Below are 576,716 nucleotides of genomic sequence, written 5' to 3'. Positions count from 1 at the left end.
GAAATATTTCTAATGTGTCTGTGCCTACTTCTTGGTAGTAACTGCAAATTGGCGATCACGACATCTCTCCTGCCTGAGGAGTATGGAGCTTGTGATGGTTGACTTTATGTGTCAACCTGGCCAATCTAGGGTTTTTTGGTCAAACACCAGTCTAGGTGTTGCAGTGAAGTTATTTCAAAAACATTATTAACACTTAATTCATTAGATTTTGAGTAAAGCAAATTATACTCCGTAATGAGGGTGGGCTGCATCCAATTGGTTTGAAAACTCAAGAGGAAAGATTAATTCCTGGTGTTAGAAAGACACCAGTAATTCTCCTCCAGATTCCTTCAGACTCAAGGCTAACATATCAATAGACTCTTGCTGGCTTCCCATGCACATTTCCCCCTTGCCAGCACTCAGAGTCTCAAGAGCCACTTCCTTAAAATTTCCACGTACACATGTATGTACATAGGTGTGCATGTACATTCATATGCTTATACATGTGTGTGCATATACATGTGTGTATTCCTGTGTGTTCATATAATCGAGTGTTGCTTCTGTTTCTTTGGTGAACCCTGACCCAAGGCCCCCCGTCAGTTCTCAATGTTCAGGCTCCAGGTGGAGAGGAAATTGAATGAGTATTCGTTCTTGATAAGCCTGAGAGATTATTTGGTTCTTTTTAGTTGCATTTGTGATCACCACCTCACTTTCTAGTTTGTGGTTTGATTTGTCTATTTCTCCTCCAAATGATATGCTGTTAGAGACAAGGATTAACTATCATCTGGTTACTTGAAAGTTCATTTTAATCATCTTTTGTTGGTAATCTTATGCAACACTGTGGATACATGCCAGAGATTATGATTGATTGACTGTGGGTATTTCATGGAGTAGACGGGTCTGAGGTCATGAGGGCTTCATTGCTCGGAACTCCTTTGCCTCACATGCAGAGTGGAGGTTGGGGGAGATGGGCAACATTTAGTGATGGATATTTGGGCCTAAACACACTGCCGCTTGTCAAGGTCCTGTGTAGCCTCGAGTAGCAGTGAGCAGGGCATATGGCATCAGCACATGAGAGTTGGGGAACCCAGCAACCCTCAACTTCACCTTTAGCTCAGAGCCAGGAGGTAAGTTTACCTTTAGATACATCAGAGGAAGCCATGTTGGAGCCCATCAATGCACAATTTCCTTGCACGCACACGTGCATGTGCCTCTTTTACATTGATGCTCTGGTGTTAATAGATTGAAGAGCAGAGTGTGTGTGTATGTGAGGGTGCATACACACACACATATACACACACACACCACTGATGCTGATTAAAGGTTTATGAGAGCAAGAAAATCTGATAGGATTTGGGCAGAATCCATCCAGTTTTAAGTTTTTCAGCCCTAAGCTGTTAAGTCCTCACAAAGTGCTATTTTTGTCCTAGATGTAGACGGGAGACTAAGTTGGGGAACAAGGGAAAGGACAAGGCCCAGGGTTTTTGAAACGATTATCAGATTTGTGTAAGATTACCCTGCTCTATCAAAAAGGTCCCACAACCATAGACACACATGCACACGAGGTTTCTGCCACCCCAGCATGCGGACACCAGCAAATATGACTTGCTAGTGAGAATCATGAACAGGGGTATGGGTGGCACTCCACACCTGGCAGATGAACTGGACAGTCAAAGAAGAAGCTTCCAGAGACTTCCAGACCTCTCAGGGCAGCCCCTCCCATAGGAAGTTGAACAAGTTCATCTTTCCAAAGACAAAATTTCAGTTTGCCAAAAGGTTTACTACCAGGGATTCATCCTTTGTGTCTGAAGCATTCTGATCTTTCAGAGCTCCCCGAAAGAGAAACCCCTTGCAGGGTTCCCTGAGGACCAACTGAGGACCCAAAAGCCAGAAGATAATTGTAGCTCCTATTTTTTAACACTTACTGTGGGCATGCCACCAAGCACTCTCTTCTATCACTCAATCCCTCCACCCACAACCCTGGCTGTCAATAATTTTCCCAGCAAATGGGCACATGTTGACTTATCATCACTATGGCCACCTCCTCACTCCACCTCTATCCACAGTCCACAGAACTGCACATCATCAAAACTGCTCTTGTCGGTGTCACCAAAAGCTTCACTATCGCAATGCACAAGGTCAATTTTCTGTCTTGGGTTTAACCACTCTCCTCGAAGCATGGTGGCCTCTGGGCTTCTGTGACTGCCTTAGGCTCTCCTCTCCATGCTGACACTCCCACCCATGAGCGCACCCATTTCTTCTCCCCTGGACCAATGCAATGTTGGTATAGCTCAGGGCTCAGAGATGGGTCCCATTTTTTTCTCCATCGCTATATTCTCTTAAGGTAAAGCTACCCTTTCTCTGGGTTTATGGACCACACAATGACAGATGCTCTCATTTCTCCTCTCTTGACTTCTCCCCAAACTCCATCCAGTCTCATGCATCCAACTGCTGCATGACCTCAACCCTTGCATATATTACAGGTCTGAGTGACTCCCCCAGATCACATAGCTAGCAAATGGCAAAGGCAGGCCATGAACTCAGGTCAAACTGATCTTAGGGCCTGGATCCTTAACCACCTCCTAGGCCAGAAGCCAAGTAGGCAATTATACACTCTCTAAGGGAAGAGGCCTAGCCATTCCAAAGATTTTCCCAGTGACCTAGGATGTACTTATTCAATCACTTCTCACTCTGTAAGAAAGGAGACATTCTGGGGTCACCTTGCCCAGGTCTAACTATCTTACCTTTCCCAAGATTTTTCAAACAGGACAGGTGTGCCAGGGGAAACATGCAGCCCCTATGTATACCTGGCATGCCTTCCTGGAGCATGAAATCTAGTCAATGACATAGAAAGGCAGAGAGCAAGCGTGGACCAGAAATCTTTTTTCTGCAAAAACAAGGTGGATAATTTATAAGGAGCAAAGAAGATACCTTTGTGTGAGAGTGGAAAATGAGATTTCAAACTTGAGGTGGCCAGCTTGTCCTGCCGGAGATCTGAAGAGTAATCAGCAATAGGCAGAAGAGAAGGAACAGCGGTAAGATCCCCATCTGGAGCTCAAGTTCTATTTTCCAGAAGCTTGTTTCTAATACCTGTTTCCATCAGCCTTCATCTTACTCTAGATCAGTGTACAGACATTCAACCAAACTCTCAGTGCACTTTGGAAAAGGACTGGTAATTTTGGAGAATTTTGCCTTTTTTTCTGGAGTCTTTACCTAAGCCTAATAAGTCAAAAAAAGAAAAATAAAATATTTCCCTAAAACTTCATAGAGGAAGAAACTACAAAGCCTTTTAGAAGTTCCCAGAGCAACAGTGGCTATTTCCAAAACAAAGTTTGATTAGAAACTATAAGCTCTAGGTTGCTTTGAAAACCAGAGGAGGTGTCCGATAACATTCGTGAACTTAATCAGGCTTAACCAAGCAGTGATAGAAATGCAAATCTGAGGTTGCCCCCTGGATAGCTTGGCCAACAAGAATAAAACCTAGAGGCTGAATCAATTTTTTCTCTCAGATTAAAGCTGCAGCTTTGTTAGGGTGAAGGCAGAGATTTAAAGTCATAGGCTCCAGAAATTCTTGGAAAATGACAAGTCAATCCCTCATTAAATGATCCAGATGTAACTCCAAATTCCTATTTCCACTCCTACCTCCCTAGGTCTGATTACTTTAATGAGCTCTTTGGGATTGGTCCTTGGTAATGCCAGCCAGCAAAGGCTATCTGTGGAAAAGCACAACTTGTGAAGCCTTCAGATCCATTCCTCAATCACCTCCAAAATCACTGGCTTCCAGAGCCACCAGAAAAGGAGCACTTAGCCATCCTATAATCCACATTTGGCCTGCAGTTTTTATGCCCTTGAACCCCCTCCTACATGGGCTATGCAACATTCAGGACAGAACTCTGGCCTTGATCCTTCTGGATTTGAGTCCTAGCTGCAGCACTTATTAGCTGAGTTCTTTTGGGCAAATGATGTTAATAATTAGTGCCTACCTGGTAAGACTGCTGAGGAGCAGAAAAGAAAATGATTAGCACAGGGCCTGGGGTAAAGAAGTAGTCAATAAACAGAAACTACAACAATTACTAGTAGGGTCTAGGCCAGGGGTGTCTGACCCAGTCCTACCCATTCTTTTTCCGTGGTATTCTGTTCCTGTGCAAAATGTTGGCCAGGAGACATTTAGTGCTGTCAGTGACCTGGGAGCTCATGGCACCTCATCCACACTCTGGTAGGTGGCTGGCATCCTTACTTACCCTAAATTTCTGCTCAGGGAGAAGAGCAAGTCTTCCCTCCAGAGACTACAGAGGGACAAAACCTGCAAGGAGGGAAAGCTTGAGAGTGGGCACTCAGATTCTAGTCCAGACATCAACTAACCATGGCCAAATCCTACCAGCCATCCATTTCTGGAAAGTTTTGCTGGATCCTGACCACCTCTTTCACCCGTATGTGGTCATCTCTGGCTGCTTTCATACCTCAACACAGGAACTGTTATAGGGCAGGGAAAGGGGCAGCCCAAGCCCCGCAAACCTGCCTATTTTAAATGGGTTTTGCCATCCGCCACATCAGCACAAAACATATGAGACTTTAATGGGAAGGAACTTTAATAAAACTAGGAAACAATACAGGTAAGGCAAAGAGTCTAGTTTCTAAATGAAGCACCCAAAGTTACCCGTCCCCTCGTGGGTAAAAGTCCATCCAAATGGGATTGGCCCAGAGCAAGGCCCCAAGGCCTGCCTCAAGTCTAAAGCATCTTCCAGTGGGGACCCACAGAAAAGAGTCAGAAACAACCAGACAAGCCCGGAAGGAAAAGAGCAAAATCAACATCAAGATAAAAGCTGCCATTGTCACCTCCCCACGGGTCTCACCCACATCTGTGTCACCCCGTCCACGACCAAAAGACAAGCACAGTTTCTTCACGTGTCTCTAGGCTCCACGCGCCTCCTCCAGGTCTCCTGGCTCCATCCTGCTTCCTTCCTCAGTCTCTTCTGCCGCTTTTCCTCTTCCTGCTCAGCTCCACCCTTCCTTGGGTGGGGCAAGGAACCTGGAACCTCCCCCTTTCCTGGGGACCACCCTGTTACAGAACCAACAGCTGCTTCAGAGACGAGATGGACTCAGAGCCCAAAACACTTGCTCTCTGGCCCTTTTACAGAAAGCGATGGCCAACTCCTGCTCGAGGCCCTGCTTCTGAGCCACAGCTCCCGCCTCCTATGGATGGTTCTCCCTATTGCTTCTAGTGTAGAGATGGTTGCTGAAGTGCTCATTGCCATGTTAAAATGTGCTGTAGTGATGATGAGGACTGTTTCTCTGTTCCTCTACTGCCCACCCTCTTCCTTGAATAGACTAGTTGGTCTGAGTTAGACTAATATAAGTGACCTGTGAGTGTGATCTCTCAGCTGACTTTCCCAAAGTGCTGTGTTGGCACTCCTTCATCAGAACCACGTTGCATGCATGTTTTAAAAGCAGATACCTGGTCTCATCCAAGACCTTCAGAGTCTGAACCCCTGAGATGAGACCCAGGAAGCTGCATTGAAATAAAAATGATTATAATACTCTCTTGAACAGATCTTCAGTCTATGACAGTGTGGAAATCTCTGCTCTTCCGCTCTGACATTCTGTCTTATTCAAATATAAACCCCACACACTATGGCTAACACACGGGACACACAGTATGTGTTCAAAAGACACTTCCTTTTAAACTTTGAAAACCTATATTTGCTATTGTGTTCACCATATGCTACGATCTGAATGTATCCCCCCCACCAAATTCATATGCTGAAATCCTAAGCATGATGGTATTAGAAGGTGGAGCCTTTGGGAAGGGCTTACCTGAACCTTCCTGAAAGGGTTAGTGCCTTTAAAAGGGCTACAGATATGCCTGGGCCCTCCCACCATGTGGGGCCTCAGTCAGAAGGCACCAGAGAGGAACCAGGAAGAGTGTCCTCACCAGAACACAACCACACCAGCACCTTGATCTTGGGCTTGCCAGCTCCCAGAACTGTGAGCATTTCTGTCATAAGCCACCCTGTCCATGCTATGTTGTTCCAAAGGCCAGACAGACACCAACAACATCACATGGCAACTATGTCAACCCACTTTATTTGTAGTGACTAGTAGGAAATAACACAGAGAGAGAAATGTCAAGGCTTCCTTCCCAGCCACATAAAGACCAGTTGAGGAAGGTTTGGCAGAGGGTAAAATGAAGCAGAGTAAGAGCACTCTCGCAGGCAGACAGAAAGGCAGCTTTCAGGCGAATTGTTCTAATAGTCGACACCTTGTTTGCACTGTAAGCAGAAATGCAGTTTCAGAAAGCCAGCACTGTAAAGAGTGAAGATGCTAACTTGAAGGTTGTTAGTTTTACATTTTGTTTGTATTTTATTGGTAAATGTTTTAAGTGTATACATACACAAAGTTGATATTTCATTTGGTGGTCTTCAGTAAGCAATATTTTGAATAAAAATAATCTAAGTAACTTTGATGGAGGGGGATTACTAGGAATTATTGTTTTTTTTTTTTAAATAGTATTTATCCATCACTTAAGTTTGAGAATGACTGGTCTACAAGATAAAATTCCTGTTCCATGATTTGAATACTGGCTTCAATCACCTGGCCCCTGCCTGCCACCTGCCCACTCTCATCTGTGCCCCTTTCTACCACCACATGCTAACTTTCTGCATCTGCTCTGTTTTAGTTTCCCAAACATGACTAGACCCTGCACTCAGCTGAGGTTGGTGGAGACACAGCATTCTCTTACCCCAGCCACCAAAAACCTCAATCATCAAGACAAATCATATTTGAATGCAAAAATTTTTAAACTCAAAACTAATAAAAATCAATCCACAATGAATAAAATAAAAAACATCACATAAAGTTAAGTTCAGCATACCTGCTGAGTTTTGTGCATCGTTCTATTACTGCTTGGAATCTGCTCCCCTACCCTGGGAGCCTGGAAAAAAACCCTGACATCCCTACTTGCCTGACAAGTGACCTTGGGAAAGGCATTTTGCTTCTTTGATCCTTATTTTGTTGCTCTGTAGATGAGGATAAAACCTCATACATGGTTTGAAGGGGTGAGTATGTATGGCTCTAAAGTGGCTAACAGGGGCCAACACAGAAACGCTGCTGTCAACAGTATAGTTATCACTACAAGTAACAGCGTTGCCTCCCCTATGACATCTGCCTAACAGCCCTGACATCCCCAGGAAATTCTAGAACCACTTTTTCCCATGTTCCCATTGTATACATCTCAATTATAGCAAAAAATTTTATCATATGATATCATATCATATATTATAATTGCTTCCTATCTTTTCCCCACAATATAAGAAATGTGTGGCATCTAAAATTATTTTTCATCTTTGTTGTCCTCTGACATATAGTAGATGTTGAGTGACTATTTATCGAATAAATAAACAAATAAAATGAGATTTAGTCCAGCAATGAATGACTCTCCCAAATGGTATCTTATGCAAGGGTGAACCCATATTTGCTGACAGATTTGACAAATATTTATTAAGCACCAACTTCATTCCAAGTATCCTGTTAGGAGCTGGAGCTACAACAGTGAATAAAATAAACATACATCTCTATCCCTATGGCATCGCTGTCTCCCAGAGGAGATGGAAAATTAAAAGCAATTATGAGACAGTGTGGAAGTGTGTTCAGGGAGCTGGAAGAAGTTCCATCTCGCTGGAGCATCAAGTGTGAGGCAGACAGTGATGAGAGATGAGGCTGGAAGGAAAATGAAGCCAGGTGGCAAAGAGCTTGTAGCTCTTGCTAAGGAATCTGGCCTTTATCCCAAAGGTAATGGAGAATCACTGAACGTGTATCAATTGCAAATGGGAGAAATCCCAACCCCATTGGCTTAAACAAAACAAGACTCATTGGCACCCACAGCTGAGATGCCAGGGTTGAGCTGGCTTTATGAGGAGCTGGAACCAGGGGCTCAGACCAAGCCATCAGAACCTGGCCGAGCCATCTCTCCACTCAATCTGTTCTCCTCTAGGAGTTGGCTTCTGCCTTGGGCTCCATGTGGAGGCCACAGCTGCTGCAGCCTCACCTCCTACCAGGTTCAAGAGCAGTAAATCCTTTCCAAGAGATTCAAGCTAATGCCCTGGACCTGGCTTGGTTTGAGCTACCCACCCCTGGAAAACTGCTCTGGCAGGGAGTGAGATGAAACGATCTGTTTATGGTGAAATGACATGTTGTGTCTGCGTCCTCCCTGCCCAGATGTGGGCTGAGAGGAGCGCCAGGGATGGACACATCCTAAAGAAAAATCAGAGATTTGTTAACAGTAAAGTGAAAAATGGATGCATTCTGGATGGTAAAACAAAAACACAAAGACAGAAACCCATTCATTATAGAGGGGTTGTTGGCCAGGAGTGACTTTTTAAAATTACATTTGTAACTAAAGGCAAACCATCAAACAACCCATTGTCACTGTGAGGAGAAAGGATGGTGGGAGATTCTGTCAGCAGGAAGGACCAGAAGAGGCAGCTCCCACAAGCCAAGGGAGAAGCCGTGGCTGCTTCAGGAGGACAGGACAGGAAGGGCAGTTCTGCTTAGCAGCAGAACTAAGAGAATACTGGGTCCTAGTGGTGGTTTCCCGGTTGGTCAAGGGGAAGAGAGATGAGTTTGGTTTGAGGGATGTGGAAGTGGAGGGGCTCAGCAAATCTGCCTGTGGAAAGATCTAGGAACTGCCTGTGTAAGTGAATCTAGAGCTCAGGAGAGTGACACGAACTGAAGATGTGAACGTGGGGATCACCAGGACTTGAAAGGCAGCTAAAGCCAAAGGTGTACATACTTGGGATCTCCCAGGCAGAGAATGTGGAGAACAGAGAGAAGCATGGACTCAGAACCATAGTGACAAGTGTGGAGTGAGCAGGGGAAGAGGAGAAGCCTGCACAGTTGGAAACCAAGAGAAATTAAGTCATAGAAGCCAATGAAGAGAGCTGCAGGAAAGGGTGAGGGCTGCAGGACCAGAAGCTGCCAGGAAGTCAGGCACAATGTATTAAAACAGGCCCACTGGAGTTAGCCAGAAGGTGGGTCACCATATCCTTGTGAAGAGCAGTTCCACTGAGGTGCTGGAGCACTGAAGAGGGACTAGAAAGTGGGGTTACTGTTTTCAATGTTGGGATCTAAGAGAAGAGAAGTAAGGCAGAGCCGGGTAAAGGATCTTGGCTGCACTGTGTATAAGACGAGGCCTGCGAACTGACAAGGACACGCGTTCTCCCTGCACAGCGTATTTCAGCACCATCTCTTTCTTCCTTTGCTCTGAGAGAAAAGGAGAATCAAAGCAGAAAAAAATATTTAAAGGCCATTCTAATCCAATACTTTCTTACTACAGATCAGAAAATGGTCCAGAGTGACTAAACTGCTTTTCAAAGACAAACTAAGTGTAGAGCCCAGGGCATCTGACTTGGAGGCTTGAGCTTGGTGGTTCTGTGTCCATCCTACTGGGAGCCCAAGAACCCCTGGGGAACTCCTCCAGACCAACTGGCCAGCTGGGCCTTTGATGTAAAGGACCCCTTTCTAGTTGAATCTCTCCAGACTCTCATTCTGCATCGGGACCCCTCAGTGCCCTCCTCTCTGCCACGTGGATGGGTGCCAATGGATTGCATTGTAGTGGCACTTTGGGTGGGTTAACCACGAACCTGGGGAAGTTCTCCAAGGGTGGGAACTTCAGGCCTGGGGGAAGCAACAAGTGGGGGGAAACAAGGCACTTTCTTTCTTAAATTCTACTTGGAGGTATGTGTGTGTGTGGGTATGTGTATAATGTCACGTTTGAAAGGCACACAGTTGTTCAAAGCCATACCCCAAACAAGAGTGTGTGTTTCTTCATTCAAAGGGCTTCCCTACCTGTGGAATGCTCAAGCACCCGCCACACCAGCTTTCAAAGCAGATGGGTATTTACTATGCACAAATGTTACATTGACTTTGGAATGTTCTCACATGTGCTCGTGTGGATTAATGAGCTCCTAATATTGTGATAATAATCATTTTCCGTAAATATGCATAGTCAGCTTTTAAAAGTGTCACGTGGGGTAATTATTAGCTGTCTGGGTGCTTATCTCTTAGGGAAAATATTTACTTGCATGTGAAATGGAACCTATGTTTGTTTTGCTAAACACATTGCCTCGCAGCAAGCCCAGAGCAATTACCAGTCTGGTTTAAAGGGACTAGGATGCCAGCAAACAATGATAGAGGGTTTGGTCTATTGTCAGTTAACTGGGGTCTTTTCTAGCTGCAAAACCTCACCCATGAAGGCTTGTGGAGGGCTTAGTTAAATTTAGCTCAACAAAAGTGTTCAAATGAGAACCTTCTATGCTGAAGTATTTGGAGGAGAGCCTTTTGCTCCAGCACTTTGATTTGGGGCAAGTTATTGAGCATCTATATGCCTCAGTTTGCTCATTCGGAAAATGCCATAATGTCCACCTCCTACAGTTGGTAGGAGATTTAAGTAACACACAAAAGCACCTAAGACAAAGCCCGACATGCGTCAGGCTGTTGGCCATAGCACACCTTTTCCTTTTCTTCTCCATACGTGTGGTGGACACATGGAGAGTGAATAAAAGTCCCCACCCTCTGGATCTCTCCAAATACAGTACCCCTTAGGACTGCATCTCAGGAGAGCTTGACAAGAGATGCTGTACTGGCTGGGGGACGATGCAGAGGTAAGAAAGGGGGAGGCCATGAATGGGTTCAAATCTGCCAGGAAAACGGCACTGCCCTTTGACAGAGAGCGTGGCATGATTCGAAGTTCACATTTACGTGATCTCCTTCGCTGATACCTTATATTTTCTTTTTTTTAAAAAAGATTTATTTATTTATTTATACAAGCACTGGGTACAGTCAGAAGCACGGGAGGGTGAGAGAATTCACCAGAGCCAGAGAGGGGAGCAGAGCAGGCAGAAGGACCGAAGTACACTGCTGAGGGGAGCAGCGGGCAACACAGGAGAAGTCTGTGCGCCATGTGGGACCCTTGCCCAACGGCAGGGGATCGAACCTGCGTTGCAGAGGCTGCAGGTAGCTTCGCAGCCCAGTGCTCAACCGCTGCGCCACCAGGGGAGGCCCTACCTAATATTTTCACCTTCATCAACTCATTTCTATGAAGCATTGTACTTTCTTAGCCTACCCCTCTGGAGGTGATGTTTAAAAAGCCACTGAAACTGCCTGTGAATGACTGCACCCCAGCTACAGGCCCACGGGGTCAAAAGCACAGGCACTAGGAAAGGGGGCTGAAAAAGGATTGAAATAAGATATGAGGGGAAGGAAGGACATATCTTTATCTCAGGCTGCCCCCAGTGTTCCTTTCTCTTCTCTCCAGGACTCAACTGGGAAGTCTTTTTTTTTTTTTTTTTTTATAATGCAAGATCAATTTATTTTTTTTTGTAAAAAAATTCTTTTTTTTATAATAAATTTTATTTTTATATTCCCCATACAATTGCAACCCCCCATTCTGACCCCAATCCCTCCCCTCCTGCCCCCCACCCCCCAAAAAGTGTCTCTGGTTCATAGTTTTTTGTTGATTTTGATTTTCACTTTCTTATAGTTATTCATTTTCCTGGTCCCTTATTTAAGTTTTCTAGATTCCTGCTATGAGTGAGACCATCCGGTAATTTTCTTTTTCTTTTTGGCTTATTTCACTGAGCATGATCCCTTCCAGTGCCATCCATGTTGCTGCAAATTGCATGTGTTTATCTTTTTTGAATGCTGAGTAATATTCCATGGTGTATATGTACCACATCTTCTTGATCCAGTCATTTATATTTGGGCATTTGGGCTGTTTCCAAAGCTTAGCTATTGTAAATAGAGCTGCTATAAACATAGGGGTGCAGGTGCTATTTGGAATTGATGTTTCTGTGTCCTTTGGGTAAATACCTAGGAGTGGAATTGCTGCATCATATGGAAGCTCTATGTTTAGTAGGTCCAGAAATCTCCACACAGCTCTCCATAGTGGTTGGACCAGTTTGCACTCCCACCAGCAGTGCAGGAGAGTTCCTTTTTCTCCACACCCTCGCCAACATTTGTTGTTGCTAGTTTTTTTAATATGTGCCATTCTCACTGGTGTAAGATGGTATCTCATGGTAGTTTTGATTTGCATTTCCCTGATTACAAGTGATGTTGAACATTTTTTCATATGCCTGTTGGCCATTTGCATTTCCTCTTCAGAGAAGTTTCTTTTTAGCTCTTCTGCCCATTTTTTGACTGGGTTATTTTCTTTGTTGTTGGTGAGTCTCATCAGCTCTTTGCAGATTTTTGTGATCAGTCCTTTATCATTAGTGTTGGGTGCAAAAATGTTCTCCCAGTCAGTGGGGTTTCTCTTTGTTTTTGTTATTGTCTCTTTTGCTGTGCAGAAGCTCTTTAATTTGATGTAGTCCCAGCTGTTTATCTTTGCCTTCACTATCACTGCTTTGGGTGATGTATCTGTAAAGATATCTTTGATGTGCAAATCACGTAGTGTTTCGCCTATATTTCCTTCTATATATTTTATGGTTTCAGGTCTTATGTCTAGTTCTTTAATCCATTTTGAGTTGATTTTTGTGTATGGTGTGAGGTAGTGGTCAAGCTTCATTCTTTTGCATGTAGCAACCCAGTTTTCCCAGCACCATTTATTGAACAAACTTTCTTTGCTCCAATGCATAGTCTTTGCTCCTTTGTCAAAGATTAGTTGACCATAAATCTGTGGGTTTATTTCTGGATTTTCTATTCGATTCCATTGGTCTGTATGTCTGTTCTTGTTCCAATACCATGCAGTTTTAATGACTATGGCTTTGTAGTATAATTTGAAGTCTGGGAGTGTGATGCCTCCATTCCCTTCTTTCTTTTTCAGGAGAGCTTTGGCAATTCGGGTTTTTTTGTGATTCCATATGAATTTCATCAATAATTGTTCTATTTCTTTGAAGAATGACATTGAAATTTTGATTGGAATAGCATTGAATCTGTATATTGCTTTTGGTAGGATGGCCATTTTAATAATGTTTATTCTTCCAATCCATGAGCAGGGGATGTCTTTCCATTTCTTTGTGTCTTCTTCTATTTCTTTTAACAGTGTTTTATAGTTTTCATTGTATAGATCCTTTACCTCTTTTGTTAGATTTATTCCCAAATATTTGATTTTTTTTGTTTCAATAATAAAAGGGATGGTTTTTTTGATTTCTTCTTCTTCAGATTTATTGTTTGTGTATAGGAAGGCTACTGACTTTTGCGTGTTGATTTTGTATCCTGCCACTTTACTGAACTGATTGATGAGTTGAATTAGTTTTTCTGTGGAGATTTTGGGGTTCTCTATGTATATTATCATATCATCTGCAAATAGTGATAGTTTGACTTCTTCTTTTCCTATTTGGATTCCTTGGATGTCTTTCTCTTGTCTTATTGCTCTGGCTAGGACTTCCAGTATTATATTGAAAAGCAGTGGTGAGAGTGGGCATCCTTGTCTTGTTCCAGATCTTAATGGAATTGCTTTCAGCTTTTCACCATTGAGAATGATACTGGCTGTTGGCTTGTCATAGATGGCCTTTATGATGTTGAGGTATGTTTTCTTGTATCCCAAGAATTTCAAGGGCTTTTATCATGAATGGGTGTTGCACTTTGTCGAAAGCTTTCTCAGCATCTATTGATATTATCATATGGTTTTTATATTTCTTTTTGTTGATGTGTTGGATAACGTTGATTGATTTTCGGATGTTAAACCATCCTTGTTCGACTGGGAAGTCTTAATCCTACAAAGGACAGCAAACCCCTGGCCTCTCCCTGGCTTGCTAACCTGAGGGTTACCAAATACACTAAAGTGACCCTTGTCCACATCCATCTACTGGAAGTCTGTGATAGACAATGGTAAGAGAACCAATGTGTAGCCATGTTTATAATCAAGATTGGAGTGGGGGGAGGGAGAGGCTAACTGAGCCAAGAAAATGAAATTGAAAGGATGCCAAACCTTTATTTACCTGCAAAAAATGTATCGATGGTCATGCTAAATTACTCTGGTTTTTAGAGGTTTGCATTTTGGCAAGCTCCTAAAGGAAGTGAAACTTGTACTAGTTTAGTTGAACTAATGTCTCTTTAATGTATCTCGTCCTACTACACTTTCTTCAAAATCATTTTCTAATTCAAATTTTCTCTTCTCAACCCAATTCTCCACTTTCCATGAATCTGAGCCTCCAGAGACCAGGATTCCAGGTAGAAAAGGTGTGACATCAGCCCTTCAGCTCCGGGGCCTTTGGTTTCTTGTCTGTAAACAAGAGACTAAAGCAACTACTCAGCCTCTTCTGGCTGCTGGAAACAGACCCGCTCAGCTTCCTCACCTAAGAAAATGTTTTGCTTCTGATCCAGGATGGCAGCCTGAGCACAGACATTCAGGTCCTGGCCCTCCTGGAAACTCACTGAAATGAAAGTACAGAAAAATAAAAGGAAATAAGCCTCTAATGGTGAAGAAAGTAGGAGTAGGTTCCTTTACCTAATCTTGTGACAAATGAATGAGAGTCTCAGTAGATTTCTAGAAGACTAAAAATGGACTGAGATGTATTGCTGGAGGAAAGAAGCCAAGAAAGTTACAGGTCACAGCACGCTGCAAAGAGGCTGCAAGGCAGATTCCTGATGACCTGGGGAAACCTCTTCGCTGCCTCCTATGTCCTTCTGATGGACAATGACAGCAGGAGTAAGAAATGGGACAGCAAACAATTAAATGAAGGTCTCTATCTAGAAAAAATACCATGTGGGAATCCCATCCCCCCAAATTTCCAGTCACCTCCATCTCACCCACCAAGGAAGGTGCCCAGCCAGTCTCTTTACCTAAAATAAAGTAGTGATTCTTTTCCTCTTTTCCATCAGATGATCTGACTGGAGACTGTCAAGGTTTCAGACATGCTTTTGGGGGACCACAGAGTAAGACCATTCTGCCGTTGTGTGTGTGCCTGTGTGTATATTAGGGACGGGTGGCCTCATTGGTATGCTCCAGCTCACACATTTTAAATTAAAATGTGTCAGCCAAGCAGACACACCAAGGAGCTCCAAGCCACACATCCCACTCAGGAGCGACACTTGGGGAAAGAGGAGAGAAGACTTACTCCCCACAGGGGAGACCCAGACCAGCCATCCTTTTCTGCATGAACGGACTGTCCAGGAGCACCAGGCCCAGCAGCATGAAGGAAGAAAATAAGCAGAAACACTGATTCCCTGAGAAAACTGAAGTGATTCAGAAAACCTCACTTTTTCAAAGTGAAAAATCATCTGAGAGCACATTATAGCCACTTAGTCACAACAAAATACCATGGAAAGGATTTTTTTTTTTAATAATAAAGGAGTTTTGAGAAATATAAACAGTATCACATATGGTTTTCTTAAATAGAAATGCCAAAAAAAATTAAAGTTAAGGAAATTTCTCAGGATGTACTCTCCCCAAACAAAGAGATTAAAAAATATGAGAGAAATGATAAGATACTTAAAGAACTAATCCAGGAGTTTCAGTATTTGACAAATAGGTGTCCCAGAAAGAGCAGAGAATGTGGAGGAGAAAGCATTATCAGAGAGCTAATGCAAGACATTTCCCCAGAACTGAAGCAGATCATTGGTCCATTCAATGGGTGAAAAGAGGGCCCCTCCCTTGAAACACCCTCTTGGAATTCCAGAACACCAAGGGCAAGCAAAGACCCTGAAAGCTTAGAGAAGAGAACAAAGAAACTTCAGTCATCACTGTGCCCTGAGAGATGATAGAGCAATGGAGATGAATTCTGAAGGAATATTAATCAGAATTCAGACTTTTGGGCCCAAACATTTATCAAACCATAGTGAAGGCAAAATAAAGAACTGCAGACAAGCAAGAACTCAGAAAGACTGTCTTCCAAATATCTTTTCTCAAGAGGCTACTTGAAAAAGGAAAAGCTAGAGCTAGCAGCTATATTCCAACTAAACAGGGAAATAAACTGGAAACAGAGAGAGGTTGGAAATCTCCAGATGATGGCTGAATAGTAGCCAAGAGGACAAGTTTCAGGTCAGAGCAGGGCAGTGGGCCTGCCAGGGAAGCCCAGACAGCAGAGACAGGGGGACTAGATTGCAGCAGATTATGTAATTAAGTATATTTTTGAAAAGTTGAGCATATGACAAACTCTACCAGAAAAAAAAAACATAGTAATTAGAAACTTCAAGGAGAAGCTGCATAAGAGAGGAATGTTCCAAATGAGAAGTCAGCCAACTCGAAGCACAAATTTAATACACTGATGGACAATCTATGATGTGACCTCAATGTCAGCCAGAAGAAATGTAATCCTGGTCCTTCTTTGGGCCAGCAGAGCGTACAGCCATAATGACAATTAATGCTGTCTTCTGCTTAAGTGCCAGCTTTCAGTTACATGAAAGGCTCAGTTGGGCCCACAGGGCAGGGTGGAAGTGCTAACACCCTGTGTTAGGATGTGTTAGGATAGCCTAACCATTTCATTAAACAATCCTAAACCTCAGTGATTTGTCACATAGGTGTTTTCTTCCTTATGTCACAGTGGATGGGAAAAATGGTAATGAGGAAATGTAGATGGGGTTTCTGCTCCATGCAGAGAACTGAGGACACAGCCTTCTTCCATGGGTAGAAATGATTCTGTCATTTTGAGGTCTCTATGTCCTCCCCCAAAATGTCCATCCTGAAGACAGGAAAAGAAGATTGTGGAGGGCCACATGCATTAGAGACTTGAGCTGGAAGTGGCACATACACCATTGACCAGACACAACCACAGGGCCCCAACAAACTGCAGGGAACCCAGAGATGTGGTTTAATTGTTCTCCCAGGAAAAGGGGAGCTGGTGTCATTTTGTCATTCGATGTAAAAGTGAAAGTACTGAAAAGTAGGGGCCTAATTCCAGATTTTGCATAGTGAGGCATCAAAATACTCTGATGAACATCAAAGTGGGCAGGAAGAGAAAGTCAATGATATTTGAATACTAAAGATTGCTAACACTAAAACCAAAAATAGTCCTACAACTTCAGAGATCTATCAGCAAAGGGCCATGTTTTGGGTTGACTCACACACTCCCCAAAAGATACATCAAAGTCACAAACCCTACTCCTGTGACTGTGACCTTATTCAGGAAACAGGGTCTTTGCAGATGTAATCAAGTGATGGTGAGGTCACTAAGGCGGGCTCTTGTCCAAGGCGACTGCCGTCCTTATGAAAGGAGAGAGGACACACAAGGAAGATGGGCAGGTGGAGACAGAGGCAGAGATTGGAGGCTGCATCTACAAGCCAGAGGATGCCAGGGATTGCCAGCAAACACTAGAAGCTACAAGAGGCTAGAAGGGATTGTCCCCAGTAGATTTCAGACTTCCTTCTAGCCTCTAGAATGAGAATAGACTTTTTTGTTTGAAGCCATGCAGTTTATGGCACTTTCTTACAGAAGGCCCAGGACACACATCCATGTCCATTCTCACCTGCCCAGAGCTGGGGGCAAGTTGGTAGCCATGCAAAGCTCTAGAGCTGAATGCAACATCGTTGGGGTCTTGGAAAGAAAGTGTTAGATGTGGGAGAGGTGGTCAGCACGGAGAGATTTGAACTTGATCTCGCCTGTAGTGTGGAACCAACAGGAGGTTCTTCCCAAGGCAGACCTGATATCTATCAGAGCTCACTTCCTCAATCACCTGCTTCACCAGACCCGGTAAACTCCCCCATCTGGTCTGGATATTAAAGGGGGTCTTGACATAAAGACTTAAAGACAAGAGTTGCCATAAAGACAAGAGTTGACTCCTTCGTCCCTGCCATTCACAGCCAGCATTGCTAACTTTTAGAAAATAGAGGCGCCCCAGGGAAATCTAATAACAGCCCTACTTAAGAGCACACGACAATTATTACCTCCAACTGTGAGGGAGGCTGAGTAATTAAAAAGGGTTCTTTATTTTGATTAAAAAGATTCCTTTTAGTGTTTCTGAACCTTTAGTGAAAGCCCAGAACTCTATTTTTAGTCACAAAACAAGATACGTGGCCAGGGGCAGGGGTGTAATTTAAAACATGGGCTGAGCATTTGTAACCTGAAAAATGAGCACGCGCCCCCAGTGGCCCCCAGCCCCAGCCCCTCCCTGCCCCGTGACTTTCAGGAGGCACAGCGGCATGGCAGCCCAACCCCGCCGCCTGGATTAATAGGAGGCCCAAATTAATTGGTTTTAATCACTATAAATTTCCTTCCCAATAAAATTTCAAGAATTTCCAATCATGCTGATTTATATGTGTAATTAGAAATCCATTCACAGATGTCACACTGCTAGGTGGTGGCAGGATAAACCCCAGCTTAACTCCAGCGTGAGGCCCAAGCAAGGAAAGATGATGGAGGGGAACATGGCATGTCCCCACTCCTGGGGGCTTCACACCCAAGGGGATACTGACCACCAAACACAGACTCAGCCTCCCCTGCCCCCTCCCTTCCTCGCCCCAGAGACCCCTAGACGGGCTGCACAGGCACCAGGCCGGCCGGCCTTCCTGAGATGCTGTACCTGTCCAGAGTAGCAATGGGCATAACCGGGGAGAAGGACCCCCAGACCCGGGAAGTTGGCCTGCAGCTTCCCACATTGACCAGAAGATCATTGCCTTGGTCTAGGGTCCACATTCAAGATTGTCCCAATTCAGGCTTCTCTGCAGAAGAGAGACGTGCCGCTGGGTCTCACGTCCTGTCCTCCACTGCCGCTTCCCCTGCCAATGGCCCAGTGTCACTGTGAGAAATGCAGCAAAGAAAGGACAGCAAAGGCTGCAGGTTGCTTTTAGGCCCTAAAAGCATTTGAAATCAGCAACCAGGGGAGTCACCCACTGACTGAGAGGAACAGGAAAGTCTCTAGCTGGAAAAAGAACCCAGACTTTCATGCCAGGGCCTTAACAGTGTCCAGACTGGGCAGCGGGGAGGAGAAAGGAAAGGGAACTGGACAAGGGGCCATCAGAGCAGGGGGTGGGGACCTCGGGGGGACCTCGGGTCTGGGGGGCCTACAGGGAGTAGCAGACAGAGTCAGCTTCCTGAGGAAAGATCCATTCCAAGCCGGGCACAGGGTGAGGGAGCACTGGACACTGAGCATCAAAGGCGGGAGAAAGCACAGGTGGGAGCGCCTGCCCAGGAGCGCGGGTGCCAGACACAAGAAAGCATGGCACCTGCTCCTGGCCAAGCCTCCTGTCTTGGACCTCATGCTGCACCAGGACAAAGACGATGGTGGGGGAGTAGAAAGCAACCAGGGTGCCTGAGGTTGAGCCCCAGCCCTGCTGGCCTGTGGCCTTGGGTGAGTCCCTGGACCTCCCCACACACTGAGGCTCATAATTGTCTCCTTTCATCCACACCCAACCATCACTAGAAGAGTGGCTCATTCTTGCCAATCTACAGAGATGGAAACTGAGGCTCAGAGGGGCCGCGCAGTTTTCAAGGTCATCGGCTAGCAAATGGAAGGCTAGGAACTTACCATTTATTGTCTCCCCTGGGCCTGCTGCTTTTTGTGGCTTCTCTTGGCTAGATTCTAAAAGGACCCCACAATGAGGCTCAGAGAAGGTAAGTATTAAACCACAGTTATGCAGAAGGTTGGGGGGTTAAGTCTCTCTTCTAGGGACTTGCCAGGACAGTGTCAGCTCTGAGGCCAGCTCCTGCCTCCCCAACCCCCGGCTGCTGTGAGCAGGGCACATAGGCAAGTCAAGGAAAGTGGGCAGGATGCTGGGAAGGCTGGAAAGGTGGGGGCAAAGTAAGTTCCTGCTCGGGTTACAGTGCTCTGCCTGCCAGGTAGACCACGGGCTGCCTGCGAGCAGGGGAGGCGTCCTGGGCTTCTCTCCTTCCCACCTGTCACCAAGATGGGGCTGGGCCTGAGCCGCACACCAGCTGGGCCTGAGGCCAGGGGCCCAGGGGAGGAGAGCAGCGAGGACAGAAGACTTGTGGCACTAGGACGTGCTGGGGTGGGGGGCGGGGAGGGGGAGGGGAGAGGCTGTTCAGCGGGAAGCGGGAGGGCGCTAGACCTACCATCCCCTTCCCCTGAGTGTCTGCATCAACTGAGAAATGACCCCAGCACCAGGCGCAGGGACTCCAAAACAACAACCTTCTTGGTAGAGCTGGTCTAGAAACGTGACTTGAACAACCAGCTCCCAGAGTCTTGGCTCCTGGATTAGACTTGGGTCCTCTCATCCCAGGTACCCCCTGTTCTCCCCAGACCAGGGTGACCCTCCTCTGTAAACTGACTGTGGGAGGAGGTGAGACTGTCCCACCAGGGCATGGTGGACTGAACGGAGAACTGAACCGCCCTATGTAGACGTGGAGGCATTCTCTCCAATACTCCCAAGCGGGGCTACTCCGCCTCTGTATGCTTGTGGGGTGCTCTGGGAGGGCTTCCTCTACAAGGTGGGGAGCAATTTGCCGAAAGAGGACACCAGTGACACTGAGGTCAAACCTCACTTCCTGCCCCCACAGAACTCTGTCTGCTCGCCATGGGGACCTGCCAGCTTCTCCACAGGCCACAGAAGAAATTACCTGGGCACCAGCCCACTGTGACACTATGACACTCCACGTCCCACGCCCCAAACAACAGACACACTGAGAATTATTTCAGTAGTGTCTCGTCCTCAAGAGGGATCGGTTGGTTTGCACGCTCGGCCCACCTCTCCGTGAAGGGAGAAGATGATCATCTTTGCTTCGGCCTGATCCTTTAATGCGCTGAAAGCTGTTGCTCTGGTCTAAAGCAGACCCCAGGCCCCAAGCAGGGAATAGGTGGAGAGGTCTTAATGGGGAGATTAGTGTCCGCCCGGGCAACGCCAGAGTAGGGTCCTAAGAGGAGATTTTAGAGGTTGGGCAATTTTTAAGGGCTTAAATGTTTGATAATGCAGGCTCAGTTGCCTTTATGCGTGTTGGGGCCTCAGCAGCAACATACCATCCAGGGCATAATGGATGTTGCAAGATTTGATTTTAGTAGTTTAAAAATATCCAAGTAGTCTGCAGGCTAATGGCCATTGGACAGACTCATTAGTGTATCAATAATCATCCAGCCTCTGAAATCCTTTTAATGCCCAGAGACAGCAAGGAGTGGGGCCCAGGGAGGAGAAGGTCATGGGGGACGCCGTGGGGTCAGTTAAACAAGTGAAGACAATGAAGGGCCTCGGCCTGTCCTCCTCCGCCTGCAGGGCCTGCTGGGGCTCTCTGTCATTGTCAGGGAAGGGAGGTTTCGGGGAAAGTTAAGTCTCCTGCAGCCCCTTACAAACCAGCAGCTGAAATGGATTCTTCCTAAACTCTGCTCTAGCCAGTTCACTCTCCACAGCCTCCCGGCTTGTAATTTGCTTCTCCATATCATGACTCCCTACCTTCCCTCGTGGAGAAATTGCCTCCAAACAGCTAACTTCCCACTCATCCTTCAAGTTCTTACCTCTGCTCAAGTCCAGTCTCCCGGGCATGGCCCCAATGATCTCGGAGCTCCTGCAAGAAGCATTATCTGCAGCTCTGAAGCGCTGGAAGGCTGAGATCATGGTGCCCAACCTCTCTGTTGTGGCCCTGGCCACTGAAACTCTTTGAGTTTTGGACAAGGTCTAGGTTGCTGCACATGTGCACAGAAGACCACAGACAAGCAATACCGCACACAGGCTCAGAGGCACACCCATCCATGGTGCCTTCCCAACTCCCCAAGATGCAGAGTCTGGAAGGAGGAAGAAGCTTTTGCAGCTGTGGTGATGTAAAGCTGGGTCACTTGAACAGGAGGCAGCAAGTTCCTGCAGCTGCTAAGCCATGACCCCTGGGCAGGCGTGCAAGTGATCAGTTTCTGGTTTTGTACCTTAGAGGCCCAAGGAATAGCCTTAGGAAGGAAGGAGTTTTAAATGCCCTCTCAGATGGAGTGCTCAGTCATCAAGATGCTCTTGCGCTCCTCTTGGAGTGATGTCCCCTCTCCATAGGGAACAGGAAGGTCTGGGATTGTCTCCACCCCTCCATGTCCCACTCACTTTTACCCAGAGCAGCGGCCTGGCTGGGGTCTGGGTACACCTGTGTAGGCAGTGGAAGAGAGGATGGGTAGGAAGCACTGCAGAGGAGTGGGGAAGTGCTGTGGACAGATTCCCAGGCCCAGCAGCTTTGCAGAGGACAGGCCTACACAATCCTCTAAGCACTAGTAAGCCTTGGCAGTGCCAGATGCCCACTGGCAGAACTGCCCCAAGTCAGCTGTCTACACGTCTCGTCCCCCCTTCAGACTGCAGGTTTTGCTCCCTACGCCATCCTTGCTGGGCATGGAGCAGGTCTGAGAACACTCACTCTACTTGGTGGGGAAACTTGACAGAAAGCAATCCAGCCTTCCCTGGTGAGCTTTACCCTGCCATTACCCTTCATCCATCCATCATCATTCATTTTTCCACTCACTCAGCCTCCCTAGGTGCCTCATGTCCTGCTCGGCCCCAAGCTTCCCAGTACTCGTGAGCACTAGTGCATCTGCTGCCCATTTAAAATTTGCTCCCATAATTTCTAGGGGTGCCCGGATGCTTTTAAATTGTAAACTTCCTGGCAGTCCCTTCTCCAGACACATCACCTCTTTCATGTGAAAAACTGAGCACCATCTATGTTACAAAGATAAAGAAGACCAAAGGCCTTCTTTATGGAGGGCACAGGCTGTTGGGGTGACATGGAGTGTCCAGGAGGAGCTGCAGGGGAGGAAGTCCACCCAAACTAGAGCCCTGAGAAGTTTTTGGAAGAGTGGACACCTAACTGAGTCTTCAAGGATGGACAGTAATTCCTGGGCATAAAGGATTAATTTGAGGAGAATGGTAGCGGATTGTCCAGGCAGAGGACACAGTATAGGTGCAAGGCCAGGAAGAGGAGGCACAACAAGGCTTTGGGGGTCCACAGGCTGGAACTTGACTTTTTCCCAGAGAGGGGTGAGAGCCGAGTGGGAGGTGGAAGACCCTCTCCTCACTCGATCCATCAGTCATTCTATAAGTAGATGTTTCAGGTTTCCTTTTAGGTGCTGGGGATACAGCCACAGCCAAAACAGGTAGTGCCTGCCTTCCTGGAACCGCCTTTCCAGTAGATGGACAAAGTCCCTTAAACTACACACACGCACACGCACACGCACACACACAAATCCAAAATATGTCAGAGGACAGCACATTTTAGAGCTGTTAATGGAGGAGTTTTGGGTGAGTGTTTTTAATGCGTTACTACAAGGTCTGACCCCCTGTCCTCACTGAGCAAGTGAGCTGGAAAGATGAGGACAGACCCAGCTACCTCCACCCCTACCCTCAGAAGGTGTTCTTGGGTTTGGGAAGGCAGGGGCTGAGGTAAAGGCTTGTACCTCCTCTTTTCCTACAAGTGCCCACACCTCTCTGATCAGCTCCCACTACCGGAAAACTAATAAGGCCAGCAGTTTATGATGCCCCTACCTCCGATGACAAGAGGCAATCTGAAGTCCATAAAAGGTGTGTGGCACCGGTGGCGCTTTATGGCTCATCAGGCCATAAAAACCCATGGCCATGTGACCACAGTGCCAGAAGGGGCCATGGGCTGTCTGCATCAGCCCTCTGTCCAGGAGGAGGGCCTCCAAATTAGGATGGTGATTGATCAGTTATAGGAGGAGCCAGTTCTATGAAGGCCCCTGAGCATGCTGGCTGCCAGGCCCAATATTTAAGAGCCCCCCGCCCCCCGCATCAGACAGAGCCATCTAGATAGTTACACAAGCCCCTCCCCATACATACTCCTGCCCTGAGGATGGTTAAAAGCCCTTTCCCATGGACCGGCTGTCCAGCCACCCTGAGGCCTGTGGCCTATCAGTAGCTGCCTTTTGGTCTGAAAATTACTCTCACGCCCACTAACTCCCTGACCATGACCTAATCTCACTGCTGCTCCTTTCTCTCCCTTTTTTAAAGATGGATAATGACGCCTGTATGGCTTGCTTGTCTAGAGCTGCTGACACCAAGAAAATGTTCAAGATTCAGAGTCTGTTAGGGGAGCGAAGCACAGCTTCCCCCAAGAGAGAAAATTCAGCCCTCCATATGCAGTTTGGCCAACAGCACCTAGGACATTTCCTTTGACACATATCCACCCACCATCCAACCAACCCCCCACTACCTACCATCCAACAAACTACCCACCCACCAACCCACCCAGCCAGCCAGCCACCCACCTACTCACCATCCAACCAACTACCAACTCACCAACCACCTATCCAGTAACCCACCTACTCACCAACCACCCATCCAGCCATCCCACCAATGAACCCATCCACCACCCACCCATCGAGCCACACAACCATCCATCCCTCCACCCACCCACTCATGCGTCACTCATCAACACCTATCCATCCATCCATTTGCCCTTCAACAACACACACGGGGCACCTCTCCATGCCGGGCACTGAAGGATAAGATGGGAACAAGGGCCATAATGAAAGGTAGAGCAGAATCAGAATAGTAAGTTGAGGACACCCTACTTTTAAGGGGCTTGCTTGTCAATGACAGGAAATGGGCGATGAACAATGAGTAGATCAGAGTGTGTGTGTGTGTGTGTGTGTGTGTGTGTGTGTGTGTGTGTGTGTGTATAAATAGGGATCTATGCCAGAGAATAACAGGAATGTCACTGACATGGCAGTGACATTTAGGCCAAGAACTGAAGATTGAGAAGGAGCTAGAAGTACAAATAATCTACAGTGCAATGTTCCTGCCAACAGCCAGTCCCTGCAGTCAGAAGAGTCTGAAGGTCTGTGACACTGAAGAGGGTCCAGGATGCCTGGAGATGATGAGGAACAGCTTGAGGTGGGTGAGAGCCTGGCTCCAACAGCACTGTGTTGTATGAATTGTATTAATTTCCTGTTGCTGCTGTAACAAGCTACCACAAAGTGGTCAGAGCCAACACAAAATTTTCCTCTGGTAGTTCTGGAGGTCAGAAGCCCAAAATGAGTCTTAAGGAGCTAAAATCAAATTGTTGTCAGGGCTGGCGCCTTCTGAAATCGCCAGGGGGAACTTGCAGCTGCTTGGCTCCTGACATGCCCGTTCACTCCCTGGTCACATTGGGCCCACCCTGTGACACAGCGTGAGACCCCACCTTTAGAGCCTTAATCACATCAACAAAGTCCCTTTTGCCATGTAAAGTAACATATCCGCAGGTTCTGGGGATTAAGACATGGGCATCCTTGCAGGCCATTATTCTTTCTACTACAGGGCTATCTTGTAGCCTGTGTATGGCTGCCAGGGGCTGAGAGCCCCCTGGAGTTAAATTATAACTTTGTACCCCAGGCCAGAGCTACCTCTCTTTACCAAGCATGTCGTCCTACACTGATTTCAGTTCCCTACTCAGCTGTGGAGCAAGACACTCCCCTGAGTGGACCAGCTAGTCGCCCCTCCACCATCACCTCCACACACGCCCCACCCCCCACCGCGGCCCAGCCCTGTCCTCCCTCAGCCTCCACCTCTACCTCAGGACCAGCAGGAGCAGCTCAGGAGCAGAGGCTCCCTCATCTGACCTGATGGTGTGCTGAGTGGACCTCAAGCAGATGCCGCCTGCCTGACTCCCCAGGGAATGTCCCCACCCCTCTCAGAGTGACTGCCTGACACATGCCTCCCCAGCACCCCACTGAGCCACACTGTCCTCCACTCCACACTCGGGTCTCATTTCCGCTGGGCCCCTTCCTCAGCATTTACTTAGCAATAAAGACAGGTGGTGGCAGGATCCAGGGACACAGGGCTGAGGACTGTCCATCCCAGAGGGGAACAGCAGGTGAGGACCCAGCAGTTTTTCAGGGAAGGAGAGGGAGGGGCCGTTGGAGTTCAGAGGAGGCTGGCATGGTTGGTCCTGGGCGGAGCATCTTGGAGAATGAGGCAGCTGGGTGAGTCTGCCACACCCACTTGACTGCAGCCCTCGGTGACCCTCCTTGCTGACCACAGAACACTACCTGGTGAGATACCTTCCTTGCTCGCTTCCAAGATCAGGTGTTGGTGAACTTTTTGAATGAGGGGTCCTGGGCATAGCTTCTAACACTCAAGACACAGTACCAGAGCAGGTGCCCTCACCTCAGTGCCTGCTTGCTCAGAGATAGAAAGATCTAGAAAGAATGATGTTGAGAGATGATGAGCAGGGGGCCAATTTGGTCCCTCCCTTGACTCACCTCCCCCCCCATCCTGGGCTAAATCTGACCACCTTCTCTTCTGTCCTCATTGATTTTATAATCACCAATGCCCCTGGCTCCTTCTTGTCCCACCTACAGAAGCTGGGGCCAGGAGGCCTGGGCGGCTGCTCCATCAAGCATTAGGTACAGACATTAGCTAGCCTGGAGGCTCCCTGGGGAATGCTAATGCACCTGTTCTTTCTGGAAGCCAGTTCCCCTAGCCTCCCCCTACTACATCCCAACTCTACCCCCACAATGGGGAATGAATTTCCTGAAATGATGGGTCATTCTCTCTCACTCTCCATCTTGCAAAGGGGAGGGACACACATCCTTACAGCTGCCCCTACCTTATCCACGAGCAGATTAGAATCAGTGGTGTGCTGATAAATTTTAACTACTGGTTTTCTAAGAGGAAAAGCCCTGGTTTTTAGTGTTTGCCAATTTCCATGGTGTAAATACCCCCACTGTGGGTATTTAGCCATGATACCAATAGACTAGTTGCAGAATTGGAAAGTGGTGCCAGAAGAGCCAGCTCCTGCATACCCCGAACAGCATTAAGTGACCCACTAGCTCAAACACAGCTTCTCCACAGCCTGGCACTCTTCTCTCTAGCAAGGCCACTCCTTTCTGCAAAGGCAGGTTCTCTCCCAAGTGGGGGTGAAGTGCTGGGGTATGGCCTTTTGAGTTCATCTGTTCTAGGTTACACCCCAACTCTGCCATTTAGTAAGGTGGATGGATCTGGGAAAGTTGCCTAATCTTGCCAGATGTCAATTTCCTTATTTTAAAATAAGATTAATATCACTCATATTCAAGACAGGTGAGGAAGCCATGAGCCCTGGGCTGTAAGGCACTGAGCACAGGGCCTGCAAAGCACGTACTCAATAAGCTTAGCCGGTCGTGGGAAGTGAGACGCTCACCCTTCAAGGATTTTACAAGCAAATGCTGAAGCGACCTGGCTCCCAGCACCATTCTGGCATATTGTCCCCCCACATACCTCTTGAGAATTAGGCTGGGATTCGTTCTTTGTTTTAAGATCAGAAAAATGTTATTGTTATGTCCAGTTTGCAAGCAAAAAAAGATCAGTTCTACATATAGACTTTCTCCTACATTGTGTGATCTCAAGGGCACCAAGGAGATCTCCTGCTCCAAATATCTTTCACAGCTGCTTGACGGCACCTGAAATCCCACCACGGCAGCTGAGCTGTCACATGCACTGATTCCTCACGGTGGGTGAGCCTCAGGATGAAAGCATTAGATGAAGGGCCATGAGGTGACCTGGGCAAAGGACAGCACTGGGTCCAGGGGGCTGTGCAGAAGATGGCCTGGGAAGGGACCCTCTAGACCAGCAGCGTTCCAGCTTTGCTCACACAAGCCCCAGTTTGGAGAAAAGGGGGTGTCAGCGGCAGCCACACCTTTGCTATTTGGGGAGTACTCAGGCTGGGGCAGTGGAGGACAAGGGCTCTGAAGACAGAGATGTGCGCAGCTGGCCCAAGGGCCACGCAGGCTGTGCAGGGACCAGGGTAAGGTGAGACCTGCAGTCCGGAGTGGCTGAGAATTTGCAAAGAAAACCAAAGGTGAGTTTGAATTCCTTAACCCACTCCATGACTTCCAAGATCCTTCTAGTAACACCTGTGGGACAGGAAAGAGGCAAAAAAAAAGGGGGGGGGGTAGTAGTGACTGAGAATAAAAGTATCACTTTGGTTTGAAATAAAAACTCTCACCCACATGGCACCTAGACCAGGGACTGGGCAGTGACAAGGAGAGAGGCTCTGAGTTTCAGAAAATTCAAGGGAAGGAGGGAGGGAGGCAGGGAGGGAGGAATTATTTGGGACAGGAAATCTTGTCCTTGAAATCACAGAATGCAGGCGGCTCGGGGGGGCCGCACGCAGCGCTGCTCTTCCTTCCTCGGAAGGAGAACAGGAAGGAAGGAGGGCGGGAGGGCGGGGAAGGAGAAGAGGAAATGAAACCATAGAGTAGTTGGGAGGAAACGAAGAGGCGGGAGAAAGGCAGGGAGCGGGTGAAGGGCAGTGGGGGGGATCCAGGTAGTGAGGAAGGCGATCGGGCAGGGGTGAGGGGAGCAGAGGGAGAGAACAGGAGGGAGAGAAGGCGAGAGAAGACAGAGACCTTGAGAGTCTTACATCTTGATCAAGGCATGACGGATAACATTCCGGGGGACCATCTTTCAGCCCCCTTGTTTGATGACAGAGCTCATCCCCCGTCCACCATCCATTATCAGCTCGCCCTCCCTGAGGCGAGAGCATCAATAATGCTCCCTCTTCGAGATGCTGCGCCTCCCCCACGCTGCACACAGGCTGGCCATCGCTGGTGGGCATTCCCAGCCGACACCATTACCTCCCCCCACCGCGCCCCCACGTGCCGGGCGGCTGACCCCCCTCCACCAGCAGATGCCCCATTCCCGGGCTGGACCCCAAACCCCAAGGCAGTCAGAGTCTCCACCATGGCTGGTGGGTGATCCCTGACATCTTGGTACCAGGACTTGGTTTTTAAAAATGATTGTTTAGTTTTGTTTTGCTTTAATTAAGAGGGAGACTGAACTTCCCCATTCTGGTTGTCTTTTCCAAGAGACCTAACAGTTTGAATTTGAATGCAAACATCTTCCAACATCTGTTGCCGTAATTTGGTTGGATTAACTGTCTAGTTTGCTGGGCCATCTGCTGCTCTCCCCAAACCCCGACACCGCCCCTTCTCCCTGCTGGGCAGACGATCTCACCTGGTGACCCAGTGTGAGTGCAGGACGGAAACCAAAAAGGTTATCTGGACCAAAGCCACAGGTCTTGGCCCAGAAAACTTTGGGGATAGGCTGGTCAAGCCCCACTGGATGCCAAATACCACAAAGGGCACCCAAGGCAAGAAGGGTTATCTCTGGGCAGTTGGTGCAGGGACGCCAGAGAGCCGTGTGCCTGAGAAGGCATCTCTTCCCAGACTAACAGAGCCCTCCAGAGCCCTCCTCCCCCAGGCCAGGGCTGCTGAGGAAGCAAGTTACCCTGCATGGTGTCAGGGCTGCTGCTCTACAGGAAAGGCATCCTTGGAGTTGTGCAGTAAACAACCTGTGCAACTGTATGAGGCGCTCGTGCTCTCAGTCCCTACGCAACTTCCCTTTTATAGGACAAAAGCAGGTAAGTCAAGGAAAACCGGGATTCTCCTTCTGGTCCCAACGTGACTCCTCTTCACCCATGAGAGGTGCCTCCTACCTGACACACCCCTTCTGCCCTGGGGATGGTCATCCCCTGCTGAGCTCTGACTCTGCAGGGGGGCAACTCGGGATGCCTGAGCTCCAGGCCACTGCAGGTAGAGACTGTCTTCCCAACAGGATCCCAAAGGCACTGGGGAGCGGAGTCCTGAGATCTGCATGGGGACTGGGTGCTCCAGCATGGGGCCCGTTCTGTAGGCCTCCCCAGCAGCAGGCATTGCTTGGCCATGCTCAAATAGGGGAGGCAGCAAAATAAGTGGAAGAGAACAGGTAGCGGGATCTTTGAATTTGCTCTTCCACAACTTTCCCACCAAATCTGCCTTCTCTTTCCTGCCCCACTTTTTCCTTCAGCCCCATCATGTCTCCCCTAGTTTGGATCCCTCTTTGACTTATGCTGTTTTCTGACCTGGCACACCTCACTGTCGCAGGCCATCTTTCAACATCTAGCTCAGATGCCCCTCCACCGTGGAGCCCCCCAGAAATAACCCTTAGGTTTCATTACACTTGTCAGTGCTATGTGGGTGACAACTATCATCTACTTCTTTGTGCTTCTTAATTACCCATTTTCATTAGTACATACGTGCTTACACAGTGTTTGTAAGCATGCGTGGCTAAATGCATGGATGGGCAGGTGGATAAATAATGAATGAATACAACCATCTGATATCAGCATTTTAACTAAGGCCCAGGGCCCTTGCAAAAGGCCTGCACCTATTGAAACACACAGATCTAAGACCTATACCCTTCCCACCTGTAACTGATTTCAGGGGTGCCGAGGGTTGGTGGATGCCGCTGGGAAAGCTGTCCATTTTGCTGGTAGCTGCGAACAAAGTTGGCCAGTTAATAGAAACCTATATCTAATTGCTTGACATATAATAGATACACCTCCAACCAGCTGAGACCGCCGGATCCCATTCAAAGCCCTGCTTCCCGGCTTACACCTAAGCCTTTCATGTTTTATTAGAGCGCTGCACATTTCATTTCCTTTTATGTGGGGAAGAAAATGGACCCTTGGTTCCAGCAGGAGACATTCACAGGCGTACTTTCACTTGTCCAAGGGCAGCTTTGTAGAAAGCAAACTCCCACCTCAGGTTTGTGAATTCGGGTTCAACAAAGGTAGGGGAGACAGAGCTCACTTCACTTTCTACTCCCCAATATCATCCAGGGGCCTAAAGTCCCAACCACATACAGCCAGGGTCAGGCCCTGCTCCCAGGCTTGCACACCTGCAACCCCAAGAGCATAACAGCACCCCCAACACACCCCAAGCTAGCAGCTCTGACTCATCTCAGCAGGGAGGGAAAATCAGAAAATTCAGTCATGCACCCAGGCTCTTGCAGCCCTCCTCAGGATCCCTGTTCCCCCAGCCTCCCCAACCCACCCACAGCTACCCAGAAAAATACCAATGACCTTGATGCAACCAGCCTCCAGAGACCTGGATCCACTGTTCTGCTGAAGTGGGGGCATTTGCTGGGGCTGGAAACAGCCTTCAACCTCCAAGGGGCCCAACGGTGACAGAACTCCCAGCCCAACCTGTCCTATCAGGTTCTCCCATTCCTGCTGGACTAGAGCCCAGGGGTGGTGCACGGGACCCCAGACCCAGCTCTGCGCCGCCCCCACATCACACCCCGTAGTCACCACCTGCAAGTAGGGCTCCTGCTCGCCCAAAGGCTTGGGGTGAGACAACGTCCTCCCGCACCCAAGGCTCTGCAGGACTGGAGTCCTCAGAGGGGGCTTCCAGGACATACTGGGGCACCCGCGGGCGGCTCTGGAGCTCCAAGCAAGCGATGGCAAAGAGCTCGGTCAAGGTCCCCACATGTTGGCAGCAGTGAAGTCACTTAACCTTCATGGAACCATTGGGTGTGCTCCAGGCTCTGCCTTTTTGTTTCATCTACAATCAGTTTCAAGAGCCTCTCAGCTCACTCTTGAGTCTCCTGCACGGAGAGTCAGCTGTTCCAATCCCACAGCCACATGTGGCCGAGGGGAAGAATTGAACCCCAGTGCCCAAAGCCCAAATGCTTTCCACACCACCACGCTGCCTCACACACAAGGAAGGGAGGCCTGAAAGCTGCTGTCGGCCAGCATCGCTGCTGCAAGTCGGTGCCTCCAGAAGCCACGAGAGAGGACGAAGCGGTGACCTTCCCAGTTGAACAGGGTCGTGTTTGCATCAAGGGTAAATGAAGAACTGGGCTTGTCTGCGAGAGCCTCCAAAAATAACAACTGCAGCTGAAGCATTTTAGAGAGAGGGGACAAAGATAAGTGTAGAACTGGACCCAGATCAAGGACAGCAGCCACTGGTTCTGCCTCCAGACAGGGAGAAGCGGGACAGACACAGGAGTCTGCAAGGGGAAAGACCGTCTGCCTGCTCGAGACCCTCTGATGGGTCCCCAGGGCTCTCAGGATAAAGACCAAACTTCCTGCTTGGTCTGGTCCTGCCGTGCTCCTGCCTCTCCTGCATGGGGGCCTGGACTCAGTGCACCCCAGCCCCACCGCCGTCCCTGCTCGCCTCCTCCCCACCCCTCAGCCTTCACCCTTCACCCCTCAGCTCTGCCCTGAGTGCCCATGAAAGACACATTTGCTAGGAGAGTTCAGAGCACAGGGAGTCCTTCCAAGCAGGGAGACTTGGGGGATGTGCTGGGAAGGGCCAGACTGATGGTGTGGGAGGGAGTGGCCTCCGGAGAAGCCTGGATAAATTGATGGAGGCTGCACGAAGGGGTGTGGAAGGCCAGGCTCAGGACCAGGGCTCGCACCTCTGGGCTGAGTGGGGACTGGCAGGGGCTTCCTGTGGGGTGACATCGAGCGACCTGTGCAGGATGATATTGGCCAAGCAAGCGCTCATAGCTGACGCTTTAAAGTCTTATTGGAAGAACCAAAAGACATGGCTGCAGTTGCCGTGTTAGAGATACGGCCTCCACTTCACCGCTAGTCACCGAGCAGTGAGTCCACGCAGTTGTTTACTTGCAGACAATTCCTGCCCGGGCTCTGAGGCAGTGAGCTGGGCAAGAGGCCAGCGTGCTCTGGTCGGGGGCTCTATTGGAGATCAATCAGGAGGAAGAGAAAATAGCTTTGCGTCGCTGTGAAAATGGGATTCCAGTGACCAACAAGCAATTTGAACCTCGCTTTTATCCAGCACATGGCTCCCGGGGCACCTAAACGATGGGCTTTGGGGAACACTGTCCTTCCAGCCACCAGGACAAATCCCAGGCAGCCCGCGGACCCTCTCATTTGGCTTTTGCACAAGTTCAGCTTTGGTGTTTAACTTTTTTCCTTTTTTTTCCCTCTCTCCCTGTTATTTAAATGGTTTTAAACATGAAACTAGGCCAGGAAAAGGGGGTAGCATTGTTTTAATAATTAGCAATTATGATCGCTGCAATATTAATTGCATATTTCCATAGCAAACACTTCCCCAGAGGGCCAAAGGGAGTGGCGCTTAGAGACCGCCAGAGCCTAAAACTGGAATTCCTGAGAACAGAAAAAGGAGAGAAAATCAACTTCTTCCATTTAAGCAAATCACCACGGGGACCACAAGGCCCCGCTAATTAGCCCAGCTCACAGGAGCTGGTGAGCAGGCTGCTGCGGAGTCCCACTCAGTACCGCAGGCCCGCCTGGACCGGCCCTTTCCCTGTTATTTCTTTTATTTTTGTCATTTGGGCAAGATAGTCGCTTATTTCCAGGGGGCACTGGGCTGGACCATTATGCTCCCGATCTCAGGGCCCCAGGCCGCGGGCTAATCCTGACCACAGAAGGGCAAAATGGGACAGCACCACAGGCAATTCCACATGGTGGCGCTCCAGGGAGGCTGCCTTCCCAGCTCCTGACACAGATTGAAGGATTGGGGTGTAATTGGGGAGACAAAAAGCAGAGGACGGGAGAGAAGCTGGAATGAAGGGAAGAAGAGGACGGGAAATAGTTGGGGAAGCACAAGAGAGGAGAAGCAAGGAGGAGACAGAGATAGAGGGAGCAGGAAACAGAAGGGAGAGGCAGAGGAGCAAGGAGTGAGGGGGAACTGAAGCAGAGGCCAGAGGAAAGAATTGCAGGAGAAGCGAATGTGGGTGCAGAAGAAAAGACAAGGAGCCATCAGGGAAAAGGTGAGAGGAATCAGAGAAGACTTCCTGGAAGTGATGTCCTCCATGAGTATTTGCACTCACCCCAGGAAAGGATTTTATAAGAACAGAACACGCCCACTGAAGCCCCACCTTCAAGGGCTCAAGGAGGCAAAAGTCCCCAGATCAGCAAACTGCCCTCTGAGAGGGGAGGGAGGAGATGAAACAACTGAGCCCTGAGCTTTGTGTTTGCAAAGCTCAAGTATGGCATCTGCGACATCTTGTCCTCCCAGCAGCCATGAGGACAGGAATTACCGTCTCCGTTTCACAAGTGGGAAGGCTGAGAAACTGCCCTAATATCATGGACTTAGGAAGAGACAGAGGTTGAGACTCTTACGGACACATTACACCATCCAGTCCCCCCATCACCGCTCACTAGCCTGAGTTCACAAAGGCAAACTTCCCAGCAGAGGCAAGTGCCCAGGAGGCTGCATCCCTAGCCAGTAAAATCTCACAGAATTCGGAAAAGGCTCCCCGACCCTGCTCTTGGCCTGCTTTGTGCAGGATCCACGGACTCCATTTTAAAGCAACTTGCTAAGCGAAACTCCAAATTCACAAGTAGCGACATTACAGGGCAATAATTCTCATTGTAAAAGGGTTCCCCCTAAGGTGCCTTTAAATGGGGGAGCTCCCCTGTGCTTGGGAGCGTTTGTTTACAGATCATCAACTCCTCAATGGAGGAGCTGGGAGGCTTGACAGAGAAACTTACAAACAAAATGTTTCTAGCTGCTCCCAGTGAAAAAAAAAAAAACAACGAAAATAAAGCGAATGTGCTTGGAGAGAGGGGAATCCAACGGTAGGAGCTAGTGATGGCCATAGTACTTTCTGCCTGCAAACACCTGTCATTTCCCAGCTCTCCCCAGCCCCCTGCCTGGACCCCCTTGTTAGGACAGCAGGTGATCACCCTGTACATTGGCCATCCCTCAGGAAGTGCAGAAATTATTATCACCTGCGGTTGTCAGGGTGTAAAACAAGACCCAGAAGACTTCAGTGCCTGAGTCATAGGCTGTGGGTGTAGTCATGACCCCTTCCCCACCCTTGGTGTCTCTGAAGCTGTTTAACCCCCTCCTGCTCCACATTCGATGAGGGAGTGCGTCCCCTCTGAGGTTATGGCGATAGCCCAACTTACCACAGCGAACCATGGATGGCTGAGATGCACTTTCTAAGTTACAGATGCTCAAGTCCCAGGGGAGGCAGACACAGCACAGCACAGAGCCATGTGGGGGATGAACTTGGGACTGGGGTGGACCAAGTCCAGGGTCTGTGGGAGGCGGGCTTCATAGCAGCAAGAGGGTGGTGACAGCAGGTTCCCCAGGGCAGGTATGATTGGCTTGTTTAAATAATCCCCCTGGGATATTCCGGAACTGCAGCCGGCCCCCTTCATAAGGAAGGTTGGCTGTTTTGAGTGGGGGAAAGGAATGTATGTTTAGGTCATTTGGGGTCCCTCCCAATTTCACCAGCTGTCAGTCTTTAATCTCAGGCATCACACCACAAAAGTCCCCTTGCTGAGCAAGCCAACCTTGCCCCAGCACACACAGTCCCATGACTACAGGCTTCCAGAAATAATGCCCCCGGCGAGGCCAAGAAGCCATGTCTGAAGGAGGCCCAGGGCCAGCTCCATCCTGGACCTGCTCCCCCTCCAGCCCGGGGTGGGTGGCTTCTTCAACCTCAGCCCATAAACCACACTCCCCGCCCCACCTTCCCCTGTTAACGAGTCTGGGAGGCTTTTCTCACTCTGTGTGTGTACAAACATTACCCGATGTATTTTTGATCTTACTTATCCCTGGGAATCCATCTCAAAGCCGCCTTTGGAAACTCCTAAGTAGGATGTAATGCGTGGATTTCAGCCTCTGCTCAATAGTTTGCGATGTAGTTATTCCCCAAGCCTTAGCATGCAGGAGAAACAACCGAAGCAGAAACGTGTTTAACCAAACAGCAGCTGGGGAGGGTGGAGGTGGGCAGCAAGGGAGGGCGCAGGGCAGGAGGGAAAGCAGATGACTGACCCTGTGCAGCCCCTGCCTGGACCTGTTTCTTCCAGAGTTTGCCGAATGATTTCTACCCACACATCCCGGGAGGAGCTGCGCTGCTGCCCTCCATCAACTCCACTTATGTTGGCCAGGGAAGAAGGAGAAAAATAAAAAATGTGGATCCAAGGCACTGTTGGGGGCGGGGGTTGAGGGATGTCAGAGGAGACCACATCCACGTCCACACTGAGACAACATGGATAGGTGCCCCCGGGCTTAAAGCAGATGCTGAAGTTTAAAGGGAACAACAGAACAATTCATAGTGCTGCACACCTGACCCTCACAGATGTTATAATGTAATGCTGCTTTGATGAAAATGGGGGGGGGGGCGATGGCACTACAGTTATCAGTACAAAGGTGAGCATAGATAGGCCACAAATTCAATGACAACCTGGAAAGATGGAAGCACTTAGTAAGAAGTTATTCAAGATTATTCTGATGGAACCTCCCAGACATCAGATGAGGATAGCAAGCCCCATGAAATTATAGGATTTCCCCAACATTAATAAACGATTCGGGATTCAAATTAGGATTCTCTTAATCCCCAAACCAGTGCTTGTCCACTCTCCCTGTTGGCCCTTGTGGCCCTCCCCCTGGCCCAGTGGCAGGTTAGTGCCAGTGGTTTGTCTCCTGCATGAGAATATGAGTCCCCTAAGAGCAGGCACTGTGTCTGTTTTGTCTCTAGAGCACTTAGAACATTGCCTGGCACTTAGTAGGTACTCAGCAAATATGTGGGATGGAATGAATGGATGGGAATGGATGGGATGGGATGGGATGGGATGGGATGGGATGGGATGGGATGGGATGGGATGGGATGGGATGGGATGGAAGAGAATTATTGGAATGGAAGAATGGAGTTGGCAGAATTAGGAGGAGCATTCTGGATTCCAGTTTCCCACAACAGTACAGACGAAAGAAAATTCAAAACTCCTTCTGAGGTACCACCTCTGTTTCCAGTACCCACAGCGCAAATCAACTGACCTCTCATATAGCCACGTAAGGACAGGATTCCCAGCATAGTCTATAGTCTGGGGTGCTGGGAAGCAGGAGTTGGCCCTTGGCCTTGGGGATGAAGAACAAAGAACTGAGGTCGACTTTGTTCAGAGCAGCTTTAGAAAGCAAAGGGCAGGTGTTTAGTCACAGGGAGAGAGGAGACCTTAATCCAAGTGGACTCTTGAGTCAGAATATCCAAGAGAGACAGAAAGAAGCTGAGGGGGTAGAGTCGAGGGACATCCCCTCAGCTCCCACCACAAAGACTGCCCAGGGGCCCAGCCCACTGTAAGGGGAGAGAGCTCTTTGAGGCCCTGGGGGCATGTGCAGGCCAGTCCTGTTTACCGGCTTCTTTGAGACGTGCGGTGGCTCATGGCCAACCCACCAATCCCACAATAGTCACTAAAGCCCTGAAGGAACTGGATCCCTGGGCTTTGAAGGAGTCTGCGTGAGGAGCAGGACCTTTTTATAGCAATCATAGTGACACACCCTTGCGATCATTTTGCAGCAGAGAAGCAAGACACATTCCACAGCCATACATGTCGGCCCACACTGGGGGGCCGGATCTCTGTCTGCTTCTGATGGCCCCCTTGTGACCTGCCTTGACCCCCAATCCCACAGCCACCCCTCACTTGCCATTAACTCTGTCTTAACTCTGCTCTCACTAGCAGAGCCCAGGCTAAGCATGTGCTCAAAGTGACTCTCGCCAGTGACGGGATTCTGGGGAGCCTTTGAGGCTGAGAAGGGCACGCACCAGGGTCTAGCCTCCCCATTACCACCATCTTAGGGCAGTTGTGGGTCTGCCTGGTTGGTGTGAGCCCCGTCCTGACTCCAGGGATCAGTGTGCTCCCTGGTTCTTATCATGTGCCTTGTTTCATGCTGCCCTTAAACCTCTGCTCTGCTCATCTGCCATCTCTCCCCTATGTCCACCTCCACCAGCACCAGCTGCATCACACCAAGGAATGTCCACCACGACCACTTCCCCTCTGTGAAACTCCATAGAGCCCATCAGCCCCCTGGCGGCCGAGCACCCTTTCTGTATCTTGACTGCTGGCTTCCAGGTCCTTGTGCCTCCAGCCTTGCTCCCAGTCTCAACTCTGCCAGCTCCTACTCCCCATCCAATCTGCCCATGGTGCCCACATCCAATATGGCACCCCGCTGCCACCCCACTCCCCTTCTGGCCTGGAAACAGACCTTAGCATGGTCATTCTCCACTGCTCGGGCAGGCATGGCGGGGTGGGAGGGAAAGAACAACGGCCTATTGACTGCGAATCCGATTTCTCTTCCCACCTCTGGCTGTTTAAACAGCCAGAAGACAGGCTTTGTCCGCTATGTGTGTGTACACATATTAGCTACACTATCGTCTAGCCTACTTATCCTGGGGAATTTGCTTCAAAGCCGCCTTTTGGAAACTCCTAAGTAGGATGTAATTCGGTGGATTTTATGTTCTGCTCACTGTCTGGCAAAGTAGTTTATTCTGCAAACCCCTGGCATATCTGAGAGAGAGCAGATGCATGAGAAACAGGGCGGCTCTCTGCCTGCACCCCCCAGGCTGTCCCAGCTCACGTTGGGGAAGGAAACTCCAGCCCAGACAGCCTGCATCAAGTTTCATAATGTCTAAACTTTCACATCCTCAACTTCAATAACTCGGGTTGTTAGTATCAAAGAAACAGTCTGTAAATGGCATTTAAAAGCAAATTGGATTTTCTTCCCCCAGATGACACAGCCCTGGGTTCTGCCTGCCAGAAGACGCAGCTTACTTCTCATCTGAAGCCGCCATTTGTCATGTGTCAGAGGGTCTGAAATAAAATTCCTTTGTGTACGACTGTCTAATAAAGAGGTTCTTAACGTTAATAATTTACTCTAAATGCCATTCACACGCCGTTTCTCTCACACCTTCAATCTAAGTTACTGAAGCCAAAAAGCATACAAGGATTTTTCTGAAGATCCTGTATATGTGTTCTGGAATAATATTTCCACCAAACACATGCCTTCTTTGTATGCGAGGCCAGTGCCTCCGCTTGGAGGTGTTAATGTGCATCAGGAGAGCCATCGGCAGGCAGGGAGGAAGTTTAAATCCTTGGGACCTGGTAAGGAAGGGACAGGAGATCTGGTTTGCAGCAGCAGAAGGAAGAAAACAGGAAATGGCACTTGGACCCTCGACATTCCACAGTATTTGTCAACTGACTTAATGTGCCAGGGTCTCTTCTTAGAGTAGGGCCACAGGCCCAAACCCCAAAGGCGTCCTCACCATCAAGACCTTTCTGGAATAAGGTAGAGCACAAATCGACACGAATCGACAAAACAGCTGATGAACTTGGATATACTCAACTTTGTTAACTGGCTGGGCAGACTGGAAAGCCAGCTCTCAATGACATGTTTCCACCCTCATGATGGAGCCCCCACCTCCTAACATCACCATTTTGGGGGTTAGCAATTCAATATATAAATTGGGGGGGTCAACTCTCAATAAACCTTGGTATAGCTATTCTACTATGAGCAGGAACCGTCATCACTGGATTCCCACATAAAACGAAGGCATCCTTAGCACATTTTCTACCACAAGGAGCCCCACTTCCATTCATTCCTATACTAATTATCATCGAAACTATTAGCCTACTTATTCAACAGATAGCGCTAGCCGTACGACTTACCGCCAACATTACTGCAGGTCACCTGAGCTAAATGGCATTGAGTCCATAACAGGTAGGACAATTTAAGGTCAAGGAACAATCTTTTCATCTCTGCATCCTGGGGCCTGAAACTGTGCTCGTTACACAGAGAATACTCAACAAGTACTTACTGAACCAACAAGCAACTCACAGGCTAGCACGGGAGGGAGCAAAGGAAGGATTAGTGCGTGTGTGTGGGAGGGGGGTGGTCTGTGCTGTCAACCCACTCAGGCTGAGGTGGCTGCTGCAAGAAATGACCTCAGGTGCCAGCAGCTTCAAACAGCAAAGGTTTGCTTCTTACGCACATGCACGACCATTACAGGCTGGCTGGGACTTCTGTTCTGCACCCTCTTCACTTCAGGACCAAGGTGGAAGGAGCAGCACAGGTCCCATGGTTGGGGGAAAGGAAAAAGAATAGAACCACAGGAGGGTTCTGGAAGCATCTGTCCCTAAGTGGCAGATGTCACTTCTACCCCATTTCATGGTCCAAAGCATATCAAACGGCCCATCTTGTCATCAGGCAGCCAAGAAATGTCCTTCTCCCATGGAATGGCCTGGTCAGAAGGGGCAAACATGGGACCCCAGGACAGACAACCCTAAAAGCTATGACAGCAAGACACCATGGCCCCAGTGATGGGTTAGGGACTCTTCACTTCAACCAAATGAGCAGAGAACTGGCCTCAGAGCCCAGGAGTGAGGCCGCAGGCACTGGCCTGAGCTGGGTCCTCAGTACAGGAGGAGCTCTCAGAGGCTGGTGGAAGCCTGCACACGTCCACACGGCCAAGGATGGAAGACTCAGGCATCCATGGGACCTGGAGATGCCAACAACCATACCCAAAGGCCAGTGACTTCACCTCATCCCAAGCATGCCCAGTCTGGAAGACACAGCAGGGTTCTGGCACCGCCTCCTGAAGTGGCCCTCGTATTCTGAGAGGGTCAGAGCTCACTGTCCGTCTCCACAGACTCAGGAGTCAGGAACGAACAGACAGGGCTGGAATCAAGCAAGGGAGGCAGCAACAGAACCTCAACAACAAACTGGGGGGACTGAGGGCCCATTCCCAGACAAGCAGCTCAGCCTGTTCTAGAGAGAGCAGCCACAGCCCACACTCCAGACTGCGAGGAGTGGAGTGAGTGTCCATGTGACATCCAGAATGAATGAAACCATGGCGGGCGGGAGGGTGGAGAGGGTGAGGAGACCTTTAAATGAAGGAGAGTGAAAACTTTGAAACATATACAAAACACAATGACGCCCATTATAAACCCAAAGATACGTAAGTTAACAATCATGAACCATTATACATGTAGCAAAAAAATTGAAAATATATATAGCAAAAATTAGTAGTCCCACTCAGGAAATGTATTATATATTATCAGAGACTCTAACTTACTTCTCAACAGATCAAGCAGGTATACCAACAAGACAACCGGTAAAGATAAGAGGACAGTAAAGCATTAAGTAAAGCATTAAGTTTTACTAATAAAGTAGCAATTTTATTAAAGTAACCAGTTTGTTAAAGGGATTTGTAATATATATGTAGACATGAAAAGCTGGGGGTGGAATGGAAATTATAATGTATTTATTTATAGTCCCATTCTCCTTCTGTTGTAATTAGGTCCATTTTCAGTCCCTACTGTTTCATAGTTATTTGTATCAATATTTGTTTTTCCATCAGTCTTGTAAGGACTATCTGTTTGAGTGGACTTTTAAAAAGAAAAACAGCTTTTAGTTTTAGAAATAAATTCTGCCTTTTGTTTTCTGTTCCATTCATTTGAGTTTTCACATCTATTAATTCTTTCTATTTATTTTCTTTGGTTTAAGAGTTACTCTTTAGGTCATTTCTTAAGGTGAAGGTTATTTGTTTTCACAGTTGGTGCTTTGCAACTAATGGATCTCAAGGTTTAAGTTATCTTCTAAATACCCACACTCCACATGTGTTGATATATTGTGCTTTTGTATTTCTTTTAAAAATGTGTAATTCCCATTTTGATTGATCTTTTAAACTTTAAATAAATACATATTTAGAGGACTAAGTTATTTAAGTGATAGGTACATAGATTTTATTTTTGATCTCATTTTGTTGATTCTCATTTTATTGTATTATGGTTAGTGAATATGACATTCGGTATGATAGTCATCTTTAAAAATATATAGATATTTTATTTGTTTCCTAACACATGGGCAATGATGTGAATGTTCCATATGTTTGAAAGGGATTTGTATTCTCTATTTGCTCACTACAGTAATATACTGTTTGCACCATCAACCTTGTTAGTCATGTTTGTGTCCTCTTATCTTTACCGGTTGTCTTGTTGGTATACCTGCTTGATCTGTTGAGAAGTAAGTTAGAGTCTCTGATAATATATAATACATTTCCTGAGTGGGACTACTAATTTTTGCTATATATATTTTCAATTTTTTTGCTACATGTATAATGGTTCATGATTGTTAAGTATCATCTTTTTAAAAAAATATTTATTTTTTTTTGTAAAAGAACTGGGGTGTATGAGACCAGTGTTGCGGGGCGGGGGGCGGGAGGAGGGGGGAGTGAGAGGATTCACTGGGGAGCAGAACAGATTTACTGAAATACACTGCTGAGGGGAGCAGGGGGTAAGACAGGAGAGGTCTGCTGCACCATGTGGGTAAGTTCCGTGGTGGCTGGGGATTGAACTCAGGCCGCAGAGGGGATGGGGGTGATACCACTGAGATTTAACCCCTAGGCCACCAGGGAGGCCCCTATTAAGTATCATTTTAACAGGCAGTTCCTTTAATCAACATAAAATATTCCTTTTGATCTTATTTGCTATTAATATTGCTATTGATAGTCCTGGTTTTATTAGCCTTCCCTGACATATCTTTACATCTTTCCTTTTGTTTTAAATCCATTAACTTAATAGGTGTGTTTTGATAGAAAATATGATGAAACTGGATTTATAAACATCCAATTTGAGAAAAATTTAACTCATTCACAAGTGTTGTGATTACTGATACATATAGTTATTCTAAGAATATCATGGACTGTTGCAGCAGACCTGCTATTTAAAACGTTCTTTACCCATTTTCCTGCCTTTGGTAATATTTTTAGCTGCCTTCATTTGATTCCTTTTCAACACTTTGAGACTTATACGTGGAATTCTATCTTTCTAATATTTACCCTTAGAATTTTTCAGCAATCCCTTGCATTTCTTTAATAACATCTACAAATAATCAGTATCTATATTTGCCCCAAGTTCAGACTAAGAACAGACTAACTGCTTATCACTCACTCGCTCCCTCAGCACCTCCACCCTGATATTTTACATGTTTGAGAGTACAGTGCTGGAAATTTTGACCTGATTTTTACTTTTTAAATAGGTTTATAATAAACAAGTTTTATTTTGTTTCTTTTTGTTTTATTGTGTCTTCCTCCTAAATTCATTTTTTGGCAGTGGTTACATGTAAAATGCTCAATCTTATGTGCAAGATCAGGCCCATGGCAATTTTATTCAGATATATTTGGAGGAAGAGAATTATGTGCTTTTATCATATATTCATTGACATTAATTTGAAAGTTTTAAAATTGATTTCATGAAGAAAAATATATTATTTTGTCCATCATATCATTTAGATATAAGCTTGACTTTGCCAAAAAAATACAGAAAATAATAGCTAAAATCATCTAAACGTATTTTCCCTTCAAATAAAAGAAAATCCAGAGGGAATCACCCCAAGGCTCATGTGCATGGTGTTAGGAACTCAGACATTTTTTATCTTGTTGCTTCATAGAATATAGAATATAGAATATAGCTTCTGTTCCCCAAATCACCTCATGGTTCAGTATAGCTGCTGGGACTCCAGCCATTGCATCTCCATCAAGGCAGTAGGATGTGAAGGAGACTAAGAAATGAGATTTTTTTTAAACTGGGTGGCTATGTACATTAGTGCACAATATCATGGTGTAATTTAAGAACAGCAGGAATCAATATAAGATCTTAAAAACTTTCAGAGAGTAGAAAAACATTAAAAGTAAAAGTCATATTCAACATATTTGGAATCAAAATATCTACAGCAATAATGGAACCTAGAAGATAATGGAACAATACCCTCGACAGCCCATGGGAAAATGCTCTCCAATGAGAATTCTGTGTCCAACCACCCCCTCCAGTGTGAGGGTTTTCATAGCAGGGTAATGAATGATGCAGTGACCAAAACAATGATGTAAACCCAAAAATAGAAAGACATGGGACCCAGGAAACAGCAACCCAACCAAGAGAGGAAGAAAAACCCCATGGTAATAACAGACAGAATGATTAACACATTTGCCCATCTTGAGATTTTCAGGTCTGTAGGAGAATTTGGGAATGGACAAGTAATCATGCATGAACAGGTATATAAACTAAGCAAATAAAAGTGAAAACAAACACTCTAGAGGGAAGAAAAAAGAATTATAATAATAGCACATTCCACAGCTTAGCTGTGAATAATGTTGATAGAAGTGATACTTATCTAAGACCCCAATGGTGATTGCAACCAAACTTGTGATTAGGTATATTGGAGATGGGGTGGGAGGGGGGGAGCTAACTGTAAATGTTTGGGGGGGGGGCAGGAAATGGCATGCAAAAGAGCTAGAATCTCATTCATCATAGTTGAAAGTCAATAGAAAATCCTTAAAGCTAAAAAATTAAGAAATATGACCGCTACATGCACCAAAAAAAAAAAAAATGAGGAATATAAAAGTATATAGCATAAGAAATAGCTAAAAGAGTAGAGAAAAGCTGCTTGGGGATTAAGAATTGAGGCTGGAGCCTGTATCCTAGCTATTGTATAAATACAAAAAATAAAATAAAATAAAGAATTGAGGCTGGAGACAGAGTAGAAAACTGTTCTTTTAGATGATATTCCTAGTCATGCTTTTTGTCTGTATAGATATAATAGTTTCCTAAGTGATATAAATCAAATATATATTTTAAAATATATTAATACCAATTTGCGGTTACTTTCTCTTTGTTGGCAGGGGAGGCGATGGGGGAAGGAAGACATCTTATACACTAGCCAAACACAATAATTCTTCCAAAGAAGAATTGGAAGGCTGGTAAATGTTCTGAGTCTGTACTTGTCTGATATGGCTTCATTTTACCCTCACACTTGAATGATAATTTATGTTCAAAGCCATTTCCCCTCAGAGCTCTGAAAAATATTGCTTCATTATTTCCTTGTATCCTATTTTGCTGATGAGGAGTGTGATATCAATACAATTCCTGCTCCGATGTGCAGTGGATTGAATAGTCATGTCCCCCCAAAAATGTGCCCACGTCCTAAGCCCCATCCCCTGGGAGTGAATCCTTCTTTGGAAAGAGGGTGTGCGGGATAGAACTAAGTTAAGGCTCGAGTTGAGAACCTTGAGGGTGAGTCCGGAATACGAAGACTTGTGCACTTTTGAGAAGAGAGATCTAGGGAAGACCCTGTGGAGACAGAGGTTGGAGCCACAGATGGGAGCTGAGAAGGAGGAGCAAGCCCAGCAGGGCCTCCCTCCCAGCCTCCAGATTAACAGCAACGCCCCTACCCCACCCCACCAATACTTTGATTTTAGACTCCTCATCTCCAGAACTGTGATGATGACTTTTCTGTTGTTTTTTAATTAATTTACTTATACATATTTTACCTCATTGCTCATGTTTTAATCTACACCATTTGTGGTGCTTTGAGCCCTGGGAAATGAATACACTGTACATGTATTTTTTTCCTCTCTCTCTAAAGGTTTTAAGATTATCCTGTGTCATTGGTGTTCTAACATCACACTATGACACGTGGCTGTTCATATTTGGTTTCTGATTTTTGTTCTTTGTTAAAATTTTAGTGGCCATGCACAGCCCTTGAAGTTGAGAATGTTTTTCTTTGGTTCTGGAAAATTCTATTAATTTTTTATTGTCTCGGGCCTCCCTGGTGGCATTGTGGGTTAAGCACCACACTGTGAAGCAATCCGCAGCCTCTGCAGCACGAGTTCGATCCCCGGCCGGCCAGGGAGAAACCCACATGGTGAAGCAGACCTCTCCTGTCTCGCCCGCTGCTCCCCTCAGCAGTGTATTTCAGTCAGTCTGCCTGTGTTCTGCTCTCCACTCTGTCTTTGGTGAATCCTCTCACTCCCCTGCATCTCTGGCCTGTACCCCAGCTCTTGTATGTATAAATAAAATAAATCTTTAAAAAAAAAAATTTTTTTATTGTCTCTCCTTCATTATGTCTACTTTTGCCCCTTTTGGTGCCTTATTTATATGTTCTCTTGTGATTAGCTTTTTTTTTCACACTTTCTGTCGCCTTGCCCTTTGCCCTGGTGAAATTCTTGCCTCAATTTCTCAGCAATCACTCCTCTTTTCCCTGCATTCATTCAGTTCATAGGTTTTGAGTTTTGGTTTTTTTTAAAGATTTATTTATTTTTATACAAGAACTGGGGTACAGGCCAGATGTGTGGGAGGGTGAGAGGATTCACCAGAGGCATAGCGGGGAACAGAACAGACAGACTGACAAAATACACTGCTGAGGGGAGCAGCGGGCGAGACAGGAGAGGTCTGCTGAGCCATGTGGGATTCTCGCCGGCTGGCCGGGATCGAACCCGCACTGCAGAGGCCATGGACAGCTTCACAGTGCAGCGCTCAACCGCCTGCACCACCAGTGAGGCCCGAGATATTTATTTATTTATTTATTTTTAATTTAAACTAACAAAAGTTCAATTCCTATGATCTCTAGTCAATTTGTATTATATGGACCCAAAAGCCACCACATCTTTTCGAGGGAGTTTTTGATGGGAGAAAGTTTGTGGCATGGCTTCGGAATGCCAGCCTCTGGGACCTTCTTGCGCATTCACATTTCAAATCTGGAGAAGAGCGTGATTGCGACATTCACTGCTGTTCATAGCACCTTTGCAAGGCGCCAGGAGATGTGTTGAACACCTAATGTGCATCATCTTACTGAACACTCACAGCCACCTCTAGGATGGTCCTATTAACATGTCCTCATCTAATAGGCAGGAACAACAAGACAGGTGGGGGTCGCTCAGCTCCTATCTCAGGAGAGCCAGTCAGTTGCAGAAGGGGAATGTGGAAGAAAGGCACGGCTGGTGCCAGAGCCCCAGCACTGGCCCCCCATTATTTTGCCTTGGATAGTATTGCAGGGGTGGCCTTCCATTCCCAGACCCCAGTTTCTGCATTTGCTAAAGGAAGTGAGTGTAGAGCAGCCAGAGTGACTGGTTCCCAGCAGATATCTCCCATCATCACAACAGAGGAGGGAGGGAAACACTTCTGGTTTCTCAAAGGGAGGCCAGGGATGCTGCTAAACACCCACAATGCACAGGACAACCTTCACACAGGACAACCCTCACAGCAGGACAAAACCCTGGTGTAGAACATCTGGAGCCCCTTCCAGCCCAGTGAGTCCTCCGTGGGTGACTAGCCAATACTGTCAGTGGAAAGCACAGAAGTGTCCCCGAGACAGAGTGGACCCAGGCCCAGCACTGTCATCAGAGAAGACTTCAAAAGTGATGGACAGGCCTAACTCCCAGGCCAAAGACCTGCGGGCACCCCCCCATCTGTCCCTTTGGGACAGGCCCTCCAGACAAGGCCCTCAGCACCAAGTCATATTCACTGTGTAAGGCAGTAGGAGGCAGGACGTGGAGACCGACTTAGAAACTTGGGGTTTTGCCTTTAGTTTCTGCATTCTCTCTGTTTCAGGCATGGGGCCGGGCCCTGTTCTGCTTCTTAGTCCCAAGTGTTCTTCCAGCAAATGAGCAAAGGCCCTGAGAGAGGTTTCCAGAGTGGCAGTTGGTAAATGAGGTGGTGGACAGTTCCACAGCTCATGGCCATGGGGCCACCCCAGGCAGACACTGAGGTGCCTTCTAGCCATTCTGTGCCTTCTGGCACCAGGGGCTCATTTAAAGCTACCTACCTCCTCCCCATCCAGCCACTACTAAGGAACTAGACCTTGAAAAAATAAGCAAAACATGGACAGAGAGGTGGGGAGCTAGGAAGACCCCAACCTTGGATGAAGTCCTAGGCCCAGTTTGGCCAGCGCTGGTGGTGTGAACCACCCTGACTTTCTCCTCCTTCTCGGCCTGCTAAGGGCAACCAATGCCAGGAGGGCTAAGGCCCAGGCTGGAAGGGTGCCCAGTCGGGTGCCACACCCCAAAGCCAGTGCTGGGCCTAGCAGGTCTCACTCTGCGCAGCCACAAATGGGGAGGATAAAACCTCAGTTTCTCTTACCATTTTTCAAACTCAAATCCCATTTCCCGATTGACTCACAGGAACATTTTGGAGATCGTTAATCTTCATTTCTGATTGATTTTCTGTCAATATTTCCCTGCCTTGCCCCACCCCAGCCTTTCCATCAAGTAGTTAATGAGGTGTAAACAAACAGTTGGATGCAGTTGGGGGTGGGTTTCCAAGAAGCCTTTGGTAGAATGAAGCAAGGTTGGTGACAAGCTGCACCCTCTGGCTCTGCTATGGAGGCACCTGTGTATAGTTTTTCTAACTTGGGGTTCCCAGGAAAGACTCCCCAAGTCTAAGTGGCAGCTTTCCCACGGGAAGGTGAGTGCTTTGAATAAACCCCCCTCTGCCTCCTACCACTGGCAGGCATGGCACTGGGTCAAGGGCTCAGGGGGTGCTATGTCCCAGGGCCAGCGGTGCTCCAGGGGCGGCAGTGCTCCAGGGGCTGCGGTGCTCCAAGGTGGCTGCAGCCAGGAGCATGGCATAGATACCAGTTTGCCTCCTGGCAGACCAGGGTTTAGCTGGGATTGAGCACAGTTTGAAGCTGCCCTTCCTGTGGGTGGGAGGCCTGGGTGGGGGCCTTCGGGGTGCCCTGGGATGAAAGAGGGGTCTGAGGGCTTGGAAGAAGGAGCTGCAGAAGATGAACTTGCCTCTTGGATCTGCTCTCATGTCCTCCCTGGCCCCAGACACCGCAGGTGGGGATCTCAGAGCTTCCCCCATCAGATGGGGCCAAGCATTCCTTTCCTGCCTGCCTCCTAAGTATGTTAGAAGCATCTGGGGAGCACGGTTCAGGACCAGCCTGAAGGTGTCCCGGAGAGCTGCCCAGCCGTGCCCTGCCCAGTCCCTCTGCGCCTCTGCCCGCTGCACCCCAGGTCTCCATCTGTGCCCCCCACCGGCCAAGGCCCGGGAGTTTTTCTGCAGCCCGCCTGAATGACAACACGCAGGGAAAACTTCAAGGAAAACATACAGCTGATAAAAATTTAATGCTATATGTAACAAAGCAGAATGAATATTTAATCCGTGCTTTTATGCGCAACCACATAACCAGGCAGCCCCGCGCGGCGGCGAGGGCGCCCCGCCACCGGCCGCGAAACAGTTAAGCTGCTGGCAACAAGCAGCTCCTAATAAACACTCGGCTAATTCTGTAGGAAAAGCACTAATTAGAAAAGCAATAATAATCGGTGTAATTGCTCTAAATTACCCTCCTAACAGAGAACCGCGCTCCGAGCCGAGCCGGGAACGCAGCTGCCGCCGCCCGGCCCCGCGCAGCGCCCGCGGCCCCGCTCTCTGCTGCCACCTGGCGGCCATCGCGCCGCATCGCTGGCCGCCAGGGGCCCTCGCGGAAGCCCCGGCGCTGGGGCGCCCCCTGCTGTCCGCGCCGCCGCACTGACCTGGCTGCCGGCTGGAGGTCCCCGAAACCTGAGGGCCGCAGGTTGCATTTTCTCCTGTGGTCCTTCTGCCTCTTTGCCAGGGGCTGTTGGCCAGGAACCACCATCGCGATGTCTGAACTCAAGGAGCAGAGAACAGGACCAGAATAAATAGTATGGAATAAGTGGGCCTCTAAAGGGTCCTTGGGATTCGAGGTGGTGTGCATTGCGGGGGGTTGCTTTGCGAATAGGGCTGAGAAAGCCCAAAGAATGAGGCCTTCCTTCATCGAGGGAGATGAGGATGAATAACATGAAATGCTCCGGAGGGAGGACCAGGACGACCCGTCCAAATGCATAAGCATTTGGAGTCCCCTGGATAGGCGGGACGGCTGTCACCTGACCTGAACGAGCAGGGTCCAGTGTGGTTCTGGGGCATTTATGGGGCACCCACAGGCTCTCACGAGATCAAGCCGGCTCCTAAAAGCTCCTGGGGTCAGTTCCAGTGGTCAGGGTGGGCGTGGGTCCTCAGCCTTTGTGTCTCTTTCCCAGCCCTTCTCTCACTGCAGGCAGAGACTTGGTGTCTCCCCCTGCTCAGCTCCTGGCCCTCGGTGCCTCAGCAGCGCACAGCGCGTGCACACTCACTCGCCGCCCTACCCAGCTCCTGAAGTCTGTGGTAGCCGTGCAATAAACGCTGGGTGGATGGGTGCTCAGAGCATGCTGGATGCCAACCTAGAGGGCAACAGGGCACCTTCTAGATGGGGATGCAGGGTGTAAACCTATCATCCAAGGTGCCAGCAGGAACCAGAGGAGGATCCTGTGATGCCACCTGGTGGTCAGTAAAGACCTCAGGGTGAGGTGGGGTCTCAGCTGACCCCTGGAGGCTGATGCCAGAGGCTTAGAATGAGGACCCAGGAAGCTGGGATGCGTCCTAGTTTCCCTCAGCAAAGGGGGATAGGGAGGGTGTGGGCCAAAGGAAACCAAAATACTGTGCCCCACCCCCAGCCCTTCCCAACACCCCAGCTACCCTACCCTCTTCTATTGTAAAGCAAGCCCCCCCACACCATCACCAGACACATCAGGTCCCCAGAGGGTCTTGCTTCTGTTGACTTCTCCTTTCAACCTGGCACCTGACGGTCCAGAAGGAAACCTGAAAACCCCGAGTGTGAGTCAGTGCCTTCCTGCTGACTTCTACAAAACTCTCCAGAAAGGGGAAGCCTGCTAGAAAACATCCCAATAGGTAAAGGAGTGGACTTCGTGACATAAAATGTGCATTCTTCCTCCAGGAAGACCTCCCTGACTTGCCTATAATCACAGAACAACCTTGAACTATATGGTGTAGCCTGGGGGGTTTAGCTTCTCCACCAAGTGAAGGGTTGTCTGAAGTCAGTGGTTTTCAGAGGTCACTTACTTCAGGGATCCCTGGGGAATGTATGAAGGGGGCATGACCCTAGCTCCTGGGCCCCTGACCCACTTAAAACTAGCAGCCCCACCTTCGTATGTATGGAGGCCAATCAACCAGGCCGTCACTCACAGGCCCCCACCTGGGTACAAGACTGCCCAGGTTAAATTCCTGGCTCCTTCAATGACACTCTGTGACTGTGCATGGCAAGTTTCTTAACTTCTCTGTGCCTCGTTTTCCTCAGCTAAGAAATCAGGATACTAATAATAGTAACTTAACTCATGAAATGATGGGGCTTATTAATTGAATCAATGCATGTAAAGTGCGTGGCACACAGCAAGCACTCAATAAGTGACATTCCTGCCCCCTCACATTTGAAATAGTACCTGCCACGTAAGGTGAGCTCAGTGAATGTTTAGTAACTGCTAAATTAATTAAACAGTTGTAAAATCGCAAAGAAGTAAATTTCTAATGGTGGAATTTCAGACACTACCTGCACGCCTGCTAGGCCTCCTTGACGCCTCCGGAAGCACGCTTCATCGCCACTGTAGTGGCAGGACGGGCACAGTGCAGGTTCTCTATGATTCTCTCATGGTTCTGCTGGCGTCCCTGTGATGCTGCCCTTATAAGGCCAGTCTCTCAGCACAGGTGTACCCACTTACACATGCCCACACCATACTCCAGGTGCCCGCCATCAGGGGTGCATTCAGGACCACAAGGATCCATCACCAATACTACTGGTGGAAGGGCAGAAAAGCCTGACAGGTTTTCACTTACCCTACAGCCATCTTAGGCCAGGTGGTTGGCTTGCCCCTTACTGGGAAAGCTTTCCAGTGAAGTGCCATTCTGTGGTTGCATGTTCGGGTGGTTGTTAGGCTCTCTTCCCAGAGATGACTACCTGCCAGCACTCCGGGTTTTCTGCATGATGTGAGGTTCCTGTGAGCTCCACAGCGTTCCTCTTCCCAATGGTGTCTCCTAACTTTCATGTGAACCCCAATTATTTCCAGCTCAGGCAAATGGAAATGTTAATTTCCAATTATCTCGGAACTCAAGTTACCCACCACCTGCTTCCCAAGAGAGGCAGGCTCGCCACCCAAGGCCAACATTTGACACTGCCTCTGTGGGGCAGGCAACAAAGACTCCAGCCTGGCCATTGTCTCTGCTGGGTTCACCCGCAGCAGACACAAAGCTGGATGAATTCTTCATGACCCTCTGTCAAGGGCAGCTCCTCCCACCCTGCCTATTATTGGCCTCAGGTGGGCCCTTGAATGGGGAGGACATTATCTTCCCAACCAACCTGTGTCTTTTCTTGAGTCTTTGACCAAGGCTCCCTGAGTTTCCTTCCCCAGCCTCCTCCCCTTGGAAATCCAACCAAGCAGTTTAGCTGAAACCAGAATCCCAGCTACAGTTCAAGCCAAGGTCACTGCAGAAGCCAGAGAAAGTCCCCCGCTGTCCACCCCAGGGCACCTGTTGCCGAACATGGCTGCTGAGGATAACCCACAAGATCCGGGTGGACCCCTTTCCTGGCTACTCCAGGAAAGGTCTCCAAGGGGTGATCTGCTCCTCCTCCACGTGGGCTCTCCACCCCCAGGAGCCAGGGGCCCTCTGCCGGTGGAGCTGGGCAGCATGTGGACTCAGATGCCCTTCCCTGTCCTGACCTGAGTGTCCCTATCCCGCTGCCCTCAAGTCCCTCCCTCACCCAAAAAGTCCTCCAAGGGAAGAGGCTCCCATCCTCTGGCCAACTCCCTTCTTCAGAAATAAGTGAAGGAGGAAGGAGGATTTGAGGGCCGGGGGAGGGGCTGAATTTGAGTTAATGAGCTATATACGTGCCTTAAAATCCGCGAATTTGATGCAGCAGCCAATTTAATGTCGCTATGGGGTAATTTGTCATGGGGTTGTTAGGATGGAGCAACTGGGCTGGGATGAGGAAGAGTGGTTAAGACGGGGCAGACAGAGCAGAGGGAGGGCACACCCCATGGATAAGGCAGGGGCCTTGGGGATAGAGCTAGATCGCAACTGGGAGGGAGGCAGGGAAGCCCCCAACACCACCGAGAGAGCTGGGGTGGGCAGAAGGAGCTGGAGCTCTCCCTGAGGTGCGTGTCTGTGTGTCTCTGGGGCCTGGGCCCTGGGGTGCTTTATGCAAATTTACTGTCTCTGCATAATCCAGGGGACTAATAGATGGATTCATTGATTGGATCCAGGAATCAATGCGTGAGCTTCACCCAAAGCTTCTATGTATCTCAGAATGTGAAAAAAGTAGGATATTCTCAACTCATTTCTGTTTCCTGCCTCAGGCTCCCCTTAAAGCCAAGTCACAGGATGTCAGCATTTGATGGTCCTCATTGGGGGTTCAGTTTACAGATAAGCTGGGTGACCACAGAACCCGGTTTGCCTGACAGCGGCCCCAGTTTCCACCTGCAGTCACAGGTAATTATTGATAATGCTTCCTTTCACTGGCAAGCGTGTCCTGGTATGATCACCTCACAGAGGAGGAAGCCGGCTGTCTTTGCCTGCAGCTAGTCCATGGGCATGCTCTGCCCTCCTGTTCTCCCTTCTAAACGGATCCACTGCTGCCCTGCAAGTCCTGGCACTCAAGTGCACAGACTCAGCACCTCCAGCCCGCCAGGCCTTCCTCCTGCAGGAAGCCAGGCCTGACCAGGGCAGCCCACCCTCATCTAAGGTCTGCCATCCCAACTCTGGGTTCAGTGCTCATTTTGTTTCTCCACCACAATGTGATGGGACCAGCGATGGGGTGAGCATGGAAGAGGAGGTTAGATGTGTAGCTGGGGCCAGCGGGATCTGGTTCCATCACTGCACATTTCTCTCCTGAGGCCTGAAATTCAGAGAGGAATTCAACTGGGAAGTAGGGAGCCACACATATGGATGGAACCGGAACTGAAAGGCTGAGGTGGCTGTTAGTACTCTGCATCCTGAGCAAGTGGGAGGCCCAGGCCCTCCTGGCGGTTCCCCCTCCCCCAGCTCCCTACTGCAGGCTGCCACCAGCAACCTGTCCCTCTCCCACCCAGTCATTCTTCTCACTGCCTGCTTTCTGGGAAACAACACCAGGCAGCAGCCTGGGTGGTAGATTCTCTTTCCCCCTTTTCTCCTTGCAAGAGGTGTGGAGTCCCCTCCTTCACCAAGCCCATCCTCCTCCTCTGGACTGTGTTCCCTTCCCACCTGCCAGGAGCTGCCTGCAGTCAGCCAGATCCCTCTCACTCTCTAGAGTGTAGCACCACCTAGTGGCTGTCTTCAGCCTGACCGTTCCACCAGTGAGATTCAGTGAGTCAACAAGTCTTCAACACTAATCATATACAACACGCTCTGTCAGGTCATTAGGGGTGGACAGAAGATTTAAAACACACACACAAAATATAAAAACATAAAATCACATCAAAAAGAATAAGATACTTAGGAATCATTTTAACTAAGTAGGCAAAAAATTCTATACACTGACAACTGTAAGACATGGTTTAAAGAAATAATGCACCAAAAATTGGAAAGATATTCCTTGTTCGTGGATTGGATTATTAAATTGCTAATTGTTAACTTGATTATCTTACCTAAAGCAATATAAGATTCAATGCAATTCCTATCAAAATTCCAATGGCATCTTCCACAGAAATAGAAAAATATAAAATAGAAAGGGCAGCCAAACAATAGAAAAGTTTGTATGGAGTCACAAAAGACCCTGAATAGCCTAAGCAATCATGAGACCAAAGAACAAAAATGGAGTTATCATGCCCCCTGACTTCAAATTATACTACATACCTAAAATAATCAAAACAGCATGGTGTTAGGGGGAAACAGACGTACAGATAGATCAGAATTGAAAGCCTAGAAATAAACACATATACATGTGGATGGCAAATATATGACAAAGGAGCCAACATGTCAAATACAATGCTATACAGCTGAAACTTATATAATATTTTAAATCAAGGTTAAATTGGTTTAAAATTAAAAGAAATAAATTAAACTGATCATCTTAAAATTAAAAAATGAAAAGAAATGAAAAGCAAAGAAACAAACAAAAATCCTAAGACATGTTCCCTGCACATGCAGATACCTGTCCCACGGTGGGAAGCTGAAGCTAACATGCAGTGCAATAGAAGGAGGAGCTTCTGAGTCAGACTGTCTAGAGTTCAAATCCTGGTTCTGGTACTTTCTTGCTGTGCTATCCTGGGTACATCATTTAACCTCTGTAATTTCCAATTTCCTCTTTTATAACATTGGGATGATAAAAGTAATTCTCTCAAGGGGCATTGAGAAGATGAACTGAGTTAAAGGATTAAACCACTTAGCATAGCACTTGTCAAATGGTTTTTTAATGGAAACTATTATTATTGAGATAATAAAATGATTCATTCATGTAACATAATAATTCAGAGAAAGGGCAGCCAAAGCATCTGTGACCATGAGCAAGTCAGTAAGCCCCCTTAGGCTTCTTCTTTAAGCAGGTTTAAGACAAAGAACTGAAAGATAGAGAACTCAACCATAACTGCACCTGCTGTAACATTCCTTTTATTTTATTTTTATTACTTATTATTTTAGTTTTTTCTTATGGAGGTAACATTGGTTTACAGCATTGCATATGATTTAGGGGATTTAAGGAAATAGGTCCATACCTCCTCCTCAGATATATGTCATCACACCACCCCCACCGTCCAAGGGCCTAGACCATAGGGCTACCTCCCCCCTAATCCTCACCACCTACCCTCCCTCCCCCTGTAGTAGCCTTAATTGTCTAGCCATATTTCTAGGGCTTGTTTCAGTTTAATTTTGTCAGTTCCTTGGGGGAATTTTTTTGAAGATTTATTTTATTTATTTATGCATACAAGAACTGGAATGTAGGCCAGAGGTTTTGGGGGGTGAGAGGATTCACCAGAGACGGAGTGGGGAGCAGAACAGGTGGATCTACTGAAATACACTGCTGAGGGGAGCAGCAGGCAGTCAGGAGATGTCTGCTGTGCCATATGGGTCAGCTCCCTGGCTGGGGATCAAACTCATGCCACAGTGCCTGATGCTGGCTTAATAGTGCTGAGACTTAACCCCTGTACCACCAGGGAGGCCTCTGGGGTTTTTCTTTGTCTGTTTGCTTGTTTTTTTTACCTCTATATTCACATATGAGTGAAATCATCTGGTATTTGTCATTCTCCTTCTGATTTATTTCACTTACCATAAGCCACTCCAGGTTCACCCATACTGTCACAAATGGCAAGAGTTCATCTTATTTTATAGCTGAGCAGTATTCCATTGGCGTGTATAACACATTTTCTTAATCCGCTGCTCTGCAGATAGGCATTTGGATTCCTCTTACATTTTTCTTTTGCTGAATTACTCTAGTTAGGACTTCACATACTGCATTGACAGCAAATTAAAACTACCAAGGGATAACAACTCATGCCACTAGAAAATGTAAAATGAACAATATATGTCACCAGTGGAGCTCTTTAACCTATCTGGTAAGCATTTAAATGGTATAATACTTTGGAAAACAGTTTGGCGGTTTTTTCTAAAGTTAGATATACACCAATCTTATGACCCAGCAACTACACTCCTAGGTATCTACCCAAGAGAAATGGAAACATTTATCTATTGAAGACTTGTACAAGAATGTCCATTTGATTATTCATAATAGCCAAAAACTGGAAAAAATTTAAACACATCAAAGAAAAATCAATTGAAAAAATGTGATACATTCATACAGGAAATACTACTCAGAAATAAAAAGGAATAAATGTATAATAGCATGAATGAACAAAAGCGTTATGTGTTATGTTGTGTGAAAAAAGAGAGACACAGAAGAATGTGTATTGCATGTTGTCATTTTTAGAAAATTCTAGATTAGACAAAATTCAGCTTTGGTGATAATGAAACAGTAGCTTCCTTGAGCAAAGGAGGAAGGGAAGTTGAGGTGAAATGATTGGATAAGGGTTTGAAGAACTTACTAAAGTAAATTTTTAAGGTATCTTAATTGAATCACCATTTACATGGATGTACACTTTTGGCTAAGTCATCAAATTATGCTGAAAGCCTGCACAATTTATTGTTTTGTAAATTATACCTTAATTTTTAAAATAAAACCAAATTATGCTGAGTATATGCCCAACCACAATAAAATTAAGCTAGGAATTAATAACAAAAATATAATTGAAAAGTCCCCTTGTGCATGGAAATTAAAGTACACATTTCTAAAACACCCATGAGTCAAAGAAAATAATTACAATGGAAATTTGGTAATATTTTGAAGTCAGCAATAATAAAATACTTAACACAAGAACTTTTTGGGTACTGCTAAAACACCAGAGGGAAATATGGCTTAAAATTCATATATTACAGAAAATTTTTTAAATCTATCTCACAAATATAGAAAAGAAATAACAAAACAAAATCCAAAAACAAGAGTTAAAGTTTAATAATAAAGGAGCAGAAATTAGCTTAACAAAAAAATTTACATAAAATATAGATTGAAAAGCTCATAGTTGGTTCTTTAAAAAGAAGAATTAAATTGATAAACCTTGGTTAAGATGAAAGAGAAAGAGGAGCAAATAACTGATATAATGAATAGAGGTTTATAACTACAAATCCTATCCATAATAAAAAGGTCAAAGGACTATAATATAAACAACCTGTGTTGCTGTATTTTAGTGTTTAAGGAAATAAAATCCTAATAGCATACAACTGTGAAAACTGATAAGGATAAGAAACCTGCATAGTCCTGCCTATTGCAATAATTGATTGTCATTTAAAACCTCACACAAAAAGAACACCAGGTTGAAGTGGGTTTGCAAGTAAATTCAAATAAAACATTGGAAAAGTAGTATCCAAATGTATTCATGTCTATTGCCATATGGTAAATTACCATCAACATAGCAATTGAAAGGAACACCTGCTTATTACCCCAGTGTCCACGGCCAGAAATCCAGACATGACTTAACTGTGGCCTCCACTCAGCATGTCACAAGCGGCCAGTGGGCTGCAGTTTTATCTGATGCTTGATTGGGGAAAGTCTGCTTCTTCAGGTTGTCAACAGAATTCATCTTCTACAGTGATAAGACTGAGGTTCTCATTTTCCTGCTGTCTTTCATCATTTAGACTTTTCTCCTAGTTCCCTACCACATAGCCCTCCCCAAGACAATTCACATGGGATTTTTTTTTTTTTTTTGGCTTCTTCAAACTAGCAGGAAACTCTTTCTCTTCAGTTGGGTAGGACAGCCTAGATATAAAAACATCTTTGCCATATTCTGTTGATTAGAAGAAAGTGACAGGTCCCACTCACAGGAGGCCTTCCTAAAACAAAACAACACAGAAAGGTTGAAAGTAAAAGGCTGAAGTACAGCTATACCAAGGCAATTTTATTCAAAAGGATAAAGAATGGATAAACACAATGTGATTTGGTCATAAAATGGAAAAAAAATCCAGCAGTAAAAATGAGTAAATCACAAATACATTGACTAATACAAAGGCTTTAAAAAAAAAAATCAAGTCATATAAAAAATGCTTGCAATCTGATTACACATAAACTACAAAAAAAATGTTTAAAACTAAATAATGTGTTGGTTTTGTTGGTTTTGTTTTTTTATGGAAGAGAACATGTATTGTGGCACATCAACAAACCACTCCAAATAGAGCTATTTCAACAAGAGTTAACACTTCAGCCTGTCAAAATAGCTAAAGATGCATTTAACTTGTTTAAGAGAAGGGAAATTGCTCCCAGCATATCGAAGAGGCACAGGGAGGCAACCACCAGTAGAGTCAATAGTATTCAATAATTCGATAATTCCGTAGGCGCACACTGGCCTGGAGTGAGTCATTTCCTAACCACACAGCTCTACTGTTCAAGTGTTCTTAGGCGTTGCTGCTTATTGCAAATAGGAGCAAGCTTGCTATTTTGTATTCCACTGCTCATTGCTGTTGGAGCTTCCACCAATGTCCTTCTGCCTTGAGTGTCCCAGTTAAAATCTTACTTACCTACTTCTCCACCTGCAGATCAGGCTCCCCAGGGGAAAGCAGTAAACTGAAAACACAACAGTCCTGAGTCACTCATGCTTACCCTAAAGATCAGGGTGGATCCCAGAACCTCAGTTTCCCCATCTAATGGGCAGCCAAGGAGGGCACTTTAACTGACAGAAGGGAGTTTCCACAACACAGACTGAGGCTGGACTTCCTGACCAGAGAAGCAGAGAGGGCGCCTGGCTGACAGGTCTGCCTGTCACTGGTGTGGGCTGGTGTGATTAGGTATTAGTCAGGTGACCTTAGTGTCTGACCCACTGTGCCGGGGGCTTGCACTTGGGGAGGGACCTCCCCTCCCATGCTAAATAATATCTTTTTTGAGACATATATATGATAAATTATAAAGAATAAAAGAAACTATAAACATTAAATTTTCTTTGAAGATGAGGAAACGATTTCAGGAAAGTACATGGGAGGTTTCAAAGTATTACAATGGAAATATGATATTTTGAAATTAATAATAATAAAATGCAACATATAAAAATAATGTCTGAAGCTTGATGCACAGTAGGTGTATATGTGCACGCATATAATTGTTCATGCAAATAATGTTCTTTTTCATGTGTTTACGATTGAATAACTATTTAAAATTTACTTAAAGTCTGAGAGTGAACTGTTTTCTTGACCCAGAGAAAAAGGAGAGCAATGGTGCCATAAAGAAACCTTCCCCAGGGATTACCATGAACTTCACAAACCCCACCGGGAATACCCTGCAAGGTCAGACTTGCAGTGACACAGCCCAACAGGGACTTGGAATTGCTCATGTCTATTGCTGCCAGGAGATCCACTCCTGCTGGGGACCTGGGCAAGACCCAGGGAGCCTTATTCATTTCCATCTTTCTAGCAAGCCAGACAGATGTCTGCTCTACAGTGGGCAGCTCACATTCCTGGTCCAGGTAAGAAATTGCTCCACAATTCTTGGTGACACAGTAAAATTGGATCACTTTCTCTTCAGATCCATTTTTTGGGTAACACCTACCATGTGCCTGAGCAGGGCCTGACCACTAGGAATGCCAGAGTAAAGTAGGACCGAATTGGCCCCACCCTGAGCCCCAGGCGCTCAGAGCCCAAGGGGATTGCAGATCAGCAAAAGGGCCAATACAATACAGAGTCAAATGCAGTGAGGTCCATGAGTGAGGGAGAAAAAGAAGGGGAAGACTTCAAACTCAGAATGAAGATAAGAGTCCCTTGTCAAAGAAGTGGCAAGAAACTGAGAAGGCAGAGAGGCCTGGGGCTTCCTCCCGGTCTCCACCTGGCTTGTGCAGTGATGTTTCATGGCTGTCACCCAAGGTCAGACATTTCCTTGCTCCTATTATATTCAGTCTCCAATACCTGCTGGGGTGATGGGCCCCATTGTTTTATGTCCTGCTATGGGTATGGGGCCCTTCTGCCTCAGGAAGGACAGCATGAGGAACAGGCCTGGGCCTCCTGCTCTATTCCAGACCCCCAAGGCCCTGGTCCTATGGGCTGCTGCACAACAGAAGGCACTGAAGGCCTGAACACAGGCAGGGCCTTTGCCTTCCAGCCTGAACTGTCTGCGCCGGAAGCATGCAAACCCAGTCCAAGTTCTTAACCTTGGGGTTTCCAAGAGAGGAGGCTGGGAGAGGTGGAGTTACTCACCTGCAGTAGACAGTCTAGCTGTGTGGTCTTAGGCCAGTCCCACCACTTCTCTGGGCCTTGGTCTCCTCACCTGTGAATTGGGTGTCAACAGTGCCTGCCTCTCAGGATGGAAGTGGATTTGATGGGGGAAGTGAAGGAGTTGTTTTGAGGGAAGCCCACTGAGCTACACAAATCTCAGTCTTTCTTCCCAAGTCTGGCCCAGGTTCCTTCTCTCCCCACTTCTTCCAGAAACTTCTCCCTCCCCACCCAGAGCCACCACTGGCACACAGTCCATACGATGAGACCTAGGTTTGCTTGGGTCCCTGCTCTGACTCCCGCACAGCTTCCCCAGGGAGCTCAGAGGGAGCCGAGCACACAATGAGTGGTGAGGGGGGTGGGTCCAGCCTTAACCAGGCCCTCCCTTCCAGCTTTGGACCAGCACTATTCTCACCCCCTGGAGAGAGAAGGCAGCCAGATTCCAGAAACTTCTCCCAGACACTTTTCTAGGATTTGTCCAGACAGGACAAGGTCCAGGGTTTCCCCCATTGCCCATAGAGTGCTATGCACCCCGACACCACCAGGTGGCCCTAAGAAATCAGCCACCACCTGCATCTCCACTCCTGGGCCTCTACTCCTGAGACAACCTATTATTTCAAAAGTACAAAATCCTAAAACCAAGGGGACCCCAACAGAGAGAGTCCAAGCCAGCTGCCTTAACCTTTTAGAATCCACAACCCTCTTTAAAATCCGATGAAAACCACTGATCCTCTATCCAGAAAAATGCCCCAGCACGGACACTATTGTCATATAGCTTCAGAGCACTCTTGGACAACCCATCCCCTCTCCCCAATACGTCCGTTCATCTACAAGGGTTTCAGGTAACTCATCCCAGGGATCCCTCACCTGATCCTGGCCACCACCCTCATGGTCTGGAGAAATGAGTCCCACTCCCTGGGTCCAGACCCTTACTCCTATTTACCGTGGTGACAGCTGGGTAAACTCCTCTGCCGATGGAGCCACCAAAGCCTGTGGGAAAGGAGAGGCTTTAAAAACGGAGAGGGTCTTTGTGGTTTAGGGGATTATGGACTGATTCTCTAGGAGCCCCAGACCTGAACGATTTTTTATCAATAACCCGCGTTGCTTTAAGACGGTTAGAAGCAGAGGTGAAGGCTCCCGCAGGCCTCTCCATGCAGCTTTGGCATCGGTTCACTCCGTCCAGGCCACTCATGAGCACATGTGCCCTGAGTGCTACCATGTGCCAGGCTCGGGGAGGCAGGAATGAGGAAGATCCTGCCCTTCCAGAGCCAGGCAGGCTAACAAGAAATGGAGCGTGTGCGGCGCTGAGGGAAGGCCCCTTACCATTGGGGTGGCCGGTAAAGACATTACTGGGAATGGGACTCACGGTCATGGGGTCCTTAAAGGGTGGCAGGTGAAATGACATGAACCATGGCATGGAGACCAGAGGCCATGAGGGATGGGGTGGGGGGAGGTTGAGGAAGCAAGACAGAACAGAACACCTTCCAGGCCATCAGCCGCTTTAGGTACCTTTGACTTCATTTCTATCCACCTCTTCCATGCTACCCCCTCCCTCCAGCCACCAGTATACCTTTCCCAAACACAAGCTTGGAACCCTCTCTTTTAGCCCTGAATTCTAGAACACTGGAGAGGTGAGCATTCCCACATCACATTCATTCCATAAATGTTCCACCTGCACTCGCCACGTGCACGGCTCTGAGCCACTGTCTACAACACAAAGACATGACAGGGAAAAAGGAGACAATGTCCTGCTGCATTTGTAACTGACAATAAGTTTCTTAGAGTTAGATCTCTGTTCCCAACTTCCTCCCAAGTTCCCATGCTCCTCTGTTTGTAACAGTCAAGGGCAGGAAGAGCTGGTGCAACCTGAGTCAATGTGCTCACCCCTGTAGCTAAGATGGAGACAAGACGGTTCCTAACACACCTTTATGGATGGAGCTGAGAAGTAATTTGGGGAAGACAACAATCTGACTGGTGTCCAGTAGTAGGTCCTTGGAGATCTACTCACCCTCTCATTTTTCAGAGGATATGGAGGTGCAGCTAGGAATGGTGCTTGGCCACTGGAGAAACACCTGTGCTCAGACACTATCCCAGACCACTTAAGTCAGAATATCTGGATGCAGAACTTTAACATGACATTTTGTAAAACTTCTAGAAGATTCTATGTAATAAGCAGTCAGGGTGGAAAATCACACTGTCCTGTACTTACAGATGAAATAACTAAAGTCTTTCTATACAATTACTTGTTTTAGAAATGTGCCCACATTCACATTATCAACAAGTAGAGCGTGAAGAAGGAGCCGTAGTCATAGAAATCTTATGTTTAAAACGTGGTTGAGCTTAGGGAAAGTGGATCCCAATTTCTCTTGCTTGATCCAGAAAAGCAGTATTTAAAGGATGGATTTATAACTTTATTACTTAAAAAAGATAATAACTTACAAAAAAAATGTAATTGGACCCCTCCCTTACTCATCCTCAAAAATTATCTCAATCAAAGATTTAAGTGTAAGAGCTAAAACAATAAAATTCTTAAAAGAAAATATAGGAATAAAATTAGTCTTGAGTTAAGAAAATCTTCTTAGATGTGACACTAAAAGTACACGTAACAAAATAAAAGATAAATTAAAGATTTTATCAAAACTATGAACTTTTGCCATGCAAACAAGACCATGATAAAAATGAAAAAAATCCAAAAGCACAGAATGGTTAGCTATATTGGCAAATCATGTATCTGGTAAGGAACTTGTATCCAGAAAATATAAAGAATTCTTACAACTCAACAATAAAAGAATAAATAACCCAATTTACAAATGGACAAAGGATCTGTAGAGACACGTGTTCAAAGAATATTTATAAATGGATGAAAGTACATGAAAAGATGCATCAGCCATTAGGGAAATGCAAATCAAAACCACAGCGAGCTACCACTTCCCACACACTAGGATGGCTAGAATCAAAAAGAGAGGATGTGGTGAGGATGTGGAGGGAACCTTCATACATTGCTGGTGGGAATGCAAAGTGGCACAGCCACTCTGGAAAACAACTCGTCAGGCCCTCCAAATGTTCAATGTAGAGTTATCATATGACACAGCAATTCCAACCTATATATGAATATTAATATCAGCATTATTCAAAATAGCCCCAATTGCAAACAACCTAATCTGCATCAACTAATGAATGGATAAATACAGTGTGATTTATCGATACAACAAAATATTATTCAGCCATAAAAAATGATGATGTATTGACATGCCTTAATTAATCTTGACTTAATCTTGAAATCATTGTTATCAAGAAGCACAGTTACTAATGGCCACATAGTGTAAGAACTCACTTACATGAAATGGCTAAACCAGGCAAATCTATAGCCGTAGAAAATAGCTTAGAGGTTTCCTAATGCTGGGAGGGTAGAAGGAGAAGGGAAGAAACTGATAATGGATAAACAATTTCTTTTGGGGGTAATGAAAATATTCTAAAATTGATTGTGCACAACTTGATACACATAGTAAAAACCAATGGATTACAATATTTAAATGGATGAATTGCTTGGTGTGTGAAATATATATCTTAATATAGCTATCTTTAAAACACTTTGCTATACTCTGTCTTATTTTGAGTGGTACTGGGTCTTTGCTTTCTTACATTTCATGGTTCCTATTCTCTTCCTCTTTCCATATTTTTATTACACTCATCTATTTTGTAATTCTTATTTCTGCGCTCGCTCGCTCTCTCTCTCCCCCGCCCCTACACACACACACACACACACACACACACACACACACACACATCTCCTTTATTCTCTCCCTCCCCCTTACTCTTTGGCCTCATGGACAGGCTGCATACGTGTTTTCTTTTTTTTAAAGATTTATTTATTTACTCATACAAGAACCAGGGTACAGACCAGATGCATGGGAGGGTGAGAGGATTCACCAGAGACAGAACAGGGAACAGAACAGGCAGACTGACGAAATACACTGCTGAGGGGAGCAGCGGGCAAGACAGGAGAGGTCTGCCTGCATGCGTGTTTTCTAGCCAAAACCTAAGTAAGGTCTCAGCTAGATAAGGCAGGAAGCTGGGAACATGCGCATGATTTCACCGAACTTCCACACCCAACCAGCTGACAATGAGGCAAGGAGAGACAAGTTATCCCTAGCTAAGTGGTCCCCAAATTGCAGGATCCTGTGGTATTAGTTATCTACCTCTGCATAACAAGTTACCCCACAACTCCATAACTTGAAACATTTCCTTTTGTTGCTGCTGTTGACCAGTATCCTGGACATGGCTTAGGTAGGTCCTCCACGTCAGTCTTTCAGGGCTGTAATCAGACAGTGACCAAGGCTTTAACCCTTCCCAGACCTACTAGGAAAGGATACATTTTCAGGCTTCCTCAGCTGGTTGCCAGCAGGGTGCAGTTCCTTAAAGCCCATTGAGTTTTAGCTTGCAATTCCTTGTCAGCTGGGTCTCTCCAGCATGCAGCTTACTACCTGCAAGTCAAGAAGGTGATAGAGGGAAAATGATAGTATATTCCTTTTTACAATCTAATCACGGAGTGACATCACATCCTTTTGCCATTTCTATTCACTGGAGACAAGTCACTAGGTCCAGTCCAGAGGAGAGAATAATACAAGAGTGAGAATAACAGGTGCCACATCAGAACTCCTCTAGCCCTGAGCAAAAGGAATGTTGTGAAGGATTTCAACAGAAAAATGAGCTACAGGATAAGGAATGAAGATTCTCGTGCATGTGCCCTGAGAGTAGTGGACCTTAAGAATTGAGAGGCTGGGCCTCCCCGGTGGCGCAGTGATTGAGTGCTGGGTTGTGAAGCTGCCCTCAGCCTCTGCAGCACCGGTTCAATCCCCGGCCACCAGGCGAGGGTCCCACATGGCGTGCAGTCTTCTCCTGCCGCCCGCTGCTCCCCTCAGCAGTGTACTTTGTCCGTCTGCCTGTTCTGTTCCCCGCTCTGGCTCTGGTGAATTCTCTCACCCTCTCGTGCTTCTGACTGTCCCCAGTGCTTGTATAAATAAATAAATAAATCTTAAAAAAAAAAAAAAAGAATTGAGAGGCTGCTTTCCCATAAAGATCAAGACTTATTTTCTAACCCATGAGCACCCACCAAGAATCTCTCCCCATCTTCAAGCCAATGAACTTACCGTTTGGTGTCTGGCTGTATTCTTCCATCTTTGCTCTCCTTGCCTGTAAGTACAGCCTGCCCCAAACCCTCACTGGCCTCACCTGTGCATTCCTTCCCTAAATTTCAATTCTCTGCTAGTTACAAAAAATGCGATTTCTGCTCATTTGAGCTCTCTTCAGTTTATCACCTCACTTTAATCTGAAAATATGTTATTTTAATCCATGAAGTTTTAGAATGGTTTGTTGTTAGATAACTGGGTAGTACCAAAACACAGGAAGAGGGAAGAGGAAAAGGGAAAACCATATTTGTTGTGCCAGGATCACATTACAGGTGATGATTTAGTGACTTGCCATAGCTGTAAGTGGCAGAATGAAATTGAAAAACCAATTCTATCAGATTTCACAGTCCATGACGTTTTCACTTTTTTACTCTACTTTCTTCCTTTGAGGGAAAAGAAGCATCCCAAACCATTTGAAGATCAAATAGTGTTTTACAGGTGGCTTTTTTTCAAATACCTAAATTTTACCCGGAGAGATTATTTCTAGGTGCACTCACTCACCGACATCCCTTCAACTCTCAGTTATAAAGGACTTGCCTCTTAATGCAAAATGTGTGTTTTATGAAGCTGGCAGAACAAGTCCATCATGCTTATCTGGATTTTCCTCCATAAGAACAAGGTTTCTGGGACACTATTGCTTGTTCATAGTGAGGACGTGGATTCCAGGAAGTTGGTTTCAAATGCCAAATAAAGAACCTCAGGCAGACATCTGCTTGCGTAGAAAAGAATGCAAAATCCAGTTGTTGCTGGTGTCTCTTGGTTGCTTCCTCCAACCTTTCAAGAGGCTCAGGCTGAACACATAAAAAATACACTCATTTTTGTGTGTATACAAGTACAGATGTATATGTATACTGAGTTCTTTAACACCAAAGAAATCATTCTATAATTCACATGTTTTTTGTAGTTTAAATTTCCAAATGATCTCAAATGAAAAGGTTTTATTGCTTTTCATGGCTGCAGAACATTTGACTGCAAACGTGAGCCATTACATTCATGTGCCAAAATGTGATCCCTGCTAATTGGCATTTTAGCTTTTTCCCATTTTCCACTGTCTCAAGTCAAGCTACAATAGACATTCTCACACATGTATCCTTACATATTGATATATAAAATCTTCAACTTGACATTGCCTGCTGAAAGAGTGTGTGTGTTTTAAAATTTGGGTTTCATCTTTTAAAATATTGTTTCTGATCTAAATCACTATGAAAAGCAATGTTTTGACTAGATGATATGAAGCAAGAGATAGCAAGAACTATTCAACACTGCCCTCTCACTTGTAAATTCATTTTCTGTGGGAGTACTAGTTAGCAATTCTTCATCCATATATATACTGGGATTGAACAATATATTGAGAATGATTTTTGTACATAATGAGTCAGATTTTTTACTATTGGAGAAAAAATGAAGTTACCAATAACCAAGAGAAGAGGGCTAGAATGAATCCTGTTGCAATGGATTTGTGTTAGAGACACCAATAGAACCTACTGGTGATGATGCTGAAAGGAATATACGCGTGCACACACACAGAGAGTGGAGATTCACATGAGTTAATACACATGCGTGATTCCTAACTTTATTCACTGATAGCATTCAGAAACAATGACACCCCAATAGCAGTGAACACATCTAGTGTCCAGACCATGGTTTCTAAATACCATTCTCCAATGAAAGGTGATGGGATTTTTTTTACTGGTTGGCTCGAGGCTGGGGCAAGGAAAATACAAGGTGAACTTTGAGCATATTATTTCTACAGTGTCCCTACATGGTTTCTATACCAGAAACTAAGGAAGTGCTCAGAAGTAATTATGGGGTCATGTCAAAGGACACAAGTCACTCTGAAAGGGTCCCTGACATGTTAGTACTGGGTTACATCTCAAAGGATAAAAAAATATTTATCATTCATGCAGCTATAAACGAGTGATTGAATAAGTAGAATAAGTAAATAAATGGAGGTGATGAAACAACTCCTCCTTTTGGACTAATAAATGTAGACCAAATTAGGGAAATAGAAAATCACTGTTAAAATAACACAGAAATGCTTTGTAGGCAGGAGGCACAAATGAATACTAAAATTAGTGGGTGAAAATTTAAGGAAAAATAACACATAGTTTCCAGGTATCTTCCTCAAAATGCCTGTTAATTACTGTGGTGAGTTATGCTCACAAATTCTTTGATACTCTTCCTTCTACAAGGTGGACCTTAATTTCTCTCCCCATAAGTGTGGGCTAGACTTATAGAGTCTCGTTAACAAATAGAGTAAATAAGAAAAAGATACCATCTGGTAGGAAAACCCAGACATCACACTAACCAAGTGACCAAGTTTGACATCCCCAGTTAAAAGGCATATTGACATCATGCACCCTCTGATATGATGCAATGAGAAGGACACATCACCTCTATGGTAGTCTTCCCCAAAATCTGTAGCATAACTTTCTACTTGTCAGAAAACATTGGACTTTCCAAATTACAGGAAATTTTACAAAATTTCAGGCCATTTTTCTGTGAGCTTCTTATTTCAAGACATCCTTACATAAGAAGTATTATTATCCCCATTTTGCAGCTGAGAAAACTGAGGCTCAGGATGGTTAAGAAATCTTACTCCAATCTCCCAAGCAATGACTGAGCTTAAAGCCAGATCTGTGTGACTCCAAAGCCCATGCCCTGCCCAAACCCCAGCTACACTGGGCCCTTGTCCTTTGTAGTGCCCATTCCTGCCTCCCATCACTAAATGATGGAGGCTCCTCAGTTTCGCCAGGTTATTATAATATCTCACGAGCAAACAGGATGAGAGAAATTACAGAGTTACTCAAAATCACACAGTGTCGGGGCCTGGATTAGCAGCCAAATCTGTCAGCTCCCAGCCACTGGGCCTTTCCACCTGACCATATAACCTCCCACGGACCCACGGAGGTCTGTGTATGCCCACACACATGCAGTGGTAAAAATTCTTAATCATGATTTCCCCAGACTCCTGTTTCTTAATCTGACATCCAATAGCAATGAAGCAAATCAGTAAAGGCTATTTTTCTTTTGCTTTATTGTAATAAATGTTACATGTTTTAGGTGAAAGTCTAGATACAACAATCTAGCAAACACCTTCATCAAACCCTGACTATAGGTGACTATAGCTGTAACAGCTTCAATCCCTCCCCTGGTCACGTGACAGCCTCCCTGTTTAGATGACAGTGAAGGTTACCTGATTTGAGAGACTTCTATCTTCAATTTACTAGTAATTGCCAAGGTCGCCCTTCACAGTTTTTGTATGTATCTATCTCCATGTTGAGAATGACTTTCATATGTGTATTTGTGGTGAATGTGTCATAATTTTAACAGGTGTAATTTCTTGAGCACTGAGACAGTTATTCTACCCCCAGGGGTTAACACAAAGCTTTCAACACTGACTTCTTGGTGTGTTCAAGGGAGACATAACCAATGTTATCCCAATAAAAAACAGCTACCATTTATTACATACTTAATGTGTGCCAGATACGCTACTTAGTACTTTACATGCTATATATCATCTAACCAAACAACATCATCAACTCCACTTCACAGGTGAGATGTTGAGCAGAGAGAAGTACAGCAAAGTTTGCTTCAGGTCACAGAGCTAGTACCTGCACCAGGCAAGAATTGAACCCAGGGAGTTGGGGTTCAGTGCCCACACTTTAACTATTGTGTTTGGTCTGTGGGAGTATTTATTGAATTATTTCCTGGAGGAATTAGGAAACTCTATTAAAAGAATACTTTGAATTGTCAATAATAAGAATCACTTAAAAAATCAGAAAAAGACATGTTAAGGTAAATCTTTTTGAAGCAACATAATCTACACCCTTGTTGCCCAAGCATTATTACTCTTGGGCCACCTCCTAGATTTCTGCCATGGCTGACATAACCTGTGCTCTTAGTCACTTAATATCTTTTAAATCGACACAATTGTTTTTTCACTTCAGTAAATTATTTAAAAAGGAAGGTGACCTCATGTCACTATTGTAAATGGAAAAGCAGTATCATTTACCTTAAGTAAATGGTAATCTAAAAATAAATACCATAGAAACAAAACAATGCCAATAAGTTGATACCTGCCAAAGACTCTGAGCCTGCATGAACGTTGTTCTCACTGCTAAAACGAGATTTAGAGAGGGGTTTGTGACAGAACAGCACCAAAAGGCATTGGAAGAATTACCAAAAAAAAAAAAAAAATAAGAGGAATAAAGTCTTTCCTATATCTTGTGATTAAATGACAGAAATCCTGAAAGAACAGTGGCTTAAAATTGAAACTTATTTTCATCACACACGCATCCAGAGGCGGAAGGACTAGGAGATGGTATAACAGTCCAGTGTTGCAGAGTCACCTTCCCTGAATCATGCATAGTATTGCAAACCAAGGTTATCCCAATAAAAAAGTAAAGCAAAAGCAAAAACGACTCATCTTCTATCTTGAAATGACTTACAAAGTCATTTCAGGGCCCAACATTGCTGCTGCAACACCAGCCATAATGTCTGCCATCCAGAAAAGCAAACAGGAAAGTGGAAGAGAAAGGAACACTCTTTGTCTTAAGAACACATTCTCACTTTTGCTTGCATCCCATTGGCTAGAACCATATAACCAGGGAGACAGGGAAAATGTAGCCTTTATGGTGGGTAGCCAAGTGGCTAACGAAGAGTAGGGGCAAGGTGGGGGTGCTTGTGTCTACTATTTTAAAGAAAAAGAAGAGAATGGGTAGACAGTAGCAATGCAATTGATTGTAGTTCTGCGTGTCACATCGGTCTGTCTCCAGGATTCACCTTAGATGACACCTGAGTCAATCCAAATCCAGACCTTGAGCAGCCCTGTCCACCTACCTCTGAAGTTGGCCTTGACCCCACTGTTCCTCTGAACACAGATGCCCCTGAACCGAAGGAAGCACTTCTCTATCCCCACAAGTTTATACTTTGATATTAGGCCCTTAATGGCTATCCGTTCCCACCATGCAAGTCTACTTAACCTCCCCCACCCCCGCAGGTGGGTGTGGCATGACCCAGCACTGTTAGAGCAGAGAGACCACTGCTAGGGGTGGGTCAGGCCTAGTTCACTTTGCCACCCTAAACCTCGCTAACTGTCGCTCTCTGACTCTCATTCTCATTGAACCCAGCACTGTGCTGTCAGAGGCAGAGGTTGTAGCCATGGACTGGAAGAATCCATTTCCCCAAATCCAGTTGTGGGCTATAAGCTGCCCCAAAGTTCAAGGAGTTGCACATCTTAAAAGGAAAGTAAGCCACATTCAACACGCATACATACAAAGTCATTCTTAACATGGAGATATATAACAAAAATGCCAAGGGTGGCCTTGGCAAGTGCCAGCAAGTTGGAGATGGAAACCCTCTCATGTCAGATGACCTGGAATGATAATCTAAACAGGAAGGATGTGACATGACAGGGGAGGGAGGGAAGCAGTGAGGCACAGTCCTTGACAATCTCGGAGGTAAGTCACAGATGCTGGGGTGACTGAGCTCCTGGATCACTCACTGGCACTGGGGGCAGCCCTCCTGGGGAGAGCTGAGGGTTTGAGAGCTGGGGAACTCCTGGCTCAGTGGTTTTCTACCTGTTCAAAATCAAAGAAACCTTTTAATAAGGTTCTGTTTAAACAGGCTTCTGTTTAAAGAGCTGTTTACCAATTAAATTGTACAAATGAAGAATTAAATCATGCTTCTTTTCATTTTACCTAAGACTTACCTGCTGACAGAGGGTGAACACGTGGTGATCAGTGTCCATGGACCAAGCGGAGCTGACATTGAGGTGGAAGTTGAAAAACACCAAAAACAGCTGGAGAGCCACTCTTGGCCTCTCTTCTTCACCTTTCCCAGTCTCCTATCTTTTCACAGGTTGGAAAGAGCTAAACTTCCCATTCAATCTTTGCAATCTGCAAATGGGAACCTGGGATCCAGTTGGGAAAATGACTTGGCCAAGGCCACACTGATCTGGATGGAGAGATGGGGATCCCACTGTGTGGCAGACCTGCTGACTGGGGGCTGCTGCCCTCCTCACTTTCACACTCCCCACACAGCAACTCCCAAGTCTAGCACTCACGGGACAGCAGTGTGGGAACCAGCCTGGCAGAGTCCCGGGGAGGTGAGGGGCTGCTCCCAAAGAAAGGGGTTAGAATCATCCACACCCAAGGATATAAAGCAGAAAGGACGCCTGGATCAGAAGGCCAGGGCTATGCCAAAACGCCATCGGTGCCATAAATCAGGCGGGCAAACATGCCAGACTCGTTCTAATTACCCAGCAACTGACAGCGTGTCTGAGGCCGCTGTCTTTACGACGGGTCCCATGACATTAATCTGCCTTGTTATATGATCTCGTATAGGTGATAAGTGAAAGTATTGTTTTCCCCAAACACCATCTAGATCAAGCTCAGGAGCAGACCACCCAGAAAGCAGCTGTAACCTGTCATGTTTAAAAGAAGAATAAATTGCAACATGTTTTTATCCCCAGCCCCTGATGAAATCCCTGACTCCCTTACAGAAAGTGTCAGACCAGCCTGTGACACTGTCAGAGAAATCAGGTGTCAGCTCGTCTTCTGAGAAGCTGTGTGGCCTTGCACCAGCCGAGCCTTGGGGGCCTTGAGGGACTGAGGTCAGGCAGTGGGTGCATTAGGGCTGCAGCGCTGGGCCACGCCTGGGGGGCTGGAATGGCAGGGTCTCCCAGTCTGGAGGCTGGAAGTCCAAGATCAAGATGTCGACAAAGCTGATTCCTTCTGAGGCTGTGAGGAGAATCTGTTCCAAGCCCTGCCTCCCCCTCACTCTGGTAGTTCACTGGCCGTCTTAGCTGCCCCCTGCTTGTAGGAGCATTGTTCTGGTCTCTGCCTTCCTCTTCACATGGAGTTGTGTGTGTGTGTTGTGTATGTGTGTACATGTGTGTTCATGTATGTGTGTTGTGCATTGTGTGTGTGTGCACGCACATGCCTCCCTCCTCATTTCCCTTTTCTCTAAGGACACCGATCATATTGGATCAGAGCCCACTCTAATGACCTCATCTTAACTCATTCCATCTGCAATAACCTCATTTCCGAATAAGGTCACATTCTGAGCAGCAGAGGTTAGGACTTTAATATATGAATGTGGGGAGGAGATTGTTGAACCCATAACTGTTTCCATCCCTGCCTCTCAGCACAGGCTGAGAGAGTCACAGGGGAGTGTGAAAGCAGAGGCCAGGATGGAGGAAGCTTTTGGTCTCCCCAGGCTTGAGGGGACCCTGAGCTGTGCCTGACACTCCTCCGAGAGACAGGAGCCTGCCAGGGACTCGTGGTCATTTTGGAGAGCTTGGCAGAAAGCCCAGGTAGACAGGGTATTTGCATTTCCCTGAAATACTTGGTCTAAAAGGGTGTAGCATGGAGGCAAGACCTCGTGTGGGCCTGAGCAACTGCTGAGAAGTCTTTGGTTCCTTCCTGGCCTGCCCCAGGGTCTGCTGCAGCCTACTGCAAATTTGCTTGAGTACGAGAGTGGGGGTGCTCTCTGGTGCCCCCACCCCCACAGGCATGCGAGGCTTGCTATAGAAAGGACTGATGCTATAATAACCCAATCCCCACGTGGTCTGCGGTGGGAGGATAGAGGGTTGCCATTTCCTGCTGCCACATATAAATATGATTTGGTGGCTCTGTGTGAAGTAGCCTAGTTCCACATAGATGAGGCACCAGCCCACTGAGCTGTCCCTGCTCACCTCTCCAGGGCACCCTCTCTCCTCTGCCTGTGCTTCCTCCATTCCATGGCACAGGGAGTTGGAGTGACTTGCCCAAGGTCCCTGAGTCCAGTGCAGAGGCAGTAATCAGGCCCAGCCAGCCCGGCTCCTCCATACCACGGCTCCTGTGGCGGGTAGAAGCTGGACCACCACCAGCCAGAGGACTCAGATACAGGATGTGGTGTAAGGAAAGGACTCGGGGCAGGAGACTCCATCTGGGGAAAGTGTGGAATTTTCCACTGTTGTGCTTTAGAGCTTTCCAACTTAGTACCTTGAAAAAATGAGAAGCAAGAAAGGGAGTGCTGAAGCAAAACCTCAAAGCTGGGACAGGTGAACCATTTGCAGCTGGAGGACTCCTTCATGTCCCCACGTGTGGAGGCCTAAGTAGCTTATTAATTGAATGATTTTACTGGAAAAAATATCAAACAAACAGACAAGAGAAGAAAAATTAAAATCTGCCCCCTACCTGGCTTAATCGAATTTAACACTAAGCCGTATCTGCTCCAGATTTCACTTTTAAGAGCTGGAACAGCAGAGCTGAATTCCCCTGCCTGTCACCCCTGCTATCGCTCCCCTTCTCCCAGAAACAAAACAAAACAAAACACTATTATGAATTTGATGTTTATCATTCCCAGGAACATTTTTATCCTTTTGACACTTATCTATGCATGCTTACACACCGTGTAGCTCTGATTTGCATGTCCTAAAACTTGATCCAAATGATATAAACGACATACCTCATGCAACTGGCTTTCTCGAATCAGCATTATCTTTGAGATCTATCCATGTGGCTATGTGGGACTGTGGTTCATTCATTTATGGATGGGCCACAATGTTTATTCCTTTTTTCCAGCTTCTTCCAACTTTTGTAATATTTGAAAAGACCTTGACAGAAGATTCTTGTCCCATCAAAGCTCCCATGCTCCTCTGCAGTGTAGGCCGACGGGTGGGGTGCCTGGGCCATGGGGCAGGATAGCTTCAGTTCTTCTGGCTATTGCCCAGCTTCCGTCAGAGGTGGTTGTACCAATTTATACTCCCACCTGTGGGACATCTGCCCTCACCACATCCTCCCTTCACTTGGTGTTGTTAGACTTCTCAATGTTTGCAAAGTGAATATGTGTGAAATGTTATCTTGCTGGGATTAAATTTGCATTTTCCCTTATTAGGAGTGAGATGAGCATCTTTTCATGGCTTTATTTTAATGGCCTGAATTTTTAGGTATTTCCCCAGGATGATTCAAAGGAAGTACAAAATAGTCAGAGATTAAATCTTTGTCCTAGCTCTCAAACATTCCAGAAACTCTCTTAACCCCTCATTAAGAAAGAAATTTCTGAATGGTCTGAGGGGTTGATCTTGCAGAGAGAGGTTGGAGGAACAGAGGAAGAGGGACTGGGAGGGGGCCCTGCCCGACCCTGCCCAAGGACTGGAGTGGGCACAGCACCCTTGGTGGTGACCACTGGGTGTGCTGGCAGATGGGAAGCTGGACCTGACCAGTGCTGGAAGCCTCTGCTCTGCAGGAGCATTCTGGAGAGGATGTGAGGAGAGAAACAGGAAGATCAAGAGACTACTGCCCTTGAGCAGAAGCCACAGGGAAACTGATAATTCTTAAGTAAGCTCTCCTAGAACACAATAGACAGAAAAGTTCACAAAAGTAAACAGCCAGCTCAGTGAATTTTCAGAGAGAGAACATATTTGTGTAACTACCACCCAGGTCTAGAATAGATTATTATCCGTGCCCCAAAGCTCCTCTCAGCTCCCTTCCCAGTCACTGCTCCCCTCTCCCCTTCAAAGTCGGGTCCCCTGATTTTTAAAACTATATTATTCTGGCTTTGGGAGGGAATGAAGGCAGAATGTCTCTGGACTTGCCCTTGAATCTCACTAGTGATGATACCGGAAGCTTTAAGTCATTACAATACCACATGATTTTCTAAATATTTGAGCACATAGACCCAAAATACAGCAAGATTTCTGAGATTCCTTGCTTGGGTCTGCCAGGTGACAGGAGGTGTGTGGTGGGGCGAGGGGAGTCCTGGGGTGTTGGACTACTTGAACTGGCAGGAAAATCTATTTTAAGAAGGATCATGGAGGGCCTCCCGGGTGGTGCAGCGGTTGAGCGCTGGGTTGCGAAGCTGCCCGCAGCCTCTGCAGCGCCAGTTGGATCCCCGGCCGCCGGGCGAGGGTCCCACGTGGCGCGCAGACCTCTCCTGCCGTGCCCGCTGCTCCCCTCAGCAGTGTACTTCGTCAGTCTGCCTGTTCTGTTCCCCGCTCTGGCTCTGGTGAATTCTCTCTCTCACACACACACACCCTCCCCTGTGCTTCTGACTGTACCCAGTGCTTGTATAAATAAATAAGTAAATCTTAAAAAAAAAAAAAAAAAAAAAAAAAAGCAGCAGCAGCAGCATGGACATGCTGGTGTGTACTGCTGAGAGCCAGCAGAGGGCGCAAGTGAGAGGAGCACGCCCCTCAAGAGGCCAGGGAGGGGAAGGTGGCTTGGCCTGACTGCAAATATCCAAAAAATTTAATGGCTTGTCAGCATGTTTTGGTGGGGGAGTTCACAGGAGCTGGTGATGGACTGAATAAGTGAAGGACACTGGCCACTTTTCTGGCTCTGGTGCGTGGGTGGAGGGCTATGGATATCATTTATCATGATGGGGTCAACCAGAGGAGGAGAAGGTCAAGGTGAAGATCATGTGTTCTGTTTTGAACATGTTAAATCAGAGCCCAGGAGCCCCGTGTGTGGAAATGTCAAGTAGAGAATTAGAAAAAGAATTTTGGAGCTAAAAGAAAGACTGGGATCAAAGATTTGATCACCTGGGGGTGATTGATCGATGGAGGCTATTTAAGACCATGGAGAATGAGAAGATCAAAAAGTTAATAATTATTTAATGTCAAATAGTCTTGGAGTGTGTCAGTGATATTGAGGCCATGTTTTTAAAAGAGTCCTTGTCTTTTAGACAACTCACTGAAATGATCACATATAAAAAGAATATGAAGTGTGGAACTTACTTTAAAATAAACCAGGGGGCTTCCCTGGTGGCGCAGGCAGTTGAGTACCACACTGTAAAGCTGTCCGCAGCCTCTGCAGCGCGGGTTCGATCCCAGCCAGCCGGGAAGAATCCCACATGGCAAGGTAGACCTCTCCTGTCTCGCCCACTGCTCCCCTCAGCAGTGCATTTCATCAGTCTGCCTGTTCCGTTCCCTGCTCTGTCTCTGGTGAATCCTCACCCTCCCACGCACCTGGCCTGTACCCTGACTCTTGTATAAATAAATAAATTTTTAAAAAATAATAATAATAAAATAAAATAAACCAGGGGAGAGGGTAAAAGGGAATGAATATTATGACTATTTAAGCCATAAATTGGTAATTGTTAAAGATGGATGATGAGTATATAGTGACCCACTGTACTATTCTATTTTATATATATTTAAAAGTTTCTATACTGAGATTTAAAGGAAAACAAGGAGAAATACAGAAACTTGAAGCCCTTCAGGATTTTGTGATCAGTGGCTCTTTAAAGGCCTCAGAGAGTAGTAAGTCGATGGACTTGGTGGATGGAGTTAGCAATGTGGAGGTCACTGGTGGCCTCCACAAAGCCAGAGGCAAGAAAGCAGTTGCAGTGTCAGAAATCTGTTCGGGTGAACTGGAGAAGATGAGAGAGAACAGGCCTGACCATCCTGAATAAGAGAAGCTGGTAAGGAGTGGAGGTTTTCTTTGCAATAGGAGAGACAGTATTTGGTCCAAGAGAGAGGCAGAAACCAAGATGCATGAGTGGCAATTAGGAGGCAATGAACCATGGAGTGAAGCTCTAAGCAACTCCTCCCGGGTCACAGGAGACAAGGAGAAGAGGCTGGTGCAGAGGAGGCCGGCTGGGATGCCTGGAGGCAGGTGCCCGCTGATGGCTGGTCTTCCCTTTTCTTGGAGCAGAATGTAGGTTGTGGATGCCCAGGAGGGGAGGGCACAGAGGGGCACTGAGGAGAATAAAGTAGGCTGGAAACAGGGGTGGAGGAGAGGGTGAGCCTGTTGAAGAAACCCTGCAAGCCTGCCCCCTTCCCTGTCACCACATATGCACATTTTCATTCTATTTTTAAATTCTGAAGTCATGACTGTTAGTTGTTGCAGAAGGTCCTGGATGAGGAAGCCGTGAAATCAAACTTCACTGCACCCGAGTTGGAAGTCACTGAAACAGGGAAGAGTGGGCGGCCGAGAGGCGTGTCAGAAGGACTCAAGATGCCATCCCAGGCTTGATGAATGTTCCTGAGTTGGCAGTGAATATGCCAGAATGCCCCAACGGAGAAACTGAAGAATAAAGTCTCCAATCACCAGGTGCTTGAGTCACTATTTCAGTGATTTGTTTTCTTCTGTTTATTTCACAAACATTTTTACCATATTCCCATATACTTACAGACTATGGCAGAAGAGAAAAAAGTGGGTGCCATTTTTTGAATTAACTACTAGTACTTATCTCCTGATTCCCCCTTATTGCTTCAGAAAGTTAATCTCACTTAAATATGTTTCACTACCTCCTTTTTAAAGTCATATGCATGCCCTAATGGGCTCTCTGCCCAGGCTGCACTTCTCTGCCCAGAGAAGAACAGGGCTACAACATTAAACAGAAAAATAGCCCCAAGCCTGAATTTGCCCTGGGCCTGCGCTTTCTGGGCTGTTTCAGCCTGGCTAACTAGAGCTTCCAACAGCCTCATGCTCCTTGAGGTTGGCAACCTGAGGTGGTAGTTTTTTTTTTATTTCGTTCTTTTTAATTTCTATTTAGCAGACAAAGAAGCTGAAGGTTTGGGAAGAGATGTAATTGTCAGACACTCCCCAGCTTGCTAAGGGCAGAGTATAGTCTGGAGCCCATCACCTCTGGCTTGCAGGTCAGGGTGTCGGAAGCCAAGGACTGGGGTCCAGGGAATGAGAGGATGGTGTGTGGGTGCTTGGCCATGGCAGGCAGGATGCAGGGGTGAGTGCTCCCTCCGGGGCACAAGCTTGGCTATTTGGTTTCCCTCTTCTGATGTCAGACACTGAAGTGACCACAGCAGGGTCGGAGCAGGAAGTCTTCTCCAAAGACAGTGGCTCTCTCAGCGCAGAGAGCTGTGAAAAGTACCTTCCCTGCCAGAGAAAACCAGAGACTGCCAAGCTCAGCCATCGCTGAGAGGTGCTCCAGGCCAGAACAGAACTTTGCTTTTATTGCGCCATGAGCAAAGGGCCAAAGAAAACAAAAGTGGGACCCCACCCCCTAGGAGCCAGCTCCTGCCCCCTGCCCCTCACTGCTGCCCACTTCCCTGCAGATGGATGTGGCCAGTTCTGGTGACTCACTCCTCCCCCAGGGAGTGGCCATGGGAGGAAACCACCAAGGAGTGCACAGGGGGAGCTCTGTGTGGAGAGGCCTCTAGGGAAGGGCCTGGTCTCCAGGAAGGAAAAACAGAAGGGTTGAAATCACCACGATGGCCAATGGCGCTGATCCCCAGGGCAGGAGCGCTCCTGGTGAGCCTGTGCGGGAAGGACAGCGAGGGGGGCGGTGAGCTCACTGCACTCAGAAGTTTGCGTTCCCTGGCCCTGACAGAACGTCTTCTCTAGGCTGGTGCAGGGACAAAGACAGGCAGAACCCGTGGGCCTGTCTGAATGGACCTGGCCATGCATCTGCCTGGGCACCTGGGAGAGAATCATTTATATTTTGCTTGTGCTGGGCACACATTTTTAAGGACCTTTATTTTTGACTTCCTATCAAAAGGAAAGGACTCAATCTGATTCTTCTGTGTCAAATGCCATCTTTGCAGAAAATAACAGGAGTTCATGATACAAACAACACAGACTTTGAGTCCTGCTCTCTTTCTGTCAGAACCCACCAGTCTCAGTTCTAGGCCCTCACAGGCTTTACCTAAACACACATTTGCCTCTCTGGGTTGCACAGTCAGGAAAGGAGAATGGCAGTGCTGGCCCTGTGGGGGTTCCCTGGAAGCTCCGGGGGGCTCAACTGCTGGCTTAAGAGAGGAGAGTTCCAAGATGGAGTCCTTGGGCAAGAGGCCACTGTGACAGAAACTTAAGGCTCTGCCCACCTTTCCTGGGGCAAGAGAAGATCAGTGACTCCTGGGGACAGACACCTAACCATGCCTGGCACAAGTCCCAGAATTCATCCGTTCCTTTGGTCACACGCAGTCATTCTGCCCTCTTGTGCCTGCTGGGCTGGGCTCCAGGGTAGATTCAAGGTCAGGAGAGAGGTTTTGTCCATTAGTGGCCCCCAAGCCAGAAGAAACAGAGCTTGAGAACAGCAGTTATGGCCCCAGAGCTGTGCCAGCCACCGCCTGTGCTGTGGGGACACACCGAGCCCTTCCCGCCAGCCTGGGGCTGCTAAGCTGCAGATCTGCTGCTCCACTCCCTCAGGCTCTGCTCACGGTCCCTTTATCTCAGAGGCTTCCCTGACCACACCCCATCACCCCCTGACCGTGCTGTCTGTTTCTCCCTGACCCTATCACCCCCTAACCTTACAGGTGTTGACTGTCTTGGCCAGAATGTCAGTCCCATGGAGGCAGAGTCCTCGTCCTGCCCGCTACGTGGTCAGGCCAGATGTTGCTCAGTAAATATTTGTTGAAAGAAGGAAGCGGCGGGGAGACCCTGCCAGAGCTGAGAAGGGCTTCCAGGCGAGCTTAGGATGGGGTCTTACAACATGGGTGGGATTTCCCTGGGTGGAGGAGGGAGGACCAGCACCTCCAGAGTTAGGCAGGCTAGAGGAAGCCACAGATGGAAGTGCTACAAGTTTGGATCAGAACAGTTGGAGGGGAGGCCACAGAGGTCGGCGGAGAGCTCCTGAGGGCCCTTTAGGCTGCAGAGTCAGTGGAGCCTTGTCTAGAGCAGGTAAGCACAGGACAAGGAAGGGCAGAGTGCTGGAGCAGGAAGATGGAGCTGGGGAGGGAGGCTTGCTGGCAAAGAACAGCTCGATTTAGCAGATTTCAGACAGTGTCAGCAGATGGGGGGGGGCATGAGGGGGAGGGTCAGACACAGGGTCCTCAGCACGTAAGGTGCAACCCCCAACCCCCCGCTGTCTCCTAGATGATCACACTCACCCACACTGCCAGAATGGATCTAAGTTAATTATCCGGTTAGGAATGCAGCCTGCATAGACAGGATCCTGTCTCTCAGCAGCCCCCACCCCCACTTGGGACTCCCTGAGTGTTCTCTGCCTATCCTTCTATCACAAAGCCAGGACTCACCCACATACAACTCCGCCCTCCAACCCCACTCCAAGGGCTCCTTGGCCCTGCCAATACCTTGGAGGATACTCTGGAGTTTTGGTTCTCCAGGGAAGCCTGGGGGAGAAGGGGTATCCCAGCTGGGCGCCACACATTTTTTGTAGCCCCTTTAACTTTGTTGTTCTCTCTCCATCCCCTCTTTCCCACCCATACAAGAGAGGACATGCACCCCAACAAGGGGGCTGTCCCCCCTACCCCAGGATGCACCAACAAGCCAGTATCAGACTCCAGAAGCCTTGAGGAAGGACACAAGTTCTGAAAACTGCACAAGTCCATAGCCACCACCCCACCCCACTTTTGGATTTGGGGAGACACAGTGTTCACATAGCACTGCTCCTTCTAACTCTAAAGTCACATTTGGGTGCAAAACATAAGAAATGTATTATGTATGACTTGGTATCACATCTGATATATTTAGAGAATTTTTTTTCAGAAAATAAAACCAACAAAACCTCTCTGGGGAAAAAAGAAATTCCCTTTCCCCCCCATTTCAAGTTATTCTGGGTGCTCCCCCTGCAGAGGGATGGGGGCCGGCCCTCCCCCAGCGCAGCCAGCCTGGGGAGGGAGAATGCCGCTGTCTCCGGGATGTCAAATTGATTAACTTCATCATGGTAGTGAGCTCCCTAATGTTTTTCTTTGCAACGTCTCTGCTCTAAACGATCGTGACCCAAGGCAATTTACAGTTACTTCCATTTTTTTTAATGAAGTCTGATTTAATAGTCGGAATGGTTAATGGCCTCGTCTGTCACACATAATAAAACAGAGCCTAATTGTATTTTAAAAAGGCCCTTTTGGTATGAACAGAAGCAACAACTTGATTGCACTGTGAGAGGGTTTGGGTGTGCACTAAGATGGCTTCCCAAGGGCCCCAGACATCTCCTCCCCAGGCGGCCATGTCCCCTCCCCCATCGCTCTTTCTTCTGAAGGAATTTCTTAATTCCCACAGCCAGTTAAAACTCTCGGCCCTCCTGCCTGCTTCCTGGGGCAGCCCCATCCAGGGCTCCCAGAGCTTCACACACCCTCCCTTAATTACAGCCCTCCAGGCCCTCCCACGGAAGCAAATGGCCTGACACCCATTTTACACCTGGGAAAACTGAGGTGGGCATGCTGGACTTGCCCAGAGCCTCAGGGCTGTGAGTCAGGGCTGTGAGTCCTGCCTCTGGCAGGACAGCTGCCAGCTCTAACCACTGACACTCCCCACCCAGCCATATGTACTACCCCCAAACACCTCATGGGTCTTCCCCTGTGGACCAGGCTGGGTGTCCTGTCCTCTCAGGCTCATTGTGGTTGGCCAAGAAATCCAAACCCACAGGGAAACAGAGGCAAAAAGAAGTGATTGGCCTAAGAGCTCAGCGAGTGTTCTAAAGAACCTGTGTTTAGGGCCTCCCTGGTGGCGCAGCAGGTTGAGCCAGGGAGAATCCCACGTGGCCTGGCAGACCTCTCTTGTCGCACCCGCTGCTCCCCTCAGCAGTGTATTTTGGTTGTCTGCCTATTCTGTTCCCCACTCTGTCTCTGGTGAATCCTCTCACCCTCTCTGGCCTCTGGCCCGTACCCCAGCTCTTGTATAAAAATAAGTAAATGTTAAAAAAAAAAAAAAAAAAAAGAATCCCCTACTGTATCAATCCTTCAGAGAGCTGCTAATTCTATAGAAATAATAAAAAAAAAAATCTGTGTTTGAATTTTGGGCCACTGAGTAAATAACATACTTGCCTTCTGCAAAATACAAAAGCAGCGTCCCTCCTTCAGGAAAGCCTGGGGAATCTGGTAGGGACTACCCTTCCTCAGGCCTCCCTGTCTGTTCCCTGACCAGCTGCCTCCCTCGCCTGTGTATCCTGGCGCCCCAGTCTCCCCAGGCAAGCCTGGGCTGGAACCTGGTTCATCAGTTAGCCTAGCAGGTGGCACTGGGGCAAGACCTGCAGGGATGTGGTGCAGCGGGTGGAGGTGGCCTGGCTGACACCATGCTGAACGCACCCTGGCCCTCTCCCCAAGGAGGGACAGTGAAAGGCGTGCTGCACTTGCAACCAGCTGAGTGACTTTGGGTGTGTGCTTCTCTCAGTACGAGCTTCCCCTCTGTAAAATGCATTCTTGCTCTTCACACACGCCCCTCCAGACCCCTAGCCATGGCTTCATCGCATCCATGCCCCTGCCTGCAGTGGGAGCTTTGCCAGGAGGGCCCACAGGACAGCCTCCCATGAGAACAGAGGCCTGTAGAAGCAGAGTCCGGCCAAGGTGGGTGGCAGGCCCACCTGAGGCATGTACCCTGCCACCTTGGGGAATGGGCCCGTGTGGACACTTCTACCTGCTCACATAGCCTTGTGTAAGTGCTGCTGCTCAAGTGGAGGCTGAGGAGGAGCAAGGAGTGTGTGGGCTCTGGCCCAGTGTCTGGCCGGAGGGGTGGGCAGCTGGGTGAAGCCTCCAGGCAGGGTTGTCACTGTTTGCCAGAGTTTGGCTGGGCAGAGAGCCTGAAGGCTGGTGCCAGGGCTTACAGATGGTCTCAGGGGGCAGAACCCGGCTGTGCAGGCCCATCTGGCTTCTCTAGTAAGAGGAAGGGGACCCTGAGGATGGGGAGCCTTCTAGTCCCTTACTATCAGGTACAGAATGGGCTTGAAGTCAGACAGCTCACGTGTTAGCCTGCCCAGCTGCCAAAATGTGTACTTTGAACCCTGCCCTGTGTGGGCTGGATGGCCAGTGACCAGGCCTTGGAGGATGTGGGTGGGTCACACAGGACCATCCTCACCCAAGCACATAGAGAGTCTAAGAGAGCAGTCTCTGCAGGACAAGTGGGCAGATGGACACCAGGATGGGGAGGGAACTTGCATCTCTCTCTCCCCTCCACCCCGTCTCTCCATGTCCTTCAATCTGAAAAGGACAAAACAAAAGCAGATACCTGGATTGCCTGTGGATCAGGCTCTGCTGCAAAGAAACATGTAAATGAGCCTTTGCAAAAAGAAAGCTGGAAGACTCTCTGCCAGAAGCTCCAACTGGTGGACACAGAAACACATTCTCCTCGGCGACATAAGCAGGGAAACATTTTGTCCCAATTATCTCTGGCAGCCCTCTTGTCACTAGTAGAGATGGGCCCGCAGGATGAATCTAGCATCTCCTTCACTTCTCTCCTCATCCAGCTTAGGCTTCATTAACTACAGCCTCAATTTCCTTGTCCCTCTGTTTTTCCTCTCCAGCAAATCCCCAAAACTGGTTAAGTCAAGAGTGCATCTTCCCTGCACCTGCGCTTAGGCCAGGGAACATGCTGGAGGAAAGCACACAGCTGCTCTGAATCAATCAGTATAGGTCATGCTGCAGTAACAAATAAGCCCCAAGTCTCAAGGATGTTTGTACCTCTTCGGTGGTTCATCTGCACCACAGAGAACAGGTCCTCTGCAGGTCCGTGTGGTACAGTTCCCCATGGTCATCAGTCAAGCTTCCTGTTGATGGAGCGACATGCTCTGGGGCACAGCCAGTCTAGGGGCAAAGAGAAAGGAACATGGGACACACACTGGGTCACACGAAATGTCTGCCTGCAGGAAGCATCCATCTCTTTCCTTCCTATTTTCTGATCAGCCCAAGTTTTGTGGCCTGATATCATTAGAACAGGAAAATAGAATTCTCCCACCAGTGAAAATTTTTAAAAACTAGTATGCTTTGCATCTCACTTGTAGGGCATGCCACTCACATCAAATGGGCACTGGATGCTCCAACAGGTCTGTCTCCATCTGCCTAGTCCATTCGGTTCCTCACACTCCTAGCTCACTATTTATGCCTTTCCCACACTTCTCAAAGGACTAACACCTCCTACCCCTCTACTCTTGCTAATTAATGAGTGTCCTTGTTTCAAGGAGGAAATAGAAACAACCAGAAAAGAACCCAACTGCTCTCACCACCAATCAACCAACTTAGCTGCAACAGAGTGCATGGTTGCTTCTGCCTTCTCTCCTCTCATATCTGAATTGTCCATGCTCTTACCCAAAATCCCTTCCATGTGTTCCCTGGATTTTGCCCAGAATTTGCTCCTGGACTTCTTTATCTCCTTGGCATCCTCCATTTTCTTTCTCTGCTGGATCATCCTCCTTAGAATCAGCTTGCTAAGGCTGCCCTTCAGCCATCCAAACTCACTAAATAACTTCCACATCAGGCCCTTGTACACATGCTCTTTCCTCTGCCTAGAATCTTCTTCTACCAGGTGGGAGCGCAGTTGCTTCCTCAAGTGTCTGCTTACATGTTACATCTCAGATAGGTTTTTCCTGTCTATATACAACAGACCCCTCACAATTTCTGCTACTTTCTGCTCCTTTGCCAAGCTTGACTTATTTTCATATCATTTATCATCAAGTGTCCTTTTTTTAAATGTTTCTTCCACAAAAATAGAATGGAAAAGTCAAGAGAACAATTTTATTTTTTTCATTGATGTAGTTCCAGCCCCTAGAGCAGTGTCTGGCATGAAGTAGGTGCTCATTACATATTTGCTGATAAATGAATGAATGAGTGAATTAATTAATTAATTAATGAGGGAAATCAAAGCATAGAGAGAGGAAGTAACTCATTCCCTGCAACACAGGGCTTAGACTATTTTGAGACTTCTATTTTGTGAGACATTAAACTTCTTCACTATTATTATTGGGTTCTTTTCTGCCAAGAGCATCCTGACTGAATCACTGTCATTTAGGCCAAGGGAGAAGGAACAAGTGTGCGAGGGAGGACCCAAGCAGAAGAGTCCCGCTAGCAGCCAATCTGAGTAGAAATTCATCAGTGGGGTTCCACAGTGGGGTCACGGAGCTGCCACTTCTGATGTGGATTTCTGGGCTTCTCCACCAGACTCTCAGTTCATATGTGGAACAGTGCCTGAGAATCTACCAGCACACCAGCAAGTGTGTCACCAAACTCTATGGTCACACAGGGCTCTGGGTCTGTGGGTAAGGAGCTTGGAGAGATAGAAAAATCACAGTAGAACTCTGGGACTTTCCCTTTCAAACTTTAAGAATAGATCTGATTCATTCTATTGCAGGGACAGGTCATTGTTAGCCTTCTCCAAAGAGAGATGGGGAACGGTTGGGCGACATCAAGCCATTGCCATGAGACAAGCACACTTTTAACCATTTGATCCTCACTTCGAGAAGGGTCTGGCACAGAGTGCAGGTCACCTCCTAACAGCTCCCTGCTTTTTCCATTGTTAAGCTTTTCTAAATTACTCTAGTCAGGTTTTCGCCCCCATCACTCGACCAAATAAGCACCTGCATGGTCACTGATGGCCTCCAGCAGGCTACACCCAGCTGGATTTTCCTCTTTCCTTCTAGGGCTCTCTCTCAATCTCCTCCTCGCTTTCCCAACCTCTTGATACAAGATGGTCAATTGACATCTGGGGGCAGTCTTAAGGTGCCAAACTCTTAACCTGGGGAACTGACACTACTCCAGGTAGACAGTATATGACCTGAGTAAAATTATAGATCACTCAGCTAGTGTGGCAGAGTTGATTGGTGTGGGACAAGCACCCAATCATTTGATAACCAGAATATTACAAGTGAAGTGTTCTCCATGAGTTGTGAAGGGAAAGCACACGTGGAAAACCAGGAGTTTTGTTTCTCTAATATTGCATCAGGTCCAACTAAGACACCAACATACTGGCCAATTGCAGTGTTCTTTACCTTTTTCTACCTGATATTATTTCCATTCTGGTATCATTTCCTTTTAACCTGAAGTTTTCCAGGTATCATTCCTTGTGTCAGTCTGCTGGTAATGCACTCTTTCAGCTTATATTTATCTGAAAATGTCTTTATTTCACATTCATGCTTTTGAGATATGTTTTTGCAGAATATAGAATTCTTTGTTGACAGGTATTTTCTTCCCTTCCAGGACCATTGTCTTGTGACTTTTATTTTCCTGATGAGGATTCAAACATTATTCTTAATTTCATTTTCCTGTATATGTCTTTTTTTTCTCTTAGTTTTCTTGTATTTACCCTGATTAGAATTCACTGATATTCCTGAATCTGCTATTCTGAAGTTGCTGTTTTTTTAAGGAAACTTGGAAATTTTTTACTAATATTTCTTCAAATAGTTTTCCATTCCATTCTCTCTCTTTTCTTCCTGCAATTCCAATAATATGCAAGTCATAATTTTTGATACAAGTCATTGAGGTTTTATTCATTTTTTGGAATATCTTTTCTTCTGGGTGCTTGGCCTGGATGATGACTTCAAGTTCATTGATACATTCTTTGGTTGCATCTACTCTTCTCAATTTTTTATTGCATATATTGTTTTAGGGGTTCCATTCATCATGTTTTTTTTTGAACAGTTTGCATATTTTTCCTGAAATCTATCTCTTTAACAAATTAATCCATTATTCAAAATAGTTGTCAAATTTATTTTGTAATGTTCACTGGTGTTATCTGTGGGTCTGCTTCTCTTGACTGATTTTTTCTTTGACTATGGGTCACACCTTCTTGTTTCTTTGAATTTCTCATAATTTCAGATGGTATGTTGGACATTGTGGATGCTTTACTGTAGAGACTTTTTAAAAATATTTATATACTTATGCATAGAAACACTGGGGTGTAGGTCAGAGGTGTAGAGGGTGAGAGGATTCACCAGAGAAAGAATGGGGAGCAGAACAGGCAGATCTACTGAAATACACTGCTAAGGGGAGTAGCAGGCAAGAAAGAAGAGGTCTGCTGCATATGTGGGTCAGTTCCCTGGTCAGGGTTTGAACATCAGTGGTAATAGTGCTAAGACTTAACTTCTAGGCCACCAGGGAGGCCTCCCAGAGACTTTAGATTCTGTTATCCAACTCTGAGGATAAAAGTGTGTGTGCTGCTCTAACAAGCTGTTAAATTACTGACAGGTCATCTTAGACCACAGATTATTTTAGGTTCTGTTATGGTGGTCTATTTCAATTTGGTCTTAGTTGTAGAATGGATTGTTTAATTCTGGGGTGTATCTTTACTCCTAAAAGTGTGGGATTTCTGAAGTTTTGCTGGAAAGCCTGAGATCAAGTTCCTCCAAGGATTATGCTTCAGGGAAAACAGAGTGGGCTATTCAATCTTTCAACTGCTGCTTCTCTTAGGTACCTTAGGGGTTTTTTTGTTTGTTTGTTTTTATTTTTGTTTTAAGATTTATTTATTTATTTATACAAGCACTGGGTACAGTCAGAAGCACAGGAGGGTGAGAGAATTCACCAGAGCCAGAGTGGGGAACAGAATAGGCAGACTGACGAAATACACTGCTGAGGGGAGCAGCGGGCGCGGCAGGAGAGGTCTGCGCACCATGTGGGATCCTCGCTGGTGGCCGGGGACCGAACCGGCACTGCAGAGGCTGTGGGCAGCTTCACAGCCCAGCACTCAATCGTTGCGCCACCAGGGGAGGCCCAGGTACCTTAGAGTTTTAACCCCTCATGCATAGTTACAAAATAAGGGAAGGATTCAAGAGACGTTTATGTGCAAATTATGAGGCTACCTGCTGTATGACTTCCTCAAATTTCAGCTTCTCTAGAAGACTCAGCCCAGTCAGCCTATTCCTTTCTACTTGGGTTCTTTTCACCGTTTATAGCATGGGTCGGTGAATACCCTCAGGATAACACAGTTTAAAGTTGGATCTCATGCAGTGTGGTTCCCTTCTCTCAAGAGTTGAATCTCCTCTAGTATCTGTCTGCTTTAGGTCACTCTCCCATGCCTCCAGACTGTATAATTATTATCAGCATCAGAGTCAGTCTGATAGAAACTACTCTGTGATTACTAGAGCCTAGAGGTTCAATCTTTTGATTTTAGATACTCTGTAATCTGACAACTCCCAAATGTATATCTATAGCCCAAATCTCTCACTGATATCCAGACTTGTCTACCCAACAGCCTCTGGAATGTCAAATAGGCGCTTCAAACTATACATGAACGAAAGGAACCCCTTGATCATTTCCCGCACAAAATTATTCCACCTACAGTCTCCCGACCTCAGTAAATACACCTCCTCCTTTTCCCTCACATTCCACATCCAATGCATCAGCGAATTTTAAAACACATATCCAGACTGAGATATTGCACCTGATATTTGCATAAAAATAAAATTGTAGGGGAAAATGGGTAAGTATATATATATGGAACAGTATCAGCCATGAGATGACAATGATAGCAAGGTGAAGGGTATGTGGTTGTTATCCTATTTTCTGTTTTTATAAATATTTGAAACACTCTATCAATAATCAAAGCATTTCTCATCACTTCCATCGTGACTGCCCTAAAGTGGGTCACCATATTTCTTGCCTATATCCTTGACATGACTTCCATCCCAGTCTCCACACACACCCCACTCTCAGCTCAACCTCTCCAGCTTATTTACTTAAAAAACAATGACCTTATACTCGTCTACAAACAATGACCTTATACTCTGTGTTACCTTATGTCTTCATCTTATTTCTCTACCCTCTTGTCATAATTATTCTGTAGAATATTTCAAAATGTGGGCTTTTCTGTTATTTCATCATGATTAGATTCAGGTGATATATTTTGGGAGAAATTCCACTCATTAATTCATGTGGCTCCCAAGCTAACTTTGATCTCTTTGTTAAGGTTTCCAGCATCCATCCACAGTAAAGACACCATGTTCCCCCTTTATAACTGACAGATGCAAACATTCCCAATGCCCGGTTAACTCTCTCCAAATGGTTTTGTGTTCACTGATGATCCTTGCATGACTTGCCATTACTCTGGGGCTTATCACATAATGTTGGTTTCCCACCCTTACTGGCGAATACTATCTGGAAGGAAGTATTCTCCCATCTCTGGGTGGGGATATTCTAGGAGGAGAGTTGACTTCTCTGTGATCTACTATTGGGGCAGAGACAGAAATAATGTAAGAGAAGTGAACTAACAGTACTAAAAACAAAGAACATAGTAGGCAAAGGAATGCAGAGATCTAACACCCTGCAGGTAGGACCTGTCTGTTTCATTTGAGAAAGAACAAGAGGGTCAGGAAAATTGGAGAAGAGTAAAGTAGAGAAGTGGAGTGGGAGATAAAGCAGAGAGGTAACAGGGCCAGATCATGGCACCTCTGGGTCACCCTCCAGGACATTGGAGATTAACAACAAAAGTAGCCCCCCCACCCACTGGTGGTATAGGGGTTAAGTCTCAGCCCTATCACCTGTATAGCCTGATTTCGATCCCCCGCCAGGGAACTGACCCACATATGATGCAACAGACCTTTCCTGTTTTGTCTGCTGCTCCCACTCATAGTGTATTTCCACAAACCTGCCCGTTCTGCTCACCACTCTGTCTCAATCCTCTCACCTCCCGCACCTCTGGCCTACACCCCAGTTCTTCTACGCAAAAAAAAAAAAAAAAACCAAAGAGAAAGCCTTGGTGCCCTTCAGCATAGGTGTGACATAATTGGACTTTCCTTTTTAAAAAATCAAATCTTACCATTTGTCACCTTTCAGATGGAAAGGGTTGAACAAGGTTGATAATACATTGTGGTGATAAAGGTATGTAGCGAATGAAGCTATTTCATTCATAACTAGTGATAGTTTGCACTGATAGAAATTTTATGGAAGGTAACAGCAATAACTCAAAATTGCAAATGAGATAAGGCAGGTACACCACTGAGCATTCATTCCACAAATACATTTGTATATGTGCAAAATGACAGAAGGACAATGCTACTCACTGCAATGTTGTTTGTAATAATCAAAATATTGGCAGCAATCTAAATGTTGACCAGCAGGGGACTAATTAAATATGTTAGTGTAGCCATACAGTGGAATATTATGTGGTTAAAAAAAGAAATGAATGTGTTCTTTACTTACTAATATGGAATGATTTCCAAGAAATAATTAGTGACAAGTTTCAATTACAGAACATACAAGTCATAAGTTATATAAATGACTATAATCATGAAATCTTAGAAGGATGTAAAAGAAACCAATAACATTGATTGCCTCTGAGGAGGAAAGACTTTAATGTCCACCCTCTTAGACTTTTCAATTTCATACCATGTCAATCTATTTCCTATTCAAAAAGAAAAAGACCATCCTGATCTGATTGTGGACAATCACAGAGAGCAGGTGATGGCTGAGCCCAGGTGGCTTGAAAGAGCTGGTGCATCCTCTGTAACCGGAACTCCTGAGTATTACTCTCCTTATTTGCTGTTTCTGCGGGAGAAACAGCCCCATAAAATCCCCTTGTCAGGCCCCAGGAGAATGGCTTTTCCAACACCACACAAAGCTAGTTGGTGGCTAGTGTGTATGAGGCTTTAGGTTTCCTGAGTCGCAACCCAGTGCTGACTCATTTCTATTTATTATAGGCTTGAAACCAAATCCAACCTGCCTCCTGGCCCACTTGTGAAGTCTCCACCTTTTCCACTGTCCCGATCTGTTAACCCACAAGAGACAGCAACAATGGTATAAGTTCTGTGGCCTCTGGCCTTTTTTCCCTCTTAAGCCTTCCTTCTTGCTGCTGCACACACACCCACCTGCACCCCCCCCCCACTAGCCGCCACCTTGGAACTCAGATAACTCATCCCTCCTGCTCTCCCTGAGATCTCCCTTACACACATGTGCCAATGCATACATGTGTGCACACCCATTCACATCCATATAAGCACACACACATTGCTAAGCTCTCTCAAGGACCACCACCTCGGTGTCTCCACTCAACTGAGCTCTCAGGGTGAACTTCAGACCTCAAACCCTCCCCCTCACCCCACACCAATATCCTCTTCACCCATCAGGTTCAACATTCCCCCATCCTAGGTTCCTATCCCTTTGAGTCTTTTGTTTGTTTTTTTGCACATTTCAATAGCAATTCTTTTTTTTAATCTTTTTAAAATTTTTTTTAATTTTATATATTTTTTACATCATTTTTCATTTTTGCACAATGTATGCATTTTCATTTTTGTTATAGTCCCTATAAAATTCCCACCCCTCTTGTTTTGATCCTACTTCCTCCCCACCCCCCACCCTCACCCCCCGCCCCGTAGTGTGTCTCTGGTTTATAGTTGCTTGTTGATTTTGATTTTTGCCTTATTATAATTAGTCTTTTTCCTGGTCCCTTATTTAGGTTTTCTAAATTCTGGCTATGAGTGAGACCATCCAGTATTTTTCTTTTTGTATCTTCCATCAGTAGCAGAGTGTTTGTCACATCGCTGCCTTGGGCTGAAAGAGGCCTGGATTCAAATCTCCATGTACCAGGTAAGTGAGCAGGACGTGACTCTCAATTGGGTTGTGCTTCAGTTTCCCCATCTGTGAAAGGTGACTACTCCCAGAAGTGTTGAAAGATCAAGGGAGATGGTGTATGTAAAGCCCTTAGCAGCGTGCCTGGCACACTGGCTATACCTCAGATTATTCAGGGATAAGTCAGCAAGACTTGCTTCACTCAAAATACTTCTTTTTTTGTTTAGATTTATTTATTTTTCTACAAGAACCCGGGTATAGGCCAGATGCCTGGGAGGGTGAGAGGATTCACCAGAGACAGAATGGGGAACAGAACAGGCAGACTGGTGAAATACACTGCTGAGGGGAGCAGCGGGCCAGACAGGAGAGGTCTGCTGCACCATGTGGGATTCTCGCCGGCTGGCCAGGATTGAACCCGTGCTGCAGAGGCTGCGGACAGCTTCACAGTGCGGCGCTCAACCACCTGGGTCACCCGGGAGGCCCTCAAAATACTTCTAAGACTATTGAAGAATTGATATCAGGGCCTCCCGGGTGGTGCAAGGGGTTAAGCACAGCACTGTGAAGCTATCAGCAGCCTCTGCCTCATGAGTTCAATCCCCGGCCGGCCAGGGAGCTGACCCACATGGTGGAGCAGACCTCTGCTGTCTTGCCCGCTGCTCCCCTCAATAGTGTATTTCAGTCAGTCTGCCTGTTCTGTTCCCCACTCTGTCTCTGGTGAATCCCTTTACCTCCCCACACCTCTGGCCTGTACCCCAGTTCTTGTATGCCTAAATAAATAAATCTTAAAAAAAAGCAATTGATATCAGAGTTAATTTGCACACCACACAGACAAGCAAGCTCATTGCTTTAGTTCCACATTTATTGCTAGCCCCAAACAGCACCTTAAATGGAAATCAACTGAGTAATTCCTAGTTGTTTCCAAAAATCTGCCCACCAGCTGCCCACAGGAAAGGACTCCTGCAGGTATCAGAGGCAGAGTTCAAGGAAGACCTCTGTGCGGTGTTGTCAACAACAGCATCTCAGGAACAAGACTGTCCTCTGACATCCCTGACATGGCGGTCAGGGACAGAGAAGATGAGCTGTAGGGAAACAGGCGGCCTCCATACTTCAGGCTCTGGCCTTAATCACTGTAGTATTTCTAATGCCCCACTTCCTGCCCTTTATTCTGATCCCTAAAGCATATGGCAGATGTCAGTTGGTGGAAAAGGGATGTCACAGTTTTCTCGTCCAGAAGCAAGTAAGGGCAGCATAGGGGCGGGTAGCTCTGTGCAGCCTTCCAATCTGGAAGCTGAATCAAGTCGAGGTTAAGGGCACCCGCAGGGGATCGTAAAGCAGACTAGCCGGTCTAGATGTGTGTACTCATGAAGAACGGCCCGCCTCTGGCCCCCTTCCCAGGGGGTTAAAGAGGACCCAGAACCAGAAAGACAATTAAGCACTCCTGATTCGGTGCCAGGTCTCCCAGACTCCTTTCTCCCTCCAGGTCAGAGCTCAAGAACAGGGCAGTGACTCCAATCTTTTAAGAGCTTTGTTGGACGGCGGCCAGTGTTCAGCCTTGTCTGTCTGTAATTCCCTTTAAATCTTCTGAGGTTTCCTGTGAGCTCTCCCCAGCCCCTCTCCTGGCCTGATGATTCAGCATTTAGGGAGATGTCACTCATGCCCCCACACCCCCATATACACACATCTACAGGTTATTTGAATGGAGATCTCTTTTTGATTCTCCAACACCAAAGGACAAACTACTTACTTCCTTTTGACTCACAGACTGAGATGTACTTGGATGTGGAGAGGGGTAGACATGCTGGAGGAAGATTTAAAGAGAAGACTGCATATGATTTAAACGCATGATAGATTTCTACCCTGTTTGCCAAAACCGTCCTAAAGAGGGCTGAAGAGTCTGCTAAATGCTGGTAATTATATAGTGGGAACCAGCACCCTCGCAGACATGAGGTCAGAGGCCTCCAGCCGCCCGGCTGCCTAGACCAGCTCACCTGCACAGTCACTGAGGAGACTTGGAAAACACCACAGCCAGGTAAGCAGGGCCTGTAAAGAGGCTGCCTGCCCCAGGAAGACAAAGAACCAAGCAAATACCAAACTACACACATACAAAAATAAGCCAAGTGGACACCAATCAAGTCATTTCCCTGTTCCAGAACCCCCCTGGGCTTTCTCCTTGGCCAATTCTCTCTCTTTTCTGTCCTTCCCCACCCTCTTCCCAGGCCTCTTCCTTCCTGCTCACCATACTCACTGTGTGTGCCTCTGCTCTGCTCAGGCTGTTCTCCAAGTTCTCTGCCCGCCTTGGCCGAACTGCTCCTGCTGGGACCCTGTGTCACTTGGTACGTTCAGTCTTCTGATTCTACTTGCTGTAGAATCTGATCTGGCTCCATCCATGACAGCAAGCATGGTTCTTCTAGACAGATAGTGTCTTTCTCCTCCAGTATCCACAGTGCTAGACACAAAATCAGTGTTTAAAAAGACAGGTTAATCAATCACTACTTTTGATTAGAAATGTAAATAGAATAGCCCCACGCCCCAACAAGAGCAGCCATGGCATCTTCTGAATTTAGCATCTTCCTTGCACATGATTTGGGGGAGCCCATCATGGTTTACTCATGCCAAAACAACCTCAGTGTCTGTCTTGTTCTTTAATAACAGTAATTATTGACTTAGAGGTTTTTCTGTTGGAATAAGCACTATCATCCCCCAAGAATAAGAGCACAGGGGGTGTTCACTAGGATTTCACTGCAGTACCTCTAGAGTCACCCAAGATCAGTCTAGCTTCAAGCCCCCATCCAGAAATACAATGCAGAAGGGAAGATTCCATTGCTGTCCACTGGACTTCCAGGGGCAGGGCGAGAACAAAACAGCTTGCCATCTTCTCCATCAGATGGCCCATGCTGCTTTGAAAGAAGTTACCTCCGTGCCCTTAAGGGACCACTTTACTGCTATGAGCTGCATTGGGCCGATCCCCAATTTCACCTCTCACCCCACTTCCACACCACATACATACACATTTTAAGACTTGACAAAACTAGCAGCCAATCAAGATGAGACCCTGTGGAAGAAACAACAACAACAATAACAAACGGCGGGGGCGAGGAGCATACCAAGCATTTCAAGGAAAACAAAAATTAATGAGCTCTCAGGAAAGGAAGGCATTCGCAAGAGATTCAATCAGGCTAGGCTTTCTGAGCACCTGTTAGCCGATCAGCAGACACTTATTGACAGCCTGCCATGCATGAAGAAATATTGAAGTGGACGTGAAGCTGTATTACAGATAAAAAAGAAATATTTGGGGAAAACAGATTTTAATTGCTGACCTCAAGGAGCTTACAACCTAAGTGGTGCTAGTCAACTCTAAACCATTGTCCCGGGAAGTCCCCTGTATTTACAAACTTGCTGTCAAGGTTTCCTTCACATGCCCATGTCACTTTCTCCCAGTGGCCCCATGTGAGTTTTGGGGTATTCATCTCCTGGGCATCCAAGTGTGGCTGTTACTTACTGTTTGGAGGAGGCGGAGAGATTATTTTCCATCATGGTGGTTAGGGAAGTCTTCATGGAGGAGATCAAATTTTAGCTGGGTCTTGAATGAATACATTTGGAAGTGTAGAGCAAAGGCCAGTGGGCTTTCCAAAGCAGAACGGAGCTCATGATGTAGCTAGGAAGTTAGGCACACAGAGGCCCAATTATAGCATGCAGAATGTTTTCTCTCCAGTATAAACAAAGGGCAAAGTGGTGCTGAGAAGGGGCAATGAAGTTTGGGGGGGGGAAAAGGAAGGTCTGTGATGGAAGTGACCTCTCACCTGTCCTTTGAGGGATGACTAGAGTTATTTCAGGCTGTCAAGAGGACATTCAGATATTAGACCCAGAACAGACAAATACCAAAGCCAGAAACAGCAAGTGCAGGCCAAGAAGGTCTACATTGACCAATACTTTGATAGTACCGAAGATTTCATTTTCCTTGTGCACACCTCCCCTGCTCTCTTCCCAATAAGGTTTGGACATGAAGCTTAGTAGTGGCGGGAAGGGATATATAACAGAGCAACAGCAGTTACTACTGACGGAGCTGTGGCCTTCAGCATATTTTCTTGTTTTATTATTCCTTGGCATCTCTAGGAAGGCGATAAGGAGTATTGAAAGTTAAATTTTATTGAGAATGAAAAGGGAGTTTTAAATTTCAAGAGCTCCATTTGCATACCAAAAGCAAATTTTGGACAACTGAACAGAGTTTTTACCTTAATACATAGATGGAGGGAACTTGGCACAATGTGGAGTCCATCACTGGGGGAGTAGAATGACTCCTGGGCTGGAGGTTGGGGGGTGGAGAAAGACTCTGAAGAGTGGATTTGTAAAGATGCAAGAGCACCCGTGACCACACCCTGCTTCCCCTCAGGGACAAACCCCATCTATGCATGGGGAGCAGAGATGGGCATGGAAAAAGAGACAGAAATTACATGATGGCTTAGGGGTCTAGTTTCCTAGGCATAGCCTGGGCAAGGCTGCAGGGCACGCAGAGCAGTCCTGCTCCTGTCTGAAGTGCACACCCACTATGGACGCGCTAGCTCAGCTTTGATAGAAGGAACAGTCTAGCTAATCAGAGGAAACAAGACCTGAGCAACATGCTCAGGACACTCCAAAATCCCAGCTTCCTCCTTTCCCCCCATCCTAAGTCAAGCAGATTAGCCTCTGTTGGCAAATAGAGACTATCGAAAGTAGAGACCTTGAAGCCAGTGGCAGTGGCCACACTGTGGTCAGCAGCAGGACCTGTCAACCTGTAAACAGAAGCCAAGGAGCCGCTTACACCAACTAGCAGATTCAACAAGAACAGCTGCCGGTGCACAGAGCCGGCAGGACAGACACTTAGGACTGTCGGCAGAGGAGACCCTGCTTCCTGTCACCTGAGGGAAATTAGCTAAAGCCACCTTGGGGAGGAAAATAGGATGAGGCTTTGAGAAGCTGAGCATTTATTCCAAAGAAGCGATTTGAAACCCAAGACAGACTGTTGGAATGACACTGAGTTATCTTTGATTGGCAAGCTGAAGGCCATCCACCCTCCCTACACCCTCTCAGAGCCAGATGGGCTCATGAGGGATTTTAAATTACTGATAGGAAATAAAGAAACTGCAACTTTCTTTTGCACAATCTGAGTGGGAGGTGGGAAAACAGAAGAACGTTGATGGGGCAGGTCTGTAAGTCACAGAGAATGTGGTAGAAAGTGGGGGTCAGCTGGCTGGTGGTCACTATAGGAAAGACCACTGTTTCAGAACTGCCCCATCAGAATCCCTCAGGGGATGCCGGGGAAGCTACCTCCTAACACCCTTCTTGGAACTCCAGTCTGGAAACGGCTTGTCTCAGCACCAGCACAAGACTCAGTCTTGTAACTTGCCTTCCTCCAGAGTCCAGGGAGCACCCCAAGGCAAGGGCAACTGGGAAGGTGGCTGCGGAGTGAAGAGGTGGGGCAGAGGGCAGATGGCTGGTCTCTGCTCTCAGCACTCTTGGCTGTGAATAGCAGAGGCTGGAAGTAGTTGTGCGAATTGCAGTCATCTTTATTTTCTGTTGTCTTTTACAGAAAGGATCACGGAGCCTGTGTGGCCTGTGGCGACTGAGAACTGAAATAGTTGAGGAGAAATAACTGAGGGAAGCATCCTGGAGAAGGCTTCCATGACTATCTAGGGTCTAGAGCACATGGTTTAGCCCTGAAACTTTTCCTGACACTGGGCTAAGGAGGTGAGAAGCCAGAGGTGAGGGAGGGACTTGAGAAGAATGAAAGGTCTGGACAGTCAATGTGGGAACAGGAGGGAGACACAGAAGGGAGGGTAGACATGTCTCAGGAGGCCTGTCAGAACCTGGAGGTAAGATCAGCTGCCCCTGTAAATTCTAGCTCCTACTCCACATTTAGTAAAGACAAAAATAGCAAAAGGTTTTTTTTTCAGGGAAGGCAGTGGAAATGGGTTAGAATAGAAGGAAATTTCTTGTTTTTTACTGTACTTGTGTACTATCCAGAAGTTTTGGTTTTTAGAGAATATATTCTTACATAACCAAGTAGCCTTAAAGAAATGCCAAGAGCATATTTTTGGATTATATGAAAAATGTATTATAATGCTTTTTGATAATACATTTAGAAGCTGAAAATAGGAGATAGGCCTTAAACTAACAACTGCTTGGTTTCTCAAAATATTAACAAGGAAGTAATCATTAACATTTTAATGTAATACTACTAATGAACTTGGCACGTGTTATGCTATGTATCTTTTGTGCTCATTAGCTCTGAACGCTTAATACTAGCTGATCAACACAGTTCTTTGGTTCCACAGCACTTTATTCCAGGACATTGCCAACTGACAAGGAAATATTTGGTTCCAAATACATCATCAAAGTATATACTCAATTTGGAGTACATAAAAAACCATGCCGGTAAAGGATGCTCTCAATTTTCATATTTGATCAAACACCAAATTTTATGTAGACTAACACAATTTTTTGCATTGCTCAAAGCAAGTTAAAAATATTTTGACATTCCATGTCCATTACATCTTGCTGAATGACTTACTGAATTTTAGTTTTTTTCTTATGATTTGTAATAGCTTCCTCTAACTGAATGGGCGACTAGAGGAGCTTCCAACATTTGCTGATAAACATAAAAACATACATCCAAAGAGTGGAAAAATATACACCAAATAGTGGTTTTTCTCTGGTTGTTGTAATCTAGGTGGTTTCTTGTGTTTTACAAAAATAATGGATATATTTTAAAGTTAAAAAAAAGGTCCCATGCAGTGCAATACCAGTAAAAGATCACAAAATATTTTTGTATATTTACATGTGATCATCAAAATGAGTTACGTGACCACGGAATGTGGGTGAAAAGGGGTAGCTCATTTAAACACACATCCAAGGAGAAATGTATTCATTTCCTAAAAATATGGAGTAAAGAAATTTTGGACGCACACAGGTTGAAGGTTGAAGTCAATCCCCTATCTGAGGCTATCAAGCACAGCTGAATCACCAAAGAGAAGCTCACTGCTAAACTTCCTCAGTAGCAGAAACTTCAGACTCCAACTTTTGATACTTGTCATATAGAAACAAGACACAGATAACTGTGCTGTTTCCTTTTTTAAAATTTGCATGTTACAAGATACCATGATCAGTCAACCAGATTATTGCTAAAGCATTATTATTGCTGAAGCTTCCAACTTCCCTAAAGCACTCCATGCTTCTGAAGACAGCCAGCAAGAAGTACAATGGGTACACAGCACCACTGCATTGAAGAGGTCCCAGCCAGGCTTTGGAAGTGGCATTGATGGATGTAGATGTTTATATTAAAAGGTTGCTCTAAACTGAATGCTTCCTTTGACCTCATTATAGAGTGCTCTCGTAGTTCTGCATAAGTCAGGCTGAGAGCTAGAGGGTGTTGATTCTGGCCAGGTGATATCAAGAGCAGTCTCAATGATGGACTGAACGAGTAGACAGCAAATACATTCCTTTGGTTTTAACTTGCCTTCATGGTGTAAGAGGCTTCCACTTAATATTCTATGAATGAAAAACACTTTGAACCAAACAGATCCCAGCTTCTCCACATTTTCCAATCTCACTGGCAAACAAGTACAGTTGTCAAACACAAAGCAGAGTGGGAGATTGATTGCACTTAGGGTTCCAACTCTTTGTCCCTCTTTGTCCTCTCCCCACTTTTTAGCCATGTGGCTAGCTTCTGGGCTGTGCAGACTTGAAACGGGCTCATGGGACTGGGCTCTGTTGCTGTTGTTTTCTGCCATCTCCGTGAATACATGCCTGGGCGAGCTATTGGAGGATGAGACTTGTGGAAAAAGGCCGAGTTGCTCCAGTTAAGACCAATTCTCCACTGAGTCAGGCAAGTCTAGAACTGTTCAGAGATGCCTGGCCTAAATAACTGATCTAACTCATAAACTAAATGAAGATTTACTGCGGCACACCACTGGGTTTTGAGGTTGTTGTGCAGTTCTTTTTTGGCAGTAGGTAATTGCCACAGGTTTTCATTTATTTCACATCTCTAACTGGGATATCTTTCTTGCAACTTCTCTGAGAGGAAGATCTGGCAATAAAGAGCTTCATGGTTACCGTCTCCTGGTAATCTGTAGACTGTGCAGAATCAGTCACCTAATACTGAGCACCTACTTTGTGCAAAGTGCTCTCGCTTAATCCTCATACACATCCCCAAAATTAACTTCCTCATTTTTGGAGAATTTGAGGAAGTGAGGAACTTAACTCGGACAGATGACATGATTTATCTAAATCTGCTTAAATTAGCAGGGCCCAAACCCAAGACTTCTGATTCTCAGTCTAGCTGCATTTTCCACTACATCAGAATGATGTCCCAGGTGTAAAACCAGCAGACTGTTATTCTGTCTAAACTCATTGAAGACAGAAAAAGATGGTTTAAAGGCAATTGAGTTTTTATTCCATCATCCAAGATAACTGAAGTATCTCACCATTACAGGGCTGTTTTCTTCAAGTATTCCATCTTTAGCATTCTTGTTGCTTAGTCTTTGAGATACTGCTATTCCCTGTTGAGAAATACCCAGACAATTGAGAGACTAAGGCATATAGATCCTTCACCATTTCCTAGTCTTATCTTAAAGGGCTTTATGCTCCAGTATCTCTCACCTGCCAATCACTAATAATATAGATTGTACAGTTGAAGATGAGCTGTTTCTTGGTGGCAGTATTGATTAGAATAAATACACTCATTCTTATAAATTAGGAAATAGTGGATACACCAAACATGGACCCATTTTCAAGAATGTATTAACAAGCCACTCTTAAATCTCTCTTCCTTCTGTGTTTTTGGTTCTTAAAAAAATAGAAAATAATTGAAGTTTTCTAAGATAAAGCAATTTTCTAAGGGCTTCCTTAATTGCAGATTGTACGGTAGACTGGAAAAAGGAGAAAGCAGGACACAGAGAATGAAGTCAACATTTTGGCAAATAAAAAAAGCACCATATGAGATGTTACACAGACACTGCTAGAAACTTTGAAATACAAAGTTTACCAAATCTAGCATGAGTTTGATAACATATATTTGATTTTATTCTTATGTTAAATTTAAGCACCTGGATACTGTAATGAGAAAAGACAGGAAAATAATACTTTAGTTAAAAAACAAAATATACTATTTAGTCAGTGGAAAAAGGCTGGGTCGCTCCAGTTAAGACGAGTTAGAATTTAAAAACATAATTTTGCTTTGCCTCATACTTCCTGTATGCATGCAACTTGTAGCATAAAATTCCCCCTTGAACAACTTAAGAATATAACAAAAAACCACAGTGGTTTGCAGGCCACTAATTCTGTTACAGATGAAAGCATTCAATTATCTCTATAAAATTCAATTCCTTAGAAAATGTGTTTGTGATTGACTAAGTACATTTTTAAAATGTGGTGATACCACATGCTATTATTCAAGATCTTGATTTAAAAGTTGGAACGAAGCAGCTTGTGGTTCTTGGGTAAAACAAAGACACTAATCTGCTTTTTTCTATATAAAAATATTTTCAATATAAAAAGGCAACCTAGAATATCTTTATTTCAGATGTTAAGCTAGGCTGTTTAATTCATTTTCCCACTGCAATACAAAATACTTTAACCCTGCAAGCAACCATTTAAAAGTGGGCCATTATTTATATTAAAAGCTTATTTACACATTATATATAAGTAATCAAATACTGCCAATGACAAGACAAAAAATACCCTCCCATCGAAAAATCCTTAACATTTAAAACCAGGCTAATTCTAGCTTAACTTCAAGACAGGTGGTCTCAAGGTAGAACTGCTGTTGGGCAGTGGTTAAGGCTTCTGATTGCTACTTCCCATCAATCTAAATATACACAAAATCCTACGTAAAATTTCTGAGGGTTTGCTAGATTAACAGCCTCCGATTCACCTAACACACGCATATATGTGTCTCAATACCCGTCTCCAAACTAGCAGCCCATCCTTGCCTGGGATGACTGGCATTCTCTTGTCCTCAGCCAAAGATTGCCTGCTCAGTATCACAATCTCACTATAGATTATGAAAACCCAAGGGTTACAGTTACCTACACTTGTTACTGCCTAGCTAGTGCCTAGCTATCTAGGACCTGTCCTTAGATGTAGGATTTACAGCAGCATCTACCTTAGCTAGTGGCTGTCAGTTTTCTGCTCACCATAGGGCAGAGGCTCAGCAATACTGCCCAGTGCCCATTCCCATTCCAAACCATAAGCAAGAGTTCTGTTCCAAGAGCTCATTTTGATCGGATTCAAAAGTCCAAATTCAGTGCATCCTCCAACACAATACCTAAAGGGTATTTTGTCCTTCCTATTCCCTCACATTGTTCAGAAGAAACTCTTCTTCCCGGGATCTTTTTTAAACTACTTTAACATTTTTAAAGCAACTTTATCACCACATGGCATTAAAGGCAGAGGCAGCCAACAAAATTTGAAAATTGCTAGAACTTAGGCAATTCCCTATCTCCAACTTTATTCTCTTTTTTTTTTTTTAATATTTATTTATACAAGCAATGGGTACAGTCAGAAGCATGGGAGGGTGAGAGAATTTGCCAGAGCGGGGAACAGAGCAGGCAGACTGATGAAATACACTGCTGAGGGGAGCAGTAGGCAGCAGGAGAGGTCTGCACGCCATGTGGGACCCTCGCCCAGAGGCTGGGGATCTAACAGGCGCTGCTGAGGCTGCGGGCAGCTTCACAGCCCAGCGCTCAACCTCTGTGCCACCAGGGGAGGCCCTATCTCCAACTTTATTCTATAACCAGTAATAAAGTGATGTAGATTGGAATGGAGCACAGTAAGTCTTAATTTCTTATAGCTTCCGAAAGAGTACACTTAGTCTGCTGTTGGTGTATCACTCAACTGGTTACCCATGAACCTGATTCAATGCTCATGCTGTCTATTGGATTCTAAGAATATTATTTTAAATCTTCCCACGTGCAAACTAGCCTGACATTTGCTTTTTACATAATCACCAGCAGGTAAACCAATTCTAGGTATAGTTCTACACCCATTCGTTGTAGCAGAAATGAGCTTGAATGTACGGATTTGACATTTCCTTTTTTGGGGATTCCTCCATTTGTGAACTTCAAAGGACGAAGTCTGTTAAAGGAAGCTGAACAACTGCATGGTGAAAACATGGCTCTTGACTAGCACATGAACATGGTCTAGTTCCTGGACATACCCAGTGCTTAACATGACTCTCCGGAGTACTTAAGTTTGCTGCTAACATGCATGCTCCCTAAGAGACTTGCAATCTATTTTGAAGCTAAAAGAAAAAAAAAAAATATTTGCCAGGTGGGGAGAAAGCCCATCTATCTGCCATAATACTTCTTTCCTACTTTTTGACCCTTTGATGAGTATGTGTAATTATGGACACAGGATTTTCATCAAAATCTGCTAGTGCAGATAACAAATGTGACCAACAGCAGGCTAATCAGCATGAATGCCCCAGGTTGAGGTGATAATGGAAGTGGGTTTCCTCCAGTCACCTGTCAACTGAAGTGATGCAGCTTGGAAGATTGCTTTTAGATTCTTTAGAGTTGTACGGGCTAGCAATTTATAAGTAGGGTTTGCTTAAATAGGTGTTCTACCAATACAACATTGTTGATGAAACTATGCTAGTCCCTGGGATGTTCAATGCAAGTAGGGTAATGTATTCTAGCTTTTGAGGTTCCTTTTGCTGCATCCTAAAATATGTTTGCTTAAAGGATTTGAAGAAAGTAGTCTGCTAACTGGAAAATACTGACCATCCACAGAACTGAGAACGTGTGAGGCCTAAAAGGAAACCTGGCTGATCCCAAGCTTAAACTTTTCAATTCATAATAAAAAGTAATTATGAGTTGATTATGTCTTACCTAATATTTTTCAATGGGTACTTTTTAAAAAAAGTATTTACTTTTTTTTGGTAAGAGTACATTTAGAGAGAAAATGTGAATTTCAATGTCTAGACTGGTTCTGCTTATATCATACATCAATTTGGCACATGCAAGCTCTAAAATTTAAGACACACACTCATGAGCACTCTGGGTGTGTATTCTGTGTGGGGTATATTAAGCAGTTCATAATTGTTTGCTAGGGAGGGAAGGAGGATTAACATTATGTAACACCAAACAAAATAAAAAGATGCACTCTTTAGATCACACTTCAGTTATGTGAAATACGCTTTTTTTTTTTTTTTTTGGTTTTCATATAATTTAGGGCGTGGACAGCAACATATAATCCCCTCTTTAAGGAAAAAAAAAAAAGACCAGTTTAAATCAAAACAAAATTAGTTCCAACATGGTAAACAACTCAAATGGCTTTTTTTTTAATGCTAAGAAAAATGTTCACCTTTCAATGGTGAAAGTACTTTAACACAGGTAAAGAGCAAACAATGTAAAAAGTGAAAGCACATACAGACACACACAAATATATATAAAAATTGACCAGAGATCACAGGACATTTAAGCAATGTTTTCTTAAGTAGAACTATTTTTTTTTGTACTTTAAATAGACTAAAATATTTGGTGTGGATAAGGGGAAGTCAGTATTTCACAATTTAAACTTGAAAACCAGCTGTAATAAAGCCTTAGCTCATGGTTTAATTTTAAAAACTGGAACCACATCATACTTTTGACACTCAAAGGATTAAAGCTTACAAGAACACATCTACCACCTATATCACAGTGCACAGAGGATGCAGTCTCTGAGGACCACCACAGGGAAACAGGACAGACTCTGCATCCATCATATTGCATTACAAAATTAATGCTGTATTAGAAAAATCTCACCTCCCAGGGTTGATGTTCTAGCTGGTAAGCACCTGAGGGGTACGAGGCTAGAGAACTGAGGGCACTGCTCAGTCAGGACACCCAATTCTTTTACCTGCCATTAGCTGATGCATTTAGTGATCTCAATACAACACCACTGAGAATAGATACCACATTCTGGCTTCTGGAGCAGGACAGGGTGGGGAATGTAGTAGAGGATAGAGCATCAAAGGCCATATTCTCCCTCAAGAGAGAAGAAATCCACAACACTCAATTTTCTTTTACTGTGAAAAAATGTAAAGTTCAGGTCAAATTTAACCAGATAGACATGATTTATATGTATATATACACACACAGGTTCTGAAGAACCTAGTTATCAACTGTCTCTCTATAAACCACCAGTTACTTCCCTGGATCATGGTTCGTCTCACCAGCATGTTGGTGCTAACTGTTACTATTTGTTGTAAGTTGCACATTCCATCCACAGTAATACACTACTGGGAGACGCATATCCAAGTATTAGAGACGCTGACCACCATAGGGCAGTTGAACCAAATCACAACTATTAGGACTTTTGTAAATCCCAGAACACTGAGGGGATCAACTCTTTCAGGGGTGCTGAGGCTTTCCTTGGTTTAGTCCTGAAAGTTTCTCATCCATGGAACCCCTTGCTCCAAATCATACCAGGGCAGTGGGTCACCCTAAAAATAACACTGACCCTTTAGTATCCCTAGAGAAAAAATAAAAATTTTCCAAGACTATAAGGCTATTTATGAGGGCATCAGCGCAAAAAAATCACTTTAGGACACTTGTTAACAGCTGATTCCTAGGAAGTTCAGAAGGCTCTTATTTAACGAAATAAATTTTAAGAATAGTTGGTCATACTTAAGAAAATTAGTAAGCAGTGTATCAGAATTCATCCTTGAAACCTGTTTTCACACAAATCCTGTAAAGGTTTTTCTGTTTTTCTCCAATTACCCAGTATCTTAATGTATCTTTTTGAGATTTTTTAAAGCTAAATGAATAATCCAGTTTTTGTATGTTTTTTCATATTCTTTTTTTAGGTGAAAATACTCTTTGCCAACTATTTCCCACATTCTTGCTTATACTGAAAAGACTGCCAACTGGAGCTATTTCCCTTAGATTACAAAGGTCCAGAATTATGTACTTTTAACTGTGCTCCACAAGGTCTGGCCTTGGGAAAAGATGGTAAAAAGAATATTCTCAGATGAGTATTATTTTGCCTACATTGCTGTGATCTAGTTCAACAACCACAGTACAGCTTTCATCTTAATATCAATAGTTTTTCTTTTGCCCTCTCGTAGAAAAATGATTAGTGTCATAGCTTCACTATCACTAACAAACAGATACAAATGCTTATGTGTTAAAGTCAGGATCAAAAATGCAAAAGTGAAGCCTGAGGTAAAGTTGGTCTAAGAAATGTCTAACATGCATTTTTCAAAAAAATAGGGTTTAAAAAAATTTAAATGCATGCCCATCACCTGCTTGCTACATGTGATAATTATTTCTAATTTAATGTTTATTAGTTATATAAACCACCAGATAATTATATACTTAAAGCACATATATTTTTTTTCACCAGAAAAGAACCCTGGTTTTTCGCTCCAATACTTTTTTCTAATTCAACAATCCACAAACATATAAAAAGTGGTGAACAGCTATTTCCTTAGGGACATAATAAGAAAAGGAAAATTTCTTTGGAAGAAAAGAGACTTTAGTGAGACTTCTATTCCTATAGACAAATGCTGAAACGAACTTTATGCAACAGCATTGTAAAGGGTAGAACTTAATATAGAATCAGAAATATGGCAAGTTATCTAGTGACTAACATTGTAAAATAGTCAGAAGCTTTAAAACCACAGGGTGAAAAAAAAACCAGTAGTGTAAAATATATAATAGTTATGTATTTTTATAATCCTAAAACTTCACTTTTGCCCTTAAACCAATATATTAAGGATTTCAGGATTCTATAAACTCATTATTAGAGACAGGAAGTGAATCCCATCCCATTCTCCCAAACATCCCTCCAACCCCAACCAAAAAGAGCAAACTAGAAATTCTGGAGAAACTAAGAGCTTTTTTTATTTTTTGAAGGGCAGAAGAACAGCTTTTGGAGAAAAATCCTTTCTTTCAGAAAAAAGAGCTTTTAGTGGCTTTATTCTTCTCAAAAGCCTTACATCTTAACCAATGGTGAAATTTTGGTGCTATTATGGATCTGATGGCAGCATATCAACTGACACTGAAATTAAGGTAGGCTAATTTACTTTGACCACTGGGTCAGAGGTGGCCAAATAAACTTTGAAAACTTGAGCACAGCTAAGAGTGTCAGATCTGAACCACCGTCAGGCTATCCTTCCCTACAGAACTATACACAGTTGGTAGTGGTACTTCTCAGATTATCTTAAGCAGCAACCTTATGCCTGGGGACAAAAAAAAAAAAAAAGGCGGGAGGCACCCAATGTATCTTTTTGAGATACATATACATAAAAACTAAGTCTAAGTACCTTCCAGAAACCACTGGATATGTAACAGTTAAAATGAAGGGATAATATTGCAGAGCTTTATTTGATGTCAATGAATTCCAGTTATAATACTTAATTGTCAAGCTGCCTAAATCTAACGAGCCACCAAATTAGGACTCTGGCAGAATTAAAAAAATTACGTTGATGATCTGTCCATGAAAGCAAAATGTCTGCAAGCAAATTAAAAACATTTTACTGAGATCTGAAATTTAAACAACAGAATCATTCAATGTTGTTAAAATTAAAATGTATGCAGATAAATGTCCCTTACTGTTAAGGTTTTCCTCTGAGTGTATATGTATATATTAATCCATATACACATTATATAATTTCCTACTAAAAAGATTTAAGGCAGTTATGCTGTATATAAAGTTAGCTATAATATTCAAGATAAAAGTTTCCACTCAAGAAATTATGTGAATACAATAAACAGGCTTCCTTATCATAAAGGCTCCCAGGAGGCAATCTATGTGTAGCGCAGCTCCTATTTCCTAGCTGAGAGGCTCCAAACTTAGGAATTCCACTGATAATTTGTCCTTAAATCCAGATATATAAAAGGTAGTCTGAACAAAATATTCATTAACACTTGAAGAAGATATAAAAGGAACTAACTGAATACTAGGATTCTGATTGCTTCTAGAGACCATTCCTGACTGTACAACCACCCAATATGCTCCAAGGTGGTAAAAGGGCTGGTTTTACAGGGAAATCACTGCTTAAAACTGCAAGAAATATTCATAATGCTAAACATAATTTAAAATAGAATCAGATGATTTATGATATTTGCCAGTCACAAAGACATTTTTAGCAGGAGAGAAGTTCTGAGATTATAGTGATTGACTAGTTTGAACGACCACCACCTTCAAGGTAAAGAAATTAGGACCCTGGGTATGAACAGCACCATCCTTTTTGGTCTTTATTTAAATTCAAATGAGAGAAACATTCTGATGTATGCAGATAGACAATGGTTGACAAGGAAAAGGCAACCAGCAATACCACTAAGATACAGGTTGTCAGGAGAAGAGTGAAATTCAGTTGATGAATACAAGGGCTTTAGTAAAAGTAAACAAAGGAAAAAAAAATGAAGTTATAATTTGTGATCTTTAAACATCAATGCGTTAGATAAGAATAAGAGAAAAGACATATGTTGCTTATGTCCACAGACTACTTAGTTATCTCTCAAGAGAACTACTGGGGAGACACATGAGGGGTAGGGGCAAACCATGAAACTGAAACGTTCAGCTATGAAAAAAAAGGATATATGCAAAGACAAATTTTAAATAAAGTGAAGATAGTCTTCCCACCACCAACCAGACCAGGAAGGTGCCTATTCTATTACTGAATAAATGCTCAAGTATTTAGTTACTGAAGAAAAAAAAAAGAAAGAAAGAAAGATCTTAAAGATATATTTGGACAGCTTCTGGAAGAGGTAGAGAAATCAACGGATATACTTTTATTTGATTCCAACCAGCAAGAGACTAGAATGATTGTTTTTTACCTTTAAAGTCTTAGTCTTAATGAAATTAGCAACGAAGGCACAAATAAAGTAAAATTAAAATAATTTTAAGAAGAAATTTGATGTTTAAAAGATGAATCAAACAGAACTGAATGTGGTTTAAGGGTGAAAACAATAACAAACCTTGCACATTAAACAATTTGCAAATATATACCTGGAATACAGAACAAGAGTATAGAATAAGAGTACTTAGCATTCAAGAAAAATTAGGCAGATTTCCTTCTGGCAAAATGAAAGGTTCTGAGCAAGAAAATAATCCCCACAAGACTATAAGCACAACTTCAGGGTCAGGACCAAATTCTAGCCATCTTGTTATTACTTAACACCTATCACAGTGGCTGGGTAAACAATTGGCATTAATAAATGCTTATGACTGTATATAATAATGTGTAATTAGATTAATTGGTGTAATTCAAACCTAATCAGGAAAAGTTTCTTAAAGTAAGACGAGCAAAGAACACAAGCAGGGTTATCCAAAAGGGGAACTAAATCTAGTTACATTTTCTAATCTTAACCAGTGGTTATAGAGTTTTTAAATGTTTTTCAAAAAGACAGCTATGTAGAGCTCCAATACAGAATAAAAATGAAGCTGCCAATGATTAGACCAGTTAGAAGTAACAATACCAGACTCCAATTCCTGAAGGTAGTCCTTCAGTGTCCCAGTAGTACTACTACCACTCATCTTAGAAAAATGATAGAAGCCATGGTCATTCAGTTCTCATCTTATTAAAATTGAGGAAATTACCAGCACTGTGGAAGGAAAATTCTAAATAATGCTGCTGATTTAAATAAAGATAAAATTTAAGAGATTATCACTTGAAAGTGATGATAACCCTCTGCAAAGGAAAAAAATGAACAAAACAACAAAAAATTAGGCCACAATAGGCAAAAAAGAATACAAAGGGGCAAAAAAAAACCACTATCTCATGAAAAAGAAAATATGATCATTAGACATATTCCCACAAACGTCATCACCACCATGAATTCAACTGCTTGAAAGCGCAATACAATAGTTGTTTCCAAAGAGTGGAGTGCCAGTTTTCATACTGTACAGAAACATTCTAGATGTAGTTGTGGAAATGTGACTCACTATTGAAATGCGATAGTTGGCACTGTGTCACTCAACTTATCAGTGCAGAATAAACTGCCAAGACATCCTATTATTTTGCAAGAGAATTGTTCTCTAACATCACTATACCTTCTCATTAAGCAATACTTCCAAAGGGCAGAAGTTTCACTGGTCATATCCAGCAGGTCTTACAGTGAGTGGTATTATTAGAGATATTTACTCCAATCACAAGATGGGTTACAGAAATAGTAATTAACTGGTGGGCAGCACGAAGTCTGGACGCTTAGTAGCTATCACTAAGGTGGTAAAAATCTGCCCAAGTCAGATTTAAAGAAAAGGATTTAAATTAAATTAAATGGTATCAACCTGGTACAAATAAAAACTTTCTATAGCAAGGGCATGGAAAAAAAAACAGATGCATGAGAATGACACACGAAGCAGTCTTTCACGAAATAAGGCCACCTTCAACTATTATAAACTGTAGAACCATTTTGATCCTCAAGTTTGGATCTATGTAGAGGTTTTTATATATATAAAGTATTAATATGTAATGAGTTTCCTTTAAAATAAGCCTTTGCATTTGATGCAGTTCTCTTTGTCAGGAATGCCTATCTCCCCTGGCTCTCCACATGGCTTGCTTCTGTCTCCTCACTTCCTCAGAAAAGCCTTTCTTTGTTATGCTCTATTATAGTACCCTGTTTATCTCCTTCATTAAGAACTAAGCTGATTAGGGGTTATTGTAACTGCTATCTCAGCAAAGGCAGGGATCACATATCTTATTCACCTTTACCCAAAGGTTAAGAAAGTTCCTGGCACATACAACAGGTGAACAATAAATATTTGTTGAGTGAATAAAAAACTATTACACTAAGATTACACAAACATATACATATTCACACAAACATAGGAAAATGGGGAGTATCTAATAGAAAACCACCAAATGCTAAAAGTACTGAAGATGGCACCTGCAGAAACAGGTGAATATGGTTTCAAAGAACAAGTACCAAAGATAATCTATTTTCAAAAATATGAAAATTTACTAGAAGGGGATCAGGGATGGTTATTTCCCATGTCTAAGATGCAAACAAGAAGAAATTTTTAAACTGCAATGAATTAATATTAGACGTAGGATTATGTGCTGCAGAACACACACTACCAACAGATCTTCTGGAATATCTTCTCACTGCAGAGCATAAAATGTGGTTGGTTACTGTCAACCACATAGTCAGGATTCACGAAGAACAGCTCAGACTGTAGATAATTATAAAAAACTTGCTAAACTGCTTCTCCCCCAATTTTTAAAATTCTGAATTCATAATTATGCAAAATGATTTTATAAAATACAACATACTTTAAAAACAGATGGCCCTTATCTGTGGATCATACCTTGGTAACCCTTTTCTAGGTATTTTGCAGAGGCAATTACATTTACAAAAGGTCCATTTAATAATACAATCTGGTAAACTAAAGAGTGAAACTACTCAAAGAGCACAGATTTGCTATGGAAGTATTTTATAACACCGTTTAAAAGAGTGTTTATATCTATAGATTAATTTTAAGAATAAATATACTGAATAATTGCAGCATATTCCTGAAAATAATTATACTGCCACCTGTGCATTTTTTATGAGGTGTAAGGATAAATCAACAAACTGCTAGGTTAAACAAGTCAATTATTAGCTTTCAAAATTTGGTGTAAGACAAAGGGACTTACTCCATATAAATTCTTACTGTACCCCAGAATAAACTGGTGCCAGCAGTTTCAGTGCAGCCATTATTGGCAATGGATGTCATGCTCCGCTGTTTTGGTATCAGGACAAAAGTGGGAATGGAGAAGAGATGAGGAAAGATTTTCAACAAGGTTTGCTTAGAAATAGATTTAGTTGTAAATAAACAGAAAGAATGCTTAAGACCCACTGAACACATTAAGGTCAAGGATTTCAAAACTGAATCCACTTTTCTTCCCCCAAGAGTTTATTTTTGGTAAAAGGCAGAAAAATTAGTTTTTCTACAAGGGAAATCTGCTTCTAAATGATAATTTGAAAATCTTGATATATATTATATATTAAAAAAGACACACAAAAATAACGGAGAAGTGGGGTAACAGATTAGGTACTCGAACTTTATAAAGGTTTGCCTAAATCAAGAAGCAGCACACACACCCCTAATTTATGCAAACTAAAAATGTATATAAAACAGCACGATACTGTGATACTGGATCATGATACATTACCTGTACACATAACTACTACTGTTATTAATAAACCTTTGGGACACTCAGTTTTATGCCCAACAAGACATCAGTAAGTCTTTAAAATCTTCTCTTCCTCCTTTATGGGAGGGCATTTCTAGACACTAATTTTCCCATCTAATATTCGAATATTGGAAACCAATTCCACAAGGTGCTTTAATTGATGAGACCTCAAGTGCTGTTTTCTCTCTTGAACTTTTGGATAGTAAAAAGTCCATGGGGACCACACACAAATACTATGACAGAAGAGTTGTTATATTTAGTCTTTTGATGGAACTTGATTGGTGATGAAGCTTTATGACATGCTTGAGCAACGCACTGAAGGGGATCCCATCTGAGTTAATACTTTGTCCAACCACTGTAGAGGTCCATTCAGATGAAGTTCAATCCAGCAAGGAGTGCTTGTTACCGTCTGCCTTCTGTTTAAAATACAAGAATATAATCATGACATTAAAAGAACATATCTTTGTTCAGTTAATGTACATTTAGATAAAAGGTTGTATACATTAAAGCCTAAATTCTTTTGGCTATTATTTTGAAAACTAGTTAGTTCCCAAAGTCTAACAAGACTCTAATGATTTTATTTTTAAAGAGATTTATAAAAACATTCTTTTCCATGCAAATTAAAATTAAGGGTGAAATTATTTGCCATCCAAAATGGCCCACCTTTGAGGAAGGATATAGGCACTATTAATAATCATACCAGGACAAAAGACATAGACTAGGACGGCCCCAAGCAAACCAGAAAATACAGTCACTTTACTTATTAATTGATCACAAAACAGAAGATACTGAAATATCAAATCTTAAATGGAATAGAACTCAAATTTAAAACATACCAAAACAAAACAGACCTTTGGCCCAAGCTTAGCACAGAATGGTAAGAGTGTTAAAATCCCCCTCCCCAACAAAACCAAAAATTATACCCCACTTAGCAACATTATTAAGAAACAACTTTAGGGGCCTCCCTGGTAACACAAGGGGATAACTCTCAGCACTATCAAGCTATTGCCAGCCACTGCAGCACAAGTTAGATCCCCAGCCAGGGAGCTGACACACATGGCTCAGCAGACCTCTCCTGTCTTGCCTGCTACTCCCCTCAGCAGTGTATTTCAGTCAATCCTCCTGTTCTGTTCCCCACTCTGTCTCTGGTTAATCTTCTCATCCCCCAACCCCCGCCCCGCACCTCTGGCCTACACCCCATCTCTTGCAAGCATAAATCTTAAAAAAGCAAAACAAAACAAAACAACACCTTTAGTACAACAAAATGGACTACTCTTTGGAAATCACAAACTGTTCAATAACACCTTGTCACTTCCATGTACTGATTTTAGTTCTGTCGTATTAACTATGTACAATAAGCTAGAAAGTCGCTTGCGTCTTCAACATGACAGCCCTTCAAACATGACAAAAGGCCATTATCAACGCTTCACCTCCAAGTGACACATACTCAATATAATTTAAAACTATATTTCAAAGAACATGGTTTTCTGTAGCAGATGGTGTGGGTGCCCCACACGTACCCTCTCAGATTTTCCAGTGTTCTTTAGCCAACTTCCAATTGCAAGTATCTGAATTTCTGTGCCTGAGAACTTCTCTTTTGTCTACATGCATAGCAGGCTAAACTGCCAGAAAATTAACATTCCCAGAGTAATCCGTAACCAATGACATAGAAATTGGCATTTAAATGCCCAGTTTCCTCTCCCCCCTGAGTGGGATAATTCTTAATATGTTCTTAATGGTTTCCCAAAGTTTTCCTGAGGGAATAAGCTCCAGTGACCCTCCCACTGTATTAGATGGAGTAATGATGATACTGGCTTTCTTCCTTCTCTACCTCCTTCCCTACTTTCTCCTTTCTTATTAGTGTTTCCTTCATTTCCTAAATAAACTCCCGGCACTCACATCCTTGTCTCAGAGTCTGAGACACACAGTAAGACATTTTGATGTGGGATCATTCCTAAAACATGACACATGAACAGAATATAACAAAAGAGTCCCAAATCTAATCTGTTCAGACTCTGCCTTGTTTTGAGGTAGACATTAGGTTTTTGTTTACATTCCTAGACTTACACTAGCAACTCACAAGTTGATTCATATTTTGCATATGGCACAGGTGAGTGACCCTTCCTCATCTCTGCCTGTGTTCTTTTATTTTGTACTTTAAAGTTTCTCCTGCCTTCTATCACTACCCTAAATCATGCCTTCTGCAATAATTTTGCCAAGACAGCTTTTGATTTTTGTAATTTGCTGAATTCTGGAAATTTCCCTATTTGTTTGCAATCAGATCATTCAGTACTAGATTAGTTTAACATTTTTTTAAAAAATATTTTATTTTATATAATTCTTGCATCAGTTTTCATTTTTGCACAATGTATGCATTTTTAATTTGGTTATATTCCCCATACAATTGCACCCCTACCCCTTATTTTGACCCTAGTCCTTCCTCTCCCTGCACCCCCCTACAGACACCCCCATAGTGTGTCTCTGGTTTATAGTTGCTTGTTGATTTTGATTTTCACTTTGTATTAATTAGTCTTTTTCCTGGCTCCTTATTTAGGTTTTCTAAATTCCTGCTATGAGTGAGACCATCCGGTATTTCTCTTTTTCTTTCTGACTTATTTCGCTGAGCATGATCCCTTCTAGCTCCGTCCATGTTGCTGCAAGCTGCATGTGTTTGTCTTTTTTTGATTGCTGAGTAATATTCCATGGTGTATATGTACCACATCTTCTTGATCCAGTCATCTATTTTTGGGCATTTGGTTTGTTTCCATAGCTTAGCTATTGTAAATAGTGCTGCTATAAACATAGGGATGCAGGGTGCCCTTTGGAATTAATGTTTCTGTGTCCTTTGGGTAAATACCTAGGACTGGAATTGCTGGATCATATGGAAGCTCTATCTTTAGTAAGTCAAGATAAACAGCTGGGATTACATCAAATTAAAGAGCTTCTGCACAGCAAAAGACACAATAACCAAAACAAAGAGAAACCGGGCCTCCCCGGTGGCGCAGCGGTTGAGCGCTGGGTTGCGAAGCTGCCCGCAGCCTCTGCAGCGCCAGCTCGATCCCCGGCTGCTCCCCGGCCACCGGAGGCGGGTCCCACATGGCGCGCAGACCTCTCCTGCCGCCCGCTGCTCCCCTCAGCAGTGTACTTCGGTCCTTCTGCCTGCTCTGCTCCCTGCTCTGGCTCTGGTGAATTCTCTCACCCTCCCGTGCTTCTGACTGTACCCAGTGCATGTATAAACAAAACAAACAAACAAACAAACAAACAAATAAATAAAATAAAAAACATGCCTCTATTAAAAAAAAAAAAATTAAAAAAAAAAAAAAAACAAACAAACAAAAAAAAAAAACAAAGAGAAACCCCCCCCCCCCCGACTGGGAGAAAAATTTTTGCACACAACACTAATGATAAAGGATTGATCACAAAAATCTACAAAGAGCTGACGAGACTCAACAAAAACAAAGAAAATAATCCAGTCAAAAAATGGGCAGAAGAGCTAAAAAGAAACTTTCCAAAGAGGAAATGCAAATGTCTAACAGGCATATGAAAAAATGTTCAACATCACTTGTAATCAGGGAAATGCAAATCAAAACTACAATGAGATACCATCTTACACCAGTGAGAATGGCACATATTAAAAAAACTAGCAACAACAAATGTTGGTGAGGTTGTGGAGAAAAAGGAACTCTTCCTGCATTGCTGGTGGGAGTGCAAACTGGTCCAACCACTATGAAGAGATTAGTTTAACCTTCAGGAATAATCTTAATCTAGGTCACTGAAGAACAGATTTAAGAAGGCTATCTCTGTACTTATTTGGGCCCCAAAATGCACCTGAGGCATTATCCAAACCCTGTCTGTTAATCCACTTCAGTACTAATTCCCTTAACAGACATATTTCTCAATTAAATATTAATTCTTTATATGTCTATACTTTCTGTTTACTACATTCCTTGATATTTATGCTGGCAATCAAGCTGGCATAAAAGAAACCAAAAAATAGTTTTACAAATTTAACTATGACATTTACCTCCTCACCTCATGTCATATAAAGATAAAATGTCCCTGGTAACTATCCACAGATAGATATGTGGGATCTGACATTATTTTCATCAGTAAATATTAAAGAAAACTACTTTATTCTCCCAAGTCAGATGTATTGGATTCCAAATACCCATAAAAATATATTGTATGTCACTAGGTCTCATAATTGTAGATTTTAATTTTATCTTTTAAAGAATGGCAGAGTGCAAGGAGGATAGTCTCCCTCAATTAAAATTATTCTTAACAGGTGAACTACAGGTATATACATGGAGTTATTTCCATTCTATGCAAGTCATATTTAATTCCACCTAATTTCTATCATGTTCTATAATATTCTAATTTTTAAAGAAAAGTCTGACCTAAAAATTTGAAAGTAATCACTATTTTTTTTTTTCCAAATAGAGGCATGTTTTATTTATTTATTTATTTGTTTGTTTTGTTTATACATGCACTGGGCACAGTCAGAAGCAGGGGAGGGTGAGAGAATTCACCAGAGCCAGAGCAGGGAGCAGAGCAGGCAGAAGGACCAAAGTACACTGCTGAGGGGAGCAGCGGGCGGCAGGAGAGGTCTGCGCGCCATGTGGGACCCTCCTCCGGTGGCCGGGGAGCAGCCGGGGATCGAACCAGCGCCGCAGAGGCTGCGGGCAGCTTCGCAACCCAAGGCTCAACCGCTGCGCCACCGGGGAGGCCCAGTAATCACTATTATCTGAATTTAATTTTAATATCAACTGAGATCAATTCAAGGAAAAAAGAAAACAGCATTCTTTAAAAGTATCAAAAGGGAAATGAAACAAAAAAAAAAATCACAAAATAAATTATCTACTAATATAACTAAGATAAAATAACAACAAATGATCAGCTAACTTCAAATCTTACTGCCTCAGTCATATACCTCAAAAAATCTGATTAAGGTTGGGAATCAAGTTCAAATAAAGTGAAATAAATTCTCAAGGACTCAAACTGCTAGATGAAACAGGAACACTATCACTACATTATAGGACCATCTTGTTAAGCAGGTATTCGGAGAGTAAGCAATGAGCTGGAGAAAAACTAGGAATTTAATTTACAAGTCTATTCCTTTATATGCCGAGGAAGCCTTTCCTTTCTTTGATATAGAATCCAATCTATTGTTTAATTTAGCAGTGACCTAATCTATCTTAACTACTGATGGCAAATGAGCTTTTATAAAATTTAGTTATGTAATTTTTACTACCATCCACAGAGAAGAGGTTAAGAGTCAAGGAGAGATTTTCTCAAGTCCTGTTCTCTACCATTTACAATGTATCCTTGGGCAAATTATCATATATTTTGGAAGTCTGTTTCCAAATACCTAGAAAGACTACAACCTTATAAAAGAAGGATAAAAACAGTAATTCCTAGCAGTGTTGAATGAAAGGCATTTAAAACAGGTCAGAGCCTGACAACTAACAAGTATCTCCTTCTATTACTAAAAGAAGTTTTAGCCAACAGGCATATGAAAAAATGTTCAACATCCCTTATAATCAGGAAAATGCAAATTAAAACCACATTGAGATTACCACTTTACACCAAAGAATGGCACATATCAAAAAAACAAGCAACAACAAATGTTGGCAAGGATATGGTGAAAAGGAACTCTCCTACATTGCTGGTGGGAGTGCAAACTGGTCCAACCACTATGGAAAGCTGTCTGGAGGTTCCTCAGTCTACTAAAAAAGGAGCTACCATACGACCCGGCAATTCCGCTGCTAGAGGACACAAAAACATTGATTCAAAAGACCACCTGTACACCTATGTTTATTGCAGCACTGTTTACAATAGGTAAAACCTGGAAACAACCCAAATGCCCAAACATAGATGACTGGATCAAGAAGATGTGGCATATATACACAATGGAACATTATTCAGCAATCAAAAAAGATAAACTTATGCCATTCGCAGCAACGTGGATGGAGCTAGAAGGAATTATGCTCAGTGAAATAAGCCAGAAGGAAAAAGAAAAATAATGGATGATTTCACTTAGTGCAGGAATATAGGGAAACCCAGTAAGACATCAGTGTAAAAAAATAGTAACAGTACAAAACATAAGAAAGCAAAAACAGGCAATTTTAAATCAGAGACATCCTGCAGGGGAGGAGGAGGGAGAGGGATCAGAGGGAAAGAGGGAGGAACACAGGGGACTGAGGTGATGGTGCATGGGTGCCTTGGTGAAGGAAACTCTATGGGGACTACACCTGAGGGGGTGGAGGGAAGCAAATATTGTTTAAAAATGAAAAATGATGTAAAAAAAAATTAAAGAAATAAAAGCTTTACCTCTTAATCTTATATTTATATTTAATAAGTCTTCATTTATTTCCAGTCTTATTTTTCTTCACTATTTACGCCCCAAACTTAACTGCTTTGCTTCTGCCAGGACCATCATTTCTCATCTCTCAGACCTATGACTACTGAAATCTTAAGCATTTTTAAGAACTTAGATCATGTGTCCTCTACCAGAAGCTTTTCCTGGGCCCCAGTAAAAATCTTTCCTTCCATGAGCCTTTCAAATATCCCCTTTTATTATATTTAATATTATGCATTATGTTGCACTGCATGTCTGCACAAGTTCGAATTCTATCTTCTAAAATGTCAGCACAAGCATTTGTAGTGGTATTGAATGTAGCCGCCTCCAACTTCCATTATTTTACACAAAGTTCTACTGACCCCATATTCTCAATGAAAATGGAAACACATGAACTACAGAAGACAAAAAATGGGCAAAGGAATTAAACTGGAAATTTAAGAACTGAGTATGTATTTCATACCGGTATTCTGCTCCCCACCCTTTCACAAAACTCATTCTTATGGTGCACATTCTAGTTAGCTGATACACGGCTTCAAAACCCTGATTAACAGACTGAGCCAGAAGAGCAGCAAATTCTTGGTTGTTGAAGATCTTCAGATTACAACCTATAATTGAAAACAGTAGAAAAAATTTTGTAAAAGGAGTATTATTAAAAAATTTTAAAATGAGCTACAGATAACAGAATATAAGCATGCAAATAATCTCCTGATTCCTAAAATTAACAGCAACTAGAAAAACTCAGCAAATTGATGTGATAGGTTTATTTACATTGTAGCCATACCTGGTGGAATTTTACACACTGTTGCAGGGTGCCAGCCGTATCTCTGATTACAATTGGGGCTCTGTACAAAGATTGCACTATCACTTAGGCACTCAGCAAAAACTTCCCCACCTATGTAATATAAGCGCACTCCTCTTCCTAAAACAAAATACATATGGGATTAGTTTTATAACATTTACTATTTCAGCATGACTTTGGAAGAGACTTTTTGGAGGAATACTAAAATGTTATCAGGAAGTTTGATGACCTTTTCCATAGCTCTGCTTTTCTGAAATCTAACACTGAAATATACCACTGTATTTTTTCAAGTATTTCAATGATTTTGATCTGTACAAATAATAGATGCTCATCAAAAGTACTTAAACAATTTAGAAAAAGAACATGGATAGTAATTTTATACAAATTATACATTATTTTAAAGATATATACAAGAAATTAAATTCAAAGAGAATGTTTGGACCAAAATGCCATCACTGTAAATAAGCCAGAAAGAAAAAGAAAAATAACGATGGTTTCACTTATAGGAGGATTACAGGGGGACCAAATAAGGGATTAGGAAAAGAAAAAACTAATTAAATCAGAGACATTCTGCAAGGGAGGGGAGGCAGAAGAATCAAAACAGGGGAGGGAAGAGCACAAGGGACTATGGTGATGCTTCATGGGTGAATTGGCAGCAGGAATTTTACAGAGAATAACACCTGGAAGAAGAAAGCATACAAGTACACACTGTACAAAAATGAACAATGCTGTAATATATATATATATATATTTTTTTTTTTTTAAAATGCCTTCACTATAATAATATTTTCTTAAAGATCCCACTCAGGAAAAAAACAGAAACAATCATCAAAAGGTCAGTCATTTGCCCCTTTTAAAACTATTATGATGGCAACCAAATCTCTAGATACATAAGCAGAATTAGCTAAGACAAAAATACTGGGAGATTTAGTAACTTTTTTCAGAATCTGACAGGTAAAATACACATAAAATATTAGCAATATGAAAAGATTTTTTAAAAAAAGAATGATGAAAGGTAAGAGTTCTATACAGGCATTGAAAATTCTCAGCTCTGGTGCACATGTTATCTTCTCCATTTTTCAATCAGGCACTAATCCAGGTGCTTCCATTAAAGGGTTTTACAGATGTAATTAAGGTCTCAAATCAGCTGACCTGGAGCAAGGGCGACTATCTTTGGATGGCCCTGATAGGGGACTGGACTGTTTCTGTTGAAAGTGATTTAAAGTGTGAATGAGAGGGATTTAAACAAGAGATTCTGCATGCTAGTTGTGAAGACAGAGGGGGTCATGTAGCAAAGTACAGATGGTCTCTGGTTGCTGAGAACAGTGTCTAGCTGACAGTCTGCAAGAAATGAGGACCCAGAACTCTAACTTCAAGGAACAGAACTGTGCAACAATCATTTGGATTTAGAAGAGAGCCTCATACTCCAGATAAGGACGCAGCCCAACTGACACCTTGATTTCTCTTTTCAAGACCTAAGCAAACTCCTCCCTCCCACCCCCAAAGGACTCCTGACTATAGAAACTGTCAGATAGTAAGTTGTATTGCTTCAGGCGATAAGTGTGAGATAAAATAAGAAAGCAAAAGAAAACTGATAAAGCCACCACCAAGCCAGATTCAGTACACAGAGAAACCTGATAGCCTGTACTACCAACCATCAGGAAAACATTTTAAGTCCAAAAAATATTTTTCAGGCTATATTCTTTAATCAAGAACATTCAATAAATTAGAAATCAAAAGTAAAAAGATAATCCAGTAATTACAGCAACCTAAAATTTTGTAGAGAAGTGAATAGGGTAGAAGAAACCTTTTTAAAAATTTTTATGCAGAACCCCAATACAAACACAGAAAACAATACTATTTTGGTTAAAGTAGGGTGGCTATTCAGACTCCTCCCTCACCTGCAAGAGACGTGGGTATCTTAACAAGATTATACGAAATTTATACATCACACAGGTTGGAGAAATTCCACACGGAGCTGACCAACCTCTTAAGTCACTGCACTTTGTATTATCACCTCACTCTTTATTGATCACCATTATTTTTCATAGGAGGTGATGGTCAGTTAAGTAGAAAAAGGCAAATAGAAGCAAACTATTGTTAAATTACTTTAAGGTGTTGAGAACTATATTTCATTCTATTAGTGCTCAAATTCTTACTTCACTGTCAAAAACAATACTGAAGATCCTGAACAGTTTTTTGTTTATATGAATTGCATCTATGTAAACTTACTATATTAGATATTAAAACTGAAATTCAAAAAAATTTATTACCTCACTTAAAATATTCATTACATATTAACATAAATAATGTTTATTAAAAAAAAAACCTACTTGCCAAAGCAAAATACATTAATGAGTAGCAAAATCTGTCATATTTGCTAATTTCTAATATCTGGTTTAACGGAAGAAGAGAGCTATATACTCATCAGATTGTACATTTAATCACCTGCAAAATAATGCCATATAGCCTCTGGAATACTTCACTGTACACTCAGGAGAAAACGAGAGTGAAAAAGGCAAATATCATCTTAGTACCATTTGGAAATAGGTTTGATCTCAAACTTGAAGAAAGAGTATCTAGGAATACCACATATTGAGATCCTCTGAATTATTTTTTTTTAAAGATTTATTTATTTATTTATACAAGAACCGAGGTACAGGCCAGATGCGTGGGAGGGTGAGAGGATTCACCAGAGACAGAACGGGGAACAGAACAGGCAGACTGACGAAATACACTGCCAAGGGGAGCAGCGGGCGCGACAGGAGAGGTCTGCCGCGCCATGTGGGATTCTTGCCGGCCAGCCGGGATCGAAGTGGCGCTGCAGAGGCTGAGGACACCTTCACAGCGCAGCACTCAACCACCTGCGCCACAAGGGGAGCCCTAAATTATTTTTTGAACTATATTAAGTTCTTGTTTTAGATACTGTGTCTTAGATTAACAGTGAGATATGATTTAATATATGAACTCACTGAAGTGGGGAAAACTAGGGAGTTGTAAACAAAGTGAAGAAATTTATAATGTTAGTTATAACCCTAAAATCTGAACATGAAAATTTTATAACTTGGTAGAGATTCAACAAAGTAATTTTAACACAGTCTTACTGAAGGACTTCCCAGTTATCAAGGGTGCCAAATAAAGAGAAGTTGAAGATAAGAGTCCGCAGATGGAAGATCACCAGGATCTATTAAAAGCAGTGAAGCTGTGTACTTAAACGTGACTGTACTGTATTTAAACTGACAGAGAGAAGGCAGACTTTTGTATACCATCTCTTGATGTGGTAAACCACATAATGTTCCCATTATGAGTTATACAGAACTGGTTTTTCATACAAGGGAGAAAAAAACAACATACCTATATGTCTTCTTGTCATTTCTACTGTGGCATTTCGGTTGACGTTGGAAAGTAAACCTAAGCAGAACCTCTCTGAATTTGATGGATCAGTGAAGCCATCTACAGTAAGTGAGGGTTGTGATGCATGGAAGGTCTCTCCAACCCTCTGGTTCAATTCATAATATGCTATCGAACACCAAAATGCAGGTTCTGAGTAAGTAACTGGCTGCAAATCTGGGGGGAAAAACAAAACCAATAGCAAGAAATGTTGTGTGAACAATTCAAGCCAAGAATAGACTGAATGTCATCATCTTTATAAGCTCTGTGCCAGCCTATATTGGCAACAGCTCAGGAAGTAAAACTTAACAACTACATCACGAATCCAGTTTCAATAGATCATACCACATTTTCAATGTTTTAAATTTCCCCCATTCTATTAAGTCATCCAGTCTTCAAGTATCTTTTTCAGACTTTATGGTGGATAATTTGTTCTACTAATAGTATTACCCCAGTTCTTGTTCAAATATCAACCACCACAGGCATGGTAATTCAAGTTGTAAATGAATTTCTGGTAATATGAAATAGAGTTAAACTGGAGCAAGGATTCATGAGTCAAAAGTCACAGGAAGAAAAATTCTTTTATAATAGGATACAAAATATGACCTTTTTTAACATGGTATTTTATGGGAAAAGTAGTACATCAGATGTTATTTAATTTCTCTAATCCTAATTAAAATACATCATTATGCACACACACAAATATATCTCCTAAATACATGTATTTATACAAAAACCTCATAATAATTGCTATTACAAAATATATCGTAAAATAAACATACTCATAAAATGCTAGCCATTACGGGTAATAAAATTTTCCATGAATAAAAAAGATTTCCATGAATAAAAGGATTATTAACTCCTCACACTCAATGTAAGTAAAAATGTTTTAATAATACTAAGGCACATTTGTATCATTTTAAACATTTATATCATTTTTAAAAAGCACTAATTTGAACAATTATTTTATTATTCACTGAGGCCCATATACATGAAAAATAGTAATCAGAGAGGACATTTTATTAAGTGATACAGCATAAAACAGTGAGAGGAAAGCATTTGCCACTTACCCAAACTGTGATTAACAGGGGAAAGAGTGGTAGGAGATAGTTCTGCTGGAGATCCTGAAACAAAAGGTTCAATATTAAGAGATCTGGAAGCATCTGGCCAAATACAGTTGGTTGTACAGTTAAAGTAATTATCACAAATAAATACAGATAAACTTATATTCCAAGAATTCAAAATATACTACTGTATGTCAATTTAATGTTGGAGGCATCAATATGTAAGAGGCATAAGAGTATCAAATCTTGGTTTTTCATCGCCTAATTTCCCTTCTCAAAGAGCCAATGTTCTTTGCATGCTTTTCCAGAAATAATACAACACACTATATGTTCTGTGCCCCTATATATAAATGGTAACACTGTTCTGAACTTTGCTTTTATAGTAGTCTAATCACAGAAAATACTGATTTTCTTTAATATTTACCTGCTGTGTAAAACTACATTATGGCATATTAAAAAGGTTCTACACTGGTGGATACTCAAGTTACTTTTAATCTTTTGTTTTAAGAGCCAAGATTGCAATGACTAGCCTTGCAAATTTTTCATTATTTCAATCACATCTGAGTGATCGACTCTTTTAAAAGGATATGGCAGGGTCAAAGGATTGTGCAGCTGTAATTTTGAAAGATTTTTCCAAAATTGTCATCTATAGCAGTTGTACCAGTCTACACTCCCATAACAACATAAATGATGAGGAGATGCTCGTAGCATTAATGTTTTCAGGTGAGAATATGGTCTTAACAAGCAGTTTTAATTAGCATTTCTCTTACAAATGAGATTGAACGGTTTTACAGTTGTTTGCATTTTATTTCCTTTTGTGAATAATCTGTTTTCTTTTGCTCATCTTTTCTTTTGTGGTATTTGGTCACTTCTTTTTTATACAAGTGTATGGATTAGGGATGTTAGTCCTTTCATGGTAAGGGCTGCCTAAGGTAAAAGAAAATATACATTGATCTTTGATTCCCCCCGTCATCCGTATCCTTCAGTCCTGAAACACTTGTCTTTTACCCTTTCATTCTTAGACTCTGGATGGGAGAGGGTTGGCTAGCAGAAAGTAAGTCATAATTAGAAGCTTGGAATTTTAGCCCTATCCCCCATTCTCTTGAGAAGGGAGAAAGACTGAAAATTGAGTTGATAATCATTTCTATGTGGTGGAGTCTCCATAAATCTCCAAAATATAGTGCATGAAGTGTTCCCAGGCTGGTGATCACATGGAGGTGCTGGGAAAGTGATGTGCCTAGAAAGGGTATGGATACTTCACAAGTTCTTTCCCACACACATTGCCCAACTCATCTCTTCTATGTGAACTGTTCATCTGTATCCATGTATAAAATAAACTGGTAAATGTGTGTGCCTGAGTTCTGTAGGTCACGTTAGCAAACTAACTCGAAGAAGGATCACTGGAACCTCCGATCTACAGTGCATTTTCAGAAGCACAAGGGACAACCTGGGCTTGTGACTGGCATTCTAAGTGTGTGTAGGGGAGTGGGGAGAGTGTATGTGGAACAGTCCTGGGGACTATACCTTTAACATGAAGGACCTTATGGTATTTCTGGGCAGACTGTTAGAATTGAGTTAAAATGTAGACACCCAGGTGATTATCTGGATAATTGTTCAATGCAGAGAGCAAAACGACATATTTGGTCCCTGCAGATGTCATTAAGTGGAATGTTTTATGTGAAAGTAAAGGAAACACACAGAACAGAAGCCTCAAATTAGAAAGGTACTAAGATTTTATGATTCAATCTTAATTTTGATCAAGCAGTATTAAAAAGACTTTCATGTGATTTACTTTATCAGTCATTTGGGGGTCAGGCACACTTTGATAAAAGCAATGACAGTAGCACTGTCTTACTCTTTAAGGGATTATTTCTGGTATTTTCCCATTAAGTATGACATTAGCTTTGAGGATGAGATAAAAATCCGTATTATTCAGGATTTTTGCATCAGTAATCTTAAGCATTCCTGATCTGGTTTTGCATTGCACTGGCTCATTAAGATAGTCTGTAGTTTTATGTCTTTTCTGTTCTACAATAGTTTAAATAGCATTGTAATAACACATTCTTCAATAGTTTGGTAGACTTACTGTTTCAAATTTTGCAATTAATAATTTTCTAGAGTTTACTCTTATATTTTCCAATGAAAGTTGACTAAGATGGCTCTATTTTCTGGAGTCAGTTTAGGCCAATTATGTTTTCTTAGGAAATTACTCATTTCTTCTACTTTTAGATAAACTGGCTAGCTCTAATCAAGAAAATGGAGGAACAAATGCATAAAGAAAACTACAGACAGAAAAAAAGAATGATTGAGAGACTACTGAATTACATGCAGCTAAATTTTAACACACATTTGGTTGTAAATATTAAATAGTCTTATAATTATTGGCTAAGTTTTATTTTATGATCAACATTCTATATACAGTTTGGGAAAGTAACTTTAAAACAGCATGATCTATAGCTCCCAAGCTTCAAATATATAGCAACACAACAGATGTAAAATAAGACAGATCATACCCAATCTGTACTCTCTCCCCATCAGAACCATGACACAAAATACCAGGTAACACAGGTGAAATGGCAACCCCCAGAAAAACAGATGAATCAGAAATAGAGAAGAGGTGCTAATTATTTTTTAGAAAACAGAAGTCTTCCATAACAAAACTACAGTTCTTTGTTGTTGTTGTTGTTCATCAATTTGAAAAATCTGTTGGCAAGTCAGGTACAACCAAGAAAGGTCAAAATAAATTCAGAACGATGAACTAAAATTCACTGCTGTTTCCTGAAACTGATATAAAATAAACAAAGTCACTATTAGAGGTGGAGAAAATGCCTAACTTTTCAAATCTTTTTAACTGTTGACTCCTCTACTAAATATTTATCATGACCAGTAGAGCCATAGTTCATTAATTCAGATTAAAAAGAGTTCAGCGAGAAGTGATAAGTTAGAATTATAGGTTACAAAAAGAAAGGTTCATTATAAACAAAAAATTTTGAAAAGTTAAAAGCTAACAATTTATTAGCCAACTGAAGGTTTTTTTTTTTTAAGATTTATTTTTATTTATTTGTTTATGCATACAAGAACTGGGGTATAGGCCACAGGTGTGGGGTGAGAGTATTCACCAGAGACAGAGTGGGGAGTAGAGCAGGCTGATCTACTTAAATACACTGCTGAGGGGTGCAGTGGGGGAGACAGGAGAGGTCTGCTGCACCATGTGAGTTAGCTCCCTGGCCGGGATTGAACTCAGGTAGTCACGGTAACAGCACTGAGACTTAAACCCTAGGCCATCATGGAAGCTCCCCAACTGACATTTTTAGAAACTTTTTTTAAAGCAGAGGTTATTCAAGTATACATTTAACTACTGGAGTCTAAAACTTCGTTAAGATAATAAATATCCTCACTAAGCAGCTTGAATCAGTAGTTTCTGTTACTTGCAGGTTAAGGAACAGAAATTACTTGAGAAATTCTTGTTTGAGTGTCTCTGTATGTAAGTGAACATATATTTGTAGGATACAATTTTCAAAGAGGAACTGTTAGATCAAGATCAAAAGGAATGTGGGCATGTATTATTTTAAGTACACCAACAATTTGTGAGCTAATGTTTCTTCACATCATGTCATTCCTTTTGACATCTGCAAATCTGATAGGTTTAAAGGAGCTACTTTTATTTATCTTTATTTTTGTTGTAAATAAGTACAATCATGCATTTTTGTCCATTTTTCTATAAACATCTTTTTCCCCTGGTAATTCATAAAAGTTTGGTTGTTCTTTTATGTTACTTGTCTCTTAAGCAATTGAGATAAAAAATGAGGAAGTATATATGTAAGGAGTTTATTAACTTTCTCATCTACTACTTCTGGTATGCTTGATCTTTCGTGAAATTGAGTGTGATTTCTCTGTTCTAACAGTTTTCGTTCTAGTCACCTTCTACATGCTGACATTTCAAATACATTGTATTTGTTGTCAATACTCTTAGTTCCAATAATGCCTATATATAAATTATTATATTATATATAAGTTTTATATATATAAATATAATTTTATGCAATTAGTTTTCTTTTTCCTGGAGATTGCTGTATTTTAAGCTTCCACCAAACCACCCACGCTCATACACCCACGCTGAGTTCAAATTTTCATTTCTTCTATTGTTTGCATGTAGTTTTGGGTTTTTATATTCCACGGACAAGTGAAACCATCCGAAATCTGTCTTTCACTTTTTTATTTCATGCAACATAATCACCGCAAGGTCCATCCATTTCGTGTCAAATGCCACCACTTCACTTTTCTTCACTGCTGTGTAATATTCCATTTGTGTTCCAGTTTCTCTATCCATTCATCTGTTGAAGGGTACTTGAGTTGGTTCCATGATTGTTAATAATAGTGCTGCTATGTTCATAGGTATACACAGATCCTTTCATGTTAAACTTTTCATGTTATCTGGATACCTAATAGCAGTGCTACTGGGTCAAGCAGGATTTTCATTTTGATTATCCTGAGACATCTCCATACTGTTTTCCACATGTGCTATACTAGCTTGCATTCCCACCAACAGTGGTTGAGAATTCAACTTTTGCACCACAACCTCATCAGCATTTGTTAATGGAATTCTTTTTTATATGGGCCATTCTGAGGGGTGAGGTGGTATCTCAATGTGGTTTTAATTTTCATTTCTCTTATAACTGATATTGAACTTTTTTTTATGTCTATAAGCCATCTGAATATCTTCTTTAGGAGAGTAACCCCTTATCACAGGTATAGTATGCAATTATTTCCCATTCTGTAGGTTGACATTTTGTTTTTGTGATGATTTCTTTTGAGGTACAAAAGCTTTTAAGTTTGATAAAGTCCCACTTATTTATTTTATTTTTTTTTTTTATTTATTTATTTATTTATTTATTTATTTATTTATTTATTTATTTATTTATTTATTTATACAAGCACTGGGTACAGTCAGAAGCGCAGGAGGGTGAGAGAATTCACCAGAGCCAGAGCAGGGAGCAGAGCAGGCAGAAGGACCGAAGTACACTGCTGAGGGGAGCAGCGGGCAGCAGGAGAGGTCTGGGCGCCATGTGGGACCCTCCTCCGGTGGCCGGGGAGCAGCCGGGGATTGAACCGGTGCTGCAGAGGCTGTGGGCAGCTTCGCAACCCAGCGCTCAACCGCTACGCCACTGCCACTGGGGAGGCCCACCACTTATTTATTTTTGCTATTGCTTCCCTTGCTGCTGGGGTTCTATTCCCAAATATGTGTGCTCCCTATGCTTTCTTTCAAGGACTTCTTAAGTTTCTGTTCTTATGTCCAAGTCTTAGTCCAGTTTAAGTCAATTTTCATATAGGGTGTTAAATATGGGTATTATTTTATTTTTGGCATGTGGTTATCCATGTTTCCCAGCACCACGTATTTAAAAAGCTCTCTTTTCTCCACTGTATAGCTACCACAATTCCTTTGTCAAAAATTAGCTGTCCATATTTATGTGGATTTTTCTCTGGGCTTTCAATTCTGTTCCATTGGTCTGAGTTTCTGATTTTTTTTTTCCCCCCCAGTCAAGAAGTGTAATGCCTCCATTCTTCTTTTCTCTCAAGATTGCTTTCTGTCAGTTTTTAAATTTAAAAATCAATTATTATATATGTTATACATTTGCAAATATTTTCCCAAGTGTTCTGGCTCTGATATATCCTTCAAGGTGACAAAACTTCTTTAAATCAAACATCTTTTTTAGAGTAATTTTAGGTTCAGAGCAAAACTGAACAGAGTATAAAAAATTTCCATATACTCAAGACATATGCAACTTCCCTGACACCAGCATCTCACCACAATGTACTCACCTATTGCAATCAAGGAAACTACATCAACATTACACAAAGCCCATAGTTTACAGAGGGTTGAATTTTGATGTTGCATGCTCTATGGGTTCTGACAAATGTTTAAGGACATACAGTCACCACTAATGATAAAGTCACCTGTATCCTGTCTTCCTCCATGACCCTGGCTACTGATCTTTTTATTTCCTATACTTCTGCCCTTTCCAGAATGTTGTATATAGTTGTAATCATACAGTGTGCAGCCTTTTTAGACTGACTTCTTTCAATTACAGTATGCATTTAAGGTTTCCCCACATATTATCACTTGATAGTTTCTTTCTTTTTATGGTAGAGTAGTATTTCATTGTCTGGATGTACCACAGTTTACTTATCCACTCACCTACAGAAGGACATCTTATATTTTCTTCCAAGTTTTGACAATTATGAACAAAGTTGCTATAACATCCATGTGTAGGTTTTTTTCTGCGTGGACATAAAGTTTCAACTCTTGGATAAATATCAAGGAGCATGACTGCTGGATCATATGGTAAAAGCATGTTTAGTTTTATAAGAAGCTGCCAATCTTTCTTTAAAAGTGGCTATACCATTTTGCATTCTTACCAGCAATGAATGAAATTTCCTGTTTTTATGTGTGGTTTTCCAATTTCTCCACAATTATTTATTACAGAGACTGTCCTTTCCCCATTGTATGGTCATAGCTACTTTATCATCTACTAGGTTGTGACTCTATGTGGATTTATTTCTGGGCTTTGGTTTTGTTGTGTTGATCTAAGTAACCACTTTTGTGCCAGTAACATAGTGTTTTTAGTAGTGATACTTTACAGTAAAGTTTAAAATTAGGTAATATGATGTCTCCATTCTTCTCCTTTCTTAGGATTGCTTCTATAACTCCAGGCATTTTGTGGCTCCAGTTAAAGTTCAATATATTTTGTTCACTTTCTTTGAAAAATATTGCTGATATTTTGCTGGGGATTGTGTTTAATTTATATATTATTTTAGGCAGAAGTTGTTTTGATTATATTGATTCTTCCCATCCATAAACTCCTTATGCTGCTTTAATACCATCAGTTCTTGTTGTATAGGTCTTTTGCCTCCTTAGGTTAACCATGAGGTATTTAAGTCTTTTTGAAGCAATTATAAATGGATATTACTGTAATTTCTTTTGCTTCTTGTTCACTGTTTATATGCAAATGGGCTATGGATTTTTGTAGGCTGACTTTGTGACCTGTCACTTTGCTATTATTCATCTATTAATAACTTTTTGATGGAGAGTAGGATTTTCTTTATATACATATAATTTTGCTGGCAAATAATGATAGTTCCACTTCCTTTCCAACTTGGGAGTCCCTTTATTTCCTGTTTTTGTGCGACTTCTCTAGCCAAACCCTCTAATATTAAGTTAAATAGAAGTAGTGACAATGGGCATCCTTATCTTGTTTCCAATCTTAAGGGGAAAGAGTAAAGTTTATCACTATTCAATATTATATTGACTGTTGGTTTATAATATATAGACTGTTTTATACTGAGTTAGATTCCTTCTATTCCCATCTTATTTTGTTTTTATCATAAATGGTGCTAACTCTTATCAAGTACTTTCTTTGCAGCTACTGGTATTACCATGACTTTCAGCTTTACACTGTTTATAAAATAATTACAATAGTTCATTAAAGCATCTTCACATGAATCCCACTTAATCATGATGTATATAACTCATGGTACTGTTAAATTATTTGTATTATGTGGCAGACTGCTGCATCGATGTTCATCAATGACACTGGTCTACAATTTTCATGTCTTGCGGTATCTTTATCTGGTTTTGGTACTGGGTCAATGTTGGCATTGGAAAATGCATGAGGGAGCATTCCTTCTTAGATTCTTAAAAACAATCTGAACAAGATGAGCATTAGTTCTTCTTTAAAGTAATTTATTTGGAAGATTTTTTATTATTCTTTCATGCTTGTAATCATATGTTCAACTCATTTGTTTCTTCTTGAGTTAGTATTGGTTTTATGTCTTGAATTTCTTGCTCATATTATTTAAAAAATTCTTCAACATCATGTATCCTGAGTTTTATTTTCACATTTAAGTGTCTGCTCCCCATGGAGTTCATTTTGGTAAAAGATGAGTTACGTGCTAAGTATTTTTAACTTTTTTTTTTTAACTATATTAAAATTAGCTTGTTTGAAATTTTGGAGCAAAATTAATGTCAAAGAAAGGTACTGCTCTGTAAGTTTCTGTATATTAACCAGCCACGAATTAATTCCATTCAAATGAAAAAATATTCTTTCAAAAGGCATATGTATGGACAAAAAAGTGAGACCTTAAAATCAGTTTACTCTGTCTCTTTTGCTTCATATTATAGAGAAAAACCTGAAGAATTAAAGTTACCTGCTGTTTTCTTATTTTTATACCAAAAAAATAAAAAACATGTTTTTAAAAGTCAAATTTACTTAACACAGATCACTTTTATAAATCTTTCAGAAAAATGGAACTATGCTGAATTATTCTTTAACTTTATTCCTGTCTAATCACCAATCAAATCCCTTCCTCAGCAGGAAAACCCTGGCTTCTAAAATAATTAAAAAAAAAAAACAAACCTAAAACACTAAAGAATTATATTTTTTCTTTAAAGTTACCAAAAGATATACAGCTAAATACGTCTAGGTGAATTAGCTTAGAGTGGAGGAAGGGATGAGCCCTTTGTATGTAAGCAGAGCGTGGTAACCACTTTGACGGATGGAAACATCTACCATGTCAGGGCATAGATACACATGGATTGAGCTTGAAAAAGAAGAAACCAGCTGAAATTTTAATGGTCACACACAAGTAACTGCAACTGGAGAGCCCAAGCACAGATGTAGGTGTCTTCATTAGCCAATTCCAGCCTACGAATCTTGAGTATGAAGTTTTCTGCAAAGCTAGAAAGCAGTGAGAGATCCTTCAGTCTCACCATATTCATATTTGAAAGACCTGCTAAGGTAGAGGCTGTCCCTCCTTCAACCTAAGGTGATTTGATAATAACTAAAGCATTAAATGATCACCTGTCCAACTCAACTCCTAATTATATGTAAAAGATTAACTCCTCAACTTAGTAGTCAGAAAGAGCAACTCCAAGGGAAAACATCTATGTTATTACTCTCTAGTATTATTTTATACATAATACTCAGAGTATTCAATTTTGAAAAATGAGACATGCAGAGAAGTAGGAAAAACTAACCCATAATCAAGAGGTAAAAGTCAACAGAAATAGACCCACATATGAACCAACAGAGGACTATCGGACAGAGTAAAATGGAAATTGTAAAACTGAAAAATAATCTAAATGAATTTATTAAATTGGCTTAACAGCAGGTCAAAAGTTAGACCCACATATACATTATCAATTAATTTTCAACAAAGTAGTCAAGGCAAATCAATGGAGACAACAAAGACTCTTCAACAAGTGGTGCTAAAACAACTAGATCGGGGCATCCCTGGTGGCACAAGGGGTTTAAGTCTCAGAATTATGAAGCTATCAGCAGCCACTGCAACACGAGTTTAATCCCCCACCAGGGAGCTGACCCACACAGCACAGCAGACCTCTCCTGCCTCGGCCGCTATTCCCCTCAGCACTGTATTTCAGTCAATCCGCCTGTGCTGCTCTGCACTCTGTCTCTGGTGAATCCTCTCACCCTCCCTGCCCCATACCTCTGGCCTGCACCCGAGCTTTTGCATGCAAAAATAAATAAATCTTTAAAAAAAATTTTAAATAACTAGATTAATGTCTTTAGGAGAGAGAAAAACAGGAATAATGAGCACAAATGGTAAATACATAAAAAAGTACAAGAAATTATTTTTAGCATTTAAAAATATTAAAACACAAGAGTCTAACATAAAAAAACTGTGCTGGAGGGGGGTTATACAAATTTACAAGTAAAATATATGATAACAGTAGTATAAGCAATGGAGATGGGTAAATAGAATTTTAGTGTTATTAAGTGTAAACTAACCACAATTTCTTACATTTCACATTAAGTTGTAAAATATTACAATGAGTAATTTCCTGAACAGAAGGTGGTAATTTTAAGATACATTAATTGTAATCACTAGAACTAACCACTGGGAAAATAATATTAAAAGTGGTATTACTAAAAAGTCAAGAAAGCAGAAAGAAAAGAATCAAATATAAATATATTTGTGTAATCTAAAAGAAGGCAGAAACATCGAGAGGAACAAATTCAGATGAGTCAGACAGACTAGAAACAGCAAAAGAGTAACCAAACCAGATGATATCAATAATTATAATCTGATATAAGTGAACCAAACATCCCAATTAAAAGACAATAATTAGATTAAGACAAAAGGTCGTTCACAAAAGAAAACATCTTAAATATAAAGATGAAGCTAGAGTGAAAGTAAAAGGATGAAAAATTTACCAAGCAACCGCTGAAATATGATATAGTGAGATAACAAGAGAAACCTTTTCAAAGGGCAATTTATCAGAAGGATATAATTCGAAATGGGTATTATTTAATAACAGAGATCCAAAATACATGAAGCAAAACCTGACATGACTGAAGAGAGAAACAGACAAATCCAAAACCAGAATTGGAAATTTAATGTTCCACTCCATAATCAAGAAGAATAGAAAAACATGAGAGGATTAAACAAGACCACCAACCATTCTGACTTAAGTGACAAAGAAAACTACCCCTGCAGAATAGACATTCTTTTCAACTATATGTTCAATTATCATCCAGATAAATAAGCCACATGTTATGGCATAAAACAGTTTTCAGTAAATTTCAAAGAACTGAAATTGCATATATAGCATTTAGAAATCAATAAAGTATCTAGAAAAATCCCCATACTTATAAACAAGCACACTTCTAAATGTTCACAGACCAAAGAAATTTGCAGAGGGGAATTAGAAAACACACTGATGATAATAATGAAAAACAACATATTGAAATTTGTGACACAGAGCTAAAATAAGTTAGAAGGACATTTATAGTTTTAAAAAGTGCTTACATTAAAAAAAAGAAGCAATGATCTAAATATACTATTGAGACTAAAAGAAAAGCAAAATAAATACAAAGTACATGGAAGAAATAACAGAAATGAAATGAAAAAACAAAGATAATTGAAAAATTTAATACTCAAAAAATCAGTTCTTTTGGGCTTCCCTGGTGGAGCAAGGGGTTAAGACGCAACATATGAAGCTGTTCTCGGCCACTGCAGCATAAGTTCGATCCCCAGCTGGGAGATACCCACATGGAGCAGCAGACCTCTCCTGACTCACCCGCTGCTCCCCTCAGCAGTGTATTTCAGTCAGTCTGCCTGTTCTGTTCTCCGCTCTGTCTCTGGTGAGTCCTCTCACCCCCCACACCTCTGGCCTGTACCCAGTTCTTGTATGCATAAATAAATAAATCTTAAAAAAAAAAATCACTTCTTTCAAAATATCAATAAAGCCCTTCTATATTTTTCTCTCATGCACTCATACAGTAATTATTATAAGTTAGAAACACTCTAATTGCTTTGCAAATGTTAATTTCATTAACAACCGTATGAGTAAGATATTATTCCAATCTTACAGATAAGGAAACTGTCTGCTGAGGTTATTACCAGCTAGGTATAGAAGAACAACTGCGACTCAGTAATTCAGCCAGATGTGATCATACCATCTTGATTATATGCATTTCATTAAGAAAAGTTGTCTAAGTGCAACATGTGATCAGCTTACAACTAGAAAAATTTGGAACATAATCAAATTTTTAGATTTCTTGTAATGTCTAGTCTAACTGTTAATGTCCACAAGACTTCAAAGGAAAAATGGAGGTTGGGCTGGGCAGTGTTGGGGGGGGGTAACAAAAGAAAGCAAATTTAACAGGTACTTGTTCATACAATTCTTCATTTTGTTTTGTATTTCGCAGATTATCCTTTTAGGAAATAGTAACTTCTCCTATCCCTGAAGGGTGTGAAAGATTAATTTTATTATGTATTCACCTCAGGGAAGGTACAGATCAGAATTTAAAGAGAGTTCAATTTTTTCCTAAATTGGGGCCTGCATCGGTCAGAAATTTCTGGCCACTGCACTGAGAGGGGAATTGATAGCTGATGGAAGACAGAGAGTTAAGTCAACTTTTAGTACCTCATGAATCAAATATTCACTGTCAGTGGAGGAAGTAATTTTCAATGTATCATTTTGGAAACATTAGTAACATTTCCACACTGAAAACAAATTTAGAAACAACAGATTAGGTTGAAAGGTAGCTCTAAAACATTTCATTTTTGTTGATTTGACTTCTTTTTTGATTTTGAACAATTAACAGTAATTATCTTATTACTCATACCCCACATTTTAGCTGTATCAGTGTCTAGGCAGGCATTTGTGTACTAGTTACAATCCCTGTGGCCTTTTGCACATGGCTTTTTCACTTAACTTTTTCAAAGTTCATCCATATTATAGCATGCATTGGTACGTCATTCCTTTATATGGCTGAATAGCATTCTATTCTGTGGCTATAGCTCATTTAACTATACAGAATGTGACGGACATGTGGGTTATTTCCACATTGGACTATTGTGAATGATCTTTAAATGTTAGTGTACAAGCTGAATATGGAGTTGCTTTTAATTTTCTTGGGTATATACCTAAGGAATGAAATTGTTGTATATTATTATTTTATATTTAACTTTATGAGGAAGTACAAACTTTTAAAGCAACCAAACCTTTTACATTTCCACCAGCAACATATGAAGACTCTTAATTTCTCCATATCCTCACTAACACTTGTTATTATCTTTCATTTTTAATTATAGCCATTCTAGTAAATGTGAAATAATATGTCATTGTGGTTTTGATTTGCATTTCCCTAATGGCTAATGATGTTGAGCATTTTTCCATGACATCCATTTTTAATATCACAGTATAGGTGTCTATCATGGGGCAAAAGCAGCTTGGTTTATTCAGGAAAACAGTTCTTCAACACACAAATATGTGTTGAAAACCAAATACTATCTACAGTAAGACATATGCATTAAGATGGGTATGTTATTTCCAATGATCATCTACCTTTCTTGGTTATCTAACATACTACTCCAAACAGCTATTATTAGCATGATTAGCTATGAGAGAAGCCTCTTTATCTGAAAGTCTAAATAATGGAAGGATTTAAACACTAAAATTGCTACTGTAAAAGTTGCCTGCTACCCACTTCCCCCAGCCCCTGTCAATGTTAATTCATTTGAAAATAACTTAGATGATCATAACTGCAAAATTTAGTATAAATTGTATAAAAAGGCTGATGGCATTATTTTTAAGGTTATGATATTAGAAGATGTCCAATCCTTTAAGACACAGAGAGGAAGGAATAGATAGAAATGGAGAATTACAATGACATCACAGTGTCTTCACTGGTAAATGACTAGTTCTGGTGGATTATGCATTTTTTATAACTGTTTTAGAGTTCTGATGTGAACAGATAAAAAATTATTTTAAAACTTTTCTCCATTGTTTGAAGTTGAGAGCTAAACATTAGAAATTAATTGAATTAAGGTAAAGGTATTCTCTGTAACAATCCACTATCATTCAGAACTCACTAAGTTAAAGGAATGCTGAAAAGCTCATCCTCATCCTTCACTTTGAAATTCTTTAGAAAATCTATTATTGGGATAATTATGATCTTTCATCACAATGACATTTATTCATAAGATAACTAAAACTTTAAACACAAGCACAGAATAATTAAAAAGAAAGGTTTCTGAGTTTCTAAAATTTTCACTTACCACAACAATAAAAAATCCTAAAAATTATTATTCTGCAGAGTAGTATATGTTAATCTTTCATTAACAGAACCCTCCTTTTGATGGTTCAAATATGATCAAATCAAAATAGAAGATTTATTGTTTGATATGTGCCCCTATCTATTGATAACTTTAAATTATGAATAAATCCTATGAGGTTCAAACAAGGCAAAAATGTATGTAAATTAATGAGAAATAGTGAATGATATTTTTTACCTGTATCCATACTTTGGTTCAACTGTTGATCATTTGTTTCTCCATCTTCACTGATATATCCAGGAGGTGGCGTTTCTACAAAAGTTTAGAACAAATCAAGTACAGTTGTAATTAAACTTTTTCTCTCAGCAACCAGAGGTAACCAATCACTCCAAATAATAAATATGAATGTTATATAACATTACAAAAATACTGGGTACCGAGGGCTTATATTCTGGTTCTGATCTAAATCTTACATGTGACTCCTTAAAGTCTACTTGCAATATATCAAATTCTCTGGGCATATTTTCTTATCTATTATTTACATATCTGGCTCATTCCCATATGTATATTTTTCTGGGGCAAGAGCCAAAAATATAACTTCAAAGATGCCTCAGTTCTGAATCAGTATGTTTTAAAGACATTAGTATCTACAACATTTTTTAAAAACTAATGACCATTACAGATCAATTTAAGTACAATGTGTGTACATATGCACGCACGCATTAACATACACAAGACTTTGGATTACAAGTAACACAGGCTTACATCTTACACTAGGCTCTACAGTGCAAAAAAATACAGTGCTTGTTTTAGAACTGGTCTAGCTTGAATTCTACTAAAAAAAAAAATCTATTTTTCCAGGTACTTTTGGCCAGTAATCCTGAGTAAAAATTAAAATACAGACTACTATACAAAACAGAGGCAAAATGCTCCCTGAAAAAAACCCAGGATCCTAATGTGTCATTTCTAACGTCTTTTGAACAAAATGTTTACATTCAAAAGCTAAAGGAATACCAGAATAAGCTTCCTGTAAAAAAAAAAAAAAAAAAATTGATACAATTTTACCAACTATAATTTCAAGGAGGAAAAATAAGTTTAAATTTTATCAATGGTTTTAATATTTACACTGCTGAACAGTTTGAAGCCATTCACAATAATGTAGACACATACCTAAAAAGAATGTGCTACAAAAGGAGGAGAGACATGTGGGTTAAATGTCTCCTTCATTAACCCTTTACAATCTCCCATCGGTAAGTTAACTTATAAATCTTAAAATCTTAACTTCTTAAGTATCAAATTTTTCACTTAAGTCAGTATCCAAAACTTTTTAATAAAATTCTGAGAATATCTTCAATAAATTCAAATAACACAAATAGAATAATACATAATATTATGCATTATTTTAAAGGATAAGCAAAGTTTTTTTTAGCTTAACCACCCATGTCTCAAAAATCTAAATGGAAAGAAGCAGTAATTGTTAAACACTTTATCCTATTATTTTTCCCATTATTATTTATCTACAAAATGAAAAACAATAAACTATTAACTTTTTAGAGAAGTGTTAACATTTCTTTGGAAGCGGAATAAAAAGTGAACCCTTAGACTTTGCTGTCTGTTAACAGCTGAGTAAAATCCCATTGCCCAGAAAGACAAATAGGTGTAATCTACTTTTGCTTTTCTGCTTTGTGTAACACCCAAATCTAAACAAATAAAGAAGAGAGGAAAAATAAGCCCAAACATTTCCAAAAGTGAAAGCCCTAAACATTCTGATTAATATCCTTCCAAATAATTACTGGGTAGGTGCCTTATAAGACTGTTGCTTACACCTCAGTTTCCTAGTATTGTTGAATAATACTAATTCCACATCAAAGACTTAAAATACCTCCCCTTCTTGCTTAACCTCAACTCAACCCTCATACTCCACCTTCCTCTATGCACTTTCCTCCTAACTTTTCAGTTTGCTTTCTAGCAAACCAAAAAGCAGTCTTAAATCCTCTTTTAAAATAAAACAGGAATCAAAGAAATGCACATTAAAAGAACAAAATTATTTTAAAAATCCTTATGTTTTGAAAATTGTCTTCAATGAATAAGCCTTATATTCATGAGACACAGTGAACTTTGCCCTTTTTCTTAAAGTACCTGAAACACTAAATTCCTTACATGTTTTCAGATGCATAAAAAAAGAATGCAATATAGGAATATTACAAAAAGAGAAAAAAATTGAATTTTTTTTATATTACAAAAATGCTAAAAAAAAATCCAATGTATAGCTTAAGTCTCATCCCGATAATGAAACTTCTGTTTCTTCAAGGAAAAAAAAAAGAAACAGAAAAGGGAGACAAAGTAAGAAAATACTTTCCTCCTAAAAAATAGTGAAAACTAAAAGTGTAATTAGCTATCACAACACTGAATAGTACTAGATCATGACAATACAGCAGAATATGAGAACCATATAGTTCAATCCATCTAATTTTCAGGAATTACTGAGGCCCAGATGCAAAGAACTGAAATAGGTTTTCTGATTTCCAGTTACCTCTACAGAATTAAAAATTTGCATCTTCTATAGAAATGTTACATTACTCTTAAACATTATCACACTATCTATAAAAGTGATTTACTGGTTATTTTTTACTCATATTTGTCTCAGGAATACTTTCTTTCTGTACCATTTATATAACTTACATCTGCCTCTCTCTTAGTTTCAACAACTCAAACTTACTAAGATTTTTTCTTTTCTGCTTCTCACAGTACTCTGATTAAAGCAACAGCAAACAAAAAATGACATAAAGTCAAACTTTTCTCCACACAAAACTGTTTAAAGTATGAGGCTAACACATTTCACAAAACAATCACCCAACAAATCAGATTTTTTTAATTCAAACTTCAGAAGCATTTTTTTTTTTAAAGTCAAATCACAATTTGCTGATGTTTATAACAAAATTTGCATCTATCCCAATTTTTAGAAGCTTTAGAAGGCAAAGATACCTGGGATATAATTACTCTGTGGCTCAATTCCTGCTGGGAAATTAGTGTTTTCTGGAATGGAGTGGGTATAATCATCCAGAGGTGGTAGTTCTGTTAGGATCTCAGTATGTCGTGGCACTAATACTGGAGGCAAAACTAAAAGAATAAGAAAAATACAAGTTAATGGCAAGGAACATGGGGTAAGTTGGGAGGACATTTATTAAAAGATGTTACAAACAAAGAAAAAGTGGCCAGCTTCAGTGTGGCATGCAGACTACACCTACTTGGTATTATATTAGCTATCAAGAAACTTACAAAGCTACGATTTTAACTTAGTATGTAATCCACAATCAACATTTTAAAGTCCTAATTTGTCTGGTACTTCTGGAAATAAGGTGATCCTCATGATATTATATTGCCAAAGACGTTCATAAATCCCCATTGGAAGAAGTTGCAAAAAAATTTGTAAAATCAGATTTAGGGAATTTTCTAAAAATATACACTGCTTTTCTAAGTTTCAAGTATATAAGTAAGTAAACTAAAAATCTTGCTATGAGTTTTAATAAACTTTTTAGATACATATGATGTCATTAAAGTACTTCAAAAAAGATGTTCAAAGAGCAAAATGATTGAAAACAGTTAATGCAGCAAATGGGTACATCAGCTTAGTTCTAAGCAGACTATGAATCAGGATTAAAATTTCCTGTATATATACTCTGATGTCATTTACCATGCTAGCCCAAGAAACTGACATATCTTCCCTCTAAAATATAATCTTCCATGAACTATTTCAAAAATTTTTTTAAAAGATCATTTTTAAATCATTACCAAATGATACAATGAATTTAAGGTAATTTATTACCTTAATTTAGTATTTTGCCAAAATTTTCCTGGGTCAATTGAGTGTAAAGAACATAATATATGTAAACACCTAATTTAAAACAAGGGGGGAGAAAAATCTCATTTTCCTACCTGGTGTCTCAACTCTCTGGTAGTGGTAAGGGTTTACACAAACTTCATCCTTTTTAAGATTAAAAGCATATTCGCAGTTTTCAATTGCTTTGAGTTCATGATGACTGTGAAGGTCAGGCCAGCGCCATAATCGGCAATATATAACATGTGGCAGTCCTTTTCGATGAGATACCTGAAGGCGACCATCAAGAGATCTATTGGAAAGCAAGGGGAAAAGAAAGGTAGGAACTTAAAACAACAGGGTAGTCCATTTAGCTAAAATCAGTACAATAAGAGCAGAAAGAAAGAAATGACAGACAGTTAGTTTTAGTGAGTACAAAGAAGAAAAATGTACTATTTAATGGATCTGATATAAAAGTAAGCAGCAGCACTAGTAGATGTTTCTTGTAAATATGCTACATAAATGACTCAATGTCAATGAATGGCTAACCAATTGGGGAAAAAATTGATTTAAAAAAATAGTATCATAAGGTTATGCTTAAAAAACTTTTTTTCAACTTCTATCAAACTCTTATATAAGGATGCTTTTAAGGGTATTAATTCCACAGGTGACTGAGCTATCAAAAAAAGGAACTAGTGTGAAGAATGATAAATACCAACAATGATATAAAAGTAATTTACTCAAACTAATGTAACTCATTACCCAGTTGTCGTTGTTTTTCTAAGGTATATTTCTAAAGCTCACACATAAATGCAGATGGTGATGAATATGATGAGATGAAATGGACAAATACCAGTATGTTCAAAAAAAAAAAAAAAGAGAATAAAGTGACTAAAAACAAAAGATAACATGAAAACCAGTTAGCCTAGTGTTATTTGTGATACAAGGATTAAGTAAATAACTATGTATTAATTAGTATAAAGATGAGATTTAGATGATAGCAAGAAATTTAGCAAAAATTGGTTATGTAGCTACTTAAAAATTAGGCCAACAATAGGTTATAACCTAATCTCAATTTAAAATGAGAATTATCAAAGTTCCTATTCTTTAGGGGATGCAATAATTTAAAAAAGACTCAGAATTTCATTGCTCAAAACATCAGTTGAAACATTTAGTATACTTTTAATACTGGCAAGCAGGTATTTTAAATGCCATGCCTTATTTTACATTAAGGAAACAACCTAGGCAAAATTATAGTAAGCAACCCACTATAGGTCTTCCAAAACAGCCCCCCTCCCACAAGATCTCTAGGATTTGATAGAGGGCAGAATATTCACCTGGTTTGTTCAGAGAAGTTGTAAAGGCCTGTTGTATCCCACTGATCTATCGTATTTGGTGTACTCAGTCCCCAAATTTCAGAGCAAGTGCTGTGCATAAATTGAAAAACAAAAATTGATGTGAACATGGAAGCATGGTTATTCAAAATACCATGATGTAAAACATGGAAAATGTACAGAATACTTCCTTCACCCAGAAAATATACACCTTCACTTTTTCACAGGCATTAACCACTGGTTTCTATATTTTCTATATGAAGGAAGCCAATAAAATGGAATATGTGACTCCAGATAAGTTATGATTATGTTTTTAAAATGTGAACACCAATGTTCTCTAGCTTAATGAAATCATACCTATAATGTCCTTTCCTTACAAAGGATCCAATACCCATGCCATTAGCCAAATAGTGCTTCATGTTATAATTCAGTTTTTAAAAAACATCTAAAAGTGGATGTCAATTGATATTTTCAATATACAAAAAATTCAATTATAATAGACACATATCTACAGTTAAGATTAACAGGTTATCTGGTTGAGGTATTTACATATAAAATTTTACTAAAAATGTTCTCTTATTATTATAAAGAACAAGAAAGTGGATTGAGAAGTCTTTCCATTTAGCAGACCACCTTAAAAGTTTTAAGACACTGCTGTGAAATACCAAAAGTATATAAAAGCTCCAAATTCTTCAAAGAGAAAGATGAAAAATATGATTTATCTTTCTTTTTGCCAAATCAATACATCCGAAACACACAGACCAAAAAAACCTCAAAATTTTTCTTCAATGTGTCTTTACAGAATATGGGCAGCCTAGAGAGAATTCTCCCTATTTAACTTGCACTACATTTCAAAGTAACTTCCAATCTATGGGAGAAGGGAAGAGGAGTTGGAAAGGAAATCTGGATTGGAACTTTTAACTGCCAAGGTTTCTTAAGTCTTAACTTGCATTTTTAAAATTAGAGTCAAAGGTAATTTCTGAAACTCTATTTTTCACGTATTACAAAATCATCAAAATTTCAAGGAAGAAGGAACATTCCAAAACAACTTTTGAAAATAAAACCAAACAACAGATTAAATCCCAGATTTGCAGATTGCCAGTAAGTAAACTGAATCAACATTTCAAGGTTAGGCAGCAGTGAACAGGGCAGCCATCTTCCTGTGGCTGGGCAACGCCCAATCGCATGGGCTCCTGGGTTTCAGAGGTGCGGGGCCTCTTGCCCGGCCCCTGGACTGCACTAACATTTCATGCACTGCTTGGGCGGTTACTTCAACTAAAGACCTGATAGTTTTAAAAAAATGTATTTTCAGATATTTTCTAACACCTTGAGATAGTTTACAGATTCTCCTGCTTTTTATAAGTTGTAGAAATTTCATTTCCTGAACTACAAAAATCAGAAAAAGTCAAGAAACTTCTTTATACCCCAAAAAGGTACTGACTAAAAAGCCGTGACATAAATGGTTCTTTTATTTAAGATATTTATCAAATATCTAGTGGAAACAAAAAGCACCAGATAGTTTAAACCATAATAGAATCAGCTAAAATCTGGAGTACTAAGAATCTTAATTTGGACCTCAGAAGAATGGTATACAACTATCCCTTCTTTGAAAATAATTGGAGGAAAATGGTTAACAAGAGTAGATCAAGAAGCTATGGTGCTCTTTCGAGACTGAAATGAAGATTTCACTCAAGTAACTCTGTGACTGACACAAGAACCAGAACCTAAAAGCAGGCATGAAGAGCTTAAGTTGTGCCTTTTTCAAATCTTGAAATTAACCAGAGAATAATAAGCAGTGGTTATAAGAACATGCAACCAATCTAAAGGTCAGACCTAGATCCCAACACTAACTCAGTTTACTTTTCAGTTGCCACCACAGGGTACACTGAAACCTCAGTCCTATCATTCATTATAAGACCTCACAAAATTAGAAGGTTTATTTTAAAATACTAAGTTTGCTTCTAGACAAAATATTTCTTGTTTTATAAGAAAAAAAATCTTTTAAATCATTTTAAAAAGAACTAATTTATAACAAAATATACAAAGCACCTAGAATAAAGTAATTATAACTGTGTTGAAAAGAGCGAAGAAACCATTTAAACATACAAAATACAAAATCTAACTGAGCAAAGAGAAAAAGACATCTATGTTCATAGACAGGAAGACAACACCATAGCAATATGAATTCTGCTCAATTTATATTTATGATGCTATCTCAATAAAAATGAAAAAAGTATTTTAAGATCCAGACAAAATTATTCCAAATATAACATATGAAAATTAACACGATCCACCAGGAAAAGAAATTGACAATAAGAAAAAAATAAGAAATTGACCCTACCAGATTCTAAACACATTATCAATACTCTATTAGAAACAGTGTGCAATTAAGCAAAAGAATACACAAAACAGAATAGAGGGTGTGCTGGCAGAGTAGCCTCATTAGGCAAATATTCCTTGGGATAAAATGATAACTTCTAAACAAAACACAATAAAAATAAACTACTTGATAACAGTGAAGAGAAGCCTCCCTCAAAAAAAAAAAAAATTGAAGGAAAGTAAACTTTGATTAAAAAGGGGAAACACATTGGATGAGAGTTGTGTTTATGTGACATTGTACCCAAGGGCACCCATAGGCAGGGCAATTAGACCTAATGCAGAAAACTGCAGCTTTACTGACCTGCAGAATCAGAGGTTGAATTTGGGTTCCCAGAGAGGCTGGAAAAAGAAGGGAAAGCCTGTAAAGATCTCTAGGGGAACAAAACCATTGAAACTTAAGTGTGAACTGCCTAAATCCTTCACTGATCCCTGACACATGTAGGAAGACTGCAGGGTTCTGAAAACAAGTCTTTGGAAGTTCAAAGGAAATAAGCTGAAGTGTCAGCTGTTTACATTAGAGGCAAATAATCCAGACTTTGAGGCCACACAAAACTATATGCTAGAAAAAAAAAAATCAACATTCTTCAGAGGAGGACAACAGAATTTAGAGTCTATATGTTTTCCCCAAAAACTCAGTATAAAACCACAAACTACTAAAAATATGAATAATCAGGAAAATGCTACTACCCACCCCCATCAAAAGAAAAAACATCAGTAGAAACAGATACCACCCCAGAAGATGAACTAGAAGAAATTTTTAGTAACTATTATGAATATGTTCATGGACAATGAACAGATGGGAATCTCAGCTGAATAATGAAACTATAAAAAGGAATCAAAAGGAAATTTTAAAACTAAAAATTACAAGTCAGAAATAAAAAATCAAGCGATGGCTGGAGAAAATGGAAGAATCAGTAAATTTGAAGATAGATCAAAAAATTATCTGACCAGAAGAACTGAAATTAAAAAAGACAAAACAAAATGGTGTCAGTAGATTTGTGTTCCCAGGAAGGAGGGAAGTAAGGATAAAAAAAATATTTGAAATAATGACTAAAACATTATCAACTTACACCATCCAAAAAACTTAACAGTAAGTAATCTATATACAAATAAAAACACCGGCAGACACATCACTGTCAAAGTGCTAAAAACAAAAGATGAGCAGAAAATCTTTGAAGTGGTAAGACCTACAAAAACTCTTGGCACTAAGGACTCCACCCAAACCTCTGCACTAAGAGTCCTGATCAAACTCTAGCACAACTTCTAGCAGTGGAAGGCATGGTCCCTGCTATGACTCAGATCCTTTAAAGTTCCCATCTGGAAAAGCTTATGGCTGCCCAAACAATTTACCATTTGTTCCTGCCATCACCTGTCCAGAAGCCCCTGACATCCTTTTTTTAGAGCATTTATTTAGAAAGCTTATAATTTACATTATTACTCTCCCTCTTGCTGACATGTAAAACGTATCTCTTATAACTCAGGGGTCTTTCTCAAGGACTGGAAAGTCATTCCTTTGAAATGTAATCAACTATCAGGAAGGATAAGGCCTCTGGATAAGGATAAGACCCCTCTCAAAGGAAAGGCAGAATCTAACTTTTGATAAACGCCTTTTAGCAGCCTCAGATGGCCTGATCACAGATACTGACCTACTTTGTGGGCAATTTTTCACTTCCCTGACTCTGCATTGAGCCCATGCTGGATCCTCCCCATGTCCCCCATCTCCTTCATCCTTCCAGTCATCTCTGTGCAAACTGGAACTGAGATTAGACCAGATCGTTCCCCTACTGCAGTAGTTACTGAATAAAAAACTGTTTTTTTCCACCTTTAAGCAATGCCCAGCTTTGCATATCTTTGACAGCCACTAGAACAGAACAATTCATATATGCAGAGGAATAAACACATGATAACAATTTGTACATGATAACAATTTTTCATCTACTTTATGATTTCATAGAAGCGACGGAAAACAGTGCGTCATCTTTAGCATTGAAAGGGAAAAAATTCCCAACCTAAAATCTACAACCAACAAAAATATCCACTATAAGTCAAAATAAAGATATTCTGAAGAACAAAAACTTCAAGAATTCATTTCCAGTATATTATGCACAAAGAAAAGTTCTCAGTGAAAACTAAATCACAGACAAAAATGAAGAGAACTAGAAATTAAGTAAATGCAAAAAGAGGATATTCTTTCAATATTTATCAAAGGGAGATGGCAAATTATACCAAAAATTAAAAAGAATGTGTATTTAATTCATAAAATAGCATGAAATAAAAGTTATACTGTTGCAAAGCTAAGGATGCATCTAGAAAGCAATCCCCCTTCCACAAGGCAAAGAGGTACAGCTAAAACGCATATAGAAAATGAAGATGAAATATTAAAAAAAAAACTCCCAAAGAAAAGAGAAAAACAAAAACCAATGCAAATAGGAAATGAAGAGTAAAGTGGCAGACTTAAATCCAACCACATCAATACTTTAAGTAACACTGGCAGAAAACAGATCTCTTAGGTTCTCAAGTTTGTTAATAAGTGACAAGTTTTAACGAAAAGGATGGCCAGTTTCTAACATATATTTAAAAAAACAAATGTTAGAGAAATAGCACTGATCCTCACTATATGAAAGGTCTTACACATTCCTTATTTTCAGAAATCTAAATTGTCATCTACTTTAAAATACATTACTTTGTGTTACAAGTAAAAGGAAAAATTTGTTCCAATGTTATTTATAGGATACATGACAAAGTGAAAAGCTGTGGATATTAGAATCAATGAAAGATGTACTAACAACTGTCACTATTAAGTTCCTGTTACATGCCAGGCATTGAATAAGACTTTAAATAAATTGTACATCTCCCAATAACCTGTAAGCTATATATGATAATATTCTAAATTTGTCGAAAAGACCCTCATAACCATAATAAAACCACTTAATCACAGTCATACACCTAACAGTGGCAGGGTCACATCATGTCAAACAATTCTTTCCGTTCTACCAAAAGTTCTCTTTAATAATACCTATTATCAGTATTTCTTTAACTAAAGCCTAGGGATTCCTGGGGACCTTACCTATAGTACAGACAAGGGTCTAGTTCCTACAATAATTTTTTAAGCTAGACTTTCATTCTTGAATAAGTATTAACTTACATAAGTCTTCTAAACAAATGCTCTGGATCACCTGGATAAGCACCATTCTCACACCATTTCATTTCAGTGTCAGCTTGGATTTGTTACAACCAACTCAGCAGCGAGACTGACTTAACAGGTGATGATGACATCACACCAAAAAAAGGGCAAGTAATATGGTGAGCTATACAAATTATGCTTCATAGTAGTTTTAGAGAGAAGTGGTAGGAGACTGTAACACTACAGGGCACATGGTATTACACTGACCTTAAAAGAACCCAAGTCAGGGTGGTAGCATTCAGTGTCACAATGGAAACAGAAACTTGGTATTAGCAAAAATAGCATCATTTGTTCAATTAATATTAGTTTGAATTTTGTCAGTAATACAATTTAGTTTAAGCTGGTTTTTTGATTAGCATGTTTACACTAAATTATGTCTCTATACATAACTATATATACCATATAAATATGTAACTCAGGAATCCAGAGCTGATCATTTTAATTAAAAAAAAACCTCCATAATTATACACATTACATCTGTGTACTTCACCACTATATGGCTGAGGGATGGGAAATGGAAAGCAAGAAAATGCATTCCTACAAATGGTTTTGTATCTTCCCTCCATGAAGAAAGCTTTAGGCATAACCTTGTCCTTAACAAGTCAGCAAATACAAGTAAATAATACATTTTCACTGACTACAGGAAATTTATCCAAAAATTACCAACACTTATTTTAAGTATTTACTATGTACCTGGCACTATTCAAAGTGCTTTACATATATTATCTGGTTTATATTCCTATCAATCTTATAAGGTGAATTAACATAATCATTATTTTCAAATAAAGAAATAAATGTAAGTAAACTCAAAAAGCTACAGAGTTACTGAGATAAAAAAGCTAAGATTTATATCTACTTTAGGCTTAAAAGCCTACATTTTTCAGGGTACACTTCCACATTATGATTGTTTAAATCAGTGATTTCACATTTTTATTAGTATGTACCAACTTTGCTTTCCTATTTTTTGTATCCTTCATGTTCTGGCATCTGAGCTGGGGCCTTAATCTTAGAGACAGCTCCTGACAGGGCTAGCAAATTTCTATACACCATGAAAGACAGCTTTGACAGCACACTTTTGATATACAAATCAATCCAAGTCCAAATTCCCATTTTACCAAACTTTCACTTACTAAGCCAATATTCCTCCTGTCCTAAATCATCCCGGGCTACGCCCAGACAAATAGGAACTACCCCTAGAGTGCAGAGCCTGCCCAAATTATTCCCCATTCAGCACTACAAATCCTTTCCCTGGAAAATGCCGATGAAGGATCTATTGATAAGGCATGCCCTGTTGGCACCCCTCTATTAAGTAATCTTGCTTTTAAAGCATTCAAAATTAAGTCACAGATATTTCACCTCTACACACTAAAGCATGTATTATTAAAACGAGAGTTCATAATTCACTGGTTTGAGGTAACATTTACCTCGGTGAAACAAGCCTTAACTATAACATTTTGTGAGTTAATAAAATGCCTACATGGTGAAACTCAACCCTGTCAAGATCATTCATAATCCAGGAAGTCCTTGATGCCCCTTTTTTCAGTCAATTCCTGCCACTGCCTCTCCCACCACCCCCGCCCCCGCAAGAGGCTATCACTGAACTTTTTTTAAAAACCATGTTCAATCTTTTCTAGAACTTTGAAATCATACAGTCCTTTGGATCTGGCTTTTTTTTCAGCATAATGCTTTTGAAATTCAATTATATGTGACAGTAATCCATTTTTTTTTTTAGGGCTGTTATCCATTACATAAACAAACCACAATTTGTTTAGCTATTCTTTTATTGATAGACACCTGACCTGTTGTCAAATTTTGAGAATTATGAACAAAGATGCTATGAACTGAAGTAAGTTCCTGTCTTTTTGTGGACCTATGCTTTCATTTCTCTTGGATAATTACCTTGAAGTGAAATGCTCAATAGATGTATATTAAATTTTATAACAAACTGTCAACATTTTTTCCAGAGTGGAAAGTATCATTGTATATTCCCTCCCTCAATATATGAGAGTTCCTGGTTATTCCACTGCCTCATTACAATTTGGTGTGGTCACCTTACTTAATTACAGCTGTTCTGGTGGTTATACAGTGGTATTTCATTAGAGTTTCAATTTTTATTTCCCCGATGATATTACACACATTTCTATTTGCTTACTAGTCCTTTGTATTCTTTTTGTGAAGTATCCAAATATTTTAAAAGTTTGGGCTATTTACCTTTCACTGCTGAATTATAAACTTTTTATAAATTCTTCATACAATCCTCTTGTCAGAAATATTTCCTCCTACTGATTTGTTTATTCATTTCTTAACAATGTCTTCTGATGAGACAGATGCTTTTAATATTAAGTCTATCAACTTCCTCTTATTGCTTTCAATACCCTTTAAAAAAAAACCTTTGCCAATCCCAAGTCACAAATACATTCCCCTATACAGGCTTTCTAGTTTTAGTTTTTAGATTTTAACTATGGTCCATCTAGATTTTATTTTTTTTGAATGGTGTGAAGTAGGGGTAAAACAGTTCATTCTTCCATATGGATATCCAGTTACTACAGATTAGTTGTTAAAAACTTTCCTATCCCTACTTGATTGCTTTGGCATCTGTCAAAAATCCAGAAACTACACAACTATCCCTTTTGGCATTCTCTACTTTAACCCACACATACTGATTACAATGGTTTAATGGAAAGTCTTGAAGTCAAGATAATTTTAGTTCCCTATTTTTATTATTTTACGCAAGGTTGCTTTGTATATTCTAGGTCCTATACATATCCATGTAAATTTTAGGATCAATTTGCACATTTCTACAAAATTTATAGAACATATAGGATTTGACAGGGATTGATATGGAGCAAATTGGAGAGAGAACTGTTTTCTCAATACTATTAAGTGTTCCAATTCACAAACAAGATATACATGTCGATTTATTGTATGGTAGTTTAAATACGTAGTAATCTCAGGGTTGGTCTCCATGGGTCTTCTCTTGAGAGACACATCATTTTCACATCTTTTTTCACATCTTTTTCTTCATATGTTGACTGTCAGACATTGTTAATATGATGAAGATGCTAGATTCTGTTATATTCTACTAACAAATGTTTATCAGTTAATCAACTCGCTTGCATTCAAACTGCAAACTCTGAACAAGTTTTGACATTAGCAAGTCAGTCCAGTAATTTCCACCAAGTTTATAAGCAGAATATGGGGCTCTCTTGCATAGCTCTTTCCTTCATGGATTCTCCCTTAACTCTCCAGCAGATATAACAAACTCTGACCACTGTTTCTTCAGACCAGAAAAAAACACCAGGCTTTAGATTGAAACTTTCAGCTATCTTGCATAATCTATATGAATAAAGCTATTAAGAAAATTTATCCCATGCCATTCCATCTTCCAAGTACAAAAGGCCCTCCAAGAGATACCTATTTTTGAATTAGAAAAATTCTCCATTGTTCTCCACTTCCCTTTTTATTTTGTGCAGTTTGTACTTGTTACCTGAGGAGTGGCTGGCAGTACTATCTCTGTCTATATAAGAAGCAAAACTCTTTCCATTGGTTTAGTCGTCTTTAACTTCTCTTATCAAGGTATTGAAACATTGAGATTTTGTGTTTTTAAAGTAGTTCTAGATATTTTATAACTACTATTCATAGAATTTTCTTAATATTACTTCCATTACTTTGCTGTTAATATTTATAAAAATCCATCTGTTTTTTACACATTGAATCCATAAAGTACACCCTTACTGACTTATTTACTTCAGTGGCTTTTTTTTTTTTTAAAGATGCTTATGTAAGCAATCATGCGTGTAGAAAAAAAAGCATGAGTTAGGGTGCATCCTTTCAGATTTTTATGCCTTTTATGTAATGTTTTCCAGACTCAGTGCACTTGCTAAGCTCCCCACTAAATTAATGAAGACACAAGAATGGACATCCTTGTACTATTCCTGATGTTAGGGAAAACACTGTCAACTTTTCTTAATAACCTTTGTGACACTGAGGATAGTCTTTATACATTTCTAGTTTACTGGAATTCTTTGTCATGAATGGAAGAGGAGATCTGCAAAAGGCTTTAGAGCAAATGAGATGATCTTATTTTTTTCCTTTGTTAATGCAGTGAACAGCATTAACTTTTGAATATTTTTTTCATCTATGTTCATAATAAATAATCTATAAATTTTCTTTCTTTGGTGCCATTGATATCAGAGTTATGCTGGCCTAGTAACTTTTTCCTCTGATTTTCTGTAGAGTGATGTTATTTCTTGTTCAAATGTTTACTAGTAAAAACTCAAAACCAGTAAAAACTAAAAACCTTGAGTTTTCTCTATAGGAAAGTTTATTTTATTATGAATTCAATTTCCTTAACTGATATAGGGGTATCCTAACTTTTCACTTCTTCTTACATCAATTAGGGTAACATATTTTTAAAGAAGTTGACCATCACGTATAGCCATCAAACTGGTATGTAATTGTTTAAAATATATGCTTATTACACTTTCTATGTCTACAAGCTCTAGCATAGTACCCTTTATTTCTGACAAAATTGATTTATGGTTATGGATACTCTTTTTTTTTATCTCCATTATACTAACAAGAGTTTATCATTTTTTTTTCTTTCCAAAGAATCAGCATTTGGTTTTGCTAATTATCTCTATCACTTCTTTTCTAGTTATTGATTTTGTTCATATTTTATTTCTTCCTTCCACTTTTTTTTTTTTGATATCCTTTCTAAATGCTTACGTGTTAGGCAACTTTTCTAATACATTTATTTATTAAGCACTGTTGTAGTTATAGCCCATGTATTTGATATGCTGTGACTCTAATTTCTCTTACCGTTTTTTTCTAAACCAACCATGGGTCAAGGAATTGTCTTGTTTTATTTCCATTTCTTAATCAATGACTTACGTGGATTTCTAAATTTGTTCTATCATTGGTAAAGAAAATACTGTTAATTTCAATCTTCTAAAATTTATTGAGACTTGAGCCCTATTAATAGTCTTTCCGGGTAAGGTTACCATGAGCAATTTGAAAGACTATGTATTATGCTGATGTTGGATTTATTGTTCATAAATATCAAACGGATGATTAATAGTGTAACTTAGATCCTTTATGCCTACTAATTTTTTGTTCTAACAGAAACCTCCAACTATAATTAGTGGATCTGTGATGAAGGGACATAAATTCAGGTCTGTTTCTGCCCTAAGTTTAGTCCCAAGCAAGGAAACTCTACCAAAAGTCAATGAAACACACTGACAGAAAACATTTGCTACTTTTTGGAATTAAGTAGTTTATATTTTATGTTCTTCATCAGTTCAATGTGCATTTTTAGGGTTATAGAATCTTAAGTTACTTCATTAAGAATTTGTAATTTTAGGCCAACAGACCTCTCCTGCCGCGCCCACTGCTCCCCTCAGCAGTGTTATTTTGTCAGTCTTCCTGTTCTGTTCCCCGCTCTGACTCTGGTGAATTCTCTCACCCTCCCGCGCTTCTGACTGTACCCAATGCTTAAATAAATAAATAAATAAATCTAAAAAAAAAAAAAAAAAAAAAACCAAAACTTTGTAACTTTAAGTAAATAAGCTTACATTAAATTCATTCTCTTAAAATCACATTTTGTCTTAATAACAATTTGGATTTCTTCATAACAGGCCTCTTCCACCCCAATTCCCATCCTATACAATTAAGTGTTGTCTGAATGTTTAAGGACATTTAGTAGTTAAGACATGACTAAATAATCTGATATAACATAACTGTTCTACTACTATAAATAAGGTAAGCTCTGTACCATACATGGCACCAAATATAGTACAAGATATTTACATTTTTGATAGAAAACAACCAATACTAACAAATCTACATTTCTTGCCATATTTAAAAAAAAACCACCAAATTAGGTAAACAAGTTTCTAATATTCAAGGAACTTTACTTGTGTAGTGACAAACAAGTTAATGTACAACAACCACTTCACTTTCATCAGTCAAGTAAAAGGTACAAAAGAAATTTTAATAATAAAAAAGCTCTAGAATATAAACAAATCTGTATAATAGGCTGTAAGAGGAGTAATGGAAAATAAAAAGAAATTTGATTGAGGCGACTCCATTGTTTAATTACCAACATTTTCTGTAAAATTGAATCGTCAGGCTGTTAACTATTTTGTTTCTTAAAGGACATGATTTCATGACTCTACACTCTTAGGCTCTGCTGCCAATAACCTCACTGCAAAGGCAATCTGAGCCTTAGATGAAGCTGCACAAAAACACAGCTCCATGTCTTCCTGGATCACATAGCTCCTTTGATGAGGGAGATAACACACTAACTGATAACACACTAACTGATCTCCCTGACTCTCACAACCATTTTCTTCACTGCGGTCAGATGCTATACAAAATTAATCTGATTTACTTTTGAGTCTTGTTTTTCTGAAACTCTTCAATGATGCTGTCCTCACCCGATTACAACCCCCAGCACAGCATGCTGCAGTCTTTACTACCCACGTAGACTCACTCCTGCCAGGTCCCATCGCCCACTTTACACTCTTAGGGTACTAGCTGTGATGAAGGCTTAGACCTTTTCGTCAGTTACACACTACGGCAGCACGCTCAGTATCACCATGCCACTCTGGCATCTATCAAGATGCAATTCAGGTGCCAACATTCCTTCAGAAGGAAACATTCACAAGTCAGAGGGAGCAAAATTCCCCTCCTTAAAACTAAGTCCCTGAATTCACATGTTTATAATACCTATTACATCTCATGAAAGTGTCTTTTCCATTTTTTAAAGTAACACTATTTTAACTCTAGTAAGGAAGAGCAAATCGCATATGTAGTGGCTATTCAATAAATAATCCCTAAAACAAAATGCCAGGCACTATTATACAATGAAAATTTAACAAATACAGCCTAATTATTAGCCAACTCATTAGCAAAGTCAATCAGCCATATTTCCAAAACACACGCCAAATTTTTCTATTTCCTGTGTTAGCACAGCCTAACACAGACCTAACACGAGACCACTTGGGTCTCCAACAACTCTCCTGTAAACAGTTTCCTGATCTCCCTGCTTCCAGATCTACCAGCCGCTATGTAACACTAACACACACACCCCCACCCCAATCTCCCTAACATCTGTCTTCTGCAGCCAGAGTGATCTTTATAATAAAATTGTAACTTTTAATAAGTCTGTCCAATATAAGACATGGATCTTCAAGAAAGTTTCTGGCCAAGTGCAATGTCTACAAGCCATCATCTACAAGCCATCTCTTGTACTGTTCTTTTAGGGAAGCAATGTTGCCATTCAAACAAAAACTGTAAAATTCATCACAGTGCTAGCAGTCTCTTTTAACCCTTACTGACTCAAGCTGTGAGGTGGGGTTGGGGGGTGGGGGAGAGAGATTGTCAGTCACTGGTTGTGAAGAAAAGCTCTGAATCTTTATTCAAATGTCATTCAATCACAGGAATTAAGAACATACAATGAAGCATTTAGGCAATGAAGGTAAAGGACCTCTAAGTGTTTTATCTTGTTTGACTACACTTTCTCAGTGTTCAAGAAAATGGATTATAAAATCAAATCTTAACTAAACAAAACACAATTGGTAATAGCTGTATTATTTTAATCACTATTTACAGGTAACTTGAAAGTAACAAAATTTCAGAAACTTTCCTTCAGATTGATTCCTTCAAACAATTTCAACAGTATGCTCATCAAATTTCTGATCTAACAACACTTACCTTGGTATGGTAACACATTTAGTATTACAATTTTGAGTGGTGATGGCTTTCTCAAGCTCATCTAATCGTCCTGTTTTCTTTAGCTTCTTCACCAAACTTTTGACTGCTTTCTCACACCACTTTTCTTCCTGTCCATTCTGCTCTCCACCACCTGCTCCTCCAGATCCACCAGCTGATTTCTTCCATCCTAGCAGTCTCTTCACAACTGGTGGAGTGAACGGCAAGATGGACGACATGTTCTTACCAAAGACAGCAGTCCACAAAAGACTCTCCTTTATCTAACCTAAAGAAGATATAGAAAGGATAATTTAGAGACTGATTCTAAAATCAAGTAACCACATAATTCAATGAAGCACTGAAAGCAACTACAACATGAAATAGAAATTTAAATTATTACTTTCACAACAGTCTTTTAGAAGTTCTCTTCTTCACCCACAAAGATGTCATTACTAATTTAAATGAACTGGGAAACAAACCCTTTTAAAAACAAGACAATGTTTTAAGGACAAGGCTTTCTGGGAAATTATAATTAATCTTACAAGTAAAATCTTTATCTAAAGTTTATCATTACCAATACTACTTTACTTTTAACTTAATATCATCAATAGTTAATATAGTCTCACCAAAACAAAGTTTTTCCCCACTTTTTACAACTTCAATCTATGTCAAAACACTTAATCTAAAAGTATAAAAAAAGGAAATGAAAACAGTGTGAAATAAACAAGAATAAAGACACAATGATAAACAGGAGTGTAAAGAAAAGGTTTGGTTCATTTTTACAATATCTTGAAAAGACTTTACATTAAGGCCTTTCAAAAAAATATTTTCCTATTTTAAGCTAAGGACACATGCATAGTAAGTAAAATGTAGTTCTTCCTTCCACAATGACAAATAATTCTTTAAAATCTTTTAACATTCTTCCTTTCTTCCAACCTTAAAAATAATGATATCCCATTTGAGGATAAATAATCAAGTATATAATACTGATGAGATCAGTAGTCAACTGCTATATAATAATGCTTCTTTTCCCCAGAGTTAATTATCTTACTTTTCCATTTGCTTAGTTTCCTATGCACCTAAAACAAATGCTTCCCACACCCTCCACAAGCCCCTCAATTAAATTTTAATGGCTTACTTAATCTCAAAGTAAGAGACCAGATCATTTATCATTTGAGAACAGAGTAAGAGTTAAAATTTGAGAACAAGAAAGATTTAGAAACCTAGCTCTGAGAAATACAATAGGAAATCAACTACAGTAAAATAACAAAAATTTACTAAGAATTTGCCATACTATATATGATATAGTATTCCACAAGAGTTTAGCTGTAATCAAGATGGAGAAAGCCCCCAAACATTTCACCCTAACAATCTATCAAAACAAGTCAGGTAAGCTACAAAATCCTGATTTCATCAAGAGTTAAAGATACAGAGGAATCTGGGCCCCCCTGGTGGCGCAGCGGGTTGAGCGCAGTGCTGTGAAGCTGTCTACAGCCTCTGCAGTGGGGGTTCGATTCCCGGCTGGCCAGGGAGCAACCCATATGGCGCAGCAGACCTCTCCGGTCATGCCCGCTGCTTCCCAATCTGTCTCTGGTGAATCCTCTCACCGTCCCGCGCCTCTAGCCTGTACCCCAGCTATTGTATGAATAAAAAATGAAAGATAAAAGATACAGAGGAATCTAAGTAGACTCAAATTCCAGAAAGTGTTGGATGTTGATAAAGACACACATGGATAGTCTCTTTCCCAGTAGAGTGGGACAAAGGAAGAATAATCCCACCATAGAAACCAGCATAAACTTTAATTTTAATGACAACATGTAGGGTGACATAATGTATTAGAATTCCAAGGATCTCACAGAGCAAATCTGCATCACCTAACCGCTCATTCCCACAGCTTCACCAAGTGCTTGCCCAAATATGCCAGTTTTGAGGGTTGAGAAAAAGGACTGGAAAACTAAGAGGTACCCTAAGGAACTATGGTCTCTTTCAAATGCAAGGAATGAGTCCTCTGAAAGGGGAAGGGGGAGTGGGTAGGCAAGAGATATTAATTCAAGAGATTCTAGACAATGAGCTGCCAAGAGCTGAAATAGGATGAGAGAGAGGAGAGAAAAGCTTCCACTCAGCTATTACAGACAGAGGATGGGGTAAAGAAGGATTGCTGAGAGAAATCCCTCAAAGGTTATTTACTAGTTGAGAGTTACCTTAAGCTACAATAGGCTGGGACAGGACTGGGGAGCAAAAAGAACTCCAGGATGACCAAAGAACTGACAGCTGGGTTTATCAAAGAAATAGCCCATGGTTCAGAAAGTTGATGGCTCAGATACAGCACAAAGGAATACTGCAATTACATGCAGACAACAAATCTTGCAGAGTAAAGTTTTAATCCTGTTCTCAAATCACTTGAACGAAATCAAACTAAACCTGTGCAACAAAGCCCACATCTTATTAACTTAGCCCCATGATTTATCAGATTAACAAAAAAAAAAAAAAAGTCATTTTCTGAAGGTAAATGAAAGTTACTTCAATCTGCTTTTTTATACAAATGTTCAACATTCAATCAAAAGTTGTAAGACACAGGGCAAGCACACAGGTAAGACAGGAAACTATTACTATAACCAGAAAGTGAGAACCCAGTTGTTGGAATTATCAGATATAGACTTTAAAATAACTATGATGTAAACACTGAAGAATTTGATGGATGAGACAGACACATAATAAAATGAGGAATTTCATCACATTGAAGCTATGAAAAAAGGATCACAGAGAACTGCTACACATGAAACTTACAGTATAAGAAATTAATAATTTAATACCAGGCAGAAATGAGCAGTGAACTTGAAACAGGCCAAACTGAAGCACACACACTGAAATACAAGCAGGAAAAAAAAAAGTGTGGGGCAAAAAAACAGAACATCTAATATGTTAACTGGATTTAATTGGAATCCCAAATGAGAGGAAAGGGAGAGTGGGACAGAAAAAAATATATGAAGCAGTAGCAGCCAAGAACGTTCCAACCTACAAACTCAAAGGAAATACAGCCATGCTCAACCTGCTGAATAGCAAAGATAAAAGTAAAGATAAACACTGTCAGGACGACAGTTAATAATGTCGGCAGATCCAGGTAGAAGGGGCATCTGCACTCATTCACAAGCCCTTTCCCAATGGCCTCTTGATAAAGTGCTCTTGATAAAGATCGGTATAGGGCAGAAGATGGGAAAGAACTCCTTCCGCTTAGTAACATCTCAGGTGAAGCAAAAGCCTTCCATTAGGGGAGGAGAAGGAGACCTGAGGCCCTATGGAAATGGAAGTGTAGAGCCAAAGTTCAAAAGTTAAGTGCTATTGTTGGAGGTGGTGAGTGGGGAAAAAACCTACTTGCCCACCACCCCAAACAAATAAGCCCTTCACCAGTAACGACAACCAGAGGAAGCCAGGAAACACTGCTGCCACTAGTCACAAAGATACACTGATGATAAGGGATGAGTAGCAGGAGCAGCTGCCTGATATTGGAGCAGGAGCAAGAAACTGGACTGGGCCCAAGATCCTGTATTAATATAAAGCAAAAGCCCACTACTTTTGCAAAAATCATTAACAAAATACTAGCAGTATATAGTAAAGTGTACAGAAAATGTAATACCACCAAGTGGGGGTTATCTTAGTGAGGAAACTGTTTTAACGTTCAAAAATCAAGTACTATTTACAATAAGGAAAAAAATTCTTAAGTTTTTTTTAATTGATACAGGAAAGAAAAAGCAGTGTTAATATCCTTCCATGATTAAGATCTCTCAGCAAATTAGAAATAGAAAAGAGGAAGAAATTCTTCATTCTGAAAAAAGACACTGATTAAAAAAAAAAAAAAAGCTAGTAACATATAAAGCCAGTAACATGGTGAAACAGTAAATCCTTTTCCCTCACAAGTGGCAGTAAGACAAGGACATCCACTGTCACCACTTCTATTGAATAATGAACTCACTAGATGTTCTAGTCAGTCTAATAAGGCAAAAAACAGAAAGCAAAGAAAGAGTGGAAAGAAGTATTTTCTCTGGTGATGTAACTGTCCTCATGGAATTTACAAATACACTAATAAAACCAGTAAATGAATTTAGCACGTTTCAAGATAGGTCAACATACAAAAAATTCAGTGTATTTTTACATACAAGCAAAGAATAGGAAAATAAAATCAGTTACAATGGCAACGACAGAAACTATATACTCACGAACCTAAACTAAGAATTGCAAAATATTGCTGAGAAATGAAAGAAGACTGAAATGAGAGAGACCATATTCATGACACAGAAGACTCAGTGCATTTAACTGTCCATTCTTCCCAGTTTGATGTTTATAGTCAATGCAACGCCTATCAAAATTCCAGCAGCGTTTTTTTTTTTTTAAGAAACTAATATCATGAGGCTAAAATTCCTATGCTAACAAAGAAGATATAGAATAACCAAGCCAATCTGGAAAAAAATGAAAAAGGATATTGGAGGACTTACACCACCCTACTTCAAGACTTACTAAAAAAGTCTTATAGTCAAAAGAGTATAGAGTGGGCATAAGAAAATTAAGTATTGATGAACTAGATGAAAGCCCAGAAATAGACTACATATACGCTCTCAACTCATTTTCCAAAAAGGCACCAAATCAATCTATTTCTCAGCAACTTGTCAACAATATGCAAAATATTAGGCCTCAACCACTACCTTATCTTATCCTCAACGGGGAAAGCTGACTCTTGAGCTCTTAGAGGAAAACACAAAATGTCTTTATGACTCTAAGACACAGAAAGTACTAACCACAAAAGACATGTAAAGTAAATCTTCATCAAGATTAAAAATATCTGTTCATCAAGACACCGCTGGAAAATGAGTATGTAAATCAAAGACTACAAAAAATTATTTACTGTACACATACAAAAGACAAAGGACTACTATCTAGAAAATGTAAAGAACTGAAAATCAGGGCCTCCCCTGGTGGCGCAGCGGTTGAGTGCTGGGCTGCAAAGCTGCCCACAGCCTCTGCAGCGCAGGTTCCATCCCCTGCCGCTGGCAAGGGTCCCACGTGGCGCGAAAGACCTCTCCTGCCGCACCCGCTGCTCCCCTCAACAGTGCATTTCGTCAGTGTGTCTGTTCTGTTCTGGCTCTGGTGAATTCTCTCACCCTCCCGTTCTTCTGACTGTACCCAGTTCTTGTATAAATAAATAAATAAATCTTTAAAAAAAAAACTGAAAATCAAAGAAAAAGATGAACTCAAGTTTTAAAAAATAAGCAAGTCACATTACAGATATTTCATGAACAGGGATACAGGAACAACCAATAAGCACATCAAGGGTGTTTAATATCAATGATCACCAGGAAAATACAAACTAAAACCACAAAGCAATATAATTTTGCACAATCTAGAACGGTTTAAAAATATCCTGACACCACCAAATATTGGAGAGGATGTGGAGTATTCTAGATTCTTATAGCTGCTGTAACAAAGTACCACAAGCTCAGTGCCCTAAAAACAACAGAAATTTACCATGTCAATAGATCAAAGTCCAGATGACCTGACTAGTTCCTTTCTGAGGGTCTAAGGAGAGAAATCATTTCCTCCCATTTTCAGCCTCCCAGTGCTCTAGCAATACATGTCTTGCGCCCCCTTTCTCCATCTTCAAAGCAGATCACTCCCATCTCTGCTTCCATGTCTAACTGCTTTCTTCCAAGTCAAATCTCTATTTTCCTCTTATAAGAACATTGTGATTACATTTAGGGCTGACCCAGGTCCCCCAATGTCAAGATTAATCTCATCTGGAAAGTCCCTTTTGTCATATAAAATAACATTCCCTGGTTATGGAGATCTGAACCTAGTTATATGAACCGGAATACTTATACATTGTTCAAAGGAGTTTAAAATGGCACGGCACCTTAGGAAAACTGTCAAGTGCCTAAAAAGTTAAACACACAACTAGTCTGTATCACAATTCCACCCACACCTAAGCATATATTGGGTTGTTGGAAAAGTCATGACACATTTACTTTTCCGACAACCCAATATTTAATAAAGATGAAAACATACTTCCACCGAGTGGTATATAAAATCAACATGAGCTGGAAAAAACAAACAAACAAAAAAAATGGCAAATTTATTCCAAGGAACACCGCTCTGGAAGAAAAATGAGTGAGCTACTTTATACACTTCATATCACAGATGAATCTCCAAAACATCACGCTGGGCAAAAGACACAAAAAAATATACTGATTCCATTTAACTTCCAGTAAGTGGAACTAGTCTAGTGACAGAAGTCAAAACAATTATCTCAGAAAAGAGGACATGCAGAGAACTGCTTAGAGGTACAAAGTACCTTTTAGAAGTGATAAAACTGCCTTTTGTATCTTGTTCTAAGTAGTAGTAATGTGAGTACACATTTATCAAAAGAATTGAACATTTAAGATTTGAGTATTGATCTAATGTAAATTACAATTCAAATTTTTTTTTAAAAATCTGGACAAATACAGCAAGAAGTTTCTAGAGAAAGCTTACTGGATTTCTTTACGCAAGACCTCATACTTTCAATATGCCAATGCATACTGTAAATTTCAGAAGGGAGGAATTTATATTTTACCAAAGATGTTAAGTCTACAGGTGTCTGCTCACAACTTGTAGGGACAGCCTCTGCAAGAACATCTAGGCAAATGTTGGGGAGTATGAACAGAGGGTTGTGCAAAATATTTTTAATGCTGAGAATAAAAACTGAGAGCTCAAAAATGACATCTAACCACAAGCTTATTTGAGTGCTAATGGTAAGGCGGCTTAATAGAGCTATACATTCACTAAGGAAAAAAAAGCGTAATTCTCTAAAAAGGACTCTGAAGTCTCAAAAAATTGTACGCAAAAATGGTCTTCCAACTGAAGATACTCAGGCCCTGGTATAGTTTGCTAGAATAATCACGAGCTAATTATTAAGTCATATGCATACCCCTCAAAACGGAAAAAAAATCAGTGGGTCTCCAAACTCAATCTTGGAGACTGTCCCAAGAGTCTCCAAGAGGAGGACAAGTACTATGTCAGATTTCATAATGCGGCCATGGATACCCTTTTTTTTTTAAAAGATGTATATACAAGCTCTGGGTACAGTCAGAAGCACGGAAGGGTGAGAGAATTCACCAGAGCCAGAGCAGGGAGCAGAACAGGCAGACTGACGAAGTACACTGCTGTGGGAAGCAGTGGGTGAGGCAGGAGAGGTCTGCACGCCATGTGGGACCCTCACGGGCAGCCGGGGATCGAACCGGCGTTGTAGAGGCTGTGGGCAGCTTCGCAGCCCAGCACTCAACCAACCCCCTGAGCCACCAGGGAGGCCCATGGACACCCTTTTTATGGACTATTTCATGGTATTCTACATAATAATACTGCCCTGACACTCCCAACAGTCCTGCGCTAGTGCAGACACTAATAACTTGAAAGGGATCAATAAGCAAGACAGTGACTTTCTTTATCAATACAGAAAAAATGGCGGCAATGGGACATTTGTTCAGAGGGAATTTGTAAATAAAGAAAAATGAGAGTTTGACAATAGCAGTGTTAACACCCATGAAATAAGTACTGGAGAGCATGTGGTAAAAGAGGAACCATCTTATACTATTGGCAGGAGTGTAAACTGTTAAGAGTCATTTTGGAAAGTCATCTGAATTTACCTTAAAACATTAAAAACGGAAATATAGTGTGACCCAATCTCATTCTTGGGCATTTACCAAAAAAAAAAAAAACCCAGAAAACCATCAACTAAAAGTTACATGCTCTACAATGTTTATTACAGCATTACTTACAAGAGCCAAGATATGGCGACAACCTAGTGTCCACTGATGGAAGAGTGGATCAAGAAGACAGCCATACGATGGAATACTACTGAGTCATAAGAAAGAAAATGTTAACATTTATAGCAAAATGGGAGAAGCTACAGGCAAAGTATTTGTGTCTCCATTTCCCCAAATCATGTGTTAAAACAATCCCCAATGCGACGGAGATGTTTTCTGGTGGGGCCTTCTGGGAAGTGATTAGGTCATAAGAGTAAAGTCCTCAGGAATAGGGTTACTACTCTCGTAAAAGCCACCCAAGGAATTCCCTTGTCCCCTTTTACCATGTGAGATTACAACAAAAAGACAGCTGTCTATAAACTAGTTCTTGGGTTGTCGCAAAAGTCATGCCTTTCAAGCACTTTTGCTTAAAAAACAGAAAAAATACATCATGACTTTTCCAACCCATAGGAAGGGGGCCATCACCAGACACTGTCCATGCCTTGATCTTAGCCTTTCAGCTTTCAGAACCATGAGAAATAAAGTTCTGTTCCTAATAAGCCCTCAAGTCCATGGAATTCTGTTACAGTAGCTCAAACGGACTAAGACGCAGATTATGGCTAGTATATCTTTTCCCATTCCTTTACTTTGAAACTATGTGATAGTAGGTATGCCCACCAATAAAAGTCTTTCAGTTTTTTTTTTTTTAAATTCAATTCCCATTAAATAGCAAGCTTAATGTATAATTATGTATTGGGTTTATGGAGATGCTAAGCTTATTTTCTATTATTCTGTGTTTTGTAACACCGTGGATTTGCCTTGCGTTTTTTTCCCTCCATTCCTGTGTTCCATAGGAATGATCACATTTTCTTCATTCCAACCCCTCATCTCAACTGATTTGGAGTTATACTTCAAATTCTTCCAAAGGTCTATCCTTTGAAATTTTTCAGTGGAAAACTTTAAACAGTGGTTACAGGTGAATATAACAGACAACCTATTAAAAACCATAATAAAGAAATTTAAAAAGAAAAAAAATTTCATGAGATTAGGGAAAGTAGGAAAAGAGAAGCAAAAATTTTGCTAACTGGAAAATGGACAGATGAACAGTTAGTGTGAACAGATGAGAAACTACTGACAATAGGCTAAATGTGGTGAAACAACCTGATTTCCACAGCACCTCAAAAGGTTAAGTATCAGACAGTACCAGTCATAGCAGGAATTGAGGGCCAGGACGGAGAAGACAAAACAGGCAGGATTGGGTAAGAGAAATCTGAAAAGCAATGAGTTCCATAGATCCACTCTCCCACACTGTGTCAGTAGGTAAAAACCCCCTCCATCCTCAAAAGACAAAAAGGTCATTCTCCTCAGAGGGCAACAGTCCCCATGGATTAGGGGACTGCTTGGCGAAGAGGGGTTAAATGAACATGAGCACACCACTACATGTTCAATGCAGAGACGCCCCAACCCTTTCCTCCACTGGGCTCTGGCTCCCGAAACACCAGAGCCAGACCTTTACTCATTTAGTAAAGACTCCTCTCTAGGTACCTCATCAAACCAGGAGGAGAGACTGCAGATACTAATATTGAGAGTTTACCAACAAACAGCCCACTCAGATCACTCTACAGTGAAACTGAAAGGAGACAAACTTCACCCACGTACTGTTTCCGATCAGCTTATTTTAGACCCACCTTTATCAAGAATTACTTTAATCAAGGGAAAATGATGAAAACAATACAAGCAAAAATTCTGACACTATACAGAAAATGAAAATACTGTAAAATTACCTACATAGTCAGAAGAATTGAGAAGATAACAGCAAACCTGAAGCAAGAGCACCATGTTTTACAAAGGAAATATTCAAAGGAAAGGCTAGAAGATAAAGAGATAAAGGAAGATGGAAAATAGTAGAGAAAGGAGAAGAGTTCAGAAAGGAGAAAGTAGAGTTCAGGAAGTCCAATGTCCATCCAGGAGTCCCAGAAAGAGAGGAGGGACAATTAAAGAACTCGAGAAAAAGAACTCTCTGCACTGAGAGATAGTAGTTTCCAAATGGCTAGGTCCCATTCAAGACCGCAGGTCAATGGATGAAAACTACCCACGTCAAGGACCGTAGCCGTGAAACTTAAGAATGCCTAGGACAAAGAAAGAACCTAAAGTCTCCATAAGAAAAAAAACAATCAGAAAAGCTTTGGTTTTCTCAATAATATTGTAGTAATTAAGAGTCAGTAGAGCCAAACCTTCATAATTCTGGAAAAAAATTATTTCCATCCTGTAATTCCCTTATCAACCAAGAGATAATAAAGGTATTTTCAGACACAGAACATCCCCAAGCATTTACCCCCAATCTCTCTCAAGGAACGTCTTTAAGGGTATGTTTCACCAAAAAAGAGGAAAGAGCAAAAGAAGAATGGGAGATCGAAGGAAGGACAAAGTTGAAGTGGGATCCCAAGACTGATGGCTGGGTATTATGTATAGAGACAACCAGCACAAACTGGAGCAGGTTCAAAAACATGTAGCCAAGAATAGTATCAGGTTTCTCTCCAAAGTGAACAAACACTATAGGGCAACAGGGGCATGAGTGACATTGATGAGACCCAAAATGATCATGGTAAATGGTTAAGCATGAGCAATGAAGCAATAGATCAGTTGGATACCTCTTTTTTTTTTTTTTTAAGATTTATTTATTTATACAAGAACCGGGATACAGGCCAGATGTGCGGGAGGGTGAGAGGATTCACCAGAGATAGAGCGGGGAACAGACCGGCAGACCAACTGAAATACACTGCTGAGGGGAGCAGCGGGCAAGCCAGGAGAGGTCTGCCATGCCATGTGGGTATCTCCGTGGCCGGCCGGGATAGAACCCACACTGCAGAGGCTGCAGACAGCTTCACAGTGCTGCGCTCAACTGCCTGTGCCACCAAGGAAGCCCTGGATACCTCTATTAACCAACATCTTAGGAAGAGATTTCTGATCCCATAGATTACAAAGCAATACTAAAAAAAAAAAAAAAAAAAAAAGTAACAAGAGAATTCTCATTTCTTCCATGTTTACAGATAGATGAAATTCATTTAAAACAGTAAACCCAAATATAAATGTAAATTTTCTACTAGCCCATAAAAAAAGCAAAGTAACATCAATGGTGAAATGTCATTTTTTTAAAAGATTTTATTTATTTATGTTTTATACCTATAGCTGGCCTATACCAAGGGTATAGGCCAGATGCACGGGAGGGTGAGAGGATTCACCAGCGACAGAACAGGGAACAGAACAGGCAGACTGACGAAATACACTGCTGAGGGGAGCAGCGGGAGAGACAGGAGAGGTCTGCCACGCCATGTGGGATTCTCTCCACTGGCCGGGATCGAACCCACACTGCAGAGGCTGCAAACAGCTTCACAGTGGGGCACTCAACCGCCTACGCCACTGCGGAGGCCCTGAAATTAGTCATTTTAATAATTTTTTAATTTACCCCATATAGCTAAAATAATCTCAGTGTATAATCAGTATCAAACATTACTGAGATATTTCACACTATTTTTGTGCTATTATAAACCTAGTAGGTATTTTACACTTGCAGTCCATCTGAAATCATTCTAGCCACATTTCAAGTGTCCAATACCCACATGTGGCTAGTGGTGAGGTACTGGACAGAGCAGCTCCAGCAGGATACACAAAAAGCTAGTAACCATGGTTACAGTTCTGGAAAGTGGAAATGGATAGCGAGACACAGGAATTTTACGGAGACTTACTTTATATTATTTACTATTTCGTTCTGTTTGAATTTTGTACTGTGTTGTATGTGTCAATATTACCTATTGAAAAAATGAATGAAGTACATTCCCTAATATAAACATACAAGTGTAGATATCCTTTGACCTACTTCTAGAAATCTATCTTAGGTATGCATGTAACGGCATCTAAACAAAGTTGCTTGTCGCAGCACTGTTTGTAATACATGACTGGAAATCACCTAAATGTCCATCAACAGGCTGATGAAATATAGAAATCATACAGAAGGATATTTTGAAGTCAAAAGTAAAAAGCCACTCAGTAATTACATGGAATGTCAAATGCATTATTAAGTAAAATACATAATCAGGGGGCCTCCCTGGTGGCGCAATGAGTTAACTCTCAGCACAAGGAAGCTATCAGCAGTCACTGCAGCACAATTTCAATTCCAGGCCAGGGAACTGATCCACATGGAGCAGCAGACCTCTCCGGTCTCACCTGCTGCTCTCCTCAGCAGTGTATTTCAGTGGGTCCGCCTGTTCTGTTCCCCACTGTTTCTGGTGAATCCTCTCATCACCCACACCTCGGGCCTGTACCCCAGTTCTTGTATGCATAAATAAATAAATCTTAAAAAAAATACATAATCATTTGCACTGAAAGGTAATACATGAACAAAGTTGTTTATATTTGCATAAGATCTCTGTAACTAAACACAAAGTCTTAGTAATGCTACTTGCCTTTGGAAAGGCAACCGGATTGGCAAGGAAGAGGCTGGACAAGAAATTTTCATTGAATATCCTTTAGTATTTTTCAAATTACAATAATGTATTGCCTATTTAAAAAATGAAAAACAAAACAAAAAACCCAACCATTCTACATCTAGCTGTGGGTTGTTTTTATTTACCCTGTTTGACCTTCATGTGATATTTAAATCTGTCTTCAGAGGGATTTTTTTCAATTCCTCCATAAAGGTTTGAGGCTTGTTTTTCCCCAGTGGCTACGTATGTTTCAATGATATCATAAAAGTGTTATTACTTCTTTTTGAGCATGAAATTACCAGTTATTCTTTTTTCCATATGACATTATAACCCCATCCCCAACTACTAGATCCTTGATCTAGCAAATTTCTACAGGTCAGCTCTTAACTCTGATTTTTCTAAATTTCTGCTACCCAGTTATTTTCTCTCCCTCTCCTTCTCTAGATCAACTAAATACAGAAAAAAGGGGGAAAACATCTTAGATTTTATCACACTTTAGCTTAGCAGGAGGAATGAACCCAATGTGTGTGGTTCAAGCATGTCTGTGTGGTTTTAAGAAATCAAGATAGAGTGTATAATCAGTAATGACAAACACTGAAGACAGTAGTAGTATGATTGAGGAAAGACTGCCAGAGCGTTGAATTTGGCAGTTTAGAATTCACGGATGATCTCTAAAAGGAAAGTGAGAAGGGGAGTATGAAAGAGTAGCAAAAAATACTTCACAAAGTTAGAGAACAAAGGATATGATTGAGTATAAAATATTTCAAGTACTTTAAATTACAAATACAAAAATATTCCCCAAATATCTACATAAATTTTTATTTAAAAAATATCATAAAATACTTGAAGTGTGATAGTGTTGCCTCACACAGAACATATGAAGAACCACTGTAAATACATAATTACCATTGGAATTCCATTAATCCAAGTTCAAACATGTATCACACAAAGCAGAGAAAAAAGTTTAGTAATGACCTGGATGTTTACAGCTGTTTTATTTAGTCAAAGATATCAGGACAACAGAAAGCATTAGGGGGAAAAAAAAAAAAAAAACAAAAAAACCATAAAAACCAATTTATAAAAAAAAACTCAATTCTCGCTGAAATTGCTTTTTCCAAACTTGTAAGCTAGTAAAGACAAACACCACCAGTTGGAAATGTAAGTTGGCCCCATGAAAAACAATGGATAGTTTTTTAAACAAATGCATACAGAAAGCATTCATGTATTCAATTTTATGGACTGTAAATAGCTAGTATTTTAATATTAGTTCAAATATGATCCTGAAAGTAGATGACTAGTTCGGTAAAAGTCCACATTACTGCTGTGTAAAAACACTACTTGTTCATGAGTTACTTTCCTTTACCTTTAATTAGTTATGTGGAATCTCCAGTTCTGTAAAAAACTTGGAAAAATTAAATACCCAAAAATAAACCATCCCGCGATTATAAAAAAGTATTCAGCTATCAGGAGACTACACAGGGACAGACTCAAGTCAGCGCAAGTATTCAGTATTATTTGTCCTTCAAATACCCAGTCTGTCTTGACCCTCTGCTGCAGCCCACCTTAAATGAGTACAGCGTTGGTGTAAAAGTTGACACAAAGTCCCCGAATAGTGGTGGTCCATTAAAATTAAACTTAACGGTCATTTCCTCAGTCACAGAAGCCACATTTTAAGTACTAAACAGCACCTGTAGCTAGCAGCTCCTATAATGGATGGTGCAGGTCAACACAAAAATTTTTCTTCAAGATCAGTGGAGCCTCCTAGCCTTCCTGGGGATTAAATAAGAGGAAAACTCAGTAGTTTAGGCTTCAACAACAGTCCATTTCCCTTACATTCTGAGATTCTGCACAAAGTTTTGCTCTGTTGCTTTTCGTTAAGAGCTTTCTGGTTGCTGTGTGCATGTGTGTTGTGTGTGTGAGCATGCGTGTACGCTTGCTCTTTTAAGTATGTATACTATTTTAGACCAGAAATGGACAAAACTCAAACCTTAGGTCGAAGCTGAATCATCTTGATATGTAAAACATTTTGTAAAGAAAAAATTTAATTGCTCAGCTTATTATGAACTATAGCCTAACCACTGTATGTGAAATAAAAGGTGTATTTAAATGTGGAAAATATGGATTCAGATAGAGCATCTCTACTGAGGAAAAAAGTTTCCATAGTTCATTCAAGAGAGAAAGCACATGAATCCAGTTACATTGCAAAATTTATCTATTTATTCTGTGAGCTTTGCAAATCAGATTCATACTCCACATTTTGTAATTTAAAGAATCATTAAGACGTACATTTTCTGGGCCTCCCTGGTGGTGCAGGGGTTAAGTCTCAGCATTATCACGTTATTGCCCTGTTGCCTGAGTTAGCTCCCCGGCCAGGGAGCTACCCCACGAAGCACAACAGACCTCTCCTGACTCACCCCTGCTCCCCTCAGCAGTGTATTTCAGTCAATCGGCCTGTTCTATTCCCCACTCTGTCTCTGGTTCTCTGGTGAATCCCCTCACCCCCCAGACCTCTGGCCTGTATGCCATCTCTTGTATGAATAATAAATCTTAAAAAAAAAAAAAAATCATGAGTGAGAAGTTTAACAAGACGCTCCTATAGAATGACAAAAAAAAATGACTTACTTTGAATAAAAGGTGTGGCATTGGGTGCTATGCCATTGAGATCACCTTTTTTATTACTGGGCTAGCATGAAAGGCTTTTCAGTCTGGAATTCAGCTCTCTGAATGGCAAGACAAATGAAAAACATATTGGTCATAGTAGGTACTTGGATTTTTCATGAAAATGTCTTTCTTTAAGGCATATCATCCTACCCTTTAAAGAACATTTGTTAATCATCCTGAATGACAATCTAAAGAGTATCATGTAGATTACCACAGTCTTAAAAAAATTTCCCCAAACATGATTTAAGCTAACTGATGAACATTCATTAGTATGCTTTCAGGTCTGGTCCTGCGCTGAATGGTTCCAGACATGCTAGTTAGGCTTTGAATATTTGTTTTTGTGTCTTGTAGATTATCTCTATTATCCTCACCAGGTTGTTATCTGTTTTTTCCTGACAATAAACAGTAGGCTAACAGTTCCCATCCTTCCACCCCACCCCACAACACTATCCCCTAAGCCTCCCACATTATCCACAATCTACTCGACTAATTGGAAAGTCACAATAACTCTGTTACAAACATTTGAAATAAATGCCAACAGGTTCTAATTAAGGGTCCCAATGACTCTTAATTAGAACCACTAAAAACGTTAAGGCATGAACTTGGACAATTTTGCTACTTTAAGTTTTCTTTCTGCTAGTATCCTGGTTCTCAAATGCATTTTTTAAGGACAAGAGTTTGGGCAAACCATTTGGATCAGGAAAAAAAACTGAAAACCACAACTAGAAAAGAGATCATCTGGGAGGATCCTTATGTCTGAAGCAATGTTCTAGGCACTTTAATCACTGTCATTTAATCCTTTTAATAACATTAAGAGGTAGGTGCTATTACCTCCATTTTCAGTCAGAAAATCAAAGCTCAGGAGTTATTTGCCCAGTGTAGAACCTGAGAAACTATTAGCCTAGGTCTCTCTGACTCCAAAGTTCACAATCTTTCCACTACATGCTTTCCAATCCTTATTCTTGGTTTAACTACGTGTTTTTATACTTTATTGAGCTTCCACTGGAACCTCACTGATTCAAGTGTGCCATCTTTTCCCAACCAACAGACAATCAAACTAAGGTGAAATTAAGTTTATCTCTGAAAGTGTTCATCTCTTCAACAAATGTTTCTGAAAGAATACCTGTATCTTCAGTCTGTATAGACCATGCAAAAATGGTGACAAGTTTCCCCAAAAGGCAATGCTGCCAGTGACACTGAGTTAACATTTGATCTCTTCTCTAATTCTGTCCTCTGTATCTGACAGCAATGCAAGCATAACTTCAGGAATTGGCTCAGTAATGTTATTACATAAAACTTCAATTTCTACACTAACATGACTCTCTTATTCTAAACACTTTTCTAATCCTATTAAGGAACAGGGATGTGCCTCTCCCCTGTTAGGCATTTCATTGCCTAGTCTAGGGCCTGACACAAAGCAAATGTTATTTGACAAATAAATGAAAAAAATTGCTACTGTTCCATAGGTACAAGTTATGTGTTGAATAAATGCATACTCTCTCCTGAACTGGTTCTGAACTCTTCATATTTCTCATCTTTTGACATATCCTTACAATAATTAGTGGGAAACACCTTTCCTCCCACAAAAACTAAGAGCTCTAAATTGTCTCTTTTTTCAAAGAATCCTTAAAGACATGCCCCTCTCCATCCTCTAAAAATGACTCTTGTCCTAAGAATATGAATAAACCTCCATCTGCCAGATTGCACTAAATATGGCTTTTACATGCATTATAAAAACACCTGTATAAAAAAGATGCTATGAAGCAAGGCTTTTGGAATCCTCAAAGTACAAAGTCAACAGGGCTGAAACCAAACAAGAATAAGAAAGTGTTCAGACCCAAAAGCCAAAAGCCAAAATAATTGCAAAAATGTAAAAGTACAAAAGGTCTTAATCAGGTTATGCAGCTAATTTGAGTTTTTTCATTATTTTCCTTCAACATTAAGTAACACGATTTTAAAATTTACAATTAAGTAAAAGCGAGAAGGGGACCTTTTGCCATCTTAAAGTAGAAACAAGCTTTGTTACCATTAAAGTGAATTTCTGCCGAAATATACAAAATTATCACCAAAATCCTACATAAGAGTTAAAATACATGCCAAGCCCCACTAGCCACCCTCCCACCTACCCCACCCCCCACAGGAAATTACCCTGCAGTTTCCTATAAGACTATTATTTCATGAACTTTACATATTGTGTAGAGATATTATCACTTGCGATGAGCTGCAGATAGGTTACAACCTTTAAAATACCAAACTCTTACTGAACACCTACAATGTGAAATCAGTAAAAAGGACAGCTACCATGCATAAATAACAGGCTCTTTCTAAGAGTAAAGTCTTACTAAAGTAAGCCCAGAAATGGATGTTTCCCATCACAACGCATTAAAACTGGCCAAAGAACTTCTTTAAACTCAATGTTAACATTCAGTGTCTAAGTGGACACTCACTTTGGAAATGCCCAAAGACTTGAACTTTTATTTACTACCACAACTAACTGCATGGTAAAAACTAAGCAAATTCAAAAAAAAAATAATATCAGTGTTCTTTCTGAATTTAGTGTTTACTAAATGACCTTCTAGTGGAGAAATTATTTAAACATCCTGTATGGGTTTTCTTGGCAAATGGAAAAAAATCCTCAAACTGTGATACATTTATGAAATCTATTTTACATTATTTCTTCCATTTGTTCCACTTTCACATATCTATATAAGGAAAACAAGGGAACAAAAGTAGAATAACAAATTTATTATCTGATTAGGGTCAAAGAAAACATCCTTACAATCAATAGCACAGGTTCAACTCACATGAAATCAGAATAGAAAAAAAATGATAAGGAACTTAGATTATGAAATCATTCAGAATTCTGGAAATTAACTCTAGCTTCAGGGACCATTTTTGAAAAGATGGAATGACTCCAAGTGCGCGTTTATCATCACTTATTATTTATTAACAATTACTTTACACGTGTCGTTTTATAAGTTCAAAACACCAAAATCCAGGATACTCCAAACTGTAATAAACAAGACATGCCTGCCACGGAAAACACGACTTCGAATTTACCTGGAGATAGTCTATTTTTAATAAAGGTTAGTTAACGACAAACCGGTAACATTTAGCTTCTAAATGGTCAAGAGGAAGGAATAACAAAAGCAACCCAGGTATTGTTTTTCTTTTGTTTAGGATCAAAAGGAAACCACGACCGTAAGGGTTAAGCCAAAGAAAAAGTACACCCCCCAAGAACAGGATCCCCCCGCCCCGACCCCGAACAAAATAATTAAAGTTGCAGATTTGAAAACCAAGTTGAAAATCCGTGCAGTCAATCAGCGAGCCTTCCAGAGGCGTGTGACAACCGCCGGGCTCCACTCCCGGAGCAACTTTCCCAAGTGAGCAGGGCGGGCGGTCCACGCGCGAGGGCCTGCGCGTGTTCGAGCACAGCCGGCGGCTCGCGAGGCGAGACTCCGGCTAACAAAGGTTACAGCCCCCCGCCCCCCAGAAGAGTGGCCGCCAAGTACCTCCCGCCCCCAGCACGGCTCCCCAACAACTCCCGCAGGCAGAGCCCCGTCTCCAGCTTCGGAAACCAGCAGCGCGACCGCCCAGCGCGCGCGGCCGAGGGAGGGCCCGGCCGGCCCTTCGCCCGGGACGCGCCACCGGGGCCGACCCCTCCCCGCCCCCGCCCCGGCCCCGCGCCCCAGCACCCCGACCTCGCCACACCCCAGCCCCCAGCCCCGGGCCGGGCGCCGCCGCGAGCGCGCCGCCCCGCGCCCCCCTCGCACCCCTGACCCCAGGCCCGCGGGGCGCCGCGGCTTTACCTGCGCCGAGGCTGCGGGTCCCGCCCCGCCGGAGCCGGGGGTCCGGGACCTTTTGTTCCTTCCTCTTCCGAACGGGATGAGGGGCCGGGAGGGAGAGGGGAATGGGCGACGGGAGGCGGAACTGAAAACACGCCCGCGGCCGCCCGCCCCGCCCCGCCCCCCGAGCGGCGCCCGGCCCGCGGCCCCGGCGCGGGGAGGGGGCGCGGGCCCGGCCGCCGCCCGCGGCAGGAGGGGGTGGGGACGCGCGTCCCGCCGCCGCCGCCCCTCCTCCGCCCGCGCGCGCCCGCCTCCCCGCCGCGGCCCCGCGGGCCGAGCCGCCCCCGCCGGCCCACCTCCGCTTCCGCCCTGCGCCCTCCGCCGCCGGCCGCAGCGGCGCGGCGCACCCACCTCCGGGCGGCTCGCTCGGCGCTCGCTGCTGCTGGCCGGGAGCTGCTCCTCCGCCGCCGCGGCCGCGCGTAGCCCCGCCTCCCACCCCGGGCCGCGGGCCCCGCCGATTCGCCGGCGGAGCCCCGGGGCTGGCACCCCGCCGCCCGCTGATTGGCGCCCCCGGCCGCCCGTTAGGGCGCGAGGCACGCCGGCCGCGCGCAGCCCTCGGCGCGCACGGAGAGCGGGAGGCGGAGGAGGGCCGGCGGGAGGCCGAGCGCCCGCGAGGGCCGGGTGCGAGCGGGCCGGGAGAGTCGCGCGCCGCGGCCTCCCCACCTCTTCTCCCCCGGCCCGCCCCGCCCTCCCGCCGGACCGGCGGCGCGCGCGCCCAATCAGCGCGCGGGGTGCTCGGGGTGTGAGCCGCGCGTCGGGGGCCTGGAATCGGAAGGGAGACGTCGCTCGCTGATTGGTCCCGCCTCCCCCGTAGAGCGTGAGGCGAGGCGCGGCCGGCGGCCGACGGCCGGGCGGGGTGGGATGCCCGCCGCTTTGCTTGACGTCGGCCCCGGCGCCCTCCCTCGAGAGGTGCTGGGCGCGGGGAGGCGCGCGAGCCGCCGCGCCGGGGAAACGACCCCGACGCCCCCAGCCCGGGCCTCCTCCCGCGCCTCTCGCCCGCGCCATTGGGTGGGGCCTGGCCGCGGCCGCCGCCGGGCCCACCCTCTGTGGCCCCGCTGGGAGTGGACACCTGCTCGGGCCCTGGGGAGGCCCGGGGCCCGCCGGGAGGACGGGCGAGTCGGGGCCGAGGGAAGGTTCTGCAGGAGCCCGGGTGCCCGAGCCACTCCGGGCGCGCCCATATGCGACTGAGCGCGCGAGTGGGCGGGGCCCTGGGGGTGCACTCGGGGGCGGGGTCCCCGATGTAAATAAGCGCAGAACGGGCATCTTTTTGGGCTGTAGGACTGAAGGGGATACCAGGGATTTTAGCCTGACTCGTTCCTGCCTTTGGTAAAGATGATGCTAGTAGTGCATGCTCTGAGTGGTGCTTGTGAGGTCTGAAAGCTAAGCGCCTAGCATGTTTCTTAATTGCTGTTTTCCTCTCTTCCCCTTCATTTCTCCCCTGTTCAGGTGATGCCCACAGCCCCCAACTTCTTACTTCTGTGCTACAAGACCCTAAGCTGCTGGTTGCCCATCGCAGGTGGGGATACCTGCGCCTGTAACGCTGCTTTTTCCATTGGGAAAGCTTCTGCTGAAGTATTGAACCAACTAATCACATCAAGTGTTTATTAAGGACCTTCTCTGTTAAGCAGGAAACGTCTTAGAGCTAAGATTGAAAAGAAACAGGTCTCACACAGGTGGTAAGAGAGACAAGAATAGAGCACACTTGGCTCTCTGGCCAGAGCTCATCTCATGTACTTTTTCATTGGTTAAGGGGGACTCAAAATAAGGAAGGGGTAAAGTGTCATTGGCAATATTAATCAATAAGCAGGAAGTACCAAATGACCATTTCAAACAATGAAAGTCCTTAAAGTGTACTCAGAATTGAAGGCTTCCCTGAAGAGGGTGGTGATGAAGAGCGTGAACCCTGGAGTCAGGCAAATGGTAATTTTCAATCCAGCTTTGTTCCAAATCTGGGATCTTTGGCAAGTTGAAGTCATCTGCAGTGATAGCTACTTAAATATAGTTGTGTGATGATTAAAATAATAAAGTGTTCTATGCACAAATAAAAAAACATGAAATAATAAATGTGAAAGTGAATAGCACAGAGCTTTAAAGAAAATCAATAATCATTAATGTTTCTTCCCTTCTGTTGCCTGCTTGCGTTTATGCTGAGATGAACCTATTCAACAGGAATTGTTCCTTCAGACGTGTGGGTCCCAGTGGTCTCTTCCTTTGTCAGCTTAGCTGCAGCTCTACTCACCCCTTTTTAAAAAGAGCTGATGAAGGAGGCCAGGAAGCCAATTGGTGGAGCTGTTCCACCTCCTCAGCCTTTGGTTTCACTTCCCAGAGCCACCAGGGAAGATGGTCTAGGGCAAAGGCTAGAAGTAGGGAAGGCTATTTCTGGTTTTGGGTCCTTCCTGCTAACACAACACACATCAACCATTTTAATATGAAATGACCTTTAAGAAGCTGCGTTGAATCACACAGATATTTTCTCCTTTGTGACCAGATTATGTATTTGGATGTCCATCAGGGTGAATAGGAACAGAAACAAAAGCAGCACTGGCTGGGGTTTCAGAGGAGTCTGGGCCCTGGATGGGAGTTAGGGACTTTGGAGGTATGTTAATTCAGTGTGTAATGTGCCTAAGTCTAGGTTAGGCCATCTGTCCAAATTATCAGATTTTTTGGTCCTTAACTCTTCCATTTAGGAAACCTTCCAGGATCTGTAGGATTGAGAGAAGACAAGGAGACGCAATCTGGTTGCCAATGCAGGTCCCCAAAGAACTTAGAGACAGGAGTTTGCCTACTGCCCCCTCAGCTAGGAATGCATCTAAACCAAAGTGGGTCAGACAGAATCTGAAGGCAGGTAGATCAGGGATTGCCTTGGCAACAATCAACTTGGAAATCCACTGAAACACCACAAACTTATCAGTCAGTCCCTATTATATAAATTATACTGTGTGAGGCTTATTTTCCTGTGGATAGACATCAAGTTTAACCCTTCTTTACACATGATGCTGCAAAATCAGTTAAGAATCAACTTGAAGGTAGTTAAATATACTGGATAGACACATAAGAAAAATGGTAGTGGCAGTTGCTTCTAAACCTGGAATCATGAATGGAAAATTTAAATTTCATCATTGATTCTTCTGTAGTTGGAATTTTTAGAAAATTACATCCATCTGTTGATTTTTCAACTCAACGCATAGCCCATCTCCTTTCCTGTAAATTCGTAAAGCCCCTACTGGTTACTTCAGACCAAAGGATTTGAACTCACCTATGAATTTTCTCTCATGGTCACATTGATAACATACCATGACTCAGCTTTGATTCATGTCTTGATCTGTTAGTTTAGTCTTGAGCAGCATTTTAACCTCATGTCTATTTTGTCTCCCCATTGAGATTGTAAATTCATAAAGGACAAGGACAACATCTTGTTCTCAGTTGTATTCGCACACCCTTACGAAAATACTCAGTAATTAAAGAAATGTGAAATACGGTATTTCCTTACTTGTACAGCCTAGCAATGTTATATTTGAGAGTCATAGGCCTGCAGGCATTTTACATAACTTTGCCCCATTATTCCAGTTAATACATTCTTGCCCCATTCTCCCCCTTAATGCAACTATTGAGCATTTTGTAAACATCCAAGTTCTGTAGGAACTCATCCTGATGGAATTAAGTCTCTGTGAACATAACTACATATTAAGAAAAGATCCAATTATTTGCAATTGAAAGGACACTCATTCAATAAGATTAACTAAAAATTTTAAAGAAGAAATGTGTGACATTACTTTTGCTGTAAGCCGTGATGAAAAAATCCGACACCAGCTGTATTTTTATCTCAATGCAATGAAAATTCATATTTTCAACAGACATGCTGAAGATGTGTGCAACTGCCTCTACATACATATACCTTCCTTATTCACATGCTTGTTTTTATTAAAAATGAGAAATATTTAACATCTGCAAGGAAATGCTGGAGATAAGAATAAAACACATGCAGAAAAAAGAATTCAGTATTTATCAAGGTTAAATTTGATAAATTTATCAAACCAGGTATTGGTTATGTGCCTATCATATAAGTATTGGTTAATAATGGGAAATTCTCAGTCTGATCAAAATCAAGAAAACAAAACATACAGATTGGGTATTTTAATATTTGAAAAAAGAAAGAATTTCTGGTTGAGAGAAAAATATTTGGCAAAAACAAGCTACATTTTTCATCATTCTCAAGGAATCTGATGGAATTATATTTCCTGTCTTACATTTAAAGGCATAAATCATCATTGGATCAATTGATCATTGAAACACTAATCCAATGACTATTCAAATATTCCTTGGAAAATCATGGTACAATTCCCATGAAATGAGTACTCCCATGAAGACATTCAAACACTAACTGAGATGTACATATTTGGGGAAAAAAACTAAAAGAGGCCACTGTCTAAATTCTGAAAGAACAATGTGAAAATTATTTAAGGTTCTATTATGAGGAAGGATAATTTAGTAGTCATATGGCAACAATAGGACCTTATTCCTTGATTATAATTGTGTCTGACAATATTGACTGAGTCAGACCACTGGTAGGCAAGATAAGTATATGAAGGTATAATACTCTTGAAAAATTTCAAGCATATTAGCATAATTGCTCTGATGAAGACTAAAGAGATTATTTAACATAACTGACTAGAGCAGACAATAGATGCATAATCAGGGCCCTAATGATTGAATTAATGAGCCCCAATTGTTTGTCCTTACTGTAAACAGTCCTCAGTTATGAAAAAGACATTTTGCTGAAGGAGTCTGACAAATGTGTTAGCTGATGAATGGCCAGGATGTAATTAGTGGTGGGAGAGAGCCAATTACTACTGGGTCCTAAAGACTATATGGGTTATATAGTTATTTATACACATATGGCTACATCGAGTTTTCATATCAGCTCTTCCTTGTATTCATACAGTCATGGAACCTGATCAATGCTCATTTTGTAGCTAAGGAAATGGAGACTCAGGTGCCTCCAAAGTATTATAGCCATTTAGGACCAGGGATTAATCATACAGTGTCTACCTTTCTTGCTCTGTCTGATACTGCCCACTAACTCTTTTACCTGGCCCTGGTCCTTCAGGGGGGCAACTGCTGCTACCACCATTCAAGACACAATACCTCAACTTCCACTTTCAATTCAGTGGCACTGGACACTGGTACCATCCACCGCTGGCATTACCAGCACTGTTGCTTCTGGAAACCAGGTCAAGCGGACATCTTAAACCCTAGATCAGCACTCCTTCCAAAGACATCAACCACACTGATGCCTGAAATGAGGAGTTCCCAAATCTGAGAATGATTCGGAGAGAAGTCTATGCAAAAACCACCGCACATTCTATATGCTGTCAGTTTCCAGGTAAGTGTTTATGTTTTATACCATAATTTTGTTGTTTCCTTCCTCATTTACAGTTCCCTTTGCTGTACAGTTCCCAAAGTGTCAGCTTTGCTGGCAACTTTATTATGTGGTAATTGTGATTTCTCATCATAGGCTGGTCAGCAGTGAATTGTGCTTCCTGACCTGTGCACACTGGGTTTCAAAGGTCCGCATTTTAGATAGATGGCTTTTCACTTACCAGAAAACACCAAGTAGATCTATTAAAAGTAAAGATTATTTAAAAAATTATTTTTTGACAGTCCACTGAGGTATAACTTTGCAACATATGTTCTCTACTATTTTATAAAAAGTCATATTAAGGTATAATTCACATACCATACAATTCACCCATTTAAACTATACAATTTAATGGCTTTTGATATATTCCCAGAGCTGTGCAACCATCAATACAATCTAATTTTAGGACATTTTCATCACACTCAAACCCCATACTGCTAGCATTCACTTCCCATTCCTCCCATCCCTAGCCAATCATAACTCTACTACTTTCTAGATCATAGCTTTATTCTAAAATTTCTTTCCCACTTCTGATATTCTGTCTTTTGGTGTGCTGCCTATCAAGTTGCAAGATTCTACAAGGTTTTTTGCAAGAGAATATTAGTGAATATTGATGCTAGCAAACATACAGCCTTGCAATTACAATTGGTTGCCAATAGATAAAATATTTTACTGAGCCCACAAGACAGGTATCCCTCCAGTGACACTAACTTCTGTTCAAAGATGCCAAAGAGCCAAGTTTTCCATTCATTCAACAAAGCTATATATGTTCCTGGAGAATCTAGTCTAAAGAAAGGACTGTACACTATGCTGGGAAGAGAAGGAGCAGGACATAGGCCTATTCTGTTAGAGGAAACAGCTGTCAGGAGCCAGCTCACCTGCTCTTGGTGATCAGAGCAGACATCCCAGAAGAAGAGGCAGCAGTAAGTAAGATGATACTGCTGAGAGTAAGCCAGTCAAAGAGTCAAAGCAAAGAAAAACCCTACGCAAAAGCTCAGATGTGAGAGAAGCATGTCTGGCCGGAAGGGTGGAAAGATGAGAGAGAGAAGAGGAGCATTAAGAGCATTAGCAACCAAACAGGTTTACATGAGCCACACAGTTCAGGACTTTGAATACCAAGTGAGGGAAATTACTATGGCTTGAAGAGGAAGTGTTCATAATTCAGCAAATTAAAGATGCACTGGATATTTGATGCTCTAAAAAATAAATGGCAACTTGTTGAAAAATGTTCAATATTGGAAAGAATTCATGAATTGCTACTTTAAAAAAAAAGATTTATTTATTTATGCATACAAGAACTGGGATGTAGACCAGAGGTGTAGGGGGTAAGAGGAGTTAACAGAGAGTATAGGGAGCAGAACAGACTGACTGAAATATACTGCTGAGGGGAGCAGCAAGCGAGTCAGGAGAGGTCTGCTGCATCATGTGAGTTGCTCCCTGGCTGGCTAGGGAACAAACTCGTGCTGCAGTGGCTGGCAATAGCTTGATAGTGCTGTGTCTTTAACCCCTGTGCCACCAGAGAGGCCCTGAATTGCTGCTTTTCAATCTTCTTTTAGAAGCAAATATATTTCTCTTTTAATCAAAAATTTCAAGTTCAGTATCAACTTATAATAACAATGATATTTAAAATTATTTTATTATTTAATAAATATGCCCACCCCAGCATGTACAGGAGTTTATTCTGATGTTTGAGGTTATAAAATGTTTCATAATGCTTGCTTCTCCATAACCAGTCATGAAGTAATATCTCAAGATGTAAAGAAAAAAGTCCGAGTTATCTTAAATAGCGTATATATTTAATCAATTACTTATGTAGAAAACCAAGCACCACAAGTAATTTGAGAGTAGTCTCTCTCACTAGCACAACTGTAATTAGTACAGTTAACTTTTTGAGGAGTTCTAACCAATACCAGCGGGCCTTCAACTAAGTGTCTCTTAAATATTTTTGCTTTGGAAATCATTGTACCCTCTGGTCCAATTCAGGGTGGAACACTGGAAGTATAATAGAGAAGCATTTATTAAAAATATAGGAAAGTACTACCCTGGGGACTATGAAGAATATGGAGGAGTAGCAGGTATGGTTCCTTCTCTCAATGAACTCCAGTTCAACTGGGAATATGAGAGGGGCTCCAGAGGAGGTCGAGGAGGTAGTGAACCTTTATTGCTAGTCCTGTCACTGTGCAGAGTGCTTAAGGCAGACTTTATCCCAGTTCATCTTGAAATGACACCAGAAAAAAGGCATTTTCCTTAAGAACCACAGAAGTCCCAATAGAGGTAAAATAACCTACCCAAGTTTACAAGATTTTTTTTTAAGTGTTTTTTTTTTTTTGAAGATTGATTTATTTATTTATACAAAAACCAAGGTACAGGCCAGATGCGTGGGAGGATGAGAGGATTCACCAGAGACAGAGTGGGGAACAGAACAGGCAGACTGATGAAATACACTGCTGAGGGGAGCAGCGGGCAAGACAGGAGAGGTCTGCCCTGCCATGTGGGACCCTTGCCGGCTGGGATCGAACTGCTGCTGCAGAGACTGTGGACAGCTTCACGGCACGGTGCTCAACTGCCTGCGCCACCAGGGGAGGCCCTACAAGATATTTCTAAATGAGGTAAAAATCAGGAAATACACCAAGCTCAGACTTGTGAGCAACCTCCTAATTCAATTAGGCAGGAATGGTCTAGGCCCTCTCACATCAGCTCTTTGGCTCTAGGGAAAGTGATGAGAAGACCTAGAACTTGGACACTAGCAGCCACCAGGAAAACCTAGTATGTCTCTCAGGAGGGCTTTGGTTCTGCTTCCCAGCCTGTGGGGGAATATAGGGGTAAGCGTGCTGCTGCAAAGACTTGGCATCCCACCCCCTAAGCCTGCTTAGGTCCCCAAGATGGGGCTGCCTCCTGAGATGCAGGGGGACTCAGGGAATGTGCATGCATAGTGGTGGGGAGAGGACTAGAGTTGCAGCTGGGACTGCAGTGCTTTCACTGGGATACAGAACCCATCTTGTCTGGATGTTCCAAAAGGGCAGTGAGACCAGGCAGCCAGAAGGCTGCATTTCAGGGGGAGTAGAGGTAGAAGTCTCTCCATCAAGGAGTTATTGAAGACTATGGGACTGACAAGCTTATTGATGCAGAAGAATTTCTACTGCATTGTTTCATCGGGGCTTTGCCGGGAATGGAGACACACATCCCTAGAAGAAGAGTCAGTCCTTCCAAATGTCTATTATTAAGCAGGTCCTCCATGTCAGACCTTACTCTACATGTGGAAAACAGCAAATAGCAGAAAAGAAAAATCTCTATCTTCTCAGAGCTTGCAGAATATAAATTGCTTTCCAGGTGAGGGAAATAGAAAATAAAGAAAATGGATAGTAAATGTCACCAGATGGTGTTAAGTTTGATGAGAAAAATAATGCAAGGAAGGAAAATAGGGCATGCTGGAGCATGGGTGACCTGTTTGCCATTTGTAGTAGACTGGTTAGAAACATCCATATTGAGAAGGTCACACTGGAGCTAATACTTATGGGAGGTGAACAAGCCAGCCAGAGATCTGGGGAAGGAGGCTCTCAAGCAGTGGGAAGAGTGAGTGCAGCGACCCTGAAGCAGGGGCCTCCAGGCCAGGCAGGCCACTTAAGGCCGAGCAAGGAAAAGCACAGTGGGCAACAGAGAGTAGGGGAAATGGAAAAAAGGCCATTTTAGGGATTAAGCCTTTTGAGTAAGGTAAACATTTCCAGCACATTCAGTTGTGAGATTGTGTGTTGGAAGAAGGAGAGTTGTATTGGCCAGTTTGGGATTAGGTCACGTGAATATAAAGAAGTGGGCTAGGGCCAAAGTCATTGAGTTGTATGCAATGATGGACTATTCCAGTTACCACTGCTGTGTAACCAGCCACCTCAAAACAGAGGGGGCATAAAACAGCCATGAATTCTGTATGTTAAGAAAAGAGGCAGTGAAGGTGGCTTGGACACTCACATAACTGCTAGGTGATGCTGGCTGTTGGCCAGCACACCTATACATTATCTCTTCATGAAGCACAATATCCTCATAGCCCAGAAGCCTCAGGCAGCCAACATGGCAACTCAGGGCTCCCAAGGAGAGTGTCCACTGGAAGCTACCATCGTCTTAAGGCTTGGGCCTGGAAATTGGCAGTGTCTCTACCACTGTGTTTTACTTGTCACATAGTCACAGAGCCCAGATTCAAGGAGGGAATGTGGATTCCCATCTCTTGCCGGGGGAGGTGACAAAGAATGTTTAAAGTACAGGACTAGTTGAATTCATGTAAAGAGAGAGTGGTTATAGGCAGGAAAGGGCTATAGAACATACCTGGAAGAACACACCATCATTTAGAAGTGGGAAATATGAAGAGAATCCAGCCAAGAAGATAAGGTGGTTGGGGGAAAACCAAGAGAATGGGGTGATTGTTTCAAGAAAAAGGGAATGATCTATTGTGCCTAATGCTGCTAAGTCAGAAAGATAAGATTGAGAAGTGACCTTTGGATATGGCAACATAGAGAATGATATCATGACAATGGCAGGTTTAGGAAAGACTGGGGGTTGAAAGTCTGATTAGAATGGGTTAAAGAAAGAATGGAAAAGCAAAGATAGGCATGTCTTTTGAGTTTTTTGTGAAGAGGTATAGAAAAGTGGGACAGATCAGTGAATGGAGATATGGACTTAAAGGAGGATTTTAATAAGATGAAACATATTACATTTTTTGTAGGCTGAAGGTAGTTACCTAGTGGAAAGGGGAAACTGATGGTACAGGAGAGAGTAGATAACTGGTAATAATGACCATAAGCTAGCGAGGGGGATGGGACCCAGCACACAGTACTTACTGTGGGTAGCTGACCTGTCATGTACATTCCTGATGGCAGTAGAAGTTGGTTCTTACTCTCTATTATCACAAATCTATATACAGCATATGAACATGTATACAGTATATCATGGTACTAAATTTTTATGAGGCACAATTAGGGAAAAACAACCCCTCATAAGGGGGTAGTTATAAAAAAAAAAGGTTAAGAATTACTGGCCTATAATAACTGAAAAGAAGGCAAAGGGTATGGGGCACTATTAGTAGGTATTTAGATGGAGTGATGGGAAGCATGTGGAAGCTCTTGTCTTCTGATGTCAGCTTTCTTAGTGAAGTAAGAAGCAAATGTGAGGAGAAAGTGAATTTTGTATGTTTGACAAGAGTTGAGAATGAAATGAAAAGATATCCCATCTTTTTTTTTTTTTGAAAAGAAAATTTTTTTAAGATTTATTTATTTATTTATACAAGAACCAGGGTACAGGCCAGATGTGCGGGAGGGTGAGAAGATTCACCAGAGACAGAGCAGGGAGCAGAATAGGCAGACTGATGAAATACACTGCTGAGGGGAGCAGCAGGCAAGACAGGAGAGGTCTGCCGTGCCACGTGGGACCCTCGCCGGCCGGCCAGAATCAAACCAGCACTGCAGGGGCTGCGGACAGCTTCCCAGCGTGGTGCTCAACCACCTGTGCCACCAGGGAGGCCCAAGATATCCCATCTTCATTGGAAGAATAAACAATGTTAAATTGACCATATTACCTAAAGCAGTTTATAGATTCAATACAACATCAAAATTGCAACAACATTCACCAAGGAAATAGAACAACTACAACATTTTTATGGAAACACAAAAGATCTCAAATAGCCAGAGAAATCTTGAGAGAAAAGAAGAAAAATGGAGGTATCACACTCCCTTCAAACTATATTACATAGCAACAGTAGTCAAAACAGTGTGGCATTGGAACAAAAATGAAACACAGACCAATGGAATAGAATAGAGAGCCCAGAAATAAACCCACTAAATAAGGACAGTTAATCTTTGACAAAGGAGCGAGAACCATACAACAGAGAAAAGAAAGCCTCTTTAACAAATGGTGTTGGGAGGCTTAACCACATTAATTCCTTACTTAATTCCATATACAAAAATTAATTCAAAATGAATTAAAAACTTGAAACCATAAGTACATAAGAGAAAACATAAGGGATACACTATTGGACACCAGCAACAGAATGTCTTAAGGACTCAACTCCAACAACATGGGAAATAAAAGCAAAAATAAATAAATGGGGCTATGTCAAACTAAAAAGCTTTTGTACCTGGAGCAAAACCATCACAAAAACAAAAACCACCACAAAAAGGCATCCTACAGACTAGGAGAAGATGTTTGCACATTTTACATCTGACAAGTTTAATTTCTAAAACGTAAAAAATTCATGATACTCAACAAACAACCCATTCAAAAAATGAGCCAAAGTCCTATATAGATTCTTCTCAAAGAAGACATCAGATGGCCCACATGCCTATGAAAAAATGCTCGACATCACTTATTATAAGGGAAATGCAAATTAGAATCACAATGAAATATCACCTTACCCCTGTGAGAATTGTCCATCTCAAAAAGACAGGAAACAGCAAATAGAGTGTAAGGATATGAAGAAAAAGGAACACTCATCCATGAGGAACACTCATCCATTGGGAATGTAATTTGATGCAGCCTCAAGGGGAGATAGAATGGAGGTTCCTCAAAAAGATAAATATGGAAATATCATAGGATCCAGCAATAACACTCTTAGGCATTTACCACTAATAAGAAAAAGAAATTGTGGAATATATACTCAATGGAATACTACTCAGCTATTAAAAATGATGAAACAGTCCTTGATAAATTTGTCCTTTTAGAACAAATGGCTAAATCTTGAGGTGATTATGCTAAGCAGAAAAAAAATCAGAAAGCAAAAGACAGTTACCAGATGGTCTCACTCATTTGCAGAATATAAATAACTAAAGATAACAAACTGGCAAAACAACAAGAATAATTCTTAGACTCTGTGAAAAATATACTGGTTACCAGAGAGGAAGGGGGTGGGAGATGTGGGAATAGGGGAGAGAGGGTGACAGGGTTGTAGCATTGGAGAGTTGGTGGAGGGTGAGGGAGGCATGTACACGTGGAGGTGTGAAGTTGTACTGCCAGAATTATGTAGTTATGTAAACTAGTGACAAGTCAGTAAAACTTTTTTTTTTTTAAAAGTAAGTTTGAAATAGATGTTCTGGAGGATAAGAGGGGAATTAACTAAGAATTTGTTTGATTGATGTTGGTGGATATTTTAATGTGACACTAGTCAATATGTCTGTGCTTTTCTCCAGCCACATTCATTTTAGTCATTTTAAGGTATCACCAGGAATGGGATTTCTCTAGAAGTGTAGTAGACAGAGATATGGGCAAGTATGTATCCAAGAGTGACTGTAATAGTCAATGTTGCCCCCCCCCACACACACACACAGCCAAAGCTCCCTTAACAGTAGATGTTGTTGTCTTTTTATGTGAAGTCCCTGCTTGGTGTGAACTCTCACCTGAGGACTTCCTCTTGGCCTGTGTTCTAAGCAGGCTAAAAGAGCTGGGGAGTTCATGTCCCCAGGAGTGACCATCAGTCAATAATAGATGAGGTACTTGGTCCTCCCCGGTGGTGCAACAGTTGAACGCTGGGTTGCGAAGCTGCCCGCAGCCTCTGCAGCGCCGGTTCGATCCCCACCCGGGTGAGGGTCCCACATGGCGTGCAGATCTCTCCTGCCGCCTGCTGCTACCCTCAGCAGTGTACTTCGTCAGTCTGCTTGCTCTGCTCTCCCCTCCAGCTCTGGTGAATTCTCTCATCCTCCTACACTTCTGACTGTACCCAGTGCTTGTATAAATAAATAAACAAATAAATTAAAAAAAATAGATGGGGTACCCCAGGTTTTTTACCCCAAAGGGGGAATGACCAAAGAGTCTTTTGCATACCTGCTCAATAAGTGCCTTTGTTTACTTTCTTCCTTCCCTGTCTGACTTTCTTACACTCCTACCAATACTTTCTGTTGTCACCTCCCAAATAAACCATTAGCATTCAAATCCCTCAGAGTCAACTTTTGAAGGAAACAAAGTAGAGCAATAATGAACCATAGTTTTAATGTCAGGAAAGGAGAAAATTAAGGATATGATGGTGGGTTGGGGAAAAGAGGGTTGCTAGACAGTAAAATGTTATAGAATCAATGGATTGGAGGACTCTGAGGTACAAAAATGTTGGGGTCAGGGTACCAGAAGTAATGGTTGGAGAGTGGGATGCTTGAATTTGGGATTGTTGGACCATAGCTATCATTTTTCCACTTTAAAGGTGGGTTCTATGTCACTGTCTTTGTAATTTTTACAACATAACAGGCCTTCTACATGAGCCAGGTAATGTTACATCCGTTAGAAACATTAACGACAAGTTAACCCTCAAGGCAAAACCCAGAGATATATGTCTTGATGTCATCTTTGTCTTGTAGAAGAACCTGCAGTTTAGCAAGATCAGAGTGATTTGCCCAAAGTAATCCAGTCAAGCCAGGAACCGATATCTTAGGCTCCCCACTTACTAATACCCTGCCTGGGAACCTGCCCTTGAATTCAGAATTATTGAGCCCAAAAGAAAGTATTATTAACAGACTGGTTTTCTGTGTGGCTTATCATCTGCTTCCAAAAACAATTTCCAAACAAAATCAACAAAAAACTTTTCAGCAATAGAAGCATCCTTAGACTAATTGTGTAGAGTTCTAAAGAGATTCCTTTAGAAGGATGGAAAACTACATACCACACAAATACTGTCCAAAAGATAGTGGGGATAGCAGAATGATATCAAACAAAATAAAATTTAAGCATAAAACCCATACATAATAGTAAAAGTAACAATCTAATAAGATTATATAATAATCACAGACTTAGCACACAGCCTTTAAATATACAAAGACTGGGCATCCCCTGGTGGTGCAGGCGGTTGAGCGCTGCACTGTGAAGCTGTCTGCAGCCTCTGCAGTGCTGGTTCCATCCCGGCCAGCCAGTGAGAGTCCCATGTGGCGCAGCAGACCTCTCCTGTCTCGCCTGCTGCTCCCCTCAGCAGTGTATTTCGTCAGTCTGCCTATTCTGTTCCCCACTCTCTGGTGAATCCTCTCACCCTCCCGCACATCTGGCCTATACCCTGGTTCTTGTATAAATAAATCTTTTTCTAAAAAAAATAAATATACGAAGACTGATGCATTTACAAAAGGAGAAACTGGGGCCTCCCTGGTGGCACAAGGGGTTAAGCACTGCACTATGAAGAAATTTGCAGCCTCTGCAGCACAAGTTTGATCCCCAGCCAGCCAGGGAGCAACCCACATGGCGCAGCAGACCTCTCCTGTCTCACCTGCTGGTCCCCTCAGCAGTGTCCTCAGTGTGTCTGCCTGTTGTGCTCCCCACTCCGTCTCTGGTGGATTCTCTCACCCCCCACACCTCTGGCCTGTACCCAGCTCTTGTATGCATAAATAAATAAATCTTTTTTTAAAAAAAAGGAAAAACTGACAAATGTACAATTGTGATGTGAAACATTAACCTGTTCCTTTTAGAAACTGTTAGATCAAGCAGACAGAACATTAGAAAGGATATAGAAGTTTTGAATAAGAAATATAATCCAATAGATTGTTTGGAAAAAATCTGCTGCTGGGAGGTTGGTTAACAGGAACTTGGGGAAAAGCCTAGAACAAAACCTCACAGGTTTATGCCTTATGGCATGGGAGCATCCTCAAGACTCAAGCCCAGGCCTCACTAATTCTGAATTCTGGGCAGGTTCCCAGAGTATCCATTGTGGGCAGGGTCTTAGTAGGGCGGGAACCCAAGACATCCAGTACCTGGCTTGACTGAATTACTTTGGGCAAATCACTTTGATCTTGCTAAACTGCAGGTTCTTCTACAAGACAAAGATGACATCAAGACATATATCTCTGGGTTTTGCTTTGAGAGTTAACCTGTCAATTAATGTCTATAAAGCATGTAACATTATCCGGCTCATGTAGAAGGCCTGTTATGATAGTTGTAAAAATTACAAAGACAGTGACATAGAACCCATCTTTAAAGTGGGAAAATGATAGCTATGGCCCAACAACAACTTACCAGGGATTGCTTTATCTCTGCGCCAGACAAACACATGCTTTGGAATCAGACACACATGGTTTTCAATCTCAGCTCCATAATTTTCCTACTTTGTTAAACTGAGATAATAACAGTGTTTACCAAATAGGGTTGTTTGGAGAAATAATCAGAATTATGCATTAAGTATAATGTTGGTATATCAAAAATGTTCAGTAAGTGGTTACTTCTATTACCTGAAGGATTCAGTAAATAACTATTTGTCATAGTTAGTAATTCTCCCATTTTCTAACAAGAGCCAATTGACAGCTTGTCATTTTCTGATGAGGGGAGTCATGTTAACAAGTAATGCCTGAAGTTTATTATTGCATTCCTATATACCAACACCTTCACATACATTAACTTTGCTCTTCAGGTTTCAAAACATCTTCCCAAGATAGTTGGGGACACATATAATTTTCCCCCATTTTTCTGAAGAGTAGATGGCAATAGAGTTGAAGTATCCCTCCCTTAGCTGTCTAATTAGTGGTAGAGCTAGAACTGGAATTCCAGTGCCTGCTCAAGTCCTTTAAACTAAGTCTTTATCCAAGAGAAGCAACATAGATCAAAGAATCTTGTATGAACAATATAGAAATCAAAGAAAAGAATTCAACCAATTCAACAAAGGTGACTTTTTAATTAACCATCTAATAAATGAATTGATATATTCTTTTAGCAAACAGTATTTATTCTGGTTGTGGTAACATACTGGCCTCAATCATGGCCCTATCAGAGTTTAAACTTCATTAAGAAGGAGAATAGAAGCAAGAATTTTTTTTCAAAGGAAAGAGGAAATGTATAATAGGCTCATAAAACTGCTATAAAGGTATAGTGGACAATTATTACCGGCCCAGCACATGCCTTTCTTTAGGGAACTGTACCTCCCTTTTCCCTTTCTGTGCCTCTTCTGCTTATAAGGGTCCCATAGGGGCTGCCATATTCTTGGATAACCTCAATCCATGGCCATAGTTGATTGGCCCAGGGTGGGCATCTCACTCAAACCAATCAGAACCCCACTCAGGGCAACTACCAGTCCTTATGGCACCTTTGTGGCATTGAGAAAAGGTGTCCCTCCCTCAAAACACTGTGTGTGTAAAAGGAAATTGATGAGATCTACATGATTTAAGGTGTAAATGGTGACCTGGCTTTGTACAGTGACTCCTTGCAGCAGGATTTTTGAACTTTAGGCCACGAACAATGACAAGCTGTGTCTCTCCAGTAGCAGAGATAATAACACTCAAGAGCTGAGACAGGCAGCCCCTCTGACATATGGAAAAGGCTTGTCTGCAGCGACTACAATGAATTCAATGTGTGGAAAGAAGCCAAATGCAGAACAGAGAGAGCTGGTTGTAGTTATATTTGGGGCCATGATTCCAATTGTCATGGAGGCTCTGCTGCATCCTGGCTTCTTCCATTGTTTGGATGTTCAACTCTTTCTTTTTTCCCAAAGCCAAAACAGTCCTCTTTTTCACTCATGCAAGATCAAATAGAAATCTTTGTTACTTGCAACTAATGCAGCTGTGAATTTAATTTCACTAATTTCCACATCCCTCAATTTTAAAAGCAAATGGGGGAAGAGCACATTAGCTGTAATCTCAACTTGATCAAATGTGATTTTTACACAAAGGGAAACAGCTCTGTTTCTATCTATTCCAACCCAGTAAGTAGTTTCTCATTCTATGTCCATGTCTAAAAAGAAAATTACATGTTGGCTGCCCACTTTAATTGTTTGTAATCACTGAAATTTGCAGCCCTATCCCATGGTGTGTTCTGAGACCTCTCCTCATGGGGCATTCTTTCAGCGTGTTTTGTTGGCAGTAGCTGTAACAATTAGAAAATTGGAAAATGTATAAAATCCAGAGGGATGTCAATTTTGATATTTCTTTCCTTTGGTCAATGTTGTTAGAAATATGTAGGGCCCAAGAAAAAATTAAATGGAACCATGGGCTTTATCACCAACCAGCCGGGCTCACCCGATTACACTCATTGCCCCGACTTCTAGAGGGTCAGGATTCAGTGAGTCTCTTTCCAGTGGTGGCAGGGAGACAACCACTGAGTTTGTGCAGAGCCAGTATTTTATTTATGTGTTTATTTTTTAATAGGTCAGCACCTGTATAAGGCCATCTTCCTCCCACATTCTCTGAGTTTTTCGTACGCTTCTTTTGCAGGATTGGACTTGATAGTTACAGCCAAATACGCAGAGCGGGAGAATTGAAACTTATTTGTATACAGGCATACACTCACCTGATGAAATGCAACTGTGAAGTCATATTTTAAAACAAACATGAATAGCAGAACTGGGGTGCTTCCTTTATCCCCATCTTTATTGTCCCTCAAATTTGTGTTTTCTCTTTGGAAACAGGAAAGTCACTTGAAACCACATTATCTGGCACATAAGGTAGACAGACAGTCAAGCTGTAGTATGCAATTTTGAGCCCAAAAGAAAGTATTATTGAGTTATAAGACTGGTTTTCTGTGTGGCTTAAAAGCTGCTTCCAAAAACAGTTTCCAAACAAAATCAACAAAAAGTTTTTCAGCAATAGAAGCATCCTTAGAACACCTGTGTATTCTTCTAAAGAGATCCCTCAGAAGAAGAACCACTCAGTTGGATAAAAGACCTTGTGTGTGCTTGCATTCAGAAAAAAATTACGTGATGAAAAGCCTAAACTAGTGCATCTGCTCCAAAAACAAAAACAGTGATGTAAATATTTATGTTTCCAGAATATTCATCAAATTAGCAACTTAGATGTAGTCAAGTTAGAGCTTCACCTAACACTAGATCCTAAAATAAATTCCCAATACATAAAAGGGAAAAAATCACAAAAATATTAATGATTAAAAAATATGAAAGGTGAATAATTTAAATGGTCTCAAGATATATTTTTAAGCATAAAATTATGAAAGGAAAAGGAATGTAAGCATGTTATATCTGTCTACAAAAATATTTCATAAAAACATTTTATAGAAAAATTATGCATTCATTAAGGTGAAGAGTTGATAGCTGTGGTAGATACGGAACTATTCAAAAGTATTAAGAAAGTATAATTTTATATGAACATGAGACATGTTTTAAATGATGTTTACTCTTACTTATTGCCAGGAAAAATGCACATTAAAAATTTCGTGATTGGAGTAATATTTTTAAGTATATATATATATATTTTTTTTTTTTTCCTTATCTTAATGATTCTATGCATGTACTTTAATCAGCTTACGAAATCCATCTGTGATGAGTTAAGGGGGAGGAAAAGAGTTGGGGGCAGGAGGCGCAGATAGATTTGGGGCTTAAGAAAAAGGGAAGAGTTAACTATTTGTTTTTGATATCTAAAATACGGTTTTAGAGCATGGAAAAACTCTTTGTCAAAAGAGAAATTTTAGGATGTCTAAAATTTCAGCCAGATTAGAGACTAATCCAGAAGGGCTCAGAGTATACAGTTTTGCCTCTGATGGCTAAACTCTGGGGTTGGCTGATTTAGGAACAAGAAGGATAGAAGACAGACGACAGAGAGTCCAAAGGCAGGCCTTTCTTCTTCAGGTGGGAAGAAGAAAAATTTATATTTCTCTTCCCCGCATATGCCAGGCAGGCACATAAACATCCAAATAAGTTTCGGGAAACCCAATGGCACTGGGACTAGCAGTGTCATGGAGGAGAAACCCTGTCTGTTCAGACTCTGAGCTCAGAGACTGGGGTAGGATGGGCAGGAGATGGGCAGTGAGGCAAACTGCTCCTGGTGCTCCATGGCCTGATGCGACAAGCAAAGGATCCACATGGAGCCAAACATCCTGGTAGGGAAGGCAGTGGAGCTAACAAGGTCAGGGGGCTGGCAGAAGCAAATGGATCTAAATTGCTGGACTCAGAGACCCTGACAATGGGTGCAAGTAGGGAAGGTGGGGCAGGCGCCCTTCAGCAGTTCCAGGTTAAGATCACTCCAATGCCAAGACTTACTGGGAAATGGTCTCTGAGAAGTCTGAATTTGTAAATTGACAGTTCATGATTAACCAGAGGACACAGGAATCCTATTCATTGGCATGTCTTGGGGCTCCTAGACGTATGGGGGTGTCACATGATATTTCACACCATCTGAAATATCAGAGCATTTTTAAAGCATAATGAAACTACAGCTTGTTAACACAGCAAAGTATAAGTTGAGTAATTTGCCATCCAGTTAACATGCTGCTTTTTTTCTTGCTTTCATGAGATTTTCTTGGTATTATTTCTGTGTTTTCCACATTTTTCCCATAATATCACTTTGAAATTAAAAAATGTGATAAATATTTTTAAAGATATGTTTGTATATAAACAAATACAGAATTGAGGGTAATGTTTTAGTTAAAATTAGTTTCTGTGACATACTTACTATATTAATATCATATTAGTGTAGTCCTATAATGATATCAATGCAATATTATTGTAAATACACAATAATCCAGAGGTTAACAAAATCAGTCTCCTTAATTTAGTCACACCTTACCACATGTATCTTTCATCTTCATTTGGGGAGGGAGGTTTAAGGATGAAAACGAGCCATCCACTGCACTGATTTTCAGTAATTCGTATGGTAGAAGTCCAACATCCCCCTGCCTAATTAAGCATATGCTGACTGGGATTAACAAGGAGATGAAATTTACTGCCCATAGAGGCTTGCTGGGTTCCTGGCGCCATCTGTGTCGTGAGCGGTGCCTGCAGCACAGGACAAAGATGTGGTGATTCACTGGAACCTGGTGAAGAGCCTGCCCAGACTCTGACAGAAAACAGGATATGGTCATTCTCTCGAGGCTTAGCCCAACTCAGCTGTGGTTTCCTTGATATGCTCTCTGATTTCCCAAGCCCAACCTCCAGTTTTTATTGCTCTGCAGTGGCTTTTCCACACACACCCTGGCTCAGACAGAATGAATTAGATAATGAATTGTGAGCTTGGTACTCCTCCAGGAGGCCAAAGCAACTGAGTGTCTTGCCCAAGGTCACACTGCAATTCTTCCACTCTCGTGGCAGAATGGGGACCCCACCCAGGTGTCCAAATGGCTCACCCGGGAATACTGGAATTGGAGCAAAATACTCACAGCTCAAGGTGATACTACTTGTTTACCTAAATAACTGTCACAAAATCCCTTTTCATTTTTATGACTCAGTTGAGGGTCACTCAAGTTCAAACTAATGTAGCCATGGGGCTAGATTCACCACAAATTATTTCTAAACTTGCACATGGTTGAATTGGAATTAAATAAGGTGGTCCCTAGGACCACCAAAGGCCACCCCTTTGGCACCCACCACTAACTGGGGCTTCTCAGTAAGACAATGAGTGTGTATTATTTTTTATTGCTCTGATAGGTAATATAAACACATTACACAGAAGTAAAAAAACACTCCCAAAAATCCAGTGGAAAATAATTTTCATACCCAGCTACTCAGTTCCCACCAGACACGACCGTTGTTGTCAAATTTTGAAATTTTTCCAGTTACTCCATGACTATACAAATATATGTTTATGTACATATATACACATATACATATATATACATACATATGTATGCATATTATATACATAAATTATTTAAAATGGATGGAAGTATGTTATTTACATTGTAGCTCCTTGTTTTGTTTTCACTTAATATTTCTTGACTAATATTCCATGTTGGCACATATGAAATAAGGTGGCTATGTCTTTTTGATGCCAAATATTCCTAGTGTCTTAAGACCTACCTCCAAATTCACAATATTCTATATCCATTTACATTCAACCAAAAAAAATTTTATTCAATTCCTCTCAAGGTGATGACTGGGAGAACTTTAACAATGAATGGTCAGGACATACATAAACATATGCACATTGGAGTCTCCCCATACACGTCTGGTAAATTGCTACACAATTAGGCCAGAGAACCTCAGTGTTGGAAGGGACCTCTGAAGGCTGATGTTTGTCCGGTCATAGAATCCCTTCCACATTCTTCCTGACGTCATCAGATGACCTCTGCTTGCGTTAAGCACCACTCCCTTCTCCTAAGCCATCTCCTCTAGGGTGTTTATAATCTTCCTAGATCAAGGTGAAATTTTTTATATAGTCTAAAGGTTTATTTTTGTTTAATTGGTTCATTCATTTGCTTGGATTCTCTAAATACCACATGGGTGAAGTCATGTGGTGGGGGGTCAGGGGGAAGCCATGATTTACACAGTCGATTGACCAGAAGCACACCACCACAGTGAAGCCAGCTGCTGAGGCCCTGCTTGGGTGTGGGCTATTCCTCTCTTTAAATGCAACACATAGCCAGGCTCTTGGGACCCATCCTCAGCACCTCAATAACTGGCACTGAGTCATTCTTTCCTTCCCTGCTGCCATCATCTCAGTAACTTTCAAATGTCAGCAACCTGACAAATGTGTTGACTTCTATCTCCTCAACTCTTCCTCCTCCCAGGACCTCTCCACAGGAGTCACCCTGCCAGCCTTAGCCTCACACTCAAGGCTCTTCTCTGACCATGTCCTGAGAACACCCTCCCTGCCTTGCAGCTCCCTTTACAGCTGTCAGCAAATGGCCCTTTGGTGTAAACTCTGTTCTCTTCACCTCTGTAATGCATTGCTTTTCTTGTTCTTCTCTAACCTCTCCAAACATTCCTTTCCACTCCCACATTTTGTAACCCACTGTTTAAGTTAGGAATTTCATTTAGCTTCACTTAATAGTAATCCTGCCACAATGACTTAACAATAACATTTGTTTTTCTCATATCACAAGAAAATGTAAGTGGTCCAGAACTGGGGAGTGGCTCTCTAATCTCCCCAATCTCCTAAGCAACCCAGCCTTCTCTGTGCTTTCATATTCTTGGTTGGCTATGGTTGCAAAATGACTCCTCAATCTCTCGTCTCCTGTCCTCTGTCCAAGTAGAATAAGGAAGAAGGAAACCACAAGAAATTTTGTCATCTAGATGAGGAAACAAAAACCTCTCCAGAAATCCCCATCACACTTCCAGTTAGATTTATAGCCAGGAACTTGTCACATGTTCAGCCCTTGCTTTGAGGGAGCTGGGGGCGTATTGGGGGTGAAAACACAGTGCTGCCATTTTAGGAGATAGTCAATTTCCAGAAATATTTGGTATATTCAGGGATGATATTTAAAATATTTATAAACAGGTACAAGGCAGACCCCCAGTCACTTGGAACAGGGCATGAAGATGTTAGAACAGTTGCTAGACAGGTGAGCGGTGCAGCTTGGGCCATGCGGGTGGATTTCTGGACTTGGCTCTGGTTCTTTGTCCCATCTCCATTTCTCTATACCTGCTTTCCTTCCTCCTCAAAGGCTAGGACCCTGGGAACCATGGTCCCCGGGGGCTTCATTAAATATCTGACTCAATAGGGAAAACCTACCTCTAGACATCTCTTGAACTTGATCATTCATGGTCTGGTATTTATTTAAGTCACTTTTGCTCAAAGATTCTATTACTTTCAGCTCAGAGCATCTCATCTACTACATGGGTGGATGTGTGTGTATGGGTAAGCAAATGCACCTGCCACATTTATTAGCTTGTAGCATCACCTTAATGCTGGATCTGTGGGGGAAAGGGAGAGCAGAAAACTCCTTATTTTGTAATACTCTGGAATAATTGGAGAGCGTCAATATTCATCTGTTCCTTGAAGTATTCACCCATAAAACTCCCCAGACTGGCACTCGTACAACTTTCTTTCTCAATTTATCCCATTGTTTTTGTTCTTGTAGTTGCCAATTTGAATTTGCCTTCTTTTTATTAATCCCATTTGGAATAATTTACATTTTCTTAGAAAATTTTCCTTCTCATTCAGATTTTTTAATTCATTAGGATAGAGTAGTGAAAACTTATTTTCTAAGAATTACTACTTACACTACTTCAGTGCAGCCGGATAATATAGCCAGCATAGCCTCTCTTGAAATGTATCTAGATTTTTATTGTGGTTTACATTTGGCAAGCAATTTTCAAATATTTACGGTATCACAGCATGGAGGTTAAGAGTCAGCCATTGGAAGTGGAAGCTCAGTTCCACTACCAACCAGTGAACTTGGGGCTTCACGAGCTCACATGTAACACAGGGAGATAATCACTGTTGTTGGGGTTTAAAAATGACTAATACATATAAAACACTAGGAACAGTATCTGATACATAGTAATTACTCAATAGTTGTAGATTTTTATTATCATCCTGTGTTAATTTTGGTCATGTTTTATAAAACTTTATGGTTTTATATTAGAAGTTTGATCTAAAACATATATCCTTCCTCTGGTAATTCTGAGAGTATCTTTATCTAATTTGTACTTGATATGTACCTTCCCATCGACTCCTCTCTTCTCTTTGTAGTATCAGTGCATAGGGATCTTGGGGGAAGGGTGAGGCATATCATTCATTTTTAGATAGAACGTTCTATTCCAGCTTATTATTTGCCTGAGTATCCTGTTTGTGGATCATTCTAGTTGTTCTCCCTTTTTTCCTCAATGGTATGGCAGGTCACTGACGGAAACCTCTGAGGGTGACCTCTGCCCATCTGGAGATAAGTGAGCAGCAGTAGAAAGGGCCCGAGCTTGCTATTTCTGTCTCCCCTCTGCACATAGCTCAGCCCATGGAAGAGGACCTTTCCTTTGGACTGGGCTGGTCCCTAACTTTGGCACTAGAAAGTGATGCAGCAGAGTGTCTCAGTTAGGAAATTGTTTGAGACAGCAGGACCACAGCCTTGTAGTTCTCTTGCAGGCCCAACTCCCTGCCCTGAAAATGGGCCCCAACCAACACATTCTCTTTCTCCCTATGTCTACTCATTCCCCCTTATTCTGTATCCATGGAAGGGATCCTATAACATTATGGAGCAGTAGCCACAAGACCACCTTCTGTTCTGACAAGATTCCCTTAGGTCCCCCTATAAGTTAGATAATTCGTTAGATGGATTCCAGAACTCTCTGTGAGCACTTACACTCAGTTGTAGTTTTTTTTTTTTTAAGATTTATTTATTTATATAAGCACTGGGTATTGTCAGAAGCGTGGGAGGGTGAGAGAATTCACCAGAGCCAGAGCGGGGAACAGAACAGGCAGACTGACGAAATACACTGCTGAGGGGAGCAGCAGGCACGGCAGGAGAGGTCTGCGCGCCATGTGGGACCCTCGCCGGCAGCCGGGGGATCGAACCTGCACTGCAGAGGCTGCAGGCAGCTTCACAGCCCACCGCTCAACCGCTATGCCACCAGGGGAGGTCCTCAGTTGTGGTTTATTTTATCAAAAGGATACAGGTTGAGTTCAAGCAAGGAGGAGGCACCTGGGACAGTACAGGAGGACTGCAAGCACAGAGCTTTCCCAGCAGAGTGAGGGGTGTCTCACTTTCTGCCATCAGGATGTATAAGGACACACAGCTCAAGAGCTCATCTGAGCTTCCATCCCCAGGGTTTTTATTGGGGCTCTAGTAGGGGGCATGGTTGACTGTGGGGGTGAATGGTCTGTCTCCAGCCCCTCCAGAGGTCGAGCTGATACCCCGTGACCCAAATCCCCCACTCTAAATCACATTGTTAGACTATCTGGTGTGACCCAAGGCCCCCAGACAAACAAAAACATTCCTATCAGGCATGACATTCCAAGGGCTTTAGAGATTACCTCCCAGGAGCCAGGGCAAAGACCAGACCTCTCTGGGCAAGATTAAATTCTTTACAACACAGCCCCTATGAGCACTCCTATTTACATTTCTAAATCTGTGCCTGCTTGGAATTAGATGAAAAAGTTGTCAGACCTGGGTGCTCTCCTCTCTTTGGGCTTGGTTTTCTCCATATCTGGCAGTTAGAGCTCCTGGCGTCTAGAACAGCACTGGTACCTCAGAGGCACTCTATAAATATTGGTTGAATGGATCAAGTATGAATGAGTGAAGTTTTTGAACCTGTGGTGTGAGATTGTGGTCATTCTCTAGTAATAACACGGGTAAAACTTTATTCTTGGTTTTAGCATAGGTTGATTTAGGTGGCTTTCACAGCGAGGGGTGAGACAAACATGTATTTTGCCATCTCTCATTGCACAGAGGAGGACACTGATACCCAGAAAGGCTGAGCCCCCTGTCCATTGACAAGGGGCAGAGGTGGCGTCAGCTCATAAGTTGGAAAACTTCTCTTAAGTGCTATAATTCCTCTTTTCTATACAAAAATGACAACAAAACTCACTCTGCTGGGTTTGTTACTAACCAGTGAAACCGCCTTTTTTAAGATAGCTTCAGTCTTAAGATAGCAACATTACCTGCCTCGTGGTAATGTAAATGAGTCAGAAATTCAGTTGCAGGACTAGAAAAGAATAAAACTGCTGAGGACGTGGTCACTGTTTCCACCTTTGAATATTTAGGAATTCACTCTGGCGGCATCTATTTGGAGTACTTACTGCCCAGTGGAGTCCCTGATGTGTTTATGGTGCTATGGTATCAAAAGGAAAGTTTCCACCCAGCGATGAATGCTTGTGGCCTGGGTCCTTAACCAAGGTCTTGGCAAAATGTATGTTCTTCAGAAGAACTTTGTAAAAGTAGTGTTTGACCTGAGAAGTAAGGCTAGCATGAAAGGGCACTGAGAGCCTGGCCAGAAATCCAGAACAGATGGCATTAAAAATGCCGCCTCTTCTATTAGGTTGCTCCTCTACAACCACAAGTGCAGAAAGAAGTTCCTGCCACATTTTTTACCCCAGCGTGACTGCAAGAGGAATATTTACTAAGCATTCACTATGCACCCGGCAGTGTTCTAACTTTATAGATACTGAGCCACTGATTCCTCACAGTGACCTATAAGGTGCTGTTGTCAGTGCTTCTGCTGGGGAAACTGAGGCACAGAGAGGTTAGGCAACTCGCCCATGTCCTCCAAGCTGGCCAGTGGCTCTGAGATTCAAACAGCAGTGCATTAGTAGCTTGAGTCTGTTATGTTGCCTTTCTCCTCCCCACCAGGACCACACTCATGATTGTAATACCGTCAGGTTAAAATGAACTTTAAGGATGCATTTGTTTTCTGTTGCTGAATAATAACTTATCACAAATTCAGCAACTTAACACAACACAAATTTATTACCTCACAGTTTCCCTGGGTCAGGCGTCTGGATATGGTTTAGTCTTAGCCCCCTCCTCAAGCTGTCATCAAGCTCAAATCCACTGCCAATGCTGTGGTCTCATCTGAGGTTGGGATCTTCTCCCAACCTCACTGGATATTGGTCAGATCAGTCCCTTGTGGTTGTAGGACGAAGATCCTAGTGGCCCTGGAGGCCACCTGCCATATTCTGGTCTGTGGGCCTCTCCAAGACATGGCAGTTCCTTCTTCAATGGCTGCTTTGGATCTCTCTGCCCTCATCTCACTCGTAGACTGCTTTTAAAGGACTCGCCTGATTAAGCCAGGCCCACCAAGGATACTCTCCCTTTTGATTAACTTACACTCAGACAACAGATTAGAAATCTTCATTACAGTTACCAAATGCCATAACTAACCACCCGCACCCCAGGGTGGGGGAGTTGTGCAGGGCATATACACCAGGGAGCAGAGATTTTGAGAACCAGCTTGGAATTCTGCCTGCTGCAGAGGGTAACACTGAAAAGGAAAATGTCAAAAAAGGAGCAAGGTGGAGAGAGGGAGGCAGACAATCCCTATATGTGGGTATATGTGCCTGAGGTCTCTCTTACACACAGCTGGTGGAGACAGTTCTTTCTCATGCCCATCACTGCACTGTGATACCAACCAGCTACCACCAACATGCCCAGGTGTGACACAGGTTGACTTGTCTTAGAAAACGTTTGCCATCTCCTCCTCCAATCCACCCTTCCAACACGCAGCCCCGATTCCTTCCGTTCTGCCTCAATTTTGCCATTAGTGATTCCAACTCAAGTCTTAGAGCCCTTCCCAATCAGACCACAGGGGCTGGGCCCCCTTACAGGGTAAGACTCTTACCTTGGAGGCATGGGTGTCCTTGAGAGTGGGTTAAGAGCAGCAAGTAAAGGGGTCAGCTGTGATGGCTCAAGAAGCAACTAAGAAAAAAGCACAGAGGAAATTTACCAGTTTATGTTGTCTCTGGGGCCTTCTCAAGTGTCTCCTAGGAGCTTCAACCTCTTGGAATGACATTCTCAGATGGTCAAATTACTGTCACATAGTCTCTTAGTCAAACTGAATTTGTTTTGCTAATTCCCTTGCCTCTTCCCTGCTACCTTTCACATCCCCTGCCCAGCCATTGCCAGACAGCAATCCTGCAAATCTGGAAGCAAGAAAAAGCCAATTTAGGGCCGTGGCAGCAACCCAGCTCTCCCCATGTTGTGGGACCCTGTCACCAGCGAGGCTCTCTCAGGAGCCTCATGACAATGAACAACATTGTTGTGAACATTTGCTCAGCAGCCTTGTGGCTAAGGATATGGAAGAGCTGTTTTTAGGAGACAGAAGGTCTCTTCCATTAGTTGATAAGGCCACAAGAGCTAAAATTAAATCAAGAACTATTCTTGTTTTTGAAAGAACCCCCCATCAATACAACCTCCTGAATGAGAGTGAAGGTAGAGTTTGCAAGTGATTTAGGGTCAGGAATGTGTTATTGACCCATGTCTACCCCACGTGTCTGGGCCAGCACCATGCCTGTGGACTCTGAATAAAGAGCTCATTTCTGTCCAGAACTCCCATGGCACTTTGCTCGAGAGAACAGAAGAGCATACATACTTTTTTCCATTCATTTTAACAGTATTTATTTAATGCTAGAAAAAGATTATTTCTGTACTGAGGACAAGAGACAAAGTTTCCACCTTTAGAGCAGTGAATAAAACAAAGCAAATGGAAAATTATAACATGTAACATATTACTATATAATGCAGGGTAGTGGCACCCGCTAGGAAGGTTTTGTTCTAAGAATATGATGAAAACTGCAGCCCTTTTCTTCAAAACAAAACTGAAAATTCAGATTCAGTGTTGCCTATAATTTCCAGAAGCTCTTGGATGCTCTGAACCCCCTCTCTGGAACTGCCCTCCAGTGGTAGTTCTCAAACCCATAGAAAGCTTGATTTAGTAGGGTTACAGGGAGGTCTGAGAGTCTGCTTTCAAGTTCTACCAATGATTCTGCTGGACCGAGTTAACCATTTTAATCCACATTATAAAAAAGGAAAAGAAAATATGAATGAGCATTTGTAGAAGACCTGCAAAGAAAGACAAGCACACACACAGGCATCAAGACACCTGCCCAAGGCCTGCACTGAGTGGGGCTTCCAGTGACCTATCCTAAAGTCTCCCAGCCTGGCGTGCGAAATGTGTCATTGAAGGATCTCTATTGGCACAGTGCATAGGCCAATTGCCCACCCCCACTTTTTTTTTAAGACTCTTGCCTTATTTGGATCAAAATTAAAGTCTCATCTCTGCCTGGAAATTCTGAAAGTCTTAGTGGTGTGTACCCTTGAGGAAGAATGGTGGTATTGTTCAGCCCTGCTTTCTAAAATATGTATTATAAAAGTATCAAGAGTAAGATGGGGCCTCCCTGGTGGCACAAGGGGGTAAGCACTGCCCTATGAAGCAATCCACAGCCTCTGCAGTTCGATCCCCAGATAACCAGGGAGCAACCCACATGGTGCAGCAGACCTCTCCTGACTCACCCACTGCTCCCCTCAGCAGTGTACTTCAGTATATCTGCTTGTTCTGTTCCCCATTCTGTCTCTGGTGAATCCACTCACCTCCTGCATCTCTGGCCTATACCCCAGCTCTTGAATGCATATATAAATAAATCTTTAAAAAAAAAAAAAAGAGTAAGATGACCTGTTTATGCTCCGTATACTTTCCAAATATATACAGTTAACTCCTGTCCTTCCTCATCCCTCCATGTTCCTTACTGAAGCCCCCACCAGCTGGAATACTTGACAGCTTGCAACTAAGGTTGTGCATTTTTTGTGCTCACTGTGGTGATGTGTAAGTAGAAGAATAAAGGGGTAGGATATAAGGAAGAGGGAATTTGAGCAGCAGGAAGCTTTTTGGAAAGATGTAAATACTTGATTTCATTCCATATTGAAACCCCACTAAAATGCCGGTAAAGAGGTTTTTTTTTTTAAAGCATTGACCCATGTGAATAGGAAAAAGGGGAGATTAGAAAACAGTAGCAAATTTGAGACCTGAAAAGTAGTTAGATAAGGGATAATTAACTTAGCAAACCCAAGAAGAGAAAGAGAAAATTGAATCTTATGCCAACAGCGTAGACTATGGAAACAACCTAGATTTGTAAACCAGAATCCCCATAGGGATCAAGAACACGCAGCACCAGGTACTTCTGGAGGTGGAGGTGAGGGTGCCAACTCTAGAAGAACTGGTTGAAGGTCTATTTATAAAGCACTCACACCCCCAGTTCCTTCCCCAAATCCAAGTGATTGTCTCTCCTCCGTTCTGGAAAAAGACAGGACAGGCCACACACAGGTCTCTGGCCCAGAGTCAGGCACTGCTCAGGACAAGGGATGCTGAGTTCCTAGATATCGTACCCCACTCAGTTCCCAGTTCTCTGGCAGCCAGGCCTTTGGGTAGGAGCTTGATAGAGTCTCCTCTGATAATCTGACCAGCCCGAAAGGAAAGACCTAAAGCTACTGATATGAAAGTTGCACTTGGGAAAGTCCCAATTACCCTAAATTTGCAGTTGATAAGTTCATCTATAGCCCAGAGCCTCCAATAAGATTCTCTGTCCCCTGGACTTAAATATGAGCAACTTCTCATAAGGTGGGGTTAATACCCCTACCTCATGGCTTTGGTGTGAAAATGAAATGTACTCATGCAGGCCTTAGAAGAGCGCCTGACACTGTTGGGGTTGTGTTAGCTTTATTATAGAGAGATATGTAAAGTAAAGATCACCAGGCATCTAAAGAAACCCTTGCACCCAATCAATGGAGACCAAAAAAAATAGAAATAAAATGACAGAGCTTTTCTACCAATCCATCATTTATATAAATACAGCTAATATAAAGATGTTTACTGGAAATATATAAAAATGCATTATATACTAAATATACATTTTGTGTCTATACCTATCCAGAAAAGAGTTCTTGGAAATAGAAAATATGAGAGTGAGCAGAAAATGTAGGAGCTTAGAAGTTAAAATTGAGGGAAATCTCCCAAAAAGCAAAGTAAAAAGTCAGAGAAATAAGAAATCAAACAGTAAGTGGGCCTCCCCTGGTGGCGCAGGGGTTGAGCACTGGGCTGCGAGGCTGCCTGCAGCCTCTGCATCCCTGGTTTGTTCCCCAGCCGCCGGCGAGGGTCCCACCAAAAAAAAAAAAAAAAAAATCAAACAGTAAAAAGAAGATAATTGAACTATTTCAGGAATTCTAAAAACCTTTCCCCTCAAGGAAAGGGGAAAAGAGAAAAGAGGAGAGAGAAATCAAAGAAATAGTCCAATAAAATTTCCCACACCTGAGCCATTTTCTGGATTGGAAAGGCCATGAGCACACACAGGGGCACAAGGCTATGATTGGGAGTTTCAGAACAGTGGATTAGAGCAGGTCCTGCCATTTCCACAGAGAGGAGGAAATCAGGTGGAAAGTAATTAATAAGACTCAGGAGCCAGGAGATTTCCCAGCAGCCACACTGGTAGTGAGAAAGCAATGAAGTGAAATTTTCAAAATTATGGAGGGAAATTTTCTCCAAGCTAGATTTCTATGCCAGCCACACAACCAATCAAGACATTCTCTCTGAACAAATCTTACTGTGGGAATCATTATACAATAGATACGTCTATCACATCATCTTCAACTTACACAATTTTATATAGCAAATGTATCTCAATAAAATGAGAAAAGGTGTAAAAAAAAGAAATGCAATGAAGTAACACATTTTCAGTAACTGGATAATGGAATGAGATATTTTATTGAATATATATTTTTCCTAATTCACGATAATGGGCTTATCTGGAGAACATTTATCATGGATCTTTAAAGTTGAAACATTTTAACCACAAGATAAAATATAAAAGACATTCTCACAAGTCAAAGTCTGAAGAATTTATTTCCCGTCCTGTTTTCTGAAAGCTGTCAGAGGATGTGCGTCACCAAAATGAGGGAATAAGCTGAGAGCAAGACATGGGATCCAGAAAACCTGAGAGCCAAGTGGAAGGATAGAGAAGGCAGGCCCAGATGATGAGAAGAAGAGGTGAGATGGGCCCTCGAGGTGGAGAGCAGTTAGCTGAGGCTGCAGCAGGGCAAAGGTTCAGAGAGGATCTTCATGAAGGTTAATTTGCCAGAAAAACAAATGCATAGTGTTCTTGAGAGAAGACTTAGACAACCGGCAGAAGGATTTGGGGTTGAATTTTGAAACACAGGCAGATACACAAATGAAAAACCAAGATAACTATTATAATGAAAACAAAAAGGACAGCAATCACAGCGCAGTACACGGCTGGCTGTAGATAGCTTTCACGGAGCCAGGATAACATAAAGAATAAATATTGACCTGACCTAAATTACAGGGTGATTAGGCTGGGAGGCGGGTGGGCTGGGTAGGAGTACACATACACTAGGAGCAGAGAGGAAAAAAAGAGCTGACAACCCTAAGAGGAAGTCATTGCATAATTTCTAAACCTGCCAGAGCAAAATGTGCAATACGGGAATGTCATCTGGAGACACATGCAAATACCAAAAATAATCGCTTTACTCAGAAGTAGTTGTTTCTGGGAAAGGAGAAATTAGGGAAGGCAAGAAACGGACTGCTGTTTCTTAAATAACAAACCAGAAATATTTGGTTTCCTTAAAAATATACTGTATGTCTCTTAAGTTTGAATAAAGACAGACGTATTTTTAAAAATTTCATTAAGTATCAAATAGGTAATAACTATTTCTTTTTCTTTCACATCTAGGTGGTGCAGAAGAGCCCAGGAAACACCCAGATCAGTTTTGTTGTGATTTTTTTTTTTTCCACTTGCATAAACTAAGGCCGGAATCCTCTGGTGACCCGTCAGGCCTGACCACAGGCGATTACAAAGATTTTCTCAGGCCAGCCCCTTGGAGAAGAGTCACACCACAGTGAATTGGTGTGAGGTGTGGAGGTGTGAGTGAGTCTAAGACTCAGCCCTATGGGGTAGAACCCAGATGGTTTCTCTTCTTTTAAATTTCCAAGAGGTTTTCAATGCCTGGCCTTCTATGGTATCTTTATCTCCCTGTGGAGTTGGGTCCCTACAAATCCTCAGACAAAGGAGTGTGTCTGGTCAATGGGAAGGGGGCACATCCTTGTTCTTTACCTTTCCTCTTGGGCCCTTGGCATCTGCATCCAGCGGGGATGGACTACAGCACGTCAGGGCCCCTTGATGCATCTAGAAAGGTTACTCATGAACAGTGTTCCTCTCCCAAACTGCCATATTTGATCACCTGAGCTCAACAGTTCAGCACTCAGTCAAATCCTCCCCCCCAACAAGACCTTTTACTTGCCTATTTGTTTTGTTTTCAGGTATAGTTTTGACTTACTGCTTCCAAATAGATGAAAAGTTCCCAGAGACCAGAAACCCCTCATTTCCTGGGCCCATATGCTCAGCACAATGGTGGAGGAGCAGTCAATGAAGATCTCCTAAAGGATAATGATGTAGGGATTTTCTCTGGGGTAGAAGAGATTTGACACTGACCTTGGCTGTGTTCACAGCCATGTCCCAGCACCTAGAACAGTGCCTGGCATGTAGTAAGTGCTCAAAAAATAATTCACTGGGTAGATGAGTGAATGCACCAGAAAGAGAGGCTGGGATTGTATTTAGAGGCTAGAAATACAGAAGCATTTGGGGGCCTCTACGAAAAGTTGTTGGTAACCCCAATAAGTGACTTGAGCAAAGAACAGGAAGAAGCAGCAAGTTCCCAATATTTTACACTAAGATTCCCAGGGCAGAGGTGAATAGTGAAACCTCACAAGACTGTCTAGCTAAGGGTTTAAAGCCTGACCAGTTTGCATGAGCAACTATTTCCTGTCTGAGAACTCTCTCCCTACAGAAGCGAGAGCAGAGGTAGGCATGGCATAGTGGGTGGACAGGACTTTGGCTTTTTTTTTAAGATTTATTTATGTATGCATACAAGAACTGGGGTACAGACCAGACATGGGGGTGTGTGAGAGGATTTACCAGAAACAGAGTGGGGAACAGAACAGTTGGATTGACTGAAATACACTGTTGAGGGGAGCAGCAGGCGAGGCAGGAGAGGTCTGCTGTGCCATGTGGGTCTCCTCCCTGGCTGGGGATCGAATTCATGCTGCAGTGGCTGCTGATAGCTTCCTAGTGCTGTGTCTATACCCCTTGTGCCACCAGGGAGGCCCTGGTGGACAGGACTTTGATAACAGTTTTATAAAAGAAAAATTGGAAACAAGGTCAATGTTTAATAATATGGGACTGGTCATAGGAAAATGTCTATTATATGTTTGTTGCTTCAAGAAGGAAAACAAAATCATATGTGCCTTTTTGTGATAAAAATATGTTTATATGTATTTCTATAAATAGGAAGATATTTACATATATCTATATAAATAGAAAAACACTGGAAAGATACATATGTAATGATTACAGAAAGAATGCAAGTTTGGTTTTGTTCTCTGCCTATGTTGTTTTCTATTTTTGAAGTATTTTCTTATTTTTGAAGTTTGCTTTGCTTTTATATTTAGGGGAAATATTTTTATTTCTTTCAATGACAGTATCTGGCAACATTGCCATATATAGATAACACTAATACTAAATTCATGTTAGTAATACACAGACATCAGAAAAGCAGGGAGACTCGTGTCCCCTGCACCCACTTTGAGAGAAGTAAAGGCTTATTCTGAGCATGCTTTAAAGATGTGTGATTCTGAATGATGTACCAATTAAACTTAAAGAGTGTAACTCATCCATCAGGGGATATAGATGTTAAAAGTAGTGGTAAGAAAAGGGAGCCCATTTTTAATGGTGGGGGACTGGAGTGGGAGAGGAGGGACTTAGGCAGGGATAACCAAGTGGATATCACTGAACTTCTGCTGCTTGAGCCCCACTCGGTGGCAGGTGCTTAGAGAGATATTAAGAGAAGCAAAAGACCAGTTTATAGTCTAATTAGAAAGACATGCCTGGCACTTAGAAAACCATTAAAGACAGGCTAGACTGGACGGCTTATAATTAGTGCTTAACAGCGAGCTTCAGATGAGTGCTCTGACAATGGTCTAGATTTTAAATATTTTAAGATGCTTTTGATATACATACATATGTATATTTAAACAGAATTTCATTAAGAATTCAAATAGGCTAAAAATAAGCAAGGACTGAACATAGGGGTAAGATTACATATTTTGGCATCTCTGTGATTTTATATGTAACCTCATGGTAAGGAGGTCCCCAGGGATAAACATCTTGGAGAGGAAAGACGCCTGAGCACTTAAGTTTATAAGGTGAGCAGACAACAGTGCTCATCCCTTTTCTCCCAGGAAAGGCATGATGGACAGGAGAGATCTATAAGACCTAAAGACTCCGCGTGCAGAGGCTGTTAATGGACTTAGAGGGGAAGGGAGGGTAGGAGCATGGAGCAGGTGACAGCGATTGGTATGTGATAGTAAGGCCTTGGCCCAGAAGCTGCTGCAGAGTCATGGGCTTAAGCCCAAATATGGGGTGCTGGCAGGGAGGTCATGCTGCCCAGGTCCCTCCTAGCTCCAAACTCTCGCTTTCCTAAGCCTGACCCAGCAAAAAGAAAACACCATTTGCCCAGAAATTAGAGTGTAGCATTAGGAGTGGGGGGACTCCTGAAGGCAAAGTAATACCTGTTTATGAGATAATTCAGCAAATCCAGAAAGAGCCCAAGGTGGAAATAAAAATAACCTGTGACGCCCCTTTAGCAAGGGTTGCCAGATTTAGAAAAGTAAAATAGAAATGCAGTATTTGGGATATATTTATCTAAAAAATTATTGGTTGCTTATTTGTAATTCAAATTTTGGGGGCACCCTGCTTCTTACCTGGTAGTCCTATCTTCAGAGGTGAAGACAATAACTGGCTTTGCTTGCCACCCCTCCTCACACCCCTGCCAACATCCTCCTGCTCTCCCCGACTCTGCCCCTCCATGCCCATTTCTGAATCCCCATCAGCTTTGGTGTTCTTCCTTTCCTGCATTGAATACTGTGCTTTGAAACAAAGTTATCTGAACCATGTGAAAGTTCTGGGCTTTCCAAGGCCCCAGGGTCTCTCAGGAAGCCCCACCTCATCCTCAGCCTCCCCAGGGCCAGCAGCAGCTTCTTCCATCTTCTAGAACTGGCCTTGTCTGGGCATTGTCCCTCTGCAGACACTGGAGAGAGCAGGCTCAGCTGGTCTGCAGCATCCCCCTGCAGGTTCCTGCTTCTAGACCCACCCAACCCCGTGGCTGATACCAGTCAGGTAAACACCATCAGTCTGGGATGTGATCTGCCTGACCCAGGGCACACCCACTAGGCTAACCCACCCTCCATGAGGCTCAAATTGGCAATTTTGGGGAGACCCCAAACTGCCAAAGCCACAGGGACACAAAAAGCAATCAGAACCGCCCTCTACACCCTACCAGAGTATGCCCTAGTGCCGTACACTTTGTATCCGGGACCCTTTTGAGAGCCAGAGTCTGGGCTTCTGCTCTGTCATCCTTAGGATCATTCCCATTCTCCCTCTTCACTCCAGGCACCACAGATTTCCTCAACCTCAGACCAGACGATGTTTGCTTCCAAAGCCTAGGGCCTTCATGGGGCCCCCACAGCCCCTTTCAGGTATACAGAGCCCTAAATGTGCTCTTTTTTCCGAAGCCTAACTCAGGAAAGGAGCTTTGAAGGGTTGAATGGATTATTTTCCAGTGGTGGCTTTGGGGAGGGTGGGCAGAGACTGAAGGAGAGAATTTTCACATCGGGATTTTCTCCTTTCTCTTTCCTCCTGGAAGAGGCAAAGCCTCACGATTTTGCTTTGATCACTTAGGATTTTGGGGGCTCCATCTCCTACCCACACTCCTGTGACAGCTTCTCCTGTATTCCACATACACCGACAAGGTTTTGCATCTCCATAGATTGAACAAGGTGTTTTGGTTTTCGTTTCTTCTTCTTTTTAATGAATGGCTGTGCTCCAGGGAAATTTATTTCAGAAGATCATTTCCTTTTTCCAACTTTAGAAACAACAGGAAAACACTACAGAACACCAAGTTAATCAATAGAGCTAGAAAATACCACCCACCTAGGGCCTTGCTAAAGCAATCCCTGTCAATGCTACACTCAAGATATTGACACGTACAAGTGCCTAGTAAACCAGAAGGCGCTTTCCCACTGAAATAAGCGGGCACTCACTGCAGTAATTACCTGATTTCACAGGAACATGCTATTAACCCCAATTCCAAATTCAGTCCGGTAGACGCTGGGCATTAGATTAAGTATTCCTAAATGTAATCCTTTAATCCATCTTAATCTTCACTCCCACCCCCACCTCATTTGACTGCTGAAACGGAAAAGTCTTTAAGTGTTTCTGCTCACAGGCCTGTTAGAAAAAAGCATTTCTGCCTTCCTAGGGAGGGTTAATTGGCAGAGAAGGGAGTTCAAAGCATCCCAAGGTTGAATTCATTTGCTCTTGATGCATTTACAGTTTAGCACCCCCAACAAAAACAAAACTAAAATAAGCAAGACTGAGCGGTTTGGTGCAAATAATAATTTCTCTTTACAACTTCCTTTGTTTGTTTTTTCTTGTTTTAAAATGTTAAAATGACGCACCAACTCTTTGTTCTTTTTTAAAACGCCCCAAATCATACCCAAGCATACGAAGTAACAAAGTTACCATGGTTTTCCCAATGGACAATTAAAAACAAACCAAAACCACTCCACTTTCAGTAGTTTGCAGGCATCCTGAGACCTCTGGTTTTCAAACAGCAATGGACTCCCTCTGATGCCCAGCCACCCAGGGGAAAGTAAGATACCAGACTTTGAGGCTCCCAGAGGGAAGGTACCCTCTGTCCCTGGTGTCCCTTTGCTGATGTGTTGTTTTTTTCAAGTAGAAATAAATATTAGGGTGTTTGGGGACATCTGGACGAGGCAGAGATAAGGAGAACAGGAGATGCTAGGCAAGGCCAAAGCCGAAATTCCTTGATAAACACAAGCAGAAAGGTCCCCTGCTGAGCTGCTTGCTGCTGCCTGCCCCTCCCCTTTCTCCCTCCCTCCCTCCTGGGCTCTTTGTCCGGAGATTGGGGCTGGGGGCCTTAGATATCCCCACCCCTTCAGTACAAGTTCTTTTTTCCCTGGGTCTTCAAATGGTGCTGTGTCAAATAGCAAAGAGAAATATTTTATATTCTTGAAAGCAGGAGGCTTACAGAAAGAATGCATACAGGCTGTCCAGAATGATGCTGGCCCCTCTTAGGGGGATATGACAACAGTGTTTCTGGCTGGAAAATGTCTTCCTCCTCTTCACCCCACCCCCACCATGTTGCTGCAGGATTGAGTCCTGGACCCTTCACTGCCCCACCCCAACTACCAGTCAGATAAATCTCCCCTGGGCTCGCTGGCCATGCCACCTTCTGCAGCTTCACGTGTAGGGAGGGCTGTCCTGGATTTGGGGCTTCTCTGGAAGAGTCGGTCACCTTGGCTGGTGGGGGGATAGGTTTCTGGGTGCTAACAACAGCCTGGTGGGCTGCACAGGACCTGCGTTACCAGTTCACAAAACTCCAAAGACAACATCAGCACAGGCATTTCCACTCAGCCTGCTCTTCTCACTTTTACATCGTACCCTCAAGATCTTTAAGTGAGAGGTCACTGAGTACCCCGTCCCTGAGCCAGGCGCATGGACCGCGCTTAACACCAATACTTGCTGAAATGCGAACAGGCCTCTCACAAGAACTCTCTGCCAGGGCACCCCATTCTCTCCCCCTCCCTCTCCCATACTCCCCTTTCTTCTACCCTTCCTTCCCCCTACCTCCCCTCTGCCTCTCCCCCAGCAGAACCCAGAGTGCACACCACCAGCTCCAAATTGACCTTTCATTAAAGGCACCTAGAACCGGGGTGAGGTGCTTTTCCATTAAAGCCTCCTCCCCATCGTGGCCCTGTGTGACTTCAGCGCTGTCAGAGTAGGGGGAGCCTTGGTCCTCCCAAGCATCCTTTTCTTTGGGTTACTTTTTTCTTCCCCTGGGCTATTTCCTGATTCCTTACCCTGTCTACCCAATTCCTACCTTTAATTGAAGGCTAGAGGAGTATCCTTCCAGGGACTCTGAAGAGGAGGCCGGTTCTCAAGACCACCCCTCACTCCTCTTGGGAAGCAGCAGCCCCCGGCTTTGACAGGGGAACGGAACCGGTCCTGAGCTCTGGAGCCCTCCCAGCTCTGGGTCGGGAGGGTCAACTCCAGCATGAGATTCTGAAAACTGAATGTGCATGAGACACACCTGGAGGACTTGTTGAAACACAGGGACCTGGGCCCCACCCCCGCTGTCTTTGATTCAGGAGGTCTGGGGCAGCAGAGGATTTGCACCTCAATCAGATCAAGGCCTGCTGAGGCTGTTGGTGTAGGAACACTTTGAAACCTGGATCTCCTTTTCTTTCAGAGACACTTGAGGCCAGGAAAGTCTTCTTCAGACCCTCGCCCCCACCCTCTTTCTGAGTAGGTCTTCCCTGTAGGAAGGTCCTGGGCACCTTCTGGTTAATCTATGAGGAAAGGCTCCTGCCTCCACGTCCCCCACCCCTCCTCTGTCTCATTTTTTCTGTCTTGCCCACCTACCTCCTTTCTGTCTCTCCCTACCTTGGCTCTGTGTCTCTGTCTCTGGGCCTCTCCCCACACACTTCCCCTGTGATGAGCTGGCATGGGATTTGTAGAGTGAGCACACAGCCATCTGGAGCCGCTGGGCCGCCCTGACTGACATATGCTAAAATACAGGCGGTGGAAAGACTCTGGGCAAAGAGACCAATTTGTTAATTTAATTGAGTCGCAAACAACCAGGAAGCCAACAGGGTTTGTATGAAACCTATTCTCTATTCTCAGAATCAGCGGTAGGGTGGGGCCCTGAGGAAGCCTAGCTGTGTGGGCCCAGCCCCCTGTGCCGGAGGCTGAAGGGAGGTCTGTGCTTCTGCTCTTCTCTCTGTGGGGGCTTGTATGGGGTAGTTGATACTATTAGTAACCCCTTTGCCTTCTTACTAGCTGGTGCAACAACTCCCCTCTGCCAGAGACCTGGCCCTAGGAGCTTTGCTCTTCTGCGCAGGAGTGGCCAAAAGCTTGTGGCTGACTGACTGACGTGGGGTACAAAAGCTGGGCCTCTTACTGTAAGGGGTTGAGGGATGTCCTCAACTTGGATAGTCCCAGGCAAATTAGGAAGTTTAGTCACTCTGCTACTACCTGAAGGTGGAGTTAATTTTGCCACACCTGTGCTCCAGGGCTCTCCATGATCAGGCTGAGACTAGACTGCCAGAGTCTACAACCTTCCCAGCCAGCAGGTCCTCCTTCCCTCACCTCTGGGAGAACTCTCCCCCAATCAATCATCATACCAAATCCTTGTCTCAGGCTCTGCTTCCAGTGAACTTGGCATAAGTTATCCATTTCCCACCCCTATAGTTAACACGATCAAACCACAAATAAGGAATGGGCTCTTCAGCACCTCTGATTTTTTTTTTTTGTTATACACAGAAGAACCGGGGTGTAGGTCAGAGGTGGGGGCAGGGGGTTGGAGGTGAGAGGATTCACCAGAGACAGAGTAGGGAGCAGAACAGGTAGAATGACAAATACACTGCTGAGGGGAGCAGCGGGCATGACAGGAGAGGTCTGCTGTGCCATGTGGGTTAGCTCCCTGGCCAGGGCTCAAACTCATGCCACAGTAGCTGGTAATAATTTGATACTGCTGAGACTTTAACCCCTGCACCACCAGGGAGGCGCAACTTCTGATGGTTTTAATAAGGAATGTTACAGGCAATAATGATAGTAACTAATAATACATATTTACTGATTTTTAGGAGGCCTCTTAACTTCACTGTGATAGTCCTCTAACTCCAGCTAATTGTCAAAGAATTTGTGCCTTAGTTGCAAAGAAAGTGGAAAACCTGAGGTTGGGGACAATTCATCTTCCTCTACATTCATGTTAGGTAGTTAATATGTGCTCAGCACTGCTCTCAGCATTGCGAGAGGAGACACCACGAAGATACAGGCCCTGCTCTCCTGTATAGCTGTGTTGAAAAGACACATGTGACACATCTCAGCAGGGGTTAGTGCTGGGGTGCAATAAGGTGGTGACAGGGATAAGTCCAGGGTGGGCTGGGAGTGCTGAGCAGGCTGCCCAGAGGAGGGGCTGCAACTAGGCTCTGTGTGGGCAGAGTCACGGCAGGTGAAAAGGAGAGGCCTTAGCCTAAAGCACAGACACAGCATGTATTTGGGAGTCAGGAAGGAGCTGTCTTTCCGGAAGCAAGGCTTGCATCAGGATTTGGGTGTTGTTCAGCACTGAGGATTCAGTACCCTAATCTGTGGGCCAAGGGGTTAGAGTGACTCCCAGCAAGTTGGTCCTTCTAAGGCGAAAAATGATTGGGGTAAACTTCCTTGGATGGTTGAGAGCTTCCCCTTCTCCCTGAAGGATTGGCTTCCTGATGAGGCAGTCTGGCCTGCCACACAGGGAGTTGGGGGCCTAGATGGGCCTGTTCTCTACCCTCTCCTCATGGGCCTCCCTCCAAGGCAACCAAAGAAACGTGTAAGAACACTCACAAAGAATCATAAATAGGAGATGTTCTCCCTTGCCTTCCTCCCTCTGGATAACTCTCTTGTCTCTCATCTCCTCAGACTCAAATTCCTGCTGACTCCAGTCTCTCTGCCCCCCCCCCCCCCCCGACACTACTGCAGATTAGTCTTCCCGAAACATCACTTCCAGCTTGTCACTCTCCATCTAGAGGACATTAGTGTCTACCCGCTGCCCTTGGGATAAGATCTGCACGCCTTAGATTAGTTTTCAAAGCCCTTACATGCCAACCTTCCCTCCCCCCTTTTAGCTTTTTTCCCACAGGCCCAGCTCAGTCAAGTAGGCCCTGTCCCAAGCTACCTCACGGGACTTTGCTTTGAGTTTTTACTCAAATTCTTCTCTCTGCCAGAATGCCTTGCTCCCTTTCTGGGCTTCCTTCATTGTACCCATTCCTCTCAGTGCCTCCAAAATATTTCCTTTTGTGATATCTAGCCATTTCAGGCATGCACTGTCTAAAGCTTAGCCTGTGTGGTAGATTGTCTGCAAAGATGGCCACCAACAGGCCGTCTCATTCCTGCATGCGTATGCCACTCCACCCATCAGAAGCTGTGGTCTATTTGCCATTCCCTAGGAACCCACGTGGCATCATGACTTGTTTTGACCTAGAATTCAGTGGAAGCAATCCTGTGACAATCCAGGCTTAGGGCCTTAAGAGAACTTCTTAAGTCATAGAGCCATGAGAAACCACTAACCCCTGACTACCCTGCTGGAGAGGAAGAAGCCCTGTGGAGAGAGAAAGAGGGATCCTGGCGGCTAAGAGATGAGAGGGGTCAGGGCAGGGCCAGGACACAGACCATTTAGCTGGGAAGTCAGCTTGGATCCTCTAGCCCCAGCTGACACCAGGTAGAGCAGAGACAAGCCTTCCCTGCTGAGCCCTGTCCAAATTGCAACATTCTGAGCAAATAAATGGTTGTTGCTGTTTTAGGGCACTTGGAGCCAGTTTCCAATTTGGTTGGAATCCTGGCTTTGCTCTTTAACCAGAGCTGTTTACTTGTAGAAAGTGCTCGCTGGGACCAGGCTTTGTCCTCAGTACCTTAATTACACTTAGAGACTCACGGAGAGGGTACCACGATTATCCCCATCCCATGAAGAATTCAATGATTTGCCAAGACCCACAGCTAGTAAGCGATGAAAGTGGATCATCCCCCAAGCAAGTGTGAGTTCAGAGTCCAGTGCCCAGTGATTACTCAGTAGTTACATGAGCTTAATGACTGTAAGCAAGTATATAACTTCTCTAGGTCTTGCTCTACAAGATGGGGAAATGCAGAGAAAAAATTAGGGATGGCAGGGTATGAAGATGAAATGAGGTGTCTCACACATGGGCTGGGCACTGAGCAATTGCTCACAAAATACTGGTGCCCTTTTCTCTAGTGTGATGTAGAAACAACCTCCCAGTCTCCTCCCAACAGACACTGTTGAAATTCTGAAACCTCAAGTCCTAATTTAAAAACAGCCTTGCCAGGCTATCATACCAAACCTTACTTAGAGCACAAAGCCCCAGAAACTCAGTACATATCTATTGGAAGAACGTAGCAGAAAATAGTGTTAATTATTAAATAAAAAAATCTAAGAAGGGGATTTTTACTTATCTGAGTCATGGAGCAGGTTTGCAAGAGGTGGTGATGAGAAATGCCTGTGCTAGCCTTGACCTTAAGCTCAAGGAAACCTCAAACACTGCCTGCTGATTTGGGACAAATGTTGCTGGCTCTTCTGTAGCAGGGAGGGGAACTGGTCACAAATGTGAATCCCAGCATCGACCTTCATCCTTGCCATTTTTTCTGCCACTTACATGATGGCAGGGCTTGCTCTGAGGAGCTGTGGTGCTTAGTGTAACCATGAATGGTGAGTGATTTCCTTATACATAACTCTGCTCCCATGGGTGCCCCTCTCTCAAAGCGCTCCCTTCACGAATGCTCAGCCATGATGGGCCTGGCATATCAAAATTGTGGGTTAGGGCTTCCCTGGCGGTGCAGGGGTTAAAGCCTCAGCACTGTCAAGCTATCACCAGCCACTGCAGCATGAGTTCCATCCCCAGTCAGGGAACTGACCCACATGATTTCCAGACCTCTTCTGTCTTACCCATGACTCCTTCAGCAGTGTAATTCAGTAGATCTGCCTTTTCTGCTCCCTACTCTGTCTTTGGTGAATCCTCTCACCACCATCACCCCCCAACTCTGGCCTACACCCCAGTTCTTGTATGCATAAATAAATAAATCTTTAAAAAAAAAAACAAAAAAACGGTGACCTAATTTTATATGAGCTACAGAATAAATGCATTAGCTTCTAAATTGCTCTTTATTGGACCTTATTATTGGTTTTGTGTTTCTTCATTTACAGCTTACTTCATAAGAAGCAGTCCTTAATTTTTTACATTTTGGGCTTAGTTTTCTACCTGTTCATCTCAACACAAGTATTTCACATTCATGGATCCATTAGTTGATAGATCCAAGTTTATCATTTTTTTTTATTTTGTACCAATATTTCCCAATGCATTTCTAACCTTTCAACATCCTCATTAATGTCAACTTAGGAGTGACCACAGCTGAGTTGCAACCAAATGTTCTTTTCCATGCTGAAAGTTTATTAACAGTAGAATGGCTAAATAAAGTGTGGTTGAGTCATAGAGCAGTAACCAACAAGAAAAATGAATGAACTACAGCTGCACATAAAAATATAGATGACTCTCACAACACAGTTGTTGAATGAAAGGAAATCAAACACAGAAGAATAGTTATGCCTTGTGAAGGGCGGGGGCACAAGAAACTTGAAAAAGAGACTAACTATGTCAGTCACAGGGACAGATTTGGGAGCTTCTAGAGGCACTGACAATGTTCCACATTTTGACCTGAAGATGATTACACATGTGCTTACATTATAATATTTTGCTAAGCCATACAGTTTGTGTGCTTTTGATAATGTAAAGGCTTGCAAAATAACTACTGGTCATACTCAATTGAATAGGAATTTAGACTTGACAATTTTGATTCGACTTGCCAGTTATAAGCTTCCTGATTTATCATTTATCTTTGAGTTTGCCAGTTAAGCTTAACTGAAATCCGTCCAATCTCCAGATAAAGCTAGAGGTGGGGACTTGAAAATCTGTAAGCTGCAAAGTCCTGCTAGGTGTTTGCTATATACCAGGCATTGAGCTAGGTGGGTATATTAGCCAGGGTTCACTGGAGAAATAGAACTGATAGGATGTATATATCAGAGCAGGATATATATATTTTTAAAGATTTATTTATCTATGCATACAAGAACTGGGGTGTAAGCCAGACGTATGGGGGGTAACAGCGTTCACCAGAGGGAGTGGGGAGCAGAACAGGCAGATCTACTGAAATATACTGCCAAGCAGAGCAGCGGGTGAGATAGGAGAGGTCTGCTGTGCCATGTGGGTTAGCTTTCTGGCCAGCCTGGGGAACAAACTCAGGCTGCATTGGCTACTGATAGCTTGATAGTACTGTGTCTTTAACCCCTGTGCTACCAGGGAGGCCCAGAGCAGGATTTGTTATAACATTCAGCTCATGTGATTATGGAGGCTGGCAAATCCCAAATCTGTAGGTGGGAGGGCAGGTTGGAGACCCAGAAGAGCGAAGGCCATCTCCTGTAGAACAAGGAGGAGTGAGTGTTGCAGGTGAGGTCAAAGGCCCTTTGCTGGAGAATTCTCTTCTGCTTTGGGGGAGGCTGGTGTTTTTGCTTTGTTCTATTCAGACCTTCACCTGATAAGATGAAGCCCACCCACATAGAGCAATCTGGTTTACTCAAAGTCCACTGATGTAAATGTTAATCTCATCCAACAAACCAACCAACCAACCAACCAACTGAACAAAATATAAAAATCTCACAGAAACACCCAGAATAATGTTTGATAAACATCTGGACATCAGAATACAACAAAAATTACACATAAAATTCACTATCACAGTGGATGTCACATGTAACCTGATTTACTCCTCACACAGCCCATTGAATTGGTGATTTCAAACCCCATTTTGTACAGGGCGTTTAAATACCTTGCCTGAGTTTGCACAGCTCAGAAAACAGCAGAGGCAGGAATTAAATGAAGTCATTATGACACCAACTATTGGGATGAGCAATTTATTAATTTTTTTAATGAGGACCAATCCAAGAAAACTTAAAATGCCCATGGGCTGCATACCTCCATCCAAAATGAAAGGAACTTGAATCTCATGGGGAAAAATATATTTGAAAACACAACTGGCCAACTCGTTGATGGTAAGTTGCCTCTGCTCTTTGGTCACTAAGGTGTCATACCTGAGTATATTGGAAAGGAAGTATTTCGCCTTGTGTGCCGTACATTCCTGCAGGCTGGTACATACCAGAAAGTCAACTGAGGACAAGAAACCTTAATTTTAGATGAAAGAGGATGTAGCTGAGTTATCTATGCAGGAGGTACCTCAGGGCTCAAGCATCTGTGGCTGATGGCCCTGGTACATCATCTCTAAACTCGCTGCAAAACTTAGGGCATGGCTAGAGGTCAGGCAGTGTTAACAGAGCACTTAACTTTATCAACCTTGACCTGAATGCTCTTTGGAACTTACAATGCAATGAACTGAGAAGGGTCCACGATGGGCCCAAAGAATGGTGAAAATCAGGGGCATGTTGAAGTCTGGTGAGGATGAGCGCATGGTGAGCTGCAGCAGGAAGAAAGATGGCAGGCAGAGACAGGCGGGGTAGTTTGGGGCCATGGGAAAGTGGAAAGTGTGGTTAACAGGGCGTGGGGTGGGCTTGGAGACATTGCCTAGGCAGTGAGCATCCCTCCTGGGTGCTCTTTACAAGTTATACGCCAGAGGAAGGAGCATGGACTTGAGAATGGATCCCAAAAGTAATTTGAAATTCAACTGAAAATAACATTATGTCACATGATATCAATACTAATGCCAATTTGCATGGATGTGATGTATTTGTGGGATATCATGTTATATAATGTTGGTATAAAAAGGAGTTAGTTTTCTCTTTTCATAGGTTGCAGGAGAATGAAATATGATAGTAAGTGTGTGATTTTCCAGGCAGAGTCAACCACTCTCTTTCTTGTCTCATCTTGAGTATTTGTAGCTTTGCCACTTTCTCAGTGTTAGTCACCGATCGCGTCTGTAATTTTCTCTCTTGGGTGAGACGAGGCACCTGGAGTGCAGGGAATGGGTCACAGGAGAGGAGAAGGAATGTGGGATCTGGGAGTGGGGCTGTGGGTGGATCTGTGATGCCTCCACTTACTGACTGTGACCTTGGCCATGTAATGTATCCTCTAGAGCGCAGTCGCTTCCTCACCTGTCCATGGGTTTATAACTCCTCCCTTGCGCGGCAGTTATACAGACCGTCCCCAGAGCGACACCTGGGGTAAGTGGGCAGTAACTGCTGTGGAACTCTCTTCTGTGCCCAGTTCCAAGGTGAGTTTACTATCCAGCCCCAAGGGCTGTAGAAACCCAAGAGCTAAAAATGTGCGGGAGGTGCTCCAAAAGCTGAGCCTCACAGGGAAAAGAGGTCCATGCTCTGTCCCATGGAGAGGGCACCCCAGGGCACAGGCAGCTTTAGATCAGCCTTCATAGCCTCTCCACAGAGACGTTTCTTCACCTTTCTTCCTCTGGCTTTGAAATTCCCCCATTGATGGAAAATTAAAACCACTTTGTCTGATTCCCCAGCTGTGAAAGGGAGGCAGGATCGGGTTTAAGCCCCTAATTCACTCTCACCGGCCATAGCTCTGAGCCTACATCCTCTGACCCAGGGCTGGAGAGCCACATACTTCCAAGAGGCGGTCAGGCCAGGGAATCCCACCTTCCAAGGGGAAAGTTCACAGGACTTTGTGGTGGGGAGAGGGGGAGATTTCTGAGCTGGTCTAGTCCTGCTCATGATCTCTGACTAAGCAGGGCCCGCTCCTGCTCTCATAAAGGTATCCACACTTTAACCACAGCTTTCCTCAAGTCCTGCTCCTCAGCCTGTCAGAATCCCAACCCCGACACACTGTCCTGAGTATATAGACAAGCCCTTAGGTCAAGCCAAAAATCCCAAAACCCTCAAAGGTGTTCAAGTCTTCCTTCTCCGGGCAGCTTTTTCTGACAATTCTAACCCTGGTGAAGGTGGAAGGTAGGTAATGGTTATAGGCAGTAAGTTATGAATGGGGTGCCCCAAACCCCAAGTCCATTTATCAGCCTGATTGAGAAACAATCGAAGACCAGGAAGGCAACCCCCAATTCAATTAAAAAATGGAATGTTCAGAACACCAACATACTAATACAATAGTAATGGACCAAAGCTGGCTTCAGAAAGGTAGGCTGGGTATTGTGGGGAAAATAAGGGGGCCTCGGTCTAGGAGGCCCAGGAGACCCCAAGGGCCCAGAGACACCCAATAGCCAAACCCCCACTCCTTGCCACTGTACCTATGTAAGCACCTGCTTCTTGTCCCCTCAGTGGCTACCCACTCAGGACTCCTCTCTGCTCAGAGAGCTTTCCTGTCCTTATTCCAAACTATCAATAAATCACTTGTTTTCCTGTAACTTTGGTCTCAATGCTGAATTCCTTCCTGACAGAAGACAAGAACTGAGAAAGAGCCTACCTCGGGTCCTCGGACTACAGGCCTGCTCCCAAAACCCTGACCCAGAGGCTCACCAGCCTCTCTCTGACCTCCAACTGTCCTTGGAGGCATCTAGCTTAGGATGTAGTTATATATCCATGGGTTGTTTGATTTTCTTCCACTGAGGGGCTCTGATCTTCCAAGTTAGTAAGTCCCACAGATCTTTTCATTCTTTTCCATCTCTGCCTAACTCTAGGCCATTAGGCCCTAATCCTAACCACTTCCCTCTGGACCCCAACTCCTGCAGCAATCTCCTCGATGCTGCATCCATTCCTACTGCCACATAGTCCATGCACCAGGCCAGCAGGCTGTCTTAAAAAAACACTGATGGCCTCAAGTCTCACCGTCCTGACCCCACCCCAAAGCCTTCAATGACTTTGAATCACCCTCTGCATGACTCACAAACCTCCTCTGATCTTTTGATGACCAAGCAACATAGGAATAGTTACCTGGTCAGGGCCAATCCTTCCAGGTAGATTATAAACCCAGCAAGGGCAGGAACCATGACTGACAGTTATTATTCCTTGTCCTGGGCCTGGTATGCTGCTTGGCACATCAGTCACCTTTGTCAAATGAATGAATACATAATAGAATGAATGCCCCTGGGCAGTGCAGCGACTGCCATCAAGGAGTGTCATATTCACCCTTCATCCTAGGTGCAGTGTTCTGCATTTGATCCCTGGCAAGGGAGTTGTGTGCGGATGGCTTGTTAAGGAAGGACATCTATGAGAAACTGGTTAGGAGTTGCTCGTGGGTGGTGGAATACAAAATCTATTTGGTCCTTGCCTCAGGCTCCTGGCATAGAGCTCCTAAAACCCTGGGAATTTCCTGAGTGATGGAGGGTGTTTTGTTATTCTTGATGAGTCCCTCTCACCACTTCAGAGCTAATTGAAGGGCCCCTGGACCCTTCAGGACCCAGCTTCTGGATGAAGACTGATCACCAGAAAAATCAACTCTCTGTTTAGAGGGTTGAAACATTCAGTCCCTGCCCCCACCTGCAGGGAGGAGCTGGGAATTGAGTTCAACCATCTGTGGCCACTGATTTGGTCAATTGTGCCCATGTAACAAAACTTGGACAAAAACTCTAGTGAGGCATTTGGGTTGTTTCCAAAGCTTAGCTATTGTAAATAGTGCTGCTATAAACATAGGGATGCAGGTGTCCTTTGGAATTAATGTTTCTGTGTCCTTTGGGTAAATACCTAGGAGTAGAATTGCTGGATCATATGGAAGCTCTATCTTTAATAGGTCAAGGAACCTCCACACAGCTCTCCATAGTGGTTGGAGCAGTTTGCACTCCCACCAACAATGCAGGAGAGTTCCTTTTTCTCCACAACCTCGCCAACATTTGTTGTTGCTAGTTTTTTTTTAATATGTGCCATTCTCACTGGTGTAAGATGGTATCTCATGGTAGTTTTGATTTGCATTTCCCTGATTACAAGTGAATGTGGTACATATACACCATGGAATATTACTCAGCAATCAAAAAAGATAAACACATACAATTTGCAGCAACATGGATGGCGCTAGAAGGGATCATGCTCAGCAAAATAATCCAGAAGGAAAAAGAAAAATACCGGATGGTCTCACTCATAGCAGGAATTTAGAAAACCTAAATAAGGGACCAGGAAAAAGACTAATTAATATAAAGCAAAAATCAAAATCAATAAGCAACTACAAACCAGAGACACACTATGCGGGGGAGGAGGGAAAGGGAGAGAAAGGATAGGGTCAAAATAAGGGGGGGTGCAATTGTATGGGAAATATAACCAAAATGATAATGCATACATTGTGCAAAAATGAAAAATGATGTAAGAATTATATAAAATAAAATATTAATTAAAAATAAAAATGAAAAAAAATAGGATATAATCAAGGAAAAAAAAAGAAAACTCTAGTGAGGGTCAGAGAGTTTCCTGGTTGGTAAACATCTGTAAGGACAGGATGGTGTTTCCTGACCCCAAGGGGACAGAGGCTCCTTCTCCCAGGACTTCTGTGGGCCTCACGACATGTACCTCACTTGTATCCTTTATTGTTAACTGCACTCATAAATAAAGTGTTGTTCTGAGTTCTTGGAGTTTTCTAGTGAGTTATAGAACCTGAGAAAGGGGGCGACCTGTAGTCTGTCCTGTAGCAGCAGTGTGGATTTGTTATTTTCAATTGGCTTTTGAAGTGGGGCAGTCTTGTTGGAATGAGCCCTTCACCTGTGGGGTCTGTGTTAACCACGGGTAGTTAGTGTCCAAATTGAGTCGTTGGACATCCAGGTGGTGTGGAAGAACTGGAGGATTATTCATCACTGTTAAAAGTCTGAAACTTCAGGCTGACCCTATTGAAGGGGTGTCTCAAGGATGCCACGCACCCCCTCCCCAGGCTGGGGTTTTTCACACACCTGCACCAATCTGCCATTGGTTAGAAGCTGTCTCAAGCAATTTTCAGGATTTATCTGTTCTGAATGTGAGCGCAGCAAACTCCTGAGCCAAGAGCCTCCACTGTGGGTTGTTAATGCTGATGATATACGGAAGAGGGGGTAAGGGTGGGGCACTAGCCTCCCTCTGGGGACAGTGTAAGAAGTGAGACTCTAATGCAGTCCAGTCTGTTGGGTCTTTGGGCTATCATTTCTCCAACATGAGTTAAGCATTTACCTTGTGCCTGGCTCAGGGGCTATAACAGGACATGGACTTTGTTCTCTGAAAGTCAGTTTCTTCATCTTGACATTGTGTTTCCGTGATGGTCCATTAGCAGCGAGGAAGCCCCTTGCAAGTGTTTTGTTATTAATAAAGTGCTAAAGTATTGAGGTAACTTTCTTTTCAAAATAAATTGCAGCACATTATCTCAAAATAGCCCACCTCTCCCTTTCTTTTGTGCTGAAGATTTTCTGCAGCCTTGGGTACTTGGACCAATGGGCTAGAAATTCACAAGTCCCGCTCTAGCCCTGGATACCTTTTGGAACTGGGGTGGCTGCACCAGGCACATGGAGAACAAGGATATCTGAAAACCATCCTGAGGAGTGTGATGCTGCGGTCCTGGGTTAGAGTGTGGGGTCACAATTGTGGGGGAATTACCAAGCACCTTAATGTCCCACTTCAGCTGAGCCAGCCATTCAAAGCCACAGGGCAAAATTCTAGGTGCTAACTGCTCTTCATTTTCTCTGCCATTAAAGCCAGGCTCCGTCCCTGCTCCCTGCCACCTCGTTTTAATATTAATTGCAGCCAAAGTAAATGAGAAGCTCCAATCTGCTGTTCCTGAAACACACTGTGCATCACAGAGCCAAATGCAAGTGACTTTATTTTTATGCAAGTTATTTATGTGACTGCTCGCTTCTAACGGTGCAGATAGAAAGAGTCCTGCCTTCGAAATAAGAGGTGAGGGTGATGGTCAAATGGTCAGGAAGTGACAGGTGGATCCAAGATGAACCAACTGTGTCTAAATTTTCTAGGGGCGAGTGAAGATGAAATTGCCTTCGTCTTGATTGGCGAGGGGCTAGGTTACTTTGTGTTCGCCCCCCGATCCAGAGTATTGGTCAAATATGTGTCCAAAAGTCTCACCCATCCTGTGACATGTCAGTTCAAGACCAGGATGATCTGTCTTTGCATTCTCACCTTCTCACTGGTTCCCCCAGGCAAGAGACAGGTGCTACAGCAGGCCCTTTGTCCTCACCAGAGCTGAAAGGAGGTGAGTGGGGAACTTCAGCTGACCAGGTTTGTTTGTGAGGCCTTGAATGAAAATGAATGCCACTTCTTGGTGCAGTTCCGGGCTGGGCTGATTACTCAAGAAGCCGGCAAAGCACTTCCTTAGGGAGAAACAAAGCAAGGTGAAAAAAGAAGAGGGAGAGGATTATTGAACTTTTGGTATTTAGTACTTCCCTCAATGTGGAAAAATCTGAACATTAGTAGATGTTCTTTTGTATCATTTAAATCTAGATATATGTGTGGGAGAGGGCGGTGGCATATACTCTCAGGGTCTGGGGCACACAATCTCAGGGTCTGAGGCTTCAGTGGGGTAGATACTACTCCCCATGGAGAAGTGGATGTGGGAAGGAGTGGGCATTAGAGATTTGTGAAAGAGTTTTATGTTCATGGAAGCAGAGGAAAGACAAAGCCAGATTTAGAGGGAAGCAGCCCCTAATGTGGCACGCAGCAGGAGCTGTCCTCCCTGGGGCCTTGGGATGTCCTACCCAATGCTGTGGAACAGAATCACCTGTTAAAACACAGATCACTGGGCTTACTCCAGATTGTTTAAAAAAAAAAAAAAAAAAAAGGGCCTGACTATAGCTTCTGCCACTTTCTGTGGTGTAAATATTCCTATCATTACCAACATGATGTTGCTGAATGCAGGGCAAAGCCATGCACCACCAGCCCATGCAGCATCCCAGGGAGGGTCGGCGTAAGGGCAAGAAACAGTTCTGTGGCCTGGGGTGGGGGGGATCTCTTGGAAAGACTCACAGAGCTACCCTCCACCCTCCACCATGCAGAAATCCAGGGCTCTCTGGCTAGAAGGACAAGGAAGAGAAGAGTGAAGCAGAACATCCAGAAGCAAACACTGGTTGTTCCTAGAACAACCAGAGCAAGCCGAGCTTGCTCTGCTCGGCTGCTCACCTGGGGCAGAAGACTTGTTAGTGGGTTTTGCTTTTAAATGTTATATATGTATATGGGAGTGTATTTTTCTTGTTTCATAAAAATACATTTAAAAGGATGAAAGGCAGCTCTAGTCCTAAGACTGCCTGCCTGTGATGATGCAGGTGTTTCTTTTCACAAACTTGTCCCTTTCAGGGGGAGGTCTTTCTGCCTGCTTGTATCTGTGCAAGCGTCCTTTCCTTGCCCTTTTCTTATATAATAAACCTGTCCTTTTGGATATAAAATAAAAATAAAAGAAGGTGCCAAAAGGAAATAAACATCATGTATTATTTCACCATGTAGAAATAAACACTACTAATATTTGGGTGTATATTCTAGGCATTTTTTCCTGTTTTTATAACGACACACATAAACAGATTTTTAAGGGGTTGTCTTACAGAGGCTGTTTTGTAACCCAATCTTTTTACATAACACAGCATCTCAAGTGTTTCTCCCATCATTAAATGTTCTACAACGTGATTTGCAATGGAAAAGGAAGAGTGTGCCTTTTTTGGGATGTACCCTCATTTATTTTTTGAAGCTCCTGTTCTTGGAAAGTTTCTTTGTGTCTAGCATTTTCCCATTACAAACATGCTTTCCTGAGCAGCCTCTTGCTCACTGCTGCCATTCTACAGTTACTTCTTGGAGTTCAGTTTTCTAGTAGGAAACTAAGGGGCATTGCAAACAAAAGTGAACAGTTTTAAACTTTTGATTCATAGTGTTGAATTGCCTTCCTACGAGGCCAGACCCATTTCTACTTAGTCAGCAGCATTTACAAGTGCCTGTTTCATCATTGTTTCACCAACACTGGGTTGTACAAGTTGTTTTTTTTTTTTAATTCTGAATAGTCTTTTGTTAGTTCTTTTGTTTTTTCCCAATACAATGGAAAGGTCAGGCCATGAGACTAACTGCATCCGGGTACAGGACAGGCAATCAGGGGAGGTGTCACGGGCTAAACATAAAGTTCCATAAATTCGCCCATATTTGACTCCTAAGGAGATGATAAAATTGCCGCTCGTACAGTCGGCTATGCCTTCCACAGTCCATGTGTCTAGACTGAAGCAGGGAGAGGGTGAGAGCTGGGTCTCCTCAGGATGGAGATGACCAGGGTGCCACCAGGCAGAACCATTTCTCCATAGAGGAGTGACATTTGGTGTCCACCACCCCTCAGAGGAGCAGGAATGGCCAATAGCAGGAAGGGGGGGGCGGGGAAGGACCTGCCATTAACAAGCAAATTAAGACTAGATAAGAGAAAGGAATCAGAAGTGATCCAATAACCAGCCCTGGATTAAGTGCATCTGGCTCACCCTGGGATTTCACAGTTGTTTGCTTCAAGTCGCTAATCTTTGCTGAGAGATTCCCTTCAAGCCTTCTGGAAAGAATGAATAAATGGATGGCTTTGCCAAATGGTTGTTCCTGCAATGTTTTATGCCTGGGTAAGCACACACGTCATCATGCCTCGTTGATTCAGGATTTAAAATGTGGCTGTTTCACAAAATTACAGAATTTTAGTGAGAAGGGATCTACACAATATTTAGTCCACCTGTCACTTTATAGATGAGGAAAATAAGGCTCAGAGAAGTGATACTACAATTCCTTCAAAATGTTGGCAGAGCTGGACCTAAAGCACAGGTCCCCAGTTTTCAGTCCAATGTCATTCCCTCTAACTTGCTGCCATTTGTTTTTTCCAGTATTTTCTAAAGTTACTTAACTGAGATTAACAGAGAGTAACAAGACTAAAAAACAAACAAACAAAAAATAAATAATTTCACTAATTGTTCTCCCTGGAAGGGGTAGCCTGGGGAAGCACATAGGTAAAGGAGGATCAGACAAATAGCTCCACCTGGGTGTGAGTGACTTAGGATAAATGACAGAACCCCACTTCCTCATCTGTTGTATGGGTAGTCTTAGTAGAGACCTCACAGGTTGTGGTGGGAGAGCAGAGGGTTTGGCAAGAATACTCATCATATATGAACTATTTTACTATTATCATTACTATCAAGAGAATGCCAATTATTTCTTAGGATAAATTGAAGTAGAGGGTTGTCTTTCAGGGAATATTCTTTATATGAAAATAGCTCAATTTGCAAAGGCATCAGTTGCCCTGGGAGAAAGAGAACACAATCGTGCATCACCTAACAATGGAGATACATTCTGAAATACACACCACTGAGTGATTTTGTTATTGTGCGCATGTCACAACACATGATTATGTGAGCCAGGAGTAAAATCTGCCCTGTACTAGTCTGTGTGGTGTAGCCTACAGAGACCGCCGTTGTATAGCTGGCTCATTGTTGGCAGAAATGCTAAGTGACCCATGACTGTAAGACCTATTTTGTGGCTAGATTTGCATTGTGTATCCTAATACTTCCTAACATGTGAGTTTGTGACTGACTGGCAACCTTCCTTAAGAGTCAAGGTGACCAAGTAGGAGGAACGGGGGATATGTTCTCACCTACTCACCCATCACTTGGGTTCAGAGATTGTGGGGAAGGCTGGGAAGCCCTCCTGACAGTTTCTTTGGCATAGAGGTTATGCTACAAAAACAATGACTGAGGTTAGGGGAGTGGAAACATGAAAAACAGCAAACTGGAGCAGAGCCAGGACTTGGGGTCTGTGGTCTCTGACAGTGCTGATTACTGTTAGTAATACTATTTGTGTGGCTATTGTTAAAACATTGGCCAGGCAGCCACAGGGCTGTGCAGGAATAATGATCAGCAGCTTCCCCATGTGGCAGCAGTGGAAGCAGCAAGAACATTCAACTGAGCACACTTAACAGCTCTTTCTGCCTGGTGTCTGCAACCTGGACAATTCTGAGCAGAGAGAAATGTCTCTGGATGATATGCTGGATTTTGTTACTATGTACAATAATTGCTCATATAATTATTTTGAAAGGACCTTTACTTGGACCCAAAGTTAGTTACATAGGGTATTAATCTACATCCATTAAAATATTTATCTATGTATACACGCAGACAGTGCCAATCAAAGTATTCAATATTTATGAATTAAATTTATACATTTTAGGGTCTCCCTGATGGCACAAGGGGTTGAGACACAACCTATGAAGTCATCAGCAGCCACTGCAGCATGAGTTCGATCTCTGGCCAGGGAACTACCCACATGGCACAGCAGACATTTCCTGACTCACCCACCTCTCCCCTCAGCAGTGTATTTCAGTACATCTGCCTGTTCTATTCCCCGCTCTGTCTCTGGTCAATCCTCTCGCCCCATACCTCTGGCCTGTACCCCAGTTCTTGTATGCATAAATAAATAAATCTTTAAAAAAATAAATAAATATACACAGATTAAATTTTTTGACCAGAGATCCCTCATTTTAGATAATGCTAATAACAAAAAATCTACTAGTTACTTATTGTATCAGATTCAGTATCAAATGCTTATATGTAGCATCTCATTGAATATTACCACAATTTTACCAGTAACATATTTCATAGGTGAGAAAACTGACGGTCAAACAGGTGACTTAGACAGGCTTACCGCACTGGCAGTGGTGGACTTGAGATTTGAAATAGCTGTGACTGACTCTAAAATTCTGTCCCTTGAAAGCATTGTGAGCTAATTCCAACATATAGCACATTCTTCTCATGTTCACTGGTACTCCTTAGACCAATAGCTGAGTCTTTTTTTGTATCTATTTAATACTAATTATTACTATATTTTCATATCAATAGCAAAGTCACTGTTAATTGCTTGCTTATTTATATGTTTATTTATAGCTCAAATATCTCTCCTAACTGGAATGAAAGTCTCTTTTAGTGATTGCTACAAAATAGGAGCTTCATTATCGAGGGAGAAAAATTGAGTATTATTCTTGATTAAAGCATTCCTCCAACATGATGAAGTTCTAGTTTTTCCAGAAAGAAGCTTGTTTTGTTGCTTGCTGTCTTCAGTCAGGAGGCCCTGGAGGTCAGTCATAGCTGTTGGTAGCGAGGCTGTGGTGATGCCCCTCGCCCCCACATGACAGTAGGCCTCTGTGTTCCTGCCCCTGAGGTCCACACCTGCATTCTCATGCCATTCTCTATCTCCCCTTCAGATACTCTCGATTCTAATTCTTCAAAATGTATCTTCCTCCCACCTCCTCCCCAAGCCTTCCCTGCCTTTCCTACCTCACCCCCAATGCTCGGTCTCTGTTTTGGGAGATCCCATAGATCTAGCTGAACTCTGAGTGGTCCTCAGCAGGGCAAGGCAGGGCTGGAAGGGCTGAAGATCACCACCCAGGACACGAGTGGCAACCTGTTCTGGGCCTGAGGCCTCCTAGGAGGTGACTCATAGAGTTCCTGTAAGGAAAAGGGAAGGATGGGGTGTCCAGGCTGGCAGGGCCCTGGGTCCCCTGCTCTACTTAACCAAGATGTCCTGCTTCTGTCTGTATTATGGGATTTCATTGGAAAAAAAGATATTAAAAAGATGATCAAAAAATAAAAAGCAATTACCCTGTTTCTACTTTCTACTTTTAGAGATAAGAAAACACTAATTCTTGATTTTTTTTTAAAAATTTTTTTTTTTTTTTTGTGGAACCCTCACCGGTGGCCGGGGATTGAACTGGCAATGCAGAGGCTGCAGGCAGCCTCACAACCCAGCACTCAACCACTGTGCCACCAGGGGAGGTCCTAATTCTTGATTATTTCTTAACCTTCCTTCTTCCTTCTTTCCATACAACAGAGTTTTTGGTGTATGGTCTCCAAACTAGAGAGACCTACTCTGCTCTCCTTGCAGCTAGCTTTGTGTTGCCTCAGTCTGACTGAGTTCTCATTAGCAATGCCTGGGTGCAGTGATATGGCAAGTTTTGCACTGCTTGCCTCGAAGGAAAGTGTAACCCTTCCTACCTCTCTTTCAGTATTCCCAGGTGCTGGGTCACAAATGAGTAGGACTCACCCTTGACCATGCCTGTGAAGACAATCCGTGGGGCAGTTTCAGTCTATGGAATTTACTGGAATAATTCTTTTTTTTAATTCTGAATAGTCTTTTGTTAGTTCTTTTGTTTTTTCCCAATACAATGGAAAGGTCAGGCCATGAGACTAACTGCATCCGGGTACAGGACAGGCAATCAGGGGAGGTGTCACGGGCTAAACATAAAGTTCCATAAATTCGCCCATATTTGACTCCTAAGGAGATGATAAAATTGCCGCTCGTACAGTCGGCTATGCCATCTACCCACATGGCGCAGCAGACCTCTCCTGACTTGCCTGCTGCTCCCCTCTGCAGTGTATTTCAGTTGATCTGCTGCTCTGTCTCTGGTGAATCTTCTCACCCTCCACACCTTTGGCCTGTACCCCAGTTTTTGTATGCATAAATAAATAAATCTTTAAAAAAATAAAATAAAATAAAATATATAGGATTACAGAAGGAATGAATTGTATTGAAATCTGGATGTCAAAACAACTAAACACACACACAAATTTGTGACATAATAAAAATGTGCTGCTTTGTTAGCATTAAATAATAAAATTCAGCAGCAGGATAGATAGCAACTGTAATTTGGAAATAGTCATGAACATTACATTAAATGATAGTTTGGGATTTGTAACACTGTCATGTGATTATGAAAATCTTTGTGCTCTCCACTGGCAACAAATTTCCTGATGCTGTTATTACAGTGCTTTATTATCACTGGAGGAATTGCTAAATTTCACTTAGAAGTTTGTAAAAATACAAATGTAATTTTTCTTTCTGCCCAAGTTCACAAATCCTTGAGCTCTATCTAAGGATTCCAGGTTGAGAATCTCTACTAAGGAGGTGGTACAGCAAAAAAGATGGGCTGAACTTGGATCCCTGAATGTCCACATGGAACAAAACTGTTCACTCACTAGTCCACCTCTAGACTATTATGGAGAAGAGACAAATGTTGTCATACTTAAGTAACTTTAAGTGGATCTCTTTGTTATAACAGCTTAGTCTATACCCTAACTACTACATTCAGGGAGAAATAGCTTATTGTCTTGTTTGTACAATTATGTAAATAGTTTTGTGCTTATTGTTCTTCCAACCATCTCTTCTACCTTGCATGTAGACAACACCTAGATCAGAGTCATTTTGGAAGTGAATGTTCATTTAATATGTGCTGAATTAATATACATCTGTATGATTGAGTCCAAAATACTAGAAGAGTAGAGAATACTGAACTACAGGGCTTTGGGTAGAGTCAAACCTTGATTCTGTCATTTACTGGCTGAGCCACTATGAGTAACTGTTTATACTTTCTGCGCCTCAATTATGAAATGTGTTAAAAGAGGGATAATAATTTCTTGCAAAGGCCCAAGTCTGACGTAGTAGACCGATGATCACCAAGTTCCATGTTGCTGCCTTTTACTAACACTCACACTTGGAGTCTTTTGGTGTGTATCTAGTTCCGAGATTTCTGCTTTGCTGGGAATCTCTGCATACTGGCTTGGGGAGCAAAGGAAAAGTTGGGGGGCTCAGAATGTCTTCTAGCCTGTCTCATTGTTCAGTGACAGTAATAACTGCCTTTTTTTCTAAGCATGTCCTAAGTATCGCCTTGTTTACTGGCTCAAAGGAACCCTATGAAGAAGATGTGCTATTCCTATTGTAGCGCTATTCCTATTGTTCAAGAAACTGATGTACCAAAAGGTCAAGTAAATTGCCCAAGATCATTCCATTATAAAGTGTCCAATCAGGATTTGAACTCAGTGATTTGTCACCAGGATGCATACGTCATGCTTGCATGTGTGGTGGGGTTATGGGGAAGGAAATGATGGCTGTCAGAGACACCTGGGCCGAGGGAGGCAAGCAGAGAGTGAGCAGCAGTGGGAAGGGGGACAAGATGGGCCAGTTGAAGATTCCAAGGTTGGGGTAACTGAGCAGCTGTTCCAAAGCTCTACATATCAAGGTCAATCTTGTCTCTCCAGGGTTGAGCTCTGTCTCCTGCGTGTGGTCATCAGTTCACCTGCTCACTTTCTCTCCTCTCCTAGGCCACCCTACTTTATCTGCTCAGTGCTCCAGGCTAAGCCTTATGGCCTGTGGTCCGGGCAGGGATATGCACAGGGCAGTGGCATTCCAATGGGGCAAGGTCACCGAGCACAGGCTGCAAAGAGAGGTCAGTTTGCTCACTTGAGGGCGTCACTTAAAGGCCTCATTGGCAGATCATAAAAGCTGGAAATGCTGGTGAGGTCACTGCACCCAGGCCCTAGGGGCTGGACTGTCAGGGCTCCCTGGGTGGCTGCCACATCCTGCCACATCCCTTTAAAGAAACGGTGCAAGCAGGCCCAGGCTGGAAGGCTGCTCCTCTTGATCTCAACTTTTCCTTGGCTTTGCCATCACCTGCCCTGGATGACAGAACCCCTACTTTGTGCTGGGCAGCTCTACCTCCCCAGGCTCTGTCAACAGCTCTGAGACCCTGCCCTGCAGGGCCCTGCCTCTTGTGTCCACTAAAACAAGGGGGTGTGGAAGAGCAGAGGCAGGAGCAAGAAATACCATCATTAATCTTGGTGCATGAAGCTGCCTGCCCTGGTGGGTTGAGAGACCTGGCTGCCAGAATGGGTGTTGCTCACCAGAGGGCTGGGACCCTTCTCTGGGGCTCAGTTTCCTCCTCTATAGAATGAGTGTGTTGGCTTAGAACTGAGAAGTGTAATCAGCTGAGAGTGTGGGGCCTTCTGAGGTTAGAGGCAAAACTGAGGGCAGCTGGTCAAGGCCTTTCCTCAGATGCTACTGGGGTTCCCAGAGAGGCTGGCCCAGTAGAGGCTACTCCACCCAACAACTGCTGTATGTTTGAAAGTCACCAGGAAATGATGCAGCGGCCTCTGGAGTGGTGCCCAAATGCCCATGTTGCCTAAACCCTTGGCTCTGGGGACCCAGCCTCTGGGACAGAGAGCGTACCCACACGCTTCCCAGAATTGCTGCTGGGCACACAGCATCTTTGAGTTATCTGACCAGGAACTGAGCAAGAGGCAGCGTGGGACTCAGAGGCCACCCTCCCTTCCAGCCCCAAGGAGTGGCAAGATGGAGTACCGCAATGTTCAAGCCGGAGACAGCTGGTCCAGTGCCCAAGGCCATCCACACCAGAAGGTGATCTCCCTGTGCTCGCTATTGCTTGGGCTCTGGAAAGTGGATCTGGCCAGCAGCTGCAGGCAACCCAGATGGAACTGAAAGAGTGGAAGCAGAAGGAACAGAGCAATTAAAAAGCTGTGCCTAATCGTCAGTCTGCTGACCAATATTTCAAAGAATGCCAAAACGCAGGTGATCATATTCTAAAGTCTTCAGCTCCTGCAGCAACCCAGTAGATCCCCCTACTACCACCCTAGCACGGTCCTCTAGGCTGGTACATCAGGGCCCATATCTGCCCTCTCCCCCATATCATGTAGCCCTCAAACTACACAGCAATTTATCTGCGTAGAGCACTTCAGTTTGTAAATGTGCACACAGCATTGAAGTGTCCATTGGTTGTGATAGCAGGCAGAATGAGGGGCACCCTGGAGTCCCCAAACGTGCCTGCTCTAAATGAGTTCTGACATCCACCCACATAAAGATAAAACACACTCTTAGAGTGTAAGATCTTCAATATAAAAGAACTTTAATACAATTAGTGTGCAATGGAGAGAAGAGAAAGAAAATAGTTAACATCTTCATTAATTTCCTCATGAAACACCCAAAGTTACCCATCTCCTCATGGGTAAATACCCCGCCAAACAGGGTTATCCCAAAGCAGGACTACTGAGGCCAAAAAGTTTGCGATACATCTAAGGCAGCTTCTGGTGAGGGCCATTGGAAAGGGGCAGAAGGGGCCAGGCAAGTCTGGGAGGGAAGGAGCAAAATCAAAATACAAGTCAAGATAAAGGCTTCCATTGCCAGCCTCCCCACGGGTCTCTCACCCACATCTCTTCTATCGATAAATGTCTCCTTCCATGTCCCCCAAGTCTCTGTACAAGTCCAAGGCCGAGAAGCAAGCATGGCTTCTTTGCGACATGTTTCTTTGCTCCATGTGCCTCCTCTAAGTCTCCTAGTCTCCTTCTCTTAATCTTCTCTGTGGGTCCTTTTTAGCTTCTCCTTGATGCTCAGCTCCACCCTCCAATAGGTGGGGCAGTGAATCTGGAACCTCCCCTTTCTCTCGGGGGGTCACACTGGTGCAGTGTAGCCCTCATCAGAGACCTCTCAGAGAGGGCTGCCTGGAGTGTCTTCATCTGATACTCCCAAAATTCAGAAGTCACCTGTTGCGAGGTGCAAGCTTGACCTTGCCACCCAAACATTCTGAGTTCAAGCTGAGGTTTTCTTACCCACTTAATGCACTCCATTAAGCTGTGATGCCCAAATACATGTTAGAGGTCTAAAAGAGGGGTAAGGAAACAACAGCCTGGGGACCAAGTCTAGCCTGCTGCTAATCTTTATAAAGAAAGTTTTATTGGCGCACAGCCATGCCTATTCATTTGCTTATTGTCTGCATTTGCTTCCACTCCATTTGCAGAGTTGAGTAGTCTTAGCTGAGACTATGCCCGCCAAACCTGAAACATTTACTGTTGGCCCTTTATAGAAAAAAAATTCACCCTGGTCTAGAATATATAAATCAAGATGGATTTCCCCAAGAGCAGACCATCATCAGGGGTGACTAAAGAGCTGATGTCCACGAATTCACAGAAATGATGCCAACAAATGCAAGCCCTTGTGTTTTATCAACAGCTAATGATACCTGCATGTGTTTCATTCAAAGTTTTTAAGTTACAGCTTCAGTAGGGCCAATACACACAGGGGTGGTGACTTTGAGGAAACAACCACCAGAGAGAGAGAGAGTGCGCGAGCGAGAGAGCTACTTTTGAAGCTAGAAGCTGGGGAGATGGGGTGGAGGGTGCAGGGTTGGGGTGAGAGCAGATTTAGGCTCCTGCAAGGGAGGGAAGTCACTGGCTGGATAGTACAGTGCAAAGTACTCACACAGGGCTTTGCAGGTGGTGGGTGCTCCATCAGCATCCTTGTTGGGGGTGCTGGTCACAGGGAAATGTGTGGATGCTATCTGGGGCAGAGGGGCAGGGCAGGTGGAGATGGGACTCACGGCCAAAGGCTGAAAGGAACGAGTACATCTCCCTCCCAACAGACTGTTGGAACTTGGCGGTGTGTGTGTGTCTGTCCCTGGGCCAAAGTGATGGTCTTGCTGGGGTCTACAAGGTCACCTTGCAAGGTGTCAGTTTCTGGGGGAAAGGTGTGTGTTCCCAGGAAGTTCTTTCTCTGCACCTCTCCTTCTTGGATCTCTGAAGGCAGAACGCTACCTTCAGAAGGGTCTGCATCTGTTTCTTTTTCGGGATCCTTGACCCCTCTCCCCTTTCCAGCCTCAGCAAGGAAAAGGGTCAACAGAAGGGTCCTGTGCCTTGTTTGGGGCCACAGCACCAAGCAGGAGTGATGGCACCCATGACATACCCTCACTAGGGACTTCTCTTGCCAATTTTGCCCTCTCTAGGTTTTGTTTTATTGGGGAGACTGGCGTTTCCTCCTGCTGCCATAAGGAGGTGGTGCTGACCCTGGTAGCTTTCGAAGGCAAGAGACGGCAAGGACCAGGTGGTCCCGGATAGAGGAGGCTCCCTTTGTACTCCCGGTAGGGATGGTGTGGACGGTCTCCTGGCTGTGTGTGTACGTGAGCCCAGGTTGGGGGCCCTCTCCCACGTGCTTCCCTGCACCTCCACTCACTTCAGTCCTTATCCGAGGCCTCTGCGGGCAGGACGTCAGGGGTGACCACTCTGTGCTGTCCACCCAGGCTGCACCTCGCTGAAAGTGCCAAAAGGCCTGCTCCACCGCAGCGTGCTCCTCCTCCTGCCCTCCTCGCTCGGCCGGGAGTCAGATGGCTCCCAGCTGCTCTGCGCTTGGATTGGAGCTGCTGGGACGGGGTGGGGGTGATCGCAGCGCCTCCGCCCTCTGCCTGCCTCCGCTACCAATAAACTCCAGCAGTCGTGCTTGGTTGGCATCACGGTTCATTTTCTTTCAGGTGGTCTGTCCTCCAGGGTGCAGGGAAGGTGCCCCTCCGCCCTGCCCCGGGGGCTGTGGAGCTCGCGCTCCAGCGCTCGCGAAGCCTCCGGCCCCGCCCCCCAGGACACCCCGCCCAGCACCCCGCCCCCGCCGCGGGCTTTGTTCCCCGCACGGTGCAGCTACACCTGCCGGCCACACGGGGGCGCGACGGGGCGGGCCGCGGCCGGCGGGACCGGCCTCTGTCCCTCCCCCTTCCCCTTCTGCGCTTCTCCGCGGGCGCGCCCCGCCCCGCCTCGGCCCTGCCCGGCCAGCGCTGCGCGCGGGGGCTGCCGCTGGACAAGGCCGGGGGGGGGCTGGGGCGCCTCCAGGGTTTGTTTCCCATCGGAGTCTTTCCACATTTGACCGAGCAGCGGCCTCCCCAGAACCCCACCTGCAAGCCCAGCCCGCTTCCTGCCTGGGTTGGGACAGAATGGGGGAGCTGGGGGGTGCGGCCCCGCTGATCGCGGCCCTACCTGAAGACACCCCCCTCCCCCCCGCCGCGCTGCGAACCCTGCAAACCCCGGAACCTGAGCGGGGGCTTTGCTTCTCCTGGGAGATGTTGTGCCCAAGCATCCCTCAGCGCGTTAGAGGAAATGCCTGCCTTACTCACACTGACTACCTAGAAATGTTTAGATCCTGGTAGGTGCTGCAGAAGTGCCTGCCCGAGGACTGCGTTAGGCGCTGGTGCAGTCATTATCATACCGAATTTTTAAAAACTTCATAAACTTTCTTCTTTAGAGCAGCTCTGACTTCACAGCAAAACTGAATGAGAAGCGCACACATCCGCACAGCCTGCAGCCGGGCCCATGGGTTACCTGGCCAAACTCCACCACCAGGTCACTGGCACCCCAGGATCATAGTTTATCTAGGGGTGACGCTAGATGTGTTGCACAGTCTGCAGGTTTGGGCAAATGGGTAATGAGATGTTCCTCCGCTGTAGCATCGTGCAGAATAGTTTCACTGTGAAAATCCTCTGGGTTCTGCCTACTCCTCTCTCCCTCTGCTGGCCCCCGGGGAGCCATGGATCACTTATTGTTTTCTAAAATCATACCTAATTTTCACAACTACACAAGCAGGGAAGCTCTTCCCGTGGTAATTTTGAAGAAACTGAGGCTTAGAGATGTTGCCAGATCAGGAGGGTCACTAAATGTGCCACCAGGTCCTCTGGTGAGAGTCTGAACAACTAAGCCAGGAAAGGCTTGAGAGCAGAGCCTGAGCAAGCTCATCCCCTGCAGACACGGGGACGCACTGTCCTACCCGCCATTCTAGCAGTGGGCTGCTGGCAGGTCTGACATTGTGCTCTGGCATTCAAGCACAAGTGAAGTCTGTGATTGGCCCCTGCTTTTCCCCACCTTGGGGTCCTACCTCCCACAAGGGACTGCTAGACCACTAGTGGACACCCACTTCAAGCTCCCACCCCAGCCCAGTGCCAGCTACCTCCAGGCTCAGGGACCAAATATCCACAGGAAGAGGGACCTGCTGAGGCCCTAGAAGTGGGTTCTAGGCATTTGGGCAGAGTCCTGAGTACTCAGGGTTCACCTCTGGTGGGCACTGCAGCTATGACATGATAGGGTTATCGGGCTGACATAATTAAAATACAGGATACTAGTGATGTTTGAATTACTGATAAACAATGAAAATTTTTTTAAGTATACGTATGTCCCAAATGCATAGTCAAACTAGAAACATTTTGTTGTTCATGCAAAATTCAAATTTAATTTGGTGCCTTGTGTATTATCTGCTCGCCCTACACCAAGAACTCCTCATCCATGGGGATAGACGCAGCAGGAAAAGGTCTGAGGTGGGGTGCCCTCTAAAGACTCAGGCTCAGAACAGGGGTCTCAGTCATCTGAGATAAGTTTGTACTGGCTGCGGAGTCCCACATTCTGGGGATGTCAGGGATAAGGTCATTTTCAAGAGCTGGCTCCACCCAGTTGGGGAAGGGCAGTGTGAAATGCATGTGTTTGGGGCAGAGGCAGATGAAGGGACAGAAAAATGAGATTGTAGCCATGGCAACAATCACTGTCCCTCCAAGAAGGCTGGAGAAGGTCAGGGGTAAGGGAAAGGAAGTGCTGGGCCCAGTTAGGGCAGAAAGGAGGGGGGCCCTGGACCTGGTGGTGAATAGCATTGTGGCTGTGGGGTCTGCGTTCCCAGCTCTGATGTTAGCAGCCTGGGCCAGGCTGGACTTGATGGAAACCAGGGCAGACGGCCTTGAACAGAGCTAAGCTTCTTGCTGGCCTGGTGTCGGTGCCCATGGCTCTGACCTGGATCCACCAGCTGTGGTCTCGCTCAGGGTCACAAGCAGAGCTATGGAAGGAAGAACTAGCTGGAAAATGTTCCAGAATGATTTCTGATGACCTTTTGTGAAAGACTGAGCAGCTGAGTTCAGGTCTGCCTAGTGGCTTGGAAAGGGGTTTCCTGGCAGAGAAAGGCCACGGCCCTGAGAGCCAGTCCTGGACAAGGCTTCAGCAGGCAGGAGTTCTCTTAACCCACACAAAGGGCTGGGATCATGTCCTCAATTTCTCTAAGCTTCAGTCTCCAAACCTGACGAATGTGATAGTTGTGTGGGTTTATCAAGAGCATCAAATGAATTCACACCTAACAACAACTTGCAAATGGGAAAGTGCTTTGTAAATACAGGGTGTCTTTCCTTATTAATTAAGGGGCCAGGCCCTGGGTCAATCTGAGAATGGGGATGGTTCTCAAGGGCTCAGGTCTGGTAGGGAAGACAGATCAGGTAACATAGGTGTGGACAGGGTACCCCAAGGGGATCTGAGGAAGGGAGTGGTTCCTGTTCCTAGGAGGTGAGGAATGGCTTCCAGAGGAGGTAGTCCTGGGCTGAATTAGAGGTAGTGCTGGGCTGAGTCCTTAAAGTGAGGTAATGTTGCCAAATGGAGCAAAGCTGGGTGAGATAGGGCATCTCAACATGGTGGGCAGAAGGGAGGCTAGATGCTGAGCTCGGACTGGAGCTGCCAGACAAGAGCAGAGATCTCGGCACAAAACTTCTGGACACGAGGCTGGATTGTTCCTCCAGACAAGGAGGTAGCAGGGAAAGTACCAGCATCAGTGTGAGGGGTTGAGGAAGCACTCTACTTTCTATTGAAGTCAAGGTGTAGAGACCCATGATGGGAGAGAGGCAGGGAGAGCCGAGAAGTGCACTGCTGTGATCCAGGTGGGCAAGCAGAGGGACTCCATAGAGGCAGCGGCAGTTGGCATGGAGATGGCAAGTCCCTACTATGTTGGAGTTGGAATCCTTAGGACTCGGTAGTGGCCTGAAATCTCTGTCCCTGGGCTCTCAAGAGCTCAGTTCTGTCTGAATTCATTCCTGACAGCCTAGCCACCTGAGGTCGTCCCTCTTCTGGATGCTAACAACTTCTGCTTCCTACACGCCGACTTTGTAGGATAGTGAAGTGCTTGATGCGTGTTTTCAGTATTTTTCTTGTGTGCTACCAAAATCATCAGGAAGTCATTTTCTAGACCAGAGCTTTCCTCCTGCTCCTCCCCCACTTTCAATTTATGTATCCACTCTGCCATTGGGATACTTCCAGTTTGTGACAATTATGAATAATGCTGTATATGAACTGACATGCGTTTTGGTTGGGCACACAGCTGGGAATGGAAATACTAGCTCACAAGGCTTTCATGTGTTTGACTTTAGTTGATATTAGCAATTTTTAAAAATGGCCATACCAATTTTCACTTCCACCATCAGTGTGTGAGAATTGGGCTTGCTCTATACTCTTGTCAACACTTGGTATTTTCTGCTAAAAAAAAAAACAAAAAAACTAGCCATTCCAGTGGTGGTTCATTGTGGTTTTAATTTGTGTCACTATCATAACTAAAGATGCCGAGCACTTTTTCCTACTTTTATGGGCCTTTTGAGACCCTCTTTTGCAGTGGCTATCCAAATTCTCATGTTCTTTTTTCTACAGAGTTGTTTGTTCTGGATACAAGTCTTTTGTCTCTTATATGTGTAGCAAATGTCTTCTGCTCTGTGACTTATTTTCACTCTCTTAATGGTGATTTTGATGAACAGGAGTTTCTCATTTTTTTAATAGAAAAATACATATTTAATGTGGAAGCTGAGACACAATGAAGACTGAGGCTGTCACTGGGGACCTTTGTTAATCTTATCTGTTGGAACAAATCCGCCTCAATTTGCCCAAATCACGCTTAATACAATTCCCTGTTTGTTGGTGTGGAAGAGGACAGTCAACATTTACAAATCGAGATTCAAATGTTCAAAATTCTTAATTTTTTTTCTGTAACCGGCCTAATTTGCTTTATGACTCTCCATTCCTACTATGTCTATTGCTGTCTTTTTGTTTGTTTGTTTGTTTTTGTTTTTGTTTTTTGTGGGACCCTCCCCGGTGGCCGAGGAACGAACTGGCGCTGCAGAGGCTGCAGGCAGCCTCGCAGCCCAGCGCTCAACTGCTGGGCCACCAGGGGAGGCCCCGCTGTTTTTGAATTAATGATTTTTGTTATTCCATTTTCTCCTCTAGTAACTTGTCAGTTATGCAATATTTTATGATTTTATCGGTTTCCTTAAAGATAAAAAATTCATCCCCAAGTCTAATATAAATTGGTATTTTTACTATCCCCAGGCAATGCAAAGAGCTTAGAAAACTTTAATTCCATTTATTCTCATCTTGTGTTTTGCATATTATTGTATATTTATATTTAAATCCCTACAGAAAATGTTATTAATGCTGTTCTCCACAGCCAATATTATTTTTCCTTGCATTTGTTGATTCTATTTGGGATGATTTTCTTTTCCCTGAAAAATTATCTCCTTTTAGAAGCTCCTTAGTGTTGTTCTACTGGTGACATTTTCTCTGATTTTGGTATCTGAAAATGAATTTATTTTTAGCGAATATTTTATTGAGTATAGAATTCTAATTTGGTTGTTACATTCTTTCAGCAATGAAGAAGACACTTCTGTTGACTTTTGGTTACTCTGCTTCTGTTGAGAAATCAACTATCCAATTTTCCAGATGATAAAATATAGATTTAGAGTTGAGGTCATTTTTCTCAAAGTCACACAGAGAGAATCAGTGGTAGGGGATTCTAGTAGCTTGCCTGCTAATTTCTGGTAACCCCATCAAGCTATCCTTAGCTGTGGTGAAAAGGAATTGAAAATAATAAACAATTAAGGAAGCTTTCAAAAAATTACTAAACCATAAATAAATGGGTATGATTTTAGAGTTTGAAAATACAAAACTCTAAACCAACAGTTGAGTCCTCTTTTGGCATCAGAAGCCACAGTGACATTTCTTTCTCATATGAACAGATGAGGGTAATGGAATGTGAGTGTTTCTCCAGCCCAAGCACTTGGCCTACAGTCAACCTCTGTCACTTTTTGATGACCCCCACCTTCAGTCAACCCCACCTGGGAAGGCACCTCCAATAAGCGAGTAGGAGAGTGAGCAGAAAGCAAGAAGGCCCAGAACATGCACCTTCTGTCTCTTTGCAGCTGATGTTGAGCGACCTGGTCTGTACCCTCGGCTCCTGCCTGGGACTTGGTGTCTAAAGAGAGTGATGCCCGGGTGAGGCAATATCAAGCAGTGACAGCTTCTTGGGCTGGTGGTGGTAGTGCCCTACCCCCAGCACCCTGGTGAGACCACTACTAGGGCATGCCCTGGGCTAATTTTGCTAATATTCTGCTTCTTTTGTTTCCTGGTTGTGTTTTGAGTTGGCTCTCCAACTTTCTGTCAGTCCCCTGAGCTACAACATCCTTTCAATAAATCCTCTCTCTGCTTCATTGTTGGGTTCCCCTGGTTTGTATAAAGAGGCTTGACTGATGCAGTAGAAGGAGAATGAATTGCCTATACAAGTCCTGGCATGTCGTGCTCTTGTTGGCGTCCTTTATTACGTATGTCTCACCATAAAGATTAGGGAGGCATTTGTCCTTGATGTCCAAATAAAATAAAGTTGGAAACTATAATTAAATTTTGCAAGGACTTATAGTCTTGCCCTAGGGAAAGGCAATTTGAAGGTCAGAATTCTCACTGTCTAGATGGTCACCCAATGGAGCTTGCAGAAACTTGTGTGAGTCCCCCTTCTGTTGTGCTCCCCCATTCATAGAGTGACCAACACTGGGACTCAGGACTACACATACAATTGAAGAGACTCTCCTCCAGGCCAAGGAATATACACTGTACCTCTAACTGGCATGAGGGAGAGGCGTAAGCCATCCTTCCCTCTGTAATTTCCATCAGGACTGAGGCTAGTTTGTGGGGATACCATAGATGCTGTAGTAAAGCAGCCAGAGGGGCTCTTTTTGGGAATAGTGAAGAAAAAAAAATACGAAATACGGGGCAGCCCATTGTTTACTCCGGGAACGGTGTAGGGCTGGAGGTCCCAGTGGAAGAAAGAACAAGTCAGCATTTAGACACCTGCTACTCCAAGGGTGCGATTCACCTGCAGTGTGACCTTGTCCTGCTCCTGCAGCCCCCTTTCTGCTGACACCTAGGGGGGCCAGAAACAGTAGCTATGGGTGTGAGAGGATATGTGTGAATAATAGAAGCTGACTGTTATAGACTGAATGCTGTGTCCCCCCAAATCCATAGGTTGACATCCTACTCCTATGTGATGGTGTTAGGAGGTGAGGCCTTTGGGAGGAGGTTAAGATTAGATGAGGGGCCTCCCTGGTGATACAGGTGTTAAAGACACAGCGCTATCAAACTACGAGTTCAATCAAACATGAGTTCAATTCCCTGCCAGCCAGCAGCAGACCTCTCCTGTCTTGCCCGCTGCTCCCCTCAGCAGTGCATTTCAGTGGATTTGCCTGTTCTGCTCCCCAGTCTCTCTGGTGAATCCTCTCACATACACACCCCCACCCCCGCACCTTTGGCTTGCACCCCAGTTCTTGTATGCATAAATGAATTACTCTTTAAAGAAAAGATTAGATGAGGTCATGAAGATGGGGCCCCCAGGACTGGGACTAGTGCCCTCAGAGGAGTCATAAAAGAATGTATTTCCTTCCCTTCACTGCCCTCTGCCATGTGAGGACACAGAGTTCTTACCAGAATCCAGCCACGTGACCCAACCTGCCCTTAGACTTCAGTCTCCACAACTGTGAGAAACAAATGTATGTTGTTTATGAGCCTCCATACTTTGCTACTACAGCAGCCTGAAGGGGCTAGAAGAGCCCCACTGGTCTCCACTCTCGGCGGGGGGGGGGGGGGGGGGGGGCGGGCCTGAGCCAGCTTCAAGCCTGAGCTGCATGAAGGAATGTAGACAGGGGGTGCAGGGGTAGGGAGGGTAGGGAGGGGAGGTTTGGTGTTGGATTGGGGTGCACTGCTTAGATAACTGAAAATGAGACTTTTCTTCTATCTGAATGTCACCAGGAAAGGTATGGGATTCTTCTGCAACATGGAGTAAGAGTTGGGAGATCCAGTAATGCAGGTATGAAAGGAAGTAGTGGGGGCAATTGTCCTTCTTGCTGCCACCCTGCTGCAGCTGCTCCTTTAACAAAGTACAGGCCACTTCCTGTGACGTTAAAACGCAAATGTTTCTCAGCAGCCCCCCCCAGGAATTCCATGCCCTGTGATCCTCCTTTATAGAGCTCTGGAGCCACCACCTCTTGGGCCCCAACCTCAGAGTTTCCCTAACACTTGGGTAAGATGACAGAGGCCCACATGTCACATGTTTAAATATTTAAGCATGTAAGTACAGCTAACACGCTGTTAAATAAACTATGTTCTAGCTTTTTTATCTTGACAAGCATGCCTTCATAAAGCCCTGCAAAGCCAGACGCCAGTTGGAGCCTCAGATTCCTTGGTGTTCTGGAATGGAAGAAGCGGCTCACGGGCACCCCCTTCTCTGCCCGGTATCGTGAGAGGTCTTGAGCATGAACGCCTGGATCCACACATCTAAGCTCTGTCCCTCTTCCCGATAAACAGACAGACAACCCTGCCATCCTTCAGCATGGGTTGGGGCTGAGGGGTGTCCATAAGTAATCTGCCCCTGGGGAGAGGTCCACACCAGTGCTGGGAGCAGCCTTGAAGCTGTTTGGGCAGGGAATTAGGGGTTCAGTTACCTTGTCTGTGTTTTCTTCAGAAGGGTACAGGCTACTTAGATTCTGTGCCCCATGGGGAGCCAATCACAGGAGGAGGGCAGAGGGGAGCCCTTTAGAACCAGAGATGAGGACAAGGGACTGATCACCAGGCTGAAGGGCAATACTGATGTCACTTCTCATCTGTCCAAGCTGAATTCTTCAGCACTTGATTCTGAATCACCACTCCTTCCTTCCGCACATGTACAGCAGCCCGTTGGCCTCCCTACCCCTCAAGGATGAGTCAGCCACTGTCAGCCCCAGTGGTGCAGCTGTGCCCTGGGGAGGCTGGGAAGGTTGGGCAGCACCTGGAAGGGAGGACCCAGCCACTAGTAATCAAAGTTCTGCATCAGAATGGGTCTCCCGGGTGTCTTCAAACAGCCTTTCATGCCAGGCAGCCCCTGAAAAACTGCCAGCTCTCTGTTCTTATTTAAAATGAGGATGTACTTGTCACTTTCTTCTCCTAGTTTTTTCCCAAGGAACTGTCAATTGATTAAGCATCCTTATCAGATTATCCAAAACAACAGCTCGTTGGGATAAACAGTGCATGCAGATCTCCACTGCCATCCCTGCTTCCCTCCCTCCCTCCTCTCCTCTCTCCTTTCCTTTCTTTCCTTCCTTCCTTTTCCACTTGAAGAATAAAAGAGAAACAAAATAAAAAGGGTAAGGAAGCATAAATAAGCCCAAGTATTTTAAATGTTATTGATAGACTCCAGAAGAAGGAAGGAAGCCGACATTGATGGAGCACCTACTAAGAGGTAGGCAGAGCTGCCCCCTCTGCCTCCAGCAGAGACGTCCCAGGAGATGTCCTCACCTCCTCGTTCTGGACAAAAACAAGGATGCTCAGTACCATGGGAACTCCATGGCTGACAGCCGGGTCAGGGCCAGTGCCCCCAGGGCAGAGCAGCAGGTCAGACAGCAGACCCGGAGGAGCCTCCTGAGTCCTTTCTAGGTACCAAGAGGCCCATCTCAGGAGGAAGAAAGGTAGTGAGCTTGCATCCCCCAGTCCCCATGTTGGCAAATTTTGCTAAGTTCTTTCTTGCTATGCCACCCTTCCCTGCTCCCAGCTACTACACCTCCTATCCCACCAGGGCCCATTTTCTGGGGGCAGTCCCGTCATTAGGAAATGAAAATGTACTTGTGCATTTCAGAGTACAGCTCCACGAGGAGGGGTGATACAATGGCAAAAGGAGAAACAAGTTTCACTAGAACACATGCAGACTACGTTAGGAAGACTATTTTGAGGGGAAGGCTGAATATGGAACCGACTTTTGGGCAGTGGCACAGAAATATGGGTCAAGTTCTGGCTCCTGGGTGTGATGAAAAAGTTGAGGGGCTATGTCTGCTGCGGGGGAGGGGACAAAGGCTTTCCTCTATGACCCAGCTTGCTGCCTGGGAAGGGGGTGTTAAGGGTTTCTTGGTGGGGCTGGGTGAGGATGAACCAGTGCTTACCTGAGCTGCAGGGGTGACGTGTCAGGAGGAAAACTGTCATCGTGAGCCTCATCTAATTCGACTTCTGCCCCCAGTGGACCTTCTGTCACTCTGGGCCTCCACATCAAGGGGACAGCTCAGCTCAGTGGCTGGAGACAGCAGATTTGCGTTGTAGCCCTGTCTCCTCCTGGGCCTAGTTTGCCATATTGAACTTCAGAATCCTCACAGGCAAAATACTGCACGGATATGTGCTGTGTTTTGAGGCCACCCAACATTAACAGAACTCTTCTGTTTGAAGTGACTTCATGAATTCTCCCTTCTCAGGATGGAAGCCAGAAGCTTACTTTTCCATCCAGCCTGCAGTCAGGTTCAGCAGCTGCATCAGCACGAGAACAAAGCAAGTGAGTTCAGGCTCGTGGAGTCTGTTTCCCGGGAGAAGAGAAATACAGAGTCCCAGGGTCCGGGCCCAGTGTCAGTGGGATGAGCTCTGAGGTCAACCTAGCAGCAGCAGGAGCCATCAAATCTCTGTGGGAGCCATCTGGTGCTGTGTGGTTCAGGGGTGTTTCTGGCCTCCTGGATTCCAGGAACATGGAGTTTCTGCAAATTAGACAAGGGCACTCCTTCGAGACACTTGACTGCCATCTGCTGGGAAGGGCTTATGATCTATGAATCCAGTGTTTTATAATATAATTCATGCACTTGTCTGTGTAGGGTGTGAACAGCATCCTTCAAAGGTGTATCATTGGGCAGTATGCAACCTGTACAACTGGGCTTGGCAGCTCTGCAAGCCTAATTTTGGTTCTTGTAGAAATTCTGTGGGATACTGACTTTCCTTTAATAAACGCCTTTTCTATTTAAGCTATCTGGAGAGTCTGGGGTTTGACTCGGAACCCTGACTGACACCACTAGGGATATGGATTAATGATCTGTGCTGTATAGGGCTGAAAACACTTGGTCTGTGGATCTAAGTGTCCCCGAGTAAGCATAAAGCACCTATGTTACTCTGAGGGTTGTGCTTAATTTACTAATTCTAGAAGAACATGGGCATGAAGTCTGCTTTACTCTATCTTCCCTCCTTATTCCAGAAACCCATTTGTTTATTCTAATGCTTTTGTTGTCAGGGTCAGAGTTCATGGTTAAATAGAGAACCGCGAGGATGGAAGGAGAGTGTGTTATAAATATTCCAGCAGGGAGACTTGTGGGGAAAATGGCTTTGCTAGGTCCTGTTCCTTCACTGCCATGTCTCCTATTGTTACAAGGAGGGATGACATCAGCCTGTGTAATATTTGTCTGATGACTATGTGTGTGCATGTGTGTGAGTGTGTGTATGTGTGTGGTGCAAGTGCATGTGGGTGCACACAGGGCTGGCTACAGATAAAGTGATCGGTTTCCAGTTTTTCCAGGATTATTCAAATTTGAGATATTTTGTCCTTATTTGTCATATAATTTCTGGGCCATAGTTTTGATTTAGGGCATGTAGGTACTACCCCTAAAGGTCACATCAGCCCCTGCCCAGGATGTGGAGAGGAGGGACAATGACGGGGGCCTCCCCAGGGAATCCTCTCCCCATCAATTGCTGGAAATGCATGTTTGACTCAGTCCTCTGTGCTTCTCAACTGAAAGAAGGAAAAGAGGCAATGAGTTTGTTTCCCGCATACCCCCCCTTCTTGTGCCTGGAAACCAGGTGGGGGAGAGGTGGCGGGAATGGGAGGCCCTGGGCAGACTGCTAACTGCCCATTGGTATGGTTTTAAGCCCATCCGTCCAAAGCCACCACCCTTGCTTGCTGCTTGTGGCCTGACATCACTTTGCTCCTGCCTTTCTTTCTGCTTGCAGGAGATGCAGGGGACTGCAAGGGCCGGGAGAGGGAGCCTGTGAGTCATGTTCGCCCTCAGTGGCTCAGGGTTTGGACAGCGGGGAGGCCAGAGAGCAGAGAGGCCACCCACATTCTGAAGGGCGGTTGGGGTCAGAAGGGGCACCAGAGAAGGGGAGAGGCAGACATGGGGGTGGTGTTAGGAGGAGCGTCAGTAGACACAAACATGTCTGCTTCCAGAATTTGTTCCAGGTGCCTGGAGTCACCTCTGACCCTTACGCGTCTCCTGCTGGTTCTCCCCACTCACCTCTGTCTGAGTGACAGACTTTGCAGAGAAGGGAATCTGTGGTCCTGATGGTCCCTTTCTGGCCCCTCCTTCCCCTTATGAGGCCCTCACTACAGCTGGCTTTCAGAAGGGAAGAGCAAGCACCAGTTGTGCCCATTTCTGGAAATGCCAGTTGCCCCTCTGGGGTAAGTTCAGAGGACCCTCAGGGAGGAATTGCTGGCATGGTCCCAGGAGAGGAGCACTGAGGTCTAGGATGGAGTTTCTTGAGGTGTGGCATGGATTTCCAGGGTCCTGTAATTGGACACCTCTGTCCTCCTCTTAGGGACAGGCTCTGGGATCAGATAAAGGCCTGAGAGACTTACTTCCTGTTGGTCCATTACTCTTCTCCTATCACATATTTGTGGTCTCAAAATGAGAGTCATGATCTTCTCTGCAGAGTCCTGCTCTCTGACCCCAAGTTGTTGTTGGTCTCTGAAAGTGCGGTGGTGGGGAGCCTTAGATCACCAAGTCCAGTTTTGTGAACTTGCTTTAACCACCCTCCCCAGCACAGTCCTCCCCATGGGCACACGAGGATGTCTGTGTGCCTTCTTACTAATCAGATGGAAGGAACCCAGGAGACATACCATCCAGAAAGCCCTTCTTTCATGCAGGAAGCACCTCTTTGGCATTACAGAGATGTGTGTTCGGCCCTTCAGTGACTGGAAGCTCTTTCCCTACAAGGCATCTCAGTCCTCTTAGGACTACTCCGGATGTTAGGGAGTTATCTTCCTCATCTGGAAACTCAGCTACCTCTTGAAATCTCTCTCCTGTTGTTTAAGTTTGGCCAAACTTGGTAAAAATCTTCCTTTACCTGCTAGACTTCTAGAAATTCTACTATATCCCTTTAGCTTTCTTTTTCTAGCTAAGAGGCCCATGTTTCCATGGCCTGTTCTCAGGCCTCGTTGTCCTACCTTTATCCCATTGCCTCTACTCAGGCCCCAACTCCTTTAGCCCCTTGGAACCTGAGGGAGCAGACCATGCCTGAAATACCCGTGCTGGCCAGGGCTAGAGGAGAATTTACTCAAATGCTCAGGAGCACCAGGTGTCAGGGCCCATTGGGTACAACTCCCTACCCCTTTTCCATGTTCACCTAACTCCCAGAATGAGGACCCGGTGGTCCTATAATAGAATGTCCGAGCTGAATAGTAGCTGATGTTGTATTTTTTTCACTGGACTATACTTATCCCCATCCTCAGTCATGAATTGGGACCTCCCAAAGCCGCAGAGTAGCCATACACTGACTACCAGAAGATTCTGGTGGGAAAGTCAAGTACTTTAACTGGCAAAGTAGTTCCAGACAATTTGTGTATTAAGACAAATGCACATGTTCTATGCAACAGGATGAAGAGGCACAGATTTCCAAGCCACAAGATAAGACTTCAAAGGAGTTTTACACCATGGGAAGTTTGCTTCAGGCTCTTTCTTTAGTTTAGTCCCAATCCCCTAGCTGGTTGACCCCTTGGCTGAGGGATGTTTAGGTAGAGAGCTTGGAGGTGCTCTGGTGTACCCACTCTCCTTCACAATTAGAGGTGAGGAGAGTGAGGACCAGAATAGAGAAGCCATTAGTTTCAGGATACTCGGCTTGGAGGAGCCCAGATTTGAAATCCAGATTTTTCCTTTGCCCTGCACCGAGAAATGTTGCATTTGGTATATAAGAATGGCAAGAAAAGGGATTAAAACAGAAATGGGGCTTTGGAGTGGTAAAGAAAATGCAGTTGGAAGAATAATATTACTCAGTGTTGGGTTCTGGGTGCCCTGGGAGTTGACCCCATTTGGTGACAGAAGTGTTATTTCCTTACCTCTTTTAGGATCTTGCATTCCCAGGTTGGGAGAGGGCTCAGGTGTGTAAGAGGAAGAGAAGTTCAACTCCACTGCTGTGGAATGAGAAAAAGATGTCCAAGATGGTGGTCAGGCCAGCTGGAGGTCACCTTTTTTTATGTAGAAGAACTGGGGTGTAGGCCTGAGGAGCAGGGGTGTGGGGTGTCTCTTGTGTCTCACAAGAGACAGAGTAGGGAGCAGAGTAGGCAGATTTACGGAGATACACTGCTAAGGGGAGCAGCAGTGAGACACGAGAGGTCTGCTGCACCATATATGCATTAGCTCCCTGGCCGGGGATCAAACTGAGGCTGGGGCAGTGATAGTGCTGAGATTTAACCCCTAGGCCACCAAGGAAGTCCTGGAGGTCACTTTGGATGCTAAGCTAGAGAACTGGTAGGACTCATCTACTTTGTGACTTTCTTTGTTCACATACCACAGGCTGTGCCTGCACATGTGTGTGCACATACACAGGCTCCATGCACACACACCTCACTCTCAGGCTCACAGGTGCCTAAGGTTTATGATCAAACAGTACCTCCCATGGGTGAAAGGTGAAAGACAGTTTAAGAATGGTGTTCTGATATTTCCACCATGCAACACACAATTGAAATGAGAATAGGCAGGGGGAAATCAACCTGGCGGGGCACTGAGCAAGTGTGACTTTCTTTGACTCAAGACATTGTCCTCCAAATTGCTAAATATTGGTCGAAGTTTTCTACTTCTTGGGTAAATGCGTCTTTGATGTTATTGTAAGCTTATGACACCCCCTTCTCAGAGCCTTAAGCAACGAACATCTCCAGACTGGCTTGTTGCTGTCAGCTCTCACAGAAGTGCGACTCTCAATATAATTTAATCAAGTCAATTAATACTGTTTAATAAATAGGCCAGAAAATTAGCTGAGTTTTTTCTCGGCAGGATGCGGCGTGCGACCAAAGTTATGGAAGATTGTCCCTTGAATCACTAAGGCAAACTTTGCTGAGTGTCATTTTACATAAAGCAATCACATAAAAAAAGAGTTATAAATAGAAAAAATTCCAAAGTCCTCCCACAGACAGACAGACAGGGAAATCGAAACATCAAAAAAAGAAAAAAATCGAAACAAAACACAACCACCCCTACCCCCACAACCCATTTGCTTCAAGTTCTTCTTGATCATACAGTACTCAACATCTTTGGATATTTTACAATGTACAACTCCAAATTGCAGCCAAGAGAAAACAAAAATAACTAAGCAGTCGTCTGAAAAATTGAGTTTATAAGAGGTCATTACCTTTACAAAATAAAAACAAAAGCCCCGACACCACTGGATTCTAATTTGTTCATTTCCCCTTGTTCGCTTTGAAAGTCTGGTGCAGCCCCAACCCCTTGGCTGACGGGAGACATGGGCAGGTTGGGTCCCAGAAGCAAATGTCTGACATGGAGTTGGGGATCTAGAGGCAGCTGCCCAAGCAGATCACTTGTGAAGACAAGAGGTGTGAGAAGCACTTCCCTCCGGCTGGAATGGCATCTGGTGGCGTGAGGCATCAGGGGTCTCTTCTGGGGAGCTGGGGCGTGACAGAGTTTGTGGTCTACTCTGGCCTTTTTGTTTTTGTCTTTATGTTTGCTCAGGAAGAAGCCAAGGCAAGAGGAAGAACCAAAGTCTTTTGTGCCCACAGCTCTGGGTTTGGGGACACCAGCTCCGGGCAGTCTTTGTAGATGAAGTGTCCTCCTTTTGGGGCTACTGAGGAACAAAAGCAAACTCAGCAAGAAAAGAGAGGACAGGGCAGGATGGGGAGAGAAGGCAAGGAAGGCGCTGGACCAGCAGAGCCATCTTCCTTCTCAGGACCTGCTATGAACTCAAGAACCAGGACAGTCCTATTTCACAGAGCCCTTTACACCCAACTGGGGCCAAACACCCATCTCCCTTCCCAGAGAGAGGAGAGAGGGGCTGAGTGTTCAAATTCAGCAAAGGGGGCAATCACCAGCAATGTCATAGCCCTGAGAAACCCATAACTCACAAAGCAAACAGAAACCCTGGCTAGCCAGGCCTTGTCTGTTTCCAGGAATCAGGGTGGGGGAGGCAGTATCCAGGTGTTAAGAGGTGGCCCCATCCCTTCTATGTTGGCCCCAGGAGTCCCACGAGATTCTGTACAGCATCAGAGGGGGGGTGTGGACTTGGGGGAAATGCTCAATAGTTTTCCCCAGGGCCCAGGCATGCGCAGTGACTGGCTCAGAGAGGGGGGCAGGATTTGGAGTTCCCCAAAGCTGCCTGTGGGTGTGGACAGATCCCATCCCAGTTGTCTGTCTGTCATCCCTGTCCAGTTTGGCCACATTTCTCATCTGTGCTAATACAGATGTGGAAGAAGTAAAACTAAACCCAGTGGTACAGCCAGTTTCACCAGAGGCTTTGGAGTGCAGAGCTCCTACTCTCGGGAGAGGGGAAACGAAATTACTGGTCCCCCTTCATAGCTGGGGTACATAGGGTGCAGAGGTCTGACTTGTCCAAGGTAACTGGACAGAGAGGAGAATGGGCCTGGACTCCAGGGAATGTGCCCCTAACTCCTGTGGGCCTCCCTGCCATGAGGGCATTTCTCATAAGGACCCTGGGAAGGGGGCACCTGGAGACTAGAAAACTAACTCACCAGAGAGGTCAGCGGGGACTCCACCACATAACTCCACCCAGGGTGTGTGCACGGAGGCCCTCCCCTCACTGCTGCTCCACCGACCAGCTTCTGGCCAAGCCCCCTGGCTCTCTCTCCCCACACAGCTCCTAAGTGCTCCTGGGCACCCAGATGTGACCTCCTCTGTGACATGGCCAGAGACACAGCGAGGGGCAGGTCAGCCCCCTGGGCCCAGGCCCTTTGGGCAGAGATCTCAGACACCAGCCGCAGGAGGCTGGGAAAAACCATTGCTGCTGACACATAGGGTTCCTTTCTTTCTTTTTCCTTTTTTTTTTCATTTTCCCTTTGTGATTTGAAATAAAAAATTCAGACCCGCTGGGTGGCCAGGATGGGCCTGTGAGGGAGGGGAGTCAGGGCTGCTGGACTAGGGTCGCCCAGGACCAAGCTAGTTGTTGGCCTCAGACATGGAGGCCACGTGGTTGAGGCCTGCGAGCCCGGGGAGGCCGGCCAGGCCCGCCGCCCAGGGGTCGGGCAGTGGGAAGTAGGGCCGCGCGGTGGCCACGTTCTCGGCCAGCGCGAAGGCCAAGAGGCCCCCGGCGTTCCTCTCGGCCTCCAGCTGGGCTCGCCCGAACAGCTTCATCTGTGTCTCCTCGAACTGCCGCTCCAGCTCCTGCAGACTCAGGGCACCCTTGGGCGCCGCCAAGAAGTGCTTGGAGGGGCTGGGGCCCGGGAGGCACACAGCAGCCCCACCCAGATGACCGCCCACCTCACCCAGCGCTGGCGGCATCACGAAGGCCGCCTTCTCCGGGGCTGGGCCGCTGGGCCCAAAGAGCAGGCTGGCGGCCCTCCAGGCGGCGGGCTTGCGGCCGCGCCTCGGCCGTGCCATTCGGCAGCTCTGGCGCTTGATGTGGCGGTGCAGGTGGTCGGAGCGCGTGAAGCTCTTGTAGCAGAATTCGCACTGGTAGGGCCGCACGCCGGTGTGGATGCGCATGTGGTTCTTGAGGTCGTAGTTGTGCACGAACTTGGCGTTGCAGTGGATGCACAGGTAGGGCCGCTCCCCCGTGTGCTTCCGCATGTGGATTTTCAGCTTGTCTTGCCTGCAAGGCAGAGCCAGGAGTCAATCCTGCCGGGAACACCTGGAATCATCCTAATCTTTTGCTTTCCCTTGCTTCAGAACCAGCTAAAGCTTCCTATTGCCATGGAGTCAAACCCCAGGAACTGAACCCATGCTGAGATTTACTTTCAACTGCTGCCCCACCCCTCTCAGCTGTGTTAGAGTGCTATAGATGGAGCAGTGTCTGGAAAGGCCTCTTCCCTTCCAGAACTTCTTTCACAGTTTGCTCAGAGTAATCAGAAGCTCACACTCTTTATCAGAGGTCTGTTGCACAGGCAGGAAAGTAGACATGCTGGGGACACAAGTCCCTGCCAGTCAGCAGTCTGCCCAGAGTCCTCCCATGGGCAGCAGCCTCTGGTACTGGATTGTACCTTAATCTCATGCCCCCTCTCCAGGCAACAGTTTTCCCTCCAGATTCATCCTGATGTTTTTTTTCCCCAGAACCTGTCCCAGCCCCTGGGCTGTTGAGCTCTGTCTGTCCTCAGCACTAATCTGGGAGGCTATAGAAGCAGGGCACACCTTGTTCAAGTCTCCTGCACTGTGGTTTCTTATCCCAAGCCCTGGGCCCTCCTCTTTGTCTATAGACAATTCCAGGATTTACAAAAGAGCCAGGTGCAACAAGAATGCAGCCTAATCTAGGGCAAAGCTTTTCAGGGTTTAACTGGTATTATTCAGAGATAAGGTATGGTGTAGAGGTGGGGCTCTCTTTGGGGGTCTGAGACCCCCAAAGGGTCTGAGACCCCCTCCAGCAGCAGACCCACCACTGAAATGCTGAGTGACCTGCACCAAGTTACATAGCCTCTCTATGCAGAGCTGAACCTAGTGCTAGACACCAGATCCTATTGTTCAGAGCTGATGGAGAGAATTTAGGTCTGTGCTGAACAAGATTCAATTAAACCTCCTGGTGGTCTTGGAAGGAAAACTGACATCGTGGGTTGCTTCTCTAAATACTGAGCTCTGGGTAAACCAGTTGAAGGAAACTTTCAGTCCGACTGAGAGGGAGTCAGTGGGCTGCAAGGAGCCCAGTCAGAGTCCCCTGCAGCCTCCCATCCAGGCCTGGCAAGTCATGTGGCCCTGCCCAGTCTCCCAGTCCTGCCTGCAGGTGTGGCTTGGGTGGAGTGTCTCTGCCTGTAATTTCTGGCCTGGGTTTGAGGTTGGAGCAGATGTGGAGCCCAGGCATCTGCCCTAAAATAGCCAGATTTAAACCATATTCAACATAATCCCAGGATAGCAGCAGCAGCAGCAGTGGCAGCGGCAGCGGGTCCTGGTCGCCTAGTGTCCCCTGGCCGCTAGAGGTCTCACTGGCTTTCATTTTCAGATCAGTTCCCGGAGGTGGGGCAGGTGAGAAAAGGGCTGTCATGTAGACACTGGCAGGGATAGGGGGCAGGGGAGGTATACACAACCAGTGACCACCATGATGATGATGATGAGGATGGCAACAATGGCACCAGAAAGGATAGGTCCCCCCCTCCCACCTGTGCTCATGGAAGGCTGGAGGCAACTGGGAAGTGAAGTGGGGGTGTGCAATGAGATGGGCAGGGAGTGCTGCTGCTTGAAACTGACGGGTTTCCTGTTTCACATCCACCCCCTCCCAGACCCTCCCCCAACCTGCCAGCCCCCCAGGGTGCAGAGAACTCTATCATGACACCCCCATCCCCCATCCCCCATCCCAGCATGCTGCCTTGAGGGTATCCCTAACCCACATTTCATCCAGATGATTGGAGTTTTGAAAACAAAGGGGTCTTAGAGGTCATTAGGTTGTTGGTGTCAACTTGAGCATTCACTGGCACCCGCACCGCACTGTTACCAGGGCCCCCTCGCAGGGATTCTGATTTAGCAGGTCTGGGCGAGAGGATCCAGAGAATTTGCACTTCTAACAAGTTGCCAGATGCTGCTACTACTGAAGGGGTGGGGGGTGGGGGAAGGGGGATGGGAGGCAGAGGGGGAGGGGGAGACAAAGCTTTATTAGAACACAGACCTGCTGGCTCCCAGCCTAGGCCTCTTCCTTACATCTGCACTGTGACCTGTATAAAAATGTAGGAGTGGGGTGCATAGCACCATATGTACCCCGACAGTGATGCTAACAGTCCTGATGGATTTGTGTTGGGGCCCGGAACCCTGACTCTGCTGATGGAGAACTGATACCTGGTGGTAGACCAGGCTCTCGCTGGCTGGCTGTATGACTGTGCCCTCACCGTGTGGGTGGAAGTCTTGTGGAGGCATAAGTGGAACTTTCAGTACAGCAACTCATTTAAATTCCTCACTACAACATTGTAAGGCAGAGTTTTTTAAAAAATCATTATTACACATTATTAGTAGTATTAACCCTGAGGGCCACCCTCAAATAATGGACCATGCAAATGTTAAATCTTCAAATATCAAAGGCTTATAGTATCCACAATACCTCCTAGGCCTCTCTTAGGGCATCTAAAAGAAATTCTATTTCAGCAGTGATTGACCCCAGTGTGTAAGATGTGCTGAGAAAAAAATTTTGAGTCATGGGATAGGCGGTGAATACACCAGTTTGAAAATCCTGGAAAGTCATTGTTTGGAGGCAAGGTATGGGGAGGGAGAGTTCTGTTGTAACAGGGTGGTCGGGCTGCCCCTCTCCCTGCCCTATAACACTGTCTACTCCCTACCTCCCTCCAGCTGCAGACCCACTAACTTGCTGGTGAGTTTTAGGCAAGTGACAATCTCTCTGTGCAGAGCTGAACCTACTCCCAGATACTAGTTCCTGTTGCTCGGGCTGATGACAGCTACATTCAACCACCTGAAACAAGCTCCACACTTGGGCAGAGAATTGTGGTGCTCAGAGAGGTTGAGTAGCTTTCCCAAAGATATCCAGCAGGTGACATGCAGAGTGCTGGAGGGCTCTCTGGGGGTGTGTTTTTTTCGAAGCTGTTCTGGAGTTGAGAAGAGATGGATTTTCACACAGCGGACTTCAGCCTGTGGTCTCTCAGGTCTCTCTGCACTCTCAGGAAGTGCAGACTAGAGCAGTCAGAACAGAACCAGGGCATGCCTGGGAGGAGCTCAGCCCCAGGCGGAAGCCAGCTTTGCCTAAGGGAGAATTTTCATGGGAGCAGGGGTGAGGGGGCAATGGAGTGGGCAAAGCACATGAGCAGTTAGTGCTGGAAGAGAATTTAGAGATCATGTAGCTTACCAGCAGCCGCAAGTTAAGTAATATGTGCTGCTTTACAGCCTGAGTCATGGGCCCAGTAACCTGCATTATTAGCAGTGTGCATTCCACGACCTTGCCAATACTCTCCTAGTCCAGTTCCATCAATTACAGTATAAGGGAGCCAAGGACCAGAGAGGGAATAGCTTTCTAAGTTCACACAGCCTCCTTCTTCCTCAGATCATCTTTTCATGTGGATATAATGCACATGTGCACTGCAGAGCTGGGCCAGTGCCAGGTCCAGGTCAACGCTGGGCTAGGCCCTTGGCTGCCCTGGCAAGGGCAGCCTTGCTTCCTGACCCTCCAGGCGGGGGTGGGCTGCATCATTTTGCTCTCTGGTGTTCTGTGAGTGTTTGCATCTGCATAATGGGGTTTATCAGAATCTGGCTTTGGAGCTTGTTTTGCCTGGGTGACTTTATCTATTATGCTGCTTCTGTCCTCGCCTTTTCACAGATGGATCAGTGAGTTCGGCTGCACTGTGCTCCAGCCTGGATCTCAGGCGCGGAGTCCTTAGTCACGTCCCTCCAGGGATGGTCTTGCTGAAAATCTCCTGAGCCTTCCTCTGTCCACTGGCCTATGTGTTTACTTACCCTTGGCATGACTGTCAAGGTCAAATTCTTTTCAAGCTCACCCCTTCCAGTTCTAAGCTGAATGAATTCTGGGGACTCCTGGCTACTATAGTTAATAGTGCTGTTAGCATATACTTAAAAGTGGCTGAGTAGATTTTAAATATTCTCACCAGACACACATGACACCCCCCCATGTGTGACTATGTGAGATGATGGATGTGTTAACTACCCTGATTGTGGTAATTATCTTGCAATATCTAGGAATATCAAGTCATCATTATCTTCTACACCTTAAACTTGCACAATGTTATATGTCAAATATATCTCAATGAAGCTGGGGAAAAACATAACCCATCTACTTTGCCAGTGTCCCACCCATCGCTATAGTTCTGCACCCACATACCACAAGGATATGCTGTCCCTCTAGCATGAGTCTGCCACATTATGGGATGGGTGCCAGATAAAAGTCTGACTCCTGTCCTCCTCTGTGTCTATCTTGTGTCCAGACACCAGTGACCTTAGGGTAAGACCAGGGGTTCAAGTCCAAATGTCAGCCAGCACGCATGTTCCTTGCACCCCCATTATGAGCAGCCTCCTCTCTGCACCCATTGCCTCATCTCTGAGTTTACGCTTGCAAATTGCTCTGCCTGAAATGTCTCCTGTTCCAAATCCTTCTGGACATTCAAGGTCAAATTCAAGGGAAGTGCTCCACCACCCTACCCTGTCCACCCAGGTCTCATCCTTTGCCCTGGCCTTCCAGAGCACCTGTGATCTGAACCGTGCTCCTCAAGGCAGGTTACCCAAGAGAAGAAGGAGCAACAGAAAATGATGTGTTGGTGTCATCTTCTCCTGCCCCCTGATGGCCCCTGTGTGTCAGCACTGCCCTCCCAGCAGGTGGAGAGCTCTGGGGTCGAGCCTCGCTTTGTGCATGATCTTGTGGCCCCTGCCCAAGCACATGGGTGCTCCTGGCAGGAAGGAACACTGGCTCACAGGTTGCCTTTGCATGGGCTGCCTTTATTTCCCAAGTGTGTGTTATTTGAGAACAGGGGCCATCACCAGTGCTTTCCTGAAGCTGTCCCTCCTACCCACAGAGCCACCATTCTGTCCCTGCTCCTGGAGCCCTGTCATGTTAGGAGCCTAAATAGTAACATGAGGCAGGAGGCTGCAAATTCATGGGCAGGGAAATACTGACCCTGGCTGATGCCCAAAAGGTACTGGCTTGTGGACACTCCTCCCAGTCCTAATCATTCATGTGGGCTGGGAACTTGCTGTGCATGGAAGCTTCTGAAGTACCTGTCATCAACATGCTCATGAGGAAACAGAGGCAAAGAGAGGTGCAGTAATGTGTCCACAGATTTCCTGCTCTGGGGCCCTATGTTAATGGAGTCAGAAAACTGGGAGCAACCTTAGGAGCATCTGTTCCAAATCCTCATGTCATAAATGGGGACCCTGAGGCCCAGAGAGGGGGGCAGCCTTAGCTAAAGTCACACAGCTAAAGGAAGAACCAGTCCCTGAATCTGGACCTCCCGATTCCCACTCCGGTGCACCTTCCAAAGTGCCACAGTCTGCTAAGAACACCGAGCCCCATATGCATTCACTGGGCAGCAGGCGCTGCTTTCTCAGCCCTCCTTCGGCAGGTGGCACGCGTGCTCCCCACACCTGCTTTCAGAAGAGCCTGTCAGACACGCTGTAGTCTGCATGGTGCACCATCCCGAGTGTAGATTGGGTGCTCGTGGCGTGTTTGTTGACTGACAAATGACCAACTGATGTGGGACCAACTGTCAGAATCCCTGGCTCCAAATCGGACACAATCCTCTCTCACCCTGGTCCCCTTTTCAGCCACCCCTTCCTTCACTCTGTAGCAGGGACCCAGCCCAGGCCACAGGTTTCCAAGTCTTGATCTGCATTTCCCCTTCCAGCGTGGAGGGCTCACTGTCGGGAAACGCGTCCTCTTCATGAGCTCATTCCCCCGAGTGAAAGGAAAGGGCTGGGGTCCTTGGCCTCCACTGAGGCTCCCAGTCGGGATAATGCTTTCCCAGCACCATCCACCCCGACTTCTTGGTAACCTGATGGTCTGAGACAAACTCTCTTCCTGCCGCCACTGCTAATGACATTACATTATCTTAATAAGGTCCCCAGAGCTGCCAGGAGCGGGAGGACTAAAAAGAAAATGCTCTCCACCCACCCCCCACCCCAAAAAAAAAAAAAACAAAACCAGAAGCAGCAGGAGCCAGGCGGCTCCTGGCCTTATTTGGGGAGTGGACAGCTGTTGCACAATCCAGGATGGTCAGTGTTTGGCACTGGAGGCAGGGTGCTGGAGAATAAAATTTCAACCTTTTTTGTGATGTTGATAGGGGATTCAGTGGAAGCCAGTGAAACCATAGCTCATCAGAGGGTGGCTTCTCCGGGTACAGAGCTGGAGGACCATTCTCTCCCAAGGCTTTGTTGGGGGGGTCTAAATTGTCTTGGGATCTGGTCCCTTCTTAAGTGTTGCAGTTTCTCACCTTTAGCACTTGATCTGGCAGACATGGCAGGGGCATTTTTGAGAGACAGCTTGAAGATGGGGTGCAGGGAGCTATGAATGAACTAGAGAGATGCAAGGGGAGACTGCCCAGCATGTTCTCTGAGCTTTCCTGGCAAGCTGATTGCATTCAAGACTATGTGGTGGGAGTTAGGAGGAATTAAGAGTCTTCTGGAATGTAACTTGGTGCAGCCATTACAGAAAACAGTATGGAGGTTCCTCAAAACATTAAAAATGGAATAGAATATGAATATGATCCAGTAATCCCACTTCTAGGCATTTACCCAAAGAATAAGAAAACCCTAATTTGAAAAGATATGTGCACCCCTACGTTCACTGCAGTGTTAGTCACAATAGCTAAGAGAGGGAAACAACCCAAGAACTCGGGTAGAGGGTAGAGGCATGTGTACCAAGATTCCTCCACACTTTCCCCATCAGGAGACTTTACCTTCTATTCCCAGAAAGTCTGACGCCAAGGCCAAAAGTCAGGTGTGCAAGCTTTTGTGAGAGGCAGCCCCTGGGACAGACCTTGAGAAGGGCATGTGTGAGCCCTTGTTTGGGGAGTGGACAGCTGTCTGGATGACTGGATAAAGAAGATGTGGTAAATATACACACACACAGTCGAATACTACTCAGCTATAAAAATAAATGAAGAACTTTTGCTATTTGTGACGATATGGGTGGATCTTAAAGGGATATGCTATGTGAAATAAGTCAGAATGAGAAAGACAAATACCATATAGAGAATATAAACAAAGCAAACAAACAAAAATAAATTAAAAACGCAAACCCTTAGCCTGACAAGAGAATGGTGGTTACAGGAAAGGCCGGAGAGAGGAAGGAACGAAGAGAGGAGGCCAGTTGGGTGGGGGTGAATGGCGAGTGGTGGCAGGGTGTGCTTTGTACACCTGCTGAGGTGAGAAACTAGACACCCAAAACCTATATGCTGTTTGAAACTAATGTTACCGCGGTTTAAAAAAATCTTCGGAGGCCTTATGGGCCCTCTGATTGCAGGAATGATGCTGCAGCTAGAGCAAGCTGGGTGTGACGGGCAGAGGAATACCCACTGAGGGCAGGGACGACCAAACCTCTCATCTTGCCAGGCTCACACACACCCTTCTCAAGGTCTGTCCCAGGGGCTGCCTCTGACAAAAGCTTGCATGCCTGACTTTTGGCCTTGGCGTCAGACTTTCTGGGAATAGAAGGTAAAGTCTCCTGACGAGGAGGGTGTGGAGGAATCTTGGTACAGATGCCTCTACCCTGTGTCTGGACATCTTTGCTCTCTCCCAAGTCAGAGCCCACGGGACCTGTATCAGCAGGGGCTGTCTCTCTGTGGCCGTCACAGACACCAGCTTCTCTCAGAAGGTGACCTTCAACCAGACCAGGAGACGTGGGCCCAGCAGAGGGACTAAGCATCCAAGCAATTATGGGCACCAGAACTAGGAGGGGAGGCATGGGGCCAGGGAAGCAGTATCTGGGTAAAGGCTTTGAGGATCTGCCTAGGGTTCCAGGTGTCTTATATCTGGAACAATCCATCGTAGGACGCTGATGGGGCTGGCTGACATCTAGACCTGACTCAGAGGTAAAGTTTCTGACACCAAGGGACAGATGTGACTGTGAGGGGGACCTTGATCCCTTCCCAGAGACACACAGAAGGAAAGCAGCAGGCAGGGCCTTAGGGGCCTATGGAAAGGACTCCCAGCCCCCAAACTGTGGTTGTGACTGTCAGAAATGCTGTCCCCACGGAACATGGATATTCTGGGATTTGGCATCTGAGGCTGTAACTGTGAGCCTGGGCCAGAGGGCCACCTGGTGGGGCCAGCCTGCTGGCAGGCCCCCCAACATCCTCTAGGAAGGATAAGAGGTAGAAGAAAGGAGGCCTTGCTAGAGAGCCAGAAGCCCAGCTGCCATGAAGGAGAGACTGGGGCCCCAAAAGGGAAATGGTGTCCAGGAAGGGGACTGAGGGCCACAGGTTTGGGGCCCCTCACTCTTGGGGGCCTGTCTCTCAGGGAGTGGCTTGGCCTGGCAAGGCAGTCTGGGAAATCCACTCAAAGAGGCTGCTGCTGCTGTTGTGCAAGTGGCTGCTTAAGCGCCTCCCGCTGGGGAGACGGAGGAGGAGTCATAGATGGTAGCTGCTGGGAGTCAGGCCAAGAGGTCCCCATGGACAGGCTGCAAGGGGACTTGGCTACAGAAACCCTCCCCGCAACCTGGACTGGCTGTGGCAGAGATTTTCGAGGACAGAATGGAATTTTTGCTGGGCAAAGGGGGTTTCTCTGCTCCTGGGAAGATTGGGTTGGGGGCACCCAAGAGCCTTTCTGATCTTTCTCAGGAGGGTCAGAGCCCAGTGGGAGGGGAGCGAGGGGGAGGTGCTAAGGGAGGCTGGAATGCAGCTGCTTCCTCTTGAGACAGGCCTGGGGGCCCAGATGGTGGCCATTCTGCTGAACAGGAGTAAACCAGGGCAGGCAGGGCAGAGGCTGGAGGGCAGTAGAATGTAATCACCCCATGCTGGTCTGGCCTGGAGGGCTGGGGAGACACAGACACAGAGGCTACCCCAAGTGATCATCAGGAATGTGTTGGGAGGGCCAGTTCTGGAATGCAACCCTCCTCTACAACACAGCATGGCTGCCCAGTGAGGTGACACACTCACAGAAAGTTCTAGTGTCAGGAGGAGAGCAATCTGTCTGCAGTGATGGACAAGTTTAAAATGTACCCTCAAAAAGGCAGGAACCACAGACTGACCCTCACAGAAAGCTGTGTGTGGGGAAGGAACAAAGGGAGAGGGAAGGGAGTAGGGGCTCAGGGTGCAGAGCTCTGAGACACACAGACCTTGAAGCCACAGACCTGCACCTTCCCAGAAGGGAGCAGTGTCCCAGTCCCGGCCATCTGCAAAGGGCACAGGCATGCAAAGCAGGAGGGGGTGCTCTGAGCTAACTCAAGGGCTGGCTTCCCTGCCTCTGGCCTGTGAATAGGGTCCTTTCTTCGACTCATTCTCAGAGGGCTTGGCCAGGGGTCCCGGGCCAGAGGTGAGTGAGCTGAGCTTGGTCTATGCTCTGGATTATCTTCCTTCCTTACACCCTTGTTTTTGCCAAGTCTTGTTCAGTTGTACTGTCCCAACCCTGTGGGGTGGGATGAATGCAGAAATGGGAGGGAGGTGGGGGTGGCACTGCCTAAGGTCACGGAAGAGTGGCAGGGCCAGAGGGGGGAGGTGAATCTTGGGCTTGGGGTCCAGCTGCTCTGTGGCAAGAACAGGAACAGGGTCCTGAGGTCAGGCCCCTCAGCACTGAGGTCAGTGGGCGGGGACACACCTGGGTATTTGGAGCCTTCACACCTGCTGATTCTCCTCGGAGCATGTAGAAGTTCTATTTGGGGTTTCTACTTCATAGAAGCAGAAGGCCACCTTGGAAGCAATCAGTGTTGTCCTGTGAAGTGGTCACCAGAATGGCAACACCACCGCCCCCTCAACATGTTTCTGATACCTGTCTTGGGCACTGTCAAGTAGTTTTCAAGCCACCCAAGAGAGTAGGTCTCGTTACTTTATAGGATACATCTTGCTTGGCCCCTGAAAGCCTTGCTCCCACTTCATACTCAACTTGATTTAAAAAATTTCACTCAGAGGCCAAAACTTTGGGTCCAAGGAGGACAATGGCAAGAATGAGCCCCTGCCATTCCCAAAGAGAAATACCTAAGAGGATGTGGGGCTGTGTCAGCGCCACCAGAAGGATGTGGGTCTGTCCAGGGGAGTTCTCTGGTGGGGACGGTGACAATGTGGGAAAAGGACCTTGTCTAGCACGTCACGGTCACAGGGTGGGTGGTCCAGCTCTGACACACTGAAGTGACCTCCCCCGAGGCAAGGCCACTCACTGAACTTTGAAGACCGGCCTCACACCAGCCACAAGACCATATCTTCCCAAAATGAGGCCCACTAAGACCTAGCAGTAGACAAATCTGCCCTTCAGTTTTGCCTACAAAAGCTGCTGTGCCGGCCTGCTGCGCACGCTGGCTGAAGGGGATGGCGGCCATGAACGACGAAGGATTTACCATCCACTGATTTTAAATTCTGTAATAGCATGAAATTGACCCTCTTCCTAACCTGAGAGGCAAGGACTCCTTCCTTTGGCCTAACCCAAAAGAGGACTGAAAGGGTGATTAGGGGTCTCTATAGTTTCCTGGTGACAGATTTCATAGTCACATTTGGACTGGAGCTCAAGTCCCAGCTCTGTCACTTGGCAGTTGCACTCGCCAGTGGTTCACTAGCCACTGGGAGACGGGTCTGTGACAAAAGCTACAGCACCTGCCGCCTCACCAGGACGTGGCTGGGCTGAGAGTATCTGTGAGGTGGACTTAGGGTAGCCCCTGGCAGGCTGAACATGCTCCAAATACAGTAAAGGGGCTGCGGCCACTGGAGACCTTCAAACTAGCACCCGTGGATCTCAGTGACTAAGGGAGAGGAAGGTCAAGCCAGCAGGGTGGGTGCCACAGCCCCTCAATTCTGCCTTAACCAGAACAGCTCTGCTCTTGTTTTACATCTCAACCTTCCAGCAGCCAGTATTGTGTTTGAGAAAATATTTTAGCTCTGGAGTTTGAAAATCACTGCACCTGGCAATGCCTGGCATGCCGGCCTTCCGGCTATGAACTTGATGTGCGTCTGGGGTCCGGGTGGACCTCCCCTGAGTTGGTTTTCTCTTTCTATTTTGCTCTTCCATGGCTGTCTGCTGTTTTCACTTTGGCCTCTGACTCTCTCCCCAGCACCCTAGGCATCGCCCCGAAACCCTGACCCTCTCCCCGATGCCCTGGCCCTCTCCTTGGCAGCCTGTTCTCTTCCTCGCACCCTCACCCTCTCCCCAGCACCCTGGCCCTCTCCTTGGTGCCCTGACCCTCTCCCCAGCACCCTGACCCTCCCCCCTCTCAGCACCCTGACCTTCTCCCCAGCGCCATGGCCCTCTCCCCAGCACCCTGGTCCTCGCCCCGGCGCCCCTCTAGCCCCACCCCAAGGGCCGCGATGCGCACCTGGTGAAGCGGACCTCGCAGATGGTGCACATGTATGGCTTCTCCCCAGTGTGGGTCCTCATGTGCCGTGGCAGCTTCCCAGCCCCCATGATGACCTTGTGGCAGATGGGACACTGCTGCGAGGCCTTGGGCTTCAGCTTGCGCTCCTCCACCAGCGGCCAGGGCGGGAAGAGGCCCCCCAGGTGGGTGGCACTCAGGAAGTTGAGATAGGCACCATAGTCGTTCTCCGCCTTGATGGGGCCCAGCGGCCCCCCGGGCAGGTCGGGGAACATGTCCTTGAAGAAGTCACCGGGGAAGGGCGGCGGTGGGGCTGGGGGCATCTCCTCCCTCTCCTCCTCCTTGATCTTCCGGTTCTTGATGACCAGGTCCAGCGGCCCGCTGTCCAGGGGCTGTTCGGGCAGCTGGGCAAAGGCACCGAAGTCCCCTGGCCAGAGGTGCGGGAAGAAGTCGGGGGCAAACGGAGACAAGGAGGGTCTCCTGTCGGGGATGTCGGCTTTGGGGTACAGGTTTTCCCTCAGCAGAGACTCGATGGAAAAGTCCCGGATCACACCCAGGTGGCCGGGGCTGCCGGCCGGAAAGGAGTCGGGGAAGTCTCGGGGCGGGTCTGCATAGGCCTCTTCCGTGAGGTGGTCGGCCTTGGAAGGACTCTGGTGGCAGCTGACGTCCTGGGGGTCAGGTAAGTTCTCCTGGTCGGCAAAGTCCTCCGTGTCATCGTCCTCCTCCTCGTCCTCCTCCTCGTCCTCCTCCTCGTCCTCCTCGTCATCGTCCTCCTCGTCGTCATCATCGTCCTCCTTGTCGTCTTCCTCGCCCCCGTCCCCCCCGGGCTCCATGATCTCCAGGCACACGTTGACGATGCACTGGATCTCCAGCATCCGGGCGGCGTTGAGGATGTGCTTGATGTTGGCGGCGGTGATGGTGAGGGTGGACGTGTAGGCGAACTCCAGGATGGCGGCCAGCGCCTCGGGCTGCACGAAGTCGATCTCGTAGACGTAGGGCTGGCTGGCTAAGGTGCCGGCCGTGAAGAGCTTCTTGAAGTACTTGCTGCAGGCGGCCAGCACGGAGCGGTGGGTGCGGTACTCCTGCTCCTGCACCACCAGGAGCACGTCACAGAGCAGGCCGTCATGCCGCTGCTCGTTCAGGCTGCACAGGACCTCGCTGCTGTGGTTGGGGAAGGGAATGCCGATGAGCTCGTCAATGCCATTGGCCATGTTCTCAGCCAGAGCCCTGCGGGGACACACAGAGAGGGAGACCAGGGTTAGAGGACACAGGCCCAGGAAGGGACAACCGGCTTCGGACTCCGGGCCCGGGTGGCCAGGCTGGTAGGCGTGCTCACCAGCCCTGCCCTGCCTTTGCCGAAGGCCTCCCTCTCCGCTCCTCTCTGCTTTTCCAAGTCCCACCCGCAGTTCAGAGCCCGGCTCACATGCTGGGGTCATCACTGGGCTCCTGGCCTGGCCCCTAGGGTCCTTGGAGTTAGCTTATCATGGGCAGGGGTCCATAGTGTCTAGTGAAGGCCAGGGTGGCTTCTCCAGGGCACGATGTCACTGAACTCTGCTTTGTTCATGTGGGAGTGGACACCGGGGTGGACAGGCACAGAAACAACTGCTGTGTGTGCCATGGGAATTACGTCCACACACACACACCTGCCAGTCATGGACCAAAGGGGAGATGTTTTCTCAGGGTGCACAGCCAGGACCTCAGTTATGACTGTATCTTTGGGGGTACAGCCTTTAAAGGGTAATTAAGGTAAAATGAGGTCCTTCGGGTGGACCCTCATCTAGTATGACTGGTGTCCTAATGACTGATGTCCTAATGAGAGGAGAATAGGACACAGACACACAGAGGGACGTTCTCGTGAAAACTCAGGGAGATGGTCAAGGAGAGAGGCCTCCTAAGGCACCAGCCTTGCTGACACCTTGATCTTGGACTTGTAGCATCCAAAATGGGGAAAATAAATGTCTGTTCTTTGAAGCCCCCTACTCTGCGGTACTTTGCTATGGCAATTCTAGCAAATGGGTAAAACTACCAGGGATCATGAATTTTGGGGTTCATTTTCAGCAAGGGACTAGGGACTTGTGGCATGTGTTTTGCCTGCTGACCTTACTTGTGGCTTCATCTTAGTTGATGATGTTTCCCTTTATTTGAAATTCTTGATTTTTTTCCCCCTAACATACTGACATCCCAGATATGTATATCTGTGAGTCATTTCATCTAGAAATAAATATTTAAGGTCAGTTTTAAAGTCAAGTGCATTGTTATTTGCTTTATCATGTCTGTATTCTGTTACCCTCAGGAAAACATATCTCCTTTAGGAGGAGGAGATATGTTTAGGACAAGGCGACAAGCTCTTCGCCTTGTCTATATTAAATATGAAGTGTGGCAGGAACAGCCTCAGGAGGGAGGAGTACAGGAGTACAGGGCAGAGGACCACAGTCAGCCCCTCCCCAATTCATAGCCCACGTCAGCAGATCTAACCTGCACAAAAAGCCGCCTCAAGTTTCATGCCAGAGCAAAGAGGGTCCTTTTACTTAGGGCAAAACTTGACCGTGGTCCATAGATAAAATCCTAGCAAAAACCTGGCCCGGACCCTTGTGCAATTACAGCAGGGAGAAAGTAAAAAGAAACCCAAACCCAAAAGCCTCACACCCAAGTGAGAAGAGCTTTGGGGATCCTCACACATTTATCTTTTGATGTTTCTGCCCTAGGAAGGCAGATAAAGGGGAAGGGGAGGAGCGAGAAATGCTCACAGTATGTGCCTGGAGGAATCAGGTGCCCAGAGGGCAGTTCAGGCTGTGGGGTGTCTGTCTTCACCCTGTCTTCTCACTCATGGAGGACCCCAGCCTTCCCAGCAATCCACCTGGGCAGGTGCTCAGGAGGTTTCTCAGAGCTAAGGCTTCGCTATTTTCTTGATTTCTCATCATTAAAGGGCCAGAGACCTCACAGGTTATGCCTTTACTCCTAAAATGGTCACCGGATTTCTCCCTGTGCCGGGCAGGCATGGGCTCCAGCATGCACAGAGAGCAAACCGAGAAGTCCCTGCTGTAATGGAGCTTACTGGGACATAAGAACTATAACAAAAAATATAGCAAGGTATATCAACGAGGATTCGCAGATGGTAAACATGCCATTTCATTTGAAGAAGATGTTCAGCATCACCAGACACTAGGGATATACAGATTAAAACCACAACAAGATACCACTATAGCCCTATCAGAATGATTAAAATAAAAACTAGTGACGACACCAAGGGCTGATGAGGACATGAAGAACTTGGATCACTCAGATGTTGCTGGTGGTAATACAAAATAGTACAGCCACTCTGGAAAACAACGTGGCGGTTTCTTAAAAAAAAAACAAAAAACAAAAAAACAACTAAACATACAACTACCCCACAACCCAGCAATCATACTCTTGAGTATTTATCCCAGAGAAATGGAGACTTATGACCACACAAAGACCTGTACATAAATGTTCATAGCAGTTTTTGAAAGGTCGATGCAGGACGCAGGTAGCCTGGATGCAAAACCCCACCAGGAGGCTCACCTGGGAGCAGGAATGCGGAACTCTGCCTGGAGGATTCGGGCAATGAGCCTCACCTGCCCTACAAACTTTATCCCCACCCAGTTTACCACGTCACCTCTCCTCACTCTATAAAAAGCTTGTCTTCCCCTGATAATGCGTGCGAATTCACAGACCCCCATCTTGGGTCAGTGAATTCCGCCAGGGAGCAATAAATTTTCCTTTCCTTTAGAGAAAGCTTGGCCTGGCTCTTCCTTACCGCGTTGTACCTTTCAGTTTTGTGGATAATTTTTAATAATTAGAAACAACCCAGATGGCCCTCAGTGGGTGAATGGTCAAACACCTACACAATGGAATACTACTCAGCAATAAAAAAGGAATGAGCTATTAATACATGAAAACACATGAATGAATCAGAGTGAAAAAGGCCAATGTCAACTGTATAAGTCCATTTATATAGCATTCCTAAGACAACAAAATTATAAAACTGGAGAGCAGATGAGGGGTTAGTGGGTAAGGAGGGGGTTGGGGCAGGAAGGAGGTGGGCATGGCTATAAAAGAGTAACGAGATCTTCCTGGTAACAATAATGTTGTGCCTGAGCTTTCTCTAGGCAAGAGGTGGGGGTATGCTTCTTAATGTTTTATGGTATTTTTGGGAGGAAGTGCTCTTCCCTGCACTCTGGAAGCTTCCCCGGGGACCCTCGATTTCCATGTCTGGAGGACCAGTTGACAAGTATCCCCAAGGAGATGCCCTGCCCTGCCTCCACCTTCCTGTCTAAATATTCTATCTCCTCCCTCCCATTGGGCATTCTACCTTTTAGGATAACACCCTCAGGAAAGAGAATCTCATACACACACATAGTGAAAACAAAACAGAAACTCTCAACAGTTAGGAGCCGCTCAGTGCAAAACATTAGCCTCTGGTTCTAAGGCAAAAGAAAAACAGAGAACAGAAATAAAGGAGAAGGGAAAGGGGCAAGAGGACTCAGAAATGGGGAAGGAGGTTAAAGAGGAAGAATGCAGGAACAGTGAAACCTTTGCTGGTGTGGTCACCAGTCTAAAGAACTTGAGGCCTGCCACAGCTTCCCCTGAACCTCTACTGTCAGTGGAATGTTCTAGAAGCCAGGTATGTCCAAATAGCCCCATGTGACAAGGCAGCACTTCTCATTTCTGGGCCTTGGTGTATTCAAATATAAAAAGAGAACATCTTCTCACCGCAGGTACTTGACCTGCATTCTCCTTCCTTCTAAGGGGAGAGATTGTGCCCTTAGTTTATGAGAGGAACAGTGAATTTCCTTCTACGTGGATTCTCATTTAATCGTCTCGAAAATCACATGACTGTCATCATTGTAATTTTCAATTGGGGTGGAGGCAGGGTGACTGGTGGGGAGGCCAGTGCCTGGGGCCCACAGGAGAGAACTGCAGACATCCAGGGGCTGTAGAGGTCCCGCAGCAGAAATTTCTCCAGTGTGACTTGATTTTTGTTTGTGTGTCCTGTTCTAAAACTAAATCAATCCGTCAGGAAGCCAGCATTTATAATAATAATCACGACTAGCCACCATCTAGCTAGTGCCTGTCCCACAGCACACTCTGATCTTTCTTCAACCAACCCATCTCTGAAAGGTACTTCGTTTTATTCCAACTTAGAGATAAAGCAACAGGTAAGGAGAGAGAAGTCAGTTGCCAGTGCCTATGCGAGCAAGTGCCTGAGCCAGGATTTGAACCCAGCTGCATTTAGTGCCAAAGTTAACTCCCTTTATCATACTGCCCCCCCCCCCACAAAGTCCAATTTTGGGGCAGGAAGATTAGCGCTATCCACCACCCCCCCTCCACCCCCCCACCCCGGCCCCAGAGGTTGTCTCTTACTTTAGAGATTTGACCGGAGCCAGAGCTGAAGGGTGTGCAACAGCGGGGCTGAGACCCAGGTGTGCAGGGGGACTTAGCACTGAGTGCAAATGAGGGAACCGATGGGGCAGGGACTTGATTTCTACTCCAGCCCCATTTCTGTCCTGTCCTCGATGGCTGTCATGGGGGTTTGACTTTTGGGACAATTCTATTGCCACGATCCACAAGTGTTGAGCCTCCCTGCATCCTATTCAGCTCAGCACGGCTGGGGCTCAGTGAGCTTCCATCTGCCAAGGCCTGGGGTGGGCTGGCTCCAGTCAGCAGATGTCCACTGCCCTGGGAGTGTTCCCACCTGCTCCCCAACCTCCAGCAACTCTCTTGCCTGAGGCTGGAGATTCAAAGCCACCTGGTGGAGTTAGTTACTGGGGAGAGGGGGAAGGGATGTGGCACAGGGGCAGAGAAAGGATGTGGATTTCTTTTCCAGACCTGGAAATGAGGCTGGGCAGCAGCTAACTGCACTCTTTAAGTAGGTTCCTGCTCCCTGTGGTCTGTGCAGGCATTGACGTAGGAAAGGGGACAGTGGGCCGGGGTAGGAGAGAGGGCAGGGGGCCTGGCCCAAGCAGCTGGCCAGCCCCAGGGATCTCTGCTGGGTGTGCCCCACCCCGCCCTTGGCAGTTCCCCTAAACAGGGCAGCCACACCCCTTAGCCCCGGAATGCCCCCAGCCTCAGCTGCCCTAGAAGCTGGGGCCAGACATGTGGGCTGGAAGGCTGGGCAGGCCCATTTCAACTTCCAGCCTGTGCCCCGCCTGCTGGAGCACCCCAGGCAGAGCGCCCACAGCTGGTGAAGCAGGCCCCACCTGCTCAGTCACCCTGCCAGGACACGTCCGGAGCCCACAGTCCCCAGCTTGGCTTCAGGCTGTGGAGCTGGTTTGCTCCTGTGAAATGCGCTCTGAACCCCTCTTCTCTGCCAAAAGTGACAGCCAGGCCTTCCAGCAGGGATGCAGGCCCCCCCTGCCTCAGACAGTAGCGCCTCCCCTGCCTCTTTCCCCAGAATGCCTAGTACCCCCACCCACGACAAGGGCAAGATGTGAGAGGGCGGGCCCAAGGCTAGGCAGGCACTGGTGGGTTCACACCAGCCACCGACAGTTTTCTCTGTGGCCCTGTGTCTGGGGGCGTGAGCGCTCTTTCTCTTGCCAGCAGGCATTCCAGCCCCCGTTCACTGTTCTCTGCTGAATCCCTTGATTCCTCAACACTCCGTGCCTGCTGAGCTTGATATTTGGAAAGGTTCATTCACATCCACTTTCCTCCAGACCTTTTCCTAGGATCCGTGGGTTCAGAAGGAATTTTGGGGCCCACTTTGCTGATGAGAAAACTAAGCCCATGCTGGTGAATTGACATGCCCGCTTCCCAGCACCAGGTATGTGACCGGGACCTTGACCTCCCAACCTGCAGCCCAGCTCTGCCCACTGTGTCATGCCCTGCCAACCACCCCCACCCCCCAACCACCACCTCCTCTTCCTCCCCCTACACGCACTGGTTTCATTTTATCAAAACAAGGTCTGGGACTAATTGCTGAGGGGTGTGGAGCAGTGACAAAACCAAGGTTGGCTTCTCCCCCCACACCCCATCCCCTGCCAAAGGGATGAAACACACTAGGACAGACTTGCCGGTGCCTGGGAAGGTGGCCTGAGAGATGGATGAGAACAGGTGAGGATCTGGTGGTGCGTGAGAACTATCTGACCACCCCCAGGGGAAACCCTTCTTCACAGCAGCTGCCTGCCAGCATCTGGGTGAACCCAACATGGGTGTGCCAGGGCCACTGTCCCCCCCAAACACTCCCCACCCCCAGAGGTGGCTTGGAGCCTTTTACTCTTCAAAGCACTTGCGCCTCCTTGATGGCAAGTAAGGCCGGTAGCACACCCATTTTACACAAAGGGAATTGTGGTTAAAAAAGCAATGTGGTAAAATGTCTTCTGGGGAGCTCACATGTCCCCTGAAACCAGGGGTTTTCATGCATGGCCGGAAAGACAGAAAAAGTGGGATCTTTAAATGGAGAGGGTCCATTGCTGATGGCTGGAGCACCAGCTGGGAGGCTCACGGGAGTCTGCGCTAGACAAATAAATCAGTGCCCCCCAAACTATGTAGTTATTTACTCATCCTTTATTTATTACAGGGGGAGGTGGGGAAAGGAGAAAGACTTGTTTTCTTTTAAGAAAAATTGCACACCTCTTTATGTTCAAAATAAAGGATTTACTACTTGTTTTTATTACAGGCGATTTCCTGTACCAGAAAACTCCTTGGGAAGCTTATTAAACCTTATTAAACCACTGAAAATTTAGATAATAAAATAAATCACTCGTCTCCCATAAACAGCATTAGGTCCCACATTACTGTTTCAGACTCCCCGCTGCCTTTATGGAGGTGTCGGTGGTCTGCGTCCTCACTGCAGCCTGCAACTCACTCGGGGGTACACACTGGCATTTCTGCCCACAGTAGCTGTCTCCTGGAAAGGAGTGGGGACAGTTGAGATTTTGCTAGTTATTTAAGCGGGTGTGTGTGGACACCTGGGTTAAATGGTACTCTATTTTGACCTCTCCAAGGGATAGTTTAGTCTCTTCTACAAGGCACCAAGGTGGTGGAACAGCTGGCCAGCCTGAGTGCCCTCTGCCTGCATGCTACCTTTGTGCTCAGTGCTCCCCTGTGCCACTGAATCAGGGGACTATAGTGGGAGAAGAAAGAGCAATGCTAGGTGAGAAGCCAGGGAACAGAACAGGGAAAGACCAAGCTATGTTTGAGAAACAGACAGGAGGAGTAAGAACTGAGGAATGCTAGGTGTGCAGTCTGCAGAGAAAGGCTAATGCCCTTTTGGGGAGAAGCGCAATTAAAGTTTGCATTTACAATTAGTGTCTATCCTGAAACTGAGTTGAACAGACCAAGTGCCCTCTCTGACCTGCCATTTCTTCTTTGATGGCAGATTAGGGGTTGTGAGGGTCCCTTGCTGCTCCTGCACTTGCTGGTTGTATGGTTTCCTCCAGATAGTCCATTTAAATATTTTGGTTCCAGGGTGAACTCTCGGGTTCTGAGGTAGTGAACAGCTCAACTTCTGCTAGTTGGAGCTGGATCCCTCCTTGGTGGAGTTCCTGATTCTTCCCTCTTTCACCCAACCCTCCCCTGGTGTCACACGTGTCACACTTTTCCGGGTGTGAACTCATTGGGTTTTCAGAGGATGAGTTGACTGGGCTTATCTGCCTGGCACTCAGTAGCCAAGGACGGTCATGGAGCTGGGTAGTGGCCAGGGCTGGGTCTGGAAGTTGCTTTTCCAGAATGTGCACAAACTCATTACAAACAACCTCACACCACAAACAGCCTGAGTCCGGGACAGACAGCTTGACAGAGATACACTCTTTGGGAGGCAGAGGGTTAAGTCTCAGATCCTCCAACTGCTATTCACAGACTTCAAGTGGTAACTAACTGCCGATGTGTTGAATGTTCTTTTGGTATCAGTCCTGTCCTAAATATTTTACATGGATTCTCATTTAATTTTCTGAAAAACCTCATGATGTAGCTACTGTTATCATTGCTAACCCATTTTTCAATTGAGAAAACTGAAGCTGAGCTGGCACCGGAAGCCCAGCAGTCGGGCTCCAGGTTTTATAAGCAGTCTGCAAGACCGTCTCCCAGCTCTGGTTCAATTTACCCATTTTGCTAAGAACTGGAGAAGGAGGGATGGAAGGGATGGGATTTCTGACTGTAAGAACTCATAGGAGAGCAGAGATTGAGCGAAATAAGTGCTAAGTGTGAGCCCACTGGTGTGGACAGGGCCCCTTGGGGGCTGGGGCTGAGGGACGGGGTGGGGGGTTTGGGGGGGCGGGGATAAGGACAGGGACTCCAAAAAGGAAGAGAATTTTGAACTGAGCTCTGAGCCAGGGGTGGGTGGTAGGAGTCGGAGAACATTCCAGCAAAGGGAACAGTGTATGGAAAGTAAGACCCAGAAGCTTGAGTTTAGCAGGCATGTCCAGACAGGAACAATGAGGCTCAGGGTACTGGGTTCAAAGGCAGAGGTTGGCAGTGGGGGGTGGGAGAGTGGTTGCTGCCCAACTGCCTGGATTGTGGGGTGGGTCATGGGGCAGGGAGATGAAGGGCTTCTGGAGCATTTGGACTGTTGAAGAGGCCATGGGAAGGTAGTCAGGGAAGGTGCTGGGTGGGAGAGGAATCTGCTCGGCATTGCACATGATGATGGTGTCAGCAACAGGCAGCCCTGTAGGGGGTGGAGAAGAATGGCTGAAAATCAGCTAGGAGATCCTATCTTCTGACCTATGAAGCTGCTCCCCATTATTCACTGCCACAACCCTGCCCTTCTCTCAGGCTCAGTCCTCCGGTTGGATGGGTGGGGGTGAGGAGGGGCTCCAGTGTGGGAGGGAGCTGAGGGAGGAAAGAGGGCAAAATGGAAATCCTAGGCCTTCCAGGTGTAAGATGTCCTAGTTATGCCTCAGCTGGCCCTTGAAAAAACACTTCTGCTGCCTGCCTTTGTCCACTTCCATTTGGAAACAAGGCCCAGATTGCGGCCCCAGCCGGATGGCCTCAAGGTTGGGACCCAGCCTGTGTTTTCCAAAGGAAGTGAAACCTCAGATTTGCTTTAGAACTTACACTTTTCTTCTAAGCAGACGCCAAACACCACGAGAACTGCCTGGTGTTTGGCTGGGAAGAACGCACTGGAAGCTTGCAATTTTCAGGCTTAATTGCACAGTAGCATATAATATTATTATATAGAAGTTTTATTGCACTGAGAAAGCCCAAGCATTTCCTTTCTTATTTATACTGGAGCCTGGTGTCTCCCCTGCTATCATCCTCCTCCACTCCTAACCCCCGCCTCCTCCCCCAGAAGTGAATTATCGTTTGGTTCCAGGAGCGCTTGCCAAAGAAAGGGCAATTTGGATGTGAGTGGAAACTCGTTTGTCACCAGTGGTTTACTCGTGGAATATCAGTCAATCAACAAATGCTATCGATCATTCAACATGTGTTTAACCTGGGCTTCACGGTCCATGGGGTTCTAAATAAGACTCCAAATCCGCTTTTGAGGGGCATTGGTTCCACTGAGGAGGTAAGACTAACCCTCAATAAAGTATTAGAAAGAGGAACCAAGAAGGAATCAGTGCGGGCTGGATCCTACAGTCAGGGATGTGGGAGGCAGTCGTCATAGATGGGAGTCCAAATGGATCCTGGTGTCAAGCCACCCTGAGGAGAAACTGCATGATGGGGCACAGAAGTGCCCCCTTTTGAGTCCAGGAGTCCTCCCTCCATTCTGGTGCACATCTCTGGAGACAGAAGCCTTCTCTCCCATCCCCAGTTCCACCCTCCCTGCCATTCCTCACCCATTTGTGCTGAGAATATCTATCATAAATTTCCAGACTATCATAAATTACAGTGAAATGTTCTCAAGCCACAAGTGACCCCCAGCCTCACGAAGCCTGGCGGATCCACTGATGGCCAGAGCTGGCTCAGGGATTTCCTCGAACCCAGGAAGTCTAGTCTGCCTTTGAAGTATCAAGATCAAAATGTTGAATAAGAAATAGAAGGTTTAAAAGTTAGAGAAGAGTTGGCAGAAAAACCATCATTATTTGCAGATGCTATGATGGATACTTTCATATTGAAACAATGGGCAAGCTCAAAAGTATGTTAGAGGAACTCATTCACTTGGCAACAAAAATAGATACAACACCTTGCACATCAGAAATGTGTAAGACCCATATGAAGAAAGTTATTTTTTAAAAAGACTTCAGTGGAAAGATACACCCTGCTCTTGCATAGGGAGCCAGAATATAGATGCCAATTTCTTCTAAATGGCTCAATAAATGCAATATAATACCAGTGAAAAAACTAACCAGAATTTCTATTGAAATTAGATAAGCTTTTCATATAGGAAAATCAGCATTTAAATATAGCCATGAGATTTTTTGAAACAGATGAGTAATGGAAGTAGAAAGATGTGATAACACATCATAAAGTCATAAAAATAAAATATTTGGAACTGGATCATGAACAGAGAGACAGATCAATAGAAAGTCACGGACAGTCCATAAATAGACTCACACAAATTCATGTACATATGAATTTAGCAAATAATAAAAGTGGGATCTTCATTTTTATTTTAAGGTGGATTTTTAAAATAAATGATAATAGAATAAGTGGCCGATGCTGCAGGAAACAAAACAAAGCAAAAACTGGATTCTTTTTTACTCCTTACATCAAAATAAATGATAGGGTTAGCAAAGATTTAAAAGTTAAAAAATGGAATCATAAGAACAGAGTATCAGAGAATTGTTTTATAATATCAAAGGAGAATGCTTTTGTAAATAAGACAGAAAATCCAGAAGTCACAAAAGATTGATAAATTTGACTAAATAATGACTTAACAATGCGTGCACATAAAAACATTCCATAACAAAATCAAACACACACAAAGTGGGAAAAATACTTGTGAAACATGATAAACTAATTTCTTTTATATAGAGCCAATATTAAATCAGGAAAAAAATCTACAGTTTGTTAGAGAAATTGACAAAACACATAAATATCACAGAAAAAAATAAAATAACGTCTAAACATGTGGGAGATGCTCCTCACCACTTAGTAGAAAAGACATAAAAATGAAAAAGACTTGATTTTTATCTATCAAGTGGGCAAAAATAAAAGCTTTTGATGATTCAGAAAGAAATTTCCCTTAACCTTACAGTTTCATTATCACATGTACCCAACTTGTGTACAATGATGATCGCTTCAGCAAAAACAGGAAGCAATATTCATCAATGGTAGTTCAACAGATACAACACGGAGTACTATACAACCACGAAAAAGAATGAGGTATATCTGTGTGTGGATATACAGAGAACTTATCTCTTAGATTAAAATGCAGAACATGTTGATAAGTGCACAGCTAGTTCAATGTTTGGAAAGAAAAAAATGACTCAGATGAACCTATTTGTGGAAGTATGGGTTATCTTTGGGAAGACACACTAAAAAGTGGTTGCTGTGTTTTCCTAGAAGGAGTTGGAGAGTTGCCAATGAGTAGTAGAATGTAGATTTGTATTCCCACATATATACTCCTGTAATATTTGAATTTCAAAGCCATAACTTGTCAAATGCATGTAGAATGATTTGGATTCTCAAACTTGTTAATAAACTTCCAAACCCTTTTTGAGAATTTTTTGGTAATGTCTGATTACTAGGGCCTTTCAGCCATCTTAGTTTTCCTGCTTGTAAAATGGAATTAATAATACTGGACAATCTCAGGGGGTTGTGAGGATCAGATGAGAATTGGATGGGAGCAGACTTTGGTGGCCATCCAGCATTCCAGGAGACAGCTGCCAGGTATTGGGGTGGCCCATGTTCTGTTCAGCACCTCCCTACTACACAAAAGTATTCCTGTCACTAGGAAGACAGGCCGTACAGGAGAGCTGGATTCTTCAATGGTGGAAGAGCTCATGATTTCTACCTCAGGCTATTTGTTAGTCCAACATGTACTACATAAGCATGGAGGACACAGGCAAAAAAGGGAGCCATGATGTTGCTTTGATGCCATCTGAATTTCAGGACTTGCTGGAGGTTCTGGTCGCCAATGGTGATCATCACAATAATTAAAACGTCACTGCCTTCCAGTCAACCACCCATTCATTTCACATCTATTCAAACTCATTCATTACACGCATTTTACAGATGTTGGGTCCTGAGTGCTCAAGGGTTGAAATGACCCACTCACAGGTAATAGGCTGAGCCTCCTCACCTGGACCCTGTCATTTATTTACTACAGAACTTTTGACGACTCCCTTTAGGGGATCCACCACCTCACTCTCCCCATCTTGGTCCTCCCCAGTCTGAGCTTGACCTTTTTTCCCATGCACTCTGACCTGCACTCTCTTTAAAGCTGGTGTTCTCCCCACCCACCAACTTACCACACTTATTTCAGCCTCTAGGTCTGTTCCTTTAACTGCTTGCACCTCCAGTCCTACCTCTCTGGTCATCCCAGTCTCTTGAAGACCCTGCTTGAGCCTCACCTCTTCCCTGACACCTCCCCCCTCTACCCATGGTGACTTTTCCAGGATGAACCCCAGTGACTCTCACCTCTTGGTATCCACCCCTGTGTCATTTACTCCCACGCTGTTTCAGAGTTGATCTCTGTGACCGCAGAACACAGGGAAGTGATGGTGTGAGATTTTCAATGCTATGTTATAAAAGATGCTGCTGCTTCTGCCTGGCTTTCTCTTAGAGTTTTTGCTCTGGGGGATCCCCATAGTCATGTTGGGAGATGCTTAAGCAGCCTCTGGAGAGGTTCGAAGGAGAGGAACTAAGATGTCCCGCAACAACGAGCACCAACTTGCCAACTGTTGAGTGAGTCACCTTGGAAGGTCTTTTGATCCCAATCAAGCCCTAAGTTTGAACCCCAGTTGGTCAATCGCTGACTGCCACCTCATGGGAAATCCTGAGCCAGAAACCTAGCTAAGCTGCTCCTGAATTCCTCACTATGAAAATCATGAGGATAATAATGCTTATTGTTGTCTGAAGCAGCTAGAGTTTGGGGGCCTTTTTTTGTTATGCAGCAACAGCTAACTCATAACTAATTAATAACTATTTAGATTCCTTGTAATCCTTACTCATAATCCTAACAGTTAGGTCCTTACTCCTTGACCTTTGTCATTTACTTTCCTGCTTAGCTTTTCATGTGTGTGATCTTGTCTCCCCAGTGAAATAGCAAACACGTGATTTATAATTCTCCTGTATCTCCCACTCTGCCTAGAGGGCACTGAGAACAGAGGGAGAAAGTCACAGTGACTTTCCAGCTTATTATGGGTGAAGAGAGGCAGGTGAGTGCCTAACAGCGGGCACTCACGGCGACCAAATGGACCATGCTGGCGTACTCTGATGAGTAGGGACACTACTCGCACTCAGGACACCTGTAAGCCCACCTGCACCCCAGAGCATTTCCCAGAGTTCTGGGGTGTCAGACTCATGACCCACTTCCAGGGGTCTCCCAGAGGGACAGAGAGAGGGGAGAGCCTGCAAAAGGCTGTTGCATCTCATTGCTACACTGAATGCCACTCAGGACTCTTTCAGAAATATTTCTTTCAAAGCCAGAATGACAGTTCCCTCTTCCAGATTTTCTGATCATCAATTCTAAACAGTCAATATGCTCGAGCCCAAAGAACTAGACCTAGGGACTTTAGAATAATAAAGAAAAAGCTCGCCAGGGAGCTGCTGCTGTTTTGAAAGCAGCTCCCACCCAGCCCACGAACCCATCGCCCCTGCCCGGACACACTTGCCCGGACACACTAGCCCGGACTGCCCAGGCTGTTTCCCTCCAGGCAGCGGGGCGTGAGGACACAACCCTTCCTCCCCTCTTTCCCTCCTCCCATCGCTTTCCCAGGGCCGCGGGCCAATTTTTCAAGACTAATCAAAAAAGTTGAAGCAGGGGAGGGGAGCCCTTTTGTAAAACAGTGTCTAAACCGAGGCAGCTCCACTGTTTTCTTGGCCGGTGGGTGGAGGTGACCAAAGATACAATTATAACGCAGCCCATCCTCTTCCACGAGGCCCATTTTAACCAGTGTGTAATAAAGCCCCAGCTCATCCACCCTCTGATTTGGGTCAGATGAGAAGAATTTTTAGCTTTTCTGGGGAGTTTGTGCCAGCCGGGGAGACAGAGGGGGGAAGGAAGAAACAAATAGGATACATGGTTCCCTGCAGGGAAGACAACGTGGGGTGGGTTGAACGGGACTGGGGAGCCTGCCCTTTGCTCCTTGCACCACCCTCAAGTTAGCCATCCAGGCCCCAAGTTTTAAGGAGGTCATGGGTCTCCTCCCTCTGACTCCCCTGCTCCCGACATCCACACACAGTTTCTGCACCTCCACCCTCACTGTGGTACTCTTTTCCATTCCTACTGCTGCTTGTGCAGAGGCGAATCTTCCTACCGTAGGTTCCCAGAGCAAGCACACATTGGGTTCCACCACATGGCACTTACCTACCTTGCTCACCTACCTTCTGCTGTTCCCTGCCCTCTGCAATGACAAGGTTACCAGCCTGCCCACCTCCCACCACCTCAGCCCCACTAATTCTGTCTTGCCTGCTGGTGCTCAATTCTGTCTTGCCTCTTTTCTTGACCTCATTTTATTGGGTGAACTCTTGCTCATCCCTTAAGACTTAGCCTAGGTATCACCTCTTCCAGGAAGCCTTCCTGTGTTAGGGACTTGTCCTTCAAGCTCTCATCCTTCCCTCTCTCCTAGCTCTTACCACATGGAGTTGTAACTGGAAAATGGGTGCTACTGTGACCAACATGAGGCACTGGGGTAGAGGCCAGGGTACAGGTAGATAGACCATGTGGGTACTGAAGGATGAGTGCTGGGTATCAGGGACCTCATATTGCATGGAGTGAGAAGGGTGCAAGGATTGGAGACAAATGTGGACCAATACAAGCCCAGTGCTTGAAAGTTGGTTGCAGAACAGCTGTGGAGGGCTAGGCTGGGCGGGACTGGACACAATGGAGACAGGAGTGTGACCCTGGTCAGCCAAGGCAGGCTGAGAAATTTACCCAGCAGCGAGGGAGGCAGGACACCTTGGAAATGGCTCAGATGATTTAGCAAGTTCAACAGAGGGAAGGGCCCTGCAGAAGGCTTCCGGCCACAGCAGTAGAATTAAGATTGTTATTGGACTATTTGTATACCCCCCCCACTCCAGAAAGCATCCCTCCTGCCTCTCCTCCCTCACCCCAACATTCGCCATGGTCTGACACGCAGCCTTGGAGCGTTTGGCCTTGTCCTTCTTTGTCAGAGATGACCTCATTGTCCATCCCGGGCCTGTCTGCCCCCACAGTCCTGAATGCTCATCAAGCTATTTGGGCAGTTGAGGCGGGAGTGGGGGGCCTTCTGACCCATAAGAACTCCCAACTCTATTACTATGCCGAACAATTAATTTTGCACACACACATGTACGGCTAATTTTCAAATGGGTGCAGATGGGACTGTAATGGATCAGCACAAATGCTCACTTCTTGGCCACCATTTCCCAAACACCTACCAGGGATGTGTTTTATGTTTTCTCCCTTTTACTCCTGATAATGCCCTGTGAGTTGGCTATTTCTACTCCATTCTCCTCTGAGGAAACTGAGGCAGGAGTGACAAAGCCACACGTCGTGGTACATGAAGTCAGTCAGTGCCCTTTCCATTCTAGGAGCTTCATTTAAGAGCATCCAAAAACTGGAAATGGGGGTAATGGCTGAAAGAAATGGGAGGTAAAGCCTAGAAAGAAGGCTCCCAGGATGTCGGGTTGGATGGGTCCTTTTATAGTTGAGCTGCTGTGATCTGGAGACGTAAAAAGACTCACCCACCTACTTACGGCCGGATATTCATCACATGCTTAGTCCCGGCCAGCTTGCTCCTTCTGGCGTGCGGATCCAAGGGACTGCATGGCCGCTGAGTTTTGCCTCCTGCTGCTCATCTCTCCACTGCGGGGTGGAGGCCCAGGTGACAGTGGGTGGGGAGAAGTCTGTGCCAGCCAGCACCCCAGAAAGGATTATAGCACACCATTGTCACGCTGATGATTACCCTCCCTCCTTCCATCACCTAACAGCCAAGAGATGAGACCAGCTCATCTTGGTTTTCCCAGGACTTTCCTGGTTTGAACATTGAAAGTCCCACATTCTGGAAATCCCCTCTGTCCTAGGCAAAGTGGGTGGTGTGGTCACCAGAGACCATCTCCACCCTATTGGATAAACCATCCGCCTCTGCTGCTTTCCCTGAGCATTGGCCTCAGCTCCATGAGACTCAGCACAGGGCGTCTGGCCCCAGCCCACACCCCCGACGAACTTCTCCACGCCAGGCAATGCCGAAGAAAGAATCCTCTGCTTACCATGCATTGCTCAACAACCACACCTTCCTGCTTTATTTACCCGGGAGGGGCAGCCCCTAGCCTCTGGCTCCCAGAGGGACACATGGCAGGGAGAAGCAGAAGTGGGGGAGACAGATGTGATGGAAATGGAAAGAGGGGAGGGAAGGGAAGTTGATAAAATTGATACAGGGAGAAGAGGGGGACAGGGAAGGGGGGTATAAAGGAGAGGTGGCAATGGGGGTCCTATAAAGAAGGCAATGGCTGAATGTCATGGCCAGCTGTGGTCCAGGTTCCAGCAAATGTCCACTGGGCAAGATATATTTAGTGGGGTTGTGGGGACAACCTGGCTGAATTTCTACAGGATGGAAAAACAAGAGCCTCCATAGTAGAAGTCATGCCCAATATTTTTCCCACTCAACCCAGAACTTTTATGGTCTCTTATATGTGGCAATTTTTTAAATGTTCATTAATAAGGACGGTGACAATAGTGATATTTATCTCTGGCAATCCAGTCCTCTTAAGTAGGTCTTTCCGAGTCAATGTCAACACAAGGTTGGATAATTATCTTGGAAATTTGAGCAATATGGCCATGAAGGATGAGGAGGTGGCCCCAATCCACTGGGAAACAGAAGCAGGGTTGGCTCCACATGTGGGTGGCTGCTGGGATGGGTAATTGGAGGGTACCTCACTATGCTCTACCCACCCCAATGTACCTATCTTCCTATCAGCCCCACATTATGCACCTGGCTTGCCATTCCTACCCTGGAAATTTCCACCGGAGGAGATTTGAACAAGACTCTCTGCTGGTGGGACCATTTTTATCCTGCTCCTGAGCTTTCAAGGATTGCTGGATGAGCCCTAGAGTAGGACATGTCAGCTCATCAAGTCAACTTAGTGTGTCAATGGAAGATCCAGGGAGTCTGCACTGAGGACACTGAACCTGCTCTCCATGCCACTAGCCATTCAGGGAGGGGACGTGAAGAGGGAGAGTCAGGGGGCTGAAGCAGCGAGTTCTCTCTCAAAGGAGGGCAAGAACAGGAGTATCACCTCTGGAGGAAACTGTCAGGGGACAGCCTAGTCCCAAGCAGCAAAGTCTACAGTTTCTCATATTATTGCCTCCTTGGGGGTGTTATTAAGCATTCTCCCAACCCACGAAAAGGACTCCCTGGTCAAAGATTTCAACTGCCAAGATCTGATATGACCTTTGGGTTTGGGAGAGGCTCTCCATGATGAAGGCCTTGTGGGAAGCAGGAGCATTCTTCCCCAGAGAAGAGGGGGCTCTTTCTACTCCCACCCCAGGACAGTAGGTTCATGAGCATACAACTCAGACTTAGCCAGTTGATGCCAGACTTTGAATCTTAAGGGAGTGGCAGCCAGCAGTGGTTCCTGTTTCTTAATTTGCAGCTATGAACTTTGAATGGTCAAATACTAATCTGCACTAATGTGAAGGTATTTTCTTTAGATGTGATTAACATTGATATCAGCAGATTGTGAGTAAAGCAGATGCCCACCCCCCATACTGTGTGAGAGCCTCACCTAATCAATTGAAAGCTCTAAGGGAAAAAAGGTGGAGATCACCAGAGCCAGAGGGAATTCTTTCTTCTAACTACCGTCCAAGTTGAGTTAAAACATCAAGTCTTCCTGGGTTTTTAGTCGCAGGACTAAAAACTTTCGGCTATTAGAGTCCCCAACCCCCATAATCATAAAAGCCATTTACTTAAATCTCTCTCTTTCTCTCTCTCTCTTTCTTTCTCTCTCTCTCTCTCTCCACACACACACACACACACACACACACACACACACACACACACACACATTGGCTCTGTTTTTCTGAAGAGCCCTGACTAATGCAAAGAGGTTGGGTGAAATTAGCAGTCCTCAAACTTGAGTCCTGTGGGTCTGAACCCACGCTTCATGTCAGAATCACCATGGGAGCTGTTAAAAACCACTGTGTCTGGATCCCAAGCCCAGACCAGTTGAATCAGATTCTCTAGGGATGGGGATGGGGCATCAGTATCTTAAATTCTCCAGGGTCTGTCTCGCTGTGTGCAGCCAAGTCTGAGAACCATGGTTGAGTCACTTTGGAACTTATTAAAACTGCACATTCCTGGGATCCTCCCAGGGCCTATGAATCAGAACATTTGGGGTGGGCACCTGGCATCTCTCCAGGACACAGGTCACCTGCTCTCTAACGGTGGAGAGCTCTGGGCATGGACCACATCTCAGGGTCCTCTTGGCAGACAATCTACCATTCTGTGGACCAAGTTTTGTTTCCTGTTAGGTGGCACAGCTACCATGGAGAGCTTGACTCTTGGCTCTCCTCCACCAGGGGACGTGGCACCTGCCAAGTAGGCTGCCTATGCACCTGGAGGGCACACACAGAGTCCCACTCAGCTTTGTGTGCCAGTCTTGGTGCAGGGCATGGCCTAGAGAGGTGCTCATACATTTTTGTTGCTCCACTGATTGAATAAATGAATGCATTGTTTCATCACCACTGGGCTCACCCCTGCCCAGGTGTTTTTGTGGGTGGCACGCCTCTCCCTTTTCCCAATTCTCCTCTGCTACCATCTGGAAAACTCCTTCCCTTCCTTGTCATCTCAGTTCCCAGCCATTTCCCAGGGTCCAACTTACACCTCCGCCCTTGGAAAGTTCCTCCACCACTTCTCTTTCCTGTCACTGCAAGGCCTGCCATGAGCTCTTCCTGTTAGTTCACCTGCTTTCCTCCCATGTTCCCCCAGGCTGTGGGCAGCCAGAGCGCGGGCCACCTCTAGGGTCCCTCCAGGGCCAGCGCACAGTAGGAGCCGTGAGAGCTCATTCAGAAGGGATCACCGCTGTGTGGTCACGGGGGCCCAGCAACAAGTCAGCTGCTTGACTCTTACCACTCTGTCTGCCGTGATTTGGGGGGTTCTATTATCAGGAAGAAGACTTCAAGCTGTCTGTACATCGTCTTGCACCCTATTCCTCCCAATTCCAGGGCTATGCTCATAACCACCAGACTGTAAGCCCCTGCCCCCTGGCCCCGGCCCTGTGAGTGCAGCAGAAAGGCCTGTTCACGATCCCTGCAAAAAGCAAGAATGAAAGGCAGCATTTGAACCTAGCTGATAGATTACAGCGGAGACCTGAGGGGGTTCATGGTTGGGAAATTACTTCAGGGGAGGCAGGACATTCTAGGTGGGCAGGAAAGGGGAGAGATATACCAGGCACGCTTGTTGCGTGGTGTCTGGTGAGGCTCCAGGAGTCACTACCCCGCTTCCCAGGTGAAATGACTAAGGCCCACAGAGATGAAGTAAGTGAGCAATCTGAGGCATCAATGCTCCTGTGTGACAGGGTCAGGAGTCAAACCCAGGTCTGTGAGATTTCAAGGGGGCACCCATGTGAGGCAGATAGGTACTCACTCCTTCACCCACTCAACAAATACATGTTAAACATGTATGATGCGTTCAACATTGCTGGGCCTGGAGCAGTCAGCCAAGGTCTGCAATGGATTCCAGTCTCATGAAAGGGAAACAATACTTTTAGGCCATGTCATCCTGGAAGGTCATGAGTCTGCTCCTGCCTTCATGGTTCCAGGGTTAGCCCCAGCAGGGCATTGCACACCAACCCCTGGTTGCAGACTAGGACTGGTCTCCAGCTGGGACGCCACAAAGATACCTACACCAGATGCTGTCATCTGGAAAAAAGGGTTGGTGCTACCTAGCTGGCTGAGATCCAGAGGCAGCAGGAAGAAGGGAAGGAGGAAACCCCCTCCCCCCGCAGTGGAGGCCAGCCAAGAGCCCCAACAAAGCTGGCAAGAACCTGCCCCACCTCAGCACGGGGGCCATACCTTCTCCCACGCAGCATTCAGGAGAAAGGAAATCCAGCACCCTGAACAACACCAGAAAGGTCAGGTTCCCCCTCCCCCACAAGTCATACTTTGCATTAGGTGCATTGGGTGCATACATCCCATTGCTCCCTTAAAATTTTATGCCAGACTAGAAGCCCAGAGCAGCCGTGAAGGGAAACAGGGATCTGTGTGGACTGGGGGATGGGATGGACACAGTAGCTTCGGGAAGAGAGAAAACCAGAGATACAACCTCCACCCCCACCATCCTCTTTCCTGATGTTTCTGAGCTGACCCTTTTCCTAGCTGTTCTCTCCTCCCCAGCCTGTCTCAGAGCCCAGCCTAGTTCACCAAAAGTTCCCGTTAGATTATACATCAAGATTTCTGGTTCAGAAAATGTGGGCACGATTTCCCCCGGTAGGGTCTAAGGTCCTTAAGGGCAGGATCATGTCATATTCCTTTGCCTACAGCACAGAGTCTGATGCACAGTAGACATTTAATATATGCCTGATACATGAATGAAACTTTAATCAGGGCGTTGGCTTTTTGGATATTTCAAATGTAAGACCTTTACACAGAAGCACTACATGTACTGTTTAGCAGATTAGAGAGCCTCCAGGGCTCCTTATGAACATAAATGGTGACTCTAGATTCTATGAGTAGTTTAGATTAAACTTTAGATTCCTAATTATTTGCAATTTTGAGTAAAGAAGAACAGATGATACAGCAACAAAAAACCACAAACAACCCAACTCAAAAATGGGCAAAGGATTGAGTGGATATTTCTTCAAAGACACGAGTGCCCAATAAGCATGTGAAAAGATGCTCAACATCACTAATCAGTGGGGAGATGCAAATCAAAACCACAATGAGCTACTACCTTGCACACATTACGGTGGCTACTCTCAGTAAAACAAAATAACAAGAGCTGGCGAGTATCTGGAGAAATTGGAAGGCCTGTGAATTTCTGGATGGGATGTAAAATGCTGTGATTGCTATGGAATCAATACTGCTGTTCCTCAAAAATTTAAGCATAGACTTGCCAGATGGCCCACAATTCCACTTCTGGATATATATACCCCAAAGACTGAAAGCAAATACTCACACAGATATTTGCACACTCATCTTCATAGCAGAATTATGCATAGTAGCCAAGAGGTAGAAACAATTCAAAAATCCACTAACAGGTGACAGGATGAATAAAATGTGGTCTATCCATATGATGGAATACTATTCAGCCTTAAAAAAGGAATGAGGTTCTGGTCCATGTTATATCACGAAAAACCTTGAAAACATTATGCTAATAAGTGAAATAAGTCAAACATTATGCTAATAAGTGAAACAAATCAGCCACAGAAGGACAATTATCAAATTCCACTTAAATGAGAGACTTAGAATAGTCACATTCATAGAGACAGAAAGTAGAAGTGTGATTGCTAGAGCGCGGGAGCTCTTATTTAATGGGTATGCTATTTCAGTTTGGAATGATGAAAACGTTCTGGAGATGGTTGTACAACAACAGAATGTGCTTAATGTCACCAAATGAAACACTTCAATGGTGAATTTCACATAATGTATATTTTTCCACAGAAGAATGACCTCTGCTGACGTCCTCTCTTCCCCCTTCTCCCACCAGGACCTCGGCAATTGTTTCCTTGTTGGTCAGGTTGCCACTGGGGCCCAACATTGGCTCACCTTTCCAGCAGCCTTCCCCTAACCCGTTCCTGCCAGCAGCTGCCAGCTTCCCAGGACTCAATGGCTAGATGCAGGGGTGAGCAGATGAAACCTTTTTTTTTTAATTTTAATTTTTTTTATATTCCCCATACAATGGCAACCCCCTTATTTTGACCCCAATTCCTCCTTTCCCCGCCCCCCACCCCCCATAGAGTGTCTCTGGTTCATAGTTGTTTGTTGATTTTGATATTTTCTTTCTTATAGTTATTCTTTTTCCTGGTCCCTTATTTAAGTTTTCTAGATTCCTGCTATGAGTGAGACCATCCGGTATTTTTCTTTTTCTTTCTGGCTTATTTCGCTGAGCATGATCCCTTCCAGCGCCATCCATGTTGCTGCAAATTGCATATGTTTATCTTTTTTGAATGCTGAGTAATATTCCATGGTAAACCTTAAGGCTGCTCCTACCTACCCCCCACCCCCCGCGCCCAACCAGGGTGCTTGTGGCAAGCAACCAAGCTAAGACTGAAATGGGAAGGTAGAATTGCATTCTCTGAGGGAAGTCTGAGGCGGATATATTTTCAGGATGGGGGGGGGAGGGGGGAGGTATTTTTAGGATGGGGTACTCTTCCCATAACTCCTTAAACCCCACTGCGTGAGCCTCCTGGGGGGTGAGAAGAGAGTCGAGGGGATGCCCAGGAGTCTTTTTTGTTCATGAGCAGCTGGCACCCTCTGGTAGAGGAGGAAGCCGCTCTTGCTCTGTCCTGGGGCTGGGCACCCAGGAGTGTGACCTGGCCAGCACCCTCCTGGCCTTCCAGCCACAGCCACCTCCCTTCTGGAAAGGGAGCCTTAGGTCCCCTTCCCCCTGCCCAGTCACACATCCATTCTCGCTTCAGGATGACCTGAAAGGGAAGTTTATAAGAGGAAAAGGAATGAAAAGGATCCTATTTAACAGCACATACTGGGCGGGGCAGCTTCCTGACAGGAAACGCTGTGGAAACCAGGCCCAGTCTGGCCATGGAAAACTGGTTTGGCTCAGAACTGCCCAGAGTGGACGGGAGACCCAGGGCAGCTGTACATCGCAATTAAACTGGACTTGTCCGAGTTCACTTTCTTTCTTGTCCCCTTGCGGCAAGCAGACACTATAATAATCTGCACACCACAGGGAGAGAAAGGTACCATTTTTTTTTTTTAATTCAGAAAAAAATAACCCACCCTAATTTAGGTGGCAGAGACATAAAAGGGCCCCTGGTTTGGCAAATACGCCGCATATGTAAGCGGCCGAGCTGAGCAGGGTCCCGGCTGCCAGCCACCGGCCTGACTCAGCCAGGCAGGGAGGCCCGCAGCAGTGGGGCCAGGACTGGTTATCTTTATGCTGGGCTGGCGTGTGGGGTGCGGGAAACAATGGGAGCAGGAGAGTCCTTGGGGCTGGGACAGGAGAGGTGTTTCGGGCAGGTACAGACAAGCTCCCCGCAGGTTGCTGTAAGGGGCCAAAGAATTCAAAGAAGCCCTGAATTTGAACTGAAAGAAGGTCTCTCCTCCCCTCTCACCTCTTCCTCTCCTCCCCTCTCCACCCCCCAACAAGACCTTGCAGTTCCCTCTTTGCAGGGCTAAGTCTGGCTGTGGTTGGCCAGCTGGTCCCCACCCGGCTTCCCCGCCTGCTGGCCCACTGGCCAGGCTGTCCTGCTGCTTGGGGTGGGGAGGTGCGGTTCAGCCCCTGCCACGCTGCTGCTCTGCTCGGGGCCTCCATCCTAGCTCATGATCCTTCCACTGTCCCAGTGGAAGTAAAAGCTCCTTAGGGTAAAGGCCCTTCTCCTTGCCTCTGTCGCCTCTGGATTGGCTTGCAGCCAGGGGCAGGTGACACTACCTTTTGGAATGTGAGCTTTCTAGAGTATAGACTCCCCCCCCCTTTATTTCTTAATCCCTCCCCAAGTTTGGTGACCCTCTAGGCCTCTAGCAGCGGGTCTGGCATAGAGTAGGGTTCAGTGAGTGTCTGTCATATGAATGGATAAGTACCACCGAGCACCAAGGGAATCCCCCAAAGAGAGGACAGCAGACCCCCATGAGGATAACGATGCACAGAGGCTGGCTCAGTGACATCCTTGTGTAAACAGAGGGTTTCCATGATATCGTAGATGAATTAAACCCAGACTGGTGCTGGGACAGAGTCACTGTGTTCCAAGCCCCTGCAAACTTTCCAGTGATGGAATGTAGAGGGGAATCAGGGCTTACTCTCAAAGATGCTTTCTACAGCCAGCATCGAATATAGAATCAAAGCATTTTTAGCAGAAGATCTCTGAGCTCTGCAGCCTGGAAATAGAGAGGAAGATGCCACTGTGGGGGACACTCAATTCCTCAAAGGGCTGGAAACCTCGGCGCCCTGCTGTCTACAGTCCTTCCCAAGTCAGGGGTGTTTCCATGTTGGTTCACTTAGTTATTAACATACTGGCTCCTTTTTTTTTTCACTTCTCAAATTTTCCTTGACCTTTTGTCCCCTCTAGTTAATTAGACTTACATCTTTGCCAGCATCAAAATAGGTCATCTATCAAAGTGCCCAGAGAAGAAGGAGGTGGGTCAAAGTCCAGGGAGAGAAAAGAGGTGTGTTTTCCATTTTCCTGGTAAACAGGACTCTCCCGTGTAGGTGTTTCCAGCACTGCTTCTCCCGCCCCAGGAGGGCTAAGGTATCATCCTAACACATATTTGACCTTCATCGGTGTGTGTGCTGTGGAGGTTGCACAGCTCAACAGCTCAACACACTTCCTTTTGCAGCCATTCTCTCCCCTCCCAAATGCCCACCTTGTTCTATGGGTGATGGGGGACATAAGAGGGATCCCTGGTTTTAGTTTCAGTTCCTTGCATTCTTGTCTGGGGTGAGGAGGTGAAGTGAAAGAGCTTCTAGCCTGGAGGCAAGAATGAAGCAAGAAAGACTCAGCAACAGTGTGCCCAGAGAGGAAGCTGGAGTACCAGGGACCTGTTTGGTGGCTGGCATTTCAGGGAACCAAGAGTGCTCTCCCCCGACCGTGACCCTGATTACCAGTCAGTGATAGTTACACACTCCAGGTTAATTTATTAATCCTACTGCTACCACCCATGGGATCTGAGGTCTTAATCTGCAAGGAGTATACACCTGCGTCCAGTGGGCGAGGGACAGAAGAATCCTTCCTGCTCATTCCCAGAGTCAGTTTCCTCTTCTCTGCATCTGAATGGGAGGGTGTTCAGGTCAAACAGGGGTGCCTAGAACAGCCCCACCTGCACCATCAGCTAATCCCCTAGCACCTGCAGAAATCGGAAACACTAACTGAAGAGGCTCCAAGCCTCTCCAGAGACCCCAGCTGTCCTCTGCAGACAGAACACATAATCCATCTCCAAGCACCTAAGACAGCGCCTGGCACTAGAAATAGGTGCTAAAAAGGAATGTTTGCATCCTGACCCTTCCCTCCCTTAACCCCTTCCTCCCCAAGATAGGTTCAGGCAGATTCAGCAAATGCCCACTGAGTTCCTTCTATGCAACAGATGCAGGCAGGGCCCTGGCTAGGTGCTTCAAGCAGGAAAGGCAGACATGCTGTCCTCAAGAAGGGGGCAAGGAGACAGGACCCCACTTAAGTGGCTCCTGTGTCACAGGTACTTTGTGAGGTACTTACTCCCATAACCTGATTTAATTTCCACAACAGTTTGTGAGGTAGGTGACTAGTTTCCTAGTTTCGTTGATGAGGATACAGAAGCTTAAAATATAAATGAAGGAATTGAAAATGTAGTAGCTGCCATAATAGGTTCTTTATGCACAACCATAAAGTTAAAAGTGGTGAGGACCCTGAAAGAAAATCAGAGAAAGTGCTCAATACCTAAAAGAGGGGACGGGGAGGGGGATCCCCTGGGGGACAGGTCAAACTGATGGGGGATCTGGTTGAGAATCCTCACCTTCCCACAGGAATGTCTACTTGAGGTGAGGTATTGCTGAGGAGAGCTGTGCTTCATGACTAGATACTTGTAAAGGAGAAGAAAATAAAGGAAAATAATACATGTGCATCCCTTCCACACGCTGGGCACAGATTTTACGTAATCTCACTCTCCTCTCCATCACCCTGCTGGGGGCCGGGGTGGGGTACAGTGTGGACCCATTTCAAGAATGAGAAAAGAGGCTCAGTGACTCACTTAGGGTCTAATGCAGTTTGCTAATGCAGAGACATACGTACACTTCCTGCTGCCCACACATAAAAGACAAGCAGGGGAGATCTGGCTTGAAAATCAACTCCATGACCCACATTCAGATTTCATGAGTTGGTGGCCTTGGACAGGTCAATTTACCAACATGAACCTCAATTTTCTTTTTTTCCCTTTTTAAAGATTTATTTATTTATGCATGCAAGAGCTGGGGTACAGGCCAGAGGTGTGGGAGATGGGAGGACTCACCAGAGACAGAGCGGGGAACAGAACAGGCAGATTGACTGAAATACACTGCTGAGGGGAGCAGCGGGTGAGTCGGGAGAGGTCTGCTGCACCATGTGGGTTTCTCTCAGGCTGGGGATCGAACTCGCGCTGCAGAGGCTATGGACAGCTTCACAGCACTGTGCTCAATCCCTTGCGCCACCAGGGAGGCCCCATGAACCTCAATTTTCTTTAAAAGAAAATATAAGTATTGGGAGGCCAGACCAGTCTGAGTGTGAAACTAAAAGAAGTTCGACTGAACAACAGTCACTTTAACAACATAAAAATTAAATAGATATTTTCTAGTCTTGCCTTTATTTTTTAAGCTGGTGGATTGTCACTCACTAGATTGAACAAATGACCCACAATAATAGGTTACCATCTACAGCTTGAAAATACTGCCCTCCAGAGCATCTACCCTGGAGCTGTTTCTGATGCCAAACAAAAATTCTAGAAGTACTTTGGTCTCAGATCAGCTTTCTTTCCTTCTCAGTGTCCCCTGTCCTATCCTAACTCCTTTCTCCTGCCCCTTGAGCTCCAGAGAACTGAGTTTTCTCCCCTCCCAAGGGCACACCAGGATCCGAGAGGACAGGCACCTGCTGCACACAGTGTGGCTTCCCATCCGCCACAGATCCCGGTTTCCATGGGCCACTTGCCAGGATGTGGGAATCCCTATTTTAATGAAATGCTTCTCAGTAACACGATATGCTGTAACCGCTCGATGGCCCAAGTGAACAGCAAGACACATTTCAGAGCTTTGAAAAGATGAAGCAGAAGAAATTCCCCTGATTGTAAACGCTACCTGTGTAAGGAAATCCCATTGTTCCTTTTGATTATGAAGTTATAAAGAACCGCATTTGAGCAGCCCGTCAGGAACTTAGTTTTCCTTTTGTCTTAAAGAAAGGGAGGCCTTCAGTGTCCTCGGCTGGAGAGCCAGATGTGCCCTAACCCACATCCTCTTGGCCGAAGCAGACCTTTAAACACAGCCCAGGTATCCACTGGGAGGTGGCTGCAGGGACAGCTTCATCCCCTACTCCTTCCTGCCAGCGGATGGTGGAAGGTTGCCACCCGAGAGCTACAGAAGCTTCTGTGGACAAGAGGTCTGCTCTACATCCAGGTTCCTGGCCCATTACCCAGGGAGGATGTCTCTCTGTGCTCAAGTCTGGCATGGGGGAGGTCAGAAGGGGGTGTGTGCCCCTCCCCAGAGCAGTCAAGGAGGCTTGTGACAGGAGTTGGGGGCAGGCCTAAGTCCAGCTCAGGCTCAGCTTTCAGAAGGCTGAGGAAGGGAGTTGGCATCTGGGAGCAGGGGTCAGAGGGCAAGCAGGAGTCCTGCCAAATGAGTGTTGTCCCCTCCCTGCTGGGCATGGTGACCTCTGCTGGTTGACCTGTGTTCTACTTTATACTGCCTTGTCATATTAGATGCTACCCCAGTTTGGCCTTAGGTTACCCCCTAGGAGAGGTGGCAAGATGCTGTCAGGGTCCCAGCTGGCCTCCCTTCCCGGGCCCCTCTGAGCTGGTTCATGGGGGGCATCACACTTGCCCTCCACTGGGGTGTTTAGCAGATACCTGGAGACTAACTACAGTCAGCTGAGAACCAGGAATTGCTCAGTTCCCACCAACATTTCCCCTCAGCCCCAGGCTTATGCAGAATCAGACCTTGCATGGTCAAAACCATGAACTTCCGAGGCCAGGACAAAGGCCTCAGCACATGGGTGGGCTCCACATTGTGTGTGGACTCTCGGGCATCAGGACCTGAGAAGTCTATCGTCTGCAGCAGCTGGCAAGGCAGAGTCAGAGGTGAGGGCTGCTGAACAGGGTATAGCATCTGGATGCCTAACCCCCTTCCTACTGTCTCCCAAGCCTCCCTGACTGGCTATGCCCCTCACTCCACAATCAGACCTTCATTTCTTTGGGGCAGCCAAACCTGGACTTGAGTCATTAAAATCTTATCAGTCATTTACATCTTAGAATGAATGAGTTTATTCAAATCAACCCAGCTGAACTCAAGGCCTACCTTGTGTCAGGGTCTCTGCTGGGAATTAGGGGGCAGGGAAAGGGAAGAAGACATAGTCTTTGTTTTCAAGAGGCTGCAGTCTAGACCCCTGGCCCTTTCCTGAGAACAGGCATGGAGGAAGAGACAAAAATGAGGAGGATAAGAGAGCGAAGGAACCCATTTTTCCCCCAAGCATGTCTTGTGATACACACCCTAGGGAGCCATCACATTTCTCCCAATAGAATTTTCCTCACCGGGCCTCCCTGGTGGCGCAGCGGTTGAGCGCTGGGTTGCGAAGCTGCCCGCGGCCTCTGTGGCGCCGGTTCGTTCCCCAGCTGCTCCCCAGCAACCGGAGGAGGGCCCCACATGGCGCGCAGACCTCTCCTGCCGCCCGCTGCTCCCCTCAGCAGTGTCCTTCGGTCCTTCTGCCTGCTCTGCTCCCTGCTCTGGCTCTGGTGAATTCTCTCACTGTCCCGCGCTTCTGACTGTACCCAGTGCTTGTATAAACAAGAAAACAAACAAATAAATAAATAAATAAATAAAGCATGCCTCTATTAAAAAAAAAAAAAAAAAGAATTTTCCTCACCAAGGAAGTTTGGCAACTGCTAATCTTATCATGGATTTGTACTCACTGAACAAACCAAGCTGACAAGGGGTAGAACACATAAGAACATAATCCCTGGACCGGGGTTTGGATTCCTGCTCTGCTCCTTCTTGGCTGTGACTCTTAGCAGATGACTTGACCTCTCTGTGCCTCATTTTTCTCTCATCTGCCAAATGGGGAGAGTAAGAACAATGCCTACATCCTAGAAATTGTTGTGAGGATTAAAGGGCTGGGTGATGTGAGTACTTAGAACAGTGCCTGGCTGGCAGGAAGTATGAAATAGACATTAGCTAGCAGGAGAATCTAATAGTAAATCTTTTCAGGGAGAAGCTGAGTGCTAACTATGCAGAGCTGGACTTTTAGGTCACTGGGAAGAATGGTGGTCATGGACTGATTCTGGGATGCCTGATGGATGTCTGTGGTCTTCAGAGACCCCTCCCTCCCTTGACCAGGGGCCTGGCTTGTGTCTGGGGGAAGGTTCAGTGATTCTGGCATCACTGGAGGCCTCTGAGGGCCTCTGGCTCCTTCTCCAAGATTGCCTGCTGCTGCCCTGATCTCAGCCAGAGGTCAGCTGAGCGATTGGACTTGCCTCTGGCTCCCCAGGGCTGTGCTTTCTCTCTGCACTAGCCTTTTTTGAACATTGCTGGTTGATTCATCTTAGAGAACTTGAATCATGTCTTTTTCTTGCTCTATCACCTTTGACAGGTCATTAGTATACCTAGTATTAGTACCAGTACTCAATTCACCTGTGGCATGGGATCACAATTCCTTAACCTGGCATTCACTTTGCCCCACCTGCACAAGGCTTTCCTTTTTCTCATTGCTGTTCCCACGTGGTAGGCACGGAGCACTCACTGAGCTCTGGATGAAGGGCCTATGCCTCCTGTCCTCGTCCTCCTCATACTAGATTTTTTCCCTTTCTATTCTTTAAAACTACCATTTTTTTACCGGTCTTTCAGAAAGACTCAGAACAGCAAATTTACATAAACATGTAGAAAAATAATTGTGTGGTCACCAGCATTAACATCCTCTTCCTCAAGGTTTTACTCTGAACATCCACCTTCAATCACACGAAACCTTGGACCACGCATAAGCTACGGAGTTAAATAGGTTCAGCAGAGAGAAGTGGGGGCAGTGAAAGCATAGAGATTTGGCCTGTGCCTTCCTGCAGTCTCACAGACCAAGAGGAGCAAGAACACAGGTGCAGAAAAGCAAGCAAGGCTCCAGTGGCCCTGGATTCTACCCACTGAGAGGCGCTCTCTTATGTTTTCTCTACAGGAGCTTGGAGGAGAGACCCACTGCTCTGAGGTTGGGCGGGCAGAGGAACTCAGTGTTGAAGGATGGACAACCATTAAGGATGGACAAGTTTTAGGCAGGGAAGGGGCTGGGCACATGGTCCTTCAAAAAAAAAAAAAAACCTTTATAAACAAAGGAACAAAGAAATGGACTACAGAAGATGTGCTCAGGTCTCATTTTGGTTAGTATGATGCTTGACAGAAAGAAACTATCTTTCTTCGATAGAGATTCGAAGAATCAAGGGGTCAAATTATGGAGCTTCTTCAATACCAGCCTAAGGAATTTGACCTCAATTTGATAGGCAATGGAGAGGCATTGAAGATATTTGGATAAAGAGTGATGGGTTGAAAATACAATTTGCCTGGTGGTGGGGAGCTCGCCACCTCCTAATCACAGGAGGAGAAAAAGTAAGTGCTTTGAAAAGACTGAAGTCCCAAACCCATCATTCCAATTAATTGGACTTGTCTGGGTTGCTGGTTAAGGAGGACTCCTGCCTGCTGCCCAGACCAAAGAGTCAGATGCAGAAAGAGGAACGCTGGTGCTTTCATTTCCCGACTGCTTGGGAGATGCTGATGTCCCAGAGCAGCGCTTCTCAGGAGGCCCCATGTTCTCTGACCCTTGGGCATTCTGGTTCAAGAGGCCTGGGCAAGGCGGCCTAAGAGGCTGCATTTCCAATCAGCTTCTGGGTGACACCTATGCTGCTGGTAGACAGGGGGATGAAGTTTTGCCCTAAACCTGAACCATTGCTCTCTATCCTGGGAAGTTTTTTTTTTTTTTAAATTTGCTTTCCAGGAAGGAGAGCAACTGACACAACAGAATGGAGAGCAACTACTCCTGCCTAGTTCATCTCTGGGGTGGAGCCAGTCCTGTGTGCAGTTTAGCTTCCTAAGTGTGTCCAGTGTACAGCCATGTAGAGAGACCCTGTCCCGAATTCTGACAGGTGAGCAGTCTTCTCTGCCATGCCACGGCGGGCCAGGGTGGGCCCTTGATTCAGAGCTGGATGCAGGCGGTAGGAGGGTGGCCAGTAAACATTGCACTGCAGTGAAGTGGGCAGCCCCAAGCCCTTTCCACTCTTGGCCAGCAGCCGGCATTCGGGAAAGCTCCCATGGGGTGGGACATAAGCATGGAAAATGACGAGAGCACACCCACATCCAGAGACAGCATGTGCTTTTTCCTATGTGCCCCCGGATTTTCTCAGGTCATAAAAGGGAAAGGCAAGGCAGTAGCATACACTAGGCTGCTCCATGTCCCCTCCTTCTGTCACTCTGTGCTGGCATATGAATCATGGGTGCTTGGGAAGGGGAGCCAAACATACTCTGGATGGCAGGAACGCCACCAGCTGGCTGGGGGGCTTTCTCTTTGGTGTTTGGCTACCTGGCCCATTCTGGGGGTTCGAATCTTTATCGAAGTGAGTTTTTTTAAATTTTTTTTATGTTTAATATATTTTATTTTATATAATTCTTACATCATTTTTCATTTTTGCACAATGTAAGCATTTTCATTTTGGTTATATTCCCCATACAATTGTACCCTCCTTATTGTGACCCTAATCCCTCCTCTTCTCCCCCCTCATGTATCTCTGGTTTATAGTTGCTTGTTGATTTTGATTTTTTCTTTATTATAATTAGTCTTTTTCCTGGTGGTATATATACACAATGGAATATTACTCAGCAATCAAAAACGATAAACTCATGCCATTTGCAGCAACATGGATGGCGCTGGAAGGGATCATGCTCAGCGAAATAAGCCAGAAAGAAAAAGAAAAATACCAGATGGTCTCACTCATAACAGGATTTAGAAAACCCAACTATCGAAGAGAGCTTTTGCTCAAGATGCTAAAAGTTGTTTGCAAGGAACACTTACTGAATTCTAGGAGTAATTCTGAACTTTCCTGAACGATCTTGGTCCCCAGGAGAATATGCTGAACTGAACTTACAGATGAGCAGGAATGAATGAGGTTGTCTCTCAGTTGCTGCAGTCCTGAAGCCCCTGCCGGGCGGAGCATGCTCAGTAAGAGGCCTCTAGTCCCCTTCCAAAGCCTTCACTTCCAGAAAGGCTGCCCGCCAGGCCACTCAGCTGCAGGGTGGGGGTTTCAGGCTTGCTTACCCCAGTCAGTCACCCTCACCTCTCTGTTATGAGAATCAGGCGGACCCACCTTATCTCTGTATCTTGTTGGATGACTCCCACCATCATGCTCTTTGCTCTCTGAGCTCCCACAGTAGGTAGGGCTCTGGGTGCCCCATATTTCTCTGTGCAGCTTCTCTCTGCAGCTGTGTTTTGCAATAGAAATATACTGCCAGACACAAATGCAATTTAAAATGGTCTGGTAGTCACATGCAGCAGTAAGATGACCCAGGCAAAATTAATTTTAATATATTTTAATCTAATGTATCCAAGATAAGATTGTTTTTAGATGTATCAATCCTGAGATATATGACATTGTTTTGTCTGTTTGTTTGTTGGTAGTAAGTTTTGGCAATTAGGCAATTTACATCACCCCAGTCTTTGGCATGGCCACATTTCAAGGGCTGGAGAGTTACAGTTAACTATGTGGCTATTGACTCTCTAGACTGCAAACACTTGGGGGAGTCATTCATTAGAGCCCAGTAACACATGAGATGGGGAAGCTGCAGGAAACCTTAGCACCACCAGGTCCAACTCCTTCACTTCCCAGGTGTTTCGGAAGCAGCCTGAACCCTGAGGGAGTGACTCACTCTAGATCACAAAGAGACCAGGGGGGTCTAGCCAGGCTAGAGTTCTGTAGGGTAAGGAAAAATGTCAGGCTTTTCTGCCCTCCCGCCATCAGGATAGATAATGGATCCTTGTGGTCCTGAATGCACGCCTGACGGCGGGCACCAGGAGTAGGGTGTGGGCATAGGTAGATGGGATTCACCTGGGCTAAGACTGTGCTTATAAGGGCGGCGTCACGGGGACGCCAGGAGAAGCCAAGAATGAACAGAAGCCGAGAGAGAAGCAAGAAAAGTAGAAGCCGAGAGAAGGCCAGAGAGCCCAGAGTGAAGACCTGCTGGGGGCTGGGAGGACTGCCAGCCTACCCAGCCCCCAGCACCCCTGCCTGCCATGTACCTGGTAATCCCAATAAAGACCTGCAAAACCACTGAGGACTCTGACTCCTCCTTTACCCGGTCTGCTGGATCAGAAAACCTGCACTGTGGTCTTCCTGCCCCTACAAGTTCTTATCTTCCAAACAAGATCCTGGTATTTTTCTGTGTGCTGTGCTGTGCTGTCTCTGTGAGGTCTCCTCTGAACCAATGCCAATGGATCAGTGCCCAGTGATAACTTAGGGGCCACTCAATGGCCACCATTTATCCATGTGACAGAGTCCTGTGCCCTGAGTGTGAACACAGGCTGGTGCCTCCCTTTGCCCCCCACATCTCCAGTAGTGGGTCAAGCCAGGGAGAGACAAGGCCTGGGAGAGGAGAAGAACCCTGGCAGGCAAAAAGGGTGTGGATGCCAGTCAATCAATTCTCAGCAGCAGAAGCCATTCCCAGAATCATGAATGCAATGATCACCCACAATGAGGGAATCAACCCTCAAATCAGCCGACAGGGCCTGTTTCTCCATCGTGGGTCCAGATATCCAAGTGGGGCCTCCACTTCCCAGACTCACTGAGTTAATCCACACTCTGCATCCCCGCTGCAATCTATGGAACTCTGGACACCTTCTATACTCGGAGTCCCAGTGCTGCCAAGCTTCTCTCTCTGGTGAGCTCAGACGTGCGCCCATCTGCTGAGATGCATGCCTTGCAAGGAGCAGCCTTGCTGTGCCCAAGCCTGTTTATGCCAGTGGCGCTTGTTATTTCACAATTTAATTAAATATAATGTAAACTGATGAAATAGGATAAAAAGAAAGGAAGCTGAAGGTTTCATGCAAATGAAATTGATAGAATCAAAGGTGAGTTATTGAAAAGAAATGCTGTTGATTTTGGTATAAATGAGATAATGAAATATTGGAAAGCAGACCAGAAACCCCGAAGGATGTTGCATTCAAGCATACTTTGCATGTATCAAAGTTCTTACTCCACTTCAATAAACCCATTGTAGAAAACTCAGAAGACCCCTTATTTGTGGGGATGGTTGTATGCAAGAAGAAAGGTGGAGAAGCTCAGCCACCAGACCCTTAGGCAAAAAAAGGCCTTTAACTGACCTCAAATGAATGGGAAAGAAAGATACATTTATATGCTCTAAGTTAAAATATTTAAGGTATTCATATACCTTTGGTTTCCAATGGCTTTTTAGGGTTGACTATTTACTTCAGGCTCTGATCAAGTAGATAAAGGTAGATGGAGTGAAAATTTTGATCACTGGGGGAGGTCCATGAAATACAAATGGTTTCAAATGAATGCTGTATGGGTTTTGCATTTTAATACAGGGCTCTCTTAACGGCCAGAGATCACTCAGAAATAGGGAATTTAGCCAAGAGAATTTAATGTGGACTCGCAAAGAAACTCATGAATAACAAGAGCAGGAAGCTGGTAGAGCACCTGGACAGGAGATGGTATTAACTGAGCACCAACTCCAGTGCTGAATCCTAGCGGGGCTACCTGGGGAGGCTGGAGCTGCAAAGAGTATTTCTCAGAGACTGTGGAGATGCCACCTGATTTAGAGAGGGGGAGGTAGGGGGCAGATACCTGACTTCTTCCTTCCTCCTGCCCTGAGGGAGGGTCTCCCACTGACCAAACTTTGTCAGAAACCCACTGGCAAGGGAGCCTGGTCAGTGTAGGTGGCAGGTTGGTGTCTAGGATGCAGAGCAGATCAGGGAAGAAGTGCATTGGAAAGCGGACTAGCCCGGCCTCCTAAAATCCCAAACTCCCCAGAGAATGACTCAGAAGGGGGAATTTAAGACACTAGCTGATGATAGAAAAGTGACAGTGGGGAGATCCTGTCTTCTTGGTGCCTTACTATTGTGCTACAGATGTGACTGCTGTTCTGAGCAGGGCCTCCAGAAGGGGAGGTGACAAATACCAAGTCTTTGCTAGGAGGTAATACCAGGCTGCACCCGGCTTCTTAATTTTTCAGACTTTTTTAGTTGAATAGACTTCTTATTTATTACAACCCAAGTTCAAATTATGGTTCATTTTAAGAGGCCCCGCCCTCCATTTTGGCTACTGTCCCTCTGTTGTCCAAAGTCCGATGCTGTGAGGCCAAAGGGCAGGGAGGTCACTACTGCCTGGATAATGATGGCATCACCTGGCTGACCCCTCTCAGGTGTTTCCATCATGTTTTCTAGTTTATGTGCAGACATTTTGGTGACTACTAGATCAAGCAGCTCATGCTGGGGGCAGTAGATTGACAAAGTTGTAGCATTTGATTTATGTAAGAGGCTTTGATTCACAATCACCAGCTTTGTGTCTCAGGACAAGTCACTCCACCTTTCTTGGCCTCAGGTTGAATGAGGACACTGAACACACCATACATTTTGGGGTCATCCTCTGAATGTTAGTTTTCATCACATAGGCTTTTAAATGGAGGTGAAAGAGGAAAGGAATTCTAGGTAGAAGGGAGATTAAGTCTAGGCAGACCTTGGAAGAAATTAAAAAAAAAATCCCTGAGATGAGATTTGCCCCCTTATCATATGGCCCCCCAAAGAAGAATTCTAAGAAATAAATCCTACTTAATTGAGAGTTCTGGTTACTTGGGGTGCACTTAATCAAGGTTTTACTGCATTTTCAATTGCAGTGAGTTACACAGCGGTTTGCATATGCAGTTACTTCTTAAGTGACTTCTGTTCCCTGACCTCATATCTGTTTCATTAAAATTGAACACTTTGAAAGGAAAGAGGGAACACGAAGCAGAATGGTTCCACCTGGATACAGCTCTGGGGAAACAGCGGTCAAGGTGATGGAGAGCAGCATTCAACCAGGCCCATACATTAGCTGCCCTGCCTGAGAAGCAGTAATTGTATTTTCAACCATGCTTCACATGCTTTTCAAGCTGGTGAGGCATTTCTAGATTATTCTTCTCACTCTGGGGCAGGTAAGTTTGGTGCACAAACCCCAGCCCCCTCCAAGTAGCAGCCATCATTTAAGAGATTACCTCAAACTTCCAAAATGCTGTGCATCAGAAATCAGGCTTTCTTGCATCTGAAGAAAAACAAGGAGTCCTTGGGGGTCCCACTTTGCCATTTTGAGGCAGTTCTGTGGTAAGAAGCAGTGCCGCCATTTTATCGAGGCAGAGCAGAGGTTGCACAGGCCCAGCCACTTACAGATCTTCTGTCTCATTCAAGCTGGGGTTCTGGTAGTCAAAGGAGAGCAAGCTGGCTCAGAGTTAGCTGCAGGGAGAGCTGGGGGGTGGGGGGGGGGGGCAGGGCCAACCAGGGGTCTCAATAGCTGATTATTGGGTGAAGGAATGAACGCATAGTCAGGTCTCACTGAGGGTCCTTGGGCTGCAGACAGATGGCTGTCTCCTACTCTTGCTTCCCCTTGGGTAGCCAGATGGGGAACGCCTGTGGCATGCAAGATGACAAACAGCTGGTTACCTCTTATGCGGAACCGAGCAATGTCCAGAAAGTTAAATTTCAATCAGGTAGGCAGGCCATCACCTAACCTTCCTCAAAGCTGCTCTTTCTTCTGTCACTGCTCTGTAATATCTGTAGCTCTACCTTTATTGGGGGTGTTGGGTCCAAGATCCTATGATTGTACTCCTATCCCTTTTATGGATATTTCTTTGAATTCAGGCAGATAAACACGTTTACATTCTTTTAGCAGGAAAGGGAAAAAGATAAAGTGCCAATTGGGAGCATATGATTGGAAAACCAAGAAGCAAGCAGCATTTTAGGAAAGAGAGAGAGAAAGAGAGAGAGAGGAATCACAGGCCTGATCTCTTAAAGACAGGTCATAAGCTGAGCTGTAACTTTTTGTAAAGGTTCTGAAATGTTAAGTTCTCTGACTGCAAATGTACTTTCTGGGAAGGGTACTTAGAGTACAAGGAAATGGGGTTCCTGATGATATTAGGGCAGCCACAGATTGCTTCCTTGGCTCTGGACTGACTTTATCCTTTTTTTAAAATAACTATCAGGATGTGAAAACCCTGACAGGGAGCTAGCAGAGGGGCACAGGGGTGTGGCTGGATATCAGGTTGTTTGGGGGGCCAGGATACAGCTCTAATCAGCAGGGACGGCAGTCAGTGGGGAAGGGATAGTTGACAAGATGCTTTCACCTGAGGTCAAAAATCTAAAACACAACATGCTAATGAAAGTCATGACTACATGTTGGCCCATCTCCAGTGGAGTTTGAATCAATTCAACTTGATGAGTCTGTCCCCCGGGATCTGCGTTTTGGTGGTTATCAAAGTCTTTGTGGGGTACTAAGTCATTTTTCTCTACTGGTTTGTAAGTCCCTCCCAGGAAGAGTGAGTTTCATCTTAGTATCTTTGCATCAGCCACCAATGCACCCTTGTTGCTGTAACCATTACCATGATGGCCTCTGCCACCATTATAAGCTGTGTTCAGCAATTGCACAAATCAAATAGGAAGGAGCCTCCGTTTGGAATGTCTCTCCAGCTCTTGATGACTCTCTTCTGAAAACGCTCAACTCATAGGGCTCCCCTGCTTATTAAGGAACGCTGCTCATTGACCATAGCTGATCGGACAAAGGCGGACAACTCATTAAGCTAGACTAGCCTACACTTTCTTTACCTGCAGCTAAATCTGGTCATATAACATGGATGTTGCATGACTACCTTCTACCAAGTGCAAGGGAGACGATCTGCAGAGAGGAAAGGGTTGTGTAGAGAGATGCTGAGATGAGAAGACATGTGGTCCAGAAAGATGGACAGACATCATTGGTTGCCAATGGCTTTTCAGGTTCTAATCTTTCATGAGATCTGGCTGCATTTCCCTTGCTTTTCACTGATGATATACACTGTATCATTATAATAAATAAAATTTTCAGTTTGAGATAGTGTGAGTTGGTTTTTTCATTTACAATCAAAAGGATTGTACAATGCAGGGTTATCATCCTGCCTTAATCTGAGACTTCCTGGTAGAATTCAGAAACTTGCACCTCAAGATCATTACTCGTTGGGGGCCTCCCCTGGTGGTGCAGTGGTTGAGCACTGGGCTGTAAGGCTGCCCGCAGCCTCTGCAGCGCCAGTTCGTTCCCTGGCCACTGGCGAGGGTCCCACAAAAAAAAAAAAAAAAGAAAAGAAAAAAAAGATCATTACTCATTGGGCTAAGTTAGTAGATGAGATTAAAAAAATGCTGGCACAAATCAACAAATCCCATAAACCAGTGGCTAATCCAAAGTCTACTATGGGCTCAGGCACCAAAAAGTGTACAGGGGCAACAGGAGAGGGACTGACCCATGCTGACAAGGTCTTCTGAGCATGGTCTTGAATGCTGATAGGCAGAGCCAGACGGGGCAGGCTTCAAGCATGACGGGGGACATGGCCATCTTTCTGGCTCAAGTCACTGTGGGGAGCATGGACCCAGGATTCACTTCATGGTCTTTCTAGTCAGATATTTCCAGGGTCTCAGGAAATATTTTTGTTACAATTCTCCAGGATGCTCTGGAAAGATCCACTTAGAAAAGGGACACTAGTCAACGTGAGAAGCTGGACTCCTCCAGCGCCTATGTTTGTTCTTTCACCCGCTTCCCAGTTCCCCGTGGGACTTGGGAAAAGATCACATGACTCCGGATGGTCTGTGTTTCCAGGCCTGGCTTTGTCACCAGAGCTTTCTCTCCAGTTGAATCTTGTGCTTTGGCTTCCCAGAATCCATTCCACCTTTTAAAGCTACAAATTCTGATTTCTTTTTGTGGGTTTCTGGGTGCCATTCTGGTCCATGTGCTATGGGAAGGATTCCATATCTGGTTCCAAGATGAAGCAGGTGACCAGGCATAAACCAATTAGTGAGTTCCATACTCTGGCTTGACCAGGGTTGGACATATGACTTAGATGACCAATCAGTCTCCATCAGAGTCAATCCTAAGGCTTTGTCTTTCATAACCAGCAAGAGATGTTTTCTTTTCCCTACTTAAGTGGAGAGGCTGCGAGGCTGACTCTGCTGCTACCATCTTGCCCCCTTATAGACCTGAGAATGAAGTCACGTCATACAGAAAGCAAAGCCAGGAGACAAAGACACCCAGCCCTGAGTTTGCTGAGAGTGGCTGCAGTGATATCTGAAGCTGACCCCACCCGTGGATCATTGCAATACATCACCAATGCATATTCTATTTTGCTTTAGCCAGTTTGAGTTGGGATTTCTCTCTTTTGCATTCTATTACATGCTACCTTGCTTACCTCCTCAATAATGGGAATAACCACAGCTGTCCTTTGCGTAGAACTTTGCCAGGAATAACTGAGGACCTGTAAAGTGCTTTGTTAATTACAGAGCAGGTCCTAGCAGTAAATGATGACACCTCTTGGATAAGTGGGTATAGGAAGGGGCATTGAATATTGTCCATAAAAAATATTAATATGCTGTGCAATGCCTGGCACAGAATAGTTGCTTAGTAAATAATGGCCAAGTGTTCAAAGTTGCTGAAGGAACATAGCTCTGATGCCTTCCACTGATATGCCAATCTCTCTAGACCAGGTGAAGCCAGGCCGAGGAGGTACATCTGTAGATAGCATTTAAATGGATTCCACTCACCCTTGGCTTTAGATTAAACTTTGCAACCATCCAACACCCCCACTCCCTGCACTCATACCTTTGAAACTTCCAGGCCTATTCTACTAGGGGGCTGGGGGGGGGGGTGTTACAGGATGACAGATCCCTTTTGAGGACTGGGCAAGTTTGGTGATTAAGTATGGTTCCTGAAAATGAATTCCCAGGGTGCAGCTTCCCACCAACCCCTCCCGCTAGCTGGGGTCAGGGAGCCCCAGCTGGCGCTGAGTTGGCCCCTCAGATAAAGAGCCTTTATCAGCCTCCCATCTCAGGCAGCTGGCAGCCTTCCTCTCCTCCCCCACCAGGACAGGTACAAGGGCTCCCTTAATGGCCTCAGTTGTCCAAATATCATTCATCACTTAAGACAAGCCCAATAAAAGACTAAAGGGGCTCCCTCCCATACTTACTTCTGAACACAATTCACTTTTAAATCATTTGTATCTCCTTTAACCCGCTGAGTTACAACCTTCTCATGTTCCTCCTTGGAAGCCTGAGCCCAAAGCCTCTGCTGGGATGGGGTACTCACACCCCCATTTCTTTGGCAACCGCAACTCTAGCTGTGGGTCCCTTCTCTCCTCTCCCCTCTGCACCACCCGCCTCCTGGACATTTGGTGTGGGGGAGTTGGCCGCATTCTCCTGGCTTTTCTCATCAAGCACTCCCTTTTTTTTTTTTTACTTTTTCTCCATCGTCAGCAGATTAGGATTGGAAATAATTTACTTGGAAGTAGGTGATTCTATAGTTCAGCCTGCATGCTTGACAATTAACTAAATAAACTGCATGGGGTCACTTGAAGTAACGATGCACAGACTTCGCTGTCACAGGCAAAAGTCAAAGCCCCTTCGCTAGTAGGACCTCCCCCGTGGGGCGAGGAGGAGGCTGGTTCTGAGGGAGGGAAATTCTAGGCATCTTATTATTCACCCGTTCCCTTTCCAGTTGTGACCTTAAGAGTACTCTTAACCTTCCTCCTCCAGCTTGCTAATGGGGAAATAAATCTTGGGAGAGTATCTTAAATTCTTTTTTATCACAGACTGTATCACCGAGATAATAAGACCAGCCTTCAGAGTAACCATTAAGCCACAGAAGGTGTGGTCATCATTTATGATTTTTTTAGCCTTAATTGCTAGACAGACACTTTAAGTGGGAAGTCTGTCTAATGAGCCCAGTCATTAAAACATCAAAAACTGTTATCTGGGGTTTCTATTTTAGTTAGACATTACATTATTTTAATAAGGGGGCTGCATTTCTTGTCACTTGGTTTGGTAATGGAGGCTGAAGCCACCCCCTGGGGGCTGGGGGAGGGGAGGAGGCTTGCCTTTGGAAAACAAGGTCGCAAATCAAGCCGGAGCCTTGGAAGGGGGATGCAGATAAGCAAATCTAGGAACCTGCTCTGCAGGAGGGCCCTGCAGACTGGGACAGTGGGGGTCTAGAACCACCACCCCAGCCAGGGACGGGGGTGACAATTCAGGGGTCTCCTTGTCTCTTTGTGCATCATTTTGGAACTTTCTGATCTGTTGTTGCCCTTTGGGTAGCAACAACAGATGCCCTTTGGCCTGGGTGGTCCTCTGCTCTTGCAAAGGAGGCAGCCAGAAGGCCTGACCCAGTTCCTATCCTCTCCAAGTCTCCCCTCCTTATGCATTTTTCCTGCCTCTTACCTCTTGGGAGAGACATTCTCAGAGCTGCCTGTGTAACCCATTGCACATTCTCTGACTGACCGCTCGAGATTTGACAATCAATGTTAGTTCCTTTTATTGATGTGGATCAGGTCTGTTCAATAGAATACACTGTCAACCATAAATGTGGATCAAATGTGTAATTTTAAATGTTCTAATGGGCACACTTTAAAAATAAACATGTAGATTTAATGTGAACAACATATTTAAGCCAATCCAAAATACTATGAGCGCAACATGCAATCAGTATATTTTAAATGGTTACTGAGCTGTTTTACATTCCTTCTTTACCTACGAACTCTCCCACTGACAGCACTTCTCAGTTTTGATTGACCAGCCAAGTGCTGAGAGCCACATGAGGGTGAGGATATTAGACAGAGCAGGTTTGAGCTCTAATTCTCCAAGTAGCTAATTGTTGCTGAGCACTTCCTCTGTGCCAGGCACTGTTCAAGCCATCGGCATCTATTAATCCATTCAACAATCCCCCAAACGCCATAAAGTAGATATTATAATCATGCCTATTTCATAAGTGTGAAACTGAGGCAGCACAGGGGAAGGGGCTTGCTCCCAGTCACAGAGCTTGTGAGCCCCACCACCCAAGTGCGGGACATTGCAGTTAGGGGCTCAGCATGCTTACTGCCCAGACAGCTTGCCCTCGCTCATTCTAAGTTCAGCTGAGCCCTCAGTGACCTGGCAAATGTGCTGATGAAATTCCCCACCAAATCTAGCCATCTGGGAGCAGCTCTTTTGCTCCCTGTGTGTGCCTGGCACCCCTGGCCATGGAAGCCCCAGGTAACCACCAGCTGCTGGGTAGGGGTATGTGTCTACTACAAGGAGATCCTCCTCAAATCAAAAAGCTGCCAGTATGTTATCTTTTATTGGGAAAAAAAAAAAAAACAGGAAAAAAATCAAGAGATTAGCCTTTAAAAACAAATGATAAAAAAAGCTTCTGACCCGGACAAATTCTGACACCGAGGCCCTGACAGAGATGCTATGCTCCACTGTCAAACAGTAGGAGATCAAAAGATAACAAGAAGCTGCTTTTGCAGCTATCACTCATCAAAATGCTGTATATTAACAGGAAAGGTACAGCACACTTCAGTCTAGTAGATGCTCAATAACACCAGCTGAAAGAATGAACCAAGTTTTCGTGGAGAAAGTAACAGGGTGTGATAGTTATCCATGGCTAATATTTTATCCCAGACATAACTGAGGATGGCATGAAAACCAGGAGAACTAGATAGGAAGACCTAAGCAGACAGAGGCATGCATAGAAGGAGAGCAATATCTCTGGGGGAGGATGAAGACAGGCAGGGAAAAACTCAAAGGCCTATGGCAACATGGCATGTGCAGCTCACACAGTCAAGCACCGTGAAGAAAGAGAGGCATGAGGAGAAGGGATGCCAGCCTTTCACAAGGCAGCCATCATCCACAGCATCCCTGTTTGATCAGAATCCAATTCAGCTGACTACATTTATAAAGAAGAGAGGAAAGATAGTTGATTTTAGCAATGCTGGACATAGGGGCTCCAACCTACCCAATTGAAAATTCCTATTTAAATTATAGTTGCTCCTCTCTAGGCAGTTTCTGTGTTCTTACATTCAACCAGCCAACATCCATGGCTGGGTGAATCCGTGAATGTGAGACCCAGGGGAGAAAAAAGCCAATGTTATTCCAGGTCAATTGTATAGCAGGGAAGACCAGGTTCTATGTGTATATTGTAGAAGAAAGTGTTGCATTCCCAGTGGATCACCAGCCCATTATTTCCAAAGTTCAGAAAAGCACATTTTCAGAAAGAGAAACAAGAGATCAAGTGTGACCCCATCAGGAAGACAAAGATTCCAGGAAAAGCCACAAAGAAGCCATCAGCTACCAAGTCTTTTGACAAAGATGGAAGGTTAAGGATTAGTAAGTTGAGAGACGAGAAGGTTGAAGTACAAGTTAATATGGGCCTGCTGACCCAGAGCAGCATGCAGACCACAGTGTGGGAAAGTCATATGATCCGGTTTGAACCCAACTTGGACAACTCCCTTGCTCCAAGGTCTTGGCAATTTCTTTATCTCTCAGAGTCTTGCTTCCTTTATCTGTGAAACAGGGTAACCCCTGATAACTGCCTTGGCAAGTAGGACAAATTGGTGATAAGATATATCAAGAAGAGCTACCCTATGACCACACAATTCCACTCCTGGGAATATACATAAGTGAAACAAAACATCTTAAACATGAACATTCATAGCCATGTTCTTCATCACAGACCCAAAGTGGAAACTCCCAGGCCTATCGTCTGACGAATGAAGCACAAACTGCAGTGGATCCATACAATGGAATATTATTTGGTAATGAAAAGGAATGAAATACTGGTACCTCTTACAACAGGGATGAACCCCAAACACATGCTAAGTGAAAGGAGCCAGGCACAGAGGACCGCGTATTATATGATTTCATTTTTATGAAATATCCAGAATTGGCAAATTTATAGAGATAGAAGGTAGATTAGTGGCTGCCAGGGACTCTAGGGAGATATGGGGAGTGATTGCTAATAGGATTTACATATACCTGGCATATAGAAGGTATTTGGAAATTATTAGCTGTAAGAGAAGATCTTATCTCCCTATTTATTTGCTATGAGACTGTAAGAGAAGCAAGCAATGTGGAGATCTAAATGCCCTCCCACGTCAGCCGTCTAACAGGCAGCAAGTTTCAGATTTCCTTGGGTGCTCCATTCCCCAAGAGGGACATGAAGGGGTACAAAGAACAGGGAGTCAGCCCAGCAAGGTGTGGGTACAGGGTGCAATGCCAGGGCACACCTGCATTGCCTCCCAGGCCCTGGGCAGGTAAGCCCTGCAGTGCTGGGCGGCTGGGTGTGAGGCTTATATAAGATGAGACCACACCCAGCTGTCTCAGGAGAATTCAGCCTTGACCTCTGCTAAAACCACACTCTCATTGGGCTGGTGGCAATATCCTGGTCGATGCCCCTACAGTCCTGCAGGAGATGAGTTCCTAAAAGCCCACTCAAACCATGTCCAGAATGTGTCCCCTTCTTCTCTGTCCTCTCGTGAGAAGACTAGCCCTTCCTTCTGGCCTCCAATTCTGCGGATGTGGCAAGAGTGTGGAGAGGGATTTAGGAGCTAGGCAACCTTGGCTCCCATGCCCACTGCAGACCTTCACGTAGAGCAATTGTAGGCTGTGGGAGGGTGTTGCTGAGGGTTGTTCTCTGTCACCCCACACGGTGCTGATACACGTTCACAACACTGAAGCAGGTTCTCCCAGCTCCCTTACAAAGCCGGTGCTTGGCAGAGAATCTTAGTGCCTTTCAACAGAGGTGCTGTCACGTCAGGGGTGCAACTTCGGGCTGTGGGACTGCACAGGAGTTATGAGCCCTCGACAGGCACTTTCCAAATGCCCCTTAAGGTCATGCTGCAAGGGGTGGGGGACATACTGTCGCCAGGGGTCTCCCAGGATTCTTCCAGCACTGATCAGTGTTGTGCTGGTAAAGGGTTACACACAACCAGCTCTCCAGGAAAAAGAAAAAGGGAGGGGACCCCCCCCAACAATGTAGGCTGTGCTGATTCCCACCTCACTGATTTCAAATATGCCTGTTTTGAACAACTGGTTCATAAAACTCCTGAAATTTAATAGCCAGCTGTTGCCCTCCCAGCGTATATCTCTGTCTGGCACCATGGGCCTCATATGCCACTCCACGTGCTATTTAAAAAGGTGCACTGAATTGAGAACTCGACTGGAATATTCTTTCTTCGGTCATATTCTTGAGTCGAATACTACTACTATTAAAAATCTTGATAGCATCTTACAACCTGTACCAGGCTATGGAAAAATATTTCACTGAATGGCTGTGTGTATGCCAGGAGGGCGCAGGGCTGGAACCAGCAGCCGGAAGCCAGCTCCTCCTGGAACTCCACCACGGCCTCATGGCAGTCCTCACTCCACACTCTGAGGGGCTGGAAGTTTCTGGCTCTGGCTCCTCCCTCCTAGCCTTTCCCTACCTGCAAGAGGAACCTCTTCCCAGCTCTCTTCCCAGCTCTCACCTACAGAAAGCCCCTGGCCAGCGAGCCCACACCCCAAGTGGCACAGACTTAGAGTGTGCCTCCTCCTCCTACTTGCATTTTCAAGTGGCAATGAAAGGGGGAGGACAGAGCTGCCACCAAAGAACCACAGAGAGGACACAGACTGGCCAGGCCAGCACAGTGGGGAGGTGGGAGGTGTGGTAAGAAACAAGGGGTCCAGGCAGCACTCCATCTGCCCACCTGTGCCTATGCAGGTGCCTCTTTTCACCAAATCTCTCCCTCTACAGGGCAGCAGCTTCCTCCCAGCCTGTGACCTGTACTTGCCGGGTCTTCTCTTCACTGACCTCCCTCAGTGGAGGCAGCTCTCCTCAAGGCCGCCCCTTGCAACCATGCAGGCCTCTCTTAGCAAACCTGTCCCTTTCGGGGCAGCTCTTCCTGCCCGCTTGTGTCTATTACTCTTCTGTCCCTTCTCCAAATAAACCTGTTCTTTAATATAAAAAAAAAGGGGGTACAAACCCAGCCATAAGGAGAGTGACTTCCACTAAGGTGGTGAGAAGATGCTACAAGTGAGAAATTAAAAACTAAAGGAAAAGTCTATGTAGCACTATTGGGGGTGGGGGGAGGCGTGGCGGAGGGAGGGTTACAGAGGGGCAGGAGGTACCTTGCTGGCAAAGATTTGTTCTGATGCTTTCAAACCTATCAACCTGAACACTTGGCACACCGCAGTTATTGTGTGGCAGTGACACCTCCACAAAGGTGCCACCCGAACAGCCCCAGGCAAACTGTGGAGCTGGGCTCTACCCCACCCAGGACCTCCGCTGGACAAAACCATCTGGCATTGGGAAGCACCAAGGAAGGGGATCCTGGGCAGGGTGGGGAGGCGGTTGGGACCTCTCTGGCTTCCTCCCTCCAAACTGCAGGGATGGCTGGGGCCCAGGGAGGGTGGGGGAGGAGGAGAGGAAACGGTTACATAAGCGGCTCAGCCCGCGTCAGACTGCCCGGAATTGTCTGCTTGTGAGGATGAAGGTGATATAATTGGAATCAGAGCCTCAGCTGAACCAGGAAACGAGTGGAGATTTAAATACCAGGATGCAAAGTTTACCAAAGGGATAGGAGAGCGGGAGACGAGGGAGGAGAAGCTGTGGAGTCAGGAGAGGGAGGAGGCGGGTGAAGGTGAGCAGGAGAGGAGGAAGGGGTGAGGGAGGCTGAGGAGCGTGGGGTGAGCAGCCCAGAGGAGAAGAGGGAGGAGGGAAAGGCGTTGGGAAGGGCAGAGGAGGGGAGAAGGGGGAAGAAAGAGAGTTGGAGACAGGGCGGAGGGCTGAGAACCAGTGGGAAGGAAAGTGCTGACGCGGCAAGGCCCTGGAGCATCCTCACAGTGGGCTCCTGAGATTCCTGCAGGTCACCAACACCCTCCAGCCTTCAGAGGGAAAGAGGGGTCCCGATGTGTTTTTAGAGCAAAGCACCATGTGTGTGGAGGCTGGAGGATAGGCCAGAGGCGGGGCCAGGGAGGACCCCAGCCCCAGGCAGGGCTGTCCTGGTGCCCCAGACAGGAAGCCTCATGGCTCAGGGGATCCTACCTGGACAGTGTCCCCTCCGCCCTGGGGGTTGTTTCCAAATAACAGTGTCTAGGAGCATCCCAGGACCTGGGGCACGAGCTTACTCAGGCACTGAGATGGAGCTCTGGATAGTTCCACAGGTGCCCAGAGCTCTGGATAGTCCCACAGGTGCGCAGAGACATGTGAACCACCTAGAGCCAGCACTACCTCGGGACTAGCTGTTGAAGGGGCGGGCCGGTAGAGCTCAGCCCCCACCTCCTTTGCTCTCAAAAGGACTTCAGATATTCCAGGGTTTTGGTTTTATGCCCAAATATCACTCTTTCCTCCTCTCCTCACAAAGACAAAATCTCCCCCTGAAGATTTGTCCGAACACGTCAAATTTCACAATTAGAAGTCATCCCTTTGAGTGGTGTCTGAGGCTGACAGTGGAGTTACTTGCTTATGGTTATAGGTGTCTGGCTGCAGAACCTTTCCAGCTGAGGGGAGCAGTGGGACATCCTTAGGGTGAGGCAGCCAGGAAAAGTAGCAGCAGGCTGTTAGGGATCGCAAGATTCTAGGGGTTTTTCAGGCAGCGGTGATCTAGAGTGGAAAAGCTGGCTTTAAGAAAGTGTTGGGAGAGCCTTGCATGCAGAGCTTTAGGCTCTGGCTGAGGAGCCACAGTAGGTGGAGGGAGCAGGCCTGGGGAGGAAAGGCTTTCCCAGCCTGAGAACCAGGGAGAGGGGAGACTCAGGGAAAGGCAGAGCTGCACTGGCCTCAGGGCTCACCTCCTCTAAGGCCCCTGTTATAGGCGAAACAGGCCCAGTGAGAACACTCACCCACAGTGAGTCTGGACAGCTAGGCCAGAACCCCAGCCCGGAGCCATGCCTGTGGGCCCCCACCCCCACCTGCTCATGCAGGAACAGGGACAGAGTAAGCCAGTAGGTCAGAAACAGCAAAATAAGGAAGCAGTCCTGGAGTGATGCCAGGTGAACCTCCAGACTACACTGAGGGGAAACTGAGGAAATGTTAAGAAGCCGTAGTCCATGGAGCCCTGCCAGTGTGATCCAGGCACTGTGTGGCTTGCTTCAGACAGTGAGCTCTCAAGGCCTTCCATGTTCTTAGGTCCACGCCCTAGTCTCAGTGAGTGCCCCTTGCTGGGGGATCAGGGAATTATTCAAATTGTTAAATGTCCCTGAAATGCTGTATACAAATATGGAGAGAGGGAGACACTGGGGGGAGGGGCTGTGAACTATAGATGGACAAAGCCCTGACAGGAGACATTTTTCAGAAAATTCTGGACCACAAAGTTTGGAGTGTAGGTCAAGGTGGGGGTAGCTTCAGGGCACGGCAGGGGCCCCAGTTCTGAGGGGGCTGTCTTGGCTGATGAGCGGAAGTGCAGGGAGACAGCAGGCGGGAGGGCCATGCCTGCAGCCCACAAGCTGATGGACGACACCCAGCAACCAGCCCTGCCCCACCCCTGGTGTTTTATTTTGAATACCTGGAGCATGCATCCCCCAAGGGAGGGTCCTTTTCCCTTTCTAGAATTGGAAAGATCTAGAGGTGACTTCTGTCACTAAAGATGCTGCTTACGCACAGTTTACAGTTTAAAAATGCTCATGAAGATGAGTGAAAGAGCAGGGTGCAGACTTGTAGACAGCATAACCCACACTGTGTTGCAAAACACACACACACACACACACACTAGTGGGGCATGGGAGGGGGAGGGGCAAGTAAAGGCGGGGGTAGATGATGAATGAGCTTGTCTGACCAGGGGCTGAGGGAAGGTGAGGAGGAGCAGGACAATCACTGTGGGTGTATATTTTCTGGATGGTCTATACCAAGCATGTGAGACTGGTGTAATGGACACAAACACATGTTATTTATTGCAAGGAGGAAAATAAACTGTTTTTAAAGAGAACAAGAGGCACCGTCTTGTGCAGAGTAACTCAACCACAAGCAGCCACTCTGTCCACAGATATTCTCACCTCACCCCCAGACTCAGGAACCTGCCTGCCTCCTGGCCCCTGGATGGTCCATCCTTTGACAAACGGCTGGGAGAGCCCTCAGAGAAACTGTAGTGCTGAAGGAGCACAGACCACATCTCTGTGGAACTACAGGCTGGAAGGATGACCTCCACAGATGGGGAAACTGAGGCACAGAGCAGTGAAGTGACTTCACCATGGGTCCAAGGATGGTAGGTATTGGGAGGGACTATGGATCCCCAACTTCAGCTTGGTGATCTTTTCTACTCTATAAACTGCTTTACTGAATTGATTGCTAGCAACACCACCACCATCACCAGGGCACAGTACTGTCTCACTGGACAAAAGCTTTTTTTTTTTTTTCTTTCACACATAGTCTTGGGGCCCATCGCAGTCCCATCCCATCCTGAGCAGAAGGTGGGTGCCCGCGACTCTCTCTGACCACATCTGTGTGTGCTGGCCACACCCACTGCCTTGTCCCCTGCCCTGGTTGGAAAGCAGAGCTCTGGAAACCTCTCCTTGGCTGGTGCTGCTTATCCAGCCTGCACTGCGTTTTCAAGAGGCATGCTCTTTAGGGAGCTAATTACCTAATTAGTGCATCTAGAGGAAGGCTTAAGTTATGAGGCTGATAATAAGGCAAAACCCATGAAACAATTGTGCTAGGCGGCGCCTTGCTGTCAGCCTCGTTGTCTGCGTCAAATTATTAATTACAATTCTTAATCACTCCTTTTCCCATCAGAACCCCTGAGACATAATTCGCTTCTTCATTTGGCCTTCCTAGAATACAGTGTTCGGAATGCCTTTTTCTCCAGGGCCATGGGGAGAGTGGAGTTAAGCAGCATGGGGTTAAGCAGCATCCTTTCTCCCAGGCCCGAGAGCACCTGCAGCTGCAGGCCTGGTGAGGGCATGCTCAGACAGGAGGGTCCAGGAAGCAGGTCCAGGATGGCGGGTCCCCTTCCTGGGAGGTTGGTGAGGCCTGGGGTGGGGATGGGAGGTCGGGGTGGTGGTGGGGGGGGTGGTAATTTGATTGGGCTTTCAGGTAGAAGAGAAATCAGGCATTGTTTCCTTGCTCCTGTAGACAGAGCAGGAATTGATGACTACATTGTGTGGAGGCTGCTTTTGGGTTTCAAATGCAACTTTCTGATAATTTGAACTATACCAAGGACAGCAGGAACCGTCTGGGTAGCAAACCCACCTCCACTAGCTGGACACATCTGGTGCTGCTAGGCCCCCAAACTTTGAGGTATGAGAAGACCCTTTGCTATTCTGTGCCTTTCCGCTCTTATTGCAGGTGTCTAGGTCTGTCTGTGTCTCCCACCCTTGCCCAAGGCCAAGACTGTGCCTGACACAGGCCTGTGTCCCCAGCACCTAGCATGGGGCCTCTAAGTTTTGAGGATTTGAGTCAGAGCAAAAAGAAAAAGCCCAGCTACAACAACTCCTAAAAGTTCAAAATGATACAAAATGGAAACAACATGGAATAAGGGGGAGGGGGGGTAATGCTGGCTAGCAGACCAATCTGTGACACCAACTAACTGCAGTTCCCCTACCAGACCTCAGTAGCACGAATGTATGCAGTGTTTGTGACATTAACCATTACTTTAAAAAAATTTGAAGCTAATATGAAATTTCAAAAAGGGTCCTTTGGTGCTATTTTTCCCTTTTTAAAATATTCAAGGTGAGCTGCTAGCTAGGACTATTTGATCTCATAGCAGTTGCCCAAGGAAGGGAAGCAGGAGAGAGAAGCCCTGGGTGGATGGAGGTTACACAGGCTTGCTGTGAAACCTCACACATGACAGAATATGTGGTGGCTGCAGAGGAAGCTTAGCCAAGTCAGTGGCCCTGAGCCTGGGGTCTCTCCTTGTGGATGTGCAGAATCCCGTGGGTGTTCATTTTCATGGACATCAACCTTGTCAAAACGGAAATCTAAATATATACACACTTATGCGCACTCATTGCACAGTCAAGAAAAAAAGAGAGGAAACGCAAATATATATCCTTGGTAGATATTTAGCAATTTAGAACACTAAATTGCTGTTATGGACATTCTTTTTGAGCCAACAATTCTTTTTCTCCTTGTTATCTTAATAGTATGTGCCATGATTTTATTGCCTAATGTTAACCTCAGTATTGTTAGGTCTTTTTTTTTTTTTTAGATCTATTTTTTGTTTATACAATAGCTGGGCCAGAGGCACGGGAGGTGAGAGGATTCATCAGACTGAAAGCACTGCTGAGGGGAGCAGCAGGCGTGACAGACAGGAGAGGTCTGCTGTGCCATGTGGGAATCCCCCTGGCTGGCGGGGAATCGAACCCGCGCTGCAGAGGCTGCAGACAGCACCGTGCTGTTCTCAACCCGCTGTGCCACCGGGGAGGCCCAGTATTGTTAACTGTCCAAAAAATGTTAACTGTCCAAAAAAAAAAAGAGAGGTTGAATAAATTGAATTATACGTTAATATACTGAAATGAGGTAGAGCCATTAAAATAATATAGGTAAGTATTTTACTGGCGATGGGTTGTGCCCATTTTCATTCCCCAGTGTCTGTAACTCCAGCCTACATGAACCCAACCCCAGCACCACAATGACCTCTCTCAAGGACAGAACCACTGCCTCCAGACTGCGAAGGGTCCCAGGACCCCAAAGGCAGAAGGGGCCTTTCATGGACCAACACAACCCTCCTTTCACAGACAAGTAAACACAGACCCAGAGTGAAGGGGAGGCGGGCAGTTCTCAGGCACCTGTGCAGTGGGGTCTTCATAGCCCCCCAGTGGGCTAGTGAGCAGCCTGCTTCCTGGGTTAGCCCCATGGATGGTGGATAGGGGCACAGCTGTCACAGGGGCAGCAGAATTCATTGTTACCCACACACATGGGGCTGAGTGTACCCCAACAGCAGCCATAAAGCAACTCGAGATGAAATCTGTGTGGAGGACAAGAGTTCATGATCTGCATGTGTTTTGTTTCTGAGATTCTGGAAGAACTACTAGACCTGTCCTTTACTTTTGATGTTGATTCAAATGACAATGGCTCCCCCTAGGTCAGGAGGTCCCCGAAAAAGGGTAAGTGGTCTGGCCTAGTTGGAGGGCATCCGGCCCCTGGCCTCCTGCCAGCCCTGCTGGACTGTAAGAGACCCAGGAAAGGGCACAATTTTGAGGTCACCTTCTCTCTTCAGTCCTCAGGGCACATGAAAATAGGGATTGTCAGGTGCAAAGTCAGCTTTGGCCTCCAGGCTCTGCTGCGCTGCTGCTATCTGTCACTGTCACCGCCAATCTGTAAGCTAGTCACACTGGGGTCAGCCAGGTGCTGACCTTCCTAGAGCTACCTTGGCTTGTTTCTTCTGAGCCAGAGCCTTTCCTAATTCCTGCCACTTGCCAAAGCCTCAGAGGGTGCTGCTCACCCCTCACCTCTGCTGACTCTCCCTGCCACCTGGACCTTGACACTGTGTGCACAGTCTTTGGTTTCAGCCCATGTTTAGGCAAGCCCTTTATGTTCCCATTGTGCTCCACTGTCTGCCCAGTGCAAGCCAGGCTCCTGCCCCGCCATAATACAGTGAGCCAACTGAGCTGGGGGGCAGATGATGGACAGCCAGTGCCCTCCGTGTGGCTAGGTCTGCTTTCACCCCACGCCTCTCTGCTGCTCTCCCCATCAGGCTGCGCGCCCATCCTACCTGTCATGATGAAGTCATTCATTTAACACTAAGGCAAGGAGCCCCGAGAGAGCCGCTTCCTCTTCCCATCTCAGTCTACCTGTTCTGTACATGCCCCACGAAGGTGGAGAGGTTCAGAGGTGAGGCCTAGAAGCACTCGGAGCCAGAACATAACTTGCAGCACAAAATGGTGCTCATATTGGCAAGAGTAACAAACACCTGAATGGGTATGATCTTACACCTCTGAATTACAATCAGTGTTATAAGCCAAGTTACCGCAATAAAAACAATACAATTAAAAAAATGGTGCCCATCACAATCCTACAATTTGCAAACAGAGCTGGGATGGCAGAGCCCAAAGGGGTGTGGTCATTCTCCCAGAGAGCCAGTTCAGTACACGCCCCTGTCTATGGTCTCCTATGGGCTAAGGCTTCTGCCAGCGCTGGCAGGCTCTCCTTCTAGTCTGGATGCCTCCAAATTCCCTCCCAGCGGGCATCTCCTTATCTGTCCTTCAACACCCTGCCTGGGACTTCATATCGAAGAGCTAAGCAATACCTGTCTTGCCAAAACTTCACTTTAATCATGGTACTCCCTGGCTCAAACACCTTCAGCATCCTCTGTCACCTCTGTGACTTAGTTATTCATGCACTCCCAAACACATGGTGAGCCCCCTCAGTCAGTCTGAGGCCCTGTGACGGCCGTGCTGGCCACTGGGGCACACAGTAACCAAGAAAACACTACCCACACACCTTGGCCTGCCCTCTGAGCCCTCCATTGAGGGACCCACATTTCTGGCTGGATCCTATGTCTCCCCTATGTACACCTCCTACTCCAGCCAATCTGGGGTGCTCATTTTGTGGGTACCAGAGCTTGTCCCCGCTGTGTGTCTGCTTCTGTTGTGCCTCTTCTATTGCTGCTGAGATCCTTCAAGGCCCATTCAAGGCAGCACTTCCTCCACTAAGTCTTCCTGGTTAGCCCCACCAGGCGCCTAACTGTCTGGACAGAGATAATACGGGGCCTGCATCACTCAGTTCATCTATCTCTTCTCCGACCCTGTTGTGAAAGCAGGTCTTACTGCCCAAGAGGGCCTACTGTTTCTTCAGGGCCGTGGCTCTACTTTCTAATTCTTTTGCATCTCCCACGGTACTTAGCATATCCATGGGCACCTGAGAAAGGCCTTCATTTTGACCTCTCTGAATGTTCCAGGGGGACATGGTCTGGAGATGGGGTAGAGCCATGAATCCAACCAGCTGCCCCCACCCCTTGCTGCTAGGATACAACTGCAGGTGTATTTTCAAGCAACAGAGGCTGTAAGCAGAACACAGCAGACCCTCCAGGGACAGAGCATGTTTTTGGCGCTTAATAAGCCAGTGGTCTTTCCTAGTCACAATATGAAAACAGATGATTCAAGGGTATGTTGGAGGCAAGACTGACCAGACCCACAGTGAGGTCAGTAGACAGAAGGCAAGGGAGAGGGGTATTAACCCAGGAGAGGAGGCCCTCCTGGCCTTGAGTGGCTCAGGGAGGGGTCACTTAACCTCTGTTCCTCAGCTTCTGCTCTATTCAAAGGCACCCTGCCATGAAGATTAAGAACTTGGGTAATAGAAGGAGATTTGTGGGTTCAAATCCTAATTCAGTCACTTTCCTGATGTGTAGTGTTAGGCAAATTACTTGACCTCTCTGGCCTCAATTTCTTATTATAGAGTGAAAATAATTAATAGTCTTCACTGGGTGGTTGTGAAGGCCCAACATTAGCACGAGTGAAGCATTTCAAAGGTACCTGCACCCTTATATACCCTGAGTCAGGGGCAGCTCTTCTTCGTTTTTTAATATCCAAAAGGGCAGGTTTATCATAAAGAAGGGAGAGGAGAACAAAGGACACTTGCTTAGACATAAGCCGGCAGAAACAGGGCCCCCAAACAAGACAGGTTTGCTAGAGGAGAGGCCTGCATAGTCGCAGGCAGGCCACCTTGGGAGGAGAGCTGCCTCTGTCCCTTTGCAAAGGGAGAAGGTCAGTAAAGTGAAGAACCAGCACAGTCAGAGGTGGCCAGAGGGCTGCTGCCAGGGAGAAGGATGGCGAGAGGAACACCAGCACAGGCGCAGGTGGGCAGAAGGGCTGCTGCCAGGGGCAGCTCTTCTTACTACACAACAGACTCACTCATGCATTTCACCTCTCAAAGCACGGAACTGTGGATGAAGCCTGTATGATGCCTAAGGAGCCTTCCAAGTGGAATGAATCTTTAGTAAAACATACCAAACTGCTCTCTAGAAAGATAGTACCCATTTATTTATTTTTTTCCAGACGGCATGATGGGAATATTCATTTCACTGCAACTTTGCTTGCCAACCCTGGCTACCCTAATTTTTTTTAAACTAAGTTTTGTGAAATTGATGAATTTTTTAAAAAAGTGGTACCTTGGAACTCTAACTTGAGCTCTTTCCATTAATAATGAGATATAGTGATATCTCCTACGGGAATTGGCCATTTGCTATATTCAATCCAATATTTGTGAACTGGGGGTTCTTGTTCCTCGTTTACTCCACCGAGAGCTATGCCTGGCCGTTAAGGTTTATTGCTCTTTTTATAGGGCTAACTATTGACTTTTTTTTGTTGCCAAATGTGTTACAAACATATACATATGTTTTTAAACTTTTTAAAGAGTAAACAATGGATTGAGAGACCTAAAATATTTAGTCTTTGCCTGGTCATTCCCTTTCCAGAATTTTTCCTAAGAAAATAATCAGATTTTTGGAGTCAAGATGATCATCCTAGTGCTATTTATATCAGGAAGATTGGAAACTACCCAAATAGATCACTATTATGGTGACATTAATGTAAGCAAATAGTATGAAGCTATTAAAATGAGCTTTTCTGTGAAGGATGAGGAAATGCTCAAAGCTAAAATGGTAAGTTATAAAAACAGAATGTCCAGCCTACTGCCAATTTAGGTAAAGTTGAAAAAATATACACATGCTTTAAGGAAGGTTGTAAGAAGATATTTCAAAATAGTAGAGTAATGGGAGCTATTTTTGAGTAGTGGAATTACTTACACCTTAATCTTCTTTTTACTCTGTGGTTCTCCAAAATTTCTATAACAAATGTATTACTTAATAACTAAAAAAAGAGATTTACTGTTGTCATATCAGTCTCTCAAAATCCTGTGCCCATCAGATGCCTCACTTGAAGGCTTCTTAAAACACAGATGGCTGGATGGAGCCTCCCTGGTGGCGCAGGCGGTTGAGCACCGCACTGTGAAGCTGTCCGCAGCCTCTGCAGTGCGTGTTTGATCCCAGCCGGCTGGCGAGAATCCCACGTGGTGCAGCAGACCTCTCCTGTCTCGCCCACTGCTCCTCTCAGCAGTGTATTTCGCCAGTCTGCCTGTTCTGTTCCCCGCTCTGTCTCTAGTGAATCCTCTCACCCTCCTGTGCATCTGCCCTGTACCCCGGTTCTTTATAAATAAATAAATCTTAAAAAACAAAAACAAAAACACAGATGGCTGGGCCTTACTCCGGAGTTTCTGATTCAGTAGGTCTAGGATGGGGCCTGAGGTTCCACATTTCTAGCAAATTTCCACATCATGTTGCTGGTGTAGGGAACACACTGTGAGAACCAGGGCTCTCTATATACTAAAGGCTATTTTTCTCCCCTTGTTTCTACCTAGGTTGTGGAGCGCGAGAACGCTGGTGTCTAATCTTCTTAATCTTTGAGGATTGACGAATTGTTCATACCAGGTGAGAAAGGAGCCAGAACATGACCACAAGCCCACGGGCAAGCACCCTCACTCCCCCTGCCAGCCCCACATTCTTGGAAGAAGTACGTTCTACACATTCCTTCCCTGAAATCACGGCACCTCCCTTTTCTCATTTCTAACCAAACGAACTCTGGAGAATGGGGGCATCTCTCACGAGTTTGTAGCTTCCATATTTTGAATTAACTTTCAAGGGTGACAGATGGGTCCTCCCAGCCCCACTACGACTCCTGGTGGGCTCAGGGAACCCCACAAGGCCTATCACAAGTGTCCCATAAATGTGAGTTGGTTTGATGTGGTCTTGCCTGCACCCCAGGGACTGTTCCAGGCTGGGAAGGTAGGGTGAGAGCAGGGTTGACTGGGTCTGACCCTCTAGAAGCTGGTATTCTAGTGGAAAGATATACAATATTACAAAAGCATAATGACCTCATTGATGGGGATGAGCACCCTGAAGAAAATAAAACAGAGGTATATAATTGTCTCTAAGGACAGAGTGCAGGGTGGGGATCTCCCTTAGCTGAGGCTCAGAGAAGGCTATCTGAATCTGCAACGTGTTGGTCTTAAGTAAGGTCGGGGAGCAGATCTCTCCAGATCCCTTAGGCTTGTGATTCTCAAATGGTGACATGCAATCAGCCCAGGAATTTGGATTCAGTAGATCAGGGTGACGCCTGAGATGCTGCGTTCCCACCAGGCTCTCAAGGAGCACCTTGGGAATAGTGAGCCCCTAGGTCACAGTGATTACAGTGGAGAACCACTGAGAGTTTGAAGCTGGAGAGTGACAGATCCTACCGTGTTTTAAAAGATGATCAGGTAGGTAGGGGAGAGAATGTGAGGGGGGTGCTCCAAAGTTAGAAGGAGGGAGGCCCAGGGCACTGGACCAGTGAGGGTGCCAGTAGAGGGTGGGAAGATGGTCAGTCCAGGATCTGTGTTGAAACTGAGTCTGACAGGGCACCTGTGGGACTGGATGCTGGGTGAGAGAAGGGAAACTAAGGAGATTTAACCTGTCATCTCTCAGGCAGGTTTGCAGCACCCCACACAAAGCCCTACCCTCCCATCAACCTGTCAGGGATTCACCTGGGGACTGCACTAAGGGGCTCTTTGGCACTGTGCACACACAACCTGAGTTGCAGGTCTCCCCTGACTTGCCTGCAGAGATGCTAGGAAGACATAGGGTAAGTTTTCACACTTTAGTCCTGGGGCACCTGCTTGGAAGTGGGGGATCATGGCTGTAAGTGGAAGACAGGCTTTGGGAGGTGCCACAGGAGTAAGCAGACACCTCAGGAATCCCTGCCAGGGGTCTAAGGCTCCCACAGCCCTCAAAGGGCTACCTCCTAGTCCCGGGCCTCTTCTGGGGAGGATGGCACTTCCCTTGGCCCCTGCTCTGGTTCCTGCAGAGCCATGCGCAGGAGTGCTGGGCCTCCCTGTCTTCTGGTTAAAAGAGAGCTGTCCCTTCGAGACAGAGATCCAGGTCATCAGGAAGGCCCTGATCTGGCAATGATGGGTGGGGAAGAAAAAGAAGGTGGGTCACCCATCTGGTGGCAAAATCATTACGCAAGCAACTCGCTGGCACCCATGTTTGTGTCTTCACCTTGTTGCCAGTCTTCCCTTTCTAGGCACGGGCAGGCTGCTCTTGCTGTGAACCTTCTACAGCTGCCCTGGCCCTCCCTTTTTCCCTTTTGAGGTTGGTTTAACGGTCATTTAAAATGTACACATTTATTGTATCCTAGTATTAAAGGGTAATTCAAAACAGCACACGCTAGACCTCCTTGCTCACACTGATACAGAGGAGGCTCTGTTCTTCACGCCCTCGGAGCCTGCGTTCCCATTCATACAGGTGGGACTCTGGACTTGGCTGTGTGCAGAATGGATGGGCAGTAATTCACATGGAAGCTTTGGATTGAGGGAAGAGTTTGGCCCACAGGCCTGGAGATAGACAGCAAAGACAGCAAGACGGATGGTGTGACTCCCAGCCTGGACTGGAGGCAGGCAAACCATGAAATTAGGGTTACAAGAAGAGGCTGAGGACTGTGGGACTGTGATGCCAGAGAGGGTGCAGAGAGGGTGATTCTGGGGCGCATGGTGGCTCTGATGTCCTGAGGGCTCTTGGTGGTCCCACGGAGCGTTCCTGCCAAACCTGGGAATTACAATCTGGGCCAACATTGCATGGGGCCAGGTGAGACACAGTGGCCCCTGGTGACTTACAGCAGTAACAGGAGGTTTCCTGTAGGTGAAGGTGAGTGCCAGGGTCTTCACCCTAGGAGCCATCGGATCAAGTTTGGATCTACATGAACCGATGGCCAGGCCAGCACAGTCCAGTAGAGGCACAGCTGTGAGTGCAGCACAATTTTTGTTCTGCTTTTTTTTTTTCTTAATTAAATGGCACTTCATAAATCCACTTCCACGTTGCTGTGCAAAGTCTGCATTTGTCCTTTTAATGGTGGGGAAATTATTATAAAGAAATCTTATTTTAATGAGGTCGGGAGCTAGAAGAGTTCCAGTGACGTACAATCAGCAAACTAGGATCTGAGGTGCCTTTTCTCCCCAAGGGAAGTGACGTCGCTTCCTCTCCCCAGCAGAAGGAAGGAGGAAGAGGCAATTGCCTCTCTAAAAGCTATACAAGGGGGTGCTGGCTTTTGTTCTGGGGGAGTGCACGTGTCTCACCATGAAACTGCACTTTCCAAACTGCCTTTTGTTATTTTGTTGGTGAAACAACTGGTGGCTTTTGTGAAGTTGACTATGACATACAATGCTCTAGTGAGTGGACAGCTGATGATTGATATTACTATTCTACTTTTAGCTGCATAGATTGTTACCAATTTTTTTTTTCATTGTGAGGTTATAGGAGCTGCTTTATCTCTATTTTATAGGCACATAGCTGCTGGAGCTGGGGGTGCCAGGGTTGGAGAGCAGAGACCAAATATTCCCTCCTGCCACGTGGCAAGTGGCCCTGTGTTCAGGGCCTTGAAGCAAGTGGTGCCATCACACCTGCGGTGCTGGGCAGCTGCAACTGATTCTCCAGAGTGGACCAGAGCAGCCGAGGCTGGTGAATGCTGGGAGCACTGGGATTAGGCTGACTCCATATATTACAACATCCTCTAGCAAAGTATCTGAAATGGGCAGCAAAGTACAAGGGGTGGAGCTGGCGTGGGAACACCCCAAGTGAGAGCACAGAACCAGCCACTTCAGATTTATGGGAACCAGAGATCAAGTTTTAACAAGTGAGATTTTCCTGGGAGGGGGGGCGCTCCAGGGTGGGTATTTTTCACAGCGCAGGATTCCCACCCAGCTGCACATGAGGAAGAGAAACTGTCCATGCCATGCCCTGTGCCTCTGTGGCCCTGTGCCAGCTTCCTTATAGGTGCTCAGTAAATGAGTGAATGAATAGATGAGATGGGGCAGCTTGTAAAAACTCACAGTCTAATCCCCACTCCTAAAAAGTTGGAATATTCCCTCCTGAATCCTGACCCCCTGCAGAAGGAAAGGGATCTGTGCAGCTGGGGGATAATTTTCTGGGGTTCCATCCAGAGGTGCTGACACCCTGACCTGCAGCATCTGCCTCTTAGCAGCTGTAGGGATATAAGTGAGCGATCCCAGGCACAGCGAACTCAGCAAGCTTGCTGCCCATGAGGACTGCCCCTCAACAGGGACCCCTGACTGCTCTACCATCACCTCTTATGAATGTGCTCGGTTCCAGGCTAGGGGCTATGAGGGACAGAGAAAGCAGTATAGCACGCACTTCTTGTGAGCAGGGAATTTACAAGCTAATGAGAAAGATGAATCACATAGAAGCCGTGGAGGTCACAGAGAGGAGCCAAGGTCCCCCTTCAAGAATGGCGGCCCTGGTGGCTGACAGTGTTGTGAGCAGTCAACCCTCAGCTCAGGACAGCCGTTTCAGGATCTGCCGGGCTGCAGGGCCACCTGGCCCAGTGTCACACCTGACCAGGGACGCTGCTTTCACTGACTGCCTGCGGCATCAGAGGTTCTACAAAGACAGGGACAGACCTGAGGGGGCCATTCCAGCTCCAGAAATCCTGAGGGGTTGCAGGAACTGTTTGGTCTGCCTCAGGGCACTTCTCTCCTACCCCTCCTCTGACCTTTGACCTCTTGCAGGAGGTGGTCCCTAGGATGCTATTAACAAATACCTTCCCACTAAACTCTGCCTTCTGATCAGCTGCTCAGAGTGCCCAGCCTTGGAGAAACAACAGCTACATTGCCTGGTCTAGTTCACACACTTGCATTCACGGTTAATCCTGTTGTTCAGACTCTAAGCGCTGGATGTAGAAACGAATGCTGTTAGATGCAGCCTTAAACTACAGCTCTGCCTAGGAATTCTTAGGAATGTGTTTATTGATGAATTTGCAAAATACAAACACACAAATATGTTACAGTCTTGTTAATATGAAAAGTTGTTTCTCTTGCATTGTCTGAATGATGCTTGGCTCTGGGGCCCTGATGGACAGGGGGTGATGTAGCCTGGGGACAGTGAGATTTTCCCTACGGGGCTCAGCCAGAGAGGGAAAATGCCAATTAAGGCAAAGCTGTCTGTGAGGAATCATTTTAGTTGTCACATTAACCCTATGACCTGGGGATCACAGGTGGGGTACTATCGCCCCAACTCTCCAGGTAAACAGGGCCCCTTTAATGGGTATCTGTCCCTTTGGGGTGTGGTAGCCTCTGCCTAGTGATGTTGAACTCCCCAGGCCTGATGAAAAGCCAAGCAAAGTCTGATGTCTAGCTGGCTCTCTGGGACACTCGAGCGAGCCTGAGATGGGAGGAGGTGAGACTAGGTCCCCCCCGAACTTGGCAGGAGACACCAGGCAGCAAGCACCTTCACCAGCAGCCAACAGCAAAATAGAATAGAATCTGTGCCATGATCCTCAGAGCCAAACAAAGGGCGACCATCCACCTTGGGAAAGCATGCTGTTTTGTTGGTAATCAATTTTTTTCAGAGGCTTTTACCACTAAATTATTATTGATCTTATTGTTGATTAAATTAACTGATACTTCAGACAAGCTGACTGGGGTGGGGGTGGGAGAGTCTGCACCTGTCCCAGTTGCCCTGGCCAGCAAGACCAGGCACCAGGAGTTCCAGCTGTTGAGGACCACAGGAGTCTTTGGGGAAGTCTAGCAGTGGTGGCTGGCTGGTCCCAGGGCCTTGGGAGTAAGGAGCCACTGAGCCTCACTCGGGGCTGGGCGGGGGCGGGGGGGCGCTGGGACTGGGCACTGGTTGTCTGTGAATGCTTCTGAGCCTGCCCTGGAGCGGCTCCTAGTCCTCAAGGAGCAGCTGAGAAACCAGGAAAGTAGAGGCACCTTTTTGGGAGCTGGACGGGAAGGGTTATGACATTTGTGCTGCAGCCCCCTCTCCCAGGCCCCTGCTTCACTGAGGCAGCAGTGACAATAGAGCGACACTCAGGAGGAAATCTTGGGCCGGGGCCAGGCAGGAGCAGCAGCTGCAGACCTATGCCCTCGGCTTTCCACTGCGGGGCAGGAGAAATGTCATGGCCACTGGGGAAAGGAGAGGCTCTTAGTGGGGGGTGGGGGGGGGTGACTAAACCTAGAGATTTGTTATACCAGAGCTCTGAGTTGTAAATTGTTTTCAAAATTATGGTTACTCTGTACCAGATGCAAAGCATAATTTATTTTTTTAATCCCTCAGCTCAGAAGGCAACTGTGAATTTTCCCACTGTACAGATGGATAACCCGAGGCTGAGAGGTTCTAGGAAGTGAGCATGATCTTGTGGAAAGTGCATGAGCCGAGGCAGGAACTCAGGTCCAAAGGGACAAGACTTGGGACCAGGTGGTGTCCCTGGAACAAGGCCCCAACCATGAGGGGTATGTCACCTCTAGGCTGCTTCCCAGACATTTGCTTCTGCACCCAGAGTCCTGGGCTGCAGGTCATTTTGCTAGGGAACCCCTTTATCATGGGGCACATAGTCAGCCTCTATGCCTGGGAAACCCCATTCAAAGTCATCCTGTCTCCTCCAGATGCCAGCAGCCTAGGGGAGGACAAGGGTGGGTGCTGGTGGAGAGGATGCAGTGGCAGCGGGAGGGGGTCTAACATGGCCAAATGTGGTCTTGGGGGCAGGCAGGGCCTGCTGTTGCCTGGTTCCTCTCTTTAGGTGGTCCCAGAGGGTGAGGCCATCCAGAGCAGCCCCAGGAGACAGGGTCCAGCAGATGCCCCTCTGGGTGGTTTGGCCACCGTGGGACGGCCAGTAGGTTCGCAGAACATGTGCTGTGGACACTACTTCCCAGTATGCTTTGGGCAGTGATCCCGAAGGGCCCGGCCAAGAGACGAGCAGCCAGCATGTGCCAGCAGGGGGCCACTGAAGGGGCACCCAAGTTCTGCAGCATGTGCTCCAGGAAGCTTTGCAAACTTGGCCAAGACCATTCTTTGGTGATACGTCATTTTTATAACATTTGATCTCTTCAAAGGATAGCATTTTAAAAGTTTACATACTGATGTTTTCTATTTCCTTTATTAACTCTCACGCAATTCCAACCTCTACCCCCACCCCCGCCCCATTGATGCCTGGTAATAATTACTTTGAAAACCTATTATACGGCAATTCTTCACTATCACTGGTATATCAACTTAGTCTAAGAGCAGGCCAGCGTTTTGTCCAAGGAGTGTAGACGGGTCCAAGGAGTGTCCTATTAACACGTCAGAATAATGGTATCTTCGATCTATCCCCGTGACCCAACACCCTGGGATTTGAAGACAGCCCTGGTGTGTTGCCCCCTCCATGCCCATCTGAGCAGGGCTCAGAGCCCAACACCCTCCTCCTGCCCCTCACCCCCCACTGTGACCCCTGTGGCTTTTCAATCCAATCAATCCCCTGAAATAATTGTGGAGCTTCTACAGAGCACAGCTCAGTTTACTTTCAAAATGTCAGACAGTGCAAGCCCCCAGGGCCAAATGGAAACCCTGATCTAGTTTCCTGTCACCTGGGACACCGGGCTGGAATGGGCCCTTGGGAGGCATCATCACAGTTTGTCATGCCTTGCGGATAACACTTAGGGAAGAGGGGAGGGGTGGGGAGCAGAGCTCCTCCGGATTTGCAGTTACTGGGTCTGGTAGACACAGTCCTGGGGCTGAGCATGTGTGAGAGGCAGCTACAGCCTCAATGGCCCCAGGGACCAGAAGGTCACCTCTAACTTCTTGCATGAAGCACCTGCAGCCCTCCAACCTGAAGAGAGGGGAGGTGGGAAGTAAAGGGATGGAGAGGGAAGAAGAGGGATAGGAAGAACCTTCGATGTTCCAGGAAAGGGCAGTGAAAGGGGGGTTGGTCTAACAAAGGCCCTGTCCACCTGAGGGGAGGCCAATACTTACAGGTGGGCATGAGGGGCTCTCTCATTCGGTCCTCACAGCAATCCTATGAAGTTTTACCCCCATTTTACAAATGGGGAATCATAGCACAGAGAGGGTCAGTAATAGCCCAAGACCACAGAGCCTATTAACTGAGAGCTTGAACTTGAACCTGACTGAGTCTGTGTCCAGAGACTGCTTTGCCTCAGTCCCACCTCAGAAAACTGTTCTGAAGCTCCCTGAGCCCCGACACCCTCATCCCTTTGCTCTGATTCTGAATAGCACCCAGACCCCTCAGCTGAGTGGAACACTTGACTCTAGAAGCTTGCTTTAGTTTTTATTTTTCTTTAAAGATTTATTTTATTTATTTGTGCATACAAGAACTGGGGTGTAGGCCAGAGGTATGGGGCAGAGGGTGAGAGGATTCACCAGAGACAGAGAAGGGAGCAGAACAGGCGGATCTACTGAAATGTACTGTTGAAGGGAGCAGCGGGCGAGATAGGAGAGGTCTGCTGCTCCATGTGGGTAGCTCCAGGATATAACTCACGCCGCAGTATCTGGTGATAGCTTGATGATGTTGAGACTGTGCCATCAGGGAGTCCCCTTGCTTTAGTTTTTCAAACTGTGATCTTAGCTGGGTGAGTGTATGATAACCCTTTGGAGGATAAGGGGCAGGTGGGGGAGGGGGACAGCAAAGGGCTGCATTTGTGTCCTCTCTGGGCCCAGCACACAGTAGGGGCTGCTTTTGTCCTGGCTGGTGAGGCAACACCTTCCACGGTTCCACTGGCTGTGGGGAGGTCCTGTGGGCTGCGGTTTCTCCTCCCAGGGCCCCATCTATCATCTCCTCTGCTCCCCCACAATGGAGCTCACTTGGCCTGGCTTTTCATCCCAGTGTGAGCTTGGGGTTGGCTGAAGCTCAGTCTCTTTGCTCTGCTGGGAGTGTGGAGAGTTCACCACCATGTTATTGGAAAGGCTTCCAAGAGCTGGAGGCCAGGTTCACTCAGAGGGTGCACCACAGGGGTGGGGGCGGAAAGAGGGAGGGGTCAGGAAGGGAAGAGCCCCTCAGTGGGGAGCACGGACAAGCCAAGAAGGCAGGGAGGAGGAGGGAGTGGGAGCCACTGCCAGCCGGGTGTGCACAAAGGGCAGCCAGGGGCCACCAGCCCCCCAAGGGCCCACTGTCCCAAGGCCCACATCCTCTGGAGCACCCCTTAAGCTCCTGCTTTGCCTTTACTACACTTGTTTCCCAGGCTACTTGGCGACGGTCATACCCAGTGTTATCCTGAGGAAACCCAGTGGCCCGCAGAGAGGTTTGCCCACCGCAAGCCTCTGGTCGATTCAGTTCAATTTCAGAAGCCCCTGCAATGCACCCCAACTGACAGTGCTCCCCAAGATGCCCTCTGATCAACTCACCCCCATGCTGGGTCCTCTCATGCACAGACCTCATAGGCAGCTGCCAATGTTGCTTGATTAAGTTGGTTCTAGGCCGTCCCCATTCCTATGTAAACTGACCCACACGTTGCCCAGAGTCAGGCCTCAAATCCCATTAGACTGCACGCGGGCAAGCTTCCTATTTCCTACAGACACTCTTGAAGGAGCGATGTGGTGCCTGTATCTTACACACCTTAGTGTGAATTAGTAGAGAACTAGTAGAGAATTAGTGCCTGTGTCTTCCACACCAGTGTGAATTAGCATAGAGCACTGGCTTTCTTGTAATAACTAGGTTGGATCAGCACCAGGAGAGGATGAGGTGAGAGTTCTGAAGGGGTGCTAAGAGCTTGGGTGGGGTGATTTTGGAACATGGCAGGATTCCTGGATGGGCAGGCCACAGGAGGCAGGCAGGGGGAGGAATTTGAGCAGTGGAGGAATAGCATGAGGGCACCAGGAAAGAAAGTTCATTGTAAATGCCTATTTTACTGCCCTCCACAAAAATGGCCAAAATGCAGTGATGAAAACCTAGGGATTAAGAGACACTTAGCACATCTTCATAACTTCCCAAGCCTCTCTATGCAGTCAATGTTCTTAGGGTGGAGGATTCACTAAGGACACACACACACACACACACTCCAAAGGCAAGCACAGCAATGCCCAGAAACTACCTAAACATGTTTGCTCCATGCTGCCAGTTGAGGAGGCCTCTCGGATCAGTGGGAGGCAGATCAAGCTTGTTTCCCTCAATTGCAACTTCTACCCTTCTAGAATTTCTCCTTCTCTGCAGGTCCAGGCCACAGAGACATTAATCCTTATTCAAATGGACCTTCAAGTTTCTTCCTTCATTAGGAAAAAAAAAAAAAAAAAAACCCTCTCAAAATACCCCAAAGCAGCAGCTCTAATGTCACCAGGAAGGGAGGAGAGGGCACGGGCCTCACCTGGTCTCTCTTGTTGGAAGGCAGAAATGCAACCCTTCGTCCCCTCCTCCCCAAGGGCCTCCCCTCCCCCTCTCTCCAACAGCTTTAATAAACAGTGATTATTTCAGTCCTCAGAGCACAGCTGTCCTGTGAATTGTCCAGTCAGGGTTATGGGGTGGGAGCCAAGGGCTGGCGCACAGAGCTCAGATCTCCGAATAAACTGGCCTTTCCTTGCCCTCCTCTGAGCCTCCTCCCTAGCAGGTGGGAGTTGAGGAGGGCACCTCTCTGGCTGAGACCAGGCATGACAGAAGCATTTTCTGAGCAGTCCCAGTGGGGGAGGGTGGGGAACAGTGCTTGGAGACAGGGTGAGAGGTGGCGTGGGCCTACCAATGTGCCATGAACTCAGGCCTCCCCAAACACCCCTTTATCCAAATCAGGGAACTCTCAAATGCTCCTCTGAGGATTAGCCTCTGGTTGCCTCTCTGGTTAAAATGTGCTGGTACATTATTTGAGGACAGAAATGGAGCGTTAGATGAATTTTCATCTATAGAGGTATTTGGTAAATGTTGGTTAAATGGATGAATGAATGACAACGTTAATATTAGAAGTAGTAGTAGAAACAGCTCTTGGTGCTTCAAGGGAGGGCAGTAGGGACATCACTGAGAGGGTTGGGAGAAAACAGGTAGCAAGTCAATTCTAGCCCATCAGGTTGAGCACGTGGCTAGCCAGGGGCGCCTGGCCTCTCCGCAGAAGCAGGACTCCAGAATCAAGTGGCTGCATTGGCACATCTCCTGCTAAATCCTCCCCCAGGAATTTGGGACAATTGTCTGCTGAGAATATGACTCTCAGAACTGTCATAGCTGAACTTCAGAAAACTCTACTCAAGAGCAGTTTGAATTTTTTTCAGTAGCTGAAGCCCCCTTGTACAAGCCAAATTCAGCGACTAAACAGGCCCACACAGAACCGTTCTGCTTGAGTCAGCTGGATGAGTCCCCTTGAAGATCACTCCTCATTTTCAGAAAGGGAACTGATACCTGCAGGGATCAACCTGTGTTCTCAGACTTCATCACACCCCCTGCAGGCGCTGGGTCTCCTCCCCAGAGATTCTACTTCAGGCTTCTTGGGTGAGACCTTCCACCTGTCATGTTTTAAAAGGTTCTCAGGTGGTTTTAACCTGGAGTTGGGTTTAGGGACTGCTGGATTAACCACTAGCTTGAAGGTGAAGAGTAAGTTAGTAGCAAAGCCAGGTCCAAGCTGTTCTTGGGTCATCCAGGTCAGATTCCATGACAAGGACTTCTGAGAAGCTAATGGAATTCATTTCGGGCCCAGGTTTGCTTGTGCTGAATGTGATGCCACAGAGTGGTCGCTCATCAGGACTGCAGCATGTTCTGTGTGAGGGTAATTTTTTGTCATCCTTGACAGTCTTTCAGCAAATGGGATTCCCTCTACTAGTTGGCTCAAATTTATCTTTTTTCTAATGTTTACTCCACTCGGTCCCACAGGTATAAAAATGGGATAACTTTGTATTTCGCCACAGAACTGAAATACTGGTATGGAACTTGGCACCTAGCTACACCAAGTAGCTTTGATGGATCACCAGACCTTGTCAGGGGCTCACAGTCCTAACAAGAAAGGGGCAAGTTGGGTTTGCATCACCCAGCTGCCACTGGGCTCCCTAACAATTTTCTCTGTGGTCCCAAAGGAGTCATTGAACAGAATGTAGAAAGGCTGAGATATTAATTAAGTCTCCACTCTAAGCCCCAAACACCGAACAGCTTGTCCAATGAATGCCACATACATTTCCCTTTATGTTAGTGCTTCCCCTCCTGGAAATTGGCTGCCCACTGTGGATGCACCTGAATAGAGTGGGGCAGAGGGAGTGGGCCACACTGTTGACTCTCTGGAGCCTTCTCCAGGAAAAGAGAGTAAGAAGGAAGGCCAACCCCTGGGTCACTCCATGGGACCCTGCACTGTCTTATAGGAACTTATAGAAAAACCTGTTGAAAGTCCGGGACATACAGAGAAAACACCAAGCCCTATGGGATGATCAAGAATTTCAAATGGTTCTTTATAGGTAAGGCAAGCAAACGTGATTGAGCTCATTTTAAGAATATTTCCTGGGTGCCACTCCTTGAACACAGAAACGCTTTGAGAATAGGACGGCTAAAATTAAAAAAGGCAGATGTAATTAACAAGTGTTGGCGAAGTTGTGGAGAAACTCGGATTTTATACCCTGCTGCTGCGATGGCCCAGCCATCGCGGGAAAAACAGCCTGGCAGTTTCCCAAAAGGTAAAATGCAAAGCGACCACATGATCCAGTCATTCCACTCCTGGGTATAGATCCAAGAAAAACACAAACCTATGTTCACACAAAACCTTGCACATGCATGTCCAGAGCAGCATTATTGGCAAAAGGAAAACATGGAAACCACCCAAATAACCACCTGCTGGTGAATGGCAACATAAAATGCCACACAGCCACACAAGAGACATTATCTGGAAATAAAAGGAGATGAAGCCCCGATGCATGCTCCAAAGTGGATGGACCTTAAAGACGTTGCGGGAAAGAGACAGCCAGTCCCCGAGCATGTACTGTAGGGCTCCACTGAGGGAACATCCAGAGCAGGCCAAGCTATGCAGAGACAGAAAGATTACGGTGACATAGGACTCGGGATTTGGGGTGAATGGGGAGTAACTGTGGATGGGCATGGGGTTTCCTTTTCATGTGAGGAGACTATTCTAAAATTGATCATAGTGGTGGTTGCTCAGTTGTGTAAATATATTAGAACCACCGAATTGTACACTTTAAATGGGTGAATTGCAGGGTTTGTGAATTAGTTCTCAATAATATAGCTATTAAAAAGAGCCTTTGAAAAGCTCCTTATTGTTTAGGTTGCGCTTAATAGAGCCATCCTCTGCTAGGCTCCCTTAAGGCTTGAGGAAGGCAACAGTAACTGGGGTCACAGTTCCCTCTGCAGGGGCCTTTACCAGTAGCTCCTCAAAGACGCCTAGGCCAATCTCTTATCTCCAGAACAACTTACCAGAATTGTCAGCCAGAATCCCTGGCCAAGAAAACAAGAGCCCTGGGTGTGTGTGTGCATGTGTGTGCAGGTGAGGCAGAATGTTCCTGAAGACCTAGTCCTGTTCTATGATATCACGTATGTGGGAAGGTCACGTTTGCATTCACTGCTGGTTTGTATCTAATTTGTAAAAGCTGACTCAAGGTTGCACATGCTGTTATCAGGCAACTTTTCCAGTTCGGGGTCTCAGTCTTGTACAGCTTGAGTTGTTCTGTGGATGGACTTAATTCTTGACTGCTGAAGTGCATCCCCGCCTCAGGCCCCTGCCCACACAGGAGAGGCAGGCTGCTGTCACGCAAACTTTCCTATAATGCACCCCGTGTGGACAAGAGCCAGGTCACCAGCAGGGAAGGGCTCATCCCCCAAGAGGGACGCTTCTTCCTCCCCAGCTGGCCTCCTGCACAGTGAAGGGGGTGACGGGGCTGCTGGGTGACAATGAGGTAGAAGGAGGCCCAATCTGTCTGGTCCCTTGCCAAGCACAGCCCCAATGGAGGGGGCCTTCCCAGGGGAACAAAAGGGAGTGTGGCTGAGGGGAGCAGGCATTCCTCTCGCTCTAACATGGGCTTGAGTCTACAGAAAGTTAAGTTATGCTGCAATTTTGAAACTCATCCATTGACGATAAGTTCTCGCTTCAAAGGAATTACTCCTCTCACTTCATCCTGGCACCTGGGGTCGATCAGTATTCAAATTTATTAAGCAATAATGTGCAGAATATATGGTATAAAGGGCTGTTTCATCACCCCACTCCCCAAGCTATTTTTTGATTTTTTTTTTTTTTTTGGCTAAGTCAAGAAAAGTCCAACCAGTTAAAAAAGCAAAACAAAACTAACAAGCACTCAAGCGTGTGCATATACACACACACACACACACACACACACAGTAAAAATCCTTTGTGGAAGTTACTATGAGGCAGGCAGCTTCGGAAAGGAAAAACACAATCTCTGACTAATATGAAGGAGACTCCAAATTGCTCTTGGCAATAATCTCTCAACCCCAGATCCCCTCCCTCTATTCATCTCCACAGATCCCAGCCAAAAGAAAATAAACTGAGCAGCTCCCTCCTGGCCCAAAGTGTAGGGCTGCAAGGCGGAGCAAGGACTACGACTAGCAAGCCAAGCGCCCCAGCAAGGCTACACCTGTGTAATTGCTGTAAACATGGGGCTGGGTGCTTATGCTCCTATGAAGCCGATAATACCAATATTAGGAGAAAATATCTTTGCTCTGTCACCGTAACATCAAATAATCTCAAACCCAAGAGATAAGGGGGTTGGGGGGGAAAGGAAGACCAAAGAAGGAAAAAGGATCCTTCTTGCAAGAGCTGGTGTCAGTTCTGGAGAAGGCAGGCCCCAGATCATCACTCATCTGGGCTGAGCTTCCAGGCAAGATTTATCAGTTCACCTTCCCCATGGAAGGATAGTTAATTTTAGAGGTAGTTATCTTACACCTATTACACCACTCAAGATAGAAGGAGAGTTAACAGGCTAAATATCCCAGAATATTTATGGCTGCTCTGTCTCAAAGATCCATGTGACAACATTTTATTAGGACAGACATGTCAGGTCAGCTAAAACAGAGGTGGACAGGAGCGTGGAAGTGGCATTGACTGCGGAGATGGACGTGCATAGAGAGAGGTCATTACAGCTGAGCCCTGAAGCACCTGGCAGCCCGGAGTGAGGCGTGAGCTGTCCTGATAACTGGGGATACTCAAGAGACCCTGGACAAATGCCCCCAGTGTTGAGATGAGGGGCTTGGAGCCAAAGCTCCTGCCCTGTGTGTGTGGGAGGACTAACCCAGCCATGGAGGACTGCGGCCGATGTACCCCGAGAGTGTATGGGGGTAGCTCCCAGCTGTGGGCTCTGCTTTGGAGGGGCCAGTCCACTTGGAAGCTGCGGGGTGGTCTTGTCACCTCCAGCTAAGATGTGTTAAAGCTAAAGGCTCATTGAGGAACGTACAATTGTAAACAATCTGAATAACAGGGGCTCAAACAGCTGCCTAGGCACTGAGTGCACTCCATGTCCTTCGAGCCAGGGACCAGTTCTTGTGACTGGAGACGGTTCATCTTCCCACCTTGCCTCTGCACCCAGGCCTCCTGCTGCTTCTGCTGCATCATAGCAACCCTTCTGCAACTACAGTCCTTCCTATTGCCTTGTTGCCCCTCAAGCCCGAGGGATGTGCTTACTACTGCTAAGCCCATTGCCAGAGGCCAGCAAGCAGGTGGGACTTCACTTACTGTTGTATGCCCAGCACTTAGCACTGGCACCTGCATGTACACAGTGGACAACATGATAGTTGTCAAATAAAGGATGGGTGGACTAAATAAAGGGAAAGAAACTGAGGTTCAAAGGTGGCAATAATGCGTATCACACGTACATACTATTTTGTGTTGTATTATCATTATTCCAGGGTGCTTCTCCAACTAAAGGGCAAGATTCTAAAGGGTGTGTGGTATAATAGAGAGCTTTGATTCCTGGCTCTGCACTAACTAGCTGGACAGCTTACTTAACTCTTGAATTTCCTCATCTGCAAAGTGGAGCTAATGATTCCCATCTGACATATTCATATGTAGGTTACAGGACACAGCACACGCCAAGCAGAATCTGGCACAGGGTAGGTGGTCTCTGAATGTCCCAAGCCTTCCCTCCTCTCCCTGCCCCTCTCAGCTTTATCTCCCAGCACTGACACAACAGGCTTTTGCTTCTGCGGTCTCCCCCTTCAAGGTTCTACCCCAGCGCCAGCTCCTATTTAAATCTTTCTTGACCTCTCTGGCTGCCGAAGTGCTCTTCTCAGATCCCAAAGTGGCTCTCCCAGCAGCCTGTCGTCGACACCTGCTCACTGCCTAGGTGTTGCTTGCCCTGTGCAAGTCTCACCTCTCTGTGCCGGGTGCCCCTCGAGGTGGCTCAAGCCAGAGTGCTGGTGGGCTCAGAAGGTGCCCAGTGGGATACAAATCTACCAATTTCATGAAGCTCTGGGACCCAAGCAGGGGCCACAGGGCCCGTGGGGTACTGGGCCATGTGGTTCTGTGTAAGGAGCGCTGGACTCAGCTGTCCCTCCAGGGCTCAGTCCCTCACCTGTGTAATAGGAGGTGGAGGAGGGTGGAGACTGCCCTTGCCGTGGTCCTTGGGGGAGTTTAGGAAACAGCACTAAACAACACACCCACAGAGACACAGTACAATTAACCCTGATCTCTTTTTGGGGGAGGGAGTCTTTTCCCTTCCAGCCCATGTTGGTTCTTGAAGAGGGTGGCACTCGGCTAACTTCCTTCCCTGGACGTCTACCCATAGGAGGTTCCTGAGCCCTTCTAATCCCCAGGAGGACTTAACTGGTGAAGGTGGGGGAGGGAGCAATGGAGCTGAAACTTGAACCTGGCAGGGCTTCTGCCCTTCCTCTCCCTCCCCTTCCACAAAAATCTATCGAATCTGGAGAAAACTGCCCGATTGTTTCAACCACTTCCTTTGCATTTTCAAAATTCTGCCTTCAGAGGGATTGGAAAGGTTATGCCACCCGTTGGCCAATGAACCGCGGGAATGGAGCTGCCTCCAGTGCCAAGCCAAGTACCAGGGGTTAAAAGAAAGAAGGCAGTGGTCTCCTGCCCACCCACCCACCGCCAAACAGAAGCCAGAAGCCCAGACAAGGGAATCAGATGCCCTCACCCCAGCTCACCCAAGCAGGAAGAACACTGCCCTGGGTACTCAGTGCCTCCTGGGGCTGCATGCGTGTGTGTGTGTGTGTGTGTGTGTGTGTGTGTGTGTGTGTGTGTTGGGGGGTGGGGGAGGGTTTGAGCTGGTGCCAGAGTTCTTCCCAGCACCACAACTGCGGTGCCTGCCTTCAGGGAACCAGGTGCTCTGGAGGGTGCCTGGAGCCTGGGTCCCTGCCCTCCCCCACCTGGCTGCCTCTGGGGCCAAGACCCCAGCTTGACTCCAGAGTTACCCTCTCCCAGGTCCCAGCTGGGGAGGTCCCCCACCTATGCAGCTCAGCCTGGACGTGAGCCCGGGACTTCAACTGGGCGGGCTCTCGCTTCCCGAGTGGCTTCTGCCAACGCCTCCTTTAATTCTGCCAGTCTCCAACCTCCACATCTGCCAGGAGTTGCCACAACGATAACTTTTCCCCAAGTTTTGGATCTGATATTGGGGAGAACTAAGTTTTTGCTGTTGTTGTTTTGTTTTTCCGGGGGAGTAATATTTACATCAACAGTATCTCTCTTCAACCGCCTCGGTCTAGAGTCACCTTTACGCTCCTGGCCGCCCCTTCTCCACCCCCAAAAGCCTGGCCCCAAGGGCTGCTGGCCCTGACCAACTGCGTTGCTCTAGTCAGGGTTCCAGACTGTGTCTTGCGTTTGGCTGGGGGGTGCGCGGCTGTGCACACTCCCCCTTAGCTCAGGGACTCGCGGCCGGGTTACCCCAGCACACTGGGCTCCAGCCCTGGCGGAGGTTTGAAATTTCTCGCAGACGCCGCCACTCCCGCCTGGCGAACACCCCGCGGAGCTGCCACTCGCGGCCAGAGGGTCCCGCTGCACCCAGCGAGAAGAGAACCCCCGCAGCGCCCAGGGCGCCCCGAGCTCTCCCACCTTCTCCACTGCCCGGCCGCCCCGGCTCCCCGGTCCCGACCAAGCCCTGGCTCCGAACCCGGGTCCCCGCAGACCTACCTGGCTGCCCCGGGGCCGCGCTGGTGCCGGGGCGGGGTCCTGAGCGCCGCCAGGGTCCCGGGCGGGGAGTCCACGCGCCAGCAGCAGCAGCGCAGCTCAGGGGCGCCTGCCGCAGCCGGCGGGAGGTTGTCATTGATTCGCGCTGGGCGAGTTAAGCCATTCCAGGAGTGGTTTGGAGAAAGCACTCCCTCCCCTCCCTCCAACCAGAAGTATTTGGCAGGCGGCCCCTTTCTCGTCCACCTGCGCTGGTAAGCGTGGGACAAGGACCGATTTCACCAGTGGCGCAGGATGGCTCACTCTGCAACATGCAAAGTAAGCGCTTTCCTAAAGGTGAAGCAGAAATGAAAGCAAGGTGGGTGGAGGGTTTTCTCTCTCCTCCTTCCCCCTGGGTCTCTCCATTTGTTTGTTTGTTTGTTTTTCCACTCTAATATTTCACAAAATGTCTTGCCGCCTCTCTCAAGCCAGGGATAGCTTTGTGTGATGATTGCTTTATTGAATTCTGCATGCCTTTTATTTTTAGAGGCAATTTTATTTCCATTTGTCTGAAACCCGACCCCAATACTATTACTAGAATATGTTTTCTCCTTAAAGGGTTGTAAGGGTAACTTAACCAAATCCAACAGGTCACAGCAGCAAGCGTTCAAGCTGGCGAGCCAAAAAGGGGTAAGAACTAGGGGGTCCAGGAAGGGTCCAGGTAGGGTAAGAACCTGAGGTCTGAGGTGGGGGCACCCACTTTCTCCCCCACAGCAAACATACATATCACGCAGGCTCTCCTTTGCCTTGTCCCATTTCTAAGACTGACTCAGAGCTGCCAACCAGAGACCCAATAGTCCGAGGGGTGGGCCAGCCACCAATCACGGAGGCGTGGTGAGCACCCTCTCCCAAACTGTTCCTTAAAACCACACACCACGCCCTTTCAGAAAACTGCCAGCAGGGAGGCTCCAGCTACTGTCAGCCCTTCCCCTGGAACTGTCCCTCACCTGGGGGAAACTTTAACTCCTTGGTACCTTGGCTGTTCTCGGAAGCAGAGGAGGGATGAGAGGGGTGATCTTCCCTGGTGGCCAGGTTCCCCCGAGTGCCAGGAGGGAACCAGCATAGAACAAATGAGAACAGGCCCATTTATGGCCTCTGTCCGCTCTTCCATGGCACACCCTTGAGCACCCCAAAGCCAAAGGTAAATGCTGCAGTTACCTTGGTCCATCAGGCCAAGGCCCAGGCTGGAATGAGAAGATGTTCAGATTAAAATATCTCCTCCAACAGGTGCCCCTGCCTGAAATCCCAGGGTTAGTGATTCATTCTTTGTGGGGCACACCCTGAGGAGAGCCTGCCCAAATTGCTTCAGGAAGGGGCCCTCTCTGAAACTGCAAATAGCCTGGTGAGTATCTACAGGGTGAAAGGAATCTCCACAGAGCCAGGAATGAGTTTGTCAGACCCTCCAAGTTATGGTGGGTGGGCTGTGCAGGGTGTGAGGGGACAGAGAGGTTGGGAGCCAGGCTGGTGAGGCCTGTGGGGACGGGTGCTAAATCAGGGATTGGGGGCACTGAAGGTCAGGGGAGGAGCTCACCAGGGCAGGTGGACTGTTTCCAAGGTTGGATGACTCCATAGCTTTTTATCAAAAACCACACACTCCCGGAACACCCAAACCAAAGAATGAAAAGTCAAATCCCTTTGTCCACAAAGTCACTAATTAAATATCCAATCAATTGTAACTCCATACTCCACTCCCAAACCTGGCGGGTAGGTAAAGATGCCAACACATGACCTGGATGGAATCAGCAGCGATCCAGAAGTGTGTGTTGTGTGCCCATAGGGGTTTGCCGTAACGGCCTGGGTGGAGGCAGGGTGGGGTGAGTGTGGTGGGGTGCCACCCTCAGAACCTCACGTCTTGTGAGGAAAGAAAACTCAGGAGGACAGGACTGCATGGGGCCCCCATACAGAACTATGGGGGGCCGTGAAGGAACAGGGGCTAATTCTGCAGAGCAGAAAGGGGGCCAAGAGCAGTCAGGAAGACAGAGCTTATCTGGAGAGGGTTCTGGGAGGAGGTGGGTTGGGGGCCTGGAAGTTTGCCTTGCTGTGAGCAGAAGGGCATGTGAGTTCAAGGTTGGGGGGAAGAGAGGGGGGTTGGGGAGGAGGCTGTGGGAGGGGGCCAGCTAGCTGGCCTGGCTTAGAGTTCCCCAACGGATAATGCATCAGGTTGGGGTTTACAGGAGCCAGTTTACGGGTGCAGCTTCTGGCTGAAAGGAGCTTGTAGAGCAAGGTCTGTTTCAGAAGGGAGGGTGGATTGGCGTGCCTGCCTCTTTCAAACCCAGCTGGAGCTGGATGTGGGCAGAGGGGATGGTGGAGAAGGGAGGCTGCCAGGAGGGTTGGGGAGCTAAGCCCAGTCTGTCCCCGGGAGAGGCCCCGGCTAGCATGAAGAAGTATCTGAGTAGGCCAGTGGGTGGTGCCAGGGCTGAAGATATTACAGCCAAGAGCCTGGGGGAGAGCTGGCCACGATCCAGCCCACCGGCTGGGTCCTGCAGTGGACAGTGAATATCTTGCCTCCCTCCCCCTTAATCACTGTGTGTGTGTGTGTGTATGTGTGTGCCAGTGCCTGCACACAGCATACTTGTGCATCCTGCTGGGACACACCCTTCTGAATGGCTCTGTGAAAATAGGGGGATCCCTCCCCTTCTGTCCCTCCAGCACTACCTCCCTGTTCTCAGCCTCTGTGCCAACTGGCTCCTGGGACAAGGAACATACAGGAATATCAGAGGGGTAAGGAGAGAGGGACAGGGAGGCGCCCCTGCCACAGCAGGGGCTCTGGACAGGCCAATCTCTGGAACTGTCATTCTGCATTTCCTTGTGGGATCCGGTCCTTCCTAGGCCCTTTTTTGGCCCCCTCCCTCTTATTCACTCTTTTCCTCTGCCCCCTCCTTCCCACTCCTACCCCCTCCCTGGGTCAGGTTGGTTAGAGCACTCGGAAGTACAGGCACCTTGTCTTCCTCATCTACCTCCAAAGCCACAGCCCACTGTTGCTCCAGGAGGATGAAAGCTCCTACAAGCTGCTGCTGCCTTAACTTGCAACTTCAGTGGTGCTCAAGTGTCATTTGCTGTGACACAGGCACACAGAAGGCTCCTGTGTGCACACAGACATGATGTCTGTATGCAACTGTTCAGAGAGGGGGATACGGACCAGTTGTTCCATCGAGGAATCATAGTAATCAATATCTGCTTAATCCTTGCGACTGCACCAAGAGGCAGATCTTACTACTTCCCCCATTTTACTGATGAGGAAACTGGAGCTCAGAGAGTTCTTATAATTCATTCAAGGTCACACAGCTTGGTAAATCGAAAAACTGAACATGACATCTGGTATTTAAGACTCTTGTACCTAGACTCTGCCCCGGGGGTTGAGCTCTGGATTTTTGTCTAGTTCCTACAATTGGTTCCCTAAGGAGCAGTTTGCTTTGCCAACATGTGCTTCGGTTTCTCCACCTGCTGAACAGGCAGGGTAAGGATTCTTACTGACCTGAGAGGCTATTATTAGCCAGGAGGAGGCTAAGATGAGGCTGGACTTCAGTAAAGCACCAGAGCAAGTCTTCCAGCCAGAAGCTCGAGTGACCCTGGCCACCTCCCTCTCTGTCCTACCACCGCACCCTCACCCCAGTCAATTCATCCATCTGCAAGACCATCTTCAGAATAGATCTGAGTCTTCCCTCTTCCTGCCACCCCTCCCCCATGCCCTGGGCTGCTGTGCTTCCTTCCCTGCTTTCTCTGAGCTCTGTTGGGATCTCTTAACTGGTTTCCCTGCTCCCAGTTCCATCCTCTCCTTCAGCCTAATGCCATAAGTAATCCTCTAAAACATGCATCTAGTCGTGTTTTGGGGCACTTCAAATGCAACCCAAACTGTTCACCAGTTACATAAGGCACCGTAAAATTCTGGCTTTTTTCTCCACAGGCATCCCTGCCTTCCACCCCCATCTAACGGACACTGGCAGACACACTGAGCTCCTCTTCCTTCCTGCTGTGGAATTCTGCATGTATGGATCTGACCTGACATGTTCTCCCCCAATTCAGATCTTGCAGAAATGTCACCTCCTCAAAGAAGCCTTCCTTGACCACCACAAATAAACTAGGAACCCCCCCACCCCGCACCCTTTATCTATTTCAGACCCTTGATTCAAGCACTCATCCAAGCTGCATGCTTTTTACTACAAGTTGTTGAAATGTTTTTTGACTGTCCCTCCACTAGGACAAAGACTGCTTGTGGGCAGGGCCCGTGTGTCTTTTTCACTGTGTGTATCTAGTACACAGCAGTCCCCTGGCAGGTCTGTGGGGGATGAAGGTTTGTAGAGAGAACCCTGGATCCAGGAGACAGGAGGACTAGAGCTAGCTTTGGCTCTGCGAAAGGCAGCCCATGTGCTCTTGGGCAGCCACATACCCTCCCAGATCTTCGTCTCTGCCTTCTGCAAATGGGGGCAATGGATCAGCTGATAAACAAGAGCCCTTCCAGGGTTGATGTGCCATAGTCAGGTTGGCCTTCAGCCTCCAAGAACTTGCAGGTGCCAATAAACAAATAGGAAGAGAATCCTGGCCAAATGCACTAGAGATGGCTCTGGGACGACGGCGCTGCTGCTGGTTGGTCCTGCTGACTGCTCGGACAATCAGCTCGTGGGCACTGGGGCATCCTCACAGCCGCCACCAGCTGCCACCCCCACACATGTGCTGCCACACAATCATGGAAACTGAGGCTTGTCCAGAGAAGGCATTTACCACCTGGGAGAGAACCAGGACCAGAACAAAACAGGGGTGATTATCCACCCCAACCGCCAGGTTCCCCCATGCACCTGTGATGATGACAACTTCTATGCAGGTGACCTTGTAAACTCATTATCTTAGTTGGACTTCAGGACATGCTAGGGAGTCCACAGAGAAAGGGTTCATTCCCGCTTTGCAGATGAGGAAAGGGAGACCTAGATTAAAAATTGAGTGGTATTGGGCCTCCCTGGTGGCGCAAGGGGTTAAGCACCGCACTATGAAGCAATCCGCAGCCTCTGCAGCATGAGTTCGATCCTCGGCCACTGCAGAACAAGTTTGATCCTTGGCCCGCCAGGGAGAAACCCACATGGCAAGGCAGACCTCCCCTGCCTCGCCCGCTGCTCTCCTCAGCAGTGTATTTATTTCGGTCATTCTACCTGTTCTGTTCCCCACTTTGTCTCTGGTGGATCCTCTCACCCCCGCATCTCTGGCCTGTGCCCCAGATCTTGTATGCATAAATAAATAAATCTTTAAAAATAATTGAGTGGTACTTCTTGACATTCTAAAACACAAATATTACAATGAGAAAAGATTTAATAATATTTAATAATTTCATAAAATTTAAATAAATTCATAATTTCATAATTAAATTCTTCTATATATGAATTTCATAAAATAATTTCATCATATTTAAATAAATTTAACTTAAATACTGATGGAAAATTTAAAAATATGTATAGTTTTTAACATGACTTTATTTTCAGCTTCTAGTAACAATAAAAATATGAACAATCTGGGAGAGGAAGGGAGTGGTAGAACAAGGGAGACCTTTGGAATGATGGAAAATGCTAGTGAAATTCATATTTTCTCAAAAATTATAATATAGAGATACAACTTTTAAGAGAACATTAATGGATGTGAGAAAAATACATGAAGTTCTTCCACATTAGAGAAAATCATGGAATGGAGAGGAAGATGCTCAGAATATCACACTAGGTTGGCTAATAATTCCAGCGTCTTGACAGAACCAAGGGCATATAGTTTCAACTCTCCCCCGCCTCTTCGTCTTGCCTGGATGTTCTCTCTCTCTGTGTCTCCCTCTTTGTCTCTGTCTCTGTCTCTGTCACTCACTGGAGTGAACTATCCACACCGCATTTCCCACAAACGTCACCTGAACTCCCACTTTTGCCCTCCTTAGGTGCTCAACGAATATTTAATTAAATGTTGAGGAAAACTGAGAGAAACTCAGGCAGCAGGAGTGGCAGGAAGAGGTGGCACTTTGGGGCCATGCCAGCTTCTTCCTTGGTGACCTTCAGCTCCCTGTCTGTTGCCAGCCCCGGCCCCGGGTTGTGAGGCCATCGTCTGTGCTGTGAACGATCATGGAGTGGGCTTTCCTGCAATCACGAGGCTCTATCACGATGATTCACAGATCAGATGTCACGGAAACATGTTAAAATGCTGATTTAAAATAACAACCCCTTGCTGTTTAGTGGCAAGAACACCGAGGAGGAGGTACAGTGGAGTCTAAGTAACGCTCCAGCTGCCCGTTCTGTGGTCACCAAGGTGCTCCAAACCAGTTTGTAACTGTGCCACACACATCTCTGCTGTTGTTTTAGGGGGAGACTGATCATTCAGGACCCAGGAGCAGGCAGTTTGCCAAACTCCTTGACCACGCTTCCCCAAAGCACACAGAGGTGACCCAGAGAAGGGGAGTCCTGTGGTCCCCTGGCCTTTGGGTGCCCCACCCTGTGGGAGCTGGAGGATGAGAGTGAGGCGCCAGCCCAGAGGGGAGACCCATATCCTCGGAGCCTGCCTCCCACTCCTCGGGGAGACCAGTCAGTGCTTGTCCCAACCAGGGAGACTCCGAGCGAGCGGAGGTGCTGGCTAAGCACAAGGTGTCTAGATTGTTCTCTGGGAAGTGAGGGGAAAGCATCCACCTGCCTGGGGCGAGGGAAGGGCTCTGAGCAGGCTGAATACACAATAGACAGGGCCAGCGAGCAGGGTCCTAGCCCTCTGCTCAGAGTCGGAGGGCCCCAGGGCTGCCAGGGCCTCACCCTTCTCCCAGATTGTATCTGTGACTCAGTCAGACACCCACAGCAGGAGGAGGAGGGTGCCAAGAGCTTCAGCTAAGCCTGGCTGAGCCACTGAGCCTGTCACCATCAGGGTAGGCCTGGAAGCCTGGGGGCAGGGTAGGGGGGGTGGGTGGAAGGGGTTCAGCCTGTACCTGGCCAAGGTGGGGTAGTAACAGGAAAGGGACAACAGTATGAGCCAGGGAGACACATTCCTCCTCCCTTCCTCTCCTTTCTTTCCTCCTCACCTATGTACTGACCGCATGTCTGTGCTCCCACTACCCTAGGCATTAGCTATAAAGTGGTGAACAAATCAACATCTCTCTATCCACAAGGAGCTGACCTTCTAGTAGGGGAAAGACAATAAACAGATAACCATCTACCGTGCAGCCCGGGTGGTGAAGTCAAATAATTCATAATCATCTTCTTCCTTAGGGAAATCACTTTATTACCTCCATCACCCTCTCACCTCATTTGATCCCCACCCCGAGGGACCAGAAGAGTGGGGCTTATAGCTCCTGATAGATGAGGAAATGGGGTGGAGGGTGGGGAGGTGACTTGCCCAAGGTCACGCTGGGAGGTGGCCTATCTGCTTGGAACCTTAGCTGCCTGATCCCTTCCCCAGAGTAGCCCACACCCGCCCTCTTCCCTAGACTTAGCTCCAAAGGAAGGGGAGGATTTAACTTCTTCCTCCTAGAGATTTTTTTTTAAGGTGACATTTGTACACAGAAAACTTAAAAACAGTAAAAGAACCAAGAACCTCCATCTGGATGAACTATTAACTCACCTAATGTTAAAGGACACCTGCAAGACACAACACTGCCAGTCTCGGTAGCCTGGGGGCTGAGGTCCCAGCTATGCTGCAAACAGGTGAACTATGACCTTGACCCAGGTTCCCCTGGTTAAAAATGGGGAAAGTTGGCTTGCCCCTCCTGGGTTCCTGCAAATCTCTGTGGGCTCATTACCCAACGAGGTTACGGGCATGCTTTGAGCATAACAAATAATCCCGGGGTGCCCACTTTTCCCTTTGCTGGCGTTTCACCAGGAGGAGAAAGGGTGGTGACAGTGATGGGGAAGATGAAAGTGGGGTTATTTGTGTGTGTGTGTGTGTGTGTGTGTGTGTGTGTACATACCTGGGCACGTGAGCACTCATGTAGGTGCAAATGTGCAAGGCAGACCCTGGAGTAGAAGAACCAGCAGCTGGGCAGGGTGGCTGATAGCCAGATGGGGAAGATATTGCCCCAGCCATTTCTCTGTTGGATTAAGCAGCTACCAGGGTTCTGACATGGCCAGAAAGTGTCTGTTCTAATGGACATTAGTGTGTTGAGGCAGAGGTTGGCCTTACCCCTCATGCTGGTCAGTGTGCAAGACCCAGGGGTATTGCACATGGCTAGACCAGCCCACAGTCTTGCCTTAGGGCCAGACAAGGTAGCCAGGCTGGAGGTCAGTACAGTGACCTTCACCATACCTGGAGGGTGGCAAGGACCTTCATGTTAAAGCTGGTGTTTTCCATAAGGTCAAGGTTAGGCTTGTAGGATGGACGAGGGAACAGGGCAGAACTGAATGGTCAGAACAAAGATCAAAACAAGGGCCTTGGCTTCCTACCAGGACCACATCAAAGAAAAGACTCACTGTTAACCCCCAAGGACAGGAAAATAATCCCAGTTATAATAGCTGCAAGCCTCATGCTAAAAGCTTTGTATGCATTATTTCTTTTAATCCTCAACAACACTCCTACCAAACTAGTACCTTATCATTTTTCCTTTCACAGAATGGCAGCTCAGAGCCAGGATCTGAACCCAGGCCACACTGACCCCCCACCCACACCCTCTAACCCCATGGGGAGCACCTTAGGAAACAGGTAGCTCAGAATATTTTTGTACTTCAAATGGAATAGGAGAAACCAGAGCGAGAGAGAAAGACATGTTAGTTATGACGGGTAAAACACTAGGCCCGGCCCTTGTTAGCCTGTGATGCTGTTTGGGAATAAGTAGAGAGAACAAGTAGCCATATGCCCGGCACAGCTAGTAGGTTCACCTAGCAGTGAATTCCAGGAAACATAAAATTTTGAATTCCTTAATGAGGACTTTACGTCTCACTGAAGACAAGAAAAGGTACACCAGTCTGAATTGAGTGCTTATAGGGGTACAGGGTACATGGTGATGTTTCTCAGATCCTCTGCCAGAATGTCCCAGACAGAAGGTTATAATACAGAATCCGGAGGCACGCCTCTGCCTGAAATCTCCATCTTCCCAGATTCCCTTAGGGATGTGTGCTACTGTGGGCTGAGCAGTGGTGACTGACAAGTAATGGGTTTGACCTTGCTGGTTGGAAGAGCTGGCTGAGATTCAGTGCTGGAGAAGCAAGGTCACCGACCTGGGTCCTTCAGGTGTGTGCTGGGGTGGGGTGGGGGCAGGAGGAGATTTTGGCTGGATTGCTCCTTTAAGCCTGTTCTCTCCATCAACCTTTTGAGAAACTGCATAGAATACCACTGAGTGGACACACAGACACTTCACTACTCATGAGGCAGGAGCTCATGTTCCAGTGCTTCTCGTTTTTCTGTCTCTAAAACCAGGATCTCTCCTCTTTCTGCTCAAGCTCAACATCCTCCCAGAACCCTTTTCTGGTCACTCAGAGGAGATCATTACATACTTGAACTTCAGGTTAGATGTAGATAAGCTGGTGGGGAAGCAGTGGGACAAAGGTGAGGTGACAGCCAAGGGGAGGGACAAAAATGAGCCAGACTGGCCAGGGCAGTGGGTGCTCAATGGGGAAAGGTATGGTGGGAAGGCAGTTGGGATCCCCATGCCAGACTAAGGAGTCCAAGTCTTGGGGCCCTTAAGAGTCTGCCTAACCAGGGGCCTCCCTGGTGGCTCAGAGGTTGAGCGCTGGGTTGAGAAGCTGCCCGCAGCCTCTGCAGCACCGGTTCAATCCCCGGCCACCGGGTGAGGGTCCCACATGGTGCGCAGACCTCTCCTGCTGCCCGCTGCTCCCCTCAGCAGTGTACTTCGTCAGTCTGCCTGCTCTGCTCTCCCCTCTGGCTCTGGTGAATTCTCTCACCCTCTCGTGCTTCTGACTGTACCCAGTGCTTGTATAAATAAATAAATAAATAAACAAATAAATAAATAAATAAATAAATCTTAAAAAAAAAAAAAAAAGACTCTGCCTAACCGCCCATCTGCTGCTACTGGAACACAAGTTGTTTCCATAGGAAAGCTGGGCTCTGGCTTCAGCAAGGGCCCTTAACTGGGTGTCTCAGTGAGCTTCAGAGGATCCTTCAGTCTCCAGCTTAGCCATATGTACAGTTGTAAGAGTTTATGATGTGTTCCTTTTTTCTGGGGAGATGGCCCATGACATTGATCAGTTTTCAAAAGAGTTTATAACACCCTAAAAATTAAAAAAATAAAATGGAGTTGAAAGATAGATGTCAACTTGACATGTAAACTATTTGTTGTATGAGTTATATATATATATATATATATATATATATATATATATATATTTTACACATGGTAAAAAGAGAGAAAATAATTACAGGTAGTTTTTTTTTTTTTTTTCAGATAAGTAGATGATGGATGGGTGGGTGGGATCAGAGGCTAAGATAAAGCCTTCGTGAAGTGACAAAGTCAGGTAGTGGGAAAATGGGATTTGGTTTCACAACATTTCCAGAGCCATCTCTAGCATGGGTGAGTGGGTGGGTGGGTGGATGGATGGATGGATGGATAGATAGACTGATAGATACATAGATAGAACAAATCTACATTTAGCAAATACATACAGTAAAGAATCATTATTTATGCCACCTGAGTTTTCTTAGTTTCCCCTGTGTGGCAGGGAGACAGTGGAGCTGGGAGAGATGGCACACCTGGTGCCGAGGTATTCAAGTCACTGCCCTCCAAGGATGATCAGAGGCAAAGATAAAGCTTTTGTGAAGGGACAAAGCCAAGTAGTGGGAAAATGGGGTTTGATTTCACAACATTTCCAGAGCCATCTCTTGCATAAGATGGGACACAATTGAAATAGCCACAATGAGCCTCTCCCCCACTTTGTGGGTGTCAGATGCCTTGCTAAGTGCTTCACAAGTGTTATCTTGTTGCCCCCTCACAGAGTCTGGTGGTCTGGGCAGAACTGCAACTCTGTCTTTTTTAAGGGAGGAAATAGAGGCCTAGGGGTGTTAAGTCACTGGCCCCTGAAGCAAACAGCTGTAAGGGGAACAGCTGGCATGGAAGCTTGGCAGACCCCAGAGCTGGGCAGGAGACCTTTGAGGGCAGCTGTGTGATGTAGTCAGTGAACAAGCCCATCTCAGTCTCCCACAAAAGGGCTGGGCCCTGAAAATCTTAACCCTACTGTTCTCTCTGCCTTTAAAGGGATAGTTTGGTGTGAAATTACACAGGCTGATTGTTATACTTGTAATAAAACAGGAAGAGCAGTAGTCATTATAGTAATTTCTCTTATTTATTGAACATCTAATATGAGTCAGGCAATACACAAAAGACTTGAAAGTCATTTTCTTAACTTCATCCTCACAACAAGCCCCCAAGATGAGTATCACCGTGACCACTTTACAGATAGGGGCACTGAGGCCCAAGGAGACATAGATAACCTGTCTGAGGTCCTTAGAGTGGGGGGCGGGGAGCAGACTGTGTCCACCTTCTTTCTTCTTCTCTCCCTCTTTCTGAGTAACATAGGGCACAGAGGTGCGAAGTGTTGACTTCCTTGTTGGGGTTGGTCTAATGGATGGGCACGGGAAAAGTTCAGGGGGCTCAGTGCCATGGTGACAAGGTCCTTCCGAGTAGTATGGACTATGTGTCCATCCTGTGCCACCCGCTCCGGGATACAACCGGAGGCATGACCCACGTCTTCTGGGAACTTGGCTAGAGTCTTTGAAGCCAAAGCTCACTGCCTCATAAAATGTTCTTGAGAGGCTGGGATGAAGGTGGAAGCACACTCCTTTGCTTAAAATTAGTGGTCCTTTTACCTCCTCCCCTCTCAGATTTTGACCTGGATTCTGGACACCCTAGGGCCTGGAAGGCATGAAACGCAGGAGGCAGTGAAGGCAGCCAGCCCCCAAAATGGGGCTAGGAGGGTGGGGTGGGCAGGGTCATGGCTGTAGCTGGGGTGGGAAAACATGAAGGGGAAGGCTGTGCAAGTCTCGTCAAGTCCAGAGAGACCAAAGCTGGACGAAGTGCTGAGGGGCCGTGGGGGCAGAGCACACAGTCGGTGCTTCGAGCCAGCACGCAGGCTCAGGGCCAGCCCGATTTCCAGCCCGGTTTGTAACCTGGGCTCCTGACAAGCAGTCATGACCAGGGGTCAGGAGTCCATCCGAACAGCCAGGTGGTCAGTCAGGCAGGAGAAAACAGTCTGGGTGGATCCTGGGACTGGCAGAGGGTGAGCGTGTAGGTGTTTGGGACACCCGAGCAAGGGAGTCACTTGGGGCTGGAGCTGCGCTCAGCACTGGGTCTCTGGTCTGTTCCCCAGGGCTGCACCGGAGCTGACCAAGGAGAGCCGGGCTCCGAGAGACTGTCCGTAACCATCTCCAAAATCCACCCCATTGAGTTCTTAAAGGGTTCACGCCCCTGACTCGCATTTTCTTTCATGTCAGAAAATAAAACTTTGTGTTTCTTGACCTTGAATATACACTCAAGGTCACTTTGTGTTTAGGATCCTATTAAAAAGCAATTTTTACCCTGTTTTCCTCACTGACCATTTCATGGGGGAACATCTTCCCATGATGCACTTGCTGGAGCTTCCCTCCCTGCACATCTTGCTCCCTGTTTTGAGTCTTACCTGCAGGGGCTCCTGTCTGGCATCTGCATACTCAGGTTAAGCAAGACATTCTCTGAGTCATATTGTCACTGCTAAATTTTTGAGTCCCAGTCTCTTCATGAGTATTGCTTAAATGATCAGAAGATGTTTGAATGGCAGGAAGCCAGAAGCACCCTCACCCCACACTGCCAGTTGTCAGCCAGAAAGCTGCCTCCTAGAGCCACCAGGTGTGGCTGATACAAGTTTTTGTTAGCTGTCTTCTCCCCAATATTTGCTCTATCTGGTCTCAGGTAGGTTTGAAACCAGAAAACCAAATATATGCAAATCAAGTATAACGCAAGAGCAAAGAGGATGACATGGACCCCAGTGGGTGAGTGTCAGGGCAGTGGTCTGTGACCTCCTGTTATGGTACAAAGTTATTTTATTGTCCTCTTGGATTCTTACCTATGCCCCAGATACAGAAGGCAGCCAAATAAATGAGGTTTCCCGAACCTCTAATATTATCTATGATGTTAAATGAGGCTTTGTTTCTTTGAACTTTTAAATTAGTCCCTTGTGATGCTCTAACATTTGTGTGGTGTGGTCCTCTTGGTGGGGAAGGGAATGCTCCCAGCTTCCATGGTTTGCTCATCTACCCAGAAGAACCACTGATTTCATGCCAACATGGTTAGACTAGAAGAATTGGGCTTTTAGATATTTATCTTAAGCGTAGCTGTGACTCTAACAGGAGTCCTTAAGACCTTAAGACCCATACCTTCACTCTACCCCTAAGGGGTATCCCCAGCTGCAGTTAGGCAGGCGCTGCCACTCTCTGTCAAGGGGCTTCCCCAATCATAAGTGCTAGGGGTAGAGTAAGGCCTCTTCTGGACACAGGCTAGAATTTTGGTGACAATTACCACAGTTGGGAATAAGCATGCTACGATTCCAAAGCGGGGAGAAGTAAGCAAGCAGAACTTGGGGGTCTCAGCTGGCCTCCTCTAGTGGCTTTTGCCTGACATAATAAGCTGGGAGTACTACTGAAAAGAGTTTTTCAGTAACCAAAGGCACAGAAAGAAGAATCTTATAAATACCCAATAACAGAAACATAAATAAGAGACAATATGTTTGGTTTGGAGTTGAACATGGGAAGGTTCCCATGAGCAAGGGGGGACAGCATTTTCTTGGCAAGTCACTGGACCCACAAAGTCACCAGTACCAGAGTCCACTGACCTGTGTGTGTATGTATATGTATGTATGTGTACATGTGCGTGTGTGCGTGTATATGTACGCATGTTGGAGACAGTGGAATGAATCAACCTCCTCTTGGAACCGATTTCTCAAAGTTATATTCAAGGGGTTGACGTTCCCATCTTACAGATGAAGAAACTGAGGCCTGAGTTAATTTAATTATTTGTCAAAATGGCAATAATCTGGTTGCCCAGTAGAAAGACAGCCCCGAATCAATTGAGGCCGAGAGTGTGATCTGGAGTAGATTGCATCTTGGTCAGCCAGCACTTGCTGAGTGACCATGGCCTAGTTCTTTAGGCTCTCTCTGACTCAGTTTCTTCATCTGTAAAAGCGATCGGTGGATTACCTGAGCCAACATTTGTAAAGCATTCAGAATAGCCCTTGAGATATCAAATGGCCACATAAGCAGGTTGAAGACATAAGCATCCCCTTCAAAGCCAGACTCTGCAGTCCTTAAACCAAAACAGACGGAGGGCAAGATTCCAAGAGTGTGTTCCATCCTGCAAGAGAAATTCGAACCCCTCCCACTCAGAGTCAGCTGAGGGGCCTCGTCACTGGGGGTGGAGTGTGGGGCCAGGCCAGAGGGAGGTGGGGGCAGGCACCTGGCAACCTTCTCCAAAGCCTGAGGGACAGTCCCATTTCCTCTCCCTTCGAGGACTCTGCCAAGGAGGAACATTCAAGCAGGATGAACCAGTGCCAAGCAGGAACGAGATGGTATCTGGGCCGGACGAGCTGACAAACTCAATATGCCCAGGTTCTCACCAGGGACAAACACCAGCTCCCTGTTCTGGCTCTCCTTCTTCTCTTTGCTTTGGTAGATTTGTTTTAGTTGCTGCCAAGGGCACCAATCAGAAGTGACGGGTGGTTTGCCTGTGGGGAGGGCTGTGAAAGGATCAGGCAAACAAGCCCTGGCTGGCTGTCTTAGATCTCTGGCCCTAACAGGCTATGGGATAACCATGGGATAAAACGGTGTTTCCCAAAAACCAAAGACCCATATTGAGTCTGAGCTGGGAGCAGGTGTCCTGCTTCTAGATCTGCTCTGCCTCTACAGGGGCTGCACATTGTTGGGCAAGTACTTCTTCCAGGGTCTTGGGTGGTGCAGGGGAGGGGTGATGAACTTGATGGTTCTTTTGGCTCTCCATCTGTGAACGTGGAAGAAGTGTCCTGGGGCCAGAGCTGCAGAATTCCAAAATGCTGGTAGGGAGGCCTGCCTACTCCTGGCTCCTGGGTGCTCTTCTGCAAGACTCTCTTGTTTTTTGTTTTTTTTTCTTTTTTAAAGATTATTTATTTATACATGCACTGGGTACAGTCAGAAGCGCGGGAGGGTGAGAGGATTCACCAGAGCCAGAGCGGGGAACAGAACAGGCAGACTGACGAAATATACTGCTGAGGGGAGCAGCAGGCATGGCAGGAGAGGTCTGTTGTGCCATGTGGGACCCTCTCCGGGGCCCAGGGATCGAACCGGTGCTGCAGAGGCTGTAGGCAGCTTCACAGCCCAGCGCTCAACAACTGCGCAACCAGGGGAGGACTGACTCTCTTGTTTTTTTAAATTGACTTGGCAGTGAGTGTCCCTATGACCTTTGCCCTGCCCTGGTGGGAATAGAAGATGCTGGACTGCAAAGTATGGCATGGAGATACCAAGCAGAAGAGTGTGAGGCCCACTTTCTCACCTCACAGCCAGGTTCACCCATCTCTTTAAAGGCCTCTGATTTTAGTGCTGGGGTACAGGTTGGGGGAAGGCAGGCTCAGGTGGACCATGAAGCTGGAGGCAAGTTTCCAGGGCTTCCTTACATAGCCAATGCTCCCCCAAGGCTGGGGGTGAGAAGTACCTAAGAATATTGAAGCCCAACTGCCCCACCATGTTTTTCTCAGCCCATAGCTGCTTCCAAGTGGCCAATGAGAACGCTGCACAGATGGAACCCTGGAGCCTCTAGTGGGCCAGTCTCCTCATCTGAAAAATGCCTAGACTAGACTAGGTGTCTTCATTCCTGCAGTTCTGTTGGTTATTCAATGTCTATTATGCATGAGCACTGAAGTGGGGGTGGGGGGTACATGGAGAGATTCAAGCCACTTCCACCCATGTCCCCACCATTGCTTAACTGATTAATTCACTTACGAGCACCTACTAAATACCAAACCAATGATATCAGAAGCTTTTGAGTGGGGTCGGAGTGATGGCCTGTCCTTTTTCTTTATTTCTTTTCTATCCCCTTCATCTTTACACTAAAACATGTACACATGTGGTAGTCGAGGGCACCAACCCCAGAGTCAAATTGCTCTTGTATGAAATCTGGTTATTTTCCAATGATCAGTTTCCTTGTCTGTAAAGCAGGAAGTGTAATAACTCATGCCTCATCATATTCTTATGAGAATTCAATAAATTAATGCTAATAGAACATTTAACACAATGCCAAGCACTTAGGCGGTACCCAATCATATTTGTAAATAAAATTCTTACCAAGGCAGATGGGTCTGACCTATTTCTGGCCAAAATATGTCATCACAAAAAAGTCACAAGCATGTACCTCCCTTCCTATTGTAAATCTTGTGTGAAATCTTTATAATACAGTCATTATTTACAATTCACTATTATTTATAATAAAACTTTAATGTATTCATCAGACCCTGTGTTCATAGTGCAAAGGAGAAACTCAGCAGAGCTAAGCTCTACTATGCTAAATTCTAAATCAGAGAAGTTCAAGTTCAAGAGCTTCTACACTAGCCAAGAGTATTTTAATCATTCATTTCAGCCTAGTTCCCCTCAAATACTTTATAAAACTAATAATTGTAACCTGGTTGACTTGAATTTCTCCTTCTCTGGCTCTTCCCACCCTACAAGGCTTACTAGTATCACATACAGCTAGTGCCCAGCAGGCAGGATACTAAAGGTCCCAAGAGCAGGTCCCACGAGGTGCTAGATCTATGGGGCCCTGGTCTCCTAACATAATGCCTGGCAGGGCCCCCGGGATGACAAGAGCCCCTGCAGGAATAGACAGGCCTTGCTCTTTTGCAAGCTGTTCAGATACTGGCTGAGGGCAATGAATGGAAAAGAGTGGTAGCATTAATCGTTCTGATCTACAACTGCCAATTTGGCTCACACTTGAACCTACCTCCAAAGCCATGATCTTCTTGGGCAAAGTGACTAGGATTGAAGTGACCCAAACTGATGCCAGGATCCTAATGGTGTCATCACTGATCAACTATCCAAAAGAAACATTTCACCAGCACACTCCATAGGAAGGGGCTAGAGTCCAAAGTCAGTGGAAGCCTAGAGGGTCTTCTTGTTAGAGGGAAAGGATGTCCTGAGCAAACTCCATACAGGCTTTATGGACTCCACCCCAACTCCATCAAGACACTGGGAACTACAAATCCCATGATCACCAAAGGGAGGTTTGTGAGGACCAGAGGGTGGAGTTAAGCACCCATGTTTTTTGTTTGGGTATATAACCAGCCATGTGAGCTGGGGTCGCCCTCTTGGCCACAGGGCACTTGGCTTTTCACCAGCTCTCGCGGGTCATAGGGATTCCATGTCAGCGGAACAGGTAGGACGTATTTATGAATTTATCTCCTTTTTATCCCTGAGTTATTCATTTCCTCATTTCCTCTTCCTTTGTAAATAACCTTTTTATTAACCTTTTGTGTGTGCCTGCAGTTTGGCATTAATAAGTCCCCTTTAAGCGCAGGTGAGGACCCACAATCAGGCAACCCATTTCATATCGGGGTTGCCCTGTAACATTCCCACTTCCCCCAAATGGGATGTATTTCTCATCGAGGAGTCATTTATTCTTTTCACCAATATTTACTGTGCTGAGCTAGATTTCTAACACAGAGCTACCCTAACATGAAAGCACATTGGAACGGGATAGAAGATGGGCTAGAGTTCCAGCACTGCATTAACAGTCTGTAACCCTGGGCAGGTCACTTCTGTTAGGGGGAAAGGATGTCCTGAGCAAACTCCATACTTCATATTGGGGTTGCCCTGTAACACTTCTTCTCTGGGTTTCAAGGGCCTCAGCCCATAGAAACCAGGACCGGGATGATACTCCCCATGGTCCAGTTGTGTTAAAGATCCTGGTCATTAGTCTACTAGACAACAGTCCTGATGTATAAATAGTAGCAATCTTGGTCAAAGAACTCCAAGCTTATAAAATGCGAGTTCAGGAACTCACTAAGCTCCCCAAAGGCATGGGGAGGATTCCAGGTTTATTACCTGGAAATGGAAGAACACACAGCTTTGGGGATGAGTTCGAGGCCACTGGTGACAGAGGCCAGACAGTGGGGTTTAAGGGGGAGACCCTGAGGGTCTTCTTATTATGATCTGAGGGATCCCTGATACATCTGCAGGCTTCCCCTGACGCAAATATCCTCTTCTCTTGCCCCTCCCCTCCTCAATTTGTTGATCTATCTTTGGAATGCCACTATTTGAGTCTAAGTATGGGGGGAGGGCGTACTCCATTGCAGGAACCCAAGCCAAATGCAGAAAGGGGTAAGGGGAAAGAAGTTCTCATCCTGCGAAGGTTGCCAGGGTTTTCCCCTCTGCCAGCAGCCAGTGCACCAGTGCCTGAGGCCAGAGAAGGAAAGGGGTGGGGGTGGGGGGACCATGAAGAAACCTTAAGGGAGTTGCTGGGCGGAAGGGCCTCTAGGACAGGTTCCCAAAGTTCCTCCACTAAGCCCCAGAGAGTTGGTGGTGGGGGGTGGGGCAGGGAAAGGGAAAGGGATTTGACATCTCCAGGAGGGGTGGGAGCGCGGGGAGCTGAGGGCGCGAGCTTGGCGCCTCCCTAGGGCTCACAGATTCCTCGGAGGAGCCAACACGGGTTGGGGAGGGGAGAGGAAAGTCGGGAGAGAGGGTGGGGCCCGGGTGGGGGAAGGGGAAACAGTAAAACCAGTGGGGCGGATTCAGAAAAACTCCCGGGGAGGGTAGTGGGTGCTGGGCAGCACCCCAGCTGGCCGGCCCGCGCCCCTCGAATTGCCCCGCGGTTCAGGCCGGTTGCCCACGTCTCCCTCCCAGCCAGGCCCCTGGCCTGGGCCCTGAGAAAGCAGAGTCAGGAAAGCGAGGTCACCACAGGCGCTCGGCCCTGGCCGCTGACTCGGGACCGCGCGCCCTCGCGATGCCCCTTCCCCGGCGCCCCAGGTCTGGTCGGGGAGCCCCCGCCCCTGTCCCCCAGTCCCCCAGTCCCGGGAGCTCCGCCTCTCGCCGGCGCCCCGCCCCTCCCTGCCCGGTACCCGCACCCCTCTCCAGCCGCGAAGCCCCAGCCCACCTCTAGGGCATCAAGGAGCCCTCGACCCCTCCCTCCCCGCCCCCGGAACCCCGCCTCTCCTCTGTCCTACCCGCGCCCCTCTCCGCGGCCCCATCCTGTTTCTTTGGGCCTGTCCTCCGCATTCTCACCGTGCCCCAGCCCGACCTCTTCACCCACCCGCCTCCCCGCGCCCGGGCGCCTCCCCTGCCCGCGGCTGGAGCTGGAGAGGCCGGCGCCTGCCCCAGCGGGGACTGCGCTGGCCCGGGAGAGGGACGAGTGGGGTGGGGTGGCGCCCCCACCCCCCAGGGCAGCCAGGGGAGAGCACAGAACCGGAGCCCCGGCCCCGCCCCCTCACGCTGCTGCCCGCACATCCCCGGGCTCGGCTCCATGCCAAGGCCCGATGTGGGCCAGCCTGGCAGCCAGCCAGGCTGCAGCTATCGACTGGGTGGAGGGCAGTGCCAGCTGCTGGCGTCCCTGAGGCACAGAACCGCTCCCACCACCCCCACCCCTGCTTCCATTATAGGAGAACCTTCTACCTGACATCTAGAGCCTTGGGGAGCTGAAGGGGGGAGGACCCCAATTCACTTTGAGGTCTCTTTAGGGCAGAGAGGTGAAGGCCAGGGCTAGAAGCACTTATTTCCTGGGTGATCTTAGGCAAGTCGCTTCTCTAGGTCTTGGTTTGCTTTGGGGAATGGAGGTAATAACAGTACCCGCTAGTGAGCTGTTGTGTGTTTTGGTGCCTGACGTATCATAGTTGCTTCCTAAGTAATAATTATTTCTCCTGGGGACATCTGCTATTTGTCAGAGTGAGTGGAGTATAATCTCTCATTAAGGATTTGTTAAGCACCTACTATGTGCAAAGAAGGCCACAGCATCTTGGGAGAGGTGGGTTTGAATCCCAGCCAGCTGAGTGTGCCCTTGAGAAGGTTCTTTCTCTTCTCTGAACCTCAGTCCCCCAGCAGTAAAGCAGGGAAGGTTATGCCCACTTTGCAGAGCCAGGGCAGGGATTAAAGAAGAGATTGCAAGGAGAGCATGAGAGAGAGGAGAGCAGAGTCTGCTCAGGGCATTACAGCTGCTTCTCAGTAAGAGCCTGGAGAGTGAAGAGGATGGATGGAGAGGACCAACTGTGTCTGCCACATGGGAGCTCTGGGGAGATAAGACTTACGCGAAAAAAATACTACTAACTCAAGGCCATCGATGCTCAGTGCCAAATGCAAGGTCAGGAGAAAGGGCTGTGGGAGGGGGCAGACCCTTAGCATCTATGGGATGAAGAAACTGTTAGGGTGGGCTCTCAGACGCTGGCGGGGGAGTTTTCTAATGTCGTGGGATTTGGGGGCACTAGCTATCTCCAGCCAGGATCGATCAAATGGACATCCAGGGCTTAGAATGACTGGTGCCCAAAACTGCTTTACTAGGGAGGCCCCAGAGATGAATTGGCCATCGCTCTCCTATCCTGACAGGAGAAGGAAAATGAAAAGGGCGGGCGGAAAAGGAGGACGGGGCAGGAAACCCACCCTTGATAAGGATGCTGAATGTGGCAGAATGTCATTGCTGTCCCCAGCTGTGCTGTGTGACTCTAGAACTGTGTTCTCTCATCTGTAAAGTAACAGGGCTGGCCAGGACTGCCCCTGCTGAACTGCAACCCTCCTCCACACTTGAAGGCAGTATTTGCTCTGATCTGTAGGAATGTGGGGGAGAAGCAGCACCTCTGAGGAGAGCAGCGTTGTTCTGCAGTCCTGTCAACTTTTCCAAGGCTGGCTGGGGTGCCTTGGAAGAAGGCAAGAAGAGTCAAGTAAGGCAGGGACATGAGCTGTTTCATGGAACATGACTGAGTTGGAAGGAGCCTTGCAATCAGGTGTCCAGCCCTCTTACTACAGATAAGGAAATAAAAGCCCAGAGGAGTAAAGGGACTTGACCAAGTTCAAGTGTCTCTCAGGTCAGAGCAGAGGTTCAATCATGCAGCATATTCCTCTGATGAAGTTAGTTAGTGACAACAGAAGACCCCAGTAAGCTGGTCATCGAAGTCAATCAAACCTCTCAGAGTTCCTTTCAGGAAAGCAAAAGGCAAAAGCATTTGCTTCACTACCAGGTAAGAAAGTGCCTCGGCAATAGCCTACAAGCAGTGCAATAGCCTACAAGCAGCCTGCACGGTCTCCATAAACACTATCTGGCACTGGAGGGGTTAATGGTGGGCAGTGGGCAGCTGCTCCTGCCACTCCAGGGGGGATTTGCTTTTGTGATTAGCCTTGCCAGCTCCCAGCAGAGTCCAAGGACACTGGGCTTGAGTACTAATATGCATTTTTATTCTGCAATGATTTTCATACTGAGTTCAAGAGGCACTAGCTCCAAGTACATAAAACCAAATCAAATTAAATTAATTGATTTTATTGAAACCTGCTGTAGTTGTATTCAAGCCCACAGCCAGGGGCATGACCCTCGTGAAATACCAAAGGGGCTTTTGAAATAATTAAATTAATCCCACCTTGGGTTATGCACAAGGGTTTGCCCCGGACTTCGTGCAGGCATGTTCCCTCTCAGCCACGGGTAGGAGAGGTGCAACACGTGGTGCTGCCTTGGGGAACCAGAGGCCAGACTTCCTATTCTGTGGCAAGACTCTGTGCTCTTTGGCAGACACATACATGCCCGTGCATACACACCCTTGCACTCACATGCACACACACATCAGCGATCAGAATTCCCCACTTTGGTTCTCTCTGTCTACCCATTGCTCAGCTCATGTATCCTCTTCCTGCTCCTCCTATACTTTTCCTCCTCCCTTCCTCCTCCGCCTTCTCCTTTCCTGACCCACCAGAACCTCTCCAGCACTTGCACTCATGTACTTGGGTGATGCACATCCTTCTACGCTATTCTTCTGTAAGGGCCATATTCTTCTGTAAGGGCCCCCCCCCCCCTCCATGCAGAGAAAGGCCTTTGCCATCTCTGCATCCTCTGGAAGCTCAGTACTGCGCTCTGCACATGGAAGGAGTTCAGACATGGATTAAGCACCAACTGTGTGCTGAGCCTGTGTGCTGAGCACCATTCAAATGACTTTATACCTATTACCTTGCTTAGTCTTCACCACAAACCTTCCCCAAATTGGGATTGTTGTCCTTATTTCACAAAGAAACTCAGACCAGCAAGGGGCAGGTTCTTGTACAAGGTCACACAGCAGTTTAGGGAGAGAGCGTCTGTCTCCTGTTGTGCCCCTCCCCATACCACCGCTGCTGAACAGATCTATCCAGGGCAAAAAGTCATCAGCAGTTCCAGTTAACCATGTATTGGGGGCTAACCCTCCAAATTAGGTTTCTGATAGAGGATCAAAAGGGTCCAGGGTGGGCAGTGTTGCCCACTTTCTGTAGCCTGGGTTCCTGGGCATATTCAGGAATCAAACCAGGGCAGAGTAAAGAAAACTGGCCTTTCAGGGATAAAACCAACATAATGCAGCCTACCTGCTGGAGCTTTGGCTTAGGTGTGCCAGCAGACTGCAGGAAACCCCGTCCACCCCACCTGTTGTTGCACAGGAGCTTCCAAAGCTTCTCCCCTCAACCATGATGTCACCTATGATGTTAGTGGGTTGGCAAGGATGGTAGGGTGGGGTCCAAGTTCTGGGGGTGATCCTACCCTCTGATCTGTGAAAGGCCTCTCATTCCAGATAGTCTGGGACTCTAGGTGGCTATCAGATTGGGGGGAGCTGCCAAAGATTCTGATTTTATATTTGCTGTGTTTCTTTATTGCACTTCCTTTGTCCTTTCTGCAGAACCTGGTCCAGAACACAGCACCCAGAGGTGCTCAGTAACACTTGGTGATGGTTTTGCTGAAGTGACCCTGAAAGCGCTGCTCACGCTAGAACAACTCTTTGGGACTCAGCCAATGAGGCCATCAATATTTGCTGGGCGCCGACTGTATACTGAGCAAGGAGATGGCTGGTAGTGTGTCTGTACAGAATGCAAGGAAGCTCCTGAACCTGTGATCTCACTGCCCAGCCCTCTTTTCCTCCATCTTCAGGAGGGTTCCTCAGCTAAAAGCCCAGGCCTGAGTGCAGCCCTAAACCCCTGCTCAGCTCTGCCTCTCTCAGCCCACTGAACCCCATTCCACCCTTCCACTGGTGGTGTCTGTGCCACCTCACAATGGCCATTAGGAGGCAGCCCTGTGTCCCATGCCTTTTTGGCCGGTTGGAAAGTCCAGAACCTTCCTCCACCCTCACAGGCCTCCTTCCCACCCCTGAATCTCCACTTTGAAAACTTTCCATGGACAAGTGATCTCCAGGCCACAGCTTCACACCCATCCTTGCTTCCCCTCCCAGTCCAGGCTGCCCCTCCCACAGGCCAAGCCCACCCATTTCCTCTGCCCTTTTCACCTTCTGGCGCTAGAACCGGCTATTCTGAGCCTCTGGCCCAGCCCCTCCCTGCTGCCAGCTGCTCCCTACTGGGGCCTCCATTGCTTGCCTGTTCTCTTTGGAGCTGTTACTCAGCCCTGCCCGCTCAAAAAAAAAAAAAAAAAGATATAGGGACACTATGATATAAGACACCAAAGCAGCAAGACTCAATGTAGACCTGATGCTTAAGTTACCTATTTGGAATAAATACTGGCCATTGCAGCATTGCATGCGTGTTATAAGTGTGTGCTTGTGTGTTTGTGTGTGTGTGCATGCACACGTGCCAACAGACTGGATCCCTCCCAAAAAGCTTTTCAAAGCAATCTTTCTCATCCTTGCCAGAAACAATGAATTTGTAGGGATGAATCGCAACAGGATTAATGGTTCTTTTCTGGTTACCCAAGCCTCTTGCTTCTTTTATAACACAGCAACCACTGGATTTCAAGTTTCCTTTGAGAAGATGCTAGGGCAATTATGGCAGATCTTGTAAAATTACACTGAATGGTATGTTTGAAGAGATAATTTTCTGTATTTGGCTCTGTGAAAAGTTTCCTATGAAAGCAACAACAGTCAGATAAAGGTGCCCACCCACATAAAACAGTTTTAGTAGATTTTCAGATCTCTTTCCGTGGGTGGGGATGAGGGAAGGGAGGAACACAGCACGACAGAAAGGGAAAACAAGTTCCTGGGCCTTCATTTGGTCTTGGTGACCAGAAAAACACACTGTGGGGGTGCACGGTCAATGTTTCCTTCATTGTAGTTATCAGGTAGGCCTCAACCTGGGGGGAGCAAAGAGTAGAGTGTGGCCCTGAACTGGGGGTACTGTGCAAGGTGTCCAGGATGAGGGCTGGACTGGTCGACAGCTGCTCTAGGCCTACTAGTCTGAGGTTGACTATCAAGAGGTCCTTGGATAACCCCCTATACCAAAGCTTTCAGATCCTGAAACTGGTTAAATTTGTTTTTGACAAATTTACATGGTCTATGTGCAGGTATTCCTCAACCCCACAAGCCATACAGGAAGAAAGGTGATAGATTTGATTAAATAAAAGCTCAGAACTTTTCTATGATAAAGATATCACACAAGCAAAAAATTTAACAGGCTGGGAGAAGGTATCTCTGTTGTAGGTAACAGACAAAGGCTTATATCTGGAATATACAGAGTTCCTAAAAAATAAATCAGAAAATTCATGAAGATTTTTCATGAAAAATCATAGGTGTCCACTAAAGTTATTTAAGCTGTTCAATCTCACTAATGATTTTTTAAAATATAAAAACCAGTTATTAGGTACTTATGAAGAAACAGCGGGGAGGGGGCAGATATTTCAGAGGAAGGACACTAAATCTAAGAACTAAAGGTCTGAGATCTAGTCAACTGTCTTCAGGGACCCCAGACAACTCATTTGCTCTGGCATAATATTCTAGTTAATATTTTAATGAAAGTTACATAAAAAATAGTATTTCTTGGTCTTGTATCTTTTGCATTAGTGCCTGTCTCCTTATAACTTCACCCTTCTCTGAGCAGTCCCGTATGTTTGCCACCCCCTCAGAATGTTTTTCACCACCCCTCTACTCCAGCTGATTAGAAACAGAAGTTTTACTGGATCCATCTCCCAGCTGTGGAGTCTGAGAGCATGAGGGGAAGTAGCTGAGGGTAGCCCCCCAGTAGCCCTCAGTGAGTGTCACTATGGAGGCTGAGGGCACCCCTGTGTCACAGGGGGCCAGAAAACACAAGCAAAGTTTAGACAATAGAAAGCTGATGTTTAAGGAAAGATCACAGACTCAACAGTCAGGCATAAGGGTACAAATATCTCAACTACCACCTCTTGGCTATATGCTACTGAGCCCATTATGCCATCTCTTTGAACCTCAGGCTGCTTGCCCATAAAATGGGCACATGTTCACCATCTCCTTATGTATTTTACTTGCTATTTTCTGCCCTACTCAGTTGGACACTTTTCAGAGACAGCCTTACCCTTATGTCTTGGCTCCCCAAACTTGACCACATGACTTTATGCACCAGAGCTTGTCACTGGAGTAGGGCGGGTACACCAGAGGTCTGAGGGTGTCATAGGAAGGCCAGGCCCTGTCATGGTCACTTTTGAACCTCTAAGCACATGAGACGTTATCTTCCACATGGAAGGCACAGAACAAGATCTGCAGAATGAATGAATGAAATTTATGGAAGGAAGCTAAGAGCTGGGAAGGTGAAGTGGTATGCTAAGGGCTCCCCAACTCATCCGTTACCTGGACAGAGTCATGAAGTCTTCCATGTTACCATGGGGGAAATGGAGAGGAGAAAAAATAGCCCATTATATTGACCCCTGAAGTCTCATGTTTGCTAGGAAAGTCCCATTTTACATGTGTTTCCCCTTAAAATGGTAAGAATGCCACATTCACTCTCCAAGTGTCCTGGGCTCCAGCACTTCCATGCCCTCATCTTAAAGCCCCACAGAAAAGGTGTCCTGGTGTCTCACCTAGCTAGGCCGGACCTAATCTTCCCAAAGGAGGAACCCAGGCTCACTCTGGCATCAAACCCCAGAGAGCAATGGGTGTGACCCATGGAGAACAGTGTGAGATCAGGAATTTCTGATCTCATAGTGTGTCTTTGGAATTCCCCTTTTCTCTCCTCACTTCCCACCTAAGCCAGATCCTCCACCAAATTCTAAGAGCTCACCTCAGAGTTGTATAGCTGGAAGGACCTGGAAAACCCACTCCCATCATGGGAGTGACTTCTAGCACCTTGAGCACAGGGATGCTTGTATCCAGCCGAACTTAACAGAGCAGGCCCAATATCACCATATACCTGAACTCCAGTCACAGCTTGTTGCCATCTGGCTGCCTGGCACAGAGTAGGCATAAGTGAGTGTCTGTGAATGAATGAAAGCAGGTCTACTGGCTGTTGGGCTCTGTACTTGGCCTATAGTCTACTTTATCTGGTGTAAAGGCCCTGAAAGGCAGATATGATCCTTGAATTTAACAAATAATGACTCAGACAGGTTAAATGGCTTTCTCAAGGCCACTCAGCAAGAGTCCAGCTGGAGTTCAATTTTAATCCTTCCTGTCTCTAAAGACTTTCATTTGCATTTCACAGCTCAGCCCATTGTCCACAATGCTCTGTGCTCTGCATTTGGGGGGATTCAAAACTGAATGAGAAACTTGCCCCTGTGCTGCTGGGCCTTCACCAGGCCTGCTGCTGGTGGTGGGAAGGGCAGGGAAGTGACCAGGCCAAGGGCTTGCTGCTCTCGCCCCATCTCCTGCCTCCTCGTTTTTTGTTTTTTCTCTAGTTCAGAGAGCAAACACTGTGAGCAGAAGCTCACAAGCATGCCCCCTTTCTAGGGTTGGGGGCTAGAGGGGACAGAGCGCTGGATAGAGATGAGTGTCCTTACCCCACCTGTCCCACAGCTCGCCGCTGCCCCTTCTGCATGCTCAGTCAGGGCTGAAATTACCCTCCTCTGGCCCACCGTCCACCTTCTGCCTTTCCTCCTGCCCCAGTTCTAGTCCTGCTTCTCCCCAAAGAAGTGCCAGGATCCTGTACTTGCATGGACCTGAGAATGGGGCCTCCTGAAATTTTAACCACCCTGGACGCTGGTCCTGCTCCAGTGTCCCTCTGCCCAAAGAACCTCTCGCTCCCTACCCTGGAGTTCCCATAGTGCCCGGGCAGGCCCTGACACTGGCTATGTCCTAGGGGCTGGATTTGATTCCTTGCATGGGTGTTCACATGGGAGACCTCCTTTCCTCTGTCCCCACCCCAAACCCAAAGAGATGTAGAACTTCCATACCTCCAACCTTCCACTTGCTTCCCCTCTGCACTCTTCTGCCCTCTGTCCCATTTGCTCAGGGACTAATCTGCCTTTTAGCATTGACAGGTTCCCCTGCTATCTGTAAGTAGAATGTTCCTATTTGGTATGATCTGGTAGGTTATTTTTGGGGTTTGGGAACACTATGACCATTTATGTATGTGGAAAAAATTTTGAGCATTTTCCCAGATCCAAAAAAATAACCTGCCAGTTTAAACCAAATAGGAATATTCTACTTTCAGATAGTGGAAGGAACCCTGTCTAAAAAATGATTTATCTTTTCAATGGAATATTATATAACCATTAAAATTATGTTTTTAATTGGGTGAATTCTCTTACATCCTGTGTCTAAGAAAAGGCTATTAATACATGACTGAAAATCTACAGGCAGTAAAAGAAAAGATTGATGATTTGACCACATAAAAGATTTTTTTATTATGTGGAAAACACAGTAAGTAAAGCCAAAGATAAATTGGAAGAGAATATTTACCACATATGCCTAGGTAAAGGATTAATATCACTGGTATATATTTTTAAAAAACTCCTTAAAATTAAAGGTCAGAGAACCAAAATCCAATAGACAAGTGGACAATAGGAAAATGGGCAAAAAAGAGACACCTCACAAAAGTAATATAAATATTTTCCTTAAACATAGGGGAAAAGTTCAACTTCATTCATAATAAAAGAAATGCAAATGAAAACTGCACTGAGATACCACTTCACACTGAGGAGATTGGCAAAAACCCCAAAAAATTGGCAATCCTTTTGGTTGGCAAGGTGGTAAGGAAACAGGTCAAATGCAAGCAGGCACAATCCCGTGGAGAACTATCTGGGAACAACCAAGCTAACATACTTAACAAACCTAACAAAACTACAAGCACATTGGTTCTGCAGCCCAGTAATCCCAGTCCCAGAAATTTAGCCTGAAGACACACTTCTAAGCATATGAAACACATATGCACAAGCACTGCAGCATTATTGTAACTGTAAAATAGGAGATATCCCCTGAACCATCACAGGTAGGTACGTGGTAGAGTGAACCATGATTTGCAGTTGAGTGGAGTACTATGTAGCCAAGAGAAACAATGAGAAAGACCTCTATGCACCGGTATGGAGTGATTTCCAGGAGATAATATTAAATCTATAAAGCAAAATACAAAAACAGCATATCAAACATACTATCTTTTGTGTAAAAAAGAGAATATTTAAAATAGAAGAATTTGCTTACCTTTAGAAAAAGCAACAGAAGAAAGTTTAAACCAATTAAGCTGATTACCTATAATAAAAGATGGCAAAGAAGGAATATCGAAGGTGATATCTCTTAGTGTTCCTGTTTGTATAGTTTTGACCTTTGAAAGTATGTTAGTGTTTTCTAACATTTTCTGTATATATACATAAAATAAAATAAAACCAGAAAGAATGACAAAGAAAAAAATACCCCTAAAACTGAAAGCAAACTGAAAAAAAAAAAAAAAATGAACCTGGCTCTATTTCAAACAAATATTATAACCAACAAGGAACACAGTAGGGTGGGTTGGGGGTGAGGGTTTGTTGAAGCAACTCTGGCACTATTTTAGATGTAATACAGGGTTGCACAAATGGGTGAATGTGTTGATGGTTTTGGAAGCCTAGGTTTTCACTGTGGAAGAAAAACATATGTAAATATGGACTGACGAAGACAAGAGCAAACCTGTGGTGGTGGGTTGGAATTGTAGATGTCAGAGTGGACTCATGATTTTTTTTTTTCAACTGAGGTAACACTGGTGTATAACTCTGAATATTCTTCTACAACCGTGATTTCTAACATATGATATGTAAGCATACAAGCATGCTTACATGCATGTTTATATGCACATATCATTATGTATGAAAGGTATGTGTATGTCTATGTCTGCATGTAGGAATGTATTTCCTAGCTGATTCTCCTGAAAGGGTCAAGATATCCAATCAACAGCAATGCGCACGCCTGGAGCCTGGATCTTGGTGTCTAGTAACACTCCCCACTAAAAGAAGCAGGGCTCCCAAGAGAAATGATTGATCACAGGACTAGTGCAGGGCAGATACAAGACCTCTTGCTATGCCAAAAAGTAAGACAGCGCTCCAAGACAGGGAGGTGATGTATCAAAATAACATGGAGTCAGCTAGTAGGGGTTCCCGTGGGTCAAAATAGGGACTATTTAAGCACTAAAATAATTGAGCACAATCAGAAATTACACACTATTGGAAAAACAGAAATTCACTAGTCCACGCAGACAACAGACAAATAAATACATTTGTTGCTTACAATCGTAAATGTAGATTGCTAACAGTATAATTACACCCTATTCCTGTGGCAAAATGCCAAGAGCTGATTGGTGAATCTGGGGGAACGCTGGAGCCGGACAAGCACTATTATTTTTTTAAGATTTATTTATTTATGCATACAAGAGCTGGGGCACAGGCCAGAGATGAAGGAGGTGAGAGGATTCACCAGAGACAGAGTGGGGAGCAACAGGCAGACTGAGTGAAATACACCGCTGAGGGGAGCAGCGGGCCAGACATGAGAGGTCTGCCTCGCCATATAGGAATCTCCCTGGCCAGCCAGGAATCAAACCCACGCTGCAGAGGCTGCGGACAGCTTCACAGTGCTGCGTTCAACCCGCTGCGCCACAGCGAAGTCCAAGGACAAGCACCATTTCTAAATCACCACGTTAAAGTGGGATCAGACAAGAGTAATCAATGAATGCTACATCTAGGGGACACTGACAAGGAGCAGGGTACCTGTGTGATTTTAAGTGCCTTCCCATAGATTGATATTATAAGAGAGGGAAAAAAGTCAGAAATCATAAGGTGGGAAAATCAAACAATACTTTTTTGTGAGATCAAAATTAACCTCACCAGTAAAGACCAGTAAGGACCTGTGAGCCCCTCCTGGTGTGACTGATTGCATAGACAGGAGGACACATACGGTGGACCTAATGACAAGGAAGCATCAGACAAACCCCAAATGAGGAGTATTTTATTCAAAATAAGAAGGAGGCATTGTACTCTTCAAAAATGCCAAAGTCATAAAACACAAAGAAAGGCTGTGAAAATGTTCTAGGAGACCAGAGACCAACCAACTTGATGCCAGGGCCACTCTATTGGAGGGGACGCGTCATCAAGGGCATTATGAAGTTAACTGCTGAAACTGAAACACAAGGGCTAGAGCAGTAATTGGATATGAGTGTGTATTAATGTCAAATGCACTGATCAACCACACTGATTATGTCAGAGTCTATTCCTGTCCTTAGGAAACATGTACTGAAATACTTGGGATGACTTCCCTCAAAGGGTTCAGACAAATGTGTGTGTGTGTGTGTGTGTGTGTGTGTGTGTGTGATAGAACAAGTGTAAATGATAGAGGAAATAGTGTTACATTTTAACAATAGGTGAGTTTAGAGATTAAGGGCATATGGGTTTTAGTTCTATCATTTTTTTTTTTTCTGTAATTTGAAATTTGTTCCAACTAAAATCCTTTTCAATGTATGTTCCAACATTTGAACGACATACCCTTCTCTGCAGGTACATACTCTCCTCAACTGGGGGAGCCCCAATGGACAGCCAGGCCAAGGGCTTACTTCTGAAAGTTAGCCATCTGGGTTCAGAGTGCCTTTCCCCTCTGTCTGCTCTTCCTCTGTAGGGCCATCCCCCATGTGGCAGTTGGATAACAAACATTATGCTGCAAGTGCTTGCTTTAGGCCTGGTCACAGAAAAGCCTGGATCAACACAAGCTGTTTCTCTACTGGCATCGTTTTTTACTATCATCATAAACCCCTGCAGGGAGCTGAGAGCTGCCTGCAGTTCCAAGAGCTGCAGGGGTCTCTGCCTGGGACAAGCAAACTATCTGGGGGTAACTCAGTGTCATGGGGGTGACTCAGTGCTCTGTGTCTGTGCCTTCGCCCAGATAGTTCCTCACCTAGGAAGTCCCTTCCCCTTATCTGGCAGCTTCTTCCAGAGCTCACTTCTAGTGGCTTCCATGGCACCTTTTGAAAGTTGGCCTTTCCTATCTCAGCTCCTTCTCCTAAGGGATCAGATGTGCCTTTTCAGCGTGGATTCACTATGGCCGTTACCTTAAGGACAGTTTTATTCTGCTGAAAAGAACTGTGATGCCAGAGAATAGGCTGAGGAGGGGCCAGTTTCTTTGGGGTGGTTTCTCTCTTGGAAGCCCTGAGATGGGCCCTTATATTCGGCCTGCCCTGACAAGGACGCTGGGTCTGCCCTAGTGGGGTCCCCTGTCATTTGGGGAAGAGGCAGAAGCACAGAGCCGCTCGCTATCTCCAATTGCCCCTCCATGTTGACTCTCTGCCCTCTGCTCAGAGGTTGGCCCTACAGATCACAGACTGCCTCACCTTCCCTCCTGTGGGTTAGGTCAACTGGGTCCCCAGGAGGAGCCTGGAGGGTCCGGTGTTTAACACCTGTCTCCCTGACTGCCAGAGCGCCTCAGGTCACAGCCCAGGCGAGGTCGTCTCCTCCATCGTGCCCTCACTGTCTCCACTTTTGGCAGCCTCCTCCTTGCCCCTTCAGCGCCAAGGGCTAGCCACTCGCCACTGTTACTTCCCTGGGGTGCCGAACTGGGTGCTATGGGTTCCCAATATCACGCATTGGCCTTGACCTCAGCTCCCTTCAAATTGCCCCCTTTGACTACCCCACCCACTTCCCGCCTGCCAGGCCTGACGTGGGCACCTGTGGAGGGAGGCTTGCCCTCCCCGGTAAATGTTTGGTGTTTGTCTGCCTGAGAGGCCCACATTTCCACACCCTGAAAGGATCCCACCGTGAGGATATTCACAGGCAGAACAAAAGCAAAGGCCACTTGAGGCCTCCTTCTGGGGCTCATGGCTCCCTGTTCCAACTTTATTTCATCTTTTCACAAGTTACTGTTAAGTGAGAAGCATTACAAGAAGGGAATAAAAGACAGAAAGTTGATGGAAGAATGCCTTTTCTTCTGGTTTAAAGCTTTTGTTATCAACGCTTTAGGAGCCCAATTCAACTAGAAGAACACGTGGCATGACATGTTCTTCAAAATTAGTTCCGAGAGACACTTGGGGCTCTTTATTATTATTCATTCTATTAAAATCATATTAGCTAATGCCTCTCGCATCATCCTCAGCGGGTCTGGCAACTTCTCTTACGCTTTGTCCAACTTGAAAGTGAAGAAGGTCTTTCATGTGATGCCTCTATCAAGTCGCTCTGGTCTCCCGCTCACAGTGACAGAAACCTGACTGGCTGTGTCTGAGGCTCTTGGAGGCCCAGGGCGAGGCAGTGGCCCATTGTGTCTCTTGAGCTCCTGGAGCACAGAGTGGTCCAGGGAGAAGCGGAAAGGCCCCTCCTGATCCCAGGAGTGTGGCTTGCCAGGTTGAGAGCCAGAACTGATTAGAAAGCGGTGATGACTCAGGACTCTGAGAAATCAAAACTGCTTTGCATGTTTTCTGGATGCCCACTGCTGCCTTATCTTACCACAACACAAATGAAATTTATTTCTCTAGCACAAAAAAAAAAAAAACCCCACATCCAGCTGTGGGCACTCTGAACAATAGCCACCCAGAGGTGTCATGGCAATGTTCTTAACTGATTCCCTAGGAAGACAGTGATGTTCTTAGCTCTGTGGAGGCTCATCCTCCTTGAGGACTGGGGAGGAACCAGAGCGCCCAACTGATAAGAGTTGACTCAGTGGGCTCTGTGCCTGGTGGCCCTGGCTGCCAAGAGGATGAATGCATGTCCCGGGGCGCGGGCGGGAAGGGATTTCCAGCTTGTGGGAAGCTCTGAAGACCACACAGGTGGGCTACATATGATCAGAGGTTCCTGGGGCTGAGTGGATCAAGGGAGGCTTCCCGGAGGAGATGGGATTTGACAGATAGCTAAGCACTAGAATGAGAGGAGAGGGAAAGGTCAGGAGGATGTGATTGAAAAACTCAGAGGCCAGGGTGGGAGGGCAGAGGGGCACAAAGTGGTCAGAGAGAATGCTGGAAGGACCTTTCCTGCAAGGGGAGACAACAATGCTTTCTCCTTTTTGTTTCCTTGAGCAATCCTAAGTTCACATTAATCTCCCAAGACCTATCTTGTTGATAAATGTTGATTTCCCCTGCACACCTGTTCATATTTCTTATGAAAATGTATTATAAAATCACTCCATTCGACTGGTGATTACCATGGTAATCAGGCACACTCACTGGCAGGCCAGAACTCCACTTGAAAACAAGATCCTGAAGATTTGGGCTTTCACTTCACTATGTCATGCTGGGGGAAGAAGGGGGAGAAGTGGGCATGGGGTGGGTTTGGGGGGAGAGTTTCCTTCTCTAGGAGAGTCTTAGCAGACAGCATAACCCTTAGAACAAGGGGGGGCTATGCAGGAAGATGGGGGGATGCCCAGATAGGGGGTGAGTGTGGGGTGGCTCCATTCACATCGTTGCTCTACAGGGTGCACACAGCCTGTACCCTGCGAAGGGAAGATCTAAACCAGGTACACCAGATCTGGCATTCACCCTCCCACATCTATCCCAGGAATCACCTCTATGACCCCTGGAACGTTACAGAGATATCATTGTTTCTCCCTATCCCAACATTATAGTTTAAGATCTGATGAAAGTTCAAAATGTTTGAACTACACGCATTATTTAGCCCAGATATAGTCTCTTTTAAGTTCTCAAAAGCTCCTACCCGAATGTCTTCAAATCCCACTTATGAGCTGTGTAACCTGGGAAATTTACTTAACCTCTCTGCTTCTTCTCACATGTAACAGGCAGATATTACAAGTTTTTAATGGGAAAGACACCTTACATGTTATATGGTGTCTAACTAGAACCAACCACCACCGCAACAGGGACAGTTGCATTGATAGCTTAGGCAGTTCTAGGTTCCGTCCTATCTTCTCCTTCTGATGCAATGATATTTGTTATTAATGGAATTATTCTCATTGCACCAGTTGTATAATCCAAATCAGGCCAGGAGCTGTAGGCTCTGCCTTACAGCAGCCACCCCACCAGAGGCTGCTGACAGGCCATTACTCTGTTGTGAGGATTAAGTGTTGTGAGGATTAAGTGAGTAAATGCATGTAAAGTGGTTAGAATATGCCTATCACAGAGTAAGCACTCAAAAATGTCTACCACTAATCACCTTGAGTCACCCCCTTCATTTTGATAGGTGAAGCTGGTAGTGAGGGTGGTAATAGCTCAGCTCTTTGTAGTACACTCTATCCTGTTGCTTCCTAAGCCTCAAGAAAACTTCTTTTGATGCAGAAGTTATGTGGAGTTAAGCAGCAAGAGAAGAGTCCCCTTGGGACTCAGCATGTTGACATCTGGAGACCCAACAGGACCCAGAGGAGCCTCCCCTCTAGGGAACACGGTATACCTGGACTTTGCACATAGGTGGTCTCACCCCCTTCTGACACACTCATGCTACCCTCTCTGAACAATGAGGAGACTGAGCCTCAAAAGCCCAAAGCAGCTTGATAGTGATGGTGGGTTTGGGCTAGAATTCAGAGCCCCTGCCCACAACTCGACTCTTCGCCACAGAAGTTGGTTTGCTGGCTGCTGGCTGCCCCATTTTCCTTCCAAAACTAGGATCCAGTTCACCTTCTTAAGCCCAGTTGCTTTATTATTCTGCTGCAGTCCTGGGAAACTTCAGCCCAGTGGGCACTGGGATTCTAGAGCATTCACATCAGAAAAATATGAGAACATCTACAGTTTTCAGTGTCTCCTGCAAATTCTCATACATGTTATATGGTGTCTAACTAGAACCAACCACCATCACAATAGGGACAGTTGCACTGATAGCTTATGCAGTTCTAGGTTCTATCCTATCTTCTCCTTCTAATGCAGTATTTGTTATTAATGGAATTGTTTTACATCGCACCAGTTGTATAATCCAAATCAGGCCAGGAGCTGTAGGCTCTGCCTTACAGCAGCTACCCCACCAGAGGCAGCTGACAGGCCATTACTCTGTGTTCTGCAAACTCTGCAATGATAAGGAAACTCCACCAATTTGATGCTTTATCTGGTCGCAGGTTGAGGAAAGATATTATTTCAATCAAGATAATGATTCTATTTCTCGGACGGAAATGAGATTTTTTTTCATTGCCTCACGGGGGTGCCACCGAAATCCCTCTCAGGGCTTGAACGGGTCATGCACATGTTAGAGGATTTTCTTGCAACCTGAGAGAGGGTGTAGACATGAGGGAAGGTGAGAGGAGAGAACTGGTTTGCAAAAAAAAAAAAACATATGCCAGGCCTATGAGATTACAAAATAAGTTCTTTTTGGACTTTAAAAGCATTGGACAAAACCTGTGGACCCAAAATTCAGTAGCTAAGCATTCAGTGTGAATCTCATAACCTGGATTCCAAACGGGGGAAATGGCCTATAAAAGCCATAATGGCAATGAAGCTGCAAAGACTAGCTCAGCTATGACAAGACCTTGGAAGTCTACTAAACCTGCCTGTCAAGAAGGGTAGATTTTCTATGTAACTCTGTTGACAGATGACCCAGTTGCTCTTTCAACTCCTCCAACAGGGAGCTCCCAACAAAGGTACCTACTCCATCACTGACCAGCATCTAGGTGGAGAGAGTATCTCCAAATGACAACAAAGGCTTCATCAAAGGAACCTATAGTGAAAAAGCACAGGGCGCTGGCACTGTGGTAGGTATAAACACACTTTGGAAACAATACGTATTTCAGGAAGTCTTCAAACAATATGCAAATAATATCCATGCATTGAGACGGCAATCATTTCAACTAAACTGTGAATTGAGTGAAATTTTAAATTATTTAAACTATTTGGGAATTCCAAGGGTTGTAATATAGCCTTTCAAACTCTTTATATGTAATTCACTTTAATAGGAAATAATAATTTGCAATTCTTGTATCAATTGTTTATACAGCAACTCTAAGGAGTCTGGAAATGTTTGCAAAGTTTTTATGCATTTTCAATATTCCACTGAGCGCTGACAGGGTGAATTGCTCTTTCTTTACAAAGACAAGCCAACTGCAGTTCAACCCCTTCTGGAATAACCCTGACTGCTGATTCCTGAGGACCAAGACAGTGGTGCCTTCATTACTGCTCCACACTCACCAAAATTTTGACATCTAAACCACACCATTGTCGGTGTGCAAAGATTGTCATTGGGAAGTAACCCAAAACCCTGGTAATATTCGTTGTCACCTGGAGAGGAGCCAGGCTGCTGGGGGACAGAGGTGGTAAAGAAACTTTCATAGTATACCTTGAGGGAATTTTGAGCCATGGGACTGCATTACTTCTTCAGAATAAAATTACGTTTTAAAAAACACATCGTTGTTTCAGTGAAAACAGACTTTGACACCACTGATTTCTGTTTTAATACCTGTATTTTTAAAATACAAACTTCTACATGAAAATCACTGCTGGGTCAAGTGAAAACTGCATTCAGCTGTCTTCGTCATCCTAGCAGTTGCAGGCAAGGTAGGAAATGAGGCTGATGCCTCCACCCCACATCTTTATCTGTGGGATACCCACTCCCCAGCTGCTTTCACTCGGCATTTTCTCTGGACCCTTGTTCTTGTTTAAGATGATGTCTTGGCAGTTGTGCCAGCAAAACCATTGGCGAAGGGGGTGGTTGATGACTAATGAGGGCCCATCCCTGACCACCAACCAAACATCACCACGGCGCCACATCACCACACTGATGCAGATCAAGTCAAGGAGAGACTTGCCCTCAAACATCCTTACTCCACTCTTCCCTCCTTATCAGCTCCCTTTCCTCCCCTCACAACTTTCTCCTAGAGCTTTTCCTTGATCCATCACATTTCACCTGACGCATCATAGCATGTACGTGTGTTTCTGAACTCCTGTCTCAGGCTCTGCTTCTAGGGGTCACAAATTACAACGGCTCTAATAGGACACCTTCCAGAAGGTTGTTCCTGGCAGTAGAAGTACATATGAGCCTCCCTTTTTAAGGGCAGAACCAGAACCACCTTTCAATGACTACCAGGCTGATACTATATATCCCACGAAGGCCAGCACAGCAAAACCTAACCATCCAGAACAGAGAGTCCCCCAAATCAGACCCCGATGGGACCGCATAGCAAATACTGCCCTTCCCAGGATAAAGGGTCAGGAGGTGGGGCAGAGCCGGGAGGCTGGTCCCACCATCAGATGCCCAGTTACATGCAGCAGAAAGCCTGCACGTCAGCTCTGTTGATAACACTATATACATACTGCTTGTTGTTCTTGAGATTCAGAACCAGTGAGCTTCCCCTGCTTGCTCAGAACAAATAATTAATTAACCTTTGTGAAATAAATAAATCCCTGCTGCCTTCCTCTGGGCATAGTACTTAGAGGTCCCCACGTGAGAAGCTGTTCCTGGGAAAGCCAGAGGGCCCCTCCCGGCAGCACTGCCCTGGCGACTTGCAGCCTGGAGCTCAGGGTGGCCCCCATCTGCAGTCCTCTGGAGAAGCCTCCCTTCTCCCCCCTCAGAGATATAGGGAGGACTGATACCCAATATGGATTTCCTATAATTTATCCAGAGAATATAGTGATCTCAAATACAACCTCAACTCAGTAAAAAAAAAAAAATCCATGCATCCATTTTCACGTGATAAGTTACAGACAAACTGGCAAAAACTTAATTTTATTTTTATAGAGGAAGGACACATCTTTCTATCCCAATTCTTTGCATATGGATCGTTCACGAAGACATTTCAAACCCTTTACCACCTGTCCCTGCCCCCACACACCTGCGTTTCCTCCCCTCTCCATCAGATCCGTGTCAGCGACATACTTCCCATATATCTTTAGGGTGCTCATCCTGGTGCCTCTGCCCTGTTCCTCCCTGGAGTGGCCCCCATCCTCCATCGGCCCAGTTCACACCTCTCCTTCCCCAGGAAGTTTTCTCTAACCATGCTCCAGCATTTCAGCCTGAACCACAGAGTCAGGGCAGGACCAGGAGCCCTTTCATAAAGTTTAACGGTCTTGCATGCAGCGGTCTTCTCCTCCCACATGGGACTAGAGCTCCTCTAAAATAAAGTCTAGGCCTGCTGCTTCTTTTGTATTTCTCAGCCTCTCCAGATAGTACCAGGCACCTGGAGATTAGCACCGTTAGCAGACTGAGCAATGGACCGGGAAGTATTCAAGTTCTTAGTTTAACACACTGTTAATGGCCTATATGAGAATTAACTGTTCTAAATAGGGTTCACCTAGCAGCAAACTTCAGTGCTAACTGTGGCCCCAGGGTGACAAAAAGCACATCTTCCTTCTCCCTGAGGAATCCAAGTCTCCCCACATATCCATTATCAAGAGTCAAGGGGCCACTCATCATTGAACCGCAGGGGACACGCTCTACTTAGAGAGCAGAGCCAAGGTTCAACCCCTGCACCTTTGCCTCAAAACCTTATGTACTTCAGTCCATATCCCTATCCAGCCAATGAACAGCACCTTCCAGAAGGTCCAAAAACCCTTCCCCAAACAGGGAAACCTGCCTACTCCCCAGGAGCACTGTCAAACCACAGACCTAAAACAGCAAAATTTATACTCACAAGCAACGCCGCCTTTGTCTTAAATTTCAGGCCAGCACTTTCTCTGCAAACCTGCTCATTTCCTGCAAAGAGAAGAAAGGGACGGAGAAGCATATTAGCATCAGCTCTGGGTATCCTTCTGCAGTTTCCTGGCTGACCTCGGGGCGTCTGCACCTTCTCTGTCTTCTCACTCCCAGCAGCACTCTCCCTTCCCAGAACACCCTGTGCTAGCTGGGTGGGCGCCCCTGGCTCCTCCAGTGATCCCACCCCTCTGGGCCCCTGCACTCAGGCCCGCGCTACCTCCCTCCCCTCCCCGGCGCCGTGCCAGTCTCAGATTGACCACTGCCTCCAATTCCCTGAAGGCGCTCAGCTTCTTCCCACTCGGAGTGAGGCCTCCTCTTCTGTAGCATGGGGTTGCCTAGCAACCCCTCGCACCAGCTCGGAAGGCCCTCCTAAATTGGACCTCACAGCACAGGGCATCTCCTTGTACAGCTGCCTGAATCTTAACAATCTGGTTCTGAATAATAACACAATGGTAATTGCATGCAAGGGCCCCAAACTACATTTAAATAATGTTCAAGAGCTGACACAAACCAACAAAGGCCAGAAAATGCATGGCGGAGGTTGACTGTAAGGCCAGGAACGGACGTTTGGTGCGGGAGAGAGTTGACACCAAAGACTTGAGTTAATGACAATGCCAACCTGAACTGTGAATTCTCCTGCCTTTCTGCTTGAGAGTGTCACCACTTTAATGTGTTTTGAGTGAGTTTGGGATCTGTAGAGGCAATTAGTGCCCGGAGGTAGTGATGTTTAAGACAGTGTGCCCTTTAGTTCTCCAGCAGCTTTGGAGATTTTGGAGTGAGTATGTGTTTGTGGGTGGTGGATTGGAGGGGGGGCGGGTGTGGGACAAGATGGCAGAACCATGGGCCAGTGATTTCCATGGGCATTTACAGCTGTGGCTAAATACATCTTACAAGGTGGCAGAAAGAAGTTACCAAGCCAGAGCTCAAAGTACTTGCTATCTCAGAGAGGGACAAATTCAACATGACTGATGTGTTTCAGGATAAGAAGTGAAGGCAAAGAGGCCTCAACACTGGCTAATGCACAGGCTGAAGCAGCTTAGTGCGGTATGGTGAGAGGCCGTATGTCCCAGAGTCCAGCCTTCAATCTATGTCCCTGGCAGAGGGCAATCAAGAGCTCTGCTCAAGGCAGGAGAGTCTTAATACGAGAGAAATGGCAAACTGACAATCCTCCTAGCAGTGTGATAAAGGGCCAGCAGATCAGCCCTGATCATTTGAAAGCCCCAAGCACGTTTTTTTTTTTTTAAAAAAAAAAAAGCTCAAAAGCCTCCTGCAAAGGACTTAAACAGATATTTACGCAGCCACGATCATAGGAGCATCGGCCACCATCGGCAAGTGGTGGAAGCAACCTAAGCGTTCGTTCATGGATGGATAGAGAAGCAAATGTGGTTGATACACACAATGGAATATTATTCAACTTTAAAATAAGGAAGGAAATTCTGACATGCCACCACATGGGTGAATCTTGAAGACAGTGCGTTGCATGAAACAGACCAGTCACAAGAGACAAGCACTGTAGGATTCCACTTATCTAGGTGTCTAGACCAGGCCAATTCACAGAGACAGAAAGTATAATCATAACAGAAAGAAAATATAACAGACATTTTTTTTGGGGGGTTATAGTTTAAAGGGTACAGTTTCTTTTGGGGGTGACCAAAACCTTCGGATGGTGGTGATGGCTGAGCATCAGTGAATGTACTTAGTGATTAACATGGCAAATTTTGTTATATTTATTTTAAATAATAATAATAGAACATACACAGCATTTCTCTCCAAGACTTTTGTCCATTTTCCTTTTGGAAATCCAAACAGCCTGTGTCATTCACAAGCTCAGCGAGGAAGTCCACCAGGACACAGAGAGAACTGGACAGTGGGCCAGGGAAGCCCATGGCTTGTTGGCACGGTGTGTGGGCAGCCTAGTCTTAGACAGGGGGGCCTGAGCGACAACAATGATTCTCTTAAAGTCCAAATGTTACAGGGCAAACCTGATATAAAATGGGTTGCCTGACTATGGGTCCTCACCCACACACTTAAAGGGGACTTATTAATGCTAAACAGCAGACATACACAAAAGGTTGATAAAAGGTTTATTTACAAGGGAAGGAGAAAAGGGGAAATGAAAAACTCAGGGAGAAAAAGAGGGAGATACGTTTGTAAATGCATCCTACCTGTTCCGCTGACCTGGAATCCCAATGACCCGCTGAGCTGGCAAAAACCCAAGCATGCTGTGTGGCCAAGAGAGCGACCCCCAGACACATGGCTGGTTAAATACTCAAACCGAGAACCTAGTTGCTTAACTCCGCCCTCAGGTCCTCTCAACCTACTCTTTGGGGATCATGGGATTTGTAGTTCCCAGTGTCTTGATGGAGTTGGAGGGTGGAGTCCACAAAGCCTGTATGGTGTTTGCTCAGGACATCCTTCCCCCTAACACAAACACCATCACCTCCAGAATGCGGCCTCTTTCCACCCAACCCGTCCCACCCACCATGTCCCCTGCCTGCCTCCTCCCCAGGCACGTGGGCTCATTCTCACCTGTTGCTCACCAAGGTGTGATGCACCATGTGGAGCTCCCTGCCTACAAAGCCCTTGCCTAGGCCATGGCCTGACCTAATCCACCTCTTTCTGGTGGACCTCCATCACATGCCACCTCCTCCACCAAGTCACTGGTTACCTCCCACTCTGCTTTCTCGGAAGGTCACAGCCTGCATTCAAGCTCTTCATTAGGTTCTATATTATGTTCATATCTGAGAGCTTTGCCTTTCCCAATAAGTAATCCCTGGTGGGAGCCCTGGACAAAGATTATCAATAACACCATGGGCTGCTCCTCCAAGGCGCTGGGAAGGACATTCAATGGGCCTCACCAGCCTCCTAGGGAATCTGACCACAGCTCCCCCACTGGCTGTGCAGCCCAAGAGCTAAATATTGCAGGCGGACATGCAGTTCCCTCCAGTCATTTAGAGGTGTAACCCAGTGTGTGCAATAAACAATTGAGCATTTACAGATTGTATTAATTTGGAAAGGTCATTAGCGCTAACAGCTTCTCCGAGTGAGAGTGAATAAATAGCATGGATAATTTTTTTCCTGATTTTATTCTTGGAATGTGCTGTAAGTCTCAAGAAAATAGTGTTACAAGTGAAAAAAAAAAAAAAGGAGGAAAAAAAATCCAGGCTTGGGAGACAGAAGCAGGCAGCAGGAGCTCAGGACAAGTCTATTCCCCCTCCTAGCCTTCATCTTCTCATCTGCAAAATGAGCGAGTGAGCACTGAGGTCTCGTACAGCTTTAAAAATATACAATTTTGAGTCCAGGTGAGAAAGTGAGGTCAGCAACTTTCCAAGATAAGGGTGAGTCCCACCCGCACCCATTTAGCAGGCGCTGGACACTTCACTTGGGGGTAGAGGATTTAAGGGCACGCCCCTCCGAGCCAGGAGAAAGTCCTTAATGATTTCAAATGCTGTCCCAGTCTCTGAGGTGGGGGACTCTCTAACCCAACAATCTGGCTGCCCTGCTCTCATTAGATCACTAAGGAACACTCCAGACTAATGGCTTGTTTTCTCGAATCGCCAGGAACGGCTGGAAATGGGCCAAAGGGCATCATTCAAGCTCTGTCTCCTAGTCCGTGGCTCTTCAACCAGCCACTGCTGCTGTCAAGAGCCAGACCTCTGTGAGGCAGATGCTTAGGGTTCACCTGGAGGCAAGAAGGAAGCAGTGGAGTGTGGGGTGGGGCTAGGCTTGCACCTAGTTCCAGGAGCAGAAACAGTTGGCTCCAGACAAGATTGTGCTGCCTCATACCACTCTCTTTCTCTCATCTCGCCCCCTCTTCTCTCTGCCCTCAGTGCAGAAAGACATGGAAAGTGGGAAGCCCTCATTTGTCTGCAAAAGTGGGTGCACACATACCCAGGCCCCCGCCTCTGGATCACTCCTGGTTGTCAGCAGCAATAAGAAGATTAAATGTGAATCAGAACTATATGACTAACAATATTAATACTAATATTAAATACTAACATTTGTATTAGTTAATATTAGCTGACATTTTTGAGATGTCTTATGATTAAAAAATGTATTTCCCCACATACTTGTCAGACAGGTAGGATAGACTCAGACCAGTCATGGAGTACGTGATCTTTCCCAGGGTCTTCGCTACCTGCTGGGGAGGCAGATATGAGTTTGCTTCAAACTGCAAACTCCTTCCAGGAGGGTTATAGTCAGGAAGGCAGAGGCAGAGAAGCCGAGTGATTTCCAAGCCACCCAGCCAGCAAGTTTCAGCGCTGCTAAAACTTACCCTGGGACTCAGATTTCTCACGTCTGTCCTGTGTGGCCTATGAACTGAGTATGAAACTTAGCCTGCTCATGTCATCCAGAGGGACTGGCCAGGGATGTCATGGGTTGGGGACATGGGAGGTTATGCCCAGAATGAAATAATGACTATGGATGTCAGACCACTTTTGACTCTGGACACCCCAGGGGGGCAGGTCCTAAGCTGGCACAGGTCAGGGCCCACTGCAGACAGGGCCTTGTCCTCCTGGCCTTTCTGCTCATCGATCAAGATGCTTCATCTCATCAGCAGCCTTTGCAGAGATGCTGCCTTGAGGGCTGATGCAAATTCATGAAATCATTTTTTTAACTCTGCACTAAACTTTGTTTTCTAGTACCTGCCACAGCACTCACAACCAGCACGTGACACACGTTGGTATTGTTCTTCTCAGGCACTCTATTGACTGTTTGAAAAATAAAATGTCCATGCTTTGAGGAACCCTACAGATCTCTTACTTTATAGTCCAGAAGAGATGAATGACTCCCCATGCAAAGACAAGACCAGCATTAGAACTCGGGTCCCTGCTCAGGGCCTGCACATACCCATCCCATGACCATGGACAGTAGGCTCCAATTGCGTCCTGCTATCTGAGTCTCCCTGAAGCCCATCCCAGCAGCCTCTCTTCATGCTTGCAGGAAATGAGTCTGAAATGACTGGCTCTGGCCCAGGGCTAGTCTGCAGAGTCTGTGGGGCGGCTGCAGTCCACTTTTTCTCTACTATTCTCAACCACCAGGGGAACACAAAATGGCACGGCCACTTTGCATGATAGTTTGGGGGTTCCTGAAAAAGCTACTATAACATTACCATAGGATTTTGTGATCAAACTCTTATGTATTTACACAAAGGAGTTGACAACTTACTGCCACACAAAAACCTATACATGGATGTGCACAGCAGTTTTATTAAAATTATCAAAACACAGAAGCACCAAGATGTCCTTCTATTGGTGAATGGAAAAACAGACGGTGGTACCTCCAGTCAATGGAATATTACTCAGTGCTGAAAAAAGAAATGAGCTATCAAGCCATGACAAAACATGGAGGAAACAAAGTTATATTGCCAAGTGAAAGAGTTCAATCTGGGCCTCCCCAGTGGTGCAGCGGGTTGAGCACAATACTTTGAAGCTGGCCGCAGCCTCTGCAGTGCAGATTCGAGTCCCAGCCCGCAAGGGAGATTCCCACATGGCGCGGCAGACCTCTCCTGTCACGCCCTCTGCTCCCCTCAGCAGTGCTTTTGGTCCATCTGCCTGTCCTGCTCCCTGCTCTGTCTCTGGTGAATCCTCTCACCCTCCTGCACTTCTGGCCTGTACCCCAGCTATTGTATAAATAAAAAATAAATCTTTAAAAAAACAAAAAGAAAAAGTCCTGAAAAATGCTGCATGCTATCTGATTCTAACTATAGGACATTTTGGAAAAGACCAAATTATGGAGAGAGTAAAAAGATAAGTGACAGCCAAGGGCTGGGGACAGTAAAAGATGAAGGATGACAGGTGGGTCACAGGGGATTTTTAAGGCAGTGAAACTGGAATGGTGGATATGTAACATTATGCATTTGCCAAACCCATGAAACTGTGCAACACAAGGAATGAACCCAAATACAAAGTACGGACTTTAGTTAAATAATAACATACCAATGTTAGCTTATCAAAGTAATAGGCTCACCTCCTGGCCTGCAGAGGGGGATGTGAAGAGACTCAGCACCCCCCCGCCACACACCCCCGCCCCACCCCACCCCCACTCACAAGCCAGATTCACCCTGCCTTTTCCTGTTTTCTCCACCTCCAACTCCAGATATAGAAGCTGCTCCATGTCGTTTATTGACATAAATGTGATAATTTGTAGGCCTCTTACTTTCTGTTAAAGGAAAGAATCCAATTATAAGTTTCCCAAGCCCTCTAGCAAAGATTTGCTGAACAGACCAAAGAGCATAATATAAGCAGAAGTAACACATTGTGGGGGAGAACTTGTGTTTGGCCCCACAGGGCCACTTCCCACAGACCTGAAGGCATATCTCAGAGAGGCCTCCCCCAGACACACCTGGCACATGCTGGCCTGCTAGGCTCTGGGTCCCCACAAGGGGACCTGCTCCAGGCCTGAAAGGGAGGACCATAAGCTCTGAAATTGAGTGACAGTGTATGGAATCAACAACCAGCCTCCAGGAAGTGGGGAGGCCCAAGGACCTGATGTGGGGGTGCCCTGGGTTACCCCAGTAAGTGTTGGTAGAGAGTAAAGTGGGGTCCCGCCCATCTCACCTACCCGAGCAGGACATCAGTCCATTTGGTCTGAACTGACTCTGAGATGGAAGAGGTGTGTGTGTGTGTGTGAGTGTGTGTGTGTGTGTGTGTGTGTGTGTGTGTGTGTGTGTGTGTGTGTGATGGGTAAGCAGCCTCTGATGGGTGAGCAGCCTCTGCTAAGGCTGTGCTTTGGGGATGATGACCCCTTAGAAGTCCCAATTTCTGTGACCTTGGTCTTGAATCTTATAATAGCCCCAAGGACAACTGAGCCTGGAGTTAAGCTGACAGCAGGGCCTGGCCCTGTGAGGCAGGAGGGAAGAGCAGCCCAGGTCTGGCTGCTCAGTCATGCATATTTTTTTTTCTGGCCTCAGGAAAGTGTTTCTCAGACTGGACAAATCTGAGTAAGGGTTGTCAGCAGGGAATGGCCTGGAGCAGCTGGGAGGGAGGGTAATGGCTGCCCAGGTCCACCCCTGGCTCCTCTTGGCCCCCTACCCAAAACACCAGGGCAGGCAGGGACAGGGGCAACCTGACTGGTAAAGCAGGGATGGTTAATTCTCAGTCAGAACATGGTCAGGCAAAGAACATTCAGTGTTATGTTGAATAACAAGTCAAATTTGGAAAAAGGAGCCAGTTTTATTCTCTAATACAAAAAAAAAAAAAAAAAAATGAAGCCTCCATGCTGCTGGGTGCCTGGAAAAGTTAAGTCAGATGCAGCAGAACGTCCCTCCTGCAGGGGTGCAGCGAGGTGGGAGTGTCGCGTGAGGTTAACAAGATGGTTCCTCATGTCTGGATGTTTGTTGAGGTGACTGCTGTGGCATTGGCCAGGCGGTACCTCCAGTCCCGCCTGCCCATTTTTGTTGCTGAGTGGGACTGGGATTTTGAGGCTGGCAGTGGTGTTGGGAGGGTAAGCCAAAGGTCAGTGGGAGCGAGACTTGTCCATGTTGAACCAGTATTGGGAAGATAACGGCGGCATTTGGAGAACCAGGCAGCAAAACGGGAGTGTAGGCCTACTCTGCCTTCAGTGCCTACAAGCTTCCTTTTGGGGCCTTTTTCTGCCTCTGTGAATTTGCCCCTTGCTCTGTTTCCTGGTACCCTGAGTTCTATTACTCATTTTCCTTCCTGCAGCTAACCCTATTTTCTGGAAAGTTCTATCTTTCTTGGCATCCATTATGATGGAAATACTCAGTGCCAGTCTTCCTGTCAGAGAACAGGCATTTCTGATCCCTTCTTAGGTAGAAGAATCCTCTGGGATTCTTCAGGGATTCTGCCCAGATCCCCTGGGAAAGGGATCTGTTTTACTTTATTTGAACCCTGTTCACTCTGTATCACAATGAGACCAAATACACAAATGGTGACAAGTAATGGCCAGGCCATGGGATGGATATGTGGAGAGGGGAGTCATGGATATGTGGAGAGGGGAGTCATGGATATGTGGAGAGGGGACAGGTCACCCCATGGCAGGAGAGCAGCCCCCGAGAAAAGACCACCTCTGAAGTCATCTCCTCCAGCCACTTCCCTTTCACATCCTGAGACCAGAACACTTGTACCCAACATGGGGACCATAGATGGAATGACTGTTCAACCAGGACACTGCAGAGTGCCTAGGACACCTTAGATGGTTACCTGGGGATGCCAGAAATAAAGTGGACCTCCCAGGTGAGCTAGAATGCCCCCCAACAGTGGGGCTTGGGAAAGCCGGGTCAGAGCTCTTCTGTGGCACTTCCATGGAGTACTGGGAAAGAGGTGTCAGGCTCAGCCACAGCTTCCCTCTTAGAGGTGAGCCTGAGAGGAGCCACTGCACCTAGCAAAGGCCTGGTGGAAGCTCTATAGGAGTAGGTGTGAAGTAGAAGGCCCCTTTTATATGGCCCCATCTTCCCCCAAGGTTCTCCTCAGCTCCTTCCCCCTGCAAGGAAGAAGATACCCCAGATACCCCATTTCTCTTGGCATTCTGCATCTTGGTGTGTGAGATCCTCTCCCCACCACCCCAGCAGCTCTGGAGGACAGGTACCATCATGTGTTATTCATCTTTGGACCCTCCCCTGCCTCTCGCTTTTCTCTCCCACCCTCTCTGCCTTACTCACCAGAAGCTCCTGATTTAAAGTTGAACTGAACTGCAATTTCCCCTTTAGTGTTCGGGATGCAGGGCTCTAGGAAGTGTCCTGTAGCCTTTGGGAGTTCATTGGTTCTCCCATGTTTTGAGGTAAATAATATTGAATCTCAATGTCCATTGAAGGGGTATATGTGGCAGAATTTGTGTAATTACCCAGGGTGATTACTGGGTGAGAGTGTCTGAGATAAAATCCAAAAAGAGCTTCATTGTCGTGGCTGGGGTAAGCATGGTTTGGCAGGTGAACATGGGTGAGAACCTGCACTTACCACTTAAAACCCCCACACTTGGAACAAAACAAGGCTGTCAAGACTATGTGCAGGAGGGTGGTACACACAGTGAGCTGAGAGGGTGGATATTCAATCAAGAGGGACTTCCTGGAGGCAGCAGATAGTGAGCTGAGGCTTGAAGGGCAAGAGGATATGGAGAGAAGGGGCAAATGCCAGTTTAGAAAGGGGAGACCCTTAGCAAAAATGCAGAGGTAGGAGTGGGCCCAGTGTAGGCAGAGCAATGAGCTACCAGGTCTGACTGGAGCAGGTGTGCAAAGAGGAGCAGGAGCTGTGGCCATGAGGGTAGAGACCTCCAATGCCAGCCACCTCAGGCAGCTATGGAATCATCCTGTGTCCACTGCAATAATCCTGGGGGACAGTGGATAGTGGAGGCTGTGCTGCAGCTCTGGGCCAAGCCTAGGGGGTCTGGAAGAGAGCAGGGGGACCTGCCCAGGCTTCAGCCATCCCCAACTTTCTTCCTGCTTCCCCTTGGCCATCCCCAATTCTGACAGCTCTGGGAAACAGCCAACTATACCTGTGGCCCAAAATTATACTCACACCCTGCAAAACAGTCTCTGAATCAGAGGGGAGGGAGCGAGTTCTCGGAAGCTGAAGCCCACAGCAGGTAGGCTATGGGAGAAGTCCCCTCCGCTGAGTGACTGGCCAGCTCACTGACACATTTAACACCTAACTATGCTGTAATTCACCCACCAAGCTTCAAGTGTAAAACCAAGGCCTTTTTTCTTACTTTGAATCTCCTGGACAGAATTGGTCCTATTGTTTTTTGTGCAAGAAGCACCTTCATAGGCCATCACCTACTATTTCCAATTCCAGGGTTTTGTTTGGCTTGAAGAGGAATGAGAAGTTAAATATATTTGCAAAGTAATCTAAGTTTCCCTTTTTAAAAAAAAAATATTTCCCCAAACTTTCAGAGTAGTTTCATCCACATCTAATTCAAAAGATTTTTTTAGAAAACTGATTACTCTTTTTTGTGTCTTCCCAAACCTTCAACTCAGTTTTCATTGAAACATCCCCCCTTTTTTTGCAAAGGCATTTAATTGGTCTGTATCATAATTAAATTGCATAATTGCAATAATAAGTTCCACTGGCATAAACATGTTTGGGAACAAAGCCAGAAGTCTCGAGGAAAGCATTCTGTTCTGCTGGTGGGAGCATCGGGGGACATTTTGGACAGTAGCCTTCTGCTCCTGATGTTCTTCCAGCTGTGGGTATCGGTCAGAGGGATGGAGAGAGCTGCTGAGTTTGACAAGACAGTTAACTGCCCTTTAGACAGTGTCTGGCGCTCCTGGAGCAGGACCCAGGTGAAGGTTAATTCTCTAGGTACTAAGGACTTGGTGCCACTCTGCCCCTACCTTGTCCTCACCTGGTTGTGCTTCCTCCTACCTCCACCCCATGCTGAATGTGCCAAACCCCCTCCGTATGCTTTTTCCCTCTTCCCCCTTACACCCATGGCTCCTGCCATCACAGCTGTCTAGAAATGACTTGGCAAGCTAACTCTACAGCTTTAGGGACAAGTAATAGCCAAGAGCATCAGCCTCGCAGAGGTGGTGGGAAATTTTGAGCACCTGCACCCCTATGTTTATAGCAGCACTATTTACGATAGCTAAGCTATGGAAACAACCCAAATACCCCAAAAATAGATGACTGGATCAAGAAGATGTGGTACGTATATACCATGGAATATTACTCAGCATTCAAAACAGATAAACACATGCAATTTGCAGCAACATGGATGGCGCTGGAAGGGATCATGCTCAGCGAAATAAGCCAGAAAGAAAAAGAAAAATACCGGATGGTCTCACTCATAGCAGGTATCTAGAAAACCTAAATAAAGAACCAGAAAAAAGAATAACTATAAGAAAGAGAAAATCAAAATCAACAAACAGCTATGAACCAGAGACACGCTATGGGGGGGGGAGGGCAAAGAAAGGAGGGATTGGGGTCAGAATAAGGGGGTTGCAATTATATGGGGAATATAAAAATAAAATTTAAAAAATTAAGCAACCATTAAAAAAAAAAAACCCAGAAGAGTTTCTGATGATGTCATTTCAAGCATCTGTGGTAGGACTGCTGGGGAGAGATTTAGAGAAGGGAGAATGTGTAGGCACTGTCCCTCAGTCACACCGTCTCCCTGAGGGTAAAACATCTGGTCATGTCTGAAGAAGTCACAGCTGTGCAACTTCCCTTGAGAAGATGGGGCTGTCTTTCAATTTCTGTGTTCACAAATTTCTTATATGGCATGGGATGCCCGCCCTCTTTCAACCCCCCTTATCAAAGTGATTTTCTCTATATCCAGTCTTTGCTAGCTCTTGGGTCACAGAGAGCAAAACTTAACATTTATCTTAAATGCCATCAAGCCATCCAACCAATCAATCAATGTGAGTATTTGCAACAACCTGCAAGGCAATAAGGAGAAGGAAAACACTCCAGAGGAGGACATTTGTAGTATAAATTTGCTATTCTGAGCCATCCACCATTTTGTCCCCCTTATTCTTGATAAGAAAACCCTAATTTCCTGCCGGATTACCACTTGCCTCTCACAGCCAATATGTTTCAGAGGTGGGTCAGGGTTGGCATAAGCCAACCAGCTTAGCTCAGCTCCCTGGCTATGAAGATTAGACCAAATTCTATCATGCAAGATAGAAGGAGACGTTTGCTGGGCATCTCTGGGGGAAAAACTCCATCACTGGAGATGTAGAGTGCACATGAAAGGCCTGGAGCTGCTGCAGCCATTTTGTTACCATGAAAGAGTTTGGAAGGCATCTCTGAGCTATAGAAAAATGGAGCTTGAGTCCTCACCAAATTATTCCTAAAGATCACTCTGCTTATGAACTTTTCATTTACCCAAGCTAATAAATTCCAATTACTGGTTTTTAATTGGTTTCCTTTAAAAAATCAAACATGTATACACATGATTTAAAAATAAAAAAGATAACCACTCTCAACTGTACTGGCTACTTTGCCACATTAATAAATAACATGCTGTATTAGTCAGCTAGGACTATCATTACATCATACCATCGACTAGTGACTTAACCAACAAATTTATTTCTCACACTTCTGGGAATTGGGACATGCAAGACCAAGGTGCCAGCTGACTTAGTTTCTGGTGAGGCCTGCTTCCTGGTTTGTAGAAAAAGTCCTTCTTGAGGAATCTTCAGATGGTAGAAAAAGAGTAAGCTGTTTAGGGTCTCTTTATAAGGACACTAATCCCATTGGGCTAGGACTCCACCCATATGATCTCATGTAGCCTCAATTCTTTATTCCTAATGTGGTATAGGGTAAATGAATTAATCAGGTTTTTTACACCACTAGCTCTCTGTGGCTATCACCTGTGGCCCTGATTGTACTAACACAGAAGGTGCTTCGGAGCGTGGGCGTAGGGCAAGTGTGCATACCCGAGCCTAGAGGTGGGGCTAAAAACAGTGGCAGCAGGGGAAGCAAGAGGGTGGGGGTGTGACTACAGGAGAGGCGAGACCACGAGAAGACTTGCGAGAGAGAACCCAGAAAAAGAGTATAAAGATTCATGGGGGGCCGGGTGCCTCAGCTGCCTGCCTGCCTCCCAGGCCCCGGGCCCAGCCTGTGCCAGCCTCCCTGCCTATGTGCCTGTGTTCCCTGAGTCCCTGAATGCTCTATCCATCTGCCTGAATTGTTAGTGAACCTGCCCTTGCATGTTGCCACAACATATGGCTACACTGGGGATGGGGCGGTTAGGGCTTCAACATCTGAATTTGCCAGTAGGGGCAGGGTCACAATTCAGCTCAAAACACATACCATATACTATGACTTTGAGATTTTCTGCTTTCTTGTATTATCTGCTAGTGCCTGTTTTGCAACCACCCAGGCCAGGGTAGCTTCATTGTCAGTTCTCACAGATGAAAAGATAATTTTAGAGACTTTGGTAGACTTTTACAGGCCTTTAATGCTGAATCAGGACAGACTAGCTTTCTCTCTCAGCATTTCCTGGCTGTCTCCTCTCTCTCAAACATAAAAAGACACGGCCCTTATATCTCCTTAGCATAGGTGTCCCCTGAGCATACATGCACACCCTGTGCTCTCTGCCCCTGGGTGCCCACAGTCACAGGAGGTGTGCAAGACCACAGGTGCTAGCCATAGAGGCTGGTGGTGGGAGGGCAGAAAAAAGCCTGATTTTTAACTCATTTACCCTATGGTGCCCCATAACGAAAGGTGAGGTTTTATCTCCCTTATGCCTCCAACCCCACCAACTGTATACATGCATTTCAGGTCTCTGTATCTTCCCCATGCAGTGACACTATCATTTTTGGTTAAGTCAGCTTCCCAACATTGTGACCATGCAGATTGTTCATGGATGAGCCACATGGTTATATTAATATAGCCTTTCTTGCATAATTTATTTTCTCTAGTATTAAAAACAGCTTCCTAGGCACTGAACACTTACACACGAACTGGCTGGTGGGGCTGTTAAAATCCCTCCCAAAGCAGTCTGGTGCATTAGGAATCTGTTCCTTTTTGCTTTCTTCTGGGAGTCATCCCCTATAACCTGTCCTCCAACCCCAGCGGGACCTGAGCCTTCTGCACAGCTGTCACGTGGCCCTTCTTACATTCGACCCCTCGGTTTCTGGATCCAATATAGCGTCAGTTCCTATTGTTGCTGTAACAAATTACCACGAACAAGTGACAATAGAAATTTACTCTTACTGTTCTGGAGGTCAGAAGTCTGAAGTGGGTTAAAATCGATGTGTTAGCAGGGTTGCATTCCTTCTGAAGGCTACTGAAGGCTCCAGGGGAGAAAGAATTCATTTCCTTGCCTTTTCCAATTTCTACAGGACAGTCACATCTTTGGCTCCTGGATTCTTGCCTCCACCTTTGATATAAGCAACCTCAGGAAAGTTCTCCCCATCATTCTGCATCATTCTCACCTGCTCTTCTGCCTCTTTCTTTTACTTCTAAGGACCCTGGTGATCATATTGGATAACCCAAAATAAGCTCGTGGTCAGCTGATTAGCAATTCATTTCATCTGCAACTTTAATTCTATTTTGCCATCTGACCTAACACTTCACAGATTCTGGGGATTCGGATGCAGACATCGTTGGAGTCCATTATTTTGTCTACCACATAACAATCTTGTTTTTGATTTACACTCTCATTTTATTGGTACAAATCTTCCTTCGGGAGTTTCCTGAGAAAGGGTGTGAAGCAGTGTAGTGGCAGGAATAGGCACAGTGCAGGAGCTCTATGACCCAAGCAGGTGGGGTAAGGAGAAGTCCTGGAGTCCTCAGTGGCTTTTGTGGGTCTTTTATTTTGATTTACCAGGCATATGGCAGGCGGGGGGGCCAGGAGGCTGGCAGGCCTCCCAGCCCCGAGCAAGTCTTCACTCTTTCTGGGCTCTCCAGCATTCTCTGGTGGTCTCTGCCTCTCTTTCGCTCTCGTTCTCTGCTCTCCCGGCATCCCTGTGACGTCGCCCTTATAGGCCCAGCCTTAGCCCAGGTGTACCCATCTGCGCATGCCCATACTCTGCTCCAGGTGCCCACCATCAGGCATGCATTCAGGACCACAAGGATCCATCATCAATGCTAATGGAGGGAGGGCAGAAAAGCCTACTAGCAGGCACACCATTTGAGACCATGCCTATCTGAATCAACTTTATTCCCTTAACTCTGAGAGTCTGTTTGGCTGTGGCTAGAAAGCTAAGGAGGAAACCCCTGTCCCTTGGAAAGCAGAGGGCATCATCCCAGGGTCTCCTAGTTTCCAGAAAAACTGTTGCAAAGTCCAATTCTGTCCTGAGCACCAACTTTTGTGTATGTAGTGCCAGCAAGGCACGGAACAGGTTCTCTCTGGGGGTAGACAGGAAAAGGAGGAGTCCTGGAGCCCCCAGTGGCTTTTTTCAGGCTTTTAATGATCTATCCACACTATTTGTAGTGCGGCAACCAGGTGCCGGGCAGGCGGGGGGCCTGGGGGCCAGGAGGCTGAGTGGCCTCCTAGCCCCTGGCAAATCTTTACTCTTTCTGGGCTCTCTGGCGTTCTCTCCTGATCTCTTCGCTGGTCTCTACTGAACTCTGCAGCCTTTTTCTCTGCAGCTCTATGCTGCATCCTCTGTGACGCCACACTTGCATGCTGCCTCTCGGCTCAGGTGTGCCCACACCGCACTCCAGGTGCCTGCCATCATACGATGCTAATGGCGGGAGGGCATGAAAAATCTGCTCTTTTCCTCTGAACATTGTATGAATCCTCTCTTTCTCCCCCATATTCTGAAACTCCAAGGATGGGCCTTGGGGTGGGTCTCTGTGTGACTTCATGTAGTCTGGGGGTGCGCGACCGCCAGTACTGGGAACATTCGTGTGGAACTTCTCTGGTGATTTCCTCTCTTCTGGTATCACTGCTTTCTATTTCTGAAATCCCTACTGCCAGTCCCCCTGGGTTGAGTTTCTGATTTCCTCACTTTTTTTCTATCCTACATTATCATCTTTTCCTACTTTATGAGAAAGTCCCTTGACTCTACCTTTCAAATCTTCTACTAAATTTTTAATTTCTACTATTATAGGTTTAATTTCTTAAAGTTCTTCCTTATTCTTTGAATGTTCATTTTTTTTTTTACAACCCCCTGTCTTCATTTTATGGATGCATAATCTCTTCTTATATCTCTGACGACATTAATTATGATTTTATTGAAATTTTCTTGCACTCTGGGACTTAGCTTGACTCCTCCCAGCCCTTTCTGTGTTTGTTTACTTATTTCTCTTTTTGATCTCACATGTTAGAGATTTTCTTTCAAATGCCAGGTGATCTTGGCCATCATTTCTATTAAGAGCAAGATTATAAAATGTTGGTGATTTCTGAGATGTGGTCATTTCTTTGGGGGATTACACACACACATCCACACCTATACATGCAAACATATACCCACATACACATATACATACAAACCTACATGTAATACTCACATATACAAATGCACACACACATATTCAGATGCACATCTGTATAATGTATGGATTTTTTTCTCGTGGGTCAGTTTCTTTGCAAAGGAAGTTTCTGTCACCCTGCCTGAGGGTGAGCTGAGCTGCCAATGCCCTGGGAGTCCAGAGAGGAGCGGTGCGGGTGTGCCACTGTGCAGGGTGCAGTCTTTACATAAATTCTCTCCTTTTGAGCATAATGCTCACACATGTTCTTGGTTATATGTGGTATCTTGGAGTCCAGAACTTCTCTAGATCATGTCCTTTGTAAACAAACCTCTAGTCTTTGACCAGATAGGGAGGGGAAGTTAGGGAACCTAACATATCTTTATACAGATAGTCACTTAGTCCCCAAGGTTTCAAATCCATTCCTCTCCTCCCCTTCAGAAGTACCTGAAACTTCCATTTCTGACCAGTTTGAGGGCAGGTGGGTGGCATGGTGTCTGATTCCAGAGCCTTCTCACTACCCACACTCAGCTTTCAGCTCTCCTCTGCTAGTAAGTAACCACCTATCCATAGGCTTCGTGGGTCCAGGGTGTGATTGACACCCCTCACCTGCCATCAGCGCCCCTATTCTCATTGTCCTGTGCAGTTAGCTTTTGCAGTTTCCTTAAGGCCATGGATGGGTGGCTGATTAGGGAAGGGGACAGAGACAAATGGATGTGGCCCAGAGGAACCAAGTCTACCCAGAAGACTCTCCTAGATCCCTGGGGTTGCTCGAGGTGGGGGTTCTAGCTCAGGAACAAGACCATATCGTGCTTCACACACCACTGAAGCAGGCTCTCTCCAACGCTCAGGGCACACACTGCCACATTGCCCCCCTCTGCCCCAGCAGCCCGTTGCTAGCACACTGCCCACTTTAGGGCCTTCAGTTCCCTCACCAGTGCTCACACTGCCCTGCAGTACTAGAAACTTCTAGGAAGTTGTGCTGACTTTTGTGCACAGCCCTCAATGCCCACTCCCACAGGAAACACTTCCCCGGTCAACTCAAGTAGAGCACACAAGCCAGCAGGGCTGCCCACAGCCAGCAGCGCCTTCAAGTTGCAGGATTTTCTCAGATCGGTCAGGAAGAGCCAGAAATGACCTCTCTCCAAGACACCACATCATTCACATCTTCCACTTGGTTACTTTTGCGATCCCTTTAAGGTTCGCATGACAGATAATTCCATCCAGACACGTTTTGTGACCCACACCATGTATATAGCCACGGGGCATGGCCCAACGTGGCTGGTTTTATTGCACAGACTATCTGGACAAGACCTGGATGGCAGATCTAATCCCAGACTCTTCATACCAGGCTCACTGACTCACCACCACACTGTGCACAAGCAGGGCAGGAATGAAATGGCCACAGGTGTGAAATCTAGCTAGCCTGTTAATGCAATTTTCTCATAAATAATATTCAAAACTACTGAGTCATTAGGATTATCTTCCAGCCGAAAGATGCCCTTTAGCAAGAAACCGAGCCTTGTCAGAAACCAAACCAGGTAAGAAACAAATGTTCTGCCCCCACAGAAGAGTGGTCTGGGGGCCATCACCCCCTGCCGGCATCATGCTCTGACTCTTCACCAAAGCAATCTACACAATGGTCCCTGGGTTCAAGCAGTGCCAGGGGTGCGCAAGAAGGGGGTGGGCTCCATTCAGCACATTTGCAAGTGTCGCTTATAAGAGACTGCCTTTGAAGAAAGATATTAAACATTCATTTCATGGATTAAAAATGGGTATGACTTCAGTTCACTGAAAGAAAATTGAGCCTAAAGACATTTTCAAATATGTAGTAAGAAATTTCTTTTTCAGAATTCTATTAAATAGTTCCCTCCTGCCTTCTTGAAAAGCCACAAACATGGTCCCTTCCCTTGGGGTAAGAGACAGGGGTGCAGGGCATATCACAGTACCAGGCAGTGGGGCAGCATGGCCCCCGCCCACCCTCTCAGAGCCCAGCGCAGAGGAAGAACATGCCCAGAGCAGAACGCAGCCACCACACCTGTGCAGGTGAACCCCACTCTCCATACAAGTTTGGATCTAAACCGCCTAACACCTCAAATCCCATCTAAGCCCACTAAAGGTATTGTAGAGTATGTCGTTTTTGTGAAGTGAATCATTCCCCCACCAAGGTCCCCCTCCTTCTCATGACACACAATTTATCTGTTCCTCGGAGATTCAGATTCTGAACACCAGGTGTGCTGAAAAGGAGATTCGCCTACTTTTGAATTTTTTTTTTAACAACAATAACAATGACAATAAAGGAAATTCCTATCCTCTCCTGACAGTCAGGCATAAATGTCTAAGCAAAGTCATGAACTGGGGATACAAATGCAGGGGGCTGGCAGGTCACAGAGGGGATTCTGTTGTACCTTCATAAATGGATAAAATCTCACCTGTCATCCACTCCCAAGGTGGCATGATCCTTGGCTTGGCCCTTCCCACCCCGCCCCACCCCGCTGAGTGCTGGCAAGTTCTGGACAAAGCCCCAGTGACTCCTGCCTTTGGATTTTCTGAGCATCTTCCTTCCCTTTTCTGGAACCTCCTTCCACCTGCTCTCCAGGTGGCCTGCCTCCCCTCATACCTCCTCCCTCCCTCCTTCCCAGGGCCACCTCCTTTGTCTTGGCCCCAGGCACCTCTTCCTTTTTAAAAATCCATTATGAACTATCCCAGACATACAAAAAGGCATAAAAATAATATAACAAACACCTGTGTCCCCGCCATCCGGCTACATAAATAAAAGGTAGTTCTTTCTAATCCCAGGCCCACATCCCTCTCTGACACCACAATTCCTAGCAGCCTTTGTTCCATTCTTCCTTGGAAAAAGCCCAGGTTGCTGCATAAATCCGAGGCATACCCAGCTGTCACCTGGACTCTGCTCTGCTCATTCTTCTCTCCCCTTTGAGGCTGTGTGCAGCAACCCCCTCCCAGCCTGCCTCCTCCCTTTGTAGTTTGCCAGCTTCCCCGTCCCGGCAGCGAATGGCTTGCTGAGGGCCCCCCCACCCCACTCAGGGTTAGAAGTCACACTGGCAGGTTAGTAGAGCGCTGAGAATGGACCGGGGGATTTCACCAGTGACCCACCAGGCAGGACCTCAGTCTCTTCCTTCCCAGGCCAGCATGCTCAGCCACAACCAAGGTCCCTTTGTGCCTCAGATGCCAGGGCTGGGGAGGAGGTGGAATGGGGACACTGCTTCCATGGACTTGAGTCTCTGAGGAGCAGCAGGCACGTGCACAGAGGCACCCCAAAGCCAAATGGGCAGGGCTAGAATCCACGGGATCCACCCATGCATGGAGGTAGCTGAGGCTTGGGGAGACCAAGAAGGTTGGAAGCCCAAACTCCAGGGGTGGATGGGATTGACAGAGACAGAGAACAAATTGGAACCTTCCAGGTAAGCAACAGGGAATCAAGAGACAAAGTTGGGGGCAGTAGGTACAAGTATGAGGCAGAGAAGGGGAGCCCAGCCAGGCTGGAGAAAATAGAGATGAGGTGAGCAAAATGAACCAGCTGGGAGGGTCTTGCTGGATATGGATATTGGTGCAGAGAGGGCTGGGCACCCGCCTCTGGCAGGTCTTCCTGTGCTCACAGTTCCCAGCAGGGGGGAGGGTGCTTGTGTACCAGGAAGTCCTTTGTCACACCCACACTGCCCTACCACACACAACCCAGAGATAACACGGAAGGGCAGTGCAGACCACTGACTGTACTATTGACATTGGCACAGCCTGGGCAGAGGCGGAAGATGACTCGTTGGATGCCCTCTCACCTGCACTCTGCCCCAGGAGGCAAGGGCATCCTCATGGCCAGGAATCTCCCATGGTGCCTGGCACCCATGGGGAGGGTTGCGGGGGATGGGGGGTGGAGAACATCTTCCCCACTTCTGTAGGAATCTCTCCAGGCTGAGATTCACTGCTGCCTCTGCATCTACACTTTGGGTCTTGTTCCACTTGGGTCCTGCTGCTTGTCCAAAGTCCTGCCTCACCCCCACAATTCTCCATCACACCCACCTGTGGCCCATCACAGATTGTCAGACCACCTTGTCAAACAAGTGTGCTACGGTGCAGACGCCTGGCTTTGGTGAAGTCTGCCTCTACTGCATGCATCTTCAACCCTTTCTTGCCCATTTTCTCAAGGCTCATTTGCTGCCTCTCTCTGTCCTCACCTTCTAGAACAATCCATACACCATACTCCATTTGTTGAGGCATAAGTGACTGAAAAGAACACTAAGCATGTTTCCTAAGGTGGTTAGAATTCATCAGAGTTAAAGTCATAGCTCAAGGTGGTATTTCAGGCAGCAGCAGAGTGTGGGGAAGGTTGCACGCCTCAAAAAAAAAGGGGGGCTGCATCACACACCTCATTGGTGCTGAAGGAGGCAGGTTGCTCTGGGAATGCTCTGCTTCACCCATGCTACTGGGGCAAACCTGAAACCTGATAAAGTGGGCTCAGGCCCACTTTAAGAACACTCTGAGGTATGGAAAACAGACTTTGTCAACTCCTTCTGATTCTATAAAAATTCTCTGCTGATGCCCACAGCAGGGCCAGTAGATAAACAGCTCCCAAGTTGCTTCCTCTCTCTGCGACCCTCTCAGGGTTGAAACTTTGGAAGGTGGAGCATTACCCTTCCTCTGCTGAGACTCACCTGAGATATCCTCTTTGGAGGGAAGGGAGGGTTGTGTCCTTCCACCAACCACTAATTTTTATTTGGCCTAGTGCTTAACTTCTTTTCCCACAAGCAAAGAGGTAGGTACTCATTTTGATGGTGGCATGGGATAATAAAAGCAACCCAGTTTGGGGATAGGTGGAAGTGAGTCAGGGGAAGAATACTTGAGGGGGTTTATATCTCCCAAGGGAGCAATGATCAGGGGTCCCCGGGGCCCTAGGGATATCCCTCTTTTCCCTCCTCCTGCTGTAGGAAGGTTTTCAGGGCAGCCAATGAGTATTTATTAAGGTGTAGCATGCTGTAGAAGGGATTAGGTGGTGTTCTTTCCCAGTTAGTTTATAATTTGGTTAAGAGAAAACTAGATACAGTAAATGAATTTAGCAAGTTTACTGGATACAAGGTGACCAATAAAAAGAAATCCATTGAATTTTTTATAGACTAAAACAAGCAAATGCAAGATTAATTAATAATACAGCAGCATCCAAAAATAATTACATACCTAGCAAATAAATCCAATGAAATATGGTTCCAACCTCTATACTGAGAAGTATATAACAATGCTGAGGGGGCCTCCCTGGTGGCGCAGGCGGTTCAGCACAGCGTTGCGAAGCTGTCTGCAGCCCCTGCCGTGCCAGTTCAATCCCCGCTGGCTGTGGAGCAACCCACATGGCGCCGCAGAATCTCCTGTCTCAGCTGCTGCTCCCCATCAGCAGTGTATTTCAGTCAGTCTGCCTGTTCTGTTCCCTGCTCTGTCTCTGGTGAATCCTCTCACCCTCCTGCACATCTGGCCTGTACCCCGTTTCTTGTATAAATAAATAAATCTTTAAAAAAAATGCTGAGAGAAATTAAAGGCTTGAATTAATGGAAGCACTATGTTCATGGATTGAAAGATTCAACAGATGTTCATTTTCTCCAATTCAATCTATAGATTCACTGCAAGTCTAATAAAAATCCCAATAGATTTATCCACAGGTGTTTGTGAAAGTATGTGTAAAATGATGTGTGATTTTAAAAATCATTTGGAAATACAAAGGATATATGTTAGCCAAGACAATTATGAAGAACAAAGCTGGAGAAATTCCAATACCAGATATCATAATTTCTATAAAGCTTCGGTAAGTAGAGAGAGTGGGGAGCACAGACAATAGGTCATAAATAGAGTCCAAATTTAAACACATTTATACTGGTCACTTCTGATAAAGATCCACTGCGATTTGGTGAGGAAGGACTGGGGTTTACAAATGGTGCTGAGTCAACTGAATAGCTACAATAAAAAAAAAAAGGAAACTTTATGGGAATACACCTAACAGGAGAAAGCATACAAGCATACATTGTACAAAAATGAACATTGATGTAAAACATATAATAAATAAAAATATTAATAAAAAAATAAACTGCCTATAAAAGGAAACCTTGATGGTTACCTCACACATTAAACAAAAATTAGTTTGAGATGGATTATAAATGTAAACATGAAAGGTAAAGCAGTAAACATGAAAAAAGAAAGTAAAGAAGAATAAATCATTGTGAATTTGGTTAGGCAAAGAGATTCCTGAGACAGGACAGAAAAGGCACTAACTGAAAGTGAAAAGACCAATAAATTAGAATTTATTGAAATTAATAACATCTATTAATCAAAAGATACAACTAAATGGATAAAAAAGCAAGTCACAGAAGATGTATGATAGAGAACTGACATTCAGAATTACAAAGAAAACCTACAAATAAGAAAAAGACAGATATGTCAATTAAAAAAATGGGAAAATTCTTGACAAGACACTTCACCAAAAAAAAGGATAGAAACTAAAATCATGTAGATGCAAAATGAGATCACTGCACCAGCCAAAATGGCTAAACTAAAACACCATGTATTGGTGAAAATGGGGGGCAATTTAATTTATTGGTAGGAATATAAATCTATACAACTATTTCAAAAAAAGTTTGCCAATACTTATGACAATTAAATATACCATTCCTCTCTTAGAAATGATATTTATGTACATCAAAGATAACAGTTAGAATGTTGGAAATAATCTGAAACCATAATTGACCCAAATGTCCATCAACAATGATATGGGACAATAACTCCCACCAGGAATATTATACAGCAACAAAAAGAAAAAAATGAACTCTGGCATACTCTACAACATGGATAAAGGTCATGGATATAATGCCAAGTGAAATACAAAGGGTAAGTAGGACTCAATTCCATTTACATGCATTCAAAACAACAGGATAGCAGTTATATTTGAGAGGCACTAACAGGAAAACAAAGGAAGCCACCTAGAGACCTGGGCATTTCTATAATATGATCATGGCTTGATTATAGGAGTGATTACCTGTATACAAATTCTTTGAGCTATACATTTAAGATTTAGGTATTTCACCAGAGGCAGGAGGTGGGGTGAATGGGGAGTGCAGGACTACAATGGGAAGACAGGAAGAGAACTTGGCAGGACCACTTAGGGTATAAATGAGGACTGAAGTTAGTCTTGGGTAACCTTTTCTGAGCACAGGAGCCTTCCACTAAAGAGGTCAATGCATCAAGGGTCAATGCCAAGGATAAAAAAGCACCTTCACCAGTGTAAAGTCCATGTTGAAAAGATGAGCAGACAAGAGTGGCTTTTGGAGGAGGGTCACCAGCTGGAGCAGCCACCTTGCAAACTTTAAGAGATGAGGCCACTGCGGATGACAGAGGCCTCGGTCTCAGGTCCCAGTTTGTATCCAGTGCTTCTGTTCTATTAATAGATAAAATTAATAAAGTGTGCTTTTGTGTCTTCCTTTAAAGCAAAAAAAAAAAAACAAAAACAAAAAAAACACCAATCTGCAAACTTACTTCTCTCTAACTTGTATTTATTCCCCAGGAGAAAAAGGGGGTGGGAATTTCTTAGCTGGCACTGAGCCTGGAGCCTTAACAGATAAGAGAGATGTTACTTTATGTTCCATTTAACTTCTGCAGTCTCCTTAACATCTCCACCTACTAAAAGTAGAAAATGCTGCCTGCCCCAGGGGGGGCTTTTTCAGCACATCTCATCGCCTAGGTCTAATCTGGAAGCCTCTGGCAACTTAGACTCATCCACCCCCTTTCTACCATCTCAGATTCTTGGTGGCAGAAGGATGGCTTAGGTGAGCCACTTCCTTCTGAGTGCCTCCTTTCCCCACTTAGTTAATGAATTTTAGATATTTGTTTGCTTTTAGCTATCCAGCAATCTGGTTTTATTCCCTCACTCCACCCCAGTCACTTATATTAGGGTGGCTCTGGAAGTCTGTTATTTGGATTTGCTCTCCATCTGTCCCACGCTCAGTGTTGCTGTACTCCATGTTATACTGTTTAAAAATAAAGTCGAAAAAGTAACAACTAAATAGATGACAGCCTGGCAAAAACAGCAGCTGTTGCCCATAAGGCAAAATAGAAAATATTCCCCTGGATATATTTATATAAAGATGGATATTACAGAGCAAGAGAGAAGACTGTGGTCTCATCCACTACAATATCGTTTAACTCTCTCTGATGCCAGAGAGGTGATGGATGTGCCTACCAGCACCTGTTACTTAGCCCTTGGGCTCAAAATGTGAATGCTCAGTCTAAGGAGTCTGAAAAGGCAGCTGCTGTCTGGGAAACTCCATAAGCTGAGTATTTGCATTCTGACCCCAGGTACAAGTCTTATCCAAATTAAGTCCACAAGCACAGGCCCTAGAGCAGATACAAAGTGAATTTCACATGAATCTTGCCCTTAACAAACTTAAATTTTAGCTGAGCTAGCATGACAGAAAGTTACCAAAAGTTCCCAATAAAATTCATTTAAAAATCTAAGTTGTGACACTTGTTACGCACAAGTAACAAAAAAATTTAACAAACTGAACTTCATCAAAATTTAAAACTTTTTTGTTTAATAGACATCACCAAGAAAGTGAAAAGACAGCCCACAGAATGGGAGAAAACATTTGCAATCATCTATGTGATGTGAGACTTACATCTAAAATGTATAAGGGGCCTCCCTGGTGGCGCAGCAGTTGAGCGCTGGTCTGTGAGGCTGCCCACAGCCTCTCCAGTGCTGCTTTGATCCCTGGCCGCCTGCTGCAAGGGTCCCACATGGCGTGCAGACCTCTCCTGCCACACCCGCTGCTCCCCTCAGCAGTGTATTTCAGTAGTCTGCCTGTTCTATTCCCCGCTCTGGCTCTGGTGGATTCTCTCACCCCCCTGCGCTTCTTACTGTACCCAGTGCTTGTATAAATAAATAAATAAATCTTAAAAAAAAAAATAAAATGTATAAGGATCTCTTGAACTAAAACATAAAAGGCAGCCCACATTTTCAAACATGGTGAGAGGATCTAAACAGATATTTCTTGGGGCCTCCCTGGTGGCCTAGGGTTTAAGTCTCAGTGCTATCACCATGACGGTGTGAGTTCGATTCCTGGCCAGGGAGCTAATCCACATATGGCACAGCAGACCTCTCCTATCTTTCCCACTGCTCCCCTCAGCAGTGTATTTCAGTAAATCTACCTGTTCTGCTTCCCACTCTGTCTCTGGTGAATCCTTTTACCTGCCACACTTATGGCCTACGCCCAGTTCTTCTATGCAAAAAAAAAAAAACAAATAAAATCTTTTAAAAATAATAAATGGACATTTCTCCAAAGAAGACACACAAATGGCCAATAAGAACATGCAAAGTTGCCCAACATCATCGCCCACAGAGAAACACAAATCAAAACTACAATGAGATACCACTTCATATCTAGGAGAGTTAGAAACAAAAAGTCAGCTAATAACAAGTATAGACAAGGGTGTGGAGAAACTGGAGCCTCATACACTGCTAGGAGGAATGTAGACAGACCTACATGGGGGTGGGCACTTTGGAAAACATTCTGGTAGTTCCTCAAAAGGTAAAATACAGAGTTACATATGATCCAGCAAATTCACTCCTACATATATACCCAAAAGAGATAAAAACATATGTTCACACATAAACTTGGATATGGATGTTCTTTACAGCATTCAACAAAATCAAACATGGAAACAAATGGCCATCGAATGATGAATGGATAAATAAAATGTGGTATGTTAAAAAATGGACCACAGACCTATATGTGAAACTCAAAAATATAAAATGCCTAGATAGGAGATAACATAGGAAAAATCCTAGATGATTTTGGGTATGGCAATGACTTTTTAGATACATCATCAAAAGTGTGTGCCATGAAAATATAATCGACCAGTTGAACTTCATTAAATTCAAATGTTCTGTTCCGCAAAGTACAATGTCAAGGAAATAAGAAAACAAATCACAGACTGGGAGAAAATATTTACGAAAGTCACATAGGATGAAGAACTGTTATCCAAAAATACACCAATAACTCTTAAAACTCAATAAGAAGGAAAAGAACAACCTGATTTTAAAAATAGGCAACAGACCTGAACAAACACCTCATCAACAATGATATCCTGATGACAAGAAAAGGAAGAATTGTTCCATGTCCTATGTCACCAGAGAATGCAAATTAAAACAACACTATATTCCATCATATACCTATGAGAATGAGCAACGTCCAGATACTGACAATTCCAAATGCTGGTGAGGAAGTGGGTAACAAAACTTTCATTTATTGCTAGTGAAATTTGACATTTTCTTAGAAAATGGGACATACACTTACCATATGTTCCAGCAACTGTGCTCCTTGGTATCTACCCAGAGGAACTTGAAAACTTATGTCCACACAAAAACCTACATATTGCACATGCAAAGCACTTTATTTATAAATGCCAACACTTAGAGGTAACCAAAATGTCTTTCAGTAGGTGAATGGATAAACAAACTGTGGTACATCCATACAATGGAATATTATTCAGTGCTAAAAAGAAATAAGCTATCAAGTCATCAAAAGATATGGAGGGAACTTAAATGCATATGACAAGTGACAGCAGTCAACCTGAAGGGGCTAAATACCATACATAGCGTTCCATCCAAATGACATTTTGCAAAAGGCAAAACTATGGCGACAATAAAAAAAGTCAGAGTTTGGGAAGCGGGAAGGATGAGTAGGCAGAGGACAGAGGATTTTTAGTGCAATGAAACTGTCATACATCTATCAAAACCCAGAGAATGCATGACATCAAGAGTGAACCCTATTGTAAACCACGAACTTTGGGTTGATTATGATGTTGTGTGGGTTCATCAGCTGTAACACATGTACCATGTTGATAATGGAGGAGGTTGTGTATGGAGGGGTCTGGGGATACATGGGAACTCTGCACTTTCTGCTCAGTTTCGTTATGAATCTAAAACTACTCTTAAAAATCAGACTTACAGGGCTGCCCCGGTGGCACAGCGGTTGAGCGCTGGGCTGTGAAGCTGCCCACAGCCTCTGCAGCGCCGGTTCGATCCCTGGCTGCTCCCCGGCCACCGGAGGAGGGTCCCACATGGCGCGCAGACCTCTCCTGCTGCCCGCTGCTCCCCTCAGCAGTGTACTTCGGTCCTTCTGCCTGCTCTGCTCCCCGCTCTGGCTCTGGTGAATTCTCTCACCCTCCCGCGCTTCTGACTGTACCCAGTGCTTGTATAAATAAATAAATAAATCTTTAAAAAAAAAAAATAAAAAAATAAAATTCACACAACATAGTTTAACAAAAGAAAAAAAAAAAAATCAGACTTACAACTTAAAAAAATCTGAGCCAAGACATGGGACAAGTCTTGCAGTTCATGGCTGAATGGCTGCAGTGTAGGGTGAGGCTGGAGCTCCGAGCACAGAAAGTATCCATCCCAAACAAGGGGTGAGGATAGAATTTGGAAAGGAGAATTGATCTAGGGAGTGGGATAGAATATAGGCCAAATCAGGGACTGCCTCAAGTCCTCTTCACCCCCACAGGTGGGAGGTACAAAGCCCCCTGCAAGGCACGGGACTCAGACACAGGAAGGAGGGCCTCTCTGGTGGTTGAGCAAAGCTTTGCTCTGAAGTTCCACTGGCTTGCCTGCTCGCCTGGCTCCTTTTTCCAGGAAAGCCCTGTATTGCCTTTCCTCAGAAAAGATGCACTGTTTCCCAAAGGACAATGAGGACCTAGCCTGACTTACTTCTTGGTGCTGATGCAAACACAGCAGGAATAAGACATACAAGAGGCATTGGAAAGGGCCCCAGAAGTGTGTCCCGATCTGCCAGGGACAGAAGCAGAGTGGTTCTGAGCTAATGATGGCAAATCTGGTTGGGAGGTCAGGAGAGGCCCAGGTGACATTTGAGCTGAGTACTGGGATGGAAGAGTGTTCTACCTGGAGAGCTGCTGACACCAGACCTGGGAGGAGGGAGGCTGGTGCTTCAGAGGAATGAATGCACCCTGGGAGGCTTCCTGTCCTGCCCTGATCCAAAGTCTCACTGTGTTCTAAATTCCTCAGTCTCAGGCCCTTTGCTTTGCTTTCTCTATCCCCAACTCACCCAAAGGCCGGGCGAGCTTTCTGCAGAAGACCCTTGAGTGGTGGCCCTAATCCCCCTGGAGGTGATTTGTGTCCTGAGCTTGTATAAAGCAGGACTACTCTTGCTGGGGTCTTCAGGGGTCCCTCCATATGCCCCGAGAGACAAATGACTCCAACTACAAGGCTCCCGAAAACATTTTCAGGAAAACAGCCCACATTCATTAGCATCTCATTACTATTAACAGAAATGAAGCAAACACTTCACATGGAATCCTAGAAGAAAGCAGCTAAATTTTAGACAACAGTAAGCAGAGCACACTTAGAGCATGTGCTTCATCCCAATCTATTCAGTCTCTCTTTGGGATGTTGGCTCCAACCATCTGAGCTAAAAGCAGCAAATCCCATGTGATTAAAGAACATGCCTGAGGATTGGGGTCAGGTGGTAGCTGGCACTACAGCAACAGGAGAGCTGGCTAACGGGCCGTGTCAGAGAAAGGAGCCGTCTCCAGACTGAGCTTCCAAGGGTGCGTGGCCCCATGGAGCTGGCAAAACGCGGGGCTCCCAACATGCACAGCTGTGACGCTGTGGGTGGCAAATGAAGGACGAGGTGAGTCAAAAGGTACTTGGACACGCATCAGCCTACCCCGAGGTAAGGGCAGGCGTCGTGTGCGGGCACAGCCAGGTGGGGTGCTCCCTGGCTCCTCTGCACTGCGTCGATCTGGAAAGGCTGGTGGCTTCTCCTCGAAGACTAATTCTTTTTATTTTGTAGCTAAAATATAGATAACAATCTACTACTTTCACTGTGCCTACATGTAGAGCCTGGTGGCAGTAAGTATATTCATGTCACTGTGCAGCCCTCACCACTGCCCATCCCCACAGCCCTCCCATCTTCCCAAGTGTACTCCGTACCCACTGAACACTCCCCGCCTAGGCCCTGGCAACCACTTTTCTGCTTTCTGTTTCCATGAATCTGACGACTCTAGACACCTCTGGAATCACATAACACTTGTCCTTTGGTGATTGTCTTATTTCATTTAGTATAATGTCTTTAAGGTTCATCCATGCGGTAGCATACGTCAGAATTCCACTCCTTTTGAAGGCTGAATAATATTCCATTGTATGCTTCGGCCACATTTTGCTTTGTGCTTCATGCAGTTCCTGGTGGGACCCCTGGGTGAGAAGGTGCCAAACCAGAGCCCCTTTGAAGTCAAGCTCAGTTAGGTCACAGTTGGGTTTGGCCTGTAGCACCGTTTGGACCATATTCAAATTGTGTAAGGCAGAAAGGAGATGATCGCACACCAGCCAGCACCAGCATCCTGAGGCTGGCATCAGTGCCAGGATCTGAGCTCAGTGATGCTGGGCTAAGACCCGGACAGCAGGGATGCCTTCCTTCCCCCTACAGATGTGAGGAGGGCAAGGGTGCCTCTAGAACAAATATTTACTGAGTACTAAGGCAATGTGCCGAAGGAGGGGATATAACTTGGTATATATCCCCTTGGGATCCCAACTTCCAGACTTTTACTTACAGGCCAGACATAAATCCAGGTTTACAGTAACTGTCCAACAGTATGGAAAAATCAATCAATCAAACCAACAGCAATATTGAAAGTTAAAAGTTATTAAGTGCCAGGTACGTTTCTAAATGCTTGGTAGATATCAACTCATTTCATCCCTAGAATAACTCAATGAAGCAAATATTATTAAGTCCATTCATCAGATAAAAAAAAAAAATGGAGGCCCAGAAAGGTAACTTGCCTGATACACTGAGTAGGTGGCAGAACCTGAGTCGGCGCTATCTGCCTGCCCTGCACACAGCTTACCCCTCATCTTCCCCGCTAGTCTGCCCCCAGCCTTCCTGCTGGGTTTCTTCTAGCCTGCACTCAGCAAACATTTTGTGCACCCAGATGCAGTAATGATTGTGTGTGAATCAGGCACAGCCAGGGCTGCTCTCTGCCAGCTTTGCCCCAGGAAGACCTGGAGTTTGCCGGAACATCCGTGTGATGCTCCCCCAGAGAGGGACTGTGGTCAAAGCGAGATAGAGTGGGAGGAGCAGTGGTCTTGTGCTGAGAGCAGGACCCTCTTTGCACAAAGGTCCTCCAATTGGAAAGGCATTTTTCTGTCTATTCTTTCTACTGACCGTGACGTGTAACTAAGGCAGGTAGCAGAGGAAGCATTCCCATTTCTCAGATGAGAAAATCTAGGGTCAGGGAAGCTGGGGTTTTTATCCAAAGTCTCCCAAAGTTGGTTCTGGATGTCCCGTACCCACCACCCGCCCTCTGCTTCCAGGCAATTCCCAGAACCATATTTCCAGAAGGAAGGTGAGAGTCTTCCCACACAGACACAAGGCACAAGGGACTGTTTCTGTTTTAATAAGTACATATGTGACTGCTATGGAACCATTCCAGAATTTACAAGCAGCCCCCTATTCCAGAAGGGCCTGAGAATGAGTGTCCTTGAGTTTTCTCATCAGTCCATGGAACCAAGCAAGCAACCAGTTCTGGAAATATTACACCCCATGCCTTGTACACAAAGGAACTGTGGGGAGGCAGCTAGAAATCTGAAAGGGGCAGGGAAAGAGGCAGGAATGGAGCTAAGACACATAAGAGCAGAGGGTCCCTGCCCCTGGAAATGGGCAACCCTGAGCTGCCTTCTGATATGGCAACCTCCAAGGCCAAGCTCCGTGCTAGACACATTTTTAAAAGCCCATACCAGCAAATCTTGAAGACTGAATTGACAGTAATATCTCAGTCCAGGAGTTGCATGTGATAACACTCCAGGTCCCGAGGAATGAGCCTCTCAGCTTCCTTAGGGCAGTGCTGGAGGCTGGTTTTACATCAGGGATTGCAGAAGGGACCAGCAGGATGCAGGGCCAAGTCAGTTTGAGCAAGTGGATGCCCTGGTGCCTGACCTGTGGGGGACAGGTTTGCCCTAGCAAAGCTCCTGCCTTCCCCAAAAAGTCAGAGGTGCCAAACAAAGGTGTTTGGGAACTGAAAGGTCCCCCATCTTTGGTGGACAATTAAAGAGAGATGCCACTGTGCCCGAGGGGAATGTCCTGCCACTGACACATCTTGCAGAGCTCAGCACTTCAGAGAGCACCTTCACAGCTTCCTCCCAATGAATTCTCACTCCCCTTCCAGAAAGGTGCCTTTACAATCAACATTTGTGGGTGAGCCAGGCTGAGCATCTTCTTGCTTTTGGCCAGCTCTCTTGTCTCTAAACGGGAGAGGGTGGTCTCCTGATCTCGCTTGGAGGAACTATTCAGATTTCATCCATCTGATTGCTCCTCAACAACCATGAGCTACAGGTATTTCAAAAGACCATAACCGTGTTGATGGTTGTTTATGTGTTGTTAGGATGTTACTAGGATCGCAGCCTAAAGTCTATAGTGAATAGGAGCAAGCGGATGGCTTTTTAGTCATGCTAATTATTTCAGACCCCAGCTAAACTGGAGTGTTCTGTTTCACTAAGCCCTGTTTTACTGTAAGGATTTTCACTGGCTTATCTTGCCCGCTAGTAAAATAGGGCAATTCAAAAACGAAGGAAGTATTTTTTTATTTTAAAGAAAAAGAAAAACGCCTCTGCAAGGGGTTGTGGTATTTGTAGGCATGGCTGGGTGAGGGACCCTTCCCTGCCCTCAAAGCTTGCATAGGGATGAAGCATCATGAGGGCACATTTAAGAGCTCATTAAAAAGTCCACTTAAACATGGGCTCTTGAAGGAGGAAAGCATTGTAAGAGGCTGTGATATGCAATGGCTGGAAAGGAGCGGCCCCCAGGTAAGTAGAGGGAGGTAAGAGGTTGATGGACAGACCCTCCCAGATGGAAGGAGGCTCCATAAAGGAAGAGGTTTCCAAAGGTAATGGGAGAGGAGCACTGTCCTCCGTGTGGCTCCTCAGCGGGGACACGGGATAGGCAGGAAGGGAGGATCTCGCACAATGGATGGCACGCTCATATCAACAAAGGGGCTCATGGCTCCCCACCCTGCATTTCACGTGAGAGGTGAGTGTGGGTGGGGTGGGGGGAGGCAGTGCAGCAGAAGACATCAAAGGCGAGCTGCTTGTCATGACATGGTGACTTGGTCAGGGCCTCTGGTGGAGAAGGTGTTACTGCCATCTGCCTGGCATGCACAACAGCAGGTCCTGGTCCTGGGAGGGGTTGTGGGCTGTTGGCCTTGTTGCTAACAGGTGGGGCAGGCCTCTTAGGCCTTCCGTTTCCCTCACCTCTTCCCCTCCTCCTCCCTGGCAGGACCCTTCCTCCCTGCCCCATCATACCCATCGGCCTAACCGCAGCTGCCAAGGGCGGAGGCTGCAGCAGGAAGGAGAGAAGCAGCCGGTGTGTCCTGGTGGCCTCCCCTGCCCACCCACAGCCCTTCCTTGGAGGCCAGGCACCAAGAAACTTAGAACAGAGGTAAAATCAAAGTCAGTATTTCAGCTCAGAGGGCATTACACACACACACACACACACACACACACACACACTCAGACTCCCAGACATGCATGTTCACACACACATGTACAGTCATGCACATGCATAGACCCACATGTGGGCACACATGTGTGCATATGTGCCCTTGTATATGTATACACACATACAAATGCACATGTTCATACCCACAAACTCCACACACATACCTGTGCATACACACTCACACCTATACCTACACACACAGACACACACACCCTATACATATATACCCACAGCCATGCACACACTCACACACGTCCACCTCCACTCATGTTGCTCATACACACGGACATTCCTACCATCCCACGTGTTCATACACACAAGCATGTTTTCCCTACACACAGACACACATACATTCCAGACTGAACAAAGACATTTCTCCCCGCCTTTTATGCACCCCTCCCCCACCCCAGAGGAATCCATCTGGCTCTCCAGTGGCAACCACAGAGCTTGAAACCATCTGGAAATACAGGCACAGAAGAGCTGTGCCAGGCTGGCGTGAGGACAACCAGGGTCACGGGGCAGGGAGGAGAGAAAGCAAAGCAGCTGCCAGATTCCAGGCAAAACAGCATGTTCATCCCCCGCAAGGCCCCCACCCCCATCTTCCCTTGAGCCCCCATGTCCACCTGGCCAGCCCACACAGACTCCAACTTTCTTCCCCTGTGTTGCCTGCCCACCCCTCCTGCCCCGCTCTGCACCTGCACCCACTCTGATGACACCCAAAACCAGCCACACAACGTCAAATTGTAGCTCTAACCTCCGCTGGCTACGGTTGCATGGTTTCTAATTATCTTATTCCCAAGATTTACCTTGATGGATAGTTACACATTTTCCAACTTGGTACAGTATCTTGTAAAGTGCCCCTTTAAAAAAAACCCGTGGATTATTCCATGTTGCTAAATTTCCCGGCTCTGAGAAGAAATCTGCAGATAGCTGCCCTAGAAGCTCTTATTCAATTCCCATTTCCTTTAATACTAATAAAATGGACAGTTCATTTATAAGAAGTTCCCTAAAAGAGGGTATTGAAAAACATTATATTTCTTTTAAAGTTGTTAAAGGGCATAAATCCATTACTCAGATAGAGATCGCTTAATAATTTAATGCCTTTGGCTTGGCATTGTTCCCGGAATATTTTCACTTTATCTGTCTTTATTTTCAGGTTGGAACAAATTGAGGAATAATCAGCTCTGTTGGCGGGAATTGTCAAAGAGTCCACAGGAAGAAATGGGGCAAGTCTTAGGGGGGCCAGGCAGTCTTCAAAGACTCCCTCATAGGCCTTCGATCCAAAGAGTAACCCAGGTTAGGGGCCCTGAGGATGGGCCCAGGGGCCCAGAGCCAGCCAGCCTTCCCTTTCAACCTTCACATGGTGGAGGCTGCGAGTCTGGCTGCCTCTGCCTCCTGGCAGAGGAGGCAGGGAGATGCCTGGGAGGTGACCACCCCCAGCTCCCTCCCTCCAGCCCAGCCAGGCAAGCAGGTGGGAGGACCCGCAGACAATCTTTCTGCAAAAGGGGATTAGTTTGCATTTTCTAAATAAAATCATTTACATGATATATTAACCCAACCCTATAATTAAAATCATTACCGTTTCTTTGTGCAGATTAGCAATAAAGAGAAACTAAGTGCAGGAATCAACATTCCTTCTTAAGATTCATCAAATAACTAACTCTCCCCTAGAAGACCTGAGCTCCATCCTGACACCCTGCACCACACAGCTCTCAGTTGGCCCCTAGTCAGGGCCCTCAGCTGACTCCTCATAGAGATGCTTCTGGAAGGCTGCAAGAGGTAGGAGCCAAAGCGTCTGGGAAGCAACCCTGGCTCTCTGACCCTGACAATCTCTGTGGACCCCCTCCCCTCTCTTGTCCTCAGTTTCCCCTTTAAATTAAGTCAGTAAACAAAGATGATGCTTTAAAGTTTTTTTCCCAGCTTCCCCATGCTATGGCAGTTGTGCTGCCCCTGTGGGCTGGACAGATGTTTGCCATGACAGGGATTCAGGATGGGTTTGTTGAAGGGAATTAAAAGGCACAGATCACTGAAAGGATGAGCATGGGGGTGGTGGGAACATCATCACAGCCAGTGCAGGGAAGTGAGCTGCCAGAGGGTGGAGCTGGGCCACTACAGATGCTCCAAGGAGTAGGCACAGCCCCTCGCCACAGGAGGGTGTGCCCACCCTACTGGCCTGCTTGTAAAGTGACCTCATCTGGCTCAGGGCATAGAAGAATTCAAGGAGGCTGCTGGTGGGGGGGCGGCAGTAAACAGGGAGACTGACATGCAGGACACTCATCAGAGGAAGTTCAGGGTCCAGTCCCTCCTCTGGGGCAGCAGCCAGTTCCCCTGTGCAGGTCGGCATAGCTGGTAATGTCCAAGACTACAGGAAGGGAAAGGAGGGCTTAGCAGTCAAGCTGTGCTCTGGTGGGGGTCTGGGCCCAGGGAAATCTTACGGCTGTTGTGGTTAATACAAGCCCTGACCACCCATGATGGCGAGGACCCAGAAGGCCCACATTGATGTGGTCCCAGGATTTCTGGAGCAGTTCTAGATTTCTAGTGCCAACAAAGAGGACTCTTTTTTCTTTCCAGTGTGGTGTCCTGGAAGGACATTACAACAGAATGAGATTGCCTTGAGTGCAAATCCTGCCACCATAATTTACTGGCTCTATGGCTTTGAACAAGTTACTTAATCCCCCTGTGCCTTGCCTTTCTCACCATGCAGAGTGAACATAAGATAATATGGGATGGTTAGAAAGGTTAAATGAGGTAAAAGTATAAAAATGTCTACCATGGTACATGAAACAGGGGGCCCCATAAAAATCACCTGTAACGAATGGCAGGCTAGAGATGACCACAAATTCTTTGACACATCTGTGTCAAGCGGTAGCATTTAATTCTCGTCCCTTGAATATGAACTAGCTTGTGACTCCATCAACCAGAGAATGCAGAAACAAAGACATTCTATGACTATCAAGCACAAATCATAACAGTCTTACAGCTTCTCCATGGGTTTCCTGGGACACTCTCCTGAGAGTCCAGAATAATACCTACAAATACAGTTACCAGGAGAAACTGGGCTGGAGCTGGACCAGCCTTCCAGTCAACTCTTCTGTACTGAGTTGAATAAGATCCCCACGCCCCCCAATGCACATGTACTTGAAACTTGCATTTGGAAATAAGGCCATTGCAGATGACCTTATTTGAGGTCATACTGGATTAGGGTGGGCCTGAAAATCCAATATGACTGGCATCCTCATAAGAAGAAAATCTGGCCACAGGACACTGACACACAGGGAAGGGCTATGTGAACATGGAGGCAGAGATTGGATTGATGCAGCCACAAGCCAAGGAAAGCCAACGGTTGCTGACAATTCCAGAAGCTAGAAGAAGCAGGTAAGGATTCTTCCCTGGGACTGTCAGACAGAGCATGGCCCTGCCAACACCTTGACTTCAAGATTCTATCCTCCAGAACTATAAATTTTTGCTGTTTTAAGCCACCCAGTTTGTGATATTTTGTTACAGCAGATTTAGGAAACTAATACACCAGCCAAGATGCCAGACGTAGGAATGAAATCATCTTGGACCTTCTAGACCAATCTGTCTGCCAGCCGAATACCACCATATGACCTCAGTCAATGTCACATGGAGCAGAAAAAAAAACATCCAGTGGCAATTTGTCCAAATCCTTGACCCACAAAATCATAAGATATAATAAAACGGTTTCTTGCTTCAGGTCATGAAGTTTTGGGGTAATTAGTTTTGCAGCTATCAAAAGAAACACACAGTAAGTCAATGGCTAAATTGAAACTAAATTTCATGTCTCCTATCTCCTATTTAATTCAGTGGACTTCCCATTCCACCATGCTTTCTCTCAGTCACAAACCAGTTATTGTTCTTATCAATTTCATATGCAAATATCTCTTATAAGTCTTATCCCAGTACTCCATTAAAGATATAAAATTAATTGACAGCAGGTAAATGCAATATTTACCTCCACCACAACAAACCTCAAGTTGAGTGTGCTGGGTATCGAGGTCATAAACAATGGTAAAATAATGAAAACAAGCAAGGCTGTAGGAGAGAGGGTGTGACAGGGTACATATCATGGGGGGTGCTGACAGAGAGGAAGGGATTTGAATGGGAAAGACAAACTCAGATTTGTGAAGGCCTTTGAATGTCAGCTGGGAATTTCAAATTCAAAGAGAATAAACACCCCCTCCCCCCATGGATATTCTAACGGGAAGACCAGTGAGCTGGAAACAGCCAGTGCTATTTTACTGCCTACATTACCACCCCTGTTCTAGCTGGCTGGACGCCACCTGCTTTCCCCAGCACTTCCTAGCAGTTAAGGACACTTGTGAAACACTTATCTGTTCTCAGAAACCCAACCACAACACATCCAAATTGATAGCAGTTTTGAAAACCATGGTCTGGGAGCCATGTTGTTTTCAAATGGGTCTTCATGGTTTCTGGGAGAGGACCAAAGTTCATCATGATTCTGCAATACAGGGAGATACTTGGCTAAAATATATCAACGACTGCAGACATATGGGAGGTTGCTTATGACAAAGGTCAATGACTGAGAAAATACAGAAATCTATTTATGAGATCCCTACCTTATTCCTTAGAACTTCCCTACCTGGTGTTGGCCTTTACTTTGAGTATGTTTGGGTTTGTTCCATCCACATTGTCATTATTTCCACACAACTCCTTCCAATAGCAGTCTTTGCTAATCAGAGTCCCTCTGCACGTATCAGCCTCCAGGGCCAATGATAACAACACATGAATCTCAGTGGAGTTGCTTCCAGAGGTTTAAGCACTTAGAGTACCCTTCCTTCCTCTCCCAATCCCAATCCTACGGAACCCCAAGACTGCTATAGCAAGAATCCCTTATTTCTGAATCTTCAGCAATTTCACTAGTCCACTAAGTACACTGGTTTTCTCTGAGTTTATAGGCGCTTACTGTACATCATATGATAGCAATTATTTTATAATATCTTTTTTGTCTTACCTTTCATAGTTGCCTAGATATATTTTTAATTTATAACTTTAATAAGACATTAAACACATTGAAGGGAGAAAAAATTGGAAAACAAACATATATTGAAAAGTAGGCCTCTGTCCAATTCTAATCTCAATCCTCTTTCTATAGGAGAAACTGCTCTTAGGAGTTTTTTAGTCTTCCAGGAATATGTCTGCTTGTATAAGTATATATATGTATGTGTATGAGTAAGTGTTTAGCTGCTAAACAAATTGCAGCACACTTGTATTTTTTCCACAAGTTGTTTTTTTATGATTTATGAAACTTACTTTGTAACTTCATGTATGTTTGAAAAAGATACATATTACCAGATATTGGGCATAGGTTTCTACATATAGTGACTAAGCATTTTGCTTTATTTTTTTAAGTCTTCCATTAGCTTATTAATTTTTTAGTCTACTTAATCAACTTCTGAGAAAAGTATGCTTAAATTTTTCATAAGGGTGACCTTGTTCTTTTTTCTTTGTACTTTGAGTTTTCTTTTTTGGTTTTATATACGCTGAAGCTAAGTTATTGTGTGCATATTAGCTTAGAATTGATACTTTCCTGGAGAAATGAAAAGTTTTGTAAACCTCTTTAGCTCAAATAATTCTTCTTGCTTTAATATTATATTTTTGTTCTATTAATATAGCTACACTGTTTTTATTTTGGCTGGTGTTTGCTCTGTGTGCGTGTGTGAGTGTGTGTGTATCATCTATCACTCTCTCCATATATGTATATATGTGTATATATACACTCACTATATATATATATATATATATAGACACATACTCTCTAGATGATAGATAGAGAGAGAGAGAGAGAGAGAGAGAGAGAGAGAGATAGATAGATAGATAGATAGATAGATAGATAGATAGATAGATTCTTTGCCTTTCAAATTTCTTTTGTATTTTGTAAACTACACAAAGGTGATTTTGGGTTTTTTTGTCAATACAATTTGATCAACCTCTCTACTAGTTGGTAGGTTAAATCTATTTTTTCTTTCTTTATTATTTTTTAAAGATTTATTTATTTATGCATACAAGAACTGGGATACAGGCTAGACGTGCAGGTGTGAGAAGATTTACCAGAGACAGAGTGGGGAACAGAACAGGCAAATCGACTGAAATACACTGCTGAGGGGAGCAGTGGGTGAGACAGGAGAGGTCTGCTGCACCATGTGGGTCACCTCCCTGGCTAGGGATCAAACTCGTGCTGCAGTGGCTGCAGATAGCTTCATAGGCTGCGTCTTAACCCCTTGCACCACCAGGGAGGCCCTGGTTGGTTAAATCTATTAATGTTCATAGTAATTACTGATAAATATGCATTTATTCTACTATCCTATGGTGCTTTTTGACTCATCTTTTCCCCCTATTTTTTCTCTCATTTACAACCTTATAATGAACTGAGATTTTTAAATTATATTTTTCTCTTCTTTTAGGAACTACACACATCATTTCTATTATTTTAGTGCTTACCTTTGAGTTTTTAACACAAATAATTAACTTGAAATCCAAAATTAATACCACTACTCTCTCCAAACAAAACAAAGGGCTATAAGATATTTTGTGCTCATCATATTTTTTTGCCTTGTATCTTACATATTTAGGTTTTACATCTAGCTCACTCTTTGTCCTTAAATCAATTAGTATGGTTAGTGTTTTTATAAAATTAATTTGTTTATTTTACCCATTTGTTTACCAAGGTTTCTGTTCTCCATTCCTCAATACATCATAGATTTTCTTTCTGTAATGAGTTTCCTTCTTTCTTAAATGTGTATATTAGAAACTCCTTTGGTGAATATTTCCTAGAACTAACCCTCTGAATTTTTGTTTGTCCAAATCTTTCTCGATTGTTTATATTGGCATAAAATTCTAGTTTGCTACTTTTTACCATCTCAGTTTTTAAAGATGTCTCCTGGATGCCAGACTTTTTGCTTTTCTAATTTTGCTACTCTTTATATGTCATTCCTCCCTGGCTCATTTTTGAGCTCTCACTATCAGTAATGTGATGCAATTTCACTTTCAAATTTCTAAATGTGTGTTTACTTTTATTTTTATATTTTTGATACTCGCTTTATTTCTCTAATCTGAGAGGGCTTTTTTTTTTTTTTTAATCAATTCTGGAAAACCCTCAGTCATTTTTCTCTTTAAATTCTGCTTCTCTTATTCTCACAATTATCTTCTTCTATATTTGATAACTAGATATGTGTTACACCTTCTTATTTGGCCTTCAGGATTTCTTAGTCTTTCTGATATTTTCTCATTTTTTGTTTCTCTGTGCTTCATTCTGAATAATTTCTTCATATCTACCTACTAGCTTACTAACTCTCTTTAGAACCAGGTTTTCATTTTCAACCTTCCCATCTAATTCTCATTCCCTGTGTCCAAGTTTGTCTAGATCCTAGAAAGAAATCAATCTAAGTCAATCCACACTTTGGTATAAAATCAACATCAACTCTTTCCAGAGATATTTAAGTACATAAGTAGATACTGCCCTCCTGCACTTGGAACAGGACTTTTTCAATAAAGGGAGCTTGGTAAACCTTTGTTAAATAGATATCTGCAACTTGTGGAAATAAACAAACTTATAGCTCAGAAAGTCTACAAAGTTGTCACATAAAATCACCTCTAGCCTCAGGGAACTGAGAAATGTGGGCTCTTTGCAAGATGCTCAATCTTAGTCATCAGGAAAATGAAAATTTAAACCATAGCACACACATACTAGAAAGACAAAAATTAAAATATCTGACAATACCAAGTGTTGGGAAGAAGGTAGAACAATGGGGAATATAATTTAGTATATAGTTTTGTCTGCTTATGGGGGTATAGTTTTATATAACTGCTTTGATAAAACACAGTTTTGTGTTATCTAGTAAAAAGAAAGACAGGTATGCTCTATGATAGATAATCCCACCACTGGCTATATGTCGATAGATCTATATCACATGGTTAAATGCTAAAAGGATTTAGAGCAGTTTGTATTTGTTCAAAACAAGGAATAACCAATTATTCAATCAAGAGTAGAAGTAGTAAAAAAATTATTAAATGTTTTTGTAAAGTCATACAGTGGGGTACAGTAATGAAAATGGGTTACAACTATACACAACAAAATGGATGACTCTTACAAGCATGATGTTGAATAAAAACAAGATCTAAAAGAATAATACATAATGATTCTATTTTCATTAAGTATAGAATGAAGCAAATCGACATGATAATAATGAAAACACAGTGGGTAAAAAAAAAAAGAGCAAGGAAATTATTACCATAAAAATAAGGTTAATAGCTACTCTCAAGGGAGAAGTTGCTAGACATTCTTGACAAGGATGGCAGTTACTTGGGTATTTGCAGCATAACTATGTGTTAAATTGTATGTACAAATACAAAATATATTGTATTTAAGAGTAAAAAATTAAATAAGGATGAAGGGAAGAAGGAAGCAAATATCTCAAACACCTTTCATCATGAAACTACTAGAGGATGTGTTCCATCAGAACAAGGAACAAACCAGAAAATGGAAAGATACAGAGTCCAGGAAACAGGAGTTCCAAACAGAAAAGAGGGAAAGGGATCCCATGTTGATAGCTGTGCACCAGAGAACAGTCAGACAAGAATGAAGCAGGTCAGAAGTCTCCAGAGAGGTTTTAACAAGGAGATGAAATTGACAGATTGCTTCATGTATTTGAAAGGACTGGAAAGGTATTTATCCAATTAAGGAAGGATTTGGGGCTGGACTAATGTCAAATACACAGAGCACTAGCCAAACAAACAAACAAAACCAAAGATAATTATTAATGCCAGGGGAAACAAAAAGTTGTGTCAGAAATGAATCATATAGTATACAGCATAACTCACTATGTTATCTTTACTAGTAAACAAAGGAATGTAAATTAAACCAAATTGAGATATTATGATAATATAAATAAATACATATGGATTTAATCATAATTATTATATAAGAATAAAGATACAGAAAATGTGTGTTTCTGGTGTGGATCTAGAGTAAAGGGGAGTTAGATCATCATCTTCCATAGTGGAAAATCAACAAATAATAATGTTTAAAATACAAAAATGATAAAGTAGTTGTATAATCATGTTACTTAACGATGGCGAAATTAAAATTTTTAAACGTGAAACAGATAAAATATGAAAACAATACGGTTTTCTCTTGCAAATAGAACGGAGGTGTAGGGCCTCCCCGGTGGCTCAGCGGTTGAGCGCTGGGTTGCGAAGCTGCCCGCAGCCTCTGCAGCACCGGTTCCATCCCCGGCTGCTCCCCGGCCACCAGAGGAGGGTCCCACATGGCGTGCAGACCTCGCCTGCCGCCCGCTGCTCCCCTCAGCAGTGTCCTTCGGTCCTTCTGCCTGCTCTGCTCCCCGCTCTGGCTCTGGTGAATTCTCTCACCCTCCCACGCTTCTGACTGTACCCAGTGCATGTATAAACAAAAACAAATAAATAAATTAAAAAAAAAAAAAGAAAGGAGGTGTATTCCTCCTTATAATATATATTATATATAGATATATAATTGAACTATTTGATTCTTTAAACTATGGACATAAATATTTTGATTAAAAAATAAAAACAGAATGAAAATTGAAAGGGAGGACAAGACACCATGTTTTGCTCGAGTGTGGAGTCCATTATTGGGGGTCTGCAGTCCCCCAGCCTCTGACCAGCCACCTCTGCCCCAAGGCTTCCTCAACTCCCTCAGGATCAGGACCAAGTCAGAGACAGAAGGTGCCAGGCATGAACTATGAACCCAGATAAGACAGTATTAAAAGAATAGCAATATATAAAAGTATTAAAAGAATAGCAATATATTCAATACACTAAAATTATACCATGACGAGTAGGGTTATGTAGGGCTGGAGGCAAGAATTGCTTCATACAAGAGCTTCTATTAATAAGCTATATCATATCAAAATGCTAAATACAAGAGGTTCTATTAATATACCACATCATATCAAGATGCTGAATGCATCTTATAATTTTAATGCATACTTAAATGATAGATACTTTGTAGAATTCAACAATCATCTCTAATAAAACTTTAAAAACCAGAATAAGAACTCTTATTAATAGGCAGCGCATCCATATTTAAACTAAATTAGTGATAATTCCTCTAAATTCCAGAACATATAATGATGCCTACTATTATCAGTTATTGAAATCATTAATAAAAATACAATTATTTAACATTGTCTTCAAAGTTCTTGTTAAGAAAATAAGATAAAGACAGTATAAGGTAAATATTGAAAAGGAAGATGTAAGATGTGGAAATATTTTTTTCCCTTCCCCAAGGCACCCGTGCACCATCACCTCAGTCCCCTGTGCTCCTCCCTCCCTCTGATCCCTCTCCCTCCTCCTCCCCTGCAGAATGTCTCTGATTTATAATTGTCTGTTTTTGCTTTGTTTTGTTTTGTACTGTTATTAATTTTTTACACTGATGTCTTATGGGTTCCCCTGTATTCCTGCTCTAAGTGAAACCATCCGATATTATTCTTTTTCCTTCTGGCTTATTTCACTGAGCATAATTCCTTCTAGTTCCATCCATGTTGCTGCAAATGGCATGAGTTTATCTTTTTTTGATTGCTGAATAATATTCCATTGTGTATATATGCCACATAAGATGTATAAATTAAATAAGAAAATTAAATCAGCCAAAATGATTCAAATATCAAAATACCTAGCAATCCTGACTATAGGTCAACTTATGTCTCTCTTATGATCTCCCAACTCCAGTGGCTCCCAACTCAGTGAGCTCAAACCCAGTATCCTTAGGAGGGCCCCTTATTATCTGGGGGAACCTCCTTTTTCCTGATTCTCTACCTCTTCTGCTCTACTGCAAACACCAGATTCCTTGTTGCCTCAATATATCATGTATGTCCCCCCAGCCCGAGGCCTTTGCATTTACTGTTCTGTCACTCCACTCAGAGCTCTACTTAAATGATGCCTATTGACAGTGGTTCTCTCTGTCTCTCCTGTCACCCTGAGTGCCCTTTGCTGAGCACCAAATCTTTTCCTTGTCCTACTTTACTTTGCATTGTAAAATTTATTTGCTACCTGGCATTAGTTACGTATTTGCTTATTGTCTCTCTTTTTGTTAGGGTATAAAGTCCAAGAAGATGGGAATTTTGTATTCTTGCAGCCTAGAAGGCTATCTGGCTCATGAAAAGCACCAGCTAACTCCATGTTAACTAAATGATTAAATGAAAGGTGTATAAAATACTCAAAGATCTGTAGAAAAATTATTTTTTTCTTTTTTGGAAAAGTAAGTGGCTCCCACTTACTAATGAGATTAACAATTTCCATGCATAATAATATAAGACTTCTCCATCATGAAAATTAAAATTAAAAAGAGGACCAAAACTAGGGTGACTGTATGAAGCAACAGGAGAAATATAACTAAAATTATAGTCTATGGAAGCTCATTTAGATTTATAAGAAAAACACCAAGACCATAATAGATAAATGAACTGATAATTCCAAGACAATTCAACACAAGATATAAACAAACACATGGAGAACCTGCAATCTTAACTAGTAAGCAAAGGAATGTAAATGAAAGCAAATTGGGGTACGATTTTATCAGTCAAATTAGCAAAAAATTGGGGTTGTGTTTTCTACTAAACTTGAGATGAAACTAGTAGATGCATCCAGAGCAGTGACACAGTATTAACCAATATTTTTAGATGGCAATTCAGCAATATACAGAAAGAGCCATATAGATGTCTGTGTCCTTTACCAGTAATTCCTCTATTAGGAATTATTCCTATGGAAATTCAATAGCAGCAAAAAGCTATTTACATGAAGATGCTCACTGCAGTGTTATCTATAAAAGCTCCAAACTGAAAACATAAATGGCCAACATTAAGGGAAATGGTTTAATAAATTACAGTACCTCGGCACAATGGAATATTATGTGGCCATTAAAATGATAATTATGCAGAAACATGAAAAATGTTTATGATCCACTGGTCATTGAAAACAAGCAGAACACAAAATAGTAGGTATGGACCATGGATGAAATACCCAGCATGTATCTACATTTAGAAAATAATACATAAAAAATAATATAGTAGTTAAATTGAAGTTAGTGGAATTTTATAGGTGAATTATAGAAAATTTTGATTTTTAAATCTTCTCTTTAAATTTCCATCCAGAAGCTCCTATAATTTCTAACAAGTTGGCTTCTGGAGGGTTCTTTCTGTGCTCAAAGTACTAATTTGTGTATGACTGAATAAAACTTTATTATCTTAACATGTATTTACACTTCTAGTACCCATTTTACCACCACTCTCAACACTCCCTCTGCTGTAGCATTTAATGGCAGAGAAGCAGAAATATATCAACAACAACAACAAAAAACAAAACAGAACACTCAGGTGAGAGTGAAAATGACCCTTATAACCATTCCTGCCATCTGCTTCTGGATGGTAGGGTTGATGTGTTTTTACCTCAGTCTGACGCATGGCTTGTGTCTCTGAAAGTTTCCAAAGGGAGGGAGGTCTCCACTCCCCTCAAACTAGAACACAAGCTCTGAAAACTCAGCAGATTTGAGTGAACCACCCATTTAAGCCAGACTCAAGCCTAAACGAATTTCCTGGTTATCTTGCATGGGAGGGCAAAGAGATCTATCAGCCCAGACCTCAAATGATAATGACAGAACAGGGTGGGAGTCCAGTTTGTCCAGAATGTCTTCCTCCTTGTCATCTACCTGGAGAACAAGTTTCCCAAGCTTCCTTGTGATACCTTCCCAGCCTTTCCACCACATCCTAGTCATGAGACCTTGAACAAGCTACTTCAACTCTGCACCTCAATTTCCTCCTCTGTAAGAAAAGATGAGGACAGTGAAAACCCCTCCCTTATGGTGCTATGCAAGAATTAAATATGCTGGTATCTGCCAAGCAAAGGGAGCTGTGCCTGCCTCACCCTAAACACACACAGGGCTAGTTGTCACCTGCTGTGCCCCGCGTGGCCTCACCCCTGTCTGCTCTTTTCCACTCCACTCAGCACACATTCCCATAAAGAAACACAGTCCCAAAGTGGTATGGGGCAGAACCTCTACATGTGATGTCATTCCCAACCTCCTTCTGGGAAGAAATGAGATAAAAAATTGATAAAATGCTTAAGTAATTTTCTGATAAACTTTAACGAGATTAAGACCTCTTCTGGGAAGTCAGTTACCCACCCACTCAGCTGACTGTCAGTCAGAATCGAATGATCTGGAAACAGTCCTTTTTTTCTTGAGTCTAGTCACACAGTGATAACTTAATCATTCTGTTTTCCTATGAAATTTTCTATGGGACAATCTGAATTCGCCAGTTTATGTCTCTTTCCCTGTGACCTGCTTGAGGCAAAACTTTGATGAATGTTTAAAACTAAAATGTCTGCAACTGGGTCTCCCTGGTGGCACAAGGGGTTAAGACGCAACCTATGAAGCTGTCTGCAGCCACTGCAGCACGATTTCGATCCTCAGCCAGGCAGCAACCTACATGGTGCAGAAGACCTCTCCTGACTCGCCCGCTGCTCCCCTCAGCAGTGTACTTTGGTCAGTCTGCCTGTTCTGTTCCCCACTCTGTCTCTGGTGAATCCTCTCAGCCCCGTACCTCTGGTCTGTACCCTAGTTCTTGTGTGCATAAATGAATAAATCTTTTTTAAAAAATAAAAATAAAAGATAAGTAGAATTTCCAAAGATTTTGAAAAAAAAAAAATCTGCAACTATAAATCAGAGACATTCTGTGGGGGTGGGGGTGGGGGAGGAGGGTTCAAAGCAGGGATGGGAAGAGCACAGGGGGCTATGTCGCTGGTGCTCGGATGAATTGGTGGTGGGAATTTTATGGGGACTACACCTGAGAGGAGAAAGCAAACACTGTAAAAAATGAAGAATGATGTGAAATGTATATAAATAAATAGAGATAAAAAAATTTTAAAAAACTTAAAATGCCTGGAGAAAAAATTAACAAGTCCATTAAAGCATGTAAAGTAGTTCATAGCATTTAATTGTATTCTTTTCTAATTTTCATAATGAAGACCCTGCAAGGTGGGAACCACACTTGTTTTTACCATATTTGTATCCAAGACCTAATATTGTGACTGAAACATAAAAAGACAGTCAATAAAAGTCTGTTAGTCAATAAAATTCTGTTAGAAAAGCAAATTAGGGCCTCCCTGGTGACCTAGGGGTTAAGTCTCAGTGCTTAACCTGAGTTTGCTTCCAGGCCAAGGAACTAACCTGCAAATGGCACAGCAGACCTCTCCTGTTTCGCCCGCTGCTCTCTCAGCAGTATATTTCAGTAAATCTCCCTGTTCTGTTCTCTGCTCTGTCACTAGTGAATCCTCTCACTACCTGCATCTCTGGCCTAACCCCCAGTTCTTCTAAGCAAAACCAAAAAAGACTTATTTAAAAGAGTAAATTAATAAAATAACAAACATATTTTAAAAACAAATAAAAAGAGCATCTATGGTCATTCAGAAGGACTGGGACACTGCATCATAAAGGAATACTGGCTTTGAATTCAACTATAGGTCAAACGTGTTTTCAGCTGTGTGGCCACGCCAGCAGGCTCAGAACACATTTGAATTCCAAGATCTTGGCTTGGCACCAACCTCTCTTGGATTCTCTTCTTCCTGTGATGAACAGATAAATCCAGCTCTAATGCAAACTTTTTCTCCCTTCTTGCCAAACTCTGGAGAGAGGCCTCACATCATATGAAACTGGAAGCAATGGTCTTTGGAAGCTGCACCCCAGCACTCAAACATCTGCCTTTCATTGCCATGGAAATGGTGACAAAAATTGAAAGTAGGGAAATTGTTGAAGCACCCAAGGGTGGACAAGGGGTCAAACTGCACTGCCTGATTTCAGGACCCCACGAAGCAGGAGGGCAGGCCCCTGCACAGTGCCATGGTTTGGAATCTGCCCACAGTGTCCCAGGAGAGCAAGCTGTCGGTGGTGGAGCTGAGTGACCATTCTCTGAGCCTCTACAAGGGAGCAATGCATGCGGTCTCTCTCTGATTTCCATCAGAGCTGCTGTCAGAAAGCAGCTTCCCTCGTCCCTGCCAGGTAGGGTGAGCAGGCCTCTGCCACAACTTGCTCCTGTCGCTGCAACTCCACCTCGAACAATCCACGGGTGACCGGACCTTCTCCCCTCCTGCTACCCCACTGCTTAAAATAAATTGTTGGGTTTTTTCTTTGCTGTACCAAAGGTCCTTTAGTTTGCATTTGTGGCCACAAGTGGCCAAACACAGAACTGGTGAGAGAGGTTCTGATACCGTTACAGTTTTTTAGACCCTTTGCCTGGCAGCATTTCTTTACCTTCCTGAGAATCCATTTCCTCATTGAATGGTGCACATTTTACTGGTGTCATGAGTTGGGGCAACTTGTGTAGAAAATATAACACAATGGCAGGTACACTGGGATCTAAAACATTTTATTCCTCCTCTTGCCACTAACTCTTTGAGACATTGGGAAAGTTACTTAGGTCTCTCAAGGACCCAGTTTCTTCATTCATAAAGTGGGAATTTTTAAAAATCCCTAATATGCCAGGCATATAGTCAGGACAAAATAAGATTTAAAAAATGTAAAAGTTCTTTTAAAATAATTAAAGCCCAGGACCAATTCCTGCATCAGGCAAGATGGAGAAACAAGGATTAGATTAGTGTCTTGTCTGAAATAATCAAAACCCTGCACAAAACACATGAAATAATAGTTTCAAGACACTGGGCATCATCAATGAAGGACAGTGATACCTGGGAGAGAGAAAAAATGATGTAGGTCCTGGGGCCTCCTTGGTGAGTGAGGGGTTAAGTCTCAGTGCTGTCACTACTTAGCCCTGAGTTGAATCCCTGCACAGGGAGCTAACCCACATATGGCACAGCATACGTCTCCTCTCTAGCCTGTTGCTCCCCTTAGCAGTATATTTCAGTAAATCTGCCTGTCCTACTCCCCACTCTGCCTCTGGTGAATCCTCTCACCCCCTGCATCTCTGGCCTACACCCCAGTTCTTCTATGCAAAAAAAAAAAAAAAAAAAAAAAAGATGTAAGCCCTACAATAGCTCCTACAATTGCTCCCATGCCCCTCCTTGGAGAGAATCCAGCCACATAGTGTGGAGGTCAAAAAAAGGCAGAGCTGCCCTCCCGCACTTCTGACTGTACCCAGTGCTTATATAAATAAATAAATAAATAAATAAATCTTAAAAAAAAAATAAAAAAAGGCAGAGCGTGAGGTTCTCCCTGAGTTGAAAGTCCAGGGAGACCAAGTCTTTTAAAGTCCATAGAACACATTACCAGAGAGAATTGTGCAGAGTGTGAACCCCAGAGATCTGCAGAGAGTTCACCTCAATTATTGACCAGACTGCTGGTCAGTGCACACATGTGAGGAAAACACTCATCCAAGGGAAGAACCACTCAAAATATTAGCGGGAACATTCTCTGAATGCACCTGGTTCAGGAAGAGTGCTGCTACCTCTGGCCTGACTGGAAAATCTCACCATCCGCAGGACATTGGTGAGCCACTATAGCGGCGGATAATTAGTCTATACATGGACCCAGCCCTACCTTGCAAATCTTAAAAGGAAGATTTGATAGCATCAAATTATTCCCAATATCTTGAGTCCCAGAACAAAGCTTAAGAATATTTAAAGGAATATAAAAATGTCCAACACACAGCAAGATAAAACTGAATGCCTGGCATCCAATAAAAAATTACTAGACATGAAAAGAAAGAGGGAAATGTGACCCATATTGAGGAGGGAAAATCAATTTATCAAAGCAGACCCAAAACTAACATAGAAATTAGAATTTGCAGAAAAGGACAATGAAACAGCTATTATAACTGTTTTTCATAAGTTCAAAAAGTTAAGACACAAATGTGGTAAAACTACAGTGTCTAAGATAAAAAATATATTCAATAGGATTAACAGAAGATTAATTTTGCACAAAAAAAGGACAGAAAAAATAGGGAACTTGAATATATAGCAATAAAATTTATCTAGAGACACAGAAGGAAAAAAAGGATAAAAAAGAATAACGTATCAGTGCATTGTGGGAATAACTTCAAGCAGACTAATATATGTGTAACTAGAGTCCTCAAAGGAAGGAGAAAAAAAGTAATTGAAAATATAATAGCCAGGAAATCACTAGACATGATTCAAAAACAAAAACTATAAACCCACAGATCCAAGAAGGTCAACAAACCCAAAACACAAGAAATATTAAAAAAAAAAAAGCCAAGACACATCATATTCAAATTGTCCACAACAAATACTAAAGAGAAGATCTTTAAAGCAACTAGAGAAGAAAGACACATTGTTTTCACAGCCACAAATATAAATATTAAAACAAATTTCTCACCAAAATAAACAGCCAACGTGGGTAAAATATCATCAGTAGACCTACACTATCAGAAATATGTCACTGTCCTAAATATAAAACCTAAAACTTAATAGTTTTTAGACAAAAACATCAGAGAAAATCTTCATGACCTTGAGTTAGGCAAACATGCCTTTGATATGACACCAAAAACACTATCCATAGGAGGAAAAATTAAAGACTTGGATTTTACCAAAAATTAAAATTCTAGTTTTTATAAAATGTTTAAGAGAATGAAAAGACAAGTTGCAGACTGGGAGGAATATTTTTGAATCTTATATCTGATAGAAAAAAAACTTGTGTCTGGAATAAAGAACTCCCCCAAATTCAGTAATAAGAAAATAAAAACCATCCTCAAAATGGGCAGAAATATTGAACAGACTGATCAAGAACATAAGTGAATATCAAATTAGCACACAGAAAAATGATCAACATCATCTGTTAAAAGGAAAATGCAAACTGAAACCACAGGAAATAGCAGTGGCTAAACCTAGGAGGAGAACTGAGCACACCGGGAGCTGGGAGGAAATGGCGTGGCTAGCACTCCCCAGCTCTGCTGAAGGGAGTGAAAAATGGTACAACCACTTTAGAAAACAGAGTTTCTTAAAAAGTTAAGATAAACCCACAATGTAATCCAATCATTCTATTCTCTTTCTCCAAGAGAAATGAAAGCTTATGCCTACATGAAGATTGACATGTAAATGTTCATTATCAACTTCATCTGTTAATAGCCACGAACTGGAAAAACTAAAGTAAATGTACACCCAGTGAATGGATAAAGAACTAATGAATCCATTCCATGGGATTTTACTCAGCAATAAAAATGAATATACTATTGATATTTGCCACAAATGAACTGATCTTAAAACTAATGTGTTGAGTGAAAGAAACCAGATTCTTTTAAAGAGTAATGCTGCTTGACTCTATCAGTAGAAAATTCTACAAAATGCAGATAATGTGTAGTGATGGCAAGCTAATCTATCACCAAGCTTCCCCTGCTCCCTGGGGACAAGAAGGTGTTGGAAAGTACAATTGCAAAGGAGAATGAGGATTTTGAGAGAGAAGCATACATTCATTATTTTTAATATAGTGATGATACCAAAGCATCAGATTGTATACTTTAAACATGTGCAGCATGTTGCATTTCAATTAGACATCAGTAGAGCTGTTCAAAACCACCGTGTATGTAAGGAGTGACTATTACCCGTTATCACCGGGAACCAAAGCCAGACCCAGCAGCCACCACACAGGAGCCAGTCGGCGCCTCCTTCTGAGCTGGAAACTGTTCCATGCCTCCCACTTACTGTCTCTGTGACTCATATTTGGATGGGAGAACTGTAGTCAAGCTTTCAAGCTGGTAAAACTACAGCAAGAAACATCAGCAAAGGCCAAATGACTTTGGTCTGTTTCTAGAAGGCCGTGTTAATTCACTCACCCCTCCTGGTCACCCACTTCTTCCCAGCACACACAGAGAAGGCTGCCTCTGCCCACTCTACGAATCTTACCTTCCTTTCTCCCCCACTTGAAAACTGTTCTCCAGAAAAACAAAATCATGATAAAAGGAGTAACATGGCCTCACACAGGGCTTTAGTAGGCAAATTTGTATGAGCAAGGGCAAAATGAAGGACAGCAAGTAAAACACTGAATTAAAAGCCACTTAAATTAAGAATTCAATAGCATCCACTTAACTAATAAATAGTATTCCTCTTTGCCATTGATCGACTCAGGATTGTAATGAAGACTTCCAGGGGCAACAGTGGAATGTCTTAATTCATGGTATAAACGTCACCAACTCTTGGGTTCCTAAGATTGAATGTGTCTGAGAAGAGCGGAATGGAGAGCCTGCAGGAATTAATTCTTGGAACATCCCTGCGGGGTCAGCATTATTATATCCTGCTTCTAGGTGGATTTAATATCTCAAGTGCTGGGCAGGACGCAGTTTGCCCAGGGGGGGCTCCATAATCATTATTAAGTGATGATAGGGTAGAGAGACTGGAGTTGGAACTCACACTAGATCAGCTGTCTTATTTATTTCCAAGTTAAGAGACTGAACAAATGTAGTCTTGTTATTATCATGGTGATGATTATAGCCGTGGTGTATAATAAGGGCCCAGAGCTGCCAGAAGTGTGTGGGAAAGACAGCACTAGGTCACAGGCTTCAGAGAGCTCTTTCTCCTAGGATGATGTTTTCAAAGTAAGAGCTCATCTGAAGATGCCTCCCATGCACACCCCACCGTCCACCCAGCAGTCTGCCTGGAGTCCTCTCCTTTGCACCACTCCCTGCCTCACGGGGCGTCCTCACATCATGGTCACCGGCTCATCCAGAGCCCAGGGTCTCACTCCCACTCTCCTGGGAAGGTGAGTGCCTGGTGGCTTCAGCTCACACTCCTCAGGTCTCCTCAAACAATCCCTTAAGAAGCTCTCGGAGGCCATGGAAAGGCATTTGGGTATGTGAATTTCTAAACCTGAGTCTTCTAAATCTTCACCAAGGTCTGTGCCCTGCACCTGACTTTCTGGACAGAAAGTCAAGGACTGGGGGCCATCTTAGGTTCAGTGAATGAAAACAAAGCAGGAGGGCCTGAGGATGCTGCAGAGGGAACAAAGGTGATTTTTTTTTTCTATCCCTGGCACTTTCTGGGTGTATCTGGTTACAGGGTCAGGATTCTCATCCCTGGAGAGTCACACGAGCATGTCAAAGAACATGAAAAAACTCTGGTATCTACTCACTTCCGTTTCACAATAGTCTCAATTACCAGTTGAAGAAATTGAAGCTCGGGAGGTTAAATGACCACCTCGAAGCTCCACAGCTGGAGGAGGTCAGGGCCAGACGTGGCCCTGACTCCTGTCTCATGGTTCCTTCTGTCAAATTAGGTTTCTGGTTCCTCCCCAGGTGGGTGAAGTCAAAGGTATACCCTGAACACTTACCAGGTCTCCACCCCATGGGCAGCCATGTGGGGACTCTGGGGAAGAAACTGTTACTGACTGGTGCCTGAGAGCTTACCATCTCACAGAGAAGGAGGAGCCCACCCACAGGAAACCCTCAGAAAGAACCTCAGGAAGGATATAAAATCAAGGGTCATACAGAGCATGTGCAAATGCCAAGAAAATGACACCATTATAGAATGTTCTTATCTAGGATGAGCACTACAGAGTCAGAGTCACTTACCTAGGCCCCTGTCCGCCCTGACATGCCCAATACACAGGGGCCTGCTAGCACACAGCCACCAGCCTCACAGGAGACACGAATCCCTGGAGCGGCACATCACTGCCTTTCCTTCCTAGGGATATGGGACTGTAGGAGGAAACCTCTGGTCCCACCAAGGCCACAGAGCACACCCCAGACCACTCACAGAGCCTGACAGTGCCCGAGCCTCCAGTCTGCAGATGTAGAACCTACAGGCCCAAAGCCTCTGGTCCCCGGGAAGGAGCTGTCCTCCTTGTATTCACCTTGGCAGTCCTTCCCCGTCCTGCAACACTGCACGCTCCCACTGCTGCAAGTCTGTGCCCCACTCGTGATCACCTCCAGCGGGTCTGACCAACTCTTCCTCCAGGCCCACAGTTGCCCCAGTTCCCATGGGAAGCTCGATTCATCACCTTCCCTCACACCCCAGTGCTTGGAGGATACCGTGCCCCTACCCAGCAAGTCCTTATACTGTCTCCAACTGGTTTAACCCTAGCCATTCTGGGGGCTGACCTCCACGTCCAGGACTGCCCTATCTCATGGACCCTGCTTTCTGGGTTCCCAGCACCCCTGCAATCAGGGCCATACACAGGGCCCCCGCGCAGGGAGCTCATGTGGGCAGCACTATGTTCATGCATCCACCCGTGATCACTAGCACCCAGAGGGCAGTATTGTGCCATGTTCATCTCCACACCTGCCCACCAAGTCACCAGGGTGAAGGTTAGAGGGCTGAAACAGACTCAGAGGCAACCAAGTGTCCCTTCCTTTTATCAGATGAAGGAAGAGAGACTTAATGCATGCAGCTGAGATCTGTAGCATCTGTGAAATGACCTCCCCTGCCACCCTCCTCAGCCCCTTCCACTTCCAAAGCAGAGCGCTGCAGGGTGGGCACAGGCAGCACTGGAAGGCTCTCTGCCCTCTAGACACTGGAACTGTGTCTGTTCAGTCCACAGAGCTCCTGGGTGACAATAAAGCTGTTAAGATAAATCAGCCAAAAGGAGCAAAGGATGTAGACAATACATAGGAGGAAAAACAAAGAATAAACCAACACACAGTAAAAGATGCATCATCAATGATATGCAAAGTAAACCACACGAGCCCCCTGAAATGGAAAGTAATGCAAATAAGGTACTATGTTACCCCTACAAGCTCACCCAAAACATGGAATTAATAAGTCAAATGTTTAGGATGTGGAGAAATAAGAGCATTCGTAAATGACTAGTGGCATCAAGACCTGGTACCAAATTTAGCAAAACATATCAAGACACATGTAGATATGCATGCCCCAGGATCTAGGCGTCCCACCGCTGGGATTTCATCCTAAAGGAATGAACAGAAATCTGTAGCCCTGCTGTTTGCTGAATCAGCACTAGGCGTTGATTGTTAATGCTCCAGTGTGTGGGTGACATCTCTACAGTCAATTAATGAGCCAATCTTTGTAAGATATAACATTAGCCAGCCTGGCTAACATCAATTACAGTCAAAGCCTGCGCTGTAATCACGGGGTGAATAAGACTGAGCTGCTCATTGTTTAAAATGACCACAGAATCAAATCACCTTTATGAACAAAACTGGGATAAATCAGAGAGAAACAAAGAAAGGAGCACTCGCCGCGTGTCACTTCCCACAGCTGGCTATGTGTCACAGATCCAGCCAGGCTTGCCCCTTCCAGCTCTGGGACGCCAAAGCCCCACTCCCCCAGCTCGGCTTGATGAGGGACCTTCTGGGGTCTTCCGAGTGGCTGGGGTCCAGCTGTCAGACACAATCCTGATTTCACAGAGGTGGAGAAACAGCTTTTCCATGTGCTGGAAAGCCCTGCTTCGAAAAGCTGGCTGCAGGGGTTGGGATTAGGGAAGCTGGGGAGGGCTACCGCCAAGTCACCATGGCAACAGTCTCCCTGGCATCACCCTCCCCTAACCCGGCCAGCCCCCACCAACTGGTCTGCTCACAGGGGACTGTGACTAACTGCTTCTTCATGTGGCAGGCACTCCCCCACAGGCTTGGCCTATAACCCTTTACCTTCACAGAGGACTTGACAAAGCACTTTTCACTGATTATCTCAATTTACCCCCACAGGCACAGGGAGATGGAAGGACAGGGATTAAGAGTAAACCCCTCGGGAGCCCAGAGGTGAGCAAGGCTGTGGCTGGGAGAGAGACAATGGAGGGGGTAAGGAGAGAGAGAAGAGACCTGCACTCTAGTCCTAGTGGTACCCCCATAGTTCCCTATATCCTCCCACCCACACACATACCGTGTGACCTAGGCAGCTCACTTAACCTCTCTGGTTAAAGAGGAAATGGAAGGTTTGTGCAAGGACCAGAATTTGTAGGGTTTCAGAGTAAACTGATCGAAATAAAGATAAAAATGGGAGCTCTGATATAAGATTGCCAGGCTTGCTTGAGTTACAAGACTAAAAACCACTTATTACCTGTCGACCTTCTCTCCATTATAAACCACCTGGCATCACTATTATTTCCTGAAACAGATGACACTTTAACTCTTCCAAAGCAGGAAAGACATAATTTCAAAATGAAGAACAATCCTTTGACAGAATATATTTAGCATTATAAAATTACATTTCTTTTGCACACTTCACCTCAGACTAGGGAAGACTTAAGTGATGACCAGTAGGAACTTGATGCTGGTGTCTGGGGACCTGTGAAGCATTGGTGGTCCTGGAGAAAGCAGCACAGTGGACACCATCGTCTCGGGAGTGGACTGGAATTCAGGGTGAGCTGTCTGTTGGCACCAAGACTGCCATCTCCCTGGGGTTATGGAATCCCTGCTGGACCCAGAAATGCAAAACAGTATCTGTTTTTTTGCTTTGTTTTGCTTTGTTTTTTCCAACACAGGAGCAACGGTTTCCATAAATAGACAGGAAAATTCAGTTTCTCCTTTTCCTCCGAAGTTTCTCCCAGTTAACCTCTTTCCTAAGTGGAAGAATCCCTACTGGCCAGTGTAAGCATTCTAGAAGATTCTTGCCCAAATGACAGTGCCCCACCATCCCCAATGGCCATGAGGTCCTGACTTGATCCTATGCACTTTGCGGGAAGGAAACGATATGAACCCCAGGGACTGGTAAAGCCGAGGCAGCTCCTCTGGGTGGGGTAACAGTGAAAGCCTCTTTCTGAGATGTTGGTAGAGGCAGGTGACTATTCCCTCTCCCCTGGGGCTCAGGCTTGAGCAGGAATTGGGATTAACTTCAGGGCCCATTAAATCACAGATTCCTAAGACCCACCCCAGAATTTCTGAGTCAGGGCATCTGGGGTGGGAATCAAGAATTTCCATTTCCAAAGAGCTCCCAGATGGTGCTGATGCTGATGGTCTTGGGACCACATTTTGAGAACCACAGCCTCCTGTTTATCCTTCCTTAGAGTGCCTCAATCTGTGACAAGGCATCTGGGATCCTAAGATGGAACAAAGACAGGGTAGTGGACTGGGATCCAGAGAAAAGGGTGCAGCAAGAAGAGGGAGTGCCAATGCAAATGCATAAGTCTGGATGAAGCTTGCCATGTTCCTCTGGACAGAATTTCTCTGCAGGATGCCTGTAATCCCCATTCACCATGGGGATGTCTAATTTACAACCGTGTCCCATAAGCACAGAGCTCCTGAAAGGAGGCACGGTGTGAGCCCCACCTCCCTTGCCTGGCAGTGTGAGACATTTGTGGGGTGGGGGAAACACCTCCTCTCCCGCCCAGTTATTCAGGCCATCCACCTCCCTGTAGGCCACATGGCAGGATTCAGCTCAACTTGGGGAGCCCACATTTTCATTCTCAGCTCATCCTTCTCTTCAGCTGAGCTTATCTGCTGTGCTCAGAATCTAAATCCCACCTGGCTGGAATTTGCTCAGCTTATTCTTGCCCTGCTTCATTGCCAAGGGCAGCTGAATTATAGCCCCTGCATGGGAATGAGGACATCTGGGCCCTATTCAAGACCTGCCACTAATGTAGTATGTGGCCTGATCAAATAACATAACTTCTCTGAGCCTCAGAGTCTCCATCTGTCAAAAGGGAGTATAGATCATTACCTGCCTTGAGCAAGTGAGAAAGGGAATATGTAAGCTGAAAATGTCACTATGGTACACAATGCAAGGTATCCAGTAAGGCCAGTGAGGTGGCCTTACTTCCCAAACCTGAGTCAGGCTCTCTGAGTCCTCTTCTTGTGTAGAACCTTGACCTGTCTTTACGAGGCTGCACATTTCAGTTTTAGCAAGAATCCTACTGAGTCAATTTAGCAAGTATTTCCCTACCCTTTGTAATTTTCCATCTATGTACCCACTCACTGCTCCCAGGCTGTAAGTTCCCACTATTCCTTATATTCAGAATTGAGCTCAGTTCTATACTGAATTTTCTTTTCCCCAATTACAACTTTCAAATGGTTCAAGATGGCAGGAAGTTCTTGGTTTTGAATGTATAATTTTTCCTTAAGTTTGAGACTGTTTCAAAATAAAAATAACTTATTACTAACAATAAATGAAATAAAGTTGATGTTCAGAGAGGATCATGTTCTCTGGCAGGTCTAATATCCAAGTTCCCAGATCCCAGGACCAGGTCTCTTTTCATCTAGCCTCTGCAGGGCAGAAAGCACCCAGGAGGCAACTATATGTATTATTTAAAGCGTCTCGGGTTCTAGTCCCTCTCTGGCCTTTAAACACAGCAAACCCTCTCAGCCACAGGTCTTTTCATCCACAGAATGAGCAGGTGTCAGGAGCCTGAGGCCTTTTGTAAGATACTATCACACCCTAGATGTTTGGAAACGTGGGTGCCAAATAACTGCAATATACTCCCACACAGTCAAGACTTGCTCACATCCCAGCATTGCAGAGAAACGGTACTTTGTTTTGTCATAATTTTGGCAGGAGTTATTCACCCTTTTTCAAAGAAATTTATCATAATAGCAATGCTGTCCCTCCTCCCCTCATTAGGATGGCTCTCCATGACCACACTTAGGGGAAAACTTCTGGCCACTTTGTCATAGCTGTCAGTCTAGTCCCACCTTAGCACTGATTTAGCAACATGCATGTGGTTTTATTACAAGTTCCTTTCATTTCTCTCAAGTTTTAGTTAACTTGATAAGGGTGAAGTTTTTTTTTTTTTTTTAATGGTGTGTGTAGGTAGGTTAATATGCATTCATTAGTTCTACTACGGTTATATGATCGTAGTTACAAAAGGAGGAATTGGATTGACAATGGTTGAGCGCTACTGTTTTACTGAGCTGGGCTCCAACTCATTCTATTTAAGGACTGCATAGTATTCCATAGTGTAGCCATCCCTCTACTAGTAAATATTTAGAAATTTGAGGTTATTTTCCATTATTCATTGCTGCAAAGAGTCTTCAGTGAACAGGCTGGTGCTTGTTTTTTTAGTATATAATTCATTTTTAAAGTAGGTCAATTTAGATCAACACACAAGGTCATTTCCTTCTGCCAAACCCATCCATTGCTCATCAGATATTTTCTTCAGCACCACAGATACTACATGACAGTAACATGTTACCTTTTCCTTTCTTGTCTACACCTCTTCAATGTTAACAACTGGCCAGTCCCTGGCAACAGTTCACCGGGTGTTAGATAAGGTACGTGCTCACTGCTTGACAGCAAGACCCCTCCACAGTTCTGTTGAGTGAAAACTGATCAGCAGGAATAAAGTATAGTCTTGCACAACACTCTCAGCTGGAGTTGACACAATTTGAAATGCATTTTGTTCTGACAGCAAAATTTTTATGCACTGGGTCTTCATTTTTATCAATATGGTAACCAAGCCCAAAGGAACAAAAGAAAAATAAGTCCTCCTTCACACTCCCACTCACGTTGGCTTCTCTCCAGAGGCTCCTCTAAGCACATCATTCTGTTGTTTACAGGTTGAAAGGTCTTTCAGATTTCTACTTTCTAAATGTCTCTTTTTCACATATGGGAGACGCAAGCACTCTCCAATCAGCCTGCATTCAAGACAAGTCAGCCATTCAGCAACTGGGCACAGCATCTGGCAGATACTTTCCATAGGTGAATTGGGCAAGGAGAGGAACCAAATGCCAGTGGCAGCAGTGTGGGTTGGAGCAGGTTTGAGTGAAATACTTGGAAATATCAAGTCACACATTTGTTTCAAGCACAGAGTCTCAAAGATCAATAGGATATTTTTCACAATTACAGTCACTGCTCCAACCCTTCTTTGTTCGTTTACTCATCAATTCGCAAGAAGATAAAGATATTAAAAAAGAAAAAAGAAAAATTCTGTACTGGACACTGGTTTAATATGGGAAATTTAAAAATTCCCATTTAAATTCAAGCTACTGTGTTAAGAAAAAGAGATTTCAGTATAAAACTGAGCACAACTCCAAATTCAGCTAAACAGCTGGGGATTTAAAGTCAAAGAGCAGAGTGAGGGGGTCAGTGGTTAGAAATTACTGAAAGAAACTTGATTAGATATAGAGGGTAGGGGGATTTATAGCAAACTAGCTTAACAACATTCTTGCTGAAGACAGGCCAAAGACTTAGTAATTAAGGATGGGAATGAAGAACTTGACCAGATATCAAAAGTGGGGGGATTATACTGTTTTGGCATGATTCCTTGCTAAAGCTGGGTTGAACAGGCCAAGGCTGAGGTCTAGTAGAGAAGAGGGCTCAGAGGAGAGTGACTGAAATTTGGCCAGAGAGGACATCCTTGTCAAGACAGACATAGATAGAAATAGAGATATGGATAGAGATATAGATGTAATTATAGATGCACAAATGGATATCAATATAGACATTAATGTAGTCAGGCACCATGCTATAAATTGGGATGAAGTAGTCGATATGAAAAAGTGCTGCTTAGAAAGATCCCAACCCAAGAGCTTTCCCACACTGTGTGCCAATATAGAGTGAGCAGACCCAAAGCATCTTGATTCAAGAATGAAGTCCACTACAAAGAATGTTAAAATACCAAATGTCAGAGACATATGAGATTATGAGTACAGTCAGAATCTAAAGTCATTTAGGAGAGTCCAAGGAGCTGATACAAGGAAGCCTACAACTGAAAGGTAGAAGTCACTTTGATGGGTAGATGGTTCTGGAACTCTTTTATTCTTAAGGTGATTTCCTCCTGAGCCTCTACTCTAGAAATCTCTAGTTCACATAAACAGTTCATTAGACTGATCCAAAGCTGGTGAGCAAAATTCACCTGTTGTCCCAAAGATTCCATAACAGTCTCCAAAATCGATGACTTCTATGACCCAGAGATGGCCTGTTCTCCAATTAGTTAGAAAGTTGGGGGAAGAGACTTAGAGAGAGCTCTGAGCTAATATCAAAGCTCTGGCCCCTTTCTCCACGTTAGCCAAAGGCTCCCTTTGGTTCTCATTAGGATAAGGGTCAAGCTGGGTCAAGCGCCTTAGTAATATCCTATACGTTAACAAATTCAACAAAAAACCTAGAAGCTTTAAAATTATCTGTGGGTAAATACCTAGGAGTGGAATTGCTGGATCATATGGAAGCTCTATGTTTAGTAGGTCCAGAAATCTCCACACAGCTCTCCATAGTGGTTGGACCAATTTGCACTCCCACCAACAGTGCAGGAGAGTTTCTTTTTCTCCACAACCTCGCCAACATTTGTTGTTGCTAGTTTTTTTAATATGTGCCATTCTCACTGGGGTAAGATGGTATTTCATTGTAGTTTTGATTTACATTTCCCGGATTACAAGTGATGTTGAACATTTTTTCATATGCCTGTTGGCCATTTGCATTTCCTCTTCAGAGAAGTTTCTTTTTAGCTCTTCTGCCCATTTTTTGACTGGATTATTTTCTTTGCTTTTGTTGAATCTCATCAGCTCTTTGCAGATTTTTGTGATCAGTCCTTTATCATTGGTGTTGTGTGAACAAAAATTATTTTATACAAGCAAAATGCAATGATAAGTATTTACGAAGTTTGTAATGACTTGAAGTTTTGCTCAGACATAGTACGAACTAAAAACAAATAACCAAACCAAAAACAAATTACATAACTATATCTACAGTCTTACCTCATACATATAAAGGACATTGGAAAATGTCTGCCAATAATTCCACTCAAGAAGACATTTTAAGTTCATGCCGTGTGTCAACCACTCTGCAAAAATATATTTTATAGCAAAAATTAGGAGAGCACAGTCATACTCAAAAGCAGGATTTAAAAGTGATAAACAGGAAAGCAAGGGGCCAGAGCAACTGCTTGACATCATGGATTTGTGCACATCCCCTGCTCATAAGAAGCAGCTCATCAGAGCTAATTCTTCCCATTCTCTGGTGCTACACTTCATATGAAGCTAAGTACCTCGGGAAACAGAAGGACTCAGAAATAGTCTTACACCATAATCTGAGCCAGCCACAACCTCAGCAAATGGATCTACAATAGCCTCAACATAAAAGCAAAACAGAGTCATAATATCACTAAAGGACCTGCCACTACCTGCCATGTGCTACAAAAAGACGTTTTGGTTAATGATAGACTGCATATGTCATGGTGGTCCCCAAATTCCTAGTGCCTAGTCACCTCATACCCATTGTAATGTTGGAGCATTGCATGCTGCAGTAGCCTCCTGCATCTAGTGTTTACCTTCTCTATTGATAGCACCATTTCCCTTGTGTTTGATCCAATCTCATGATGTTTTGTTCATTATGGCTAAGTGTACAAAACCCACTGCCAAGTTTGCATTTGTACAATGACAAAATTACTTAATGACACATTTCTCAGAATGTGTCCCTGTCATTATGAGACACATGACTGTCCAATGAAGGCCCTATAGTTGGGCAGAGGCGAACACAGTCATTGGACAGAGGAAAAAAAGCACTGGAAGAGGAGAACAAATAACCCTGCACTCAGAAGAGTCTACAAACTAAAACTAAGGGGAGAAAAATACTAAGAAAGATAGTCAACAAACTCTAGAATTGATGAACTGACTCAAGAGGAAATGGATATAATAGAAAAACCTGAAAAAAAATTTTAAAGCCTCATGCTTTTATCAAGTAGAGAACAACAACTATAAAAATAAAAGGAATTATCAAACAATAATAGATAAAAATAAAGATGGCTCTATATGAAAAAGAACCAATGAATCCTGAAAATTAAAACTGGGACAAAGAAATATATAATATAAAAGTAAAGAATATTAAAAAATAAAGAGAAAAATCTTAAAGTTTTAACGAGTTAACTTATGAAGGAACATAATTATGAAGAAAAGCAGACTTATTATTGATGACAGATTAATATTATTAATAGATTGATAATAGATGCCAGGAATCAAAGTCTCCAAAGTAAAGTAACAGTTTCAGTGTACTAAGAAAATAGAATTATTATTCTGAAATTCTATACCCAGCTAAATAAAAATTCAAAAGTAAGAAAAATAAATAAAAGATACCTTTATGTATACAAAGACTAAGAGCTAGTTCATAATGCACAGATCCTCACTGAAAAAGCTACTTGACAATATACTTCAGGAAAGAAAAAGCGAGTCCAGAAAGAAGTTGCAAAATAAATAAATTGAAAAGATAAAATTGATAAAATGTGGGTTGATACATTAATTAGCAATTGTTTTTAAATTACTGGTTTTGAACGTGGTTAAAAAGAGAGCAGAGCTAAAACTCTAGATGACTCTAGCAAAGGGTACATCATAGTTAGCAGCTGAGTAGTATTCTGTTGAGTACATATTCCACAATTTCTATATCTACTCATCTGTCAATGGGAACTTTCTGCTGCACCCATTTAGCCCTTTAACAACCCCAGATAGGCCCCTGGTATAAATGTGTCTAGCTGCTCTGCAACTCCCAAGCGCCACGCGGAAAGGTGTATTTGCTGTTTCAGGTATTTTGAATCTGAATCCTATTTTCTCAGAGAAGCAGCACTGTGACAGTAGGTTAGGTTCAAATGTTCACAGATGCCACCTCCCTGACCTCTGTTGTAAAGGCTGTAACCAGCTGTTGGTCTCAGCCATCCCCTCTGGGATGACTCACTAGGCAACGCCAACTTCTCATTGGGAAATGTAAGCTGCCCATATTTCCCCCAAATTTTTCCAATTCTTCCCTGTACTCATGAGTGCCACTTTGGTTTACATTGTAGCTCAATCCAGAAATTCTGGAGAGTTGTGTACTTGACTATGCCCTCTTCTCCCTCAGCCCCACCTACCTACCTCACCACTGTTCCCATCTGGCCTATCACTGTTGAATGCTCCTCTAATATGGAACTCAGTTCCATCCATGTGTCTCCATCCTCCTGTCACTAATCGGTGCAGACCACCATCCCCTCCCCTCTCCAGACTCCAGGGCACAATCACTGAACTACTGGAAAGAGGCAAAAAGAAGGAGTCTGGTCTGTAGACTAGGGCCTTACTCTTATGTTTGGGGTATCTGTTAAGTCAATAAGGACCCACTTGTGTCCAGACTGAGGAACTATTTGCCAATGTGTCTTCACCCTCCCTCACTCCCACTCTTATCACATGCTGTCTATTCACTAATCTTCCCTTTCACAGAGACTTGTTCTTGGGGTCTTGTCATGTCCAACTTGAAGCCCAAATTCTCTTTCCTGATTATAAGAAGTACTGATGACTGGAAAAGAGTCACAAGTTAGCAAAAACCATGTCTTAATTGAAAGAAACTTCTGATCTCTAGCAATAGAAAATCAATGAACTAATACACAACCAAACCAGCTCTGGCTGAGCCAGTGGAGTGCTAGCATAAACAAACCTTGTAAAAACACAAACATGAATGCCCATGGCCCATACTGTGATATTTGTCCCAGACCTATGGTTTTCTAGAAGCAGCAGGCTAGTAAGTACATGATCTCCCCTTTGTAGAGTCCAGCGATGTTGCATCACCATGCAGAGCACCAGGACACTCACACGATGAGGGATATCGAGTATCTCGGCACATTACACTGACGTCCTTGCAGGCCAGGTACAGCCTAGGTCAGGCTTTACTCCCAGTGCCAGCACAATGCCTGACCGAAAGTTTGTTAACATGAATCGAACCCAAATCCCTGACTTCAAGATGCAGAAGTAGAAGAAGTCCAGCGATTTGTCTAAGATTATAGGCTCCCTTTGGACAGAGTTGGGATCACCACGCACAGGTCTCCTGACTCTCAATCCTTAGGATTGAATCATATATTCAGACAAATAAAGTGAATTTCTTAGTCTTTGCCTGTACTTGATGTGCTTCTCTAGTTTTAAGGAGCACTCAGCACCACCTTCTAAGAATCAGTAAGCAGCGCAGAGCAGAGAAGGAGCGCACCTCGGTGGGCCTCTGCTTCCTTCCCCCGCCTCTTAATGATGTCACATTTAAAATCAATGAGAAACAGAAGCCCTTTAAACTCCAATCATCTGCTAAGCAGCATTATGGCGAGAACATTAAGCAACAGGGACCAACAAACTACAGACCTGCTTTCTCTCCTCAAAGGCAAATTCAATTTTGGAAATTTGCTTTTGGGAACAGCTTAGGCATGGAATCCTGGAAATGGACTCAGCACATGGAGGAAGGAAGAGGGAAAAGCAGATGGGATTTGAGCAACGGGAAGGAGGCAAGGCAGAGGACAGAAACAGTAGTAACTATGACAGGTACAGGATCACCAGGACAGATTTTATAACCTGAGGTGACTTCCAGAATTCTCTTACTGTAAAATTTCTTCCTGTACCTCATGAAAAACAACCCTTCTCATTTCTATTATCTTCTCCGGTGATGTAAATGGCCATAACAGGGCCACAAGTGTGCTCCGAAGTTTACTCTATGATTATTTTCTGTCCCAAATAAAAGTGCAAAACAAATAGCTATTCTTCTTACATTTTCAGAATTTAAAATTCACACTATTCCAAGGAAGGCTAGAACTCCTAATAAGCTGTTTAACAATGTGCTAGGTGCAAGTTTTACGGGTACATAATTAAGTACAACACCAGCTGATGAGAACTCACCTGAATGTGGGGAAAAAGTGCTGGGCTTGGCCCTGCTCCCCAGCAACTCCTGGACTTCCTTCAACAGAAATCAAAAAGCATGCCCTTGAATGCTGTGGACAGACATATTACATTTATAATGAATAGGAGAGCTCATTATAAATAAAAATAATAAGTTAAAACCACAAAAATAGCAAAGATTTTTTTTTTTTAAATCAACCTCCTTTCTGCCAGGTAGCAGCATCCTCCTGCCAGACACCTGGGTGATGGTGGGAGACAGGGGTCAGAGGGCTTGAGGGGGTGGAGCAGCGGAAGGAAGATAGCAATGGCAACAGAAAACAAGCATGTTAGGAGTCCTCCTGTGCTGACTATTTCCAAAGATGGCTACGACAATCTCTTATCAAGAGGTAGGTTACATTCCTCTTGCCCTTAACCTGAACTGGCCATGTGGTTTGTTTTACCCAAACAACAGAAAGGCAACAGTGACCTTTGGGGCTTGAAGTGACCTTGTAGTTTCCACTTTTGCTGCTCTGTAAAGAAGTGGCTACAGAGAGAGGCCTCTGGAAAGAGAGATCCTGTAGATTAAGAGGCCATGAGAGAGAAGTAGGCCCTGTGAACAGGAGTCAAGGATCTCAACCAAGAGCCAACAGCAAGACACAGGTAGGAGAGGCACCATCTTGTATCCTTCAGCCCAGTTGAATGACCCAAATTGGAGAGAAAAGCTGTCCCCACAGAGTCCTGTGTGAATTTTCGACCTATGTGGCTGCGAGCAAATGGCAGCTTTAAGGCGCTCTCTCTGGGGCTGGTGGCTGTGTAGCAGTGGGTATCTGAAGCACCACCCCACTGCTCTCTGTCATCAACTAGTTCCTCACAGGCTGTCCCCTGTGGGACTGTAATGGGTTTTAGTTTTGATTTTGAACCTGTTTTTTTTTTTATTTTCTAGATTTGTAACTGGAGAATCTTGCTGGGGGTAGTGAAAATTGACTTGAGCCTGACAGAGCCCTTAAACCTGCCTGGAGGGGGAACTGGCTGCTGACACGTTGTCATATGTGTGTCTTGCAAACTCAGAGGGAAGAAGTTCATGATACTGACCCACCCCAGGGCCCAAAGGGCCGTGGGGCTGGTGCCCCCACTCATCCCTCTCCTCAGAACACAGATGCTGACTCTTCTGTGAGGGAGTTGTTCCCGCTCCACTGTTAAAAAAGAATGAAGGAAATCCAGTACATCATTTCTCTCAGGCCTTGGTCCCTCTCCAGTCTGAAGTGACAGGCTCAGGCTGGCAGATGCCTGCCTGGATCTCTAGGTTCCATGCCTACACGTAGTATTTTCATGGTCAATATAGCAAAAAAAGGAAAGAAAAAGATGCCATATTTATTCCACACAAAGCTTAAGATGGGGTGGGCATGCCTTACAATTTGGCTAAGGAAGATCCAACAAGACAAGGCAGCTTTTATCACCAGTGCATCTGGCCCAAATGCCACTGGGGGAAAAAGCACCTAAATAAAATGAAGGCAAAAAAACCTCATGGGTGCAGGGTATTTGTGGTTCTCATTTGACAGAAATACTGCCCTTGATGACTGCTGGCATTAGTTTCCCAAACACCAGGACCTAGATCTGAGCTCTCCTTCCAATGGGGGCTTAGACTCTGAGTTTATATTCATTTTACTCCATATCTTGTCTCTGAATCTGTGAGGCTTTTGGCTTTGGCTCCTACAATGCTTAGATTTATAGTCTTTCTCCTGATAATATCCCTCTCTTGGTTTGAAGTCCAGCCCCCAAATACCATTTTTGGGGGTTATGGTGGTTATTATCTGTCCATTTTGGTGTGACATTAAGATCAGGTGTATGTCTGTGTATATGCCAGGGGAGGGGAAGGTTTGCATTCTTTGTTATTAGAGCCACTATGGTAACCAGAAATAAAGCAATGGAGTAAAACTAGTGCAAAATATCCTCAAATTGCTGAAATAACAGATACCCTAGAGTTAAAAACTTGGGAAAATGATCTTTTAGGAATGACAGTGTAATGAAGACATTATTAGAACAACAAAGTAAGAGAAATCACGACCAACAAACATGATAATGAAGGTATTTCTAAAAGATGAACAAGTAACTACTTAATAAAATATTCAACTCAACAAGAGAGAAGATAGAATAATAATTTCAAACTTGAATGTTTTTAAAAAAAAATCCCCAAAATACAGGTAGAAAATGTGATGAAAGTATAAGTAGAAATGGGTCAAACACAGCATTACAGTGGGAAACTTTAAAAATCTCATAATAACTGATAGTTCATACAAGCCACAACAAGCAATGATACAGATGAGTTAAACTTTCAACTTTAAATAATTAGTTGCATTTAGTACAAAGCCTGGCAATTCAAATTAAGAAATATATATTCTTGGTTTCACAATTTTAAAATTGAAAAGCTATAAAGCAATTTCAAATAATTCTGAAAATTAACACATTGTTCCTTAATATTAATGACATTAAATTAGAAATTGCTAACAAGAGATAAATTAAAAAAAGAAACAAAAATTGTATTTGTATATTCAAAAATACTAATTAAAGAAAAAAATTATAGGTTTTAAATGCTTAGAACTAAACAATGATTAAAAATACTATTTATCAACCTTGTAGGGTGCAGATAAAGCAGTATGTAGAGGAAAATATACAGCCTTGGGCCTCCCCGGTGGCGCAGTGGGTTGAGCGCCATGCAGTGAAGCTGTCCGCGGCCTCTGCAGCAAGGGTTTGATTACCAGCCTGCCAGGGAGATACCCACGTGACACGGCAGACATCTCCTGTTTTGCCCACTGCTCCCCTCAGTAGTGTGTTTCAGTCGATCTGCCTGGTCTGCTCCTCGCACTGTCGCTGGTGAATTCTCTCACCCTCCGGCACCTCTGACTATACCCCAGTTCTTGTATAAATAAATAAATGTTTTTTAAAAAAAGCTGAACATTTACCCATATTAGAATGAAAAGTATTTAAAAAAATATATACAGCCTTAAATTCTTACCTTGTAAAAGGAAGTTAATTAATAATAAACTAAGTTAGAAAAAATCAGCAGAATAAAACCAAAGGATGTATAGAAAGGAATATAAAAAGAAGACATTAGCAAAACAAAAAAAGATACAGTAAAGAAAATTAGCCAAGCTAATAGATATCTCCTTAGAAGAATACCCTCTGGTGAAACCGGTTAAAGAGAGGGAGAAGGAGAAGAAGAAAATAAAACATTATTTGGAAAGAAAGGGGAAAAGGGATAGTAAAATAGTCTGAAAAGATTATGAGAAAATAATACAGAGAAATTTAGGCCAACATATTTGATAGATGCTGTTTGGTATTTGAAAGAACATCTATTAAAATAAAAAAGTGTAAAACCATGGATTGAACTTCACTGACCAATCAGTGAAATGAGGTGCCATTTCTGATCCATCGAATAGTACCAGACACTGATGACAAGTGGGAATGCTCACATCCTGTTACTAGGAGTGCAGTTAGTTTTTTAAAATAATATCAGAGAGCAATTTGTTGATATAAAAATAAATACAGACATATGTCTCCTAAGACCCAGCAAATTCACTTCTACGTATGTACATTCTTCATTTCTAGTGTCACACTTGTGCATCAGGACAGAGGTTCAAGGATGTTCAAGAATGTTAAACATAGCATTTAACAGCAAAAGAATTAGATGCAACTGAAATATCTTTCAGCAAGAGAAAACTTTGATGATCTATGAACTATCGTGCAGCAACGGGGAAGAAGTAGGCAGATCTGTATGTACTGACAAGGAAAGGCATTCAATTAAACAAAAAAACCAAGTACCTACAGAAAACAAACATGACTTCTTAAACTCTACTGAACATAATTATATATTTACGTATGCATTCATTCAACAATATTTATGGGGTACCTACTGTGTGTCAGTTATGCTTTTAAGTGATGAGGATACAACAAAAAATTTTAAAGAAATTCCTACCCACATGGAGATTACATTGTAGGGCACAAACATATACAAATAGATGTGGACCTATAAACTTGATTTGGATTTATGTGTATTTGGGGCATAGAAAAAGCCCTAGAACTAAGCATAAAATAGTAACCATAATATTAGTTATCACTGAAGATGATGCAGTGTGGATATTCATACAATGAAACACTATACAGCAGACAAAAGGAATGAACCTCATGTCTATGCAGCAATGTGGATGGTGTTTTATATGCTTTGGTCACCGAATCTTGCTAAGGTTCAGCTTCCATACTTGTTAAAATGTGATCATTTAGCCAGGACCTTCCTCATGGGATTGTTGGGTGCTTTAAAAGAGATAATTCATTTAGAGAGTTTAGCATGCAGTGGCTGCTCAACAAATGTTAGCGAGTAGTTTTTCACAAAGGGGAAGGTGGCTTAGAGGCCTAAACTACCCCCAGGGCCATAGATGTTTCCATTTATGCCCCACACTATGTCTGTGGGTTCTGGCTGGGCTGTGTTCTCCAGGGTCCAAAGGCAACAGTGCTGGGGCCCTGGGAAGTCAGTCCAACCTTGCTCCTCATAAGAGCTCCAGTTGTACTAGGGTCAGTCCCTTTAGGCTGCCCAAACTCCTGATGGTAACAAGCTTCTGCTGGGGTGTGTGTGGGACGGTGGACAATGACTTCTGCAGGTGGAAGGGGATGCAAGGGTTTACAGCCTTCAAGTCAGATGGCCGCTGCCAATGCAGCCTCTGTCCCACTCTCTCATTCACTTGCTGCAGGGCAGACCTAATTATCTTGGGTTGCTGAGCAAAACTACTCCCTTGGGGTATTTTGTGGGTCATTATGAGCATCAGGGAGAGAGTGGGGGTTAGCTTGTGCTTCCTTCCCTGAATAGGCAATAGGGCCTATTGTTGGCAAAAGAAAACATGTGTGACCTATACTGGACCATCAGTCAGCTCTGTGCTCAGGCCCACATCCCCCAGGCCTGCACACTTACCTCTGCTGAGGCATAGGAAGGCCCCATCATCTCATCTCAAGAAGCATTTGGCTGATCAGATCCCTTGTCCCTCCCTCCAGGGCTTTGCTGCCAGGAGGGCCTGGCAAAGCCATGCATGAGTACCACTGGGTTCTGAAACCCCTTCCCCTGCCATGTCCCTTGCCAGGGGGTGCTCCTTCTCCTCATAGGTGTCAGGAAAGACTGGCTGAGTTCAAAATTCCTCACACAAGTCAATATATCTATCAAGTGCTTACACTTCCTAGAAACTATGAAAAGAACATTTTTTAGATTCTCCAAAAATGAGAGGGCCCTCAGGTAATATTTGTCAGTTTAGAATGTCAGAAACACTGGTTGCCTGGTATCATCCCATTAGCCCAATTCTAGAGAATTTCTAGAGAATTTCTGCTTTCAGAACAAAATATAAAGGAGCTCAGTTCATTGCAGTGGCCATCTTCAGTAAGGACTGAAGGGAGAGGCTTTGGCTGATGATATCTGCTCATAAACAGCCATCTTGTAGCCTGAGATCATGAAATAGCTAAACTCATAGAAATGGATGCCTCCTAGGGACTCCTGTCTTCTTGACTTCCAGGCGGCCCACAAACTCAGGAAGGGGAATTATATATATCACCAAGTGTAGAAAAGAAAAGACAGGCAAACCTTCCTCTATCCAGTTGGCCTGGATTTAATGCACCAGAAAAGAGGCTTCTCCCCTCCCCCCCACCCCCCAGGGGATTAACAGGCAAGGGAAACTCAGAAGCAGTCATTTGGCAACAGCCCTGATGAAAGAGCCAAAGAAGAAAGCAGATAAACCCCACACGCCTGAGACCCAAGGCCTCCTCAATCACTGAGTGGCGTGGCATCTGGACCTGGTTGCTATGAGCACCTTCTTCGCACTGACATGGCATTTCCAATTAGGAAAATGCATTCAAATCATTTCTACCTACAGATCTCCAAAGAATCTACATATTGTGGGCCTCCCCTGGTGGCACAACGGTTGAGCGCTGGGCTGCAAAGCTGCCTGCAGCCTTGCAGCGCCGGTTCGATCCCCGGCCCCCGGCGAGGGTCCCACATGGTGCGGCAGACCTCTCCTGCCATGCCCGCTGCTCCCCTCAGCAGTGTATTTCATCAGTCTGCCTGTTCTGTTCCCTGCTCTGGCTCTGGTGAATTCTCTCACCCTCCCGAGCTTCTGACTGTACCCAGTGCTTGTATAAATAAATATTTCAAAAAAAAAAAAAAAGAATCTACATATTGCACCATCCCATAATGGTCACTGCAGTCAAAGCCAATGTCTAGATGGAGGTGTCACCATGGTGGAGGCTGGAGGCAGAGCTAATGCCAAAAAAATTGAGACCAGACCCCTGTATAGAAAACCCTAATAGGAGACTCAGCCTTTTAAAAATTGCTGGTCTCTCTTAACACACTGCACATGCATTATCACAAAAGTCCATAAGAGGAAGCAGGAATATCCCCCGTTCTAAGGCAGGAAAAACTTAAGTCACATGCCCAGGGTCATGTGACTTTCTCTTTCTAGCTTGGCTCACATTAGAACATGGGCCTCCAAATGTTGATCCCCTTGACAGGAGCCCCAGGCCAGTCCCTCTGGTGCTGGTGCTGGGAAGGAAGCACAATTCCCAGCTGTCCCTGCCACTCCCATGGTTCTCAGTGCAGCCATAAGCAAGGCCATTTTCGAAGCTATGCCTGAGTTGGCGCTCCATTAGTGAGGATGGAGGGAGGTTTGGGATGAGACCTGCCTGACTCCAAAGCTTTTCAGCCCGAGCCTTTGCCTCTCTAAGTTGCCTGGACCCACTAAAGCTGATATATTTAGGCACCTGCCTCCCAGAGAGGCTCAGGTTTAGACCAGACTCAGTCACTGAGACTCTGCTTTTGTTCTTCTAATCCCTTCTGCACCTGATTTTGAGGAGGCAGAAGCAGCAGGCCAGAGGGAAGGAGAAGAGCAAGCAAAGATGCCATTCATGCTCCATGCTCTGCTGCAGATTCCAGACCTGGCAGAAACCTGGGGGTGAGTCAGGGAGGCTGGGGTGAAGGAGGCTGGCACTGAAAACTGCAGAACAGATGGAGGTTTGGGTTTTAAACTGGGCTGGACTTTCTGTACCTTAAAATTAAGCCATTCATTAATCCCTGGGTGTGGCCAGAAAAGTGGGGGACCTGCCTAAGATTTCATACAGGGACTGGAGAGAAGAAACCCAAGAAGTACAATGAAAAAGAATAAAGTGAGAAAAAAGAAGCTCTTTGGTGATTTCACTGATGGAACATGACTCGCGTACAGGGATTGAGTCTACTGCTTCTATGATGACCCCCAGTATGAAGTGTTGATCCCTCTCCCAGTGGCAGGCACTGTGCTGACCCAGCCCCCAGCTGTGAGCAGCTTTGTGGGGGTCTCACCCCTCTACCTGGATGGCAGCCCCTTGAGAGCGGGGACTGTGTCCTGCTCTGTGTGGCAGCTTCTGTCTAAGCACCGAGTTTGCAGACCCTCGATAAAGATCTGATAAATGAATAAATGAGTGCTCTACCATGTACACCATTATTTGGTGTTCATTATTCACATCATCTCCAATCTCTTTCTGACACCATTCCAATCTGATGGATATAATCACAGACTTCAAAATGGCCCCCAAATAAGAAGGAGAGTCAGGGAAAAAACAATCTAAAGATTGAAAAGACCAGGTAGGCAAGGTCAAAATGGAAGAGGGTAGAATTGTAACAAACACTGTAGCAAAGAACCTCTCCCCGGACCTATGTCCAGAGCAAGCCAAGATTGACAGTCATTGTTTTTTAACACTCCCTAAAACAACGAAAATGGAACGACCTAGAGATCCAGGTCTGTGGTCAGTGCTTTCTTGGCAAGGTACTGGGACCTGGGACTGGACCTGCTGGGGCCTCCCTCCATCCCCACCAAAGTATTCACCTCCCTGGAGAAGGGTGAGCAAGTTGCTCTGGTGCTGTCAAGGGCACTGCCCCCTGGGGAGGGACATTGGAGAGCCTGGAGAGGGGACAGCAATCAGCAGGTACGGCTGCAATCCAGTCGGAATTCTGAATTAATCACCTGCAGGAGGAACAGTGGGCAGATGGGAGGGAGTTGCAGGGAAGGAGTCAAACCAGCAGCCTAGGCAGTTGCTAAATTTAGCCTGGTCCCCAAAGCAGGACTTAATTAAATTAATCCTGCACACCCCCTTCCACCCTCCAGGCCCCATTCCCAGGTGGGTTTTTTTTCGCTTTCTAGCTTGGCTCACATTAGAACATGGGCCTCCAAATGTTGATCCCCTTGACAGGTGCCCCAGGCCAGCCCCTCTGGTGCTGGTGCTGGGAAGGAAGCACAATTCCCAGCTGTCCCTGCCGCTCCCACGTGCTCGGTGCAGCCAAAAGCAAGGCCATTTTCGAGGCTATGCCAGAGAGTTGGCTCTCCAGCTGCAAAGATGGACAGGCACTCAGCTCTCCTGCACCCCTAAATGAGGCAGGGCCCTTACAACAGCGCAAGTGTTCTGCTGACCTACCTCAGCCGTGGCTTCCACATGGCTAAGGTTAGCTCTACCCTGGTCATTGTCCCCACGCAGAGGCCAGCACACCCTCCAGCACCAGCTGATCTCAGAGCTGTCCCCTGGGTGTGGCAGGGAAGGCCATCACCACTTGTTAGCAGAGTGAGCTATTGGTGTCCAAAATGTCAACTCTGATCCCTTCTGTTCGGAATCTGTGACTTCTCCTGCCTCGCCACTTTTTTTTTTCATTTACACAATTTAAGCTGCTGAATATGAATTAGGACCTGAGACCTGGTCTCTGTCCACTGCAGCTTGTAACAGGCCATTTGCTCCTCGTGTGAAACAGGCACAGGCCAGGGTTTAACTCCAAAGTCAACATCGCTCAGAAAGTTCTCTGAACCTCACCTGGCCCCTCCAAACGGGAGAGCCCAGAGCTCAAACTCCATCCAGATCATCTGGAGGCTTAGTAAACAGAATGCAGGCCCCATCCAACTCTCAGGATGGGGGTGGGGGGGGATGGGGGAAGTGGTGGTGAGATTTTGCATCCTAGCAAGCTCCCAGATGACACAATCCCGCAGGTTTAGGAACCACACTTTGAAAGTCATTGTACTGAGTGATCCACGTCACCACTCCCCAGGGCTGATATGTGACGATCTCTCCAACTCATTGAGCACTATTTTGTAGGGGCCGAGGTAGGACCAAGTTCCTAGTCCCAGATGACCTCTGGGCAGTGCTCCCTCAAGATGCACCCTCTGTGGAAGGGAGAGGTGGGAGCCAGTGGCGGTAGGGAGCTGGGAGCTTTTTCCCATTCCCGCTTGCCCACAGGGTAGCTTGCCTTCTGGAACCCAAGCTCAGGAAAAAGTCAGGTTCTCACATTCAGGCATGGTTTACCTGTCTCCACCCCGTCACCCACAAGCTGCTCTTGATGGTCAAATTCAACAAATATTTTTGAGCTGTTTCTCTGCTTCTGACCTTAAATGGTTCAAGAAACCTAAAGCAGCCTTGAATCCACAGGAGCATAAACTCCAGAAGGTGGGCCTGGGACCGTTCAAATAAAAAGCTCCATGCCATCAAACATCACTCTTCTCCCCTGACTCCCCTGACAGCAGGAGGCAAGTCACAGACTGAGTGGACAGGTGAGGTGAGGGACATGGAGAAGGGGTCTATTCCACAGGTCAATTTCCCGAGTATCTGAAAAACCCTAAGGAGGAGTATTGCATTGCACCCGCTAGGGACATATCTAGGAGTACGCATTCATTGAATCTACCTTGAATAGCTGCTCCCCAGAGCTAGCACCCACAGGCAACACCCAGAAGGGAGTCGTGTCCAGGTCAGTGGGTGTCCGAGGAACAAGAGGCTGTGACTCTTTCCAGAAAGAACCTGTCCCCTGGTCCTTATCAATCACCTTCCCCTTTCTTCCCTTCTTGTTCCCACTCCCTGCTTAGGTGCCAGCTCCAGTACTGGCCTCCTCGATTGCTGGGAAGTCATGCTGGCCCAGGGCTGCTCCCTGGACAGAAGGGGGACAGGGTTTTCCAGGAGCTTACACCATCCCCCAGGCAGCCTCCTCCTCCAGACTGCCTTCCCGTGTCTGCAGAGAGCTGCTCCCAGGACCAGCTCCTCACTGGGGAGCTTCCAAGAACCTTTGCTCAGTTTTCACCCCTGCGTGCGGAGCTAAGTTCTAGCATTCTAGAAATTTCCTCTCCCCTGCCCTTTTATTGTTCTTTAAAATTGCTCCCCTCGTTTTCATCTCCCCTATTTACTTTTACTTGAAAGGAACTTTCTCTCCTGTAACATAGGCTGAGTCTCTGGGTCTCCTCACACAAGGGGCCAGCCCCCTGTCCTGAGCATCCTTCTAGACACAGTATGTGTTTACCAGTGATTCTGTAGCAGTCTCTTCTCCACATCACCGCTCCAAAACTGCCTTTACCTTGCTTTTGTCTTTTTACTGTTTTGCTTACTTATAAAATGTCCTGAATTGACAAATAGTGACTGATGTAACATCCCTGAACCCACCTCCCACATCATCCCATATCACTGTTACGCTGTGTTTACCTTTGGGGTTTATTTTGAGACATCAAAAGGTACATATGTCGTTGGGCCCAGAGAACTGTCCTCATCCCACTCTCCTCCCTCCCGAGAGAGAAGATCTAGTTTGCATTGACTGTGCCTTGCCTCCTCCTTGGCCCTCTGAGCTTCCTCCTACATAAGGAAGGCCTTCTGGGCTAGGAATTGTCCAGCGGTTCTCAAGCTGCTGCCGCAGCCCATAGAGCAGGCATTTGCAGTTATTTCCCTGTTACCCTAACAAATGCGGTGTTGTTAAATGGGGCTCGGCGCGGCTGCAGTACCCGGCAATTGCAGGATGTTTTAAACCTCACAGACTCCCAATAGCATTGTCCTCTTCCGTCAAAAGTCATTGCGAGTGGCGTACATCAAGGCTAAAAATCAATGCCTGCTAATGTCCCTGCAGGAAGGTAGAAACAGTAACTTCATGAATTCTCCTGTTTACACACTCATTAGGAGGATAAAATGTTACTGGGTTGGGTCAGGCGGTCGCTGCTGCAGAGGTGGTCCCTATGAAAATAATCTGCCTTAATTTTGGTAAGGCCTATGTCACATGGTAAATGCCTAGAGTAGCTACGAAATGCAAACTCCATCTTTTTTCTGCACAGTCGTTAAGTGTTCCAACCTCAAGGTAAGGGCTGAGTTGAGAATGCCTTGTTTGTCTTGCTGGGGACAGACCTGCACATCACTCTTGCCATATTCCCCCTACACCTCCCCACCTCCGGCCTCTTCTTGTTGCAGGTGGTTGTGGGAATGAACATGGCAGGCCTCGGCTCTAGCCCAGGGCTAGATATCTGGCAGCTTAGGGCCCTTCTGGCTTAATAGTCACCTAGAGACTGGGAATTCAGCTCACCCGGGGCCTCTCCCACAGTCTTCCTCTCTCCAATAACCCAGACCCATGGCACATCGCTATCACTCAGGGCAAGGGGTATTTTGGAGGCAATTCCAGCTTCACTTTCTTCATTCATCACTTTCAATTGAGACCCAGAAACAGGCCACCAGCAGGCCGGCACCACTGGAATCCTCGAAGGGGTTGGTCTCCCTCAGCAGGGGTTGGTCAATCACAGCAGGTAAGGGCCAGGAGGAGGCTTTGCTTCTTCTCATTCTCAAGTCCTCCTGGGAAGCCCTACTAGCACCCAGGCCCTGCCACCCTCCTCAGCTCTGCAGCTCTCCCCTCAGGCACATGGGCTCTCACCAGAAGCTTCCCTTAGGAAAGAAGAGCATAGGAAGAAGCCCAGTGATGGTTCATGCCCAGTTGGCATTGCATCTTTGTCCCATGCCCCAGGAGTTCAGAATTAGGTGGTGGCCGACTGTGCGATTATTTCAAGGGACAGAAAAGCCTTCCAGGCACCCCCACTCACCCTCACACAACCATTTTCCTCTAAAAACCTGGGCACAAGTGTTCCAGGCCTGTGCCTGCTGCAAAGATGCAGCTCCCAGAGGGCCTGACCTGGGGTGGGCAGGCAGGATACAGGGTGGAGGCGGGGCACAGGCAGCACTGTGGGGGCAGAGAATGTTGACATGGGAAGACTGTGCTTGGCGACGGGTGTGAAGAGGACAAAGAAGACAGAAAGGAGAAAGAAAGGCTCCCCAGGGTCTGCACAGGGTGTCCTTTCTAAACATTAACGCTCAATGGGTCCGTGGGAGAAAGAAATGCATCTCCACCATCACATACATAAGGTGGTGTTTCCTTTACTCCTCACATTCATATGGCTCCCAGCAGCCTTCATACCTGCCACCAACACTAGTAAGAACGATTATGATTTATATTTGGAGATTCTTCGTACTTTAGAAAGCATCTCAGCAGCCATTGCTTCATCTGATCCTCACAAGTCCCAGGGGTGGACAGAAAAGGTGCAGCCCTGCATAAGCATGAGAAAAGTGACAAAGGAGGTAAAGAGATGAAATGGATTTTGGAGTTGAACCTCCTCACTAAAAGCTTCGTTCTCCCGAACTCTGCCCTGGTCTGTCCTGGGAGCTGACATGGGAAGGCGCTGATACCAAGGAGTGGGAGAGACAGGAAATGTACGAGATGCGAGATGAGGGTGACAAAGGGTGTGGCTCTGACAAAAACAGTCCCCCTAGTCCAGCTGTGGGTGAGCAGGCGTCAGCCAGGGGGCACACACCAGTCAGTGTACAGCATGTGCAAAGGTCCTGTGGAGACAGAGCTCAGCAAATTTCAGAAATGAGGATGGATAGAGCATATATGTTATGTCTTTTCCTGCAAGTTAATATTATCTGACATTGACTGCAAATTGTTTATACCACACCCACATCCAAAATGGATTTGTGGCCACTTATGGGTGAAGAGAATCCTAAAAGACCATGTGTGGAGTGAAAACAATGCTCCTCAGATATTAAACTGTACAGGAAGCCCCTTCCCACCTGTTATTGTGCACATTCTGGTTAGGCGGTCAGGACATGGCCTGAAAATCTGCATTTATAACAAGCCCCGTTGCTGCTGTATTGAATACCTCCTGCCCTTCAAATAGCAAAGCCAGCAGCATGGCACTAGAGCATGGCTCTCTGACTTTGCCACACACAAGTCACCTGGGAGCTTGTAAAATATAAAGATGCCAGAGCCCCACCCAGTCCCACTGAATCAGATTCTCTCAGGTAGGGCACACCTATTTTAAACGCTGCAGGGCCATCCGAATGTGCAGACAGAGTGAGAACACCAGGCTACATCTTCCATGAGTTTTGTGTCTGATCAATCATCTCCGCCTGGCAAAAGATTTGCAGACAGAGTCCCTCGTGAAACAGAACTTTCCCTGGAAGAAGACTGCAGGCTCTGGAATTGGGAAAACAGATGCTTCTGGTTCTGCTCTCAGAGCCACACATCTAATCGAACTCTCATTTTCCAGCTGAAGGTACCGAGGTACCAAACCTACCCCCATGGGGTCAGTGTCAGGCCTGAACACAAGTAGCCTGTGCCCCCAACCCCTTCCAGCACTCTCTCCCTCCTGATGAGGATGCAGGGCTAGATGCAAGGGCGGGGTCAGGCAGAGCTGCAAGTAAAGAGTGACATATAGAAAGGAAATGGGTGGAGAAAAAATGTGGGTGCAGGTAGAAGAGGCCACCTCCAGTTCCTTTCAAACCACAGGTCTGAAGCAGTGGTTGCACTGCCCGCAGGACAGACAGGCTGAGAAGGCCTTTGTGAAGCAGCGGGTGGGCAGAGCTAGGCTAGGTGGGGCACAGGGAAGACACAGCACAAGAGAGGCACTCCCAGGGCAGGGCGGGGCTGGGAACCCACAGGACAGCTTTGCCACAAAGCCAGGGCCCTCCTGGGCTGAGGACATGCCTCAGAGAGGGTGTGGGCAGGGCACAGCCTGGGTACAGCCTCTAGGAAGTTTTCAGAACATACAAAACATGTAACTCAAAAACTCATCTTAGTAAATATCACGTAATTGACCGTGCACTGCAAATACCTCCAGAGGACCGTCCTGTTACCTGCTTGTCACGAGTGAGGAACAAACGCCATTGCATATCGTCCGTCTGTTGTTGGGCACTCAGGGCAGATGAAGGCGGAGAGGGCAGGAGATGTTGAGTCAGAAAAGAACTCAGAGGATCAGACAGTGGCCGCAGGCACCAAGAGAGCTATTTGTGCAGAAAGGGGACCAGGAAGAGCCATGATGAGGGGCCAAAGAGGTGGGGTCGGGATGGGTACAGGATGTCCTCAGCCTCACAGAGAACTCACTAACAGGGGGAGTCGCCTGAGAGTGGAGTTGTCTGGCCCTGGGGCTGGAGTGTCTGAGCAGCCGCTGCCTGGCCAGATGTCAGGGAGACCAGGGGAAGTGTCCAAGCGGTAGAAGGGTAGCTGAGAACCCCTGCGCTCCTCTACCAGGTCCCAGCTTACCCCAACTTCTCATTGTGAGGCTCCACTTGCTTCCCCTGCCTTTGCTAGCTTGGAAGAACTGGGGCTCCGACTGTGAAGGGAGGAACTCGAGGTGGTTCCTCACGGCTAGGCAACCCACCTGGAGATCAGCCAACACCTGGTGTCAGTCAGGTCTGAGGGCCCCAGTGGCTAGACCTCAGGGGAATAAAATCTCAATTCTTGAGAAAACATTTGTAAACCAGCTCTCATCCCATCTGGGGGAGATGGGCCCTCCCTGCCATCCGGTGAGTTGAAGGGAAGCCAAGGCCCAGTCCTAAGACTTCTGAGAAGTCTTAGGGGTGTACAATCTCCCTCATCTCCTCCACCTCTGCTTTCTGGGCTTCCGTTCTCCAGGAGCACATGATGTCCCTGTAGCTCTGTCCTGCAATCCACGACAGAGAGGCCCCAGCTCCTCTCCATGGCCTCCTCCCCCCACAGCCCAGGCGCAGCGCTCCTAGGTCGCTAGACAGTCAGGGTCAGGAGAGGCGAGGAACGCCTGGAATTTCAAAGTGAGGAGCAGACACCTCTGTCCCTAGCCATTTCCCCCAACTCGATTTTCACCTCCAACCAGGACCCTCCCTCCTTTTTACCATCATTCCTGCTTGTCTTTACAGGGAGCTCTCTCTCCACATACATTTTTTTTTTCTTTCTCCTCTTGCCCTCAAGGGCTCATCTCTCACCCAAATAACCTATCAAGGTAGTTCTTAAGTGAAAGCAGTTCCTTCCCTGAGAGAGCACTAACACCAGCAGGTGAAATAATAATTTTTCTCTCCATTGCTTGCTCGATAACAGAGAGCGGGCTCAGTCCTGCAGATCGATGTCCGCTCTGTCAGGTGAGCTAGCATGGAGTGGCCGGATGTGGATGTTTGAATCTGAACCTGAACCTCTCAGGTGGCTTCTCCCAACATCCGTCCACAAGGGCCTCGTCCTAAAACCGCTCTCCACAGCTGACTTCCAGTTTTGCTGGTAGCAAAAATGAGTCCCAGCAGGGCCCTGGACCTGCGATTGACTCTGAGCTGTTTATTTGCGTGCTGTTCTTTGATTCCATCTGCCGTTGCTGCCCCTGGCCTGGGGTCATCAGGATCCACCTCCCTTTGCAATTACGGAGTCCACAGTTCAAGCATAGTCTCTGGGGGGCGGGGGGGGGGTTGTTTGTTTTTAAGTTTTATTGATTGGCAACTTGTCTATGTAACTATATAACTTTGAGAGTTCAACCTCATGCCTCAGTATGTGACCAGGCCTCACTTACCGTCACTAGAGCTCCAGTGCCACACCCTGGGACCTCCCCTCCCAGAGCCCCTCCTCAGCCTCTGGTTTTCATAGTTTCTAGTTCCATTTGTATTCACTGTGCTGGGAAGGATGCCAAAAGGGGGTGCAGAGGTAGTGCAGTGCCAGCAGGTCAGGCCACCAAAGCCTCAGCCTCCCTCTCCACCACCACCCCCCACACCCCCCACACCTTTTCCATCACCTGGAGCACTTTGCCTCACACCTGGGCAACTAGATCCACATGCAACCACCATGAAGAAGCCGCCTTTGAACTTCCTGTCATCTGTGTATTTTAATTCCCAGAGACAGCGGTTTCTGTCTTGCCTCTGGCCTGCTCTCTTTAGATGGACGAGGGGAAGAAGACAAGCCAGTCCTAACAGTCTCGTCAATGGTTTCCAAAGCTAAAGACAGAGACTCAGCACATAGTTAAGTTCACCATCACCAAAGACTCCCTGCCCTGCTTTGACTGGACATGTCTTTAATCTCAAGGATCTGCAAGGCAGGGCTGGAGGGAAGTAAAGATTGAGTAGCCAAATTTTTTGTGATGTGACCCCAGGGATCCCCAAACACCTGATCAACATGAGAGCAGATTATTGACACTCTACAAATTCATCCTGGTAGCAAAAGGATTTGATGGTTAAAGTACAAAGTATCTAGCAAGAAACAGTGTTTTGAGTTGATCTTGACTGTGAGAATAGAAGTAGGGGTGGCAGATCTCAGTAATACTTGATCTCAGGAGACCAGAGCCTGGAGTATCTTGGAGGAGGGAGTGACAAGGCCATAATTTCCTCAGCTCTACTTCACTTTGCCCCGTGAACTCTGGTTAACTCATCCCCCTAGGCCTCTATGTTCCTTTTGCAAGATGAACCCCAAAATAAACTTATCTTGCTCCTTGCCTAGAGGAGGGTAATTTCACTGCTTTCTTGTTAGGGAAAGGGCGCTGTAATGGAGAGGCAAGCATTTACCTGCACCAGGTACTGCCTCAGCCTTTTGTGTGATATCTCGTGCCATCCTTCCAAGATCCTGAGGGTCGGAGCTGTAACCCTGGCTGTTTTGCAGATAAAAATCTTGGGGGTAGCCATCTTAGGATCCTCCCACAGCCTCTCTGTGTGCAGGGCCTGTGAGCACAGAGTATGACCAGGCTGCCTGCTCCTAATATTGCAATCCAGCTCATGAGAGGTACAGGGTGCCCCAGGTAGACTCCACTTTTAAACAGGGCAGCCCCAAGTCCTTTTATGAAGGGTGCTCATTGCACTGAGATCAGAGTAACTATCTGGATGCATTTTAAAGCTGCACCAGAGAAGGGTCCTCTGCTCCAGTGTGGGGCAGGCACCTGTTGTTTAAATAGACAGTCTTGCTAGATTTGATTTCTGGCACTGGGATTCATTCTAATCCTCTCCCGGCCCTCTCCAGCCTAACACCATGGGGAGGGATGAGGTTCCCGGAACCTTTGTTACCTTTAATTAGGTGTGTTCTCATTGATTCATTGATTGATTTTCTTCCCCAAGTTGCAAGAGCAGACAACACCAGGTGCTAGGGTTCTGCCACTGGAATTATAACAAGTGCTAAGCAGGCCCAGCACGCCAGTCCAGGTGTGGGAGACCTCCACCAGCTCCCTGTCGAACCTCAAATTGATTCTGAAATTGCTTTGAGAACGTAAAGTGGTGGACAATTTGAAACCTGTGTAATTATCTGAGTGGTTCTTGCTGGGTGACCTGACCATCACTGTCTGAGCCATCTGAAGAGGCCAGAGTTACAGTTCCATAACCAAGTGGCTAGAGCTGGTGGGGACCTGCCCTCACGCAGGACTGGCCATCCTGGAACAGCAGAGACCTGGAGTGCACTGCTCTGTGGCCAGTAGGAAGGCACTTGGAACAGTTTCCAGGCAGTGGCTTTACAGACTATTCAACTGACTCTATGCCACGTGCCCATTACCTTGAGGGACACGCTGGGCATGGGAAGAGGTGGTACCCCTGGTGGATGCTATGTACTGAGTGGAGACAAGGCGAAATGCTCAAGAATGATGCAATGTTTGCTGTAAGACAGGACATGCTAAAGCACGCATCAACGGTGCTGAGGTGCACGCGTGAACAGTGCTGAGGTGCATGCGTGAAGGCAAAGCTGAGGGTACGGAGACTTAGAGCAGCCAGGCTGGTCCAAATGCTTTCCCTCCCTCCTTCGCATGTGCTCAGAACCTCTTAGGGCTTTGGTACAGATAAAGAAACTGAGGTTTGTAGGGCTGCTGTCCCTGACTCTGGCTCCTCCAGTCCCACATGTGGCAGGCGCACAGAAGCTACTCCATAGGAAGCATCCAGAAAGCCGTGTGCGCTGAGCCTCACCTCACCTATGTTATTGATAGAGAAACTCTCAGAAACACATTTTGGAAAAAAGCTCAGGCTCTGGTATCACCATGGTTGCAACCCCAAGGTTTTTACCACTTAAAATTTGTGTGAACAAACATTAGTTCCAAACAGAAATTCATACTTGAGCACTGTCCCCATGCTGGCAACGTCTCAAAATCACATTTTAGCAAGAAATTTATTTAAAGACAGCACCCTCTGTCGCACAGACACCTCCTTTAATGGGCATGCAGACCGGCAACCTCTGCCCGGGTATTCCCAGCCTCCCGAGGTCTCCTCACACGTGGATGGCCATTAAGCCCCATGCAGCCGGCCCCTGGTCACAGTTAGGGCAGCTTGAGAGCACCAGCTACTTCCCTGGAGGCAGGAACTTTATTCTGTGTGGCTCTCTTTCTCTCTCTTTTCATTGCGGAAAAATAGATACAACATGGAATTTATCATTTAACCATAGTTAAGTGTTCGTTTCATGGGATTAAGTACATTCACGTCAGTGGATGACCATGACCTCCAGCATCTCCTGTACTTTTTGCATCACCAGTTAACACAGTGGGTGCTCAATAAACAATTGTTGAATGAATGAATGGTCCGGTATCCAGGTGCCTGGCAGCTGACACAGAATCCCAGAGAATCACAAAGACGCGGAGATGCTGCTGTTTATCACCCAGTCTCCTCTCCTCTCCCACCAGCAGTGACTATGCAGCAGCTTTTGCTCAGCCCCCTCCCCAGGTCCAGGACCGAGCAGACACCCCCTCCCTAGAATGAGGGCCGACTCCCTTGAGCTGCTGACTTCCTAGTTGGTGTTCACTGCGAAAGAAAACAGAAAAGCAGGCTCTTGATAGCCCAGTATTAAAAACCAACAAGAATTAGCCCCAGAGGAAAAATAGGTGGGGTACCTTGGACAGAAATGCATGTTGCACTAAAATCCTCTAAGGCACACAGTATAAAAATGTAAGCCAGCGTTCCACGGAGCAGGCCTGGCAAGAGATGATTTGCCAACTATCTGCCACCTTTTTACCACCTTCCCTCCACCCTCCCACTCCACCCTCCTAAGGAATCTCATGCCTGGCATGAGAAACAAATGAGGGGCTTTACTGTCCCTGTAATTGCTCCAAATCCCATTAATTACATGCTAAGCCTCCAACAATAGGCCCGCTGCCTGCCTTAACACAAGCTCCACTCTGGGCAGATTCAGGGCCTCCAGGGCCTCAGTTTCCACCCTGTCAGATGAGGGGCTGATGAAGGCTAAGCCCCCTTCCAGGCTCCATGCTGATCTTCAAGAGCCTCCTCATATTGCCCAAAGGCAGCAGATAACTAATTACTTCTCACACCATCACCATAAAATGTCAAAACATTGTCTACAAAGACGGCAGGTCGGAATTACAGAACTTTCTTCCTTAGCTGAAAAGGACTTGCTCAGGACAGGGGCTGGTGAGGGCCAGTGAGAAAATGGGTTGCCAAGTCTCCAACTGAGGCTAGATCCCTTCCAACTAGAACCACTTAATATCCAGGAGTTCAGTGGGGCTAGGGTCATCCCATCTATACCTTCTAAAATCGCACTGCCTCTGCATTCTACCACCTTTCACAGTCAGAACCTGTTTCCCCTTATTTATGCAGATGGTGGTCCTGGGATTCATGCCTGGGCTACTTTTTTGGCCTATTTTTATGTAGCAGGGACTCCTGCAATCAATCTTTTTTTGAATGGAATGATTCTCTCCACCCCTATGCAAAGCCATTGATTCCTTTTCTATGTTGGAGGTTTTGCATTCTGGGTTTGCATGGAGCAGGAGGTACCCACTGGCACCTACCATGTACCCAGGCCAGCCACATGAGGCCATACACACACACACAGATTACTATGTACAGACAAGGGCCCTCTGGCTGAGCCGGTTCTAACCTCCTCCCTGTTTCTGCCCAGAGAAGGCAGGTGTCTGGAGTCAGTTTAGGTTCTTAGCGTCTCCCTTCCCCAGATATCTCTCCTCAAGAGGGGTTCTGCTGGCATTTAGGGCAGGATAATTCTCTTTGGTGACTGTACCCCGCACCCCATTCAATGCCAATTTTCTCCCCCATTTTATCAGCCCACTCATGTTTCCACTATGTGCCCCGCCTGCCCAAAGCCCCTCAGCCTCCGTTTCTTGAAGGACACCCCAACTTTCCCGATAGTCTGGGGATGGCCCTGAACCCTGGCCATCAGTCAGAGTTCCCAAATTGCTATCTGTGGCAAAAGACTTTCTTTCTTTCTTTTTTTTTTTTCAAGTGACTGAACCATCACAGATCTAGATTTTTGTGAAATGTAATAAAAATGAGCAGAAAAATAATCGTGTACTTGGATGCCATGGCGATGTCAAGCATCAACAAACTTACTAAATGTTTATCCTTCACTTCTGTACTTAATTTCTATCACAGACTGGTACCAGACTGGTAACAAGCAGATGCCTGTGGACCACACTTTGAATATAACCTTTCACTCTAAGCCAGTGGTTCTCAAACTGTGGTCTCTAAACCAGCAGTCTGGGCATCACCTGGGAAGTAAACAGAAATGCAAACTGGTGAGCCCATCCCAGATTTCCTGAATCTGAACTCTGGAGTGAGACCCAACAATTTGTATTTTAAACAAGCGTCCACTGACTCTGACGAATATTCAAGTTTCAGAAGCAATGCTTCCAACAGTCCCTCCCCTCAGAGAGGGCTGGGCTGGGAACCAGGAATCCAATAGAATATGAAGGCTAACTGATGATTCTAGAACTTTCTGGGCCAGGTCTTATGCCTTATTCTTCACCCCACCCACCATGGAATTAGAAGAGGATTCTCACACTCAGCCACAGACTATGGAGATGAGGAAGGGGAAAATGGGTGTAAAATTAAGTTCGTGGGAGCCCAAAAAGTCAGGAAAATGTGCTTTAATTAGGTCCAGACTCCAGGAGATCACCAAGAGGCTTGCACAGAAAGACAACTAGTCTACATTAGCGTTTTCCCAAGGGCTACATCCAGGTTATGAAATAGGAGAGCTGTGCATGATTTGCATGTGATTTGCATATGCCTCCTTGGTCCACACTCTTCCCCAGCAATTTTCAACAGAATTACGACCTTTTCTTATAAAACCACCACTACCCTAAGCATTGTCACTTATCATTTTTCCTACTTTCTCCTCCTCCTCACTCCCTCTCTTTCAAATCCACAATGTAAGTATAAAAAATGCAGAATAGGGGCTTCCCTGCTGGCCTAGAGGTTAAGTCTCAGCGCTATCACCACTACAGCCTGAGTTCAATCCTCAGCCAGGGAGCTGATCCACATGGCGCAGCAGACCTCTCCTGACCCACTCGCACTCCCCTGAGCAGTGTATTTCAGTAAACCCACCTGTTCTGCTCCCCACTCTGTCTCTGGTGAATTCTCTCCGTACCCACACTTCTGGTCTACACCCCAGTTCTTCCGTGCATAAATAAATAGATAGACTGACAGAGAGACAGATAGATAAATCTTTTTTTTTTTTTAAGGCAGAGTAACATAGAAGCGGGGCCAGTGGCCACTTCCATGGAAGGCAGCAGAGAGGGTCGATCCTGGCGGAGTTAGGTGACCTGAGCATCCCATTCACCAAGGAGTTACCTGATAAATGAGTTTACACCATCTGTAAAATCAAATGTTTAAGGAGACTGGTACCAAATTTTCATGTTGCCAACATGCCCTACCTCTAAGATGATGTCATAAAAGATAGCACATCTTATCACCAAAAATATTGGAAGGTTACAAATCTCAGAATAAAGGGCAATCCCTTTTTAACCTTGTGAAAAACTCACTACATTGTGTTTATGTTTCTCCCTTCTCCCTACACTTAGTTCTGACTCCTGGCTACACTCTGCAAGCCAGCAACTCCTGCCTTGGGATCCCAACCAATGAGATGGGACAGCGAGCAGGCCTTGCAGGGACCGTGCAAATACCTGGACCATGACGTAACTGGCAGACAGCAGGGACTCAAATATTGGCTGCTCTTCTTTCAGGACCATTGTCTTTTTTAAATCACAGTTGTTGTTATTACTATTGTAATTACTACGTAGCTTTTTGGGGGCTTCCTTACTTGCTACTCCCTCAGAGCAAGGGGGCATTCCTCCCGCTTTCTGTTTTCCAGACTGCTCATGAAGGTCTGCACTTTAAAACCAGAAATAAAGGAGTGGATTCAAATTGGAAAAAGCTACGACCATGACTTCTGAAGAAAGGTTGGAACACACAGCCCTTCTTTCTTTCCTGGTGCTTACAAAATAGAGTGAGAAAAAGCCTTTTTCTATTTTTTTTTTTTTTCCAAAGGATAGGAGCAGCCTTATTCCAGACAGTTCAGGAAGGCATGTCACCCAAGCTCACAGGTCTGTGCAGGAAAATGACTTTCCTGAGCTTTCTTTCCGGAAACACTTTCAGCACATCTGCCTCCAGTTCCTGGCCTTCTCCTCCCTGCTCTCCCCCAGCCCAGGTCTCCAGGCTCTGACGGCCCAAGGTGGGGCCACAGGCCACTTGGCGGCTCAGGCTGGTAGCAGCAGCATTCTTTTGTGGGGTGACCTAATAAACCCACCTGTTTACTACACTAATGGTCTTGCTGAGGGACACATCAGCAGGTCCTTGGCTGCCTGGCCCCAAAGGTCAACATGAACAACCCCTCCCCCACCGTGTGATAAGGGAGTGCACAACTCTTCCGCCCATCTGCACAGTAAGTCATGTGCAACCTTTAACAACCATTTTCAGCTTTCTTTAATCAACAATAGGAACTGGGGGGTGGGGGGAGTTTGGCACCTGCAGGTTGCTACTCTGTGGTAGCTTCAATCACCCTGCATGTCCCCTCTGCCCCACTCCAGGGTTACACATCTCTTCTGTGTGTTCCAACAGCATCATGTGCTTCCCCGTGGCAAGATGGATGTCTGTCCCTTATCTTTCTCACCCCATGGGCTCCGCATGGCCTCCCCTATAGCCTCTGAGGGCACGTGACCTTTCTTGCTCAGTCTCCCTGTGCTCAGCACATAGCATCCAAGATCAAGTGAATGAATGAACTTCATTTTTTTTTTTTTTTTTTTTTTTGCCTAAAAGGCAGCCAGAGACTACTACAGTAGTTCTCGATTATACCAACTTAGTGTCCCAGGGGATATTTGGCAATTTGTCCTCCCCTAAAGGAGACTTAAGAGTGGATGGGGGTTACTGGCATCTAGGGGACAGACGCCAGAGATGCTGCTAAACATCCTACAATGCCCAGGATGATCTCCACACAACCGAAAAGAAAACTGAGGTTCAGAGAGGCAGAGCAAGTTGCCCAAGAACACTGAGAGATTCAGAGTCTGGTATGGGACTCAAACTAAAATGTGTCTGATACCCAATCTGTGATCTTACTCTAGATCACAGGACAACCTGGTGAGCAATAAGGACCTCAAAGGCATGCATGATGAGAGCAGAAGTGTAAAAGTTATTCCATGAAAGTTCTTTAATTCTGATTTTTTCTTCTTAATTAGCTAAAGAGAAATAGGAAAAGAAGCCACCTTGGACTAAGTGTTTTTTCCCAACAAGTCTGCTTCAATTTCTGAATTTCCCCCAGTAAGTTATTCTTTTAGGTAGAGCAAGAATCTTTGTACTTTTGCTGATGGTCTCACACCTAGTTAGGTGCCTTGACCTTCCATCTGTTTGTCCTGCTTCTTCTATCTCTCAAGGATCCCCCGAGGGTTTCCTCCTCCTTGGAGCCAGGTCTTACCCCCATAGAGGGAGAGATCTGACCTTCATCTGACCTTCATCAGGGGGCATTGAATTTACTCTCAGCAGTGCCCAGCCTGGGTTAGGCCACATTCTAGAGTCCCTGTTCTGTCCTGGGTCTTGCCACCTGCTGGTCCACTTTCCTGCTTGGCCCTCAGACTCCCTATTCCCAGCTCATGGGGATCTCCTTGAGGTGTTCCAGGCAGTGGGCACACTTGTTCATCCCACCCAGATCAGCACTGGCTCTGCCCAGAAAGTAGGTCCAGTTCCCCTCCTGGCCTCACCTGGTCTCCCCCACAACACCACAATTAGTCATGTCATCCAACGAGTCACGATTCTATCCTACTTCTGTAGCAAATGTCCAAGTGATGACTCTTAAATGCCATGGTGTAATACTCATGTGGCTCTTTATTTATAAGAAAGGCAATAAAGGCAATGTTTACCAGCTTGGTTTCTGGAGACAGACTGCTGGGGTTCAAATCCCAGCTCTACTTTCTAGTCATGGAAACTTGGGCAAGCTGCTTAAATCCTCTGTGCCTCATATGAAGAGCAGAGATAATAACAACATCTACTGCACAGCAATATTGGAATATTGAATAAAAAAGAGCTTACCTGAATGTCTAGAACATAGTGAGGGCTCATAGAAGTCAGCTTTGGTCATGTAACTTGCCCTGTCCCTGGGAACCCATGTGCCCCTAGGCTTCTGAGACAGTGTCTCAGTCAATCACTGGCTCAGTCATGTGTCAAGCATAAGGCTAGAGGTTGGTTTGACGCTGGGGTGTGGTGAGCAGACAAGGTCTTCCATAATTCCATAGGGCAGGGGTGCCCCATTAAGTATTTATTGATCCCAACCTTTTCCACCACAGGTACTGATATTCTGTATAGTTTCTTCACTTGATTCCCAATATCATCTATTCCCAGTATCATCTATTCTGACAGCCCCATGGCTATTTATGGATCTAAGAAGCTCTTATGCACCTTTTGGTTTAGTTAATACTCTTCCATATCTTTATAAATTTGAACCTATTGCTGAGAGAGGTTAAGTGATTTGTCAAAGGTCACACAGTACTCAGCGAGTGAATTCAAAGATAGACTTTCTACTTCCTAGGTAAGTTGTGGCTCACATGATCAGCTCCAGGGTCCCCATGCACATTAACAAGACCCCCCTGGAGTTGTGGTGTTTGTGTAGCAGAACTCAGAGGTGTTAGGTCAAGAAGTGTAGAGAGAACTTTCCAAGAATGAGACTAGGGAAGTGGTTCTAGAGCCTACCTAGGAAATAGAATTACTTGGCAAGAAGATGTTGAAAAATTATAACCCTTGTGCATTGCCAGGGTTGCAAAATGTATAACCACTATGGAAGACACTACGGAGGCCCATCAAAAATTGAAAAATCGAACCAGCAACTCATTTGTGAGTATGTAAACCCAGAAGAACTGAAAACATTTGAACTGAAAGCACTTGAACTGAAAATACTGAAAGGACCTTGAAGAGACGTATGTTCACAGCATTATTCACAACAGCAAAGAGGTGGAAGCAACCCAAATGTCCACTGATGAATGAAAGGCTAACCAAAACGTGGTATATCCATCTCATGGAATGTTATTCAGCCTTAAAAAGAAAGGAAACCGGGCCTCCCCGGTGGCGCAGTGGTTGAGCGCTGGGTTGCGAAGCTGCCCGCAGCCTCTGCAGCGCCGGTTTGATCCCCAGACACCGGGTGAGGGTCCCACATGGCGCGCAGACCTCTCCTGCTGCCCGCTGCTCCCCTCAGCAGTGTACTTCGTTGGTCTGCCTTGTTCTGTTTCCAGCTCTGGCTCTGATGAAATTTCTCACCCTCCCGCACTTCTGACTGTACCCAGTGCATGTATAAATAAATAAATAAATCTTTAAAAAAAAAAAAAGAAAGGAAAGCTTGTCACATACTACCACATGGATGGACCTTGAAGACACTGCTTAGTGAAATAAGCCAGTCACAGAAAGGTAAATATAGTATGATTCCATTTGTATGAGGTTTTCTAAAATCATCAGAATCTTAGAAACAGAAAGTAGAATGGTGGTTGCCAGGGCCTAGAGGGGACATGGAAAGTGAAGTTGTTTCCTGGGTACAGAGTTTCAGTTTTGCAAAATGAAAAAGTTCTGGAGCTCTATTCACAACAGTGAGAAGGTACTAAACACTACTGAAATATACACTTAAAAATGGTCGAGAATAAATTTTGTTATTTTTTTACCACAATAAAAAAAACTTTAATTAAATAAAAAGGCCCTAACAAAATAACTCAGAATGGCGGAGCGTGCCCCAAGCAGCCCAGGAGATATTCAGACCCCACACACCCTGGTGACTGTGATCAACCTGCAGCCTCTATTCCCTTGCTACTCAAAGTAAGGTCCCTGGACCAGCAGCACTGGCCTGGTTGCTATCAGAAATGCAGACTCTAGCCTGTCCCAGAACTACAGAATCATAAGCCAAATCTTACCACAGTCTCCAGGGCATTGCTAAGTAAAGCTGGTGCTGAAGTGGACAGAAGATGCAGAACACAGATGTCACCCTCTGGGGTCCAAGACTGCAGTGGGGGGTTTCAGTCAGATTTAGCAAACAAAAATACAAGATGTCCAGTTAAATCTCAATTTCATATCAATGACAAATAATTTTTAGTCTAATTATGTCCTGTGCAATAGTTGGGATATTCATACACTAAGCGCTTGTCTTATTGCTTATCTGAAATTCAAAATTAACTGGGCATTCTGTGTTTTATCTGGCAACCTGATCTACAGAGCTCAGTGAAGGAGGAGAGAAGAGACAGTGGGGCCCTCACCTAAAACAATGGCCATGTGCCCTGAGGGCTGCGGGGACAAGCATGGGGAAGAGGGATGTAAGCATGAGGTCTCACATGCAAGACCTAAGTCATTCCAAAAAGTCCTTTCAAGAAGGACTGAGCTTCCCAGCTGAGCTTCCTTGGAGACCAGAGGCGAAAGAGCCCACAGCTGCCCCTCTCCCTTGCAGACCAGCCCAACCCTCCAGAGATTCTGACAGCTGGGAGAGATTCTGACAGCTGGGAGAAGTGTTCAGGCTGCAGCCCACCCAAAGTGCTGACCTTGACCCTGACTTTCATTTTTAATGAGCCATTCTCCAGGGACTTCACAAGCAAGCGGGAAGGGAAGGTATTGTTTGCAGCAGCAAGAGAGTTCTGAGCAGGGCCATTCATGGGTGTAGTTTCCTTTTGTGGCCCTGCCTCACCTGGGGTCAGCACAGCCACCAGGGATGAAAGTAGCCCCCCCGCCCCCCCTCGCCCCCCCCCCCCCCCGCCAGAGGCCATGGTGACCATGGGTATGTCAGCCTCCTGTCTGCACCTCAGGCTGCCAAAGCCTACCCTGCCGTCTGCCAGGGGAATGCCTTCAAGAGCACCAATTAGAGCCAGGGCATAATGTGTGTGTGGCTGCAGGAGTAAGTTGGGTTCACACACTCGGAGCACAGTGACTTCCGCATAAAGCAGGTACCTGGGGAGCTGACCTTGAGAGAAATACCAGCCACTTGTCAACAGCTGGAAATTCGCTGGGAGTAAATTGGCACACACCGATACTGAATTAGGCTCATAGAGAAGATTTTTGAAAATACCGAAACCCTAACAGAGAACTGGAGGTTCTCTGTGACCCCGGGAGGAAAGGGCGCCAGAGGGATGATGTTTGCTTGAATTCACAAGAGTGAAAGTCAGTCCCACAAGGGCTCCCGATGTCCAAGGTCAAAGTCATTCCATTCTCCTCCTCCCCCTTCATTCACCCGTGCCCTGAGTGCAAAGAACGCTGGCCTGGTACTCAGGACTCCCCAGCTTTGCTACTTATAAGCCTTGGGACCCTTAAGAAGCCACCTCCTGCTTTGGTCCTCTGTTTCCTCATTTCAGGCAGGTTGTCTGGAGCCTGCGTTCAGCCCCAAGTCCTACGGCCCCAGTAGAAATGGCAGCCTAGTGGGGCATGGATGGATCTGCCTCTTTGGGATAGGAGGTACCCCCATCCAGCTCTTCAGTCTTGGCTGGGTGATTCATGTCCACTTCTGACATTCAGGGGGACTCAATTAGCTTCATGATCGCCCCCTGACATCAAATGGAAAGAGATCTGAGCCTCCCTGGTGGCGCAAGGGGTTAAGCACCACACTATGAAGCCAGCCACAGCCTCTGCAGCATGAGTTTGATCCCCGGCCAGCCAGGGAGCAGCCCACATGGTGCAGCAGACCTCTCCTGACTTGCCCACTGCTCCCCTCAGCAGTGTATTTCAGTCAGTCTGCCTGTTCTGTTCCCCACTCTGTCTCTGGTGAATCCTCTCACCTCCCTCATCTTTGGCCTGTACTCCAGCTCTTGTATGCATAAAGAAATAAATCTTCAAAAAAAAAATGGAAAGAGATCTATAGACCAGGCATCAGAGGCATTCACTTGGAGACAGGCCCTCTGGGTGGTTGACATCGTGACGGTGTGAGCACCTGGAACCCCCCCAATCCAGCCCCCACCGTCAGAGAGGAGCAGCCCCCACTCCTTCTACCTCTGGAAATTCATAAAATCAACTCTGCAGCCTAAGAGACCTAACAAAGAGGCTCCCCAACACTCCCACCCAGACCGTGGGTACCACCAATCCCTAAGTCATCCAGCACCTACCCTGGACTGCAGTAGAATGTCCCCTTACTCGCCTTTCCCCTTCCTTACAGATGGAGTCGAATTGGAATCTTCTAAGGTATAATTCTAAAAATATTCTCCCACAACTGTTTTCCCACACTTCATCCACGCCTCCCCCACCCCACCCCATCTCTGCCTGGGATAGCCACAGGTTCTGACGGCAGAAGGGGAGCCATGGTATGATGAAAAGCATGAGACCTGTCATCCTGCATGACACCAAGTGAGTTTCCAGACCCCTCCAGGCCTCCATTTCTCTATCTATAAAATGGGGGTGTTTGCAGCTATCACACAAGGTCACTGTTAGAATGAATGAAATAATAAATGTGAACATGTCTAGGAAATGTCGCCACACATCTCACCACAAATGTTGCCCTTCCAGCAGACTCCATTAAAATACTGTCTCTTGCTGGGCACCACGACCAAGGGCAAGGCCTCCAGGGGCCAGGCACGGTCACCTCGTACCACAGCTCATCTCTGACCTGAGGTTCTGCACCAGACAGGGTCTAGGCCCTCTCAGATTCCAGGAACAGTATGTCTCCACAGGTGTTCTATGTCCCCCAAGAATCAACTGTCCCTGCCCTTAGCTTGCCAGGTCCAGAGCCCATGTACAGAGCCCAGGTGCTGTGAGCTGACTGTACAGTGTCCTCCTGGGTGGCAGCCACCTGCCGACTCTACACACAGGGTTCCACGAATCCTCACAGCTGCTCCGGATACCAGCATATCCTGTTACCATCTCCATTGTCTGCACCATGGAAGTCAATGCCCCAAGTCCTTCAGCCACTGAGGGGCAGCCCTACTCAACAGAAGAGACTGGCTAGTAGTTGACTGAAGAGAAGAATGATCTGGCAAGGATTTTAAACAGACCAATCCCTGGGTGCCTACCCCAGACTCTCTGGTTCTACCGATCTGGGTGGGCAGTGCTTTAGCACTTTAGGAGATCTTAGTCTGGGTTGAGAGAGCTCACCCTGAGCTCCATCAGTCTTTTCCCTCTTCTAGAGGATTCTATGCTTCCCCCTTCCCCGCCACCCCACCTCAGATGGCCTCATGTATACAGCACTAGTGAGAAACCCTGTTCACTCTTCTTAGTACATGCACTCTCAGCTTGAAATCTTCTAAGCCACAGGGACTTAGGGGAAACTGAGGCCAAGGTGAAGCTAATCTTGAGGTCTGTTGTCTCCTGCTCTCTGCCGCCCCCTATTGATATCAGTAGGTGGAACAATCACTTGCTGAAAAGGCAGTGCTGACTTTCCTTCTTTTCTTCCTACCAGAAAAGTCTAAAACCACCCACTTTCACAAGCTACCCCCACCCTCATTCCCCCAGGTGAAGCTTCTGGCCTTCCCCCAGGGGAAGCTTCTCTGCCCTGCTGGTTTCTCAAGCATCTGACTTTGAGAAAGCACCCTCTGCCATTCCCTAGATGGACAGTGAACAAGTAAGTCCAGGCAGCCCCTTCACACACTGGAAGAGTTAAATCTGTGGCTCCATCCTCTCTTTGGTCAAACCCAGTTCACACAGTTCCAATGCTGGGCTCAGGACCAAAGTCACCATAACATTCATTATTTGCCTGACCTTGGCCCTGCTGTGCCTACCTGGACAGGGGTGATTGTTCTTCGGAGGGTATCTATTGTTTGCTCAATCCATGCCCAGCCCTCCAGTTCCCCATCTGTTTGTTCCTCATGTAAAAAGAAGGGGTGCTCTTGTTCTAAGGGGCAGTTGATGGCTAAAGGCACCTGAAAAGCTCAGCCTTCACTGATGCTGGTCATCACATCCCCAGCGCTGCTCAGTAAGACCCCTGCTGCCCCCTGGGCCCTGGTGTGGACAGACAAACTGCCATCAGCAGGCTTCTTCCTCCAACAGTTCCTAGCCTGTCCCCTCTCCCAGGAGCCAGGCCTGCAGACCCAGCCTGTCAGGGTTGCTTCTCAGTCACCAAACCCTTTAAGTACAGGGCCCAGATGGTGTTTTATTTTGTTTTGTTTTCATTTTCTTTTTTTTTTTTTTTTAATAGAGAGGAGAAGAACAGAGACAGAGATAGGGAGGAATGGACAGGCAGACGGATATTGGCAAGCATCAGAAGGTGAGGTCTAGTTCTCCTACTATAAATTTTCTGTCCGTTAACATGCATTTATGTAATTCCACACACGCCAGTGTGTGTGTGTGTGTGTGTGTGTGTGTGTGTGTGTGTTGAACCTCTACTGATAATCAAGAGCCATTCGGTGGGGTTCCTAAGGTGCTGGCGGTGGTGATCAGTGTGCACAAACTTGCTCACTCGTTTGCTTTTCCAGGGACTGTGTGGTACAGGGTTAGGAGCTCAGCCTCTGGAGCCACATATTATGGGTTCAAATCATGCCTCTGCCCTTTGAGCCATTTGGGTTTGACTTTAAACCAGTTGCTCCCTTCGTGTCTCAGTTTTCCCACCTGTTAAGTGGAACTAATAAAACACTTAGCAGAGTCCTTGCAAGTAAATACTTAAATAGATGTCAGCTGTTATCACAAGCTGTCACCATGTGGGGAGAGGTGGAGAGGGTACCTAAAGTTAATATTCCACCATTACTTTTCAAAAGAAAGGAACCACAGCACATGCAACATTATAGGTAGAACTTAACAACGTGATATTGAGTGGAAAGGACACTAAAGATCATGTACGGCCTAACAGGCTTTGTATAAGTCTAAAAATAACTATGATAAAATATACCTTTTTGGAATCCATATAAATGCAATGAAACTAGATAAAAAGAAAATCAGAATCATAAAGACAGTATCAACCTCAGGTAGGGAGACATGGGGGTGACTTGAACAATATCAGATGTCTAGATGTAGCTTTTGTCAAATCCTAGCTTTGTTTTGAGTGTTGAGTTCTTGGGTGCTTATTACATTAATAAAAATTACTATGTCGATACATAATTAAATAAAAACTGATCATGCCTGGACCAAAGATTGCGATTAAGCCCATTGTAAGCATCGATGGTGCAAAGAGGGAAAAGCAGAAACAAATCTATTGGGCACCCAGCAGGCTGGATGCTGTCCTACATTCTGGGTTTACATCAACAAATCTAATAGAAACAACCCTGCCTCGGAGCTCACCTCCTCACTTAGGGAGGGAGACAGGAAACAAATACACAGGCAGTAGATGAGTGCTATGCAGAGAAATGAAGATCCGGGAAACCAGGAGCAGGTGTCTGGGAAAATGACATTCAAGCAAAGACCAGAAGCTGGTAAAGGAGGGGGGCTTGCAGATTTCTGGGAGGCTGAGCTTCCAGGCAGAGGGAATATCTGGGACAAAGGCCCAGAAGCAAGCATGCTGGGGTTGGAGGGGGGAGGTGATGGGGCAGGCTGGAGTGGAGTGATTGGGGCAGGTGGGCAGATGCATCAGGGGAGGAAATTGGGCCCTTCTGGGCCCCTCTGAGGACTTTGGCTTTTATTCTGAGCAACATGGAATGGGGAGAACGAGAAGATTCTGAGCAAGGGGGAAACCACTCGACACATCTGGAAGGATCCCTCTGGAAGCTGGCTTGAAATAGACTCTTGGGGGTAGAGGCTGGCAACCTATTGTAAGAATCCAGGTGAGGACGAGGCTCCTAGCACCTAAGATAGAACAGCAGAGGCCTGGAGAAGTGGCCAAACCCTGCATGGAATTATGCCAAGGTTGCCGATCTCGTTGGGGTTTCCCAGACTAGAAACAAAGACCAGACCCACATCCAAGTAACTGCAAACAAAATCCACCATAAACTCTACAGCGTCATGTCGTGTCCTCGCTCCTTGCCTGAAGAGCACCCTGCCAGGCTCAGGGAGCTGCCAACCTCAGCCCTGCCCCGCAGACCCTGGCTCTGGGCCATCCCTGCCTCTGGATCATCATGCTCTTTTTTAAACCCTCCTGCAGGCAATAGGACCCAAAACCTTGGCCATCTGTGTGGTCAGATGGGGGACACTCCTTCCCCACCCAGAGTCTGTGAGCCCCCAGTTTCCTCGTCATGATTGGCCCTCCCTGAATCCCAACTGAGCTTCCCTTTATGTCCTCATTATAGGCCTCAACATTGCCAGACTACTGGAGTCTGGGGGACAGAGGGCGAGAGGTGGGACACAGGGAGTGGGGGGGCTTAAACCCATGATCCTCTGCCTTTGCTGCCCACTGAATCACCTGGAGAAATTGAAAAATTACTGGTGCCAACCCCAGAGGCTGCTGTAATAATTCTGGGGTACAGCCCCAGATGGGGTACATTGGAATTTTTTCAAAGCCTCCAGGCAATTCTAATATGCTGTCAGATTTGAGAACCACTGTGCAAGTGGCCTGACCTAGCTTCCCCGCCCCCATCCCTGGCAGGTGCTTCACACCCACCAGCCTCTCGCTGCTCTCCTAGGCAAAGCCCTGGATAATGCATCCCCTGAGTAAGTGAGGCGCTTCTGCAGGGTCTGATCAGCCATGAGATGAGCTGAGGATACTCCCTGCCAACCCCCACAGAGGGCTGGGGCCCAGGGCCTCCCCACAGGCCAGAAGTAGAGCCTACACCAGGAACACCCACCTCCAAGGGCCTCAGGGCAGCTTCTAAGGCCAGAAAAACCCTGCGGCTGAGATACCTTTAATCAACACTGCCCTGGACTGGCTCCTCTCCCCAGTTCCTCTCCATCCTTCCACCTTTAGGACTAGGACTTGGAATGCATTTTTATTAGACTTCCTAGGTGAAAATGGTGCCGGGCTGGGGATGGGGGAACTGCATGGAGTGTGATTTACACTTACCCTGAGTCCTCACACCTCCCAAGGGCAGGCGGAGTCGGCAGCCTGCTCGCAGAGCAGCTGACAGATGCACAGGCTGCACTCGGATCTGCCCCAGCCAGGAGCCACAGCTCTGCGAGCAGCACAATCTCAAATGAGCCAAAGGCCCTTTGGAAGAGGAATAGGGGGAGGTGGGTGCTGGCGTCTGTAAGCTTCTGGCGAAGATGCCACTCTGAAAAATTATCCACATTGCCCAAACCCCACACACATCTCATCAGGCTGCTCCTGCTATATTTTCTTTCTGTTCCAAACAGATATTTTGACTCATATCCATCTCTAAATTCCATCTCCAGGCTTTCACCCCTGCTCAGCCCCAAACCAGGCAGGCATTTCCCCTGGAATAAGGCTGACTGGGCATCTCTGGCCCTTTAAGAGAGGGTGCCCTTTACCAGATCAGTTTCTAGTGGATTTAGTTTGCCCAGGACCCTCCTATAAACAGCCATCGCGGGATGTCTCGACCTCAGTACTTTGGAGATTTGGGGATCCTTTATTGGAGAAACGAGCCTTGTGCACTGTAGGGTATTAGCAGCACCCCTGACCTCCACTCACCAGATGCCAATATTTTTCCCCTCTCCACATCTGTGACCTTAAAAATGTCCACAGATATCAGCAAATGTCTCCTGAAGTGGGGTGGGCAAAACCACCCCAGTTTAGCACCACTGAGCTATAGCAATATGACCAGAACCTCTGGAGGGTAAGGGCCAGCACCTCTGAGAGATGCCCAGTCCAGTGGCCAGAACAGAAAACCCAGCTGTGCACCAGACACTGTGTGATCTTAGCCATGAAGCCTAACCTCTCTGAGCTTCAGTGCTGTCCTTTGTCATCATCACCATAATGGCCAATAAGCGTCAGAGCTGGTGCTGGGCTATGCACCTTGCCTGGAGCTCCTTCGTTAGTTCTCACAACATGTTTAATTTAATCTCATTTAATCCTCACAATGGTTGTCTGGACAAAGTATCATCCCTGTTATACAAGTGAAGAAATTGAGATTCAGAGAGGTTAGACAACTTGCTAAAGTGCACACAGAAAGAAGGCAGGCAGGCAGCAATTCCACTGCCCACCTGTGACTATGCAGGTGCCTCTTTTCACCCACTCTCTCCTCTGCAGGGCAGCAGCCTTCCTGCCTGCCTGTGACCTGCCAGGGCCACCCACCTGCAACCATGCAGGCCTCTCTTGGCAAACCTGACCCTTCTGGGGCAGCTTTTCCTGCCTGCTTCTGTCTATGCAAGTGTCTTTAACTGTTTTAGTCCTTCCCTAATAAACCTGCCCTTTAATTACAAAAAAAAAAGAAAGAAGGCAGGCAGTCTGACTCCACTGTCTATGGTCTTACCCACAGTTCTATACGTCCTCCCTAGAAGAGGGGCTTAGGCCTGGAACCACCTCTGAAGACCTTTGTAGTTGCAAGATTTTGCTATTTTATTTAATGTCATTATTATTAAAAAAAAGTCCACGGGTATCCTAATTTCCCTGCGTCCCTCTGCCCCGCCCTCCAGAAGGCAGCTTGCTCACACCTTCCTCATTTAACATTCTCCTGCTACACTGAAGGGCTGTGCAGGGTCAACTGTCAATGGCACGTGGCGTTTGCTCTGTAGCGAGGAGGCAGATATGAAAGAGCGGGTGGGATGTTTATTCACAACAGTGATAAGGACTAAGGGGGCCAGCGGGCTATGCTCTGATGGTTGTGCAGGGGGAAGCTAGCAGCCAGAAGGCAGTGTACACAGCATCTGAGGCAGAAAGAGCACTGCTGATTCTACAAACCAAAGCAAAGGAGGCATAGGAGAAAGCTGAGGAGGGGGCAGGTCCTGCTGCCCCAGGTAAGAATTTCTACCTTTTTCCTAGAAGCAACAAGATGCCACTAGAAGGTCTCAGAGGGAGCAATATGATCAGATGAGCATATTTACCACGGCAACTATGATGACGTGTGAAGACTGGGGTATGGTGGGGTGGCAGGAGAAAATGAGAGAGATCTGCTAGGCTGTCGGGCTGGGGTGACATGGGCCACCCAGATGAGAGAAGTGCAGGCACTTGACATGGGAGGGGCAGGTGGGGCTGAAGCAGAAGGCCCAGCGGACAGAGTGGCCAGTGGTGCTGTTCACAGGAAGAGGGTACCCAGGAATTGGGGACAAGATCAGGTGTTCCATGGGGCACACTGCATTTGAGGGGTGCTATGCATGACAATGGACTGAATGACTGGTCTGCCAATTGATTAAGTAATAAATGAGGCTGAGAACTCTTTCCTCAAGTAAGGCTCACTATGAGAACCCCCAAGCTTAGGACACACCCCGGACTGGAACAGACAGACAGACCACAGAGAAAGCACAGGAGCAGGAGGCAAAGCCCTGGGGAAAAGACCCCCATAATGAAAATCTAAGTTATTATTATGATTATATTATGATTACCTTATCGGGTCTGACAAGATGGCAGTCAAAGGTGGGGCCGCTGTGTCCATAATACAATATAAATGGGTTCTCGGGTGGCAGTGGCTGTTGCATTGATTCTTATTCACTCAGGGACTAAATCACGGCCCTAATGTGAAACATGTGTGAAATATCCCTTTTTCATGCACTAGCAATGAAAGGCCTTCACAAATCTGTAGCCAAATGAAAGTGCATATGAGTAATGGGAATCTGCACATGGGCCTCATTTTATTACCACATACCAGTCAGCTCAACAAAGCTTTGATTTCACATTGAGAAAGCATGCCAGCCACCCAGGGAGGTGAGGGAATGCCAGCACCAGACCCCTAGTTGAGAAAGTGACACTTGATGGCTATTCTGGACCTGAGGATTTTTAAACGGTACTTGCCACCACTCGGCTGCTCCTAGAGCCACACCATGTTAGGATAGGAAAAATCCTTGGGCGTCCTGTTCACCTGTATAACAGGTAAGGGGAGGGGCTTAGGCAGGTCAGCCAGTTCAGCAGCAGCAGACCTGGAACTGGAGTCCAGACCCTCTCACTGGTCCAGGCCACGCAGCTCCTACCACTGCATTCAGGACCCAGGGAAGCCTTTGAGAGTCCAAATCTCAAGGGCCTGGGATTCTTGAGTCTTCACTGAAAGCACAGGAGGCAATGAAAATAAGGTCTACTGTCAGCAGCCCAGGTGGGAAGCAAAGACACTGCATCTTGGCAGGTGTTTTGATGAAAATAGATGCTAGGGGACCACGAGATGGAGTCACTTGGGGGACAGAGCACAGAAATTTGGGAACAAGTCCTCCTTACTTATGTGTTCATAGATCATATTTCCTATGCCCACATCAAGAAAAGATTTGGGGGCCTCCCTGATGGTGCAAGGGGTTAAGCACTGCACCATGAAGCAATCCGCAGCTTCTGCAGCACGAGTTCTATCCCCAGCCAGCCAGAGAGCTACCCACATGGCACAGCAGACCTCTCCTGTCTCGCCCGCTGCTCCCCTCAGCAGTGTATTTCAGTCAGTCTGCCTGTTCTGCTCCCCACTCTGTCTCTGGTGAATCCTCTCACCCTCCCGCATCTCTGGCCTGTACCCCAGCTCTTGTATGCATAAATAAATAAAACTTAAAAAAAAAGATTTTGGATTGGATTTTACTTTTAAAGCACACACAAATGCAACAAAATTTCCAAACCAACATCAGATTATAGAATTGTTTTTAGTAGAAAAACACTGGAAATGATTCAACTAATAAAAAATTTGCCCATGTATATATGGAATACTATACTGCTGTTAAATAAGACCCCTGGGAAGTGCTCTAGGTATTAATATGGAGAGATTTCAATAGGCTGTGTTACCTTTACATAAAACAAGTGTGTATAAAAAAAATGTACAGAATATAGTATATAGTGGGCTACCTTTCATATGGTAAAGAGGTAAACTAAGAATACACATGCAAATTTCTACATTTTAGCATAAACAGAAGATGACCCCAGAATGTAACATAAATGGCTGCTTATAGGGCACCCCTTTGTTGGGGGGCAGGGATGGTGTAAAAGGGGACAGGATGAGAGTGAGAAACTGAGAAACTCTGGTGTACACCTTTATCTATCTCTTTGAGTTTTGAACTATAGGGACGCTCTACCTTTCAAAAATTCTAGTTCAATTAAACACAAGAGAAAATGGGAAATAATTGCAGGCACGAGAGCCCAAAATTTCTTTCTTCTACACTCTTCGAAAAAGGGATGTTAACAGTTCTGGTCATGGGGTCCCATAATCACAAGAAGCCAGAAGGGGGTTGGAAACAGTACAGAGGGAGCCTGCTCAGTCTGGCCACCTCGGCCAGGCCCTCCTGCCTCTTCACTGGAGGAAGCAAGGAGGGGAAAGGGCTGGAGCTCCCACAGTGCCTACCCTTCTCTGGAGGGCTGTGCTTAGCTCTGCTCCCCCACTCAGCCTGCCTCACCTCACCCCAGTTCCTACATTTGGTTCCAGAGAACTGACTGCACTACACCAAGTAGTGTTCACCTTCTCAGGCACCTGCCTGCCCGGTGCACTGTACCCCACACATGCCCACCCCGCCTTCCTCACTAAGTCCCAACTTGGCCCCAACGCCTCCAACTCTGGCACAGCCCACATGCCCTGGCACAGTGGAGCCACAGTACTCACTGGAGAAGCTTCCGGCAGAGTGATAGGCAGCGCCGTAAGCCCTGGGCCGAGCCTCCAGCCATGTCTGCGCCCATCCCCTGCCCAGCTCCTCGAGGACCCTCTCAGGAGTAGGAGCGGGAGGCCAACTGCCAACTCAGTGAGAATGGACAGCCACCACCAGAGGCCCAGGAGGAGGTGACATTAATTCTAGCCTATTAATAAATTATAACCATATTATCAAAAACCATTTTATAAAAGTTAGAGTGATATATGAGTTTTTTAAGATAGAGAAGTAAAAACACAAGCTATAGAACATAATATATACCTTGATCCCATTTCTGTGTAATATGGTTCTATTTATTGTATATAACAATTATAGGCCATAGATATATATTATTTGTATAATTTTTAAATGTTAATTATGGATAACATTTCCCAAAATTATTGATAGTGACATTGTTTCAAGGCATCCCACATCTTTATTTTCTCAGAAAGGTACTTCTGTACTGCTTAGTGATTATTTTTCCTCTATGAAGCAGTAATTAGTTTTGTAATTGGAACACAGATCTCTCTAATTCACTGCATAATCCTTAGGGCTGGGGTGCTAAGTCAGAGGCTCAACGGAAGCACACCCTCCCAACCCTGTGCCATCCAGTGGGTGGGAAACTGAGGTCCAGAGAGGTCAAAAGGCTTTGGCTTAGCCTCACACAGCAAGTTAATGGCAAAGCTGGGTTGAGAGTCCTGTCTCCCAACTCAGCCCTGTACCCTTTGCCCTACACCACGTGGCCTTAAAATATAACAAGTGTATGTAGCTAATGGTGGGAAAATATTGGACCCAAAAAAAGCAGACTTGGCTTTCCGGAGCTCACCACCTGGCTGCCAGGTCACTATTACCAGCAATGACAGATGGAAGATTCCAGACTAGTGTTCACTTAAAGATGAACCATGAACTCTAAATCAAAGCCCTGAGTAAGTGCTGAGTTACACAGCAAATTAGACTAAGTGGGTAGACGGATGGCTGGTCTCGGCCCCAACAACCACCTGACAGTTCCCCTTCAGGGCTGGGAGAAGATGCCCCCCTGTGACTCAGAAAAGCCACAGAGGAGCAGGGTCAGGGTCTGCTTCTTTCCAAAGTGTCCCTCTAACATGAAAATAATTGCTGCTGTCTCCCCAAAAGCAGCTGAAATGGCAGGGCGCATATTAATCAACCAGCAGGCATTATCAAATCTTCCTTTGCACAGGACTGGAAGATGTGGTGACAGATAAGGATGGGGGCTTCTTCTGCTTGGTCACCGCTTTACAACTTAGGAAGGTGCTAACTCCTTGTCCTGCTGGCTTCTCGGCTGTGCTGTGGTCAGCAATTTTTAACTCAATTTTGGGTCTGAGGAAACAGTCCTATGACTTGCTGCTTCAGAGGCAGAGCTGGATGTCAGATATGTGGGTCTACCCGTGTGTGCCCCCACTCTGGAGTGGGGAAGGGAGGGAATGGACCCTGGGAAAGTGAAATGGCCAAACAGCACAATGCAAAGCAGCCCTGGGACTGGTGTTCCTCCTCCCCCTCCACCACCACCTGCATTTACCTGCTCTGAGATTTTGGCCTCTGAGTTTGTCTGTATATGTGTGTGTGGAGGGGGGCGGGGTGAATCACACGGGTGCATTTTCTTTATGTTTGCCTAACTCTTTATACTCCTTAAAATATTTCATATACATTGCCCACTAAACTCTCTTCAGAGTTCAATGGTATCAGTAAGACAGGTAATCTAATTATTGCCATTTAATAGAGAAAGAAAATGAGGCTCAAGGCAATGTGTCTCATGCCTCATTACTTCTCAATGGCAGAAGGAGATTTGAAAACTAAAAGTTGTTGAGGGTCCCTGAGGGCCAAGAACTTTTCATGCTCACAACCATCCTGGGAGAGAGGTATGGCTATTCCATTTTACACGTGAGACGGTGAGACTCAATGACAAAAACTCAACACCCAACTCAACTCAACATCACCAATAATCTGAGCCCAAACCTGAGGTCTATGTTGTCATGAGACTCCACTGTGGGGGCCAACGTTGTGCCAGACTCTGGGCAAGGCCTTCCCCAAATAGTGATACTAACAACAGCTTAGTGAGCCTTAAAACGTGCCCAGAACGGGCTGAGCTCTGTCCATGCAGGATTCTTGAGGACAAGGCGTGGCACAGCCTGGGCCTCCTGGTTGACTTGAAGGCTCCACCACCCAGCCCGCTCCTTTTCTAGGCCTTTTCTTTCATTTCTACTGTGCAAATAAAAGGTCCATGTGGTTCTTTGCTAACAAGTGCCCTGGCCTGCAATTCACATCCCAGGCACACCCTGCAAGGGGAGCTGGAACCCCCAACCAGCTCTCTGTACCCAAGGAACCAGGTCAGCAAGCAACCTTTACCCTCCTTAATCCTTTCACCTCTGCTAAAGCAACTGCTGCCCACCCTCTCCAAACCTTCCACTCAGGTTGTCTTTCTCACAGCCCTAAGGAATGATTTGATGATGATAATAAACATTTCCACATGAAGGCTTGAGTGTCTGAGTCATAATTTATTGCTTTGTTTCTGTGGCTTAGACTTTTTTTTAACTTAAAAGAGAGGGCAGGAGTCAGTGATGTAGACAGGATGAGTAATCCAGCTTCTCTGGACTCCAGTGGGAAACAGAAACAGAAGTGGAGACAGAGAGAGGATGGGAGGGGTGGGAGGGCCAGGCAGGGGAGCAGGGACCTGGTTCTGGACAGGGAGGACGAGGGCTGCCATGATGGGTAATACCATCATCCAAACAAGGTCCATGTGCTCAGCTGCAGCCTGTGGGCATGTGGAAGTGGGACGCAGGGATGCCGTCCAACCGAGTAATGTGACCAGCAAAGGATGATCCACCCAAATCTTCCCCGGGCTTTGAGACCCAGGTCAAGTGTCACCTCTTCCACGTGGCCTTCATGGACCACCCCAGCCAAGAGCAAGACCCCCTTCCTCTGAATCTAAACCTCTGGTGTATCCCCAGGTGGATGGGTTTGCTGGTTCCCATCACTATTTATTCGATGGACTGCCCAGATCTAGTGTAAGCTCCCAGAGGACAGAGAACTTGCTTCTCCCCATCTGTATCTCTTGAGCATGTGGCACCCACAATCGTCCATACTCAGGCCATGTCAGACTATATACCTGCATACGGAGCTGTGAGCCCCAAGCAAACGTTTGTGGACTGAGTTTCAGAAAATGGTACCAAACAATCCCAGAACTTAACCTTTGTTCTTGGGCTTCCTATACTGTCTGCAGCCCTTTCATATTCTTCTAAGGTAAGTGGCAGGTGGTATTAAGCTCATTTTACAGACAAGAAAATTGAGTCTCCAAAAGTTTGAGTGATATAGCAATGACTAGCCAGTCAACAGACAGCTCTGGAACCCAGGCTTCTGACCTTACTCTGATTTTCCTCGGAGGGGCTGGAGGTTTGTATCTCCTCTGAAGCACACAACAAATCATTTTGTGCAAGGCTGCATTGCTATAGCCACCTTGTGTATTAGCATAAACAAAGCCCCAAAGGAAACAATTTGGCTTCATTCAATGCAGCCTTCTCTATACTACAGAACCCTGTTCTGGGGAAATGTTCTGCTGCCCCATTGTTACTTTCCTGGAGGTTAAAGCACTTTCCCAGGAGAAACTGTACACAGGCTAAGAAAGGCTTAAGCTAGATCAATAAAGCGCTAATGGTAAAATTTCAGGGCTAAGCCAACTAGTGAGGACATTACTTATTTTTTTACTTTTTATTATTGAATTTTTATATACACAAAATATAAAAGTATAATCAATACTTTTATAATAATCCCCATATGCCCATCACCCACCCCCAAACAAGCTTCAACAATCTTCAACATTCTATTTTTGATTTATCTACCTTTTTTCTGAAATCTTTTTTTGAAAATCCCAGCTATTAGATCATTTATAAATACTTCACTATGTAACATTGCCACAGTACTATGCACCCTAAAAAAAAAGTATAATTCCAATCAAACAACCAGTCTATGTTTAATCTTCCTGATTCCCTCAAATATGTCCAAGGTAGGCTTGAGTGAGGATTCAAACCACATTCAGAGAGTACATTTGGTTGGCATGTCTCTTAAGACTCCATCAATCTAGAACTATTCACCCTGCAGCTCCCTTTGACTTCCCCTCATTTGTCCTAAAGAGCTCCTCCTGCCCTGGAATGGGTGGTGGCCACCCTGCAGTGGTATTTCCATGTTCCTCTAGTCCCTGTAGAAAGTGCCAGTTAGGTCTACAGACTTAAGCAGATGTAGGTTCAGCTTTATGGCAAGAAAATGTCCTGGGTAGTGATGTATCCCTCCTATCACAGGACATCTTGTTCAACTTTTATCAAAGCTAAAATCGATACATGGGTTCAGATGCTCAGGGGCATATCTTCCTGAGCAACAACAACTTCCCAGTGTCGCCAAAGTTACAGACATTCTAGACTTTGGTTCTAGATACATATCTAACCCAAGAGTCACCCAATTTCTAGGACTTCACACTCTCTCTTACCATTAAGCTCCAAATTTCTACTTAATCTTTCCTCATCTGTGTCTGGGTCACCTTTTCCTTTTTTTTTTTTTTCTCTTTAAATAAAATACATTTTAAATTAACCAGACAAGCTGGAGATGCTGCATTCTCTACAGGTCCAAGCCGACCAGCAACGCCATGGGCTAAGCTGGGGTCCCGGGGACTCAGCAGCCCGTGAAATCCTCCACTCTGCTCTTAGGAGAATCTCAAGGAGAACAAGAACACATAGCTGAACGTGATAAATATGCATCCAAAATTTTTAAAAACCAAATTACACAAATCAAGCTTATTCTAAGAGGTTCGTTTTGCCAGGGGTCTCTAGTGCTCCAATCAGCATAATTAAATAGTAAGATCTCTCTAGAATTGATTGTGGTTTTCACATTTTTTATCATCCAAGGACCATTTCAGCAAGATGATTTTGAGCTAATAAGAACCCCCAAATTAGAAACTAATTAAGGAGATGGAAAATACAAATGTATTTGTTTTTAGTCGGGCCCTATTTTTATCAGAGGAATCATGAAAAATTAAAATTGTTGAATACCCAAGTGAAGGTTGTCAGTCAAGGGCAAAGTGCCTGCCTGCCTCTCCCTGCTGCAAAATTTTCAGGTGATATATCAGAAAAGGTTCTCTGTGGGCCCCCAGGAAGCAATAAAGAGACTAATTTTGAAGAAGAGAATTACACACTGCTAGACTTGGAAGGAAAAGAGTGTTACCAGGATATTCTCAAATCTTTAGAGATTACAGTTCATAGCTCTCTTACTTTTCAAATGCAGGTACACCTGACAACAGGACTCCATCACTGCAGGGCATGGGCTCGTGTCCACTGAACAGACAAGAACATTGAGACCAGGGATCCTACAGCAGACTTAGAAATGACAACATCTCTACCAAAACCTACTTGGCTTTGCGAACCCTCTTCCCAACTGTCCCCCAGATATGCCACAGATCACCTTTCAAGGTAGGTGTTAGTCATACTGTAAACCAATGTTATCTCAATAACAAATAATACAGGGCCTCCCCGGTGGCGCAGCAGTTAGCGCTGGTTTGTGAAGCTGCCCACAGCCTCCGCAGCGCCGGTTCGATCCCCGGCCGCCAGCAAGGGTCCCACATGGGGCGCAGACCTCTCCTGCCATGCCCACTGCTCCCCTCAGCAGTGTATTTCGTCAGTCTGCCTGTTCTGCTCCCCGCTCTGGCTCTGGTGAATTCTCTCACCCTCCCGCGCCTCTGGCTGTACCCAGTGTGTGTATAAATAAATAAATAAATCTTAAAGAAAAAAATAACAAATAATACAATATGAAAAATACATATTAAGTCACAATGACACGGTTTAGAGGACACTTAGGATTAGTGACGGTTCTCAGAGGTCAGGGCCCAGGAGAGGCAGCAGGAAGCAGGACCAGATGCTGGGGGCAGGGGGTCCCTCCCATCTAGAGATGCAGCAACACAGGGACGCACACACTGCCGTGCATCAAAGAACTATTGACCCCATCACACACAATCAAATGTTGACCCAACCCTGAAAACGCTGTGGCAGCCCCTATTTTGGAGAACTTTCCATTGTTCTGCAAACTTTGCATTGATTCCAGGGCAGCTGACACCCAGTTTCTCTTCAAATCACCGACCTGCACCTCCTTTCCATGTTCCCCACAGCAGGAAGACAAAGGATCTGCTTAGAGACCCTCCCTTCAAACCTCCTTCCTGGTTGCACAATCCTCACCAGACCCAGGCCAGCTCGGTCTGTACCTTGCTCCCCTTAAGCCCAGAAGGACAGATTAAGAACTTGCATGATAATCTGATAGAATCCAAACTCAGATGTCAGGGAAACCTACTGCTGCCAGTGACACACAGTCTTTCCCCTCTCCCAGAGGAAAATAGGAGGCAAAGGGTTAATTCAGAGGTGCCACCCTGTGCCCTAGGAGCACCCCACAGGTGTGCTCAGCTCACTGTGCTTGGGGGTCCAACTTGCCATGGGAAGGGCTAGTGGAAGGACAGCTTTGTATCAATCCAGATCCTCGACCAGAAGATACCCCTGGGTAGGGAGTGAAGAGTCTCAATGACATTTGGTAATTTCACATACATTGTCTCATTTGAGTCTCAGGAAAAGCCTGGCAGGCAGGTGTTAGTAACCCATTCCTCAGATCGGACTGGGCTGGGCATAGGGGAACTGGATCTTGTGGAGTGCTGACCCTGTGTCAGGATGCTGTGCTACTAGCAATTACTGTTTCCTGCTGCTATTGGGGAGCAGATGCCATTCACAGAAGAATCACAAATGTACCCCCCCCCCATTCCCAGAAAGAGCAGCCATGTGCTATGACCATGGGACATTTTGCATATTTATGGTTAGGAAAAGAGAGGGGGCAGGAAAGGTAGGGATGGGCTTTTGTTTCAAAGGCTGATGCTTGAAGACTAGAGAGAAGGGTTAAAGGAATGTAGCTTTTAGAGTAAGATCCCTGGGTGGGGACCCAAGTTTCTTTGGATGGTTTGGGACAGTTTTCTTAGACTTTGTGGGAAAAGAAGAATGTGACTTCCTCATTCATTCTTATGTTGATGGCATTTGAAAGAATAATACTTTGGACACACCCAGTTCAATGAATCGCATCATGGCACTGATTCTCGCTTGCTTAGGGTTACCTATTTTAACTTGGCTACTAGAAACTTCCAAATCACACATGTGGCCTGCATCTGTGGCTCGTGCTCCACCTCTCCTAGACAGCCCTGCTCCAGGGTCCACATCTTGCCTCCACTTTCGGTAACCATGTCACCCTGCCCACTCTCAACAACAGTGCTGGAAGCAGAAACAGTGCTGGGAAGGTGCTTTCTCCTAACAGTTCTGTAAATTCCAGGACCTGCCCCACCAGCCCTCTATCCCACTTAGTGGTCACCAGTTCTGAATGTTCCGATCCGCCTTCTACCACATTTTCCATGACTGGGGAAATTCTGATAACCAGGTCTTCAAAGCCCATTAGCAATTGGAAGCCCTGGGAATGAGGGTGCACTTCTCCCAGCCTTTTTTGCTCCCACTCACCCCTCCACAGTGAGTGCTTCTCCAAAAGCAGAACACTAAATGTATCAGTGCACTAAATGTATCGGCCACTTATTATGGAGCCAGCTGCTGTGCTAAGTGTTTTACATGTTTTATTTTATTTAATTCTTCCACTGGCCTATGAGTGAGAAGTATGGCCCTGTTCTGAAGACAGAAACCTGAAGCTTCCAAGGTGCTGGAAACTGTCTCCATGCCCATGATCTTCTGCTTTCCCCAACTCCCTCCTAGGGAGCAGACACACCTCATGCATCTTTGCAGCTTGGGCACAGAAACTAACACACAATAGGTACTCGGTAAATATTGTTAAACCAGGTTAAGAAACTTCTGTTCAACCTGCTCCTTTGTTCTTTCTCGCCTTGATCAGGAAGTATGCCCCTTGCCTTCCTAAGAACACACACATGATAAAAGTCCTCACCCACACACTACGGGACTATACCTTTTCTGTCTCCTGTCCCCATCACCTCCCACCATCATAAAGCCCTCCAGAGCCAGCCCTGCCCAGTCAAGTCTGAAATGCAAATACCACCTGTCCCCCTGAAAGGTGGGGTCAAGGAATAGTGCGGGGCCAGTATACTAGGATCTGGAGTGTCCAGGGATAGCACCTGTGGGCTGCCAATTCCCCAACTAAACCCCTTCAGGTATAGCCAGTCCCTGACTATCCTTGCTGAGTCCCCAGAGCTCCATTCCCCTTCCATTTCCTCATAAACAGAAACCAAGTCCTGGCTGGTTGGGTGCCTGTTGACTGATCCATTTCCTAGAGCTGGGCTCAGATATCTAGATTCCTTCTTTGTCTTATTCCTCCAGCCTGATTTAGAATAAGGCCACCCAGAAGTCCTAACACTCTACCCCTCCCTAGAACCTTGGCTCAACTCTATGGACCCTGACACTGGCCTGCACCGGAATGGAATTTGCCACACCCCTTCAGGCCTCCTGCCCCAGGCCATTGGCCTCTCCCCTGCCCCTGGTTAGTTTCTCAAGGACCCAAGCTATTTTTGCTGCAGCCCTCGCCCTCTATTTTCTCAAGTTGGAATTTGCCAGAGTGGTTCCCTGCTGGACACACACAGTGAAGACAAGATGACCGACAGAAAAGGGCTCTCCACTGGGTCAGAGCTTACAGTTGGGATTTCCAGTCCCACTGGGACCCTGTCCTTCCAGGGCCCTGCCTTTTAGGCTCTGGGAACCTGCTTGATGCTCCCCTAATTGGCTGACTTCCCCAGCTCTACTGCTGGTCCCAGGATGTCTGCCAGACACCCCTGACCTCTCCAGAGCCCTACTCATGACTTCCCCGCAGCCACCCTCAATCATCAGCTAGTTGCTCTAACACCTTGGACAGACAGAAGGAGTCACAAAATCCTCTTTTTTTTTTTTTTTTTTGCATGAAATATCAACTTGCCACTCAAGAAGTCTGAATCAATCCTGAAGGCTCCCCAAGCAGTGAGCAGTCTATCCCTCCTGTATAGATACATGAAAGCTCACATACCCTGAGCTGCCTCTGTTTCCCCACTGGCACACCTTCCCACTCCCACCTTTCCACACCTTCCCATTCTCTGCTTCCCAGGCTGCTGGTGGGTAATAATGACTGCTTGATTTGTTACATTGAGTTCTTCCCACCCATAAAGGCATCAGGCCTTCCCAGAAGGAACAGGAGTGAGCCCACCTGATGCTAAATCTTTCAGTGCCTGGCTCAGCAAGCACATGGGGCAGAAACTAATAACTGCAAAGCACACATCTATCATCTTATCAGGCCTTACTGTGCTTTGTTTGCATAGTTATCTTTCCAAGGGTTGACATTTTATGTCACCTGCAGGCTGATATATTCTCCTACCTGCAACATCATTCATAAAGGATAGATGAGCCTCAGGTTCATTACCTGTCATTACACCGTGTACATGTCATCAGGGCCGAAGCATCTATTCTTCTTAAGTCTCCCCACTGGTGCAGCCCCCAACTTGGAGGCTCCAGGCCCAACAGGCTGTAGGTTATGCTCACTCCTTAGTCCCTGGGTGGGCTCCACACCTTCCCTTCTAGTTCTCCTGGCTGGATAGCCCCCTCTAAGCTCCAAGCTGCTTCAGGGGAGACCTGCAAGAAGAACAGAAGCCTCTGTTACCACCAGGGCCAGAGATACATGCATAAGTTTTAACTGTTCTAGAACTTTCCAGCCATCTTCTTATTGCTCTTCATTATTAGGTTCAGCAATTTCTGGTGACTCTACAGACACAACCTTAGCCAGGACCTTCACTGCCAATGTCCAGCTCACCTGCCCTGCCCCTAGGCTGCAGTGAATGCATGTGCACCTTTGTGTGTGTGTGAGCATGCGCACACACATACACCCTCACTTCATTCCTATTTTCTTACCTTTACATATTTTTTGTTGTCTCTGCCTGAAAGACCCACTATCACCACTCATCTTACCCACCATTCAGAGTTCAACTCCAATCCGCCAACAGAACCTCATCCCCCAGGGAATAAGGACCAGGTGCTACTAAGACTCACAAAGAACAAGACCATGACATCATGGGACATTTCTCCACTCTTTAAGTCCAGCCTCTGAGACAGCCTCTGCTGTGGTTTGGGGGCTCCAGTTAGACCATTTACTGTGACTGCTGATGAGCCTTTCACAGCCCTGACTTCAGAGCAAGAGAACGGGGGATGCAAAACCAGGTGAGGGACAGACATTGCCTCCATTGAGGCACTACATGTCATAGCCAAGACTGTGGCTCATAGTCAGGGGTGGCAAACTCTGGCCAGAAGCAGGTTGGAGGCCTCCAGTCTCTGGAGACCAAGTCCACACTGGCCACTGCCCTGCCAATCAGACATGGCCCCCAGCTCCTGGAGATGGAGTGGGCTCCTGCCACCCAGTTGGCTGTGACCCTGATCTCCACCCCAACTTCAGACTCCTCCAGATATCAATGGACCTGCTGCCGAGAAGGAACCATGGCAGATAGCGTGTCCACCCGGGTCACCCAGCTCTGCAGGAAGGGGAAGCACCATGGACAGGGATGAGGATAGCAATGGAAGGCAGGGGCGTGAAGACAGACTTCATAAGCAGGATGATGGGAGCTATCATGATTTACACTCATCAAGCTGCTTTTGCATCCATTGAACACATTTGATCTCATAGTAGCAATGTAAAAGGGTATTTTAAAGATGAGAACACAGGAGCCCAGAGAGGTTGACACTCTCACTAAAGACCACACAGTAAGTTTGTGAAAGACCTGGAATTTCCAGCCCCCAATTATTCTTACCAGAAAGCAATGTGGTCTTAGATTAATTTCATGTCACCTCAGGGATGGCAGGGAAATAAGGAATAGGAGGGAAACAGAGGCTGGCTGCGGGGGATGGGGAGAGAGAGAAACAATCACACCTTTGGTTTCTTCCCTGATAGGTGGGTCTCAGCAGAGAAAACACAGACAGGAGAGTGATAAAAAGGAAGACAGCAGTGTGGAGGGCCCTTGCTAACAGGAGCAGCTCAGCCAAAGACACAACTGGCTGTGACAAATAGCCACAGCTTTAGGGGGCTGTGCTGACCTTCAGCCTCTTGGGCCACCTGGTTCTCTACAGCTCCGGCCTCTGAGGCATTTCTGGGCCAGGCAGCACTAGGGGATAGACGCCCCCTTGAAAGACAAAGCAAGTAATTTATTATTACCATATCCGTGTTCTTTTGCATATGTGATATATTCCTAAATAATAAAAAAATGAAAAAAAAAAAAAACACATGATTTTCATCCCATATGAACAAAGATCCCATCATTCCTGGACAATGAGATTCTCTAATTCTGAGGTTGCTCTACTCCTGTGAACACGGTGGAAATTACACCTCAGAAATTCCTACCTGCCAGGAGAAGGCAAGGCCAATCTCCTTCAGGAATAGGGAGCGGGGAGCAAAGGCCAGGAAACCCAGGACAGGTGGCCAATCCATGGGGTTAGACAGGAAAATGCCCCAAACACCAACAGCAGCCATGGAGCTTGGTGCAGACCCACACGACCACTCCCAGGCAACAGGGAACCAGACATCAAAACCTCAGGAAGAACAAAAGTCATCCCCTTGGCTCTGGCACTCTGTCCCAGGCAGCCCGGGGTTCCTTGTTCAACCTTGGACCCTACTAGGTGCACTGGATGCCAAGCGGGAGGGAGAAGAAACTGCACCCTAAAAGCATCTCCAGCCCACCCTGCTCCTGCAGTCACCTGGCAGCTGTAGTTCCAGAAGCCAACAGCTAGAGTGCATAAATTTTTGTTGGGGGTGGGGAGGGTGGGGACAGGAGCCCTTTCGTGCCCTCCTGCAAGGTGGGGTTGAAACATATTCACAGCAGATGGTGCTGTCGCCCTCACTCCGGGAATCTCATTCCTAATTATCTGTGCTGTCAGCAAAACAATTAACCCTCGAAGAAAAATTGCACCGTCCACTCCCAACCATATGAAAAGGCAATTTTTCCCAAGGACGAGGGACACTTAGGGCAGCAGCAGAGGGAAAGTAGGGCAGCTTTGCATTTGGTGCAGATCTCACCCATCCTGTGTGATTTCACCAGCCCTCACCTCCTTGCACCAGCAGCCCCTCCCTCCCCCTCAGCCGGTGCTACCTTTCCCATTAAAGGGTGACTCTCACACCTAGGGCCCCTCTCAGCCCCACAGTGACACCATTCTACAAGCCTGTTTTTTTTTTGTTGTTGTTGTTGTTTATACAAGCACTGGGTACAGTCAGAAGCGCGGGAGGGTGAGAATTCACCAGAGCCAGAGCAGGGAGCAGAACAGGCAGACTGACGAAATACACTACTGAGGGGAGCAGCGGGCGTGGCAGGAGAGGTCTGCGCGCCATGTGGGACCCTCACCCAGTGGCTGGGGGCCGGGGATCAAACAGGCGCTGCAGAGGCTGCAGGCAGCTTCGCAACCCAGCACTCAACCGCGGCGCTACCAGGGAGGCCCCAAGCCTGGTTCTTTTTCTCTGAATGTCAAGTTCCTTTGGAACAGAGACCAGGTTTCCATTTACCCTTTCATCCGTCCACTCCCTCACTTATTCATCAGCCCATTCATTCATTCAGTTCTTGTGTATCTACCACATTGCTCCCAGGAAATACAAAAAATACAACTACTCAGCCTTCTTGACCACTTCTCGGAGCTTTCTTCTTCTGAGATGTAAGGAGAGGAGGGGAGGATGGGGCAGGGAGAGGCAGAGGCTGCCAGGGGCTTGAGGACTTGGCATTGGTCCGGATTCAGGCTGCTGGAGGGATGTCCTCTGGCTGCATTTGGATGGTGTCTGAAGACTCAGCTGCAGAAAAGCAGCTCCACTCCAGGGAGCTGAATTTGGTGAGCAGACTCGCTGGTCCCCGGGGAGGCCTGAAGAGGGGTGGGGAGGGGTGATGGAAGGAACTGCAAGCCTTTCCATAGGTGCTCACTGAATATCTAAGGCAGGAGCCAGGAACCACAATGCTCCTCTTTAAAGGAATTGTTTAAGAGGGAAAGGTTTTGCAGGGCTATGGCATGGTGTTGTTACCCAGGAGGGCGACTATTTAAGGCTGGGATCAATTGGTCTACTTCATCCATCATCAAGTACTGCCATGGGAAAGAAAGCAGGGTGAACAAGAAACTGTAGAACATTTGCTGTCTGCTCCTCGGAAAGCACCTTCAGGGATGACATCATCTGGGGCCACATTTTGCAGGTGTGATGATGTGGGCGTGGAGGGGCTGGCTGCTCAGAGAGAGGGAGCAGGACCTGCCTCAGGTAGCCCCACATCCAGGCCTCACCCTGGTCCACGTGGCCTCCCAGGAACAGACCGGGGAACTCCAGAGGCCTAAAGGAAAGGGAAGTTCAATAGGGGCTCTGCCCTGCTCCCCAGGGGGCTGCAGGTTGCCTACTCAGGCAGGAACAGCACTCTGGGCACCTGGAGAAGGAGTCCAGAAAGAGAACAGTGGCCAGAAGGGCAGGGAGTTGGGAACCGGGACACCTCTTTTACTGCCATTTTGCTCAGTCCAAGCCTGGTAACATCTTCGCTCTTCCTATCACCCGTCGGCTCAGCCCTTGCCCTCACCCAAGGCCTGAGAGCACAGGCTTAGATGCCAGCAACTTGGCATAAAGGGAGTGTGTTTATATTCAAAGCGGGCTGTTGCCCACTCAGAATCTGCCCACTTGAAGGCAGACATGTGACCGCACCCCCTGCCCAGAGCCCAAGTGGGACAGTCGCCAACCTCTGGCTGGAGACATTTCTAAATATGAGTCTGGCACAAAGAGTCAGGTTCCCAGGCCTCCTCTGCCCTGGGAGACCCAGCCAGGATTTTCAAGGCTGCCGGGAGGGAGAGGGCTGGGGAAGGCAGGATCAGGAGGCAGCCAGCTAAGACAGCCATCAGCCCCGGAAACATTGCCTGAACCCCTCCCTGGCCCTCCAGCCTCGTTAGGGGAAGAGAAAGGATTACCCCACACCCAGAAAGTCAAATCAATTGCCCGAAACCCTTGGCAGCAGGCACAGGAAAGCCACTGCTCAAATGTGCAGGGATTAAAAATACACAAATGGAATATTTTTTCTTCCCCTCTCCTCAACCCCCCAAAGCCTGGGATGCTTGTTAAAAATAGCCTTGCTGTGGCATGGATCCTACAAAACCCAATGACTGGCAGGAAAATTAAGGAGCCATTGGAGACAGTGCTAAGTGGTCGCCCCTGGGGAGTGGGTTGGGAGGGCTGGGAGGAGGTGCTTTCAAGTGTTTCTGGACACACTTCTATACTGCTTGGATTTTTAACAAGCAGATATTTTTATTAGTTTGGTTTTTAAAATAGAGTTTACTCCATTGCATGGTTCAGCATAAGCTTAAAGCTGAATGTGCACTGACCTAGTGACCCCACAGCAGGGTGCTGGCTGGCCTGGGGGCATTGACCCAGGCGGTACATTGACCCCTCAGCCCCCAGGGCACCAGGTGCAAACACATCTGAGGTCATAAAAGGAGCACTGAAGCCCGAGTCTGAAGGAACTAGCTGGCTGTGTGACCTCAGACAAGTTGCTCGAACTTTCTTGGTTTCAGTTTCCTTACCTGTAAAACAAGGGGGTTAGATTAAATGCTGTCAGGAAACTTCTAGTCTTAGCATTTCGTAATTTTAAAGATAGAGGAAAAACAGCTGAGACCTGTTCTGTGTTTCTCCTCGGCACAAACAGGCAAGGGAGGGGTGTGTCCGCAGGCAGAGGTGGGCTTTGAAAGTCAGGAGGGAGGCAGGAAGCAGACCTAGCAGCAAAGACTGACTCCCCACCTGCTGGCTACATGTGCAAGGTAGAAAGAGCATCGCTTGGGTACCCAAAATATCTGGGGTTTGAATTCTAACTTCAGCTGTTACTATGTGAACCCAGGTAACTACTTATCACCATCGCACACTGGCCTCCTCGTCTGTAAGAACAGTCACTTCCAAAGGCTGTTGTAATATGAAATGAGATGAAAAAGTACCCAGCTCACTGTCGGCGTATAGCATCCTCTGTCACTTACCTGAACTGGAGGCTGCATTGCAGGGCGGTTAAGAGGTGGCTCTGGAATCAGGTTTGTATCCCCAGCTTATGACATTGGACCAGCCACTTAATTTCTCTTCGACTATAAAATGAGCTGGGGCTGGTTATTGTGCTGCCCACCACGACACACACTCGCACCAACTAGGCCCCGGATTTCAATCTTGCATCTTCCATGGATTTGGCTTCTAGAGCTTCCTTCACAGGCCTTTCTCCTTCCCTAAACTCTCCGGCCCACGGCTGCCTACCCCTGTGACTGCCTTGCTGGCCTGACCTCCTCCCTCTCCCTCCATGCCCACTCTGCCTCTGGTCTCACTCAGCATGTTAAGTACCTAGCCAAGGGGTGGATTCTACCCTGGAGCATCAGGAATGTATGTTCTAGATCAGTGCCTCTCCAGACTCAGCATCTCAGGACTCACCTGGAGGTCTTGTCAAACTCCAGATGTGGATTCTGATTCCAAGGATCCCAGGTGGGGCCTAATATTCTGCATTTCTGACAAGCTCCCTGGGGATGCCCATCCCACTGTGTGGAACCAACCACCCTTTGATTAGCAAGGATGCATCATGGAGGACATCCTGGTGTGTGTGTGCATGAGTGTGTGTGTGTGTGTGTGTGTGTGTAGGAGGACAGAGACAAGGCAGACCAGTTATCCAAACCAAAGGATGTCAAGACAGACATGTAGATTTAAGAGACACTGAAGAAGAAAATAGGATGTTTTCTGAAATTATGTGACAACACACAACCAACAAAAATAATGCTTGTTGAGATAATGCAGCAACACAGAAAGATGCTGAACACACGACTGAAGAAGCACATCGCCATTCACACGCACCCCGTGTCTTCTGCTCTGCCGAGCACAGGGTTCGGGAAACGTTGGTAGGACAACAGCTCAGAAGGACATGAAAACTGAGTTATGGTAACATGATCACATGTACTTCTATTTATTTGTCATTTTCTAGATGTCCCTAATGAAGTTTTATCATCTTTGTGATTTAAAATTTATCTTCTATAAATTCTCAGAAGCCCAGTGCAACAACCTTCAGTAACTCTATGTTATTGAGGTTTGATGTATTTTGAGCACAAACTGCCTCTGCAAGGGCTGGGAAATGGTGCATTAAATCTTCTCAGTCAAACCCAAAAATAAAGCAACCCAGATTCTGTTTTCCTCTAAGCCAAGGGTCCAGCGCTTTGGAAGGCTGGCGCTATCACCTCTCACTATAGCAACAAGGAGACCCCAGTAACCCCGAGCTTACGGTTATTAAGAGTAAAAATAGGAAGTCTGTGGATAGATGTTCAGTAAGAAGTTGTCACAGCTTTGCACTGGACAGCCCGGCTTTGGAGCCCTCTTAGCCTCTCTTGCAGGAAATAGAAAGCAAAAATCAGACTCTAAGAGCTGGTTCCCGCAAGATTACAAGGAGTGCTTGGCATTTTCTTCTTTGTTTCCTGTTTCAGCTTTGTAAGCTGCTTTCAAACCAGTTCCTGACATGCCTGATGGGGGATTGTTCTAGAACAGAAGTCAAAACATTCTGACCAGTGAACGCCTGTAGCTCACTTAGGTATTGGGCATTCACTCTGACCCTAACACCCCGGGCACTTGCAGTCATCTCTCCCGGCTTAGCATCACCCCCGCCCACTCACCTGGACCCCATCCCATTCTGTGCCATGTCTCTTCAATTTGTCTAGGCCAGATGTTTCAGCCCAGCTGCCCAAGCTCCCATGTGGGCCTTGGGTCTCACTTTTGGGAAGCTGGAGGGGAGCCAGAACCCCTGACTGATCTTGCTTGAGGTTCAGCGTCTGAACCTGAGCCTGCTCCCCTGCCCGAATCCATTTTGCACTCTAGCGAACCAAGTTCAAGGCCTCATTCGGCTACCATCCTGCTGTGGAATCTTGGGCAACTCATTTCGCATTTCTGAACCTAAATTACCTCATCTACCTTCATTTTTAAATGAGTTGATGGGATCCCAAGGTCCCCTTTTGTCCTAACACTCCATGATACCAGCTGTTGATCTAGCAATACAAAGTATTTCACATACAAGGATTTTCTAAACAGTGCCCTTCAAGCAACAAAATGTGTTTTATTTTAGCCCTACCACATAAGGTATTTTTTAAATGTCTGCATGCCTCTCTTTCTTGTGTGGTAAAGGATAGAAAGCCTTGCATGTTCAGGTATAACTCCCCCAGTTTTGTTCCACAAAGCACTTGCAATGGCTGAGGTGCCAAACATAACATGACCTTGTCTTAATAGTCCTGCAGGCTCTCTGAGAGGCTCTCTGCTGTATGGAGCCATTTGTCCCCATGCGCCCCTCTGGTTTTCTCTCTTCTATGATCTTCCCACAGCAGGGCTCCCAGAAGTCACGTGACCTGCTTGGGTAAGCCTGCCTAAAGAAGCTTCCTCTACTTCTAATGCATGACTTGGAATCCTCCTGAACCAGACAATCACAGGCTCTGAGCAAGGGTTGGGTAGAAGGTTGTTCTTAGGAATGGGGGTTGTGACTCCAGCCATTTTCACCCATCAGAGGCACTTGTCCCTGTGCCAGGTAGGAGAGGTGGTAGCGGGCTGGTTTCTGGATAAGGGTTGTTTCTGTTTCTTGACCCCTCACCTGAACTGGCACTCTTTTCTGCTTCTTTGGTGTTCCCAGGGGTTGGGGGAGTTATAGGTTGTCACAGCAGCTGGCATTTGCCACACCGGCCAGACTAGAAGAAAAGCTCAAATTGAGAATTTAACTCTAACTCTATACACGTCTGGGATCATTTCTTTCTCCAAATTGATCCCCAAATTTCAATGTGCCCTGGCCTTGCTTCTTTCCATAAGAGATGCTGCAACTCCCCAATTAGACTTTCTTTTCCCTGCTTCACTTAGGAAACCATCCAGACTGGGCCAGATGCAAGTTCATCTCTAGATCAGAAACATCTGGTAGAGCAATGCCCCCTTCCTTTTTTCCTGATAAGGCCCCCTCTGCCTTTGCACCCCCCTCAATCCCAGGTTTCACAAGCTTCAACAAGCTCTTACTGTCTTCTCCCACCTGGCCGAGGCATTGCCATCCCTACATGTCTCCCTGGAACATGAGAACTTCCTGCCCTATGTCTCACGGCGCCGCCATGTCACTAATTCTCTGGAGGGGACCCTCAGAGAGCCTAGAGGTGTGATCAGAGAATGTTAGAGCTGTCAAGCTGGGAGGTGGGCAGTTCTGACAGGTGGCCATTATGGAAAGGCTGGGCTACCAACTACAGGAGCAGGGGGCTCTGGGGATGACACAGTAGAGCCCCTTTGAGACTGATGTGGGTGATGGTTTGAAAAATGCAGAGGTCAAGGAAGAGGGCAGGGAATGGGGGCAGAGGAGGGCTTGACAGCTAATGTGGGCTGCCAACGAGAAGGAAGGTAATGATGCAGGGATGGAGAGGCAGTTGACGGGACTGGGAGGCCATATTAGCATGATGGGGATTTACCAGTCCACATAGGAGCAAGGGGCTTCTGTAAACCCAAGCCCCTACTCGGCCTGAACAGCATGGCAGCAAAGAAATGAGGCAAGACAGTAAAACCTTGCAAAATAACAAAAGGCAGGCATCTCCCATGGATTAGTCAAGTCAGTCATCACAGCCCAAAAGCCAAAACCCAGAGCCTCTGGATCCTTGAGTGACTCTGAAATGAATGGTACCCTCTGGAAGTGCTTTAGGAGGAAAGTCAGGACAAAACCAAGCTTCTCAAGAGGTGACAGGTTCTCCAGCTCTAGGTATTCAAGGCTGGCTCCCTGGTCACAAGCAGGGGAATGAGGGAAAGTCTAGACCATCGGGCTAGATGGAAAGGACTTAGAAGCTTTTCAATCTCTGAGAAGCTGCCTGCATTCTTTGGCTCATAGGCATCTCCACCTCCGGGGTATGGAACACAGCATATCTCTGTTTCCATTGTTACTTCTCTGTCTCTGACCTCGGCTAGGCTAGGTTCCTAGATTTTAAGGACTCACATGATTCAAGACCTACATCCTTGATCACACCTGCAAAGTCACGCAAAGCCACACATTTAGAGGTTCCAGGGATTAGGGCATGGACATCTTGGGAGAATGGGGACATTACTGTGCCTACCCCAAATAGGAATATATTCACATTGTTCAAAATTTAAACGACACAGGCTATAGAATGAAACATTTCCCTGCTATCCCTGTTACTTATCACCCAGTTTCCATCCATTAATAATTCCTTATGTTTCTGTTCCAAGAGGTTGTATGCCTTTATAATTAAACAGCAATCATTATTAATTTGGTACTCCTGTTGACATAAATGGTACCATGTAATACTGTTCTGTATCTTAGTTTAATCACAACACTTTTGAGTTTGTCTTTGACTAATATATTAAAGCATCCTTGTTCTTTTCATGGCTGCATACTATTCCACTGTACAACTATACTATAATTGGTTGGGCCATTCGCCTGCTAATAGACATTTATGTTGTTCATATTAGTTTGCTTTCACAGACAACACTGCAATGAAAAGGCTTGTTCATGTGCCATATCCTGTACATACCTGCATCTGCTGGATAAAGTCATAGAAGCAGGACTCTTGGGTCAAAAGAGATGTGCACTAAAATTTCACGACTACTGTTGAATTGCCCTCCATAGAGTTGAACTGACACATACCCTCCACTTCCAGCCATAGATGGGCATGAGATATAAACTCGTTTGGCAAAGAAGCCTTAGCTCATATTCCCTCTTTGCCCCCCTATGGTGCTTATACAGGGACTGATTCAGGAAGCCCTTGGGACTCACTGCTGCTCACAATTCCCTGGACTTGGTGATGGGGGCAGGGACTGGAGAGCAGGATGAAGCCAGCAGGCAGCAAAGGAGAAACCCAAATTCAAAGGATTTCAAAGAGCAGTGGCTTTGTGCTTCGTAACGCGCCATACTGCTCCCTCTGTAGGTTCATTTTGCTTGGTTGTGGGCCAAGGGCTTCCTCTGTGGGGAGGCACATTCCCGCTGTCTAGAGGAGGGACTCTCAGCATTGATGTGCTGAAAGGACAAGAGTATTTAGCTCTCCAGAGTCTCGGCTGCACCCTTGTTAAGAAAGACGCTATTTCTTGCTCTTGATTTCTGGTGGAGATGTTGCTTCAAAATGAATGAGCCCTTTATATGCTGAGTCAATTGCAAACTAAAAGATAAGTTAAATCACTTATTAGGGTAGATCCGAAGCCTTCTATGGGAGAGACTGATTAAGATTCTCAGCAGCGTTTGCTGGGTCCTGGGAGCTCAAATAGTGTTCATCCTCCCCCGACCTACGCAGCATCATGAGCCTAGGCTGGGGTACCAGACCCAGAATCTGACCCTTGGGAGATTTCTCTCTGGGAGAGCAGGGAGGGGAGATAGCAGAGTGTTAAGTCCCAGCGGGTGACCCAAGGGGAGCTGGCAGGCCAGAAGGGCAGGGACAAGCGATGCCATGCCCTCTGCTCAGGCCCCTCCCTCACCTCCATTTGACCTCTCCTTGGCCTTCTAGGTTTAGTTCAAGGGTCCCTTCTTCCAGGAAGCCACAAGGCCAGGATTGTGCTGGGGCGAGGGGGGGCAGCTGGGCAAATAATCCTTTCATTTGGGTTGCGAGACCCACTGTGGGGCAGTGGGAGAGTCGCTGTCACCCAGTTTCCTTCAATTCTATGGAACTTTGAGTTAAAACCACTCATGACCTTAGTCTAGATGCTTCCAGGGAAGAAGTGCACTCAGGGCCCAACTCCAGCGGCTCTGTGACAGCATGTAGGGGAGGTCAGGGCAGGGTAGGGCAGGGCAGGGCAGGACCTCACTGCACTGGCACCCACCGGCATCCAGGCCCCCATGCGGGTCATCTATCATCTCCTGCCATGCAGGTCAGTACGAGTAAAGATGAGTGAGGAGCAGAATGGTTGCATGAGCTGCCTGGTTGCCACACAGGCTGGGGGCAGCCTGCCCGAAGCCCCTTCCCTGCGTTTCCATCCATGTGGGCAGGAGAGAGGGAGATGGAGGCATAGAATGAGCCTCTTATTCTTATCTCCCCCACCCCAAAGACTTTATCTCCACTCCAAGTCACCTGCCGGGCCTTCCAAATTTTCCTTCCTTCCAATAATTATATGGAACAGCAGACAACCAAGACTCCTGTAGGGTAGTGGGAGAGTCAGGACCGAACTCCAGAAAGTGGCAGACCCCAGTTTCTTGGCAACTGTCATTCTCTAGAAGGTAGGATCCTCTTGTGACCATCAAACCTGCAGGCCAAACCCCATCTTTCAACCAGGCCTACTTAAGCAAATGGGTGTTTCAGGCTAACACGACCAATCTCAACATGAAAACAATGAAATCACTTTGCTCAGAACAGTTTCTTGATGGAGCTTTATGTGTGCTTTATACAAACACCATTCTTACCACCCAGTAGGGAAAGACTTGACTTTAAGCCAGGAAAATAAAGAGGTGATTAATCCCCTAGCAAAAGGGTTCACCTGAGATCTCCTTGTCAGCGCATCATCCCCAAATACGATTAGAATGGCGCTGCCCTTCCCACGTGGTTTTCAGATCATGTACAGCTAATGGACTTGGGAACATGACTTGAGAGACGGGCTATTTCCTGCTTACGGACTGCAAATCTAGCACCAGTTCCAGCCTGTCTGGCCAGTTAGGCAGGAGAGAGCTGGTGTGTCAGGGTTGGGTGGAAAATGTAGCCGCACACTCCCCTCAGCATTCCACAGAAAGGAAGGCAGACAGGGGGTACTGAGCCCAGCTACGCCATCAGCATTCAGCCTGCCCTGACCTCACACCACCCGGAGAACATTCTTGTTGACTGGGCCTTGGAGGACTTTCCCTACATGCATTCTGTCTTACGCTTCCTCTCTGCGTAGCAAACTGTGGCACCCAACTTTCCCCCTCTGCCTCAGGTTTCTCAGAGGTTACCTGTGCTGTGGCGCCTGCCCATTGGTTCTTGGAAAAGAAGCTCACAAGGAAACCCTCCTTGGGTGACCTGGCACGCTAAGGTCAGTTAGTTCCCTGCTTGGGCATCTCTAGTACATATAACATGAACCGCTTGGAGAGGGTAATATTGGAACAAATGAATAGAACCTCTAATGGTGAAATTAACTTCAAGGACTGTGGGGGCGTATTGGGGGTGGAGGGAGATGACAGAGAAATCTCTCTGATGCAGGCTCAAAATCATGTCACACGGACCAGGCATGAGTTACTACCGAAAATCTGTTTTTCAAAATGTAAAAAAGTCAATTTCCAGATGTCTGCTTTGGGGAGCCAAACTGCTGTTGATTTGTTCCCAGTTTATGGAATAAAGTCTGAACTCCTCACCCGAGCATTTCAGACCTTCCACAGTCCAGCTCCTATAAAGTCTTCCCTCCCTTCTGCTCCTAGTAGGAACTCTGCTTGGCCTGTGCTTCTGCGGGTGCCGAGGTCCACTCTGGGATCCCCAGTCCACGTACCTACACACTGTCCCGGCCCCAAGGTTACTCTCATTTACTGGAGCCATACCTCCCAGGGGCCCCCCTCGCACCCTGAAACATGTGTGTACAGTGCATGACACAGTAATCCAGGGGCTCCCCTCCCTCCCTGCCCCTCTGCTGCAGGAGGGCTCCCCCACCACTGCACAGCCCCTCTCCCTGCATCCTTGGTGCTTAACATTTCCATCTCATTCCAGGCCTTTGACACTCACACCTTCAAAGTCTCTTGATCTGGGTGGGAAGGAGTAAGTCCCCAGTTAGAGTATAGGTGCCTTGGGCCTTGTGACTGGGTCTTGAGTCTATGGAAGCCCCCCTCCCTTCCCACCCCACTACCCCAGTCCTCTCTGCTACAGGCTGAGAATTTGACATTGGCTTTCAAAGTGTGGTCCCAACATCAGCAGCAGTGGCAGCATCTGGTCACTTATTAGAAATGCAAATTCTCTGCCCCCTCTCCAGACCTCTTGCATCAGACACACTGGAGGAGGGTCCAATACCCCTTTTTTCACAAGCCCACCAGGCAATTCTGCTATACAGAAAGTTTGAGAACTACCAAGGTATAGAGTCCTCAACGCACTCTTAGAGAGCACCCTCTTAATTTTTGCTGAATTAATTAGCAGCTTTCCAACCAGGAAAGGAGCTGGCCCAATTCAGGCTGCCCATTTCACTGGACTCTCATGGGGATCCAATTTCCATGTTTCTTCTAAAGAACCACAAAGTGACCTAGCTCAGAAAGCCTTCCCAGAACCCTGAAGCATTATCATGTCAAGGCCGCAGGCCAATAGCCCTGAGTAGCCAGGCTGCCTTCAATTCTCCTCCAAAAGGCACTCGTGTTCAACAGCCTTCCCTGGTTCTGCTAACTGGGTGGGTAAATTATTCAGCAACCAATTAGAGCTTAACAATGTCCCTGTCTCTCCACCTGATGATTTGTCCCTGCCACAGTAGGTGCTTCTCCCACACAGAGCTGGGCGTGGAGAAGGCCCTCCTCTAGGTCCCCCGCACCTTTCACAGCCTGCCCAGGTTAGCCCCCACCTGCCATCTCCTGCAGCAGAACTGGGGTGGGGAGGGAAGGCCAGGCAAGAAATAAAAAGTCAGGTTCCCAGAGCCAGAGAATCTGAACCTCCTGGGATGGGGCTGAGAGTCCTTATGTTGAGCAAATCTCCCTGGTAATTCTTGTCATCAGGCAATCCAAACAGTCAATGAGTCCATGCTCCTTCTTGGGTAGATGGGGAGACTGAGGCCCTGGGTAGGGACTTGGCATTCCCTGACTTGGCACTCTCTCCATCCTCTGGCCCACTATAGTATCCATGGCCTGGATCCCACCATGGTGCCTTACATACACCACCCTATACCACCCTTCTAACCCCTCCACCCACTCAACCTGCTCCTCCTTCCCTGATCTGCAAGACTTTAGAGGCAAAGCCTGGCCTTTATCAAGAGTGTCCCCCACCCCTCAGTATGATGTTTGGTGCAGGACACAGGGGAGCCTCCGTAACACTTCAAGGCATAAACAACCCCAGGCAGCCTGTACTCATCACTAGTATCCTTGCTGAAATTAATCTACCAGCTCACCGGATTGTCACCTTGCCACATACTGGCCGATCCATCCCAGGGGGCTAAGAGAACATAGACATTCTGTGGGAAGCAAACAGCCACCAGAAAAGCAGGTGAATGCTAGGAGGAGAGATGGGTAGCGAGGAGGGATGGGGAGGCTTGTCACAGGACAGACTTCATCTGCCCGGTTCTGCCCCACCCTTACCTGGAGAAAGACACTGGGAAGTGGGACACAGCACTCATACCTCCTCTCCTCTGCCTCTTGGGAGTTCTAATGTTGACACAAAGAAAAGGTGGCAGTGAGGCAGAAACAAACTCCAAGGACATCACAAGTGGCTCAGGCTCTGGGTCAGAGGTCCAGGGAATGCTGGCTGAGTGCCCTGAGCGGGACAGGACACGGGACTGGCCCTCCCCAGCATCATGGCAGGTGGCTGCCAAGATGAGGGCTCCTGGTTCCTCCAGGGAGGTCGCTGGCATTTAAACTTTGCCCCACCCAAGCCTGATCAGACCCTCCACTCCTTCCCCTCCTTCCCTTATCTGTCAGGTAGGTCAGCAGCAACAACCTCAAAATCTCCATAGCCTCGGACAAACAAGGTGTAGCTCGTGCTCGAGGCATACTGATGCCCCACCTTCTGGTCCTCATGTCTGCCCAAGCACATGGCACACGGTCTGCATTTCTCTTCTCAGCACTTGCTCTCCAGGCACAGAACCTGACTCTACTCTAGTGAGGCCAGATGAGACCCCGCTGCAGCACCAGCCACCAACCCGTGGGCTTCGCTGGCCACACAGCCTGGGGTCAGGCTGCCGCTGTGGCCATGTCCCAAATGTCCAATGTCACAACTGCCCTGCCAGCCCTGGAGGCTTCACACCAGCAATTAAACACTCCAACCTGTATGTGAAACTCAGCATGCCACTCACCACAGATTTCCCAGAACTGAGCTATGGCCCCACCTCCGCACCAGGACCTGTGAAGAAAGGTCCTACCAGGGCCAGAACACAGTGAGCTGGCGCTGCAGTCACTGACGCACCCATAGCCACCCGCGTGGGCCCCTGACATGTCCCCATCACAGCCTTCCCCCACCCCTTCCTCGTGAGGAGCCAAACTTTCCCCTCTTATTTGTCATTTTCACCCCAGGATAACTGTAAGCTATAAGAGCAGGCTTGGTGAAGAGATCAAACCAGGATTTTCAAAGAAAATGACAGGAAACATTATTACAATATATAACATGACAATCTTACAATATATATGTAACACAACACTCTAATAAGCAGCCTGACATCTTACCTAGACATATCTGCACCCTGTAAAGTAGTCTGCAAAGAACTAGGAAGCCCAGGCTGCACCCAGGACCATGGATGGGACTGGAACCTCAGCCGGTGGAAGCCAGGAAGAGACACATCCAGGCTCCGAAGGGAGGCCTAAGAATCCTGATGTGAAGGCAAAGACACCCCAGAAGGGCTCTAGGACAAGCCGGAGAGAGAAAGGGGGAACCGAAACTGCACAGAGGCAAGTCTGGTCGAACACAAAGGCCCACCGCAGGCAGGTCAGGAGAAGAACACCAGGGAGAAAGTGTCAGGAACACTCACCCGTGGAACTCACGCTTGTTCACAGCCACACTCTGCCTCGGGGAAGGCAGTTTGGGTGTTTGTTCTACATTTGCACATGAGGTACCTGAGGCTGGGAGATGTGGAGTGTCTGCCTTGGGCTGGTCAACTTTATGAGACAAAGACAACCTAACCGGACAACCAGAACCCCACCGCTGCGGGGAATCCTGGGGTAGACAGCTGACTGAGGCCCCTCTTATATGCCTTCCCACTTATATGCCCCTCTTGTTTTCCAAAGGGGGTCCTTTCCAGGAGCTCATAGCCACATGGTGTTCCTGGTGTGCCCCCCGCTCTCCTCAACAATCTTAAAACAAACACAAGTTTGACTCGCACAGGAGAACCCTTGTCACCTGCATTACCCTGTCCCCTTGCTACCCACTATCTAAAACAAGAAGCATGGGTAAGTTCTTGCTCAACTCCATATCACCCCAAAGTCAGCCTTTGGTGCTAAGGGAAAAACCTCCGTGCTCCTGCTCAAAACCAGCACCCCACTTTGGTCCCTCAGGAGACAAGGGGTCCCATGAATCCAAGTATTTAGGGCAACACCACAGTGCCACCTAGCACAGCACCAAGAAGGGAGCAGTACCCACCGGGGGCTTCTGTCAGGCTGGGATGTTGGCACATACACAAAATGGGAAACTCCAAAGTTAAGCTGGTTGAAACCAACCTTAGGTGTATTCCAGACAAGTTATTTTATCTCTTGTTACCTTCACTTACTCACCAAAATAAATAGAGACTTAAAATCACAGGGACCTATTAGTAACACTACCTTACAAGAGAGTGTGCTGGAGTGAATTAATCCGTGTATAGTACAAACTGAGCCTGGAAGGTATTTTAGGCTCCAAAATGCTGGTTGTTGATGCTGTGGTGCTTTTTGTGTTTACTTGGTGCTCGTGGGAGGGAAGGATCCTGCCACCTGGAGTGGTCAGGAGAGCATTTCTAAGGGGGTCTGGACTTTTAGCTACTAATACAATTAAGAAAGAAGACAGAAAATGAAGATCCCCAGCGTTGGAATTTTGACATTAATTAGATTGTCAGGGAGCCAAGAAGTGTGGGGTCCAGCCCCACCCAGATCCCCCTTGGAATTCCTGCTGCTGCTGCTATAAGACAGACCCCGTTATTAAAGAAAATACCCCACAGGAACCGAATCCAAACAACTCCAGGCAACAGGAGTTCAGGGAACCTTTGGCTCCATCTCCAAGGCAATTGAAAAGAGCTCAAAACAGATTAAAATATGAGATGAATTTTGAAGCCCAGGAATGAGAGAAAATGAATCCTGTGACTGAGGAGCCAATGTGATTATTTCATTATTTGGTTAGAAAGTTAAAATGTGCAGGAAATGTCAGATGCTTTCTCAAGATGGAGGGATGTTAGGGACAGCCTGGCCATTGGGGGCATATACTTTTTAATATTAAAAAATATCTTCACCCTGACTCTTTTTTAATCAGAAAAATCTCAGTAAGACTGTATGCCCTCCTGCCCTTCCGTGAGTTCTTTTTAAGGTACACATTCCACCCCTCAATTATCACTCCCTCCACCAAAGCAATCTGCTTTTTAAAAGAACTCCCATCCTCCCACCACCAATAAAGTGAAATCAACCCCCTGGCCTCTTAGGTGAAGGGTTGGCCACGCACCCTACCCCTCAGGGCACTGCCAAGGACTCAGCCCCAAAGTAAACCAGGGACAAAGCCCAGCCACCAGCAACTTCTCCCTGCAACCTCTCCCCATCTTTCCTGCAAAGATGCATTCTTCTCCTTGCTGGGCAATTAACACTCTTAGGTCTGTCCACTGTCCATGCTACCCCATGTCCCCTGGCTCCAACTCTGTGCCCATCAATCACCTGATCACTCAGTTATTCACTACAAGATTCTTAGGAATCAACCTGCCGGCTGTGCTGGGGACAAAAGGATATGTAAGGCCAAGTTCCTGCTCTCAGGCAGTTGCAGTCTAATAAAGAAGACAGAAGTATGGCGCGCAACAGAGAGGCACTGGCTGGGGGAGCCAAAGGGCCAGTTAATCCCAATGCAGGCAGGGGGCCAGGCAAATCTCTCAAAGCAGGCAGCATCTGGGCCTGACCTTTAAGGACAAGTTGGCTTTGATTATGCAGAGAAGAGCAAAGGATTTCCAGATGGGGACACAAAATTAAGCCAAGGCCCATGTCCAGGAAATGCAATCCAAACCCATGGGACAGAGAAGAGACAAGTTGGTCTGGCATGAAGAGGCCATTTAGGAGGTGAGAGAGAATACCAGTAAGGGGCTTTTGTATCTTAATTTTTTAAATAAGTAACCTATTCAATGATTCAAATTCAAGAGTGACATCCATCGGATATACAATGGAAAGTCACCCTCCCTCCCTACCCCCAGTTATCCTACTTTCTATCTCAAAGGCAGTCAACTTTAGTCATTTCTTACATATTCTTACAGAAATAGACTATGTACCTATAGTGAAATATATACCTCTTTTTACTTGTGGACAAAGACTGGCATGATACATATATTGTTCTACATTTTCCATTTAATTTTATGTACTATAAACCAGTCACTCTCAAAATGGTGCATGCAGCAAAATTACCTGGCCAGTTTGTTAAAACACAGATTGCTGGGCCCCACCTCAAAGTCCCTGAGGGTGGAGCCTGAGAATGTGCATTTGCAACAAGCTCCCAGATGCTGCTTCCGGCGGTCCAGGAACCGCACTTTGAGAACCATGGTATAGACCTGCTGCATTCATCTTCGTGGCAGTGTTGTAGTCCACTGTCTAGAGAGACAGTACTGTATTTCACCAGGCCCCTCCGCTCGGGTGCTCCTAATATTTTTCTATTTTTTGTGGTGATCACGCGTGTGCTTTCATAACTCCACTCATATGAGAGTCCAGTTCTGGGATAAAGCCTGGGTCAAAGCCTGGGTAAGTGCACTGGCAATGTCAACAGATCCTACCATATAGCTCTTGGAAGGAACCATGAATGCCAATATAAGGAAATTTGAATTTTAACTAATGCAGGCTTTGGAGCAGACAAGTGATACAATTTCAGAAAATTGATTGTTCATTATTTTATTCTCTTTACTTTTGAAAATTTTTGAAATGTCCACAGTAATGTCCTTTTCCAAAATGAAAAAAAAAATTATAAAGAACAGCAGAGAAGGTCAGGTCAAACCCTAAAATCTGCTAGGGGAAAAAAGCAGGAAATCAATTTGGCTCCAGGACAAAATTTTCAAAAGGAAAGAGAATAAAATAATGAAAAATCAGTTTTCTGAAAGTGTATCACTTGTCTTCTCCAAAGCCTGCATTAGTTAAAATTCAAATTTCCTTATATTGGCATTCATGGTTCCTTCCAAGAGCTATAAGGTAGGATCTGTTGACATTGCCAGTGCACTTACCCTTCCACCCAGGCTTTATCCCAGAATCGGACTCTCACATGAGTGGAGTTATATGAGAGCAGACTTGAGTGGAGAGGGTCTAAGAGGGCTCGGCCACTGTGGCCGAGAAACACTAAGGCGCCCGTGAGCCCTGTCTCCTGTCCACCACACCTTGGTAAGTCCTTTCCTGTGTGTGGTGAGAGCTGTGTCTGATTTCTACCCAACACAACACGCAGGTGGTTGTTTGCACTACTGTGACCCAGCGCCATCTTGCTAGCACCCTGGCTTGAAGAAGCAAGCTGAGTCCTGCAGTCACAAGGAACCAAATGCTGCCAACAACTGCGGGCAAAGGGAAATGGATCCTTCCCCAGTGGAGCCTCCACATGAAACCCCAGACCTAGATGACACCTTTACTGCAGCCTCAGGCGAGCCCCTCAAGGCCTCGTGAAGATGTGGCAGGACTCATGGTCCGCAGGTAGAATACAGAGCTATAAGATAATGAGCGTGGTTTTAAGCAACTAAGTGTGTGGTGACTTGCTTGGCAGGAGGAGTTGTAACTAAAACAAACACTTAGAAAGGATGCTCCAAAAAAAGAGCATAATAGTGAAGTTTTGAAGTGAAGAGAAGAGGGGAATAGGGGTGCAGGGGATATTTCAGAAGAAAGAAGGACCTGAGGGTTTGTGAGAGGGGTATAGAGTGGAGCCCCTTACCATTGGGGAGTGGGGGGTTCAGGAGGGTTGAACAGTGTCCCTGAAACAGACTCAGTTCATTTCATGAGAACAAACCACAGAGCAGTGAGAAGGGAGGAGCAGACCCTGAGCCCTTAGGCTTCTCTGAAAGTATTCTTCCTTGCAGATGGTTCTGAGTTTACCTTAGCACCGCCTCTCTAGGCTGCCAGCTGCCAGCTGCAGTTTGCTGACACGGCAGAAAAATACCCATGGAGAAGACCCACAATAAATCAAGGTGGCAAGTCGATCCAGTAGGGACAAAATAGACTTTTCATCTCTGTTGAGACATATCAGGAAGCTTCTGAAGAAAAAATGTGGGTCATCTGTATCAAGGATATAAACAAAAAATGAAACTGTGAAAAGAACTAGAGGGAAAATGTGGGAGAGTGTTTGTAATCTTAAAGGAAGGACTTTCAAAGCACGACCAAACTCCAAGCATCGTCTTAAAAAAAAGGCTACATCTGAGTTCAAAATTTTTTAATATCTAACACCAGAAAATAAAATACATTCAAAAGATAAATGGAAGCATATGGGAAAAATATTTCCCATCTATATGGCAGGCATAGGGCTAATTTCCTTACCACATAGTGTGCATGTGCAAACATGTTGAAGTCTACAAGAAATGCCAACAACCCAATAGAGAAATATAATACAAAAGAAATTAAATTGTCAGTTCACAAAGTAGGAAACAAAAATGCATTTAAACATTTGAAATGCTGCTCCTCCCTCACACAATGCAGGAAAAACCAGTTAAAACTACAATGAGATCCAGCTCTTCATAGATCAGGTTGGTGAATGTGTTCAATGAGCCTGAGTATGTACAATCATGTTCATGCTAATGGAAGTTCAAACAGATAACACACACATGTACATATGCACACACATGTGCATGCACACACACACATTCACGAACAAGCATACATGTGCAGACACGCATGTACACTCATGAGTGCACACAAATGCATGCACGCCCACGCACACACAGACTCTCTGGAGAAGAATCACAAGCCCTGGTGACAAGAGAATGACCCTGTGAGCACTGCAGGGACAGGAGTGTGGGAAGTAGGCTTTTCACTGTATCCATTTTGTTCTGTCTAAAACCTTCCCAAGTACAAGTACTACTTCTCAACAATTATAAAAAGCAATAAAGAAAAAGAAGTGAAGAGAACTTCTGCTTCTAGGAAGATGGAATAGACATGGTTTTCCCTAGTCTCCCTGAAAGGGCAGTTAAAGGCCCTGGACATTATACATAAAATAAAATAAGAATCAGAAAGGTAAAGAGACTCAATTGATCTGGGACCTTGGGACCTGAGGAATGATGAAATAGTTTGGTTCCTTGGTTTTCTTCTACCTCGTATATCCAGATTGAGAGCCAGAGAAGCTGACAACTGGGAAATACCAATGGGTACAGACAAGAAAGTCCAACAAAAGACCAAAAAAGGGGAAGCCTAGAAAGACAAAACTTCTAACAGCAACTGCCTTGATCCAACCAAACACCACAAAAATAGAAACTTCTTCCCGCCACCCATGCTTGCAAAGGCCAAGTGCACAGTCCTCACACCCACCTCCACCCAGCAGACACAAGGCCCTCCCGGCCCTCCCCACTGGATCGGTGTCATAGGAGGCCTAACAGACAGGAAGGATTTTCACCACTGCTCAGTGGGAATGGAACTACCCTCTACCCTCCGGGGATCTGGAGATCAATAAGCAGACCTTTTCAACTCCTCCAAAACAGAAAAGTGTTTGTGGGGCCAAGTGACAAACCTAGACTTGAACATCCAGGTGGCACTGGAAGTGCCCCCAACATCCTTGCTGGAACATGCATTAAGAAAAAAAAATCAGGTTTAAGTAACATTCACATTCTTATTACATAGTATCCAAAATGTACATGATTCCATAAAAAATTACATCATGTCATATGCTTAACCTCTACCCAGAACCAGGAAGATCTCAAAATGAGTGGAAAAAGACAGTTAATAAATGCCAGATCCTAGATGACAGGGCTGTGAACATTATCTGGCAGAGACACTTGAAAAGAGAAACAAAAAACTTCAACAAACAACTCCTGAACATGTGAGAAGCCAATGAAAAAATAGAAAGTCTGTCAAGGAAATATGAAACATAAAGAAAAGCTAAATGGAGACTAGAAGAAAAAAATACATTAAAACCAAAATACAGCCTGCAATGGGTGGAATCAATAGCAGAATGGAGCAGACAGAGGAAAGAATCACTAAACTAGAATATAAAACAATAAAATTTACCCAATTTGAAAATAGCATAAATAAATAAATAAATAAATAAATAAATAAATAAATAAATAAAAGACCTCTAGGACCTGTGGTACTATAACAAGAGATCTAACATTCTAGCCACTGGAGTCCTAGAAGGAAAGGAGAAAGAGGGAGGACTGAAAATGTGCCTGATAGTTGAAAACCTTCGAAATTTGGAAAAAGTCATAAACCTACAGGTTCAAAAAAGCTGAGAGTCTCTCAAACAAAATAAACGCAAAGGAATCCACAATAAGAAACCACATCATGGCTTCCCCGGTGGTGCAGCGGGTTGAGAGCTGCACTGTGAAGCTGTCCGCAGCCTCTGCAGTGCGGGTTCGATCCTGGCTGAGTGGTGAGAATCCCACACGGCACAGCAGACCACTCCTGTCGCGCCCACTGTTCCTTTCGGCAGTGTATTCCATCAGTCTGCCTGTTCTGTTCCCCGCTCTGTCTCTGGTGAATCCTCTCACCCTCCTGCACCTCTGGCCTGTACCCCAGCTCTTGTATAAAAATAAATACATCTTTCTAAAGAAAAAAAGAAACCACATCAAACTTCTGAGAACTAAAAGCAAAGAAAAAAATTCTTGAAACAGAGAGAAATGACAGGGGGGAAACTACCTACAGAGGGAAACAATTAGACTGACAGCAGATTTCTCATCAGAAAACATGGAGGAAAAAACAAAAGTTGCCCAACATTTTTCAAGTATAAAAAGAACAATCAACTCAAAACTTATATCACTAAAAAGACCCTTCAGGAATGAAGAGAAAAACAAGCCATTCCGAGATGAAGGAAAACTTAGAGAATTTGTTGCCAAAAGACTTACCCCACTAGAATTAAGGAGGTTATTATTAAGGAAGTTAAGGAAGGCTGGAGGAAGTTCTTTAGACCGAAAAGAACAATGAAGATGGAACTTCGGAACATCAAGAAGGAAGAAACACAAAGGAAAAGTTTTGTTAAATACAATCAACTTTTATTTCTCTTCTTGGATTTCTAAATTATATTTGATAGTTGAAGCAAAAATTACAACACTGTTTTATGTGGTTCTAAATGTATGTGGAGAAAATATTTAAGACAATTATGTTATAAACAGGAGGAAGCTAGAAAAGACATACAGGGAGGTAAGGTTTCTATGATTTCACTCGAATTGGCAAAATGATGATGCCTGGAGACTGTGATAAGCTATACAAGCACTAAAAACTACACAAAAATACTAACAGAAAAAAACTATTGCTAAGCCACAGTGAAATTCTAAATAATGTTTAAGTTGCCCACAGGAACACAGGAAAAAGAAAACAGAAATGAGACAGAGAGAACAAACAGAAAGCACAAAAAGGAAATTGCAGACTTAAGCCCTAACATATCAATAATTGCATTGCATTAAATGTAAATAAAGTGACTGAAAAAAGTGACCCCCTCTATGCTGTCTACATGAAACTCACTTCGAGTATAATGATATAGACAGGTTGAAAGAAAAAGGATGAAAAGATCTATTAGGCAAACATTAATCAAAAGAAAGTAGAAGTGGTTCTATCAATATGAGTAAAATAGAGTTCTGAGCAAAGAAATTGCCAGAAATGGAGAGGGATCATATATAATAATAAAGGGTCAATCCACAAGAAGACAGAGAAATCCCAAATGTATATGAACCAAACAAGATATCAAAACATATGACATAAAAGCTGACTGAACTGAAAGGAAAAATAAACATGCCTATAGTTAAATTTGTCGCTTCAATACTGCTCGCTCAAAAATTAAGAAAGCAGCTAGTCAAGCAGCAAGGTTATAGAATAACTCAACACCACCATCAACCAACAGAATCTAATCAGCATTTATAAAACCCAATAACAGCAGGACATGCATTCTTCTCAAGTACCCACAGAATATAAACTCAGGGCCTCTCTGCTGGCGCAAGGGATTAAGACACAATCTATGGGGCCTCCCTGGTGGCGCAGCGGGTTGAGCGCAGTACTATGAAGCTGTCCAAGCCTCTGCAGCATGGGTTCGATTCCCAGCTGGCCAGGGAGATACCCACATGGTGCGGCAGATCTCATCTGCCTTGCCTGCTGCTCCCCTCAGCAGTGTATTTCATCAGTCTGCCTGTTCTGCTCCCCACTCTGTCTCTGGTGAATCCTCTCACCCTCCAGCGCATCTGGCCTGTACCCCAGTTCTTGTATAAATAAATAAATCTTTAAAAAAAAAAAAAAGATGCAACCTATGAAGCTTGCCACAGCCTCTGGAGCACAAGTTTGATCCCCGGCCAGGGAGCAACCCACATGGTGCAGCAGACCCGCCCTGACTCACCCGCTGCTCCCCTCAGCAGTGTATTTCAGTCAGTCTGCCAATTCTTCGCCCCGCTCTGTCTCTGGTGAATCCTCTCACCACCACCCCCCACATCTCTGGCCTGTACCCCAGTTCTTGTATGCATAAATAAATAACTCTTTAAAAAATAATTTAAAAAAGAATATAAACCCAGACTACATTCTGGGCCATAAAACAGACTCAGTGAATTTAGAATAACTGAAATCACACAGTGTGTTCTCCAACCTCAGGGGAATCAAACTACAAATCAATAAAAGCAGGACAACAGGAAACCCTCTAGACACTGGGAAACAACTCAACATGCTTCTGAATAACTCGTGAGTCAAAGAGGCATCTGGAAATCCTTCAATGGGTGAATGGAAAAACTAACTGTGGTTCATCCAAACTGTGGAACACTACTCTGCAATGAAAAGGAAACTATTGATGATGTTAAGTCAGGACTTACTGTATTATTTTTTATGACAGTCAAGATACAGACATTTCCACGGCCACACCCCACTCCTACTTGCCTTCCTTCTTCCCTTGACCCCTGAAAACCACTAATCAGTTCTTCATTTATATGATGCTATTATTTCATGAATGTTATATAAATCATGCAACATGTATGTAAACTTTTTTTGGATTGGCTTTTTCCTTTCAGCATAATCCTCTGAAGATTCATCCAGGTTCATACATATATGTATCTTGACTGTTCCAATGTCAACATCCTGGTTGTGCACCACAGTTTTGCAAGATATTGACATTGGGGTACAGAGGTTTCCTTTGTATAGCAGGTCTGAAAATAATGTCATTTTGTTCAGCTGGTTATAATACTGATGAGAAAAAAAATCAATTGCAGGCCAGGGCCGCTGTCTGTGTGGAGTTGGCAGCTCCGTGTCTGTGTGGGTTTACTCCGGGGACTCTGGGTTCCTCCCACAGCCCAAAGATATGCATGTGGGGTTCATTGGCGTGTCTCAATTGTCCCATCAGAGGTGGTGTGGGTATAGGGGGGACATGCCTTGCAATGGGAGGGTGTCCTGTCCATGGTCGGGGACCACTTACACACTGAGCTACTGGGAAAGGCTCTGACCATCAGAGACCCTGAACTGGAACAAGCAGGGTGGAAAATGAATGAATGTTTATTGAATATTAGAAGTTTGGGGTCTTTATAAGTGTGATGATGTTTTTCTTACCAGAAAAAGTGCCATAAGACCTTCACTCTTGTTTTTATCAATTAGCCTATAGCAAAATTGGTTTCCTTATGTGTCATTTTATTGAAAGTCAGTTTCCAGAACCTATTGATGATGTTAAGTCAGGACTTACTGTATGATTTTTTACAACTACATGCAAATGTATAACTATCTTAAAATATAAAGCTTCATTTTTAAAAAGTAGGGAATCCTTCCCAGAAGACCTGTGGTCAAGGTAACAGCATGAACACACCACCTGATCAGTGCCTGCAACTGTCACCACCTAAACGCACACTGATTGTGAGGCCTGATGTGATTTTCTGGCCTTCTTTGGAGATGCCTCAATTCAGTCTCTACTAATGCCAGAGAAAACATCCCTGAGACCGTTCCTTTGACCTCCTGAGGCATTTCCATAGTTGGACTCAGGAGCAAGCACTAAATTTGTGAAAAGAAATCCAGAACCCGCTAGGGAAAGAAAAGCAGGCAGGTGGCGGGAGGTGATTCCTGCTGCATTTTGGAGAGGCTGCGAGTCCCTGCATTAAACGTAAAAGGGAGGGTGTGTCTGGGACTTGAGTCTATGCCAGGTGTTCTTCTGGAGAGACAATCTGCAGCTCTCAACCCTTTTCAAAAGTGTTCATTTCCCAAAAAGGAGGAAGCCCACACTCTACTCACAACCCCCAGTTTCTATGAGCAACTGGTGAGTTCTGCCAGGCGCCAGGACCCCCTGGAAACTGCCAGTAAACCTCCTGACAGTCCTGCCTCTACCTGAACAATCACTGCTCTAAAAATTCTGTCCTGTGAAGTTGGGCCTATCAGGAGGGCGAGTGAATGCAAAGGTCCATGCCCACACATCAGAAGGGGAAACTGAGGCCCAGGGACACAGGCCACATCCCAAGATCATCCAGACAGCAGCCAAGTTTAAACCAGAGCTCAGCTGTCCTCCTAACTGCCTTCGGCTTTGGACATTTGTCCCTTTGGTTGGCATAGGGCCTGACAGCTAGCAGGACACCGAGGTGGGAGGTCTGCCACCCTGACATGGTTACCAGCGGGTGATGGCAGTGGGAACACAGCAGCGCACTGGACTCAAGCGAGTGCAGACACAGCAGTTAATGAGCAAAAGCTTCCTCTGAAAATACCTGCCAGCGCTTCTTAAGGGGCAGCTTCATTATTCCTGAGAGATACAAATAGGTGGTGATGAAGGCCAGAAACACTAGGGAGATTTTGCTAGTGTGGAAGACAGGTCATTAAATGCCAGTCATTCCAGAGTTGTTTCCATCTCGCCCCTTCTTCCAGGGCCCTTTATTTGTACCTATGGCATATTCACCAACTGCTCACTCACCCCACAAATGTTAAGTGAGGACCTTGGGAGTGCCTAAAACATGGTGGTTAGGAGACAGAAGCCCCCTGGCAGAACTTACATAGTGAGGGCCCACCAACATCAGCTGGCTCAGCTCAGGCCTGAGGCCTAAAGGTGACCACCTGCCACATCGTCACAGGCCCTTCACTGACCTCCCGCGACCTCAATAACTGTCTGTCCCTCAAGGCTGTCCAACCACCTTTCTTCCAAGCCTGAGTGCTCACCTGGCTGCCAGTTGGAAAGAATTTTGGAAGCAGATCAAGCCCTCTCACCAGACAGGTGGAAAGGTGCCCTGCCTGGCCTCCTGGTCTCCATGACACCTTCCAGCCCATTCCTTGCTCTGTATATCCTAAGGCCATTAGCATGTTAGGGCTGCTTATAGGATAGCACTGATCACACTGGCTGACTGATAAGATTCTTCAATGGCTCCCTTTGCACTCAGGATGTAAAGTCCAAACCCCTGGGCATTGCCAGGTTCAATGCCTAGCCCAGCCCCCTCTTTGATCTGGCTCTTGGCCCTCCCCTAAAGCACCTGTCAACCAAAATTTGCAGTTTCTGGAAAGGCTGTACCCTTTCCCACCTCCTCTACCTGCTTAGCAAACCCCCACTCATTCAATTCCCAGATGAAGAGACCTCAATTCCAACTTCCCCTGGATGAACTAGGGGCAACTTCTCCATGATCAGAGGCACCCACTTACATGCCAGAGACACCCATCTAGAAGTCAGAGGTACCCCCCTACATACCAGACACACCCCATCTGCAGCTCCAAGAGAGCCCTTGCTCATACTGTATTATAGTTTTGTGGTTTGCTTTGTTCCACAGGACTGTGAACTCTACTAGAGCAAGGATTCTCCTCATCTTTATCTCCCCAGAGCCCTGGATCCCAGGAGAACTTCAGAAGATTTTTAATGACCACATAAATGGAGTCCACTTTAAAATATTTCTGGAAAAAGTGACCTCTTCTTGAAGGAGAAATTCAACCAAGCTGCAGGAACTCCTTATGAAAGAGGAGTCTTGTGGGGAGGAACAAAATGACCCATAATTACAGTGGGCTCTAGAAAGAGTTCTATTCTAGAAGTGAAACAGTTGGTCTGTCCCTCTGGCCTCCACTTCCCTGGGCAAGGCTGCTCCTCTGGATCATCTCTGGGGTCCTTCCCAGCACCAAGATTCATGTCTGTGCCATCCTCCTGTTCTTCTTGGGTCTCTTTCCCAGAAGCCTCCACTCAGAGTTCTTTGCTCATTTCCACAAAGCACCCTACCCATTTAACTAAACTTGGTTAAGGCGTTCACCAGTAAGGCATTATCTTCAACTATTTTGACTTTAAGACCCTGGGACGGTGCTCATGGGGCCACTGCAGGCACAAGGCAGTCAGAGGGATAGACATCTGGCCAGTGGTGAGGGGTGCTTTGGAGATACATCTCCTGCACCACCCCCATCCCCACCTACCTACCCACCCACCCATCTCACTGCTGAGGCAAGACTGTTAGAACAGCTGGACCCTGGCAAGGGGAGGACAGGCTGAAGAGAGTTAACACTGTGGAATATCCTGAGGGTGGGACCCTAGCTCCTCACTCCTCATTCCATGGTTTCTTTTATCTGGTATTTCTGGGCAAGACAATGAGCAGACAGACTGGAAAGTTACAGGCCAGCTTTGCTGATCCCTGCCAAAAATGCAGCAAAGGAAGCTGGAGGGAGACTTCAGCCTCTCTTTAATTTCCTCTTCTGTTTGGCTTCGCATGCACTCCCCCACCCACCCACTTGGAGTCTTTTCTTCCCTTGGGCTCAAACTCCACAGGAACTCTGCTTCCCATCCCAGATGCATGGGAGGAGTCCCACCACCCGCTGCAGCGGCCTCTTTTGACTGATATGCTGGCCACGTTTGGTCAGTCGCCGGCCTTCCCTTGAGCAGCAAGGACACTGAGATGCATGAGATCAACCAGGAAACCAAATTGCCAAGCCAGTCTGGAAATAAGTGAGAAGAAGGGCTGGGTAGTCTCTCCCTCTCTCCCTCTAGACAGGACCCAGGTGGAAGTAAAATGGAGAGGGCGGTGGGTGGAAGAGGAGACCCAAGAGAGAAAGGCCCTCAGTGTGCTAACATGACCTCTGAGAGTATCCCTGCCTGCCCAGCAGCATCTGGACTTAAACTCTCCATGGTTAGGGCTGAGCAATGTGCACAAACACACACACACACACACACACACACAAAGCAGGTGAGTGTAGAAGAGGAAAAGAAAAGGCTTGAAATCCTGTCTCTATCTGTGCATGGTATTCAAAACAATGAGCCTCAACTTCCTTCTCTACAGAATGGGATAATACATAGGACTGATGTGAGAATTTAATAAGAAAATGCTCCCGCAATAGGACTCGCATAGAGAAGGCCCTCCATGAAGGTTCCTTCCTCCCTGATCCTGGCCACCAATGGTCATTTGAAGAATGAGGGAACAGGAACCAAAAGACTTTGCTTCCAGTCACAATTCTGCCATCAATTAGCTCTGTGACTTCAGGCAAGTCCCCTGCCTTCTTAGGTTTTCTTCGTGGATCTTCTTGAAGTTTCCTAAACTTGGAGAGTCATTTTTCTCCAAATGCAGTGTGCATCAGAATTGCCTGGAGGGCATACTGAACACAAATGACTGGACCCCACCCCCAGAGGTTTATACTCTGTAGTACAATTCTGGGGTGGACCTGGAGAATTTATATTCCTAATGAGTTCCCAGGTGAAGGTGATGCTGCTGTTCTGGGGATCAGCTTTGAGAAGCTATCATTTGAGTCAAGGCACTTTAAGAACTCTTTCCTGCTCTATTGGTTCAGCAAGTATGTTAATCTACTTGACAATAAGTTGTTAGTGACTGATACTTGTTTAATGTGTTCTTCTTAAGGTCATTTGCATTTTAGACAGAATAATGTCTTGACTCAAAGAAATCAACTACTTCTAAATTTGGGAATCAAAAGAGCCCTAGAGTCAAGGACCAGGAATATAATGTGGAGGGTAAGGCTTTCCAGGTCCTTCCAGCCACACTATGAAGGTGTGACCTAAAAGGAAAATCATTTGCAAAACTCTAGCATCCCAAGTGACTTGACTACTCTTGGTTAATTACCATTTGAGGGTATGATGTCTGAGGCTGAGGAAAGGTCCCTGGTTGCCTGAAATCAGCCCAAGGCCAGACCCCATCACTGGAAACTGGGCTGTCAGTCAGCCATAATCTCCCCTCCTCCCCATCGCATTCTTTGTCAGGGCCCAAAGGAGGAACCTTCTGCCTGGGAGGGCAGTAAAGCCAAAAGCCTGCAGTTTCAGAGGCTGTCACTCTGTGTATCTCTGAAGTTTGGGGTGCAGAACCCCTTTTAGCTTCACTTTCTGCTTTTTGTTGCTTTAAGACTGTCCAGGCAAGTGGCTGGGCTCTGTAAATGCTGCTGTCATTCTGCTGCTGCTCTGGGCCAGCCTCGGGGAAGAGAGCTGCCCTGCATGTCAATTACAGAATAATGACACCCTCTAGTCTGCCACCTCCCAGTCCCCCACCCAGCTCTGCCCTGGTGTGCAGGAAAATGGAGAGCACAGAGACCTTTAAGTAGCGACATCTCCCATTCCTACTGTGTGCCCAATAATTCAAATTGCAAATTCAGACACGTGAACAGTCTTCAGGATAAAAGTCTATACAAAAAAAAAAAAAAAAAAAACAAGGGTGGGAGTCCCCAGAAAGAATCCAGGGAGCCAAAAGCAGAACTGAGAACAAATCCTTGGGATATGTAGCCCGGGATCCCACTCCAGCCCAACACACCACAGCTCATGGGGACAGGATGCCTCCAGGCAAGTACGCTCATCAGAGCATCATTGAGCAAAGTTTTGCTTTTTGTTCATGCTACAAAAATTTGGTAAAAGTCAACTGAAATTTGGGCATTGGGTCAAGTGGTAGAGATCAAAAGTTAAATGAGAGTACCCCCACAAAAGTTCCAGGTGTAAGGGGAGGGGAGACAACTGGACAATTATTATCAATAAATACAGCAAGGGAAATTCATGAAGTTTCTGTGAGCTCAGGAGATCGCTAGCTCCTCTGGTGTGGAGGGAAGGAAAAGGACAAGAGAAAGCCCATAAAGAGGTGACATAACTGCTAAGAGCCAAGCCCCGCCCACTGAGGATAGAAAGCAGGCTGAAAGTCAGCCTCCCCAGGTAAATACACTGGTTAGATGTATGCATCTATTTCTGCTTCCTCCCCAAGCCGTCCTGGAATTTTTGTTTTTAAGTTTAAACATGAAAGAATGGGAAGAACTAGAGAGGAGACCAAAGTTAACAGAATTCTGGGATGGACAAGTGCTAAGTGGCTCAGGAATCCCAAAAAGCTGACTTCTAAACCAGCAGTGGGGAGAACTGAAACCAAGCCAATTTATAGTGCAAAACCTTTGTTAACAGTTCGGAAATTGGTACTACTGTTCCCCCTGATAGCAGGAAAGATGGGGAGAAGGGTAATAAGGCAGACTGGTTGACAACTGTTTTAGAAGCAGCTACAGCCCCAAATTTGTTCCCTAACTAGTAACTGCCCTTTGCCCAGCCCAGCAGACAATGGAGAGTTTTTCTTTGGTAAGTACAGACTCTCAGAACTGGGAGACACCAGGCAGAACTGAGAACAGACCTACCATGCTGGAAACAGGATGAAAGAATATTCACTTGCATTCTGGTTACTGAGGCTCCATTCTCCTGCACTGGACCTTCAGGGGACAAACCCTCAGATGAGACCCTCCAGGCAGGAGACAGGATGAGCCTTCTTTGAGGACCCCAACTTAAGAAAGATTTTACAACATTTAAGATTCCACAAGAAAAATGCCCAGCCAGATCATCTTCCAGCAAAGCCTACAGTCATCAAATCCCACCAACACTAAGATTCTTAAATATATGAAGATAAAGAAGAATAATAAACACCTAAATAAAGCCTCAAATTGAACAACAGGGACTAAAACAAACACTTTGAAGAAACAGAGACTGGGAAGGAAGAAGTAAACTTGAAAAGAATCATTAAATTTTTTCCCTAATAGACATTATTGCAATTATAAGCTGCCAGAAAAAGAAATATTCCGAAAACAACCACAAATTCTTGTAATTAAAAATACAACAAATGAAATACCAATAAATAAAGGGTTGGAAGGTAAAGTTGAGAAAATCTCCCAGACAGTAAAGCAAAAAGATAAAGAGATGGAAAAGAGAAAAGTTACAAAAAGTAGAGAACCAGTCCAGAAGGCCTACTATCCTTATGAGGATCTTAGAAAGAAAGATGGGGGTGGATGGCATTAGCAAGAAAAGTAAATCATCCACAAATCACGAAAATTTCCTATAGCTGAAAGCCCAGAGTTTACAGATTGAAAAAGCCTGCCAAATGGGTCCTTAAGATAAAAATATGAACATAACTGATAAAAATAGATACACTGCACATCATTATGACATTTCAGAGTACTGGGGTTAAAAACAAGAACAAACACATTCCTGGATTGGAAGACTTGATATTAAGATATCAGTTCTTCCTGACTTTATAGATTCAACAAAATTTCAACCAAAATCCCAGAAAGCTGTTATAGAGATACTGACAAACTGATTTTAAAGTTTATGCAGAAATAAAAAACTTAGAATAGCCAACACAATACAGAAAGAAAAAAGATGAAGTACTCACACAACCTGATTACAAAATGTGCTATAAAGCTACAGTAATCAAAGCAGGATGGCAATGGTGAAGGAATAGAAAAAGGGAATAGAGTCCAGAATAGAATAGAAACAGAATAGAGAACAGAATAGAAACAGAATAGAGTCCAGAAATGACCCAAACAAATATAGTCCACTGATCTTTGACAAAGAAGCAAAGGCAACTTAATGGAGAAAGGAGATATTTGTCAATAAATGATGTTGCATCAACTGGACATATATATTTCAGAATATAAAAATTAAATATATACATATTTAAGAATTTGATTACACACAGGGGACGGTGGTGATGGTGCATGGGTGCATAGGCAAAGGAAATTCTATGGGGAATACACCTGAAGGAGGTGGGAAGCAATGATGTAAAATTAACAATGATGTAAAAATATATAAATAGGGCCTCCCCTGGTGGCGCAGCAGTTGAGCGCTGTGCTGCAAAGCTGCCCGCAGCCTCTGCAGCGCTGGTTCGATCCCCAGCCACCAGCGAGGGTCCCACATGGCACGCTGACCTCTCCTGCCCGCCTGCTGCTCCCCTTAGCAGTGTATTTTGTCAAGTCTGCCTGTTCTGTTGCCCACTCTGGCTCTGGTGAATTCTCTCACCCTCTCGTGCTTCTGACTATACCCAGTGCTTGCATAAATAAATAAATAAATCTTAAAATATATATATATATAAATAAATAAATATTTTAAAAACTAAAAATTAAAAAAAAGAATTCAGCTACACATAGACTTTATAACTAACACCAAAAATCAACATGGATCACAGACTTAAATGTAAAATATGAAACATAGTAGGAAATCTTTTGGTTTGTTGATGAGTTATAAAAGTGCAACAGCATAAGAATTAAAAGGAACAGATATTAGGGGAAAATGTTTTTTGCTAAGTTTTGCACTTCATAAAATTAAAACCCCTGACCTATGAAGACAATCTTCAGGAGGGGGGAAATATTGCAAAATATATCTGACAAAGGACATGTACTCAAAATATGCAAACATCTCTTAAAATTCAACAATAAGAAAATAACCGAGGGCAGAAATGGATAAAAGATTTGAAAAGCACCTCACCCAAGAAGATATACAGATGGCAAATAAGTGTATGAAAAGATGCTCAAATATTATTTGTCATTAGGAACTTGCTAGTTTAAACAGTGAAATAGCACTTACTACCTATTAGCATAGCTAAAATTGAAAAACTGACACTATCAACTGCTAAGAAGGATGTGGAGAAGGAACTCTTATTCATTACTGGAGAGAATGCAAAACTGTATTGCCAATTTGGAAGATAATTTGGCAATTTTTTAATGAAATTAAACATTGTCTTACCATACAATCAAGCAATCAAGCTTCTAGGTATATAGCCAACTGATTTGAAAACTTATACCCATATAAAAGGCTGCATGTGAATGTTTATACCATTTTTATTCATAATTGCCAAAAACTGGAAACAACCAAGATTTTTTTTTTTAAAGATTTATTTATTTATTTATACAAGCACTGGGTACAGTCAGAATCGTGGAAGGGTGAGAAAATTCACCAGAGCCAGAGCAGGGAGCAGAACAGGCAGACTGACAAAGTACTCTGCTGAGGGGAGCAGCAGGCACGGCAGGAGAGGTCTGTACACCATGTGGGACTCTCCCTGGCGGCCGGGGATCCAACTGGTGCTTGCAGAGGCTGTGGGTAGCTTCACAGCCCAGAGCTCAACCACTACGCCACCCGGGAGGCCCAACCAAGATATTTTATAACAGGTGAATGGTTAAACAAATTGTCATACATCCACAGAATAGGATATCATTCAATCATAACAAGAAGTGAACTACTAAGACACAATAGGATATGAATGAATCATGAAAGCATATTGCTAAATGAAATAAGTCAATCTGAAAAAGTTATATATGTATGACACTGAGGATATGACATTCTGGAAAAATACGAAGATGGTAAGCCATTCAATAGTTATCCAGAGTTCAGGACCTCCCCTGGTGGCGCAGGCGGTTAAGCGCAGCGCTGTGAAGCTGTCTGCAGCCTCTGCAGCGCCTGTTCGATCCCGGAGGCCAGTGAGGGTCCCACATGGTTCGGCAGACCTCTCTTGTCTCGCCCGCTGCTCCCCTCAGCAGTGTATTTCGTCAATCTGCCTGTTCTGTTCCCCACTCTGTCTATGGTGAATCCTCTCACCCTCCTGCACATCTGGCCTATACCCCAGTTCTTGTATAAATAAATAAATCTTTAAAAAAAATTTTTTTAAAGTTATCTAGAGTTCAGGTGAATGGACAGAGCAAACAGGTAGAGCACAGGACATATTTAGGAAGGTGAAACTCTTCTGTATGGTACAGCAATGGTGAATGCAAGGCATTAAGTATTGTTAAAATCCATAGGCTTCTACAGCAAAAAGAGTAAAACTTTTTTTAAAAAACCCACTTAAGAGGTGGAAAGATCCTAGGATAGAATGCAGAAAGTGCCCAAAGAATCTAAATCTATCTATCTACCTATCTATCTATCTATCTATCTATGAAACAAGTTCAATTAAGGGGGTGCTGAACTAAGTAACTTTGTCTTTTTTTCCCTCAAGTTTATTGATTCACCACTAGCTTTCCTAACTACTAAATCGATTTGGATATAAGAGGAATATGTAACAATAGAGGTAAAAGAAACTGTACAGAAATCTTATACTCAAATATAGAAAGTCTCCCACAAGGGTCTATGTTAATGACTATACATGTTTACTGGAATTTAATACTAAATAAATGGATGGCTTATTGGGGGCCAGATTTCTCAGTGATGGAATGGGTGATTACAAATAAGCAAGGACTGGGCCTCCCCGGTGGCGCAGTGGTTGAGCACTGGGTTGAGAAGCTGCCCGCAGCCTCTGCAGCGCCAGTTCAATCCCTGGCTGCTCCCCAGCCACCTGAGGAGGGTCCCACATGGCGCGCAGACCTCTCCTGCCGCCCGCTGCTCCCCTCAGCAGTGTACTTCGGTCCTTCTGCCTGCTCTGCTCCCCGCTCTGGCTCTGGTGAATTCTCTCACCCTCCCGCGCTTCTGACTGTACCCAGTGCTTGTATAAATAAATAAATAAAAATAAATCTTTAAGAAAAACAATAAGCAAGGACTGAAATTATCCATGTAGCAACGTGTTAGTGTTGGAGACATCAGTGTCAAGTCATGTTTAACTTGACATAGAAATATTTACAGATGTATGTATATGCTCAGATTAGTATTCACACATTATATATATACTTATTCTGTCATCTGAGAGGGCTCAGAATAAATGGCACCCCAGTAGCAGTAAGCACACCTAGTATTTATTGGGTTCTAACACCTATTATATCTGGATTGCTTATACCATTCTCCAATAAAAGGAACTAGGTCTCCTTGAAGAAATAGGTGATTCTAGGACTGGGGCAAGAAATACACAAAACTTTTCTGGGAGTGTCAAAGAGTAAGAAGTAAGATGCACACGCACACACACCACACACACACACAACCCATGATGAAGGCATCTCAGAAGCACACAGCAGCCAACTGGAAGCACTCCCAATGGCAAAAAATGGGATAATTGTTTCAAAAACTGCAACAAAATAAAGCAGTACTGTATTAGAATCCAAACTGTAAAGTTAATCTATGAATCATAGTAATATAGATAAATAACTATATGGGAAAGAAAGACAAACCTTCTATACAGAACAATTCTGATTAATGTATATAGACACTTTGTCCTTTAGGAGGTGAACATAACCCCCCATGTTGTAAGTGTGGGCTGTGCATAGTAACTTTTTTCAAAGAGAATATTATGGAAAGGGAGAAAAAGAAAGAGTAACTTTAAAGGGGAGAAACTTGACAAAAACTACGTCAAATCAGGTGATCAAAGTTAACATCAACAATGACAAGTCATAGTTTATAGTGTGTACATATACTTGATATGATAGGATGATAATGGTCCTTTGCTTCTGTGGTCTTCTCCCAAATACATTATCACAGTGTAATTATGAGAAAAACATCAGCAAAGTCCAGTGAAGGGACTTTCTACAAACTGCATGACCAGTACTCCTCAAAACTTCCAAGGTCAGTAAAGACCGAGGAAAGTCTGAGAAATTATCACAACCAAGAGGAACCAAAGAAGATATGACTACTAAATATAATGTGATATCCTGCATTGTCTCGTGCAACAGAGAACCATAGGCATAAATAAGGAAATCTGAGTAAAGAATAGGCTTTAACTAATGATAATATATCTATATTGGTGTGTTTATGGTTAAAAATTTACATAGTAAAATAAGATGTTCAAGATAGGGACAACTGGTTGCAGAGTGTATGTGAACATTCTGTACGATCTTCACAATAATTCTATAAATCTTAGCTCTTCTAAAATTTGAAAATTGTTTTTAAAAAACTCCTACAAGTTTCCAGAGAAGAAAACACAGAGCATGTACAGATCGATTGTCAAAACAGTTTCAAGGGCTTTGTGGCACAACAGTAGGCCATCTGACTCCAGAACAGTTTCAGACTCTTCAATAATAACAATTAAATCTAAAAGACAGTAGAAAAAAGGCCTTCAAAATTCTCAAGGAAAAATTACCTCCAAACTAGAACTCTATGTCCTGCCAAATTACCAATCAAGGGTGCTGGTAGAATAGATACATGTGCAGATGTGCAGATTTTCAAATAATTTACATTCTATACTCACCTTCTCAGGAAGCTACTAGAGGATCTGATCCACCAATACAAGGGTGTAAGCCAAGAAACAGGAAGCCATGGGATAAAGGAAGCTGCAGATTGAATGCAGGAAAGAGTCAAAGGGAATCTCAAGGATGACAGGGAAAGGTGACCTCAAAATGCTAGCTATACACTGGTCACAAAGACATATTTCTGAATGAAGTGAAGTCTAAATGTTTTGAGGAGATATTTAGGTAATTAATAGTAATATGAGGATAGAATTAATAAGTTCATAGAATCATAAGCAAGTGAAAATAAAGCAAGTATCAACTCCAGGGAACAAAAGAGTTATTCAAGAAAGGAGAGCACCATAGAGTTACTAGCGGTATCACCTGGTAAGAGCATGTACAATACATAGTTACTACAATGTAAACACTCCATATTCATCTCACAAAAAGTATGATACAAATGTGTGATATTGCAGTAACAAAAGAAATCTCATTGATTTTTATTTCTCACTCATGTCACATTGTGTGACATCAACAGCACAGCTGTGCATCAACAGTAGTTATACCACATTTCTCCTTCATTCTAGGCTCTAGACTAAAGAACCAGTTCCCCTTTTGACATGTCCATTTTCTTGGCAAAAGGAAAGAGTAGGGGCCTCCCCGGTGGCACAACAGGTTGAGCGCAGCACTGTGAAGCTGTCTGCTGCTTCTGCAGCACCAGTTCGATTCACGGCCAGCCAGGGAGATTCCCACTTGGCAAGGCAAACCTCTTCTGTTTCACCCACTGCTCCCCTCAGCAGTGTATTTTGGTCCTTCTGCCTGTTCTGCTACCCACTCTGTCTCTGGTGAGTTCTCTCACCCTCCCACGCCTCTGGACTATACCCCAGTGCTTGTATAAATAAAATCTTTAAAAAAAAAAAAAAAAAAAAAAAAAAAGAGTAACTCACCCAGACCACACAATTGCTCATTAAAGCTTCTAATCGGATGTGATATACATCATTCCCACTCACATTCCTTTGACCAAGCTCATGACATGGCCAAGTTCAATGTTAATTTTATCATTTCTCCCATAGGGATGCAAATCTCTTGACAATGAAAATAAGCATATTATCTGTTTATAGGGAGGAAATGATTCCATTGGGAACAATAATAGAATTAATCAATGTATATATGTATTGCAGTGTGGGGTGGTGGGTAGGTGCAGCGAAAGGCTAAAATTTCACCTTCCATGAGTAGGAAGCTTATAGAGAGTGGCTAAAAGTGAAAGGCCAAGATGTAGCCATTTATGTATGTTATTTAGAACAGGAACATAAGCATAAAAATTCAGGGGAAAGAAATGAATATAGTTGCCTCTGGAGAGAAGGAGATGAGGTTAGGGGAGCAGACCATCTTTTTTATAATAAATTTGTAAAAAAAATTTGGTAAAAATACCTAAAGGTTGACAACAACAATGAGGTCAAATAGCTCTTAACTGGTAAACTGCACTCTGCTGTTGGTATTTTTCACTCATATTTTAGAGTAGAAGAGTATCTAAATCTCTTTACTTGGAATAAAGAAAGTGGAATTGTTGACAGCTACTATTATAGCACCCTTTCAAAGTCCACCACCTAGTCAGACATCCTCAGTGATGACACACCTTCCTATATGTGAAACCTAAATATTCTGAACTTTCTTTCCAGAAACTTTGTACTATACAAGCTGCATCAGAATTATAATAATACAGGAGCCCATCATAGAATATAATTCAGAAATAACAAGAATAACTTGAGAGTGCATTAGTGCTACTCTGAAGAGGAGGTCTGCCTTACTAATCATACATAATTTCAATTTACATTGAAATGTTTTGCCTATACACAGATCAGGTTAGGGGAAAAAACACTAGAAGCCCTCAGAAGAACAGCACTTGGAAATAAAAATGCGCCTAAAATGATAAAACATAAGGAGTTGACCCCAAATTAGCATTGTCTTTTTCCCCTGTCAAGATATACCTGCATCTTGAAAGATGTCAAAGTGGTAAACACTTTAATCACTATTTAATAGGAACTCACATTTGATTCAACATTTTTTCTTAACTTAGGGAGGCCAGATGTGAACCCTCACTTACAGGGTCTGCATCACAACTGATTTCCATAACATTAAAAACTGGATACAACAGCATCTTGGTCTCAAAAGACCATGAATGAATTGTAAGCCTGTCAGCCTTCGTACTCACCAGAATACCAGCTCAGGTGAATATAGAATTTACCTTCATTAATAACACTTTATGATCCCCCAAGTTCAATTACAGTCTAATCTTTTTCAAACTGATGGGACTTAAGGACATAATACATCACACAGTATTTCTTTTCATTCTTTTTGATGTTCGATTGTCTAATACATATACACATACACGTATATATTAAACACAAAAAGGGGGGTATGAAAAAGGCACCCTATGCCTTTGAATTGCACACAATGTTATAAACTAATGTCACCTCAAAAATAAATAAATAAATAAATAAATAAATAAATAAATAAATATAATTTAGTTTGTTGTAGGAATAGCAAACAACAGTATCACCAGAGTTCTGGTGTTCAGATGAGGCTGGGAACTAGACTCGAAAAGATCTCAGGGCAATGGAAGGGCTGGATTTTAAGCTTTGCTATTAGAAAGATGATCCTGGGGGCTGAACAAACTTGGGTGTTACAACTAGTGGGAAGGAGGGGGTCTGTCTGTGTCCTCAGTGCTTTTGCATTACCTCATTTTCAATTACATGAGCCTGACCTAGAGCAGTAAAAATGGAAGTGGCGCCAATGGGATGAAGTCAAAAGACACTTGGGTGGTAGAATCAACAAGATATGGGAACTTCTTCAAAGAGGAAGGTGATGGGAAGATGGATGGCGCTAGGAAACGGGGCTTCATAAAGGCTAGCTTGGAGCTTTAGCACCCAGCGCAGGACAAGCCTACCAGGAGCTCTGGCATCATAGAAGACCACGATCCACTCTGATGAAGGATGCTTGGCCAGCACAGTCTTAAGACAAATCACCTAGCCCTTGCAGTTCCCTAGCACGATACCCACCCCCAAAAAGGAGTTATTGGAAGCCGGAAGGTGTGGTCAGGAAGTTGGGGAGGAGACTGGGCAAGACATCAGGAGGCAATGTTGGTGCTAGATGCCACCTGGCCTCCTAGCCACCACATTAAATGCACTGACAGCTCTGGCTGAAGAGCTTGCTACAATGACTGTGCAGTGAGCTGAGCTGCAGCAGGCCTGATACTATATTTTGAAGCCATGTTTTCTATGTTTAGAAGTTTCTGGCTTGCAGGTCTCTTTTAAATTTGGAGTCAATATTTTTCTTCTCAGGTCTCAAGTACTTTTGTAGGTCATTGAGGCTTTTGCAGACCCCAGAGGTACCAGCGATTAGGAAGCCATTGCGAGCTTGCAGAGGCTGGCCTGCGTCACTGGGTTACAGCACCATGAAGAGGAGCTAAGGTCAGGGTTTCAGTTCCTGTCCTGCCCAACTGGTTTTGCACAGGCCAGCAATTACAGAGCCCAGCTTTGGGTACAGCTGGAGAGGGTGAGCAGTTCCATACAAAGTCACCTCCATTACAACTCTAAATGCATGTGCTATTGTGTGGGGAATAAAGTCAGCCCAACACAAAGGCAGGCGTGTCCAGAAAGCACTTACCACTTGGAGTGGAAGGTAGAAGGGCAGAGATGGATGTACACATAGAAGCAACTGAAGCATACAAAAAGTTCCTTTAAGCTCTTCCAGCTAGCCTTCCAGAAATATACAGGAAACCCTCGATATTTGCAGAGTTGTGATTTGTGGTTTCAAACATGCACAGCGTTGCTTGCTCCTTGTTTCTCGCCAGCCCACACGGCTGTGCTGCAGGCAGCCAGTGCGGCAGACACACGGCCCGTGTGTGTCCACAAGGCTCCCTCACAGTAGTCTTTCAGCCCTGACTCCATGAGGGGGAGATTCTCCCTCCTCGCCCCACCCCCAGTGCCTGCAAATTTACTCTTTTTAACTCCTTGTGGCTGAGTCACAGAATCACATGATCTCTGTCTGAACTAGAAGGCAGGATCTTAGGGCCCTAACCCCACTTTTTTCTGACTCCTTACCCATCATTCCTCCCATTCCAGCCCTTGTCTAATGCAGTCAGGCAGGAGTATCCCCAAAGCAGAAGTTGTCTCCAGTTAATGCAGACCAAGGGGGCTCTTCTCACCACCCCAAGGACCTCAGGACTGGTGTGCTGGATCAAGAAACCCTGCCCGCCCCTCCCCCCACACACACACACCATTCAATAGCAAGAAATTTCTAGGCTAGAGAAGTAGAAAGAAGGGATAGAGGGAAGAACAGAGGACAAATGTTGTGTCCACAGGGAAAGAACATGCATCAAACCAACATGCAGGTAAACTGACGCAAAGCCCCTGCCTCCCACGCATTCACGAGTCCTTTCCCTAGCCAGGCCATGGATGCGAACAGAGAGGCACTGATACTGGCCAGAGACAGGAATGCAAGCTAAGCTGCGGAGGCTGGGTGTACCACAGTCACCATATTTTCCAAACCACAAATCAGAGCTGTTCTGGAAAACTCAGGTCATAGAATAGCAGGAAATATACAAAAGAACCTTGAGTGTAGGATGATGAGGTGCAGGCAGTGCATAGACAGACACGGTGGGAGAGAATTGCGCAGCTCCCATTGGTATCCTGGACAAATCCAGGGACCCTGCATTGCTCAGCCTCTGTGAGGGCCCTCGCTGACAACGCAGAATTCAGTAAACTAATTAAAAGGAGATTCAAGCCTTGTCCTGCTACATCTCAAAGAATGTCATCAGACACTATGTGATAGCCCACAGAAAACTTTCCAAGGTACCTATTTTTTCTCCTCCACAAGCCCCCCACATCCCTCTGTGTGCTCTCCTTTTCCAAATCTTCCAAGCCTTCCTGGACATCCAGCACGCAGCTTCTCCTCTCTCTCCTCTCTCAGCCCACAGTGCCTTGCGAGCAATTTGTTCCGGTGAGATGATCCAAGCAGACTTCTTGGAGTGGGAGGCATGTATGGCAAATTTTTAAAAGATGAGTTGGATTTTAACAGAGGAAAAATAAAGATCATTGCAGGGTGAGGGGCTATAATGAGCAAAACCTGGAGGGGGCATGAAATGTCTTGGCATGTTCACAGATGGCAAAGCAGCTGGGGTCAAGGTGTGCCAAGACACAGAGCCGGGAGGTTGCAGTCTCTGTAAGGAGTGGATTTGGAGGTCAGCGATCTGGACTCATGGGAGGATTTCTGGTGGACAGGGAAGGTATCCCAGGCAGCATTTCAGGAGGACCACTGGGTAGATTAGGGAGGAGAAGCCCAGTCAGGAATGTGTTGTATCCACCCACCAGACCAGGCTTCATTTTAATAGATGCTCAAAACAAGTGGGTTTGTCTTTCCCAGTGGCAGTTGTGATCAAGACTCCTGGAACACTTGGTGATCTGAAATCCTCAGACAACTCTTAGGTCTCCCTTCAGCATCACTTGTGGCCAGCTAACTGCCCCAGTGAATCTCCTCCCTGGGCTTCAGTAACTTGCAAAACAGATGGGTCTGGCTTCATGTCTCTGCCTCTATCTTCCTTCAGGCCAGAGAAACAAGCAGCAAGGGAGGGGAGGAGAGAGGCATGGGCTGGAGCCCACGTCCTAGATGCAGGTTAACTTGGTGAGGAGTGGCAAACCTGCTGGGGGCATAATAACATAAACAGTTCCACTCGCTAAAGGGAGAGAGAAGGCATGGTTTTTACTCCGAATACTGGTCTAGTTAGCTATGTAGGTTTATTTTATAAGGTTGTCTCCTCCTTCTGATTGAAACCCCAACCACATGTCAAAACTCACCTCAAACACAAAACTACCTTCATTACCCCACCCTCCCTGTCATCCCTCTCCCGAACAGCTACAATGCCAGTTTGCAACCCAATTCTGATTATGTCCCTTCAAGTCAGACATAGTGTCTTATGTCACATAGATTTGTCCACAGCCTCTGGCAGTACATTGGGCATACAGTATGCACAGAATGAACTGTTGCTGAGTAACTGATTTTTTTTAAAGTGTCTGTAAATTATAGTAGTACTTGTATTTGCTTGTTTTATATACTAGAAAATTCAGGAGAGATGCTGGCTTTACCAAACTTTTAAAAATATCGTACTTTAAAACTCTGTTCTCTTAGTGTTCAAATGGTGCTCTCTCATCTACTTTACTGGATTCATTTGCCCTCCCCCTGCCTCCAATCTTTATTTGGACCATATTATCCTTTGGTCCAACCCCATCTGTCTATATAATTGCTCTGCAGTCCAGATTAAAGTAGAGCTTTAGGCTGAGAGAAGCAGGTTAACTTTGCAGGCAGCAAAACCACATTTTGTTATTTATTCACAGAGTGATGCTCAGTGCCTTTAACATTTCTCTCTGTGAGTGCATGTGCGGTGGACCTGCCTGTGGGCCTCGCAAGCACATGAGCCTGTACCAGGCTTGTAGAAGAGCAGGGTGGAGGAAGGCCTCAGAGACACAGGGGAGGATGCGGGTTCAACTCCTGGTCCTGCAACATCCTGCTGGGCATCCTGAACCAGGCCTTTCACTTCCCTAATACTTGTTTTTCATCTGAAAGGTTGTTGTAAAGGCTGAAACTGGGCCTCCCTGGTGGTGCAAAGGATTAAGTCTCAGCACTATGAAGCTATTGGCAGCCACTGTGGCATGAGTTCGATCCCCAGCCAGGGAGCTAATCCACATAGCACAGCAGACCTCTCCTGTCTCGCCTGCTGCTCCCCTCAGAGTGTATTTCAGTAGATCCACCTGTTCTGCTCCCCACTCTGTCTCTGGTGAATCCTCTCGCCCCCTGCACCTCTGGCCTACACCCCAGTTCTAGTATGCATCAATAAATAAAAATCTTGAAAGAAAAAAAAAAGGGACTGAAACTATGCATAAGCCCATGGCACAGTGCCTGGTTCACAGAAAACATCCCCAAATGGCTGTGCTGTCAGAACTGCCCACAGAGGTTCCCCAAGTAGGCTCACAGGCTTGCCTCCATCCAGGCCACCCCAGGTCCAAGCCCCAGTCTGAGGAGATCTGAACAGGGTCAAAACAGAAAAGGAAAGTGTTCAGAAGAGAAGTAAACCCCCACGCTCCGCAGAATGCTCTCTGCATCGGCAGCACCCAGCATAGCGCCTGCCTGACACACAAACGCCACTTGAGACACAGTTCGGAGTAAATGTCCAAATGAATGACTTATTGATTTTATCTATTGCAAGGTTTCTCTAGAACCCTTCTCCATATCAGGAGATGCCCTGTGCTTAAAGAGCTGGAGTCAGATTGCCAACAGGAAAACATCGTCAGAGTACTAAGACATGCCAGCACTGGTGTTAACCAACCTACAGCCATCGCAGGAAAGACGAGGGCTGAACCGGGAGCCCTTATTAAAAGAGCGCCTGCTGAGTTTTCCAAAAACACCAGTGCTTTTTTCTGCTTTAATTAAAATCAACAATTATTTTTTTCTAACTACAAAATTAATCTATGTTCATACCAGAAATATTAGAAAAGCGGCCAAAAATACAGAATATTTAAACTTTAATATTTTAATATTCATTATTCCAGACATTTTTCTACACATAGATACATATTTATGAAACTGGAATAATACCAAAAAAGAGGGTCCTGTTTTGCTGAGAAACACATAGTTTTTCTTGGTCTAGACAAGAGCTTCATTTCGTCATTAGTTTTTTAACATGCATATGAGCATACACAAACACACAAAATAAAAGACAGCCATAGTCAGAAGTATTCAAAGAGAAATAACATGCAAAATAAAAGCCATCACACTCGGTCCTCAGGTAATACTTAGTGATCAAGTGTTAATAATTGCTGGTGATTGTTCAAAAATTGCTGTATCACATCATATCACTCACCTGCTTGACATCTTCCAAGAGCTTCATACTCAGAGCAAATTCCAAGCCCACCCACTGTTTTTTGGGCTGGCTACCCTCTTCAGCTAACCTTCTGCTTCACACCAGCTGGTGAAGGCTAGGCAGAAGGGCCCTGCAAGTGAGCATCCCAGCAGCCTGAGCTCTCCGCAATGGGCCCTTGGCCTACAGGCAAAGACTGTCCCCCTTTCAAAGCATAAGTGCTTCTCTTGCCTGCACATATTGGGTGTCTAACAAAGACCTGCATTTACATACAAGTGGTTTCTTTGTTAATATTTTTTAGGCTTTGTATTCTTCAAGATGCTCTTTTCTATACAAAATATAGTTATTTCAGAACTTTCTTTTATCACACATACAGGGCCTCCCCGGTGAAGCAGCGGTTGAGTGCTGGGCTGCAAAGCTGTCCGCAGGTTCTGCAGCGCCAGTTCGATCCCCTGCTGGCCGGCGAGGGTCCCACATGGAGCACAGACCTCTCCTGCCGCGCCTGCTGCTCCCCTCAGCAGTGTACTTCATCAGTCTGCCTGTTCTGCTCCCTGCTCTGGTTCTGATGAATTCTCTCACCCTCTCATGCTTCTGACTATGCCCAGTGCTTGTATAAATAAATAGAAAAATAAAATCTTTATCACACATACACACACACCAACAGATTGCAACTAAGATTTCAACTAGCGGTTTCTGCCCAGAAGTCCAAGTGCAAGCTATGGCAATATTTCTTTGTTTGGCCTGATTTCTTGCTTGAAGTTGTCAGGCACAATCAAAGGATTGCTGCTTTTGGAAGAAAAATCTAAGGAAGGGGTTCTTCATTTGACCTCTGCTCCTTTCAAGGTTGCTAAATGATGAGAACAGATTAAAATCAGACAGAGATAGAGCAATGTCCTTACAGATGGTGCTTTAAAATGGAAAAAATAGCTCCATCACTGAGCCAGGGAGCTGGGACATGAGAATCCCGTAAGCAGATAAATGGGTCTTTGGTGACCCCCACATTGCCTTTCCCCCACTTCCTCCCATGCCCACCTTGGCCATTCCAACAGAGTGGTGCAATGAAGGCCACGCCATTGGACTGCAGAGGTGGGAGATGCTGGCCCCAGCCTACTGTTGACCAATGTGGGCCACTCTGCCACTTACTTTAGCCCCGGGGACAACAGGTGTATGCATGCACGCGAAATGGCCCGCATGACCTCAGAAATGCACACGCATATAGTCTGTTAGTGAGAGCTGGAAATGGTTTGGGCCAAATGTACTAATGAATATGTTTGTGATGTCACAATACTTTGGCACTTGTGACCTGTTAATGACCAGGGAGGAACTGTCATTGTCCATGTTCTGAAGGGCCGTACCTCCAGGGTAAGACCAGAGTAGAGTCAGGAGGGGCCCTGTGCCCCACTAGCCAACTGTTGTACCTCCTGTCCTTTTGGCCCCCTCTGCTGGGAAGCTGAAATGACAGGACACACTGCATGGGACAAAAGGATTCCTTTCTCTTTCCCCCTTCCATAGTCTCTGCCTCACTAACACCCTTCCATTCCCTGAGATATATAGTTATATATATAATTATATATATAGATACATATATAGTTACATATAGTTAAAATATATAGTTGAAATTAATCATTGAATTATAAACCTAAAGCAAAGTGAATTCCATGGCACATAAATTATACCTCAATAAAGCTGTTTGAATGATTTTTTTTCATGTAAAGATTTAATTTGATTCTTTGCCAACTCTATTTGATTCAAAACTAAGGAAGCTGTGGTCACTACATCTTCAAAGGGATCACACACACACACACACGCACACATACATTGACTAAAGCAAATGCTTCTAAGGAAAACTCAAGGACAAAGGGCAGAAACCTAGAGGCATCAAGACTGGATGCACCATAAGCCTCCCAGGTCAGCACCCTTGGGCACCCTTGGGTGCCGAGTCAGACCCCACCACTCAGCAGCTGCAGGTGATGACCTTTGCCTCCAGAAAGCAGGGCTCTAAAAGGCATCTGGTTCCCAACTTCAAAGTGCTCTCTGCATTTACTTTCTGCCTGAACATCGAAAGAGTAAAACAAGGAAAGATGAAATGTAGCTATTTACAGCCAAATGGAGGGAGTTTGCAGGAATTATGTGTAGTCAAGCAAGACAGAATGACAAAAACAAATGCTGGACATTTACATAACAGACAATTTGACAAAGGAAAACATGGAACAAAAACTAGCAGTCATTAATCAAACCATGAGGGCTCTGAGGTTAAGAAGGAGGGGACAAGAGAAAGGGACTAAGGGGTGAAGGGGATGGTGGTGGGAAAAAACTAAGGACTTTAATAATAAGTGCTATAATATGAAATCAAACTCACAAATATACAGAAATGCTCTGCATGCAAGCTTTCATGATTCCAATGGGTAATCTTTTATGTATAGTACAAACACTTGGAAGAAAAAGAAGAACAAAACAGAAGACATGGTGGAGAAGCCCTCAGATCCCCCCACCGCAGGCCTGCTGGTTCCAACCCAGCGCCCCGAGTTCACCCTGCCAGGCGGGATTCCGGCAGCACTGGCACTGCGTCCATCACATTACAGATGTCCACGCCGCAGCCACTGGATTCTCCCCGTGCTGACAAGGGGTAGACCACACTTCAACTTGGCACTCTTGCCCTCCTAAGCTTCAAAAAGAAAACAGGTGGCTTATACCTACAGAACCATAAACATGTCTGAGAAATTTGTCTTCCTGCTGCTCTATCTTATTTGATCAAATCAAGTACTGTTAATAGCAAATTCGCTAATGATTGATTACAGGGTGGGGTGTGGATGGCTGGGTTTTCTGAGGATATTAGCTTGAAAGAGCAATTTCGGAAGACTCTGCCTTGTCGGGGAACTCAGCTAAGCCAGAGGTGGATGACTGAAGCTGGAGGGTGGGGGTGAGGGGTAGGAAGCCAGGGTGCATGCCAGGGAAAGAACAGATGCAACGGGTTCATTTATTTTGACAAATAATCCTCTTTTTAATCATCTGTAATAAGACCATAATACATTGTTCTGTGTGTATGATAGATTTTGGAAAGGTAATGAAGTCTGGGGAATAGGCCGTGTAACTCAGCTCCCGGCTATTAAATTTTTGCTTAGAAGTAGGATAAAGTCAGAGGTGTGTGTGTGTGTGTGTGTGTGTGTGCAAAAATTATAGGGCTGGTACATTAGCAGGGGCAAAAATTAGCCAGGTTCTACTACTACATTGAGATTTAGAACATCAGAGTACAGTGACTACATTTTTCTGTAGAGATCTTTACAGCTATTTGAAATTATGAACCCATAATATGCAAATGCACGGGGCTAAGAAATACACATTCTTGGCAGAGACGGGAGATGTTATAATGTGTGCTGTAAACGGCAACGCGTATGTGTATAAAATCAGTGCGCACATACTAACTGGTCGATTATCCCCTCTAAAACCACACATAAATTCTCCTGACAGGAATTGGAATTTCACACACATCCCAAGAATGAACAGACTCTTAATGTGCTATGTGTGTGAAGGATGGAGTATAAAAAAAACAACAGAGTGGGTCACTGGGCTAACTGAGCAAGCTTTCTGATTCTCTAGTGAGACAACAAAGGGACTGTGGTTTCCTTTTGAACATAATAATTGTAATATTATTAGTAATCAATGCTAACTGTTGAGTTCTGGGCTCTGCGGTCCTATTCTGGGTGCTGCTAGTGGTCCCATTTAAGGAGGGAGAAGGAGGGGGAGAGGAGAGAGACAGAGAGACAGAGAGACAGAGACAGAGAGACAGAGAGCTATTCAAATGCTTTACCACTGGTAAATGGTTACTTTCCAGGAAAGGCGACAATTTACAATGGTGAAAATGTCAGAGTGCCCACGTGCCAGGCAGGAAGGCAAACTCGGTTACCCAGGCACCCAGTGGCAGGGCAGAGTCCTGGTACAAAGATGTGTCTTTTTGTGGGGAGACTACTTCAGCCTTCAGCCACACTCTAGGGAACCGCCATTCCTGAGCAAAGAGCTGAAAACGAGGGAACCGCAGCCCAGAATCCATGAAGAGGTAACAAATTCCCAAAATAGAATGTTGCTGAGTCAGGTCTGTACAAATGCAGGGTCTCAAATTGTAAGGAAGGGAAAGAAAAGCCTTTAGTTAAACAATGGCTTTTAATGACTTATGCAAATAGGTGACTCTCAGCAAGGTGGCCCAGTCTGGTGCATCAGAATCTGTCATGAGGAATTTCTGGCAAAGCAATGGAGATAGCTAGCACACAGCGTGATTTAGTTGTCTATAATGTAAAGCAGAAATATTATTTTATCAAATAATTCACTTTTACAGCCTTTCTTCTCACCCTCCCCCCTACCCCCTCACAAAGCAGCTTGGGAAAACTTCCAAGGACTCCGTGTAGACAAAGCACTCACTCATCCATTTCCAGTGACTGGCAAGGACAGGGACTGGGATTTGGCCCCTGCTTTCTCATCTGGACATCCAGTTCATATGCCCGATTTCTGAGTCCCTGGAACTAGCTGGATGCTGAGTTTGGAGATGACTTGCAAAACTGGCACAGGTACATCCAACATCAGAGCTGACCTAGAAATAGGAAGCACTTTCCTTGCCCTCAGGGAGCTTTCTATATTCTTCAAGAGCCAAAGCAAGAAACCTGAGCCAAAGAACCTCATCAGATGAGATTCAGATCTAGTAATACTCCATGAAGGCACAAATTCCCAGGTACTAAAGACAGAAGAGCAACAGGTGGCTTTTTGTTCAAGTGGTTTGTAAATCCATAGTAGGGCAGAGAAACTGAGATTACAAGGATGGACTTGAATCCACTGGAGGAAATTTCAGCCTTGGAACTGGGCCATTGTACAGCTCCAGCACATCTAATCACGACACAAGATTTACTATCCCTCAATCCATTTCCTCTGTTTCCAGCTATTTGCCACCTTAGTGACACATAGTACTTGGCCCACACTATACAGAGAGTAAATATCATGAAAAAAGGATCTCATCCTTGACCATGAGCCACAAAAGTAGTCCTTAGGAGGACATGTGACTCTTACAGAAGCTGAAATATGAACTGTCCACCTACAGAATTATGAAACAGATAAATGCAACCTCTGGGATATCTGAACACCTGCTTTAAAATGATATGATGGGCCTCCCCGGTGGTGCAGGGGGTTGAGCGCAGTGCTGTGAAGCTGTCCGCAGCCTCTGCAGCGTGGTTCGATTCCCAGCTGGCCAGAGAGATTCCCACATAGTGCAACAGACCTCTCCTGTCCCTCCCGCTGCTCCCCTCGGCAGTTTTATTTCATCTGCCTGTTCTGCTCCCCGCTCTGTCTCTGGTGAATCCTCTCACCCTCCCACACCTCTGGCCTGTACCCAAGCTCTCATATAAAAATAAATAAATCTTAAAAAAATAAATAAATAAAATGATACAATATCCCTTTGTGCTGGCAGTTGCATTTTTACAACAGTGCTATAAGTATCTCCAAAAGTAATTTCTTAAAATGCCCTGGGAAAGAGAAACTGGACAAGTAAAACGCATCCCAGCTTGGTTCTGGACTAAAATATATGATTTTAATACTTAGTATCAAGTGGATTGTCTTTTAAATTCTTATTGTTTTGATCTTGGCATGGATTTATTTATACTGCAATTACATCTCTCCAAAATATACACACAGTAAATACCTATAAGCAGTATGTCTCTTTTTAGAGGATAAAATTTCTAATTTCCTCTAGCACTGCTATATTTAGTAAACTGACCCAGCAATTCTTAATTTATTTTCGAACCAAAACTATTGAAAAGCTCATTAAAGCTTTTAACTTTCTCCCTAGAAAAATAAATGCACATACCAAATTTGATAAATAATTTCAGGGAGTTTCATGGCTCCCTTATAAATCATGTATGAACTTCTGAAGGTCTGCTGGACCCTTAGCAAGCCATGAAATCCAATGTCAAGACTCTCATTACAACTCTTTCCAGCCCTGGCTCTTTGAGAACGTTACATTGATGACCAGACACCCATCTGCAACATAACACATAAACTGATGTTTGGGGTTTGTTTTTTTTTTTTTTTTTTTTGGTAAAGATAAAATTAAATGAGGTAAAAGAAAACAAAAATAATGAAGAGATAATAAGTATGTTTCTCCTAAACTTTTCACAACGATGCACTATGATGCTTTCACATTGGATTTCAAAAGTTCAGCCACTAACTTTAGGCTGTTTTTACATATAAGAGAGAGAAAGCTTCCAAGTCAAAGGTGAGCCCAAGTTTAACATCAAATTTGAGATTTCAGTTCTCATGATCTTGTTTTCTCCCTTCCTTCCTTGAAATTAATTGAATGTGTGTTCAGTGCTGTGAAATTTGCTAAAGATTGGGCAGAGAACCGTGAGGACACACTTTCTACCCTAGCAGAAAAGACAACATTATTAAATACTCATATGAACAAATATGTATTTACAATATAACATGTGCCTAGAAAGACAGTCATTGGAAGCAATAAGAGTATATGAGTTCAGTCTCCTGCACTGTTGGTGGGAGTGCAAACTGGTCCAACAACTATGGAGAGCTGTGTGGAGATTTCTGGACCTGCTTCCATATGATCCAGCAATTCCACTCCTAGGTATTTACCCAAAGGACACAGAAACATCAATTCCAAAGAGCACCTGCACCCCTATGTTTATAGCAGCACTATTTACAATAGCTAAGCTTTGGAAACAGCCCAAATGCCCAAAAATAGATGACTGGATCAAGAAGATGTGGTCCATATACACCATGGAATATTACTCAGCATTCAAAAAAGATAAACACATGCAATTTGCAGCAACATGGATGGCGCTGGAAGGGATCATGCTCAGCGAAATAAGCCAGAAAGAAAAAGAAAAATACCGGATTGTCTCACTGATAGCAGGAATATAGAAAACTTAAATAAGGGACCAGGAAAAAGAATAACTATAAGAAAGAAAATATCAAAATCAACAAACAACTACGAACCAGAGACACTCTATGGGGGGTGAGGGGCGGGGAAAGGGGGGATTGGGGTCAAAATAAGGGGGTTGCAATTGCATGGGGAATATAAAAATAAAATTTAAATGTAAAAAAAAAGAGTATATGAGTTCAGGAGATGACCTAGTCTAGGGAGGAAGAAAAGTCTCCTGGAGCAAGACACATTTTTTTTAATTGAATAACATTGCTGTATATAACAATATTGATTGATGCTAAAATTGAAATTATGACATCCCCTGAAACATATCAGAATTGAGCTAAATCAGGAGGAATAAAATAATAACAGAAGTGATCTGAAGGAAATAGCCTGGGAATTAGGATTTGTTGCAAGTAATTCTCCAAGCCTGTCCCCTTAGCCAAAATGTATTTCCTCCTGCTTCCTGCAGGAAATTTATGCTGAGGGGATGTGTCCTGGAGAAGCTTGACACAGGTCATACTAATACCACTACAATCCTTTGGCACAGGCTGTTCCTCCCAACTTGAACACCCTCCAGGAACCTCGGTGTGCACTCAGGTGCAGAGGGAATATGGGCTCTGGGATCAGAGCTATGCTGCTTCCTGGCAACCACATGACCCTCAACAAATTCACCTAAACATTCCAAGCCTCAGTTCTCCATCTGTTAAATGGGAATAATAAAATGTCAATGAAAGCTGCCTGGGAATTGATGGGAGCACCACACCAGGGCAGAGCCTACCAGAAGCAGCTGCTACACAGACGTCAGTCCTCACCCCACCACTACATTCCTTCTTGGGGTTCTTTTGAGACTCACACCCTGCCTATTTGGGGCACACGTGTCTCTTTAAAGTCAAACAGTCCTGACAAGCTGTGCCACATCGTTTGGCCTTTCAGTGTAAGGTTTGTCCGTGTCTTATTTACGTCATCAGATTCCCAAGAAGATTTTGTATCCTTGAGGCCAAGACTGTGCCTTGGGCTTCTGCTGCAGCTCTGCAGAACTAAGCCCCAGGCTGATGAGACACGGGGAGCTCCGAGGCACCTGTGCTTTCTGGGGGATCCTAGTCCTCCTCCTTGCACACACACAAAAGCAGCAAAGATACTTCCAGACAGGTAGAGCTAGGGCTGATCTGCAGCTGCTGGGTGACTTTAGTTTGTTGCCTTCAACTGGATGATGGCCACACACAGCAACCCTTGGGCTGCTTCCAGAAAGCATTCTGAGCCCCAAAAGGGCAGCTGCCAGCACCGGGGCCAGTGCCTCTGGGAAGCAGACGCTGCTCAGGCTGGGAGGGGAACATGTTGCCGTTGACACATGGCAGCCCAGGGAGCACCAGTTCAGGCAAGTAAAGGGTGCCTCTTTCAACACAAAAATGGGGTTGATTTCTCCCTGCTGACCACAGCCCCCCATCCTTGGGGCTGCTCAGCCACTGCCACCCATTGCTGATAGGAAATCGGCCTGAGAAAGAGCTTGGCTGTCCAAACTGAAGTCAGCCCTGTTTCCTGTGGATGAAGAGGAGTTTCAAAGACCCTCAAGGGCAGAAGGAACACCCCAAGGACAAGCAGAGTCAGCCTGGATGAGCTGGGGGTGGGGGGGCCTCAAACCCTCCCGCCATTGGGAGGACTCTGCAGATGGAGAGTGATGGAGAGAGGCAGCTGAAAGGAACCCAGGACTAGGTGCCTTGTGCTTTGGTTAGGAAATCTTGTTGCTTGCTTATAGGGTCAGCCCAGAGCCCCGCTCCCTGACACCAGGGCCCCACCGCCAAATCAGAGGTTCCGACACTCCCTCTGTGGCTTCCATTTTCCTTCATCAGGCCTGCCCTCCATGCTTCTTTAACCATTTTCTTCTCCGGGTCATAGTCACCCCATCCTTAACTCCACCCCCAACATGTGCACAATCTCCAGTTTCACTCCCCTACCCTGACTGTGACCTGGCCTGGCACCCCACAGCCTGCACAGTAGGAGTTCAAGAAATACTGGGTCACTAAAGGAATGTCCACTGTATTCTTTTCCCAGAAAGTTCAATGCAAAAAATGGTTGATTCTTCTCTTAATCCTTAAACAATTCAGCAATTTTATTTTTCGAAGCATCTTATGAACAATAAATCAGCAAGCTGATTCTTAGAGGGCTACATATATTTGCCTATATTCTGAAAACTGAAGGATGCTTTCATTTTAATTTTTTTAATCACTGGGTGAAAACCAAGGGCATTGTATAAACAAAAGATGTAAACAACTAAAATAACCATCCGTAAGGGACTGCTTCAATAAGTCAAGGTATGGCCAGCAATGGAACCATTTATCCAAAACAAAGGGCAAAGAAGGGGGGATTTCTCATGGTCAGATAGTCAGATATCTCCAAGATATATTGATAATTGAAAAATGTAAAGTGAAATATTATGGGTACGATATGCTTCCATTTGGGTTGAAAAAAGAAAAAGCATCCAGGCATATGTACACACACGCGCGCACGTGCATATATAGGTTTATATGTATGTACAGGGGAATTATATTGGAATACGCATTACCTATCTTTAAACAGAAGCAGCCAGGAGCAGTGCTTGCCTCAGCGAAGGGAACTAACAGATGGAGGGAGAGAAAGATGTTTCACGCTGAACACCCTTTTGTACCTTTTGAATTTTAAGCCATCTAAGTATTGACCTATTCGAAAAAATTAAATTAAAAATTCAAAGCAAACAATGGGTGGAAAAGCAATAAAAAAAAAACCTAGTTTCAGAAAACATAAAAGAACATTCCTCATTTAAAAAGAGTTCAAGGCAGTCCATTGAGCCATGGTTCGCTGTGAAGACATACAAGGGTGGGCACACTCATGTGGCCAGAGGGTGCCGCGGCCAGAGGGTTCCGCGGCCATCGGGAGCTCTGCCATCGGCCCCTCGGCTACCTTCCCAGGTGACCTCAGAGTGGTGGGGAAGTGGGGCTTCTCTGAGTCTCAGTTTCCCCATTTGTGAATGGAAGTTTTCATTGTTAAGTATTCCGGCTTTTTCCTGTGTGTGTGGTCAGGGGCAGTGAGGGTCCTCAGGCAGGAACAGCTGGTAACCTGGGTCTTAGTAACCATCTAATTTAAATGAAGACATTCCCGAAAAAGGAGAGTTTCCTCCCCCAACCCCTAGAGAAGTCTGTGGCTGGGAGATAAAAACCTCAAATCCCTCCTCACCAGAGAGCAACACAACCAGTGCCTCTGACTTCAGGAGCTTAAAATACATTCGTGGACACGCCCTTCCCTCCAAACACACCTGCTGCTTTTTTTCTCTCTCTTCCCACATCCTCTCTGGACAGGCCAAGTGCCGGTTTATGACAGAGCTGAAATATTTCCTTTTTTGTTGTAATATTTCCTGTAGGGCCCCGCCCCTCTTTTATGGCTGCCATTCACAGCCATCTGGGATGACCCAGGAGCAAGCGGAAGCTTCAAAATTTAAAGACAATGGAAACATGTCACTTTTAAAAAATAATCGTTAACGCCCATCCCCAAAACATACTTCGGAAAAAAGCAACTTATTGGTGGTGACTGGGTACTGTCCATTCTTAGTTGTACATGTCTCTGTGAATTGTCCAGGCAGAACTTTCTAATGACGAGGTGCTTTCAACCATGTAGCCCCCCAGTCCTCTCTGTAGCCCAAATTTTCTCTTCACCCTCTACAGGCCTCAGGAGTGCCTAAATTTACCCTCCCTGTCTGTCTCTCAAGAATTAGAGAACACCAGAGTCACAATGACTCCTAGACATGATGCAGCCTCATTTTGCAGGTGGGAAAACTGAGGTGCATAATAGCAAAATGGCTCCCTCAGGAAATCACAATGCACCCGCCTCTGAGCCCGGACAAGTCAGGTCTCACAATTTGTGCTTCTTCCCTATCCGGCTTGCTTTGGACACATTCCCTCCCACAGGCCCAGCAGCCTTCCCTTCCACACAGAGAACCCCTTAGCACTGCCTCCCCTTGGCTGCCCCTGACCTGTGCCCCCAGCTCAATGCACTGTCCCAGGGGCTGCTGAGCACTTAAAATGAGACTAGAGTCACATGCCCAAGTGATAATATCTTGGGTTAAATAAAATACCTGACTAAAATTCCCTTTATCCATGGTTTTTTGCTTTTTTTTCAAGGTGGTTAATAGATTTTATTTTTTTTATTAATTTTTTTATATCATTGCTCATTTTTAAACAATATTTGCTTCCCCCGACCCCCTCAGGTGTAGTCCCCATAGAGTTTCCTTCCCCAAGGCACCCGTGCACCATCACCTCAGTCCCCTGTGCTCCTCCCTCCCTCTCTTTGATCCCTCTCCCTCCTCCTCCCCTGCAGCATGTCTCTGATTTATAATTGTCTGTTTTTGCTTTGTTGTGTTTTGTACTGTTATTAATTTTTTACACTGATGTCTTATTGGGTTCCCCTATATTCCTGCTCTAAGTGAAATCATCCAGTATTTTTCTTTTTCCTTCTGGCTTATTTCACTGAGCGTAATTCCTTCTAGCCCCACCCACATTGCTGTGAATGGCATGAGTTTATCTTTTTTGATTGCTGAATAATATTCCGATGTGTATATAGACCACATCCTCTTGATCCAGTCATCTATTTTGGGGCATTTGGGTTGTTTCCAGGTTTTACCAATTGTCAATAGTGCTGCAATAAACACAGGGGTACAGGGGGTTTTTTGAATCAAAGTTTTTGTGTCCTTCGGGTAGATCCCTAGGAGTAGAATTGCTGGGTCATATGGTAGCTCCATTTTTAGTAGACTGAGGACCCTCCAGATACATGGATGGTTCACATTCTGTCTTCCCTGGGCTGCTCTGCTGCGGGTCACGCTGCTTATGCATTCAGTTCCCAATCAGCGACAGTGACCCATCCATTCACCACATGGCCAGACGGTCCCTAGGCTAAAGACCAGCCAAATCCAGCATTACTGAGTAAACTGAGGCCCTGAAGCCTCAGGGTGATTCTAGTAAGTGTATCTCCCTTTCCATGGGGGTAGTGAAGGCAGGAGGGGTCCCAGCACCCCTGGAGTAGCTTTAGTTCGACCTATATGGCAGCAGTGGCTTCCCAAAAGTCGCCTGTCTTGGGCCTCCCTAGTGGCACAGGCAGCTGAGCGCTGCACTGTGAAGCTGTCCAAAGCCTCTGTAGTGCGGGTTCGATCCCGGCCTGCCAGAGAGCATCCCACATGGCGAGGCAGACCTCTCCTGTCTCGCCCGCTGCTCCCCTCTGCAGTACAATTCGTCAGTCTGCCTGTTCTGTTACCTGCTCTGTCTCTGGTGAATCCTCTCGGCCTCCTGCACACCTGGCCTGTACCCTGCTTCTTGTATAAATAAATAAATCTTTAAAAAAAAAAGTAGGGGGGGCGGGGGAGGAAGGATTAGGGTCAAAACAAGGGGGGATGCAATAGTATGGGGAATATAACCAAAATGAAAATGCATACATTGTGCAAAAATGAAAAATGATGTAAGAATTATATAAAATAAAACATTTTTTTAAAAAGTCACCTGTCTTGTAGACTGGATTCTAATCCCCTGTGGTATGGTGGTAGCTTGGGGAAGAAGGGAAGGAAGAAAGTCTTGGGTGTTTTTTGACACCAATCCGTAGTCTTCTCTCTCCTCTCCCTTCAGGTTGGGAATGAAAAAATGCATAAAACGCTGGAAAATCGTGGCTTCCTGGTCTGGGCCCCTCATCCTTCCTCAGGAGCTGCCCCTGGAGCTCTGAACGCCTCATCCCTCCCACACGGGTCACCCCATTTTCCTGACCACCCTATCACTCTTTCTAGATGAGGAAACTAGAGCTCAGAGAGGTTGCATAGCTGCCCAAGGTGACCACAGGAAAGCGATCAAGAACAGGATTCCTGTCTGAGCAGTTTACCCTTCTCTGGCCATCCCTTAACATCCTTAGGCTTCAATTTCCTCCTCTGCAGAATAAGGAGAATACCTTCCTGGAGGCAGGAAGTGCCAGCTGCTGGTCCCCCTGCCCCATCCTTCCCTGGTCCTAGGTTCTGGGTTGCCCAGGAGCTACCTGGCTGATTGCAGCCCCTCATCCAGGGCTGGGAAACCTCTCCATGGTCCTTCTATACTGAGGCTCCCCACAGGAATCCTTTGGTCTGGGTGCCCTTGATTTCCTATCTCAGGGAATGCAGGGCCACCTCTAGTTCCTTATGCAAGATTCCACTTAAACCTCACCTCCTCCAAAACATGCATCAAAACTACTAGACCTGAGAATCACCTCGCACGCTGCCCTTTTCCTGCTCTGCTTCCTGGGATGTGCTGAGCTTCCGCCCTTCACTCAAAAAGCCCCGTGCCCCTCCCCAGCCATATTCACTTCCGAAAAAGATCTTCACATCCACAGGCTCAATCAGGGTCACACCTCCCACAGGAAGAATTCTGTATTTCATTCATTCAGCAAAATACTTTCTGATCACCTACTGTGTGCCAGCAATTCTTCTAGGCCCTGAGAACCTGGCATGATGTGACAAAACCCCTGGGCTCCTGAAGGCTCCTGAAGGAATCAAGATTGCCCCCAGACAGTGAAGCCCAAAACCACTCATCCAATTATGCAAGTTCATGTTTCCCTAGATTCTCCCAGTACTCTATTTTTAGGGCAAAGAATGATTTGTTAATGGACACCAGGTTTGTTTTTGCTTTGTGTAATAGTTAAATACACCATAATGCTAGCCCAAAGGGATGCTTCACCTCCATTACAATAAGTTTCTGAACAACATTTTGGCGTTGGCAAATGTGAAGGAATACTCAGTGAGGGGACAGCTTGCAGCCGCCTATCCCAGCAGCTCTTCACAGGGCGGTGGAGAGAGGTACAGAAGGAGAAGTGCGTTCCTGAGCACATCTGCAAAATGTTGGGGTGAAGCCAGAGGGTGGGGGGCGAGGAAGCTGTTTTCCTAATCCAAACTCTAGAAGGTAAACCTCTCTGAAACCTCAGCTGGTGAGGAGACTTGGAAAATACATTTTCTTCTAAATATCAGTGATTCACAGTGGGAATGTCTCAGACTCCAAGAGAAAGAAACCTTTCCGTTTATCCAAAGACAACACGGGTGTTTAAAAAGTTTTAGAGAACAATGTTTAAGCTTAATTTTATGTATGCACGTGTCGTGTGTGCCTGTGTGTGCACATGTGTATGTGTGTGTACATGTGTGTTTGTGTGCATGTTGGTGGGCACAGAAAAAAAATCAGAAGGAAACACACCACCATTGGGATGATAGAGCAGTGTTTTGTCATTTTCTACCTTTCCATATTTTCCAAATTTTCTAACATGACTCTCATTGCCTTTAAATCAGAAAATAAGCAGTTAACCGAATGCTAATAGTTTTTTAATTTCCTCATGAATCTGTTTTTACAGGCACCATTTCAGTGGGGTTTGGAAATCAGCAGGGTGTGAAACACAAATGAAATTCCCCATTCCTGCAGGGCTGAGTGTGCCCCTTGGCCCTGAGGAGAAACCCTCCCTGCATCCACGCTGGCAGCCAGCTGTCCACAGCTGTTCTGAGGAGGCTGTGAATGAACGGGGCTGGTGGAAAAACACAGCATTCCTGACTGCAAGGATGGCATTATGCTTGGAACTCTTGCTCACCAAAGAAGTAAATAAACAGAGAGAGGGGTGGGGGCGGGGAAGGCGATTGCCAAGCAAGCCAGAAGAACTTCAGTCCCGGAGCCGGGGCAGCGCCCAGGCTCCCCAACTCATAACATCCCATCTGAAAACTCTTGGCCAAGCCAACCACCCTTGTTGAATTGGGGCTAACACCACTTGATGATGGCCCTCCTGGACGAACCTCCTGAAAGTCACCTTCCTTTCCTGCCTCACATCAGACTATGTATGAACAAGCCTCATTCTGCCTCCAGATGGAAGAGATGGTGCGGGCAGGGCCCTTGGCAGATTTCTCTCCAGGCACCCAGGCCCTAGTTTGGCAATGCCACACAGCACCTCTCCCTCTCGCACTGCTATAGGCTTGTGCTATCCTGATGTCGAGGATGGATACAGTGGCTGAGGAGACAGTGAGGGTACAAAGCAGTCAAGCCCTTGCCCTCATGGAGTTTACACCCTGGTGGAGCGACAGGCATCCAACAAGAGGAGAATCTGGATTCTATCCCAGGTGGCTCTGACTGCTCTGAGGACTCAGCACAGGGTGCTGTTTTGGGTAAGACCTAATGGACAAGAGGAAGCTGGTTAGGGGAAGAGCTGCAGGAAGGGAACAGCAGCAAGGAGAAGAGCCAAGGAGAGACACATGAGCTTGATGTGTTCCAGAAACTAAAAGGAGTTGGGAGGGCAGAGGACAAGCAGTGGAGGGGGTCAAAGAGCAGGCAGGGGCCAGCTCCCAGAGGGAGGGCCCACACAAGGGGAAGCGCAGTGGCCTCTCTGCCTTCCTAGGGAAGCTCACCCGCTCACTGCTTGCTCCAGGAGGCTGACTGCACCATGACAGCCAAAGAGGAGGGCCTTGTCACTCCCCATTGAAGAGGCCAACCAGCTGGGCCCAGAGCCCGCAAAACACCCATGGAGCCCTATCTCTTCTTACCCACATTCAGCTTCTCAGCCCTTGCCCTCCATGTCCTGCCACCCCTTCCACAGGGTTGAGGAGCAAAGCTGATGGCAGTGAAGTAGCACATCTAACTGCCTCTGCCTACCCAGATTGCCCAACCCAAGACGTCACTTGGCAGACACGGGCTGAATCCAGCCCTCGTGCTGGGCGCTGAGGATGTGAAGATGAGTGATGACAGCTCCCCGAGGCCAGGTTGCCAGGCGCCACCCTAGGCCAGGAGCTTCCCCGAGGCCGCCTCTCCATGTAGGCCTTCCCACTGACATCTTCCCTCCCTGGCGAAGCCTCCCACAAGACCCTAAAATGGTTTTGCTGGATAGACTCGTTTACTCAAAAGGGTGAAGCCAAGAGAGACTCAAGCCTCGCCTCCTGCATCCCCAGCAGCCTCCCCATCCTTCTCCGTCTACCAAAGGGGAGAAAATAAATCCATTTCAGGAAGGAAGCTGTAGCCACTGGGATGGCAGGTACTTTTTATTTAAAGCCAAAGGAAGATTTTGGGGTTGGGTTGAAGAGTAGAAGGATGAAGGGGAACAATGGGGGGTATTCGGGGTAGGGGTGAAGGAGGGAAAGAGCTCTGGGTGCATGCCTGGAGCAGCACAGCACAGACATGCTGCAGCGGACAGCCAGAGGGAACCACGTCCAATTTGCCACTTTCAGAATCTCCTCCTATATAAAAATCATTGTCTTTATTCAGAAACGCCAACTATCCCCTCTTATCAGGCACTTATGTTCTGCCCTGTGAGATTTCTGGGGACTGCTTCATGTTGAGCAATGGGGGGGTCAGTGCCTGAGGAAAAATGCTCACACTGGCGCTAGGAAATCCCTGTATCCTAAATCCCCAGGGCAGCTAACGTTCTAGGAAGTCATGCAGGCAGGACCCCTCCACACCAGCCAGAGTGCAGGCAGTGCCCGCCATGGGGTTGGGTGGCTGGTTTTCTTCCAGCGGGGCACAGCCATCCTAGGGAGAAGTCAGCGCCGGGGATGGTTCCAGACCCTTGAGTCTCTTCTTCCCAGGAGGGGAGGAGGGGTTATAAATAGCCCAGAGCCCTTCAGCCTTACTCAGGCACAGATCCCACACCCCCGCCCCAGCCTCAGCCAGCTGGTCCCTCTTCGCCCCAGTTCCCACAGCTTGCTGTACAAGGGAGGCAAACTGCTCACCCACTGCAGAGGTGGGGAATGAAGTCCTTCAGGCCCCATTGGCGTGAGCGGCCTCCCATACGTTGTAACGGTAACCCCACCACTCCTTTGCACCCCTTTGTAATTGCAAAGCTGGAAAAGGAGCAAAAGGTTGCCAGCACCATTTAGGGGGGCTCTTCCACCCTAGTCAGCCCAGAAATCTCAAGCTCCAAGCTCAATAGTATGTTAAAGCAGTGAATATAGGAATAACACTCTCCCAGCTCTCTACCTCAGTTTCCCCATCTGCAGGATGAACAAATGGCTGAACTATGTACCACTTGGTGATGACATTAGCATTCAGTGAAGGCGAATGTCAAAGTAACACTGTGTTATCAGTGTGATACTGGGTTCCAAGCACAGCTGTGGAGACATTAATTTTTACCTGTTCACGAGAGCAGAACAAGTATACTCAGTGACACTGGATTAACCTTGAATGCTTGATACCACATGCCCTTGAAAGCAGTAAAACTTATAAAATATTCTCTTACAAGTCACTTCTGACTAATACAGATTGAGACACACCACACCCAGTCAGACCTACTTTGATTTAATATGATTCTGCTGGATTGTAGATGACATTACAGACGAACGGATAAGTCTTGTCCTCGAATATTTTGCTTTTTTGGGGGGAGGGGGAATAATTCTCTCAGCAATCATTTTGTTTATCCTTCAACTCCTTCCCACCCATACACAGTGATAAGAAACAAGTGGCTAAAATCTAACAGGCAACTTGCAGTTCTTTTTAATTAAGACACTTTGTTTGCTCAATAAAATACATCGTAAAAAAACATTCACTGAAAACCCACTCATTGATGTCTAATAGCTGTGTCAAATACTCATAACAACATTTATTCCAACACCCCCAGATAATTGCTCATCTTTTTCATTTGGTATCCACAACAGCACAGCATTTGTGTCCAAGTGTAATTGATCCAGAATTGGGCTCCCTTTCAAAAATATCTGTAAAACCTAATTACCAGGAAAACAGAGTTCTGGCATCCTACAGAAAGTGGGTGCTTCAACAGTGAGACAAGCTGCAAACTCATTCTGGCTAATCAAGCCACATTCTGTTACAAAAAGAGTTTGAGGAATTTGGGATGAGGAGAAGCAGGAAAAGTTGGGGTAGAGTCAGAATGGAATCTACCATGACAGCCCTGATTTTTTTTTTTTTTTAAGCCAAGGGCAGCAATATCCCCATCAGCTGGCAAGCGTAGATATAGAAAGAGGGGGATAGGAGCCCTTGATGGGCTTGGGGTGAGAAGGTGGCACCTCTGAACTCAGGTCCTATAAGGCCTTGCTGGGCTGGGAGGAGGTGTCATTTTTAGTCTTCCTGGGCTTCTAACCACTGTACCAATCCCTTTCCTTCCTTGGGCCTGACTTTACTGCTCTGTGAAAAGAAGGGTTCCAAATTCGGTGCCCCTCTTTAAAGCAAAGGCCATGCTTTTTGCTCAAGCACTTGTTGTAGGAGCAGGACCAGCCAGAACGGACTGGGAGTTTCCAACTCTCACGCAGAATTCTACACCAACTTGCCACTCCCGGAGTCAGACCCACTCCAGGGATAATGATTTCTTTCAGCCCAGGACAGACCTACGCGGGTGGTTCCAAATTCACTGCCCTGGATTATTCAAACGCGCCGCTGAGGCACGGGGCCAAGCCCCTGGACGACTCGGAGCCTCTCTCCCAGAGCGGACCACAGCACATCCCTCTAGGAGGGGGTCTTCCCTTCACACTCTTATCCCTGTTTCTGTCTTAGAAGCCCCAGAAACTGCAGTGTTCGCCAGCTTCCTCCGCAGACAGCACAACGCACGGATTCCTAGCTCCCCTCCGCCCGGCACCCGGCCGCCTAGGCTTGGGCACAAGCCCCTACGGCTCTGCAGATTTCAAACGGCAAGGGGAGTTGTGTTGCCACTGTGCTTTCCGTTTGCTGCTCCTAGCCCTCCTCCTAACGAAATCAGACCAGCAGCCTCAACAACAAAGCAGCACAGCGGCCAGAGACAATTCACTTTCAAAGGAGCAAGAAAATGAGGGCACCTCGAGCGCAGACGCGCACGCTTCCTGTGTGTGTGTTGCCAGGAGCGACCCTGCGCTGACCCGCGAGGGCCACTGGACGGGGCTGGTCGCCGCTGAACTTTCCCGAGGCAGCCGACCCGGTGTGCGTGCGCCCATTTCGCGCAACTTTGCAATTTGGCAGCGGCCAGGGTCTCGCTTAGGGTCTCGCAAGGGCGCTACCTCGGACAGGGACCGCCGCCACGGCCTTGGGCCGCGTCTCGAGGGGCAGGATCCCCGACGTTGCAGTCCCTTTTCTAATCTTGGAGCTAAAACAGTGCGAGGTCCCGGGAAACCGTCACTCTCCAAAACGCTCCCGCGCCTTTCCAGCAGAAGCGAAGTAAAACTTTTGGCAGGAACCACCTGTGGCAGCAGACAGGCCTGCCCGGCCCGGGCCCCGAGGCGACGCCGAGCCCGAGGCCGCACGCTCCCGCACAAGTTCCCTTTCAGCCCCGCGCGCCACTTCGCTCCGGGCCGCGGTGCCAGCCAGGAGGCGCGGCGCCCGCTCGCTGGCTCCTCTCTCCGCTGGCTCTCCCCTCCTCCCGCCTCCCGCCTCCTCCAGTTGCATGGCTGCCGCACGGAGCCCCTGAATAGCCACCGCAGCCCCCCGCCTCCTGCCCGCCGCGCTGGGGGCGCCCCGATCCCCGCCGGCGCCCCGGGGCGCGCGGACCGCCGGCCTCCTAGCAACAGCCCCCGCCAGCGCTCTCCGGCGTGGGCGTTGCAGAGCCGCCCTCACGGGGCCCCACGACCCCCAAACCCTCCTCCGCAGTCGAGGTACGGGGGAGACCGCGACCCTCGCAGTGGGCGCCCGCGCCTGGCGCGCGGAGACACTCACCTCCGCGCGCGCCGGACCTGCGCGGATCCCGCACTTGGCGCGGGGCCGCGGAGCTCGCGTCCCCCTGCGCGGCCGCCCCCGCGTCCAGCTGTCCCTGCGCTCCCGAGCGCCCGGGCCGCGCGGCTGTCAGAGTCTCGTGGCGGGGCTGCGCCGCGGGTGTGGAGCGCAGCGCGGCGGCGGGCTCGCGGGCAGCTCCTCCCTCCCCGCGCCGCGCCTCCGCCCTCCGCGCGCCCCGCCTCCCGCGCCGCTGCTGTCAACCCCGCGCCCCGAGCCCGGCGCCCGCGCTGCCCGCGCCACCGGATCGGGGGGCGCACTGGGCTAAAGGGCCCGGATGTCTGCGGTCGCCTCTCGCTCGCGCCCGCCCCCTCCCCGGCACCCCCTCCCTGCCCTGCCACACATGCACTTGCTGCGCCTCAACCTCCTCCCGGGCTCCGCTGAATTTCTATTTTGACAGTGGCTGTGGCAGTGGGCGGCGCAGCTGGGGGTACCCAGGGCCCGCGGGGGCGGCGGGCGGCAGTCAGGACCCGGCGCGGGGGCGGCGCGGGGGGCAGGCAGAGCCACCATCCGCTCGGGGCGCCTCGTCTTTTTTCTTTCTTTCCTTTTTTCTCTTTGCCTCCTCCAGGATTTAAAGGGACAGCCCTGGCCAAGGCGAAGGGCCAGGCGGGCGCCTTTTCCCCGGTCTCCAGACGCCCTCTGCGGCCCGGCCGGACCCGCCCGCACCCAGAGCTCCGGCTCCTGCGCCCCGGGTATTTTTAGGTCTACACCCGACCCGGGGCGGCGGCGCGGCAGAGCTTGGCCCGTTCGCCTGGGCGCACGGCTATTTTTGCAGAGTCCGATTGGGGTCGGAAATAAAACAACTCGGCAACTGCTTTGCCACCCGAAAGTAGGGAGCAAGGAGTGGGGGGCGTGAAGTTTCCCAAATGCTCTCGGAATTCCAACGAGCTCAGAGAGGCACCTCTCCGAAAAGAGAAGCCAAACTTTCATCAGCTTAGAGCGCCCAAATTCCTGCAAGCCAGCTGCCCAGGAAGCTTTTCAAGCGCACAGTCCCCCATGCCTCACCGATGGGTGTACCCCGAAGCCCCGCAAGCCCCAGAGCAGCTTCGGGCCACCTGTCACTCCCCTGGACAGCCCAGAAGGCGGCCTTCGTCAGCGTCCAATCACCCCGCGGCGCAGCCGAGGGGCGGGCCCTGGGAAGGCATGGCTCCGCCTCGTGCCCGCAGGCGCCCCCCCTCAGGACGGCCCCCGCCAGGGTCTAGGTGGGACTCGCAGAGTGTGGCGGTGACCGACACCTCAATGGACCCATCCCAGCAAAGAGGAGGAGTCTTGACTCGGGAGAAATCACTGGAGCGCTCGCTGGCGAGGCAAAGCTGGGCAGATGAGCTGGCCACCAGCAGGCCGGCACACTGGAGCTGGCTTCGCGCTCTACCTTTTTGCAACCCACGTTTCCGCGCTCCCGGCACAATTAGGAATCCTTGCCCGCCCTGGCGCTGCAGCTGCGACTGTGAGCTGGGATGTCCGGCCGTCCTCGCCAGAGCTCTTCCCCTAAGAATCAGGAAAGTTCGCAATTCTCAAACTCCTATCGGAACTCGCTCACCTGAGTGGCGCAGGGATCCCAGGGCAGAGGACAAAGCGAACCCCTGTCTCTTGCTCTCTTTCTGGCAGTTGCAACGCGCAGTGAGGCTGATGCTGTCTGGACGGTGTCTTTTCATGTTGAAGATATTCGATGACTTGCTTTACAGGATTCACAAAAGCAAACCTGTGGACCTTTTGTTTGACACTTGTCCCAGTGTTGCTTAATTGGATTTTTTTGCCTTTTCATTCATTCGTATCATAAATGCACTTTGCAGGGCACCACGCTGGGAGGGAAACTGCTAGAAAAGAGGATGTGACAGAGCAAGCGCAGCACAGACGTGGAAGGGAGATCTGGAACATAGGCTTGTGGACGGCCGCCAGTGGTGTTTCATTCACCAGAAAGACTGGCTTTTCGTAGTAAGCAGATGTCCTTCGTTTAACAGTTTGATCAATCACCTTACCCAATTCTTTCACAGTGCATGGAAGTCTGGGGGCGTCTATAGTGGAAAGATAGATTTTCAGATTCAGTATGTCAGGTTTCCACGTAACTAGAGCATCCAGTGGCAAAATAATATCCCTGCTGTAAGTGGCCCTGGGAGTCGCTGCCCTCCCAAATTAGGTTGTCTGTCTCCCTGCTAAATTAGGTTGTCTGTCTCACTTCCTTTCATTAAAGGGTCTTCAGCAGTTTGAAGTACTGCTGACCCAGCTGGTTTGGTCAAGCTTCTAAGCCAGAAGCATGGGAGTGCTACAGGGATACCTAGAAAGTACCAACCCTGGAATGGCAAACCCCCTACACATGATAGGGCTGCAGTTGGAGGACAGCTACAGCCATGGAGTGGGTGTTTTGTTTGAGAAAAAAAGAGATGGAGTACCAATTTATGAATGCCTCTGCATTGGAAAGGTTCTCCGCCCTTCTCAGGGTACACTTGGCTCAGGGCAGAGCTTCCAGAGCTGTGGATCACTGAATGGCTTTGCATGCCATTAGCAATGGAGGGAAGCTTCCGTGTTCTCATCAGTGAGCTTCAGGGCTACTGAGTGTAATCACCACAGGCAAAACTTACAAAAATGTAAGAGTAATCTGCATTGCGATAGCAAAGAATATTTTTAAAGAGAGCAGCTGTTTTACTGCATTTGTGATTTTTGTTCCACTAATCCTTTCCCCTTAAGATCAGAGCTCCTTACCCCATTAGATTGGTATCTTCAGTGCCTAACACAGGCTTGGCACCTAATATCAAAGATTGATAAGCTAAATGAACAGTCTTTTTTAGGATGGTGGAGTAAGTATGATAGCACATAAGGACAGAGATACAGGGAACTCTGCAAGACTCATTTGCAATGTCTTTGTTTGTATATATGCTACAATAAATTTTACCATAAATAATAGCATTTATTAGATCCTGCCAGACTCTGCTACTTAGCAGCCCTGTAAGCTAGAAAAGCACATCATCATCTGAGGAGATGGATGCTTCCACGTCCATATCCATAAAAAAGAAGATAATGATGGAACCTTCTCCCCAGCCCCCAGGGATATAGGATACTCAGATGAGAAAAGGTGTGGACAGTGTTGCCCATGAACAACATTCATTAAGGGGTTCCTGCATTTTAGTTAGTGAGTATACTGTAAATTAATGGTAATTACCAGAATAAATTTCACAGAAATTATCAGAGAGTTAGGTTTAAATATTCACCTGTGTCCCCAGGGCAGTGACTGATTCAAGAGAAGGGACAAGAGGGAAATTGACATTGACAGAGCTCCTTCCAGAATCACAATCATGGCATGCATTGTCCTAAGTTCTGCATGACTGCTGTGTGCCATCCATTTATGCCCACTCTGTAGATGAGAACTCAGATCAACAGAGTGGTAATGACCGAGGGTCCATACCTGGAAAGTGGCTACGCCTGCACTGGGCCCAAGCGTGTGGGTTCGGGAACTCACCAGCCTCTATCCAATGGTGCTTCCTCTAGAGGAGAGAAAAAAGGCTTTGTGGAAATCAAAGCTGAAAAGAATTGCTAGAAAACAGTGTCTGTGTCACCATGAGGCAGGTTAGGTGAGGTGCAAGATCAGTTGAGGGGAACTTCCCAGAAGAGGTGGCATTTGATTCAGTCCTCTGAGTTTAGATGGTTTGTTTCTCTCTCTGTGTTTTGTACTTTTATATATATATATTTGTTTTGAAATAATTTCAGATTTCCAGAAAAGTTACAAATATACCCAGAATCCCCAAATGCAGACATTTCCTATGTCTGCTCTATTCTGCTGTATTTTTCTTTCTACAAATTAATTTTTTCTAAATCATTTGATAGTAAGCTGCAGACATGATGCTCCTTTACCAATAAATTCTTCAGTGAGCATTTTCAACAAGAACATTCTCTTACATAATAATCAAAATAGAAGTTTCCATCAATCTTATTATCAAATCTAAACCATACTTAGATTTTGCCAATTGTCTCACTAATGTCAAAAATGAAAAGTAAGTTCTGATCAGAATCCAATCCAGGATTGTACATTGCATTCATTTGCCATATCTCTGAGGGTATTTTTAATTATTAAAAATAATTTTATCAGTGTCATTGTTGATGGGTACGTATTGATGGCCCACATGCAGTAACAGAGACAATCTCTGACCAACATTAGGTCCATCCTGTGAGCCCTGTTTTTGTTTTTATTTTCTTCCTCATCCTAAACTCACTTTTATTCTTTACCACTCTTCATACAGTATTTATATTCAAACAAATCCCATTTCAACCAACAGATTAAGCTACCATTCTGTTGAATTTAACAGATGAGTTACAATAGCAAAAAGAACAGTTTTTTTTCCATCACTTTACTGTTAATTTAGTTTCCTTTTTTTCCCCCAAAAAAGGGGGAAAAATGTTTATTGAGGCAAAGCACATTTACATCTTTCTATTTGTCCCAGAGGTTATAGTTTCAAATGTTTACACATGTACCCTTTCTCACACACACACACACACACACACACACACACACACACACACTCCCAGCCCACTACTAGTGCCCCTTCCCTGTTTGCAATAGGTAAGTTATGGAAACAGCCTAAGTGCCCAAGGGGTGGATCAGAAAAAAAAAAAAAAAAAAAAGGTGTGTGTGTATGTGGGTGTGTGCGCATGTGCACACACCCACATGCACACAATGGAATACAATTCAGTTATAAAAAAGGATAAATTACTGCCATTTGTGCCAACATCAGTGGAACTGGAGAGGATAATGCTAAGAGAAATAAGTCAGAAAGAAAAAGACAAACACTGGATGATCTCACTTAAATGTGGAATCTAGAGTAACAGAAAAAAGGGTCAGACAAAACCAAACCAATAATAAACTCTTAACACCCGAGCCCTGTTTTTGACTAAGGCTCATCCTTGAGTCTCTCTTAGGCCAGTCTAGTCTAGTTGTAGCAAGAACCCACTAAGCCAGCAAGAATCCTGTTAAATTAATGTGAATCCCCCAACCACTGATATCTGATCACCCTGACCTGTCTTTAATGATCCTGTTAGGTCAGTTTAGCAAGGATCCACCTATCCTCAATGCCTCCTCTTAGTAATTTTCCATCTGCCAAACCCCACCCTTCCTTGGCTATAAATCCAAAAGTGTCCTTGTTAAACCAGACCTGTCTCCCCTATTGCAAAGCCTCTTTTGCAATAGTCTTAAATAAAGTCTTCCTTACCATTTTGACAAGTATCAGAACCATTTTTTAACTGTCAAAGAAAAAATACAGAAAAAAAATTAAAACCCATCTGTAATTATCCATCAGCTATAACCAGTATTAATTCTTGGTTTTGAATGTGCATATGTAATCCAGGCCCATAGCCACCACACCTTTCCAAGGATCAGCTTCCCCTAGAAGATATTGAAAAGATATTCCAGAACTCCTCTGGAATATCAGTGTGCAGTGCACTTCCTGCTGTTCCCAGCTTGGTACACCTCACTCCCCTTCCCTCCCACCCACTGCCACTTGGACCCTAATATTAGTTCCCAAACTTTAGGTCTTATCTCCCTCCAGACTATGCTGCCTTCCCTAGCAGGAAGAAGCTATGATGAACAGACCACACACCTCACACCCACCTATTCATTTGTTTGCCACTGGAGGGCCCACAAGAGACCTAATGCAGGCTATATAAAAGGCTAAGGTAGTTCAAAAGAACTACCTTTTACAAAAATGCAATGATACCTATCTAGCTCTCTGTGTAAGGATGCCAAGTATCTTGTTTTAATCTCCATTTAAAGATTTTTACTAAGGTTGATATTTTTCCATAAGTTTTTGGCTCTTTTTCTGTTAATTTATTATTTGTGCCCTCTGTCCATTTCCCAATGGACATAACTTTGTTATGTTCATAACTTTTGTTGTTCATAACTTTTCTTCCTTATTTGTGAGAACTCTTCGCATAGCGAGAATATTAATCCTTTGTCACATATATTTAGGCATATCAGGTAACACGAAGCTGTGCATGAGCTAAAATTTCCCATATATTCCAGGCGAGAGCAACCAGGGAGTCACCCCTCCACAGATAGGCCACAGAAGTGACCTATCACTGTGATGTTGCACTTTGATGTTGCACCCCATTTCTAACCTAGCCCCCCAGTTTTGAAAAGTTCTTCTTGCCCCCCACTTTGTTCATCTACCCTTTGATCTGACTATCTACAGGAGAGCTAGCCCCTAGGCTCGCAAGAGATCACCTCCCTGTCCCCCTCCAGACACATTTCCCATGCCTCAGTCAGTCAAGTAGCCTACAGTATCATCTAGCTGAGTGGTGACCAGCAAGGCTGTTCAATGGTGTCCATGAGCACCCTGAGCATACCCAACAGCTGAGTGAGTCATGGCAGCTGAGGTCCACTATAAGTCCAACCTCCTTCCAGTCTGAATTGTGGGTGTGCCCATGGTTCTTCCAAATGCCCAAAGAATAATGGTTGAATCACACGTTCACACAAGCACACTTCACACATCTACCAAAGGCAACTCTTAGAACAGTTCACGCTAAACCTATGAGGATCAGAAAAACAATTTGCTAATTCACTCAAATTTTGAAAAATGTCACAGTTCCTTTCCTTCACCAGCCCCCCTCCTTGCTTATATAGTGGCTTGTTGCCTTGTCCTCTCATCAGAATTCAGAAGTGACCTATCACTGAGCGAGGGCCCCTGCTGGGGTTTCCTGTAGCTGCAAGGCACCAGGTGGGAGCTGTGCTATTCCCCTGAGGGTGTGATTAAACCAAGCACATTCACTCTGCTCAAAGAGTGTGGAAGGAGGGGAAGTGCAGATCAAATTTTTGTTAGGGAGTACCTGTCTATATAAACAATTTGATTTAAAAATACATTACAAAATCCATGGCCTATCGTGATTTATTGATGAAGAGTTAGAGTAATGGATAGAGAAGACAAATTTACACATTTATTTATTTATTGTTTCATCAAGGCACATAAAGATTATTCACAGTCCAGACTCTATCTCTTCCTGTTCAAGCCCATAGCCACTTTTCGTTTCTTTCTTGTTTGTGATTGTCAAATGCACCATTGTTGTTTAATTTCATATCTCCCAACATGAGAGAAGGTAGCAATACCTTTATTACTCAAAATGTCATGGCTCCTCAACACCTATTTATCTTGAAACAACATAGCTCTTGTCTCACAGTTCAAAATGCCACTGCCTGACGGCATCCTCCATGCTGAGGTCGTGCACACTGGCTTCCAGTGACTCTCAAGTGTTGTAACTGCTTTGTTGACGAAGACTTCAAATGTACATCTTCCCCAGGAAAATGAGCCATCACTCAGATCCTGTTAAATTTACCATTTGGAATGATATAGTATAAACATAACACAACACAGCTTCCATCCATGTCTTTCTCTTCAACACATTAAGTTGGAATCACTGCATTCCTAACATGCGATCTTTCTGTGTTGACCATGTCTGTTGGGCTGAACAGTATCCCCTGAAAATTTGTTTTCTTTTTTTTTTTAAGATTTATTTATTTATGCATACAAGAACTGGGGTACAAGCCAAAGGTGCAGGGGGTGAGAGGATTCACTAGAGACAGAGTGGGGAGCAGAACAGGTGGATCTGCTGAAATACACTGCTGAGGGGAGCAGTGGGTGAGACAGGAGAGGTCTGCTGTGCCATGTGGGTCACCTCCCTGGCTGGGGATTACTTCACAGTGCTGATGCTTAACCCCCTGTGCCACCGGGGGGGCGGGCAAAAATTCATTGTAAATGGAACTTGTGAATAGTTAAGACAAGCTTATATTCCATTAGGGTGACTCCTAAGTAAAATGAGTGAGTGATGTCCTTATAAGGAAAGAGAAGTGTGGAAACATGGAGAGACACGGGAGAGAATGCCAGGCAAAGATGGAGGTAGAGATTGGGGTGATGCAGTCAAAGGCAAGGAACACCAATGATTTCTGGCAACCCAGAAGCTAAGCGAGAAGCATGGGAAAGATTCTTTCTCAGAGCCTCCAGAGGAAACTGGATATCTTGATTTCAGAATTGCAGCCTCCAAAAGTGTAAGAGAATAAATGTTATTTTTAAGACACAAGGTTGATGATAATTTGTTACAGCAGCCCTAGGAAACTAACATGTCCCGCTTTCTCTAGACTGCTGCTAGTGGGGACTATGGGCAAGGAGACTGTCCGTGAGAAGAGAGGCTACTTACGCAAGGAAGTTCCAACCCTGTGCAGCAGGGACCTCTCTGGAAAAGCATGGCACGGCCATGGCCATTGGAGGCAGGAGAGAATACTGAGACCAAAAGCCCTGAGATATTGGAGCTGCAGTCTCAAAAGTCATCAAAGGAAATAGCCACCACCTCTTCTGGAGGGCTTTGTGACCTGTGAGGCAGAGCCTGCTGAGGGCACAGGGTGATGGCCCTGGATGCCAGGTGGGGACACATGAGATCTTTATTCTTGACCAAACGTTAGTCAGTATTCTCTGAATTCTCTCCCAATCAGACCTTGATCTTGGTCTGGTAAGTCCAGTTTTAGCAAAGAATCCTGCTAAGCCTTGAATTTAATCAAGTTCCTCATCCCTACACCCACCCTTGGTCTGTCTTTAGCAAGACTCTCATTGTATCAATTTAACAGAAATCCGCCCTCTCTTCTATCAAATCAAATTCTTCAGTCATTTTCAAACCACTGACCTCCTTAGCTATAAACCTGCAACCATCTTTGCTGTACTCACTGTTGAACTCAGTTCTATGCTGAAGTCTCCCCTACCACAATAGCGTGAATAAAATATGTCTTGCCACTTTTAACATGCACCAAGTGCAAATGCTTCTCTTTTACATAATTCAAGTGTAGAAGTGATTTTATTCTTGATGAATTTTAGTGCACTCTTTGTGTTTATGTGTGTATTTTTATACAAGTGAGCTCATAATATAAGTAGTATTTATAAAATTCTTTGTCCATTTAACAGTATCAGCTACCTCTTTAGAAACCATGGAATATTTATTTGGCCAACACTTCATGGTTAATAATTCCTTTAGGATAAACATGGGGAATGCAATTGCTGGGTCAAAATAAATACACATTTGTAAGATTAGACAACTACTGTCAAATTACCTGTGAAGGGTTCACTTTATATACATGCATATGTGTGTATACATAGTTATGGGTTTGTGCATGTATACATACATTTATATGTTTTACAAAAATGCATTGATACCTATCTAGCTCTCTGTGTAAGGATGCCAAGTATCTTGTTTTTTGTTTTTTTTTTTTAAAGATTTAGTTATTTATTTATACAAGCACTGGGTACGGTCAGAAGCGCAGGAGGGTGAGAGAATTCACCAGAGCCAGAGCAGGGAGCAGAGCAGGCAGAAGGACTGAATACACTGCTGAGGGGAGCAGCGGGCGGCAGGAGAGGTCTGCACGCCACGTGGGACCCTCCTCCGGTGGCCGGGGAGCAGCTGGGGATCGAACTGGCGCTGCAGAGGCTGCAGGTAGCTTCTCAACCCAGCGCTTAACCGCTGCGCCACCGGGGAGGCCCGCCAAGTATCTTGTTTTAATCTCCATTTAAAGATTTTTACTAAGGCTGATATTTTTCCGTAAGTTTTTGGCTCTTTTTCTGTTAATTTATTATTTGTGCCCTCTGTCCATTTCCCAATGGACATAACTTTGTTATGTTCATAACTTTGTTGTTCATAACTTTTCTTCCTTATTTGTGAGACCTCTTCGCGTAGCAAGAATATTAATTGTTTGTCACATATGTTGTGAATATTGTTACCACTTTGCCACAAATTTTATTTGCATTGATGTCTTTAATATTCCAAATTATAAAATGATATATTATCTTTGTCATCTAATAATAATACTTAAGTATGTTAGATTTAAAAAATTATATTCCCCTTCATACCCACTGAACACATGAATTTTACTCTTCTTCCAGAAATAATCACTTTTAACAATTTGTTTGCTGATGAATTTCTGAGCCATTTCCATGCTTTTCTGTTATGATCATTTTGATGAACAAGTTTTAAGCCTTGCATTAAGCCTGGCCAAGCTATCTTTGATGCTAAATTGAGATGTCATCCACTCTGCCTGGTGTCATATTAGAAACACCTTCCTGGGCCTCCCCTGGTGGCGCAGCAGTTGAGCCCTGGGCTGCAAAGCTGCCCACAGCCTCTGCAACACCGGTTCAATCCCCGGCTGCCGGCAAGGGTCCAACAGACCTCTCCTGTTGCGACAGACATCTCCTGCCATGCCCGCTGCTCCCCTCAGCAGTGTATTTCATCAGTCTGCCTATTGTGTTCCCCGCTCTGGCTCTGGTGAATTCTCTCACCCTCCCTCGCTTCTGACTGTACCCAGTGCTTGTATAAATAAATAAATAAATCTTTTAAAAAAAAATGATTCTTCAAAAAAAAAAAACCTTCCTGACTCCCAAGTATATAAAAGCACTCACCTATAGTTTCTCCCAATGTGTCTATGTTTCCCTTTTTCCACAGTTAAATCTCCAATTAGTCTAATTATCTAATAAATAAATTTAATTAATCTGTGTAGAGTTTGGCTTGAGGTAAAGAAGCTACTGTTTCTCCCCACCCCAAAAATAGATAGGTGTGATGAGTATTGGCAAAAAAAAAACACATCACAGAATAACGAAAAATGTACAAAGTTAAGAATTTACAAAGTTGGTTAGAGAAACAGCAACCCGGTGCAGCTGCACCACAGGAAACTGATAGGGGAAAAAATAGAAAAGATGGCTGGAAAGGTAGGTGAGTGCAGGTCAGGGAGGAGACTGGAAGGAGAGAGTCTGTGGGCAAGGAGGAGGTTTGCAGGGCCTGGGGGAGGAAATCCGTGAGCAGAGGCAGGCCAAGGGGCAGACTGAGCCAGCAGGCACTAGCACGTGTGGAGGCAGGGACCCAGTGAGGCTTCCTGGCTCAGGCGCAAGTAACTAGGGTCTCAATCAGGACAACATCACAGGGATAGAGAGATGGCGATGACCCTTAGATGCCTGGAAGAATCCACAAGAGTCTGTGGCCAACTGACCATGGCGGAGGAGGGGACATGCCGTGACTCTGTAACTCTCAAGCCTGAGCGATTGAGATGTGGGCCAAATTTACTCATCATCTAGTTGGAGCTGCTGAGTTCCTCACAATTTTTCTCCCTGTTTTCTCAAGTGCCATGTTGAAAAGGTTTTCCTTTCTTCATTTTATAGATGGGGAAACTGAGCTTGGTCAGGTCATGACTTTTCCAAGAGAGACAGGAGAGCTGCGTCCCTTGGGGCACAATCTAGATAGAAAAGTAGCTGCTATGGAGAGCTGTGTGGTGATTCCTCAACCTACTAAAGAAGGAGCTTCCATATGATCCAACAATTCCACTCCTAGGTATTTACCAAAGGACAGAGAAACATCAATTCCAAAGGGCACCTGCACCTCTATGTTTATAGCAGCACTATTTACAATAGCTAAGCTTTGGAAACAGCCCAAATGCCCAAAAATAGATGACAGGATCAAGAAGATGTGGTCCATATACACCATGGAATATTACTCAGCATTCAAAAAAGATAAACACATGCAATTTGCAGCAACATGGATGGCGCTGGAAGGGATCATGCTCAGCGAAATAAGCCAGAAAGAAAAAGAGAAATACCGGATGGTCTCATAGCAGGAATCTAGAAAACCTAAATAAGGGACCAGGAAAAAGAATAACTATAAGAAAGAAAAAATCAAAATCAACAAACAACTATGAACCAGAGACACACTACGTGGGGGGGTGGGGGGAGGGCGGGGAAACGAGGGATTGGGATCAAAATAACAGGGTTGCAATTTTATGGGGAATATAAAAATAAAGTTAAAAAAATTAAAAAAAAAATAAAAGTAGCTGCAAGCTCACCGGGGAGACGCAGAGCGAAGGGCCACAGGAGCAGCGCGCGCGAAGGGAGCGGGGCCGGGCCGGAGCGCGAGCGAACCAGGCGCTTGCAGCAGCGCGCGGGCAGGCCGGGGGCCACGTGAGCAACGGTTTTGCAAACTTGAGCTGCCGCCGGAGCGATGGACATGGTCGCGCCGTTTTACTCCACTCGCTGCTGCGGGTGCCGCTCTGCCCACTGGCGCACCGTCCTGTTCGCCGCCTGGTACCTGATCACCAATGCTGTGGTTCTGCTGATTCTGTTGAGCGCTCTGGCCAAGGACTACTTTTCAGATTCTGAACTAGGAGGTGACTTTGAGTTCATCAATTATGCCAAAATGTGGATTATTATTGCAGTTTCTCTTCTCATATTCCTGATAGGCGCAATGGCTATTTATGGAGCATACAAGCAACACGCTGTTTGGATCATCCCGTTCCACTGTTACCAGATCTTTGATTTTGCCCTGAACGCCTCTGTTATACTCACTACGGAGTCTTGTTCAGACGACATGCTGGAATTCATCCGACAGATGCCTCCTAATTTTCCCTATAGAGATGATCTTATGTCATTGGAGCCTACCGGTTGGTGCGTTGCTATTTTCCTGTTTGTCATCGTTACCTTGACAATTAAGTGTTACCTGATCGCCTCTGTTTGGAACTGCTACCTCTACATCAAGGGCAGGAACTCCTCCGATGTCCCGGTTTATGCCATCAACAACGATACTACGGAGTCTTGGGCCTCCGCTGGTGGTGCAGGCGGTTGAGCGCCGCGCTGTGAAGCTGTCCGCAGCCTCTGCAGCACCGGTTCAATCCTGGCCGGCTGGCAAGGGTCCCATATGGCGCAGCAGACCTCTCCTGTTGCACCCACTGCTCCCCTCAGCAGTGTATTTCGTCAGTCTGCCTGTTGTGTTACCCGCTCTGACTCTGGTGAATCCTCTCACCCTCCCGTGCATCTGACTGTACCCCGGTTCTTGTAAAAAGGGATAAATAAATCTTTAAAAAAAGAAAGAAAAGTAGCTGCAGTCTTTGAACACGGTGAACTCAACCTCCTCTGTGCACGGTGTGGGGAGGGGATGAGGGGGCATGTGCCTTTGTGTGTGTGTGTGCGCGCACGCGTGCGTGTGTGTATTCCACAGACGTGGACATGGAGGTAGCATTGGCACCAGCTGGATTTCTCTCTCAGGAGGTGGTAATGGGTACCAGTGCTCTGGATGGCATCCTCTTCCCAAATAAACAATCATATGACACAACGTCTGAAAGCCTAGAAGATTTCCTGTCTCCATTGGCCCGGTGCCCTGCCTGCTGCAAACCTGGAGCCATTAGCATTATCCCCAGCCCTCCACATCCCTCCACCTCGGTCTCTAGCTCGAGGACTCACAGAACACCATGAGCTCGCAGCCTGCTTAACTGCTTGGTGCCAGCTACATGAGGAGATTGGACATTTCTTTAGCCAAAGAAAAGCTGGTAACTGGGCCATCGACCTCCTCCAACAGGCCAGCTCAGCTGTGATGCTCACCTCCCGTCTCTGTCCCTCCCGGGGCCCTTGTTGGGTGGGATCCTGAATGAGGCCCACCATTACCCAAAAGGAAGTCATGTTCCCAAGAACCATGACCTTCTCAGCAAGCTGCAAATAAGCCAGCTACAGTGCAGGGAGGGAAAGCGCACCAGGCAGCCCCTAACCTGCAGAAATCGACTCACCCTTTGAGGTTTAGTTGATATGTCATCCACTCTGTGGCTTCTTGCCCAAATTCCACCAAAAGAGACCAGTCAATTACTTATCTGTCCTCCCATAGCAAATGTCTACACTAGGTCATCAAATATCATTTCATTCAACATTGTTTTGTTATAATGTTGATAAGCAAAAACAATCCTGGCCAAGCGTGAATAAAGTAATATTATTCAAGGAACTGCTTTCATTATATGCACTGTTTCACTTAAAGTTGAAGTTTCCAAACACTTTAAGCAAGGACTTACTGTACAGAGTTATTATGACCCCTGTTGCCTGGGGAGCAAATAGGACCTTCTTTTGTGCCAGAACTCACTGATGGGTAGTGATTATACGGTTGCTGCATCAAGAAGGCTACTGAGGCCCTCTCTGGACACAAAGCTGGGGAGAGTTGCCATCACCAATTGGGAAAAGCAGCTGAAACGGCTCCTGGCCAGGTACCATGCAGCTGCGTCCGCCAACCCAGACTGCCAGATGCGTTACCCTCTGTTACCTCAGCTGTCCCCAAACAGCCAGGATTGACTTGTGAACAGGGCTCCATTTGCTCAGCTCTGTGCCTCCAGTACCTTCCACAGTGCTTAATTCATCTTGCAGTGATGCTGCCAGATCCAGATCCAATCAAATGTTTTAGTCAACCCTATCTCCTATTTACACAATTCTTATGAAAGTGCCATTTAACATGGCACTTAATAAAGGCTCAAGAAATATTTTCTGGGGCCTCCCTGGTGGCACAAGGGGTTAAGACGCAACCTATGAAGCTACCTGCAGCCACTGCAGCACGAGTTTGCTCCCTGGCCAGGGAGCTACCCACATGGCGCAGCAGACCTTTCCTGGCTTACCCACTGCTCCCCTCAGCTGTGTATTTCAGTTAGTCTGCCTGTTCTGTACCCCACTCTGTCTCTGGTGAATCCTCTCACCCTCCACTCCTCTGGCCTATACCCCAGGTCTTGTATGCATAAATAAATAAATCTTTAAAAAATCTTTTAAAAAAATTTTAAAAAGAAATATTTTGCTGAATAAATGATTAAAAGACTCCATAATCCTTCCCATAGTTCAGGAGCAAGAACACCCATGCTGTCATAGGAAAGTGGGATTCGTGCAGGCTTATACTCCCTTCAGCCCACAGGGAGTCACCTCTCTTCTGTATCTTATTCTTGGTGTCATCTTGTCCAATACTGTATTTTTATAGCTTTGTTCCTGTATCTCCAACTTATCCCCATTAATAATAACTTGAGGTTAGGGATGGTGCCTTTACTTTAGTCCAGACTGTGCTTGACTTTTTGACACCCATAGACACTTATAATTCTTTTGCTTTCCCACTTACTCTTCTGTTTTACAAACATTGTTTATTTGGTTTCATACCTGGCAATAAATGTATGATCATGTTACATAAGTGTACTTAATTTCCTCTTATCAAGCAGAGACCATCAGCATTGAAATTATAAACACTAACAGAACCATAGCACTTAAGTTAGAATGCATCATACAGTTGAAGACACTTATTTCAAAGGTGAAGAACCTGCCTAACTGTTGACAGAGTTGCTCTCTCCTCTCTCCACTTCACCTGTTTCATTCACTCATTCAACAAGTTTTCTGGAATTAACATTGAATACAAATAACTTATTATAGATAATTTTTGGAAGAACTCAGAGCAAGCCACGCATTGGAATGTTACGATATCCAGTTGTATTTATGTGAGCTTTCAGACAAGCCCAACTAAAAATTATCAGGGATTGTCAAGGCCACCCACCAAGTTCACTGTACTTCAAATGCCTCCCAGCTCATATACAGCCCTTCAACAAGGACTTACCAACAACCTAATGTGTGTGCTCACCATTGATGCAAAAGAAAAAGAACCCACAGTCCAAGTCCTCCAAGTGCTTATCTTTGCAATTATCTAGACCTTTAAACATTTTCTGTAAACTGTCAAAGCTACAATCGCATCTACAAAGCCTCAGGCATACTGTGCTCACGTTCCTTGGCAGTGACTGAGTGAACCAGGCACTGACAGCCCGAGAGGCCACTCTTTCTGTTCCAACCAGAACTGCTTCAAAGACAGAAAGACAACAGTGGCTTCTCTAGGAAATACAAATGGCCAGGGAACCACAATATGTCCTTTTTATTACTCATGTTACTTGTCTGTATTAGTCAGTCCCTTGTGCTAAGAATTGACATTAAAAAAAGGAGAAGAAAGAACAACCCAAGTTTCTTTGCCTTTAAGTCCTTCCTTCCTTGTCAGTGAACTGAAGGTGGAGGTAGGTACGCCTATCAAGGAGTGAAACAGAGCGAGTTAGTTTTCACCAGCATTCCTCTGTTGCAGAGTCAAATGCTCATGATTGAAGTTTGTGGTTTTGGTGAGTCTGCATGTGAGTGGATGCTTTTACATTTTCACTTAAACTGGACTTGCTTAGTCACAACAGCCAAAACGTGGAAATAGCCCCAGAGCCCACTGTGGATTAAAATGACGCCTAACCGTGTCAAACTCATAAGGGCAGAAGGTAAAGTGGTGGTTGCCAGGGGCTGGGAGGAGGGTGGAGTGGGGGAGTTCATCTCTAATAGTCACAGAGTTTGAGTTTTGCCAGATGGAAGAAGTTCATGGTGGCTGTGATGAAGGTTGCACTTAATGTACTTAACGCCACTGAACTGTACTTTTAAAAATGGTTAGGATGACAAATTTTTGTTATATATATTTTTTACCACAATTAAAAATAATAAATGAATAAATAAATAACTAGCATGTTATAAAGATGAAAGACAAAACTCATGCCAATAATTCTAAGGTTTAATGTTTTGTTGCATTTAATGACTTTAAACAAATAAAAATGAGTCAAGAGAGATCTGGGCCTTCCCGGTGGCACAGCGGTTGAGTGCTGGGCTGCGAAGCTGCCCGCAGCCTCTGCAGCGCTGGTTCAATCCCCAGCCACCAGTGAGGGTCCCACATGGCGCGCAGACTTCTCCTGCTGTGCCCGTTGCTTCCCTCAGCAGTGTATTTCGTCAGTCTGCCTGTTCTGTTCCCCCGCTATGGCTCTGGTGAATTCTCTCACCCTCCCGCGCTTCTGACTGTACCTAGTGCTTGCATAAATAAATAAATCTTTAAAAAAAAAAAAAGAGAGAGAGATCAGAGAAAAAAAGAAAAAGGCTTTGTTGCATTTTAGTATCTTTTACTGCACTTCCCCTGCATTTCTGTTTTGAAGCAGGGTCTGCAAATATGTCACCAGCCTAGTTCTCATTCTCCCACCAACATCTCCGAGCCGGCAGCATCCGGTTCCTTCCTAGGCGTCCATATTAGCCACTTCTGGGACACAGGTTCTCTCTTTCCTCTCACTTCTCTTCCTTTTTTGCCCTCCTCCTTCCTGCCTTTCCTTTCCTTGGCCAAGAGCAAGGAAGTCACCATTTCGTCACATCCCTCTTCTCACCTTTCTTGAGACTCCTAGAAGAGGCAAATTCATGCAGACAGGAAGGAGAATGGTGGTTGCCAGGGGCTGGGAAACCAACAAGTGATTAGTGGGTAGAGTTTCCACCCATGATGGCTGTTCTGCATATATGCTATCCTATATAACATATGTGATGTTATGCAGTGGTCAAGGTAAGCTTGGGGAGGGCTAGGGGTTGGCACCTGCCCCCACCCCCAGCATCTCAGGATACCCTGGGTTGGCAGTGCCAAGAGGCAAGAGGGCTGGGAAGTACTCAGCACCCCACACCCAAGGCAGGCACAGAGCTTCACTTTGGATGCAGTCCCTTAGGGTGCCAGTCCGTCTGTGTGCTGGGGTGAGACCCATAAGAAGGGGATCTCCATCCCCACGGGGACCCTGCATTTTGCACTGGACTCACAAATTATAAAGCCAAGTATGATAGTGTCAGCAGGGGAAAGAAAGAGGTACCTTTGACAAATGACTTGGCATAGACCCAATAGGTCTTTTTTTTTTTTTTTAAAATAGAGGCATGTTTTATTTATTTGTTTGTTTGTTTGCTTGTTTGTTTGTTTGTTCTGTTTATACATGCACTGGGTACAGTCAGAAGCGCGGGAGGGTGAGAGAATTCACCAGAGCCAGAGCGGGGAGCAGAGCAGGCAGAAGGACCGAAGTACACTGCTGAGGGGAGCAGCGGGCGGCAGGAGAGGTCTGCGCGCCATGCGGGACCCTCCTCCGATGGCCGGGGAGCAGCCGGGGATCGAACCGGCGCCGCAGAGACGCGGGCAGCTTCGCAACCCAGCGCTTAACCGCTGCACCACCGGGGAGGCCCCCAATAGGTCTTAATGACTGATTACATAGAGATTGGGAGGAAGGATTTTAAGGAAACACTTCCCTCCCCCTTTTTTTTAGACCAGAAAGAGAGAAGGATAGGTTTGTTTGATGGGGGTATAAAAAAGTGGGGAGAAATAGTAAGTTTTCTTTAGAACACATTTCCTCAGAAATTATTGTGGAGACTTCCAGAAAGCATTCAGAAATGAGGTCAGGTGCCCAGGAAAGAAGTCTGAGCAAGAGAAATAAATGTGTGAGTCACAGATATATGGAAGGTATTTGAGGTCCTGGGAGCAAAAGAGAATAGCCAGGACAAAATGTGGGGTTTGGAAGAGGGACAAGGACATGACAGCAACAGACGGTGACATTCAGACAGAAACTGGAACATCGAATTTGACCACCAGAAAATCGAAGTACATTAGAGCTGCATTGTTCAATACGATAGCCAGTACACACATGTGGTTATTAAAATGAAATTAAGGTTATGATTAAATAAAATTTAAAATTCAGGTTCTTGTCCCAAAAGCTACGTTCAGCTAGTGGTTGCCATAGTGAACTGCTGATCCTTACAGAATGTTCTGTGGGGCAGCACTACCCCGGAGCAGATTCTGGGAGTGGACTCATCCAAGAGGCCACCAGATTGGCCATCAGTCTCTGGACCCCCAACCCAGGCCTTATGCCCTTGGCCCAATGCCACCCCATCTGGCTGGCAAGGTTTGTTTGGCATTAAACCGGTAGCCAACATCACCACACCCAGCCTCTCATCCACACCCCTTCATGGGCTTCGTTGCTTTCTAGCTCCCACAACTCTTCTTGCACTTCTTTGCCCCAGTTCGTCCAGGTGCAGGGCCTGGCACACAGGAGGCACTCAAGAAATGCTTGTTGAATGAATGAATGACCACTGGTGAAAAGCACCAACTCTTCAAAAGTTTTCTGATGATCACATATTATAAAAGTCAGGCTTCGTTTCACCTGCTTGTCCCTCATGCTTTTCAGTCTGGTTTTGTGAACCCAGATAAATTATGGGTCTTGTCTGATAAAGTCATCAGCTGCTTTAAGCATTCATTTTCCAGGCATGATAGAAAGTGGAGGGTATCTGCAGGGTCCTAGGTACATTTGGCAAGTACAGGAAGGAATTCAGAACATGTGGGATGCAGAGGCCAGCACCCAAGATGAATAATCAGAAATTCTGGGTGTCCCGCTGTGTGACCTCAGATCAGGCGCACAGCCTCTCTGTGTTCAGGCCTCCCTTTAGAAAACAGACTCTAATCCTCTCCACCACACGCCATGTTCTCGAGCCAGCTATGGACCTGCTTCAATATGAAGGGCTCCGAAAAGTCAAGGGCTACTGATGTGTCTACGCCTCCCCCATCTCCTCTACACAATTTCCACCACCTAAAGCCTCTTCTCCATCGCTACTTCGATCTCACTTTTGAATACCTGTGCACCCCAAACATGATCAGTTCTTCCATTCAGGATTTGAACATACAAGAATCTATCTCATCCCTCCATCTTTTCTTCTGCACCCCACCCCCGAGGACACAGCCAAGTTTCCCATAAGGCTCCTTTCCATTTGCCAAATCCTCCCTCACCTCTCAGTCATTTCCCTGCTCACGGCCATCCCAGGCCAGCAGTCCCCGCTTCCACACATCCCACTTCCATCTGCAGGAACTTAAGGGGTCTCTCGGTGCTCCCCCCTCCCAAGCTTTCTCACACTGACTCTCCCCAGGTGAGCTGAACAGGGAGACAAGGGCGCTGACACCCCCAACTCTGCCTCTCTGGTCCAAACTGCTTTCTGGTGCTGAGGACATAGATGTCTCGCTGCCGCTAGACTTTATGCTTGGCCAACCCACAAGTATCTCAAACACAATGTGTCCAAAAACCAGCCATTGATTCCCAAAGCATATACCTGGACTCCTCTGTACACAGAACCCTATTAGACACTCTTAGTTTCCTGAAGAATCACACTGAGACAAAGATTCAACTGCAAGCGCTTTCATTGGAAGGTGCCATTTCACCGCAATGCCTCCCCACCTGAGGGTTTTCTCTTAGTCCACGTGGCAAGAAAGTCATGCCCAGGAGCGGCCCTGTGGATGGGGCTGGAGGGTACCTACTCCAGCTTATTCAGACCTCAAGGGGAACCCCAGGCTTACTGGTTGTGCCTGCCACCGTTTCGGGGACAGACTGAACCTTACTTGTGCAGAGCCGACCCGCCCCATACTGTATGCTTGATCAACTTCTGCCCTCTCCCTGTCTCACTGCCCTCTCCCCTCCGCTGCGCTTCCTGGAAACACCTCCCACATCGACTGCTACACTGACGTCGTTGTCTCAGCATCTGTTTCTGGCAAGACCCAGACTAAGACAATTATATTATCGCTTTCCTTTACATATCATCTTTATGACATTGCTAGTAGTACATTAAATTTTTTTTCATTGTGCATTATAACACACATAAAATGCACAAATTATGCTTACCCCGGCCAATAAATTATCACAAAGTGAGCACCTGCGTGTCTTCCATCCAGGTCGAGACATAAAACACTGCAGGTGCCTCACAAGTCCTTCTCTTGCTGCTCCCCTCCCCATACAGGCCCTTTCCTAGGCTGTCCTGACTCCCAGCATCACAGATAATTTGATCGGCTTTTGCATTTCATATATATGCACTCATCTCAGGTCTGATGTGTTTCACCGACATCATGTGTGCGAGTCATTCTGATGCTGCACGGGCTGCGGCTCACTGATTCGTGCTGCATTGTTGTCTGTAGTAGGGCAAGACCACAATGTGCACATCTGCCCTGCTGTGGAGAGACATTTGGGACTGTTTAAAAAAACTGCTGCTGTGAACACTCTTGTATGCGCACATGGATACACAGACCTATGTTGGGTATCACTCATTGTGAATTTGGGGACACTTGTCATTAATAAATGGGAGAAAGGACTTTTTTTAAGCAAGGAAGTCCTTCTAGGTATTTATAATAGGTGCCACACAGACGCAGGTTCGCATTGTCCCCATGCTGTAACAAGCTACAGGAAGCACGTCTGTATTGGTTTCCTGGGGCTACTATAGCAGATTACCATAAACAGACATGTATCCTCTCACAGTTCGGCGGCCAGACACCCCAAATCAAGGAGTCAGCAGCACTGGTTTCATGGCGGGAGGATCCTATTGTGCTTC

At 45.4% G+C, this 576,716-nt stretch overlaps 3 protein-coding genes and 5 long non-coding RNA genes across 28 annotated transcripts; 4 read left to right on the top strand and 4 right to left on the bottom strand.

The window, feature by feature from the left end:
* Positions 1-56,496: 56,496 nt before the first annotated feature.
* On the bottom strand, positions 56,497-61,365 carry LOC129145670 (uncharacterized). 4 transcript variants are annotated; one of them, XR_008551595.1, is made up of 5 exons: positions 61,234-61,365; positions 60,607-60,653; positions 59,649-59,718; positions 57,987-58,032; positions 56,497-57,305 (listed from the first exon to the last, which is right to left on the bottom strand). It is a non-coding gene; the product is annotated as an uncharacterized LOC129145670 (long non-coding RNA). The 4 variants fall into 4 exon arrangements; XR_008551592.1 differs by lacking the exon at positions 57,987-58,032 and having other exon boundaries at positions 61,234-61,362; XR_008551593.1 differs by lacking the exons at positions 57,987-58,032; positions 61,234-61,365 and adding an exon at positions 61,145-61,222.
* A 49,434-nt stretch (positions 61,366-110,799) lies between these two features.
* SMAD2 (SMAD family member 2) lies at positions 110,800-173,891 on the bottom strand. 5 transcript variants are annotated; one of them, XM_037508550.2, is made up of 13 exons: positions 173,448-173,571; positions 169,600-169,697; positions 168,666-168,747; positions 154,728-155,010; positions 141,452-141,541; positions 140,234-140,427; positions 139,283-139,417; positions 136,535-136,609; positions 122,723-122,776; positions 121,617-121,829; positions 118,245-118,382; positions 117,924-118,068; positions 110,800-111,518 (listed from the first exon to the last, which is right to left on the bottom strand). In XM_037508550.2, the coding sequence occupies exons 4-13, from the start codon at positions 154,961-154,963 to the stop codon at positions 111,395-111,397; spliced, it is 1,404 nt and encodes a 467-aa protein (XP_037364447.1). In that variant the 5' UTR covers positions 154,964-155,010; positions 168,666-168,747; positions 169,600-169,697; positions 173,448-173,571; the 3' UTR covers positions 110,800-111,394. The 5 variants fall into 5 exon arrangements, with proteins under 5 accessions (XP_037364447.1, XP_037364446.1, XP_037364445.1 ...); XM_037508549.2 differs by lacking the exons at positions 168,666-168,747; positions 173,448-173,571 and adding an exon at positions 173,835-173,891; XM_037508548.2 differs by lacking the exon at positions 168,666-168,747.
* An 831-nt stretch (positions 173,892-174,722) lies between these two features.
* On the top strand, positions 174,723-207,213 carry LOC119243062 (uncharacterized). Its single transcript, XR_005124627.2, has 4 exons — positions 174,723-174,999; positions 178,591-178,866; positions 204,844-204,964; positions 205,668-207,213. It is a non-coding gene; the product is annotated as an uncharacterized LOC119243062 (long non-coding RNA).
* LOC129145588 (uncharacterized) lies at positions 194,624-219,794 on the bottom strand. The gene is made up of 3 exons (XR_008551362.1): positions 219,778-219,794; positions 200,771-200,847; positions 194,624-194,906 (listed from the first exon to the last, which is right to left on the bottom strand). It is a non-coding gene; the product is annotated as an uncharacterized LOC129145588 (long non-coding RNA).
* A 3,200-nt stretch (positions 219,795-222,994) lies between these two features.
* Positions 222,995-555,716, bottom strand: ZBTB7C (zinc finger and BTB domain containing 7C). Of its 14 annotated transcripts, XM_054694058.1 has the most exons (7): positions 555,667-555,716; positions 490,484-490,692; positions 443,336-443,427; positions 439,424-439,509; positions 378,441-378,502; positions 265,074-266,297; positions 250,156-253,784 (listed from the first exon to the last, which is right to left on the bottom strand). In XM_054694058.1, the coding sequence occupies exons 6-7, from the start codon at positions 266,279-266,281 to the stop codon at positions 253,133-253,135; spliced, it is 1,860 nt and encodes a 619-aa protein (XP_054550033.1). In that variant the 5' UTR covers positions 266,282-266,297; positions 378,441-378,502; positions 439,424-439,509; positions 443,336-443,427; positions 490,484-490,692; positions 555,667-555,716; the 3' UTR covers positions 250,156-253,132. The 14 variants fall into 14 exon arrangements, 4 of the variants coding, with proteins under 4 accessions (XP_054550033.1, XP_054550034.1, XP_054550035.1 ...); XR_005124626.2 differs by lacking the exons at positions 378,441-378,502; positions 439,424-439,509; positions 443,336-443,427; positions 490,484-490,692; positions 555,667-555,716 and adding exons at positions 222,995-224,864; positions 233,674-233,807; positions 246,155-246,730; positions 250,069-250,143 and having other exon boundaries at positions 252,709-253,784; XR_008551356.1 differs by lacking the exons at positions 378,441-378,502; positions 439,424-439,509; positions 443,336-443,427; positions 490,484-490,692; positions 555,667-555,716 and adding exons at positions 222,995-224,860; positions 233,674-233,807; positions 246,155-246,730; positions 250,069-250,143 and having other exon boundaries at positions 252,709-253,784.
* LOC119243060 (uncharacterized) lies at positions 285,690-296,202 on the top strand. Its single transcript, XR_005124624.2, has 3 exons — positions 285,690-286,187; positions 287,762-287,896; positions 296,097-296,202. It is a non-coding gene; the product is annotated as an uncharacterized LOC119243060 (long non-coding RNA).
* On the top strand, positions 359,178-363,354 carry LOC119243058 (uncharacterized). Its single transcript, XR_005124623.2, has 3 exons — positions 359,178-359,965; positions 360,352-360,836; positions 362,505-363,354. It is a non-coding gene; the product is annotated as an uncharacterized LOC119243058 (long non-coding RNA).
* Positions 555,717-567,683: 11,967 nt separating the features above from the next.
* LOC119243784 (lysosomal-associated transmembrane protein 4B-like) lies at positions 567,684-568,592 on the top strand. The gene has a single exon (XM_037509708.2). It carries the CDS (start codon positions 567,718-567,720, stop codon positions 568,336-568,338), a length of 621 nt encoding a protein of 206 aa, XP_037365605.1. The 5' UTR covers positions 567,684-567,717; the 3' UTR covers positions 568,339-568,592.
* The last annotated feature ends 8,124 nt before the right edge of the window (positions 568,593-576,716 follow it).

This window comes from Talpa occidentalis, unplaced genomic scaffold (assembly GCF_014898055.3).
Source record: "Talpa occidentalis isolate TD23 unplaced genomic scaffold, MPIMG_talOcc4v2.1 talOcc4.13, whole genome shotgun sequence".
In the NCBI taxonomy this organism is placed as follows: Eukaryota; Metazoa; Chordata; class Mammalia; order Eulipotyphla; family Talpidae; genus Talpa; species Talpa occidentalis.
Note: the sequence above shows the minus strand (reverse complement) of the source record. Positions and strands in the feature narration are given on the sequence as shown.

Coding starts and splice junctions, on each gene's coding strand:
- LOC119243784 (XM_037509708.2), top strand. CDS start 567,718: ATGGACATGGTCGCGCCGTTTTACTCCACTCGCTGCTGCGGGTGCCGC.
- ZBTB7C (XM_054694058.1), bottom strand. CDS start 266,281: ATGGCCAATGGCATTGACGAGCTCATCGGCATTCCCTTCCCCAACCAC. Junction 253,785..265,073: donor TGCGAGGTCCGCTTCACCAG/GTGCGCATCGCG, acceptor TCTGCCTTGCAG/GCAAGACAAGCTGAAAATCC.
- SMAD2 (XM_037508549.2), bottom strand. CDS start 154,963: ATGTCGTCCATCTTGCCGTTCACTCCACCAGTTGTGAAGAGACTGCTA. Junction 139,418..140,233: donor CCAGAGAGTTGAGACACCAG/GTAGGAAAATGA, acceptor TTATTCTTTTAG/TTTTGCCTCCAGTATTAGTG. Junction 118,383..121,616: donor AATGACAAGAAGACATATAG/GTATGTTGTTTT, acceptor ATTTTGTTTTAG/GAAGAGGAGTGCGCTTATAT.